This window comes from Plectrocnemia conspersa, unplaced genomic scaffold (assembly GCF_051122295.1).
Source record: "Plectrocnemia conspersa isolate PC_06_02 unplaced genomic scaffold, ASM5112229v1 ptg000011l, whole genome shotgun sequence".
NCBI classification, from domain to species: Eukaryota; Metazoa; Arthropoda; class Insecta; order Trichoptera; family Polycentropodidae; genus Plectrocnemia; species Plectrocnemia conspersa.
In genome coordinates, this window is record NW_028277175.1 from 14,718,462 (window position 1) to 15,255,562 (window position 537,101).

Sequence of the window (537,101 nt, forward strand, 5' to 3'; positions counted from 1 at the left end):
TTGGACAACCAAAAGTAATTTTTTCTTTAGAAGTAGGACCAATAGATAATAAAAACCGCTAAGCTGTATTATGTTTGTACACATGATAATCACGGGTTACCTTAAAAAATATATATTTTATAGGTACATATATTAAAAAAAAATATTCCAGTAGTTAATTCATATTTTAAATTTAACTCTAGAAAATTGTTTAAACGACATAATTTGATTTATTTCAATAACTAAAAATCTTGTCTTGACCTAGTGGTCACTCGTTTCATTTTATAAAACGCAAAGTTATTTGTATTATAAATTTGCAGCAATTTGTTTAATTACTATGTGTTCGTAGTCTTGTATACGTCTCGTAGAATCCAGTCGTCTTCGAAGATTGGATTGAGCTCTGTATTTCGAACTTCGTAGCTGGCCCAGGGTTGACGTGAAGTGTTCCTCAGTCTCGGTCGATGTTCGGCGTACTTCTATTTGGTGTGAAAGACCTGAATCGATGATCTTAATACTTTAAAAAAAAACGGTTCTCTCTAGCCCTGTCGCAATATAGTATGTATATCAAAAAAATAGTTAAAATTGAAAATCACATCGAATCATAAGCGAATCAGTACATTTCTAAATAAATTAATTATGCCAGTTAAGGGGTTAATTTGTGATGCGGATCAAAAACACACAAAATCCGACCATAGTCGCCTCGGACGCGCGAGGCGGCGGTCGCGGAACGTTTCGAACGACCATAGACAAACGAAAACGAACGAATATCAAACACATAATTCAAATAGTGTTTTAATATTAGAAAATGTGGCAATAAATCGTTTTATCCAAAATATGTACATATACTAATTTAATATAGTTTATATTTTAAGGTTGATTGTAAAAATATTTTTATAAATAATTTATCGGTTAAAATCGTATTATTTCGTGTTGTTATTTAAACGGGGTTTGTGTTACTACGTAAAGAGAAATGAGCGTATATAGGTATGTATTTTTTATTATTATGTTTAATGCGAAATGTTGCGAAAACGAGTTAATTAGTGTTACTCGACAGGTGTGTTGTTTGTACAATCGTATGATAATACGCTATCAGTGTTTGATAAGAACTGTTTAAACTCGTGTTGCACCTTTACTAGATTCTTTTTTTTTATTGCAATAAACTAATAGGGTTGCCATAAAACATATTTGTGTTTAGAAACATTTTTTAAATTAAAATTATATGTACATCCGTAAATCAAATAAAGAAACATTCATAATTTGAAGTAAAACATATTGAAAAATAAATAAAATATATGAATTATCGTTTTTTTAGCATCTATTGAATATTAAACAGAATCAGTAAAATTTACCATTACACATAATAAGCAAATACTTAAGTTAAACAATCAATCAGACCAAGTGTTCGCGTGTTTTTTTTTTATAGAAGGTGAAGTTATTGATTTTATAAATTATTATTAAATTCGCAATAATTTTCGAATCACGTACAGTTTCAATAATTGCTATAATATATGTAATGTAATCGTAGTCTTGTCTACGTCTCATAGAATCCAGTAGATTCAATTTCGGACTTTGAATCTGAACCAGGGTTTACGTGAAGTGGAAATCGGCTGCTTCCTCGGTCCTCCAAGTCTCGGTCGATGCTCGGCGTAGCTCCGCTTGGTGCGTGATTGGATGAAAAACAAAAAAGCCAAACTCTCTCATTTGTGTTCTTTTTAAAATAGGGAAGGTACTTTTGCTTTTTCGACGTTCGGGTCCATACAACGATTTGGGGGTGGAAAGAAATTGCTATTTTTTTGCATTTCTTTTATAGGAATGTTTTGCGTAACGGTTGTAATTGAACAGCTTGAGATTTGGCAGCGCCATCTCGAGGCACTTGTTATCCAGATAGAACATTCCACCAAATCTTGGCACTTGTCAATAGGATTTAGAATTTCTTTGTTTTCGTAAAGATACCGACTGTTCCTTGGTTTAGGTCCATTTGAAAGATACATCGATCGTCGCGTACGTCTGCATTATAAATACTGTTGTTCATAAAATCGCAAATACTGCATTTTCTCCCACTGTTAAATGTGTGGTCCCTACAGGGATATTCAAAAACTGTATATAATATAGATTTGTAAATTTACACGTTTATATGAACTTTAGAAAATATTAGGGCTTGCGTATCGCCCATTATTTTCTTTCATCTCTCTTATCGAAGTTTCGACTTTTAATGTTGAGGCCATCATCGACGTAGTCTTGATCTCATAACAGCAACCAAATTTTCTAGCTGCATCTTCGTCTTCGACTCAATCTTGTGAGTCAAAGACGAAGTTTATGGCCGAAGTTTAGTTTTTGGCATACAACGCGCGTATATTTCCGTTTCAATTAACAGTTTTAAATTCTTTTTGATATTTTTCGCTTGTTTACGTGAATAATAAATATAATAAAAAACAGAAAATTATCATTTAACAGTAAACTCATTCATTAAAAGATCAAATTTATAAGGTTAATTTTTTTAAAAACATTTGTATTAAAAAAAACTTTTCTTTCATTAAATAATACATGTTCTTTCACCAAAATGGTGATAAATCTCTTGCTGCAGGAATTCAAGTAAACGTCGTATTACATATTTTGAGAAGCCATCGAGATCTATAATTTGAAATCCCCGAATAACCAAATACATACTCCCTTTCAGTCGAAAAGGTTCAGAAAAGGTTCTTAAGATACCTTTATAAGAGGATATTTGGTTATTCCGTTCTTATATCCCAGCGCCATTCTTTTATGAGCATTGGAATACGATTCGCTGTTTTCTTGCAGAAAGTTGTATGTCAATGTCGCTCACCATTTTTTCAAACTACTGAAGGGTGCTGTCGACAATCAAACTATTCTCGTGGAATTCTCAAGGGCTAAGACGTCCGCACTTGCCAACTCGCCTATGACTATCGCCATTCGACTCCTCAATACGCTGGTATTGAACATTGATATGTTTAATGTCAGCTACGAGGAGTTGGTCTGGTTTGTATACTTTAATTTGAATTTTTTGTTATTGTTTCTTTCTATATATTATTTTAATTATATATAAATATATTTTTTGTGTATTGAAATAATTCAATATATTATTTTCAACCACAGTGACGCATTAGGGTAACCTTCACTATTGTCTAAATTTAATTTAATAAATAAATGTTAAAATAAACGTTGTCATCATTAGTTTTCAATCCATATTAAATACACATAAATCTTAAAACTATGTATTTAAAATTTAATAAAAAAATATATTTATAAATAATATAATCAGCTGCATTTTTTTTATGATTTATGTATCTGTCATTTTATTTGCCTAATCTGTGTAACATGTTATTTTAATAATTCGGGCAAAACCCCATATAATAAAGGGAAAATTGATAAATATTCTATCTACATATTTATCAATTTTTCATATATTTCAAAAGCTGAATCATTGAGTGTTGCATCTCATATTCATCACAACTATTTAAACATATAGATTGATATAATAATACAATATATAGGATGATCCAGCTCGAGTTTCTTATGTTGGCAGCACTGTAAATTAGACAGCTGTCAATAATCGCGTGTTCAAAGTGTCAAATGTTATTTTGCTAATTGTTAAATTGTTTTACAGAAATAATAATTCTGTGCAAAATTTGTAATGAAATTTATGGGACTTTGGTAAATTTAATTGTTCGTAAAAAAATTTAAAAAGGCTGAATTGGGCAAAGATTTCAACCGAGAATATTGCTGTTGTAAGTTAAATTGTGGCCGAAGATCCGAAATTATCGATTCGTCGGCGTACGCTACTTTTGGGCATTTCTTATGGCTCCCTTTGGCGTATTTTGCATCTGGACTTGCACATACACCCTATAAAATCAGATAACACAATAACTGAAGCCCAGAGACCATGGTTAGCAAAGAATTTACTCAGATTGGGTGTTAGAGTAACAGGAATTTGTCATATAAGAGGCAAGAAAATCTTAATGGGAATCACGAGAGACCATTACATGCCCGAAAAATGACTATTTGGTGCGTATTATAAACAGGCGGCGTCATTGGGCCTTACTTTTTAGTAAACGTTGAAGGTCGAACTGTAACAGCCAATGGTGAGCGCTATAGAAGCATGATAACTGATTATTATTGGGACGAAGTCGAAGATATTGATGTGGAAAGCATGTGGTTCCAACAGGACGTCGCAACTTGCCATATATCGGGTGCAACGTTGATGTTTTGCGTGAAAAGTTACCAGGTCGCATTATTTTACGTTTTGGTGACGTAAACTGCTTTATATCATGCGATATAAAGCCGTCGAATTTTTGTGAGGTCAGTTTAAGTGTCGTGTCTACGCCGACAAATCCGAAGCCTTTGAGCACCTAAAAACTAATATTCGCCGAGATACCGCCCGAAATGGACGAAAAAGTCATTGAGAATTACATCGAAAGGATCTAGTTGTTATTATTTTGCATAATTAATAAAACACATCAAATACTCGATAAATAAAAAATAATCCGAAGATCCTTAAATTTGTATGTATTTTTTTTAAAAGTTCGGAAACTAAAGTTGGATCATCCTTTATTTATATTTTAATGTGTGAAGAGGATATTAAACGTACATAAATGTATTATTGCTCATTTACGTTTCTCTGCTTCTTTGCTCATTTACTGAATTCCATTTCGATTTTGCTACAGATCCAGGAATAGAAACTAGTAGATGAGCCGTAAAAATAACACTTATTTATTGTTTACAAATATAATTCAAAGGGTACAAAAATATTATTGAGTGTTGAGGGTGTATTATTTATAAAAAAAGCTCATTTCAAGCCATTTTATTATTTACGAGACATTCAGAGCCAAATTCACATAGTGTTTTATCGATCTTTTACCGTATATATTACAATGTTGCTATGATCTTTAAATTTCATTGATATAATAGTTTTGAATTGAACTGGATTGTATTGTTTAAAGCTAATGCATTCATTTAAAGGTTAAGGTATATTTTTTTGAATAAAGTTTTTTAACCATGGATAGTTTTAAAAATGTCTCATTTTAACTGTGCCGGTTATCAAACGATATTATTTTAAATATATATTATATTGCTATCGAAATCGTTCACGTTATGTTAATCATCAATTGAGTCTGACATGATGTCTCTTGTAAATGACCAATCTATTCTCGTACTCAATAAACGTGTCTGTCCTCGTTCTCGGCGATCTTAGTTCTGAGTAAGTCTCGTGCGATAAAATGCGTTGAATCTCGATAAGGTGTATTATTTAATAATAATAAAAAACAGTAATTGATCCGATCTGATCCATAAAGAAAACGCGAGTCCCAATTTAGGAGCACGCCAATGGTACCGACAGGCACAGGGGCCCAATATGAAACTGCACGTTTATATCGCTGCAAAAGTATTTCCTGACCTCAAAACTGAAAATACTCGCCGGGAAGTGAAATTATTACTTTAGATAAAATACATTCTCTTGATGAGCGTTAATAACTGCGAAGCGAACACGTGTTGATTGCGGAAGACTATTTTTCTAATTTATATTATATTTATGACTTCATTGCCATTATTATTATTATTTTGTATGTTTCATTTAAGTAAATAAAGTTTTTCGAGAAAGCTCGCCGCTGTGACATACGGCCGAGCTTTTGTGTCGAATCTATTTTCAATGTCCTTTGAGGGTTTTCCAGTGATAAATCTCGCCTTGCCTCGTTCGGACAAGGGTTTGTGTTTTAATTGAAATAAGGCGAGTCTAGAATTCACGATGTTGAACGTCGCATGTTTAGAATACACGAAAGTATAAATGGAACCACTTTTATTAATCGATCAAGCTATTATTTGCTGTTTTTAGAGTTATATATTAAAACATAAAAGCAAATAATGAATTACAATCTGCGTCTATAAAATTCAGTAGTCGCAGAGTATCAATGTCGTAGATTGACCAGAGTTGACGAGAAGAGGGAAGCGACTACTTTTTTGCCCTACGTCGATTCTTGACGTAGCTCCGCTTGAAACAGGTTTAGATAAACTCTGTTGTGTCCCAAGTTGGAAGTTATTTATTAAGATTCCTGTCTGAAGTAAATTATATATATATATACTATGTATGCGCTCATATAGGGCCGAAATGGCGTAGTCCGTATTAATTTATAATTCATTATAAATATATAGATATATGTCACTGATTTAATATCTCTAAAAAATGATGCGGTTATATACGCTTGTTCGAGACGGAGGAGGTTTCTTTTATCTGTTTCCTTTCTACGTGCACACCAATAACGACGATTTGAGAATGGAATTAGATTTATTTATATTCATCGTCTAATAAGATTTATTGCGTGTCTGTTAAAGATTGAAGAGGTGGGGATTTGGCAACACTGTAAGCCTATTACACGGCGCCTGTCAATGCCATACATTATATTGTGTTTTTATACTGAAGCATTTGCTGATGCAAATGACTAATAGAAATTTTGTTTATTGCGCTTTTAACGCTGATTTTCTGAAGGTCTCATGAAGGTATTCTCAAATTACTTGACCGATATATGTATACGATTCGTCAAATATGAAAAATTATTTTCAATGAAATTTTATAAATATGGATCCAACTTTGGTCCATTGCTGTTTTTATTTTTTATTAATGACATAGAGACGGCAATAAATCACTCAGTTTGTTATTATATGAGGATGACTTGAAAAAAATTAAGAGTGTGTAGTCGATTTCTGATTATCTTGACCTGTAGGAGTATCTCAGGTCCTAGATGCCAGTGAAATATTGTATTCTAGACAGGCATTCCAATAGTAATTGTGTGACATTTGAGAAGCACTGCAAAGAATCACGGCATACCCTTTATGATGCCCTAGTCCGCAAAATTCTAGAAGCTGACTCCATGATATGGATTCCAGGTGTGAAATAAAAGTGTGTAACTACGTTTTAAGGACACGTGATTTTTCATCTGAGGGAGTGATTTTATTACAGTAAACTTGTGAAGTAATGTAATAAATGATAATAATTAACTTATCATATTATAAAATCACTGCTGTGTAGCATATAAATAATTGGATTTAATGGCAAACCAACTATGATGCTTTTATGGCTTTTAATAATTTACATTTAATACCTTGTTTTTAATAATGCAATTAAACTACATTTTAATCTAAAGGTTCGAAAGTGTCATTGATTAGATTAAATGTGTGTTTGTTTTTTATTTACTTATTTTATAAGTAATATAGGAAGCGATACATTTATCAGCGAAAGGGTGTGGAGGCCGTTGCACGTCTGCGTCTTTGGCTAATGAACCCTACGACTTCTGCACGCGATTTTCCACAAATAACAAAGGCAAATATTTCGTCAAGAGCACTTTAAGCAAGAGAGAGGAGCATAACGCGTTACAAAACGAACGCACACACACGTGCGTATTCGCTTCATGACTTTAAAATAATTTAAACTAAATTTAGTTTATCATGTTAGAGGACGAACACCCAACTCGAGAAAACTGTCACGTAGTATGAACACATGTTAACAATAATTGTATCTTGCAGATACGTGTTAACCATAATTGGCACATATGAATTGAACATTTATTTCGTCGAGTTCAGGGTCACGATGGCGATAAATCAATGGAAAACTTTTTAGTTGATTTGATACCGTTATGTATAAAGTTTGTGTGCAGTTTGAGAATCATGAAGGAGAAGCCCTCACGATGCTATTACGTCTGATGCTAATAATAACAACATCGTGGTTCATGATAAACGCTGGAAAATGACCACTATTCGTTATGATCAAAAATAATTGTGAGAGTTTATTATTCCAGGTTCAAGGGTCGTTGAATTATAATTTACATATTAAAAATAACAAATTGAGAAACTAGGTGTTCTTCAAAGAATACTAAATATACATACACAAATCCTTCGCGTTCGTTAATAATACATTTATAAAAGAATTTTATGGTTATTTTTTCATCATTCTTTATTTAACTTCAATACATAGATTGTAGAACATAATTTGCTGCGGTCTCTTCTATGAATCACATTATTATCGCAAGTTTACCTGTAGCATACAAACTCGAGGTATTGAGAATGTACTATGCGCGTATTTACGTTAACTGCATTGACTGCATAAATATAAACTAATTATTAAAATCAATCATAGTAACATTCGCATTAAATATGGAAAATTAAGATAACGAAATATAATTAAAATAAAAATTACTAATAATAAAAAATGAGTGCTGCCACCAATTTATTTTTGTCTCCAGCATTATTCAGTCAGCTGTTCAATAGCCCATAATCCAAAATAAAGTATAGGTATCAATGGCGTGCCGTCCATACATGCGGTAGATTCAAAACGTCGAACGCATGTACGGTTGATATAATATATTCTTGCTATGATATTTTCCAGAGTTAGACCCATAAAGGAGAACGGACCCCGGCAATTTGTCCCCTCTCCCTCCCTTCCTCTCAGCAGGCCTGATTATAAGCACTACTGTCAGTGGCGTAGCTAGGGTATGTGCCGCCCGGGTCAATCCTTAAAATTCCTGCCCAACCCATACATTTTTTTGCAGGGTCATAAAATCAGCATTTCTTAGAATAATAAATTAATTATTGTTAAGGTCTTGCTATTCGTAGATTTACATAAATTTTAGTTTATTCAGGGTTAAGAACCACACTAGACGATTCCATCGTGAATATGCCGCCCGGGGCGGCCCGCCCCCTCCGCCCCACCATAGCTACGCCACTGACTACTGTTAATAATTGTTTTTTATAGAATGAAAAAAATCAATGTCCAATGATGGACACATAATCGTTAAATCAAGAAGATAATTTAATAAAATTGCTGCTAAGATTATCTACATAAATAAAAGGCAATGTTCGTATGTATGTACCATATAGACTCAAAATCTACTGGACGGATTTCGCTGAAAATTTTACAGTTTGTTTTTATTGGTACTGGAAGTGTTTATAGAGCAGTTTGAATAAACTATGATAGGTAACGCTGTTGTTTTTATGGTGTTGTCTGGCTCAATCGCGCCATCGATAATTTTGCCGTCATATCATGATAACACATTGTTGCCGTCGTATTTTTTTTGTAACTTATAAAGTTTTAGATGCCGTTTTATAGTTTTGACATAATATCATGATGTCATATTTGTTTAAATCTATCTTAATTTAGTATTAAATACTTGCATCCTGGCATACACAACCCATAAATTAAGTTTTAGATGCTCGCCGCCATTCTAATTATTATTTAAATGTATCGCAAATTCTTGGTTTAATGACATCATACACTTTCTTCGTCTCCTAGGTCAAACTTATGTAATAAATTAAATAAATCACAGAAGCATTTAGCCAACGGGTGAAGCTGAGCTCTGAATTCGAAAGTATATTTCATGAAATAATAATATTTTTGATATTCAATTGTTTATTATTAACTGTGATATTTGCTTTTAGACCGTTTTATTGTTGTTGTTGCATAACAACGCCACCAAGACGGCAAATTATTGATCGTCGTACAAATAGAGCGAAGAGAATGAGAAAAGAAAGAAGAAATGAAACAGAAGTAGAAACGAAATGGATTATATAACTCTGAATCATCACAACACAAAGACAACAATTAAGACAACATTTGTCATATACTGGTCGAAATGAACAACGTGAAAATGATCGATTACGCATACAAATGAAAAGATTGCATCAATTGGTAATACTTGATCGTATTGCATTTCAGTATAATTCTGAAATTAAATATATGTTGTTTGCATCCATAACAGCCATTCATTGGTGTGCTAATTTATTAGCAGTGTCAGACATTACCTGTTATACTGATTAACTGAATAAGTGCTTAAAAGCATCAATTTGCGGAGACACGTTAATAAATTTAAATTGACGACAAACCAGCATCTGCAGAACATTTTACAAAACGATTATTGGATTTTGGAAATGGAAAAATTACAATTGATTTCTATAGTATCACACACTCGAAAAAAATAATTGATTTAATGCGTATTTCAAGATATCACACAACATTATATAAGTCGGCAATGGTTTAGTGAACGTGCAATGTTAGCTGCAAAATCGTGGATGTAAATGTTGATAACATCAGCATTCAAAATATGTACCGGGCGAAACATATACTTATAAATCAGTAGATACTGTTTTGAATCAATATTAAGGAGTAAATTATCCAACTGAATTTTTGAATTCACTTTATTTAGCTGGATTGCGACCACACATCATAAATTTGAGCATTGATCCACCCCGTCTTTGTAATGGTATCAAATTGGCAGTGTAAAGATTGTTAAAAAATGTCACCGAAGCAATAATTTCGAGGAAAGGCGTAACGATACTTAAGAAATAAGGTAGAACACGCGAATACGCAGCAAAGCACTGAGGCGTTGGGGTTTGCGTTTCTTTACAAACATCGAGTTGCTTTTAGTTCAGTGTAAGGCCGACGCCGCTTCGTTGTGGACGTGCGTCGTTCGTTTCTGTTATATCTTACTGCTATTTCAAAATAACCTAATCATAACAAACATCGAGCGAATTAAATCGAACTTCAAACTATTTGTTGTACAACGAACCCTTGTGAAAAACTTAAAAATATAGTGAATAAATAAGATGCAATGTGAAAAGTGAACGTAAATACTGCATTGAGCTACGCACACAAACACACGTGTAAATAAATACGTACAGTGAAAACTTAGAATTTGGATATTGGATTATGGTGTTTGGATCAAGTCATGTATATTTCAGTGGTTCGTATTTTTAATATTTATTGTTCGTATTTTTATTTACTTTAACTTATGTTTAATGGCTGAGTAGCTATCACGTTTGACCTTCGAATCCGATGTAATTGTTAATAATTTTTGTCGTTGATTAAAAAATATAGTTCTGGCCTTAATATGACCATCCGTCGCGTCAAATGTTTGTAAAAAAAAACTATCCCACGTACATAAAACGTTTGGTCACACCAATTTCGTGCACTTGAAGTACTAATGCACAGCTGCTTCTGTGTTTATGAATGAAACCCTTGATTTTATGTATTCTATTGTGGACTATTGTGCTATGTCTAGACGTCTATATGCGTGCAATAAAATAAAATGCTTTTTTTATATTCATGGTTTATGGTGAAAAGCGCGCGAAACTCCATATATAAAGGAATTTTAACATAACCTTTAAAAACGTTATTTGGCCGACAAAACCCGCGGGCTATAGAAAAATAAGATGAAAAAACGAGTCACAAAAAATTCTTGACACACAAACGCGTCGCGGCCTAGACAGATCGAAAACCGATCAAGCATTGCGTAATTTATTTTATTAAAAAAATACGTTTATATAAAATGTATACCCGCTTTTAGGTTTGTTTTAATTAATTTGTGTGTCCCGTCAGCGCTTAATTCGCGTGACCCCGATTCGTTTAATTGTGACTTATTCGATAATTGCGAAAGTAGTTTCTGGAATTTTGATTTATGGCGTGGAGAGGTTCAGGTAGTAAACGGTCTTGGTATAAAAAAATGTACATGTGTTCCAAATTAATGGCACTTCACCTGTAATGAAATTTGTTTCTTCACCCGTACATTATTTTGTTGCAGATAATTCCTGAAAATAAAAAGGTCGTCCTAATTAGTGTTTTCTCTTTCTCATATCTATTATGTATTACACAATAATTATATAAAATGAAAAATTACATGTTTTCATTTGTATTAGAATATATCTTATTTCGTAAACGAGAATAAAACTAATTGATGTCTCCCGTTGTTTTATTTGGAATCTCTATTGTATTGTAAAATTATATTTGTAATAAAATGCTTATGAAAAAGCGATTTGGTGTTTCACCTGTATAGCATTGTAGATATACCTCCTAAAAATAAAATGGCAGTGCCACTTACTGTTATCTCTTTATCTTATCTGTAATGTATACATGGTGTAAAATTGCATTTATTTTGCAAAATATTCATTTGTGATTTTTAGCACAGTTTATGTTTAAAAAAAATATTTTAGATCCCAAAAATGTTGCATAATCTTTATACCATATGTCAAATATCGGAAGCAGGAGATCATAGAAATACAGGGCCGCCAAGAGCAAAACAATGTATCCGGACCTAATGACAAAAATAACATTTTATTTAACAATTTCTTGAATAAATAATAATAGGTACAGGTTAACCGTTGCTATGCTACAAATAAATAAAAATTAGCCACCGTTGCGACATATTTTTTGAAATCGTATTTTATGCTGTATATTTTAATTAGGCATTAAAAATATCTACTCATAATTTTACCTGATAATTAGTCGTGTTTTCTTTGCTGCTCAGTGTTGCCATTTGGTGAACTTCCAGTCTTGGGCAAAAGCAATAAAATCGTGCCATCGCGTTATAATTTTAAGACTTTTTGTAACAATATTATGAGTGACAATCGAATAAAACACATCTAAACCAATACGAGAGCGCAAAAACAATTATCCCTTCTCAGAAGTCAAAAATCCACGTCAAAAGCAATAAAATCGTGTCGTCGCCGTCACGAATTTATTGCTTTTGACGTGAATTTTTGCCTTCTGGGAAGTGATAATTGTTTTTGCGCTCTCCTATTGACCAAATTTTGCTTTGAATATACTTTGATCAGCTTTCTATAGTAATATCGGTAAGAATAGTTATCATATTTTTAAAACATAGTGTAATATCGAAATGCAGACAAACTATGGTGCAATATGCGATGTCTGTCTGTACCTTTTATTCTACTTATTTTCTTACTTTGTAATTTGGACTTGACCTAATGAAAGTTCTAATACTAAATTTAGGTTTGGGTTTGAATAGCAAATGGACGTTTTGCAACTGTCAAATTGAGTTTCATAGACATTTTAGAGCAGCATAAAATTTAAATTTCTAGTGGAAATATATATCTGCTAGTAAAAATGTATTGGGATCTTTCATTTTTCGTTAAAAAATTTTAGGCGCTATAAAAAGGGTACCAGCGAAAATTTCAGTCAATTCATTAGTTTAGTCTTTACAGTCTTAAACATATTTTACTGCGTAGTATAAAATTTAGAATTTATCTCGCAAAAAATCTTAATTTTATTTTTGATAACAAAAAGTAAAAATGAATTCCAATTTCCATAATATGTATTATATGTATATTTCCATAATTGTATAACGAACAATAGCGAGGTTAAAGAACTTTGTATTCTGAAATTAGCGTTGTTATTAGCATTTGTATAAAAGACAGTTTCTACTCGTTTGTGAATGATTGATGGATAATAATGAATGGTTGAAAATCATGTCGAAACTGTAGAATGACAGATTTGCTTCACAAATTACTCGCCAATACAAAATTAGTTACGAACTATTCCTAAAATTTATGGCCGCGTCGATATTCTTAATTCAATCAAACGTAACTGTATTAAGCGACCGTTCGGAACTACAAAAAAATCTTGGTTACTTTTTGACTGCACCGAAAAGGCGGTTTTCTTGCTTTGCATAACAGGTTTTCGACAGACTTTCCATACGTCATAGTAAATATGGAAGAGTCGAGTGAGAAAGAAGATTGTATACAACGATGAGAGAGAAAGGGATGGGAAGGCCACAAGAAGTAGTCAGTGATCTACTTCGACAGCCGCAATCCAGGTGTTTGACCTACCTTTCGGCATGCGCTGCCTCAAAAAATACATTGACATACAAAATGAACATCAATGGCGATCAATTTCAATACCGCTTCTTATCGTCGTGGGAATCCTGGGGGGTGAATTTATAAATGCCGACATGTGGTCGAGGGGTAGTGGTTAAAAAAACACTCAAGCGCGGGTTTAGATTCTTCCCTTGGGAGTACCGAACAATCGGAGGATATAGAGCTACACATATAGTCAAAGAGAGCTTAGGGTTAATCCAATTTGAATAGAGTGTAGACAGAGTGATACGAGTCTTAATTTAATTTATTAAAAAATATATGGGTGAGATAATACTCACCCTTTTTGATGTAATAAAATTGATTTATTAAGACGCGCTTGATAACGTTCGTTTATTACATTAATTCGTAATAGCCTGAACTTGTAACTAAATTATGTTTAATACGTATGATGGTCATAGGAAAAGTGTGTGTATTGATGAAAAGACTATATATAATTTTGATAACCATAACCACTTCCCAGTCATGCCCGAGATACCTAAAAAATTTGTGTTTTGCGAATTTTTATCTCAAAAATCAGCAAATTTCTTGAGAAAATTTTCATAGCTTTTTTTTTGTTAAAAAATTAATTTGAATTTTTTAAACTGTTTTACAATGGCTGATTTTTTTTATATCGCTGCATAAGAAAGGGTGGGTCCGTGCCATATGTTTTTAAATAATTAAAGTGTAAATTGGCTATTTACATTAAGGTGATAATGAAAAAATAATGTCACAAACATTCTGATACATACATATAAAATATAAATGTAACATTCTTTAAATATCAAGCTATCTTAAAAAAGCGTCTCAATGAAATTTCACATAGAATTTTTGATGACGATTTTCTGTAGAAAGAACAGGAGATAAAAATTCATTTAAATATAGATTGATTTTTCTGTGTATAAAATATCACAAAACCACTCCTTGTGTATAATTATTTATTTCCAGAAACATACTTTTTGATTTCTGAAAATTTACTAAATTCTTCAAAATAGAAAATTTGATATTATTAAATTTTGGTGATTCGTCACTTAAGGATCAAAAAGGTTGAAACAACCGTGTTTTCATATTTATTTATTTTTAATGTTAATTTATTAACTGTAATTTAATCTAAATAATATTATATATTTAGTACAGTGATATAATCCACATAATACTTTATAATCGTTATAGTTATGTCATAATAATTTATAATCGATACATTGATAAAATTCATATAATATTTAATAATCGACATAATGATCTGTGAATTGGGAAAAAATGTTTTGGACTATTTTAATTTTTTTATGACTTATTTCTATAATGATTTTATCAATTAAATTACTCTAAAATTTACAATTAGAGATTTACTTTCCATTATAAAAAAGTCTGGTAATCGGAACATCTACGTAATTAATAAAAACATATTAAATTTGATTCATAATATTTTCCCTATTTTCCTTTATTATATTTGTGTCATATTTTATATCCACGATGCACATGAAAATTTAAAGATAATTGCCTACATTTCAACGAGCTTAATATTATCATTATTAATACACTAATAAAATATAACATCATGCCCGATTGCTCGTAACGCTTCCGCGAATACTTAATAATATAGTTTCTTATTTTTTTCGAATATATTTTAACAGACAAGGTCAGTCGATTTCTATTGTCTAAGTCAGAAACGCTCAGTTTTTTTAATGTTATTTCATAATCACAAAGCCATACAAAAAACCATTGAATTATTGAACGTATTATTCGACTAATAAATTATTTAACGAGTGTTCTTTGAAGATCTACAAAGATAAAATATAATATTGAGTAACGCTCATATGTGAAAATTAATAATTGTGTATTAAAAGCAGAATTTGATTACACTAGTGAGATTGATTTAGGCAATACCTATATTATAATATTTATAACGAATAAAGATTTCACTTTAAACCAATGATTTACGATTGACCCTCTAGTATCAATCTGTAGCTTGCTTAAATTGTGTATAATCTGACACGCACGATTATCCCAGATTATAAATTCTGTCGGTGAGATTAATGCTAACTAGCTTAATGGCCGAAATCCTTTGATAAATTTTCATTGTTATCCCAAATCAAGTTTTCATCTTTACTTAAATATAGTTACTAAAGTTTGTCTGAATTGTTAGGGAAATAATGGTTACTTATGAATTATTTCTTATCGTTTTCCATTACGCTTTTACATTTTTACCTTTTGAATACGCATAATCATTGAAATTAATTAAAATAATATTAATTGCGTGTAATAATTTAATTCAGTACATATAATATAAGTTTTTCTGTTTACCCTACAAAATAAATGTAATGCGTTTTCCTATTAATTTTTATCTAATATAAAAATTATATTTCTTAATAATTATCCGCTTCTTTGAATAGCAATGTAATACATATCTTTCTGAGCAAATTTACAGCTTAACATTTTTATAAGATACGCTGAAGAAATGGACGGCAAACTTACATAAATAAAAAGTTGGCAGATGTATATTTATAAAATCATTAGATTTCATTGCCTACTTGATCGTACAATTTGCCTTCTCGTATATATACGTTAATAGTAAAATTTTAAATAAATACAGCATTTTGCTTGATTTTGTTTTGTGTTTAAAGAACGCGGATTTTGAGGGACTTATTTTTTTCACGTCCGATTTTATGTAGTCAGTCGAAATACAGTATACTCTCAATTATTCGGGCTAATGCTGGGGAGGAAGTTCCCGAATAATTCGTACAATTCATTTTTATTTGGTTTTAAAATATTTATAATATATTTAAAATATAAGAATTATATTTTTTTTTATTAATTAATAAAATCTGTGATTTTAGTTTGCTTTTGAGAATCTCTCAATAATTTTCGAATATTAGTATGAATTTTAGATCTATTGTGTATTATATCGTTATATTCGAATCGATGTAGTGCAGGAAAGTTTCACCAGAAGTCAATGCCGTTTTATGACTAATATAATATTTAGTATCTTCTTCAGCTGAACTCTTACTTTCACTCCCTTCCTTTTCTGTTTAAGTGACAATAAACACAACATCCGCATCATTCAAGAATTTTCCCGGTCAAAATTTTCAAATCATTTTAAATTTTCCATTAATGTGCATATTCACGATATATCACTTGCCTAAGTCTCTTCAAAGTACAATATATATATTTACACGTTAAAAATAATCTTTCTTCAGGATCTAAAAAGTGATACTAGCTTAACTTTTCACCAAGGCTGTACTATTCCATAGAAAGCATCCAATATCATCATTTTTTTCTAGAAATTGATCAACCCATCACGTTCTGCGTGGTAAAGCTGTTTAATTGCTGGTGTATCACTTTAGTCCAAGAGTTAAATAAAACTTATAACATTAGGCGGTAAAAATTTTGCAACCATAAAATTTTGAAGCCATATAATTTTGAAGCAATCTTCGAAGATCTCTCAATTGAGCAATGCTCTATTTTGATTAAAATAATTGTGGAGAATCATCTTCTTCTTGAAACTCGCGCCTTTAATTACCGTAACCACGACCAGGCCTGCCAAGAGGGGGGGGGGGGGAGACGGGACAAATTCCTGAGGCCCGTTCTCATTGAGAGGCATAACTTTCTTATACTTATTATTATTTCTATACATACGATGTATACATTTTGTAGTAAAAAATGTATTTTTCAGTGAAGTTATATTTTCACTAGTGAAGTCAAAATACATTTTCATCAGTAGACATATATTTCTAGCTAGCGAAAATATATTTTAACTGATAGGCGCGGGTGAAATTATATGCTGCTCTAAAATGTATGATACTAAATTCGACAATTGCGAAACGTCCCTTTGCTGTTCAAACCCAAGCCTAGCCCAACGAAAGCTATAAAAATAATTTTAGTTTTAAAACTTTTTTAAAGTCCTAAATACAAACTAAGCCAACTCATTTCTCAGAGTGCTTCTTGCATATCGCACAATAGTTTGTCTGCACTTTGATATTACACTCTGTTTTAAAAATATGAAAGCTATCCTTATCGATATCACTATTGATCTCTGATATAAGAGAATTAATCGAAGTGTATTCAAACCGAATTTTGGTCAATAGGAGGGCGCAAAAACAATTATCACTTCTCAGAAGGCAAAAATTTACGTCAAAAGCAATAAAATCGTGTCGGCGCCGTCGCAGTGGGAACGCTCGGTAACGAGCGTTCCCACTGCGACGGCGCCGACACGCTTTTATTGCTTTTGACGTAAATGTTTGCCTTCTGAGAAGTGATAATTGTTTTTGCGCCCTCCTATTGACCAAAATTCGGTTTAGATATGCTTCATTCGATTCTCACTTGTTGTAAATCGTAAAAATAAGTTCTCACTTATTGTAAATTAATAAAACGTCAAGTATGAACTGGGACAGTACGATTTTATTGCTTTTGAAAAATATTCTAAACAAGGACCCCCTTGAATTTGCCCAAAATATGCCTGGCATTTAATGAAATACCATGAATCTTGATAAAAAAAAATATTAAATAAACATAAGTAGCTAATTTTTGTCCCCTTCCCTTCCTCCTTGCAATAAACTGAAATGACGTCCCTGTGAAAGAATAAAAAGTTGCTAATTCCATATATTTCACAGTTTTAAATTTACACTCAAAGTACATAAAATGAAGACTTGTCGTTAATGGCCTAACAAAAGTGACCTTAGTAATTTACATTGTTTATAACCTTGGGGGATTTTTAAGCAGTCTCGCGCAAATTACTATTCTCTTTTTAGCCAAATTCGATTGCTGATACACTTTCTTAGGCGGCACTCTATCCCAATAGTTCTTTGACGGGCTCACGTTTTTCATGATCAGACAAACAGGGCTGTTTTTAATGTAGCACTGTACCGGACCTATGCCGTCGTCGAATTTATCAAGATGATGATTGATGGGCTCATTCAGGTTTCAAATCCAGCAAATCTTTCTCTTGCCTCGGGGTTGCTATTTTAGAATTGGACACTTTGAAATAACTTCTTTGTTGCGTAACAATATATTATGGAAACACTATATCATCGGACGACAAAAAGCATCGTAAAGTCACAATATTCCCGTTGCACCATTCGACCTCGGATGTCCATCAAGCAAACGTCACTTTCTAGAGGCGTATACTTATTTCGTTGGTCGAAGATATGAGTGCAACAATTGACTGGATGGTCGCTGTGATTCGTCAACGAGCTTTCCAACCCTTGATACTTAAGGCTGGTTTCCAATGAGGATCAGAGACGGTGAGAGACTGTAAAATACGGTCTTACGATCGCTGCAGCAGAGAGGAATGAACCTCCACTACACTGGACATCATCCCTCCGCCAGCTTCTCCATCACCGCTCGGAAAATAACGATACTCACCTACCACAGTTTGTCGTAATATATGTAATATTATAAATTAAATTATTACTCTTTTCCAACGGCGTCTTTCTTGCTGTGAAGTCACACCCCTTATGGTTAGAAATCTTTAAATAATCAATAGGGAGATTTTTTCCCTCCAGACCTGATAATAATCTAGTGTTTTTTGCTTTTCCAATAACCAAAAGATATATTTTATGAGTTCTATACATAATAGATGCATTTTCGCAACACATGACAAAATTAAAAAATAATTTAAAAAAATCCTTTTTTATGTATGGATTTAATAGTAAGCAGACGATTTAACTATTTGCTTTATTTTTATGTATTATTTTTAATTGTCTAATTTGACTTAATTAATTTATAGATTTGACGAAATTTTAACACTAGTTTATAAAACTTCTCAAGCGATTTTATTTTTATAGTATACTATATTCAATCGCGTGCTTGTAAAAATTATACCGAGTCATCTCGTCGATCAGCACACGTTCCAGTTTTTCTCTCTTTCGATTATGTAAAATAATAACCCACCTCGAGTGCATGTCAAGGTCGTCACTTAACTCGTATCCATAGTGATACTGGATTCACAACTACTCTACGATAGTACTGCTGTAATACTTTCACGGTGACCGTCACGTTCGTTTCTAACGTTCGAAGAATTGAATTGACATTCGCTCTACGTACTGCCTGCCAGTACGTACATTATTACCATGTAAATTATGTGCTTTTTTGCGATCTAAATATTTTCGACGAACGTAGAATATTGATATCGACACACATGAAGAGGCACACTTTTTCTGCGAAGTCAAAACAATGAAGTAAAACGCAACCATGAACGTTTGAGGTTTTATTACAACCCTGTCTGATTCTTACCTTAATAGTATTTCAATGAGTGATGGATAAAGTAGGTCAAAGTAAATCAATTAATTGAAGCGTTGTGTAGTATGGTTATCAGCTCGAGCATTGAGGCATAATGTTCATCATAGAACATTGATTTGATCTTTTAAAGTAGTATACATTCAAGGGAGTTATTTAAAGCAGCTTACTTCTATGTATGTATTATAGATAGGTGTGTCAAATCGAGATGCTTGAAAGTTTCGATAGCTGTTGACCTCGGATAACGGGAAACCTAACAAATAATTTAAAGAATGCAATGAATAATATTTAAAAAACTAATTCCATGTTCTAATTTCACGTAATTTAAGAATATTTTGGTTGATCCTTAAGATGTTTTTTATTACAGTTTAAGATGCATATGCATAAGTTGGATTTGATCTAATGTTACTGCATTTATCAAAGATTTAAATGAACAAAAATTACCTATTTTTTAAGATGAAATGAATCACAAGTTCATTGTGATTGATAAAATTTGTCCTTCATTTTTAATCTTGCGTCAATCTTTGCTCCCGTTATTGAATCTCAATAAGGGCAAAGTCTCTCCAATCGTCTTCAATTGGCGTTCATTCGAATGCCTTTCAATCGGAATTTTAACACACGAAGGTGACTATATGATTCATTCAGTGGGTCAACGGCAATCAATATACGTGAGGCACATTAGTGCCGAAAATGGCATTAATCCACGTAGCGGGATATCGGTAATCCGAAAAGTTCCTTCCATAACCGGATCGCGCTTAGAATACTAATATAATAGAGCCGAAAGAATTTTGGCCGAATTCTACTCGGAAGTCCTTTCGAGGTTAAGCCTCAACTGCCTACCTGTTTCTATTCAATAATATTTGCGATTTGATTAAACTTCTGCAGATTTCTCACGGTACTTAGGTTTGCTTTATTGGTTAAAACGGACAGCTTTTTAAACCCTTGTTTTTTGCCTTTACAGTTAAGCTACACTATCTTTATAACGGTTTAGTAAATGTTGATAAACACAAATGCATTTATTATGTGGATGAATTTAATTGATGCTGTGATTTTTAATATGAATGATTAATGTAAGTTTGTGTTGTTACATTGTTACATTACTATCACTGCTGGAAATTCATTTTTGGAACGCAAAATCCCAATATCAACTGATAGCTAAGCTAATCAACGATATAAGGATTTCCGTCAGTTACGATATCTAATCAATAACTGGCGCTTATGACTCGATGACTTAACCTAAAAAACTTGTCTTCAAAACTCATTTAGACTGTATTTTTAAATTTCTATTGTGTCTGGGAGATTCGAATTAGTGTTTAACATGTAATTATAATTCCGATCGATCATCATAAAATTATGTTCCTAATCTCTTGAAAGAATATTGTGATGTATATTTATTTCGAGCTGTAATAATATTTTATAATTGATAAAATAGACTGATTTTGCTCTTGTGTCTCACAACTCACTTTATTGATTGTGTTTACCTTGTTGTAACGCATTGAACTAAGATATTAAATTATTTATTATTTTTATTTAATAAAATAGTAATGTGTAAACCGATCTCTTATATTTGAAATGTCAATTTCCTAAATAAATACGCGACCGATCCTAGGCCCTTCGAGCCGTCAAGCTTTAATTGCATTAGATAAGTTTTTTTCTGACAGACGAAGTCGCGGGTCAAAGGTCAGTTTCGTCCGTTCGATAGAATTGACGTCTCTGCAAAGGGGAACTTTCCCACCCTATTGAACGGTCGACACGCACTATATAGCCATACTTTTAACGCCGCGCCGGCACTTAATCGGCTGGTTTCCTGGTTTTTACTCAGACCATCAATTAGCCCGATTAGTAATTCTTGTTGCCGGATGTTTGCCTATCGCTGACTTAGCGGCAAAGTGCTAAACCTGTAATTTTACTGCGGTCGTTTCGATTATTGTTTTTGCGTGCATGCAAATGCACAATGGCTGGTCATTGTCCGGATTTCAAAATACTTACATGAAAGTATAGATGGCTGGGGATAGAATATAAAACCTGTCGAGTTATTCTAGTCGTAGTATAAAAATTATATAAAAACAGGTCTTGAAATATTAATTTAAACTGCACGGTAAGTCTCGTTTTTTGATTATCACTGATTTTGTGCATAATGTAGTTTAGGGGGTGTAGCCCTAGGGGTGGTTAACCTCGCGGCCAATGAAACTCTTGTGTGAATCTAGATGGATTGCTTTATTAAGTGATATTTACATGTGACAAATGGACGATTACGGCGTGACGTTTCTCGCGATGAAGGTGAACGTGGCGCAGGTGGTGATTGCCGTAGATGATTCTCTGGGCTCTTGTGGCTGCGTGCGACGAGTGTCACGTATGATATTCAAATCTGTCGGTGAGGGCGCGTAGCTAGTTCTTCCGGATGGCTGCTGGTAGATCTTGGCTCTCTGGTCGTCTGTGTCGCTGGCTCTGCTTTCTGGGCCGTCTCTTGTCTGGTGCCTTAAGTGCCGTGTACCGTTTCATATCTCGGACCGTCTGCCCTCTCCTCATCCTTTAGGGGGATGCACGCTTGCTGGCCAATTGCGATTGTGCATCGATCTCTTAGTCAATCGCTGCAGACGCTTCGTAGAACTCGAGAAATTGGATGTTATATTTTCGAAAGCGAGTTTTTTGCTTGTCCAGACTTTTGAATTCTTCGGAAAGGGTTTGCGATGTGATGATTATTAGTTTTGTCACAAAAGGGATTCTCTAAACGACTGTGTGGTCAAAAGAAATCCCTCTTGTGCCATGATATTTGTCTCATTGTTATTGAATGAAAGTTTTTGGTCACGGTCATCAACAATGAGACAATTGCCCTTTTAAATCTGGACCTATTTGTATGGTTGCCACAGTAGCAAAATACGAAAAAAATATTTAAGCCAAGTTTTAGCCTGAGAGATATTTTTATTACCGATTATTTGTGTTATTTTTACCGTAACTTAAGAATCGTAGCTAGGGCATCCAAATACCCACCTAAATTCATTACCCGGTTCTCGGATATTTTATAAGGGAACCGGGTACCCGGTTCGGTACCGGATATTTTAATCAAATATTATTTACTGACCCGTGGCTCAAATTTACGAATATTATATATCTTGGATTTTGAATTTTATCTTGATCACACTTTAGTATCCTCTTTTGTTCAAACGAGTTGTTATTTTCTTTATTACATTCAAAAGTGTCGTTTAAATGACCTTGGCGTTACTTGCGCAACTGTCAGACCACATAACTTTTATGACCGGCTATAGGAATTGCGATTATCAAACATTTCGTTTCGAATTCTTTGAATATTTGCCGGCCAACAAAACGTTATTAATTACTTAATAATTAATATATTATCAAGTATTTATGGCAAGGATTTGTTCGCTGGCCAAATGAAACAAGAATCAATGGTTTCATGTAAATGATATAATATTAATTTTATGTCATGTCATTTTGTAAGGTAATTAGATGTTTTAAAAAATTAAGGGTTGTTATAATTTTTAATTAAGGTATAATTTCTGCAATTAGTTTAGATACCAGGCGCGTATAGTCCGTCCAAGATATGAACGCTCATCGTCATAGTACTGGTGAGAGAATATAATAGGGTGACCATGTGAAATTACAAGTGCAATTATTTTTTACTTTTTTAATTTAATTTGTTGAGGAAAGTGTAAAATATCACTTTCTTACTTTTTTTGTTTATTTATATACATATTTAACTCAAAAACATGAGAGCAGTTTTGGTATCACTCTCCAGGTTGAATGTCTGTTCAATATAGTATTTTTTAAAATACCAATAGAATATTACAGGAATTGTTTTATTGATTACAAAATACCACAACATGACAATAATTTATAATAAAAATATAACATATTATAATGTAACGTTCTCCTATCGGTGTAAAGAAATTCGCGGAAAACTGTGTATGTATGCATGCATGCGTACATACACCCTTATTTCCAACACAACGATGATGAGCGCTAACATTTTGGATGGGCTATACGATGAGATACATTTCGTAAGCCTATTTCTTCTCACTCACTCTCGTCACTTAATACGCGAGCAAGCGAAAGGGAACGTATCTCTCCGTACGCGCCAGATAGATAGGTGTTTTTATCGTTGCCTGGTCTGCGTCACGTAGTTTCCGAAGTTTGAGTTAAATTTCAGACTTCGTAGCTCGACACAGCTTCGCTCTTTCTTGCTCTCAACTGTCTGGTTAACGTGACAATGCTTTTTGAGTATAGGTCATAATTTAAAATCAACGCTTCCAATGAATTTATCGGCATTTTTATGAGCAATGCATTCCTTTATATTGGTATCGGCTCAGATCGATTCAGAAGGTGCATTTAAAAATGGTCCTAATCCGCCAAAATATGCGATCGGTACTTGCGTTTGTGAGGCGTAACAAATACTTGGAAAGTCGCAAATAACTATAACAATTGGTTTTATTAAGCTTTTAAAAAGTAATTGCGACAAATTTAGTCTCATGTAATATTCAATTATCTAAACTTATTGAATTAAATAAAATTAAAGTATTCAATAAATGTATGGCATATCTGTCTCTTATAATGATACAGATTTAGTGGTTTTTTGTTGCCTTCTATAAGAATAAAATAAGAAAAATATTTAAATATAGATGGCACGATATGCAACGACTAGCTCGTGTCAATCATGTCAACTTGCCTTTTTTTTCAAACCATATGTCGAGAAAGTGGATGCAAGTTGAAAACTATGCAAGATCATTAGTACGATTCATCTTGCTCATTTTGCCTCTGGGGAGGCGAACTATTTCTACTCATCTCGTGCATTCTGCGTGCATTTGGCTATTTTCGAAGTCGTTTATACACTTTCGTCGCGAGGTACGCAATAACATAAGGGAGTTGTCAGCTGTAACTTACTTTGATCAACTGCTTTGCTCTTTAGCAATGGTATTAACTTGCTGCATGCATTCAAAGAATTTAAACGCCTCAAACAATCCATAATTTAAAAATGAATTGACTATGTCTGCAATTAGTCTTGTTACGCAAGTACCATCTATTGTAATTGCTTGAACGTGTTGAGTTGATGCTTGAAACGTATCAAGCAGTTTAATTAGCTAACGCAATATTTTCAAACTCATTGTCAAGTCTGTTTCTACTATGTATGTATGTTCGCTTTATGAAGGTGAGGCTACGCCCTTTTCTGCCGGGCTCACTGGAAGCGATTGCCCTTTTGCTCAATCCCATCTACCCTCGTTCGGTCATTGTTATTAAAAATGCATATTTAGTAACTCGATATGTATGTGCACGGGCTCGTTTATATGGAATTTAAATGCTTTCATAAATTTCCTTAAAAGCTTTGCTCACAAAATTCAGGTTCGTTTTAAAATAATATTGCTTGTTGTGAAATCGTATTTAAAAACACTTCATAAAATAGTTACATCATTGTTAATCTTATCTGCGATTATACAATTTTGCGATTGATATCAAAATTAACGGGAAAATCAAATGATTGTCTTTAACTTAAAATAATAACAATAATAATGTTTTTCTATAATAATAAAATTTTCATAATCAATGGAAAAAGGAAATCTCTAGTAATAATACAAGTACTGTAAATTACTTGTTTTTTTCGTATGTCCATATTTTTCGAGAAATACGAAAGGTATTTTCAATGTTCGATGGAAAGCTATCGAACATTGTTTAACATTGAAATTTGTCATTTTCTTTCACGTGAAACAAATTATATTTCAGGGATAAAAATTGATATTAAATGTAAATCAGTCAGGTGTCAGCAAGTCTTATGAGCGTATGTATGGTGGGTCGATCGACTCATAACACTAAACGTGTTTTGGAAAAAAAAACTTTTTTTTTTAATTTTTAAATTTTTTAAACGGTATCGTAAGTACATTCGAAAGCTCTATTTCGTATCAAAAATTCAAGTCTACATCTTTAAAAGGAACCAAATACGAGCGTTAACTATATGCCAAGTCGCATAAAAGCTCGTTCGGGGGCCCGGTCAATGTACCGTAATACTCGTTTTTTATTAAAAAAAAATGATTGAAAATTGTTTTTAAATGCAAATTTTTGCATACGGCATTTTTCAGTAGGATTTTATTTTGCAAAGTTATGACACTTTGTATTTTTACATTGGCCGCAATTTCGTAAAAAAAAATTATATTTTTTTCATACAAAACGTAGTTCTATACGATACTAAAAATTCAATTTTTAATCTTTAAAACCAAGCAGTTTAGAGCGTTAACTCTTCTGAAAGTCTCAAAATGGCTCGTATGGGGGTCCGATCGAACTGATACATCGCTTGTTTTGAAGCAAAAAACTATTTTTTTTATATTTTATTTGGATGTAATTTAGGCTTCTAAACGTTTCATGTATAGCATCTTTTCGTTAAAATTTAAACCTACTGAGTTACGAGTGCTTAAATTTTTATACTTGTCGCCATTTTGCAAAAAGTTGACACATTGGATTTTGCTAACAAACATACACAGGGTGCTTAAGAATTCTATACTGTCACAAAAATTCAACTTTAAATATGTATAAATAAGCTCACACTGACCTTAAATGCCACTTCTGTTCGCTATTCCTATTATAATATTTATAGCATAACATACATACAATTCTCATCTTCATTTCACTAAATAAATAAGAGCAAGTCTCTTAGTTCACTGTCGAAATAATTATGAGTTGTACAATAAAACTTTAAATTTAATAATATCTATGTACTATAGATTATACTTTTTACTTGGGTCTTTATCAAAATCACCGGCTCTTACGTGACGCTATTTTTTACTCTTTAAATACAATCAGTCTTTGTAATACTGGCTCGATCGGAAATATTTACATTCGGTACGAAGCTTATATGAATCATGACTTGTAATTATTCTTAGACAAAGAGGCGTTAACACACACACGTGGGCAAACGTGCCCAGGTATATATTGTACACAAAGTATTGTGGCTTTTTGATTATATACCTTTAGATGGCGTTTCTCGAATTGTCTCGGAACAATGCACGATGGGTGTGTTTGATATCGTGGAGCAATTCTGGAAATATGATCCATAAAAAATAATATACAATGCATTAGTCATATGCAGGCCTGCCAAGAGAGGACCAATTCCCGGGGCATGTTATTCTTGAGAAGCCCGACTCTGAAAAAAATCACAGCAAGAATATATTTATTAAAAAAGTAAAAATCGATCTCAAATAATGAATATGAACTAAACTACAGATGTTTGAAATGTATGTATTTCAAGTATAAGTTCCTTTAGCCCATTTTATGCATACACGAAATAAAAGGAATGGAACATTGCCTTCAAAAGCACCCATTTCACAATAAACATTATTATTCAAAGGCACAGATTGTAGTTTTTTGATATAATTTTAGTGTTTTTATAGATTGTATTATCGGAAATTTGACAGTTACAGTTTCATGTAGTTATTCATAAAAAACAGTCTCGAATCTATATCGAAAATATTTTTTTAAATATGTAATTTCAGTGAAATCATATCGGAATATATTTTCACCAGTAAATATATATTTTTACCAGTGAAAATATAAATTATCTGGCAGATGCCAGTAAAATTATATGATTTCAACTTTTCAACTATTATTATTTATTCAATAAATTATATTATGATGTTAAAAAATATATAAAATTTCATTTTTGTCATGAGGCCCGGAATCATTGTTTTCCTAGAGTCCGGGTTTGAATAGCACAGAAAACTGTGCTTATTATGCATGTTCATATTACAATAATGTTTGATAGTAACGCATGATGTAGTTTAATTTTCGTATTAAATATTTTTAACCATTCTTTGTGAACACAATGGAATTCCAAACAATTCGTGATTAATTTTAGATGAGTAGCTTGTCGGTCATTTTTATGACGAATTGTGATTTGATTTGTTTGTTGGAACTGGATGAAAACAACTTGTGATCGTGTCAGGTTTTGATATGCAATACTTGTTTAGAATTCGCTGGACCCTGACAATTAAAAACTGTCATATTCACCACTATATCGTATGACGAAAACTGTTATTTGATTATGATTATGAGTGTCTCAGAATAGGTATCAAATTCTGATTTGATAACAATTTTAATTCTAAATATATTTTTATGCCATATAATATGAGTGACTTATGCAAAGCTTGATTATTATTTAATTTCTAATTATTCATACATATTGGTGCCGTATAATATATTTTTGTTAGTGAAATTTAACTGTAAAATAAATAAATAATTTTTCATTACTTATATAAAATATTTGTTATTTAGAAAAATATTTTTAATTTAATTATATATGTAAATAAATTAGATTTTATAAAGGTAATAAATGCAGCAAGCTTTCAGTTGAATAGTACTACTTTTATTAAATTAAATAAAACAATTTTATACAAACTTTCTACACTTTCGATTTCGAACACTGCATCGAATAAACGCTGTTTTTTCATCCCTATCCGCGAAATTGCATCGAGAAAGTCGACTCTGTTGCCATCAATATATTAAAAAAATATATATGATCAAGCGGCCATTTTGACGGCACGCAATTTTGTTCGCGAATAAAAAGCATACATACGACACGAAGGTGATTAAACTTTTCATGAACGAAAAAAAAAAGTACCTGGAAGGTTTTTCACGTTCGTGTGAAGAGATGATTTATGTGGTATTTTACATTAAAATGCGAATACGGCGTATCACTGTTATACTATAATAAAAATATATTTTTTGATTTTAATCTCTATAAACACATACTTATGTGTATATTAAAAAATATTTAACAAAAAATGACATTCGATACGTTCGTGTATTTTGATCCATCTTTTTTATGTATTTTTTAAGTCACGATTATAAATAGTTTGATGATATTAAGTTATCTTTGCATTCGTGTCATGTTTGTTGATATTAAACATCTAACCATGACGCTAACCTTGCTTTATTATATTAATATTGGATCAATTATTTATAATTATCAATACTTAATACGCATTTTAAATTTGTATTATTCTTATTGTTTCCTGCGATTAATATATCGTATTACACTTTGTTTTTTTTCAGGAATTTTCGCCATATTTTAACTGTATGATTTAATAAAAGTCTGTAAATAAGTGATGTATTTTAAAAATGATAAACAATTAATCCATAGATGCTTGATTAAATTTAAATTATATATTGATTCACCCGTGAGATTTATTTAATCTAGAAAAATCTAATCTGTGATGATCGATCGGAATTATAATTATATATTAATCACTGATTTTGATCTTCCGGATACGATAGAAACTGAAAAACCTATGGTCCATATGGGATTTGAACCCAAGTCTTCCAGTTATTAATTCCTATCATCTCTGTGGATATATTCTAGACTAAGGACTTAGGTGTGACTTTCGAGGAACGTTGAAAATTTAGCCAGCACATTGCATAGACTCACAGCAGATCATTAAAAATGCTCGGGCTTATCTTATAAATGCGCGCTACTTCAGGAATATTTTACTATTGCGCACTCTTTATGATGCTCTAGTCCGCAGCATACTAGAAACTAGCTCTATAATTTGGATTCCAGACGTAATGAGTCAGTGTAATGAATTGAAGCTGGAAAATGTACAGCGTAAATTCCTTCGATATTTTTACATGAAAGAATACGGGTTTATCCGTATTGTTTTCCAGTGTTTTTATTCTGGGAGCGCTGGGATACGTTTCTTTGTCAACTCGCAGAAGTGTTTATATAATTAAATACTTCTAGAAATTGCTCAAAGGCATCGTAGACATATCTTCGGTGCTCGAGCAGCTCCAAATATGGGCTCTGGAAGGTGGTTATAGTTTCTCGGTCGCGTCCACTATTCTTACATGTAAAGTCTAGAACTAGAACACTTGCCAACTCTTCTCTGGCAAAGGCCGTTCGTCTGCTCAATACTGTGCACATATGGGGTTTTGGTTCAATTCGTGTAGGACAATGCACACCTGTTGAGGTGATTTGTGTCTATTATTTTATCTTGTTTTCGCGTTTTTACTTATATGTGTGTGTGCGTATATGAATTTGTATGTATTTTAAAATTGTAATATATGTATTTTATACGAATTAGGTTAACCTGTCAGGTCACGATGGTCATAATTTTAATAATTTTTTTTTAAATAGTTATCTGTGCTGCATCATATTATTACTAATATAAAAAGATAAAATTAAATCTGTCTTTATTATGATTATTATTATTATAAAAAACAGATTTACCCGTATTTCTACCAATTGCTACTAGTCATTTACATTTTATTTTTTATAGGGTAGTAATAATTTCAAAAACATATTTTATTTTTCATGTTTTGATAATCGCTATAATCTTGCTTGTGAAAATCCCATTTCCTGTTAATAGAAATGCGGGATCAAAAACATTTTCTAAATTGATTTAAAAAAATGACGTAATACCAGTTCTTGTATCATTTAACTTTTAGCTCTCAACAAAATATACAATACATATGTTTTACTAGATCTATTTATATATATTTATGTACTTATATACACGTCAGAGCCAGGGTGTTTCTCTAACCACAGGATTTTAATTAATATCTATTATCATTTAATGTACAAGTTTTATTGTCGGATATTGTAGCTTTCCATGCTTTTTTATCCATGACACACTCTTCAAACAAAGCTCTTCCCAAAATGTTGCTTCACACTACTAGCAAAAATATAAACAAATAAAATAAGTGTCTGGTTCATCAATTGAACCGCTCTTCTATTCACAATTGCAGGGATTAGCTCATGTTATTTAATCATAAAAAAGCCAGTTCGGTTTGCGATAAACCGTGTCAACCGTCTTTTTTTATTTAAATAGCACACCACCGTGGAATGACTTTTAACAGCTAAAATCACAAGGTACACAATATAAATAAGTAATAATTAAAATATCAGTCACTTTGAGAAAATAGAACACGTGCAATTGGTTTTACCTTTAAAACGGACGTTTTTCCTAATCTGCCTTAGCGGCCAAAATCAATTTATTTTTAAAAAATTTGTCAACCCTTTTTAATTGATCGTCCCATCGAAATAGAGGCGGAAAAAAAAATCTACTAGGGGGCGATGGATATAAATACAGGAATACGGGCAATCAATAATTTCTTTTCCTCTGACACTTTTGAGGGTTTCTTCTTATCACTTTCTCACAGACACTATATCAAAGTACTTCCTCTCAGTAATTCACCTTTTCGACACTTCTACTGGCATCCACATTTTAAGACACGTCGAATCTTTAAGAGTCCTCCAACTTGGGCTACAACCAAGAGGAGGCCGATTAAATTTCAGACATGTGAATATCGCAGAAACCGCCGCTTCTCTCTTCACATCTAATGGTTCAGCCCGATGTTCGGAATGCAACCCACACTGGGAACGCCTGGAATCTATGGGCGTACCGAAAATAACCTCCCTAATATAATCCGGATATAAGAATTTTAATTATCAAAATAATATATTATGTCAATGATCAATATATAAAAAAGTTTTGTAACCCTAAAATAGATAATGATTGAGTTTATTTCGCGCCCCAAATTTCGTTTTTTATGAATCATTTTAACCGTGTTTCTGAATCATTTTATTTGTTCATAAAAATATGTGTCTATTAAACGCTTTATCGCCCAGACCTATCAGACCGTCAAACAATTGTACAAAAATTGCGAAAAGTGAAAACAATTACTACGAACGAATGTTTTACTATGCAAATTATTTCTCAGCACTTTCGAACGCTATTGAGCAATCCAATTCTCACACACGTATGAATCGAACGAATTGCATCATAATAGTTCGACGATCTAAATACATATTATTATATTAACCAGGTGCTAATCTCACTAATTAAAGTAACGCGAATCTGGGGTTTATTATCACTTAAAAACATATTTAATTTATATGAATCATTCTTTAAACAAAATATTAATTGTATCATAATTTTATTAAACTGACGTTGAATATAATTTATAATGTAATAGATAATTTGCCATCATTTATGCTAAAATGTCTTTGTCTTGTTAAAATCTGCTGTCAGAAAAATAGGTCGAAATCGATCGACCGTTTTCGACTGCATTTCGCGTGTTCCATTTAGTCAGTTCGTGTCTAATTTGTGTGTGTGTATGTGTGTTCTTTCTGAGATACTAATATATAATTTCGTCAGTTGCGTGATTGCACACAACAGGATCGTTCTACTAAATTTTTGGCGAGTTAGGTTTCCCGTGAGGAGAAAACGCAATGAATAAATTATTGTGAATAACGTTCGTCCCTGTTGCGCACGCTAATGTCACAATGCCAAAAATATATGTTTAAAATAAAGCGTTAATGCTAAAAAACTTTATTTGTCATCATTTATAATGGGAAACTATTGTAATTGTTTTTTTTCTGAACGTACAGTATATTATTTTGATTTTAATTCGATGTTTGCGTTTAATAGAAATATATTTTTGTTGATAAAATATTAAGATATGGTACATCGTATTAAAATTACATTATAATACGCTGACTTGAACCATTTTATTATATATAATAAGAACTCGCTATTATCAGCGCAAATATTGCTCGGAACTAAGTCCGGTTGAGCACTGCATAATGGAGATAAGTGGCGATGTAAGCACAGCTATTGAATCTCTTATTTGTATTAATTGTAACTTATTTGTTAATATAGTTCAAATCAGTGGTAAATAACATTTGTTAGAATAAGTTAAACTTATGCTTCTTCTTAGAAAATTTAACCCAAGCAGGAGGAGGTGAGGTGTAGTAACTATATTATTGTTAGGGTCGTATAGTGTAACTTTTTATTTTTGAGCAGATAGCATTCAATACCATACTTATTTACATATATACTGGGATCTTTTGGATCTTCTAGTCCATAATGCTTGACAAAAAATTGTCAAGGGCCGCATATAGAATTTAACATTTATTTTCTACAGTGTAATCTATATTATGAATTTTATTTTTACACAAAAAATAATGACATAATTTTCCTAACACTATTCTTCGACAACAGTACATATATATCTGCTTTAATAATGACAGTAGTGATGCAAAGAGTTTTTTAAAAATGCTCGTCTAATTTTTTTTGTTTGCTTCATACTTTAAAATCTTAAAATTACATGTCTGATTTAAAACTTATATCTGATAGTTTGCAAGCAACGTGTTGATGTCAAATGAGAATATAGTAGGAAATACAGCTGTGGGCAATTGAAAGTTGATTATTTTATCAACTTTGATGCATTTTTTACACGTTTTTGAATTTATAATAGATAATTATAACTGTTAACTTTCGTTTTATGTTAATACTGTTGAAAATTACGGGTATTGTAAAATTAGGAATGTATAATTGCGTCAATTCTGGGAAAGGTGTATTTTTTTCGTCGTCCTAACAAGTGCATAATGGCGAGCCTCCAACTCAACACGTGCGCGCGACCTTTTTTTTTTGGTTATATTTATAGAAAACAATATCGAGGACGCTTAAAAATTAGAAGCTTGTATTGATATACAAGCTTCTAACAAATTATTTTGACGTAATTTCATCTTTATTTTTAATAAATTCTTGTATTCTGCCTGGCATTGATAAATACAGATTTTTAATTATTTTAAGATCGATTTCCTCTTCCCACACTTATATGATATGTTTTTTTAGTTCGGCTAAATTTTTGATCGTTTTTTTTTTAATTTAAATTTGCTACCACACAACTTGCCTTTAATAATGAATAAGAAGTCATTTTTCGTAATAGTTGTTGTTGAGACGTAAAATTTTTTCCAGATCTGTATTATTTTGTATACGACACATTTTTTGCAGCTTATTAAATTTTAAAATATATTAAATATAGTGCTTTTAAAAATTAAGTTTTATTGCAAAAAATAGTAGTCACTCTTTTTTTTTATGAAACGCTCTTTTGTCGCATATTTTGCTTTTTCATTTCACCAGTTAATGTTAAAAAATATTGAAATTAAAAAAATCTTATTATTAATTTATTTTTAAACAATATTGCTACGTGGGTTGGATACATATGGGTTAAAGGGTGTGAGATTGTATAAATAATAAGTATCCAGACATACATATTTTATTGTATATAAATTATGTTGTATATTTGTATATAAATGGATTTTGAAAAGATGGTTCCTGTTCTGTTCTGTCGAACATTTTCTGGTCCTTGAATATGTTAAAAGACAAAAATGTCATTGGATCAATGTACTGTTTATTAATATTTATTAAAAAAAATATTTTATTTTATATATTTTTGTAAATAATTTTAATGTATAATTTCTGATATCATATAATAACTATTTATAAACATACATGTAAGCTATGATAAATTGATGACTTGTTATGTTGTGATAGTAATTTAATACAGTTCAGGGTTATTCAGTACAAAAACACGTAAGAAACAATGATTAATTTTATTTTTATGCGTACGTGTTTTATATATCACATGAGCGTAATTAATTGTCATTGTTAACGCCTTCGCGTTAAAGAAGTGTAATGATGATTTTTCATTTCGTTCTCTTTCAGCAGATATGTAATTACTTACAATGGGAAAAACGTAGTGCTTATTTAGAAAACGCAGGTGACTCTCTCTTTTCAAACACTCGTGTGAATCAATCGGAGCGAAAATTATTTCGTTTTTGCGAGTCTTTATTTTGTTTAACCTTGTCACAGAGCCAACTATGAGTCGGCCTTTTTAATAATCGAATTTTAACCACTTTCGCCCAAAACGGTCCTTATGTAACGGCTCATTGTATGCTAATCGTTTGTTTTCGTTACAATTTTTTTTTTCATCGGAAAAGTGTGTAACAGTGTCGCAAAGATGTTTTTGCCGCTAACGATTTCCCGCTTTCGTCAGTTTCCCACAGTTAATTTCCGTCAAGACCGGTTCTTATTCAATACTGGTAGTGATGTGTTTCACGTAAATTACCGTACGCAATCGTACGTAATTCAACCAGAATTACTGAGCCCTATTTCTTATTGTTTAGGAATTTTTACACGCGTTTAAATTACGACAGTTTATTTTAAATGACTAAAACGACAATAAATTTATTAGAAGCGGCTATTGTTTTCGTTGGCGGCAATGACCAAGCGCGATCGCAATGTTTTATTCTAGGATTTGGTGACGGTATTGAGCTTATTTAAACGTAAAATAAAATATTCGCATACTATTCCTGATTCAAATTAAAGCCTAGAAAATACCTGGAGTCACTGTGTAGGTCGATCGATAATCGATTAGCTTTCAGCATCAAGTATTACGTTATCACATTTTTTGCATTAAGGTTTGCGATAAGGCGTTGGTTCACTTCAATAATTTATTGCCGATTCGCGTTCTGTACGATACGCTAGTTCGTAGCGTCCTCGAATATGACTCCATTGTCTGGAATCTGAGTGAAACGAAGTGCTTATTGTTGGAGAGAATTCCAAGAAAATTTCTGAGATATTTCTCTCTACAAGAGTACGGGTCGTATCCGTAGCGCTTGAGAATGCCTCACTCCAGCCTCCCATCCAGCTTCTGAACGAGCTTGGTAAGCACATGGATGTTTTGGGCGACAGCTCTGAGTTCTTATCTATTTTAGGTGTGCATCATAATTGTTTTTTAATGTAAATTTTTGTTTGCTTAATGGCCACCATGATATATTGGGGTCCCCTGTTAAATTATGATATATTTATATTTGTAATAATAAATAATACTAGTATATATTAAAATCAGCTTATACATAACTCACTCGCTTATTTAGGTGATGATATTTTAAGACGAAATGACGTCTCGTTTGTTATGTGGGTATTTACCATATAGCATTCCGTACATTATGGTCCGTCAGGACACTGATAATATTAACTTTTTGATTTTTATAAAATATGCATAGCACATTAATATGCGAATTATTTACTTAGAGTAAATCTTAATTTAATATTTTAGTACATATTTTTTGATTAGGAACGTCATTTCAGTATTTTCCAGGGTGGAGCAAATTTTATCCAGTTTGTAAATTTTTGTATAAAACTACACCCGCAGAATTTTTTTTAGTAAAAAAATATATTAAATTTTTGACAGATAGTTTTAGCGTATGTATTTAGCTTAAATAAAATAATGTGACATTTTCAGTTTCAATCATATTGACATAAAACTTGTTTAAAAAATAGACTTTGTAAAAATCAAGTTCATTAGCCAAATTAAGAACCACACTAGACGATCGCATCGCGAATATGCCGCCCCCAAGCAAGTGCCGCCCGGGGCGGCCCGCCCCCTCATAGCTACGCCACTGGGTTAAAAACATTCAAAAATATAAATTTTTGATTTGCGTTGCGCGGAAAATCTAACTCTGCACTATCAAAAAAGTGTCAGTTTATTAAAAAAATCATTAAGAGTCTTTGCAATCAGTTAACAGGAACATCAAAAAATTTGAATAACATGACCTACTTTTTACCTTTAACACTAGATTTACGGAACCTGTCAAATTGACGGGTTTCTGATTTATATTCTAATTTGATTTGTATCCGACAGTATTTTTCTTACGTCTTTTTATATTCGAAGAATGCAAATATATTAACTCTATTTTCATTTTCGGAGACTTCTTATTTTTTAAAATCCGTTCACTCTATACCTATTTTTGATGACACCCGACAAATTGACGTGTTTATACCCGTAAATCTAGTGTTTTTAAATTTAAGTAAGCCAATAAGACTGAAAAGTTACGACTTATGTTACTTTTTATACCCATGTAATATATTGTAGATGTTTCTAAAAATTGTGTTGTTTTAGATTCAATTTAGACGTGTACAATTATTTCGATAAGCTACATTAGCTCTTTCACCTTGATATTATTTTATAATAATTTTACAATTTATAGAAAAACCCAATATGAAGGTCAGTGGCGTAGCTATGGTGAGGCGGAGGGGGCGGGCTGCCCCGGGCGGCACTTGCTTGGGGGCGGCATATTCGCGATGCGATCGTCTAGTGTGGTTCTTAACCCTGAATGCACTAAAACATATTTAAATTCACGAATAACAAGATCTTAATAATAACCAATTTATTATTTTAAGAAATGCTGATTTTATGACCCTGCAAAAAATGTATGGGGGGGGGGTGGCAATTTTTTGTTTGTTCAGAAATAATAAAATATTGAAAAAAATATGTAGAATCACGTGAAATACGTTTCCTCAATTGATGAGAAGTGATCTTTAGATTTCAATGAATAACAGAATTCAAGAACATGTACAAAAGTATTTTATATAATTTTAGTTATTCTACCTTTTTATTTATGTGTTCATTCCAATAATTTTATTTTTTGCTTTATTGTATTTGGAATATAATTTTATCGTATTTTTTGTAAAAATACGATAAAATATGCTGCGATTTTATTTAATTTAGCTTAATTCTCAAACGTTGATCCAATTGCTAATTTTGCTGCGCCCTGTAATTTGGTAGTCGCTTCCTTGGTATTTGGATTACGTCAGCAAAGGTTGCAATTTTATTTTATTTTTAGTTCCGAGAATACTGCCTTGTACTAATATTTTTCTTAAGCTCGAATAGGTGTTTTTGCTCATCACTAAAAAATATCGGTGCAAGAAATACAATCAAGGATGTTCAAACTAACGTACCGGACTTTATCGAAAAGCTTGTGCTACATCGAAGGAAAGTACCGAGTATGCTGAATATAATCAATTTACAGATGTTTTTAAACCTTATAATTAAAAATAAAATATGCTCTTGAGCATTGCACATACATAAAGTTACAATATCATAAAATAAAAATCTCCGAATCAAATTTTTGTATAGTCTAGTTGATTTACAATTTGCATATGAGTATTGACAAACTCAGGCGTCTAATAGTCCTAATTGCACGAGAAAATCTATCGTTTAAAAGCCCCCGCGATGATGCAATCGATGATGCAGCGGGATGCTGGTCATTCCGATGATTGATGCACCCGCGAATTGATATTCTCCAATGATCCGTTTCGGTGCATAAAGAAGGCGGCTTCGTTTAATTCAAATGGGCGTCTGGCCACTCGAGAAAAATAAACTCTCCGTTTGCGGTCGCTTTCGCATGGTTTTCCAATAACAAACACGTGATGGTGTGTGTTCGATTGGCTGCCGGTCGGCTTATGTCAATCGATGGCGGTTTCCTAACGTCCGGTGGGTAATAACTAACGCGGTTTGATAAGGAATTGATATAATACAAAATGGAACATTTTTGACCCAATCCCCCCCACTCCTCTGGAAAACTCGATCGCAATTATTTTGTAACGAAAGCCCTTAAGGCTTAACGTGAAGGGAGAAGCGGTTGATTATTTGCTCTACTATAATATAATCCAAAATTAACCGGTTTCCTCTTGAATTCGAGTTTGTTTAAATTCAGCGAGTCCAAGCTAGAGAGCTCGGTTGAAGTTATTGATGCCTTGAAGTCCTTGAAGGCCCCGCGTATCAGCCTTTTATATATATGGCTCCTCCTGAGAGAGGTTTGCTACTGTCTGTGTAATCGTTTGTGAGTCACCACCTGCGTTATTTGCCTAATCTTTAAGCGGCCGTTGAGATTGAATTCAAATACCTTCAAACATATTGCATTCGTCTATTGTAATGCACGATAAGTCTTATTTGTTTTATGGCTCTATGGTTTGATAAAAATATACAACTGACCTGCCGATGTTTTTGACTTAATAGCGTAATATTTTAATTCTCACGGTAGTGCGTAAAATTGCTTTTGAACGTCTGCGATGCGTCAATTTAATTGCATGTAAAGTATGTACTGGCATATTCGTTTGCTTTTTAGAGCATCTGAAGCCGATGTGCGTTGATGGATTGTAGGGTGGTCTAATTTATGATACCAACTATCAATCACTGTTGTACTAACAATTTATCTATATTAAACACTATTTATGTCAGCAACCTTCCTGATCTATTTTCAGTTGGCTAGTTTTTTAGTTAAAATATGTGGCTACTAGGGCTTACAATACAAGTAGTACCGGTTTTTTTTTATTTAAACATTTTCACTAAATAAAACAGGATTTATCTGGGCGTGTTACATCTTATTATTATTTTATAAAAATAAATAAATTTAGTGTCAAAATTAAATTTTCAAATGAGCACGAATTTTTTGATATTTTATATTAAAGATTTAGGCATAAGCTATTATTGATAATATGTATTATAGTACCTCGTATTTTTTATTTGATAAAATATGGTAGAGTTTTTACATACTTTCCTCAATTTCAAATCACTGTTATTCTATGAAAATATTATTAAATACATACATTAGATATATGTTTTACTTTCTGTAAATCTTAATTATTCTACAATATTTTTGCTATACTAAATTTTATTCAAATGAGCTGAGATTGATTAGTGTTATCTACTGTATTATAAATTGTGTAACGTAGTATAAAGCCGTATATTATACGCATTATTTATGATGTTTTAAAAGTGGTTCGTGATTAATCTTGTTTCTAACATCTGCTGCTGTTGCGTAACGCTTTAACTACAATAATTACTTTTTATGAGACAGGCACAGCCTTAAATAAATGTCATCACAGACACTTTCACCAACGCATTCGCGCCTGAGCATCGATTTATTATATTTATGTAATTTTTCTCCTCATTGCGCATTACGCAATTGAATTATGGGGAAGAAAAAAATGAGCTCATATTGTGGCGGAGGCAATTTGCGGTCGCTTTATGTATCCGTAACATTTCCATTCAACAAGACATTTTTCGTGATTCGATGTTGATGTGTTTTTATTGATATTACCTACCGTGCGGTCCGGAGTTTACAAAGAACAGATGTCTTGGAACTATTGCTCCTCCTGGTCGGTGTAAATTTAGTCCAACATCTAGAGGCCGGACGTGATCGGAATGATTTCCCGTTGTTTGGCGATTCTTCAACTTTTTTACATACCACTGAAATGCAATGTTTTTTTATCTGGCGCCATTGTAATGCTTTATAAATTATTTTAGGTATACGGGGCTTTGGGCGCAGGTTTTGACGCCTTCGATTAGAGACATCATTTCACATGAACATAAAAACGCACAGGAGTCTACCATCATCGTCACTATTGAGACGTCGCCATGTACTTGATGCAGGTAAGGAATTCGACCTCGGTTTACGAGAATTAAGTAAAAAATATGTTCCTTTTAACAGGGGTGTCCAAACTTTGTTAGTCAAACAACTTAGCTATAAATAAATTGACATACGAGGTATTTAAAAAATAATGTCAAAATATATACATATGTATGTATGTACATACTCTATGTACATATTATATTCATATAGTATACAAAAATATAAAACCTTAACACAGATTATTTTTACTGTCAAAAATAGCAATGCTGAATTATATCGGCGCTGATTTAATATATTTTATGACATTCCCCTGAAAAAATGTAATCATTCTACACTATAATAGTTATTATAATATTAAATTTCTCGTTGCGCGGTTTATAAATATTTTTTTCAAAAGAAGCGAGCAATTGTTAAAGTGTTTATACATTATCTCTCTAATCGGTTTTCAAAGTGATCATTTTATTTAAATAAATTTACATTTCTGAAGAAAGAATGCTATCAAGTTTTCACTTCACGGTCTAAAAGATTATGGCATTTCTTTACAGAGAAAGTTTTTATTTTAAACAAAATATTTGAATAATCTCTGTATACTTTTAGTATTCGATTAAGATAAGATTCATATTATAATGTTGGTTGATTCTCATCTAAGCAGTAAGTTTTCGTAACTGCAGCACTAAAAGTTATTTGCGTTAACATAGTCAGTTAGAGAGCTATCCATTTCATCAATATTCATAATTGAGAAAGAGATGACAGTATTTATATTGGCATATTTTTACAAATTTACTTTAATTTATATAATAAATATATTCAAATTAATGAAAAGTGTTTTAAAGTATGCTTTTTATTTATTTGATAATAACTGCTGAAAACTTCATCAAAACTTATGTTTGAGATGGATTTCCTCTATACCCTATTCGCGTTAACACGGTCGGTTCGAAAGCTATCCATTTCATCATTATTCATAATTGAGAAAAATATGACAAGTTTGGGTTAACAGAATTTTGGATAGGGACGTCATTTCAGATTTTTCTAGAGGGTGGGATCAGTGATCGTTTATTTAGTATTTCAATTTCATAAGATTTATAGTATTTCATTAAATGACGTGCATTTTTATAGCCGAATTCAAGGTAGTCCCTGTTTAGAATCCACGTCAAAAGCACCAACATCAACTCAGTTATCTAGCGTTCATATTTGGACTTTTTTATAACAATATTACGACTTACAATAATTGAGAATCAAACGAAGCAATCAAATTTTGATCAATAGGAGAGCGCAAAAAACAATTATCACTTCTCAGAAGTCAAAAATCCCCGTCAAAAGCAATGAAACGTTCATTACAGAGCGTTCCATTGACTTCTGATGTAATCGTTTGTGGGTCGCCACCTGCGTTATTTGCCAAATCTTTAAGTGGCCGTTGAGATTGAATTCAAATACCTGTTAGCATAGTGCTCTTCAAACATATTGCATTCGTCTATTGTAATGCATGCTAGGTGCCTGTTTTATGGTTCTATGGTTTGATAAAAATATACAACTGACCTGCCGATGTTTTTGACTTAATAGCGTAATATTTAAATTCTCACGATAGTACGTAAAATTGCTTTTGAACGTCTGCAATGTGTTAATTTAATTGCATATAAGTGTTTTTGATATTGTTTAAGCGCCCTCCTATTGACCAAAATTCGATTTGAATACACTTTGACCAAAACTCTCACATAAGCTAAGGATAACTATCATGTTTTTAAAACATTTTTTAATATCGAAATGCACACAAACTATGAAGCAATCTAATTACTACCCCAATAACATTTGCTTGATGGATATCTCCAAGGTAGAATTGCGTAACGGGATTATTGTGACCTTACGGTGATTTTTGTCTTCCGGTGATATATTGTTTCCCATGACCATTTTGAAACAAAGAAATATTCATTCAATGCACCGAAGAATCCTTGCGTGTTATTTATGAGGGAAACCTTTAGTTTCAGTCGTAACGAGAGCGTTTGTGTGCAATCGCACTATTGTCTAGTTTATCCTTATTGATAATAATCACTTTTGGTCAGAGTAATTACGCGAGTTTCAATAATAATATTCTTCACAAATGAGTGCTTTTTGTGTTACCCACAATTGTATTATTTGCAAACAAAAATAAAACGCATACTTTTCATTAATTTGAATATATTTATTACATAAATTATAATAAATATATAAAAATATGTAACATTTTACTGACAAATAAAAATCCATTGATACCGGTAACTGAAAAGTTATGATGAAGAAAACAATGGTTACGCTCAGTTATTAATTGATTCAAAACTAATACCTTATTAGAGTATATCTCGTCAGTAAACTAATACATATTTGATTCTATGTAAATTTTCAATCCACTTTATCATTATAAGTAACGGAGTCTCCGCTCCTTTTTTATCTGGTTGACGTTATAAGCGAAGATTAACGATGTTTTAATGAATAAATAAACAGGCATTACTCAGAATTATTATAGCCAACACTGTACATACAAGACGAGTATGAAATTATACAGTTTACACACATTCTCGTATATGTAGGTTAAGTTTGTTATTTTAACTATCCGTTGAATTATTACCCGAAGCCATACGTTCAATGCAAACAATGCAAACAGTATAATAGCAATGTGCCAATTGTTGTTATGATTTGCTAGAAAGCTTTCCAACAGGCTTAAAATAAAATAGATTCTGCGATTGATTGATAAATATCAGTGGCGTACGGTGGGTGTTAATATTGGGTGTGCTATAAAAAATAAAAAAAAACGTACATTTTTTCATTTTTATTAGCCGAGGTTTTGGCATGCCTAAACTGCCTTACAGCTTTTCCCCATATATAAATAAATAAATAAACATCAAACCTAATCTAAAATATTATTATATAAAAATATCAAATTTCCAATAAACATAAAATTATAATTATTTATATATAAAATCTAATCTTCTTTCTTTGATCATAAATTTTTCTATCACGCTGTCATAAAAAGTGCTCTTCTTTTTAATATCCATAAGGATCCCTTTTTCTATTGAAATCAAGCTAAGACCACATAGCCTTTCTTGGCCTTGGGTACTTCGATAACAATTATTAATTCGTTTCAGAGCAGAAAATGAACGTTCTGCTGAAGCAGTACTGCTTGGAGGAGTTAATATTAGTTTGCCTAATTTATCTATTTCTTGAAAACCTGACTCAAGATTATTTGTGTTCATAAATTGTACAAGCTCATGAACAGATTTCTCTGCAAATTCAGGCAAATGATAAAGAACAGCAAGCTCATTTTTTAAACTTATATAATCAAATAATGTTCCATAGAATTGTTGTAGTTTGGTAAGTAATTCATTTGGAAATTTTCCTTTATATTGCTCATATTTTTCTTTCTCCAGAAGGTGAAAATATTCCAATTTGGACATTGAAGAAAAACGGTTTTCAATTTGCTTACATATATTATCAACTATTGTATTAAATAGTTGGCAAAACGCGTGCTTTTCTTCAACATGCAAATCATTACTCAGTCTTGGATGATTTTCTTCCGTTACATAAGAATCCCATAATGTTTCATAATTATTTTCCTGTTCATGTCTGAGTTGTTGCAAAATTTCGGTAGCTTTCTCACAGAAATATAATATGTCAAAAGATTTGGATTGTAAAATGTTGTATAACACATCAGTTTTTCCAAAAAGGTTTGAAAATATGTGGAGAAGTTTTCTTGTTTTAAAATATTCCAAAAAGCTAAGAAAACCTCGTGCTTTTATTAGTGTCGGGGTCCCATAGTTCACAATTTTTCACGACGTCTCGAAGAAAGTCCGTAAATTCATTTCTGTATTTTTGCACTGTGTTACTTAACCGTGATGTGTAATTCCATATTGTAGGTGTAACAGAAGGAAGTCTTCTACCTACAAACTCTTGTAAAGCATTTATTCGTTTGGAAGATTTCGAAAAGAATGCAGACAATCCATTTAAAGTTTGAAAGAATGATTTGCACACTTTTATATTGGAAAGACCTTGTTGTAATGTTAAATTTAACATATGAGCATAGCAGTGTGTAAAAATGGCCAATGAATAAACTTCGAGTACTTTGGCTTGCAAACCATAAATAAATTGGGAAGAGGTGGACGTGGTTTGCCAATTTTGATTATCTTCAATTTAATTTCATAACTTCTTTTTGAAAATGGATTATTCAAAATATCTTCAACAGTATTCTTCATCATTTTTGGGGTAAATAAAAAAATATGATCTAGAATAGAAAATTAAATATTGATCATATGTAAATAAGATAATAAACTATTTTACGCCAAAATATAAAAAATGAGTGACCTGTTATTGTGATATAATGTAATAAAAAAGCAGCGACGGACGCAAGAGTTTTTGAAGTACGCGCACCAAATTCGAGACCAATTTTACTACTGAGCGCTGCCAGCCGACAGATCGACTTCAGCCGTTAAATCTCGGAACAATTTACTTTAGTCGGCGGCCGCGCGCAAGGTCGGCGCGTTATATGTGTTGTTCCAAAACGATCGCTCGCGCGAGAACGTTCAGACCGAATGACAAATACCAATGCATACTATACACTGCATATTAAAATTTTATAATTTTGCATACTACTGTATGCAAAATGATGTCGCTTTATGCCCTAAATTTTCTAAATTTCTAAATTTATATTTTAGATGGTTTTGCGGGTGTGCGCCGCACACCTAGCACACCCTGAATATACGCCCCTGATAAATATATAAAAATATAGTAATAATTTAAATTTATTTAAATTTGTTCAAAATATAAACTAGAGTAATGATAAGTATATGGACGTATTGTGTGTTTTAGAGATAGTTTTTGTATGTTTTAGAGTAGGGGCGTAAACCCAAAATAAATAATGATGGAACTGACTGTGTTAACGCAAATAGAGTATAGACATTTCCACCTCTTCTAGTGTTGTACACTCAAACTGTCTGTATAAATGTCAAGCTTAGTCTTGTCTTCTAATGAATCTAAACTACCATTTTCCTTTTAACAAAAAAGGTTATCCATCGCTGACTGCGAAGAAACTTCATATCTCTGTTACATCACAACTGTCTGCTCGAATAAACGGTGCGTCGGCTAATCCAACCGGATTCTGTCAATTGCGGTAATGTCCGCAGGTCGAATTAATCCAGATCGAATTACCCGACACGTGAAATTGGAAGTCGAACCGTGAAATTATCTTTCAATTACGGATTAGGATGCGCGAGCGTATTACTATATATTTCCACGTGAATAAGGTCGAAATCGATCACAACAGGTGTAACAATGAACGTTAGCTTTAACAACTTCAAGGAAGACGAAAATAGATTTAGTTAAGACCGGGGTATTCCTTAGTAATTATCGTAATTCAGACTGCTGCCAAATAATTCAGCAGAAGAGTTCCTTGGAGTATAAGCGATACATACATATTTATTTCGAACCGTGATTTTATGTTAGGGAAGACATAAATTGAGCAAAGGTATTACATCTATGTGATATAGGTGTAATACTTATATTAGTCAAAATGTTATTAGATATGTGTTAGTATCTCTTTTAGACGAGGGTTTGATGGATTTTTAAATGCAAGCTGTCAGAATTTAATTTTTGTGTGTCTGCCTGTTTCAAAAAGCGACATTTTTTGGCGTTTTATACAAACATAATAAAAAAAATACAGGAAAAGATCATAAAAACAAATTAAAGAAACAGTCTGTTCCCAGAATTTTCATAATCATAAACGACCATTCCATTCCATCATAAGTTTCAAAAACTGCTAAATGATGTTGGCTTTAAAATATACTAAACAGCATAACTAATCTGAACATCAGATTTTTTGGAATACATCCAAGTTATGATTTCAAATAAATAATTTTATTTATTTCTTAATAAATGTATTAAATTAAAAAATATTACAAAAGTGGCGCATTTCACAGCTTATTACCTATGAACTTGCGCTACCTATGAGCTTGTTATTTCATATGATTATGGCGTTTGTGGGTGTAGTATGACACTTGGCAATGGGCTTAGTGCCGTTACTTCCTGAAGACCATGTGTCATGGTTTGGTGCTCGCCAAGTCACGGACACGCTTTTGCGAAGAAGATGGTCAGTGAAATTTCGGTCATGTGTTGTTGTTTGTTTTCCCACTTGTTTTAAAAAAATAGTGTATACTTTTTAATGGAAAAAGAAAACTACATTTCTCTATTGCGTGGAAAACTGATATTTCTACGTGCATAATCTTTTATGTATTTGGGTTACTGTTTATAAGCGAAGATGTGGTTTTAGGTATATATTTTTCGTGATTCGGTTCCAATTGGTTACCGTCACAGTTGACCCACTTAAAATATTTTCTATATATTATATATTATATAACTAGAGACTTTACCTTTTCTAATTGCTGACAATCTTATCAGCATTCTTAGGTTTCTAATAATACAAAAAAAAAACTTTTTTTTAAAACGTCACCAAGTCTAGACTATCGCAGGTATTATAGGGATTATGTCTAGTCCAGTTTTTTTTGCTAGCAAATATCTTAAAGTTAAGGTAATATTTAGACATTACATATTTAAAATATGTAATTTGCTTACTATAAAATCATCTTTTTAACATACATGTCAATGGTTTCTAGACAGGATTATTATGTATAAAAACCGGCGGCACAAGTTTGTTGCAATTATCAACAGAGCAATAAGCAAAGTAAAATAGTGTTACTGTCTTTATTATTAAAATAATTAATTGAACGAACTTTCTTGGTATCTTATTTCATAGTAAAAAATCCAAAAATCTTAATTGTTGACTTATGAACGATTCGTTTTGAAGTCATGCCAAAAAATCGAAATAACTAACGAGCGGATTGAAATCGCATATTTGCTTGACTAATTGACATTAAAAATGTTATGAAATTATGATTAAAATATATATAAATATAAATATATACAAGCCTGCCGAGAGAAAAGGAGGAGAGGGGACAAATTCCCGGAGCAAGACTGGAAAAAATCATATATATTTATAAAATATATCTAAATCGAGCTCAAACAATGTATCTAAAGTCAACTACAGTTGTTTGAGATGTAGATATTAATGTATAAGTTCCTATAGCCATTTTTTATACATACAATAAATAAAAGGAGCGGAACATTGCCTTCAAAATACCCACTTTCTATGTAGTACTTTCACAATAAAAGTTTTTGCCGCAGTTCCGTTTGTGTTAAAATTTGTTTGCAAATTATTATTGACTTTATTGTTTTTTAAACGTTTAAAAAAATTAGACATGAGAGGAAATATTCAATAAATGTAAATTAGTAGCAGTAAATTTTTATAGTATATGTATTATCGGTAATTTACAACTGGATTTAATGCAGCAAAATAAATAAATATTAGCTTCAGTTTCATGTGATTATTCCGAAAAGAAAATCTAGAAAAAAACAGTCCCGAATTTATCCCGAAAATATTTTTTAAAATATGTCATTTCAGTAAAATCACATTGAAATACATTTCTACCAGTGAAAATATAAATTATCTGACAGGTGCTAGTAAAATTATATGATTTCAACTTTTCTATATGTAGTATTATATTATTATTTACATACGTGTTTAAATATTACAGTGAATATATATTTTTTGCTAAAGTTATATTTTCACTAGTAGATACATATTTCTACTAGCGAAAATTAAATTTAATTGATAGGCGCTAATATTCTGAAATTTAATTTCACAGTTGCGAAATTAAATGTCCGTTTGTTGTTTGAACCCAAATGTAACCTAATGAAAGTTCTAAAACTAATTATAGTTTTAGAACTTTTATTAGGTAAAGTCCAAAATACAAATTTAGCCAACCATTTCTCAGGGGAAAATGAGCGGAAGAATAAGTACATCACACATATTGCTCCATAGTTTGTCTGCATTTAGAAATTACAATATGTTTTAAAAATATTGCTTTCCAATATAAGAGAGCTGATAAAAGTATATTCACACTGAATTTTGGTTAATAGGAGAGCGCAAAAAAATGATCACTTCTCAGAAGGCAAAAATTCACGTCAAAAGCAATTAAATCGTGTTGGCGCCGTCGCTTTCCATATATTTTTTTTTTATTTATTTTTCAAATAATGCTGCTAAATCTCAATGTAGGATACAAACACATTTTACTTGCATATATGTTTTTAAATAATAATTAACTAGCTGCCATTAGTAAACAGTATACTTGTACATTCCTAGTGCAGTCGAATACACTAAAAAAAGGACGCGTGGCTATTTGCCAATATGGAGCCAGTCTCGCCATTTATCTCATTGACTAAAAGCTATCTTCATTCACAATTTCTTGAAAAGAAAAACGGCAATGGTTCAAGCAAGATAACTAGCGATAAAACATGTTAGTTTAACTAACTGTCTGTTCACACGAGTGTTCACCAAGGCGAAAATTGAAAGGCAAGGTTAATGTATTTGTAAATTATTTTTTCAAGATGGTTACAATGCAAGGTTAAATAAATAAAAAATGTACGGTTAAATAAATATGCATTATTAAGTAAATGATATGCATCTCGAAGCTGTCTATTTATCAGTCACGATCTTAATGATATGCCAATGACATATGTATATGTGTACATGAATATTAGGTTATTGCATATAAAAAGCTTATTTTTGCTGTAGAATTAAAACACTAGTTTTTGTTTAAAATATATAGTATATGTATGTGTACTATTAAATCGAAGTAGTCATAGTAGCGTATTCGTAATGCTCAATTTTGGTACAAGAATCAAATCAAAATGATATTATATTATTAATGATTAATATATGCCAGACTTTGATTCTTTGGCTAAAGTTTTATTGTTTGTTTAATACTGGTATAAAAAGTTCTCAGATGGTCTCAATCATGTTCTTATTGATGCATTGTATTTAAAAAAATAGAGTTTCAACTGAATTTCTATAATAATATTCAATAAATATTTGTCTGTAAAGAAATATTATAACTTATACACAAATGAGGCCAGTTTGGTTATATAATACGTAGCATTAAGGAAAATATGACATTTTAAATTATAATGTAACCTTAACGCACTTTATGAGAACTGAGAGTCATAAAATCTGGCTGAATGAGTTTTATTATTTCAATTTGCAAGTAAAAGATTAGCTCAATATTATTATTAACCTACAAATTGTATTATTTTTTTTCTCATCTTACAAAATATCATACAATACGTTATAGTTTCCAAAACTTATCCTACGATAAACATTTCAGTTCCGGTTATTTTGTAGGGTAGGTAAAAGTGTAGTACCATCCAACCCCAATCTTAGATTTAGTTCTTGGATTTCACACGGCTGGTGGGCGGAGCCGAAAACCGTTTATATCAGACCACTCTTCCCGTAGCATGCGATCCAATGTTATAATGATACAATGTTAGGAGTCTAGAATATTATTATTAGGTTGTACTGCGTCTTTTTTAGCATCAAGATGCATGATACAATGTTTTTCACACAAGGCTGGTGCTATTGTCAGTTTTAGGAATTGTAAATTTGTAAGTTAGTGAGTCAAGTTGACTCTTAAAAAATGTATGTATGTTATTTTGTAAATAGCGTGTATTGTGTATTCAAAGTGCATACAAAGTTTAGCTAAAGAGGCATATAACTGTTAGTATTTTAGTTTTGAATTAGTATTTTTAAACACGAGCATGTGTATTGCTAATACACGTAAATTAGTTTCACAAACAAATCACTTTCACAAAATTTAAATCACGTTCATTGTGTTTCCATTTATGTTTTTTTTTCTTCATATTAGATTTAAAAAAAAAGCACAGTTTGTAAATCCGTTGCTACTCCAATCATAGACGTGTCAGAAATAGTATTTTAATCAAAAACCCATTGGTAATTTTATAATTATTTAATAAATATATTATGTAATATGAAAAACAGTATTTTTTAACGAAACATTAATTTTCTTTATATTGAGCACCAGTGTTCTGCGAAACATAAATTGGGAAACGATGTACTAGAGCCCGTTTGTGAACTATTCGTTATTAAAATATTTCCTTGTTCGTAAAAAACTCGTTTATATTTTTGAAATTTTTGCACACTTTTTATTTATTTTTTAATATTTTTTATTTATTATATACATATATATGCTATTTGGCTAAATATTTTACTCGTGAGCTTTTAGTAGCAAAAGATTATCAATGTTTTATGCATAAGCTTTTATTTAATGCCTGCCCTACACTCTGGAAGTTGTCCGAACCGAAGTTACAACTGAAGTCGGCCGAGATTTACGACTTCGAGTAAGCGACCACACTGTCGCAAATTTCATATGCCATCCGGACGGCGGTTTCTGTCACGTACAGCCGGCATATTTATGCGCGATCAAAAAAAGCGACAAATAATCGCAATTTTTAAATTGCCGTATTATTAAAATTACGCTACTGATAATTATAAAAGTTTGTATGGGCACTCACCAATACAATATCAATGTAAACTTTTCGGTCATAAATATTCTTTGTCGGCTTTTGCAAAATGCCAAAAGGCATAAAAATTATACTTCAGAATACGAACACCACATCTATGACTATCCTAGAATTTGTTGCCATCGATTCTTAATAAAAATTCGTTATGTGTGACATTTATATAAACAAAAAATACATAAGGATATTGGAAAAGATTTTTTTTGACAAAATCAAGTACCACTAATTATTTTTTAATTATTTAATTATATATGAAAAAAATACAATAACGATATCTGTTTGAGGAATATACAATCAAACATATAATTAATCCCTTTTGGTGCCCTAAAATATTGAAAGATGTCAGTAAGAGTCTGTTGAAGTCCCCGATTAACATGTGGTATTATAACTTGACCACGTGACCACGATGCAGCGCTTGTCATGCGTGTTAACCATAGGACGCCTACGCGCATACTGAAATTGAAGCGAGTTACTCGTTATATCTCAGTTTGCGAACCACCATATCATTATCTCTCTCACTCTCGTCACTTAACACGCGAGAGACTGAAAGGGGAAGTATCTCACAGCTCGCGCTCGAAAGAGCAGCTCCCTTTGACTCGGAAATATTCCGACAATGTTCGGAAGCGCTCGAAGCTGGCCAAATCGACTGAATTACCCCCACTTTACCTCCCATTCTCGGTTACCTTGGACAACTTCCGAGAGATTTTAGAGCAGGCAGAACCGAACTTGACCGAAGTAACCCACTATATTTTCCGTCCTTAGTCAACCTTGGCCAACTTCCATAGAGTGCAGTGCAGGCATAAGGATATTTTAATCTTTGAAAATTCAAACTAGAATTGTTTGGACCGTTATTTTCTAATTGAAAATTTATTTTCAAAAAAATTTTTCCCGTGTTTTTTTGCCGAAATTTGAAACAAATTATTTTTGATTTTTTAATCGAAAATTTACACTTTTAAAAATGGTTTATTAAAACTAAACTATATAATTTAAAATTTCTTACATTCAATGCACTATTATTTTGAAGATATTTATTTTTTAAATTAAAATAAATTATCTTATACAGCTAACTGATTAATTGTAATTTGTTTAATTTTGAGCTAACATTACAACAAAATGTTTGTTTTTATTGCTGTAAACCGCTTTGTTTCAATACTTGTTCACGAATACAACCTTAATCGCTGACCTTGAACATTTGAACAATGCTAATGAGGTACAAGGCAAAAAATGTTTTATTTTAGCATATAACACATGTATGATGTATGGTAGATAGTACGTGGTACATAAATTATATAATTTGCTAATCACACTCTTAAGGAAATCAATGCGCGTCAACAAGGAGACTCGTGTGAAAAATCTCATTATCATTAGCTTAATCTGGTGTCAAGGTCGCGACAAGACAATGGAACAATATGGACGATAATGATGACCTTAAAAAGAAATAGTCATAAACGCGGGCATATAATAAGCGAGCAGTTCGCTAAAATAGGCGTGAGCGATTTTCTCATGTAAGATAAGGAATTGTTACGAGCGACAATGTTATCCGTGTACGGATGAATGTGTCGTTTTGGAGAATAGCAAAATTGAGAACAACTGGTTTATCTGTAGTGGATATTGTAACAAGTTTAAACGTTTAGATGTACATTGTATGTATATCTGCACGTTAGAAGCATAAGACACCAAGTACCTATTTTGTAATTCTAATAGTCTTTTGTGAGATTAGCATGATTATTTTAAGCACAACCTCATGGGAATATGTGTTAGATTTTTAATGTTATTGTAATGGGGAAGGAGTCTATTTATTTATTTATTATGCCCGAAACTATACTGACGTGACGGCGGCGGAGGACAGATCATTCTTTGGCGGAACATGACGGGGGTTTGACGTACGGCGGTGCCTCGTCCGCCGATCACTCATAGCATACAATGCAACATTTAGCTAATATAAAATTTAATAAGAATACTACTGCAGTGGTCCAATCTGTGTGTAATTGCCACCTGACACCACCCATCCCCTAAATGTGTCAGCTTAATTGTAAAAAAAGACAGATGGACACATCTAGCAGGAAAATTTTCCATCTCATCCTTTGGAGACGTATGTACCTATATGTTTGTGTTCACTTCTTTAATGTGAACACAATTATAAAATAATACATATTTACTCTCAATGCGATTAATTTATTATTTATTGTTTGTTTTATATAATTTGGATTTTACTAGCACGAAAAATATTAGCATCAATCGTACCATTAACTGGTATTACTTATTTCTAGAAACCTAATTGCGATTTATTTACGTACTTTAATTACGAATCGCACTAGTCTTGGGCAGATGGATACATAAATCGTTCATGAGCGTAACAAAATTTCGATTTGTGCCAGCGGTTCTAAACATTTCCACTTTCTTGTACGCCGCAAAGACGTTGAATGACGGACGCAACGTGAACAAAAATAGCACAAGTCTTGTATAAACATTTTGTTTTATTTCTAGGATTCATAATAATATTCATTCATACATCACTCGGCACACCGTTTGCGAATAATCTTTTTGGCGGATGGCGACAAAGCGCCGAAAACGATAATATTTATAACCAAATTAATAATTTATGTATTATTTACATTTAAAATTGTTTTTTTTTTAAATGAGTATATTTTAATATGTACTAAATACGCGTTTGAAAAAGTTATTCTCCGCGTTTATTTATAATTTATAAATAAACGCGGCCGTTGTTTTGGAAAATGTATAACATCGTTAATAACTAGAATTGGACCTCGGCCAAAAATTCCCCGTGTAAAACTTCCAATGGGAGATTTTTGGTTGGCGTTAGATGGGAAGTGGATCGAAATGTGTAATGTGAAAAGTGAATCACGCAATGCTGTTGTAGTCTGTCCGAATCAGTACATTGGGAATCCTTTTCTCATTAGCGCATCTATAATTTTTTTTCGTTCTTGTATGTTGGTTTGATATTCCTACAATCTTAAAAAAGTAAATCTATATTACTAAAGTATGAATATTGACAAAATAAATAGCTTTACACTGACTTGGCTTTCTGGACAGATCATATAGTAATATAATTATCTCCTCTATGATTCATTAAAATATTCTTATGGTATACTAGAGTTTGTGCAATGAAAAACTGGTACGTTTAACGACGTGCGTGTGTGGCAATGTGCGTTCTAATTTATATGCGAAATAAAAAAATAAGTAATCAATAAATGGTTGCCTGCATAATATTTATACAGTTGGCTGAAAAGGCTCATGGATATAAAATACGTACGAGTAATATTTCTGTTAATGCATTTTCAATGACTGTGTATTAGTTTTGAACACAATTATTATTTCGGTATGAATGAATGGCTATTTCGTGTTTTGTACATATTATAATAAATAGCAGCACAACAATGAAAATACTGTAATATATTATTTATTTATTTTAATTGAGGCCATCGTGACCCCAATGCGTTACGATGTGCAAAAAATAATACAAAGTATTATTCATATTAAAAAAATAAAGCATTTACAGAGAGGAAAAAATCATGAAAAATTAAAATTAAATAATAATAACCGAATTAGCTCTTCATAGCTGATGTGCAATGCCGATGTATTAAGAAGCTAGATATCGATAGTCAGGGCCGCCGAGAGCGAAGCCCCGGGCCCTGGGAAAACAATGATTCTGGGCCTCATGACAAAAATGGCATTTTATATAATTTTTTAACCCTTACTATACTACAAAGATAAATAAAAGTTAGCCACCGTTGCGACATATTTTCTGAAATCATATTTTATGCGAAATATTTTAATTATTTACTCATAATATTTACATGATGATTAGTCGTGTTTTCTTTGCTGCTCAGTGTTGCCATATAGTGAAAATCCAGTGCCATCGCGATGAAAACGCTGTGAAAAAGCGATCAAAATTTTCAGATCGTATACCTAAATTTACTGCTACTAATTTACAAAAAAAAAGTTCAATATTTTCTCTCATGTCTAATATTTTTAAACGGTAAAAAATCAATAAAGTCAACAGTAATTTGCAAAACCAATTTTAACACAAACGGAACCGCATCAAAAAACTACTACGAATAATAATATTTGTTGTGAAAAAATGTTCTTCTGAAGGCAATGTTCCGCTTCTTTTATTTATTGTATAATAAGTATAAAAAAGGGTTAAAGGAATACCTGAAATACATCAGTGTATAGGTACATCTCAAACAACTATAGTTTAGTTCAGATTCATTATTTGAGGTCGTTTTTTACTTTTTTTGTAAATATATTCTTGCTATGATTTTTTCCAGAGTATTTGGTTATTCGGGGATTCCAAATTATAGATCTCGATTTAAAAATTCCGCGAACTAAGATGTCATAGAGGACACGAATAGCTGACGAATCGTCAAAGGGGAACGCGTTCCTCATAACAAAGCCGAGCATCTTGTAAGATTTTTCGCAGACGTCGTTCACGTGTAGAGAGAATCTATACTTACTCTCAAAAGCGATTCTGAGATCGTTAATGGAAGTTTCTCTACCCAGAATGATCCCACTGAGATCTTAACAATAATCTAATGGCGATTGAGATCCGTCAAATTACCCAATATGGCACTTTCGACACTAAATGGCAGACGATTGACGGATGGCCAACTCCATTGAGGATATAAATCAGTCTGTAGAGACAAAGAATCAATATTAAACGTATTTGAAGCACGCAAGATTTTTCATCTTACTTTTGGAACAGTTTTCTCGCTCTTAAAGTTAACACTTGAAAAGATTATCAGGTTGGAAGTTTGAACACTCGTAAAAGATTTGGACGGACCTCCTGACTCGTTTAATTTACAGCACATAAACCGAGATACGTCTGGCGATCGTAGGCGACGATAATTCGGCGCATCTTTTTGATGTTCGATTGGCTCGTTTAATTTTGGAAACGTTTGCGCGCACGTTGCGATTGAGAAAATCGGCCACAGTTTGCCAAAGTTTGGCGCGCGTGACCACTCACCGGAAGCTCTTTCGCGGAAAAGCGCAGAACGCGAATGACGCCTCGGGTTAAGGCACTCGCGTATTTATAGCGCGTCGGGGTGGTTCTGCGCTTTTGGCCGTAACGATCGGAATTGGCGCCATGACGTTTTGAGTACAGAATTTAACTTCACGTGGAATTTATGTGCGTTTGTAATACAAAGCGCTTTTATTATGCCCTTTCATGTCAGCACCGAATTTAAAATGCGTACGCACAGCCACTATAAAACGCTCTTTTTTATACGATCTAGAATTCCTTGAGCGTTTGGAATAATTTATATACTTTCGTGGGAATACAGTAGGTCGAAGATTATATTCATCAAATAATCATTCGAAGGTAGCGAGCGCTACACATAAAAAACAAACGGACGCAATACGATTATATTGCATTGTCGTGTTTTTTATTTGGTTTTGTCTCGAAAGGAAATGTGCTACAAAAAATATACGAGATCCGTCCCAAAAGTAAATATATAATTCACACTTTACTTAAAAAATACTAACATTTAAAAGTCACGTAGTGGTTCCATTATCCATTGATCGTAGAAGTACTAGATTAATTACAATGTTTTGGATGTTTTCCACAGACTTATGTATTATAATATAGTTTCTACAGAAATCAGTAAATTTCCTAAATTCGCTTAATTAAATTATTATTCTTGATACTCGCGTGGTAATTACCGTAATCAACGATGATCATCAACTTAACAATATAATGGAAAGGATAGAACCACACAAAAGCCCTCGTTACGTATAGAAAAAAAAAGGTTTGACATAAATAACACGCAATTATTCTCCGATGCATTGAAAGAATATATATTTGTTGCGAAACGTTCATGGAAAATAATGTATCACTGGAAGACAAAAAGCACGCCACATTATTCCCGTTGCACCATTAGGTCCTCGGAAGGATGTTTATTAAGCAAATGGCACTTTCTAGAGGCGTATACTTATTTCTTAGGTTGAAGAAACTAATGCAACGATTGACTGGATGCTCACTGCATGCTCGTGATTCGTCAACGAGCTTTGCAACCTTTGATACTCAAGGCTGGTCTCCATTGAGGAGAGGTCAAACATGGTCAGATACGGCCCGAGACCAGGCCAATAAGGGACTTCACTGTCACTGCCACAACTACAAGACCTCTGAGTACTATCCACTGGACATCATCCCTGCGCCAGCTTCTTTATCACCGCTCAGAGAATAACAATACTCGCTCACCATAGTTTGTCGCAATATATGTAATATTAACTAATAAATTATTACCAGTGCAAAGTCACACCCCTTATGGTAGACAACCTTAATAACAAAATATCGCACATAATAGGAAGTTGAAATCTTCAAAAGGCCCTCAAAATATCTTCAGCTGCTTTAGGGGGATGTGGAAATGTGGGGATGTTTTTTTCATTACTTCTAAGTCGTTCTGAAGCCTGCCTGTCGTTTGAACATGTGATTCTTACCCTGACATTAATTTATGCAATTTTACTTACTTATGAGTTTTCTCAGTAAATGGTCGTTTTTTGCTCAACGGACAAGTTTTTGTGCACAGGTTTGCATATTTTAACTATAAATTTAATATTTATTTAAATCAAGACATTCTGACCCTCAATCAGTATTATTTCGCCATCACAGCTCACACAGTTCCCACATTTTATCATTCGCTTTCTAGAATGAAGTTCGTCTTCAATATTTTCACAATCCACTTTGAAAGCTTTGCGCCGCCTAAAAACACATTTTTCATAGGATCTCAATAGGCTTTGGTTAAATTTGCAAATTTCTCTGTGCCATACTAATTAAGTCTTACACGAAATTTTATATCGTATCTTGATATTCAGCTAAGGGCATAGGGAAACCAGTTCATTTTTGTAACTAAACTCGTACATACGTAAAAAAATATTATTTTATTTTATTGATTTGTGTTAGGTTTGAATTAAAAAAAAGGTATTGATCATATTACTCAGTCTTAATAATGGAAAGTGTATATTAAACGACTTTGATGACACACTTAACAACACTGGCATATTTATTGTATTATAAAAAAGGTGACAAACAAAGAAATTCTCTCTTTCTCTATATATATATGTATATATTTGGCTAAATCGTACGCTTTTCTTTGTGGTTATTTTTGAGTTAACATTCTATATAACAAAATATTTCATTGTGGATAGGGTTGCCAGATACTATTGATTTATATTTATAAAAAAAACATTTGAGACGTCTAAATCAATAAAAATCACGTTCTCACTGCATCGACGCCAAAACGATTTTATTGCTTTTGACGTTGATTTTTGACTTCTGAGAAGTAATAATTGTTCTGCGCCCTCTTATTGACCGAAATTCGGTTAGAATATACATTGACCAATACTTTTATATAAATCGACTTTTGCACAATTCGCTATTTCGCACATTTTTAAAAACTCTATTTTTAAAAGATTTTGTCAAAAAGGCAAAAATTGCTCGCTTCCATGCATATGTACGACATATTGATGGATGAAATGGAAAGATCTTTGTCATTGTGGATTGATGAGCAACGTCAAAACGATGTCCCTCTGAGTTTTTCAATTATTCAAGCTGTCTCTTAGTTTGCATGAAGATTGGAAGACTAGATTAAAAGAAGATTCTAAAACGGTGTTTCAAATTTAAAATAAGGTATTCTTTACAAAATATTAAATTCACTGTAGAACCAGCTGATGCAGATAAAGATGCTGCAAAATAATTTATTTTCTCAAAATTACTGTAGGTGAGAATATTCTCCTAGCCAAATATTCAATGTAGACGAGACGGGTTTATTTTGGGAAAAAATCCTTAATCTTACATTTTTATCAAATGAAGAATCAGTTGCCCCTGGACATAAAGCTTCTAAAAACCGATTGACATTGCTTCTTAGTGGAAACTTAGCTGGTGATTTAAAATTAAAGTCAATGTTAGTTTATCAAGCAGAAAACTCCAGAGCATTGAAAGGGAAAGATAAAGAAATGCTTCCAGTCATTTGGAAATCAAATAAAAAAGTCTGGGTTACTGCATTAATATTTAAAGATTGGTTCACTTTTCATTTCGTGTTGGCAACTAAGCAATATTGAAAAGATAAAAATTTGCACTTCAAAGCATTATTAATCTTAGACAATGCTCAAGGATACTCAAAATCTCTGCAGATTTGCGTTTCTTCCTCCCAATACTACCTGCCTCATACAGCACATGGACCCAACAGTGATAGCTACATTTAAACGATAATTTATGAGGAAAATAATGAATTAGGCCATCAAGACAACTGACAAGGAAGATAGGCTACATTAAGAGATTTTTGGAAGAACTATAATATATGGAACGCAATAAACAATATTTGAGACTCGTGGGCTGAAATAAAAGAGTCAACAATGAAAGGTTTTTGGAAACAATTATGCCCACAAATGATTTTATAAATTCTGAAGAAACTCCGGAAACTATCACAAATGAAATAGTTGGGTTAATGAATGAACTAAACTTGGACATCAACATCTTGGACATTATCAACAACGAATATGTTATTGAGCTTATTGAATCTTACTCAGCACCTCTGTCAAATAAATACTTAATTGAGCAACAAGAGTGAAATGAAATACATTATGAAAGTGAGTAAGAAGAAGCTGATAAAATCGTTAAGACTTCATGCATTTTGACAAATTTTTGACTAGAAAGAATGTGATCCCAATAGAGAACGAATATTTCAAGTACGTAGGGCGATTGAGAAATACGCAGCATGTTATTGAGCTCTATCAAGAAAAGAAAAAAAGGGGTATTCAACTAACTCTTGACAAGTTTATAAAGAAAACACATAAAAGCACTTAAACACGCCTCGTTAACTTAATTATGTATATTGATAAATAAATATGTTTAATATATTACTGATAAATATTTTAAAATTTTGATGTTTTTTTACATTCCTCTACTTTCGAAAATTCAACATTTGCACACATTTTCAGTGATCAATTATGTGCGAAAGTCGAGGACCGCCTGTAGTCATTTATTAAAAAATATGTATATTTTTAAAAAAAAACATTTTTTTAGTATGTTTAGTTCTAACCACATGTATGTCATTGTTTTATTATGTCATAAATAAATTTATTGTAACATTTTTAAGCATATTTTGTGAAACATTTTGTTTACAGAAAAAAATACCGAGCTGATATTATGATATATCGTTTTGGGCTAAGGCCGTCCTGGTAAGGGTAAATACTATTTTTGCATATCCTAGAAAATCCTCTTTATTGGATTATAAGATTATGGCGACCCTACCGCAAAACATCGCAAAAAGTTGATACGTGGGCGCGACGTCCGCTCTCTCTGCTTTTGCCAATGCAGCTCTTCGCCACTTTTTACCGCTTCCGCTGCCATAACGTTATTTACGTTTTCCCTTGTTTGTTGAATCACTCACTGTTTAGAGACGCACATCTCTACTGATTCACCTACGTACGTATATCTTCGAAGTCAGTGGCATTATGTAAAGCCGCCCACCGTCTCAGATTTAGAATCTCCTCCCGTGCGTTTCGTCATCGTTGGCTACACGCATTTTTTTTTTGGTCTATTTTCCAACCTTGAAAATATTATTATTCGGGTCGTGTCGGCAAAGTCCACCTTACCCGCTAATCGGAGATTTTTTCTACACTAATAATATTGTATGATTCAAAAAGATTCGACGCGGAATTTAATAATTTGTTTGATAGTCAATTACAAAATAAACAATTTATTACTAGTAATCAATATGATTTTATTTGATTTGATGCTTTCTCCAGCTTTAACCGTATTTCTCGCTGCAATTTTTTTAAATTGCTTCTTGATTTTTTTGGGTTATACTTCTTAGCTTCCAGGTTTAAAATTTGTTGCGGAAGATTTCAAGGAGGGTTTGTGGCCTTCTAATTAAAAATCTTGGTAACTATAGCTTCCCAGATTATTAATGAACTTTATAGACACAACATAAAATAACTTGTTATCTCTACGAACTAACCGCGACTAGGGTGAAGATCGATCTCCTAGCGGACCAACGTATTGTACAGAACCGCGCCGACATAGCCGCGCAAAGTCAAAACAAACTTCATTTTATAACATCGTTTTTAATTATTAATAATTACAAATATATATAGGAAAAGGGAGGCGTCTCGCTACCGCTCGCGCCGACTTTCACTGTAGAACCAAACAACCTAACCTTTTTTTAATGATATTGTATTGATTCATTTTCATTTCGGTATATTTTGTAACTGTCCAGCATCATCCAATCTATGACTAACTGTTCAAAAAGCGAATCACTAGTGATAGAGCTGTCCACAAAACAAAATAATTAAAATTAAAAAAATCATTTTCTTTTATTTTATTAAATTTTATAATTTTGATTTGCGCGGCAATGTCGGCGCGGCTTTATCGTTGCGGTAATGTCGGAGTTGTATTGCCCGGGATTGTCTTGCGCGGCAATGTCGGGGCGGTTTAGTCGGCGCGGGATTGTCCGGCACGGCTTTGTCGGGTCCCCTAAATTCTGTTCTCGTAACAAAAATTCTCCTTAATTTAAAGTAATATTTTTATTTATTTAATTAATTTATTAAACTAATATAGCTAATTATTAATACACAAAATAAATATAATCATAAGATACATACATAAAAATAAACAGAATATAAAAAGGACTTATAATTTAATTTTAATGCATAAAGGTTTTTTATTGCATTGAAAAAATCCGCTACATTTTTATTTTTGCGGATTTCTTACAATATTCCCCTGGCCGTACTCATTTTCTTAATCCTATCTATCCTTAAATTATCTCTAGTTTTACTGTTAAATTAATGTACATTTTTATTTCTTATTAATAACTTTAATAACATATTATTTTCGAACTTATATATAAATACTAAAACTTTCATATCCTATATTTCTTGAATATTCAACCATTTCAATTTTCTAATCATATTTCTACAATTAGTAAATCTATTTGTTTTTAACGCTACTCTTATTATCCTATTTTGTAATTTTTAAAACATCGTTTTATCTAAATTATTAAACATATATAATATTGCTGCACAATAATTAAAGTGGAGCAATATAATATTATTGTATTTTTTTTGTATTTATACTTAACATATTTACATACTAGATAATATACATATTTTTTTGATTATGTAATTACAATGTTCTTTAAAAATTTTTTTTTCTAAAATTACTCATAAATATTTTATATTCTTAACTATTTTTCTAATAAAGATATCTACAACTATTTTTATATTATTGTCTAACATATCTTTATAATTAATAATCATACATTTAGTTGAAGTATTTTATTTTAATCATCTTTCTGTTATACTTTATTCATTATTTAAGTAATCTACAACTTCTTTATCATTATCACTTATGTAATTAATTTGAAGTGTCGTATGCAAACAGATGTATTTTACATTTTTCTGTATTATTAATCATATCATAATATATATTATTAACGATCATTTGGACGAAAGATTTGGTGAGATATTATTTTTTCTTTGGAATAAGAATAATATATTTTACCAAAAAATCATAACACTATTTCAATTATACCTATATTTTCTTATTTTTTTAATATTATACTGCTGTATATTGTTTTTAAAGCTCTCTTCGCATCCTTTGTCTCTACAACCAATCATTTATTACTACTTGTAATGCAGTCTCTGTCGAATGTGTTGTGGAATGTATGAATCCCGATTGTTGTTCACACAGAATATTTTGTGAAATAATAAAATCCTTCTATTTTTACAATTACTTCTTCCATTACCTTTTCATTACAAGAAAACATGTTAATTGGTCTTATTTATTTAACATTTTACTACTTTTTATAATCGTTTCTCTGAGTAGGATTAATTAATTTTAAAAAAAATTCCTCATCTTATATGGGTCATTTTTTTCATACATTTTTTTAATTATTATTAATGCTTTGGCTGGCATATTTCTTATAAACCCATAAATAGATGTTTCAAAATTGACAAAAAATAAAGGTTCACATTTTATGAAAATGATATTATAATTTTTAACAATCAATTAATAATACTATTAAAAATTCATGTCAATGAAAAATGATATAAATGTATGTTTGCATAGGAGACCAGGGTCAATTATACTAATTTGCCGTTTTCCATCCATTGTGACATAACTATAACAATTATGGGAAAATTACTCATACCCAACAATAGACCATATATTTGGCTAAAAATGCTCGTATACTATACGTCCCTCTAAGTGTAATATACACCAAATAATAGGGCTGTAAATAAAGTTGAGACAGTGATACAACTGAATTCTACCAGTAGATTAGGCACATATTGAAACAACTCATTAAAGAAGAAAAGCATTGATATTTTGATCAATCTCAGACATTTGTAAGAAACAATGTTATTAACACTATGATAAAAAAATCTCGTGTTTTAGAATAAATGTAGCTTAAATAAACATAACGGTTAATGTAAAAAGATCCATGTGTAACATATGATATCACGAGTGAAATAATACATTTTTAATTCAGGGTTTTAAACTTGGCTACATGTATTAAGAAATTATTTTAATATTTTTGAGCATCGATGTTTGTTTATAATTTAGTGATAGTTATATGTTCACTGGCGTTTCTAATGAAATTAATCGGTGTTTTAAACTATCGTCAAAAATCAAATTGACAGTTGCGAAACGTCCATTTGCTGTTCAAACCAAAACCTAACCTAAAATAATTAACCAAACCCAATTTGACCTAATGAAAATTCTAAGACTATAGTTGTACAACTTTCATTACTTCAAGGTGTATTTTCAAAACATAGTTTAAGGGCGCTATTGTTTCGAACGTACATTTAGCGGATCTAGTTCATCCAGTTTCACTGATATTGCCCAGTGAAATTATAATTCAATTGTTTGCTACATTTTAACTGGCGTAGTTATTGAAATTATATTTATAGTAGTGAAAATATAACTTACACTGAAAAATACACATTCACTTTAAAGAATATATGTACATATGCGAAAATATTATTCTGTAATATGTGTATATTACAGAATAATATGTTTTGATAATACAACTTTTTTAAATGGTATACTTTATTATTAAACCTAAAAAAGAAAGGCACCAATCTGTCAAATTCAAGTTTTGTTTATCTTTTATCATTTTTTTTAGCTTAAGTTTTAAATATTTAATCTAGGATAAAAACAAATATCTTACCTGTAACCTGTGAAATGCGTTTATTAAAATATCAAATAAATTATTTGTAAGATATAGGGTCAACAGAGCAATTATAATTATGTCATTATACTGATCTATCTATTAAAATATATATTGTAAAAATTGCCGTGACATAAGATTTATTAATTACTTAGTTTAATGAAAGGGAAATGATAACGAGATTAATGAGAGGACGTAATATGTTAGGCGCCAGCCCAATGCATTATAACTGGATTACAATCAACACAAAAATGTACTAAATGTACTTTGAATCAATTATATTTTCCATGGGGAGTAAATATATGTATTTTATTGTAAATTTACACTAAATTTATGTAATGTTAACTTAACATTGATTGTCTTTGTGACGACATTGTATTGGGACATTCGTCCCAGGGAAATGTGCCAGGTGAAAATATAACATCGCACGGTACGCGCGCCACACTTTTGTACCACTGTCGGACCTTCGCCAAATATCCGCAGCTTAACCGCGAAAATCCTACATCAGTTCAGCTGTAAGCTTCGTTGGGAAAACTCCACTGTACAGATCAAACATGAGATAGTGTTGTGTTAAAATGACAAATAAACTCTTACACAAGGTCGACGTTAATTTGAGATATTTTTTTATAGTTATAGTGATTTTTTGTGAGTAAAATGGCAGTTAGCGTGCGTCATTTCGAAACCGACATATGGAGGAACTTGCACAACAGCGTGAGTCTTGATTTATTTTTTTTGAATACACACCTTGCGCCGTTATAACCGACAAGTGTTCCATCTCTTAGGTGAGTCGATGATGAGTTTATTCGTATCGAAAAGTGGATGCCTATTAAGTCCGTTCGTTGCTCATCCGCGAGGTGAAAAGTTTATGTAATTTACATAGCTGAAATGTTTCGCGGGTCCGAAAATACACATTCGGAGGCTGAAACGGATACGCGCACAGTTTTGATCGCATCGATTTTTCATTTCTAGTGTTGCCAACTCTATGATAATAAAACATAAATCGGACGTGGCTCCGATGCTGGCAAATAGACTCATATTTTCATCTTAGCATGATCATTAATTTTGAGCTACTCTGGCAATTCCGGGACGAATTGGTACCGAGATTCTATATTTTCTTAGAAATATCCGGTCTATTTGAGCTCTGTTTATATTTTAAAATAAACAGTCAATAGTATAATATATTACACAAAACTGTTCTCAATTCAACGCATGTATTATTGGTTTCAATAAATCTAAACACTGCAATGATTAACAATAAAATTTTCACTTTTTATTAAATTAACTGGATTCATACATATTCTCAAAGATAAGTAATATCAATTCGTTAAAAGCTTGATACACAAACAATAATATATATGGTCTTAAGTATAAATATAAAGAAAGATATTAGTGACTTGATTCTACAATCAGTTTAAATTTACTTAATAATGCTACTTTAATCCGACTATCTGATTATATCTCAAGTTGTAATAAAATTAGACAACACAGTAAAACTACTAAAAATAACTCTACCATTGTGTTCTCTTCGCGGACCTGTCAGAAAAGAAAGTGTAAATGAACTAATGATTTTTTCCGTTGAAAATAACAAGAGGTAGACAAAAAGCAAATAAATATAGAATATCCCTCTATTACTTAATTTCGATGAATTATAGTAAACCACGCAATTTCTTGTTTTTTCTATGTCGTTATTTATAATATATTATGGAGTTAGCCATTATTACGTATTGTGTGTATCGCAATTGGAGTTTTGCTAGAACGCAATACGACATACGAGGGAAAGAAAAGATAGGAAACTATGTATTTTTCAATTAAAATGAAGTTTACATAACGATTGGTTAATAAGCTGGTAATAATCGATCGAATGTCTTCACGCGTGCACCACTTCGCGTTTAAGCAGAGAATAAATACGAAAACTTCACAACAATTTTACAATATATTTTGAGATGAGCGTTAAACCACTCCTCTTAGTCTGTTTGTTTCATGCGGAAATGCTATTACAAAAAGGCCATGTAATTATTAAATTCAAGCAAAAATGATCCACCTTCTGAGATATATATGTTCCCCTTTTTAATATTTATTTATTAATAAAATATTATATTTATTTGTGTGTACGTGTGTATATTGTATTGTTATACCCTAATTTTAAGTGTTCATAACCGTTAAGTATATATATATATATAAACTAAATTAATATTACTCTTAATTTTTATAAACGCGTTTCATGATAATTACTGATGAAATCAATGAAAGTAAATTTTCGAAAGTATTACAATGTCATGTTTTTCAACGTGGAAAGTTACAATAAACGATCCGTTTCGTTGTGCTTCACCAATTCCCATAATAAACATGTCATGATTGTGTAGTATATATAGAATTTTTAAATTAAATTTTCCACTTTTTCCGTTTCAGACCGTGAGCTCTGCACCGGTGGCGAGACTGCGAGATCAGGAGAGAAGCAATTTCGTGGACGTCGAGTCTATGGAGACTCGCGGGACCAACCACCACACAAGGCCCGAGAGCTATAAATCCGAAACAACGCAATGGACGAACAGCGAAGATAAGAGCAAAAAGAGCAAAAAGTGGTCTATAGGCAAACTGTTCCGCAGAAAGAAAAAAGAATCAGACACAGATTCTATGACTAGTGATGAAAATTCGCAGAAGAGCGTCAAGAAAAAGAAGCAGAGTAGAAAACAAGCTGATGAAGTAGACGGACCACACCAACAGCGTTCTCAAAGTGTTATGAAGGTTAGCAACAATAAGGAACATTTTGACGAAGGCGTGTTGTCAGATCCGTCAGCCGGGTTTGTCGGCTATGTGGGAAGAGGATTGCCAAGATCGCCCTTTGATCGCACTCACCGAAGCAGCAGAGAATCGCTAGATAAGAAAGGGATAGATTCTTTGGACGGGTCTTTGAAGAAGGGTAAAAAGGGTAGAATAAAGGCGAGGGTTGAGGCTATTCGCAACTTGAAGCATGAGTCCAGCAGCGATGACGAATCGCAAAAATCAACTTCGTCTTCAATGATGCGATTCAGAAGTGACGATTCGCTTGCCAATCATTCCAAAGGTGAACCTAATAGTAAGAGATCTAGAAGCGCTCGCACAGATAGGTACATTAAGCGGTTATCTAGAGACGAAGAAGTAAGTTACGGCAAAGAAATAGAGAATATACAGCAGATTTTGAATAGAACGAGTGCTGAAATGATGCTGAAGCAACGAATATTGAGTAATCCGCAAATCAATCAATATAATATAGAAGAGCCAGAGTATTATGAACCGCAAAAAGCGACTTACGCTGTACCGGCTAAACCGGAACGTAGCTTCAGCAGTGGATATTTACCTAGTAATTTAAGACAAACGATCACCGATTCTAATTCTTCAGTATATAGTTATCCAGTCGGAGTGATCAATCTGAACGCCAAAGTCAATGATGAAAATATAACATACAGTATACCGTACAATAGTGTAAATAAGACACATACGAATAAACCTCAATATCGTCCGGAAAACAATAATAATTATGAAAATGAAGATGTTATGGTAGTGAAATTTCCAATCGGGAACGTTAATCATCAAGTCAAGAAAGAGAACGTTGCTCCTCCGGTACCGCCTCCGAGAGATCCTCAAAGAAAAGTGTCTACGCCATTATCGTACATGTATGATAACACTCGTCCCATCTCATATAATAATAGTATGCATAAAATGAACGGTGATGTCACAAAACCGATCAATACATATGAAAACAGTGTGCCATATAGGAACGAGAATAGTCTTTCATGGAACAAAAGACCCATATCTACTTCCGTAGATCATATAGCAATTCAAAACAATTACCAAAATATACCACCGAATTGCTATCAGTACAATCAACCGAAAAGACCGTCTTCAGTCTCAGCCGAAGTAATCAATCCTGACATATACAATCGTTACATGTCAAGACCGATGATTAATCAAATCAAACCACCCATATCAAACAATCAAAATCAAGAATATTTATACTTCACTGATAAAACGCCTCGATCACGTAAACCGATTCATATAACTCCAGGAGTCAACGTCACCGTACCGATCAATCGGCCAAGGAATGCTTCAGAGTTTTGGAGAAAACTAGATTCGCAAGAATCCCAACGTAGAACTTTATCAACTAGAACGATGAGTGATCAGGCGATAAGTGGACCAGTGCCGAATCTAAATGTAATAACAAACGGTGACCATACAAAACGTGCTTCAATATCAGATCATAGCACAAAGAGCGTTAAAAAGGATGAACCGATTTGCTACTCAAACATCGACATTATTCCAATGGACGACGTACGGAAAGATAGAAAGAGTCATTCCGGTAACAGCTCTGACGACGATCAATCCAAAAGAAAAAAGTCAACAAATCTAGATGACGCTCTTTCCGAACTTGAAGCTATATATAATAGCCTCGGTTTAGGAGACGAAGATCTTTTAGATAGAGCCGAGAAGCGCGAATTGATGACGCCAAAATCTACAGAAGCCTTTCCGTTCAATTCTTCGTCTAGAGACTCGTTCCGATTGCCTAATTCGCCTGATATAGCAAAGCGATTAAACAGAAGATCTTCCATTCCAGATAAATTATTCGACGACATGGCGTTTAGAAGACTGAATCCGAGCGAACGGCCGAAATCGAAAGACGTGAATAATTTAGTCTCACAAATAAGTTACATGCTGGCTTCTCCCGCTCTCTTAGAACCTTTGGACGTCGTTCCGAAATGTATTCCTAAGACTATCGAACCAGAACCTGATATAGTTTATGATGATGTCGCCTTTAGAAATATAAGACAGAAAAACAATTATCTGAAGACGATTGATCCTCAACCTCCGTTTGGAATTCCATTAGGTCTTGTTTCACCAGCTCCTTACAGCGATTATTTGCATGCCATTCCGGATATCAAAGATAAGAAACCGATCCAACAAGATGAACCTGATTTAGTGACCGACGATTTGGCATTCAGAGCGTTGAGAAAAGATTGTAAATCGCAATACGACGAAGAAAACATCAATAAGTACATAGTACCGAATCCGAATCAACCGTCGACTATATTCGATAATCATGTGATACGCAAGAAGAGAGCTGTGCGTTCATTATCGGCTAACATATTTACTATGATACAAAAAGAGATCGACGACGCATTAGAAATGTGCAATAATAAACCCATGGAAAAGACTCAGAGTATTCCAGATTTACCGGAGTCGGTTATTGAATTTGGCAAGAATGGAAAATTACCCGAAGAGCGTAAAGATGTGCCAAATTCATATCAAACCAATGCGTCTAATACTAAAAAAGAGGAAGAGAAGTTGATGAGTCGTCCTCCATTAGCAAGTGAAACAAAGCAAGAAATCAATAACACAAAATATCCTATGAAAGTCACAATCGAAAAGAAATTTAATCATCCGTCTGATAAGAACAATTTCACTGTAGATTATAGCACTACGGTGTATACGGATAGACCTCAAAATGTGCGAATCACGCATGAAACAAACATGATGAACGATGCGAATAAAGCAGATACTTCTTCACAGCAAACGAAGGAATATAAGGAGCATAAGGACATTCCTAAAACTGATACAAAAGGAAAGTGCACAGAGGACAGTCTAATAGAGATATCTACACATTTGAATAGAATAGGCGATAAGATCAAGTTAAATCCTGAATTGAAAGATAACTTCGAAGAAGAGGGTATGAAGTTACAAGCTTTGGCTAAGAAGTGCGACATAGACTTAAACGATAATATGCATCAAGCAAAATTGAATATTGAAAGTTCGTTATATAAATTTCTTCCGAAGACTAACAATGATACGGTTGAAATGAACAAATTAAGCGATAAAAATAGTAATAGTTATAATGCAAAAGGAGATGCGATAGATAAAATGACTAGTTTTGAAGATTTGCGTAAAGGAATTAACGATTTATTGCAAGGTATAACTCAAGTGTCGGATAAGTTTAATATGAAAAGTAATATAATAGAAACACGTAAAGAATCGCCATTACCTGATGACGATATCGATAAGAGGAAAGATAGTAGAGAATCGCCGGAGTATAATTCTTCTGAAGAATTGGCTATGATATTTAATTTGGGTCCAGAAAGTACTACTACAAAGTCGATTGTAGTAGAATCTAAGAATTTGCTCCCCGATAAGCACTTAGATTTGAATTCTCCTCGGCTCGTCAAGAATGTGAATCAAAATTTGATCAGGCAGTCGTCGCAGGAGAGAGAATTAGGAGAGTCGTCGAAGGCTTCGACGAGCGCAATCGTCGAAAGCAGTTCCAATGATATTCCATGGAGGAAACCCAAACGAGAGCCGTCGAACGACAATACCAACAGAGGTATGGTTTGATCTTTATTTCGTCAGCATGTTGTGTTTTGTTTGTTTTTTATTTATTTAATTATTTGAGTATAACCATTAACTTATCCTATCCTGTTTTGCGATTTATGTTTCAACAGGTGTTAGTGATAGTAAGTGCAAAACGTGGCTGCAGGATTCCGATACCCTGATGTTAGCATGCCTCTGCGCCATGGCTTACACTCAACAGCTTGCCGACGTCGATATATTAACATTGTTTGGAATCGTGCTGGCCACAATTACAGTCATTGCAATGTTGATTTTGTAGTTATCGTTTGTAGCTTTGCTATATGTTCCTTGCATCTGCAATTTTATTGTACCACTTATTGTCATACTTACAACTTGAGCCGAAAGAGGATATTAATTATATCGAAATATGATATATTTTAGTAAAATACTTGTATATACTTTGTCTAATTTTACCAGTCAGTCTCAAGCTATGTTTCTCTTGTATACACATACATATATTTGTTTGGAAGAAAAGAAAATAAGACTGGCAGGGTACTTTAATATGGGTGCTATTTAACAGGGAATTATTTTGAGAGATATGTGCATTCAAATAAATACTTCGTTCCATAAAACGAATTGTTTGTGCGTTAATCAGGTAATAAGGTGCGTTAATAAGGTAAATCTTCGGATTTATTCTGAAGGCGTTCACTGATCTGACCAATGCTCGCTCGCACCTAATGTTTCCAGCAGTAATGAACAAATAACTCGTTTTATGGAACAAATATTATATATATTTCTCATTTTATATCCCATTTTTTTAATATACATACATAATAATCAATGGGTTTTAAACTTGACTAAGATTATTTACTATTTTATTAATTATATTTTCATAGATGTCACTATATATATAACGTAAAATATATTTATTGAAAGTTACTTTATACCTACGATAGGTATAATAATAATTAATAAACGATAACATACCTTCTAACTTTATAAAATAGAGCAATTCACAGGGGTCATATTAAAACGGGTGTATTTTTAAATACTGTTTACATAAAACAATACTAAATCACATCCTAAGTATTTAAGATTTGTATGGTACTTTTTAAATTACACTATCTATTAGTAATAAATGAAAAATAAAATTGATTTAATTTTAGTACTTTTATATATTTTCTAGTATACTGGAACATTCAAATTTGCCCAGTTGATTATAATACATGATAAAACTATTGTTGTATTTTATAAAATCATAAAGCATTTTTTATATATTTGAACATATATGAACAATAAATAATTGTTAAATACATTTTGGCAAGTTTAAAACCATTCATAAAATATTTTTTTATTATACTCACAATTATATAATGCGTTATACATGGATCTAGCGGTTTCTTATATTTATAGTTTATTAAATCTCATGAACCAAAGCTGCGTCTCAACTTATTCTGTTAAATTCCTAAAGTATAGTATAAATCATCTTTTGGCTCATTTTGTATATAATTGTCCTAATCATTAATTAATTATTTGCATGTAAATAACATAAATTATTTACAAAAAAAATATTCCATTATTTATTATAAGAAGTGCCAAAAATAGTTTATAAAAGATGTTATAAATGTTATATAATAAATTCAATGATAATAAATATAAATGTTTTATTATTAATAATTGCTAATTGAAGAATAATCTTAAACGTATATCTTGAAACAATACACTTCAAAATGTTATCATGATGTAACTCGATCTTGCTAGTTTGCATTTGCACAAAGCCTTAAATTGCTGCTATAGTAACACACATCATTTCACAACATTAAATTATGCACATTAATGTTTAATTTGCATATCACTATCCTTACTTTATCATGCGATGTATTTTATTTTATATATTTTTGAATTTATAAAGTTCACTTTGAATGATTGTAGTGAGTTTACTGTTTTTATTGTGTGATCATTATTGAACTAAATATTTTAATAATACATGTACATAAATGAATATATACTTAAAATAAATCTAAAAAAGTCATTATTGATTAACTTATTAGAATATACCAAATATGGAAATTGTTTTTTAGTTTTAATTTAATTTATTGTAAAATATATAAATCAGAAGATACTTAAAAGTACTTAACCTTATTTTTGTATAAATTAATTTTACTTTCGTAGTATTAATTCGACAAGTAATTCATTGGCGAATGAATTATTTTTTAATATTTTCCATATTTGATTATAGGTGTTGTGTAAATGCAGACTAGACGAGTTTTTATTCAACAGTGAGGTTCGACATCGCGGCGACTACTCCATTTGCCGGATCATACGTTGTATATTTTAAATATAATTGTTAGAACATTAGTATTATTATATAAATATATTATATTATAATACATTATAAATATTAATAATATGTACCTTTTATTTATTTTAACATTTTTAAAGTATTCTAATTAATAAAGATGCTTGAAATAACACGATTGTTTTTATTATTTACTCTATATATATTATATACGTATAATGTGAAAACATATTTAGCATTGCTTTATGGCTTGTTTTTTTTATTAGAATAGTATTGAATTTGACGCTACACCCATCTAATAATGTTGTTAGTAGAAATTAAAATGGAAAAGTGTATCAAATTATAACAGTATGGCCGTGTTTGATTTTGTGTTTAGAATTAAAAATATCCAATAACTTAAAACATTATATTTTTTATGAGTTTCCATGAATATTTAATAATAGAATTTTCAGAAAAATATAATAAAAAATGTGAATAAAGGGTTATTTATTTTTAAATTTGCAGAAAGCAATAAATTTAAAATAAAAAAATAATTAATGAAAAAATGTTATTTATACGTTTACCTATGTATACAAATAAATTTGTATATGATACAAAATGGTAAACCATTTAATAAAAGTCTAAATCAATCACATATATTTTATTAATTAAAAACTATTATTACAGCTCAAAATAAATAGATGCCACTATGCACGAACTAGCTCGATTTTATTTTAATTATTCATCACAATATTCTTCAGTGAGATTGGGAAAATTTAGAAAAACCTAATCTGTGATTTTTGGTCACTAATTTAATAATCACTAATTCAGATATCTCTTAGACATGATAGAAATTGATTACCACTAGGGTTCATATGCGATTTGAACCCAGGTTTTTCTGGTATTGGTGCTAGTCTATCTTTGCTATATGCTATTATTACTAATATAAAACTGTAAATGATTAGTTCAACATAAAAAAATATGTTTATTAGATAAAATCGTCAGAAATAAAACTGACCGTACTTGGTACACACGTTTATTGTTAGTTAAAATTACTAATGTTTATAAGCAGTTAAATATAGCTGTACAATTTGTGAAATAAATGGATATTATTGCCTGCTGTCGCAGCGCTGCGTTGTAGTAGTATCGAATTAAATACTTGGCGGTATAAGCTGATGTTTGGCTGGACCAGATCAGCCAATCGAAGTGGAAGCGACTGCTTTTTCTGGACTTCAAAGTTATTGTCTGTGTCTATTAGGCGTATGTTACGTTGTACCCCAAAAGCAATAAGTTAATCCTTGACTAGGTCAGTACCTTCGATACAGTTTATAGCAGAATTTTTTTGCGGTCCATAGTTTAGCTGTCACCAAGATAACAAATATTTTAACTTACTAATATTAATTATGTACTAAAAACTGAGTGCGTCTGATTTTATTCAAATAAAAATATATAATTTTGTGTAAAAAAATATAAAAAAGACAACACTGCGTTAACAGATACAAGGAAAAAGGAGCAAATATACTATAATTAGAAAAAAATCTAATTATAGGCAAACCACATTACAAATAGTGTTGCATTGATTTGATAATCGGTCGCCAGACGGCGTGCTTATTATTGTCGCGAATTTGATAACGTTTGCCGACACCATCTATCGGTGTCCGCTATTATCTCGGTTCGGTACTTGGATAAAAAGCGCTGCGGTCGCTTTAGTCGTTATCAGCAGCGCGTGGCGTTCGGGTGTTCGATTTAGTTCGTTAGCGAGCTGACAGAATAGTGTTCCGCGTCCACCGCGGAAGTCTACGCGCCGAAGCCTGCGATCCACGGTATGAATCCTGACATAAAACTACAACTAAAACTCCTCTCCCCCTCCCACGAGCTGCAACTAGACGCGACCTGTCAAAATTTCCTGGCGAATCAGCTTCTAAATTCGACCGTTTATTCAAAATATAATTCAAATCTAAACGCCATAAATGTCGGCCATGCGCGTTCGAGAAGGGTTGCTTTTATATTTTTTATCAAGACTCATTATTGTCAAACGTCAATCTTTCGTTGTGTCGAAAATTTATCTGTAATTTCTCGGCCCGAGCGAGAGGTCTCGCGAGAATGCGAGAACATACTGGCAGGACTGGTTTCCTCCGAACCGGTAGTAATCCCAAGAAGATGATGCCGATTTTTCGTAAAATCCTGAGGCAAAAATTAGGTCGCTCATTTTAAATATTTTTTCACTGGCAACACTTGATTTTTTTAAATAAATATAAATATATGTACATGTATTCAAAGCTATTCTCATGAAAAATAAGGATTTATCTAGCCGAGCAGCTAATATATTTTTTATTATAAACTGTAAGGAAACGCCAAATGGTAATTTCCCAATCAGTACATAATTTTTCGATGTCCTTTAGATAAGCGGCTCCCAACTTCCACTTCTGTTTCCGCTTAAGAATTATCGGGCTTCCGTACGAAATTCATTTATTTCAATATAAAAAATAAATTTACAGACATACTTTTATATACAATATTTTTTATGTTTACATTTGTATGTGATTATAATTTAAAGGAATAAACTAAAACTTTCAATTTGAATAGCAAGAAATAAAAGTAAGTTACATATAATTAAGTACTAATTAAAGTTCTAGAAGTGATTCTGCCACTAACGTAATATGTACGTGTATGCTTATATTTAAATTTATTTTTTATAAAACGTTTATCTCAATATGACAATTATTCTAGAAACATACTATTATATAATAATTTATTAGACATGTTATTGATTTTTAACAATTTTCTTGTTTACAATGTATAATTTGCTACAACATGACAAAAATAAAATGACAGTGGATACAATTTAAGGGAAAAAAATATAAAACCTTCTGTAAAAACGTATATTTAAATTTTAGGTTGTTTTTATGGTGGGCTCCTATACTTGTCGATTAATGGTTTAGTGTATTTATAATATTTTTCGAGTGTGAAAATGACAATGCCTTTTCATCGTTGGTATCTGTTGCTTATTAGGAAAATGGTACTTGTTAGTTAACACGGCGCCATTCTTAAAAATCACTAGTTGTTTCTTCTCACTGCGTTTTCTTGACTCACTGCGGTGCGCATGCGCCTGTTAAGTAATCAGGGTTCACGCGTATATGATTTTTTTTATATGGAATGGAAATTAATATTAAAATATGTTATAGTTATCAAATTTGACAGTTGCGATACGTCCATTTGCTGTTCTTAATAATATAATGGTTTATTTGTTTAGTTCAGGTTTGGGTTTGATTTTCATGGTACGTTAGTTAGCACGGCGCCATGCTTAAAAACCACCAGTTACTCCCCACTGCGTTTCCCGACTTCGCCGTGTTTTAGTACCGTAAAAATTGTTGTAAAACTAGTATAATATATCTTATTATAAATTATTTTTATTTTGGTTGACTTGCAGCACGGACAAAATAGTACTACTAGCGTTACTCCACACCAAGCAAGCATATGTCAATATGGGTTTTATCAATTATTTTTGTAATTAGCGATATTTATATTAAATGTCAGTCTATGGGCTGCAATGGCTGCCGAAATATGATTAAATTATATTTTAGCTTTAAATCAATATATTTAACTCTATTGGTAAGATCTGAATATTTTCACCACAAAATTTATTACTAGAGTTAAAATATTGGACTGACTACTGAGCAATTTGTATGCATTTCAAAGAATCTAACTCTAAATTTAATAATAATCTCAAAACAATAATACTATCATTAAATCAATAATTTCTTGGATGATAATAAAATCCATTATAGTATAAAAAAAATAATATGCATAATAATTTAATCTGATATTTTCGTTATAGTTTTGTATGTCTATTTTATTAATGACATGTAAGGGTTTCCAAATTATTTAAACATACTGAGAAAGGTTCCGCTTTTAAGAACCGTTGTTTCAGATAACTGTCATGTCGAGGTTTATTTTGCTCCATAGCACAAAATGTTTTCGCCGTATACTTCGTCCGCAAGCGAATGTTCAATCTGTCTCGACATTTTTTTGTAAAACTCGGCTGGTTTTAATAACTTTGTCGGAATTTGGACAAGAGATCAAAAATGTCTTGCGCATTTACAAACTCCCCCCGGACCTAATTTCGCTTTAAAACAAAACTCCTTATGATTTATTTATTGCATATCCTATATGTCTAGTTTTAAAACTTTCATTAGGTTAATTTGGGTTTGAACAGCAAATGTACGTTTCGCAACTGTCAAATTGAGTTTTATAGATATTTTAGAGCAGTATTGATTTAAAGTAAAATCATATTTTTGCTATTAGAGTAATATATATTATATATATATACCGGTGAAAATGTATTCGAATATAATTTTAAAAACGCTAGTGAAAATATAACTTCACTATAACTTATATAATATGTTTTTATTTTGTAAGTAATACTAGATTATATATGAAAGTCAGACGATACACCCTTTTTAATCTTCAAATTGATTTCGCCCTATTCAAGGTTGAACGGTTGTGTTATGAAGAATATAGGGTGTTTCGTATTTCAAACTCTAAATTGATATGCAAGTAAAGAGGAGTGTTTTTCGAATAATGTTTACATTGAAAAAAAAATTACTCATTTACTTGATGAAAAGCTAGTATTAAATAACATTTTTTTCAAATGTTACTTTTACATTTAAATTAGGATCAAGTATATTTTAATTTCTATATATTAACTGAGGATAAAAAACTTCTAAGACTAATCACTTTAAAATAATATTAGTTGTATAGAATTCTATCTGAATCAGTGGTCTTCAAAGCACAAAAATAATTAAAATCCCAGTTCACTTTTTCATCTGATACCAGCAATCATGGGCCACTTTTTAAATTTTCAATTGGTAAAAAAAACTTTTCGTACTAATTTACAAAAGTGAATGTGCGAATAGCTGACAAAACGCTGTTATGCTATCGAAAACTGCGCGCGTTGGGGGTCGAAAAGAGAACATATGCAAGATATTTATGACGTTTTAAGGTTACGAAATGTTTGCCTGGACAATTACATGTTTTTATCATTAATCAGGTCGCTTAAATGAAAGAAGGTAGCGTGCTACATCCATACAATTCGTCTGTCCTGGAATTGATACCTTTCTTATTAATTCTATTAGTGTCTAATCTCGATTTGTTTCGATCGGTCTTGTTTAAACGTTTTATTGTATCATTTGTGTTTACTCAAAGCGCTCGTATGTACAGATCTCCTCTAATTGTTATAAATACTAATACACATACGTTTGCATTATATTGGTTTTAAACCACTTTATACATCTTGAAAGTTTGCCGACCTCGAACAATATAATTTTTAACGTATTATTATTTTAGATTTCCACGCCGCACTTGAGATTTATTATTATGATAACGTGTTTATTTACGTTGAACGCATAATGGTAAATAGTTATCGTTACGTATGCAACGTTTGGTAAAAAGTCGTATTGTTGTTAGACTTACGTTATACTTTGCTGTTTTTTAACCAAGCACCTTTCCCGAGATATAACATGTGCATACATATCTCAGATGATACTGCTCTAATTAAAGAATCGAAATGTCATTTGCTAAGTCTGTTTGCGGAGTTATTTTGCGTAAATATTGCACGGTACGGTTACGAAAATTATGCAATGGTAATTATTACGGCGTCCGATGCAAGAAGAGACAATGCCGTGGAAAACGTGCGAACAGTAAAAGTATCTCATTGTGTGACATAACAACGTATACCGGCGATGCTCTTGTTTGATATCTTCGTGTAGAACTTCTTCGTTTCCAGATTGCTGGATTTGTGGTTAATTGTATATGAGAATGATAGTTTTATGGACGCTTCTGATGCTTCACGGTTGGCGCTATTATTCCATGGAATAATTGAGAAGTGAATGGTTAACTCGCGATTCAAACTTTGCTATTGGATAATGATTATATACATCATCAAGTTATTTGGTGGCAAAAAATGTTGGTAATGTTTTTGTAGAATTTTTTTATGTGTAGCACTATGTTACTAAAACGTTGATTGTGCTCTTCGCTAAAATTCAATAGAAGGCAACTAAAAACTACTCCTAGATTTTTTTAGGTAGGCTTATCATTTAAATAATTAACATTTAAAAGACTTTCTTGCGGCTTTACAATCCTATAAAATTTAAGTAGAAGTTTCTTTCGTTGCGTACATGAAATCTGCCTCTATTTGAGTATATACTAATTCAATGTATTGAATTATTATATATTGACCAGAACGGTTACATTACAGAATGATTTAGTATATTCAATTAATGGCAACCTTTAACTGAAAGTCTAGAAATAATTGTAGATAAATTTTCAGCAGTTCTTTGCCGCAGAATCTTTTTATATTATATTAAATTAGGAAGGACTGCGTATTACAAATTGATTTTATAATACCAATGAGATGCATATTTCTTTGAGGTTTGATAACCCTAAAAGGTGAGACTTCGCAGCCAGTAAGACGCAGGTGGATTCAGTGAGAAGTTTATTAGATTATATTACATCTATTGCAGCTACTATGATGCGCAAGTATTGTTTTCTCCGAGCAGTGGTGAAGAATCTGGCGCAGGGATAATGTCCGTGGAAGATCATCAACTTGTAGGTGGCAGTGACTGCGTCTGTAGGCAGTCCATCTTGCTGCTATGATCTTGTTCGGGAGTTTCAGGTCGTATGTGGGTGTGTCTGCGAGGCGGGGTGAATCTGCTAGTCCCTTCGAGTGTCTGCCAAGTGACTGCCTTCTTCTCATTGTAGTCCAGGCTTAACTATTCACGCAGCGATAATCCAGCCAATAGTTGCATTCGCTTCTTAGTACAACAAAATACGTATACGCCTTTAGAAAATTACACCTCCAAGGTCGAGCATCGCAACGGGAACGTTGTGGCCTTACGGTACTTTTTGTCTTCCGGTGATATATTGTTTCCCGTGACCATTTCGTAACAAGGAAACATGCATTCAATGCACCGGAGAATCCTCGCGTGTTATTTATGGGATACCGTTTAATTCTAGTCGTAACGAGAACCTTTGTGTGATCGCACTATTGTCTAGTTTATCCTTATTGATAAATAATAACTTTTGGTCACAGATTTTATTGCGAGTTTCAAGAATAAGATCCCCCACAAACGAGAGCCTTTGTGTGGTCCCCACAATCAAATTTTCAGATTGCCTTATCCTTAGTTTTTTTCTGTAATTTTTTTTCAATACTTAACCCTTTATTAGGATCCTCTGAATTGATATAAAAAAATATGTAAAATAAATTATTAAATCATACTAATATAAAAAAGTAGTAAAATAAATCAAAAGTGGGTCATTCCTTGTATCATACCAATTAAGGATTTCATTTTTTTTCATTTTCACAATTTTCTTTAAGTAAGTTTTTGTTGCTTTCAGTTGTAATGGAGTTGTACTTTTTTCTTGAGAAGCTTTTTAAGATCACTTACAGCAAATAAAATATAAATAATTTTGATTAAAATGTAAATTTATCCTGTCCTTTCTGAACGATTTAAAGACTAATTAATTATAAATAGTTAAATTGAATTTGCTTTATTTTTATAGCTGAGTATATACATACAATAATATTTTTTATATACAATATAATTAAAAAAATTGTAAATAAAAACAACGTATTTTAATTTTATGTATGTAGGACTATACAATATTTTTTATTGTATAATCTATTGCATATATTATACTATTTTCTTAGAAAAACTCAAATACAATATCTGTATTCCTAGAAGCAATGATATATTGTATCATATGCCACTAAATTTATCGAGCGATTATAATATAATTTAAAACGCATTATATGTTAATGCTGTTTCTCCAGAATCGTCACCATAAAAGCATAGTTTTTCTTTTCGTCGCTTTATCGAAAAAGTGAATATTTATTAGCAAAATCTGCATGCCTTTCAATATGAGGCTCTCGATCGTTCCGATTTAGAAGGCCGTAAATTGAGTCCTGGACCTTCCATTAGCTAAGAAAGATACATAAATATCTTTGTCGGCGAATTTTATAACAGTGGCCTTCGGATGTGCATTTGCAGTCTTCGAGACCGAGAGAGCTGACGAAGTGATGAGGAATTTCAAGGTTCAAGGGCCAGGTGAGTGTGTGAGTTGGCCACTTACAAAAAACAGTTAGCCGTCCGTCGGCGAAGCAAAATCTTTCAATATGTATGTTGTTAAAACTCGCCCAAATATCTAAATGAGATGCGCGATTTTTGTCCTGTTTGTATGACTACTAACGATATTTTTGCAATGTTCACTCAGCTTTTTTATAAACATATATGTGAAATGATGAAATCTATTTCACGATTCAAGAGATGATGTCGCAATTGACAAAATAACCTACCAGTTATTTACATATCAGCAAAAATTAACGTTCAACGACTTGCAATTTTATTCCATTATGTGTTTAAACTAAAGATCCTGTCCGGCATATTTATATGTGTGATGCACAGAATTCTATTGATTCCGGACGTTTTGACTTTTCGTTTGAAGTACTTTCCCCGTGGCAAGAATTAAGACCCCTCAATGTAACATGACAGCAATTGACTAAAGAGGTTAATGTTTCTCTCGTGGACAATTTTACGCCGTAAAGTCACGAGCGGAGCATCTAAAACATGCACTAGATTACCAGAAAATATAACTCTGAACAAAACGCAATTTTTATCATCGTTTAAAACCAGTAAATAAATTTCGGTGCTCATAATTATATCATTCCTGCACCTTTTCTTATTTTGTCAGTCTTTTATCTTCCGTACCACATGAAAACAAAAAACAAACAATCCATTGTAACTGTGAAAATATTGTTGACGTTTCTAACGTCGTTGTTTGGTTAGTAACGTGTTTGTTATTATTTAATTTTGTTTTTTAAAACCAAATATTGAAATAAATTAGTAATCTGTGTCGTTTAAGCTAGCAGTTAATCTATTGAAAACACACCAGTAAGTGTTCATTTTCTCTTCTGTAAAAATATAATTTCTTTACATCATACATTGATTTAAGCAAATTTGATTTCTATCGATAGAAATAATATCAAATTCGATGAATTTGCATACCCTGGTATTTGATATTGTTTTTATGTCAACAGCATGATACTCAGTTTAATTGATTATTAAAAATAGCTTCATAATTTTACATTACGTCGTTCAAATCTTGGCAATGACAATGATCATAAATAAATTACCAATTAAGCATTTACACCAAGGTCCCCGTGTGCTTTCGAAGTCGTTTATATTATTTTAATTTATTTATGGAAGGGCTCTTGACATCTCAATATAATTAATGACTTACCATCGCGGCTCTAAAGTGACGCGTTAGAATTTTACGGCATTGTCTTGTCGCGCGATTACTGTAAAATAGCATGTAGTTAATTTCCAAGTAAGTGCATTGACTGTTGTTTGTTTTGTATGTATGATAACCGATAAAGAAATACATTTTTGACATTTTTTATTACGTCTAATAATATTGATAATCGAAGATAACGCTAATCATAATGTTATTTTTATCATTAGCGTTGTTTTATATTTAGAATTTTTCTTGCAAATGAAATGTCGTTTGAGTTTATTATGTTAGCAATCAATTTATATGCAACAGAATATATCTGAGATTAAATGCTATTTTTTCATTTAATTGCTATCGGACGCCACTTTATACCCCCAGCATAGGTGTGCTAAAATTCTGATTTCATATCAATAATGTATTATACAATTTGTTATCCACTACGATAGTTATTTGGCTTTTCCACTTGACCCTTTAAAAAAAGGAAAGAAAAATGTAAAATTATGATTTTTTTTCTCGCGAGATATTTAAAAATAAATGTAAATGAATGTTTTTAAATGGATTTTTAAAAACATGTAGTGGTTGAAATCTGCTGAATTTGAAGCTGCATTCTGATTAACATTCCGAACACATTGTTTGGCAATATAAGTTTTATGACCGACTTTAGGAATTACGATTAGCAAATATTTCGTTGTCTAAGAATGCTTATATGATTATATTATTTAGTCTTTCGCAAGGATTCGTTTGCCGGCTGAATGCTTACTTCTACGAAATGCACGCAGAGTTAGATATCTTTCATATTTCATATAGGAAAATTGGGAAACATTTTAATCGTAAATTTCTAATTATTTTTGTACCTATATACTTCTATGCTCCTCTTTTTAATATGTATTTACTAATAAAATATTATATTTGTTTGTGTGTACACATACATATAATATATACATAGATAGTATGTATATATCTAATTGTAAGAGCTCATAAGCTTAAGTTGTTACATAACAATTTGAGTTTCATATGTTGGCAGTACTGTAAATCAGACAGCTGTCAATAATCACGCGTGTTCAAAGTGCTAAATGTTAGTTTGTAACAACACTTTTACGAAACACCGCTCGATTAATAATAAAAAATCGAAGATATCATTAAATTTGTGTTTTTTTTAAACTAAGGTACATACTGTATATTACATTTCGAAAAACAAGAAACACTAGCACCATACAATGTGGATAGAAGGACTATTCCATATATTCATTGTATTACTACTTTTTTTTATTTTCGTAATTTTTTATTACTATTAGCGTTTCAATCCGGTACAAATATGCTCTTGATGACTTTTAATTTATTGATAGATTTTTTAAATTTCGTTACAGAAGTGTTAAATGATTTGATTTGGTCGGTTGCGCATTCAAAAAATTTATCCAGTGGAAAATTAAAATATTTTTATATTTATATTAGTTTTCCTCGTGTTTGTATATGTGCTCCATATTAGGGACTATATTATTTGTAATTCTAAATAATATTTCCTCAGCTTCTTCACCTTTTCGATAAAAATCAGAGGTCTAATATTAGAGGTATCCAGAGCCGTTCATACAGCAAAAACTCGGTCGAGTCATCCTGTAAGGGTAGGTCTCTTTCTGCCATTTGAGAACCGCCTTGAAAATTTTCCGTTCGGCCGAGCTGCGGCTATTTTGCTTAACGAGTTTGTCCTCAGATAAGATGACTAAGTTCGGCGACCTCCTTTAATCTGCATCGCGCCTAATTCTGGACCGTTCTATAGATAATATTATGTATTTTGTGCACGCTTGACCAGAATAAAGAATGCGGACATAAATTTTGAAACGTCTATTAGGTCGACTTTGTATTTATAATTACTTATTTGGTCGTAATTTCGCTTGATTGCTCATTGAGATTTTATCCATCGGCAGATGATGATGAGTCACGATTCGTTTCGGCGATTATTTAAATCGATTTCCCGCTATCGTTTCTATTTCAACCCAGATTTGCCAATTAGCAATATTTTCTTAATATTTTTCTAAAACTCTTGGCAAAGAACTCGTGATGTCGACTATCAAGAATTGCACTTGATTATATACGTTATTTTATCAACTGTATCTATGTGTCACAAATTAACTATTGAAATAATTATCAGAGTTATATTTGTTCACTTATATAGGGTTAATATGATACACCAATAAAATTAGTGAAAATTGAGTACTCAATACGCTTGTTAGAATCTGACCCGAATTTTATTTCTAGAAATCTGTTATAAATAATCGTTATTAACTACAATGCCTCTATTTAGTAAAAGCAATGATTGTTTGAAAAAATCCTTGCCACATGCACATTAGGTATATTCTTGTTTATTAATATGTTATTAAAAGGAAAATATATTTCATTCACATTCGTTATTTTAAATATTCAACAAAAATAATATTGGTCCTCTTTAAATATTATAAAATTTAAAGTAAGCTTGTCTGTATTAGTAGTCACTACTAAATTATCAAATCGGGTAATTTTTAGATCAATTATTCGTATTTTCAACTATTCGAATATTGAAAAAAAAATGAATGAAGTATATTCGTAATTTTTTATTTTGGTTTTTACCGATATTCATTTATTTATCCACTCAGTGCAAAAAATCAATAAATTGCCTGTAAAATATTATTTAATTAAAAAATAATTATTGGTTTTTGAGATAAGCGCTAAACGATAATAAAGGGTGGGCCTTTTTAACATTTTGTTTCGTTCAACAAACGATTTCTGCGAATTTCGGTCACAGTATATAGAGCCGAAAAACATTCTATTAAAAAAAAATTTTCGAAGATTTAAAAGCATTTTTTGTTGTTGAGGAGCGTTTCATTGTCTCGCATTTCAATGACCAAATTTAGGATCGGATAAATGCCTACTCCTGCCTCCCACAAACGACGACACTGATTTGGTCGTAAAGTAGAAATTTTATGTAAGATATGTTGAACATAGTTTATATTTAGCATTTTGAATTTATGGTACACTTAGAGGTTTGTTTGTATTTATGTTACACTTAAAGGAAAAGACAATTTTTTCTAAACAAAATAAAGGCGCATAAAAGACCATGGATTTTGGCGCGGCACTAGTCACTCGAGTACCCGTGCTGCTCAAGAATATAAATTGGTTCATTCTAATTTTTTTTCAAATTTCATTTGAGATAATATAAACGAATATTTTACGAATATTCGATCGAGATCCCTAATTGTATTTTATTTTTCTCTAAGGTTTATAGCCACAGTTTATCGCTGTATGACAGCGAGACGCTTAGTAATTAGTAATTTATTTTCTGTCTTGATATTACAGTGTAATATTATCCTTCGTGTTCCATCTAATCGTACATATAAAGGCGCTTTAAATGCTAAATTTAATTAAAAACTTGTTATTTGGCAACCGAGACATATTTTTGTAAGCTTATATTTATTTTTGATTGATGACTCGTCGACTGCTAGGATTACTATGATTTAACAGTGGTTTTGCTCCATTACAGAGTTACGCGCTTGCTTTAGTTTTTGTATGATTATAATGGAACTATGTTTTTAGCTAAGCAGGTATTTTTCTCATGGATTGGAAGAAAATGGTAATTTCTGTGTAAACAATGAACGTCGTATATTATATTAAGATGTCGCCTAATATTATTTGTATACGTAACATAACACTGAGAAAACGAGTGTACAATCTTTCGGTTGTATTGCGAATTACTCAATTAGTTTTATTACTATACTTATGTAACGCGAAATTTTAAGTCTGTATTTTAAAATCTCGTTAGTTTGAAATGGGAGTGTTTTTAAAATATAATGATATTCAATTTAGGTTGAATGAAGGCGTTAAATCTTGAAAAAATTTAATTGGATATATTTTATGGGGGTAAAAATGAAACGCGACATTTAAATGTAATTGAATTTCATTTTTTTTATTAAATTGTGAAGAATATTTGTTTATTGCGAAAACTCATTATTGTTTTTCTGCTATATATATAGAAGTCGAGCTTCGATATTTTTTATTATATTTTAATGAAACTATTAAAAAATAGTGAAAGTCGCTCACTCAGATTTATATTATACTATATTTTATATACTATATCAAACGAGATTATCATTGAACCGATAAATTAATTACTTTTATCATATATTGTACAATTTCATTTGAGCTAGAATGATATATGTATGTATATTTATTTGTAAGATAGTTCGTTTTAAATTAGCAGTACATACTTGCATTTTATGTAATTCGATTTTCCAATCTACGTTAATTACGCTATATTTATGTAGTAACATATTTTGTAAGATATTTAATTTCACTTCCGTTTACATCAAATTATTATATAGTGCAATGAACAGCAACGAGTACCTTATAATTTTTATATTATAGTAGAAGTTTTTTGTACTTTTTGTCTATAAACATAACGCGAATCTTTTCTTATTTAGACTTTTGAGTCTTATTAAAATTATTATTATGCAATATTACACGTGCGCATGATTTATGTCACAGTTTAATAAACAACTTTAAACTTTATAGGTAACATTCATCAAAAGCACAATATAAATGCAAATCGCGCACCACCTCAATTCTGGGGGATGAACGCCTCGAACTGCATGCGCATAATAGAATCTCTCCGAACTATGCAAGTTTTGATCCTTTTTCGGGAGCATCGTTCTGGGTCTCTTCACCCCGAAAGTCTGCAGCCCCGGAGCAAGGTCGGGTCTTTGGAGTATCCACGCACGCAGGTCTTCGTCCTAATAAGAGGCCGGGACAAGGACCCGCTCTAACCCCGGTGGGTTTATTGCCCCTTCCTCCGCCCGGCCAGACTTGAGAATCTTCAACCCAGACACACCCTCGATTTTGACGTAATCAAATCCCGAATGCGAAAGCTAATTTTATTATGTGCACAGAATGCAACGTATTTTGTTTATACACAAAGCGGAAAGTTCGATCGTTATCGCTTCGCGGCGGATTATATTTATGGTACGATGCCGAGTGTCTTTAATAGACCGAGATGATTTGTTTCAAAATCGACCGTCAATTGTGTCGATTGGATTTTGAAACGATTATACATAGTTTTACCAAATCCGAAATAAATGCTGTGTTTCAGTTTCGATTAAAACTAAAATATATTATATGATTACAAAGGAGAAATATACTGCAGACCCTCCAATAGCACGGTAAATTGGGAACGTGCTATTTGGGTGCGTGTAGTTGGGGGACTAGAAAATACTCATACAATTTTTTGCAATACGTACGTACGCGAGATATCCTCCATTTGGCTCTCAAATAGCACGTCCTCAATTTACCGTGTTATTGGGGGGTCTACTGTACGTTTTTCATAGTCTTTATTTAAAATATAATTGTGTGCATAATACATATAAATAAATAGTATGATAGCAGTTTATCTACATTTTATCCGAGTAAGTCTTCTCGCCAGTTACATAGCTTGTACAACTGCAACGCTGGTTGATGGTAATTAACTGCAAATAAGCATATATGAAGCAGCACATAATTTGATCCAAGTTCTTTTCGATATGAAAGAAGCTTTTATTCACATAGAGGTGTTTATTACTACCTGCTACGAATGCAGCTGTGAATTTGGCGAATTTAAAACTACTAATTGTATTTTTTAATTACAGTGATAATAAACCACCTAAAAATTAATTTTTAAGCAAATAAAAACATTTTATGAGAATTCTCGAGTAATAGAAAATCATAATTTTTACAATCATAATACATATTACTGGTTTATAACCATTTTTATGTTGACTATAAACTTGCAATATTTAAAGACTTTAATTTTAGAATTAAAAAAAATGTATATATAGTTTGCTGAATATTTTATTTAAAATATGGTTTTTTAAAGACAGAATTTCTGCGCTTTTTTGCTGTTAAATTTAAAATAAACGATAAAGATTTCAGAGAGCGTAAGCAACGATTTTTGTTGTAATTGTTGATAAGTGTTTATGTCAAACGAATTCAACGTTTGTGGATTGTGGTTTTATTGTTTATTGAAAAAATATTATGTTTCTAGGAAATCTTACCAATAGTTGGAGGTCGTGTGTAGTTAGAGGCTACTCGATAAAATCTTTATATTTTTGATTAGTAGATTTTATAAATAATAAGTATAATAAAAATTGAAGTTGATGACATTGGTTCTTAACAAAAAATCATGTTATATGAATAAGATTTTGTAAATATATTTAATCATTATTTGTGTACTCAAATGTGCAGTCTAGTGCATGCACTTGAGCCAACTACTTTGAAATGTCTGTAATAAGTAATGCAATATGACACATATGCGGCAATATTACTAACTTAAACTCATATTTATAAATTATAAATAAATAGGTATAATTTAATCCACATTAGATTAGTTCCGCAAAATTTCCATGTAAATTGAAATCGTGCAATATCACATAAAAAAACAATTCACTTATAAATTACGTTTTTTATTAACATAGTTTAATAAATTATATATAATGGGTTTTTAGTTTATGCTCTTAGTATTCGTTTTAATTCTCGAGAATTTACTATTAAATTAGACTTGTCCATTTTATATGACGTTATTTCAAATGCAGACGTGTCATAAATTAAATTAATCAGATGCCAGTGTTTTTCATCTCTACGACACCACCGGCTGTTATCTCGATTATTTTATTTATTAAAAATCTAACAATCGTCACTTGACAGGCCTATATATATATACTAAATGTAAGGGATTAGTTTTATTTTTTAAATTGTGTTGCCTTTTATTTCAGCGCATAAAAAACTCAATCGACACCAAATACTCTATTTTTATTTATTCGACCCACGGCGCGTATTTAAATGAAAAGTCCTTTGTGCCATACTCTCCTTTGGAGACCACAGTTGTAATTCACGACTATTTCTCTTTTTCCTATTTTCCTGCAGAATAACAATTTTTCGCGCGTCTGCGATACGTGCGCGGGTTAAGATGAGGACAATTTTGGAACTTTCTCCGATAAAATGTAAAGAAAATATTGTATAATATGATGCTTTAAAAACGTCTAAGTGCCTATAACACATTCGTTATTATTATATAAGGGTTATACTAAGAGAGTCACCCGGATTTCCCTGGAGCCAATTTACAATTCCTAATTATCGTTATGCGTTGAAATTCTTATATACTTATATTTCATTGCGATGTGAATGTATGTATGTATATATACACATCTGATCGTAAGGAGGCAACAATAATGACCATATTTTAAAAATATTACATTTTTTTTAAATACACATTAACTCGTACTTAAATCCAATTGTTAATAATCGAATTGAAAATTTAAAATTTTCCAAAAAAAATTGACGCCCTGAAGTTAGTAGAGTGAAATAATATTTTCTTGTTAGCTTATTTTCGAGTTACTCAAGTTGCCGCCGTTAGTATATGAGCTACGGAAATTGTCGTCCCGTAGAATATTTCGCTCATTTTGGAGTACCACAGGGATCCAATCACGGTCCTCTGCTCTTTATTAACGATATACATGTGGCTATTAATAACTCGGAATATTTATTATATGCTGATTACCTGAAAGTGTTTCAGAATATTCGGATTCACCCTTTTTTACAGAAAGACATGGAGTCGCTGTAGAGGTGGTTGATCGACAATCGACCACCTTTCACCTTCACCAAAGTTACTTTGTCACATTTTCGAGCTCTCCTTGCCCGGCGGAATTCTCTTACAATTTAGGCGAGGTGTTTTAAACATAAATACTGTCGATGACTATCGATATGCACCTCGCCAAATTTTGCGATAAGACGTCGAGGATGCTCGACTTAGTTATGCGGAGCGCGTGTCACTTTAATTATTTATTGTCGATTCGCGTTCTGTATACGCTAGTTCGAAGCTTTTTTGACTAGAATCCAAGTGAAATAATTCAAAAAAAATTTCTTAGTTATCTCTATAAGAAGGAATACGGGTCGTATCTGTATTTGTATCTAGTGGCTTTTTACTGAAAGCGATGGAATATAATTCATTGCATTCTCGGCGTAGCGTTTACTTAACGATGCACTTTCAAAGCTGGTGTTGAGAATCTGTCAATGCTCGGTGACTTTCAATTGCGAACATTAGAGTCGCGATCGCGTCCCTTATACAGGAGCACTTGCGCGAGCCAACCAGCTTTTCAAACACTAGAATGTTTTCGGCGATAGCTACGAGCTGGAAAAAAATTTGGGATGGTGCTCATCTATTTTTAAGTGTTAATTGACTTTAATAGTTTTTTTTTCTTTAAATATTCAATGGTATAATTATTGTTTTGAGAAAACATATCGAATTATGATGGTCAGATTTATATTAAAAATAATACATATTTTAATATGGAGTATTAGTAATATTAATATTTAGTTATTTTTACTAGATTTTTCATGCTTAACACAATATGAAATAATCCTTTTAACAAATTACGATTGCTGTAAATATAATATTATTGATAACAGAAATATTATCTTTATATTCAATTTAAAATTCATTAATTAAACATAAATAATCTTGATAACAATTAACAAACTAAATTTAAAATAGGAAAATAAGCAATATACAGTCGACCCCCCTATAGCGTATAGATTGGGACTTCGTTATAGGAATACTACGTTATAGGTGATTAGGCACCCATACAGAATTTGAGTCACAAAATACGTCTAGCGAAGTCAAGGGATAAACATTAACAAAAACTACGCTATATGGGGGAACGCTTTAGGAGGGACTGCCGCATACGCTGTAGGAAACTACGCTATAGGGGGGCTTACTGTAAATGGTTATGATATATACTGAGATATTTTATACATACACAAAACATAGTAAAATAATTGGTTTTAAATATCTCGGGAAACGCGGAATAAAAAGTATTTAACAAGTATGCTTTTATAAAATTCAACAATATTTTTTAATAGTTACTACCTATTATTTAGGATAGGACAAAAAATCTTGTTAAATTATGCTACTTATATTATTTTTTTTGTTAAATGTGTACGATACTATAAATTCACTAGTTTAATTACATAGATCGTATAATTTTTTTTTTTATTGAGATACAGATATAGAAGATATTCAATTTTTCAATAACAGGCAAAGAAAATATACTCGTGCTTAACGAGTTTGTGATTCGATTAGTTTTTTCGTTCCGACAATTACAGAGCCAACTGAAATTTTCCACCGGTCAGCCGAAAAACAAAACAAAAGAAAATCGTCTCTTGCCCTCTTTATGATGGAAAAATACCTATTAACGGCAATTTATACACATGAGCCTTTTATACGCCCAAGTAATTTTCGTTCTAAGGTCTCGTTGGTTTTCTTTTCTAACGAATACGCTTTTTCTATTAATTTTTCGCGCAGTAGTAAACGAACCTGTAACGACCTCATAAATCGGTCGCGACCCTATTGTTTTTCGGCTGTAGATCGATGAGTAGTAAGTAGGTTTTATTATGCCCACGAGTCACGATACGTCGATGAGAAAATACGACCTGAGCGACTGTCTTCTCTGCGCATAAACACGCCTAGGGCTAGGATCATAGCATAAAAGGGATATTTGATGGACGAGAGAGTTATAAATTCGTTGGAAAATAGAGTAGAGTTAGTTATGGAACTCAACATTTTCAAAAATATTAGTTTCTAGCATGTTATCAGACACCATTATACTAAGGTATACAATTTATTTACATTCTTATAAAAAAAAATACGCTTCAGTCCACATGAAACACCCAGATAACCTACCTTGTACATCATATAAAATTCTCACGTGCGATTTTGGGACTCGTGTTAATATACTATGATTGAAATGCGTTGTCTCTGTTGTTGTTAAATGTCAATTAATTCGTGACTTGATCATAAACGTCTTCTGATCGTACGTGTCTTCTTTAATTTTTAATATTATATTCAGTATATGACGTCAATCGTTTAAAATGTAACTATTTGTTGTAGCCTCTCTTCAATTAAAGGAAATATAATAAACATGTCAAAAGAAATGCGGAAGGTCTGTGTTTATATTGCTTTGTAAATATATGAATGACAATTAAAGGAAGAGGAAATTGTATGCAGTCTTTTAACATTGCAATTACTATACAAGTAAAAGGCCGTCACTGTATTTCGTTTACTAAATAAGCGAAGGTTATTTTTTATTATTATGTTTTACTTAAAACAAATTATTTCATTTTTTATTATAATTGCATTTTAACTGTCTTGTGTTAAATACGTCGGTTAATTTCGGTTACAAGGTTGTTTTAAAATATAACTATGATTTATATCTCAAGATGATCTTGTTATTTTTGTATCTAATTTCAAACATGAGTTCTCAATCGAATATTCAATACGAGGGTTCTCAATCGAATATTCGATTATTTTAATTATTCACTTGATTTAAACTATAATATATGAATATTCAAATAATTGATTCGAAAAAAAACGTTTATACTATATTGAATCAAATTTGAATAAATCATAGAATGAAACAATTTGTACACTTGAGCAACACAGGTAGTCATTTTTTCTATCAATTTATCCGAGTCACTAGTGCCACTCTAAAATCCAAGGTCCTTAATGCACCTCTATTTTGTTTCGAAATGCGAGACAATGAGACGCTCCTTCTTAACAATAAAAAATGCTTTTTCGCCTTCGAATAACATTTGTGAATATAATGTTTATCAGTAGTATCTACTATGACCGAAATTCGCAGAATTTGTTCGTTGAACGAAACAAAATGTTGGAAAGGCTCACCCTTTATTATTGTTTAACGCTTATCTCAAAAACAGGTGTGCGTCGCAAATTTTTGTTAAGTTTGTGTTACGTTTTTTTATTTATTATTTTAAGACGCAAGTTAATTTATTTATTAGTGTTAAGCTAATTTTGCTGGAATCTAAATATAGATTTCATGAGTTGGTTGCTTATTAAAGTTTTAGTGAATAAATAATACTACCGTGTACATACTACATACTAACAACTAGTTAGATTTTAGGTAAGAAAAATTGCTATCCACCGGTTAAATTTTGTTAATAAAATATACAAAATATTCTTACCATAATTTAACATAATTTTTCACTGCGTTTTTCGAAAAAATATATTTCAAAATTTTTGTCACTAATTAAGAATTTCTTCAAAGAAAAAAATAATATTAAAATTCTCCGCACATATAGTTATAACTTCCCATTTTCTTTAAGGGAAATGACGGTTATATTTTAAATTAACGTGTATAATACTGATTATATTATACTGTAGACGTTTTCTTAAATATGTAATAGTTATATATCGCACATTTTTTTTGTATTTAATTATAGTATTTATATAAAATAACTATCAGAAAGAAGTTTTTGCCTGATTCTTTTTTGTGGATAAATAAACTTTTAGATTATTAGTATACCATGATTATTTTAAACTCGGAATAAGTTGCATTTTTCAAAAGTTACGTCTTTCAGGTTTTATATTAACATTTTGGCATACCAAATCCTAAATTCCGCATCATAAACGTTCCTGCCAATTGATATTTTTATGATCATCGCGTAAACGTTCGGAAGGAATAAAAATTCTGATAAGTTCAAGGTTGTCGGCCATTTTTATATCAGTCGCCTTTGTGTTGCATATTATTATGTACTATACGAAAGTAGCCAAGGCTCACAAAGACACTGCACTGCGGTGCTGCTGATAATGTCAAATTAGAAAGTCAAGTATTGAAACTTAGGGGGTTCGTTCTCATTCATCTCTCTTGGCGTGCACTTGCAGCCAGTCGGATGCTGTTCCAGTCGACCTCTGTTTTTTCCTCGGTCTGATTCGTCGCAGGAACGCTCCAAGGCGAAGCCGCATTCTTACGGAAATCACCGATCGATCTGAATCCGAAATCGAAGACCTTCAGATGTTATATTTGCATCAAAATCGAGCAATAGCTAATAATAAAGCTTCTTTAATCAAGGGCTCATACGGAGATATATTATGCAATATACTAAGATTTAGTTGCAAAATTACGGCAAATTTTGACACTCCCCGAAATATTAATTACATTATATACCGGATCGGAAGTCAAATTGTTTTTTTTAGACTGAGTGCTGGTAGAGTAGCTGGGATCTTCATCGTGATACTTTTCGGACAGTCCGCTAATGTCTCTCCTGTCGATCAGTTTCTGGGTTTGTGCGAGTCACCCTGAGTCTGCCTCAATGTCTCACCAGAGTCTGCCTATGTCTGTCCGTGTCTCGCTGCCATTTCCGTCTTCCTATGTGACTAAGTATCACATCTTTTATAACAATCATTCGAGACAGCTCTGGCGAGTCGCAGATGAGAATATTTAGGAACCAATTCCATCGGTTCTTGAACACACCTCCAAAATGTGTTTACGCCTTAAGATAAAATACGTTCCAGATGGCTACTTCGACGGAACGGATTGTGCCATTAGGTGGTTCGTGCAATATTTCGTAAATTATAAATTGTTGAAGATGTTATATGGTAACGAAATCTCTCCCCCGTTGTTTTGTGTGGTCTAACATTTAAAACGTAGGAGATCACTCTTTTCGTTTATTATGGTGACCTCTAAATTGTGATGCAGGTGGTGAAAACCCTCACAGCATGAATAATAATAATCAAAATAAAAAATGTAGAACATTTAACACATTAATAATACAATGTACATGTATTAATATATCATGACTACACACATATTTCAAAAGAGGTAACTTAAAAATATAGTAAATAATGACGCGAAATTTTGTATAATTTAATTTAAATTTACCGTAAAAATGTCAATTGAATTTCTCACTTATCATCAGGTAAATTTAAATTATTTTACTTACTAATTGCTATTTTCTTGAATGTAGTTGAAAGGGGAGGTGCATATACATTTCGCCATATTTTTTTATTATTATAAGTATTATACTTATATATTGATTTTATAAATAAAAATTAAATTATATACAAATGTATATCACACGAAAGTTGTGTATATGCATTGGCAACTAAAAATGTGTCACCCACACCTTGTAATTTTGCCACTGCTGTTTTTGATGATCTTTTTATTTATGGATGGCATGGGTAAATTATACTTTTGGGTTAGTTTTGTAAGATTTTCAAAACCTTGAAAGGAAAGAACGTCACATTCTTTGTTAGTTTTAAGGAACGTTAAAAGTTTATAGGGTCATGTAGTGTTCAATCGCGCTTCGCATGTCTCACATAAATCAATGAATGACCAAGGCCCGCTTTTTGGGTCGGTCGTAAAACATTTTGGTGATTCGATTGAGTGATTATTCGTTTTATTCGTCACTGCTCTGGTTTTTGGGAATTAGCCCCATTCGGTCGTGTTTAATATGTAATATGCGTGTTTAATGAGAGATTACAGGGGTATTTCTCTTATATTTGATCATAAAAAATATGCTCACATTTAACTGCTATTATAAATATCGAAATAACATTGCGATTAATTTAAAAAATAAAATAATAAGTTGTTATTTCGAAAAAGTATTAATTAAAATAAAAGCAGATTTACTTTTAATTATATATTGTTATATATTATCATATATTTTATTTGTATTGTTTACATTAATGAAAAAGATCAAATAAACAACATTTAATTAATTTTAATTTAAAACATTCTATATCAATGGTATTGTTTATTTGGGATGGAATCCACATAAGTCGATTATTATGTTTTATTTAACAGTAAAATTTCTGTTAAAAAAATTATTGATTTTATGTTCGTTGTATTTTAGATTTTAGCTTTCACAAAATATTATAAAAACCAAATCTAGTCGCATTTTATTGATTCCTTCAAATGTATTATGATGCATATTTTGAATTCATTAAATTTTTTTTACAGAATTATTAATTTTTTTTATTAAAATAATGATTTTGTCAGTTTTTTCTTGCATTTTGACACTTGATTAGTGTAACTTATATTTTTTACTCCTTAATTTTTGTGGCAAAAAATGTGTTATAAATAAAAATTAGCTTGTTATTAAGCCATACATAAATTAAAATTAATATCACGTGACACTTCAATGTGATAAATCATTGAATGCGATACTGTTGAAAGCCTTAATTTCAGGCCGATGAAAAATTGTCGCGTTAATCAGCCCAATTATGAGCACCGACAGTTATTTTCGTTTAACACTCATTATACAATTACGTTATTATTAGTCATTCTATGTAAATTATATGATTAGCATTCGTGATTTATGCTATGCCTATCATATACCTTATCATTTATGCCATGAGACCAAATTAGGCGCAAACAATTAATTATATTTGGACACAAACGTTCACCAAAATTATTGTATCACTGTCGGACTGGTTTGGGTTAAGTTTTTATAACGTAGTAATAGATTTATCCAAGTCGGTCATACTTGGGCGGTTCGGACCTCTCGAGGTCAAAAAACCACAACCGTAGATTGTGAGCCGTGAGTCAGGTGTGTGGTGTTGTATTATATTATATGCACGAAAATAAATTATGCGATGATTCACGCTAGTGTTCTCGATGACTGATAACGTTAACATAAATCATCATACTACTAGTAAATAATCTAATAATATTCGACCTCATATTTTTATATGTGTAAAAATATTATATTGCAGATAAACGTGCGTTAAAGTTGTTATATTTAGTTAATTACAAAATGTGCAATAATCATTTAGGAACACCTGCCCATTTAGTCATGCGAAGAACCCAATAAAATATATTGAGCAATTTAAACATTCGATGAGCGCATAATTTCGTGTGATTTAACACCTTTGGATTATTTTCTGTGGGGATATGTGAAGTTGCTAGTCTGCCCCGATAAACGACTTGGAAGCCAACATTCGCCGCGTTATTGCCGATATACGACCCCAGCTGCTTGAACAAGTCTGAAAATGACCTCCAGATTGCGCTTTATTCGAGCCGAAATCATATTTAAACACTAGTGGCTTAAAATTATCTTTCCAATAAAGCCAATACCATGGCCATTACCATGATTTTTATGTTTATTTTATTTTAAAGTTCTATACCTCAAAAAAAAATACCCTTTACATACATATATGAAATATCTTGAACAATTCGGAGTTTGTCCTTCAAAAGGCATGTTGCTTGTGCCAAGTATCTGAGGTCCTCTGAGAAATGTTAACCGCTTTGCAGACTTCGAGTCGTCCATGCGGGATTGATGTCCGAAAAGTTTTAATTTGATATACATAATAAATGGCGTCTAGCTCTCAATACAACGAATGTAATTCGATGTTGTTAAATATCATATTTACAAGTTAATCCAAAAATCACCCTTAAAGGCTGTTGCTTCTTCCGTATGATTATTTATTTATTAAATTATGACCATCGTAACATGACAGCTTAATTTAATTGCACCGACCTCGCGTATATAAAATACATAATTCTCGTTGTTCCGCTATGTTGAATTTTCAATTCTCGTGTGACCTTTTCAAAGGCTTTATTGAAAATAAGACATCTAAGAGTTCTTGTCGCGATTTTCATTTTTTCATTTTGACTTTAACAAGGTTAATAAGCTTATTCTTAACTCGTATATGACATTTTCCGCTCTATATAAGTATAATACATATATACTGGAACTTGTAAATCTTTTCCAAAATATGTTACAGGGAATGTATCAAGGTATGTAATACACAAATGGATCGATTATATGAGCTAAACTATTAAAACAACATACTTTTTTTCAGTTCGTCTTGTAGCTATCTATTTCGTTCCGAAATTCAAAGATCAGACTACTTTGGATAATGTATCATTTCGTCTGTGTTATTATTTTTAACGCAGTGGCGCATTTTAAAATAGCCTAATACATTAACACGATTCTTTAAAGTTTGTATACATATTGTGTCATTTCAGCTTTGTTATCCCTTTGCCAAAAAAACATTATGGAAATGAAACCTCTGGAATAAGGCCAAATTTTGAGGTATAAAAACTAAATTCATTTTCGATTGAAATTTATCTTTTCTATAAGACACAAAAACATTCCCATAGCTTGAATCGAAATATAGGTTATATAAAGGCGATTTAATTAAAATATTATACAATATGCAAATTGACAGTTATAAATGAGAAAGTTATAAAAAGATCGATATCTTTGTTAATTATTTTATCAATCACTTATTCGTTACTATGAATACAAAGATATAAGTATTTTATTTATTGTTAACCATAGTTATAATAAACCTTAATGTGTTTCTTGGTACGCGCGCTAATATTTTGGTAACCGTTTCATAAATAACAATTCTTGCCACATCTCGATAATAGAAACAAATTGATGATGATTATCAGGTGTAATTTATTTTCGGATTATTGAACAAATTTAAATCGACGTGATTAGAAATGCGAATAAGCTCTAGAATACTCTGCCACGTCACGCGGACCCTAGCTGAAAATTGTTATTACAAACCTATATTTCTTTACGTAATATTGTATCATATTGTAGATGATTTCAAATATTTTCTTAATAATCATTAATTCAATATTTCCATTGGGTCCCCCTCATGACACATTCGATTACGTAGCTTTATTAGATTTGAACGATACGCAATTTTGCTCTGCTTCTGCTAACTAGGCCAAGCATAGATACACACGGGGACTGTCTAGTGTTCGATTCTGTCTCTAGGGTCTCTCTCCTACGTAAAATTCGCTCTCGCTTTGTGTACGTAGATCTTGAGGGGTTTTGAAACGAAACTTCGCTCTTCCGCAAAACACGCTCTGTTTCGAATGAAAATAATACGTCCACTGCAATCGTTGTGAAAGACTTGCCATGTTTTGTCGCACGTACTCGAGGCTTGTCACAACAACGTCGGTTACTAAACCATGAGTTATCTTGACAATGGAAGATGAATAGAAGCAAGGGAGATTAATGTAATATTGCGACATAATGATTTTTATATATTGATATAATATATCAAGAAAATCTTTACCTACATTGATTTAATTTCAGTTGTTTTCTTAACGGGTAATATTTTATATATTATTTATGACGATTTATATATATTTATGACGTATACGTTTTACTTATTATCATGCTGCGTTTTAGGTAGATCTATATAAATATTACAGATTGTATAGTACTGATTTGAAATCAAAGCGAAAGCTTTCTAATGATTCGATGTGGTGGCCTGGTGAGAAAGGTGACACCCCTATAAGTTTTATAAAAAAGTATCTGCAAGAACATTCATCTTGTTCTATTTATCTTCTCGCTTGAGTTGTAAAATAAAAATAATTGCAAATTCTTTGTTGAACGTGTTCGATACTATTAGCTTAACACAGGGGTCGGCAAAGTGCGGCTCCGGAGCCGCATGCGGCTCTTTGGCTCCTTGAGTGCGGCTCTGGCACAAATATCCACGGGCCCGGGCGCTAATTCTGGTCGAGTGTCCTTTCCATGCAACGTTTACTGTGTACGTGAGCGTTGACGTAGTACCTGTTTCGTCCGATAGGGGCGCAGCGCAGCGTAGTAGTATGACAGCTGTCAATATGCGTACTTGGCGGTTACAGACGGGGCCAAAAGTATGACTGGCGTCAGAAAAGGGTTTGTTGCCATTTTGAAAGAAAAAAATAATTACGAGATATTGGTTTATCATTGCATTATTCACCAAGAAGCACTTTGTGCGCAGATATTTCCGGAAGAAATTAGTAAAGTTATGGGATTAGTGATCACGATCATCAACTCCATTGTAGCTAAAGCTCTTAATCATCGTCAATTCAGAGAATTTTTAGTTGAAATGAAGAGTGAGTACGCTGATCTTCTGCTTCATAACAAGGTTCGATGGTTATCAAGAGGGAACGTTTTAAAACGCTTTTGCTCAAGATTTTGAAAGGGAAACATTGTTTCACTTTCCGAGCCTGCTGAAGCATCGCCAAGAAAATAATTCTTCTATTGACAAACACCATTTCAAAACAACAATTTTAAATATGAGGAAAGCATTTCTCAGCAGGTTTCAAAGCGACCTTAGCATTCGTCAAAAATCTTCTTAATGCTACAATAAACTGAGTTGAAATTTTCTCCTTTTGGCATTGACATTGGTAACTTTGAAATATAATTGCAGGATTTAAAAAATAAGAAAATATGGAGCTCCAAATTTCAACGTCTTTGTATTGATTTGGAAATATCGGAGAAGAACGAATGTGATCTTAGTTCACAACACAAGTGGTCTGCTTTGAAAGACCTGGAGAATGAAGTCATGATCATTTTCAACGTTTGGAATAGTATTCCTGACTCTTAAGATCCGCTGAAAAAACTTGCGTTTGCTGTTCTTTCCCTTTTTGATTCTACATATTAATGCGAACAATCCTTTTCAAGCATGAACTTTATCAAGAGTAAACTGAGAAGTTGTCTTATTGATGAGAACCTGGAATCATGCCTAAAATTAAAAACAACAACATATAAACCTGACTTACTGAAACTTTCCAAGGAGATGCAAGGACATTGTTCACATTAAGTGTTTGTCAGTCATTGTCATGATTTAAATTTATGGATACCTTACTTTCATATTATTGTTTATAAACTAATAAATCTTTATTAAGTGTGAAATCAAGTTTTATTCAGTGTACCTGTAATTTAATGAAGGTTTAAAATTATAATAAAGGTTTACTAAATTAAAAAACAGATTTGGCTCTCAGAATATTTTGAATCGTTGTAATGTACATATTTGGCTCTTCGGCCAATAAGTTTGCCGACCACTGGCTTAACACAAAGCACAAAACGGCAGGTTTGGTAAAAAAAAATACTGCTGTATTTTTATGGTATTAAAATACACAGTGCAAATGTATTATAGTATACGTAATATTGAACTTTAAATTAAATAAGGCTACATTGGCTCGATGTTTTAACATTAGTGCGTATTATGGCGGTTAGCACAACGCTATAGGAAAACCGCAAATTGATTCGATATGAAACTAGTACGCCCGAGTGTCACGTTTCAATTTGGCAATAGTGCAATTTTCCATCCTATATATCCATAATGAAACACCACAAAAGCAGACAAAGCGTTATTACTAGCTCTCGCTTTCCGCCCCCTCTCATTCGCGACCTTGCTCTCTCTCTCTCCAAGACTCATCTCTTCAATTCCAATTAACAAAGTGTGCCGCGTGTAACACAGGTAACCGACAAACGACCAGGTGTCGTAATGCACCGGTGCACCGATGGAATAATATAGTAGGTACCACCATAGACCGGTTTTCCTCAGTCGATACACATATTTATAATAATATTATCATCATCATCATCGTGGAAGGCTTTTCTTACTGACTTGCTCGCTCGTGAGTTATGATCTTACGATCGTGGTCGCTTTGATATTGAATTTCCGTTATTGCGTTACGAAACTGATATAACACGGTTGCGATAAAAATGCGGTCGATTGCCAAGAATGTGGTCGATATATCAGATTCGTTGCTTTAACAGTCAGGCTTTGTCGGACACGTGAATGTCACGAAAAGTTGCATCCAATAAATACATCACGCAAGTATTTTAGGTACACTAGAAATTTATTTGATTCATTTACTGTACTTTTTAAATTATTTAACTATAACATTATCATTTTCTTATGTCCTAAAATTATTGATTTTAGTGTATTATGTGGTGTTTTTTTTTATAAATTTATTTGATCTTCTATTGAACAATTTTAACGCATTGAAAATGTTTCGTAAACGTTTTGTTGCAAACTAACATTTGATACTTTGACCACGCGTAATTATTGACAGCTGTCTGATTCACAGTTGCCAACATTGATGAAAAATATTTTTTAAGAAACATTTGACTATGTTGCAAAAACTACAAAATAGGGCAATGAGAGTAGTTTTAAATAAAAATAGATTTATGATTGTTAGATTAGAAGAAGAATTAAAAAAAAATACTTTACCAGAGTATTTTAAGAATATAATAACAAATAAAGATGCACATATATGTATTACTAGAAATAAAGATACTTTAAGGATAGATAGATATAAGAAAACGATAAGAATTTGTATAATAATATTTCACAATCCGCAAAAATAAAATGTGACGGGTTCCCACAATAAAATAAACTAACACCTTCATGCATTACAAAATAAATTATAATATTAAAAACTTGTTTTATGCTCTGTTTGTGTTTTTATTATGTTTTATATGTATGTTTTGATCTGTTTAGTATATAAACAATTAGCTATATTAACTAAGTAAATAAATAATATTTATGAAGAACCGTCTTTGCATATAAACATAACAAGAATGGCTCTCTCGAACTTAAGCACGTATACATTTGCGTTAAATCTTAATCCCAAGTACGGAACGTTATTATTAAAATAATACATTGTAATAATACTTAAACCTAAACACCTTTATTATTTAATACCTATGTATAGCATTTCTTCTTTATCAAGTGGCGATTTTTGCCATTGTACCATTGATGCGTAGTGATTGGTTTGACTCAAAATACCATACTATTGTACATAATGTTTGTTGCACAATAATTATTTCTACATAATTATGAATCAAGGATAAAATTATTGTTGAACCGCAGTTTATGGTCGCTCGGTCTCACGGTGACCTCTGCGACAACAACGTCAACGACGGATATATTAGCGCGATATCGATAATAAGAAAGCTGGATATATGTACACTTCTGCAGGTCAGGTCGAGGAGGTCGGATATCGACTGTCTTTCGAGGTCGATTGGGTCTCGGTCGATCTTCGGGTTCGGGCTTAATATTGAATTTAAATGAATATGCTCGGGTGGTGACGAACCTTTTATTTAGAAATCATGTTTAAGGTTGTTTTTTGACCAATTAGATCTCGGGTAGAACTATCACGACTTATAAAAAATGCATTTCTTAGTGGCTATTATCTGCGGTGCGGTGTGTCTAGGAGTTCTTTCTGTGACAATATGTATTCATTTTAAGACGAACTGCGTAATTGCTTTCTCTTTAAATTTGTTGTGCAATTATTATACATTGTATTAGGTTTTAAATTCGTTTTCTTTGGTCAATATGGGATTTTGGATTGCATGTATTATTGTAATATAAAAAATAAATTCATACAGCTTATTTAAAAAATATACATACCTAGATCCACGTGAAAATCTGCAAATGAAAAATTCAATTAATCGTAATTGTAATCATAAATATTTTATTATGGCTTTAAAATTATTAAATCTGATATCCACATACAAATATGTAAAAGTAATATCTCTTATAATAGAACGCTCTAAAATTCGTTTCAGTGTTTGCTACTGGTATATATTTTTTTCTTCTCGTTCATGTTTTTGTTATATAATATAGCGTACAGCATGAATAATTACGATTAAATTAAAACTTTTTAAATTGAATTGTGTATTATGTATAAATTATACTTAGCATGATTATGTATACTTTTATGTACCCTTTGTTGATTTATCATTGATATTAAAGAAGTACAATTTGTTAATATAATTAAATATTATATATTCTTAAGCCCTCGTATCATTTTCTTTAAATTTTGCTACATTGATAGAAAGTTTTGCCTCAATGTTTACTTACATAGTTTTAATATAGAGAAAACATTTTTCCTGGCATGAATAAACAACCGACAAATTATTCGATTCTCTCGAGTGAAAAATAAATATCCGCCGAAGCATACTAGGAAAAGTGGCTCAGAACCACTCGCGTCGGCGGCCACGTTCGTTGTGATCCTCGTTTCTTAGTTCATGGTCGACATTCGCATTGACAAATGGCCAATAAGTGAGGCGAAAGTGGACCAATAGTGGCGACGAGCTGTCTGTCTCGCGCTTGCGCGTTTCCCTGCGTTCAAATCTCCGCCAATATTCCCGCACAAAAATATATCCAAGTTTTCCGGATATGGGTATGTTAATTTTATGTATTATTTATTTATTATTCGCATATCAATTTAATATACATTAATATGTATTAGTTAATCAAGAATAACTTATTTCATCTCCGCTCTTTTTTGCTCGACCATGATGGGATGTGAATTTATATTTTAGCAACTTTTGTGAGCGCCGCTCATGTGTATTATTCGAGTCGGTTTTTTTTATAGAATTTTATTTAGAAATTGCTTTGATCAATTTTTGGCTGTGCGTTAAGGCTGCTTATTGAAGCGAATGTAGTAGAAAATGTATATATAATATAGATCGTGAGTATATTATATATGTAACGAAATAAGTATATATGTAAGGGCGATCTCAACATAGTATGATTTTTATTTATTTCATAATCATATTACTCAAACTTCAAAGAGTAATATAGTAAAAGCTTAGAACCCACTCAATACTTGTTGGCTTATAATATTATAAAACTCTTGAATAACACTTTAATCGATTATTGCTAAAAATTCCTTTGTAATGATGAAATGCAAAGGTTGATTGAATATAAGTTATTTTTCGCTTTCGTAATTTGGGAATAAACTGCAAGAGTTCACTTTCTAAGTTTTTCTCGTTGTATTGTCAGGACCGCCAAGAGTGGACCCGGACCCTGGAAAAACAATGATTCCGGGCTTTATGACAAAAATGCCATTATATATATTTTTTAATATCATAATATAATTTTTTTGAATAAATAATAATATTTTATGAAATTATATGTTTTATGCGAAATATTTTAATTAGGCATTAAAAATATTTACTCATAACATTTACTTGTATTAAGACTTTTTATAACAATATTATGAGTGAGAATCAAATAAAGCACATCTATACTGAATTTCGCCCAACAAGAGAGCGCAAAAAACAATTATCCCTTCTCAGAAGTCAAAAATCCACGTCAAAAGTCTTTTGCGCTCTCCTATTGACCAAAATTCGGTTTGAATATATTTTGATCAACCGTCTTATATAAAAGTACATAGTAATATCGATAAGGATAGCTATCATATTTTTACAACATAGTGTAATATCGAAACGCAGTCAAAATATGGAGCAATATGTGAGATGCGATGTCTATCTGTACTTATTCTTCCTCTTATTTTCCCCTGAGATATGAGTTGGCTTAGTTTGTATTTTGGACTTGAGCTAATGAAGGTTCTAATTAGCCATTTTAGAGCAGCATATTAACGTCTATCTGTTAAATTATATTTTCGCTAGTTGAAATATATATCTACTGGTGCAAATGTATTTGGACTTTACTAGTGAAAATATAACTTTACCAAAAAATACACATACACTGTAAAATTTATATATCGCATGTAAATAAATAATAATAAGTACAGTAGATCCCCCAATAACACGGTAAATTGGAAACATGCTATTTGGATTCCAAAAGCCAAAAGGAGGATATCCTCTACCACACACGCCTGATTCGTACGTACGTATTGCAAAAATGTATGATTTTTTTAGTTCCCTAACTACACGCACCCAAATAGCACGTTCAATTGTTATTGTACTACTTTATTAATATATTTATATATATATTACTACATATGAAAAAGTTTAAATCATATAATCTTACTAGCACCTGCCAGATAATTTATATTTTCACTGGTAAAAATGTATTCAGATTTGATTTTGACTGAAATGATATATTTAAAAAAATATTTTCGGGATAGATTCGAGACTGTTTTTTTTAGATTTTCTGTTAGGAATAACCTCAAAAAACTGAATGTATTATTTATTTATTTTCCTGCATTAAATCTAGTTGTCAAATTATTGATAATACAATCTATAAAACTAATAAGTTTATATAATTCAGCTAGTGCTGTTGTTGATTTTTAGATATTTCTTTGCTTCTTTCTTTTTCGTCGATCTGAAAATTCAGATCGAATACCTAAATTTACTGCTACTTATTTACATTGGTTGAATATTTTCTCCCATGCCTAATATTTTTTAAAGTGCAATGAAGTCAACAATAATTTGAAAATAATGAGCCGCGTCAAAAAACTACAATCTGTCCCTTTGAATAATAATGTTTATTGTGAAAGTATGTGCTTTTGAAGGCAATGGTCCGCTCCTTTTATTTATTGTACGTATAAAAAGAACTGAAGGAACTTATACCTGAAATACATCATACATACATCTCAAACAACTAGTTTAGTTCAGATTCGTTATTTGAGGTAGGTTATTACTTTTTTTATAAATATATTCTTGCTATGATTTTATTCAGAGTCGGGCCCCTCAAGGAGAACGGGCTCCGGGAATTTGTCCCCTCTCCCTCCTCCCTTCTTGACAGGCCTGTGTATTGTGTTGTTATTTTGTAAATTATGTACATACGACGAGGGAAATAGCTGTATGTGGTGCTAATCTGGTATTTAAATCCTACATAACTTTTTATAGTATTCATATCGTGTCTTAGTGTTTTAGTTTTTCTCCAGAACTCGGGAAACCATTTCCTTAATGGGCCACAGATATTATCATGTTTTGGCTTATTAATAAAAAATAAATTGGAAATTCTATGTATAAATACAGCATGTTTTAAAAATTAACTGCTAATTATTTTTAAATGCAGAAAATGGCTCTTATAATTTCAATAAATTAGAACGAGTGAAATACGCATCCTTCATTAAAGACTAAAAAATAACATATTGCGGCTCATAAACGTCGTTAAATAAATAAAACAGGAGCTGTTTTTAGTTAAGTTTGCTCAACTGTTCAAATGTATAAATCAGTTAGAAGCTGACACGTCGTAGCAGCTAGTTTTAAAATATATAAGAAGCTAATTCGCATCTACTTATTTACTGAAATATTAAAAAAAAACAATTTTGTACTATGGTTTTAATTATGATATACATAATATATATACTTAAATTCTAATAATATTACGTTTCTACTAAAAAATATACAAAGTCAACTATAAAAATAGTCAATACTTGTACATTCAAAACACAGGAAAGTACAATACATGTACAATACTTAATTAGAAATGATAAGTATTGTATTGTATATAACTAATCTTTTTGTAGATCGAATATCGCGGAACGGATTAGACTTAATATAATTCATAAAAGAAATTTATATTTAGTAAGTTATAAACAAATGTGATGCATTGTCAAATACGTCTCTGTTATTTTTTGTGTAAAAGGAAGTGAGTTGATTTTGTGTTATATAATACTAATTATAATATAATTAAATAATACATTTATTAACTGTGCTTACTTTATAATGCATGTCGGTTGGTATTTCTCTTCCTGATTTTTTTAAATAAAAAAAATGCTGTTAGTATTATAATTATTGTAAAGATTGATGCAAAATGTATGAGCATCTGTATCATTCATTCATTATCTCTTGACACGAACCGTAGTATAATAGGTGGGCTGCTTTCTTTCGATACGCCGTGACGAGTGCGCGATTTGAATAATCCATTAGGCCATTAGTATCTGCTGAGGTCTATATTTAGTGATGCGATCCAGAAATAGCGAGGTCTGACCTCTCAGACCGTTTTGAGCTGATTGCTCGTCGGTGCCGTTGAACGGTGACAGGACAAAAGACGTCATATATGGACGGAAATTTAGTATAATAAGCTGACCCTCGACTCGGCTCTAGGTCGCACACTCCTGGTCCTTATCCACTACGAAGCATAGTGTTAATCATTTGATTGCTTTGTTGTTTGTTTTGGGAACTTCTCGAGGAGTTCGGTGAACGCGTAAATTTCCACTAAAACACTATTGTTTGTATATAATTTAATTTAGCCATAAATAAAACTAAGGGGCTATTAATATTTTTAATAGAATTTATTATAATTCTTGCTTATTACTTTATTTTAAAAATTGCTTACAGTTATAATACTGGATTAGATCAGCGATTAGATCATTGCCCATATTAATGTTCGCTAGTGTCTAGATAAAAAAAACACAATTTGGCAGGTGAGGATTTTTTTTATTCTACGATCGAAACAAGATATTTAGTTTACATACATAAAGCTGATTTGATACAATAATGGTACAACTAAAAAAACAATTTTATAGAAAAATCTTTTGGTTTATTTTAACCATTTTTTTAAAGTGATACAAGTCCAATTTTTGGAAAAAATTAGTAAATGCTAGTTTTAGTCAGATATCCACTTTTTTATAATTATAATCACACAGTCAATGATGTACAATATCCTCATAAATTGGTCAAAAGAAATTAAACCGTAAACTGTTTTCGTTAAAAGTGGAATAATCCCATCCGTAATAATCATAATCTATGAGTTGCTTTACACCATAATAACTTCATTATGCTAAGTGTAAAGGATAAATATTATTGAATTGCTATTATTTATATTTTTTATAATTCGTTATTATTAAAAGTAGTATACGTTTATTTGTAACTAAAAATCATATATTTTTATTGATTAATATTGAATAATAAAAATGAAGAAGTTTATATTTTAAAAAGATTATTAATGATAAACGTTTGCCATTATTTTAAAGTTGATTCAAACGTAATGTATGTATGAATATAAGGACATATACCACTTGCAAAAACAACGGCTCATATTGGAAATATTAAAAATACACTAATCACATACGTGCCTTGCAACATTATTTTGGAATACATTTATCAAGGGAAGGGGGAGGCCCTCAGCATATACAGTGTGAATATGTATCTCGGAAGACCTCGATAAAGGAGGCCGTAAAAAAGCGGTTTCTTCGATGGGGACGGCTGGCCAAGGACGAGTTTGACTAATGGCGGCCCACTTCGATGCTGTCTTACTGTGGAAATTTTATTAGATTAACTTAATCGAATATAATAACGGTATAATGGTTAACTTGATTAGGTTATGTTTGGGTTACAGCGGAGAGTAACAACTGGTGGTTTTTAAACGTGACGCCGTGATAACTAACATGTACCGTTACTTTTTAAAAAAAATTCGCTGCACTGCTAAAAAAATATTAATATTTAAATTGAGTCAAGATATAGGTTGAAATTAAAATATCTGAAATTTTTTTGTATCACTGAAACATATTTCTGAAGTTTTAAATTAATAAATAAAATATCAAAAAATATCATGGTGTGCAATTAAATATACATGTAAAGGCAATTTACGGTAAAATATTTAAAATCTATTTTAATCTAATGACAGTCAAACGATGTTAAACTTGCCCCATTGTTTTTTGATAAGTAAAATAGCATTCTTAAATAATAACGTAGTTCTTGCAGTATAAAAAAGTCATACGTTAAAATAATTCTCTTACAAAAATGATACATATTTTTACATCTTCAACAATATCGGTTAAATATTAGATGATGTAATTGTGAATGAAATCACATTTCTAAGCGATACATTATTTTTTCTTAGTTTGTTCAGTGTTATTTAAAAAAATATATTTTAAAACGGTGTTCTTTATATTCTTGATATTGTATCTAACATTTGCGCTTTTGCATAGATAAAGGACGGTACTAATAATTGTCTTCCTGTATGTACTTCTCATAATAAGTATAGATTGAACGAGTGTACATTAATGTCGTACAAGTTATTTTTCATAATTGAACAATTGAAAATAATATCATCAGGAGATTGTATAAATATTATTTTCAATTGTTTTTTTATTTATAACCAAGCATTATTTGAGCTTATAGCATGCATTACAAATTTATATTTTTTGTTACAGGGAACTTCCACGATCGCCAGGGACCGTCCACCGAACTCTCTAGTGCACGAAAGCCTTCAATATTTAACACATCGTCCGCGTTCCGACCTGTCAAACCATCAAAACCTACCACCTCGATTTTTACAACCGCATCAAAGTTTGAAACCACTGCCAATACCCAAAAACCCTTCTTCGAGGACATCAAAAGTATAGCCAGGAGCTTCGGGGAGATTATAGAGTTTTCCGAGCGGTCGAAGCGTAATAAACGTTCCGGATGGGTATTCGGGAATGAGATCGAGGGTTTCGACGCCTATTGCCGCGAGCATGGCGACCTGACGAAGGTGCTCGGCGAAGGTGGCGGGAGGAGAGTCAAGAGGAGGCCCGAGAGGAGGGTCACCGTTCACTGCGTGGAGGACGTGTTTCGAGACGGCTCCGTTGACATGCCAGAAGCGAGAGCGGCCGAAGTCAGCTCGACCGTCGCCGCGATGGACGACGGGAAAGTGGAGAGGATCAGGAAGTACAAGGAGGAGAGGAGGAAGCAGCTGGCTGTTCAGTGCAACGTCCAGCCAACGGCCAGGACGACGAGGTAACGCGGTGTTTTTTTTTATTATTTGTGGATTATATTAAGTTGATTTAAAAGCACCAAAAGAGTTTAACTCAAAAAAGATTTGATGAACTCCTCCGAGATGGTTTACTCGTAAATAAATGTATGGAATATTACATGTACAACTTTGAATATAATAACATTCAAATTTGTGCGATCCTTGTGCTTTATGTGTGCTGCAGAGTTTTTATATGAGGTAGTAATTTCGTCAAGTTTAATCCTAATTTTCCACAGTTTGTTATATCCAGACAATTTTTTTTTCATTAACGAATCATTTACAGCGCTAAAGCCGCATTCAACTAAATATGACGATTGGATTAAATAAACTTGTCATAATTTTGTTTCTGTCTCGACACAAAGCCTCGCCATTGTTAAACAATGATTTCAAAGATTTATCATTTTGTAATTCTAAGGGTTCTTATTGATACTGCGTTATCCAAGGGGAAAAAAAATTCTTTCAAATATGAAAATCTGTAATTTAAGTCATAAGCCATTTTAACTAAATGCTTTACAACAAAAAGTATAAAATAATCAGTCACATCACACTTATGAAGTTTAAATAGTTCTTAAATTTTTTTGCCTGAAACATTTTTTTTATACAACTGCAGAAGCCAATGAAGCCAAATATCTAAGATTTTGCATCAATAAGGATCTTATTTATTTAACAAATTTAATATTTCTAAGTTTGTCAAGCACAAATGCTTGACCGTTAATTAACTGATTTTAAAAGTGTTATTTCAGGTCATTCAAAAACTCATTAAAAATATCAAATAGTTTAATGAATCTCTTTAGGCAATCCCTGCGAAAACTAAATTATTTTGGTATGAAGCAATAGTCTGTTGTGTTAAACATTTTTATCACTACAAAATTGTTTGATGAAACGTTTAAATTTGGCATTTTCTTTGATAAATTTAACACATTTTATAATTGAATACATTATTTCATTAAAGTTAAGTGAAAGCTTTTTTGAAACTAAATTTTCTCTGTGAATAACGCAATGCACAAACATGTCTGGGTTGTCATCCTCCATTAACCCTTTCACTGCGGCTGATATTTCTGCCGAATTTGTTAATATGTGAGGGCACCTATTCATGCCATATTTTCAAAAATATTATGCTTCAATAAATTCAAGTGACTTGCAGCCTTAAATTATACTAAATAACCATATTATTAGGCTCAAAGGTTTATGGCAATGAGTACTGGCGATTTTCTTGATGACTTCTATAGAAGCCATCGGCGGTGAAAGGGTTAATTTTAAACAACTGCGTTTCTTGCCCATCGAAAGAGGAGCACCATCTGCATAACATGAGTTTTATATAAATATATTTTATTTTATTGTATAAATCAATAGCAGTAGTTATGGTTTCAATGTTTCACATAACGACATCTATTCATTAAATTCACCATTGTTACTATATTTTACATAAGCCATCAATACAGCTACACTCTCTTAAGTTGATTCATCCATCTATATTGAGAATTTTCTTGCTTTCGACTTTTAAATCAGTTGTGTTTCTACATAATTGGCCATTTCATGTGACAGTTTGCTTGGTGGTATTTCTTTCACATCTTTGTCATCTATTTCCAGATTTTTTTTGAGAAAACCTAATATAGCTGACTTAAATAATTCATTTCCTATAGTGTATTTTTTTCAGATTTAGCAGAGAAATTTCATAATTAGCATTTCGTCCATAGAATATTGAATTTAACGTTTACTAATTATAGTTCACACAAGTACTATGTTTCGTATTCAAATGTGCTTCAAGACGACCATTTTTCATAGATTAAATGATCAAAATAGACAAAATGGTATACGAACATCAAACCGAAATCTAAATAATGATCTGAATACTGGCGAACTTTTTTTTTGCTTTCACGTCATTTTGCGCAATGGGGTGAGTAAGATACTATAATTAAAATAAATTTATAAATTTTATAAAATACAGAATTTGATTCGCAAATGTCATTTAATTTGCGCCTTTTTAATAAAAAAATGCGCATTGTCTCTTTGAAAAACAATCACTTCTTGTCAAGCATTTTACTAAAGAAAATTATATTAAATATCATTTAAATTAATTTTAAAGCAGCTTTTCCTATGCCACGAAGCGCATAAAATATTAAACAAAATTTATATGAGAGATTTATTTATTTCAAAATTTATTGATATGAGAGTATTGGTCAAAGTGTATTAAAATCGAATTTTAGTCAATAGGAGGGCGCAAAAATAATTATCACTTCTCAGAAGTCAAAAATTTACGTCAAAAGCAATAAAATTGTGTCGGCGTTGTCACGATTTTATTGTTTTTGACGTGGATTTTTGACTTCTGAGAAGTGGTAATTGTTTTTTGCACTCTCCTATTGGACAAAATTCGATTTAGATGTGTTTCATTTGATTCTCACTCATTGAAAATGTAATATTGAAAAAAAAATTGCAAATTAAATTGTAGCTTCTTATCTTTTCATAGCTTCTTATCAAACCAATATTGCCATATTTTCTGTCGTCGTTTCTGTTATTGTTTTGATCTTTTTTTAGTGGGACCAGCGGTTAAGAAGTAATCGGAATTTTCTTTTATTTTTAAACTTAACGACGTCACATTTACGTAAAAATAAATAAATTAAATTTACGCAGATTGTCAGTGTTTTTTAAACATTGAAAATACTGTAAAAAAAGTGCCGGAACGCCGTTCCACCACGTTGCAGAAAAAGCCCTGGTTTAAAATATTTGGAAAGCATTAGAAAGTTTTTAATAAATGTGCTTTAGATTAAAACATAATATTTCAGCATGTTAGTATAATATTATTATTCTAATACTTATATTACTCGTGTTATTCGAGCCATTACAGCACAAAAATGTGTATGACAGTTTTTCAGCATATTTTTTCACAATATTTGTACGCGTTTTGAATTACATCAAAACATAACCCGACACTCGCGTTGAATAATAAACTAACTTGTCAAGATTTTACACTCAAGTTACTATATTTATGTTTTACTGTTTCAGATTGGCTACAAAGAAAGTTGCTTCGCCTAAATCGGAAGAAACGGCCGACAACGGTCGCAAGAACGACCCAGCATCCGCCAGGGTGAGAACCACCAGGACTTCTCGCCTTCGCGCTGCCGCCTCGTCCGGAGATCCTCCGACTTCTCAAAAGGACTCCAAGAGGAACTCGTGCGAGATAGCACCGGGCGCTATCAGCAGCGCCAAACTAAACAGCACCACTGCCGACGTGAATTCTAAAAATAAGAACGATTTAGTTGATTCGACCAATGAAAACCGTCAAGTGCTTTCAAATAATAGTATAGTGTTAGTTGATAACGACGACAGAGTTAACGAGAACGGCGCGCCGGACGGCCGTCGTGCGTTCAACGAAATATGTGATATTGATACTGTGATTAAATTAAACGAGAGTTTAAGTAATAGTAACGCCACCGTTGTCACGTCGTCGACGACCGTAGAAGACAACGTTTCCAAGAAGGCGCTCGAGATGGTGAGTACATTGTTTTTTAACTTTGGTATTTTATCTGGAAATTTGGTTTAACATTGAAAATTTGATGCACTTTTTGCGGATTCTCAGCATTGATAGTATCCATAACAATTACTATGATTAATGTACCTTTCCTTGAGAACTGATTAATATAATAATTATTTGAGAAAGGGTTACTATAATTTGGTTTAGATTTTCTTAGGTTTTCTTATTTTACAATTTTTACAATATTTCTGGAAGAAATACTTTTTGTAAGTGATCGAATGATAAATGCAGCGACAATTTTGTCGCGAGAATTGAAATTAAATGAAGCAGACCAAATATAATTTTTACACAATAAACCGTATTATTTTTTGCATCAGATGCTAAAAATCACGGAAAGTAAATAAAATACTCATTTGCACACATATTAATATTCTCTGAACTGTTTGCACAAAGAGCATATGAGTATGTTTTCGCTTCCGCGACTGATCTTTGCATTTTTAATTTTATTCAATTCCACACGATGCTAGAGCAGAATTTCCATACGCGTTAATGACCCGTTGTATGCTGCATTTTTGCATGGACTTGCATAAATTAAACATTTAATTAACACGCATTAACAGCGTGTGTAACAAAATATGTGTTTTATTACGATGAACAGCTTGTTTTTGAGTCAAGTGTATGATAATATAGTATCTATATTTATGTTATTGAGGATAATTATTCAATTAGAAAATAATCCTATCATAACCGCAGTCAGTGAAAGGATAATTTGTTAAATACATTAGGCGAAATTTACCACAAACTTTCGATTATTTTGGTTCATAGATTAGAGATAATTTATGAACAGTTATTGTTATCTATTTTGATTTGATAGAAGGCCACAAGAAACCACTTGAATAAACACTTTCTCAAACAAATCATGTCACTACCCTGAAGTGAGCTTAAAAATATATAGACTATCTTTCAAAGCTATTTTTAAATTCACTAAGTAAAATTACTGATGATCGTCGGTTAAATATTATAGTTATATTTATGTTGTGTTTCTTCTTTGAATGTTGTTCAAATATTTACAAACTGAATGGTCGAGGTCTGCGTAATCGCTTAGTCAACGCAAGCATTTGCGATGATGTGTCAATAAAACAAAACTTAGCTAGATATACCAGTGTCTTCAATTGTTTATAACCTGAGATATTTGCGTTTTAAAGATTACTAGACTGATCATTGGTATATAGTCATAGATTCGAATCCTACACGAGCTCTGTTTTTTTTTTGTAAATCAAAAATACTATCGAATTTTCACAAATTCATGGCTATTTAATTTATTCTCTAGTATACTAAATAGCTATATATATACCTATCTGATAGTAGTCACTCTTATATTTATTGTACTAGCAAGCATTATTTTTATCGATTTAAGAAGAAGGTCACAAATTCATTACTCGTCACTTTTTCAATAAAAAAGAACAGATCATCTTATATTCTTGTTCGGATAATTGAGAGTATAACTTGAATGTTAACCCTTTGCGCTCGTAAGTCGACTATGTGTCGACATCGTATTTTAAGCGTTGTACTCGAACGTCGACAATATGTCGACAAAACTTTGAATGTATTTATTGGCTTTGTGTTCAAGCAAATTTTGAAAATTTAAATTTATTAATAGTAAAAAGACTTCTGTTAAACACATTTCAGTAATATTGAATTTTTAACTTATGCAAATAACTCAATAATCTTAAATTTACAAGTGTAAGTTTATTGTAAAATTTTTCATCGGAACATGGTCAAAGCGCGCGCTGTTAGGACGGCATCGCGCTAGACTTGACAGATTTAGGTTGTCAATTAATGCTTTAAAACTGATTTTTTCCTTCTAAGGGCATCTATATTTTTATGATATGGGATGAAACGGGATCATATGCTCTAATTGTGCATAATTATTACTTTATATTGTGTGTCTGTTATGAAATAAAAATAAAATTTTTAAGACGGAAAAAAGAGCGAGATGCCGTTATGCTAGCAGAGCTCGCTTACTCGCTCGCACTAGTAAAATGAGCGATTGACAACTATCGACCTGGGTACTCAACTCAAACGATAATATTAGTCTCGACACATTTAATATATTTTCGAGCTAGTAAATAGCTAAATTATGTAAAACAGAATTAGTAATCTGTGTTTTAATTATTTATAAATACATATATTGATTTTCTTTTAAAAATTATCCATATAATTACGAATGATGATATAATAATATATTATTACTGTGACAGTAATAGTATGCGTTTATGCTAAGACTATTTCTACCAATTTTAAATCTTGTACAAGTATTTAAAGTTTTAAGTTTTAGGATATTCTTTTAATGTAATCATTTTTTACGATCAATTATAATTATATTTTTAAAAACTGTTTTAATAAATTCAATACTTAAAAATTCAAAAATAAAGCCACGAGGCCAAGCTACGCTGGTTCGTTCTAGGTGTAAGAACGCCTGCCAATCCAAAACAGATCCCCACAAAAAAACAATGTAATATTTATCATTTCTGCCTCAAATGGGCAAATACATACGAAAAACTTGTAGAATATTTGTCTAAATATAAAATTTGATCATTTTCACAAAATATAATAAAACTTTACCGGCCCTATCTAATTTTTTTTATGTACAAAAAAATTAGGTGAGGCCTGGCCCCGATTGCATTTAGATTATCACCACAGCTGATATTTTTGGGCGCCATTTCGAAATTTGTTAATATGTGGGGACACCTATTCATGCCATATTTTTAAAAATATTATGGATCAAATAATTGATTTATAGCCTTAAATTATACTAAAAAGCCATTTTATTAGGCTCAAATGCTTACGGCACCTTTAAATGTCCAATGAGTACTGGCGATTTTCTTGATGACACCTATAGAAGTCATCCGCGGTGAAAGGGTTAAAAGTCTTGTAAAACATGTTTTTTTCAGTAAGTTTTAGGATTGTATTGTACTTATATAAATTTATTACTTATTATTTACACTCTAAAGGTGGATGACTCAAATATGCGTCATTGAAAAACTATTGTTAAAAGTCGTTTATGCACAACATAATCAACACTTACACGTTTAATTGAATAAGATTTAAAACACGGTTTGTAAATTAGTGATATCTATTATATATTGTTAACTATAATTACAGCTTACAATCAATAGATGTCGCTTAGCAGTTAGGGCTTAATTTTAATAATAGCGCATTCTTAATATTAAAATGTTTAGTTTGCTGCGGGGACCTGAACCGATAGTCTCTAGGATATCAGTTCAACGGCTTAAGGACTACCGGTTATACAAGACAATCTAAATATAAAGTTGTAAAATCGCCATGACGCGCTTTGAATGTCTCTCTGTAAAACATATGACTGAAGAATATAGACAAGGTTATTTTGCTCGTGTAACACCATAGACCAGGGGTCGGCAAACCTTTTTTGTGAAGGACCAGATTGTAAATATTTTAAGTTCAGCGGGCCAGGAAGCAAAATTAAAATGAGCTTTATCATTTCTCTCAAATATTCAAATGTTGTGTAAATATTAAATATAAGCACTGTTTTTGTTTTTAGCTTTAAGTTTAATCTGTTAAGAAATCTCATGATATCTGCAGCAAAGGCTAATTCTCAAATCTATTTAATTTCAGATAATAATAGCTGAGGGCGTGGTTTTTCGTTGAAAAAAATTTTAATCGCTCCTATGATTTAAAAAATCTTAGTCAACCTATACCATGACTGGGCCATTGGACTACTGTATGGTAGAGAAAGTCGAAATATACGGCTTATATTATGATAAAAAAATAGTCACAGAACTGATGACGGTTAAGTTCATGATAGTTAATAAAGTTTACGGTTATTACAATTGTTTTAATAATACACAATAAATTTAAATGTTTTCTATAGTACCTGTTGGTGAATAGTGCATTTTTACAAAAATCATATTTTTTCTAAAAAAGCTTATACTTGTTCTGCTTTTAATTTTACCACCATCAGATGTTACACATTTTATTCGAAATTCACTTTAAAATGTTCTTTGTTAACGTTTTTCAACTTTATTATTAATATTTTCATTTGTAGTAGTTCCATGCAAACTATTCATCAAAACTATTTTTTTTGTCACTTTAACATAGCATTGACTGCTTGAATAAATAATTTAGTGCAAACCAGTAACTTATTTAGTAACTTACTGTTTGCAGAAGCCTTTAAAAATGGATAAATACTGCTACTATTTATACATAACCCTTTACTTATACAAAATATTAACTATTTGGCAAAGGCTACATGTAATATTTTGACTTAGAGAGCCATGCAAAAGCAATGGTGTTAATCGAAAATAATTTAAAACCACTGAATTGAGTTAAAAAAACTGCTATTTAGTTGTCTATTGATGTTACACACAATGTGCTTATCTTTTAGCAACTGTTCTCGCCGAAAAACTGGTAAACGAACAAATCTATTGCAAAAGGCGTTACGTGGGCACTGAAGATGCTGTCAAATTTAAAGTTCATAACGTCACGGTGAAATACAAAGCAATAGGAGCACCTTATAAGGTGATACATAGCTAGCTCCTTAACTCGATTGTTAGATTGTTAGATTTTTTTATATGTCAAATCTATCAATTACTTGCAGGCCGGATTAAAATAAGCAGAGGGCTGGATTTGGCCGTAATTTTCTGACCTCTGGCATAGACAGTGAATATATTAAAAAATATCTAATTTAATTTGGCCTTCTTTTTCGTATCTTAAATATTCCTATCCTAAGTGCACGTAAACGCAGGACAAATACCCCCTGGACATATATCTCCATCAAAACTCCCCTGGACATTAACCCCTCGTACAAATAATCCCCTGTGCAAATAACCCCCTGACAAATAGCCCCCTGAAAATTAACCCCCCGTGTAAATAACCCCCCTGACGATTAATAGAGATAAGTATTTTATATAAGTTGTTATTATCTATAATAAATGGTCATTATTTTAATAAAATAATGTTTAATACGAATAATCAATATCAATACTAATTTATTTCATTCAGCAAAATACAGAATTTTTAAAATATCAATAAAACCAACATACTTACGAAGAAAGTATACGTATGGTATATTTTGTACCGGTGACCGGTGCGAGCAAAATTGTTATAAAGAGTATTAAAAAAAATAAAAAATATTATTAGGCTAGATACATATGTATGTATAATACAGCTAAACTTTGGTAATGGCATCAGTATATGTTTTATTAAGTATAATAGAGCGTCACGAGACGTGTTAAGTAATATCTGTATTATATTTATACGTGGCGGGGATTAATTGTCAGGGGGGCTATTTGCATGATGGGTTAATTGTCAGGGGGTTATTTGCACGGTGGAAAATGTCCAGGGGGGTTATTGTCCAAGGGGTATATTTCCAGGTGGTTAGTGTCCTAGAAACATATTTCTTAATCTACATTTTCCTTTATATATGGACCTTCGCTTTACTTTATTCGGAATCTCATTATCGGCAACTTAGCGTCAAAAGTGTTAAATTTTCTTTTAAAAATCATTGGTTAAATCGTCAAAATGTATCCTTTTGCTTAAAACATATGTGCTGATGTGCATATTGTTTGTGTTTTATTTATTGTAAGGTGCATAACAATTTTTCGTATTAAATATGTTTTAAAACGTTATTATGTTATTATATGTTTTATTTAACTAACAGTATATTTTTTTTTTTTTTATAATACGTTTATTGTAATTTGATTTTCTAAAAAGTGTAAAACTTGTTAATGGGAATGTATTAACTATTTACCAAGAAAAAACAACAATTAAAAAAAACTAAAAACTAAGGTTTTACTAAGAAAAAAAAACAACAAGTAAAAAACTTGTACTCTTTGTAATTTTAATCTTGATTAAATTATATTGTAACCATTATTTTTTTGTATGAACGCAAATTTTTGATCGATGTTATGAGCGCTAAACGCTATAGAACGAGCGCGATGCGCAAGATAATAAGCGCATTGCGCAAGATAATAAACGATAGGTGCAAAAAAATACAATCAGTCCAATATTTTAATTATTTAGAATTCATATGACATCTAGCTATTTACAAATTTCTTAATGGTTATAAACCCCTGCCGCTACAACACTCAGCTGTTTTTTAAATAATTAATTTATTTGTTTTGCCGCGCATTTGATTGCGATGGACGAAAAATCATCTAAAAACATCATTACATTTACCTTCCTATACTATGTATACCTAATACTATGTCATTTTTTTTTTTGTGAATAGTAAGTACAATTCTTCGTGAACACATTTTAATAAATTATTCTTTTCTAAGTTTCATGGTTATCGTTTTACAAGTTATTTAAAAAAGTACAATATAAAAAGTTATTTTCCGATTAAAGTATTAAAATTATAATGTATTTTAAATATTTAATTAATTTTTTTTTAACTAAAATACTGACAAACTATCCACCTTTCGCTGTATTAATTTTAATTTGTAAAAAGATTAGTCAAAACATGTTTTATTTCATTTTTACTTCCAAAAATTGAACTTATAAAAAATCTTGAAATTAAATACGAGCTGGCACTACCCCAACCAAAAAAAAAATACGAGTTCAAAGGGTTAATAACTCAATTCGAGTATGGATGTGCTTATTGTCGGCGAATCGATATAAAGCAGCCACTCCAAGTACGTACAGCTCGGTGCATATAAGGCGTGGTGTGGTTCGTTTAAAAAGCGGAACCTTGCACTTTGGAGCCCCTACTGCTCCTTCCAGAAGTCGACCCTGACCCAGCTCCGGTCTCGCAGGAGGTCTACGACTGTTTTTGGTCAACCGTTTCAGAGACGTTGCTACAGCGTCTCGCCGTTCTGACCATATATAAGCTGCATGTCTCAACGACGTGCAGACACTCGAGGCTCTTTAATTTCTCTTTTTTGCATGCACTCTTATGGCTATATATGGATATGCATAATAATTCCTAGGTCGAATCAAATTCCGATTAGCATTGTGTACGATCCGCGGTCATTTCTTTTTTGGCAAGCTCGACCCGTGTTTTGTGTTGTGTATTTATTTATTATAACTAGTCACGAAAGTGTGCCAAGCGATGAACTATGTTTTTATGCGAGCATACGGATGTGAACGGTTCGATTTCGAGGATGGGCAGTTATTGCACAGATGATAATAAATAAACAAACGCGTTTTGCAGATTGAGATTTGTGTCACGATTTTCATTATTTCAGAAGTTCGTGGTGAATGAGCAATATCGCCGTGGGTCAGGCGTTAAATTGCCATTGCAGCGCATGTTGTGTAAATGATTGCAGGGTCCTGTAATATTTAATTAAATAATTTAAACAGGAACACCATTTCTTATGAAAATTCACATCGTATCAAAGTCAATGATAAAATGATGTGACTTTAAGGTTTATCTCGCATTTCACAACGGTATTTCATTGGTCCGCTTACGCCGAGCAAAGCTGTCATATAGGGGCTCTTTATATTTATATACAATATATATATTTTTCATTTAGATTTTATTATGGCCAAAACTTGGCGGCACTCTGGTAACACTTGGGTGACGGACTTTTTCGACTGCCAAATTCTGCCGGGCTCGCACGCCGTTGCGTGCCCGCGCCCTGTTATTTTGGTAATGATATGTAAACTGTAATACAATTCAATAAAATACCTCTGCAGCGTCTCAATCTGTGTCTAATTGCCACCCGTCACTTCCCGTCGCCAAAGTTCTAACTACTTCATTATTATTCCGACACTCGCAGCGCACGGACGTCTTTAAATTGTTATCGCTATACATACGTAAGTGATAACGATTGATTTTGCTAGCTTATAACTTTCACTATTTCAACATAAAAAAATATAATAACATTTCTGATTTCTAAAAGAGTATATCGAACATATGTATATACGCATATTGTACTTTAGAGCAAATTGGTGGGGCGTACACCTAAAGTTGTCATCCCTTTTCACTTATGAATAAAGTGACTCTATTAAAAGAAACTGAGTATAGTAAAACATAGTATAGATTTTTTTGAGAAAGATTTTTAAAGAATTGGCAATAGAGACACATAGATTTTCTATTTCTAAAGATGTAGACATTGAATTCATATTAAATAACTTTAACCATGTACAACGATTAGACAAAAAAAATAATTAAATTTTAAGAGGAAAATAAAAATACATATTTATTCAAAATTACAATGGTGGTTTTAGGAGCTCCATCAACATAAGTTAGTGTTGAAAGGGCTTTTTTTGGCTTAATGTTTATTTTGCGAGACAATCGAAATAATTTAAATGTAAATGCACCAGAAGATATATTAATAAGTAGAGGAAACTTTTCTTTTTTAATTGTAAATAAATATACCTAAGAATCCTGTATTCTTCAACCGGGAATATGCGGATTTGCTTTGTTTATTTACATGTTTCGTTATTATTATCATATATTATATACTTATAGTTTTAATTATTATACCTTTTAATAATGATTATTATTAATATTCTATTATTGTATCAATTAATATAATTTGCTTATAAACAATAGAAGAAATAAAATGTGGTAGAAAATTAATTTTCGGTACAAATAAAACATTTAAAAAATAATCACTCAGAGCTGAACTGAAAACCGTAAAAACGATATTTATTCCGGAACGAAAACCGGAACCGAACCGATATATATATATATATATTTTTAATTTATCCGGAACGAAAAAAATAACGGTTCGATACCTTTAAATATACAATATAATGAATAATTATAAAAAATAGGTCAGTGATTATAGTTACTTTTTAATGTGATAAATGTAGAACATAATATATTAAACATTTAGCTGACATAATCATAATATATTTGTAATAGTAATATTTTTAAAGCATTACTAATAACATTTTTTCTAAGCATTAATATTTATTTTATTTGGCTTCTCTGCATATTTTTATGTTGATATCTAATTTTCTATTTGTAGTCTAGGCGAATTTATTTATGGTTTTCGGTTCAAAAACTACACAAAAATTCAACTCGTTAATTTTTTTAAATAAATTCCGCACCTTGTGAGATAAATGCTTTAATTCAAAAATTAAAATAAAATTAAACATAACATGAACCATAAAATAAAATAATGCAAAAATGAAATAAAACAAAATATTTTTAAATTTTAGAAAATAGTATAAGACAAGTTTTTTCTTTACAATCTGGTAATAAACAAGGAAGCACAAAAACATAATATATAAAAATACTATATGATATTTTATTTTGTCAGAAACAGACTAGTCTTTCATACGTATTATTTTTAAACTCTTGGCGATCTGATTCTACGTCTGTTTGAGTTATTGAATATGTGGCAAGATTTTTGTGCTATTGTATTTAGTGGTATATTATCATGTTATATGTTTTGTTGTCACGTATTGCAATTTATGTATATTTCAATTTTTAACGAAAACAATTATAACATATTTTCTTCTTAAAAAAAGACTACTGTTGCATTATTACTGGGTTGTCCCATTTTACCAGAGTAAAATGCATATTCACATCCTAAATTATAAATAAAATTCAGTGTTCTCTATAACACTTGGGTCGAAAACCACTGCTTTTCAGGTTAGTCGACCCAATACATAACAATCTATATTTACTTTTATATGTATAATATGTACAATATATTGACATTTGTTCTCATTAGAAAAAAATAGTTTGCGAAATTTTCGTGTCCGTAATATTCGTTTCCGCAATAATTATGTCACCTGGTTTTCATATAGCTAGTTTATAGTATTGTATTTTAATCCCAAAAATATGTTATTTACTTAAAAATATATGCACAACACATTTATTAAAAAGCTTATGTTTTTTATAAATCGGTGAGTGGGGTGAGATGTCAATTAGTCATCAAAATCATTAGTCCTCGGGAATAATTAAAGTAGATGTATTACTAATGGTTTTGCATCCTCTATTTAAAAAAATCATAAAGGTGTTCTAGGTGGGCTAAGAATATTTTTATTACAATATTTCGGCGGGATATAGGATATTCGATATTCCGGTATGTGCAACATACCTAGGAGTTTAGCCTCTAAGATTAGATTTATATGTTACAGTCAAAGTGTACACTTAGCCAATGCATGCACTAACCATGCAGACGTAGTTAAAGTACCTACATATGTTAATATAATTACGCGTACAATTATAGAATTGCCAGAGGTCATATGGGGGGGGGGGGTTAGGTGGCGGCATTTACCCTCTCCGCCTTGGGTTTGGGCAGAAAAATGCTGAAGTTTAATGAAATCGAAAAAAATACACATTACGAAATTAAAACATTTGAAAAAATTGCATTGTAGTGATGCACAATAATTGACAAAAAATCGATATATCGTGAAAGCTATGTCGGTATTTTAAGAATCGTTTTGTTTTTGTGCTATATTTAATAGCAATATAGCACTGCTTCGTCAACAGTGCGTATCCACCTTCAATCATGGAAGGCTTTGTATTTCTAATTCCGTTCTCAAAGTAGAGATTCTCCCCTCGTAACACGGCACTGGGAACGAGGAAAAAATTCATTTAAAAATGTTCGCGTTTCATCTGCACACACAGTTGAATTAATTTAAAAATGAACTTGCTTTAAAGAGAATGAGAGAAAAATTGAGAGAGAGAGAGAGAGAAGTAGAGACAAGTAAAAAACAAACAAAACGCAGCAGAGCAAAATAGAAAAAAAGCAACGTTTTGATTTTTAATTTAAAAACTTTTTTCGGGAGTAAAATAAACAAGGGACGTTAGCAAAGCTCATAATGCGTATGCCTACATCATTTTCTCTAGACAAAGGAAAGCACTTAAAACCGTAACGAGTGAGTTTAGCGTCGTTTTTCCGAGTACCACCCCCGCTTATCGCGTTTCAGTCCCAGGGCGTTGATTTCGCCGCCGCACAGTGTACGATTTGACCAATCTAGCTGGACAAAACTCAGAATCAGACGTATAGGATTTTAAATGGTCTCAAATTACAATTTAGAGATGTGGCAGCAAATAAAACACAATTTTGTTAATCCTACTAAATTTATTTGGATTTTAACAAAGTTTTTATGTGAGAAAAAATTTTTATGCTGCTTTTCTTAGGCAGTTTCCGTAACAAATAAATGTAAGGATCAGACGACATTAATAAATATTTAAATAAATCATATTTTGTGCGAACACGAGAAGTTTTTAATGTGTGACCTAATTTGACCTTCCTAATTTCTTTGTTTTTGCCCTTTGAAGCCTCTTCAGACATTTGTTCTATTATTTCTGCTCCGTGTATCAGGATCTTATGCAATGTAGCTGGCATGTTATACCACGGGTATAGGATGATATATAAGTCTCGTGTTTCCAAACAATATTGCTTAAATTTGTCCGGGTCCATTTTATAGCCAGACGCTATGACTGTAAGAATAGTAAATAAATTAAATTTTCTTTGATACTGGTGATACGAGCCGTTGCTTTAAAATTGTGAAAAACGCCCTTGCGGTGTTCCCATCGTTGCTCGTACCAAAATCTGGTTTAACTTTGTCTACTATGAGACTGATTTCTTTGAATTTACCCTTTATTTCATCCTTCTTCTTCTTCAGCATACATTTGCACAGTGAAATTGTTTGCAATAAATAAAGCCAACGCTTCTTCCGGGGTGTAAGACCGTTGTTATTTTTTCACGCTAATTCATCTCCGAGCTTTTTTATAACCAGTAGCTCGTTTTGGTAAAACTGTAGATACTTCCTCCATTAAATTAGCAGCGTCTCATTTTCCACTGGCTCGCACACTTAATTGTGCAGCAAAAAATAGCTGTGCATCGTTATATTTTTCCAATTGAACTTTGCGCTTTTTTGTTTTTGTACAACTATCTTCAAAACGCTTTTTCGGTCTACCAATACTGAAACTTGGTTTCGGTGACTATTCGTGGAACATATAAAACACTAATTCTTAATTTAACCATTTTTCATAGACACTTAAAAATAAGTCTAATCGTACGAAGCCATTTCACACGAATCTTCTCACATTCTTTTTTCAGAAAGGTCTATAAGGGCTTCTCCTGATCTTGTGTAATGAGCAAATCAACAAATCTTGACTTTACAAACATAATAACTTTGTTTAATCTGCCTTTGGAAGGGATAGAACGCCAAAAGTCAAATAATGACTTTCGTGAAATTTGGGCACTTATAATGAAACAAATTAAAAATCTTTAGAATCGCACATAATCGCAAAAAATAATTATGTTCTTAAAAAACTATAATGATGCGAGAATACGTTTAGAGCTTTGTCATGCCTTGACTCAACTTGACTACATACTTTAAGACCATCCAAAGTTAATTTTTTTGTTTTTTTTGTTGTTTTGAAAATGGTATATTTTAAGACAGTATTCCTAAGTATTCACGAATATTTTGGTGGATTAAAATGCAATGATAGATTGATAATTACCTCTAGTTAAAGAATCCATCACTAAAAAGTACTTAAATCACACAAAACACAGTAAACCAAGCACAAACGTCAATGTTCACAGCTGCACTAAGCGGCTAATCGCGGCTACCTAGATCCAAAACGGTAACTTTGCCCATTTTTATTGAAGGGATCGCGACTCAAAAACTGTTTTGGAGTACGTTACCGGTTGTAGGGAACATTCAAGGGTATAGTAATATTAAAAAAAAGCAATATCTGAACATTATAATTTTAGACTTTTGTCCACCTAGATTAGTCAAATCGTATACTGTGCGCCGTGTTGCGTCGCATAATGTTTTTTCGCATTTTGCGCTGCATGATTTTGGGGCTGTTGTTTTTTCTGGGTCACCGGATCAAGGACCAGAAAGGTGTGTACTCGACCCTCGAGACAATGCAGAATAGCAGGTGCTCTTTGGCGCACAACAATGAACCTGTTCGACAAGGAGCTTTGTCGCGCAGTCTCGACGTCCTTGCCCGCGAGATAATACAGTTATGAATATGTGAAGCAAAAAATATTATAATTTCTAATGTAGATCTATGTTGTGAAGTCACCACGGTAAAACTTCACGAAAGTGGTTATATCCAAAATTAAATATAGCAATATTTTTTAAGAATCTCGAATCTCATAAATGTGACCGATTGAGGTTTTATGTTACGGTATTACTTAAGTAGGTTTATTATGTATTTTTAATATTATTTTTTATCACCATTTAACACAGAAATCCATGTAGCACTGAAATTAATCGCGAATAAATATTTATGTAATTGTTATTGAAGTTGGCTAAATTTATTATTTTTCTGCTTATATGTGTTTACGTTTCAATAGGCGTCACCCTCAAAATCAATATTTCAAAGAAAATACAAATACTAAATAAATATGCTTGCTTTTTCATTAAAAGACCAAATGTTTTACATATTTTAAATATACAATTTGCTTTACCGTCTGTTTTTTTATAAAAAACATTATTTTTGAGTAGTTCACTTGGTATTATTAATATAAATTAGATTTTTAATTAGTAAAAAAAAATCTTCCATATTTTAAAGTGGTACGATATTAGTTTTTTTATAGTCAAGTATATTATTAAATAATAACCTTCGACTCTACATTATTTTTTCAAATTATTGTACATATTGTGTGTTTTTATTTTACCCTTTTACGTAATTTATTTTTATGTTTATATTTTTTTAGTTAAACGTGTGTACTCTAAAAAATTTAATTCGTAATATATTATTTATAAAGAAAATTAATTAAGGCATATGACGTTCATACGGTTTTTCTCGAGAATTATTTCTCAAGAAAAATGCAAGATGACATTTTTCATTATATTAAAAACTTAGGTAAAACGAATTAATTTGGTATGGCTATCTCTTCATACAATGCTAAATGTTGATTTTTAAAAATGCAAAATGTTGATTTTTCATTTCTCAAAAATTCTCATAAAATATTTTTTTATACGAATATTTTAAAATGGTTTATGGCCGCTGCAATTCTAAAATAAAAAAAATGGCTGAAATATGGTTGGCAGGTATTGAGATAAATTCTTATTCTTGGTCTTCAGTACTGACCATCCATGAAACTGAGCGCTCAAATTTTAAATACGGCTTTAATAAATTGAAGATGTCACTGTTCTACTGGGCCTGATTTGATTCCTGTTTTAATTTTGAAGGGTTGCGAAGTCAGTCTTGCTGCTCCTTTAAAACGTATTTATGATCCAATTCTCAAGACGTCATCATATCCTGATCTATGAAAATGCACAAAAGTCACCCCTATTCATAAAAAGAGTGACATTTTGTTTATAAAGAACTATAGACCAGTCGCAGTGTTGTCTGCTCTTGTTAAATTGTTTGAAATACTTATCAATAGATATGTCTTTAATCACATTCGGAAAGTTTTGTTGGACTAATAGTATGGGTTTCGTCCCGCCTGTTCCACTGTTACTAAATTTCTGTCTCACGAAATCGGTAACAATTCAAATAGACGCCTATGCAGATTTTAAGAAGGCCTTCGACAAGGTTTGTCATGGGTTATTATTAAAAAAATGGTCGAACCTCAGCTGCTCGACTGTATCATTTTCTCGATCCCGTTCGCCATCAGTTTATTCCTACAATCTCGGTGGGAACATTTTGGCTAGAGAAACTTCCACTAAAGATCTCGGAAACACTTTGAGAGCAAGTGGAGGTTCTTTACACATACATGACGTCTGTGGTAAATCTTCTGAGATGCTTGGCTTTGTTATGCGGAACGCCTTTCACATTGACGATCCGTCAGTTATTCGCGTCCTCTATGACTATTCTTGAATCTGAATTTATAATTTGGAATCCCTGAATAACCAAATTCTCCCTTTTAGTCGAAAATATTAAAAAAAGGTTTTTATGATACATTTATAAAATAATATTTCACAATCGCGTCCTCTTTTGATGGCCGTTGGGGCTAGGACGTCCGCACTTGGACGTTCTTAATACGGTGGCATTGCACATTGACATGTTTAATGCCAGCTACGAGGAGCTGGTCCGCTTCTTATAATTTAATTTTAATATTTTTTTATTTTTTTCTTTATGAATATTTGCTTCTTTATATGTATTATTTTTTGTGTATTGAAATAATACTATTATTGTTTTCGACCATCGTGATTTGGGGTAACCTATTAGGTTACGATGGTATTCGACTCAATTAAATGGCCGCCTCTGAAACTTTTTCAGCAATCGATCCTTTCGTTGTAATTTATGACGACTTCTTCATATATCATAGCTAAAGCCCGATGATGCCGTCTGCTCACAAATTGCTCATCAAACAGTCACTTTTTGGGCATTTAATGGTCTCGTGAATCACATGAGAATTTTGCTTATTACCATACACAGAGGGATGGAAATGTACGTTATCAGAAAAAAATTTTTTTTTTTGAAAAATCATTTGTTGTTCACCAAATCTGCGTAAATTCTTCGCTAATATGTATCGAATATTAATTATTATGGGTTAAATGTTATTAATATTTATATAGAACAAAACGAGCGTGCAATAGTCGCTGCTGCTAGGAAACGATGTGTCGTGTTTGTGTTTTCGTGTCGCGAACCAACAAACATGATAACAATCGTATTTCAATGCTGATGAATTACTACCTATAAAAAAGAAGTTCAAACAGAAACGATAATTTATTAGATAATAATATATATTTTTCGGTGATATTTATTATCAAAATAGAGCAGAACTTTCATCCCTTCGCAAAATACATTTTCATCTAGTTGATGGTTTTTACTAACTTAGATACTATAAGCTACTCTTTATTTATTAATTAATGGCAGTGGTCAGATACTTGGATTTTGTATTTAATTTTAACATAATGTTGTAGTGTTTTGCTGGTGGTTTAATAGAAAAACTGTTTTGTTTATTTCAACCATTAGAATAACGCGACTTTTAAATAATTTTAATCTCAAAAGTGAATAATGTAATAACAAGTTTATCTTTATTTTGTTGTTTTGTACAATCGAATTGTTTTCATTATCTGAACATATGCTAGAATCTTCTTTGTTCCTTTCACGTCCGATTCTAAATGTTTACCGCGACTCAAATAATTGCATCGGAGTAATTTTGTGCGATGAGCGCATGCGTGGGCACATACATTTATGTATAAATATTGTAGTTAGATCATCTTTTGATGAATCACAATTCGAACGATGGAAATAACAGGTTTATTACTATGGCGAGACAAATCTTCCATTATTAGAGAGAGTACGCTCATGTGCTACAAATGTGTCGCTATGAATCAAACTCGTCCAAGCCATTTTTTCGGGATGTAAACTAATTTGTGTGCTAAAGGAAAACGACATGAGTCAAATAATGAATATTTTTTAATACAATTTCTTGTCATGTATGTACTTTTTATATCAATATCTTCTATTTTATTATTTAACTGAGGATATGTACATACATATATACATAATATTATACATACTTTGCTATACATATATGTTTGAAGCAACTCTGCATATAATAACTCAAAAATTGATTTTTGACCCATGCCTCAGAAACATTGTTTATCGTATGAATTATTGAATAAATTAATTCACTTGAATAAATTCTAGTCAAACTCGTCCATTCCTAAATATGCATAGTTACCATGAAGCAAGTTTAATATCTAACGACACAGATGTGTATCTTTGCGATTAATTTTCTAACAGAACGCGTACTCGTTCGCGCATTCAGTGCAAAACCATTGTTACTAAAGTATTATATAAAATTTCCTCGATTCATCTTTATGATAATTACACATTTGATTTAACGTGGCTTTTCAGCGATTGTTTTTGTTGAGGAGAATTATCACGTTAGAATTTTATTCAAATTAAAATGGTTGTTTTTTGTATAATATATTTCAGCAAAGAAGTATATAATTTCTGACTTATTGATGTGATTTTTTTTCATTTTAACTACCGATAGTTTTTTAATTTAGAATGCGATGAATACATTTATTTATATACTCCTCGTAGAACTCAAAATGGAAAAGTACTATGCTGTATTTTATACCTAATTTTCCATGTGAAGATTTGTTATATACAGTATTAAGATATTTTAAGATTTAAAGCAATGGTAAATAGTTAATTTAGAATATGCATTGATTGAATTCTTGCGTTCCTATTAAAGCCTTATTAAGGGTTCTTTATGCTATGCCAATTTTCTCAGTTTATTGCAGTTATTCAGTGGTAAAAATGCACTTAGTTTCGCAATATTTTCCGCGATTCTATTTCCGTTGCGACACAAAGGCGCAAAATTATCGTCGTGTTTAAACCGTTTTGTCGTCGGACACAAATTGAATTTGCGTTCCAAAGCAACCGACGTCGACCATAAATTAAGAGTGAGCTGGAAAATCGCGTAAAAGACACGACTCGTGTCTACAAACTATTTGTTTTTGTGTATTATTAAAAGAAATATATATAAAATTCATCATATAATAGGAGAAAAAATAAATACATCAGGAAAAGATTGTGAATTCAATACCTCAGTTTAATAAATTAGTACAATATAATAAAGTATATTTGGAGAATTTAAATCTGTATCTTTAGAAAAAATTCATAACATAATTTTTACATTAAAAAAAGGAACCAGTACTGATGAATTGGATGTAAATATAATTAAAGGAACATGTGAAATAGTAAAAAGGAAACGTTGCCTTGTACGGAAAAGATGTTAGAAGAAGTAGTAATTAAACAATTAATAGATTTTATTATTTCTCAAAACATTCTGTATGAACAACAATCGGAATTCAGAGAAATACATAAATGTTTGTTTGTTGCCCAAGGATAGCAAAATCATTAGAGCAGTTTTCTTGGATTTCAAGAAAGCTTTCGAAACAATAGACAGAAGTATAATGGCAAAGAAATTATAGGTTTCACTGAAATAGTTTTAAAATGATTTAATAATTATTTAAAAAAGAGAAAGCAAAAAGTTAAAATAAATTATAATATTTCATGGTGTACCACAGGGGTTCATATTTGGACCACTGTTGTTTATAATATGTATTAATGATATAATTAATAATATAGTCATATAAAAGTATTTTAGAGATTGGGACTTCGTTTTAGGAATGCTACGTTATAGGGGACTAGGCACCCATACAAAATTTTAGGTTAGGTTCTTTCAACTGTATTTTGTGAATTTAATGAAATCTGCAAATCAAACATTTTTTCCCATTTTTAATGTATTAAATGACCTTATATTTAGTTTGTAAAAAAGAGTATGTGCTCTATGTTCGTATTGCGACACGCGCGCGAAGAATGTCCTTGATTTTCCGATTGCCAGGCAGGGCCGGCCCGAAGGGCATATAGTACAGGCGATAGCCAGGGGCGCTAGATCTTGTGGGGCGCCGTGATACCAAATAAAAGCGCAATATTCACTTAAAATAATCACACAATATTGTTAATAAATATAATCTGATATTATTTGCCGCGTTGATGCGCTGACGAGATAGTGTTCGCGATTTGATTTGTTTTATTAGGCTACTCGTATCTTGATCTCTTTGCTGACATCATTTATTGCTGTTAACACCTTTTTGTATAACCTTCTGAATCTGTCGTTATTTTGTGGCGTGTTGGATCAACAGGTCTTCCAGATTAATCAAATCTGAAAGACCATGTTTGAAGGGTGCATGCTATTTATATGATCGTAAGTAGACGAACATTCTTTGTAGTCCGCTGACATCATTTCGTATCATCGCGGTTTGCGGCCTTTTTCCTTGTTCGGGAGTAAATTTACTCTTTGCTCTCAATTGAATGTTATCCATAATTCCGATGATGACGTGTTTATTTGCTGATTATCGACAACGTTTAATCTAATTGCAGTTTTAAAATACATCTTTAGTTTAGACATGGGTTCGTCTTAATTCTGCGAATTTGTCCATCGTATTACTGACCCTATTGTTTAAAACGTCAAACCAATTTTGATGACTTCTCGCATTGAAGTAACTGATTTAAAAAATATATATTTGTTTCTTTATCGTGATTTTTCCATAATAAACAACTTGTTGATTATCATGACACGTATTGCACTATTTTATAACAAAGTCTTGCATTATAATGTCAAATACTTGAATATACAATTCACGTTTTATGCATACGTTTTTAATTTATGATAGGACTGTCATGCCGTAGTAATTAATAGAGCATGCCCAAATTTATATATAAAATAATGACTTAACCGATAATTCGATATTGTACGAGCACGCATACATTAACAAATTAAATAAACGACAAAGTCGCTAGTCGCTCCCCCCGATGAATGACCATGCTTCGTATCACGCAAGTGCTCGTCGATACTATAATTACGTAACGGTTCATTAATGGCGTATTGACCTCTAACGTCACCTGGTTGACATACACATAAAGTTTATTAACATGCAAACGATGACATGTACTCGTCGGCTGATGATAGCATGTCAGTTTGCGAATTGCGAGAAATTTGGTTCCTAATTGACCTCTCCCTGATTGTCGGCGTTTTTGGTGCTTTTCGGTGAGTGGGCGACCCACGCACATTTACGGATGACGTCTAGTGTCAAGTATGTGGAATTTTGACACTTTCAGGCGACTCTTTCCGATTATTTGGACGCCCGCATTGTCGACTTATCTTGTCTCGTTGGCGTTGGGCGATTATTGAGTTGTCGAATGAAATAACGGTTTAAACAGTTGCTTGCTTTACGTTCCGAATTTTTGGTAAAGCAAGGTTTAAATTTGTAAAGATGAATAATGATCCAAGTCAGCGACATGACTAGCTTTTTACGTGTCTTGTGAATTTTTTTATTTTTTACCCGTTTATTTTTTTGTAAAATTAATATTATGTAATAACAATATTGTTATACATATTTTTTATGCGCACAAAAATTTGAATGAAATTATATTTTAATATGCTAAAGCTTCTCTCACACGTAGCAGTAGAAAATAAATATTCGGAGATAATATTGATTCATAACTTTTATTGGGCCACATTTATCGCTGGAGACATGGATTTTAAAAGGATGGATCATGAATATTTCAGCTGATCAAAAATACAGAATTTCTTTTGAAATTCAATTTCAAAGTTAGACTGGGTAAGTTCTGATGACATTGCCCTCGTTTTATTTGCAACGACATATTTTCTGAATCAAGATTCAGTTATCCTTGCGGTTCTCCTTCTTAAATTCTATTCGGGATATGTTATTAAATATATTTGTTAAAGACAAGGAGGGGGAATTGATTGGACAAACAACTTGTAAATGAGTAGACTTTGTATTGGCTCTTATTTCACTCTCTCACGAGTGCAAGTCTCTTTATTTCCTTCCTTTATACAGGCTTGGCCATAATAATAGGGCACCCCAATAAATGTGCTATATCCTAAAAAATATAAATAAAAAACTTATCAAGATTGTTTAAAGAGTTTATTTTAAGCTTATTTTTAATATTTAGTAGGCCTACCCTCACACTGTCTACTAATGACTTGCAGGTGGACGGAGACAATTTTCTTTATTCCATCTGTAATTTTTCTCGCAGCTCAATTTTAGATTTGCAATTGTGTTGGAAACCTTTTCTTTTAATTTTGCCAATAAATGCTGTATAGTATTTAGATCCAGTGACTATGTAGGCCACTCTAAAAGCGCCAAATCCCTGAGTTTTAACTAAGTATGGTACGGATTGTTTTCTTGCTGGAATCGAATGGTAGCGCGGTTTGTGCTTGGAAATATTTTCTGGTAAGCATCCATTAAAGTGGATTCTAACATTGAAATATAAATGTCACTATTCATATTAACCTCGGAAGTGTACAGGTCTCCTACCCCTGCGGCTGCCATGCAACCCCAGACCATACCGCTTCCGCCACAATATTTTACTTTAGGTACTACGCAATCAATCATAAGTACAGTCTAAATAATAATGAATTATTTCAAAAATACATAAGATATTTACGACAATATATTGTGACACAGACTATTTTATCAAGACACGCTGCATCGGCCAAGCAACCTTAGGCAGAGGTTGTATATTAAAAAAAATATTGTCTCTTCTTGAACCTTTATCTAATGTTTTAAATGAAAAATATCAAAACAGCTGTAAAGATATTTAAAAAAACAGTCTTCGTCTTTTTATATTTTATTAACTCTTTTCTCCCAATATTTATGAAATAAATCCGCATTTTACCGAAATATATGATTGAAAAAATATAATATCTATAAAAGCAAAAAATATCAACTGTAAATTTGATATTTTTAAATACTCTCTTAAAAAATAACTCGCAGAATAATTGACATTCAAAGTCATCCCTTTTTTGCAGGTTTTCATAATAATATTCTCTTGTGTCTGCTTCAAGTTTTCGTACATACGAATTTAAGAAAATCTGTTTAGTCAACTGACAAACTTTAAATACGTAGTTATTTTATTGTATGGCAATTAAATTTTATTTAAATTAATATTATTTTTGGACGTTGATTCATGTTAATTAAATTTTGTTGTAATTAATAAATTAATTTGCTTAAAAGAATTAATTATATTGCGAGAAAGATAATGGACGTATTTAATAAAAGCTAATTAAAATCGCTGTCAAATCCGAAAATAACTATAAATCAAAATAAATTCTATTGGGCCGTATTCTTAAAAGAAAGAAAGACAGCTCGTAAATTAAACTGAAACTTTTGATAGTCTACTAACGAGCTTAACATTTCCATTGAAAGCGACTTGATAGTTTTATATTTTAAGATAAATTATGTTTTGAATAAAGCTTCTAAGTTAATTATTGATTAAACCATATACTGCTAACAAAGTTAGAGTTTCGAACCATCTATATGATCACACAATAATCCACGAGTATATCTTCAGTTATATCATTAATAATTAACGACAAACTGAAGCGCTTTAATATTAAATAATAATTAATATCAAACTTTAAGTTACGTCAGTGGGCGTAATTATAATATGTTTTAGGGATGCGCAATATAGCCGACGTATTTTTTTTAATTATTGTTTTATGTGCGCGTACATTTCTCCCCATCTCATCCTTTTCCAATTTTCTCCATATTCCCTACGGTCCTGGACCACTTTTGCGTGTCCTCATTTCGTAATTTTGAGATTATGTAATATGTTATTTAGCTTTCCAGTCGGTTTTGCAAAACATGAGCGCGCTTAATTTTTACTTCAAACGTGGTCGTTTAATTGTTACGCATTACACAATTAATTTTGTTGAACTTGTTTTTGTATTTTTACAGAGGCTAAACGGCGAAGATAATACGACGATGGCCAAGTCCGTTAAGACTGCAAAACACCAACCGAAAAACAAGGAAAGCGGTAAGGTTATTTATATATTTAAATATTTGACAATATGTAGTTAAAATGTTAATCGCGGGTGTAAAAACACGCCGACATTAAAAGTTTAAAACATGCGGATAACTATTATATAATAATTTTTTCGTTTACTGTTTGTTTAAAAATATAAATTAAATTATATTTTTTGTAATATTATGCGATTTATATATAGCATACATATTTGGTTTTCTGCGTTTTTTAGTTCTCTTGGGATTCGGTTAAATAATTAATGGCACAGTCCAGTTTGAACTAATCGCCTCAGCTTTTATTTGAGAAGTTAAACAAGTTAGGGTAAACTTAACAAGAAACCACGTATTGGATTTATTATTTATGTCCATATCAATCTCACAAACCCTTCATTGGTAATCAAATCGAAACTTTCGATTTATCAATAATATATCCATGAAATAAATAAAACGGGGGTCATTTTCTGTTGTGCTTAAGCGAAACAAAATTGTTCCGGAATATTACTTTATCCTTGGCTTGTCCGTGTCCTTGTCCCGGTTAGCAATGTGTGCATATGCTCGTAAATTTGCATTTTGCATTATCAGGTGCATATTCTTAGTGTTCCAGTTTGTAATATAATCAACTCATTTACAGCCCTGACCTTCACTCCTTTCCCTCGCTTTAACTTATTTATTACGCTCGCCTCGTTTACTATCTGAACTATTCAATCCAGCGTAGAAAGTTACCGCATTGAAGACACTAAGAACCTTAATAGTTCATCGTGATGCGATTAAATTAATAACAATAATGTTATCGATGCATTTAGTACGCTGAACATTCAGTTGAAACTTTCATTTATAAAAATAACACAATACAGAAGTATTCATAACTTGGACAACCAAAATTGTAATTGTAATTCTTTGCCGAAACCAAAACGGAACCGAATAATCTGACTGAAGTTGTTTTTGTTGTCATAGATGAAGCACTTTAAAGTAGAAAATTGCACATTACATTTATACCAGTCTCAATCTCATTTCATTAAAAAAAAATCGTGAATCTCAAATAGTTGTAATGCGATATGGTTTTTTTCATGAAAGAATTTATTTGTGCAAGTAATTTTTATTTTATTTTTTCCTCTGCTTTTGTGTAGCGTATGTTTTTAACATCGTTACCAGCTTAATGATTAGGATAATACATTCATCTTCTTTGCTCTAAAATATTTCACGGTTCTATCCATACCATTTTCGACACTGTAGAGATTTATAGTATTTTTTCACAGGTTCCGGTTCAACCGATTTCTATGCGCCCGCAAAAATCAAGTTTTGAAAATTGTTTGGATAGGTTTGTTATCCCTGTCGGTTGCCTCCTTAGCTTTCGTCCTTGTCTTGTCTTTTCACGTTTACGTCTTTGTATTGTTTTCGATCGTGGAGGAAAATTCTACCAAATGTAGAAAGTGATTTTTTGGATTCTATGTGAGCATAGGATCACATGAACTATATGATTCATGTGATCCAGATTTTTAAATATTGAGTCACGTGGATATTATTTCTAATCTCATTCAACCAAAAATGAAAGAGAATAAGATATGTCATGGCACTGACTTCTGATGACACTTTATTGAAGTGCATCGATTAATGGGAATTTGAATATAACGATATAATAGCTCAAATTATTTGATTTGAAAGAATAAAAATGTATCTTAACGCTAAAAATGAAAATTTTTATATTGAATTGGAAAATTGGGAAAATTGTATTCTTGAAAGACAAACATGTTTTATGTAATATAGCCTAAAGCAGTGATTTCCAAACATTTTAGCTTCTCGGCACCTTTGCTTAATACCAGTTTTTCACAGTTATGTCAAAATTTAACTTATATACTTTGCGAAAAAACAATGCCTTGCATTTGATCGATTTTTTATAGATAGCATAGTTATGTATCTATGCCTTACATTATATAAAGAAATGATGAAATAAGGAATGAAAAACTGTCGAATGGTTTTGAATGAAATTGAAATTGAATGTTTTGTATCTACTAAATTTGACATGCTTTAGAATATTTTTTCTCACAATCCACATAATATTGCTGGTATTTTTTGGCAATTAAGCTTTCACTCTCAATACTCAAGCGCAAGACTGACGATGTAATTAATTCATTTCGGTTCGCTTGTCTAAGTAACGAGTTAGTACTTTAACATGCTAATTGCTCTGAATACTTCTAAGGAGTGCATCTCTGGTGAATTTTAAGTGCACGTGTGTCTCAGTGGCGTTTTAATTTCTCAGGACTCAACATTGCGTATCGTGTAGGACGATAAAGCTTTCACACGTAGGACATATAATTTTAAATGTTTTGTTAAATAAAATATAGCTTTATATTAAATACATTCGATTAAACATTTACTTTTCGACTATCGATTATCTACTTCTTCTGTTCAAAATGAGTTGGTACACGGACTAGCATTTAGTCTACAGCCTTTTCATATACTATTGACAAAGATGTACATATACAACAAATAAATTAAAACATTGGATTTTCAGTAAGACGTATAATATGTACTCTGTCACTCCCATTCCCATGCAGTTGAATTTTTTTATATTTGTTTTAAACAAAATTTCGTAGTGGAAAACAAATATTCGTTTAAGTAAGTAGAATAAAACATTACTTTCACTCGGAATCCGGGACATTTTAGTGGAACAGCACGTTGAATCCAGGACGTCTGTTATCTTAGTGTCATCTTAATGTCCTGGGGAATTTTCTAAATAAAATAATAATAGCCCGTTTTATTACGTCAAACATTCGTTCATATTTGACAGCTGTCACATAAAAACAGCTTAACAGTAATGCCATGCATTTTTTAACATTTATTTACAATCTGTTTATTATATGTATGTAACAATAAGTATTTTTTTTATTATGATATTGGCATACAAAGAAAACATCCCATCGGATGCCTCTCCATAGTTATTTATACAAAATTTAATTTATTTTATACTAGCGAACCAGACAATGCTTCGCTATTGCTAATTATATGTACATATATGAATTATATCAATACAATTAAGTTTAATATCAATTGTGTAGAATTGTCCATTTTTTTCTGTTTCATTGCTGTTTTGTTTTTGATATGTTTTTTTCAGCTTAAGCGCCATCTATATATTGTACAAAAACAATAAAATGTGCAATATAAATTCAATATTAATTTTATTTTAATTAAACATATTGAAATTAAGGAATTATTTACCTTCAAGATCATTGCAATGCTCTGAGATATACGATGTTTCTGGTAATTCCATTTGACGCATATACAAACAAATACACGGGAGCATGCAACGTATAATTGTTCATGAGAAAAACATGGGCTCTCCAAATTCGATGCACATACTTGCAACGATTGTTTATCGTTATTTCCAAAGCCAGTTTAATTGGAAATTGCAATCGTTTAAATAAGAATGGCATATATGTTGGAATCATACGTCTTAATCTTTGTCTTAATCCTCTAATTCCTACTCGACTTGCTTCATTTCGTGCTTCATGTTGTTTTGATGATTCAGTAGCACGAAACTGTGAATTATGTAGTCATTTCGTTGTGCTGTTTCTGCTTCTGTTTCATTTTTTATTTCTTCTCTCATTCTCTTGATTCTATTTGTGTGACGGCCAATACTTGGTCGTTTTAGTGGCATTGTTATGCAAAAACAAGAACAAAACAGCCTAAAATCAATTATCACAATTGAATATCAAAAAATGTATTATTTCATGAAATATTCTTTCAAAATCAGAGCTCAGTTTCGCCCGATTGGCTGAATGGTTCTGTATTTTACTCAATTTATTACTCCATATTTATACATATTTTACACGGGTTTGACCTACGTGACGGCGAAGGTGTATTATGTTATTATACCAGGAATTTGAGATACATTTAAATAATAATTAGAACGGTAGCGACGTTTAAAACTTAATTCATGAGTTTGACCTAATTAAATAACAAAGAAAAATGTTGCGACCAGAGGATATATAGAACGGCGGCGAGCATCTAAAACTTAATTTATGGGTTGTACGTGACAGGATGCGAGTTTTTAATACTAAATTAAGATATATTTAAACAAAGAAAAATACGATGGCGTCGATGTGACATGATATTATGCCGTCAAAGATATCGCGAGCGCGTTTGAGAATGACGTCACTGTAAAAAAACAGCGCTACCTATTGGATTTCATTCAAATTACTCTCTAAACACTCCTGGCACTAATAAGAACAAACTGTGCGATTTTAAGCGAAGTCGATACAGTCGTTTTTGAGTCTATAGGGGGACACACATACGAATATTGCCTTTTATTTATATAGATAATAGTAATTTACTATTTTATAATTATTATTTATTTGTTTTTGTACAACGTCTCTGGTTTATGGATGTAGTGGTGTTAAATCACACGATCTTGGAGGCCAATTCAAAGATCCGTTACGCGAAATTATGCGTTCATTGAATGTTTCCATCAATAAATTGATTTTGGTGCGCGCTGTGTGGCATGTTGCGCCGTCTTGTTGAAACCAAAGCTCTTACACAGTAATGCCATTCAATTGGGAAACGAAAAAGTCTTTTTGTAGATGTAACAGCGTCTCAATAGTGGCTTGTGGATTTTTTTCACTCCAAATGCGTCAAATTTGCTTGTTGACGTAGCTATTCAACCAATAATGAGCCACGTCGCTGAACAAAAAGTATTAAGAGCAATCTCGTTTCCCCATTCACCGAACGTACGACGCACACGATGGTCAAGCGGCTTCAATTATTGCACCAGCTAGATCTTATAAGCTCGTAAAATATTTCCGCAAAATTTTCCATAAAGTGGATGGACACAGCTCCAATTGCTGTACACGATAGCGAATCGACACAATACTACGCTCCACAGCAGAAACAACTTTTTCGGTGCGCACTGTACGACGTCTCTACGGATGCGTATTATCAATTAGAGTATGCGTGGTACAAAAGCGATCCATGTTTATTCGTATTACTTGCTCGGATGGATGTTGATATCGATTGTAAAATGGACGTAGCGTACGCTATGTTTCGTGAACTGAACCACGATTATCGAAATCAATTTGCACAATTTGCAAGCGTTGTTCTGGCGTAAGTCTATTCATGGTAAAATAGCAAACCAAACTGCGCAAAAATAAGCTGTCAGCTTTCAAATTGGCTGTCGCTGGAAAAAGTATTGTTAATTCGAAAAACATACCTCTAGAAAAACACCCTTTATTACAGGGTGGTTTTCCCTTTTTTTATTTGTATTTAGATTGGGTGTGGCTTTCCAAGCTGCTGTTTGTTAAGTGTTCATTGCTTTTCAAGGAAATGTTCAATTCGATATATATAAGGTTTGAGTTTGTTGTTTGCGGATTAAATTCGTTTGTAATTTTACAGTACCAATATTAACCGGGTACATGAAGAATTTAAGGTAAAACAAATGTAAAGTTTCGTTCTGATGGAAAATATATTAGAACATTCCTAAGACCATTAGAGTGTTAAAAAGATAAACGTTGAGAATTATTGTATAGATTGGATATAACATACATATTAAAGGTAGTTTTATTAGCATATAAATAGTGCACGTTTTGACGATTGACATAAGAATTAATGGCTCGATATAAATCCCACTTAGAAAATTTATTCGAATGTGTACTTAAGGCGAGAATAGCACGCGAAAGAGCTTTTTAATCAATGGATATATAACATAACGTTTTACGCGTTTATGTTTGAGTGCATTAAGAGCTTTTATATTACAGAAGGATCATAAACATGAATATGCATAAATATGTTCTACTACATAAAGCTATTGAAATAATCAATAACACATTAGAATAACGAATGAAATTCAATATTTTCTCCATTATCTCCAATTTAACATTTTCACGTAAATGGTAACTATCGCGATGGCCATATCAATTCGAATGTATCGATTCAGTGATTCTCAAGCCTTAACTCAAGTTTGTATTTATTGGGGTGTACGTGGGATTTATTAAAAAGCGTACGTCACTGACTTCAAACATTGGCGATCCGTAGTTTCGGCAAAATATTTTTTCCCTCTCTCGGCGGATACGTTTCGGCTTTCGTTTTATCCATCGGTCGTAATTTACCTGTCAGACGCCCGGCTCGCTCGGTGGCCTCTCATATATTGAATTATTCAGAGCCTGCTCTCTGTCTCGTCTCGTTTCACGTGCTCTCTGGGATTAAAATTTCCCTCGGTTGCTGCGAATAACTTAATCATTCGTCCTGTTTGATTCGCAGACCAAAGTAGTTTTTATTTTTGGTCCACTACGTTTGCGGTTTTAGAATTGAAATTTGTCGGTTAGGCTCGGCACTGGTGCGGTCTTGTCCCGTTAAATCGGAATAAACGAGCGCAGGGCTGTGAGTCTGCCTTTATCAATTCATTTTGCCAGACAGCCCCTCGCGTAGTATTCAAACGGGGTGTGTTGCGTCATGGTTTTTTAATTAATCCTGAATTTTGTATTATTGTTTTTAGAGATTTGTATACAAAATGGCTTGAAATTAAACATACTCGAAACAACATAAAAATTAAACTTACATATATGGTGAATTCTCTTCAAGATCTTACCTTTCACACCATATTCAATAATTAATCACATGTACCTTTCATGTGAAAACGCTATTGAGAGTTTACAGTACACCAAATGAATTGGTGCATTAGTTAGTACACTACATCTACAGTTTCTGAAGTGAGGCGATGTTAATATTTATGGCATACACGACCAGTGTATTAGCCAGCATAGTGGCACACTAAAAAAACATGTTATATTAATAATAATAATTCGAGAAAATTATAATAAAAAAACGATCATGTTTTTAACATAATTCATTTCAAGTATTTTCGGAACTGCGTCTATTCGCGTGCCTTTTATAAAAATTGGTTTATTTAAAATATTTACATTGATTGCCAAATGGAAATTATTGAATTATTAGGTACAAGGGTGTCTAGTGTTTATAATGGTTACAAGCCGTAATTAATAATAAAAATGAATAAGTCTTGTATGTTCTCTGTGTGGCTCACAACCTTAATTTGGCATGATTGCATTTTTCGGAATTTATATTTATGAATTCGAAACAGACACACAGTGGGCCTTAAGAGTAAACGCCATCAAGGAATTATTATTGGCATATAGAAACAAATAAATTTAACTATCTGCATGATAAATCAGAGACGATGGACGACTTGGAAGCCAACATTCGCCGCGTTATTGCCGATATACGGCCCCAGCTGCTCGAAAAAAATTGGACTTGATACGTGCCAGTCGCGGCGTCCATGGGCCCAAAATCATATTTAAACACTAATGGCATAAAATTATCTTTCCAATTAAGCCAATACCATGGCTATTATCACGATTTTTATTTAATTTTAAAGTTATATACCTCTAAAAAATAACTTTTATATAGGGACGCAAATTGATAAAAAAACAAACCCACAGCATATTTTTTCTGCGGCACTTTTTGGCATACTGTATTATTTATAATTAGATTGAGAAAATTTTCTCTACTGCATCTAAAATTTATTTTTATTTATAACTCGTTGTGCAGCCTCATACGTTAAAATAGCATAAAGAAATGTTTTTTTTTGGATTTAGGTCTATAGTATATGTAAGTGCCTTTGTTGATTTATTATGAATATGTACAATTTTATGTTCGTTCTTAAACGATCACTTCTTCGAGTGAACCACGCCAAGTGTTTCATAAATATATATATATACATTTCTTAGCTATTAACTCGCGCCGAAAAATGCATTACGTTCAGACTCCGGACGAACGTGTCTAGAATGACATCGATTTTCCTACTACAAACTACACCGACCAAGATTTCTCTCGAGGATACCACCGACCGCAATACTGCCATTCCGTCTGACCCATATAATGTCACTGCATGCAACACTGTCCATCAAAGCGCAGACTTTTGCGACATGATCAAATTTTAATAACGCCCAGACGGCCAACAGAGAGCAGCAACACGTATCCCATTTGTCCCGGGTCCCGGAAAAACTTCGTATAATATTTCACGTAATAGTCTACGTGACGAGCCTTTCGACGCTATGGTTGTTTTATTTTTTGGTTGAAATCATATTTCGGCAAACATTCGCCTCACGACTTCTTCCTTTGTCCAACGACGATGATATTATATATTTTTTTCTTTCGACCCACGTTTGGATTTTGTTTGGAATTATCCAATCGAGTCTGCGGTCATATTCAATTCAGACCCTTTATTAAGTGAGTCGTCCTATTTTTCATTTTTCTATTCACATACATGGGCGTGAAGATCACTTGAGCATATTGGAATCGAATATAATCTTTTTTTCGCGGCGAATTTAGGAATTCGATGCTATAAATCACGGTTTCTGTTATAGTACAATATGATAAATGATTTTAAGTAAAAAATAAGTGTTTTTGTTTAAGCATTAAACTAAAAAATAAGCAGTTTAACATTTTAATTTTAATAATGTTTTAGTGTTTATTGAGATTTCATAAAACAATTATATGCTTGAAATATTTTTTTATAAATTCTCTTCAGTATTACTAGAAGATGCGAATGTAATTAGTTTAAAAGCTCGTTATGTAGTGATAATGTAATTGGTTGTCGGAAAATAATTATTGTTTATTATATTAAATATTAATTTCCTAATGTTTCGTGCTACTTTCTTCGCGATTAATCAAAATTACGACGCTAATGTCTTATAGTTTTAGAAAAGGGTCACTTTTCAGTTTAAATTACTACAATTTTCAATATAAATTATCTTGACTCATAAAATACATAATATAACTATAATTATTTAAGAAAAAGTTTTTGTGTAAAATATTTGAGTCAAAAAGAATTGAACATAATTTAATCAGTTTAAATTATTTTATCCGTTATTTTTTCAAAAAATTTTGTGAAAATCTCTATCAAATAAAATTTCGATTGTACATAATATGATTCTTAAACAAATATTTTTTTATCTGCGGAAGATAGCAAATATTAATAATAAAGAAGTTTATTAATTTGTCTTTAACGTACATGAAAAAAAGCAAATAACAAGTATTTGGTCACAACTATGATATGAAAGGTTTCTCTAATTGGTCGTCGTTGTTGAATAACATAATAAAAAAAGTTTAATAGAAAAAAATGGGTTAACCATATTTACATACTTATAGAACTTATAGTATTTTTTCTACAAAAATACATTTTATATTAATGAAATGAATGAAATCGCTGAGTAAATGTAAATTTTCATCAGAGATCCGAGAGCTATATCTAGATTTCTTATAATTCACCACAGATAAAAATCTTTCGCACTGGTACGTCAAACCAACCATAATTTTTTTGCTTAAATTTTTAATCATGTAAAACCCCATAGAAGTCTAAAATTGCCATTGTTTTAAATTTGTTTTTAAGAAGATTATCCAATTGTAATTAAATTCATTCTAATTGATTTTTTGTAGAGTTTTTTCTACCAAAAATGAAAATTGTGAATTAACCAAAAATAAATCATTTTTAATTTCTTCAAAATCAGCGGTCAAATACTGCATGAAGGTCTGAAATAATTCAACTATAATTTTCGAAGTCTGGTACTGTTTGTTATGTATTAGGAAAGTAATTAAGATTTTACGAAAACAGAAACACTGGCCATAAATGCCTTAATAAAATTAAACACTTTATATATCATTATTTTTTTCATAATTTAGAATTTAGATGTCTGTTTCAGTTCAGTGAAGTAATTTATTTTCTCTTTTTTTTTTTTAGAAATTGGTAGAAATTTTTTAGAAATAGTTATTGGTGTTTGTATTGGTATTTTGCTACATTTTATAATGTAATTAACAATTTTTAATGTTGCAATGCACTAATTGCAGCTCTAAGATTATGAGTATTATTAATATTATTAATTTCAACTTGTATTATTTGAGTTTATGTATTAATTATCAATTCATTTTGGTTATCATAATAGCATTTAGTAGCATTAATCATTTTACCTTGCGACTGCAGGATAGATGCTGTTTGAAATGGTAAACGCTTCAGGTAGTGTGAACAACTGTTTCACATTGACGACTTTCAGCCTGTAAAATGTTTGACTTTTAATAAGGGTTAAATGATCTCAGATATACCGCGACTGCGTTAATTGGGTGGAGCTCGGGAGACAGATTTTTCTCCACAGAGTGATGTGGAGAAAAATCTGGAGATTATGTTGAGACTAACCCCGGGCTGTAGCGCTAGGATAACATGGACAGTATTGTAGTGTTTAGGAGGGCAGCTAAATCAAAATAAAAAATAAATATTAGGCGGTCTTATTGACCGTTGACCTATTTTATTGGCCTTAAACGTCCTACATTCGACTTAGTCGTAACATCTAATATTTTAATAAGCGATCCTACATTTAGTTTGTAATCCTTTACACGTGCATAAATTTGTATAAATTTCTGAATCAAATTCCGCCGCAGTTTGTTCGTAATACTGTGTCTACATGTCGACGTGTCTTGACGTATCTACACATCTGCATACACGATACGCTTATCTCTCCAAAGATTCATATATAGTGTTTTTTTTAATAATATTCTAAGATTACCTATGTTTAAATTTAATTGTTTGTATATCAAAACTTATATAACGCATGCAATTGATCGAGTGAAATAATAATATCACGGTCGACGGAATGCGAATTTCACGAAACAGATCCGAGGTCTAGTTATAAGTTATTCGCGATCAATTTGCCGCAGTGCTGCTATTGAAGCGTGCAAATATGACACATATTGGTCGTTAAAAAGCATAAGTGTCAGAAAATGCGAATCACAACCCCAATGACGCACATAAGTAGCTCACTGTCTCGACAATCGGACGTACAACAATAGAGTATCGAGCGCAAACGTGGGCGAAACTGAAAGTTGAGATGAGTCATTATGACTAGGCGTCAAAACCCCATGATCGATTTTCCGCCTTTAAATTTTCTTTCCGCAGTAATTTCATATTGAATTACTTTTACATAATATTTTTACGGCGCAATATTATATTAATTAAAAAACCCCAATCTGTAGAGACGCACAAGGCTCAACTCTATTCGAGTGAATAAACATGTTATTCCAAAACTGAAGGCCGGGCCCTAATTGAAAGGGCATTAAGGACAATTATCAGTGTTTACCGCCTGGAAGAATTCCGCGCCGCTCGATTCCAACCGTTTGTTGGCTCAGCCTTTGCGAAATTTTCCGCGATGGAGGGTTAGGTATGCAAATCGATATGAAAAAATTTCCTGACGGGACAAATCAAGAAATCGGGGACGACGAATAAGCTCAGCGCGCAATTAGGCGGTGAACAATGAAATTATAGATTTGGAGAGCGAGAATAAACCATGATGGAGGCAAAATTTTCACGCAAAACATCCAACGTTGCACCCGATGTGTGGCAAATTGCGCCGTTGTGTCTTCCACAACATTATGTTAGATTTCGTGCCAAATATAATCGGTTATTTTATTCATCATTTTCAAAAAAAGGTCCAATGCCGCCGCCTGACCATAATGCGTACCAAAACAGTCACTTTTTGGGTCTCTCGTGAATCAAATATTTTTTTAATCAAGTGTGATACTTTTTCAAACAATCCCTTGAAATAAAGCTAGATATTTTTTTCACATTGCATACGATATCATCCAACTCTTACTAGTGTATTCATTATTCTGGAAGGATCTTTTTGTCTGTGCAAGTGACTGTGAATCTACCGGTAGATGAAATTAATCTATGCAAACTACCTCATTTCGTTTATGCTATCGCGGCGATCGTCGTACGGAATATACGATTATACTGTACAGTAGTGTTTTAATACCAGATCGCTGTGCTTATATTTCTGCAAGAAATAATTATTTTGCATTGCTATTCGCATCACGTCTCGTATACTATTGCTTTCGTCACTTATTGGAAGTATTCTCGATGATAGGATATAGCTCCTTAAATATTCTGATCGTCTTCCCAGTATTATCTTGCATGGAAGTAGCGCCTGATGAACGCTGATGCGTGATTCCACATCTCGGTCTGCGATGACGTCATTCGACGAGACAAAACCGGATTTCAGTGAAAGGTGGTCCTTTGCTTCTTGTTGCTGCCGGTGCATTCCTCTCGAGTGAATACGAAAATGTGCAGCAGTGCATGGATAGACGAAACGTGACCGAAAAATTCGACGCTTTTGGGTCAACGGTTCCCTAGTGATAAATCTGCATAAAGTCAACCTAATCTATTTTATTTAATAGTCTTATTAATTTATTTAAATCACTATCAAATTTATTTTATCTCACAAGATTCTCTATATAAGCTTCTTATTTTGTGTGAGGGCAACGAAATGCACGTTCTTTATACTTACACATAACAATAGGATAAGTTAGGCTTAAATAATAAATTATGCATTATAAAGATCGAATAAACAAGACTATATTTTAACGAATGTGTAGGTTTTAGTATGTTGCATACCATACACTATTCAGTGGTATGGTTTTTAGCTGTATTTTCACGATTTGATATCGTTCATTATTTGCAATGTATCAAACGTGTTGACATGCACATTCGAGTGAAAATTGCAACATGCAATTCGTTTGAAGCTATAAAACCTCTAACTGTACTTCGATTCATTTGTAAATATGAACATAAGGTGACCAGGCGTCCTCCTAAAAAAAATCCTAAATGATATTTTTTTGAGCTTCCGCATAAATTTCTCTTCCTCGAACAAAAATTTCGAGATACCATTTGAACAAAACTTTCTGAAATTACTTTTTTTGCCTGTCTGTCCTCTATCCTATTCGGACAAAAATATCTGAGATGGTTTTTGAACAAAAATTTCCGTCCTCCTTTGATATTTTCAAAATCTGGTCACTTTATATATAGTTATTTTTTATATTTAATTCTACTTGCTTGATTTGAAATTTGAAGCTTATCATACGACCCATATTGTCTGTCATAAGCCATCTCAAACAGAAAAGACTGATTCAGCACTACTTATCAGAGAAATGTGCATTTAAATAAAACGAATTGTTTGTGCGTTTTATGTACGGTAAATCTTCGGGAAAGGATTCGTTGCAAATAAAGCGCTAATCCGTTTTATAGAACAAATATTTTATATATTGATCATTTAAATTTTCCTCTATGTAGATATATTGATTTGAAAATATTCAAATCCAATAGAGCAATTATTTACTCTTAATGTCTACAATATGATTTCGATTCAATATGGAGATGGTCTTCGGTAAATCGTATACCGATTCATTCAACATTGATATGTGTCAGTTTTTTTATAAAGCTACATCTGCTAATTTCCCAATGATTACAAAAGGTAAATTTTAATAAATACTGCAATTTTATTCTTACTTTCTTCGGTTCATCCGCCTTTATACACAATTTTATACCAATAATATACATAAACAGCTTAGACTTTTATAGTTGTTATTATTATTAATTCAATATATTCAAGATAGTGATGTTTATATTATATATTCGATAGCTATTTTATACGTTGACGCGTGTCTAGAGTTGAACGACCAATGGACGCGCCCCTCGTTGTTCACACACGAAATTCGATACGAATTTCAGCGCTGGACATGTCGATTATTGATATTTTGGTCCAAACTAAACGAATTGTCGAATCTTGATTTTAATTGTTTATAGTTACGTGGATATAATGTGGAAGAGCAAATACGTTACAGGTTTATCATCCGTCAGTTTCCAGTCGACGGCTAAACCGGAGCCCATCCCGTTTGACATTTAGATAGCTCCAGTGCTATTTATTGCCGTTCGTCGAACTTTCCAGGCATTATTTTTAGTCAGATATGACCCGGTTTCGTTTCTGTGCTGTATGTCTACCCCTTTCGAGTCACTGCACAAATAATGCAATAGTAGGCAAATATATGTAGTTTCGTCGCAGTATTTCCAGATCGATTAGACACGTTTCAACAGTAAACATAAATACTACCCACCCGATTAGACGTGAGTGACGCGTGTGACAAATTAGCACAATCGTTATACTTATTTTAATAATATTTATGATTTTTTTTAGAACACGATATATTTTTTTTTTATTTGAGCACATATATTTGCTTAAATATCCTAAGCATCCTTCCCGTTATTTTTTTAAAATATTCATTTACCCATAGCAAATATAATATATTCCGATTAAAATTTTATCCTAAACATTTATAAACCGCTGAAAATACATTTCATAGTAAATACCTAAAACTGGCATATTTTAAAGTGTGCTCTATACATAATTAAGGGGGAGAAAAAATACCCGTGCTATTCACGTGACATTTCAACTGCATGGAATTACCAAAATACACTAACCTGTCAGTTTCATATAAATGAAATAACAGTGGTTTAATCGGAGACTAAAACCTGATAGACCTGGGTTCAAATCCCATATGAACTCTAGTTTTTTACGATTTCTATCCTGCCTAGATCGGAATAGGTGATTTTTATGTAATTGTAATTCCGATACATCATCATAGAATATAGATTATGTTTTCCTAAATTTTCCTAATCTCACAGTTGTGACATCTATTGATTGTAATCTGAAATAATAGATTACGGTCTGCTATTTTCGCGAAATTTTAAATGTTTTGACAAAGCGTGACTTTTATTAAAATAATTATAAATATATAATTATTATCATCCCTCGACAAAAGTTTAAATTGTCTCTATGGTCAAACGATATTTTTACAAATCTAAGCTCCATTATTTGTAAACAAAAAAAAAAGCCGAAATTTTCGAAATGACCGAAAAATTTCGCCAACACGCGATAACGCGTGAGTGGACCATAATGTGTTAATACAAATAGATGCGTGCCTCACTACTTACTTTGAAGGTGTTGATTGCGTTTACACAATTTTTCAACTTGGGTTCCGCAAAAATTTTGAAAGTGTGACTATCGAGAAGACATTCAACAATTTTAATAATGAAACAAATATCCCAAATTAAGTAAATAAAGCGGATTGGATTAAAAATTAGCATACCTTGCAGATATTTTTGCGTATTTCAATTAACTTAATATTTCTCTCAAAGCGAAAAATATCAATCTTTTTCAAGTATAAAATAAAATGTATTCTACTATTCTCAAATTGATATTTTGGGCAGATTGTATTTAAATGGAAATACTAAATGCTTTCTTAATTTACACAATATATTGGTAATCAACAACGCGCAATTCAATAAATATGTCAAATATAATTTGCTGCAGCATTTACCAAATTTCTGAAATATTTTCCTGGCCAAAAAAATAATTCATCGTGGATTCAAAATTCTTTTGAAGAATCTTATGATACCTCTCAATCGCTAGTGAAAGAAAGAGAGCTGATTATTATTATATCCACCGACTCCTTATTAAAAATAATATTTACTCAAGTTAATATTATGCATTTTTGGCTTTAAATTATGAATGAATATCCTGAGATTGCTACACGATCTGTAAAATACTTGCTGTTGTTTGTATCAACGTAAAATATCTTTCTATCTGTATGCAGCAACAAGACTAAGTACAAAAAAAGGTTAAATGCATAAGATAACATTTTTTTATATAAATGTGCTAGATATAAATGTGCTTTGCGATAAAAAAAGGTCTGCAAAGTCAATATTATTTTTTATTTTTTTAACTTTCTAAACCAATGTTTCTCAAGAATGGTTCGCGATTACATTTTTTTCCAGAGGTAGGTAGTCTACCCCCAATGGGCTTTAAATTTAGTTCATTTTTAAATAAATAAATAAAAAATCATAGCCTATTTTACCGAACGATTTTACTAATAGTACTACTATTTTCTTAAAAAAGTAATGGCGTTAGCGTACCGCAATTTTTTTGTATATACTGTTTATAATCAGTAATTTAATCATTTGACTACGCGACATGATTTTTTAAAAAACACAAATATGACAAGCGTTGTAACTGAAGCCATAACTCAGTAATTCAAAATAGTATGTTTTAAACAATTTGACACTATATTATATTTGCGTTAACACAGTCAGTTCGAGAGCTATCTATTTCATCATTATTCATAATTTAAAAAGATATGATAAGTTTGGGTTTACGCCCCTACTATTAGCTCTAAAGCACACGATACGGATATACGTTCGATGTACTTATCATTACTTCTGTTTATATTTTGAACAAATTTATATATGTATATTAAAATCATTACTATATTTTTTATACAAATATCAATAAATCGGAGTAATGATAAGTAAATCGAACGTATATCCGTATTGTGTGCTGTAGAGCTCGAACTGACTGTTTTAACGCAAATGGAGTATAGAGCTAATTTTACGTCAATAAAACATAAAATATAGACAAAATAAACAGTAACAAGAACGGATCAGTTTACAGCAGTCTATGCAACTGCCTTTTCGGAGATCGGCCGATGGCTAATCTGCCGCTGTTTATGAGTATAACAAATACATATAATACTTGAACACACTACAATTCTGTTAATTTATTACTTTGGCTATTGTAGTTGCGTTTTCTTACTTAATACACTACTTTGTCCGTTCACGCGTTTTTGAGGGTTAAAAATGAGTAATTTAAGCTTGTAAAAATATAAAGATTTGCACTTTTATCTAGAGATGGCTAGATATAGATTTATAATTATTTTATGAACGTTAAAATTGATATTTTTTGTTATAACAGAAATATATGTGTTTAAATCAATTGAACATCATTATTCATACAGAATTTTTAAGAGCTTAAATTTACGTAATATTCTATGAAAAATATAGTGAATTTTATTATTAATAATAAATGTACATTTATAGAAAGTCACCCCTTTAGTCAATACTTGAGAAACGTTTGACGTTAATTGCTACTTTGTTTTTTTAATAACATATAGATTATTTGGCTTAAAACTTGTATTAAATAATTTGCTAAGCGAATTGTATAATATCTTATTATACAAAGCAGCATATAAAATATCTATTCTTATATATTATATCATATTTTTTCATTCATAATCAAATGTTTAATAATTTACTTTATCTGAAACTCACTTTTTAATACAAACTTGGTGCAGTTTTTCTTTGAAACGAGGAATGTTTATTTTCGTACAGTTTTTTTGCTGTCGGAGCTTTTGTGTCACAGAATCGTTCAACGCTAACGTTTTGAGCTTTTCACCCTCGTTTTAACGTAGGCCATTTCATTAGCGTGGCTCGTACGAAGAATTTTGCCTTCGCGCAGAGGGAAGAGCGGCTACACTTTGATGCTCATCCGAGATTTGGAATTTGCTCCGCGCTTTTGGAATAGTTCGACGGTCGAATGCTCGACGTTGGTCTTGGTTAAAATTTGGACCTTTCGCCATAAAAAAATGTTCAAAAAAAGATTAAATTCCCGTTGAAGTGTACATAGATAACAATAAGATATTACAGGTACGCAAGGGTGAAGTTTAACAGCGCGAATTTACATTTCATGTTAAGTCTAGTTGAAACGTGTCGTATAGACAGCATTGTCTCATGAATGACAATTGGATTATGAATCAAATATGGTTATTGTTTCTCGTGGATTATCTATAAATGCCTAATGTAAAAGTTATCATGAATAAAGCTGATAAATGTCTCAATAGTATATTTTATTAAATTTATAAAGAGAAAATATTTTACTCTGGAATTTCAATACAGTGAATTTAAAATAAATATATCATAATTAATTATTAAATATGGACCGCCATTAATCGATCAATTAAGAAACATTTTAAAATTGAATTGTCATGTTTTATGCACTAATGTATCAATCATAATATATTCCTCTAACTGTAAATAATATTTAATCCGCTACTCTAACCGGTTTATGAATTTTAAAATTAGATTAACCTACGTGATATTTCGCGACAATGTTATCAATCGTAGGCGCTAAATTTTTTTTAATCTTATTTCAGAAATACCTTCTGTTATTTGGCGATGATTAATAAATATTGAATGCACTTAAATAAACTTAATTTACATATTGTTTATAACTAAAGGTGCTTCTGAGAGTAGTTCGATAACAATCGATTGATAAGCGTTATCGCCGATGTCGACATAGCCCGTTCGATTCACCGCTTCTCAAACGCGCCGCATTTATTGATGATTAATTTATATAATATATATGTTACAGTGAAGGTGTATTACCAGCGTTTCTCTATTAAAATGTTTCAAATGATTGATTTACAATTTCACTGCTCAGTATCAGTAAAACTGTATTATCTGTTTATGTTCACAAACGGATGATTCGGTACACGGGTTTCCACATGATCAGACTCACGATTGTGATGTCATATAGATCGCAAAATACACATTAAACCCAAACCTAAGTAAATGAAAGCTCTAAAATTATAGTTAATTTTAAAAGTTGAGTTTGGGTAATCCGATTAAGTTTTGAACAACAAATGGATGTTATGCAACTGTTAAATTGAGTTTCATAGACATTTTAGAGCAGCATATAATTTCACTAGCGCCTATCAGTTAAATTATGTTTTCGCTAGTATAAATATATATGTATATCTACAAGGGAAAATATAACTTCACTCGTGATACATATTCACTGTAACATATACATACATGTGGAGGACGTAAGAACTAAACGCGACTGTATATAAAATAAATTAGTTCAAAATATAGTATGAAAATAATATTTGCAAATATATAAAAATATTGAATAATTATAATTTGCATAAACATATTGATACTTATATCTGCAGATGTTTCGATCAGGAGTCGAAATTGATTTGTCAGTGTGTTTGTTAATTTTCTACAATACATATTTCTGTGTGCCTATATTTGTATCATTGAAGAATATTTCACTGTATTGGAAATCCATATTATTTAACAGTGTGACTAAATTGAGTTGCAAATTACAGCACTAATTAAACTATTGATCATGCTAAAATTTTAATTAAATTTTCTTTGAACCAAAATTACCTCAGGAAGTAAAAAAAAAACATTTCTACAATAATCATTTTATTTATCACTTGAAGCTTGGAAATCATTTTCATTAATAAAATTTCTGGGCACCATCTGACAAGTGTTTTATAATGATTGTAACACACATGCTATCAGTTGATAAGACTATTTCTATTTCCACCATGAACCTCTGCTTTAGGTAGTATTTCTATCGAAATCTTTACTATTCTTTTACCGTTACTTTATATATATATCCTTTTTAGGTTTTTAAAAAGGATACCTAGAATGTATGACTGATCAGAAAGCCTCTTCAACTTTTCTTCAGATCGGAAAAGAGGCTTTTCTACGACAAATGCGTTCGTTTCTAATTCGCCGCGATCGACTCATGCTTTGTTTCCGCTTTCCTTCCTGTCGTCTGGTCATCATCACAAACGACCGGCATCCGCGCGCCGCCGATTGAGAACCATCAAAATAAACCGGCGTCTCTTTGGCAGTCGCGCTCGCGCGCGGGACGCGAACACTGCCACCGGGCCGCGCCTTTCCGCGTGCATTGTGTGCATCGTTGTTGAACCGTCGCTGTGTTATCGGTAATTTTTAACCAGAAAACAATTCAGTGGTGACTCAGTGTTTGTCGTTGACGGGTGTCGTCTCTTCGAACCGTTAAGTCGCGAGTTCACGGTAATAGCAGAGGCTGCGAGTCGATTGTGCGCGCCATGTCAACGACTCCCCCCGGCCGGAGGTGCATTCATAACAAACGGGAGCTTCTCAAAGAGTCACTCTTTGTGTAAAATATCTTTGTACGGGACTAATTGGCTGTGAGGAGGATTTTATGTGACGGTAGTGTATCATTACTTCAACATTTATGATGGTGTATAAAAACTTATAATTATTAATTACCTGTTATTTAAATTAGTAATATTTGAGAATATAAGATCTCCAAAATAACCATTCCATTTTCACTGAAAGAAAGCGTCTATTTATAACACTACCATTTTGTTTGTGGACCTGTCAGAGAGGAAAGTACACGTGGATGAACCGATACAAAGAATAGAAGATATCCAGACAAGTTTTTGCCTTTCTTGTATATTCGACAGTTATGATGCTTGCCAATTTATATCCATGACTATCAATATGATTGAAAATACATTTTTATAACATTATTTCTTAACTTTTGAAAAGTATTAAAACAAAATGCCGATTAAGATCTCTTATATCTCCACCACTCAACTCGATCGTGACTAGACTCATGTGTTTAGTTGGTTCATAATCTCAAACGATTTATCTCGAAATATTTATTGATTTTTAACATTGTCACGATCTTTGCGTCAGGTGTGTTTTTTTAGGACAAAGTTTGCTGTTAATATTTAATTTTTTTGTGCAAACAGTTGAGACTGTCAGGTACAAATTGTATGTGTTATTTATATGTAGTCTTTCTTTCCGTAGTAGGGTTCTTAATCGAACTATTTGCTACATGAATATTCGAATAAGTGCTCCAATATTCGTTAATTCTATCTTGAATGAATTTGAAAAAATCTTGGAATGAAACAATTTGTATACTTGAGAAACACAATTATTTTGTTTCGAAATGCGAGACAATGAAACGCTTCGTCTCAACAAAAATATGCTTTTACGCCTTCGAAAAAAAATTATAAACAAAATGTATATTGGTTGTATATACTATGACCGAAATTCTCAGAATTTGTTCGTTGAATGAAACAATAAAACAATATATTCTAAAGGTTTAATGCTTATCTCAAAAACAGGCGTGCATCCCAAATTTTTCTGAGGTACGTGTTATGTTTTTGCATTTGTTGTTTCAAAACGCGAAGATTTTACTTCAATCAGTTCAATAACTCGATCGAGTTAATTTATTCCTAGTTATTTAATTTATATGCAAATCCTCACAAAGCACACACCAATACGGATCACATTTTTATGCATGTATATCAAATTCGTTCCAAACATTATTCGATATTGTATATAGTATAAATTTGATAAAATTATTATAGTTTGTGATTTAATAGCATTATATTTAAATTCTCACGCCTGTAAATTTGGCTAAAAGCTTTTCGACCGTTTTTATATTGTCTAATTGTTGAACGGGAAAGTTGTTTTTAAGGTTTTATAACCCTGAGGGTTATGAACTAGTGATAATTTATTAGCTTATATTACATATATTGCGTGAAACTATGATGGGCGAATATTGTTATTTTCCAAGTAGTGGTGGAGAAGATCCTCAGAGGTCTTAGTTAGGTGGCAGTGACAGTGTCTGGAGGTCAGTTCCTCTATGTTCGGGAGTTTAGGCCGTAGCTTCACTTCTCTGCTAGGCAGGCCGAATCTGCCAGGTCTCCATTGGAGACCAGCCTTAAGTATTAAGGTTTGCAAAACTTGCTGACGAATCACAATCATGCAGCGGTCATCCAGCCAATTGTTGCACTCGTTTCTTAGAACAACGAAATATGTATACGCCTATATAATGTGATATTTACTTGATGGACATCTTTCCGAAGTCGAATTGTACAACAGGAATATTGTGGCCTTACGGTGCTTTTTGTCTTCCGGTGATATATTGTTTCTCGTGACCGTTTCGTAACAAAGAAATATTCATTCAATGCACCGGAGAATCCTCGCCTGTTATTTATATGAAACCTTTTTTCTAGTCGTAAAGAGGGCTTTTGTGTGGTTCCATTCTTTACACTATTGTCTAGTTTGTCCTTATTGTTGAATGATAATTTTTGGTCACAGTCATTAAAGCGAGTTTCAAAAATAAGATCCCTCAAAAGTAATTGATGAAACCGATACCAGTTCTCCCATTTTTAGGAAAAACAACTTATATTAAATTTTACTTATTGTACCTAGTTTTTATGATAAATCGTGTTTTTTTCCTATTTTATATTGTTCATAGGATGATAATAAAAAATAATATTTTTATCAAATGCACGAAATGGCAATCCATCATAGTTGTCTTGAAAAGGTATACCTCTTTGTACAGTTATTCCTCCGGATAAAAATACACGTGACCGACAGATCCTTCTTTTTAGAAGGACTCTGGTAACCCGCTTATGTTCGTGCATAGCAATGACTAAATATATTTCTTTAGTCATTGTTCATTGTCACGCGGAATATTATGGAGAGCAGTAGAAAATTATAAAATAATATAGTAAATACAAAAGTCGTTAGTAACTAGTTTCGTTCTTGTTGAATAACCAACATATATTAGTGAAAAAAATAATATTATTTATTCCTAAATAACTGATTTAAAATATTTATTGTTGTGTTTTATAAAAATATACCGCTGAATCGGTTATGATACGTGAAAATAATATTTATATAAATCTGCTATCAATACATTTAATTATTTTATACATATGTATGTGTAGATTTTTATCAACAAATACAATGTAAATACATTTATACATATATGTAGCTAACTTCATGCGTTACATTTTTTTGACTTTTAGTACTATTAAAGATATTTTGCTATATTTATTCATATATACAATGAATTAAATATAATAAACTCTCTTTAAAGCATGATTTTAAATAAAATAATATATAAAGTTACTTATTATTTTAGTTAATACATGATGATAGTTAACATAATTTTAGTTTTGTGTTATATTTTTATTTATATTAAATAAATATGGATTATGCACATAACATATATACGAACTACCAAAATAGGGCAAAAACCCTTTGCAATTATTATCGTCTACATCTGATATTTTTGATTAGAATACACAAATACAAAGGAGTCAGAGCTATGACGATCGTGAGATTAAAAATATAATGTTTTGTGTGTTTTAATGTGCTTTTTGTCTGTGGTATGCATGTTTGCCGAGCAAAACAAAGCAGATGCACGTTTCGTTGCAAAAATGTCCCCCTCTCTATCTGGTTTGTTGCCAAGTGTTCCACTCGCAAACGCAACGAATTATTGTATTTTTTAGTGTCACTTACAGTTTAATACCCTCAATTTTTAACTCCGCGTAAATATCTAAATGTAATGGTATTATTAAAAAATATATTTGGAATTGCCCGAAATTGAGCATCACCGGAAACGATCGTTCTTCATATTCGTGCAGTGTTGTTACACATTTGATATTAGAACGTCAGATGGACACAATGACAGTCCACACGTTCGCCAGTGGGTTGACGTGAAATTTTTGATTTTGCTCGAAATTGTCCGATTTTTATAATGAATGGTATTTGACATTCGTCTATGACGTGTTGGCGGTCGTGTGAAGGACAAACAAAGTTCTCTTCGATTCTTGCGAAATCGCAAATTTTTTTGAAATTTGACAGAGCTCAAAGATCGGATTATTATTAATCTGACACTTGGAGCTACTGAGGTGAGTTAGTGCTTGCTAAGAAATTTATTTATTGTTAAAAAAATGTTAAGTTATTATATAACGCGTGATTTACAGCCGATCTATAACGAAATACTTTGTATGTTTAATTTATGTTTTAACGCAACATCGATCAACCGAAACTAAATGATGCTTAGGACTTGAATTTAAAATAGTATGATAGATCATAATGTATGCGATTACTCTCAAAATATTATATGTGCGCACAGAGCCGTAGATACAGAGTTACTCAAATAATTTTGTTAATGGTGCTTATTTTTGTTAAAACACATTCATACATTATAGGATAAAAAAATATATAGCTGGTTGGGTACTCTTTTTGATTTTTACCCTTTATATTTTTTTAAACATGTAATTTTAAACGAAAAACCTGAAAACAATAATAAATTCAACAATGGATAATCGGGTTAAAATCTGTTGTGCAATTAATATAGAAAACACATGTTCATATGTAACGCATAAAGTTAGCAGACATTATAAATATAATTAATATATTTCGGTCAGTTATTTTCGCTGAATATTAATTTTTTGCCAAAAGATTAATTTTTTTCAAGTTTCAAATTTTTTTTTATAAATGTATATATACTATATTTGCGTTAACACAGTCAGTTCTAGAGCATTTCGTAGTCTGACGAGTTTGATGAACAAAAGTGCTGAAACTGTTTTATACGAATCTTTTATTGGGGTAATAATTATATGGATCTCCCATAGTGCTTCATAGTTTTCTGCACTTCGATGTTTTAAAAATGTGATAGCTATTCTTACCGATATTAATACGGACTTATGATATGAGAGTATTAAGCAAGATGTATTCAAATCGAATTTTAGTCAATAGAAAGGCGCAAAAACAATTATCGCTTCTCAGAAGTAAAAATTTCACGTCAAAAGCATTAAAATCGCGACGGCGCCGTTGCAGTGGGAACGCGGTAAAAACCTCAATTTTTCACCCAACTAACTAAAGTACGCTATTAAAAGCCAAAAAACATGACTTTAATATTTTAAACGTAAATGTAAAATTTGGTGCTTTTTGTCTTTTTTTTCAATATTTTTCCGTTTATTGGCATGCAATTACGCCACATTTGAGCCCCATTAAAAAAATTGATTTTTTCGACCCTACTCGCTACCACCCGCCACCGCAGCTTGTTTGCGGCTGTCAAATCTTATTCTTTGGCGCCTCAGTTCTTTTTTTAATGTAACATGAAAGGCAGTAGAAATATAATCATACAACATTTATTAATTGTATTTACAAATAACATGATTCAATTGATTTGGAGAACAATTGTTTTCGATGGCGAACTTCCCCGCATTTCTAAGACCTCGTTCGCTTCGAAGGTGACGTAACTTCAAGTGCGTTCAACCACACGAGTTATATTTATAACAATAATTGTCTTTACTATTGAGTTTATTATTATATAAAATAATCACGAGCATACACAAACACATGGTAATTGGTAGGGATCTCGTGTGTGTATTGTTACATAACCGTTACGCATCGCCCCCGCCGATTTCTCATGAATGGAGTGGAGCTAAATAGCGTCGCCACCCTGTCTAGCCGGTGGGGTGAGGGTGGTGGATCGCCAACCACCTCAGACAATATATAACTCGTTCTCTTTAGGAGACTATATTTAATTATGATATTGGGTTTGATCGCGATTTTTTTCAGGCGGTTAAATTTTCAATATAAATACGCACGTTTTTGTATCGAGCTCAAGCACTTGAGTAAATGTATAACGTAGCATTCGCCCTTTCGTAAAATTGAATGAATATTATATTTGATATCTTCGAAATTGTCATGTCAAATTATATTATCGTTTGTAATAGAAAATAGTATATAAATTTATATAATATTATAAAATATATTTGGCTCTGTATCGACGTCTACATTTCTTTAATATGTTGTTAAAATTTGATATAAGAAAGCCTGAGTACTGAAATAAGATATTTTAATATTGCATTATTTGTTTCGCTTTATGATCAATAATAATTAATTATCAACCACAAAGTTTGTATAATTTTATTAAAATCTTTGCATGGTAGATAAAAATGAGCAGTGGAACTAGTTATGTCTTAGATTTATTAGTTGTATTAGATTTTCACGGCTAATAAACAATAAAAACGGTTTATTTGTACAAATTTTTTGTACAAAATGGTGCAAAAGTAACTACTATTTGTGTACCTAATATTTTTTGAAACAAAATGATTAACATTTACTTCATAAACCGATAAATTGCCGATCACAAGAATATGCTTAGTCTAAGACATTTGTTAATGGTTTATTTATATATGATTTTTATTTGGTATGGATGGTGAATATTTTTTGTTTCGTAATCTATAGAACGAAATACGAAACTCCTCCTAATCTACCTGCCATTTAATACTGCAAAATTATTTTACAAAAAAAAAAAAATGCTAAATGCAAATTTCTTAAAAACTAAGATTTCTCGAGAATTCTCATAAAATGTTTTTTGTTAAAAGTTAAACTTATACTACTATTTTAAAATGATTTATAGCTGCTATAATTTTGAAAATAAGTATTGGTTAAAATCTGAGTTAATGATTTCTAATTACAACTCATAATAATATAAGTTTAATGAATTACTATAAGTAAACATTTCATTCCGACTTCCTCTTAACATTTTACGATAACAAATATTATTAATGACTCAAGAATGATTATATTATCGTATAATCTTTTCAAGGATTCAGCTAAATGAGTCAATGTAAATGCTATATAAATCATTCGATAAGATGTTGTTTATTTTTGCAAAATACATAAATAAATTCAGTAAAAGTTTTTTAATATAAAACTATGTAATAATATAAATACAATACATATCGTATATTACATTTTTTTTGTAAGTCCAAACTTTTCATAGGTTAAACATATCAATTTCTCATTACTCAAAAAAAATAGAAAACATCCATTAATGTGAAACACTATATATACCTAAGGGAAAAGTCTGAAGCTACTCGTGCGCGCCTGCTGCACCTATTTTTCAGACTTAAACCTCTTTGAGCGGCTTAAAGATGTGAAAAACCTCTAGATACGATATCTGTCGGGTTCAATAAATGAAGGAGATTTTAGTGTGTAGGCATTATGATTTCTCGATGATTTTAAAAATGAGAATTCTTAAATTACCAATACAGTAAAATATTGCAGAAATATTATTACAAATTATTTAAAAAAATACATGCCATATAAAGTAGAATCAAACATCCTCGCTATTTTTTTGTTGAAAAAATTTTGGCTGTGAAAAAATTTCTCTCGTTTTGTGTTGATGTTAGTTTAATTGACAACAAGGTTTCAATCAGGCACTGAAAGTTATTTGTTCTTTTGCCCTGCGATTCAAATATTTTGAATTCTTATTCCATTAATCCGTAAGATGTTGGTTTTCTTACACTACTCTCTGTAAGGCTGAAAGAAATTTCTTTCTCTAATTGTTGTCCCCATATTTTTTTAATTTCTTCTATAGAATCTAAAAATCGTCGAGACATTAAATAATCTGCGAATAATTTCTCTCCTGATTTTACATATTTCTGCTTTTAAAGAATAACTAATGAAGTCATTCCATTTTTGACTGGTGAAAGATTTTGGATTTTGAAAATTTTTAATTAATGACGTCAATGTCTGGTTTATTCGATTATATAATTTCTCTTTAATCGCTCGTTGAAATTTTGAGCTTAGTAAGAATTGATATTTTCCAATTGTTTAACAAAAAATTTAAGGTATCTTTGGCCGTCAATAATGATCGTAAGACAATATTGTTGATATCAGCTGTTGCTACTTTTCAAAAACAATATAAAAAAACCTTTTTGGATTATCTAAAAAAAAAAAATAGCGCTAAATCGTTGACATTCTGTCGATTTTCATGCGTAATTTATTCTTTTCGGAGCGTGTTCTTAAATCACCAAAGCAAAGATAAAATTGCCGGCCGGTTAGAGTAATAGAAAATTGCAAAAAAGATTGGTCATTCAAATACTTTCGATCTTCCGAGAAAGTTTAATATCTGGTACTGACACATTCATTTTTTTTGTCATATTAAAACCTTCAAACCTTTTAAGATTTTTTTGTCATATTAAAACCTTCCAAGAAGTATGCATATCAGGCACGAACCCGCCTTTACTTATGCAGCGTTATAAAATGGGCCGTGGTTGTAAACCTTTTAAAGATAAAATTTATGAAACTCTCCAGAAATGATCTATTCCTGAAGAAGCATGCTTTTGAACTTTCATTCGTCGATGCACCCCCATTCCAAAATCCCAGTCACTACTTAGGGCACTGAGGTGCAGGTTTCCATGTGCAACGTTGCATGCCTGATACATACTACTATACTATATGCAAATTTGCATGTCAATAAAGCGGTACTTTGTATTTCCATTACTTTTAAAGTTGATAAAAAATCTATTATAAAAAAATAAGTATTTACTATTAACCGTGAAGAAGGCAAGACTGGAAACCATTACGTTGTCTAGGTTTGTTGATGCGTGGAAATAAATCGCTTACTATATATGAAAAATCAGTTTAAAATATTCTACAATTATTGTGTAAAAAATAAATAGTTGTGTAAAGTATTGTTCAGCACGTTTTGAGTGCTGTTAATTTGTGTATTGTATTTCGTTTTTCCATTATTAACCATATTGTCAGTCGCTGTGAAGTTTCCTTCAATGTACTTTAGTCGTACGTCGATAGTCCCAGTATCAACAATTGAATTTTCTCCATTATTGACACGCGAACGTAGTTGTAATATAATTTTATAGGACAAATTTGCGATGATGGAACACCGCCCGTGACAAATTCCCGATGGACCATTTTGGTTTTACTTGTACGTGAACAACACACTTCGTGTCGAATTACAAATCCAGGGTCTTTATTACTCTGTTCTTAATACGATCTGACATCGTGTTGTTTATTTTAGCCAAATATAAGTAAGGCACGGTTGGTCTATAACGATGATCGAAAATGTTGCAATAAGAATAAATTTTCTCTTATATTATTATAGACAAAAACAAAGAATTAGTCAGTGTTGTCTTTTCTATTACAAACTGACTGTTGTTTTTATTGTACGGTCGTTCATAATCCATTACTGCCATTTGTACTTTCGATATTATGTTTAGGTTTTTTTGTCGTTTTTATATTTTTTTACGGCTCTCTCTGGGATTACATTTCATATTCTTTTTTGTCACAAAAATATATGTCTATTCAAAATTTTCTTTCTAGCGATTTATCAACAAAATCATTAAATAATTAAATCTGATGTACTTTACACCGACTTTATATTTATATACAAATGAATATAACATAAAACTTGACGTTTTTTTGATTTTGAGGCCGATAGGGTGTGGCGATAATAGACGCCGGAAAAGTTTGTAACAGTTTATTTTATAAACATATATAAATCACCACATTTATATAAGAAAATGTACATGCCGCTATCAGGAGGTAGAGTTGGAAGTTGGAGAGTCACCGCTGGCGTGTCGAGTTGTATTATTATTGGGTGTGATATCGTGGAGCAGCAGGATTGATTTTTGCCTTATTATTAAGGAAAAAATCGACCTTCGATACTATCGGTATTAAAAAAGAATTCCTACATTTTGCTTGTTAAAAACGATATATCCATGGCGTAGAACTACTAATACTGAGCTTTCCCTAGCTTATGATTGACATTTTTTGTTTTGAATCTCTGGTGAGCGATCTTTAAAGATTATCTGATCAATAAGGCTTAGTTGAAATTTCAAAAAAAATCATTATTAAACAAAAATCTACAAGTCACACATTTATACAAAACATAATGATGTACTTATAATATTTAATATATCGAAACAATAACTGCCAGGGTTTTGTTTGGGGTTTGCTAATTAATAATCATGGTAATACATGCAAGCTGTACTTATTATGTTTTCGGTCTTTTTTACTAATTAATTTGAATAAATATTAATAATGTCAAAACCGGTATTGACTGTTTTTTTTTTCCTGGTAATACCGATATTAAAAATCCTGATATTATTGCAATAAAAATATATAATTTTTTTAACGTTTTACTTCATTAAAGAAAATAAACATGTCAATTTTCATCTAAAGTGTTTTTTTATCAATGAAAATTGAAATATTTGTTGAAAATTCGGTGTAAATCGTAAGCCATTTGCACCTGAACATTGCTCGCCATGGCATACATAGATCCGTGGTGAAAAGCTTAATAGAAAAAAAACATGACAAATAACTTACGGGATAAAGTGACCCAATGTATGTATGTACGTTCAATGTATGTACTCAAGTATTGCACTTTTACGCCCGCCAAAATAATGTATAGAGGCTATAAACAGATTTGAATAAAGTACGTCGCGTCTGCTCTATAAGTGACCAGCGAACAAATACGCAATTAGATAGATTACGCTCGGGATAAGGATGCCGGTTTGTTATTGTGTGCGTGTACATGTATATGAGAGGGAGAAGGGATGTAGCGTGTACTTCGTTGTCTCGCTTTTTCTTTTAAGGACAGTCGCTGATTCGTCAACGCTGGTATTCGTCATTAAAGTGCAGTGTGGCACAGAAGTTTGATCTTCTCTAGTGATTTATTTTAAATAATTTTGTGTTGATATTAGTTTAACCCAGATATGCTCACTATCCCATGGGTAGGTCACTAAACTCGTGCCACTGTTTTTTATTTATAAATGAAATTTTAAGAGAACAAAATTTCTTGGGCATATCTGGGTTAATTGATATCAAGGCTTCAAATATACACTGTAAGTTATTCGTTCTCCTACTCGTGGATTGAAATATTTTAATTATTTTTCCATTAATCCGTACGTTGTTGGTTTTTTTACACTATTCTCTGTAAGGCTTAAAAAAGTTATTATTCTTATCGTTGCGCCAATGATAATTTTTTAATTTATTCAATGGATTCTAATGATTTAATAGAGTCGTCGAGCCATTAAACAATCTGCGAATAATTTCTTTCCCCATTTTATATCTTTTTGCTGTTGAAGAATAGCTAAAGACTTCATTATTTTTTTGACTAGTGAAAGATTTTGAATTTTGCAAATATTTAATTAGTGACATCAATGTCTGGTTTCTTCGATTATATAATATATTTTTAATTGTCCGTTGAAATTTCCAACTTAGCTCAGATATATGTATGTTAAATAAACATATATTTTCTTTTAAAATAAAAAAAATAAATATTCTGAGCGAAATTGTTTTGAGCCACACAGTTCATGCTCACAATAACAAACCGGAATCCTTATCCCGAGCGTACTCTACCGACTGCCCAATAACCACGACACACAGCGCCACTCAGTGGATGATTCAAAGATCCGATGCGGAGTATTCGTATTCTCTTTATGTCAGGAATTCATCAGCACAATGAATCATTGATTGTGTTTCAGATGTTTTAAGGTTATATTTATCAAAATAAAAATGGATCAAAAATCGCGATCGATTGGTTGAGCAGCCCTCTTATATCAATCATAATAGTGCAAAAGGCTTGCAAAAAATAACTAATACACTTCATAAAAAATAATGATAGTATTTATGTATTTTCATATAAATAAAATTATCTTATCATCGTGTAATATGTAATATTTACCGTGACATAATATCGTACTAAAAAATATAGTGATAAATAAAGACGCGTCACATGAGTATTTTTTGGAATATATGTACTTAAATGGATCTACGTCAAAAGATCCAAGTTGAATAGTTTTCCAGACACCCATATTTAGATTTTCAATATACCAAAAATTCATACTTATATAGGGGTTGTGTTAATACCGTGTATTGTATGCGAAATATATTGAATAAATTAAAGTAAGTTAGACCATAGACGGGGTGTTTGACACTAGCTTTTTCAAGCGACTGCGCTTTGAAGCAACCTCATCCAAACATAAGTAATCCAGTTGGCATCTAGGTTTGTTTATTGAAGTATTACAACTACTACTATGTAAGTCTTTTCAGTGAGATTATCTCCGTTTCGTTTGATCTTTCGGGCAACATTGCAAGTTTGAATGCAAACATTACTATATTTCGCGAAGTTGAACTACGTAAAGCGGTTTGTAACAGAAAAGGAAATGCATCGTGTTTGATTCTGCGGTTTGTATCGGAGATTGCGATCTAAATGTCTTTATTGAACTGGTGTTTTGCATGGAAATTGCTATTACATAGTACAGGGACAATGTCGATAATAGGATTTTATGTGAATTACGTGTTGTTGTGCTTAGTTTATATGAGGGTCATAATGCAAAAGCAATATCTTAGGGAGATATTAATTTATATTATAACAAGGCATATTTGGGATTAATATTTAATAACCCTAAAACAACTTTTTATTTCTTGGAAATGTTTTTCTTTTTTTTAAGATACGTTTATTTTAATGATTTATTTAAATAATTAATAATTTTACAGACATACTAATTATGTGTAATATACATGTTACTGATATAAAACCATTTTCATGTTTACAATTACATAGTTATTAGCTACAATTTGATTAAAAATAAGAATATAAAACAAAACGTTTGTGGATATAATTTAAGGCTAAAAATTAAAAAACCTTTTACAATTTAAATGAAAAAGGATTATTTGTAAATAAGTGTTCTTTAATTGTTGGCATTTGAAGGCTAATAAGCAATTTTTTCAAGATTAATATTAAATGTTTATTAACCCTAAGGGGTGTGACTGTGCAGCCAGTAAGACGCAGGTGGAATCTGATAATAATTTATTAGAATATATTACATATATTGCGAGTTACTTTGATGGGCGAGAATCGTTTTTTCCGAGCAGTGGGGGAGAAGTTGGCGGAGGGATGATGTTCCGTGGAAGATCATCCCTCGTTTTCGGAAGTCCTAGGTCGTATATTCGCCTCTCTGCCGGTGGAGACGTGACTGCCAGGAGGGTCGGATCTGCCAAGTCTCCATTGGAGACCAGCCTGAAGTATTAAGAGTTACAAAACTCGCTGACAAATTACAATCATGCAGCGATCATCCAGCCAATCGTTGCACTCGCTTCTTGGAAAAACGAAATAATTATACGCCTTTAGAAAGTAACATTTACTTGATGGACATCTCCGATGTCGAATTATGCTTTTTGTCATCCTGTGATATATTGTTTGCCGTTATTGTTTCGCAACAAAGAAATATTCTTTCAGTGCATCGGAGAACACTTGCGTATTATTTATGTGAAACCCTTTTTCTAATCGTAACGAGGGCTTTTGTGTGGTCCCATTCTTTACACTCTTGTCTAGTTAATCCTTATTGATAAATGATAATTTTTGGTCGCAATCATTAACGCGAGTTTCAAAAATAAGATCCACCACTAGTATTATGTATTATTTTTATAGCTTTGTTTTGAAGGATTTATAATTAAGAAAATATAATATTACTGGTATTATTCAACACCGGACAGGCATATAATTAATTGTTATGGATTAAAATTGTATTTTTATATTTAGTGTGGTTTTTCTATTAAATATCGGTCTAAGGACCGCAATAACGGCAAATTAAATTATTATTAATTTTAATCCAGGTTAAGCTCAGGTATTAAACGCTTGTTTTCCACTTTACGTTATTGCCTTCTTCATTTAGGAGAGGTGGCTTAGACAGAGTCTGTCTACGTTTTGTGAAACTAATTGCTTCTGTTTTAATTCTACTAATTTTAATTTTCCGCCTCTCAAAATATTTATTTAAAATTTCATATTTTTTTAAAAATTTATTCGCGGTTGGTTTAAGACCGTAAGCACAAGTTAAAATAACTATACATAACAAGATACATAATTTGATTCTAACGCCATTGCAGTCTCGCGCCTGCTCTTTTTTGCAACACCCATCGCGCGCAAGTTTTATGTAGATTGTTTTTTTACAGTTGCCAGATCACAATATTAATGACATAATATTCGCAGCAATTTCTCTTTTAGCACATAAGAGACGGAATTGACATGTTATATAAATAACACATGGTTCAGATTAAGATTGTTGCGATTAAGGCTTGGTTAACTATAGCACGTCGCGTTGGCGACTAATCAATTTTTTATTGGTCTTGTATTTTTAATTTCAAAATATTCCTCTCAGAAATACTAAACTGTTTATCTTGTCTTGTTTAAAAAATCCTTGATCTTTATTTTAAAATTAAAATATTATTAATTACCCCATGTTCGAGTTCTTTAATCGAAAATATATGTTACTCCCTAATGGGCTTTCAAATTTTATTTGATCCACAAATTCACGATGAGTTACTGCTTACTATAATGGGAGAAAGTGATACCATCGACCATTAAAACTTCACGTTCAGTAAGAGTGACCGTAGGGATACGATAACCGATAACGCTATTACAAATTCGTCAGATATTAAGTGCAAATTATATTAATTTAAATCTGTATAGATAGTGTTACAAAGTCCTTTATTTCCGATAATCGATCATAGAAAGGGTTCATAGATTGAGTGCTATTATATCGCGAGTCTCGTGTTGACCTCGACCTTATCGGTTCGAACTTTGAACCCGTCGAAGCGTGCCGTATTATTTGCATCTATAGGTTGTAAAGTTTAAACGCATGTTTAACTTCCCAATAATGATAATATTGATGCTCTATCATCCCAATTAGGAAAATGTTGGCATGTCAGTCAAAATGGGGAAAATATTATATACATAGCTATAATGGATTTTAGGCGATACATACATACATGAATCTATTATACACATATTGGTATTTATTACGTGAGGACTATCAATAGTAATAGAAACATTGCTTTATTGCTAAACTAGCTTTAGTACTTGGCATTGTTATATCATATCTAGAGACTTCAAACCGAATATATTCGCCTGTGTTTTTACATGATCGTTATTCGAAAATTTGTACAAAATAAAAAATATGAACGAATACGTTCGTATTTTTATCTTTTAATTTCTTACTGCAGTACCTCTAAAAACAGAAAACTAGTCTTAGATAAAAAATAGAGTTTGTTTTTATGTTATTTATAACAGTCATGTTCGCATAAAAAATAATGAAAAAAAAAACATTCTGTAATTGCCGAAATTCCAGAAACTCATATATTATGCAGCTGTGGATTTTTTCAATAGTTGGAATTTTTTTGGGCAAGACAATAAAAATAGTTGTCACTTTATATAATGAAAAAGTACATGTTAATTTTGTACTAAGATAACAAATTTATATTCCATATCGCAAAATTTAGACTAATATTTTATTTATTTTCTACATCTCTTTGTTAAAACTAAAACATTGAATGATTTATTATTTTGAAGTTAAATATATAGTCTTGACTATTTTTTATTGTTATCATTGAAATATGTTTATATAAACCTGTTTTTATTATTCAAACAATATTTTTAGATTTTTTTTAATAATTTTACGATTATATGCGAATATTTTAAAGCTCACTATTCATATAGTTTAAAATAACAATTATATGGAAACTTGAATTGTATCCTTCAACACTGCCAGCGCATATAGTTATGTTATGGGTGCTATAAATATGGATCTCTCAAATAAATTTCTGTAAAATTAATCTACTGTCTTTGTAACTAATTTATTTATTGTAATGGCGAAAGAAACTCAGACCAGGAATTTGAGCCACTTGAAGCGAAAATACAACCAATAGTATCTGTGAGTCTGTGTTGTAGAATTTAAGAACTCAACCGTATGACTGTTAGCTTATTTTTCGTACATTATTTTGTCAATTGCAAAAAACTGATATCGTCTTTTGATTAGATACATTTAATATTTCTACTTTGACGCAATTATTGACGTTTTTATCTAAAACATAATAACAACATTTTCTTCTTATTTATGTACTATAACTTATGAATGACGGTTATTACATATTGTGAGATTCATGAACTACTTACTTGACGCATGAAGCCATATTGCTTCAGTTATTTTTAACTTACTTTTCTATTAAACACTACACTGCAGTTCAATTACTGTGGGTGGCTTATTCAATCTCGCTTTATAAATGATATTATTCCACAGACTAGGAACATATACTTTTAAAGTTTTCATTATTATTTTCTACAAGAGAATTGTATCCGTCACACGCAAGGAAATAATAAACACTGGGCACTTGCTCTATTTTCTTAAACGAGAAAATGCTCGCTATAAATAAAGAACACTAACCTTCGATTTTCATTGTTATTACATGTCAAAATCTCAGTTTGCACGGCTGGAATTTTAAACTTTTAAAAGACAAAAAAAATATTAATCGAACATTTGACATATTTCAATAGTTATACATATCAATTAAATGGACTTTTTGCAAAATTTTTGATGACTCGTACATTTCAGGCGATGTCTTGGCTATAACTTGCCAAATGTTGGTTTTTAGGTGTTCAAACGTTTCGGGTTTGTCGGAATAGACAGGACTCTTAGCGTAACTCTACAAAAAAATCCAACGGCATTAAATCGCATGTTGATACCATGAAACCGATCTGGGAATTTTTCGAGCAAAACATCCAACGTTGCACCTGATGTGTGTCAAGCTGCACCGTCTTGTTGGAACCACGTGTCTTCCATATTAATATTTTTAATTTCGTGCCCAAAATATTTTTCAAAAAGTAAGACCCAATGACGCCGCCTGACCACAATCCGCACCAAACAATCACTTTTTAGGCATGTAATGGTCTCTCGTAACTCACATGAGATTTTTTTCGTTTCATATGTGGCAATTTTGCTTATTAACATAACCAAAGAGGTAGAAATGTGCCTCATCAGAAATTTTTTTTTTTTGAAAAATTATCATCAACTTACCCTTGCTCTAATACCCAATCTTTGTACATTTTTCGTTGTCTGTAGTCTTTGAGTTTTTGTTCTTGTGCTATCTGAATTTTATACGGGTGTAGGTGCAAGTGCAAAATGCGCCAAAGGAAGCCATAAGAAAAGCCAAAATGCTGCGAACGTCGACGAATCGACAATTACGGTTCTTCGGCCATTATTTCACTTACAGTAGCAATATTCTCGGCTGAACAGGTCTTACCCTATCTCCAACGCTTCCAGTGTATTTAAAAAATTTCATCAAGTTGCGAATTGTTCGCTCAGTAGGACGATTAAATTGATCATAATCTTCCCGTCAATTTCGAAACACAGCTCACACAGAATTGTTATTTCTGTAGAATAATTAAGCAATTAAAGCGATCCATTTTGTAAATGTATTGTTGCGAACTAACATTTAACACTTTGAGCATGCTTGATTATTGACAGCCGTCTGATTTACAGTGCTACCAACATAGGAAACTCGAACTGTAATATGGGCACATAATAAAGATGTTATTTTTCACTGTTCGTATGCATTATTATCCGGAGCAAACTTTTATTATACGTATGTTATTTGCAAAGTCCATAAGGAATTCTGATCTTGTATTACGAAACCAGCAACGTCCTATCTAAAGAGCTTCTCACCTCTATATCTAACTTTACTAACCAGAAGTATGCAAATATTTTTCATTTGAAGCACGTCTCAAGAATTGCCACTCAAATCAACATCCTGAAGAGTGCATTCCATAGCAACACACCATCGATTGGTCCGAAGCAAAGGTGAACGCACTTTTTTAGAAGTTTCACGTAATCGTGTTTAGGTATGGCTACGGTTACGTGCTCCTTGCTGTTGCCCGTCTCGAGACGCCCATAAGGACTGAATCGCTTTATGCGTGCGGTGGTCGTGAATCAGGGGGACCCACACCCTGGGGCGGCGGTGTTTCCCGTCCACCCTCGACACCCCCTCGACACTGGTCTTCAGAAACGTGTCAGTCGCGCCCCCGTCGTCTACGGGGCTGACGTGCCGCGTGTACGGTCCCTGTCAGATCGGGGGTGGAAAGCGTGGACATTCAACAGTTAACTGCCGCGTCTATCGATTCAGTTTAATAGTAGTGGTTGTTTGTTTGCTTTAATAATAAATACTTTACATAAAATACAGTTCTGGAAAAACTTGTTTATCGCCATTTCAATTTAATTAAACGACGCATTACTATATTGAAATTCGCCGTAGAGGCTGCGAGTTTTCCAATGGAGCTACACGCGAATGGTAATAAATTTCAGTTAAGGCCTAGCCCACGCGATAACCTGTCGTTTTTAAGGACGTATTTGTCCTTCGTGGACGCGAACCAATGGATCATGCGTGGATCAAATTAGTTTACGGTACTGATACTATTCGCTTACATTTCACCATACATATAAAATTAGTTTTATACACAACTTTCAAATGACAGTTTAAAAGTTTTGTAGATGACACTTTTAGTGACTTTTAAAAACTGAATGCGGGTTGTTAAGATTATTTTTGTACTGCCATCTGGTAGGCGGATCTGACTTCAGATTATGTCGGGGTTTTCATCATGGAATTAAACTGCTGCTAATAACAGTGGTTAAGCCACGTAAAAATTAAGGCTTTTTCCGCCCATTATCTTCAAAAACTATACTAATTTTCCCGATAGTTTTTTTATGTATTAAAAACAAAATAATATACATATGTGATATAAGTAATACATACATTTACTGTATAATTTATTGATATATAAATGTTAATTTTTAGTACAAAGGCCGGTTTTTCACGGTAAACAGCGCTTTCCGCCCAATATTTCTAAAAAATATTATTTTTTTATCAAGTCTGAAATAATTTTGAATAGAAAATTTAATTAAATTTAAAATTATTTCAGGAAGAAATAAAAAAAAATTGTACAGTGTAGCACATCTGTCCTTCATGTCAGATGTGCTTATTTTTTTTTTAAGATATACATTATTGATTTTTGTGTAACAATTAAGATCGTCACGTGCAGTTTGTGTATGTTAATTATTCCGTGGTATTCTGTGGACGTGTTCATAGACTCCAGACGTCTCCCAGGTTCAACTCTGGATTTCAGATGTCGAACTAGGACAGAGGATATGAAGAGAGGAGCGCTTTGAAGTTAAGTCTGCCTGCTCTTCTCAGTAAAAGTGTCGGAGTTCTCAGTAAATGTCTCTGAAGCAGTGTCTGATGAAGTGATGGTTGATTACTCGCATTCCTGTATTTATAGCCTTAGCGCCTTCCATAGAATTTGTTATTTTCCGGTCCTTTCGGTGGAACGGTCAATTACAAAATGGTTGAGTAGTTTTTTTGGAACAGGTTGCCGTTCGTCGCTAGGGAAGATTACGTACGGCCGTTTTGATGGCAATCACGAATGCACGTGCTATCATGTTTGCGACAGATACTTTTAATCTTTTTGACGCATGATCGGTTGTTTAATTCAATCAACAAAACACAAATTCTTGCTGTGGTGTACCATTTTAATAAAGAAATCATTTTTTGCCGCTAGACATTTAAAACATACTTTTGTATATCATAAGGACGGAATGGGGTAGTCCTTAACGTCTCAGACTAGTAACTCTGAGGTTGCGATTTCAAGCAGCAGCACTCAAATTTTCATTTATAAAAAATACGCTATTATTATAAAACCGGCCACAGCTGCAGTGACATCTATTGGTTATAAATTATATTACACATAATAATTTATAATTAATAATATATACATGTTACTGATTCTCAGACTTTCTCTGGTGGTTGATACTTGTATGTATTCATTATATCTGATTTACTTACTGAGTTGATACAAATAAATAAATATACTAAAATTAGCTTTGTCACCGGGATGTTTATGATTTATTAGCATATTCAGATTCTCACGCATGTAAATTTAACTAAAAGCTTTTTGACCGTTTTAAGACCTGTCTATGTTAAATGCCTCTATTGTTAAATGAATGGAAATGTGGTTTAATTGAGGTACTCAAACTCTTTTCTTATTGAAAAAAATATTGAAAAACCAATTTTTAAAAGTATGGTTGTAAATGTCGTCCACTGCTTATATTAAATAAATAAATCAACCCGACTTATATCATATTCACGGTTTGTTATATGACTCTTGGTTGGATTGAATATTCATAGCCTTCCGGTTTTTGACACCACAGAGCGGCGATTACTGACAGCGCGACTTTTATCAATACATTTTTCCACGCTTTTCCTTGTTGGAGCTCGAATATACAGCCATCAAGTACACTACTGATTGTCTGAAGTTAGATTAATCCGTCATAGTAAATACATATTTTCATTCAATATCTAATATTATTAAATTTCGAGCTTTTAAGTGCCATAAAATTAATTTCAAAAGTATGACTAGATAATATGAAAATTACACGTTTTTCTCTGAAATTTAATATTTTATATCGCGAGTGACCTAATCTACTTTAAGTGCAAGCTCGAATGGAATTCAAAAACAAATTTTATTATATGCAGGCGAGCCGAAATGTTAATTAATTGAATTTCGCAAGTGCTAAATTTTAATTATAATAAATTACACTTAACATTATTATAATATTTTTTAAACACACGTATCGATCGATATCTGATATGAGTCAGACGCGATTAAACGATTAAAATGACGCTGTATTTAGATTGAATAAATTATTTATAATATTAAATTAGGTAGGGTTAAAAAAATATTAAAAAAACGCACTGTATTTTACAAATGGTATTTTATATCTTTTGTATTTTTTGATATTGCGATAGTTAATCAAAAACTCTAGAATTTAAATAGGAGTGCTATGAAGAATTTTTTTAATTGTATATAAGGTGTAATTGTCATTTCTGAAAATTTATGAAAAACGTTTATAATGTATTAGATATGTCGTATATTACTCATTAATGTAAATACATTGTAAATATATATATGAAAAATAATACATATGCTATTGTGTTAAATTGGCTATAATAAAAAAATATTATTCTTACGCATCCTAATTGATTAGGCGTATCTTAAATATTTTGTAATATGTGGCTATATTTAATTTTAAGGTTGTTTCTATCGTAGTATTCGATACGTGTTAGGCAACATTTCTTGTATGAAAATAACATTGACTTTAATAGTTGGTGTATTATATATTGTTTTTATAGCTTTATTTTGATTGACTAGCAATTTAGAAAAATATAGTTATAATAGTAAATCAAGAAACTCATTCCCAGTTTCACCAAATACATGGTGACTATGTAAAAAAATCAAAGGGGTGTTAAAAAAATTAATCTCAAAATAAAATTATTTTCTGGTGTGTACTTTCCGAACTGCTGTATAATACAAACAATAAAAACACCATCGGTTTCGAAAAAGCTTATCACATGTACTTTTCAAAGAATCCATTTTGTCGTTTTAATAGGTACCCATTTTGCCAATTTGTATTATTCATCAAGTCGTCTCCGCGTGCAAATTTGAACAGAACGAGAGAGTAACTCTTTGGGGACTCGGATGGCGGAAGGGTTCCGCGAAAGGTTAATAACGAAATTTTGAGACTTTAATTATCCCACCCTGCCATCCCGAGATGTATAATTTTTAGTCCTTTGTGGACTTTCGCCTTGCCAAATGTCATCGTCTCTGTGCGTGTTTTTAATTTTTCGAAACCCTTGGAATCAAAGGAAGGTTACCGAGTGGGCGTTTGTTTCACTCTCGCTCGAGGAAGTTACACACAGCGTAAAATCACGTTCGAAAGAAAATCGCCCGCGATGTTTATACTGTGTATTCCCGACGGGTGTTTTTTGACATTTATGTAGTTATCGTTCGTATTATTTCAAACGCAACTGCGTTGGCCAACGCTAACCCACCTGAGTAAACTTATCCAAATTTCGCAAGAAGCCCGATTGATAAATTGTTCGTGGGCGTGGGAAAAACGAAACCAGGATAGGAAAGTTTGAATATTTGCCGACGTGTAACTCAATTGAAATGCTTACACAATCCAGTTAGCGTTATGAATGTTTGTGCTAATAAAATAGGTTATCGTTCCATTTCATTCAAAGACTGTTAAACGTGTTATTTTCATATTCAATATATCGGATATCTGATGATTCAGCAATAGTGTTATCTATAATACATAGCTATTATTGACGTTTATTAGAAAAGTGTGTATGTAATAATTTATTAGATTTTTTCCCTTATGTTAAGGTTTATTATTATTTACTATATAAACCCATCAAGTGCGAGTTTCGTTCAGTTATCCGATTCTACTGTGCTAATTTAAGGTTTTGTAACCCTAAGGGGTGTGACGCAGGTGAATTTAATTTTATTATATTATATTACAATTGCGTCAGATGATAAATGGCGTGATGTTTTCTCCGAGTGATGGTAGAAAAGCTGGCGCAGGGATGATGTCCGTGGGAGGTCCTCAAAGGTCTTGTAGGTGTCTGGAGGCAGTTCTTGCTGCGATGATCGTGTTTGGGAGTCTCGGGTCGTATCGTTGCGTCTGTCGGTGGGGGTGTGTTTGTAAGGCGACTGTGACTGCCTTCTCTTTATCGGAGTCCAGGGTTAAGAATCCAGAGCTGCAAAGCTTGCTGACCAATTGCAATTATGCAACGATCATCAAGCCAATCGCTGCAATCGTTTCTTAGAATGGCGAAATAAGTATACGCCTTTAGAAAGCGATGTTCGCTTAATGGGCATTGTCCAAGGTCGTATTGCATTACAACGGGAATCATGTGGATCCGCAACAAAGAAATATTCTCTCAATGACGGAAAATATTTACAATAAGAACGAAACTCGTGTTATTTATGCGATTTCTTCTGGTCGTAACAAGGGCTTTTGTGTGTGGTCCATCCTTTACGCTATTGTCTTGTTTCCTTGTTGGTGGATGATCATTTTGGTCACAGTAAATTAGATAAATAAAATTTTGAGACATACGTGTGTGTGGTCGCCACAATAAATTGCATCGCCAACGTGCTTCCTTGCTTATCAATGATCTTATAAATAGGCAAAATGGTATTATGAACTTGCGAAAAGATAAGTTAATGATGCTTAATAATTATTATCAATAAGTATTCGAAAGTATTCTTTATGAAACGGTTATAGAAGTATTAGGTTATTGGATTAATGCCGAAAAAGAGAGCAGGTGCGAGACTTATTTCACGTTATAATTAAGAAACTCGTCCTTGGCTTATTAAATGCTATAGAGGTTGTGTTGATTCATAAATAAAGGGCTGCTCGTATGTAATATTAATCAATTTCTGAATATAATGATGTATACATATTTTCTGGACTCGCTTTACAAATATTCCTCGCAGATAGAGATACTTTTAATAATAAAATGATCGAAGCTTATGAATCATCATGAATGGAATGCTATATTACAAAGTCAATAAAAGTTTTTTCATTCGTTTGCTTTTAAACAAAACTAGGTTATCATTATATGATGGGCGGTGTTAATTATCGATTGTTGTTAGCATTTCAATAAATCGTTGCTAATGCGGCAACGCCTTAGCGATACAGTCTCTTCAAGAATTTCTTTGAAGGCGGTCTTCTTATCCTCCGCTCTTGTTAATAGAGCAACTTTACTTGGCAAACATTACTTCTTTGAAGTCAGACTATTGTGAGTTTTATTTTTTTGTTAATTTTTGGAGTTGATAAAACATATTGTGTGAAATTACTCTTATAATACATGTATTAAAAGAGTAATTTTACAAAATATCTCTATACAATGCTGTATTTTTTTAAGTGAATAAATACATCGGTAATGACATCGGTACACAAGATTAAAGGGTTTTTTTAAACAAAAAAAGTGCCGGTGCTTTTTATTAAAGAAATATCATTGACATGAAATTTAAAGCGGCTTTTTCAATGCCACAAAGAGCATAAGAAATTTAAAAAAATTATACTTGTCAAATCTAAATTGTAAAACACCATATATTTGAATCAAAGTTTATAGTGATTTCCAAAGTTTTGTCCAATTCTCGTTTTATAATTCTTCTCGATTATTTTTTTAGTGTAAGTGTCTATGGCCGATTGAAATCTGAGAAACCACAGATTAAAGTATTTTGAAGGATTGAAAAGTGGCGAAGGTGGTCCGACGAGTTTGATGAACAAAAGTGTCACAACTGGATTGGTCTTGAACGAAGCTCTTATTGGGGTAATAATTAGATTTATTTGTAAAAATCTGCGTTTACGTTCACTTGAAAAAATGGGAATAGAATTGAGAGAATATATCAAACGCAATATTTTTTTAGGATGTCTTTTCGAAAATGTATTTGCGAAATCCACGAATCATTTCTCTCTCGTTTATGGTAGCCTGATTGACATGTTCTTAAATTCCATCTCTCCAAATGTCTACTGATCATACCTTCAGGCATTACACCCTTTTTTAAATTGACTCTTAACATGGAATAAAATGCTTTCAAATCTATAGGAGGATCATTTTTTGAAAAATAATCGTGGTGTGAAATGTACAGCAGCTGTTACACATTTATAATAGGGTCCAAAATCAGGGACGTCATTAGAGGGGGGGCACATGTCCATGTCATTTAATGAAATCAAAATATTCTCACTTATTATAAGTTGTAATATTGTTATATAAAGTCTTATTATGAACGCTAGATTTTATTGCCTTTGATGTAGATTCTAAACAGGAACGTCATTTGGGGGAGGCAGATAGGGGCATTTGTCCCCCATTGAATTTGGCCAGAAAAATGCGTCATTTAATAAAATGAAATCGAAATATTTAAAAAAAAACAATTATTGTCTGACCAACTTTTGCCTCTTTCCTCCCCCCTGGAAAAACTGAAATGACGTTCCTTTCCAAAATTCTGTCTTCTTTCTTCAAAAACTTGAACTAATGCATTTATTTTTTGATTTGCAATGTACAACTTCACATCCAATAAAAAGGCTGCAGATGTTAATTTTTCTTTAATACATGATAAAAAAATGTAGGATCATTAATCGCTTCTTAAAAATGAAGCTCAAGAGATTCAAACTTATTCCACATAACCACACTGAATGAAAACTAAATCGGGTTCTTAAAACTATTCCAATTTTCAGCACCTCAACGCCTAGTGGTTATTATTTTTCGGCGACGCATGGTATATAACATAAAGTTTATCAACTTTAATCTATTGATTCCTGAAATTTTCTTTATAACATCACTTACTGATAATTCTAATCTGTGATTAGCATAATGCCAATGTATAATTAAAGGAAATTTCTCTGTCAGGGATTTTTTTACTTCACTTTTACATCCTAACACCACAGCAGCGCCTTCGCTTGCTACCGAATCTAAATAATCTTCTGTCATCCCATAAAAATCAAGACATTTGAGTAAGGACTCAAATATTCCTTTGGCTGTCATATTTTCAAGTTCGATTAAGCATAAAATAAATTAATCGGTGAATTCATTCCAACACATTCGATACAGCATCCAACATTCACAATGAGAATGTTTTTTTTGCTAGTGGTGATTTATTCATCAATTATCAATAAAATTATATTTTTCGATTAAACAATTTCTTTAAATACATTTTTTCTAATTTCGTCACTTATATGATTCATAATATTAATATATTTGTTGAATGAAGAAAACACTAGTCATTTGAATTCAATTCAGTTCTTGCAGATAAATTTTGCTTTTAAGCATCGAATGCTTAATTTTATATGCACTTACAATTTTTTTCTTGATATTACTTTTTTGCAAATAATTTTTAACGCTGCTTTTTGTGCAGCAGGTTCTCTGATGTTGAATTTTTTTCTCTCAAGGTGAGCTCAATTAAAGCTTTCTATCTTTCACAGAATATGTGATTTTTGGAAATTTTCATTCCCATCGTTTCCAACATCCAACATTTCTGCAAGGTGTGTAGCCAAGTTTCATTTTGTGTATGTTCAACCATTTATTTTTAAATACTCTATTAATTTAACTCTATTATTTAAACTCTATTATTTTAAATTTTCTATTAATTTTAAACTTGAGGCTCAATTTTTTAACTTAAAAATAAGTATAATGACGTCATATTTACATACAAATAAAATGTTCCGCAGATTGTCAATCGCTACGCACGTGTATTCAGTAACAATTATTGCTCTTAAAAACTTAAAAATACCCTAAAAAAGGTGCCGAAACACCGTTACACCGCGTTACATGACAAAAAAAGCACTGTATGTATGTACGTTCTGATTACTACCTTATTATATTGATGGCGACAAGTTCACCCACGCCTTGTGTTCGTCGCTATTAAATATTCCATTAATGGAGCGTTTATATTAATTATAAATAAGCATTTGTTCTCATTGATATAATTGCATATGTGCATTTGTGTATGGCACCGTTTCGGGAAATATCGTAAAAACGAACATGGCGCGTTCCTCTTTGGCTTTTTCCGGTCTTTATTGTTTGTACGTACTGATTATCTCAACGGTAACGGAAATCCTTTATGGTCACTGCTATACAAAAGCATTTTTGACTAACCAATTATTGTCGTCGGAACCGTGGCACGATTGTTTATTTTTTGTTTTTATTGTTGCAGACGAAGCGTCTAACGTCAGAAGAGGCAGGCTCGTTTCCTCAAGGCTGGTCGCTAAAACGGAAAACTGTCAAGAAAACTCCGCCGGAAAATCACCTCCAAATGTTAGAAACGGATCGTTGATTAATAAGCAGAGCAGTCATAGATCTTCTTCGCAGTCTCCGCTGTCGTCGACGAACGCCGTCAAGAGTAATCATCCGAAAAGGAGGAGCGTAGATCTCAGTCCTAAAGCGTCGACCGCGAATAATACTAGCTTAACAGTGATAGATTTAAACCCTTTCCCTTCGAATGACGTCAAGAAGACGACAGGCGCTGCCAAATTAGAAAAACCTGCCACAGAACTCAATCGCACAAAGAGGAGATCTTTATCGTTGGTAACCGACACGCGGAATCATAGCGGTAGCGCCGCTAAGAACAAAGCGCCTGAAAAAAGTGCCAACATGACGCCGGGCGTTGATAAAACGCTGAAGCACATGAGTGCCAACGCCGACGTGGGCCACAAGACTTACTCTAAAACGTCTTCCTTCGATAGTTCATATTCTAAATTAAACAATTCGCACATTCACAACCGTAGGTTAACTAGCCGAATGGACGCGCTCGAGGCGCTCACTAAGGAGACTTTCGCCAAAGTCAACAGATTGGCCAGGAGAGCTCAAGACTCTCACAAGAGCAACGATTCGACCGCGTCGAACGGTCACGCATTTATCAATAATTTGAAGACGGAATCGAGCGCGCCGTCTACCTCGAAGCAAGTCCAAGACAAACTTAGTGATAGTGTTATACCGCATTTAGTAGAGATCTCGAATAAGCCTAGCGAGCCGTTAGCTTCTATGTTATCATATACGCCTATTTCTATATTGAAACGAAAATCGCTACAAGAGGACCACAATTCGTCGGGAACCTCCAGCGGCAACGTAGCCACGCCGCCGGTAACGTTCTCCCCTAGCGTAGTAGACCCGCCTGATTCCAAGTCTCGTCGCCGCGGACAGGGTATTTTGAAAAAGCGGCGGAGTTTGGACGAGTCTCAAGTCAACAGGCACCGCTCTTGCAGTCCCGAAGTCGCTTTCGTCGATGACACCAGATCTAGACCGATCCTGAAATCGCAGAGGCGATCCTCTCTCGAAGAGGTGATCAGGGGTCGTTCTCCCGACGGACAAATTCAAGGGATACTCAAACGGAAGTGCAGCCGAGACAGCGATTTTATCGAAGACAGATCGCTAGGCTCTCCCGAACCGCAGGGGATACTGAAGCGAAAATCTAATTCCAGCTCCAGCAGCAGCACTACGTCTTCGCACGTCTCGATCACTCAAGCGGTGATATTAGCAGCGGCTAAAGGCGCAATATTAGTGGAAGAAAAAGACGGCGTCAGACCGATCCTCAAAAAGAAAAGCTTCTCGGAAGAGCGTCCATGTACTGAAATATACAATATAGACGGACCTAAACCGATTTTGAAGAAAAAATCATTAACTGAGTGCGATTATAGCGACTACGATAGACCTACTAAGACAATTTTGAAATTTGCGCATAAAGTCTCTGGCGAAGACGCTTCTAGTTTCGATAATAGCGAAGAAGATCGCAGTTTGAGGTGGTCGTCTTTGATTAGACATAAAACTGTAGACGGGACTGAGAGCGAATCAGGGTTTAGACCGATACTGAAACAGAGAGCGTCGAGTCAATCAAGAGAACACAGTCAATCTCCCAGACATAAGCTCTCTTGTTGTTCTGACGATGAACGCGCCATACAGTTGCCTTGTAATTTAGAGACATTAGCGAATGATTTAATAAATAGGTTAGCGCAGAAAAATACCGCTTCCGAAGGAAGTCCGCCGAGGCAGTCCGACGATGACGATCTGCCCAAAAGTTCTAAATTTATGGCGTGTAGATTACAAAGTCCTTCATTAATCAAAGATTTTATGGAGCCCCAGAGTGCTTCGTATTTTCCTAGCGTCGCTCTGAGAAGAAGAGATTTGCGCCCTAAAGATGTCAACAGGTCGAAATCTTTGGTTTCTAAGTTTACCGATGAATTAGATACGATCTTAAATTCAAGACGTTCGTGTGACGATGGAAAAGATTCGGAATCGTCGAGGGACAGTAGTCCGGACGGGGTCGAGGCTGCGGGCGACAGGAGCGCTGTTCAGAGCTTCCCATCGATAGCCCAGCGAATCCAGAGCATGGAACAGTATCTGATGAAAGATTGCAGCGGTATCAAAAAGGCTTTGGGAACCGTTCCGAAAAGGCAATTTCGCAGCAAGGAGAGGTTCAGGACGCAGCCGGTGACCGTCGACGAACTACAGAAAGCAGGGTGAGTGCACTCAATTTAGTTTTATCTCGGAGCGTTTTAAGCTGCGATTGGACGAATTTATGACGTTTTAAACTTTCGTGATTTTATTGCGAACTTGCACCAGTTTTATGAGATAAGTAAATCTGCATGATAAATTTAACTTTTTTAAAAAAAAACCCAGGTAATTTAATTAACGTAATGCAACGCGGCGTAATGGTATTTTTTTTGAAAAATTAGACAATGTTATTTTTTTCTTAATGAAATCAAAAGCGCAAAGCGAAAAATTGTATGATATTATAAATGTGTGTCGTACACGTAATTATACTAAATTCTACATGAATTAAGATGCTGTTTTTATTACAATATATAAATTACAAAGCAACTTACATAATAATTAATTAAAATATAATTGATATTAATAATTTATAAATGATTGATAAACTCTGACATTAGAAGAAAGATTATAATCGTTTAATTTTCAGTTTCTTTATATGACAAGACAGACAGAATTATTTATAAAAAACGGTACTTGCGCATATTTTACAGTTTTATTATTTGATGCGTTTCTGAATTTATTAGGTCCAAACCAAAACCTAAACTAAATAAATATAAAAATCAAAGATTATTCAACTTCAGTTTTTGTATATTTTTTTTTTGATTAGTTATGAATAATAATATCGATTAAATGGACCTTTTACAGCAGCCGATCCTAACGATGTAATTTACGATACCATTTTCGTATATCTCAGGTGGTATCTCAGCTATAATTTATCGGATGTTGGTTTTTAGGTGCTCTAACGTTTCGGGCTCGTCGGCATAGACACGACTCTTAGCGTAACCCTACAAAAAAATCAACGGCAGTAAATCGCATAATCTTGGCGGACAATTGACGTCACCAAAAAGTGAAATAATGAGACCTGGGAACTTTTCACACAAAAAATAATTGATTATTTTTGACACGATATATTAATATACCCAGAGAGATGGAAATGTGCCTCATCAGATAGTAAGATTTTCTGCGCTTCAGTTCTTGTATTATCTGTCCAAAAGCTGCGAATTCCGGGTCTTCGGCCACATTTTCACTTACATCAGCAATATTCTCGGCTGAACGGGAGCGACGATGATGTCTCAAAGATCGTACAGAATTGTCATTTTTGTAAAACAATTGAACAATTATAACGCGTTAAGCAATCCATTTTGTAAATGTGTTGTTGCGAAATAACATATTACACTTTGAACAGGCATGATTATTGACAGCTGTCTGATTTACAATGCCGCCAACACAGAACTCGATTTGGATCATCCTGTATTTTAGTTTCTTAGGGTTCGGTTTTGGTTTGAACATAATAAATTCAGAAACGCGCGATTTATATGGTATCGCAGCAAGCGCTCATGCTCATACATCACGGTGTGCCACGCAGTTGGGGTATAAAACCGGTGGTTTTTGAGCGTCGAGCGGCGTTGCGCCCTGCTAATTAACAAGTACCTTAAAAAAAACAAAAGAAAAGAAAATATATCAATACATCCCTGGAAAGTTAAATAAGCTATTAAGATTTTTTAATCAGTTTCGCAATTTATTATTTATATAATATAGTCCTCTCATTCTAGCTTATGTATCACTATGCTAATATTATTATATAGTATGTACGAGAGTGGAATAAATTATTTTAAAACAAAAAAAATAATAATATGCTGACTAATCAAACAAGTTTCTAATCACGCATGTCATGCGATAATATGATGCAATACAAAAACGGTTTCAATCAAATTCGATTATTTGCGCGAGCAGAAGTTTTTTTAAATTTACATAAAAAAAAATATTTGATTTCCATAATATACCGACAATTAAAATTTATATTTTTTTATATTATGTGCTGTATTTTTAAATTAATGTACAGTATTTCAGTAATTTAATTGTTGGCTTTATATTTATTAATGTATATGAATGTGTATTCTTTAGTGAAGTTTCACTGGTATTAAAATAATTTATTCTCTGTTGTTTTCCAAACAAATTTCATGCGCGGTTTTATGGAGAGCACTCTAAAACTCTATCGGCTAGTATAATAAAAATGTCAACTAACCTGTCGATGTTTATGACTTAATAACGTAATATTTAGATCCATGAAATCTATATTTTTATGATCATTTATATAACAAAAGTGAGTTAATAAAAACATTAAATATATTTTATGGAACTGAATTTCTTCCATATAATTTCAATTACACCTATCAGATAAATTACATTTTACTAGTAGAAATATATATTTACCGGTGAAAATGTATATCGATATGATTTAACTTAAATGTCATATTTTCTCTGGTATTACACATTCACTTTAGCGTATAAACAGCTAAAGGTTTTTAACATCTGCATGGTTTAACATCAATTGCAAGAATAATCTATGTTCCTAATTATGAGAAACTAAATTATATTCTCTGTAAGTAGAAAAAATCAAAAAAGTAAATAAAATACAATAACAACATATAAATATATACAATAAAATAAATTGTTTATATAGAAAGTAGCGAATAAATGTACCAAAATAATGCACTAGACAAACTTTTTTGTTTTTCTTATGTTTTTTTAAGATCTGTTAACTTTGAAATGCGAATTTCATAATTTAAAATACAGAAAACCCTTCAGCATATTATAAAAAAACTATTTCACTTGGTTTTATAGTATATAAGGCCTTTTCAGTGCTTAATCTAACGTAATTTTGTAGATGTTTACTGGACACCACAAAATTTTTTACGTTAGTGATTTTTAATAACAAATAAATATTTTCAGTTTCACTATGAATTATTAAAAACTCTGCGACTTTTTTATAGATCATATACATCAGTGATTTGACTCTGACTTTTTTCTTCAGAGCATAGGTTGAGTTGATTTGTAATATATACGGTGCTTTTTCAGGCTTCAGTAATTTGAATATTTAAAATTTATATCTCGATTGTCCTTGGCGAAAAATTTATTACGAATTATTCGAAATTATAATTACTAATTCCGGGTTTCATAGGTAACGAAAATATTCCGTAATCCCAGGATTAGATTCCATAATCCTGGGATTCCGTATTTACAAACTAAACTGTGATATTTGTGTGGATATTATTTATGAATTTTGATAGTATAGATGTCATGAGAGATACATTTACTTAAGAGGGCTTATTTCGCGTTGATAAACTCACTGCTTTTATGATATTCAAATACACATCTTTTTGCAAGCCTTCCTTCGGCAATCTTTATTCGAGTCGCGAACGATGAAAGTTGTTTAAGATGGATAAGACGAGTTTTGACACGACTCGCCTTCATAATATATAACAATAATTATAAAATCTGTTCGCAAAAAGCTGCGGCACAAAGGCAACGAACGATTTGCTTTTCGCTGACGTCTTGATAGCACGCGAAATTTCAATTATCAATTATTCACAGTCAGGCATATTTTTTTCAAAATCCGGTGCATAGCGTTTGTTATTATCTTATGAAAGACGCCAGTTTGGGAAGCTGTGTAATCGATTTTTTATGGTTCGCTGCCACGGTACGCCGACGCTTTTGATAGTTTCCAACAGATGCCGCATTCCGTTTTTATCTAACTAAAATATTAGGAAGCTCTGTGTATTTGCCAAATGTTCGCTTAGTGTAGAGCGCTTCTCAAAGATCAGACGATCGATTCACTTAACTGTGTGTTAATATTACTTTATATCGCTTTTCATCTTTAGCAATATTATTGATACGTTTAATTGAATTACATGACTGAAATTTTAAAATGGCTCGATTCAGACGTTATGTCATATATAGAATTGTATACGTTACACTCATATATTCTACATAATTCCGTAAATACGCAGATATTATATCTACATGCGGTGAAAACTCGCAAAAAAAAGTTACGACTCTGAGCCACATATTGAAATTCGTTGCCGTTCGATTTTTGGAGATGCGCCAACCTTTTGCCGTTTCTCTTGAAGTGAGTCGTTTCAGTTTTTGGTTGTGTGACCCGCCGGACGATCTGCAGCATCATCATCATCATCGGATTCAGTCTTTCTTCGCGCTCTGAGAAGTCGTGACTTACTTCATGTAAGCCGAGTTACGCCAGTTAATTCCTCGATGGCGTTGCGAAACGATTAGGTATTGTAAGGAGTGTTCAATATTTGTTTATACGGCGAGACCAAAGGTTGGCGACTGCCAGATCGGATAATAATTAGCAGCCCGCGAAACAATCAGACCAAGCGGTCAAGCCGATCGTCACCCTGACACCGACCGGTCAAAATTGGCAGGCGAGCGCCTTCTGTTGTCAAAACACCTGAGGGTTTCTCAAACTGTTGTGTCGGTCGCTTCTAAAATTATCCAATTGTCTGGTCGCGATCAGGAAGCTGAAGCTTTCGACGTTTCTATTTTGTCATCGTCATCATCGCCTCATCTCGCGGTGGAGAGACGCATCGGGTTTTCCGCTATGCGCGCGTTATATTTTTACACGATTCAGGGGTCGTGAACCTCTGGACTCGTTTCTTGATCCTGGTCACATCAGCTGTTATTTTTGTGGGGGTTGAAACTTTGCGCCGCTAATGAAATCAGCGTCAATTAAGCCGCATGGAAATTAAAATAACTCGAGTCTGGGTGCTTATTTCGCTGCTATATTTAGATTAGAGAAAATTGATCTGATTTGTGTACTGAATGAAAAAATATATTTTTTGGCAGTTTTCATATTTTAGGTTAACGCTTAGTCACGCCAATGCATACAAGGTCTGGATCGCACAATTTTCATAATCATCGACCTACTTATTTGGAGACGAAATTACCTCTGTGATGTGTTCTATTATTGTCATCAATTCTTTATAAAGATCCAACCAAACTCATGTTTACCATATACATTTCAAATGTAACTTTTAAAACTGTTTATGCTTAAAGCTTTTATATGAAAAGCTCAAAAAATTAAATGCACGTGACATGTAATTCGATTCATTAAATTATACTGTGTTTTATAGTTCTTAGTATTTTTTTGTTACAGAGATGAGATCTGATTTATATGATTAGTAAATTATCTTTATACATTTTTACGATCATCTTTATATTCTTTATAGGATGATATTTGCCTTATTATTGTGTAATTAATATAATAAATACTAATATCAGCATATAATTAGTTGACAGTGATATAAAAAATTAATAATGGTTTTAAAGTTAATTTGAATAATATGTTTCTATAGACAGTATCTCTAAAATTCCTTCAGTTTGAAACGGATTTGTCAGTTTTTATCGTTGAATCTGTGTAGTTGACAGTTCATGAACAAGGAGCGGGTAATTATTTAAATAATTACTGTTAAGTGTTAAATTGCATGTCATAATCTAGTTTAACATACTAAAATACACAATGCTATTGATTTTATGAGTAGTGTTTAAAGCTTTCTGGAGTATAAATTACAGTTAAGGAAACTTAAAAATGAAAATTAATTTTATATGAGACTTTTTCAATATGAAGATTTTAAATGCGCTGGTATTACACGTAGATTTGCAATACTTTCAATGTGATAAAATATGCAGTAAATAAATTGTTTAAATAGGGTCGAAATGTCATTGTCCGTAAGGTCTGGATTGATAATGCAAATGCCGCGGGTTAAGTTCTCCGCAGCTTGATTTATAAAAATGCGCTATTATTAAAAACCGGCTCTAGCTACAAAGTGACGTATATTATATTGACGTATATTGACGTATAGTAAAATATATTAAATATGTATGTTTCCTGATTCCTATATAATTTATTTGTATGTATTGTTTGTATCTGATTGATTAACCCAGTTGTAACGCATTGGGCTTACGCCTATCAGGTTATAATTAAAGAAAAAAGGCATTTGAAATTAGCGTAATTTTACATAATATATATATTTTTGTATATATATATATAAGACTTTTCAATTGAATTAATTTTAATGTTATGTTTCATGTTTCATTAAATAGTTTTTTGGTGAATCATCTGAAATGTTAATTTCAAAACAACAAAAAGGTCTTTTTCTGTTGTGAAAACAGAAATAATAAGTTCTTGCAGCTTCGTGTCAAACTAATAAAAAAAACATAATTTAACTCACTCATTTTTCGAGTTATTCTATAAAGCATTTTTTTAATATTTGTATGAATATTTTTAAAAGGTTTATAACTACTGCCTTTTTTATAACGCTGCACAAGTAAAGGCTGATTCATGCCTAATATCCTTACATTTTGGAAGGGTATAATAGGGGTTTAAAAATGACAAAAAATTGTTTATAAATTTTTGCTTAATAATAAACCTTTCCGAAGATGTTTGTGACAGATGTTTGAAAATATGCATACTTTCTCGGAAGATCGAAAGTATTTTAATGACCAATATTTTTTTGTGATTTTCTATTATTCTAACCGGCCGGCGGTTTTATCTTTGTTTTGGTGATCCAAGAACCCGCTCCCATAATAATAAATTACGCAGAATGAAAAACGATTTAGGGCTATTTTACTTTTTCGATAATCCAAAAAGTTATTTTTTATATTGTTTTTGTAAAGTAGCAACAGCTGTTATTGACAATTGTCTTACGGTTTTTATTGGCAGCCGAAGGGGCCTTAAAATTGTAGTTAAAACAATGGGAAAATATCAATTCTGAGCTAAGCTCGAAATTTCAACGGGCAACTAAAGAGAAATTATATAAACGAAGAAACCAGACATTGATTTCGTTAATTAAATATTTGCAAAATCCAGAATCTTTAACCAGTCAAAAAATAATGACTTCTTTAGTTATTCTTCAAAAGCAGAAATATATAAAATGGGGAAAGATATTATTTAATGGCTCGACGAATTCTAAGGACCCTCGCGACTCCATTAAATCATTAGATTCTATAGAAGAAATTGATAATTTATCTTTGGCGCAACAGTTGAACAAGTGAAGTCGAGAATTCTCATTTCTCAGGAAATTAAAATCATTGAGAAATCAGAATGCCTAGTGCTACGCTAAGAAATTATGCATTGGTGACCTGTCCCTATCACCGCGCACATGCTACGCTTTCTTTTAGCTCCTTTCCATTGATATTGTTTTGTGCAAAGTGAGTCCTTCAAACATTTTGGTCGGTTCATTGTTATATGTAGCTAATTATCTCTACTTAAAAAGTTATACCAGTGATAAAAGAAGCCCTATTTAAATAACCCAAGGGCGTCTGATTTTTGAATACCAATTGTTTTAACACAATGCGCATTGCATTAAATATAGGTGTAATATGTATGAGAATTTTAATCTCTCCTTATTCTAAAGTTCCGAAATATAAAATAATATAAATTTATTATCCACTTTTTTAATTATTGACTTCAATTGCTAAATGTCCTTCCTTAGCTGGAATGTTTTTTTTATTATTATAATGTAAGAGCTTTTATTAGAGAGGTTAGAATCGAAAGATTTCACGTTATTGAATTTACCATTTAGCTTTAAAGCCGCGGTTTTTCATTGTGAACGTTAGAGCTTTTCCGACCATGCACCCGGTTTCAGAAGCGTACCCGGAGTTTCCCGACTTCTGGAGTTTGTGTCAACGCAGTGGCAGCACGCGTTCGTGATTTGTGGTCAGACGTTTTGTAGGTCGTCTGTCGATACGCCATTTCTATTTCGGACCCTCGTCGTCTACGGAAAAGCTCCCTCCTCCATCAGCGGCAGCGCCATCGTCGTGGAAATCTCACACGCGCATTCTCGTCCGAGGCGAAACTCGCGAATTGTTCCGCGCCAGTCGCGGTCGTCGGAGAGCTTTCGAGAAAAGCTCGCATCAAAAGCTCTCACCCTGGGTACTTCGCGGTCTCGCGTTAAAAAGTGCGCCGTTTGTGTTACTGGTTTAGTCCTTATTTGTGCTGTGGAGATGACCAAATACTCGTCAATGATTATTCTGATTTTTATTTTATTTAATCCAACTGGTTTATTCTTTATTTGTGTTTTTTTAATTACTCATACTCCATACAATAAATTTGAAATAACATACATAAATAGTGTACATAAATTATTTTATAATAGAATACGAGAAAACAGACAAGATCTCACATTTTGCGATTCTCACAAAGTGCGCATCAGATTTGTTTATTATCTAGAAAGATCCAATGTTATAATATTTCCCTGTACCTTTGGATGAATATGGTATTTACTTTTTCCTATAAGGATTACAGTACACTTTTTAAACACATGTGTATAATTAAAAATGTGAATAATCCTTTTTAGTATTTTCTACACTTTTTATACATTTACAATTTTTGCCCAAAAAAATACGATACACATCACCTTTTTTTCTGTGTAATGGATATTATATTAAAATACTTTTAGATGTAATGGATATTATATAATATTTACGCCCCATGTTTTAATTGGATATAATGTTTGTTTACGTACTACATTTTCCACAATAAATCCGCATTTTCAACTATAATAGTCATAGTGTTGGTGTCGCAACAATATTTAATATATTTTCCTCATTTTCTCTACAGCTGTAAACAACATTTACGGTTGGTATTCTGATTTAGGATAAAAGGTTTTATAAAAAAATATTTTCACTCTACACATACTTTTATCATAAAGATTTTTGATTTATAATAATTTAAAATTATAAGGATTCTTTAAACTGATCATTTTCATGTTTATAAAATTGTTGAAAATGTAAAATGTAGTGACCACCATTATATTGACTTATTGTAAATAAATGTTTTGATTTAAGATGTAAATTTTAGGGATAGAACTAAACATTACAGTTATTTGAATATTGACGAAATATATAGCGCTCCACTAACTGTAATTTCTGAATTTAGTATAGTTATTTTCTGTTGTAATTACCTTCACTGTGCTAATACACAACATATACATATATTTTTTAATTTTAGAAAATTTATAATATAAAATAATATGATTGATGAATGAATGATATTGAGTTTTAAACTTTAAAGTTTATTAAATATACTGTACAATGTTAAATGGTTTTCTTATTGTATATGTTAAAGTGCACTAACTATGAGTTTTACATTTAGTGTATACTATTTCTAGATAATGTATGCTCTTACTAGTGAGTGCGTGAACTCTCTGACGTGTGCTAGTTACATCGTTAATGAATAATATTTGAGAGACAAGTGTGTTTGACAACAACTTAATCGTAGATACAAAAAATATAAAAAATGCGTTGGACAAGTTAGCTGTGAGTGAGCGTTGATCAGAACAGTAACGAATGTAACGAATCTACTAAAATAAAGATTATATAAATTAGTAACAACATTTACCTCATATAAATGGTTTATTATATATGTTAAATATATAAATTATTTAATTTTAAATACTTATACACTAGTTACATTGTTTATATAATAATTTATTTTGTGTAGACTGTAACTGAAGTGATTTGACAGTGCATACATTGACTAGTTAATGTATGCATTAGTGGCTGAATTTCTTTTTTTGATGTTTTTAGATTTCTTATTAATAAATTTATTAGACAATCAAAATTATTTGTATTTTGTATATTCAATTTTATTCAATAGTTTTCACGTATGTATTTGCAAATAAAAATAATTACAACGTATAGTATCTATATTACGTATTCTAGACAGTTTTATCTTGTACATTATAATGGACTAGGTTCATACGTAATAATATATATATTTATATTGAAAGATATCTGTATCTATCTGAAATATGTAAAAATGATAAGACTCATTTTTCTTTAATCGTTCTTTATTAACAACTTATTATTTTCCAATCGTATCATACATGTATATTTTTTATGATTTATGATTGATATTCTGCAGCTGTGTTTACTATTTAATTCAAGTTTTTTTATGTGCCAGCCAGTGCACGATTTTGAGCTAGACGAATCTTTTTATTATGTAATTTATGACTTGCATTAGATTGTACATAAAGTAAATAGGTGTTTCTTAAGTGACTATATATTTTGCAATACCGCTATTTCACGAATATCATAGTGCCAATTTAATGACTTATCTTTTATTTGCATATTACTATAAAAAAACTAAAAATTAACGTTTTAACATAGTGCATTTTCAATAATGTATGTAATAATAGTAACATTATATCTTACCAGTTTAATTTAATTTATAGTATGTTTCATTACAACAATTATGTTCCAAACTAGGGAAAACTGCTTCATTTCTCAATAAAATTTGTGTTCTTTTTGTGTAGGCATTTGCGTCATCCCTTAGTAACCAAACGTAGTTATAACATACTTTTAACATTTCGTCGTATCAATGATAATTTACTTCCGGTACATTGATCCAATACATTTAAACTAATAAGACGCTAAAAAATAAAGCTTATGTTCTTCTCTTTATCTATGCTTGCAGTAAAAAATCTGACTTCATATTTTATTATATTTAACTTTCAGTGTTAGCTTAGCCTCGCTTAGATTCATTAACTTTATAAAGAGGTTCCGCTGTCCACTCCTGAACTTCATCTTCCCACTGCCTCAAGAGCAGCGTCCAACTTGACTCGTTCCTTTTAATTTTAGTTTTATTTTTTAATTATAAAGGGTATTTTTTTTGAGGTACAGAACTTTAAAATGAAATAAAGCATATATAAATCGCGGTAATGGCCATGTTATTGGCTTTATTGCAAAGATAATTTTATGCCACTAGTGTTTAAATATGATTTTGGGCATATAGGCGTCGCGGTTGACTCAAATAAAGCGCAAACTGGAAGTCCGATTTTCGACCACTTTTTCGAGCAGCTGGGATCGTATATCGGCAATAACGCGGCGAATGTTGGCTTCCAAGTCGTCCATCGTCTCTGCTTTATCGGCGTAGACTAACGACTTTACATATCCCCACAGAAAACAATTCACAGATCCGTTGCGCTCATCGAATGTTTCCTTAAATAAATTGATTGTAGTGCGCGTTGTGTGAAATGTTGCGCCGTCTTGTTGAAACCAAAGCTCTTCCACATTAATGGCATTTAATTGGGGAACGAAAAAGTCTGTAATCATGGATCTATAGCGCTTTTAATTGACTGTGACGTTCTGGCCGGCATCAATTTTTAAGAAATATGGACCAATGATTGCACCAGTCAAAACAGTGAATTTTGTGGATGTAATGGCGTCTCAATAATGACTTGTAGATTTTCTTCACGCCAAATGAGGATTAAGAGCAATCTCGTTTTCGGCCGAACACCGAACGTTCGATTCACACAATGGTTAAGCGGCTTCAATTCTTGCATCAGCTGGATCTTGTAAGCTCGTAAACCAAGATCTTTCCGCAAAATCTTCCATAAAGTGGATGGACACAGCTCCAATTGCTGTGCACGATGCCGATTCGACTCATTCGGATTCTTCTTTATATTACGCTTTATAACAGAAACAACTTCTTCGGTGCGCACTGTACGACGTCTCTGCGGATGCGTATTATCAATTCAAGTAGGCGTGGTGCGAAAACGATCGACCGTAAAAGCGCGAACTGAACAATGATTTTAGATATAATTTTGCATAATTTTTTGTGACAATGACAATCCAAACTGAGCATAAATCAGCTGTCAAATTGGCTGTCGCTGGAAAAAGTGTTGTTTGAAAAACAAACCTCTAAAAAACATCCTTTATATTTCCTGAACTAACTACCAAGGTATTGTCGCTCAGAAGGCTCTCAAGGGTTTCATCCATAAAATTATAGAGATTGCGTGGCGCTATAATATTTAAATTCTCTCAATCTCTCTATTTCATAATTATCCATTATTATGTCAGTTAGTTTTATTTGTAACTGTTTCGAAACTGAATTCCGATACGGCTCGCTAGAAAGAATTAAATGTATATGTTATATAACCAGTGCCTCAGATATTTTTATTATATATACTATTACCTGGTAGTCTGCTCTTTATAAGGGAACTCATTTTTACGAACCACAGTTACGTTTTCATGGATTCTGAGCCTTGCTTACTTACTAGGTTTTAAATAATGTATTTCGTTTATAAATTAGTTGATCAAGATGTCAGATGATATACATTCTCTCTTGTTTTTAAAAGCGTTTTAAAAATAATCCAATTGTTCCTAGCCCGCCGTTTATTATAGAGTCCGGAACTTCTTGCCGATGCTGTTATATCACTTACACCACAAGCTGTTCTCGAGCGGCTTTTATTGCGTGTATTAGTAGATATTGTTTGGCAGACCGTCTGTTTTCGGTTCGAACGACGACTGGAATAGAAACGCTCGCGGTTTTTGATGATTCGATGTTCCGATTATTGAATTATTTGCAAGTTCGACGCGCCGTAAGCACGTGCGAAATTTATTGCCTTCTAAGCGAAAGATTTACTTGTGTACTAGTGTCTGTCTGTATTTGATTTTCGACCTTGATTTTTTTATGAAGTCGAAATTGCAGGTCGTTCGCCTCTGCAAAGAAAATACATAAAACAATGGTACAATAATATAAACTTGTATGTATGTAGGTATATAAAAAAAATATTGCGTACTTTCATTGTTGAGGAAAATCTACGATTAAACATCAATTTGTTTGATGAGTGAATATATGAAACAGAAATTTTGATTTTAATACATCGTAGATACATTCTAGAAAATAAGCACACGAGATATTGTTTTTCTAATACATATTAATGTTCTTGTTATGGTTATTTTTATTGTATTATCTGCACTAAATCGCTTTTAGTTTAATTGAAACTTTGAAATGTATTTTTGATTATTTCTACGTCCGTCACTGTTGAAATATCTTGGCAATGGAATAAAAAGGCGCTCAGTGTAAATATGTGAAATGTTTTCCTGTTATTTAATTAAAAAATAAGATCACCCGAAGAAGTGATTTCAATTCTAATTTTAAAAATGCGAATATCTTTCCAGTATGTTATAATAGGTATATTTTTTGATTAGAATTTTTTTGATGTAGGCTTTAAACTAAAGTTTCAAATAATGTCATAACTTGAGCTGTAAGTTGTACAAGAGTTAGTAACGTAAACAATATATTTCATAAGTTACATTATTATGAATTTATATTGAAAAAGCTCCCATGCAATTCATGGTCCACCTTGTAAATCATGTAATTAAAATATACTATAATTATATATTTTAATTACATGATTTACAAACCTAACCATACATAGAAGCGGCGTTTTTCTGTTAATTTAGTCAGAGCTGTGGATACAATTTAAACGACTTTATCTTATGGAGCTACTCTGACTCCGATCTTAACAATTTAAATTTTCTTAACGAAAAAATGCTGGTCACAAAATATTTTTCGCTATTCCGTCTGTTTTCTCAATCAAGAACACTTACCTTCTGTTTTCGTTGTTAATTTACGTTATTTTAATTTCTCAACTGTCAAAGTCTCCGTCTGCACGGCTGGCATTTTGAAACTTTCAAAAAACGCTTTTTACAAAAAAGTCAATTTGAAACACAAATCGTTGTGTTCTCGTAAATGTTGATCCAACTTTAGTTTTCGAACTTTTTTAAATTAAAAAACAAAAATTTAACGAAATATTCAGATTTTTTTATTGATCAAACATTTTATGTATTTCAATAATTATTAAAAATAATATAATTAAATGGCCACATCTGGACCTTTTGCAGCAGCCGGTTGTTTCGATGACTTTTTGGTACATTTTGGGCTGGCGGATGTTGGTTTTTATGTGTTCCAACGTTTCGGATTTGTCAGCGTAGACACGATTAGCACAACCCTATAAAAAATTGCATGATCTTGAAGGCCAGTTGACGTCACTAAAACGTGAAATAATGCAATCTGGGAACTTTTCACGCAAAACATCAACGTTGTACCCGTTGTGTGACAAGTTGCGCCTTGTTGGAACCACATGTCTTCCACATCAATATCGTCGATTTAATGCCAAAAAAAAATCGGTTATCATGCGCCTATTGTGTTCACTGTTGACTGCTACAGTCCGGCCTTCATTATCTTAAAAAAAGTAAGGCCCAATGACGCCGCTTGACCACAATGCGCACCAAAAAGTCACTTTTTGTCCATGTAATTGTCTCTCGCGAGTCACATGAAGATTTTCCACGTGACTCACGAGAGTAGTAAATCAGTTTTATTGTATGATTTTTATATCTTACATAAAACACAAATTTTCAATTCAGATCCATAGTACGTATTATATAAATAGATTTAATGTTTTTTATTCTAGTGTCTTGATATAAAAATTTTGTTTTATTATTTTTTAATTATCCGCTGTGTGCGCGTGCCGCTCGCCAGTTTCTGTGTTTATGTACTAAAATGTCTCCATTTTTGTTTTGCAGTTTGGATGTGGGCCAAGGAAATTTTGAGTGCCATGTTGCAGACCGCGCGACTTCCGCCAGAGCGTCGGACAACTCCACTGGAGTTTTAGCGTTGTCCACTCCCGCCGAGAAAATAGCGCCCCTGGACCACCGTCGCCATATCGAGAGCATAGATCCCATCAGTTTTTCGCCTATTTCGACAAAGCCTTTAGAGACATTCGTTGCACCCCAAACGGAAAACACTCGTCCGGATTCTCACCCTGCGCTCGCTAGGCTCAAAAGCGTCGATGCCAACTCCACTTTGTCTTCTAACGTTTCAGCGTTTAGCGACCTCACCTTTAGTCCGGAAGTTTTGAAAAACTACTTGGAAAGTTCAAACAAGAGGGATAGCGTCAATGTCAACAGCGAAGAAAACAGCCCGGTGACTCGAGAGTTCAATAGGCTTTTGAAAGACTACCGGAAAGAATCGAAAGCTTCCGAATCTTTGAATTTTACTAAATTGATCTTAGAGTCTGAGAATATCTCCAGTTTGGACGATTTAGACTCATCTATCTTAAAAAGCAGACCGGAACGTCCGTTGAAGCTGTTCGAGAACGAGACCGGCTATCGTAAAGGTAGCAGGGAGGCTGCCTTGCAAGAGCTGGATAAACTTGAGACTGAATTAGAAAACGTCAGGGTAGCTCTAGATGCAGATAGCACCGCTCTCAGCAGCGCCGATCCAGATCATTGGAGTCTAAATGTGTCCGTAGACAGCGGCGTCTTCAACCGCATGTCTTCTGGTGATTCGGGACCTCTATCCGGTAAATATTTAATTTGCTTAACATTGGTAATAGTAGATATTTGGAATACAGCCAAACGTCTGGTACACATGAATCACAAAAAAACCATATCCTTATTTACATTAATCATATATAATTAGATCAGATAAATGACGTGACAGGTGATGAATTCGATTTTATTTAATCATTGAATTCCCGATAAGATATTGCAATATCGCTTATTGATTGTGTCAATATTATTTTGAATTTCAGAAGAGGCGTCTCTGCATCAAGACGTCATAAGAGATACCGATTTATACAACAACGAAAACGAACTGTTTAAGAAACCGAAGCTGGAGAGTGACCACAAGTCGAGATCCTTCGAAGTGACCAACGATATCACAATGGCTACTGAAAACGTAGAACCAGCCGCTGACAATCCGGAAGAACTCTTCGGATTGATGAAGAGCAACAGCGTATCGGCTAGAGCTTGTATGTGGCAACAGTTGCAAGATCAAGCTACTAAAGGTAGTTAAATTTTGAAATATATGGCTCTTCAATTTTTTTAATGCTCTAATGTCGATTTTTTAGGTGCTAGACCTGTGATGAGACATTCCCGATTGAAGGCTAAAGACGGTTCACCGACAGTTTTGGAGAGGTTCAAAACTCAACCGATAACGTTCGGCGAAGTTAACAATGCAGTGAATGAAAATTCATCAAATCCTTTGGAACAGTCGCGTAGTAGTTTTAGTTTGTCGATGGAGCAAGACGACGATGGTGAGACTTTTATATATATTATAAAGAAATCGTTGCTATAGAGATGCACTTTGTATATACATACATAGATACATAAATCACAAAAATTAGAATTTATTTTAAACCACATATTATTTAAGAGGAATATTTTGAAATTATTCGCTTTTTATAAGTTAGTTATTTAGTAAATTAAATGAAATAATAATTAATTAAGCAAAACATAAGCTCGCTTATAAAATTAAATTATTTTTAATGAATACCTCATTATTATTTTATTTATATGGAATAGTAATAATATATGTACTATATAATTAAAATATTGAGAAATCTAGTATTAAAACTCTCATACCTACATACATATTAATTAAAATTAAGTCTCAATGTATTTTATAAAGGTAATTCAATTTAAATACTATTTCACATCAAAAACAAGAGTTTTAATATAAGACAATCAGTTTTTCCGTTATTTTATTTGAATTTGATATATGCATACATATATTGTTATTAAATATATTTTTTTATAATTGATCTTTTTAGCTTTTATAGCTTAGTTGAAATTGAAATTATATTTTTAAGTGCACATTTTGTATTATTAATATGTTTATTTATTTTTCTTTTTATTTTGCATGGTATCTACGAAATTTCAACTGTATATTCGAAACGTATCGTTGCTGTCATACAACCGCTGTTTGCTTTGTAAATACATAAACATTTCACGCGAACGCTTTCAACGATGTTTATATAAATGCACTTAACAATCGTCGATAAATCGCACAAATAAAATACAAAAAATAGCAAAACTCGACGAGAATGATCCAGCTAAGCTGACTTTGGCTGAAAAAATGAAGTTGTTCGGCACAAGCACCGCATCGCCTAAGCCGCCGATCTGTGTCAGAAAAACCAGAAGCCCGAGGTTTCAAACCATGCCTGTACTCTCTAGTCAAGTGGAAGACGCGAAGGAAATGAACAAGATGAATAATAGGGTTTCGCTGGAACCGACCGAAAAAGACAACTCATTCTCGAATAGATCTAGAAATTCTTCGGTTAATTTGGACTTAGATATGTCGGCGAGTGACGGCTCAGTCAAGATAGAGTCGATCGCTGAACGATTGAATAGATTGACTGGTAATGGGAATTCACCGGGAAGACCACCAGTGGTTAGAGACGAAGATTTTAAGCCCAAGAATGAATTAGGTGTGATATAAATTAAAGTAACTAATGAACGTAATAATAATAAATAACCATTAAAAATTTGTCGATAAAAGCATGTACATACGTAACGTATAAAATAATATTACTAACAATAACCAAGTAATAATATTAAATATAAGTTCATTACATTATTATTAATATAAAAAGCTTATGCATGTATTATAACAATGCATTATTTTTTGCACATCACCGTAATATTGGTTTGGTAGATTTTGATGTAGCTAAATGTTCTAGTTAGTAAATAAAGTTGATCATACATTAATGGATTTTATTTTTACAGGAATGAATTTTCGTTTGGCTCAAAGTAAATTGGCCGAACAAGCCTCTCGTATGCTAACAACGGAAGTGCGCGGTATTCTTAAATCTAGATCAGGTGCTATACCTTTATTGCCTTCAGCGAGCGAAGGAAATAACATTTATAAAAAAAATCCTGACCATAAAAACCTTCCTCCACTCGTTAAAAAACAAGACGAAAACCATTCCAATCAGAAAGAGATTACAAACACTGACGTATTAATAAAAGGAGAAAGTTCTGAAGTTTGTACTTTTATTTATTTATTTACGTATTAGATTATCTAATTTTATTTTGATGATTTTACTATTGTACTCCAGGGTCTCAACGATGAAGGAATTGAAAGCTCTTCTGAAGATGAGAGTGTATCTCAGAGCAGTCACTCCTCGGATCAAAGCTGCACGTCATCGGATACGTCAGACGAATCCGAAGATGAAGAAGCATCGCCGACGTTAGTAAAACCTTCTCAGCTTAAGTCTTCCAAAACCGACTCGGACATAAACATCAAAGCCACAAAAGATAATTCCATGACGGACTGCCGCATTAAATTACCATGTATGGACGAAATGAGAGCACGAAAGATCATGGAAAAATGCATGAGCAAATCGGAGAAGGAAAACACGCCTAAATCGAAAGTTGCCAAAGCCGAGTCGGCGTTTGTAAAGTTGAATAATATAAAAAATGGTGATATGGACGTTAAAGATAAAACTGAGGCTGCAAAAAAGTGTCCGTTGTTGATCGTCAATAAATCGAAGAGTGCGCATTCGTTTGATTCGCCGCAGGTGAACGATTTGAGACTACAGAATAGAATGAACGAAGAGTTAGCGGCTAGACTGAAGGTTCCGGCCGACGGTTCGGGTAGTGACGGCGAAAGCAGCGGAGGCAGAGAAGTTCGGCAGATAACTAGCAGAAGACGTCCTCAAAGGTAATATTTTTTATTATAAACTGTGAATATTATTTATGTTGATAGTTTATAACATTAAATAATATGATACCAACATTAAGTAAATTATCTCAATAGGGTGAATATTATAAATTTATGTACGTAAGTTAATTAATTATTTTTGCATATTGTTTTATTCATTAAATTATAGGTATTTTATAAAATAAGTATGCATATATACATACTTATATAAACATATATAATAATGAATTTTAAGGCATTTTGAAAGCAATATTTATTTTATTTGAGTGTTTAGAATCTATGTGGAGAAACTGTTTTTTTGAAATTATGGCTGAAGTTTGTCTATACTTTCAGCATTTTTTTTATATAATCGAAATTTTATGTTTTATTAAAATTATTATCTAAAAAAATTAACTTGAAATTACTATTGCCATCTATGAGCGATTGTGATTGTTAGATTTTTATTTTTAATTAAAAAATATGTAAATATTTTAAAATTGGTAATATTACTTGGTTTTTTCCCTACTAATTTTAATCATAAAATAATTGATTTCTTGATTTGGAAATTTGTGTACAAAATATGTTTTTATTTCATTGTATTTAACTCTAATTGACAAAATAAATTATTTATTATTTGATTCATATTCTGTCTTTTAAGTATATTTCATTTAACTCAAACCTCAAAATATTAGTTATTTTTCATTATAGCTACATATTTTTCAGTCACAGCGAATATTATTGTTACTATTTTTTTCAATAGATTCAGTGTTAAAAAAACAATAACAAAATCATTTGTTTAATGGTCCATTATAATAAAATCAATAACGATTTTATTAAGGACCTTTACCTGTCATTTGACATTAAAATTTGCACAATAAGTTAATTGTTTATATATTTTAAGTGATTTTCCTTCGATTTTGGGTATATTTTATGATAACGCTTTCAACGAAATATGGTTCATGTCATACCATCTTGCGTTCATTTGTGGAATTTATATTATGCAACTATTGTTGTACTTTAATTTAACAATTTACATTTTTATTGTTGTATTGTAACAATATTGGTAAACTTTCGTTATTCAGCCCTAAAATTCATAGAATAGTAAAAGAAAAACCAATCGATAATATAAATTTAGTTTTTAATTCCTCTCTTCCTTCTCTCATATCAAAAACGATGATCAAATTTTCGATCAACATTCATGGGCAAGCATAATAAATATTTTTTTAAAATACATTGCCATGCACTAGATAATTGTATTTTACAAAAAGAGAGGCACAAAAACATACAGGCGGCTCTCGACTTTTGCACATAATTGGTTCTTGAAAATGTGAGAGAATATTAAATGTTCAAAAATAGAGGGATGTAAAAAACCATTGAGTTGTATTTTAAAATATTTATCAATAATATATTAAAAATATTTATTTTATCAATATACATAATTAAGTTAACGAGACGCTTTTAGGTGTATTCTTTATATACTTGTCAAGAGTTAGTTATATGATATACAACCCTTTTTTTCTTTCCTTGATATTGAGCTCTATAACATGCTGCATCTTTCTCAATCGCCCTACGTATTTGAGATACTCGTTCTCCATTGGGATCATATTCTTCCATGATAGACAAAAATTTGTAAAGATGCATGAAGGTTTCATTCATATTTTTGATTGTCAGTCTTAACGATTTTATCAGTTTCTTCTTCCTCACTTTCGTTGTGTATTCCATTTAACTCTTGTTGCTCAATTAAGTATTCATTTGACAGAGGTACTGAGTGAGATTCAATAAACTCATTAACATATTCGTTGTTGATGTCAAAGTTTAGTTCATTCATTAGGCTAACTATTGAATTTGTGATAGTTTCGGAGTTTCTTCTGAATTTATAAAATCACTCTTCATTTGTGGGCATAATTGTTTCCAGGAACCTTTCATTGTTGACTCTTTTATTTCAGCCCACGAGTCTCCAACATTGTTTATTGCGCTCCATATATTATAGTTCTTCCAAAAATCTCTTAATGTAGCTTATCTTCCTTGTCAGTTGTCTTGATGGCCTGATTAATTATTTACCTCATAAATTATCATTTAAATGTAGCTATCACTGTTGGGTCCATGTGCTGTATGAGGCAGGTAGTATTGGGAGGAAGAAACACAAATCTGCAGAGATTTTGAGTATCCTTGACCATTGTCTAAGATTAATAATGCTTTGAATTGTAAATTTTTATCTTTACAATATTGCTTAACTGCCAGCACGAAGATTGAAAAGTGAACCATTCTTTAAATATTAACGCAGTAACTCAGACTTTTTTATTTGATTTCCAAATGACTGGAAGCATTTCTTTATCTTTCCCTTTCAATGCTCTGGAGTTTTCTGCTTGATAAACCAACATTGGCTTCAATTTTAAATCACCAGCTAAGTTTCCACTAAGAAACAATGTCAATCGGTTTTTAGACGGTTTATGTCCAACTGATTCTTCTTTTGATAAGAATGTACGATTAGGCATTTCTTTCCAAAATAAACGCGTCTCGTCTACATTGTATATTTGGCTAGGAGAATATTCTCCATCTGCAATAAATTTAGACAGTAAGAAAATAAATTCTTCTACATCATCTTTAACTGCATCAGCCGATTCTCCAGTGAATTTAATATTATGTAAAGAATACCTTATTTTAAATTTGTTGAACCAACTTGCTTGAAACACCGTGTTAGAATCGTCTTTTAATATAATCTTCCAATCTTCATGCAAACTAAGAGCCTTAGCTTGAATAATTGAAAAACTCAGAGGGACATCGTTTTGACGTTGCTCGTCAATCCATGATGACAAAGATCTTTCCATTTCATCCGTCATTATGTCGTGTGTTTTGGAGACAATCTTTAAAGATAATTTCCACATTATTTAACATATTCCTTAATTTTATTCTTGTTTTTCAAAATTGAACATATGCACGGAAGAGAATAATTTTTGCAAAAATCTTTAAAAAATTGAATTTTTAAAAATGTGCGACATAGCGAATTGTGCAAAAGTCAAGGGCCGCTTGTATTTTCAGTTCAAATTAGAGCTTAAAAAGTATTATTAATTCCAATCTCTCACATCAGAAACGGAGATCATATTTTTTTATTTATTATGTTACTTTGATTTTTTTCATGTTTATTCCAAATAATATTTTTTTAAAATACATTGTCGTAGACTAGATAATGCGGTTCAGATTAGAGTTCATAGGTTTGCTAATCGAGAACTACCAGGTAAAAGCAAAATAAAGTTGAGCCATCAGCTGAGCAAGATTAGTTCAATAGTACTTTTTAGATATAATACCGCAGACAGATCTTAACGGTAAAAGGAAACGTCAACGAAAATAATTTATGAAAATGGAATCTTGCTATCGACAGTGATTGCGTTAGAACTACACTAAAATGATAATATTTCAATGTACCTCTTTTGTAATGAATTTATATCCATTACAGGAAATAATTATAGTATGAGTCCTATACAAGCTTTTCTGATAATCGCTGTCAGTGTCGATCTCCAAAGAAGAAAATTATTTAAATCTGCTTATGATAATCGTGCAATGATAGATATGAATGAATTAGTTCATTTCGCAACTACATATATGTATGCATTGTTCTATCAAACGATTATACTCACAATAGTAAATAAATCAAGCGATCCATAATGCTAATTTATTTATAACAAATGATCTAATTGCGCTGGAATCACGAAGTAACAGCCCATTACCATTGGTAATCAGCATGAACGTCCTCCATTGTCTTTCTATTCAACTATACCTCTTGTAAGTCTCTCTAAACATAACATGTTTGTTTATATCTGTATACGATGTGATTAAACCCTGAACAAATCCATAAAACGCTTATCTAACTCTAGGCGCGTGGTACACACACATGGCTATTTTCAGTACGCTTTATATTTATATATCGAGAGTACTTCCGCGGCGTTTCTATTATGATCCAACCCTCATTTTTGTCTCCTGTATTAGCCGCTGAGCCCGGTACGGTTTGTTAACCCTCTCGCTGACGCAGGGGAGTGTTGCAATATTATTCTTCCCCTAATTGCGAAAATCCCTCCCAGAGAACGATCTCCCTATTCGTTACGCGTATGTATATGGGTGGTGTATCCTTTATCTGAGTTTAAAAACGACCGGATGATAATTAGCATGTTAATTAATCAGGTGATCGCGATCAGTAATTACCACTTTAGTTTTGCATAAATTGTTGGTGATGAGGCCATTTTTTATTCGAGCGAGGTCAACTAGAAACTTTTGATTTATTATACGATTCCAGATTTATGATTGATACTGTGGAGGCAAAGTTCCCTTTCATGATTCTTTAAACTCGTAAATCAATGAATGTTATTATTTTTATATTTTCCTGCTAGAATGTTACATGCGTGCTTTTATTAAGGAAAGAGAGTATTCATCGTTATTATGATCAGTCAGGATGAAAGAAATCGAAAGTATAGATAAAGACATGAAACATAATGATGAGTGCATGAAAATTTTCAAACAAATCACTTTTTTTATTCGTATTTTTCATGTACATATCATTAATTTATTTTTGATATTTTTTTGGGAACAAAAGCTTTGAAAGGTCCTTTAGATATCTCCCGGGGTCATACAGTGATAATCTATATATTCCCAGGAAATATATAATTTAATAGATGAGACAGTTAAAAATCAAATAATCCGTTCTTTTGTACCTAATATAATCCTACCATTTAACTATTGACTATACGTGATGTTTGTTTTTAAATTATTATCCCCTACCAGCAGGGCAAGCGCTAAAAAACGCGGGGCCCTAGGCGAGAATAAGCCCCCCCCCATTAAAAAAAATGTAAAAATTAAATTAAAAAACATGATTTATAAATGTGTTTTTTTTAAAAAAATTATATAATTAAATAGCACTTTTTTCAATATTGTATATTTTGCTCAAGACACACTAATTTATCTTCGAAACTAGTCGAGGCAGAATTATTTCGCAATATTATATAAGTTTTATTTTTTCAAAAATAGTACATGATAAACTGAAACTCAAAAATGTGTGATTTTCAAGTATATTGAATAAAACAAATTAATTACAATAATCTACAAAAAGTAGCATTTCAGTTTAACATTGACCCAACAAAAACTTTTTTATTATTGAACCACTGTGTTCCAATTTATTTAATCACAAAAATAAGGCTTCTTACCTATTATCTATATATAATTTATTTAGGGATATACCGAAATTTGGTCAACTAGAGAACGCAAAAAATAATTATCTCTACACAAAAGTCAAAAATCCACGTCAAAAGCAATAAAATCGTGCTGTTGCCATCGCTAAGAAAATTTTATTGCTTTTGACGTGGATTTTTGCCTTCTGAGAAGTGATATATAATACTTTGACCAGCACTCTTATATCAAAAGTCCGTAATAATGTATGTAAGGATAACTATCATATTTTAAAAACGTAGTGCAATATCGAAGTGCAGACAAACTATGGAGCAATAGGCGAGATGCGACGTCTGTCAGTACTTCTTCTTCCGCTTATTTTCCCCTGAGAGAAATATTTTAGACTTGACCTAGTGAAAATTCTAAAACTGTAATTATTTTTAAAACTTTCATTAGGTTAGGTTTGGGTTTGAACAGAAAATGGACTTTCACTGTAAATAGAGTTTTATTGACATTTTAGAGCAGCACATAATTGAACTAGTGCCTATCAGTTAAATTATATTTTCACTGGTAGATATATATGTAAAAATTCATATATATCTACTGGTGAAAATGTATTCCGATGTAATTTTATTGCTTTTGACGTGGATTTTAGACTTCTGAGAAGTGATAATTGTTTTTTACGCTCTCCTATTAACCAAAATTTGGTTTTTATGTAGTTTTTTTAAATCGTAATATGCTAAAAAAAATCGTGCGGGGGCCCAATGCGGTTGCCTCGCTCGTCTTTCCCTAACGCCGGACCTGACTGCCAGTACATATTGGTGTTTTAGATGCCTCACTCGTTAAATTGTGTTTTTTATTGAGTATCTGTGACTTATGTATTGTCATGGCGAAGGCAATGCGAATTGGTCATTGAATTTACTTGTAGCGAGAAGGCAAATACTGTTTTTGTCAATTTTTGTCAAAGTGCTTGTCAATTTTTTTACTTTATTCACATGTGCTTAGTGTCTTTACGACCAACCAATTTCGATAATCCAGTTTTGTTTGATCCTAATTTTTCAGTAGCATAATAAAGCTAACGATCATGTGCTTTAGTTTATCTTATGGTGATCTACGTTATTGATTTGTTTTTCTATTATTTTTCTAAACCTGGTGCAACAGGTATTATCGTCAAAAAATATTTAATTTCTATTTAAATTATTATTGAAATTAATGCAAATATTCACTTCTTGGATATAACATAGAAAATAGAAGAGATGCAGAAATATTATTTACTAGAAATTGAAAGCATATCGTTTTAAAAATTTTAATTATTTTTTAGTGTAATTGATAATAAAGAATATATTAGGCCATAATAGCAGCTGTTCAATGAATTCATAAACATGTATGGTGTGTGACGTTTATATTTACCGACAAAAATAATAGAATTTACATATTTAAAGAAAGAAAATTAACCGAAGAACATCTGAGGATGACGTCCTATCTTGTTAATATTCATTTTCGTAACGTTTCTTCAACAAAATTTCTAAAATTTAACCACTGTCTTCCGTATTCAAATACATTTAATTCTGACGAATATACTTTTTTAATTTCAGTATTAAAATTTAATCGTTCGATTACTGACCGTTTAACGGTTTAACGCTTTCGATTGCTATTTTCTCTTGCGCAACACCCACGTACACAAAAGTGAAGATGAATTGCGTGATCTATGCGGAAACGCGAGCGCGTAAATCTCTCGATTTACGTAACTTTCGCTTTTATTTGTATTGTTGTAATTCGGATAAGATCGCGGGAAGTAGGCGTTTCGTTCCTCTTTTTAACGATTACGTTCACGTTGCACATGGCACAGATGGTTGGCGACGAACGGGTATCTGCTAATTAATATCGATCATGATCTCTCAATTTTTACTATTTGGATTGTTGCGCAACTCCGGGTTGAGTGAGTTACGTTTAAACGTGTGTACATGCAGCAGGTATGTTTTGGTTAAACTACAACAGGTTAAAACGGGTTAGAACAACCATAACAAACCTGTTCCGGCATAGTGGGTCTTCTTCCTTTTATTTTTAACTTTTTTTGTATTCTTGTATCATTTGACTACTCTTTCGTCGACTAGTCTTTCACCGATAAGCCTTATCGCATTCATTCGGAGACGTTTTTTGTATCACACGATCAGATAATGTTACTGCTTCTATTTGATGTTTTTTAAAAATAACCCAAAGATGAGTTTTTTGTATTATATTTTATATGTGGGCTGTGGAATTTTAATTTCATTTAATGTTTGGTGCATTTTTGTACTGTATGAGGTCGATGAGAGATTTGTGTAATGCTTGAAGCTAATGGCGCATTTAAAAATAGCTTGCTTAATTATAAAATATTTGTAACGTACGACTATTTTGTATGTTTTTTACTATATAAGCAGAATTGTAGAGCAAATGAGATATCACAAAAAAAGTCATATCAGACAAATAAAAACAGATGACACTTTTTTTATTTCCTTTAATAGTTAGTTGTTTCCTTCCCATATCTATATTCAAATATAGAGATGTCTAATCAATGCAATTAAAAATAATTTTATATAAGTATTAATATCAAATAATAATAAAAAATGACACATTGCTGTATATACTGCAAATAAAATCTGTATCATGCAATATATGCTGATTTCAACTATAATATATCTTTAGTCGATTTTCTTTAAAATAAAACTGCTTAATTAATTCATACAATTATTCATAAAATAAAAAATCACTTTTTCTTCTTTGAAAATTCATAATAACGACAATAACATAAAATTTGGTTTAAAATATAATATGTATAACTTTTTTTGTGCCTATAGCGAGGACAAATGTTTTGGTAAATTCAACCCTATAAGGAGCTTTATTATTATTATATTTGAATTTCTCTCAAGAGATATTGCCATTTTTTAAATTAAAATTTGATTATCTGGTAGATCGAGTGGAAAGTAAGTGGTGATATTATTACAGAACTAATTTTTATTATTTAAATTATACGTTATTTTAATATTACTATTATTTTCACTTTTTTATGTTACTTTATATTTTTTTATGATATGTATTTTAATTATTTTATTATATTACATAGGTGCATATACATATATATTAATATTATAATAGTAAATATTCATACCCTTGTTCAGTTTATTTTGTAGTGTAATTATATACTTATATTTCTTACATTGTACTTAAGTAAGTGACATGTCATAATGATTCATAATGCCACAACTGATCTAAATATTAAGGATACCCACAAGAAAGGACGTTTTTTTAATAACAAATTTATTTTACAAAATAATCTCCATCGAATGATACAACCTTCCATTGATCAGACAATTTTTTAATCCCACATTTGTAAAAACTGACTGGCTGTGAGTTGATATATTCAGAAAGAAATGTTTTAAATTATGGTATAGAGACTTATATAAATGGTAATCTGATGGTGATATATTGAGAGAATATGGAGGATGAGCAATAGTTTTCCATCCGAGAGCATTAATTTTTTCTCGCGTGATTCTCGCAATATGATGCAGGCGCGTCGCCTTGTTCTCGTCGCTTATTGCGTGTGGAACACACACGCCTTCCCAATATTTTTTCAACTTCTTTGAGTGCTAGACCATGAATATATCCTGTCTTATCTTATAACTCCTGAATCGACATCTCTGTATTGGCTTCAATTTCTGTAGCTATGCAGCTATGCAGTCATCATCGATGATTTTAGTGTCTTCCAAACAAAAAATGCAGATTTTAATCTTTTAAACCATTTTTTTTAAATTACGAATCAGTAAAACTTAACCATAGACGGCACAAATGTTTTTAGTTACTGTGGTTGCCGTTTTTTTTTTGTGAAATTCATACAGCATAGAAGTGCGTAAAAACACCTTACTCGGAACGAAATCTTTCATTAAAACTTAAGGTGCTTTAGTTGTTATTATGTTCGTAATGCACTCTTCAGATGTTAATTCAAACACTACCAAAAGAAAGACATGCGACTGGAACAACAAATAAGTCACAACTGAGGTCAAAGTTATTTAGTATAAAAACGTCCTTTATTTTGAGTACCCCTAATATATACAATATTTATGTATTAAAATTTGCAATACGAAAAAATAATCTACTGATTATTTATCAGGCGCGTATGGTGAGATACTTTTCCTTTCGCTCGCTCACGTGTTAAGTAACGAGAGTGAGTGAGAGATAAGGGCATGCGAAACATTCCGTTCCGCACTCACTCACTCTCGTCACTTAACACGCGAGCGAGCGAAAGGGATTGTATCTCACCATACGCGCCTGCTATTTATATATTTTTTTTTGTATAATGTACAGGAAGGTATTAGAAATCATATAACGTATTTTAGAGTTAGTATTGAAAGGTGTGTTATATAGTATTTTTATCGCTTTATTTAGAATGACTTGATATTTGAGAAGCACTGGCATTTTCAAATAATAATACAGTTGTGCTCTAAATCCAACAAATTAATCTGAAATTATTTTTCAAACCAACTGTGTGCAACAAATGACGAGCAAGTCAATATAAACTTTTTCTACGATCAATAAATTGTTGGTTCATCTGACATCAGTATTTACATTAACAAAAACCGGTTTTTAATCAATAAAACTCGTGCGAGTAACATCCGAGTTATCTAATAATTACCACACAAATTAAACAACGATAATTTTAACCCTCATATGACGAACTTCTATGTTTTAAATAATACGATCTATTTTTCCGGTCAATCTGGCCGACTTTATCTATCTATCTATCGACTATTATGGATCCAACGGGGTCGATCAGATTAGAAACTTTGGTACAGCAATGCACCAAGAATCGAGTCTGTCCATTCCCGCGTCTATGTGTTCAGTTGGCCGTCGGCGCCGAACTGTGCGGACGTACATTGCGTTGGGCTGTCAGTTATTGTCTGTATTTGACAGTTAAAACATGTGAACTCGCTGTCAAACTGTGCAAACACTCGACGTGCGCGTCGCTGCTCCTGACACAGGTGTTGTTTAGTTTATGATAATTGCAGTTTATTGATAATGCATATAGTTGTTATTGTTGTTGTGTTTGGAAAATTGTTGTCATGTGAAAATATATTTATAGTAAAATTTACCTCATATTGCATTGGAATTTTGATGTTAATTGAGCTAGGAAGTTTGTTGTAACGTTGCCGATTGATGGACGTGTATCTTCGATACTATTCTTAGAATTGTCGTATAATAAATAGTGTAGATTAATTCTGCAAAGATATGTTATTAATATTGCAATTCTTAACTAAAAACTAAAAATAAACAAATATAAGTAATGATCGGTTCGGAAAAAAACAAGGAAGCGTCCCTACTGTTTTCTCAAAAATCGTCGTAAATTGTACAATATTGAAAAAATGGTCCAACTAGGCGATAATTAAAAAAAATATATTATTTATTATCAATAAGACTATTAAAATATTCATACGTCATGAATTTAGTTTTTAAATTGTTAATTATTAATGTAATTTATTGTGATATCACAATTAAAAGTTTATTACTTAAAAAAATATAACATTGAAAGAGCATCACTAAAAATATGATTACTATATTATAGTAATCATATTTTTATGTTACTTACCTACCATTTTTCCTTGACGTTTATCAAGACATGGGTAGTGCTGTTCGCACATTATAAATTATTATTTTTATGATTTTATTTATGAAGGCCTTAATAACGTATTAACGGTATTTTTTGTCAAAAATGAGATCATTAGCTATTTATAATGAAAATCGTTTGTTCATATGCCTTTACCTACAATTGTACATAATATATTTACAGTATAATTCAGTGGTAGTTTTGAAATAAATTCCAGTTTTTTTGTCAAAAAAATACCATCTATTTGTTTCTTACCCATACTTTGTATTATTGCTGTAAATTTGTAAATACAGTGCCGATTATCTGTGCTTAAAAAAAAACTTTAAAATTAATCTTTCTACAAAAAATTAACTACATTTTTTTTTAAACAATTTCAAATGTTGAAATCATCTAAAGAACATATTACAGGCATGTACTAGACTCATACAATTACAATTATGGTGATTGGAAAAGTAAAAATCTAGATCATTTAAGGGAAATAAAATTTAAAAAATCATAACCAAAAAGGAGCATAAGGAAAATTGATTCAAAACCAAATGGGTTTCAGAAGTGAGAGTTTTTTTTAATATGTAGGGTTGCCACAGAAAGTAGTATTGTTTAGATAATGCTCCTCATCTAAATGAAAGCATATTGAAAACAAACGACGGTCTTATGGTTGCAAAATTTTTACTGCTTAATATTATAAGTTTAATTTAACAGATGTGCTTAAATTAATGTGTTATATCAACAATAAACCGGCTTTACCGTGTTAATATTCTTAAAAAAAATCTGGAAAACAATTACGACATTAGTTGTCATGGTCATTGGCACAATCATGGTCAAAAGTAAAGTTAGTAGCACTTGTTCGATCATGGAGAAAGATTCTTCTTAACGTGGAAAAAATTGTATTGGATTCTGAAGAGACTAAGGCAGGTGATATACATGGAAAATTGAATATGCTTTAAAATGTCAATCAGGAAAACATTAAGAAATGGTTTGATCGCGGTTTTCAATGATTAAATAGTGCAATTGTTGTTTTTATTGCCTGATTTTTTGCACTGATTTTTGATTTTTTGCACTGATATTGGCACGGATTTTTGTTAAAATTTTACTGGACTTTCCACCATATGGGATTCGAATATAACAATATAATAGCTCTTATAAAAATTCGTAGTGATATTCAAAAAATATTGCGAGATTTTTAAAAGAAAATGAAAATCACAGATTTTCTCAATAAATACATATTTTTTTTTCGGGATTCTAACCCTGAGGGGTGTTATTTTCCAGCCAGTAAGACGCAAGTGGAAACTAGTGAGAATTTTATTAGATTATATTAAATAGCTGCAAGTATCTGTCGGTGTCTGCCTGGAGATCAGCCTTATGTATTCAGAGCTGCAATGCAGCGATCATCCAGTCAATCGTTGCACTCGCTTATTAGAACAACGAAATATGTATTCGCCTTTAGAAAGTGATATTTGCTTGATGGACTGAGATCGAATTGTGCAACTGGAATATTGTGGCCTTACGGTGCTTTTTGTCTTCCGGTGATATATTGTTTCCCGTGACCGTTTCGTATCAAATAAATATTCATTTAATGCACCAAGAATCCTTGCGTATTATTTATGGGAAACGCATTTTTTTAGTCGTAACGAGGGCTTTGTGTGGTCCTATCCTTAACACTATTGTCTAGTTTATCCTTATTCATGAATTATCATTTTTGGTCACAGTCATTAACGAGATTTTCAAGAATGAGGTCGCCCAAAATTTGTATTGTAAAAATATTATATATATGTTAAAACCAAATAAAAATTGATAGTTGTGTTTATCCGTTAATCATGTATCAGTTAATGTGTTCTTATCTTAAGGTCAACCTATAATAAATATGAAAAAAATATCAACTTGTATAATAATTTGCTATTTCAAAATACGTATTTAAAGGTCAACTTCTTACGCTATAACAGTTTTCTATGATTCATTACGCCCGCCGTGCTTACTCTTACCGCTCGTTTATATGATAATGTAATCGAAAGTTATCTTTTTTTTGTGTATTACATTTTAATAACGGCGTTCGCTAATCGATCGTTTGCATCATATCATAACGAATCGTTAGATCGCCGTACATAATCGTCGTTTTTTATGAGCCATCGCATCGTATTTCGTATCGTATCGACGCCAACACTATCGATAACTATTATACTATATAATCTCATACACGGATCGATTTTATTTTATTGCAAATAAAAATAGAAAATGCACAGTCAGACGCGCGCACCTTTAAATTATAAACATTAGGTGACTCAATGGAAATGCTTCATTCAGACGAGACGTTTCAAGGATTAGTTTGTATCGATTATTTTACTATTGTGAACCGTATTACTATTATAACGCACGGGTGTGTTGCTAATTTTTCGCTATCATTCGAGTGAGGTCAGTGTTAATTGAGCGCACGTTTTAATCGCTTGACATAGTTAATTTTTTACCGTCGGCAGTTTAACGCTCGTTGGACGTTTAACTGACCGGTGATGCTATAGATAAGTTATGTATTCATTGTGTAATACACACTCATAATGAGTCTTAATTTAATATAATTGTATCATTTTTGAATAGATAATTAATTTGTATTGGGTACGAGAAGTAGTGATTCGCCATTGCCTATATTATTTTGGTTTCGTTTCATTTTGTTTTTTGTCATTTGTAATTAGCTCCATGATCACTACCATTTTTTATGTTATCTCAAGTGCATTTTAAACTATTTAGCATTTGAAAAAAGATTCTTAGCTTAGAACTAAAATAAACATCCTAAATAAGAATGCCACTAATTGATTTAGCTATCCACTCGAGCGCCTAAGATAATATTTTCCATCTCCGTGAGTCATAAGAGGATACGTATCAAATTTTTACAAATTAGTACTCGTTTTACTGTACAGTTAGTTGGGTGTTTATTTATGTCGTTTTTTGTGATGTTTCATAGTAATTTTCTGTCGATTTCGAATAGCCAAAAAAGGCGAACAATGTTCAAGCGTAACGGGGACGTTTGTGCTTTATTGTGTACCTGCATTTGAAACTGTGTATTACTTTTTAGGATCTCACAGTCATTTTCCGAGCAGATTATAAACACCCGTCAAAATGTTACTATATAATTACCTAAAAACACGGTCGTTAAAATCGCATTATGGTCAGTGCTGCGTTTGAATCTATAACAAAAACAGTATTCGGAGAGTGGCGTTGCGATAAGGACGATTGAGAATATCAAAAGAACGAGTTAATTTTTGTCAAGGCTATTATATTTACTATATGATTGCATTGTGATGCGCTGTTACTGTTTTTAGAAACCATTGCTTAAGATTTTATGAATTTTGAGTGTATGAAGATTTTTGATCGAAGCTTCTGTGAATACTAAATTTAAATTAATATTAAAACTTTATTTCTAGTCTAATCAATACTTCATAATCGTCGATGCATTTTAGCATGCACACGTTCTTGAGTAACTGTCGCGGGTCCTTCATGCACCGTCGGCCGGCTAGTATGTTAATGGATAGGGGAGCTTCCCCCATTCTACTAAGCAAAGACTAGGGTTTGAACCCCACCTCACCCTAAAAAGCCGTGTGAACTTGAACGTGTGTCTGTGTATTTGTTCGGGTGTGTATGCAGCAAGACTTGGGTAAGTCAGATGTGTACAAACTTATCGATTCGAGTTTCTCCTTTTATCCCCGAATTCGTACAAATTGAATCGGGAAGCTCTATTTAATTTGGAACTAAATTGCATTTGCGTTTGATTATTGCATATACCAATATGTACAATAAACATAATTTTTCGATGTATGTACATATATACAAAAAACGATCGTTTGATCGTAGAATAGCCGAAAATTGAATTCTAATTACTTTTTATTCCGATGGATTAATTTGCATATGTATATCATGTGTGTATCATAATAACAGCTGTGCTACGTTTTAATCGATTGTTATTCGCGTGGCAAATTGAGCGTTTCGTTTTAGGAGATGTTCTATAATCGAAATAGCACGAGTTGGTTCGTTTTGGAGTAGCGCCGTTACACGCGCCACGCGATTTATCTCGGTGCGATTTCTATTTTATGCATAGATAAAGCATGAATCGAACGAATGCATTTTGACCGAAAAATCTGCTAAATCTTAAAAATAAATTGCCGTTAAGTTTTAGTTTCAATTTAACGTGTCTTTTATTGGTCGCAACTGTGGAAGGCTAATATTGTGCAATTAAACATTATACGGTTTATTTTTTCAATTCATAAAACAAATCTATAGCCGTTTTAAGATGTGTCTAATTTATAAATAGTTAAGTAGCGTTGTTATTTGGTTGCTGTTTTGTTTTAATTAATTGAGAAAAAGTCACTAACCTCTCGTGGATTCTAAAATCCAGATCGATGCAGTCTATAATGACTTTTAAGAAGCATTCGACAAAGTTTGTAACGCACTTCTTTGAAAGTTTATTTCTTATTACATTTAAAAAATATAATAAAAACACTTCAAATATTTATTATTAAATTTTAAAAGAACAAATAAGAAAAATAAGAAGCATGTTAAATGAAAACAAAAATTAAAATTATATAGTGAGATGATATAGGCATTATTTTTTAATTTTATTTTATTTGATAAAAGTGGCATGAATTAATTAAAAAATATTTTTTAAATTCTTTGCAATTATTCATACTTGATTTTCGTAAATCGTTAAATGTTTTAAATGCAATATATTTTGAAGAATTTGTGCCACACAGAAAATGCCAATTTCATAATTATGTAGCTTTTTTTAAATTTAAATTTAGTATTTGTAATCGATTTTCCCTTTAGCATTTTTTTGGTTACCGTTATTAGTTCACATTTTGGAAGAATAATTATAGGCAAAATTTTGGTTTTTATATACTGACTCCCCAATAACACGGTAAATTTGGGACGTTCTATGTGGGAGCGAACCAAAGGGAGAATATCTCAACACACGCGCCTGATTTGTATATACATATTGCAAAAATTGTATGAGTATTTTTTACTCTCCCAACTACACGCACCCAAATAGCACGTTCCTAATTTACCGTGTTATTGGGGGTCTACTGTATATGTCTTTTATGTGAGCATCAAAAGGCATATTTAACAATTTTTTAATAGTACTATTTTGAATCAGCTTAAGTGATTTTAATTTTAATTTGCTTGTAAATTCCCAAACAGACATATGGTAGATGACTCTGAATAACTGACTGTGCATAATAAATGTTTAATTAAGTTTTATACAATAATATATTTTGACATTGGAAATACTTTTTTTTATTATACAATCAATATGGTTATAAAAATTTAAACTCTTATCCAAAAGTTGACAAAATACTTTTATATTATCACTCTATGTAATTAGGGAATTATTAACAGTAATTGTAATATCAAAATGTTTCATAAATGTAAAATATCTGCATGTTTCTTTGCATACTTTGTATATTTTAGAGTTATATATTAGCACTCTCTCATTAGCATACAATTGAATCCTTTACAAGCAAGTTTACATAGGGTTAAATCATGTATAGACTAAATAGTAAAGGTCTTAAAATAGATCCCTGTGGATTTCCACGCATGACCACCACTCATTCGTCCTGTGTACAATCTATTACAACTACTTGTATATTATTTAAATATCTTTTTATTAAATTTCAATATGTTTTAATTTATCAACTTGGTTTTTAGAACGGCGTTAGCTTTTTTCGTGCTACTATAATATGTGAGCTATGGTAATCGTCACTCCGATAAGTATTTCGCTCATTCTGGAGTACCGCAGGGATCTAATCTGAGTCCTCTGCTCTTTTTTCTCTTTATCAACTACATACATGTAGCAAAAAAAACTCGGAATATTTATTCACAGCAATTCAGATTCGCTCTATTTAGAAAAAAATGTGTGGAGGTTATTAATCGACAACTTGTTACATTTGTGTGTTTTAAACAGAAATACTTCTGTCTATGATTTAGGAGTAACGTTCGAGTTATAATGAATATTTTATATGCACACCGATAAAGTTTGTGATAAGGCTCAACAATGTAACATTAAAAAATATTGGCGATACGCTATTTTGTAGCGTAATTAAATATGCCCCCATTAAGCTAAGCGAAATAGTCATAGTTGTTGAAGAGGATTTAATTTTTTTATATATCTTTACAATATGTATCCGTATTTGTTTCATAATGTCTTTGTGATAGGAGCGTTGGGATGCAATTTATTTCATTTTTGGCGTAGCGTTAACTCATTTAAACACTTTTTAAAGTTGCTAAGGAGGTAGTGTCGACAATCCGTCATTACTCGCGACTTTTAGCTGAGCGTCCTAGTGAGTCGCGATCGCGACCCTTATTCTTACTATGAAGGGCTGGAAAAAATATATGGGATTGTGCCTATTTATTTTAGGTGTGCACCATTAACATTTTTTTTAATTCGTGTAAATATTTAATAATTACATGACAGAGAGTACACGTACAATAATAATTATTGTAATAAACAAAATGCCTGAACAGGGAGATGTTAAAATATTAGTATCGTACACATTGAAAAATCAACGAAAAGTAAATGTAATTTATTTTTGAAACACATATTGAAATATTTGTGTAGTTTTTTTATTTATTAAAACATACTATTTTCAATGACACCCAACGCGCGCAGAGTCACTTCTTGATATTATTATGAAGGACAACAGATTAGCCTTACACTCCTTTCTTTGCTACGTTACTTTTTCCTGCTTCATAATTTTTCATAACGTAATTTCAATGTAAAAATATATGTACATAAATAATAAATTATATATTTATTTCATATAGATGCTATAAAATATCTATTTAATTATCATTATATATGAATGCGATATTTATGTCATATTTGATTACGTAGCCTTATTAGATTTGAACGATACGCAATTTTGCGTTTCTTTTGCTTACTAGGCCAAGTATAGATACATATGTGGACTGTCTAATGCAGTGTTTCTTATCCTTTTTTGGCCATGCCCCATCAAAGCATGTCTAAAATGTCTCCCCTGTAATAAAAAAACATGGTGTCCATGAAAGAGAAAAATAAAAAGAGAAAGGACGGTTACTGAGGAACAAATCATCGGAAGATTATTTAATAATAATAATATGAAGTGATAAATAGTTTCAAACTATACAAAAATAAGAGATGCATAAAATAATTTTGCTTGGATCTTTATATTTATTGAATTCTGAAAAAAATATGGTTGCTTCTAATAAAAATGCACATAGTCAAAACTATTTTTAATCTGACTTTCGTAAGATATGTATGTGTAAAAAATTCTTTATTAATATAATATTTAACAATTGCTTTACTACAACTACCTCCTCTTTATTACCCTTATATAAACATGTTAATGTAGTTCTGTGAGTACTTTTTTATTTATTTTTAGAATTAGACTTAGAAATATATGAAATATTACATGTACAACTCAGAATAATATAACATGCCAATTAGTGCGATCCTTGTGCTTTATGTGTGCTGTAAAGAGTTTTTATATGAGGTGCTAATTTGGTCAAATTTAATCTTAAATCTTTAATTCCAGACAATATTTTATTTAATAACAAATCATTTACAGCGCTAAAGCCGCATTCAATTAAATATGACGATGGGAATGGTAACAGTAATTTTCTTGCTAAACTTGTCATAATTGGGTATTTTGTTTCTGATTTGTCACAAAGCCACGCCATTATATTTTTTATGTTGAATAGTGTTTTAAAAGATTCTTAATTTTACAATTTTAAAACTCATTAAAAATATTAAATAGTTTCATGAATCTCTTTAGACAATCCTTACTAAACCCATATTATTATGTATGAAACAATAGTCTTGTATTAAACATTTGTATTCTCACAAAATTGTTTGAAGATCTGCCATTTGCTTTGCGAAAGTTAATACATTTTACAGGATTTAATTCGCAAATATCAACACACTTTGTGCATACAAATTGTTGAGAGTCACTGTTAGATTCTGTTTCTAGGGTGTGAGTATATCATTTTAACATTGTTTCATAATTCAAATTAATGAAAAGGTATATTTCAAAACGCAAAAGATAATACACATATTAAAATTGTATTAAACAATATTAGACACAATTTTTTACCTCTAGCCTGAAACTGAAAATTTGGCTAGTTTATGGCATCCAAAATTTGCATTGTGTCATTCGTTTATGACATCTTATATATAATTGTTTTTAAAGTTATTTGATTATATTTCAAGGGGTATTTCAATTATTCTAAAAATATATATGTCCACGCTATTGCGGCTCTAATGATTAGTCCGTCGTAATGAGAATCTCCCTGCTCGTTTGTTCGCAAAATTTTGTCCGCACCACAATAGCCAGAGGGTCCAATTTGTGGAATTATATTCCTGCGTGTCATTGGCTAGGCGAGATTGTCGTGATGCGAATTTGACCGAAATAGTTTACGTTCTGATTTGCAATTTGTCAGACGCTACTCATTTGTTGCAAATCTGTATCGTGATTATTATTATCATTGCTAGCAAGATTCGGGGATTGTTTTTAAGAACAATTAATGAGCAATATATAAAATAATTGTTCCATAAAATGAATTGTTTGTGCAATACTGTTCGACATATTAAGTGCGAGCGAGCGGAAGCGAGCGAGCATTGCTCAGAACCATGAACACCTTATAAATGCAACGAATCCTTTTCCGAAGAAAACATTAATGCACAAACAATTCGTTTTATGGAACAAAGTATTTATTTGAATACACATCTCTTAAAATATTCCCTGTTAAATACCACACTTAGTGTATTCTTAATGTAATATTTCACTGTTAAATCAAGACAGATCTTTAGCGGGGGCTTATTATTGTATAGGTGTATACGGAACCATTTTGTAATAATTATTAACTTTTTGAATCATTACAATAATGCGGGCGTGGGAATGACGCCTAGTGGTCAGGTGTCAGTAGATTGACGATGGAGGCGTCTCACCTGATATCTGACCACAATGTGAGCACAAAGGCGGTTGAATGGCCTCTTGTTATGAAATCGAACCGATCCAAAGTTGACATACGAAAAAGTAGATGCTCGATTCGAGGCAATGTATGTTTTTGCGAGGAAACCGAGAGGATATCTTCATTCTGAAGTTTAACAGTGTCTGGCATCCGTAAAATGAACTTGCGATTATATAATAGATACATTATTTTTAGGCAAACGAAGGTTTTCTTAGTTATGCTATTGAATTAGTGTTTGACGTAATCATAATTTACCCAGAAAATGTCTCAGTACACGATTAAATATTTATTTAGCTACAGTCGAGAGTTCATTGATTCGAAGATAAAAATACAAATACCAAACGTAAAACGTAAAACAAATTAACTCATTACGTAACAAGACATTTAGCAGTGTTTTTATGCTGTACAAAAAATATATATATTAAAAAAGCTAGCATAGTTGCGTGGGTTATACCAATATTGACCATCCCACGATTATGCTAACGAATATAATAATTTATCTCCTAACATCCATATCGTAAATTAATGTTGTGATATTAGTTAATTTGTTATTTGATTGTTATGTGTTATTTTAAAAATTGTATGCCTAGAAATATACGTTCGTATTTTTATGTTAGAGCTAATCGACTTTCAGTTTAACGTATATTTATATTCGATATATAGCACGTATTAAAACAGCGCGTATGCTAGTTTTACATATGTTTGTATGTATGTATATATATATGTTTGGTCAGATGGCAAGTTACACTTTTATGCTTGCACTACACTCTCTGGAAGTTGTCCGAACCGAAGTTTAACTGAAGTCGGCCGAGGTCGCCGACTTCCGAGTAGCGGTCACACTGCCACAAATTTCATATGCCGTCCGGACGGCGGTCGTGAATGACGTCCGCACGGCGGCTGCTGTCACGTACAGCTGGCATATTTGCGCGCGATCGAAAAATGTGCCAAATAATCACAATTTTTAAATTGTCATATTATTAAAATTACGCTACTGATAATTATAAAAGTTTGTGTGGGCACTCACCAATACAATATCAGTGAAAACTTTTCGGTCGTAAATATTCAATTTACGCAAAATCTTTGTCGGCTTTTGCAAAATGCTATAAGGCATAAAAATGATACTTCAGAATACGAACACCACATCTGTGACTATCCTAGAATTTGTCACCATCGATTCTAAATAAGAATTCGTTATGGTGTGACATTTATATAAACCGATCTAGGAAAATACATAAGGATATTCGAAACGATTTTTTTTTAACAAAATCAAGTACCACTAATTATTTAATTTTATATGAAAAAAAATATAATAACGATATCTGCTAGAAGAGTATACTATCAAAAATATAATTAATCCCTTTTGGTGCCCTAAAATATTCAAAGATGTCAGTAAAAGTCTGTTGAAGTCCCCGATAAGCATGCGGTATTATAACTTGACCACGTGACCACGTTGTAGCGCTCGACGTGCGTGTTAACCATAGGACGCCTAAGCGCATACTGAAATTGAACCGAGCTACTTGATCTATCTCAGTTTGCGAAAAACCATTTCATTATCTCTCTCACTCTCATCACTTAACACGCGAGAGAGCGAAAGGGGAAGAATCTCACCGCTCGCGCTCGAAAGAGCAGCTCCGACTTCGGTTTCTTTGACTTCGGTCCGTTTGCCGACAATGTTCGGAAGCACTCGAAGCTGGCCAAGTCGACTAAATTAACCCCACTTTACCTCCCGTTCTCGGTAACCTCGGTTACCGAACTCGACCAACAGAGTGTATTGCAGGCATTACATTAAAGTTTATAATTTCAATATGTATGTAAAAAGCGAGTGCACAATGCATACACTTATTCTGCAATATCTTATTATTTTATTTAAAAATCGAATAAATTATCCAACAAGTTTATCTGATACAAGTTTATCGTAACATGTACTATATAATTTTTTCATTAATATGGATCGAACGGTGTAGTGTAAATATTGATAGCAAACATTGATAAGCATATTATCTGGCTTATCGTAACCTCTTATGATCCACATAAGTTTGATTGATGTAAACTTATGATGTTCTTAGTTTATTGTAATATTGGTTTTACACAAACTAATTATTAAAAAAATCTTATTCAAATTGCTTAATTTAGGTTCAATTTTGTGGGAGTTACATATAATAAGCTCGATTTACAAAAGCAAATTTAGACAATGAACGGTAATGTAAGTGCAAATTCAGTGTGGGATAATTGTTATGTTACTTTGTTCGAATAATACAGATTATGTATCTCAGATTGAAAGAGCAAGAATCTCCGATCGATGGATTGTTGTGTTGGCTATGTCGATGGATGGATTGAGTTCTATCACTACGTAGGCATTGAGAATATTCTGTAGAACGCACTCGACCAAGACGATGTCTATTGTTCAACCGTTCACGGTTCGACCTTTAAATTTTGATTTAGTTATCGTAGAGACATTCCTTTTTTATTTTGCGTAATTTTCACAAAGGCGGCTTGTGCGTAGTGATCTAGGGCAATAAATTCTGTAACAAAATAAAAAAATATATACAATCATATCTAAATTGGAGCTTATTTATTATTTTTGTGGATTATGATTACAACGGTACTTGGAATATAAGTACCAAGTAATACATAGTACATATTTATGGTGATTTACTTGCTCTGAAATAATTTATTTATATATGTATGTATATTACATTGTGGTTATATTTTTATGTCGTAAATTGATAACCTTTGAAATTGTTTTTTTTACATGACTCACATTTTATAACTCGGTCGTAGTTAATTTAATGATATTGTAGTTAACGTTCATTGCTAGTTGGCAAAACGTTAATTATGTAATTTTATGGTTTTCTTTGATATACACCGGGAACTCAGGTATTTGCTTTTTATATTTTTATTAATAATATCGCTTAAATATTATTGAAATTTCAAAAACTAATAATTTTACATTTAAATATTTTTATTCACTAGCAGTGATTAGTACAAGTAGTGTCTTGACTTGACTAAAAATGAGTAAAAATATTGTTTTTATTTTTTTAAATTATATAAAATTGTGTAGAAACCACAAAAATATGAAAAATAATGTCTGGTCCAATTATTTTGTCATACCATCGTTTAGGTTAGGTGTGCGTTTGAACAGCAAATGGACGTTACGCAACTTTCAAATTTTAGAGCAGCACATGATTTCACTAGTGAATTTTTTGTTTCCGAATATGATTCGAATGAAACAGCTATACATATTCACTGTAATTTTTACACCAGCTTTTATAAATCAATAATGATCGACAATCCTTTATTTGTATTTTTTTTTCTTAGTCATAAGAAAATTTAAAAAATGCTTAACTGATAAAAATTTCAATTTTTAATATAAAAAAGCTAATCTTTTTATAGTATTTATAGATAAAATCGCGCATCGATATATTATTCTGTATAAATAATTATAATTAATACATCATCTACCGTTGTAAGTGTATAGACTCTCAACTGTGCAACAACTTTTCAAACCTGTTGCTTTTCTTTTACCTAGAACTGCAAACAGTACAAGACCACCGATGACGCATTAGCAGCACACGAGAGCTCATCTATAATAGCCACACTAGATCTATCTTCCTCGTAATTTATCCTTTCGAACTCATTGACTTTTAGATAAGAACTGTTGCAATCATCGACTTTCAGGCTGCACATGGCCGAGTTTAATGCACTCTCTCTCACTCTTTCTCAAGACAAATTACCCATAATCTATATTATACCTAGAGTGTCTAGATTGCGCGGAATACAGGCACAAGTGGGTTAGCCCCCGCAACCTGCCCACGAAGAGCTGCTGCACCTTCGGGATGCATACATTAATTCCGGTTCGCCAGATCAATCAGAACCAGCTTATAGTGTATGTAGTATATTCTACTGGCGGCTGTTGCGATTAATGGCGCAAATATCGCATATAACTGTAACGACCGGATTAGAACAGCGATCGATTCTAATGAGCACCAGGAGATAGATATGGCGAGGTCGTAGGACTCCGGAATATAAACACGTACGTTTTTATTTACATTTTTTTAGCATGTGTTCTACAGTGTGACTATGAAATATCTCAACAAAAAATATAAATAATCATTAAATTCCCTGTTCCTTCACATCTCTTGATGCCATAATTCCACCATGTTTGAGATATTTGAGGATTAAAACACACTGTAATATATCGTTGCAGAGCTTCAGCTGATTTGTGCTTCCTAACTTTTTGGATCATAGGTAAATGCTTCAAATAATCGTTTATGTTAATGTGTCCAAAGAATTTGAGTAACCTCCTTAGACATACATATTTATTTGATCTGTCTTTTCTTTAGAGTTTAGAGTTATTAGTTTACTACATATTTTTATACTGCATATTAAACATTCACGCACAAATTTTAAATCATCCTGTATTTGCGGGGACAGGTGTTTAGTGTGTCATCGGCAGGTTTTTAAGCGAACGTTTCGCGTTTCCTTGTTCGTAGTTTACGTTTTATGGTATTGTATAAATAGGTTCTCTTTTAGATGTGCTTGATAAAAATATTCCGGTTATATTGTTGTGCAATACGTGAAATGCGTACACATGTGCTTACAATGAATGTAAAATATGCACTATCCATTACACATACAATGTTGAAAGACACAATACCGTGTTGATGGTAAAACTTATTAAAAATATTTCAGAGTTATATGAGATGTCCATACATATATATTTATAGCATACGTTTAAGATCCATAAAATTGCAGCATTGTATGTAGATAATGGTGATAAATTCCTGACAAATATAAAAGTTGAGTATGATAAACCGGTTTTACTCAAAAATAAAATTACAAAGATCAACTTAAGTATATTATAGTTTTATTTTAACATTCCGATATCATCAAGATATTTGCGGCGATATAAATACATGTCCATATTATGTAATAAAATATTAACTGCTCTAGCGGATGTCTGATTTAATGACTCCAAATGACCAAATGCCATTTTTTGCCAAATCTTGCGAGGTCATCGTCGCTCGTTTTTGCCGATGACGCATTGAACACACAACTCTTAAAAATCGTATAAATTTTAATGAACACATTTTTCAGTAATTGTATTCTTTTTCTTCCTAGTGTCACTCGAACCCGACGCATTTTCTTTGCTTCTGACGAAAAGTCAGCTCGACCGTGAAGACTTAATCCTGTAGTTGTAGTTTTTGTATGGGCTCGTCTAGAACGATTATCTATCTAGTCTGTGTGATGTAACGTGTCGCTTTCCCCGATATAGAAAATTCGTGTAAATCGTTCAATTTGTGTACGTAAATGAAATTAAAAACGCAGAGTTGATTAGTAAAATGGATATCGTGCAATGGCGGATCAACGCCTCGGATAATAAGCTCAGATTCTAATCATGCGTAGATTTAATTATTAGATTATTGAAACATATGTTGTTAGGCGCTTTAAAAATCGCATCGAGAATGCTTGCATTTGTGCAAAGATTAGATAACATTTTTGTGCTTGTTAAATTAACTGGAATTTTTCGTTAGAGTTATCACCCATTTTGACAGATATTGATTGCATGTCAGTTATTGGATGAACTTGTAAAAGCACAATTGCTTTGTATTTTCTACACATACTATCGCAAATTCATTATAAAATATAAATAGCGCTCGTTCTTACGCGTTATGCTTTCTTGTAAGAAGTATCCAATGTATGTATAAAGATGCTTCATATTGCTGGTACTATATAAATATATGATAAAAAAAATTCTATAAGTATACCACAATTGAGAGATATTATTATCATGTGTGTATCTAACCAAATGATGATGCTACTTACTATACTAACATTACAAAATATTGGTTTCTTGTATTACCTCCCTTGAAGAAGGAATACTATTAGATTGTATTTTATTTTATTGGATAATAAAATTATTAGTTTGCAAATCGTATATCTTTTCATCTTTGCAAATGTATTAAATAAATGGTGTTTTTTTTAGAGGTTTGTTTTCCCAGCGACAGCCAATTTGACAGCTGACAACTGATTTGTGCTCAGTTTGGTTTGCCATTTCATCATGAAAATTGTGCAAATTTATTTATTGTGGTTCAGTTCGTGAAACCTACCGTGCGCTTCATTCATTTTACGGTCCACATAAACGTCTATTCCAGCAAGTAATTCAAATAACCATGGATCGTTTTTGCAACACTCATACAGGCGGCCCTCGACTTTCGCACATAATTGGTTCTAGAAAATGTGTGCGAATGTTGAATGTACGAAAGTCGAGGGAAGTAAAAAAAATTGAAATTGTGTGTATTTTAAAATATTTATTTGTCAAGTAAATATAAGATGTTTAAGAGGCGTTTAAGAGACACGTTTATGTGGGGTTTGCGGGTGTTTTCTTTGAAAAATTATCAAGAGTTAACTGTTTTTCACTATCCTTTTTCTTTTCTTCATATAGTATTTTATAACATGCTATGTTTTTATTGATCGCCCCACGCACTTGAGATATGCGTTCTCAATTGGGATCACAATCTTCCATAATATTTAAAAAAGATTCGTGAAGGCTTCATTCATATTTTTCATTGTTGAAGAGTTTTCCAAAATAAACCTGTCTCATCTACATAAAATATTTGGCTAGAGGAATATTCTCCATCTTCAATAGTTTTGGATAATTAGGAACTAAATTATTTGCAGCATCTTTATCCGCATCAGCCGATTCTCCAGTAAATTTAATATTATAAAAAGAATACCTCATTTTAAAATTGTAAAACCAACCGTTACTTGCTTGAAAACCCGTGTTAAAATCATTTTTAATCTATCCTTCCAATCTTTGTGCAAACGTAGAGCTTTTGCTTGAATAATTGAAATACTCAGAGGGACATCTTTTTGATGCTGGTCATCGATCCATGATGTCAAAGATTTTTCCATTTCATCCATGTTTTTTTTGCCGTGTTTTTTTGGAAACATATCTTTAAAGATTGTAGAAATACATTTTTAATTTCCACAATTTTGAACATATTCCTTAATTATATTTTTATTTTGCAAAATTGAACATATCGTAGACCTGTTTGTATCGTACGAACGTTCGATTGAAGCAAAAGATTCACCGCTATCAGAACGTTTATTAATTTCCATCTTTGTCTCGAATTGTGTGAAGTTTATGAGTCCTTGATTTCTTTTTGTTCCTATCAAGACTAAAGTTTTTCCGTTTCTCATTCATGTTTATAATTTTTTTTAAGAAAAAATTAAATTTAAAAAAATGTTTTTTTTTTTAAATGTGCGAAATAGCGAATTGTGTGAAGGTCGAACGTTCGAAAGTCGAGGGCCGCCTGTACTCTAACTGATAATACGCATCCGCAGAGACGTCATACAGTGCGCACCGAAGAAATTGTTTCTGCTGTGGAGCGTAGTATTGAGGAGGACCTGAATGAGTCGATTCGCCATCGTGCAAAGCAATCGGAGCTGTATCCATCCACTTAATGGAAGATTTTGCGGAAAGATCTAGGTTTACGAGCTTACAAGATCCACTTCGTGCGAGAATTGAAGCCGTAGTACATTCGGTAAATGGGGCGAAAATGAGATTGATCCTCATTTTCACCACAAAATTTTGTTCAGCGATGAGGATTATTTTTGGTTGAATGGCTACGCCAACATGCAAAATTGCCGCATTTGGAGTGAAAAAAATCCACAAGCCACAAAAAGTAACTGTTTGGTGTGCTTTATGGACTGGTGAAATCATTGGTCCATATTTGTTCAAAAATGATATCGGCCAGAACGTTACAGTCAATGGAGAGCACTACAAATTCATGGTTATTGACTTTTTCGTTCCCAAATTGAAAGATATTAATGTGGAAGAGCTTTGGTTTCAACAGCGCGTGCCACAATCAATCGGCGCATATTTTCGCGTAATGCACCTGTGAATTGACCCCAAGATCATGTGATTTAATATCATTTGATTATTTTTTGTGAGGATATGTGAAGTCGCTAGTCTGCCCCAATAAAGCAGAGACAATGGACGACTTGGAAGCCAACATTCGCCGCGTTATTGCCGATATTCGGCCCTAGCTGGTCATATATTGGACTTCCAGATTGCTCTTTATTCGAGCCAGCCGCGGCGTCCGTATGCCCGAAATCATTTTTAAACACTAATGGCATAAAATTATCTTTCCAACAAAGCCAATACCTGGACCATTACCACGATTTTTATGTGTTTTATTTCATTTTAAAGCTCTATACCTCTAAAAAAAACCAGTATATATATATTCATTATCAATTAAGTTTTACTCATGTCAACCATGAATGTTTTCTTTCGACAAATTTGCGCTATTTAGCAAACATCGTATAATTGGTTTTGCGTCGAAGATAGTCGGCGACTTTCCCCTGACCCGAAAGGAAAACGTTTTCTAAGGCTCTTGAACGGAAATATCGAGTACCACATAATTGAATCGCATCGAGGTCGCACAAAGGTGTCACACGGCATAATAACTATCATCCGTTTTGCATACGACCAAAGTATTTAACCGTACAATTTTATTGGCCATCGTTTACGTTTCCGCAATGACCTAACAAGGATCGCTTCGCTTGATCTTACAAACTCGGTTATGTCAGCATCCCACATCACGCGGATTCGTGAGAGTGGCAATCCTTGACCGCGTATTTACTAAGCATCGATTGTCTCTGTTCTATGACACGCATATTTCTCTGGTTTTTATTGCAGAACTAACCGCGCAAATCGATTTATTCGCTATTACATTTTTTCCATAGTCAACCGCAAGTTTAACAAAAGTTGTTTATGTTTTGTGTTGCTATTTTTTTTATAAAAATGTATAAAATCGGATTAAAAAGACGCTGGATAAGCGTTCAAGTATAACTTTCCTTTTCTATTATGTCTCAAGCATTGGTTCTGCTTTCTTCTGTACTTTGGTTTTTGTGTCTTTTTCGGCAGACGTGTTCCGGAGCGATGCTGGTTTTCTTTATGTTGTGAAGTGAAAGCGCTCATTGAAACGTTCAATGTACAATGTACATTTTTGTTGTTGTTGAATTTTAAATAAGAAGCATGATCGATTTTAAATTTATTAAATCATGCTCGTTTGGGTGATATTGATTGTAAATTTGCGCTTTCGTAACGTACACAGTGTATAGAATTTAAAAGTATTAATTTAATTCAAAGAATAATTTTATACTTGCTTCATATATTCGCAATAACACAATAACGCACCGTGGCTGTCAATTAAATAACCCAACCGTCTGATTAAGTCTACGTTTATCGCTTTCTTAGTCGTTTTATTGCAGTGTCTCTCAACTGTGCTGTCATGGTTCAAGTGCACAGTGAGAAGTCAATACTCGGCAATTAATTTATGTAATAGGTCCGTAATATTAATATAAAATAAGCTATAAACTCTTTTTGACATTCTTTGACATTTTTGATTGAAACATCAAGTAACAGTTTAAGAAAAGACAATTTTTTTATTTTACGACAACTCATTCATTCAGTGTATGGAATAAAAAAATGGTCTGCAAAGGGTTGCTCTGTTATTATTAATATATAGTATACAACCACACCGTGTCGATTATGTTCTAATTGAGTAGCTCGTATACTAACAAAAAATATTACGTTGTAGCAAAAAAATATTTTTTGTCGACTTTGCACTTCCGCGATTTCTAAATATAGTTTTTATTTTCAATTAGAAAAAAATCTACTCTTTATTTTACTGAACATAAAAATAAATAAAAACGTGAAAAACGAAAGCGTTAAGATACTCACACACACTCCATCACTCCTGAGCACAACACGTCGCCTGTTTAAAAACCACCTCAGCATACAAATGAGGCTCGTTGCAGCGAGCTGTCAGACGCACTCAATACGTGCTAGGTATATGCACGTATGTACATACATATCTATGTATAAAAATCCAAAATTAAACATACTGCTTACGAAAAGCACCAATGAGTCTGAGGCAGCAACCCCCAGTATCACTTAGTGCCGCGAACAAAGAACCCTTGACGGAGTATAGTGCTAATAATCCAGACGCGAGATGATCTCTTGAACTATTTTATATCCAGTCAGGGAATATCAAACTATTTAAATATTATAAAAAATGGACTCTGATGTTGTTGAACACAATTTGATTATTTTAACACTGGCGTTTTTTTGATTGAAATTGATTGACTCATGAAAATATTGACCTTTAAATTCATAATAAGCTGTGCTAATTTTATGACGACAGAGATCACCGTGTGAGAGTTATTATTGCTTCAGTACATACATTTTTTGCTTTGTAGATATTAGATTGTACCATATGAAATTGCCGAATTTGTAAGTGAAATTAAAAATGCGATTTTTCAACATTTGCCAATTTATTTATTCAAAATATACTCACTTCTAAGGGCTTATTCTATCGAGAAGCCAAGTTTAAAATACTGTTAAGATTTTTTTGTGTCCATCAAGTCTTTGAACTCCTTAATTACTTCCGCCTGTGCTCGAAACATTTTATTCCTTAAATATAATACCAAGTGGCAGAATAAGTGAAAATCTGTCGGCGAGAGATTAGATAAATATGGAGGATGTAGCAAAATTTCATAATTTGATGGTGATTTGTTATGTATACGGTCGAGCGTTGTCGTGCTGTATAATTGGTCCAGATATGTTGATTAAAATTGGGTGTTATTTTATTAATTTTTCGTCTATATCATGAATTTCACGACAATTTGAAATGGCTGTGATTGATTTTTCTAGTTTAAAAAAATAGTAATGAACTACTTCTTTAGCGGTTCACCAAACAGTGACCATTATCTTTTTTTGACACAATGATGGCTTATCTCTTAATCTGCATTCGATCATTGTCCAGATCATTTTTTGTTATCATATAGAATCCACTTTTCATTACAGGCAATGATTCATTTCAAAAATGTATTTCTTCGTTTCAAATCATTAACGAAGAACACCTTCAAGTGTCTCAGTTTCTGACTGTCAGTCAATTCGTGCGGTACCCACTTGTTAAGTCTTTTGACCTTTTCTGTTGCAGTGAGGTGGCGAGAAACAGTCATTACATCAAATCCTAGATCACACGCAAGAGCGTGAATTTTCGTATTTGGATTATCTTTTACCATAGTCTTTAATTGCTCTTCGTTTTTTTGTCTACTTCAAAGCTCATTTTGAAAATCCATCTTGCCAAAACGGATTTTTTTAAACCATAATCGAGTTGTATTCCAAACGTCTTGGTAGTCTTTTAGCTAGTTACCGAGCGTTCCCATTGCGACGGCGGCGACACGATTTTATTGCTTTTGACGTGAATTTTTGCCTTCTGAGAAATGATAATTGTTTTTTGCGCTCTCTTATTGGGCAAAATTCGATTTGAATATACTTTGATCAGCCTTCTTATATTAAACTTCCATAGTAATATCGGTAAGGATAGCTGTCATACTTTTAAAACATAGTGTAATATCGAAATGCAGTCAAATTATGGAGCAATATGTGAAATGCGATGTCTGTCTGTACTTATTCTTCCGCTTATTTTCCCCTGAGGGATGAGTTGACTTAGTTTGTATTTTGCACTAGACCTAATAAGAGTTCTTAAGTTTTAGAGCTTTCGTTAGGTTTGGGTTTGAACAGTTAATGAACGTTTCGCAACTGTCAAATTGAGCTTCATAGACATTAGCGCATATAAGCTAAATTATATTCTCGCTAGTAGAAATATATATCTATTGGTAAAAATGTATTTGGACTTTACCAAAAAATACACATTCACTGTAGCATTTATACATCGGATGTAAATAAATAATGATAAGTTGCTAAATATATATGTTACTACATATAGAAAAGCTGTAATTATATAATTTTACTAGCACCTGCTAGATTATTAAATATATATGTATATCTATTGGTGAAAATGTATTCCGATGTGATTTTTTCATATCGACATATTTTAAAAAATATTTTCGCCATAGTGTGATTTAACACTTTTGGATTATTTTCTGTGGGGATATGTGAATTCGCGAGTCTATGTCGACAAAACAGCTTGGAAAGCCAACATTCGCTGCGTTATTGCCGATATATGGCCCCAGCTGCTCGAAAATGTTGTCGAAAATTAGACTTCCAAATTGCAGATGCGGCCCATACATATGCTCGAAATCATTTTTAAACACTAATGGCATAAAATTATCTTTCCAATAAAACCAATACCATGGTCATTACCATGATTTAATTTTAAAGTTTTATACAGTAAAAGCAGTCATTGCGAAGTCACTCAGAATTGCATTAGTCTTGTTAGGCTACCTTCTTCAGTTTATTCAGCCCTCTTACATCGTCAATCGAGAAAGTAGTGTTAGATCTAGGGCGTCGTTAAGTAGTGAGATATTTTCGCTTTAATTGAGTTTTGTAATCTGATTTTCTAGGCTTAGTCTTGTGGTTATGGATTTGCAAGGGATGGCTTAACACGACACGGAGTATGACCGTGACTTTCCATAGTCCGTTTTCGTGAGATCGTTATCGTCGTTCGTCGACCGTCTCGATAATGCATCTAATTGCTGCATAGTTTGACTGCTTAATCGTCATGCGATTCGCTGGTCAGTGACGAGCAGCACGGTTTTTGCATTGTGTGTATTTACGCCGAACGACTGATATTATTTATATGTGGGTCGATACGAGCTTTGCATTGCGAATGGGCGTGGCGCACGACGAAAGTTACTCATGGAAAACCGATATCATTGATCAACTTTTAAAAAGTTCGTATTGTAAATACGCTTCATGCGGAATCTTTTTTATGGTGCGACCTTTCATAAATAAGCAGGACGCGGAAAAGTCATCCCAGTCCCTAAGGGCGCAGACGGTCGTTACACGGGATGCTGTCTGCCGAACCCTGCTAGGTCCAGAGTCTAGACATTGGCGATATTCGCCTCTGCATACATACATACAGCTTTCCTTGTCTCAGGAGCGTAATGAACTACGAGATACACGTCTGGCTTTCAGATATATATTGATACGTTTAATTATTTTATTTATTTAAAATTATGGAATCAAAAGGGTTAAATTTTAAATTCGAAATATAGGCGCAGTATTCATCTTATTCATCATTCTCGGCGACACAAAAGATGCTAGGCTTTTTTCATAGACTCCATCTGATCTAGCGTTCGTCGTCTAGACTTCGAATTACGCCTTACAATTCTAGAGCTTTGTGCTTTCACCGCAGAGTAGAGAGCCTCTCTGCCATACAGCTCGGACGAAACTACACTCCAACCCTTTGGCTGTTCACTGTGTTGTGCTAGTATTGAACGCGCTACTGAGGTCAGTGTATGCGGTCTAAATATTTATGGCTATAAATCTGTGCATTAAATTGTCCTGCTCAAAACAGGACGCCAGGCGACAGTTTAGCGTGAATGCTCTAACGTTACATTCGGTTTCTATTCATCGCTTATCGGGAGCTTTCTGTGAAAGTTTTCCGATGCTTTTCACGCCAGACGCCGGTGGCTATTGTTAAGCAGAGTTTTTTTTTGCATTGAAATGTATGGAGTTCTATGCACCACATTATTTCTGAACGATAGTTTTACATTTGAAAATTCTGTTTCAGCGAATATTGTTATTTTATTTAAATGTGTTATTTTTAAAAGCATTATATTATCGATCGAATTATTTTTGTATTACCCTTGAATTGATGGGTCGCAATGTCAAAACATACTGTTTGCTGATCTCGACTTAAATGTTATCTAAATAAAATTATTTTAAATCTCAGTTAATTTGTAAAATTTTGTGCTATTCACACTTCAGGACCTACGCAAAATCAATACGTAATCCAAACTATTTTTTTTTCTATTCCATTGATATATTTTCGTTAAGTATATATGTGCTCTTTCTGAAAAACCAACTTTCTATTCTTCCATATGTTATAGTGAATGTGTATTTTACAGTGAGGTTATATTTTTACCGGTATAAATATAATTTTACTAATTGTTTCAGTGAAATCATATCCGAAAAGATTTTTACCGATGTATATATTTCTACTAGCGAAAATATAATTTTACTGACAGGTGCTAGTGAAATTATATGTTGCTTTAAATTGTCGATGAAACTCTTTTTGACATGTTGCAAAACGCCCATTTGCTATAGTTAGTTTTAGAATTTTATTGGGTCAAGTTGGGTTTAAGTTTAAGTTTAAACATAAAATAGACGTTTCGTAACTGTTACAGTGAATGTGTATTTTTCAATGAAGTTATAATTTCACTGGTCAATATAAGTGAAACTATTCACTGCGCAGATGATCCGGTGCACGTACGTTCGCAACATTTTGACATTAACCCTTTAAACGTCAGTGACTGTTTAGTGAGTCACCTGTTATTTCTCTTCACGGGTCAGTATCTCTTTCTAAAAATAAATATAAAATACTTGTTTCACTTATAAATTAAGCTAGTACAATCATCTTTAATAATTAAAAAAATATATTTTGTAAATAATTCGTTAATTTGTTTTAAAAAAATAATTTGTAAAAAAATCGAAACTATATTCGCTGGTGGTATGCAGGATTTAACAAAACGCTTTTTCACACGTTTCACGCCTGTCAAAACAGTATATAATATCACTTGCACCTGTCAGATAAATTATATTCTCACTAGTATAAATATGTATTTTCACTGGTAATACACATTTACTGTAACATATATATTTAAATGTAACAATAATGACTCTAGATTCCATATATAGAAAAAACCTGTTGAAAAAATTAAATCCATTCTCGACACGATTTATATAAATGCTTTGACATTTACGAGTACTCGTGTAGAGAATAAATTCAATAGACATTTGAGCTTTTCGACTGAATTGGCAAAACGGGTTAACGCGTTTAAGAAAACGTATGTATTCATCAGATTACATACAATATTTAATTAAACGACTTCAAACACTTGTGCTGTGAATGTACATAAAGTTAATTAACGACTGGAAAAAGTTATTTTCATGCTAGAGCAGCGCGTAAAAGCTTAACGTGGTGTGCGCCATTGTGTGTGAAAAATGTTTAATTAAATCATTTGTTATCATATTATCAGTGTGTATATATTATCTACTAGGACATTGCTCATTTAATTAACAACCAAAAATATAGTTATTTAAAATACTATTATGTATATATGCACAAGCTTAAAAATACTTTTGGTCATATCGACTCTACATAATAAATTGTGCTATGCCGCGCGCTATTGATGACTCAACATTCGTGCCCGAGCGTGTGCGAGTAATACTCATGTATTCATAAATTTATTTTATAGTTAATATTATATTTATGCAATTATGTATATAATTTTATATTTTATCGCTATTGAATTATCGTTTCATATTAATTGTATCTGTTTTGTTGCTGTGTCTAATATATGAATTATATATATATACGTTTCGGTGCAACCATACCGGCACGTCGGAAGTTTACCTGACAATTTTCACTCCGGTCTAGTTGTTAATGTTCGCTTTTAATTGAATAGAGGCAGTTGCGCTACAGACGCGACGTCTGGCGCCGAAACATTATTTGTGTATGCACATATATTACACGAATGTGTGTTTGTTTGTACATGCACGCTCATAAGCTCCAAGGGATCGATCCATGTGATTTAGAGAAATTCCCGGTGAGAATGCCATTTTTACCCCATGAAAAGTCAGATAAATTGCGAGGTTTTTCATGGTGTAAATTAATAATGTTTTGTGATTATATCAAATAATTCTAAATAACTTAAGTGCTCTTATATATATATTTCAAACATAAGCTGATCGCTAACCTTAAGCGTACATTGACTAACCTCATAATTGCTTAATTAAAAAAATTACAGGAAGTGGAGAAACCATGTGGTTTCCTTTAATTCATTATCATTTGCTAATATAATAATAAGATCTTACATTTTGAGATCATTTTCGCCTATCGATGTTTTTTAAACGTATGAAAAGTTTTGTTCATACGTTTTCTTTGAAGCGATTAAAAAGTTTTTGTATCATTTATAATATTATATATCTTATTAATTAAAATATTATCCTAAATTCAATTTTAATTCCAATTACAAAACCGCATTTAATAATTAATGCGATAAAACGTATTTTGTCATTGAAAATTTTTTTTTAATCAATTCCTTAAAAATCATTTTTAAAATATTTTTTTTACGTATTAATAATAATTAATAATCAGTGATTATCTAATTATAAATAATTTTCGCAATGTCTCATTTAGAATTTTTATTGTTCTTGAGTAAAAAAAATAAAAAAAAGAAACATTTGTTAATACTAAACAAGTATAGTATAATATGTAATAATAATACTATTGTTACTGAAAAGCTAGTGTTGATTTTGTAATATGACAACGATTTCAGCATCAGAGTATGTAGATATAAACGTTTATGCATGGAGAGTTTTACATATGTAACAATCTTGTGCGTTTAGCTGCCATTAGTAAATGCTGAAAATTCGTGGAATCCCGGGATAAAAAATAAAAAAACGAGAATAAGAACCGTATTATTTAAATATTTAATCTGACTTTGCCTTTTATACTGGCTGCTTATTCAAAACAATTGTCGGATTGTGTTTGATTCGCACATTTGTAATTTATTTTATGTAAAAATGTGACAGCTCTAATAAAATATATATATTTCGTTTCATAAATGATAAACCTTTGATATATCCAAGTTGATTATTTTACATCTGAGTTAGTAAATATTTTTAGGATTTAAAAATGTTTTCAATTTTTGTAATTTATACAAAGAATGTGGACAGTTGAGATTTATAACGGAATAATATCACCAATATATAAATATTCAATGTTAAAACATTACTGATATTTACTCTCTAAAAATTGAAAATTTTCCGGAATTTTCCTCCCGAAAAATGGAAATAAAACCGTTTATATAATAAATAATTTAGTGTTATTAAAATGCATGGCATTTTATTAACAGAGAGAATGAAATATTTTTTTTACTATTTATTCTGAATTTTTTTATCAAGATAAGATATGAAAATAAATAAAATATATGACTGTGTTTTAAAACTTAATTGAGATTTGTAATACAAAACATATTTTGATTATGAACCACTATCCTATTTATATAATTTAAAGTACATACATATATACTTAAAGCATACATATATAAATAATAATTATAGCTGGTTCAGAGAATCGTCGTTGCGTCGTCTCATTAAGCATAACAACGATCGTCACACACTAGCCATTCCTTGACCTATGCATCTCGTATTTGTTATTTTTGTCTTCTATGATTTGCTTTTTGATAAGCGTGTTTTGATCACGTCGGGGTCACCACTATACCGATCTTAGGGAAGAAAATCTTTTTAAAAAAAGGCTTCGCTGTCTCCGTTTTAGTGTCGGAAAGTGCTATACTGTGTCATTTTCTCAGTCCCGTTCACTATTAGTTTATTCCTATATATTTCGGTAGGAACAGTTTGTCTAGAGAAACTACTACTAAAGATATCGGAATCACTTTTGCGAGCTGGTAGAGTGGAGGTTTTCTCTATATTTACACGACGTCTGCGATAAATCTTCCAAGATGCTCAGCTTTATTATGAGACCTCTATGACACCTTAGTTCGTAGCATTCTTGAATCGGGATCTATAATTTGAAATCCCCGAATAACCAAATACTCTGTTCTAGTCGAAAAGGTTCTTACGATACCTTTATAAAATAATATTTGGTTAATATCCGTTCTTATATCCCAGCGCCTTTTTGTAGGTGCGTTGGGATATTTCTCACAGAGAGTTCAACAATCAGTTTTGGGAGTTCAACAATCAGTCTTCGAGAAATACGATCGCGTCCTCTTTCGATGTTCGTTGTGGGTAAGACGTCCGCACTTTCCGACTCGCCTATGGTCTTCGCCATCCGGCTCCTTAATACGCTGGCATTGCACATTGATCTGTTTAATGTCAGTTACGAGGAGCTGGTCCAGTTCGTATCATATAATCTTAATATTTTATGTTTTTTTTATTTGCTATTATGTATTATTTTTAAAATAATACAATGTATTATTTTCGACCATCGTGACGCATTGGGGAAATCTGTTAGGTTACGATGGTCTTAATAAAATTTAAATAAATAAACAATAATAATCGCGTCAAATTAAATGTTCAGAATTTAAATCAACTTTAGGTCAAAATAAAAATCAAATTTCGGTCAAAATTTTATTATCACATATTTTTAAAATAATTTGGACAAGTGCACGGACCACTTGCCAAATTATTTAAAAAAAATAATTTGGGTTGCATTTAAATGTTGGGTTGTTAATCTTCCTATTGAAGAACCCAACATTTAAATGCCATGTTTTTAAATTGCTTGAAGGGGTTCCACTTCATGTCTCTAAAATTGAATATGTCTTCCCTTCTAATTGTTTTTCCTCCCGCCGGACAAAAATGTGTACTTGAGGAGTCATCACTATTAAAAATATTTACATTGAACATTGTCCATTGATAGCCTTCAGGCCACTTACTCAATTGGATTGTTTTTGTAACGTGAAAAATTCTCAATCCACGTACATATACGATAACACTATTGCCAGCCGAAAAAATGAATCTCACCATGTGTCTACATAAATTTTACCATTTAATATAAATTCTGACCAATCCAATTTAAATTCTGACCTTTTGATATAAATTCTGAATGATAATTACTTTAATATTTTGATAAATGCGAGTGAATAATAATTACTTTAATAATAAAAATCTTTACATCAGTGATTGGAGTTGTGCCTTGAAGGAAGCTGTGTGCAAAATATCTAGTCATTTTATTTTCAAGAATCAGTGCACAATAATATCATTTTTATAAGGTTCTGGCCGTGAGGGTTGTATTGGTATGAGTAAGTACACAGGGCAGAATTGGTTTCTTGTTCTCTAGGTATATCGCCCCTTATACTTGTCTTTTGCGAACACCGATAATAAATTTTGTCTTAGATTCACTGTGGGGTTTTGAATCGACAGGAAATCATGATAAGACTGGCTTTCAAACAGTTTACCAAATCAAATAAATTATGCATGTATTTGTTTTTGCACACTGACAAGTAGTGTTTCGTGTTAAATAAAGAGAAACCTATATCCATTAATGAATTAATACTACGCTCCAGACTGCCGAAGCCAGGTTTCTTGTTTACGCTATCGTACAGAATAAAAGCGAAAAATTTTTCAACAGTAGTCTGATGAAAATGAAAATCCAGCAGCCAGCAGATTTTATGTTAATGTAAACAACATATTTTTAACTTCCACTGCTAGATAAATATATGTAAGCACACTGCCATATATTTTGTACGAACTTTTTGTATACATAAAGTGCTTAGTTTTACCCTATTTGATTGCCACCAACTTCGTATCAGATTTATGTGTGTAAGCCAAATCTATTCATCATCGGAAGAACCAACAACACAGACCGACAAAACTTTGCACTTAATAAAATAAATGAGCTGTTTTAAGGGATGCTGTCTTTTATGTCTAGCTGCCAGTTACATCCGTTTTATTTGACCTACCCTGTATTATATCCGATACGCTAACGCCACTTTACCACATCGATTCCGCTCTCGGAAGCCCCTCGTTTACACTCACAGCCAATTAAGAGCGGAGACTCAGTTCCGAATCGCGCCACGCCGTTGCATCCTTTCCCGAAGTGCATCCACCCCCGGTCTGTGACCGTGAAAGTGCACACACTAGGTGCTCGTTTTTTGGCGAACGGCGCCGACTCCGCGCGGGGCGGGCGGGCGCCCACCCTTCGGGGGCTCGGCTTTTCCAAACTACCTATTCACTCGCCGCCCGCCGGTGCATTCGGCAGGACGTCGCGGCGAGGTGCGATTGTGCGGTATGCCGACGCCGACCATGAATTGATTTTGCCGGTACGCGCTTTGTTTTTCTTTGTCAAAGTCGCCTCTCGATTTTTCATTATCGCCATTTCTCACGGTGTTACGTTTTTATACGTAACGCTCGGATAACGTGCGTAACCCGGTTCGCACGGCTGCTTGCATTGTGCGCGAAAATTATGTTTAATTTCACTTTTTAATACTTGTTTTTGATATGGTGGCATCTCTTGATATACTTCGTAAGCTTTTTACTTAAAATTTAATTCGACATTGTTATATATGATACGAAGGACGAAAGTATATTAAACAATGTAAATGTGACTTACATCTGAATAAGTTTTAACGTGTATGCTTTTCTTCATATATTTTAGAATATTATTCATTTATTTATTTTAAAATAATATTATTAAAAAAACATACTACAAAAATATATTGTTACTATAATAAAATATCAACATAGACAGTTGAATTTATATGAAATTTATTGCCGAAAGTAACTTGAATATTTAATTTTAAAATAAGCTTTAAAAAGCAAGAAAAGCTTATGTATATAATATGATAGTGTGCCGGACACAAATCAAATTTTATTGTTTCAAATTTCTCTATTAATTTTAATATCGATTTGAGCTATGAAACTAATTTTAAAGAAAATAAAATTTAATTTTGTAGTAATATAAATAAAAGGCTTTGAAAACAAAGAAATTTAATTAAAATCATAAATAATGGCCTACTGGCAAAGCTATTCGCGTGTTTCGTCAATATCATTTTTTAATATAAATAAACATTATTTATTAAAAAATAACTTACATTTAATATAAACAGTTATATTCGATTGCAAGACTTTGATTGTTCGTCTGAAGTATTATTGTGCGTTGAAATGCTCTGAGATAACGTTTCTTATTTTATAGCGATTGATTAAACCGCCTAAGAACGGATTCCGTGTTTTTTCGACTAAATGTTTTGAAAAATTATTTTTATATTTTTGTTAAATATTTATTACGTACATAAAAAAAAGAAAATAATATCGGTTTTTTGTACAACTTTCGAAAAATATTTCAGGCACGAAGTCATTAAATAAATGCTATTTTGCATAATAAATCGCAACTATTTTGTATCACTTATTATGTGTTACTCTTGTAAACATTTATTTTCATAATTCTTAGTTTAATTTAACACTACACGAAATCTTTCCTTTTATTTATTTTTTAAAGCTAGTGCCATCTACCGGTGATCTCGATAACTAAAAAACATAATTTAACTTTGCTTACTTTGACTTCGTTGCGGTAGCACGATAAGATAAAGAAATTGCATTAATATTTATTCTTACACTATCATAGTTACATTGTGTATTTCTTCTGTTTTGCCGTTTTTTCGTATATTTTCTGATTGACAGAACGTTTTTAGATTTTTATGCATGGCGTTAAATACACGACGCTTTGTCACGCGATCGTGTACTACGATTATGTCGTAAAGTTAAATACACGATAACGTTACTATGCCTATTATTTATGCATAACGGAATTAATCATTTGAACTTCATCTATAAATACTATGTATGTTTTTTTAAATGTTCAACCTTATCATAATGTTAACTTACGAATAGTAATAGGTATGATTTTAACAAGGAAGAAGAAAATGGTGTATTTAATTGTTTATTCGTGGTTAAGGGTTTTTATGCCTGATTTTAAGCCTACGCGCCAAATTTAGGACTAGGGATTGCAATACCGGTAATACCGGTATTAGGGGAAAAATCCACTTTTGATAATACCGGTAGTATCAATGTAAGAAAGATTGCTTAAAACATGAAATATGCATAAATAATTGATCATAAGTGTCGGCAACTCAAGTAAAAATTTGACCTGCTTGTTAATTATATTTCCTAAAAAGAAAAAAAACACGAATATAACAATAGTTACTAAATTTTTATTCAATATCTTCAAAGAAAATGTTTCTACTCTTATATCTGTAGATTTTTTCGCAAAACTCGCAAGCATATATCAATATTCAACAATATATCACAGTATAAACTTTGCAATAAAGCATTTAGTTTGACTTTAAATGAATGGTCATCTATCAGATTTGCCAACTAAACAACATTTAAATATACTAAACACATTATGACACTTAGGTACAGTTGTAATGTAATTAAAAAAACAATTCATAATTAAACAAAAAAAAACTACAAATTTCTACAAAACATAATTACTTATTCTGGATCGTAGTAAACATTAAAAAAATTAATAATATAATTATTAGAATATTTTATATATCGAAGAAATACTTGCTGAGGTTTTGTAAATCACTAAACACGATGAAACATGCAAGTGGTATTGGATTATTATTTTGTTTTTTTATTACTAAATAAGAATAATGTCAATACCGCTATCGCCTGCAGGCGCGTTACATTCCTTTTCGCTCGCTCGCGTGTTTTGTGACGAGAGTGAGTGAGACATAAGGGCGTGCGTTACATGCATTCCGCACGCCACTTCTTCTCACTCACTTTCGTCACTTAGCACGTGAGCGAGCGAGCGAAATGGAATGTATCTCATCGTACGCGCCTGATTGCATGTTTTGTCTCTCGGTAATACCTGTATTAAAAATTACAGATATTACGATCTCATAGCTTTTGCCAAAAATTAGGAATTCTTTCATTAGCGTTAGTTATTTTTAATGGTTAGTTTTTATGTGTTTTATACAATGTTGACCTTTAATTTATTTTGTATTTTTTTTTGCTTACAGGGCATTACCCCCTCAAGGGGCCAAGAGGCCCGAGGACGGAGTCTCCACGCAGGGTCTTCGCAGGAGCGCCACTCAACCAATGGCGGCCGCCATGCCACAACAGGGCAATTCAATTGCCGAAAGGTATATGATTTTATAAAGTCATTTAAACTAATCATCCCTAAATACGAACCATAACGATATTATTATCCACTTAAGGCTCAAAGCTCTGCAGCAGAGCGGTAACAACGATTGGCGCAAGAGACTGCAGACTAGGATCAGTCCCGACGAAGATGTCACCAACATAATATCCGCAAAGAACAAAATTAACGTGAGTGTCTTATAAATATTTCTTACTTAAGAGCTGGTCTGCGTGAAAGTTTAGGATGTTTGCTAATCAACTGTTATTTATAAATTTCATAACCCGCAAAATATGTTTCAATAAAAATGTGTTTTCATCGCACAAATTTTCAGCAGTTAGAAAACATGTAGACAATGATTCAAAGATGTTTTGATTTGTCTTGCGATACACTAATCAATTTAGGAGCTCGATAGCACTGTATGTCTTGTACATCACCTAGTGTGCAGTACCTTCGAGCAAGATTCTCTGGTCTAGTTGCCAAATAATACATCCATCTCGCTTTTAATAAAATATGTTAAAAAAGGTTTCTTATATACATATACATTTTTATTTGCCACAAATTTCCTACAAATTATGCTGGGATATGATTATCTTGAGTCGCATCGACGGGTGTACTTGGATAAGCATTTGTTCAAGTTGCTGATAGGGAATATACACTTGAAGATTATTTTGATGTGCCACCTAATTACCAGCACTTGTGTTCCCAAGTATTGTTTGAAGTACCGCACGCGATAACATGAGTATTATATCACTCCCCAATAAACACAGCTTTCTATTTTTTAACCATGTGTTGGACAGTATTGATTTGTTCTCATTCAGGTACTTGAAGTTAGTAAACGCATTGTGTTCTAGCCGTTATTATATATTGTATATAATATAATATATTTATTACTGTATTTTTTTTTTGTGTATTTAGTTAATAAACAGGTGCATTTGCGCAAAGCTGTTATGGCCTGTACATGTATTTACATAAATAAATAAATATGTAGTATCGTTTTATAGAAACCAAATTTCAGTGCTGGCTACATGATTGTTGCATTTAATAGGCAAAACTTTAGCGTCTCAGTCTCAGTCGAATATTCGAATTATTCGTCTTATTTTCAATTATATATATATTTGCATAATTGATTGAATATTCTTGTAGACTATCTTGAATGAATTTTTTTTTTTTAGAATGAAACAATTTGTATACGTAGTCGATTTTTCTCTTAATATATCCGAGTGATTAGTGTCACTCCAAAATTCATGATCTTGTATTTTGTTTCAAAATGTGAGACAATAAGACGCTTCTTCTCAATAAGAACAATGATTTCATGCCTTCATAAAACATTCGTGAATTGAATGTTAATCGGCCGTATCTACTATGACCGAAATACGCAGAATTCGTTCATTGAACGAAAAAAATGTTGGAAAGGCCCACCCTTAACAATAGTTTAATGCTTATCTCAAAAGCAGGTTTATTTCAGCTAATTAAATAATTCGGTTGCGGTTAATTTATTTCTAGTTATTAAATTTACATGCAAATCAAAAAGTAGGAAGATCTTCGGGGACAAAAGTCTTCACGAATAATTCTATCGCTGACTTTTGCGGTTTATGCAAATAAACGTCTTTCTGTCGTTCAATTACAGTTTTTTTTACTAAATCTAAAATTAATCACCAGTTGTCGTTTGTTTTTGTTGTCTTCACTATATGTGCTAAAAACTTTTGTACTGAGCAACAGAACAGTTTGATTTAAAAAAAAAACGATAAAGTTTTCTGCAAAATAATATATTGTATATTTGTTATATTTTTTTTATAACAAAATCTCGATATCATACTTACATTATAAGGATGTTCCATATTTTCATTACACTAAGATGAATCTGACATATTTGATATGAACTATAAATAATAAAAAAAATGTTATTACTGGTTTTATAATATATAATAATTTCAAATGTAAATGTGAAAATTACTTACTTCGTAATTGCAATGATCTTGTCTGATTCCGATTCAAACATTTCAATCACGCCTTCGTTATCCGAAAGAAATTCTACATCTTCAAATTTGAGATCCGATTCATCGGAATTATATATTTTGGCCATCGCTATAAATATTATTTTAACTAAAGTTAGTTTATATTAAAATTATTTGACTAAGTAAAAATATTAAATATACCCTTGTTAAGTCGAAAAATAATTGAGAACAAACAAATACTGACGCACGATTGAAACGCCGTCTGATGCGTGCGTCAAATCGAGTCAGAGCTTGAGGCACGCTCTGTCACACGCACATGTGCATCTCGCTCGCACACGTATAACTGAAACCATGTGAAAAAATAGGAGATATACTCACCCATATCTCTCTTGCGAAATTCTCTGACAAATCTGTATAGCATGGGCGCGTGAAAGTTAACCAATAATTATTTTTTAATAAAATACTATTTTGCTTTTATTAAATATTCGAATAGTCGATAACTACAAATAATGTAGAACCCTTCTGTGGACCCTTTAATCTCATGCTAGAGTGAGCGTCTTTTATTTTGTTTTTTCAACTTTCTAGGCCTCGACCGCGACGGCATGGATAGTTCCTATTGCCTCACATGGTCACGGAGGTCGGTCACGATTGCGAGATATGCCATCGCGAATTCTCTCTCCTCTTCCTCGCTGCTTTTAAAATAAAATCATCGCGGAAATGTTAATCAAGCCGACCCGGTTCGGTGCCCCGTTGACGTAAAAGTTGACCTTTCTTTGGTCCCGATCTGGGGGGGCCCGACCCGAAAATCGCGTGCCCTTTGTTAGAACCGACGCCCTTTGCGTTTCGCCGGTAGGCGAGGCCTAGATTTTTTGACAAGTTTGGACCTTGGGCGATGACGGGCATGAAAGACAAATATTTGCGGATTGCTTGTGATGTTAAATGTTAGGGCGTTGGTTAATATATAACTTTTAAACCACACAAATAGTGTCATTATTTTAATTGTTGTTTGGACATCATTGCACTTTTTTATTTACTCTTTGACGGATTATGACGGATTTTTGTAATAACTTTATATGCTTAATTATAGTTATACTCTTTATATTCCACCAAACAATTGAAACACTAGAAACGCTGAATTGTTACTTCATATTGTTTAAGATATTAAGGATCATACATAAACTCATTATACATCATTATCTATAAATTCAAATGCTATAGGTACTAAATTTAGAATAACCCATTCACCGACACTAAATTCGAACAATGGCGCTTTATAGTGTATTAATATACCGTTTGACGTCAAAATCAAGAGTCAGAAGTGTGAGTTGCTCAACGGTCAAAACTACAGCAGGTATAACAACCATTATATTCTCATTCAGCTATATCAATATAAATGCCATATTGACAATGGGCGACATTTCGCTCAGCCAACGTCAAAGGTCAAATCATAAGGTGCTTCCAGAGTGACGCAATCGACCGGTTCTTAACAATCTTCGCAAAGCACACTTTGGCGCATCTATTATATATTATTTGTAGTATTGTATACAGCGCGCTATTTTCCTATTGAAGATTCGAATCTTGAAAGCTCACTCACGACTAAGCGTTTCGCTTGGAGCGATGTCGTAAAATGACTTGAACAGCATCTGGAGTCGCGATTTGGAGCAGCACTACTGTGGCAATCTTGATGATTGGTACAATTTAATAATAGATAATTGTCGAACATCGAATTACACAACGGCGCCTAGATTTTCAATTAGATCGCTTGAATTGATACAACTGGACATTGACTTTTGAGACGCATGCCATATGTTTCAATCTAAAACATATTGACGCTGATGGTCTCGATGGAGATTATTTTGAATCAGTATGATATTAGTATAAAAGTCAACGCATATCAATAAAGGGCTTTGTACATTTTTAATGCGTAAAGATATCTGTCATGTAAACTTGTTTTCTGTTTATAGTCCCTTTTTGGCTATCGTCGTTGTGTCATCGCAGAATTTTCTTTATCCGGGAAAACGCATCTGTCGCCCGTTCGGCTCACGTATACCAAAACTTTCCCGTCGCCTCCTCCCTTATATCCGCAAACTGCGATTATCGATCCATTTTAGCAGTGTCCGGCTGCTGAACTTTCAGCGAGATCCGTCCATCCCGTCCGTGCAGATTCTATTAATAATTCACTCGCTCGGCGGCGCGGGAGCCAAAACTTTTTATAGTTTCCTCCTCGATCCAGATCTGTTTCTGGTAAATATTATCAGATACGTACGTACATATGTACATGTCGGGCAGAAATCGCCGCTTATACGTAATGTCAGTCGCGCTTCAGTCGCTGAACGCGCCACATTTCATCTTTAAAGTATTTTATAATCTTCTTTTACGAGAAAAATGCTACCGACGTAGTTGTGTCCAATGTGTCGAGTTTTTCGTGCTTTGTGTCGGTTTTGTGTGTGGCATATAGGCAAAATATCTGCCGAATTTATGAATCGCGCGAGATTTTCCTAACTTTAATTATCTTGAGTGATTGATTATGGACGTGTGATATAGCAATTTTATAGTAAGGACAAAAACTATGTGGCCACTTAAATATTTAAATATTTTTTTAGTGTTCTTTCCATATGAAACATATCTATGACTCCATCTACGGACATTTTATGTGTTAATAAGTCTATATACAAACGTGTCCAAGTACAATTTTTGCTGTGTTGCTTTCAGCGAAAATGTAGTTTTTTTTTTAAATTATTCTATATTTTGAAGATGTGAGATTTTAGATTAGAATAATGGGAGCATTACTAAATTGCAAGAATTTAAATTGTCATTTTTATTACTGCTGAAAAACTTAAGAAGAACTCAGCTCATGTTTTTGCTAATTGTATTTTATTTATTATGAATTATCTAAATCAATGAATGACTCCTGCAGCTTAGGGCGCTATTTTTATAAATAGTAAGATTCGATTCGGCTGCGGAGATCTATATTAATTCTAGCATCTAGATATTTGAAATACGTATTTTAAAGTTATTAAATTATTACTATATGATATACATCTTACAGTGAATATGTACTTTTCAGTAAACTTATATTTTTAGTAGTATAAATATAATCTCACTGTTTCAGTATGATCATATCCGAATACATTTTCACCGGTAGATATATTTCCATTAGCGAAAATATAATTTAACTGATATGTGCTGCTCTAAAATGTCAATGAAACTCAATTGCGAAACGTCCATTTGCTGTTCAAAGTCAAACCTAAGCTAAAGAAAGTTTTAAAAATAATTTTAGTTTTAGAAGTCCAAAATACAAACTAAACAAACTCATCTTTCAGAAGAAAATAAGCGGAAGAAGTACAGACAGACATCGCATCTCGCATATTAATTATTCTAACCTAAAGAAAGTACTAAAACAAACTATAGTTTTTGAACTTTCATTAAGGTTTGATTTGGGATTAAACAGTAAATGAATGGACAATTTAGAGGAGCATTTAATTTCACTAACACGTAACAGTATTAAAAATATACATCTACTGGTGAAAAAGTATTCGGATATGATTTCACTAAAACGCCAGTAAAAATATAACTAAATTAGCAACGCACATTCACTGTAACATATACTACTGTGCAAAAGTCTTAGACCACCTTATGTAAAATATATTTTTTGACAAAAATTATATGTACGCAAAAAATACCGCAATATCTTTAACACAGTTAAAAATATTAGTTTTTTAATTTATTAATATGTTTACACTTATAATTATATTATTAAATAATATAATAAAATAATATTTTAATCATTTTTGGCAAAAAATACATGTTACATAAGGTGGTCTAAGTCTTTTGCACAGTAGGGTATATATATATATATATATATATATATATATACAGTAATGTGCAAAAGTCTTAGTCACCCCTACTTGTCTATACTCTTTCGTAATTTGCGGGTTCAACATTTTAACCCCATAACGCGAAAACAATAAGCAGTTCTATGACGTATTTCGCTTTTGAAGTAACTTTGAACTAAGAAACAATTAAAATGTATTTGTACGACTTTTCGTTGATTTCCCATTTCCAAAACAAAATATGTTATTCTGACGTAAGACAGCGATTTAAGCGTCTGGGGGATAAATAATTGAGTTGTTTTTAAAAGCGTATTTGGTTTGAATCATTTCTGTTTATGTTTATGATGCAGTATTGTTTCATTTTTAATTTATCAGTGGCTCTACATATTTTCTAAAAAATGTACAATACAACAATCGAACAAATTTAAAAATCCATATTTTTCCATTTTTCGCGATTTGTTTGTGTGTGCATTTTTCGCGTGCCGCATAATGTGATTCATACGAAATGGCCATTAGGAGATATTGAACAATATTTTTTAATTAAAGCTAATTACGTAACGGCTTCGTAGCGAAAATTGCATAACGAAGTGTGTGCAAATGCTCGCATAACTAATATAGACAACGCGTGGATCGCATCTAGACGAGCACAGACAGACCAAACGTACCTGCCGGTAAATTTTGACATTGTTAACACTCGCGCACCGTGACTGTTTCGCAACCCTTCGCGTTCCAATTACTGCGAAGGTAAACATTGACGCATTTGGAAGTAAAAACTCAGATTCAGATTTTTTATTGCGCCTAATTTATTTTTCAGTCGAAGTACCATATGCTTTGCTGAAACTACCGCAGCGTGCAGTTTTAACGAACCTGCAGTTTTTTGCCGAACGATGATCGTTCGCAGTCTGTCTGGTCGGCTCGCTTTCAAAAGGACTCGCGGGAAATCGATACTGAATTTATGTGCTTGAAAAAAAATATGGCTGAGTGCCGTATTTTATATGAATATTTTAGTGTTTTATTTAAATGATTAAATAACATTATTTTAATCACATTAGGTTGATTGAAACTTTTCATCAGATGTTTGGTATTGATTCTAGACGTCATATTGAATTATTGAGGGAAAAGCAAGTATATTCTTTCTCTTAAAATTAAATTATTAAATTTGCATCTATAAAGACAACAATCCAAATGTTATGGTGTCATATGCGGTGGTGATAACTGATAACGACAACCAAGAATGGACTTCTTCGTCGTATTTGAACAATAATGGCACACACAATTGATCTTTACGGGCGTCGCGTCGAATTAAACAGTTCGCTCGCGCAAGCGAAAAGCGTGAAATCCGCTCACTCAATTAGCGCGGTGAATTCAGTAATTAAGACCTTAAAGAGTTCTTGTCTTTCTGATTTTTTGTTGTTGTTGTGTTCGCGTTTTAAATTACGCATTGGCGTATTGATTAAGGCGACGAGATTTAATTGTCGAATGTGAGAGCTGTGGCTACTGTTAAAAAATATTAATCCTTGGCCAAAATAGTGGCGCGCTTTACAACGGTGTATCTTAACCCTTTACACTCCAAATATATTTTTAAAAGTTTTTCAACAACTCCCAAGCATTTTCATAGAATTTGTCAATAGTTATGTTTGAAGTAATACAAAAGAAAAAATACAGGTTTTGATATATAGGAATGTAATATAAGAGGGGGTATGAATTTTGATGACTCTTTAATGTGTATATTGCACGTTTATTTGACAAATTATTTTTTTTAAATTTAGTGTGACACTTTTTTAAAACAATCCCTTGAAACGAAGCTAGATATTATTTTCACAAGTTTCGCAATATGATGTCGTTTCTTATCTTCTGGTTCTGGTCTTCAAATTCTGATTGTGATATGTTTAAATATATAGGAGTGTGACAAAATAATTGGACCACTACAACATTTCACGTATTTTGATATCAGGAAATAAATGTGCGTTAAAAGATTTGAAGCTCGTTAATAGGCCATGATTTTTAACAAAAAAATAATGATGCATTTTTCTGGCCCTGTTATGATATGTAGAATTAGAAATTCGTATTCTTTTAAACCGTTGCCTGATATTTTCAATAAAAAATATATAAATAGGTTTAAATTATTTAAAAATAGCTTGAAAATATTGGTTCAAAAGTTCATAGGAGTTTAAGGTGTTAATCTTTAATCCTTCAAAAAATAGTATTTTTATTATCTTAGATTTAACTTATTTTACCGCTGCAATCATAAACTAATGATATATTAATAAAACAGACATTCTTATCTAATACATATACAATTGTCCCACAGATAAATCTGGGCGAGCTTTTTCTTTCAAATATATGTACAATACATTTTCAATTTGATTGATAGCTCTCGAACATTAATTTTATTCTTACTAGACTATAATGCCTGAACTACACTCTCTGAAAGTTGTCCAAAACGAAGTTCAACTAAAGTCGGCCGAGGTCGCCGACTTCCGAGTAGCGGCCACACTATCAGTAATTTCATATGCCGTCCGGACGGCGGGCGTGAATGACGTCTGCACAGCGGCTGCTGTCATGTACAATTATAAAAATTTGTGTGGGCACTCACCAATACAATATCAGTGAAAACTTTTCGGTCGTAAATATTAAATTTACGCAAAATCTTTGTCGGCTTTTGCAAAATGCCATAAGGCATAAAAATGATACTTCAGAATACGAACACCACATCTGTGACTATCCTAGAATTTGTCGCCATCGATTCTAAATAAGAATTCGTTATGGTGTGACATTTATATAAACCGATCTAGGAAAATACATAAGGATATTCGAAACGATATTTTTAACAAAATCAAGTACCACTAATTATTTTTTAATTATTTAATTTTATATGAAAAAAAAATATCTGTTAGAAGAATATACTATCAAAAATATAATTAATCCCCTTTGGTGCCCTAAAATATTCAAAGATGTCAGTAAGACTATTGATGTTCCCGATAAGCATGTGATATTATAACTTGACCACGTGACCACGATGCAGCGCTCGACATGCGTGTTAACCATAGGACGCCTACGCACATACTGAAATTGAAGCGAGTTACTCGTTCTATCTCAGTTTGCGAAACGCCATATCATTATCTCTCTCACTCTCGTCACTTAACACGCGAGAGACTGAAAGGGGAAGTATCTCACCGCTTGCGCTCGAAAGAGCAGCTCCGACTTCGGTACCTTTGACTCGGAAATATGCCGACAGTTCTCGGTAACCTCGGACAACTTCTGAGAGATTTTAGTGCGGGTAGAACCAAACTCGACCCAAGTAACCCACTATATTTTCCATCCTTGGCCAACCTTGGCCAACTTCTAGATAGTGTAGTGCAGGCATAATACTTTTACTCCTATGACTACAAATAGCTTCTCATTTCTCGAGAAATGAAAGATCGAGAAATCTCGAAAAATTATGACATTTGAAAAAAATATGTAAAATACGGTATGTTTTTATATTATTATAAAATTTATGCATGTAAATTATATTATATTTAATAATTAAAATATAAACGAAAGTGTAGAATTTGAAACATTTATTAAAAAATATAACTACATTTAATTCATTATTAAATTATTTCAAATTATTAATAAAGTTATAATTCATGTTTAATTAGCGGTCACTTTCCATCACATGATAATTTCCCTCGTTTTTTGCAAAAATGATTTATACGATATACATAAAATCATGAACTCGTTTCATTTATCCGGCGAAAGAATCCTTGACAAAGACTAATATAATCATTACGTAGTAATTGATCCTCGCATTCTTAACAGGCAAATTTTTAAGGAAGTCGAAACGAAATGTTTGTTAATCGTAATTCGGACGCTTTCTCCGGAATAAATGAATGAATCAGATTGCGATCTTATTCTAATCAATCAGTAATAAAGATAAGAGACAAAATTGTTTGTATAATACTATATTAAAATACCAGTTAAAACTACATTTTATAATTGGGTTGATCAAGATTATGCACTTGTGAAAAATTATGCAGTTTAAAAAATATTCCACTATGGCTTTGGCAGATAATTTATGAGACAATTAGTTATTTGTGGTAACTCATAAATCATCTATTACAATCGATAGGCGTTTCGTTGAAATGGCTCAACATTCAGGAAATTGCGGTGTGTGACTGTGCATTTTCCTGGTCATATTCGACGCACCGCAATGATGGATCCACTCGCGGATCAGTCGACCACTGCGCCAACGGGCGATCGGTCGCCTTTTAAATTTAAACCGCTTGCCGAATAAATTAAACGTGCGGTTTACTAGAAACATATTACTTTTGCACGCAAACCGTGCTCAAAAAATATATAAAGATAACGATAACGAATCGAGGAAGTGCGTATTTGTGTGTGTGGTATGTGTTTGTTCCGTATCGATCTATCAATCATTCCGATCACGATAGCTTTAAACCTTAAATAGTCATCATGCTCGTTCTGCTCGAACAGGTGGTTTTCATTGATCGAATGATCGCGACGTAGCTACAATCATGTTGGAAACTCTTGAAGTGTTCTTGGGCTTGGTCGTTCTCGTTTTCGTGTTGACCAAGTTCGTCATTATACCGTGGTATAGTAATGTGGCCGAATTCAGGCGGTTCCCCGAACCCCTGGATTATGACGACTTCAAACCGAAGCGCAGCAAGCATTCTAAAAAAGTGTCGTTCTGTGAGTCCGCGGAAAATTACGAAGACGAAGAGTGCGAAGAGATTGAGGAGTTGGAAGAAGAGGTTGGAAACTAAGTGTTATTAGTTCGTTTGTGTGTGTTTCTTTTCCGATTGGAATCGAGCCAGATTTAATATATGCTCTAGTGTAAATAATAATTTTGTGATTCTTTTTAAAATAGCTTTTTTTAATATTTCTTTTCAGGAGACTCTAACTCAGCAACATGAAGAGACGCGAAAGATCGCCCAGGTGGATCCCGCTGAGCTCAGCAAAGACATGCTTATATCGGACAGAAGGAACCAGTTGGAAACCTCGTCTCAGGTATGTGATCATCTATATATATATATATGTATACGTGTATATCGCTAGAATGTAGATAATAAAATCGTAAACAATATTAGTATTATTGTATTGTATATTTGTTAAGAATTCATTAATCTAACCATGAGGTGATTATGAACTTACATTGATGAATGACGCCACTTCTAACGTAATATAAATATGAGATAATGTGTTACAACATATATAGTTTGAATTAGGCTCGTATTTTTCGGGTCAGAATATAATCGGCCAGAATATTTTTTTTTTCAGAATTTATATTAAATGGTTAGCATTTAAATTGGACTAGTCAGAATCATTTTTTTTAGTGGCCAATAGTTATCGTATAGTGTTGTTATTGCTGTAAAGCCGAAGATTGGTACAACTGGTCGATCTGTCATTCGCATGTCGGCAGTTCATTATCATTGTTTTAAGCCGCCGCTCTGTCGTTATTCCCGCTTCGTTCGTCGCTTTCAATACCTTCGCATCCTACATACATTTAAATAGATTCGTTGAGAGTTATTCATGGGGTATTCAATGTTCCGACCAACGCTCGCTCGCACCTAACCTGCCGAAGAGTTTTGGTATGAGCGAAAAATTTTATAAAATATTTCTTAAATAAATAATTTATTTTTATAATAATATTTTTAATTCGCAAGATCGTCCTATATTTTTATTCTGACCATATGCTATTTTTATTTTAACGATTTTGTGTTTATTCTGACCCTGAATAATATAATTATGACTATTTAATATTTTAATTCTGATGTTCCTATATTTTTATTTTGACCATAATATATTTTTATTCTAATCATTTGATATTCATTCTGACCCTGAATAATATAATTAATAATTTTTATTCTCACCCAAAGTTGATTTAATTTGTTGTCTTTAAATTACATTGCGCATTAGCATTTCAAAATATTAACGCCGGAGCTTAAGATACTGTTATATGTATAACATATATCTAATTTAATATAAAAATCCCGAATACTAACATCAGTTGCAACATGTTAAGCGTTAGCCAAACGCGTTACAACAAGGTAAACACAATCAACAACTACTAAGTAAGCAGTGAGACACCAGACTGAAATCAAAGTCTGTAAACTATATGTTTTATTAATTATACACTTACAATTACTATGCACGACCTAGCTCAATTTTATTTTAATTATTCAACCGTGAGATTAAGAAAATCTAGGAAAACCTAATCTGTGCTTATTGATCGAAATATAATTATATAAAAATCACTAATTCTGATCTCTCCGATACGATAGAATTTGCAAATTACCAAGGTCCATAAGGGATTCAAACGCAGGTTTTTTAAGTGTCACTGATTTATACAGTTAGTCTAGTCTGATAAACGCCAGAGAAATATGTTTTGCTACAATGTCAATTTAATAATATCCACATATGCATAACCTTTTAGGCTATAACGTGTAATTGAATTCATGTAGTTAATTTACAGCTTTCTTACTGGTAAAATATGTTTCTTTAGATACAATTTTCTATGCCTAAATGCAGAGTTTGTGTGTATTACAGTGAATGTGTATTAATATATTTTCACTAGTATAAATACAATTTCACTAATTAAAATAGATCAAACAATTGATTTAAAATTTCACTGTAAAACTGTATTTGTTTATAAACGGATGCTCTGGTATTTCTACATTTATAATAAATTAAACCAAATCTAAACGAATTGTTAGTTTTAGAACTTTTGTTAAGTCAAGTTAGGTTTGGTTAATTCGCTTAGGTTAGGTTTGGGTTTGAACAGCAAATGGAGAGCAGCATATAATTACTCTTGTGTCTATCATTTAAATTAAATGCTCATTCATGCTCTTCAATCCTGCTGAAATAATATGTTAAGATTATTCATAGAAAATGATTTTACTATTTAATTAAATACATAAAAGTTGTATGAATTAATCGAAAGTTTTAATTTAATTGTTATTATAAGTATTATATATAATTTTACTGTCAATATAACTTTAAGTTTTTATTATTGTTATATTGAAAGTAAAATGGTAAATAAATTTTGTCAAGTTTAAAACCATTAGTAAAGTATTTATTATTAAACTCGCCACTAGCTTCATGCATTATAAACGTATCTGCTAATTTTTAGATTAGTTGTGGGTTAGGTTAAGATAAATAAAACAGTTATACACACATATGTATATATATTTTTTTTAGCCTTCAGATTTAATTATTGTGTATTATAAAATAAACATAATATTAATTTGAATTTTAGAACTGGAAAAAGCGTATCGGTCCATCCGATGCGACACTTTTCTCGGTGGCGGGGCGTATGGACCGCGATAAAGCACCACCATCTCCAATTGTGCCTTTACTGCCTCCGACTGACGGTCAAACTCCGATCAAGAAGACTCCAGTTGCCGCTCGTTTCAAGTAATACTCAAATCCTTTACTGTTTGCATAATAACTTTTGATATGAATCTAAGTATAACGTTAATTTTATATGTAGATCTCGTCGAATGGAAGCAGGTCCGGTGAAATCAGCTTCTAGTGCTGCTGTATCGCAACCGGCTTCCCCGCACAAGACTGGAATTGGAGAATTCAGGAGGAGCATATCTGTGTCCGGAGTGGACGATTTAACCATTGAAACCAATGGCGAATCTTACGGGATGACTAAGTCACAAGATGGTATGTGTTTGGTTTTATTTTATGTTATTAGATATTTTGTTATGATTAATTAAACATTTTAATATTAGGCTCCATGAATGGAGAAGGTCCTTCGGTGTCTGTTCCACGTGCCGATGACGAAACATTCACTTCATTCTTTACAAGTGCCTCGCAAACCGTGTTGACATCGACGTCTGTATCACACATACCGTACAACAACAATGATATTACACCCATAAGCGAAGATATTGATTTGGATGTCATCGATAGTGGAACTCGGCATTTGTAAGCATTGCTACAATGATAATATTATAAGTTGATATCTTTATTAATAATTGTATATATTTATTTTAAGGCTTGGAGGAGCAGCAGTGAACCGAGTGAGAGCTGCACGTAGAGCTGGAGGCTCTAAGAATCCATTGAAAGCATTGGCCGCTCGTACCGATTTGCGCCAAGAATATACTGAGATTCCATCGACTGGCTTGGCCGATAAGGAAGCAGCACGCTTGAAAAAAGAAAAATGTATGTAAATCTAATCCTATCAATGTATATTCGATGATTTAATTCAACTTTTTTTCAGTGGTGGGAAATTCACCAATGGCCGTTGAAGCCTTAGCTGGTTTGGCGAGTCGTGAAGATTTTTCAAATGTGCATTTGAAAAAGGCGATCGCGTCTTCTCCGTCTTTCTCCAGCAATCAAGTGTTGTCAAAGCAACCTTTGCTGATACACGTAAAGGGACGGCGTCGAGTTCAAGCTAGAATCGTAGAGCCACATTATGAAAGTATCAACAGCGGCGATTCTTTCATTCTTGTTACTCCGGATCAAGTGTTTTTGTATATGGGTTATTATGCAAATGTTATTGAAAGGTTTGTATTTAATTTATAAATTATTTGAATTGTGAGTTTTTTTAATTTCAATTATCATTATAGAACTCGAGGTGCCGAGATCGCTTTGCATATTCATTCAACTAAAGATCTGGGTTGCATGAACTCAATAGCCGTAATCACATTGGACGAACAAGTGAAACATCGGTCGAATAAGTGCTGGAAGCAATTCTGGAATTTATTGGGATTGATCGACGACGCCGAAGAGTTCACACCGACCGCAGCCGGTAATGCCGACGAAGACGAAATATTCGAGTCCGGTATAATCCCGACGAACATATGCTACGAAGTCATCGACGATGAACTCGTACCGATACAAGAATTTTGGGGGCAAATACCGAAAATTTCGATGCTTGATCCATCAAAAATTTTAGTTTTTGACTTTGGTTCCGAAATGTACGTTTGGAACGGAAAGAACACGATTCTTGAGAAGCGTCGAATGGCATTCCAGCTGGCGCAGGAGCTTTGGGACGAAGGATACGATTATAAAGATTGCATCGTTTGTCCCGTGAGCATCCATCAAATGCTCGGCGCTAGAGAGAAAATCAACGACGTTGTTAAAAAATCTAATAAAAGACCGGATTGGGCCGTTTTAAGCAAAGTCACCCAGCACATGGAAAACATCTTGTTCAGAGACAAGTTCTTAGATTGGCCTGATTTTTCGAGAGTCATCAAAGTAAAAGAGGACGAAGAGACGCTGAAGAGCTCTTCGAGTGAAATTAAACCGTACGATGCCGAAGAAATGAAGAAGAACGAATATATCGATCCCAGTCTTGAATTGGAAGGATCTCAAGTCGGCCGCGGTACTCATTATTACGATAAAGAAACCATGAGACACTTTGAAGTGAAGACCAAGTCTGTCAAGAAATGGGTTATTCAAGAATACGGTTATTTAGAAATTGGCAGTCAAGATTTGGGAGAATTTTATTCGGCCGACAGTTACATAATCCGATGGGAATATCAGCTAAACGTATCTGGAAGGGAGCTCACTGGAAAACCATCGAAACATAATTTGACTGGTAGAGATAGATGCGCATATTTTTGCTGGCAAGGCAAAGACGCCACTCCCAACGAAAAAGGTGCCGCTGCTCTATTGACTGTGGAACTCGATCATGAAAAAGGTCCTCAGATCAGAGTAACTCAAGGCTCTGAACCTCCTGCGTTCCTCAATCTTTTCAAAGGAACCATGAAAATTCACCAAGGCAAAAAAGGAAACGATAAAAATAGGTACAGAATGTACATGACCCGCGGAAACGTTGTCAACGAGTCACACATTGTACAAGTCACTTGTTCTATGCGTCAACTGAGGAGCAGGGCTTCTATGCTGATTGTAGATAGTGAATTGGGTCATATTCACGTGTGGCATGGAGCGAAGAGTCTCAAGCATACCAAGACAATGGCAGTAGAAATGGCAAATCATATGAAGCAACAGAACATATTCAATTCTGACGTTGTTGAAGTTAAGATTACGGAAATATATGAAGGCGACGAGCCTAAATCTGTGATTGAAGCGTTGGGAGGTGCTAATAGGCAGCTTTACCACTCTTTGATCGATAAAGACAATAAGACATCTGATGTTGTGGCTACGACACCTCGATTGTTCCATTTTACAGATATATCCGGTCAATTCGTCGCCAATGAAATACTCTCACCCCTCAGATATGATAATCTAGTAACACCATATCCGTTCTCCCAAAAAGATCTCTATTCTGTGTCACAGCCTGGTGAGTGAATATTGATAATAATATCAATCAACGCTTTTTGTTGCTGAAATACATTATATTTTTTAATTTTAGGATTATTCTTATACGATAATGGTGATGTATTATGGGTGTGGCAGGGTTGGTTGCCTCAGAATGAAGACGGCGACAGTGCTGAAGTCGGAGCAGGTAGTTTGAAATACAATTATTATATATCTCTGAGTTTAGCGCATGTGTTTAAAGAAAATTGTCTTTCAGGATTGAGAAGTATCCGATGGCAAGAGTGTCGCAAGGCTGCGTTGGAAACTGTTTTGCGATATTGGGAGCTATGTCATTCTGACGGTAAAGAAACGCAGGCGTTTATAACTATAGCGGGGCTGGAACCTCTACAGTTCACCAATCTGTTTGACATCTGGCAAGATAGAGACGACATTGCCGAGATAAATATGATGGTATATATGCATTCTATTCGTTTTTATTGTAACAATAGTTACATTTGCCTATAAGTATACGTATGCATCTAGCATGCATGCTGAATTATTGTATTTTTAATTAGATATTGTCATGGCAAAGAAAAAGCAAATTGGTAATTAAATCAGCTTGAAACAAAAAGCTAATTTGTTAGAAATCAATGGTATTCTGAGAACAAACACATACTTTAACTGTGCCTGTTGGGATTATTGTTTTAATTACAGATGTGATTAATGCCTTCGCAAACAACCATTGCACAGTTTTAGTGGTTCGAAATAGGGCTAGCAACTTTGAGGGTTAGTTTAAGCTATAGTAATCATTTAGGTTTCAGGTAATTCATGAATTCAACTGAAAGCATATATTTTATATATTATCCTATTAATTGAGTAAAATAGACATGCTGCTACGGCATTATCTCTAACTGAGAAACTTATTTCATGACTTTTATATTGATTAGCGCAAATATCGCTCGATTTTTTTCACTAGAAAATAATTGTTTAAATGACAAACACAAAAGCAAAAATTTTATTTAATCATGGCATACTAATATTGTAATTGCAGCAAGGATACAAAGGTGGAGAAGGTGGTCGCAGTGTCGTAGAAGAATTAGCTCGATTGTCACGCACAAGTTTTCCACTAGCTGTTTTGAGACAAAGACCATTGCCTGATGGCGTAGATCCGGCTAATATCGAGCGTTATCTTACAAATCAACAATTTGAGGTTTGTATTTAAAACATATATACATACATTCAGATTTAGTATAACATAATAGACATAATATTGTATTATTATTTATATTTCAGGAAACTTTCGGAATGAAGAAGGAAGCTTTTCGCGATTTACCATCCTGGAAGCAAGTCAATATGAAGAAGGAACTTGGCTTATTCTGACCCATTGAACAACGGAAGCGTCCCAACACAATTATCGATAATCCACTACATTACGTAGGATTGAATAACGAAATCGACTTAATCAGGTGCACGACGACAATGATCAGCAGACACTTTCTGATGAACAACGTCATTCGATTCGTTATCTACATCAAACAACACGTGAACTTTCACAATGAAAGTCTATCAGAGGCTTCGTTGATAGACGAGACTCAACGGAACCATAACTCGTCTGTCTGCTCGTGTTGCGTGCAATAATTGAGATATTACTATATTCATGGTTTCGTTTTATTTAACAAATAAATATTGTCTGCGACAAATTTAACATCTTAATTTCTCAGTTTTTTTTATAATATGACTTAATTAAAATAATAATATGCATTACATAACTGTTTACTTAATGTTTGTTTGAGTCATAGGCCATATATTTTTCAGTTACTTAATATGATCTTAATGTAAGGATGTACTGCGGCTATTAGATTTATGTTGAAAGGTCTCGTCGGATCGAAGACATAATCGTAACCAAATTCAAAGCGAAGAATAGCTTGAAAACGTTTATATGCAGGGTTCAATGCTTTTATTGTATACATTGTCCATTGAATATGTTACCATTGATACTATTCAAAATTTTGTTAATGTTTTATTGTGAAGACTTGGACTTTTTAACCAATATAGAATATATTAATTGCACAAGGCATGTTAACTTTGTATTATAATATGTGACGTGAGTATTATTTTCTTTTTGTGCACGTATGATTTCAATCAGTCGAAAGGTTGTCGAAAAAAATAACTAATGTGTGATAATATATAACATATCGTGATATTCGTATTTGCGTATACTTATAAACAATTTGTGTTTTAGTTCAACGATGCTTTGTTTATTAATAAATAATTTTAACAATGAAGTCAAGCCTTGGCTACAAGGGAATTGGAAGGATTTTAAATCCTTTTATATATACATGAAAATTAATCAGTGTTCAAAATTATCAGCTGATGAAAGCTTGGTATACATATAATAAATAAATAGGCTTGTATATAAATTAGGAATTTCATATTGGAAAAATAAATAATGAATAATATTGAGAATTGTTTATAACTTTTTTAACAATTTATATATATTGCGAAATATTTCATATCCATTAGATTTAATTTTGTATATATGAATAAAAATTAGTACATACCTGTATTTAAAAATTAATTTTTTGGTACTTTTTTTCCGAGACTGGAAAATAATTTATCCGTATATATTATAAATATTGGTACATATATGTTATACAGAATTATTTATGTTGTGCTTGTAATTATTAATTATTGTGACTGAATATTTTGGAGTTAATAATTTTATTTGCGTTTTTTTAATAATTGTTGCTCCGTTCCTATGATATAATAATGCTGTAACTCAAAGTACGTGAATAAATAGGTTTTATAAAGTTTTGAAGAGTGTCTTTTTATTTTAGTAATGAAAATATTTATATTTATTATAATCTAGAACAGTTTACGACATTTCTGTGTTTTAAAATATAATTTTTCATCATCCAATATTTTCTGTAATTTTTTAATACATAAAATAATTAAATCTGCTGTAGTTTCAACAAAACTTTTTTGAATAATTCAGTCTAAGTTCGCTAGCTAGATTGGTACGCCATTTAAAAAAATGTAGGGTAGTCAATTCTCATATTATTGATGGTTTTTATTGTCTTTGTCAATTTATTTGATAGGAAAAGTGTAAGCGCAGAATAAAGTTAAGAAATAAAAATCGTTGTTATAACCTGCTGAGAGAGAGACTAAAATTAAAACTAATTGTATTTAAAGTTTAGTAAAACTAAGTATTTGCAACTTGCAGAACAAGTTTAATTGTTACGCCAACGTTATACAACGCGAAGATTAGAGATTTAATACGCTGGCATTACATATTGATTTATTTAATGTTAGCTACGAGGATCTGATCCAGTTTGTATCATTTAATTTTAATATTTTATAATTTTTAGTTATTTTTAAGTATTGTTATATTTATGTATATATATGTTTTTTATGTTTTATAAATTTAAAATTTGTTTTCGACCATCGTGGCGCATTGGGGTAACCTGTTAGGCAACGATGGTCTTAATTTAATCTAAAAATAAATAAATAAATATTTGAATGGATTAGGACCACTTGAAAGTGCAATTTTCAATGACAGACGGTCACTATACAAACACAAAATAATACATTTAGTCAGAAGGGACCAAATCAGTGGAATGTAGGCAACATATAGCTGAAGATAACCTAAATTACAAATTTAAATTCCTTTCAGATTACATTTCCATTAAGAACTGGATTTTCCTACTACTTCGCTTCTGACTTGGACTCATGAAAATTCATTTGAATTCGCAGCAAACAAAGTACCGATTTAGAACGCGGGTAACCAACGATCACTTTCTCAGAGACATTTACTAAAAATTAGTGACATTTACACTTAAACAATCATTTTAAAGTTCAAGATATTAGAACTTTAAGAGCTCTTCAGCATGGAATCACTTCGTACGAACTTTATTTAAAAGTAACCTACCTAAGACCATCGAAGATTACAGAAGCCGCTGCTTCTCTCTTCGCGTCTCCTGCTCTGGAGAGTTGCGCCCGCTTTGAGTTTTTGAAATCTGCTTTTGTATTGGACATTAAAAGTTAACGTTGTATGGAGCAAGATCTTAAGAATATGATGGATGCTTGATAACATTCCAAATCAATTTATTCAGCAACTTTACCTTTTATTGATGAATTTCGACCTTGAAAGTAGTCTGATCAATTTTTTTTCGTTTAATATTTCTATAAAATATCAATTTCTTATCTCTTGTTATCAATCGATGCAAAGCGGTGTCATACATGTCTTACACTTAAAGAAACACGTGCTCAAACACGATTCATTGAATGATCCAGTGGACAATTACCTAAGAAGCCGAACGTCTTATTTTGAAAATAATTGCTATCTGCTTGGCTTTAAATGAAGGCATGTATGTCCAAATTTATTTGAATCTAATGTATACTTTCTATACTTCGTATGTATTATATAAATTTACACGAAATTAAAAGGAAGGGAAGTGTTAAGATAATAAAATAACATTTGGCTGAACCATCTAGCAATCGATAACATTTTAATATTACATTATTTTCAATTTACATCATAAAATTATTAAACCAACACATACATATACATTTATTCATAGTTGAATTTAATCATAAATATTTTTTTTCTTCACAAAATAGACGTATAATAATAGGGTTACATTATTACACATTAACAATAATAATTGAATATTATTTAGAAGTTAGTTTTATTATGATAAAAAATAGTTTTAGTGGTAAAATCACTATATATTTATAATATTATACGACTAAGACATCCTGTGAACATTTCGCAGAGGAACAGCTTTTGACATGTTTCTAGGGTGGATATTACTGAAATCAAATAACATTTCAACGGATTATAGGGAGCGGAAACAAAATGTATGTATAGATCTTTATTCTACCCTAGAAACACCAGCCCAGTCAATCAACTGCCACCTGGAAAATGTTTACTATCGTCGAATAAAGATGATGAAATGATATATTTAATAAAAATAATAAAAACGGCAAAATACACTGTTAACAATGCTATGCGGAGAATAGAAATTATTATTTATTTTTACATTTTTAAGATTATATTATTGAGAGAACGTGGCCATTTTCTTCAGTAGGTGTTTCGCAGGAGTTCGTCGGGAGAGACCATTCCATCCTAGAAAAAATGAAAATTAATATAAACTGTAGTAATACACGCTCGCAAATGTACTATCAAGAGCTACCCTAATGCACATTTTTATTCATATCATTTAAATTGCAACGTACGAGAAAATGCTTTTATTATTAATGAAACAACACAGCTATAAAATTATTGTATTAAAAATATATATAATGAATTAAATAAAAATAAAACGATAAATGTACTATTTTCGAGACGCGTTAAATAAATACGTAGCAGACAGATAATACGTCTAAAGTACATAAGTTTTATTTGTATTTAGTAAATATTTCTATCACAAATTCTAACTCAAATATTACTTTTTATATTTTATTTTTTATATACATTATAACTACACAATTGACATGTGCATATATATATTATATTTTATAAACGTACTTAATTTTTTAAATTGGGAGTAAGAAACTGACATAGTAACTACTTAATCAAACATATCATTTCTATAATGCTATACGTAAAAATTAATTATATATTTATGTATTGTATTAAAACATTATTTATAATACATAAGTTTGTTACAGAAAAGTTAACATTGTATATTTAGAAGCATTAAATATCTAATGAGTAAAAACATTTAATGTTATTTTTTATATTTTACTCAAAACTAAATAAATATCTGATTTTTAAACTATTTATTTAATTAAAAAGTTCGAAGTCTGTATTATCTCACAAGACATACTATTAAAAAAATGTTTATTTTTGTTTATAAAAATAATAATAAATATAAATAAATTATTTATTTACCTGATTTGCGTCAACAAACTTGCGCACTATAGTCCTGGTCAATTCCGGGTTGTTCAGCAATTCGTCAACAAACCAATCAATTGGAACACTAAAAAAATAAACAAATATTTCATGAAAAAAATGCGTTTATCAATGAATTGTATTTGCGTTTTCGCAATATTGAACATGTTTTGTTCGAAGTTTTTCTCATTTCGCTGTACAATTTATGGTATCTGGCAACTCCACTCGTTTTCTGCGAATTCCGATTAAAATGCATTCACACCGTTATAAAAGTGGGTGTAGTCGCAATGAATCAATTTATTGTTTTTGTGCACGAATGGATTTTTTTATACAATTCAACAATACATAGGTTATTGAAATCATTTAATGATTAATGTTTTATTAAAATTTATGTTGGGTAATGTGAGCTTATTTTCCGTAATTTACAAATAATGATACTATGTACTTGTATGCCAATACATTAATTTGATCCATATTTGCCATCGTGATTTTGTCATTCTTAGCATATCTCAACTGGGCAGTTGTCCCGAGCAATATTCACTCTTTATCTACAATGCGGTTGAAAGTTAACCGATTGTTGTACTTAACATGCTACTTTCAACTCGATAGGACGTTTTCAACAACGAGTGTTTTATTGCGGACCCAAAATAGTGTTTATTATATACTCAGAAAAAACACACTGAACGTGTGAAGCAGAGCATTCAATAAGAACAACTAACTCGCAGAAGTTTTCGCAAACTTTTGTTTGTCTTGCCAAGAAGGATCATATTGCATAATTTAGCAACTACCCATACGGCCAAATTCACAATAGAGCTAAGGCATATTTTCAGGTCTCCAGAACATTATTCGCCAACAATTTTAACTCGCTTAAATTGTACAATCTAAAATAAAAACATATGGAAAAGATCGGGACATCAGTCTGTTCCGATAAATTTCGACCTTTAAGAACGTTTAATGTTTGATGATATCTTGTCATTGTAGTTATTACAAAAACTGACAAAATTATATTAAAAGAGATCCTTGAGCGTTCTGAAAGTTCAGTTAGCTGCACAATCGATGGCAAAAATTATCAACTTCGATGGAAAAACTAGACTGTTGACATAATATTGGTTTTGCGCAATATTTTCATTCTGTTTTTGAGGAACCTTTCTGTCCATCCACTCAGTCGCTTTCTTCTTCTTCGCTTGATTTTCATGTTTTTAGTTTATTAATCATAAAATAAATTCAGCACTTATGGCTTTAAGAAGTTGAACCGTCGCAGTGGTTCGAGCGTTCCCACTGCTACGGCGACGGCACGATTCTATTTCATTTGACGTGAATTTTTGACTTCTGAGAAGTGATAATTGTTTTTTACGCTCTCCTATTGGTCAAAATTCGGTTTAGATATGATTCAGTTGATTCTCACTTATTGTAAGTAGTAATAGTGTAATAAACAGTCTTAATATGAACGCTTGACACTGGTCTAACATAAGCAATAAAAAAATATGCAAGGGAGAAGTTGTAACATATAAATGAACAAAAAATAATATTATGGTATTTGCACCAAAGGACAAAAAATCAGGCTGTATTATTTACAATAATTTTATTCGAATGGTAATAACAAAAAAATATGTATAATTATAAATTGAATAACTAATATTACACCGCCGATGAAACTAATGTAATTTTTATAAAGTTGTATCTAAAAATTTAATTTTAGTCATAATATATAAATTTTAGAGTCCTCAAATTTTATCATGAAACCAAAGTATAAAAATATAAAATATGACAAAGAAATATTTCAGAACCACTCTTCTTTCGCCTTTTGTCAATGAGCATGGAAACATTTTAATATATGAATTTATTTATCATAAAAACACGTGAAACGGCTCACCCGTCCCAATATATTGTTTCTACTATGAGCCTAAAGATTAACAGAAATTTTATGAAGTGCCGACAATTATCAACTCTCCCGGATTAAAAACTTTCATGATGCTTTCACATCTTAAAGTTTTAATGAAAATTTATAATCCTCTATTAATGGATCGCCTAATTGTACATGCAGAATTTGCTCTTTTCAAATTTGCAAAAGTGAAGAGTAAATATTTTTGGTTACTTCTTTAATAATAATAAATATTGATTATATAATAAAATAATTTACATTAAGTAGTTAATACAAAATCAAAATTGTATTGGATAGTTTTAAAAGAAATCTGCTCACATCTTGTACTGGCAGTGCAAGCGATTGTAAATAATTATAGTAGACTTAAATGCCGTTTTTTTTTTATGTACAACCGTCCTCCGATTATGCGGTGTGTATTTTTTGCAAATATTCACATTTTTTTTGTTAAGCGGAAAATGTTTGAGGATGCCGAAACGAAATGTGGCATAAAACTTACATTGTGAGCCAATACTTTCAAACTATTAAATAGGGATTTTTTGTCCCTTTTTAATATACTACTCTCACTACCAACTTAATCTGCAGATGGGTTTTGCGAGAATTTTAAATTTTGAAAATTGTGTGAAATACATACTTTATATGAAGAAATCAAATATATTAAATTTAAAATGAGCGGATATCTGCTAAAAATAATAGGATATTCGGTTATTTTAAAAACATCCGGGTACCCGGGTCGGAAGCAGAATTAAGATTTTTTCGATTTGCTATAGTGCGGGAAAGTCACCTTCTATAATTAGAAGAAAAAATACTTAAAAAAATATTAATCGGTTGACTCTTTCCGATTGGGCATTGTATTATAAGTTTAAATAAATTGACGAAATTTAACATTTTTAATTTTTTTTAGTGTAGCTTAAAATTCTACAATCGACACGGTTCAATAAAGTTAAATTGGAAAAAAATCTTATTTTTTTCGAGCAACCCTACTACGTATGTCAACACTGAAATTACTTTTCAAAATTGTGTTTATATTAATTAAATTTATGAATGTGCTAAATTATTTCATGCTCGTACACTGTTTTAACTTTGTTTTAGTAATTAAAGTTTTTTTCTAAAGCTACGGGCGTAATTGAGCAGTTTTGTAATTACCTCTCTGGAAGCTTTTCATCGATCTGATCCATGAAGGTGTGGTCTTGCTGAGTGTCCAACATGTCCAGAAAATTATCGGTCGGCCCTAAGCTAATTGCTGAAACAGAATAATTGTATTTTCGTTAAAAATACATAAAAATAAAATCTACTCGTTTATTTTGCGGTATATTTTGGCGAAGATTTTTCCGTATACGCCGGAGGCGCGAGCTTATTTAATATTATGATTGTGTTGAAAGATTTTTTATGTAATACCAACCATTGAGAGGTTCTTGAGTGTGTAGAGCGAGCCCCCTTTTACCGAAACCGCGAGCTGTCATCATTTCAGTGTTTTTGAAACCCCTAGTTGCCCTGGGTTGTTTTGCTCTCGTCAGAGACCTTGCGCCGGCCGCTAAAGCTAACCACAGGGTCACAACTGCCACTATCATGTGTATCGAAAGCCTCATTTTCTGAAAAAAATAAATAATTCAATAATTAATTATATTTATTACATACAATGTGTACGATGAAGACTTGTTCCAAGAGCGCATTTTTAAATTCTATAATGAGATCAAGTTCTACGGATTTTGCGGATTTAATAGTATATATTCTTATAATTAACATTGTACGTAATTTTCACAACATAATAATAAATAAGTAATGACCTATATATTTTTTTAGTTAACTCAAAAGTAAGTAAATGTGACATGTCTGTTATTGATTTTAGACATCATATAACTGGTCGTGTCACTCAGTCTCGCCCAGTGCTAATTTGTACCGCCCATTATTCATTAAAATAAATTAAATGAGTATTGAGATGCATATATGAAACACACAGTAGTTTGACACTTAAACATACCTCAAAATTAATTAATATCTGTTTCTATTGTTGGCATCCTCAAAAAAAAACATGAACTATTTTGAGCATATTATTATTCATTCGCAATCTAAAAAATATGTTTTTTATGATCTAATATAATGTTTTAATTTAAAAATGTAGCAAATTTTACTGAAATAAATAATGATCTAAATATATTGTAATACAACCCATACAATTTTATAATAAATAATTATATATAAATCTGATTATAGGTGAATAAAAAAAATGCACAAGTTGCTTTCTGGATCAATTTTATCGCATTTTTATTTTTTGGCTTCTTAGTGTGGAGTTGAAAACGCTAAGAGCGAAAGAAGTAACTTTGTTAACCCTTATAATGAAGTTTGACGGTTCTCGTCGAGTTCTTTATTTCTTCTAGCCACCGACATTTTAAATGCGCAAAAAGTTACTCTTGATATTTGGTATTATATGGGGAAAATGAGACAAAAAAGGCTTCGAATAAAGCTGTTTCACATGAGGCTGAATACGTTTTACACATCCGCAGAAGAGCGAACTGATACGACGAAATTATATTACGACAACAATTTTAGATGTAATATTTGAGAATATAGATTTTTAGGGACAAAAAGAATACATACATACATGAGTATAATAACACAATACAATACGTAGAATAAATACATTTTTTATTCAGCTTGATTTATTATTAAATTATCTATAGCTCTAATGTACATTATTAGATATTAAAAAAGGCAAAAGAAGATTTAATAAAAACATATGAATTAAATATTTGTAATATATATATATATTTATTTTAATATATATTTTATTTTTTAGAACTTCATTGTCTTCTTCGTTAATCTGCACTTAAATTAGATTAGACGTATACACGAGATTATTGCAGCTAGTAAAAGGCAAAACATGTTCGAATTAACTGTACTGTGTTACAGAGGGAGCTAGAAAATTATATAAAACGTTTTATTTTATGCAAGAGAAAAATAATTTGTATATGCTATTTTATCACTTAGATGATGCATTTGCATAATTATTTTTTGTGATTTTAATTTCACGATGTTTTCCATTTCTCGAGAAATGAGAAATTTTGATATGTGAAAAAATATATCTATTTACTATAATTTATTTTATCAGTATATATCTTTGCGTACATTTTCACTTATTTCATTCACCGCAATTTTAATTATTAATTATGCAGGTAAATTATATTAAAGCCACTATTACATATATTTTTTTAAATTCTTGTATATCTTCCAGAATTCGGAACGAAGTGTTTGCTAATCGTTATTCCTAAGGTCGGTCATAAAACTTATATTATGTGAGTGTTGATTAGTAATACGTGTTCCTTTTTTTACAACCTGTTATGAATTCAGCTGTGAATTTAGAAGTTTTTAATCGCAAATTTGCAGCGGTTATAAACCATATTCGTATAAATTTAATTAATTAAAAAAAGGATTTAGTGAGAATTGTCGAGAAGTTTGCATTTTTAATGAGACACACTAAAAACAATAAATGGAAAAAATATAACACATAATTTTTTATAAATACTCGGAATTTGATTATTTTTATGAATAATAATATGATATATTAACATTTATTTCTTGCAGCTTATAAGTACTTCGAATTTATTACCGTATTTTAAATTGAACCACGTATACGAAACAAACCTTGTGGGTAATAAATATGGAAAATTACTAATACCTATTTATTTTTATTAAATATTCCATTGTAATCTGACAGGCGTAAGCCCAATGCGTTACAACGGGGTAAATCTGTACCAAGTGAGTAAGTCAGTAAGATTTATTGAATACCTGCAAGCAGGGCTTTTTTCAATCAAAAATGCCGGAACTCACTCCTTGTCAAGAATGTTACTAAAGAAAATTATATTCAAATACCATTTAAATTAAATTTAAAACAGCTTTTCCTATTCCACAAAGCGCATAAAAAATTAAACAAAAATTATATAAAAGATCTATTTATTTCAAAATAAATTAAAAAATAGTTTGTCTGCATTTCAATATTACATTATGTTTTATAAATATGATAACTATCCTTACCGATATTATGAGAGTATTTTCTAAAGTGTATTCAAACCGAAATTTGATAGGATGGCGCAAAAATAATTATCACTGCGACGGCGACGGCACGATTTTATAGCTTTTGCCATGAATTTTTGACTTATGAGAAGTGATAATTTTTTTTGTGCTCTTCTATTGGTCAAAATTCAGTTTAGATGTTCTTCATTTGATTCTCACTCTTTGAAAATCGTAATATTGTTAAAAATATCTTCATTCAAATTGTAGTTTCTTATCTTTCCATACTTTTTTTGATCTTTTTTTAGAGACGGAAGTAACCGAAATTTTTTTTTTTAAATTTGATGCTAAGCTTTTACACTTATAAATAAATAAAATAAAAATAATGCCGTCATATTTACGTAAAAATAAAGAAATTAAATGTTACGCATATTATCAATGCTTTTTAAACATTCAAATACAGTAAAAAAGGTGCCGGAACGCCGTTCCACCGCATTACATAACAAAAAAAGCCCTGCCTACAAGCAAGTATTAACCACCAGACTGAAATTCTGGGAATCGATGATATCTATATTAATAATTATAAATTATTATGTGTAATATAATTTATAAGCAATAGATATCACTGCAGCTGGGGCCAGTTTTTTATTAATAGCGCATTTTTTATAAATAAAAAATTGAGTGACGCTCCCGGGCTCGAACTCGCAACCTCAGAGTTGCTATTCTATTCTACACTATATACCACACTATTCCGTACTGATCTCTCACTCACGAGAGTGTGTGTGAGATAAGAGCGTGCGTTACATACGTTCCGCACACCCACTTCTTCTCACTCACTCTCGTCACTTAACACGTGAGCGAGCGAAAGGGAATGCATCTCACCGTACGCGCCTGCCATTATGTACCCTCTGTTGATTTTTTAACGGATATAAAATTGTATTTAATAACAATTGACAGTATTTTATCAAAGTAGCCAGTTTGTGGTAATATATCATAAATATAAAATATTATTAACACTTATTAACAACCTTATTAACAACCTTAACATAAATAATGGATGCGTTTTCAAAAAGAAAAAAACTCGTAAATCAAGCTATTAAATTATTAAGAGATTAAGAAGATTATAAAAAAAAAATCTGGAAACTAAGTTCGCATACTATAAAATAGAATATTCAAGTTAAAAATGTATTAATTAATCTTCACTCATCTTCACTGCTATCTATAAATGAAATTACGTTTATCTATTTAATTTTCTGAATATCACTAGATTAAATATCTATGTTTATGTATTTCAGGTATCTTAAATTTATTTGTACCTCGTGAGAGAAAATAATTATAAGCTGTTTTTTTTATATTTGTCAATTCTTTTAATAAATGCTTTTAATAAGGCACTGAAAGTTAACAGCAAGTTTTACATCAATATTTTCTAATTGACTGACTAAAGATCTTCGATACTATTTCAAGCAAAATTAATTATTAATTCGATTTTAGTCACTGCACTGTATAATTACTCTTAATCTATTTCATTGTTCTTCAAATAAAGTTGTTAAAATTGTATTATAATTATTATAATCTCTTGATTTATTCGATGAATAAAATTATGACTTTTAACAACTATTTCAAAGTTGAATGTGAAATTTTATATTATGCTAATTGAAAATGCTTTACACAATTAATAAAATTTGAGATTGTTTATAATATATATACAAAACTCAAACTCAACTCAAAAAATAAATTAAATACATCTACATCTGTATATCCGTATATCTTACAATACAATTTTGAAAACTGTATAAGAGAACGACGAAATAGATTAAGAGGAATTAATCAGTGGAACATCCTATTTCTCCCTAGAGTTTTTTGGACGATTACCTTCATTAGGTTTTTATATAAACAGTATCAGATATCACACAATATCTGAGCTGCTCTCCAAAAAACAATATCATCAAAGCGGAAGCCTTCAAACATAATTATTTTATTTCGTTATTGACCTCCGTATTTAAATTTAATAAATCCATTAAAAAATGACACTAAATTTAATTTTTATTATTTCACTTAATTAAAAATATTAATATCATGTCATAACTTCAATTAGTTATTTAATGTAGATTTTGCACTTTTTTATATTGATATTATAATGGCATGAAATTATAAGCGCCTTAACGTTTGCTCTTGTTCGCGGTGTCGCTATTATAAAAATATACTATACTATAAACTGTAATATCCTCCTTCAGCAATTTCCCCGCACTAACGGCAGGGAGCTTTTATTAAATGGGTGCCTACCCGATGCACATCCACAGGAAACAGGAACTGGTCGACCGTAAATCGAAATACTACACTCGACTCGTTTGTAGACGTCCTTTGGGAAATCTTCAAACGTGTTTGGCTATTAAACGCGAATATCACAGATTGTTTAGTTGAACTGTGTCATTAATAATAGATGGGAGAGACAGACGAGTATTAAACAAATAGAAGTGATATATTAATCAATTAAGCTTGGGATAAGAAGAACTCCGTAGAGTAAGAGAAAATTTTGATGTTTAAAAAAGGAGTTCAAACTAGCATAGTTGTAATACATTTAACATTATTTTCAGATAATTGAAAATTTAATTGTGTATATGACTGTTTTTAAAAAAATCTTCGATTAAAACTAAAAGTAGATAATTTAATTTAGAATTATTGTACTTACTTTTGAACATATTTTTTTATTATTTTTTTACATTTGTTGTTAATTAATTTGTCTAATATTACAACTCACTTTATTATAAACGGTATCGAAAATGTAACAGTAACTTTTTATTGATTTTTAATAATACGAATTATCACTGTATTTAAATAATAATATTTTTTATTTCTACTTATAAATAAAGATTCGCATTACTCATATACAAGAGCACTTTAATGCATCTAGACTTAAATTATAATTATAATTATAATTGCCATTTTGATTATCTACGTACAGTATTGTGCAAAAAAAATGCATCACTTTTTGAAATCGTAAAAAATACGAATTCTCGGATTTTTTTGTGTATATATTTTTCATTAATTTTTAATTTATTAGATTTATATTTTTAATGTATAATACAATAATACAATAAAAAAACTTAAATTTATATAGAATATAGCACGTTTTAGTTTCATGTGAAATATAATGACTTTGAAGGTGATTCGTTTTTTTTGCACGCTTTGTTGAATATCATATACGTTGATTTTTCTGTTTTGTTTAAAAAAAATAGAGCTACACGTAATGCTTATTTATAATATTAAGCCTCGTTTGCGGTTTTACTTACTCATGTATATAAATAAATAAATTATTAAATAAAATAAATATTATACATTATCATATAGTCAGAATGTCTCATAAATATAAATGATATACTTATTTGTTTGTGTCCACAAAGCGAATGAAAGGTATACCTAATGTATTAGTTAAAGCATACGAAAATTTTTAATAGAATTATCTGAAAATTTATTTGCTTAGGATAAGGCAAAATACGACCAAATTATATATTTTAATATTTTATTTACAACTTATAAAATTTATTATGAGAAACTATAATTATGTCTTATATATAATACATTATAACTATGTATATAATAATATTAAATACACGCGTATTTAAAAAAAAAAAATTTATGTATTATAAAAATAAGAAAACATATAAATATATAATTTAGTTTAATAATATAAATAATAAGATAATTCTTAAAAAAATGCAACAAACATAAGCAGAGTTAAAAGGCAAAAATATAGTTTTTATATTTAATTTTAAAAGTTTAACCTCAAGTTTAAAAATGAAAGTTTGCAACAGCCTTACTAAAAAAAGACCAAAACAATAACAGAAACGGGGACAAAAATATGGCAATATTGATATGATAAGAAGCTATGGAAAGTATAGATTTTTTTAGAATAATTCGTTTTTGAATGAGTGAGAATCAAATGAAGCACATCTAAACCCAATTTCGACCAATAGGAGAGCGCAAAAAAAACAATTATCACTTCTCAGAAGTCAAAAATCCACGTCAAAAGCAATAAAATCGTGCCGACGCCGTCGCAGTGGGAACGCTCGTTGCCGAGCGTTCCCACTGCAACGGCGCCGACACGATTTTATTGCTTTTGACGTGAATTTTTGACTTCTGAGAAGTGATAATTGTTTTTTGCGCCCTCCTATTGACCAAAATTCGATTTAAATACACTTTGACAAATACTCTCATATCAATAAATTGTTGTTTATATAATAACATGTTATATTTTATTGATTTTGAAGTTTTTTAGACATAAGCATGCGTTATGCATTATGTTTAGTCTAGGTATTTCCCATTTGCCTAACTATTTAATGCAGTTTCTTACTTTACTTTTAAGATGCAAGGTAGGCAAAAAAAAAGAGGCAAGGACAAGGAGGGAAAAACTTTTCATAAATCCTGAAAAACTAGGGTATATTAATTTTCAAGTTTGCCTCAATAGTATACCATTATTTAACATACTTGCTGTAGTCTATACATTTTAAAAGCACGTTTCATTGATAAATTTATATTTCGATCTAGCGCATATTGCACGTCAAAGCAAACTATCAGTCTTACTATTTGTATGCATTGTAATGTGTATGGATATCGAGGATTCATTGTAATTATAACTGAAATATGGTGACACAAAATGTATGTATATATCTTTATAATATATACCGAACGTGTGAATAATTGGGTTAATTTCGAACGGGCACGCAGTTAGTGTTTGCGCGACACGGTTAAACGATGTATTATTATATTATCCAGCTAATATAAATTCATAGCTCAATTGACCGCAGGTAAAATGTTATATTTTAAAAACACTAAGCTTTTAAACATTTTTTATTAACCAATGAAAAATATTAAAGCAAATGTCTATTAACCACAGTAAGTTATTTTTAAAAACAATACGCTTAGATGTAACAGTGAGTATGTTTTTACCAGTATAAATATATTTTTACTAACTTGCTCAATCAAAATGTATTTACAAAGTCATTGCTCATTATAAGTAAAACTGTATTTGTTCACAAACGCGCATTTCTACATGATCAGAGATTCACAAACTTCTGACAAAATACTACAATATTGACAATAAATTAAACTATTCCCAAACCTAACTTAATGATTATTTTTGCAACAATTATTAGGCGAAGTTAGGCTTAGTTAAACAGCTTTAAAACAGCATTTAATTTCATTATTTCTGCTAGTTGAAATACATATCTAACGGTTAAAATGTATTGGAATATGATTTCATTGAATCATTTCACTGAAACACATTCATTGTAATATATATATTATATAAAAAAGCTAACCAAATGTATGTCAATAGCAGTAAGGAAAAATAAGCAAATATTTTTAATAATAGTTTTTAATTAATCACGTGTTGTTTATGAAATATTTTTCATGTTTATTACAATGCCTTAAAATTTAATTGTATATTTTAAATAATACATTTGGCCATTTTTGAAAAATATGCGTCACAATCGCAATAATAATTTCCCTTATATAAGTTAGATGAATTATTCGAAAGTTTATTATTTCTATTTTTAATTGAAAAAATATCAAAGAGAATTTTAATTGCTTTCTACAAAAAAATAACAAGTGGTGAAATTAAATTTTATAATATATAATAAAAAAATTTACATAACTTAAAAATAAGCAGAATGTTTTTAGACCTTGATTCTTAGTAAATATAGAATGTAATAGAAATAAAAATAGAATAATTTTTTTTATATTTAATTTTAGATACGAGTGAATTGAATGAAATTTACACAAACGAGAAAAAAATATTTTTTACAATTGGGTATTTATTGTTTTACGTTAGAAATTTTATTTAAATTGAACTATATACAGAATGTAAAAATTGATTGTTCTTAGGTTTTAATGAATTTACTCTTTTGTTTTTTAAAATAATATGCGCGACCCCCTGGGGTTTATATCTGTATATTAAAAATCTAATAATATTTATAAATTAAATTAAATAAAAAGTCTAGATGGTATTTGTTTCTAGTGTTTTATTTTGAAAATTTCTTGAGAAAAATGCAAAATTATGATTTTAAAAAAATGGAAGGTTTCTCAAAAATTAAATATATTTTGCTCAACTGAATTTACAGCTGTGTTCAGTGCAAGTAAAACATATGTTTTATGACCAACTATAGGAATTATGATTAGCAAATAATCGTATAAACCTCCTTAAACACTTACCGGCCAACAAAAATGAAGAATTCAAGGATCAATCATTTATACTATTAGGTATTTGGCAAGGATTCGTTTGCCAGTGAAAAAACAATAATACTTTTATTTAAATTCTATATAAATTACACCAGATTTTTGTTACAAAATTTGCGTTATATATTTTAGTCAGAATAATAATAATAATGCATATATAATTTAATAATTTAAAATAAATTAATAATATAATAGTTTATTTATAAGTACTATTATATTATTTTATTATTTTTGGCGTACGTTGAAATATAAGCTACATTAATAAATAGATTGCATATAAAATCAGTGAAAATATTTTCCATATTCAACATATATACTGTATATATAATTTTTTTTCATATGTACAAATTTCACGAAAATTTTCGAGAAATTTGGATCAATTTCTCATTCCTCGAGAATTGAAAAACATCGAAAAATGAGAAACACTATATATTTCTATATCAAGTTCTAGCGTATTTTCTAGGAAGTTTATTTGATACTTATTATGAACAAAAATAGATATATGTTTCTAATTCAGTGATTAATAAAAGCTGGTTTTATTTTACATTTTGTGGATTTTAATGACAAATAAAATTGATTTAATATTTCTTCTCAGTAAGAAGATTTAAATTTTCTAACATAGAAAATTTTGGGTTCAATCTAGTATGCACGATTTAAACTTTTCTATACGAATGAGTTTCTTAGGACAAATTAAATATTACACTCAACTAAAACTACAATGTTAAATAATAACACAATTTCCTAAAATCCTAACCAATAAAATAAGTGGTTATTATTAGATTAGATAATCATTTAAAGTAAAATTAAAAAGTAATCAATACAATATTTTACATTCGCAAAAGCAGTAATAATTGTACTGGCAGCAAAAAAATAATAATTATTTGCATTTTATTTTCAGTTATTTGACCATCCTATATTATATTTTATAAATAATACATTATTGACAAATCTGTTTAGCTTCTTAAAGTGCTACAATTTATTTAATTAACCTTATGTTAGCTCAATATATTTTCATTAATTTTATGAATAACTTAATTGCTATGCAAAGATAATGGCGAGTAGGTGTTTATTAATAATATTCATTTGCCTTTTAAATTTCACATAAAAATTCATAAGATCGAGTTGGGAAAAATTATCACTTAATTTATATTCTCATAACCTTTGTTTTAAAATGTATTTCTCAAAATTCTTAAAGGTTCCTATGTATATTTTAAATAATTTTCATGTAATAAGCTGTCTTAAAACCAAAACATACAATAGCGTGTTATGAAGAATACGTTTGTTATGAAAGACAGAGAAGATTTATTCTTTATAATTAATAAAAAAAAATATGTAGTATTATGAAAGACAGAGGCGATTTATTCTTTACAATTAATATAAAAAAAATATTTAATATTTAAATATTTTTTAAATTTTATATGTATTTATTACTATGAGAATTTTTATTATTCCATTATAATAGGGTAATAGTTCGCATGCGTTCGCTACTATAGATTATGTAGAGCAGTGGTCTCCAAACTTTGAAATGTATGGTGAGCCTTACAGAAAGAGCCAAAAAAAGGAAAGCATATTATTGAATTTATATATATATTTATTTATTTTCTATTGAATTATTTAATACATAAAACATATACATTCACAAAACATATTTGTACATACAGATTAAAAATATGGATGAAACTTAATAATAATAGAGAAACGCTAATTTTCTGGTTATTTTACAGTGTTATTATATATTTGTAGTACGTAAGTGTAAATTTGATTAATTTAAAAAAAACTATATATACTCCTACTTTAATTTACTTTTACTGGGTAATTTAAAAAAAATACAATCTTGTATTCATATTAAAAAATAATAGTATTCAATTATATACAATTATCATTACATCATTAACTTTAATTTAATTTAACATTTAGAATCTGTATATTTTTAACAAGCAAAATTTGTTTTGAATGAAAGAGGTTTGCTTCTTACTAATTGTTAACGGGAAAATGTTGACGTTTGTTTTTCTTTTAATGTTATATTGCTCGAGGGTGTCGTTATTTCATTGTTCATATATGAAGATAAACTTCCGCCTCTTCGTCGTTATTTGAAAGGGAGTAACACATGTTTAATTATAGTATTGACAATATCAAACGTTTGTAGATTTTAAATAAGAACGTAAGAGTTATCTTGATATATTTGATAATAATGAAGCTCTTTGTTTAATATTAATAAGTAATTATAATTTTAATAGTGATACGCTAATTTGCATATCTAGCTAGGTTAATTTATAATACATTAATCTATTCTTGTAATTTATTATATGTTGTATTTATTACATACTTTTTCAATTTGAGTTTATTAAGGTAAATTATAAATAATATTGTATTGTATATATTATACAATTTCAATATCAAGTAAGTTATAAATAATACAGCGAGTATAAGATATCCTTTAGTGTTTGCAATAATTGAATCGATTATTGATATATATAGTTTGATGGAAATGGTTGAACATAGAACACCACAGAATTAATCAGAGGCTCGCTATCCAGCATCTAGCGAGTATTTCAATCGGCAGCCTTTGTAAATAAGCGAACGCGGACAAATTGAATTTATCGGGTTAAAGCACAGGTGAAAAGTTGGACGCGCACGAAAGTGGGTCTCTCCTATTAGTTGTGTCAAAGGACCCTCTTCGTATAATTAGCAGGAAAGCAGGATACTTGACTTTTATAACGCAATATCCCGTCCAACCCATTCCTCTTAATTATGCACGAAATCAATTCAAAGGAATAATATATTACGCTATTTGCTAACTATTCCTAGCATCAGAAAAAATATATAATTGAACTTTGGAGGAGTATATTTTCAGACACAATAAGCAAATATCTTTATATATAAAATGGGAGGGAATCGTGTTAACTATTGATACAGAAATCTCGCACCCACACCCTCAGTAAAACATTGTCTGAAATAACCGTTTTTAAAATAAGGGATAGGACTATAAAAAATATATTTTAGGTATTTAAAGCTTACAATAAATATAAGAGGGTTTAAACAAATAATACATATATTACTAGCAATTAAAATAAAATATGAATTATTTACAACATTAAAAAATATGTAGTGAATAAGTTTTTATTAACCAAATATAATTTAATTGTAACTGTAAAACAATATTATTAATAAAGCATACCAAAAACAGTTACATGCTTGATTTTATTTAATTAATATAAAATAAATATATTTTACAATTTTATGTACTTAGTTTTTTATTGATTGATTTGTAATTACTATATAAAGTTAATGAAATAAAATAAAATGTCATATGTGTACAAATGTGATTTATATTATTTACATTTTGTAATATAAACAATAAATGATTTTGGTAAAAATCAAATTTATGCAAATATTTTTATAGTTTTAAATTCTAAATTCGCTAAATTAACAGATGCGTTCAGAACAGGCAGTTAAAAATGAGAGTGGGATTTACGATTATAATATAAGTTTTATGACCGACCATAGGAATTACGTTAGCAAACATTTTGTATTGACTCAAACACTTGTCTAAATAAGCATGCAAATATTATTGATTTATTAATAATTATATTAAAAAATCAAAGATTCGTTTGCCGCTTAAAAGTCAATCTTTAAATGTAAATATAATATGAATCAAGGGTAAAATGTGAAAGAAAGTCATATTAAATATTTAAAAAATAGTAATATTTTCAATAAATTAATAATATAATCGATATTATGTTTTAATGAATGTTTTATCATGCTTTTGGTTAATTTTTATTTTATTTACATGAATAAATACTGATCAAATTTTTTTAAATTTCATTATGTCAGAATGACTTAACCAGTTGATACCCCACTGTAACGCATTAGGTTTACACCTGTAAGGTTAGAACATAGATTTAAAAATAATTTAAATAAAAATTTTCGAGAAACGAAAACATTAAGAAATGAAAAACACAACACATTGATATTAGCGCAGAGAAAAATGTCCTTCGTATTTAATAAATAACCATTTGCTTCGTATTTTTAATATGCGTAAAAAAATTTTCAATAGTGTCTAAACAATACATCGCACAAAGTCGTTAATGAAGAAAACTGTTTTAAAATACATATTTTTATGTTTAGCATTGAATATGTAATATTTAGGCACATGAAGCATAACATAAATTTTAACTTGCAAAATAAATATGTACCAAAATAATTAATTCTACTACATATAAAAAGAAAAACACTGTTATTTATTTATAGTATATTACAAAAACAAAATGGACGGCCTGTGATAAGTATTCTGTACCTTTTTGCCTCTGGAAAATGTAATTGCAAAGTGTCCATTGCTGCACATTTTTCATTATGTGCAGCGTCAAAGGACACGTATTCACCGTTCGTTTATGGTAAGTAAAGACTTGCAACGAGGTAACTTTGCAACTTGATATCCTTTTCGTCAGCGTTTTTTTTATTTCTACGACGGTAGCAGTGAAAAATATTATGTTGTTTCATTCTCAAAGTCGGAAAACTTTAACAACGGCGCCAAGTAAAGCGCCGATAATAAAGTTAGAAAATTGTTTTATTTTATATTTTCATCAACAGGAAATAAAGTTGTTGCGATTAAGGGGAGTTGCAGTTAGTAGATTTGTACAACAAAACACAGTTGTAAGATTAGTTTATGAAACCCTACATAACCGCAAGAGCGCGGAAAAGTTTTTTAATCGAAAACGTGGCTCTTGCTGCGATTATAATGATTTTTTCGAAAAAGAGTTTTACTGTATACAAATGTTACATAACGTATTTAAACCTCCTCTACAGAACTTAATTTTATCACAAAATATAATAATTATAGATATACCAAGGCACAGCCTAATCAGATCTTCTATTAAAAAATTGTCTAGACATTCAAGTATTTATTGCATTTATTACTTTTCTTACTGTTCCACATCTTCTATACATTTAATTTATTGATGCACAATTTTATTTTCATGCTTTTCGTTAAGCAAATTTAAATACCACTTTCTTTCACTCTTCATAACCGCAGCTTCATTAGCAGTTACAGCACACAAGTTGTGCGTCGATACTTTTAACTTGATTAAAACTTTTTTAATATTATTATAAATCACTTCTTTCAACATCAACATATCGTGCAAATACTAAAATTTGCTCTTATTAATAGATTTACTAATAAACTGCCATATTTCGTTGAATTGTATCATTACTAAGCGTCATATTACGAACTAGTTTATTTTGAGGATCAACTCCCAACACAACAAATTTTATAAATTCACTTTCTGTGACAGGTTTTCGATGCTTTCCAATTAAATAACTAACTTTGAGAGATGTAAGATATAAGATTATAACACTCATTATTTTTTTTGTGGAGAGAGTTCAATCTTTAATTTTTTAACTACAATAGTTTATGGCAGTTCGTAGTGGGCCATTTTTTTCAACTTCATCTTCATGAATTTTATAATGCTGTTCATATGATATTTTTTTTGGAATAATCACAATTTTTAGAATCACGCAGACGGCAACAACAGAATTTGCATAATCAAATACATTGCTTCCCATTCTTTGAGAAACTTTCTCTTTTCTTCCCGAAAAGTACGACTTCGTTTAGTTATTTCGAAAGTTCACGCATCACTTTTTGCACATTGTAAATTATGGCAAATCAGCTGTATTCAACCAATTTCCCAATTTTACAAATATTTAAAAATATAGTGGCTGCACATGAGATCCACTAATCTAGTAGCAGTGTTGTCAGCTCCTACTAAATTATTTGAAATAGCTATACATCAATCACTTTTGGCGAATTTTTATGGACCAACATCATTTGGTTTCGTCACACCAGTTTTACTGACACTAATTTCCCAAAAGATTGATTTTAAAAAGGCATTCAACAAATTGTCGAACCTTAGATGCTTAGCTGATCTAACTCATTATTTGAGTGACTGTCGAAATAATATTTCGTCCCGTCGGATGGTCCCCTGCCATATTAGTGATTCACTAATGACAAAAATAAGTTAGTTACAAATTTTAATCTGTATGCCGATGATTAAAAATAATATATATGCACTCAATGCAAACTATTTCTCTCTACAGAGTTATTTAGGCTCTCAATTGAGATGAGTTTCCGACATCTCAGTTCGTTACATTATTGAATTGAGATCTATAATTTAGAGTCCTCAAATAAATAAATACTCCCTCTTAATTTAAAAAGCTTAGATACTGTTCTTTATATGAGCATATTTGGTTATTATCCATCCTTATGTTTTAGTACCTTTTTTTAAATTACAATAGACAGGCGTAAGCCCAATGAGCTACAACGGGGTATATCTATACCAACTGAGTAACTTAATCATAATTTTGCATTTTTAATGAGAAGTTCTCATAAAGTAACACTAAGAACAATAAATGATAAAAATAAAAAATATTTTTGAACAAAAATATTTCAGTCATTTTTTACATATTTAGAATTTAATTATCGCTGTTTAAATACGAAACAGACCTTGCAGGTAATAAATATGGAAAAATAATTTTTATTAAATCTTCCGTTATAACATAACAGGCGTGAGCCCAATGCGTTTCAACGGGGTAAATCTGTATCAACTGAGTAAGTTAATCAGATACAATGATACAGGTAATCTTTCATCCAATTACTTGTGAAAAAAATTAACTCTTTTCTTCGGTTCACGCAGAAAAGTTGCATGTTTTAATTTTAAATAATAATTGTTTTGCAATTAAATATTTTCTTTTATTAAAATAAAATTAAGTTGTATAACTATTTAGTTTAAAAAAATCGGCATTTAGGAAAGAGGAGGGGCCCCGATAAACTTTTGCTACTTTTTACAGTGTGAACAATTTAATAATGAATATTTTATCCGGAGCCCTCGCATGTCAAGTGGAGACTTTACATATTTACACTATACCGGTTACGTATACCTACATTAATAATATGAGAATAAAAGTGCCAATTGTTTTTTGCCATGATACGAGACGAATTGTTTCACCCCGCGGGAAAACAAATTTACATATCCGCAAAAATAGATCTTTGGTAAACGTACATACGCCTTTAGTGCGTTCACAACGCGAGCGAGCGAGGATCAAATGTTGATTCTGCCATTTGGGACCCCCGCGGACAAAATATTCGCCAGAGGTAAATATTTTTTTGGTCCGGTTAAAACAGCGCATGTTTGTCAAACACGGTTAGTGTAAGCGGATCGGGGGTTATTTTTCACCAGACGAAACTATTCTCAATTTATGTTCGATAACTTAAATTTTTTTTTATGTTTAAATAATTAATTTTGAAGAAACGCGGTGCTTTATAGCGTCGAAAGAGTGAGTTTACGTTTGAGTTGCGTTTTAATTTTTAAAATTATCATACAACTTTTTTGAGAGATTTTTTGTTAAAACAAACATTAAACAAAGCTGGTGAAAAAAGGATTAATTGAAACGAAAATTGTGTTCAATTTTTATAACTGTGCATGAAAAATTAATGTTTGAAGAGCGGAAATTTTAACGCAGATTATAAAAGAGTTTTGATTGTTTAGTAAGAAACTTTATATTAAAAAATCTTATTAAATATATTTATTTTATAGCAAATAAATCTGTTAAGACGCTAAGTTAACATTTTAATTCTGTTAAATTAAAATCGACTTAATGCTCATATATTTATAACAGCAAAATTAATTTACAATAAATCCTATATAATTTTTATTTACGACATAACGAAGCAGTGCAACAGGTGATTACATGTTTCAAGATGAAGGCGGTCCTAAAATGTAATATAATATTTTTTTAGGTACTATAAATAGAATAAAATTGTAATAAAATAAAAAAGAAATACAAATATTATAGAAGAACGAACAAACATGATACCATTTATAAAAAAAAAACATCTTGAATATATGAGATCAGAAAAAAATGACAAAATAGTACTGACACGAGAAAAGCACTCTGGAAGCAAACGGAAACAGTCATACAACTTAAACGATAAAAATAATATATTTGATATATTGTTTCTAGATTTTAAAAAAGCATTCAAAAATAGATGATATTTTAATTAAAAGGTAAAGTTTTAAAATGGTTTTGAATAATAGTTAGCAAACACTAACATGCTTCTAATATGTTATACAAAAATAATTAGGTATTAGTAAAAAAATATATATATGAACGAGCTTAATTCAAAGTTCAAATCACCGACATTTATACAAATCATTAAAAACTACCTCTGCTTAATATTTCACAAGCTATTTATGTATTTGTATTAATTGAGTCATACCCAAATATAAATGTTGTTTTCCAAATTTTTAATATTCAATGTATCAAACATTTTAATTAAAAAAATCATGATTATGTAATTAACGAATAGAAACGAAAGTCTTAAAAGTGTAATTAAATTAATTATATCAAATTAAATTAATTATAATAAACAATATTGTATACATTTTGTGAAAGCAGAAATATTAATTAACACTGATTAAATTGTATTTTATTACTATTGTACTTGGCAAAAATAAAACTTTACATTGGGCACGTGTAAAGCCAGGTACGTCACTAATTATTATTTTCAACATTTAAATAAGCACGAAGCACGTTGAATTTACTGCTTCTACAAAACATTTCACTTTCAAAAAGTGAATTGTCCGACAGCGTAAAGGTCGTAGCTTTCCAAGCGCGCCTTTCAGGAATCATGACTCCGCAGGGAAAATTAACAGCCGAGATGAAACTCCAATATGCTATATACTACCGAGCTTTCGGTAGTGTTTTCTGTGATATCCGTAAAAGTTTTGCTTCTAGGTTTACACAACTAACAGGTGAAATCAACATGTCTATCCACATGTTGCTCATACGCTCGCGTTCCGAATGACCACGTTAATGGACTTGCTAAAATAAATATTCGCAAATTGAAATTTAGTATTTGCGACCTAGGGAGCATAAGTGAGGTGGAGCATAAACGCTTAATTAATTTACAACTGAAGCAGCACTTGACTAACTATTATGTACATGTACATTAACTATGTCTTGAAAGTGCATACATACACCAATTTGAAATTAATACATAAGCTTTCATTATTAAGCATGTATAATATATCAAATAACATAGCTAATTATTTACAAATTTAAATCATAAATTATTAAAAACTGTATTTTGATTTAAAAAATCATGTTTTTTTTTAATCTGATTTGGATTTCTTTAACTCACTTACTATTGTATAATTAATAATTATTATATTACAAAATGAGTACAATATCTAGTATGATTTTTCCCAGTCATTAAAAATTGTCTGATATTAATTCTTTATTAAAATATTAATAGGAGAACATCAAAAAATTGTCAACTAGATTTTTAAAATTTTAGGCGATTAAGTTTTTTAATTTTTATCGATAATAAATATGCATAATAATTACTGTTTCCATGTATATATTATATTATAAAGTTAAACACCTTAGCGAGTAGATCCTCCAATAGCAATTTTCATTGAATTAAAACTTATAATAATAATATAAGCTCTCGTCTATTTGTTTTACATACCAAGGTAAATTTAGCAGCACTTTAATTTTATTTGACAAGGTAGCAAACATGTCATGGAAAAAATAATGTCATATCAAGTGACTAATCCCTTATTTTATTTGTCAAAATTTTCTTGAGATATGTTTGCATTTCAAATACATATTTTTAAAATAGAGAAAATAAAACTCGTCTTACTTTTAAATGTATTAATGTTCTATTGCTCTACATAAGAAAGATAAATGAGCCATTGATTTTGAAAGTAAGGCAAGTCCATTTTAATAAAAAAAAATGGTTAGAGCTAATTTTAAATATAAATAACAGTGTAATTTTTTACTAGTATTGTATTTTGGTCAATGATAAAAATTGTTTGTTGATTTGAAAATGAGGCAAGTCCACTCAAAATAAAATAATTTTAATATAAATTGAAAACCGTGTTATGGTAGTTAGTTTCCATAGTTATGAGGAAACATATTAATGGTTTTACACAGAAATGTGCTAAGAGAAGAATGAGACCGATAAATTACAGAGGAACGCAAAAGACTTGTAGTCTTAAATATTTTTTAGATACAAAAGAAGCAAACATTTTAGTATGCAAAAAATGCTCTTAATGCATCAAAATTTTGAAGAAGATTTTTGTGGTAGAATCGAAGGTTCTTCCAGTAAAACGCGCAAAGAAACACATTGAGAGTTTTTCTCAACCAGAAAGCCATTATGCAAGGTCTTAAAATCTAAATAAAAAGTTTTGAGACTTTGAATTGAATTTAATAAAATGTACAATTTATACGTCGATAAACGTAAGGCAAATAACACAAGTTATGTTAAGGAAAAAATTTTGGAAATATTTTTAAAAAATAATTTAATTTGCACTTTCATCATCCATGTAAGGACACGTGCCAAAAGTGCGATTCGCTCAATATGCAAATTAAAACTTTACGCAATATTGAAGAAAAAACAAATCTAATAAAACAACATGAACTTAATTTAAAATATGCTGAATTAGCTAGAAAAGCCTTACAATAAGGTAAAGTGCCTCAAAAAAACCAGGAAACTATTTTGTTTTTATATCTGATTTGCAAAAATCACTACCATACCTTAAACTGACAGTTTCTGTTTCATACTATAAACGAAACATGTATGTTTTAAATCATTGTTTCCACAATTTACATGATGATGTAATTCATATGTATCCAGAGGATCACAAGAAATAGCTAATTGTTGTTTAAAACATCTACAAAATATGACAACTCAAAAACATACACTGGGCAAAATAGAAATATAAAATTGGCCTGAATGTGGATAAAATTGTTCAGTCTAGCGACAACAATATAGATATTATTGACCATAAATTCTTATTATCTGGACATTTTTGCTAAATAAACGCGATTTTGGTGTTGTAGAAATGGCTATTCGAAAAACCAACTTTCTGTACATTTCCGACGATTATTACAAATTAATACAAACATGTCGCAAAAAAAAATATTTTTACTATACGAAATGAAAAATGAAAAAACTTTTATTCGACCAAACCTTTAGTGGAGGCAATTTTGAAAAGTACCAAAAATATTAATGGCAAAACTGTCTTCTGGATACGAGTTTTAAGAAATTCGCCGATTCACAATTTAATACTTATCGCCAAAACGGAGTAGGCCAAAGATTTTTGACAAAATAACATTGCCATCTTTAAATGGAAATACTAGGCCTATTACTGAAGAGAAATATAAAGAGATGATGTATTTTTTGCCTTATATATTTCAAAAATTTGCACCACCTTAATTAAAAAAATAATAGTAATATTTCCTTGGGTATTTTGTTATGTTGTGTGCTATGTATATAATTATAATATTTTTCCTATTTGTTCATTTCTCTTTTTTATAAAATACTATTAAGCTTTTTATTGTATGTACCTATTCGAAAAAAAGTAGGAAGTGTTGAAATAAAATAGAAAAGTAAAGAAATAAATTATTCTTTTATTTCATATTGCAATTAAACTTTTGAAAATAGGAAAGTAACATTATCATAAAATCATTGCTTTTGAAAGTGATGTAAGTCCATTGGCCCTATTAAAAATATGATTTTTGTTTAAATAACGCGAATTATTGTATATGAAATTTATATGAATAAAGACCGCAAACAATATAAAATAAGTATATTATTGCATACTAAAATGTTTAAATCAGTTCAAACGCAAACCATTAATTATCCCACAATAACATAATATGGACTTGTTCCACTTTCAAAATCAACGGCTCAAATATTGCTTGTAAATGTCACACAGACACACATTTTTGTAATGTCCCTAGAAACCCATTTTATTTTATTAATAATAATATACATTGCGTATTTTAATACTCCCGTGTGAATTAATTTGTTCATCGCATAATATATGTTTAATTTAATAAGCTTCGTGTAATACTTAGTATTACATTAAGTGTCAATCAATTGTGATAACAGTCCAGTAAACTGATTATAGTTTAAGGTGTTATTGTATCAAGTTTACGTAACTTAAATAGCAATTATAAACATGAATCAATAAATATATATTAACATATATATAGAGATTATTAAACAAGAAATTCTAAATAGTATGTAATTATACTTTAAAAATATACACATTAATCTTAGTAGGATATATAATATGTATATTTGATGATTAAATTTTTTATATATTATTTATTTATTCACATAAATTAAATTTTATTATATGTATAAAATAATAAGCAGAATTTTTATACTGTATTATTGTAAAAACATGAATAGTTTGAATATATTGTATGTATATGTATATGAATATTACATATACAAATAAGTTTACTGATCGAGCTTATTATACACTAATTGAATTATCAAGCAATTTGTTTAATGGCCATTTACCATGAATATACATTTTAACGCATAATAATAATATAATAAAATATCTAGGGTAGCTCATCGTTGAAGATGTAATTTGCTCCGCAACCGTGAAAAGGATATTTGATTTCTCAACATTTCCTCAAGCCATTACGGAACTCGATTACACAAGATAACTGCAATCTTCTCTGAATAGATTTATCGCAAATTGAATTTTAACTCTAGTAACTATATTTTTTTATTTCTTCTCATCGCACCGGATAACTCGGTTATATCATTATACGTATCTGCTGTATTTTAAGAGATTAAAAAAATAAAGTACGTACCCTGAAAACACCTGATGCTGTATTTTTCGTGACAGTGAAATTTTACACTGTCACGTTCAATATTTTAGAATATCGATTTTGAGTGTCAAAATGGCATGATAAATAACATTAGTGCGGGTAGTGTATTAAAAAATAATCTTCAATAATAACAAATGTAATATTTTATCGTTCATATATTTAGATCGACAGATGTCTCTCTAAATATATTTTATAGATTGCCTTAAAAGTTTTTTTTAATATGTGAGTCTAATTAATAATTTAAATAAATATTTTATTTAGATTAGTATTTATGTAATATATAGTGGAATATAATACGTTTTTGCAAGTGGTAAATTTTACGTTTTGTAAATGGTAAATTTTAATTTGCCTGTATTATCACAACGTATACAAAATACAACAATTTACATACTTCAAGGAAATCAAAGAAATATTAAAAGCGTAACAAGCAACTTCTAAAACATATATTTATATATTAACCGACTTTTCCAGCAACTATTTTTTTTTTGGTCACCTGAAATAACAGGCGTATGGTAATTACTGCTGGAACATTTATGCAAGAATAAATTAAAAGCCCAGAAAGACAATTTAAAAAATATAATAAAGAAAGCATTTTTATATGAAAAATGCTGGCATTTATGTGAATTGATTATTCGTATAAATGCTACTCATTATGTAGTAAAAGATATGATAAGAATATTTTTATGTAATAAGTGTATAGATTTAAAAAGCAAATTATTTCAGTTTCGAACGAGTAATGTAATATTTATATACTATCCAAATAATATGTATTAAAAATAACTTATGCTACATTAATTTACAAAATTCGTTGAAATTCTTATCATATACTTTTGATAATAATAAATACATATTGATAAGGATTCGCGATTCTTTTGTGAAAAGCTTTGTGGCATTTCCACCAATCGTATGTGAACAAGAAGCCGAAATAAATTATCAAATTATCAATATAAAACACAAAAACGATTTTTTGTATTCAGTTTAGCATTGTGTCATCGAAACGCCTACTCAGATGTCAATTGAGCAATAAATAAGAAAGGAAAAAAGAAAACCAAGCGCCTTTTGTCTGCTTTATATCGCGCGGCGAGGGAAAATCCTCAAAATCCTTCGTGAATCACGTTTCCGTTAAAAAGTTTCGCCTAAAATATTTATTTACATTTTTAATGAAACTTTCAAAGGTCATCAAATTAATTTACGACGTCGCTAATTTTGTTTACGTAGTGTTATTACGTCGAAAAGTTGTTAGTCGTGGGATTTGTAAAATAAAGCCAGAAGATCGATGGTAGATTGTTATGAGATTTCTCACTTAATTTTCTTTATAAAAAATATATTCATATAAAGTTTCTCCGAAAATAATATGACTGTATGTAGTTCTGATTAGTGACTTCCCTTATTTACCTAATCATTTCATATCTTATAGTTAAATATAATTCGATTCACGTGTGAATAATAATGATTACATATTAATGCGCAACACGTATAAATAATTACATACAATTTGATTAATGTGTAACATGTGTCTATAATAATTTATTAATTGCTATGCGAATTTATTTTTAATAAATAATGTGAGGTTATTGAACCCGATCATTAGCGGCAATTAATTAGTTAGTCCCAACAGTATTAACATTATTAATTTCAAGCTGAATTTATTAACTACTTTATAAAATTCTTCATACTTTGCTTTATATAAATACGATCAGTGAGGTACATATCGAATATTCCTCCAATTTTCAACTATATGAATAATCTAATATTAGTGAAATTGCACTATATTTTTTTTATCAATATATCTGAGTGACTAGTGCCGCTCCAAAAACTAAAATACTTTATGCGCCTATATTTTGTTTCGAAATATAAAACATTGAGACGCTTTTTTTCAACAAAAAATGCTTTCACACCTTAAAAAAACATTTGTGATTTTATTGTTTATCGCCGTGTATACTATGACCGAAATTCGTAGAATTCGTTCGTTAAACGAAATAAAATTTTGGAAAGGCCCACCATTTATTGTTGTTTAGAGCTTATCACAACAGGTGTGCGTTGCAAATTTTAATATTTGTTGTTTCAAGACGTAAAGATTTTATTTTAATCGGTTCAATAATACGATCGCAGTAAATTTATTTCTAGTTATTTAATTTATATTAAAATCTGCCAAAACTTTTTGTACATAAAATTGGTTCGAAACATTATTTTTGTCTATATAATTATTTATAAGCAAAATAAATTGGCTATAATTTAAAAACATGCAACGAATAACAAGATAGATTACGGGAAATTTATCGTTTAATTTATTTAATCATTGTATACATTATGCATTCTTAAAAAAATACGGAAAGAAAATATATAATGTATATGTTGATAATTAAAAAAATAATAACGCAATATTTTGATATTAAATAATTTAATACCATACAAGAGATATCCAAAGAGGTATGATCAAAATAAAACCAGGTCATACTTGCGTAAAGATGGTTGCAGAGAATTAATTAGATATCACACCGTCGTTGTTATATTGGGGTTTATATATATAATATAATATATACGTGTGCGTTTATATTCATACATACACACATAAGCAGATTTATTAAATATGCGTAACAGTGAATTTCATACGATATTAACATAAAAAAGTTGTATGAAAAAAATACCTTTATCAAAGTTTTGTAAAAGCTTTGGCTAATTATTAAAGGATATAAATTAAGCTTAAGATTTAAAAAATATGTTTTATGACATGAATTGATCCAATTTTTATACATATATAGATATAGATTTAATTCTAACATATATTTTGCGATGAAAATTGCTTAATGGTCAATTTTATCAATAGACCGCATTTTTCAACACATATAAATAAATATTGCAATTGAAATTTTAACAGCTTTTGGTAATTTTAAAGATTTTTTAAATTAAGTTCTAATTACAATAGTCGTGAAAAATATGATGTAGTAAAAAATCGAAAATAATCATTCCGGAAAAGTATTATATAGACAGCTCATATATTATTTAATTTTGTGTTACAGCAAAGGTCGGAAAACGCGCATTTTAAATTTAACTCATGTCTCTCAATGAGGTTTTTTCTTTTGTTTAGAGCGTGCAAAAAAGCTCTGAATAAACACAGTCTCCTTTGTTCGACGCGTTCTTTGAGATTCTGAAAATAAAGACACGTATTCTCGCCCTACATGTTCCTTTAGAGGTATAAACATTCTGCCATTTTGTGTATGCCGGATAAACATGCTGCAATTTATCTCTTTTTTTATCGGTATTCCTGTTTAATTAATGAAACATTTAAGGTAAATTCCCTTCAAACGTAAAAGTTTATGGCACATAAGAATATAATTTGTGCAGAAATGTAACAGGCTAAAATAAAAGGTGAGTAAATTAATATTCACCATAGTGAATATTATATAATTTAAAACAAGAAAAGTTATTTTCCGTAAAAATATTTAACTATGTGTTAAGAGTGACTTCATTACGCAAATTTTAAAGAAAAATATATGTTTAATAAATCAATATATCATACGAATTTGACGCTTTTTTTATAAATAAAAAATGATTCTGATTCCAAAAATAAAATAAATCATTGATGCGATTGGTAAAGTTTAAGAAAATAATTATGAAACACGTTTACGTCAATTTTTTACTAGATGTTATGAAACTATAGACAGTGTTGGCTTTAATAAAAATGACTAGGCTACTATATATGATATATTACATATTTTAATGTTTTATAAAGTTCTGCCGAGAAGCAATTAGCTCTTTCGGTCACTGATTTATATAAATATTTTTCAATAAATTAGCAATGCAAAGGTATTCTTAATGTGTTATTTTTAATTAAAGCTTGAAATATATTGTAAATAAAGCACAGAATAAATTTTTCTTAAAATTAAAATCTAAAGTTAAATTTATTTGAACAGTTTAACAATTAATAATAATATTAAGTATTAAGTTCTCACCAAAATAAATAATTGTATATATTTCTTGTTTATCGAAAAAAATATTAAGCACAACAGATAATATGTATCAAAAATATAATAATAAGCTACGTTATTTATGTCATGACATGTTACAGTGACCAATTACAAACATTAATAGCAAGGATATGTACTACAAATTTCATTAAAAATAAATATATAATTTAAAGTAATTTAGATACAAAGGTTCACGTATAGCATTAATTTAATTTATCAACTCAGCATAAAAATAGAATACATGAAAGTAGTTGTATTTTTAGAATTTATGTAAATTAATGAAACAGATACTTGATTTAGGTACAATTTGTGCTATTATTAAATTATATGTATATATGAAACTTTCTCTACAAATATATTTACCCTGATTTTTTTTGTAAATCTCTGTACTAGTAACAACATAATATGTTAAAGTAAAATAAAATGTAGCATACCAACCGTTAACATAAAAAGTAACATTTTTTACATAGTCTGCACGAACTGCTTTTAGTTAAAATTCGTAGAATACTATATTTTAATTATAGCACTATTTATCATGATGGGTATAATTTAACAAACGCGTTGTATGTATTTTAATATATAATATTTATCACATTTTCAACGGAATTTTACATACAATGTTATGAACGAATGTCTCTCGAGTGCAATAAGACCGCAGTCGTTATAAAAATTAAGAGACATTAACCTTTATCATTTAATACAAAGTTACTTCATCAGAATGTGCGAAAAATAAAAACTACAATAGATTTGTATAGATATTTTTGTACACGACTCTATGGATATTATTGAAAGAAAGTAAACACACAATGATATCATTGGTTAATGCAGCTAATTTAATTTTCTAATATGAATTATTACTTTTAAGTCTAGATGCTATATTGAAAAGACTCGTAGGATCAGCTTTAACCTTTCTCATAAATGTACTTAATTTTTCATTGCAATTATTTATTTATTAAATAAATAAATTAACATTTAAATGACCTTTTGTCTTAAAATTAAGTGAGCGTAATAATTTAATTCAACGTTATATTAATATATTATAAATACAATCATTATGAATTAATATGATATATGTATTAAGAGTTCTGGTATATAATGGATACTGTACATTTATAGTACAATATTTTTATTTTGAGAAGGCCTTTGACAAAGTTGGTCATGAGTTATTATTTAAAAAAAATATCGGACCTCGGTTGCTCGGATGATTTAACTCGGTTATTTCGAGTTATATGAGCGACCGATTATATAGCGGTCGATTGTTAAGGGTTCAACCTGGGTATAGGTGAATATATATAGTGAATTTCTAGTCCAGGTCAAAAGCAATAAAATCGTGCCAGTGCAGTGTAAACACGTTTATATTATTTTTTTTATAACAATATTACGAGTGAAAAACAAATAAAATACATCTAAACCGAATTTTGGCCAATAGGAGAGCGCAAAAATCAATTATCTCTTCTCAGAAGTCAAAAATCCACGTCAAAGGCAATAAAATCGTGCCGTCGCCGTCGCAGTGGAAACGCTCGTTACCGAGCGTTCCCACTGCGATGGCGCCGACACAATTTTATTGCTTTTGACGTGAATTTTTGCCTTCTGAGAAGTGATAATTGTTTTTTGCGCTCTCCTATTGACCAAAATTCGGTTTGAAAATACTTTGATCAGCCCTTTTATATTAAAAGTCCATAGTAATATCGGTAAAGATAGCTAATATATTGTTAAAACATAGTGTAATATCGAAACACAGACGAACTATGGAGCAATATGTGAGATGCGATTTCTGTCTGTACTCAATCTTCCGCTTATTTTCTCCTAACAGATGAGTTAGCTTAGTTTGTAGTTTTATTAGGTCAACTAATAAAATTTCTAAAATATAATAATTAGTCTTTGAAATTTCATTGAGTTAGGTTTGGGTTTGAACAGCAAATAGACGTTTCGTAGCTGTCAACTTGAGCTTCATAGATATTCTAGAGCAGAATATTAGCGCCTATCAGATAAATTATATTTTCACTAGTAGAAATATTTATCTACTGGTGAAAATGTGTTGGACTTTACTAATAAAAATATAACTTTACCAAAAATACTCATTTACTGTAAAATTTATACATCGGATGTAAATAAATAATGATAAGTTGCTAAATATATATGTTACTACGTATAGAAAAGCTGTAATTATATAATTTTACTAGCATAAACATATGTATATCTATTGGTGAAAATGTATTACGATATGATTTTTTTTATATCGACATATTAAAAAAAAATATTTGAGACTGTTTTTTCTAGATTTTCATTTAAGAATAATCACATCAAACTGAATGAAATATTTATTTATTTTTTAATTAAATTACCGATAATACGTATACGCAGAGACATCGTACAGGATCCGTGAAGCAGCCTTCAAGACACTTTTGGATTATTTTCTGTGAGGATATGTGAATTCGCGAGTCTATGTCGACAAAACAGCTTGGAAAGCCAACATTCGCAGCGTTATTGCCGATATATGACCCCAGCTGCTCGAAAATGTTGTCGAAAATTAGACTTCCAGATTGCAGATGCAATGTATTTGGACTTTACTAGTTAAAATATAACTTTACCAAAAATAGACATTCACTGTCGGATGTAAATAAATAATGGTAAGTATGTAAATATATATTACTACATATAGAAAAATTTAAATCATATAATTGTACAATCACCTGCCAGATAATTTATATTTTCATCAGTGAAAATGTATTCCGATACGATTTCACTAAAATAACATGTTTTAAAAAATATTTTTGGGACAGATTTAAGACTATTTTTTCTAGATTTTCTTTTATGAATAACTACATGAAACTTAATTTATTATTTATTTATTTTGCTGCATTAAATTCAGTTGTCAAATTACTGATCCATTTGAATAATAATGTTTATTGTGAAACTACTACTTAGAAAGTGGTTACTTTTGAAAGCAATGTTCCGCTCCATTTATTTATTGTATGTATAAAAAGGGCTAAAGGAACATCTCAAACAACTGTAATTTAGTTCAGATTCATTATTTGAGATCGATTTTTATTTTTTTAAACATATATTTTTGCCGGGCCTTTCAAATAAAATATGCCCTGGGAATTTCCCCCCTCCCCCCTCAGTAAGCCTGATAATAATAAATATTTTTTTGTTATTACATACACTTTTTAACCTTAAATTACAATTGCATAATAGTTCACCATTATACACAGCACTATAGTGCATTACTTGAAATTTGAATGCAAAAATTACCATTTAAGATTAAGTACCAAAGTCAAATGGTACTTCCGAAAGTACTTTTGCATCCGTGAAGAGAGCACTTCTCATCTAATAGTATGCAAGTGTGTAATGTCCATGAATAAGTTGCTACGCCACACTTGACCGGTCGTAAAGCTTTCGCGGTTAATGTGTTGACTTAATTACCCTTGCCATTAACCTCTTCCCTTATTACAGTTCAAAATTAATAAAAAAATAAACCTTATAGCACATTATATCTATATATTTGATGACCCAATTTTTACGCCAGGTTAAAACACATCACAAACATTCAATTAAATTTCAGGTTGCGTAATGAAATTTTCTGTTGAATTACCTCTAGAATTTCGCGAATCCACATGGGAGCGATTTGCTATAATTAGAGTTGGTGCTAACAATATGTACAAAAATGTGTAGTATTATCGTTTTAAGTGCGTTGTTCTTGCAACATGGCAATTATAAAATGGTAGATTTAAACGAATTGTGTTTTCTTGAATAAAAATTGAATGAAAACGAATTATAAGGAAGAAAAAAATCAAAGGTCTTTTACTTAAGTGACGCGAAAACTTTGGGTTTTACTGCATATTTATCCCTGAAAGATTTTAATGACGATTGAATTTTTCTCATTAGGAAAAATAAAACAACATTTTATTTCTGCATACTTTAAGCTTTCCGACCAAAACTTTCCTCGTTGTAAAAAAATTAAAGAAGCACATTTTCATCATTTTTGATATCGTAGTTTTGGATATAGCATTTTTTTTTATGTAAATTCATTCGAGCTAATAACATTATTCTATGAAACATAACACTGAAAAACCCTTACAGACATATGCCAGCATTAGTAGCCTCAAGAATAAATAGGTGATTTTTGGATATTTTTACTTAAATAAAAACTCTAGGTTCCGAAAGCTTAAATAAGCATTTGTATCATATGAATATTTTTCAATAATTTGCAAATACTTCGTTACGCATTTGAGCAATATTTCATAAGTCCTTAGATGTGATACTTATTCAAGCATAAAAACGAACATTGTCAAACATGTCGAACATATTACCAATGAAATATCGCTCAATATGTAACAATGTTTCTTCAAATATAATTACTGGAAAATATGTATATGACACAAATGCTTATTTAAGTTTTTATTGAAGTAAAAATATCAATTTATTCTTGATATAGTAAACAATGATGCTGACTTATAAATTAACATTATCAGGTCGACCGAATTAACATAAGAAAAATATGGTTTCTACGATGTCAAAAATCGATTGTTTTTTTTATTATTAAATGTCACATGTAATCAATAAGCAATTTAAATTTCTAAGCTATTCATGTCTAATGCATTATTGATTTATAGCTTAGCTTTAGTGCGTGTTGTGATGACCGATGTGCTTATCATATAAATAGAATTGAATAAACTGACTAGCATATATGATATGATGTGGATATGTAATGTAATATTCCACTTAATAATATAGTTGTATTATATAGAATGGACGAACAAAGATCAAACTTAATAATTTACATAAGGATTAAATTAATAAGCTCCCACGTTTGTTCCGGAAAATCCGACAATACCCATTTATGATGGGTGTTAATTTAATCATAGCAATATCGTTTAAGTCACATTATCAAAAGCTTATATTCAATAGCATTTCGAACTTGAAATGGATTTTGATAGCCCCGAAAAGATAATTTTATGTATTATAGAAGTTACATTCATATAATTTTATTTTTCAACGTATATAAGCATGTAATGTATAGAATATTCTTGACGACTCCCGATTGCACAATAAAAGCAAAAATTCTATCTATTTTTATGCGTTGTATTACTTTTATTGTCGTTTTCAATTTTTCGTTATGGATTATTAACACAATATTTAATACTTCAATGTATTCCTAATCGGCTGTAGTCGCCGAATGTCAGCTTTTTTATGCTATATGTATATTTTTGCATTCTCGTAATATTGGTCCGCTCACGATATTTGGTACACAAAATATTTTTTTAAATCTACTTGATAAGTAAATTCCATTTCAATTAAACACGGCTCAAAAATATCAACCAGGGCGACGCCCTGGCCCCACCACACCACTAGAGTCTCCAATTCGAGTAATCGAGTACTCGATACTCGAGTATACTTGTCTATTTTTCAAGTACTTGATAATCGAGTATTTTGAAAATTACTCGATTGATACTCGAAATTAAAAAAATTTGAAATATTTTAGAAACAAAATTAACTGTAACTCGGTCCGGTAAAGGTTAACGTCTTGCTTTTATTTGGCGTTTATGCCCGAAGTCCCGAGTTAGAGCGGTTACTATCAGGTATAATTTTTTCATAGTTCCATAGTTGCATAGTTCCGGTCGTCGGCTATGTTAGTGGGTACGATGGAGAAATTTCTTTTGTGTTTTCTGTTCGACAGTCCCGACTTATCTAATTTATGGCAATGAACAATATGAAATATCAACAAAATTTTTTTTTAGGTTTTATGACTATGCAGTTGTAGCGTAAAGGGTTGTAAATTGTTTATACTGATCCCTCAGCTTAAAATATAAATCAAAACAATTGTGTGTTTTAAAGGCATTTAAAGTAAAGTCAGTTCTTTGCGAACCGTTTAGCTCTAGATGGAAAGGGATTCACCCAAATACATCTTCGAAGGATATAGATTTAAATTTTTCGCATTAATCAGAAGGAGTAGAATATTGTATATTGTTAAGAAAAAAAATCTATTCAAGAAGAATTACAAAATGCTATTTTGTCAATAGTCAAAGGAAATAAGAGAAAATCAGAGAAGGGAATGAAAGAAGAGAACACAAAAAGAGAGTTCAAAAAATTTTATATCTATAAAAAGCGAACAGATATAAATTAGAAGCCTTATCCGACGCGTTAATGACAATAAGACCAACATCAACAGCAACAGAAAGGGTTTTTTCCATAACGGGAATAATAAAACCAAGGGTTAGCAGTAATATTAAATTCGAGACACTTTTTGCATTATTGTTTTTAAAAAGTATGTTCGTGAAGTTAAAATAATTGTAAAAATTAACATACTAAGTATTTTATTTATTTATTTATATGTGCACGAATTTGAATAATAGCTATTTTGGTACATTTGGTAAATACTCGAAAGTACTCGAGTACTCGAGTATTTTAAAATTTTAATATTCGATACTCGAGTAGTTGATGGTTCGAGTAATTGGAGACTACACACCACTGATGCTTATAAAGTTTTCATTTAATTCAACAATTTGGGCAGCAGTATTGTATATCTTGCTGACGAATATTGTCAATAGCTTGAACTAAAATCTAATTTACCACTATCTCTTTTTCCTGCTTCTCAAATCGAAGAATTCGATTATCTATGTTCAGAAAACGATTCGAGTGAATTATTGAGCTTTTGACACTAAACACCAAACATAGGTGTGCTGTAATTCAATATCATGATAGCAAATGAAAATATCTAGCAATATACTCTTTGAGCTCAAATATAGATATTATATGATAGATATATATATATATATACATAAGTATATGTTTATTAATTTAACGCATTAGATTATGAGCGATATTATATTTTTATATTGCAAATAATAGCCAAGGAAGTACAGAGTGATCCTTATATAAAAATAATATATTTTAAATTATTTTTATTGCATATATAATTATATTCAATATGTGTCATTTAATATGTTGAAACATTTAGGTTTTAAATGTATGGAAAACGTTTTTGTGATTTCATAAATAAGGACTAAAGCTAATGTACAATAGTAATAGTAAGATGAAGTTTAATTCAAAAAGCTACTATTTAAAATAAGCTGTTAGCAACTACACCGTGACTTTTAAAACAGGGCACTATACTCTATTCGCGTTAAAACAGTCAGTTCGAGAGCTATCCATTTCATCTTCATTCATAATTGAGAAAGAGATGGTAAGTTTGATTTATAAATATAAAAAATATAGTAACAGTGCTAATTTATATAAATTTGTTCAAAATATAAACAGGAGTAATGATAAGTATATCGAACCGTATCGTGTGCTTTAGAGCTAATAATAGGTGCGTAAACCCAAACATGCCATCTCTTTCTCAATTATGAATAATTATGAAATGGATAGCTCTCGAACTGTTTTAACGCAAATAGAGTATATGTATGGAGAAAAATATATATATTTTTAAATTTCTATTTTATTTTATTTTAAAAATAATAGAGCATTAAATGTTTTAAATATTTAATGAGTACAAATTATTCTTGCTGCCAAAAAGTAACTGAGTAACTCAACAGACTTAAACCTATACATTAATCGTATTAATTTAAAAGACACATAATTGCATACAATTAACTTGTAAATATACAAAAATTTCGGCAATTAAAAAGTGTTTTTTTTTTTTTAATTTTAAATGTGAATGTTTGTTTATTTGCAATTCAATTTGAAAGCTGTGAAAACATTTTTTAAGTTACTCCTCTCTTTAAGCATTAATAATAATATTTCGATTTGTGTTTTTCAAGTAACAATATGAAATATTTTTGTTTGTTAAAATAACGGATATTTACACAGAACTTCTTGAATACAAATATAGAAAGGAACTTGGCTCATAAAATGATTCCTTCAGAACAAATCATAGCGGAGAGTGCGGAAACAAATAATGAGCCCTTGGAATGTTGTATTCTCGATCGATTGTTCGACAATTCATTCAAAAGTTTAATTTTTCAAGACAAACAAGATGTTATTAAGAATAAAAGGCCTGCTCCAGATAATTATGTTAGAATTATACAGATTATTACAATTCGTCAAAAGGCTAAATGCATATAGTATAATATAATGTATCGAAAAGCAAGCTTTTTCGTTGGCCTTGTATTCAATTCGAAACAGATAATAGCATTGGTTTTTGTGGATCAAAAATTTTCATAAATCCAAAATAATCTTAAATACGCAAATTGAAAATCTTTGGAAAATTTAGAATTGACGTTCAACAGGGACGTCATTCAAATTTTATCAGAAGAGAAAAAAGTTGTTTTTTTCAATGTTTCGATTCCATTAAAATTCATAGTATTTCATTAAATGACATGCATTTTTCTGACCAAATTCAAGGTTTAAAATCCACGTTAATAGCAAAAAAATCGTGGCATCGCCATCAGAATTGAAGCGCTGGATTTTCTAGCGTTCATATTAAATCTTTTTTAACAAAATTACGGCTTACTAAACCGAATTTTGACCAATAGGAGAGCGCAAAAAACAATTATCCCTTCTCAGAAGTTAAAAATCCACGTCAAAAGCAATAAAATCGTGCCGTCGCCGTCGCAGTGGGAACGCTCGTTACCGAGCGTTCCCACTGTGACGGCGCCGACACGATTTTATTACTTTTGACGTGGATTTTTGACTTCTGAGAAGTGATAATTATTTTTTTCGCCCTCCTATTGACCAAAATTCGATTTGAATATACTTTGACTAATGCTCTTAGATCAGAAGTGGTTTAAATATACTTTGATAAGCACTCTATGAAGCAATATGCGAGATGTAACGCCTGTCTGTACTTCTTTTTTCACATATTTTTCTATTTGTTTTTACATCAGAAGTGCTTGATGATAATATTACAAAAGCGTTGGAATCACAATTTATTTATTTATTAAAATTATAACCATCGTGACCTGACAGGCAAACCCAATGCGTCACGATAGTCAAAAGTACTAATACATCATAATACATACAAATATAAACAAGACAAAACAACAGACACAAATCACCTCAACAGGTGTGCATTGTCCCATATGAACTGAACCAAAACTCCATATGTGCAAGAGAAAATGTCAATATTACTATGGACAGAATTGAGCAGATAAATAGCCTTGGCCAGAGAAGAGTTGGCAAGTGCTCCAGTTCTAGACTTAACAGGCAAGAATATTGGACGCGACCGAGAACTATAACCACCTTCAGGAGCCCACATTTGAAGCTGCTCGAGCACTGAAGGATTGTCTACGATGCCGTTGAGCAATTTCCAGAAGTGTTTAATTACATAAACACTTCTGCGAGTCGACAAAGAAACGTATCCCAGGGCTCCCAAAATAAAAGCACTGGGAAACAAGAACGGATAATACCCGTATTCCTTCAAGTATAAATATCGAAGAAATTTACGTTGTACTTTTTCCAGCTTCAATTCATTACATTGATTCATTACGCCTGGGATCCAAATGATGGAGCTAGTTTCTAGTATGCTGCGGACTACAGTATCATAAAGAGTGCGCAATACTAAAGTATTCCTGAAGTAACGCGCATTTCTCAAGATAAAACCGAGTATTTTTAAGGATTTGCTATGAGTCTCTGCAATGTGCTGGCTAAATTTCCAACGTTCTTCGAAAGTCACTCCTAAATCCTTAGTTGAAGAAAACCTTTCCAGAAAATATCCGCCTAGATGGTATGAATATTTTGCCGGCGTTAATGACATTGAAAATGAAATTGTGTGACATTTCTTTACACTGAAAGGCAATTGGTTATAGCAAGCCCATTTCCATATAGAGTTGAGATCCTCCTGTAGGTCGAGGGAATCAGAAATCGAATGCATTTTCTTGTAAATTTTCAAGTCATCTGCATATAATAAAAAATCAGAATGCTCTATTGCTGTTTCTATGTCATTAATGAACAATAAAAACAACAATGGACCCAAATTGGATCTTTGAGGTACTCCAGTAGGGGTCTTATATCGTTCTGAAAAGGAGTTATTATACTTGACGAATTGATATCTATTGGTCAAGTAATTTGAGAATAGATTTATGAGATCTTCAGAAAACCCGAAATTAGATAACTTTTTTACAAGTAAAGCATGGTTAACTTTATCAAATGCTTTTTCAAAATCTGTGTATACGACGTCCACTTGTACACCAGAGTCCAATGATTTTGAAACATAGTTAGACAAAACCATTAGATTAGTGACAGTGGATCGAGATTTACGGAAACCATGTTGTTGGTCGAGAAGCATACACCTGCAATGATTAAAAATGTATTTATGCAAAACAATTTCAAATAATTTTGCAGGTGATGAGATCAAAGCTATTGGCCTGTAATTGTCAATCTGATATTTGGGACCCTTTTTATGAATCGAAGTGACTTTTGAACATTTCCACAATTCTGGAAAACAAGAGGAACAATCAATGACAATCAAAATATTCTCGAGGCATTTCAGTTTTGGGTTCCGAAACGTTCTTGTGAATCACGATCGCGTCCTCATTTGATTACCGTTAGAGCCAGGATATCCGCACTTGCCGACTTGCCTATGACTGTCGACATCCGGCTGCTACTAAGAGCTGGTCCGGTTCGTATCATTTAATTTTAATATTCAATGATTATTTTCTTTCTCACTATGTATTTTTTAATCTTACTTTTGTGTAAAATAAAAATACTATCATCGCGATGTCCTTCTTTTAATTTATTAAAATAAGTTAATAATGGGATAATTTTAAAATTTACATACAAATGTATCTATATAGTATAAAATACAAGTACTTCAAACAAATACAGACTTACTATTTGCCACTAAAAGTAACCAAATATTTATGATATTAAAAATTAATATGTACAATCTTATCAATAGAGAAAATTGTATATGAATTACGTTTGATAAACTTATATTATATAAATTAACGTTTTATACGGCTACCACACACTATCCAAACATGTTGCTTAATGTTAAGAAAGTTATGCTCGCTTGTAAGAGTTCATCAATAAAGTTTTACTTCAAGTATTTTGATTTAAATTGTCGGCACAAGCTTTAAACTTTTACTTGAAGTTAACAACATTATTATTTGTTACACTCTTAACGCTTTACACTCGTTAACATTACGACTACTTTTGGGAGAACTTCATAATATAAGAGCTGTATTTTATTGTTAGGCTTTTCTAGCTTATGATGTACAACACAGGAGTATTTTGGTCTAAGTATATAGGTCTCAAAGGTCGTATACGTATAGTGCAATTTAGAGATGATGAGTACAGTATGGGAAGATGATAATGGATCAACCTGGGAACGCCAAGACGATCTCTTGCGCGGTAATAGGAGAACGGAGAGTGCTCTCCTAAGTACCGAAGGCCGACTGCCATATATTTTTATTACGACTAATTTAATTCTGCTTGTGAAAAAAGAAACAGATACTTAGTAATCGTAAAAAATACGTACGCACACGCGTGTGTGGTACGGTAACCGGATAATTTTCAACAGAAACCACCCACGCGAAATTCTGAAACGCTGTATTAATTTAGTTTGCTCGTTTGCCGCAATTGTATTCGTTAAGGGTACGGCTTTTTAATCTAATTCGTTAATCTGCCTGAATTAGGCATTTTTTCAAATAGTAAATATTTTACGTGTTGATTAACAAGGTATGCATATATTAAACACCTAATATATAACGCGCGTGCTTTTTTATAAATCTATATATAATCAAATACTACTAACACCAAATCATCAGTGTTACATTACATATAAATGTGACATTTGTTGACATTTGATGTCATGTTTCATTTTCATTATTTCTTTGTAAGAAAAACAAATTAAACTATTACGATATAAAAATCGCAAAAATTAAAAATGCATCTATCAGTAAAAATTTTAATTGTCAATTTAAGGACCAATGAAATTTCCTATTGTGTTTTTAAGGACAAGTAAAAATAATTTCTGGTGTTGTAAATGCTGAGTAGAGCAATACAATTTTGCTGCATATATATTATGTTATTTAAATGCCAAGAATCATCGCGAATAGATTTTAACCCATCCGTGCCGATGGGGTCTATTGGTTACCCCAACTTCTAATGATTCATGACCATGGCAGGTGCATCCCTGCTGAAATATGGAATCGTAAGCTATAAATTTGTCATTCTGAATTAGGCGAGGTAGACTTGTCTGAGTGTAAGCTCGAATAAAAATAATTTATTATTTACACTAAAAATATATATTTTTTATTATAAATGTATATTTAAACGGTTGATTTTTATTGTCACTGGATTGACGCGTTCTAATTGTAATGCCTACAAAAATAATAAAACGTAAGTAATTTTAAGAAAGTTGAATAATAATATATAATCGAGTATGAGGTGCTTTTATATAATTTAGAAAGAAAGCTATTGTAAGAAAGAGGGCTTACTTTTTACATTAAAGATACCTAAATACATAAAGTATAATATTTTTTGATATCTCGTAGTGTCACTTAAGCGTTTAATGTAATATTTAAACAACAAGTTCACAGTGTATTTACATACAAATGTAATATATTTATAATTAACTTCAATAAAATTATATCTTGATATATTTATTTATTTTAATAAATCTTCCGTTGTAACCTGATAGGCGTAAGCCCAATGCGTTACAACGGGGTAAATCTGTACCAACTGAGTAAGTCAATCAGATATAATGAATATCTACAAGTAAGTATTACACCACCACCAGTCTGAAAGTCAGGGAATTGGTGACATCTATACTAATAATTATAAATTATTAAATGCGACCGGTTTTTTTAATGATAGCGCATTTTTTATAAATAAAAATTTGAGTGCCGCTTCCGGAACTCGAGCCCGCAACTTTTGATTTATTAGTCTGAGACGTTACAGACTACGCTATTCCGTACATATGGTCGAATGTTTGATTACTGTAGATAAAAGTACACTACTGACTATATCAATCTATCTATGAATTTACGACTCTCGAATTAAAAGATTCATTGTTATGGTTTTGTTTGAGCTCCAAAAAATTATTTGTTACGAGTAGGAAATGTTTTTTTGATAATTTTGAAATATAAAGAAATATATGTAATATGTGATTATAATAATAAAGTATATTATTGTAAATATCTTTATATTATTTATGAATAGAGAAATGGACGATTGTTAAAGGGAACAAACTTCAATAGGATGATGATTTGTTATAATTAACGCAAATAATCAAACGATCAGAACGGATCGATCTACTTCGATTCATTACAAAGCGTCTAGTTACAAAATAATTTTGGACACCCGTTTTTATATCCCAATGGTAGAGAATTTTAAAATATTGCTACTTTACATTTTTTTGGACAGGATAAAGTTAAAAAACCTCTTTGATTTATCGAAAAAACGAGATTTAAATTCACCGATAGGCAAATTTTAAGACGTAGCTCTGTATAAAGCTTCCATATATTTTTTCAATCTGCCGATTCCCACCCAGAGAATTTTATTTTTATTTCATTATGAGTGTTCTTCTTAGGTTACCACGAAATTAAAATAGTAGAAAATCGTAAACAATTTTTTGCATTTAAATACTTCCGATTTATATTTTAAGCTTCCAAGAAAGCATGCATGTTTTAAAAACATCTGGCACGAACCCACCCTTTTTTACGCAGCGGTTGTAAAACATTTTAAAATATTCATAAAAATTTAATTTTTAACAAAAAATGCTTCATGAAAATTCTTAAGTAATCAGCGAATTTCTCGATCGAAAAATAATATTTCTCGATTTGGAAATTTTTTCCGAGAATTTCTTGAGAAGAAACATTATTAAATTATTTTGTAAAATAAAGCATTTAACTACTTTGCTTCTAAAATTTAATTTAAAAATCTGGTATACTTAACTTTGTATTGGTTTTTGGAAAAAAAAAACATATTTTTTAACAAATTCAATCTTGAAACACTGTACAACAACAAAAAATGACAAAAATATCAAAATTTTACGAGAATTTTCTAGAAAATGATAACATGATAAAACAAGCATAAGATTATATAAATTTTAAGCAATTAGTCTATAATAATATTACTTGTATAATAATTATGTTGTAGTTTAATACATGCACTTCCTGAATATCGTACTCACTAGGAAGTCTGTGTCGAGAAAATCCGGGAATTTCCGGCTTTTGTGCCGTCGCGTTTCCCGGAACTTAAAAATAACGCAAAACTAGAAACTTTCTGATTTTCTACTAAAAAAGTTGTCTGAAATTAACACAACTATAATGTTTGCAGTACAGAATATAAAAATGTATAAAATTAGCAGCTTATTGGTTTATTACATTTTTTACAAATCCCAGAAAAATATTTTCGAAGATATACCTAAAAAATATATTTCAATAATGAGGAAGATTTATTAGAATGACTTTTTTTCTAATTTAAATAGTTCAGAATCCAACACTGAATAAATTATGATATTGAGACAATTTGCTTAATATGATATTAGTAATCAAAGCTGAATTAAACAAACAAATAATAAACTACTAAAATATTTCTTCGGTAAAAAAATTAAATGTAGTCCAAGAAATGAATTTAAGATTTTGCAACCAACCGGAAAAATGACTCAAAATCTAAATATTTTATGTACATCTTTGCTCACAATTAAGCCAACATCAACGAAAAGCTAGTGAGTATTCTCAACGGTAGGATTATTCATTATGAAAACTAGAATATTATTCTCACTAAATTTATAAATAAATATAACAATAAAATATGCCCTTATTTTTTTAAATCAATACGTATGCATATGTAAAAACAAATATTTTTCAAAAACATTATTTCGCAATGATTTTACTTCTAAATCAAATTCCCGGGAATTTTCAGATTTTAAAAAGTCGAGACTACAGAATCACTAATATGATACTGATTCAATTTTTTATAATGAGTATTACAGTTGTGTGAAATTATTATTGCTTAAATAAAATGTAGCGCAAATAAGTTTCATTCTCAAAACAATATCGTAAATTAAAATTAGTCTTAAAATAATATTAATTATTAAATCATTCACGTTCTCTAAGTTTAAGACAACGTTGATTAGGAATTATGACGTGCCACAAAATCAGATAATATTCTGTTTGAAGTTCTTTTGTGATGCGTTCAAAAGGTTAAGACGAACTTGAATGATTGCGGCTATCAAAGATGCCAGAGTTGAATATATAATATTAATGATAGGTCATAACATAATAAATTTATAGCGTGCATAATATTTTTATAACATAATATAATGCATTCACAAAGGAAAATGGCAAAGGTAATTTGCATGATTGTGTTAACCTTTAATAATAATTTAGAAGAAAATAATTTTCTAAATAAGATGCGAAAAACTATACATTTTAAATAAATATAGAGTATACGATTAGTAAACAAAGCCTAATGAAATTAACCGTTTGAATAATCTCCGGTTCCACTTTTAGTTATAAATATTTCTAACGAACAATCGCACGTTCGTTGAATTAACCGTAATTAATTTCCATCTTCTTGAGTGATTAGACTATAGCGTGATGACAATGATCTTTTGGTTGAATATTAATTAATCAGTCGTACAGTGTAGTACATAAATGTCTGATAGATATATAAGGTATGTTTTTTTATTTTAAATATATACACACATTAAGCACCGGTGACACGTTCAAGTTTAATTATACGGAAAATAAATAAAATTTGACGTTTGATCCTCGCGTGCCTCCTTTTATTTATTTTTTCTGCCTGCCACCACATCCAATATTGCAAATCTCATTTTTCATGTTTGACAAATGCTTCCGGTGTGTATATATGTAGGTAGTATATATGTGATTAAATGTATCATGTTTGCAAGTAATAACAGGTGACATTTTAAAGATCATCCGGTGTTTATGTACATACTTCAAAATGTAACCAAAAATAGCCTTACTTTATGAAAATGTATGATAATATAATATGTAATCGCTGTATTTATAAAATACATACATATGTATATGGTATTTTAAAAACGATATAAATTTACGATAAAAAAATGTATTCCTTTTAATATAATTCCAGGAAATACGAGCTTTACGTTACTTAGCTTGTAGTAAGTTTATTTATTTTCTATGAAATATGTAAATTAAATAAAAAACATTATATGTATTAAGTGCTGTAATATATAATGCTCATATTTTTAAATTAATAGAAATTATAGCTGTATTGAATACTCGAGGGATATTTAAAAAGTAGAAATACATAGTAAAAGTAAATGCTATTTTATTTATTAATTTCAACACAGTCGTTTTTTTGTCTATTTTGTAGTTTTTTTGATAAAATAGTGTTCCAATCTTTAATTCGTTAAAGATATGCTTAATTAACAAAAACGATCATCTAAAACGTTTAATTGTTGAGTGCCAGAAAAGTAGACGCAAGACTTATATGATAATGAAACAAGAAAGTTGCTCAAAAATCAAGCTCACCCAATGCTTTGAAGTATATAAGTAAAATTACATTAAATGAATGTGTATAAGTCTAGATTTCAAACTGAAATAAGCTAAACTGATTATAAATATATTGCGGAACTCAGTTCTAAAGGGCTTGCTGTCATTGTGATCCCATCACCAATATTTTTCAGAAGAAGCGCATAAACAATAAAAAATAAAAGTTATTTAATATATATAAACAGCTAAGTAAACCAATAATAGCATATGGTTGCTCGGTGTGGAGTAATACTAGTAATTCATTTTTTTCTAAGCTCAGTTATTCAAAATAAAGCGATAAAGATATTTCTATACTGACATTAAAAACCTGTATGATACATTTCCAATAAAAATAATTAAATAATATTTGCATAATCATACTACAAGATACTGTAAAAATATTACGTGATACCAGAGCAAAAATATATATAAGAACATAAAATGCCTTAAAGGTATAAATTATATTTTTAGTAGCCCCAGTTATTCAGTTATGTTCAAAATTAACATAATCCAAATTTTTTTTGTCAATAACAATCAAGATGGTCTCTGTAAAAATACAAAATGTTCGAAGCTTTTATATAACTACTGAATATATTACTGAAAAAGCACTGTATTTCATTGAATGGTGACATAGTTTGTGTTGTTACAGACTGTACATGAGGAATGGTACGCGTTGGAAAACATTTCACACCAGAACACCAATTATGCATCGTTCATAAAATTTGCTATTTGATTTTAAATCTTTTACAAACATATTGTAACCGAACTATCATACTTTAAAAAATAATTTAAGTCAATTTACTGACGTATATTATAGAAGAAAATAATTTTAATAATTCATAGTTAAACTGAAAATATTTTTTAGTCAATAAATCACTGTATCACATACTAAAAAATATGCTGATCTACAAAAATATGGTAGAATATTATGCTAGAGCGATTTCTATTGATTGAATTAAAAATACAAAAAAACATTAATATATTTAAAGATATTTTCGTGATATTCTACTGAAATGACTTGGTTTTGAATCCCTTAAAATTAGCTCTCAATGTACTCTGAAGACGTAATTACAACTTCTGTTCAACCGATGCAATTTTGAAATTTGTACTTCAGGAGTTAAGTGAGCTTTAATTTGCATTAAGCAAAGACATTGAGAAGCTTTGACAAACATATTTAACCGATGCACTAAAATATTTAATAAATCCAAATTCGTTCGACTACGATGATCCTCATATTAGGTTTCTAATAACAACTCGTAAAACTTTTAGGGAAGCAATAAAAAGTTTTATCGAAAGATTAGCTAATGAGCAAGAGAAAAATACGCTACAAATTTCTATGGCACTCGAATCGCCATTAATTGAACTATTTTTAGTTTTCATGTCCAGAACCTTTGAAATCCTTAGCAAAGAACAAATTATGATAAAGCAACATTTACACAAAGTAGTAACAATTTTATAAATATTATTTGGTATATTTTATAGTTTATATATATATTAAAATCCTAAAATACGATTTCGACACCGTCAAGTTACAATCCCGAAATCCCTGAATTATAATTTCGCCTTGGGTTTAAATTCCTCATTGATAAATAAAAAATGCTTTACGTTATTTTTAAAATTCTAGATATTTTTAATATTAAATTTATTTCTGATCTATGTTCACAATAGATATAATATTTTTGAGTCTAAGAAAATTACTCGCGCGCAATTCACCGTCAGCAATTAATTGCTAGCAGTTTACCGCTGCGTCAATATAGCCTATAAATGGTCACTAGTATATTTTACAATCTAAAAGCACTGAGATGTGTTTATACAAACTTTTGATTGCCGGTGTGATAAGTCTAAAAAATTAAATTTTAAAGTCAATATGTATTTATATGCTGTTCTAAATAAATTATAAGTCCACGAAACAGTTGTAAAATGTCTATTTGATGTTTAAACCCAAACCTAACTAAAACAAATTAAGTTAATGGATGTTCATCTAGTGAGGTTTGGGTTTTAACAGCAAATGCACATTTCGCAATTGTTCGCAGTAAAGTTCTATTTTCAATAGTATGAATATAATTTCATTAGCTAGGCCAGTTAAAACGTGTCAAACAATTGCTTTAAAATTCCATTAGTCAAAATCAGTGAAATTGTATTTATTCATTGCGCGGCTGATAAAAATAACATATGGTATATATATATATATAAAAAATTATTTACAATTTAAAATGTCTGGCAATAAAATATGCTAGCTTTGTAAGCTATAAATTATTTAACGATTAATTGCTGGCGGTAAATTGCTAGCGGTGAATTGCGAGCGATAAATTTTCTGGGCCTCAATATTTTAATTCATTCTACGTCAATCGACACTGTACAATATACAAGTATTTGCGATAAAATGCATACCTATTCTAATCAATTATCATTATATATTTCAATTGAATAATTTACAAACTTGCTGACATAAATACAAGTTTAATTAAATAAATATATATAATATATTAATGTGTATTATTAACATTATAATACAAATTAGCTTAAAGTTTCCAACGCATAATTTGCGATTAAGCAGATGAGATTTTTGTATTATTCGTTTATACAACATTCGCGGCAGATGGTTCATATACAATATTTCACTCACAATTACCGTAATTAAGATAGCGCCCCAAATAATATGATATTGTTTAATTACATTAACCGCTAATCCCGAAAGTGATATGATTTCTAAATTGACGATAAGTTGTCCGAATGCATTGCAACAATATCATTATTAATTATCTTATCTGTAATTTTTGCCGTAGAAGCTTTTACTAAATCCCGCGATTTATAGTAAAAGTAGAGTAGATACCGATAAGCTGAATTAGTAATTACACCATGTAAACATGTCCATTTTCAAGTACTATATTAAATTTAATAAGGTCTGTAATATAAGGAAGAACGATTGAAATATATGCATGTATAAAAATACTATGTAAATATTAATAATGAATATTCTAGAAACCCTTGTTTTGTGCTTTTGTTGTATGTTCCATATTGGAGATTCTTTTATTATACACATAAAATGTTTTTTAATTTAATATGCTGTACTAATGAAATTAAAACTAATATATCTATCCGTAAAGCTAATATAATAATCATTAGAAAATATATATAATGTTTAACATTTACATTAAAATTATAATTGGATAATAATCCGACTCTAAAGGAAACTCCAGCCGATTCAAACGAGCGGACAAGTGGAAAACCCGTGAATTTTTTATAAGTCAATTTAGATTTTCATCGATCACTTTCGGTATAGAGCGAATTTTTCACTACAACCCGCGTATGACTATATGATTTTAAATTTCACTAGCTAAAGGCCACCGCGCCCCATATAGTACATACTAATACAAGCCGTATTCGATTTCGCGTGGTTCTATTATTTCCACGCTTAACGCGAAATATTTTATTGCCCTATTGCGTTACACTCATGTAGAATTTAATAAGATTTTATCATCAATCATTCATGTATATGTAGGTACAAATATGTGTATACACAGTATATAATTTATCTTATATTAATAAATACTCACGTTTGGACAATTAGCAGTGCTACGTAGATTGATTGATGAAAACCTGTAAAAAACATACATAAATATTTTATTGCGCATTTAATACCAAATATTTTCTTATACACTAATATATGAGCGTTATACGTTTTTCATTAAATTAAAGCAATTATTTATATTACTATGTAAATAAATAAATTATTAATCTTTATGTAGCCATTATTCTAAACTATGAAATTTGAATAATCTTATATATTATATAAAATTCACTTGTTTATATAAGATCGTTATACAACAAATGCTTTTAAATTTACTTCAAGCAATGTTTATCAAATTATTAATTGTAAATAAAAATCTAAAAAAATAGTTAAGGTGCTTAAATTATGTTTTAACATGATTTAAGCACCTTATTAAAACAGTCAAATTTAAATCTCCTAATGTCTCATGTGTTATTATTAAACAATTAATTTTTATCATATAATATATATAATATACATTAAAAATAAAAATATACAAATACGTTTAATAAATAATGAAAAACTATTACTTCTGCATATTTTAGTAAAAAAATCGTGTTTTTTATAAATTAATCTATTTAATATTTTAAGCAATATTAGGTACATTACCAATAATTAAAAGGCATAAAAGTCTAACATAAATATATATTTAGTATTTTAATGCAAATAAAAATACATTAGAATCTTAATACTAAATTGTAAAATTATGGTTTTCAAAAATATTTATTAGAGAAGCAATAAGTCATGATACTAAAAATATCTCATAAAACTAATTTAATTAAAATATTCCGTTATACTTGTTCTCTCTTTGTTTATATTTAGCAAACTCCTAACTTAGCTTCATTACTTTATTCATAAATTTATCATCCAAATTTTGACCCTCAAAATTAAGGCTTTAATATACCATAAAATTTCATACAACGAATAAAAATCTAATAATAAATTAAATATACACATTTACAAACGAGATTATAAGTATATTCTATGAGATACATGTATGAATATGTATATAATATGGTGTGCTTACATATAATTATTTTATTTTAGGAATAAAATTAATTAAAAATTAAAAGACATTAATTATTAAAATATAATATAATAATAATTTTCCTAAGTGGAATAATATTTTTAATTTCTTCCTATTAAAAAAAATGCTTTTACTTACGGATGTGTGTTCGGTACAAAATACGCAGCGTTACGATGCACTTTTCAATTTACTTTAAGCAGCAATGAATTTATCAATTCAAGCAAAAGGACAAATGAAACGAAAACGTTGGAAAACCAGTGGCCAGAGCTCGCGTGATACGTTCGTTCTGCAGGTGCTTCCGCGGCGAACTGGGCGAGAGTGAATGACGCTGAGGAACTTTCAAGCTTTTATACACGGGGATGAAAAGCTCCGGGCGGAGTGGACAGGGGGGAAGCGTTGGACGGACCTTTAAACAAAAATGCAGCCCACGCTCAGCGGAAAATTCTGTACTAGCAAAAATTCTTTAAAAAATGTATTATCGGATGAACGACACGAACGAATTTTTTCAGCATTGATTCAAAGAATTACATAATTTATCTTTATATTTAAATAAATAAATAGTGCAATTTTTATTAACATAATTAACAGTCTAAAGAATATGTCACAAAAAATTTTAAGGTGTTTTTTTAATATCGAGTAGCTATATATAATACATGATTCAGATTTTAGTTTAACAAAAACTAAGCTTTTTTAAAAATTCGTTTAATGATACTTTTATTTACAACAGTATAAAACGAGCTTCTGTAGTAAACTGCCATGACATTGTAATCATACGTAAATTATTGCCAGAAGACCTGGGAAAATGGCAACATGTGGGCTGGAACCGCCCCCCGTACTGTGTTATATGTATATAACCAAAATAATAATGAAGCAGTAAAAATAATTCAGGATAATATTTATCAACAACACATATTGTATTATACATCAAAAAGTATATTAATACATTGTATTATACAACATGTATTGTGTAAATGCGTTAAACATTGAGCACGTCACAATCCTTACATACAATTTTCAAGTTCAACAAAATTATACAAGACCTTGGGTCGGAAAATTCATATATTTTAGCTAGGTTTTATGACTATTATAAAAATCTAAGAAATATACTTTAACTAGTGTCGAATCTAAAAGATATACAATCATATTTTTTGAAATGAAATAATTAAAGCTATTTCTATAAAATGGAAACTGGTTTTATGATTATCAAAATAAATAAATATTCCATAAAAGAAAATCTAGAAAAAATAGTCTAGAATCTATCCCGAAAATATTTTTTAAAATATGTTATTTTAGTAAAATCATATATAAATTTAATCTTAGATAATAATTTAATTGATTTTTTTCTAGACTCCTAGTTATTCAAAATAAAGTGATATAAATGATATATAACACACCTTTTTATTCCAACCTTAAAAAGCTAAAACTTAAACTTAAAGAATTCTTTAAATAATAGATTTAGGAGTTTAAAGATTAAAGATGTATGGGTGATAATTATTTAAACGAAACTATGAAATTTACTATATTAAAAATCAAACAAAAGAGTGTTGATAACAAAAAAAATGTATATTATATGAAAAATATGTATACAATTTTGAATTGTATTTAAGAAACAAAAAGCAAAGGTGCAATTAATATTTATTTAATTTAATAAGTTGAAATAGGGAAAAGACTATCAGATTGAAATTTTGTTTTAAATTAGTACTTAAAAATTAATTACAACGGCGGATAAATTTATTGTTTGTTATAAAACTATTATAATTGATAAATTTATCAGTTTTAAGATATTTATAAAATAACGAATAAGCAATCTGATAATTTATATTACACCGTAAGTGAAACGTATGTAATTTTCATAATATATTAATTCACAGTAAATTTAATTTTGTCATGAAATCAAAGTAAGATAAAAAAAAAAAAAATATTTCAGAACTACTCTTGTTTCGCCTTTTATCCGCGAGGGTGAAACAATTTTACTATATTCATTTTCTTATCATGAAAACACGTGAAACGTCTCACCAGTCCCAATATATTATTGACAGTAAAAATGTGTTTCTATTATGAGTTAAAAGATTAACAGAAACATTATGAATCGCAAATTATAAGCTTGAAAGCATCATATAAATTTATAATCTTCTATTTATGGATCATTTAATTGTACATTAAAAATTTTCTCTTTTTATATTTGAAAAAGTAAATATTTTTTACTTCTTAAACGATAATAAATATTAATTATACAATCAAATAATGTATTTTGTGTAGCTGGTATCAAAATTGCATTAGAATAGTCTTATAAAACTCTGTTCACATCTCGTGCTAGCGGTGCTAACAATCAACCGATGGATAACGAGCGAACAAGACTCAAATGTCGTTTTTTTTGTACTACCATCCCCCGAATATGTCCTGTGAATATTTTGCAAATACTCTTTTGTTAAACGGCAAATGTTAGAGAATGTCGAAATGAAATGCGTCAAAAAACTTATATTCTAAAACAATACTTTCGGACTGTTAAATAAGTATTTAACTACTATTAATCACTAATCTCCAGAATCAAAGACTACGACAATATTCAACTTAAATTAAATAATAAACGTGAAATATTTAAAAAAACGTTAGTTAAATTGTTTTAAGCATTCATAAGTTTATTAATTTATATATTTTACTTTATAAAAGATTTATGTAATTTTTATTTAATTTATTTTATGTTTATTTCTGGTTTTTGTCTTAAAAACAGTTTACAGTTTATTATATAAATATACATAAATTACCACAAGCATATAGAGATATGTAGATGCCGCTATCATGAGATGGAGTTAAATGGCAGTTCTTAGAAATCAGAGTCTTTGATGTCCTGTCAAGTCGTATTATTGTCGGCTGTGATGCGTCCTCACATCTTGCTTTATCTCTGCTATTGTATCTGTGAAAAAGTGACACTTTTTTAATGTTGTTTCGAGACAACTTTGCGAATCAGAGATGAGGATGATTGCGAGCCAATTGCATCGCCTCTTAGACACACCGATGTATTTACGCATTAAAATAGAAATGGTCCAGATGGCCACTTCGGATATTTTTACTAAAGGGTAAAAGAACAAGTATCATGAATAAAAATAAAAGCTTATATTTTGGCAAACAATTCAATAAATTAAATTTGCTCAAATAATGAAGAGATATAACGAGAATTATAAATTTAATAAAATACTGATAAAAATAATTAATGGGGCTTGTAAATAAATGGCAGCGATAAAATGTCTAGATCATCATTTTAAATTTTAATGTAATTGGATAAATAGTTTCGGAAGCATAAACTAAAAATTAAATACTTTAACTGACGTTTCATTCTTTTTAATGATTAAATCATCGGCGATCAATTGCACTATGGAATCGGTGAACTTTCTGGTTTTTTTTTAATTTTAAGCAAATTTACCGGTCGGTGAATTGTTGTTTGCGAAATTTTCGTCGGTGAATCACATTCGGTGAACTTTCTTAGAACCATATTATTAAAGTTTCATTTAGGAAAATCAGCTAAAAGTTCTTGTAATTGATATGTTTTTAACTCAATGATTTTTTTACGAATCAATCAGAAAGCAGTAATTGTTTTAATACTTATATTATTATTATTAAATAATGAAATGGCGAGCGCATTAAAATCGCTATAATATAACTAGTGAATTGAAAGCGCAATAAAATTGCTATTAAATGCTCCAACAGAGAAAATTTGAGGCTAATTTCAGTAGAAATGAATAATTTAAAATATATAAGCAGTAAAATAATAATTACGGAGCTTCTCATTTCGTGGATTAAGCTTGTGTCTAGAATAAACAGGTGTGTTTTATTATTTTATTAATTTAACCCGTATTATTATGTATTTAAATACTAGGTATTTTATCGATAAATTATATCATGATTCTGATATAAAAATATTGTAATCATTAAAATAAAAATAATCATTTATAAAAACGTCATTCAATATCTGGAATTATCTATTATATACTATATTATGTATCATATGATATATACTTATATATCAGCTTTCTTAAAAAATAAAATATTCCATAATAATAAAATGAACGATTTTTAAATTTCTCAAATAATATTAAAAAGATAAAGAAAATAAATATAGAGAGCGAAGAATAAATCTATATGTCTTATTGGTGTTTCGGATGTCAAATGATGCCTTTCATGTTGTTTCGAATGTCAAACAGGGTTAAATGAAAACATGCTGTATATATTATTACGTTTACGTTTGTGGTTATTTTATCATAAAACAGCAATATTTTCCTATGGAATAATAATATAAACAAACAAACGGTGAATGTTTAAAAGGCCCGTCTAGATTTTTAAAATTTCGCTGTAAAGTAACCCTCCTGTAATAAATATTAATTGAAATTTAATCTGTGTAAATAAAAGCAAATTTGATTTATTAAAATTTATTCTATTAAGTAAAATTTCTGAAATTAGCGTTCTGTTAATTATGTAAGAATGAACATTGTGTAAAATTTAATTCTAAGAAATCGATTCTCGATAATCATATATGTACATAATTGGAACATGCTAAATTGGGACACGTCTTGCTCTAGTATGAAAATCAATTAGCACAATACTATTCAACCTAAATTATATTAATGTACTGCTTTGAGTGTAATATTATTTATAATTTAATTTCAATATTTATTAGATTATAGTCGATCACGTTCATTCGTCCGTCGATGCGGATATTCTCAACTAAGGAAATTAATTTTGAAGAATATATCTATTCTATATAATATGCATTAAAAAACAGAAACGAATGTATCAAATATATGGATTTTATTAATAAAACGATCTTTACTATACACCTGAGTATACAATACATAGTTGGTGTAATTAATTCTAACAAATCATCGTGTATTGTTTACTACAACTGTCATATCCTCATGCGGAAGCAGTATAAAACGTGAACCCAAAAACAGTCCTTTAATTTTTTAATTGGTTAGAAATATAAGAGAGACTCCAACACTTTGTGTGTATTTATTTACCACAATAGCTTTGTGTCTCGTTTGTGAAACGCTGCTGTTAAAATTAAATATACAGTAAAGTTCGTCAGTATAGCTGGGCGGTCCGGATGTAATTCTATCTCGGACAACATCCGGACCGCGGGCCGCCCGTTGGAAACTTTTCCGTCGTATAATACAATTTTATTAAATCGAAGAATTTTCATATCGCCAACGATATTTAACACTATGCAGCGCTAGGCTTCGATTTAAACCATTTTTTTTCTTTGGGCTTTGTAATGTATTCGTTTTAATTAAAACAGTCCCGGAAGGAACCTGTCCATTAAGAAGTCTCGAACATCCACTTTATATATTATAGATTATTAAAGGTGCACATTTACCGATCATATGCTTTCAATATTAAAAATTAAAAAAGCCTGTTGAATTAATAATGTAATTATATGTAAAATATCGATAGTCCATCCAAGATGTTAACGCTCATCATCGTTGCGTTGAAAACAAGGGTGCGTTATTGCAAGGGTTTTCCGCGAATTTGTTTACACCAATAGGAGAACCTTATCAATACTAAATCAGGGCTGGTTTAATGGTAGGGTGACCATACGTTGGAAATTGAATTAAAAATTATAATGTGTTATATTTTTACTATAAATTATTGACGTGTTGTGTTATTTTGTAATAAATAAAACAATTCCTGTAAACAATATTAAACAGATATTCAACATGGAGAGTGATTCCAAAACTGCTATCATGTTTTGAGTTAAATATTTATATAAATAAATAAAATAAGTAAGAAAGTGATATTTTACTTTATCTTCAACAAATTAATTAATTTCATTTCACATGGTCACTCTATTCTATTCTCTCACTATTACTGTAGCGATGAGCGTTCATATCTTTGACGGACTGTATATACTATAAAGCAGCATATCTGTGGGGTATATACAGATTCTGGGGTAGATTTGGATCTTAACTGTATTTATTTTAAACAACATAAGGAATAACATTAAAGATAAAATAACATTATTTATATTTGAATTGATGAGTTATTTAATAAAAAAATGAGGCCTACTAAAGATTATTTTTTTTAAATTCTAAAGATTTTTTTAGGGCTTTAGAATAAATCTTACTAATTCAGATATTTTATATAGTCACATATAAGAACAAAAATCACCACACAATCTAGTATTGTGTCGTTAAATAACTTGATTATATTCAAGGTCTAAAAAAAATGATAAAATACTTATGTTAAAATTTATGGCAAATTCTAGAAGTAGAGATACTTGAGCGTAGTTAAATCATTTGGATAAATTTGGATGTAAGTATTAATAATGATAAATAAATTAATACATTTGAGACTGACCAAAAACAATATAAACAAACATAAATTCCATCGAAGATTTACCTTTTTTATGTTACTGAACTACAAGCTTTATAATAGTTTTAGATATTGTTTTAATGTTTGTGTTTAATTTAATTTCAATAAGAATGCATTTTTAAATCCATGGTCAAAAGCGAGAGTAGCGAAATTTTCATACACCAATTTCTAAGGGTGCCATAGAAACAAAATTTGTACCATGTCCTCTACTACAAGGTAAAAAAATCACTGGAGTACACTTTTAATCACGTAATGTTATCCCTATTAAAAAACAAATTCAAAGTCACTCTAATGCTTATGACGTAGAAGTCGTGGGTTGTAAGACCTTTTCAGGGAGTTGTAAGAACTTTCCAGAGAGGTATATATTACTAGTTGTTCATAATTTAATTTTTTTCATCACAAAAGGCAACGTTCTTTTAAGAGGCACAAGTTATATATTATATATAAAATATTCTTAATAATCTCTAGCATTACGGTTCAATATTTTTATTATTAGCATAATTAAATAATGGATATCGATTAAACTGACTCAGACATGGTACTTGCTCTCGGAAATAATGAATTGCTGTACATCGCCCACATTATTAAAACAGAAAATTACACACGGCTTAGCTTTTGTGGTTGTTGACGATTGTTTTCAAGATACATTAAAAAAGGTTTTATTGACCTTTTAGCGACGCTGGCTCACCGTAAAGTTTTGTATCATATTCAACACTATAAAGCTTTAACGTCAAAACAAAGGGTAATTTTCACATTGCGATACTAACTCAAAATTAATTAAAGCAAACCCAGTAAGTCACTTTGGTAATATTTTTTTTATATACTTTATACTTTAATGAAAGCTTCCATTCTTTATCGTATAAAGTGAAATGCAATTGGGTTACTTTTTACGTAATGCACTTATATTGATTAAATTTACCTGGAAATACTATATTATTTTAATGTGCATACAATTTCTCCCCTAAATAATAACGTTAATTAATTAATTAACACGTTAGCCCATTATCAATTAAAATTAGAGCACTGTGTAATTAAGATAATATAAAAGGTTACGAGTTTGTAAATGCGCAGCATAACATATTTGAGTTAGGCTTAGCGTGTAAACATATTTTAAATAGATAGATTACAGAATAAATTTTTTCATAGTACATCTAGTGATTCGTATTTTCGTGTGTTAATATAATACATAAGGGTTAACTTAACACACACAATATATGTATATGTATATATATATTACTTTTCTTAATTTACGTGTGTTTTTAAATTGTTTACATTTAACACGTTACTTGGCTTTTTGAGCTTGCGTATCGCGCCTTTTCTTACTCGCATCTCGTTTGTCGACGTTTCGATCCCAAATGTTGAGATCATCATCGATTCGATTTTGTATGATTTAATTTTAATTTAATTTAAAACATAAGATTAAATTAAAAACGACATGAGTCTGTGGCGGCTGAGATAAGGTCCAAATTACGCCATAGATGATGACCCCAACATCCGTGATCGAAACGTCGACGAATCGTGGCGTTTAAATTTATTGTTTCAATTTGTAAAAAGGTGCGGTTCGGATATGCGCGCTCGACTTTTTTATTTGATAATTTTTATGGCAAAAAATATCGTAAATATAACTACTACCAGTTATTGATATTTCTTGCAATGTTTTTTATTTTAAAAATAAAATAAAATTCATTTGCCTGAAGATCAATTATAATTGTATATCGTCTTTGCGTCATTTATCAAATGGATATTTTAAAAATTAAAAGCTTTGCTCTAAAAATCCGAAAATCTAAATGCAAAAACTTGCGGAGTTTGTTTTTAAAAAAAATTAAATTGCGTCAAAAAATTATATATGCATGTTAAAGTTATTATAATAATAGTACATATATAAATAAATATTTCTTCAACATTACCATATTTACGTGAAACCAGTTTGAAGGAATATTTCACAAAATATTTTAACTACTTTTGGCTTTTGCGTTATTCTATAAAATTAAGCTAAAAAAGTAAATGCGATTGAATCGTTTCAACTTAGAAACCAAATGGAATCAAACGTAGGATTAAAATGGATTTATACCACAAAAAATATATCTTTTATATGAATTTCAATTCTAGGTACATTAATATTTAGCACATTCCTGAAAAAAGTGGTTCTTGCAAATCAGCACTTGCATTTTGCGATACGCATGACGGACATGTTTTTTAACGTTTATGGGAAATTTCAAAAATAAATAGATTGGGCCCAAAAACACCAAGATTGGACGCAAGTCATTTGGTCCGACGAATCTAATTTTGAGATCATTTTAAACTAATACTGGTTAATATAAAACAAATTAAAATACTCATTTTAATTTAAAATTTTTAAAGCTATAAATTTTTAAACAATCATACTTTTGCAATGTGTGTAGTTGAAGAGTCGAAGAAGAATATTTAGCTGATTGCGTAGTACCCAAAGTCAAATATTATGGCGGAAGCGTTTTGATCTGTGGTTGCATGGCAGCAACAGAGGTAGGAAATATGTACATTTGCGAGAGTAGTATTTATAATTCGATGTTCACTTTAATGGATTCCTACAAGAAAATTTTACCAAGCACAGACCATGCCATCCGATTCCAGCAAGATAACGATCCGTGCCATAATTTTCGAAAAAGCAGGGTTTAGGAACTATTGCCCTAGGATGATCGCACCCACGAACATTGTTCTCACGGAATATCACCCACACGGAACATCACTCTCATGGAATTATTACTTTCACGGAACATTGCTCCCATTTTTATTTAATTTTCTGCGTGTACTACGGGAGTATAAATTTCAAAGCAAATGAGCGTGTCAGAAAAGATATTTTATATTTATGTTTCGCGTATTATATTGTAAATCCTAGACAAATATTTTTAACTTCAAGGAATTACTAAACTAGTTTCAAGGTCTCTAGGAAAGTTCACCTGTAACAATTCACCAAACAGAAAGTTCACCGACTGGTAAATTCGTCGAATGGAAAATTGAAGGAACTCGCAATTTCTCGACAAGTTTACAATTGATCACCGATGATTAATTTATTAAAAATAATTATTCACTTTAATTTAATTTAATATGTTATATTGTAAATTATTGCAATGTATTTCATCATCATAAAAATATTTTTCTTAGCTATAAATTAACAAAATATGTTTAAATTTATATAATAAATATTATTAATACTGATTCCAATAGTATGTAATAAATAATAACGATAAATAAGATGGTTATACAGTAATATACGTATATTCTCAGATATTTTAGATTTTATGTATATATATATGTTTTTTATATGTTAATATAATATGTATTGTTTATATTTATTAATATATATATTTATATATTGTACTATGATTTAATTTAATAATAATAATAATGTATCTTTGCAAATTATTTTTCTTTAAGATAGTCTTTAAGCGTTTGCTCCGTTGTTTATTTATTTATAAATTTGGGAAAATTTATTATTTATTCACGTATAGATAAATATGAATTATTTCCACTCTTATTTTTTTAATAATTTAAATTTAATGTAATGTGCTGCTTTGCAAATTAATGCAATGTATCTCAAAATTATACAGAAAATATTTTTTTTACATTTACGCATTCCTAGGTTCCAAGAAGTCGACGACGCACAGAATATATATTATTTTTTTTACGAGAGCACCTAATCAGTTTTGAAGAATTCGACGGTTAAAAATATCGACTTGATAAATATTAGCTATCGAATATTAATTACGTTAGTTACAAATTAATTACTTAGATTCTTATTTTTTAATAACTAAAAAATAATAATTATAAGCATATTAATTCAGTATAAAATATGTATTGAATTAATATATAAAAAAAATTAATTATATACATATAAATCCAATCTTATTTATCGTTATTATAATTATTATAATAAACTTAATTCTACATTTTGCGATTTAAAAAGATTTAAAATAATATAAGCATTTCTTACCTAAATGTGTATCCTTTAATACAATGTGTAAAATCCATGCAGTAAGAGTAAGGCCGGTTTCACACGTGCCGGATGGACGTGCCGGCCGACGTCGTGTATGGGCAGCGTCGAGCCGGCGCCGGATGGATTCGTCCGGCACGTCTGAAATGGTCAGTACTAGCCCATACAACACCACCCCCACTACACGGCGCCGGCCCGGTGCCAGGCGAATCCATCCGGCACGTAATGAGTTAAATATGTATGAATAATAAATGTGTATGAAAAAATCGTATATTATGAATATTTATTAATATCTTATTTATTTAAAAATAATGCATATGTTTTATGTAACGATTTATTTTTATTTTGTTTTTTTTTCAAATATTCTTTGATAATTCAATGAGCGTGTTTATCAAACCTTTAGACATTGTCGGGCTGCTAGAATAACATTTTTTTTAAATTACCGGATTGGTGAGATTATATTGTATTTTTTTTTATGTCTCGTAATGTAAAACTTTCGACATTTTTTGTGACTGATTTTATCTTTCATTAGGAAAGGATGGATTACTGGAATTTCCAAATTTATGATTTGTCAAATTAAAGTGCTGCTTTTTTTACAATGTGAGAATTTCTGGCACGATGCACATAAAAAATGAGTGGAAAAAAATCGCATTAGTATAAAAATATTTACAATGGTGAGTACAACATTCTATTTCAAGTTCTTAGTGTTAAAAATGTAATTTTTAGATTTTAAGGATCATACTTACATCACGAAAACGAGAGCTAATTTTTTTATTGTAATTTATTGTATATAACTATATATCGTATTTTTAAAAATATTTTTAATAAATTAGCGCATTTAACTGTTTTTTGAAAAATAATTTATTGTGGGTATAAAATTCTTCATTTTTTATTTGTTTGCCGTTTGCTGTTTGTTGTAGTATATTATTACCATGCGCAAAATTGTTCGTTTCAATATTTTTTAAGTAAAGATAATTAAATTTAAAATCCAAAAATTAAGAAATATTTTTTTTTGCTATTTTTAACAGACCACATGAGTAATAATTAAAATCGATGCATTAATTTATTATTTGTTTTCTTGCAATATTTTTAGTGCATACAAATTTGTTTCTTTAAAAAAATTGAACAGCGCTTCCTTAAAAAAATGTTAGACCTGTGATATTTGTACAGTTTATTACTTTTTGTTACATTTACCCATAGTGGTAAAATGGGAGTAACTAATGAGGTACCAAAATAATCATTACCTTCATTGTATCTCCATCATTCGATTTTTTTATGGAGATCGCTTTTTCTGGGTTGCAATTAGGGATTCTGAAGTCTCGGGTTTTTTCGATTCCCGGGACTCGAGACCCAAATTTTTAAAGTCCCGGGAATTCCCGGGACTCGAGACTTTGATTATTTTTTGTATAATCATGAAAAAAATTATGTTAAAAAATTAACTTATTATTATTAACTTTAATTAATTTATTATTATTAACTTATATTATTTGTGTTATAGGTGCGATAGGTGAAAATTTATTGAAACAATTTAAAAACACTTTATTCGATATTTATTTAAATTTAATTTATTACAATTTTTTTAATCGAAATATTTATAACAATATTAAGTTAAAACCTTTACTTTTGTAAGGAAAAATATGTTTTTAAAAACACCAAGGCGTTTAATGATGAATCACATAGCCTGTTCCTGGTTTTTGTGCCAAATATTCCAGATGTAGAAAAAACTCTCTTGCTTTCTGTAGATGTTGGCTCAATTGTAAGCAATGATTTGAATAAAAGCTCTAGATTCGGAGTTCGCTTGATAATTGAATCTAATATATGAAACTCCTTTTTAAAGTTGAATTTTTTATTTCTAGTCGTTGAAATATTTTGGTGGTTCGTGCGACAGAGTTGTGTTGATTTCAAATATTTTTTTTAAAAAGAAATTAACAATAATTTCGGAAGTTAATAAAGTGGCATCTCGACGACTTAGAGCTTCAACTGCCATTTTAATAGGAGTGAGTACTTCACAAAAATATTCCAATACGTGAATGTTCGATTCATTCCAAATTTGACCATGCCAAGATCAATTAATGATTTTCTAATGCAATTTCGTAACTTTCAAAATCTCGAGATCATAGGTAATAAGGAATTTCACCTTGTCTTCATATCGAGACATAAATTAAGCTCGACATCAAATTCGCTCTTTACATATTTTTGTAAAATTGCACTTCGGAAAGTCTCGAGTCCCGGGCTACTAATTTTTAAATTCCCGGGACTCGAGACAGCAAAAAATATTTGAATTCTCGGGAATAAATTCCCGGGTTGTCTCGACACAGAATTCCTAGTTGCAATCTATCATATATGGTATGGATAATGGTAGAGACAGTTCCATCAAAAACATCTTAAATTATTTTGAAGCTTCCTCTAAAATAATATAATAATCATCATCGTCACTAATATATATAAATTCAGTTCTGGACTATAAATTAAAAAAATACTATTATTTTAATATATTATATAATACTTAACTAAACACGGATGAAACCATTGAAATAATATATGTTCACGGTAATATCGCGACACAGACTATTGTATCAAGCACCCGCTGCATCGGCCAAGCATCTCTGGGCAGATCTTTTTTTTTAATTTTATACACTTAATGAATGCGTAATATAATCGTAAAATGAATAAATTATCTCTTTTTAAATCGTAACCTAATGTTTTAAATGAAAAAAATAGCAAAACAACTTGATAAAAAAAGTCCAGCTTCAAAGGGTTGAAGTGTGTTGTATATAATACATGCTCTGTGCGTAATACCGTTACTACTTTCACCACGCCCTTCTATCCCGAATTTGGGATTTAAAAATCTGGTTACCTTAATTAAATGAAAAATATTTAAAATAACGATTAAACTCAAGTCACGTTTTCACCCATTGAATTAATTCATTGCTTAAAATAACGCGAAACCACAAAAATGTACTCCATAATAACTATTCTTTGCCATTTTAATGAATATGTATTACCATAATAATATACATTTTTTATTGGTTAGGTTCTGTAAATTTATATTTATTAAATATAAACTAAATACTGTCCAATAATGGTGGTTGTATTGGAACATACAACCATATTTTTTAGAGCTAGTCATGGTCCTATTGAGAAATTGATACTATGTATATATATATATTAGATATAATAAATGCAGATTTAGATAAGATTTATAAGGAATTGATACTACATCATTTTAAAAATAAGTAGAAAAATATGGTAATATACTGATACAGAATCAATTGAGTTAACAGCCTCGGACACCCTAGGGTGATTATTGGATTTAATCGTCCCAGTTCTGAAATCTGTTCTCTCCGTTCAAATTGCATCACGTCCGATTGTTTGTCGTACGTTTCACGGCATGCTGGTCAACTCGAAGGAGAACAAATATGAAATTGCCTAGAGCAATCGTCTTCACAATGAGGCAAAACCTTTTTTATAATACTTTTTGATTAGCCGCCTACGAGCGCGTGTATTTACGTGCACCAAAATATAAGGGCACGACTGTTTGTTGAATCGTAACATATACGCATACGCCACGTAAAAAATATATATGTGGGAGTGTTTTTATGTATGTATTATATAATATTCTGGATTTTCGTACATTTCCACGTGTCTGATAGAAGCAACAAATATGCAAAAACATCTTATGTAACGCTCGAATTAACCGCAAGCGTGTTCAGTCCACTCTGTGCTGTTGACGCGAGCGGTCGCATTCGCGCTTCGCTCCGTTATCGTACGAAGGACACCCCCGCTACCGTTCTGCAACGATAGACACGCCCACTGCAATTAGCTACAAAGACAGCGCCATGAAGAAGGCGCAGACGCGCAAGCGTTCTCTTGGAACGTTGAAGGCGTACCTAAACGCCTCACAATCAACTTCAGGCCTGCCAGACCACGAGTGGCAGGTACCCAAAAAGACATCGAAAGTTTCCCAGGATGCTAAGATGCCTCCGACCACGAGCCAAAACAGGTATGAAAAGCTTCCCGAAGTGATCGAAAGGAAGCAGCAGAGGATACCGCCTGTGATCGTAGAGATCACGGGAACACACCTCCAGACGATCGACTTAATTAAGTCGATCACAAAAACATCGAACTTCTCGTTGCGATACACGGGAAGTGGCAATGTGTCAGTACTTTGCGCGTCGTTTGAAGCACGCGCGTTGTTAATGGATGGACTGAAGGGCCAACGCGCCTTTCACACATTCACCGCCGACGACGATAAAACAGTGAAATCCGTGCTGAGAGGGCTCCCAGAGGTCCCCACCGAAGACATTGCCGCAGATCTCGAACGTCAAGGACTTAGCGTCGTCAAGGTGACGGCAATGAAGACCAAGACCGAGAAACAAGGAGACTCCAGGCTCTACCTTGTCCAGTTTCCGGCTAATACAACAACGAGCACTATAAGAAGCATCCGGTACGTTTGCTTCACCAAGGCCACGCTTGAAAAGTACAAGCGTAATAAGTTGCATTTAACGCAATGTTTCAGGTGTCAACAATTCGGCCACGCTGCAAGAAATTGTCAACGAGCTCCCAGGTGCGTCAAATGCCCCGGAAACCACGCCACGAACGAGTGCTCTAAGAAGGACCGAGAAGCACCCGCCCTCTGCACTGGTTGTGGAGGAGACCATCCGGCCAATTTTAAGGACTGCCCTCGTAGGTTAGAATACCTACAGAAAACTCAGAAGAGACAACAGAGACCGACTCCCACTGTTCACTCGTCGCAGCCGAACAACATATTCAACCTCGAGCAAGCGCAATTTCCTGCACTGAAACCAACGAAACCAGCGTTGGTAAAAACCTCAACCACCCCAGCAGTGATCTCATCAGCCACTTCATGGAACGCCCAGGTTGGCGCCGCACCAGCACCAATAAACAAGGCGCCACAACGTCCCCAAACCAGGCAGCCTGAGGAGCCCCTCTCAGACATAATGCCAACTTCAGAGCTACGCAGGATGTTGCTCGTCCTTCAAGAAATCAGGACCAAGGCTGGAAAGTGTGCCAGCAAAATGGAGATCGCCTTGATGATGGTCGAATATCTCGATGTGCTCTTCTAAGGTGGGGCTCAACGTTTTGACGTGGAATTCACGCGGATTCCGAAATAAAACTGGAGAACTGGAACTGCTGATCAGTGAGTACAAAATTGATATTGTCGTAATCACCGAATCTTACCTCAAACCACACGTCAACGTTTTTATACCGAACTTTGTCTGCCTCCGGAGGGACCGTCTCTCAAGGCCAGGCGGAGGGGTCGCGATATTTGTAAAAAAATCAATTAAACACGCGCGCATTACAACAAACACGACTAATCTTGAAACTGTCGCGATACAAATTAAACACGATAATAAATTAATAATAATTGTCGCGGGGTATAATTCTCCCGGTGACAGGTTGCTTCGAGGTGACCTTGATGATGTGTTTCGTCTTGGAGAATCCGTGATATTAACTGGAGACTTTAACGCGAGACACATGCATTGGGATTGCCCCGGTGCGAATCGATCCGGTAAATTAATCTTTGATTATTTACACGATACGGACACTACTGTAAATTTTCCGAAATCCCCAACGCATTATCCTACCAACCACACGACTCCGTCAATTCTGGACATAACGTTGGTCAAGGGTAATTCCCGGATTTCAAACATGCACTGCATCCAGGCTCTGTCCTCGGACCACCTTCCAGTATTCTTTACGTTGGACGGTGAGGTCGAGATGGTGTCTGAGGTCGTTTTCAATTATGCAAAGGCTGATTGGAAGCGATTCAGAAGCATAGTAGAGTCTCGGGTGTTGATTAAACGACAGAATTATACCTCAAATGACACTAAAACTATTGACGATGATATTCATTACTTAACATCCGTGATCGAGCAGGCCAAAATATCATCAATTCCGTCGCGTAAAAATAATTGGAATAACATAGAACTCACCCCAGAAATAATTAAACGTATTAAAATTAAAAATAATATGAGAAAGCAATGGCACAAAAATAAATCGCCCCAACTTAAAACTCTAATTAACAAACTAACTGATGAAATTCGCGTTCAAATTCAAAACATCAAAAACGCTTCGTGGTCGCGTAAACTAAAAGCTTTGAAACCGGGAGATAATTCCTTATGGAGAATGACGAAATCGCTTAAAAATAAAAACTCAAATATACCACCTTTAAAAACCGGAAACAACGTAGCTAACACGACTCAGGAGAAGGTCGAGATTTTAGCCGAGACATTTTCTACATCTTATCAACTTACGCAAAATTACATTGACCAAAAAACCCAAATTAAAGTAGACCGGGCAATTAAAGATATTAGTAAAACTCCAATAGATAAAAAATCCATTAACCAAGTCGGCATATCAGAAATTCTTAGTATTGTTAAACGATTATCAAATAGAAAGGCTCCAGGTATAGATAAATTAGAGAATATATTGATTAAAAACCTTCCTTTTGTTTGCTTTAAGTACTTAAATAACATTTTTAATTCATGCTTATCTTTTGGATATTTCCCAATAATCTGGAAAACGGCAAAAATTCATCCGATAAAAAAACCTGGCAAAGCAGATAACATACCAATTAACTACCGCCCGATAAGTTTACTTCCCTCATTTAGCAAATTATTTGAAAAAATTATATTATCTCGATTAAAGGAATCTCTTAATAGCAAACTCATTAATGAGCAATTTGGTTTCCGCGAAAATCACTCGACTACGCATCAACTTAATAGATTAACAGAGCACATATCTGCCGATTTTAATATGAAAAAAAGTTCTGGTCTTTTATTATTAGATATGGAAAAGGCTTTTGATACAGTATGGCATGATGGCTTAATGTATAAACTTTTAAAATATGAAACTCCCTATTACATTATTCACATGTTACGGTCTTACCTGAAGAATCGAAGCTATGTTGTTTCGCTAAATAATACATTTTCGACACCGCGTAAAATACCAGCTGGTGTTCCTCAAGGAAGTATACTTGGCCCGTTTCTCTTCATTCTATATACTAATGATATTCCAATGTTAAAAAATACTAAACTCTCAATGTACGCTGACGACACTGCAATCCTTACTAGTTCCTATGGTCTTAAACCTATTGCAGTTAAACTTCAAAAATCCCTTGAAAACTTAAAAAAATATTTTATGAAATGGAGAATTAAAATTAATCAAGACAAAACAGAAGCAATAATATTCACTAAACGTAGACAACCCTTGCCTGCACCCATTAAAAGTGAACAAGGGCATAACATTGAATGGAGAGCGAGCGTTAAATATCTGGGTATACACCTGGACTCCAGACTAAAATTCAATAAACATGTAACTGAACTCCGGTCGAAAGGGCTCGGCGCCATTGCGGCTCTAAAATCAATATTTAATAGAAAAAGTGCGCTTACAATAAAAAATAAAATTCTAGTCTATAGACAATTAATCAGACCTGTTTTAACTTACGCTTGTTCAGTGTGGAGTAACGCGAGTAATAGTAATTTTAATAAACTTCAAGTAATTCAAAATAAAGCCATAAAAATAATTTATAATACACCGTTTTATACTAACCTTAAAAAACTCCACACCAAATATTTAATTCCTACCATTAAAGAATACTGTTATTATCAAACCGAAAAATACTATAAAAAAATCTCGCGAGACCACGCAAACCCACTAATTTCAAGAATCGGTGATTACGACAAAGCAAAACTTAAATTTAAATACAAACATAAAATGCCTAAGCACATATTGCTTTGATGCAGTTAAGCTCATCACAGTGTCATCAGTTTCAGGTCTACAGGGCTAGGTTTATTTACCTTTGTATGTGTTTTATTTTGTATATTATGTATTTTGTATAATTTGTTTTTCTCATCTGCTTCATTCTTTTCCAAAATTTTTTTTTTTTTTTTGGATTTTTTTTTTTTTAATTTGTAAAAGGTTTTATGTATTTTTCCTTTAATTTTGTATATTCTCGTATAATTTATTATTCTTTTTATGTTATTGTATAACTTAACAATTTGTAAACAATGTAAATGGTTATGAACCAGTATTGTGCATTTAACATATCTGTATGCTATTTTACCTATGTCTATTTAAGAAATAAACTTTTATAAAAAAAAAAAAACCGCAAGCGTGTGAAGTCTTGTATGACTACGTGTGTTTGAGTTCAGTTGGTTAAAAAGTCGGATTATTGTGTCGGAGCTATCTAGTATCTCTTTATATAATTATTTTTAGATTTAACATATAATTAAGTAAACTATCCGTAACATTTTGTGAATGTTAATCTAGTGTCAATACAATCAAATAGCACTAAAACATAAGACGACATATTCTACTGTTTCATATTTAATAATAGATTTTATTATATGTATATATATAATTAAGAATCTTCACGTAAAATTATACTGAAAAGATATATTAATTCGATGCAATTTATTGCCCCGTTTTATCTGAAAAATTATCAAATTATATAAAACGTTCTTCAATTAAAAATACCAATTCGCTGAACTTGACGTAACGAATAATTACTGTTGGTTATTTTTTATGAGAGTCAAAACAGCAATAATAGCAATATATTAAGGTTTCTTAACTTTCACAATGATCGGATTTTGGACAAGCTAGCAGCAAATATTAATAACTCGTTTGGTTTTGTTGAAATAAAAGTTTTGTATTATCCCTTTGCACTCGTATTTTTTTTTTGGTTGGGGTAGCGCCAGCTCGTATTTAATTTCGAGACTTTTTTTATGTTCAATTTTTGGAAGTAAAAATGAAATAAAACATGTTTTGATTAATCTTTTTACAAATTAAAATTAATACAGCGAAAGATTGATAGTTTGTCAGTATTTTAGTTAAAAAAAATTAATTAAATATTTAAAATATATTATAATTTAAATACTTTAATCGGAAAATAACTTTTTTTATTGTACTTTTTTAAATAATTTGTAAAACATTAACCATGAAACTTAGAAAAGAATAATTTATTAAAATGTGTTCACGAAGAATTGTACTTACTATTCACAAAAAATAAATGACATAGTATTAGGTATACATAGTATAGGAAGGTAAATGTAATGATGTTTTTAGATGATTTTTCGTCCATCGCAATCAAATGCGCGGTAAAACAAATAAATTAATTATTTAAAAAAACAGCTGAGTGATGTAGCGGCAGGGGTTTATAACCATTAAGAAATTTGTAAATAGCTAGATGTCATATGAATTCTAAATAATTAAAATATTGGACTGTTTGTATTTTTTTTGCACCCATCGTTTATTATCTTGCGCAATGCGCTTATTATCTTGCGCATCGCGCTCGTTCTATAGCGTTTAGCGCTCATAACATCGATCAACAATTTGCGTTCATACAAAAAAATAATGGTTACAATAAAATTTAATCAAGATTAAAATTACAAAGAGCACAAGTTTTTTACTTGTAGTTTTTTTTTCTTAGTAAAACCTTAGTTTTTAGTTTTTTAATTGTTGTTTTTTCTTGGTAAATAGTTAATATATTCCCATTAACAAGTTTTAGACTTTTTAGAAAATCAGATTACAATAAACGTATTATACAAAATAAAAAAATATACTGTTAGTTAAATAAAACATATATCAACATATAATAACGTTTAAAAACACATTTAATACGAAAAATTGTTATGCACCTTACAATATATAAAACACAAACAATATGCACATCAGCACATATGTTTTAAGCAAAAGGATACATTTTGACGATATAACCAATGATTTTTAAAAGCAAAATTTAACACTTTTGACGCTAAGTTGCCGATAATGAGATTCCAAATAAAGTAAAGCGAAGGTCCATATATAAAGGAGAATCTAGATTAGGAAATATGGTTCTAGGACACTAACCGCCTGGAAATATACCCCTTGGACAACAACCCCCCGTTAAAACCCCCCTGGACATTGACCCCCCGTGCAAATAACCCCTGACAATTAACCCACCATGCAAATAATCCCCCTGACAATTAACCCCCGCCACGTATAAAGATAATACAGATATTACTTAACACGTCTCGTGACGTTCTATTATACTTAATAAAACATATACTGACGCCATTACCAAAGTTTAGCTGTATTATACATACATATGTATCTAGCCTAATAATATTTTTATTTTTTTTTAATACTCTTTATAACAATTTTGCTCGCACCGGTCACCGGTACAAAATATACAATACGTATATTTTCTTCGTAAATGTGTTAGTTTTATTGATATTTTAAAAATTCTGTAATTTGCTGAATGACATAAATTAGTATTGATACTGATTATTTGTATTAAACATTATTTAATTAAAATAATGACCATTTATTATAAATAATAACAACTTATATAAAATACTTATCTCTATACGTGGCGGGGGTTAATCGTTAGGGGGGTTATTTACACGGGGGGTTAATTTTCAGGGGGCTATTTGTCAGGGGGTTATTTGCACAGGGGATTATTTGTACAGGGGGTTAATGTCCAGGGGAGTTTTGATGGGAGATATATCTATCCAGGGGGTATTTGTCCTGCGTTTACATGCACTTAGGATAGGAATATTTAAAATACGAAAAAGAAGGCCAAATTAAATTAGATATTTTTTAATATATTCACTGTCTATGGCAGAGGTCAGAAAATTACGGCCAAATCCAGCCCTCTGCTTATTTTAATCCGGGCTGCAAGTAATTGTTAGATTTGACGTATAAAAAAATCAAAGTATGTGCTATAATAGAGCGGCCAACCGTCGAGTTAAGGAGCTAGCTATGTATCACCTTATAAGGTGCTCCTATTGCTTTGTATTTCACCGTGACGTTATGCACTTTAAATTTGACAGCATCTTCAGTGCCCACGTAACGCCTTTTGCAATACATTTGAATATTTGAGAGAAATGATAAAGCTCATTTTAATTTTGCTTCCTGGCCCGCTGAGCTTAAAATATTTACAATCTGGTCCTTCACAAAAAAGGTTTGCCGACCCCTGGTCTATGGTGTTACACGAGCAAAATAACCTTGTCTATATTCTTCAGTTATATGTTTTACAGAGAGACATTCAAAACGCGTCATGGCGATTTTACAACTTTATATTTAGATTGTCTTGTATAACCGGAATGTCGTAGTCCTTAAGGCGTTGAACTGATATCCTAGAGACTATCGGTTCAGGTCCCGCAGCAAACTAAACATTTTAATATTAAGAATGCGCTATTATTAAAATTAAGCCCTAACTGCTAAGCGACATCTATTGATTGTAAGCTGTAATTATAGTTAACAATATATAATAGATATCACTAATTTACAAACTGTGTTTTAAATCTTATCCAATTAAACGTGTAAGTGTTGATTATGTTGTGCATAAACGACTTTTACCAATAGTTTTTCAATGAAGCATATTTGAGTCATCCACCTTTAGAGTGTTAAATATGGATAAATTTATATAAGTGTAATACAATCCTAAAACTCACTGAAAAAAATATGTTTTACAAGACTTTTAACCCTTTCACCGCGGATGACTTCTATAGGTGTCATCAAGAAAATCGCCAGTACTCATTAGACATTTAAAGGTGCCGTAAGCATTTGAGCCTAATAAAATGGCTTTTTAGTATAATTTAAGGCTGTAAATCAATTATTTGAACCATAATATTTTTAAAAATATGGCATGAATAGGTGCCCCCACATATTAACAAATTTCGAAATGGCGCTCAAAAATATCAGCTGTGGTGATAATATAAATGCAATTGGGGCCAGGCCCCACCCAATTTTTTCGTACATAAAAAAAAATAGGTGGGGCTGGTAAAGTTTTATTATATTTTGTGAAAATGATCAAATTTTATATTTAGACAAATATTATACAAGTTTTTCGTATGTATTTGCCCATTTGAGGCAGAAATGATAAATATTACATTGTTTTTTTGTGGGGATCTGTTTTGGATTGGCAGGCGTTTTTACACCTAGAGCGAACCAGCGTAGTTTGGCCTCGTGGCTTTATTTTTGAATTTTTAAGTTTTGAATTTATTAAAACAGTTCTTAAAAATATAAATAAATTGATCATAAAAAATTATTACATTAAAAGATTATCCTAAAACTTGAAACTTTAAATACTTGTACCAGATTTAAAATTGGTAAAAATAGTCTTAGCATAAACGCATACTATTACTGTCACAGTAATAATATCACGGTTAATATCGAATTCATCGTCACGTCCTTAAAAATTCAATATTATATCGTCATTCGTAATTAAATGGATAATTTTTAAAAGAAAATCAATATATGTATTTATAAATAATTAAAACACAGATTACTAATTCTGTTTTACATAATTTAGCTATTTACTAGCTCGAAAATATATTAAATGTGTCGAGACTAATATTATCGTTTGAGTTGAGTACCCAGGTCGATAGTTGTCAATCGCTCATTTTACTAGTGCGAGCGAGTAAGCGAGCTCTGCTAGCATAACGGCATCTCGCTCTTTTTTCCGTCTTAAAAAAATATTTTTATTTCATAACAGACACACAATATAAAGTAATAATTATGCACAATTAGAGCATATGATCCCGTTTCATCCCATATCATAAAAATATAGATGCCCTTAGAAGGAAAAAATCAGTTTTAAAGCATTAATTGACAACCTAAATCTGTCAAGTCTAGCGCGATGCCGTCCTAACAGCGCGCGCTTTGACCATGTTCCGATGAAAAATTTTACAATAAACTTACACTTGTAAATTTAAGATTATTGAGTTATTTGCATAAGTTAAAAATTTAATATTACTGAAATGTGTTTAACAGAAGTCTTTTTACTATTAATAAATTTAAATTTTCAAAATTTGCTTGAACACAAAGCCAATAAATGCATTCAAAGTTTTGTCGACATATTGTCGACGTTCGAGTACAACGCTTGAAATACGATGTCGACACATAGTCGACTTACGAGCGCAAAGGGTTATTATCAATTATTTCATTCAGAAGCAAATTTTATATTTCTCAATCATAAAAAGCTTTTTTATATGATTTTTTACATACAGCATAATTATATTTATGTGTAAAAGAATTTTCGTAATATGGTATGAATAATTTTGACTGAATTTCATATGGAATCTTATTTCTTTCAAAATATTGAATTACCAAGATGAAGCCCTTAATATTATGAAGCCCAGGGCAGCTGTTCCTCTTGCCTTCCCCTTTCTGATAAACCGTGTACTTATGTATGTATTATAGATATATGACCTGATTGTATTATTTATAAAATTATATAGTTACATTTACTGTTGTATTTTATGGCGGCCGACCATAGACAAATTCTTGAGTTTTTTGCGAATCTATCACACAATCACAATAGTATCAGAATTTCGGCGAAATCCTAAAAGCACTTTAAAATCCCATCTAAAGAGATTAGGACTAAATCTGCCACTTATCGCCAAAGGAATGTGCCCAAAGTTTTTTGAACGCACCGTAAATATACTTGAGATGCGTCTCAGGCCTGTCGAAAAAAGTGGGGGGGAGGGCAAATTTACGGAGTCCATTTTCCTTGAGGGGCATAGCAAAAATATATTTATAAAAAAAAAACCAAGCTCAAATAATGAATCTAAATGAATGAAACATACAGCATAATTATATTTATGTGTAAAAGAATTTTCGTAATATGGTATGAATAATTTTGACTGAATTTCATATGGAATCTTATTTCTTTCAAAATATTGAATTACCAAGATGAAGCCCTTAATATTATGAAGCCCAGGGCAGCTGTTCCTCTTGCCTTCCCCTTTCTGATAAACCGTGTACTTATGTATGTATTATAGATATATGACCTGATTGTATTATTTATAAAATTATATAGTTACATTTACTGTTGTATTTTATGGCGGCCGACCATAGACAAATTCTTGAGTTTTTTGCGAATCTATCACACAATCACAATAGTATCAGAATTTCGGCGAAATCCTAAAAGCACTTTAAAATCCCATCTAAAGAGATTAGGACTAAATCTGCCACTTATCGCCAAAGGAATGTGCCCAAAGTTTTTTGAACGCACCGTAAATATACTTGAGATGCGTCTCAGGCCTGTCGAAAAAAGTGGGGGGGAGGGCAAATTTACGGAGTCCATTTTCCTTGAGGGGCATAGCAAAAATATATTTATAAAAAAAAAACCAAGCTCAAATAATGAATCTGTACTAAACTATAGTTCCATTAGCTCTTTTTTATACACATTATACAATAAATAAAAGTAGTGGAACATTGCCTTCAAAAGCACTCATTTTCTAGGTAGTACTTTCACAATAAACATTATTATTCAAAGGGTCAGATTGTAGTTTTTTGACGCGGCTTCGTTTGTGTTAAAATTTGTTTGCAAATTATTGTTTTTGAACGAATAAAAAAGAATAGATATGGTAGGAAATATTCATCCAATGTAAATTAGTAGCAGTAAATTTAGGCATTTGATCTAAAAATCAGATCGAATACCTAAGGAAGAAGCAAAGAAATAAATAAAATCAACAACAGCACCAGCTGAATTATAAAAAATTTAATGTTTTTATATATTGTATTATTGGTAATTTGACAACTAGATTTAATATAGCAAAATAAATAAATAATACATGCAGCTTCATGTGGTTATTCCTTAAAGAAAATCTAGGAAAACAGTCTCGAATCTATCCCGAAAATATTTTTTAAAATATGTCATTTCAGTAAAATCATATCTAAATATATTTTTACCAGTGAAAATATTAATTATCTGGCAGGTGATAGTGAAACTATATGATTTCAACTTTTTTATATGTAGTAAAATACATATATTTACATACTTTTATTATTTATTTACATCTGATTTATAAATATTAAAAGAATGTGTATTTTTTGGTAAAGTTATATTTTCACTAGTGAAGCCCAAATATATTTTCACCAATAGATATATATCTACCAGCAAAAATAGATAGGTGCTAATATGCTGCTCTAAAATCCCTATTCAAAACCAAACCTAACCTAACTAATTATAGTTTTAGAAATTTCATTAGGCTAAGTCCTAAATACAAACTAAGCCAACTCATCTCTCAGGAGAAATAAGCGGAAGATTAAGTACAAACATATATCGCATCTCACATATTGCTCCATAGTTTGTCTGCATTTCGTTATTACACTATGTTTTAAAAATATTATAGCTATACTTACCGATATTATTATGGACTTCTAATATAAGAGGGCTGATCAAAGTATTTTTAAACCGAATTTTGCTCAATAGGAGAACGCAAAAACAATTATCACTTCTCAGAAGGCAAAAATTCACGTCAAAAGCAATAAAATCGTGTCGGCGCCGTCGTAGTGGGAACGCTCGGTAACGAGCGTTCCCACTGCGACGGCGACGGCACGATTTTATTGCTTTTGACGTGAATTTTTGACTTCTGAGAAGTGATAATTGTTTTTTGCGCTCTCCTATTGGTCAAAATTCAGTTTAGATGTACATGATTTAATTCACGATTTTATTGCTTTTAACCTGGACTGGAAATTCACTATATGGCAACACTGAGCAGCAAAAAATACACGACTAATTATCAAGTTAATATTATGAGTAGATATTTTTACTAATTAAAATTTCTAAAAATATGTCGCAACGGTGGTTAATTTTTATATTAATTTGTGGCATAGAAAGGATTAACTCGTACCTATTATTATTTAAAAAATATATAAAATGACATTTTTGTCATGAGGTCAGGAATCGGCTTTCCTAGGTTTTCACAGGGCTTAGGTACGCTCTCGGTGACCCTGGTCTCAATGACATCAACACGACAGACGTTAATTTATAAATTTAAAATTAAAAAGTAATAATTCAATGTACTTACATGTGAGATATTATATAAAAATAATATGATTTAATAATGACGAGCGCTGTCATATTATCTACATCGAGTATATATATATTTTTAAATATCTGGTAATTAAAAAACTAATCAACTTAATTAAAAAATAATTACATCTTTAAAAATGTAATATATTTTATGCTATACAAAATAATAAATATCAAGTAAATTTTAATAGAAAGTTTTTTTTTACCTTTTGATGCTATTGCCCGTGTATTTATTAATGTCAATATAAATAATTTATACTGGATTTATAGATCGTCTATTTTAATTTTCCAAAACATAGTAACTAATTTTCATCTTAGATACTAATATTTATGCCATCGCGAAATTGCCGCAATATCATATATAATCACACCGACTAAATTGTAATCTTCACTAGAAAACCTATTTTATATGCATGATAAATTCCTGCGACATTTAAACATCACCATCATAATCTTATTAACACCTTCAGAACCAGCGCATTAATATTTATATAAGCATCGCTCAGACTCCGGATTCTACTCAAATTATGACATAATTAACGCTTAAGGAATTTCTATATATTTATATATAAAAATGATATATAATTATAAACAAACGGAAGCTATGTTATAATAAAATACCAATACGATATCCATTAAATTTAATATTTTATAATATACTGGATATAAAATTAAAAAAGCATTTATTTTGCTGTACATAGTAAAATATATATAATATTGCTTCTTAGAATTTTCTTTATAGCCGTAGTTTAAGCCTAATATATATTATATTATCCCACTCATTCTCGAACCCTTGAAGTAAACGATGTACTATATTACCTATAAATCTTATGTTATTTATTAAACACTTCTTATAGTATATTTTTAGATACAATTTTCTCAATAATTATTGCACGTTAATATTTAACAATATTATCATAATAGTGTCGGTAAACATTTTGTGGCAAGTTTCCGTTGGCAAATCTTTTATTTGTATGTGTACTTATGTCTGTGACAATCTTTTCGTGAATTGTCGTAAAAGATAAATAAAGTTAGGGATTTCTCACACACTTTTATATACACATAAAGGAAACAGACCTTTTTATGTGCTAAAAAACATAAAACCACAGCAAAATGTATTTCAATTTTATTTTAAATTTAATTGTAAGCCTTTTAATTAATTTCGTTTCGTGATCAATCCAATAATTTATAAAGATTACGAGCGTCTCGCCATTCTAAAATGTAATTATAAAAATTAGCTAAAATAATAAATTATATAAATATCAGTTGGTAATATATGATTACATAACTCAATAAATAAAGATGAAATTTATTTATGTTATATTAATAATTTATGTATAATACATATAAATTTTGATGTAAATTGAATGCCAGAAAAAAATCCAAGAGAATTGGTAATAAAATTTGGAATAATTCTAACACACATAAATCATTTGTGAAAATCTTGTCATTTTTAAGGAAGTTAATTTAAATGCCGGTGTTAATTGTTTACTTGAATTTAATACTCTGCTTAGCTTCTAATGACGAATTCTAAATCCTATAGCCTAACAATGAAAGAGAAATCTCGGAACTTAGCAATTGTGTTAATAATTATCAATATCACCCATTGTGTAGATAGGATGCGTGAAAGACGATGCATTCTCTACTACTTAAAATACTATTGTCCTTCTACACCTTTGATAACGATTTCGCTTATAATGTGTAAGCATATTTCGTTGGTGTGTCTAATAAGAGATGCAATTGGCCCACCAACATCCTCATCTGCGTCAGCAAAGTTATCTATAAATATAAAATACGTAAAACTTAGTTACAGTTACTCCAAGACTATCCGAGTTTCGAGACCTGCCATTTCGAATCCACAACCTGATAGCGGTATCTAAATTTCCATATATATGTAGCAATTTACATATGCATAAAAAATGTTACAAGCTTATTCGGCGTCTATTTTGACTGCAAAGTCATGCCCCTTCGGCGGCAAAACCCGAACATTTATTTTCCTTTTTTACTCACCAATAAATGAAAGAAGTGCTTTTTTTTGTCATGCACTCAAACACAGTTCATTTAATTTTCAGCCGGAAATTAACATGGTACCCAAAAGTAATCGTTGTCTTTTTAAAATTAAATAAATTATGGATAAAAATTTAATAGAATTAAACTGTTTTAAAATATATATATTATATATACAAATCCGTAATAATTTGTATCATACTGTGTATTTAATTACATTATACATTATAGTTTATCCCTTTATATAGTGTTGACTGCATATAAAATTATTCATCAAGCTCTTTTGCTCTTTAATATTAAAAACTCTAATACAAAAATCACGTGAAAAGATGTAGTTATTCAATAAAACTGTCCATTTAATTGAAAAGAAAGCTCAGAAAACACCTTTTGTATTATTTAATTTCAACCGCACTTTTAGTATCAAATTTTGTTAGGCGTTGTTGTGAAAAATCGTAATTTACTCAAAGAAAATACAACAAATTATATCTTATTAAATATCGTTTAGAAACTGGAGCTTTCACTTACACATATGATATATACGATGCACTTACTAAAAATGGTTATTGACAATTAAATATTTTTTACGAGGGTCTATCGGCCATTGAACGTTGGTATTGTCACTGTGGCCAGTGCAACCCTGTGAATATTTCATGATTGAAAATGTTTCATCTCTTATTTCGATGGCGCTCGTGTGTAACCATATTTCCATGAATATATTTATGCGACCTATGTATTCCTTTGACATTTCCCCGAATATTGTGACGTGGTAAAGTGGCTGGAAAATGGCGCAAGCGAACAATTTTACGCTGGAAGCGAACACGAATTAAATAACACAAAAAAGTGTATAGGACATAGTGTTATTTGCATTTGGATTCCCTTTTGACTGAAATTAATCGAAACGATTAATTTTGATGCCGAGTGCTTTAAATATATTTCATTATTGAATTCTAAAAATAACGTTCATTGTCCTTCATTGGTCTTTGTAGTATGCATTAGCGATACAAATAATTTAGATGGTCAAAAATATAATTTATTTTAAAGAGATATAAAGTATTTGTATCAAAGATTGAATAAAAAAATATGTACAAAATAATTATTATGCACATATGTACAAAAATTTTTGAAGTAAAATATTCAGAAAATATTTAATAGAACCCTATAAATTCCATATTTTATTTTTAAAACAAACCTAACGTATCTACAATTTAATAAAAATTAAAATTTAACACATTAAAATTGCAAAATACGGTTAAAGATATGGTTAAGTTCTCTAAAGCCCCAGAGCATTTCACTCTTCTTTTTTCTTCATTATAAAATGACAACTTCCATATGTTTGATTCGTTTATTTTGTGCTCTTAGGACAAGATTAAAACTAACAAATAAATTTTAACACAGATATTTAACCGTAAATTTTTGGGTATGTTACTTGCATTGCCGCTATTTTTATCAATTTTACTCTATTATGTTTGTAGCATGTGTTAAATTTTGTGAAGCAGTTTAATTTGCTTCGGTCGAATTAAGGATTATACGGTATAGACAATTTTTAATCAGCTTTTTGTTAATTTGATTAAACCGCATTTCAATTAATTGATTATTAAATTAATTTGTTTTTATATATATTGCTCACATTCTGAGATCTGAAAGTACTTAAAACTTTTATCTTAGGGAGAAAATACACTTAAGTAGCTGTGGGTAGTTGAACCAGCTACACCGTTAACGCTAAGGGCATTCAAACAAATATTTTAAATATTATGATAAAAAATAGCTAACTCGCCAGACAATAGACCTAACTAGAAAATAATACTCAATACCACAATTGCATAATAATTGGAGATTTCGTCACCACCTAGCTGCTAGTATATTAATCACTCGTAAGCATAAAAAAATTACACTTTTCTGCAACGATAGACAATGCGTCTATCCTGCGTAAAAACCACTATTGTCGTTACGATCTTACCATTGCATTACCGATCTTTAAAAGTCTTACTTATTCAAGGCGAAAAAAAATATTTGTTAAATAATCAAGCAATGCAAATTGGCCCACAGAGCTATCTCGAATCAAGAGTATGAAATACGTGACACTATATCAGCAGATTCGAGACGATTCAAGACGATTCAAAATAAAATATTCCGGCGACTATTTTGATTACAAAATTATACCCTTTGGCTTCAAAACCCGAAATGACTAACGCAATTATTCTTAGCTTTTAACCGTTATGTGTTATATATGTTACGGTGAATGTATATCACCAATGAAAATATATTTTTTAAGTGAAATCATTTCAGAATACATTTTTACCGGTAGATATATATTTCTACTATTAAAAATATAATTAACTGTCATGTGCTAGTGAAATTATATGCATTTGCGTACTTTTTCTTTTAAAAAAGTGTGTTATATAGAATAGTGGTTGTTTTAGATAAAAATGTTTTTTATTTTCAATATTTTCCAAAGCAAAACGTGTGTATTATATGCTTTAATATAAAAATTATAATAACAAATATAGACTACCATACCCTGATTTTAATTAATTTTGTTTTAAAAAATAGTTGTAGGGCGACACGTTATCTGTTTGGGCCAAAAGGTTCAAAGCCATGCAAATGGACGTTTCACAACTGGAACATTGCGTTTTGACGACACGTACACTTTCACTGGCCAAGTTGGTGAAATTATATTTTGATTAGTGAAAATAAAATTTCACTAAAAAATACACATTTAAAAATTAATAACAAAATCAAATACTGATAACATAAACTTTATAAAGCTAGTTGAATTTCTACTGTATTTTTATAATTTACAAAATAATTAGTATTATTTGTAAAAATGATTACATTAGCTCAGAAAAAAGTATTTCGTCATTCAGTTTTTTCTCAGAATAATATAGATAGTACATAACAATAAAAGGCTATATGTATCGATCGATCACACATTATTGTAGTCAGTTCCTAAAATCCTTTTATTTGTAATATTTCAATAACTATATTACAAATACAATTGTTAAGTTAGGCATAGAAATAATTTCTGGATTACAACAAAGCCATTAATCATCGCTTATGCAATTTTACACAAGATTAATTATAATGCATTCCTTTTCACATCCTTCGTTCCGGAAAATTGAAAATTTCAAAAAGTTTCCTATCGCGATATGCGCATCTATCAATGTAAATGGGGGCGAGAGAAAATCTCACCGATCCTGTACGTTTCGTTGAGTGGAAATTTTACGTTTGAGAATAATATTTCGAAAAGTTATAAGGCTACACCGTATAAAATTCATAGCACTCCGAATAGTGCAAGTTTAAATTTTATATTATATACAAGTATTTGTTGAAATATAAATGAAGTATTTTTATAATAAATTAACAACCAACCCTTTGTATATTATTAAATAATTTCAATGTTTCGTTTTCATAAACAAATTTAAATAATAAAAACATGCTGTTTTTAGCAAAATATATACATATATTTATTAAATGGAAGTAATAAAACTTAAAAAAAAAATAGTCATACGTAATGAGAATCGAAACTAAATTTCCATGTGCTACATTCATAATTTTATTTTTGATCCACTTTTGTAGAAAAAAATAATAGTTAAACAAATATATTACAACAATTGCTTAAAAATATTATTCGTAAACACGAAAGGAGCAAAATAATTAGTATAGCTGCACTCTTCTAGTTTTCCATTAAGCAAATTTATTATATACATCATTATAATTATTTTTTTATTTATGGTAAGATTGAATAATCAATCTTACTTAATAGTCGAATTTAAATTAATTTCAAGTTGTTAATTCTTATCTCACGATGCGAAGCAGTTTAAATATGAGTGATGAATGTTTTGAGCGCAATATTTACATATATGGATATGACTCGATCCAAAATCATAAAAAGCTTGTAGAATACTCGTAACGCAAAGTTTTGTGGAGTATGAGGCATGATCGGATTTTTATAGTTATTTATTAAGAAACGAAGAACTTTTGTCAAAAATGGGTAGTTGCAAAAAGTATGTTTAAATGCATTATTAGTATTAACAGTATATTATAAAAATGATTTTAATATTGAATTTATTTTATTTTGAAATGTCCTTTTTCATTTTTGTATATGGCAACCCTATCTTTGGTCCATGGGTTGAATTAAATTTATAACAGTAGGCGTTGCAACTAGAATAAGACCGTTGCTAATTATTAATCTGTTTCATTCGGATGAAAATAAGCATTACTATTTTCTGTGACAATCCTTTCCTTTTTTTTAAAAAATCTCTTACTTTAAAAACGCATTAGTTTTTAAAACAATTTTTGAAAATCTATCTGTCTATACATGCTTATTTTTGGTTATAATAATTAAAAGTAAATGTTTTTATTTCAATCCCCCACAAGTTTTTTCATGTCACAAAAATATTTCATGAGAGTATTTCATTATCTTAATAAAATCTCTACATTGTTTTTACTTTAAGAAAATTATAATTTTGTTGTGAAGGCATATACAAATTTATTAATTTTATTTTATGGTCTATTACATATATTTACTTTATCATTTTGCGTTTAATACTGCTTCCGAATTTTCTTAACAAAATGCAATTAAGTTCAATCCATATCAAATTTGCCGACTTGTAAATAAATGCCTTATTTTTAAAGAAAAAAATAATACCTGTGCATTTTATTTATAGCTGTTTTATCAATTTAATTTTAGAGGTCCCTTATTTTGGACCTGATCAGTTATAGCACTGCACACAATGATGCCTTGATAATCACAGTGAGCAAAGTGACATAAAACAAAGCGTGCAAGTTTTTTTTTAATTTCTGTCGCCCATATGACCGTCGCCCAATTAACCATCGCCCATTTGTCCGTCGCCCAATTGTCGCGTACCGAAATATCATATATATAATGTCTATAATTCACGTTTACAATGTATACATAAGAGCGGATTTCATTCAATACAAAGACGAACCATTTTCATTATTAATAACTTTGATAATATTGACTTTTAATTCTTCTAATGTAAAGTTTACCCGTACTTGTGTATTATATATTCTGATGTACAATCGAATTTGTTATTTATATTCATTTCTCAAACTGTTTTAACTATAAGACCTGATATCATATATGTTATTAAATATAAACATAAAAAAATCATGTATTGCCCTTAATTTTAAACTTATAAATCGAAAGTGTAGTTATAAATACACAGGAAACATAATAATCTTAATTACTTCTCATTCTCTAATTGTGTAAATATCAGAGCTGTGGAGTCAGAGTAATTTTTAACCCTTTCCACCCCTACCAATATTTTTTAATTGTTTTAAGCCGGTAATATGAAGTAAACAAAAGTGATTATGCACTTAATCAAATACTCAACAACCGATTCACGTAGACACATATAATGGCGCGGCACTAATCCAAGCGAATGACATCCAAAGTCATATTTCTACATTGGTCGTATTTAAATATGACAATATTAAATTTTTAAATTCGGAGTCGGGAAAAATTTTCAACGACTCCACAGCCCTGATTTTTTTTTATTAGTTTTTGATTATATGTGTAGCATCTAATTTTAAATCGACAATATCTTTCTAACTGTTCTAAAAATACACAAAGCGCATTTCTTTCATTATTGTTATCACATATTTACTCAAAAAAAAAGAGATTGTCATTTTATTTGTGTATGTGCTCTTTTATTTGTGTGTGTGTGTACTGTTTATAATGAATCGCAAATATGCGACATTGCAATCTCTGCATGTGTAGAGTTTATATATTCAATGAATTTCAGTTTATATATTCAACATGATGAAACACACTTTTACTTTCCGCTTATGGTATAAAGTGAAAATAGATTAATAGGAAAAGTGATACCATAAAATTTCTGTGAAATCCTTGAAGGTAACACGTTTTATTTAACATATGCGATACTTGTCTTATTTGGAAAAAAGTAAAATATAAAACAATCTAGATAACAACCAATGGCTTTGTAGTGTACGATCTCGTGACCAAATACTGGTATCTGATTTGTTTTTGTATGTCTGGGGATACCATCTACATTTACTTTTCTGCATACAGACATTTCTGAAATTGGTTTATGACGTTAAATAAATATGTACAATATACTATTTAATATGTATGATCTATTTATGCAAAAATAATTAGAACTTCTTCGATATTTAATACTATTAATATAGTAATAATAATAATAATTACAAAACGAAATTACGAGTAACGTTGTAATAGAGCGATAGCATCTAGCACGCGATGTAATTACATAATTAACATGAATTCTGTCGAGTTACTACATAATTCGTAACTCGAAGCAGCCATATGCCGATTGGATGGATTAAACGTTCGTTTTACGATGCGAGAAAAATCTAAAATATACCCACAAGACACACAGTTTTTAGATGTTCAATTCACTCTCGAGGATTCGCATAAAAATGGCGCCTAATCGTCTGGATTGGTTTCTCTCGTATCCGCAATAATTAACCCTCTGCGATTTTAATTAATTATATTATAGTGACTATCCGATCTAAGCAAAAAATATGCAAATGTTATTTATATAATGGAATAAATAATATAATAAAATGCCAACGCCTGTCTGTAATGGAGCCTACCTAACTATCGTTCCATTTTCGATTATAAATTCGAGCTTACTTCTAATCGCCGCTTCTATTAATTCAGAAATGTCCATCGCTTCATTTTGGCAAGCAAAATATATAACTTTGATAATAAACACTTGGCCGTTTACGATAATTCTAATCTCTATTGCTTATCAGCTTACCTGTTCCAGGTACACAATTCGCATACATCCATAGATTTCACGTATTTACATTAAAAGTATTGTTTCTCAAAGATCAGCGACAGTTGAACTGGTCCCAAAACAACCATATCTTACATATAATGGAAGCATTAAATCGACATTAATGTTAAGGCATAAAAAAACTTAGTGTCATGACAATACAAGAATGTAATATAACAGCAAGCATGTGTTTCTCTCATATCATCTCAAGATGATATGCATCGCAATTATTCAATTTTACCTTCTGATTCCGGGCCTCTTGACAAAAATAGTATTTTATATATTTTTTAACATTGTAATAAAATTTCTTGAATAAATAATATATAATAGGTACGAGTTAACCCTTCCTAAGCTAAAAATAAATATAAAAGTTGGCCACCGTTACGACATATTTTATGCGAAATATTTTAATGAGGCATACTTGATAATTAGTCGTGTTTTCTTTACTGCTCAGTGTTGCCATATAGTGAATTTCCAGTCCAGGTCAAAAGCAATAACAGCGTTTATATTAAGACTTTTTATAACAATATTACGAGTGAGAATCGAATAAAGCACATATAAACCGAATTTTGCCTAATAGGAGAACGCAAAAAACAATTATCCCTTCTCAGAAGTCAAAAATTCACGCCAAAAGCAATAAAATCGTGCCGTCGCCGTCGCAGTGGGAACGCTCGTTACCGAGCGTTCCCACTACGACGGCGCCGACACGATTTTATTGCTTTTGACGTGAATTTTTGCCTTCTGAGAAGTGATAATTGTTTTTGCGTTCTCCTATTAAGCAAAATTTGGTTTGAAAATACTTTGATCAGCCCTCTTATATAAGAAGTCTATAATAATATCGGTAAGGATAGCTATCATATTTTTAAAACATAGTGTAATCTCAAAATGCAGACAAACTATCAATCAATATGTGAGATGCGATGTCTGTCTGTACTAATTCTACTAATTATTTTCCACTGAGAGATGAGTTGGCTTAGTTTGTATTTTGGACTTGACCGAATAAAAGATCTAAATCTAAAAATCTTTCATTCGGTTAGGTTTGGGTTTGAACAGTAAATTAACATTTCGCAACTGTTAAATTGAGTTTCATAGACATTTTAGCGCCTATTTATTTTCGCTAGTAGAAATATATATCTACTGGTGAAAATATATTTGGACTTTACTAGTGAAAATATAAAGTATGTAAATATATATATTACTACATATAGAAAAGTTGAAATCATATCATTTTACCTGCCAGATAATTTATATTTTCACTGGTAAAAATATACATCTACTAGTGAAAATATATTTAGATATGATTTTACTGAAATGACATAATTAAAAAAATATTTTCGGGATAGATTCAATACTAGATTTTCTTTTAGGAATAAACACGTGAAACTGAATAGATTATTTATTTATTTTGCTGCATTAAATCAAGTTGTCGAATTACAGATAAAGCATTAAATTTATATAAATCAGCTGGTCCTGTTGTTGATTTTTGTTATTTCTTTGCAGAATCCTTAGGTATTCTGAATTTTCTGATCAAATACCTGAATTTACTGCTACTAATTTACAATCGTTGAATATTTCCTCTCATGTCTGATGTTTTTTAAACGTACATTACATAAACAACATAAAAAACAATTTAAGTCACAAATTTATACACAACATAATTACCCGTGTTGGATGTAAACATTGTAAACATTAAAAGGGGTAATGATGTAATAAAAATATTTAATATAATTAACGGGGTATTCGAATTCTTTGGGTTTGCTAATCAATAAACATGGTGAAACATGCGAGCGGTACTCAGATTAATTATTTGGTTTCTTTATTGCTAATTAATTAATATAATAAAAATTCCAGTAATTCCGGTATTGAAAATCCTGGTTTTATTGCCATCCTTAATATCATGACGCAACCGCAACGCCACAATAAAAAATAGTATTTAAAAGTAATTTCTACAAAAATTCTTCTTTGCGTCGGAAATTTAAGCTCGGTAACAAATTAATGATTGATAAACCCAGATCGAAACGTAAGTAATAAATTGTATTGAATATACATATTTACAGCATAGAATTGAAAATTACAAATATTGAATAATCATATCGATGACATTAAAAGTAAATTGGCTAAATTTTGTGTGAATGACATTTTATACACAATCTAAATATAAATTATTCTTGTCCAATTATGTTTTGGAAGTCTATTATTCACTACAGTTTTATATAATTTATTAATATACAAAGTACACAAAATGTATACAATTTATTAATAAACAAAAAGTACATTATTTATATCTTTATATTTTTATATAATAAAAGTAAAGGTACACAACGTAATTTTAGCACGGGGCCAACCAAACGCTAGTTATGTATAAAAATAAATCATTGTTGATTTATATTTATAATATAATTATTATACAACATTCCTAAATTAACTTTTGACAAAAATTATATTTATTCTGAGCTCATTTTAATACTAGCAATATTTTTTTTATTCTACAATACTTTTAACTTTAACAAATAATAAGTTAATTATGTTTATTCATTGCGCCAGACGGAAAAATCTAATTAAGACAGCGTCTCAGCCGTCGTTAAACTAAAGCAAGTCACATCTACGTAACGTAAAAACAGATCGTAGGTTTAGTGTTATAAATCCCTTTTAATTCTGTATTAAATAGCGCGTGGGATTATCTGAAATTGTAAGTCATCGTAGTTTATCGAATAAAAGTTGTGTGTCTAAAAAGTAATGCAGAATCGATATCAAAAACAAACATTCTGTGTTGTGGTTTCATAGTGATTTTATTGAATACATAAATATTATTTTAAAACGATACAGCACTAGTAAATAATTCTCGAATATAAAAAATGGCATGACGTCAAAGATAAGCCGCCCACGATTAACTTTTCAGAAGAATTTAAAGCCTGAATCATTCTGTATCAAAAATTTGGCTTGATTGATAGATTACTATTTTTGATCGATTTTTACTTTTATACATAAATGGTTAACCTAATAATTTTAAACGGATTTTCTTTTAATTTTTTTACAATTACTTTTTTCTCTAAGCTGTTTTTGAACAGAATTATATTTATTTTAAAATAAAACGCCGAACATTAATGAGATATTTACAAAATCTATCAGGCGCTGTTCTCCTACGCTTTTTTACACTGAAAGGTGAGGTCGAAGCTATCCATGCAACTGTCTAAATGCTGATTGGAAGGGTTTCAAGAGTATTGTCGAGTCCCGTATAGTGTTTAAGCTTCAGTACTATGCTTCAACAAACACTAAAACAATTGATGATGATACTCATTATTTAACAACCGTAATTAAACAAACCAAATTATCAACTAAAAATTTTCATAATTATATTGAACTTACTCCATTAATTATTACATTATTTAAAATTAAATATAAAATAAGAAAGCAATGCCATCAACCGAAATCTCCGCAATAAAACTTCAATACACAAATTGACTGATGATACGCTTTTTCTATCTTGCCCTAGCTCACTAAAATTTTAAACACTTTAAAACTAAAAAGGAAGTAAATAGATTATTAAGAAAAATAGAAGCATCCGCAATAGACAATTATTCAATTCGCAAAATAATCTCATGGAAAATTTCTAATGTCAATATTAACTTGAAAAATAAAAAGTCCTAGAATTGACAGATTAGATAACACGTCGATTAAAAACTTTCCTGAATTTGCATTCATTACTTAACAGACATCTTTAACGCCTATCTTTTGGGTATTTCCCAACCATTTGAAAAACCGCTATAATTCATCAGATAAAAAATCCGATCCTACAATTGAAATTAGTTATCACCCCATTTATTAAAATATTTAACAAAAATAATTATTATGCGCTTATGAGAATCTTTGGCTACCGCAAACATCATTTGACCATACATCAACTTAATAGTTTGATGGAGCAAACATGCGATAATTTTAATATGAAAAAGAGTACGGTTATTTTAATATTGGATATCGAAAAAACTTTCGACACAGTATGACATGATGGTTTGATTCATAAATTATACAAATACAAAACCCCTGACTATCTTCTACGCTTAATACGCTCATACCTGAAAAGTTGAAGTATGTTGTTTCACTAAATAATGAATACTCGATACCGCGTAAAATTTCAGCTGGAGTACCCCAGGGAAATTTGCTCGAGCCGTTTCTCTTTATCTTGTATACGAACGATATTCCATAAATAAAAAATACGCGTTTACTTAGGAACTTCGCTCTAAAGGACTTGCCACTATTGCGGCACTTAGACCGATATTTAATAAGAAGGGCGCACTTCAACAAATAATTAACAATTAATTAGACCAATTTTAATATATCACTGCTCAGTGTAGGTAACACCAGTATTGCTATTTTTTCTAAAATTATTGCAAGTCATTTAAAATTAATTTATAAACATAATATATAATACAGCTTATATACTAATTAAAATTTGAATGTAATTATAATGGCCTAAAATAAAATGATTAGTTTTTAAGTACTATAGTAAAACAAATATATTAAATTAAATCATTTTTAAACTTTAAATTATATTTAACCGAAAGTATAATAATTTCGTTTTGTGGATATAATTTTTTTTAATAATTTTACGTTTAGAGACATCTAGCGAAGCAGGTGTTTATTACGTTCCGTATAATATACTACACACCAAATCTTATCTCACGCGCATGCGCGAGCATAAAAATTGTATATTAATCGCGCTCAGAAACTGCTGTATACTTATTTTTACAAATATGCAACCCTATCAATAATGATTAACTAACAATAATAATATTTTTAATCACAATTTTTGCCTGTAGATAAACAAATGTCAGAATCTCTTATTAGAATTTATATATTATTGATTGTTAAATACCTGTGTTCCAAGCCTTCTATAATTTTTTATTGTTCATATATATTTGTAAAGTATCTGAGGAACAGCTTATCTTAATGACGAATGCTTGTATGTAGCCATCGTGCTTATGTGATTTTGTGTCACAATTACACGCGAAGTTAATATGCTTGTATAAATTACAGAATAATTTATTTTTATATAATAACATAAAATGAAGTTATTATTAATTTTTAATGTGTAAAATTATTTTCATTTATAAATTGTCAAATATATTTTTTATTTACTTCTTAATCGCAACGTATATTTATATGTAGATTATTGTTCGAATTTATATTTGCTCTAGCAACGAGTGAATATATTATTCATAAGGCTAACGCACGCGAACGCTTTTCGACAGATTTCGACGATAAGTATCGTTCATTTCAGTGTTGGTAACACTGCACTCTTGTTGTGATATGGAATGAACGAATTCAGAATAGTTCGGTCTCGTCGTATTTCGGTGGCGGACGTGTCTCAATATTTCTGAACTTCTACGAACTCTTCGCGAACATTACAAAGGTACTAATTTTAATTTATGAATGAAATTAACAAGTGCATTGCTACTAGGTTGCGTTACATTAATTAATTATACCGTACGCAATAGCTCATATTTCTTAACTTCTTATATACGGAATTATAAACTTTTATATATGTATTATTTAGTGTTTTATTATTTTCAAAGCGCGTTTCTGATAATAACATATCTCCACATTTAGTTTAAAATTGTTTTATAACATATTTTTCCCCTACAACTTTTGATGCATATGTATTAAAATATCGCCTTTCTATATATATTTTTCTTAATATTTAAAAATATTAAAAAATGTGTTTTAAAAATAAATCAACAACGAAAATATAATTTTAAAATATTCTATTCTACTATTTTACTCGCTGATATATATGTATGAATTAATAAAAAAATTAACAGTTAAATCTAGAAGTAATGAAACAGTCTTTGTCCATTCTAAATAGTGATTTAAATTAATCAAAATTTGAATTAATAAATTCTAAGCATGGTATTAGATAGCTTAAAGTTAAGGGAATCGATATTTTGATAAAAATCGAGATACTTGTCTTGAAGTTTTTACTAAGAATTCAGATTTAATATTGAAATTTCCATTTTGTTTATTTAGTAACGGAGAAAATGCATACAGGAAATTATTAAAATTTTAGAGATAACAGCGAAGACAAGTGGCAATAGAGAAAGTAGGGATTTCGTTATCGCTTAATAACTTCTGATTATTTCTGCGTATAGTTTTGCAACGAAACTGATAAGTAGAGGTACAAAAGAATCACTGGTGTGATAAGAATCTAGTGATAATGGCAATGCACTAGAAATGCGGAGGGTGTCCAAATTATCGATAATATTGATATTATCGATAATTTGGAACAAAGAGATTTTCTATGAAATGCTTTAGTTCATTGTTCACTAAAAAATAACCAATAAAACCTCACAGTGTCTCAGCATATTTTTAATAGCAAAAATACGAAATCCAGTTAAAGACAAGCATGATAAAAATATGCAAGCAGAGACTTGCTGCTATGGGTTTGAATAATAATGTTATTTCGGTGTATTAAAATATAATTAAATATAGACCAACTGATTTATATGTAACGATATGCTAGCTCTTAGAAATATTCTATGGAAAACAAACAAAGGTAAAATAATTGCCTGATATATTATTATTATAATATGATATAATATTCCAAAAGGATATAAAAATGTATAGCGCGGATTATTTGTGTCCCTCCTTCCCTTTATCAGCCAGTACAATCAAAAGCATATTGTATTTATTACGACAATATTGGAAACATAATATTCTAAATTAATTTGATATAAATATTAAATAAAATGCATTTTAAAACATTTTTATAAAAATGCACTTGGAAAATAACGATGAACGTCCAAATATTTCGTGAGATGAATAATAAATATTCTTTGACATTTTCTTTTCTTGTATTGTATTGTAATTATCTAATTCAATATGTAAGTATATCGCGAAGGAATAATTTAAGTTGGAACATTTTATTTGACATATTAATACAAATATTTACAATTTAAAAATGATGTGTATACTCGTAACCACTAAATTATAGAAAAATAAATAAAATACAATTTGTTTTAATTTAGTTTTAAAATTAAAAACAATAGCTTATTTAGTTTAAGTTTTAGTTTAATGCTCATTTTTATAATTCAAAATTTGGTATATTTACTATGATAGCTAGAAAATTTTGGTTTATCAGATCATTGTGAATTTTATATCTTCATCACGATTAAAACATTGTTTAGATAAGTTTGCCGGTATGCGATTAAAAATACTAATTTAATTATCGCTTTTTCAGTATACTATCAAAATATTGAAATAATACTAGTTTAACTTTAGAGCGTTACATTTTTAGAAAACTCTTTCTATCCAAATTGCCACAAATTATTACAATCATTATATATTTTGTTAGTTTAGCTTTAGAGCGTTACATTTTTTTAGAACACTTCCTTTATACACATTGCCACTAATTATTAAAATAAATCAGCCCCTCTCTGATAGACATAAATTTATCTCTAATTAATGCAGATTCGCGTTCTGAATTAGTATGTTTAATATGCATACACTCAAAAAATGAAAAGGTTTATTTTTACGTTTATTTTCAACGTATATTTTTAACATATATTAAATAAACTGAAAAAGGGTAGTCATTTAACAGCTCTATTAATATGTTTAAGCAGTGTTAATATAATATTTTTTGGTAAAATTGAATCTTTTTGCCCCTTTGCATTTTGTAATAATAAATGTGAAAAATATTTGCTTATTAATCATATTAATCGTATTGCTTAAGATAAATGATTAATATCTAGTGAAGATTTTGAATTTTTTAAATGGAAGTGGAAAGAAAATTGTACGTCGCTTCGGTTATGTAAGCGATTATTAGGCGAAGCATCGGCGGCGGCAGTGTGCCTGCGTTGGCAACACTGGCCGGTGCGGCAACCCCGGAGCGGCTCGCGCCGACTGCTGCGGCCGGCGGCTGCTGGCGGCGGCTGAACGCTGGTCAGTGGATAGCTGCTGGCGGCTGACGGCCGAGGGCCGGGACACGCGACACTGCGCAGCGGGCCTGAGCCGACAGTGATGGTGCCAAGGCCAGGCCATGGAAGCCTCTAGCTCGGTCAGTGTGTCATCACGTGTTCGCGATAACCTCGACGCCCGTTCCGGATTCTTCTTTTTTTTTACCGAATCGCAATGGCGGCCATGTGTGTGTTTATTTCCGACCCGCGTGCCGTTTATTTATATAACGCTGCTATAAACATACAACCTTTTGATCCCGTATTACGCACTTCGCAATTTGCATCTCGTTTCAGTCCGGTCAAAGTTTCCACGGCTAAATATATTTATAACAAAAATGGCGGTGGCGGCACTGACATTTTCAACGCCGAATGTGACGTAAGGTTTTCTTCATAAACAAATGAAGGTTTTGTATTATCGAATGCCATATGTGACGTAAGGTCGGTTATTTTTCTATTGAAAACTTTTACGGTAACAAATAATGTACGCATGTGGCAAGTGTTGGACGTTACATAGCAACATTTCAATTTTAAAATGTACACGCCACATTACATCGTTTTGGGGTTATATGTAACAAGGTGCTCCAATAATGGCTCACCAGTTTTGTATTATCGAATAACAATTTGTAGTGGTGGGGCTGTAGCAATAAAAATTGAAACAACATGCTTTAAATATTTTCAAATAAATCATATGGCACGCAACGCTGTCAATATTTAATCTTACGTTTGAGTTTTAACACACATTTACAGTAGATTCACTGCTTTAATTTTCAAATAAAAACTAGTGATCTGGAGTTACAACTCGTCAATTAATTAATTTCCAATAATAATATGAGTTGTTTATTTCTTTCATGTTATATAACTGTTCCTACTATACTGAACTATAAAAATAATACTTTGAAGGAGCAAATATGGTAAATAGAGAATGGAGTATTTTATTTTTAAATTTCATTAACTGTAGTAATTATTTCACAATAAATAAAAAAGTACATACTTTCGAAACGTTAACATTGGCTCAGGGATTGCTTTTTAGAGACCCATCTGTACCATCATTTTTTTTTATGTTTTCCATGGACCTGATTAGATTGGCAATTTCACCATGTCATCATAAAATTTCAAGTCATACAGCTTTGTCCTAAGAAATATGTGACATTTTAAGGTCATCTGTATATACACTCATCCTCCGATTCACTTTCCGATCCTCCGGTTTTTTTGGTCGAGAAAATGTGTTATTTTTTGTTTTGATGCGTTTTGTAACGCTCAGCGCTGCAAATCGCGACGATGACGTCACCTCTTATGTACATAACCTATATTCATCAGTCTGACATATATTATATTATATTTTTGTATGAATTCCTTGCCTTTGTTATGCGGGTTTTCTGGAGAACTGGTCAAAAGTTTAAGATCAAACTATTTTTTGTTGATATCCTTAATATAAATTAGATAAAAAAAGCCTTACATGAAAGACCAAATACATACTTATCATTAAATTTAAATAGTATTTTTCAAATAAAAAAATAATTTAATTGCTTTTTCATCAAAAAATCTACCCTTATTCTATATGTAACTATTCTGTGTATTTTAATAATTATTATTTTCAATGTAGTGGTTGATATGTTCACCCATTCACTTTGTAGTCGTTCCCATAAGGATTTTTGAGAATTTAGAGAGTGCTAAAAGCTCAATTAGATTTAAATCTATCGACTGATATGGCCAAATCATGTTTTTAATATTTCATCTTATTTTTTTATTTATAGTGTTTAAAAAAGTTGTCCTGTTGGAAAATATAATCTAATTTGTTAAAATGTATGCATAGGTAGCTTTTGATATTCTAAAATTACTTTAATTTTAACGAAGTTTTTAATTAGCTTGTCTGATAAACACTCCACACCATAACTCAACCTCCACTTTGCTCTATAGTTGGCAGACTGTTCCTCTAACAAATACTCTTTGATTTGATCCAAACACTTCAAATTTTGACTAGTCAGACCATAAAATATTGCACCAATCTTAGCCCAGCCGTAAATCTTATTTTCATTTTATCGTCGTAACAAAGGCTCTTAGGCAACAATGTGTCCTCCTAGTTTCGTAACTCTTAATCGACATTGAATTGTTGACACTTATTTTTTCTACACCACTTAGAAGGAAATTTATATTGCTGTAAGCCTTTCATTTCTTTTACTTGAAACTACTATATGCTGATCCCGTTGTTTTGATGTAATTTTAGGAGAATCTTGAAATAGCTTCCTGCACTGTTGTCTTGGAAATATTTATCTTTTAGGCAATTTATCGCCAGAGTTCTGTTGTCCTGGTGAAGAGTGAATTGCAGTTCTATTTTCTGCTGTAAAATTATTTTTCCGCCCCATTGTAGCAAGAGATTTTTATTTTTAACGTCTGCAAAACCTCTATCTCTAAGGCATATATATTATACAGCCGGACTGGATTAGTCATGCTTCTCCCTTTTACGACCCTCTGAGTAGAATAAGAAAAGACAAGTCTATTTCGGTAAATACAGAAAATAGTCTATTCTTCAATTGGGTAACAATATTGTTAATAGGTAAAATAAATAAGGGTAGATTTGTAACTATGAACATCGTTGCAAGTTTTGCTCTTAAATTTTTAACCTGTAGCGTACACATATGTTAAAGGCGAAGTGTGAATTTCGGAAATGCATACATTAACTAGTCAACGTATGCACTTTCAAATCACTTAAATTACAGTACACACAAAATAATTTATGAACAATGTAACGCGTAATTTAATGTGTTTAAACCATTTATGTAACCAATTTATATAATCCTATAAATTAGATTCGTTGCATTAAGTAGTTATTCATGGGTTCACTGTTCTGACCAATATTATTTTTTTGTTATTATTGGCTTTACGATTAGTCACTTGCGATTAGGTTGGTTGTCAAACACGCTCATCTGTCAAATGTAACTAGCTTACGTTGGAGAGTTCAAACACTCACTAATTATCTACTCATCAATTATCTAGTGAAAGTATACACGAAATTTAACATTGTAAGCTTTAAAACTAATAGTGCGTACTTTCACTGATCATATTATACTTTATCGAAATTAAACACTTTAAATATGACATATACATATATAAATATATATTATTTTACGAATGTATTTTGTTGCGTTTAAAATTGTTCTTTTACTCGACATTTCGTTGAAACTGTCAACAACCTCAGAAGTAGAAATTTGTTGTGGTTTACATTTTTTTATCATTACATGGAAAATATTTTTATGAAAACAATTCAAAATTATCGGTTTTTAATGTCAAAAATCACGTTAAATGTATTTTAGTATAAATATCATATACAGTGGTACCTCGGGTTTCGTTGACTTCGGTTATCGTCGACTTTTTCCGGGAAAAAATTGTCTCGGATTTCGTCGGCATATGCGACCCCCCCCCTCGTTGCGCAGCATCCGTCCAAGCAGTCCCGGTTGGGTGCAATCGATTTCAACAGTAACTTTTTGATCTCGATCTAAAAGTTCTAAATGCACCGTGCCTCTAATATCCCACCATATGCACAACATAACTTCCACCTTTAAGTCTACTAACCTTTTAATTGCTAATATTATTCTGTCACATTTAATCATCCTATTACATACAGACCTTATTAAGCATTTCGGGTATTGGCTGTGAGGATCCAGATGCTGAGTAACTACCCGTCAAAGCCATTATTTGTTTATCAGTTTCTCACGGCATTGATGGTGCCCATCATGATTTATAAATATAAATAACTACTTTTTATCCATTGTGTTCTACTTCTTGGAAATATCCCTTGTTAGGTGTAATATAATTAGCTAAATCGTGTTATCCGTTACCGTATGGACGATTATCTCTTAGTGATTCGCTTTCTATGTCAATGAATGTTTTTCTTTGTCATTAACAGCACATTTCAAATGTGTATATAAACTTGCAAAACTAACAATGAGGAAATATGCTTAGTTTTTATGTGCCGCATAATATCTGTAAATATGTTTTTATGTAACATCAGGAATGCAACGGCTTATTATAGTTATCAATACATATGATGATAATAATCATTTTAAAAATATCTGAATCATAGCATGTCAACATAGTATTTAAATAGTTTATAAGGTTGATGATCCATTCAGTTGTGTGTGTATCGCATTCGAAGCAAGTTCATTTGTTCTCCTAAATACGCTTTAAATTATGGGTCATTCATTTCGGCTTCTCGATCAAACAAAAATAGTAAATATTACTCTTATAAACTTGTGTTGTGTCTATATCTAAATGTTATATTTTAATTTTAATAGGAATATGAGTTTCTCGATTTAACGGACATAAATGAAGAGGAGCGCAGTAGCTTGAATAGTGCTCTGTTTGCACCGGCGCCCGTTCAACCACCAGTGCCCGTAGCCAACTGGTCTGCTGAAAAGACAGAGGTTCAAGTTACTTGGACGGATCCCAATTACGGTAATGAATTAATTATAGCTATGTATGATGTACAAGTAGTGGAAGTTCTTTAGAATTAAAGTGATGATTAAATGAGACTTCTTTGTATTAAATATATTCGGTTACAGATTATCCTTTATTCAATGCAATATTTGTTTTCATTATCAATTTATATACAATGTGTAATTTATACAAGTTCAAAATATTTATCTTTTCTATTATATTATATTTGTTCATTTTAGGGTATGAAATTTCAATGATTATAAATTATTTAATTTAATTGTAAATTATTTTTCTTCCTTCAGTAACCATTAAATTAGATTTTTGTTATACTGAATTGGTTTAGTGAGGTTTTTATTTTATAAATTTCAGCGGTTAATGATGCAGTCAATATGACTCCTCTCTATGTTGTCCAACCGCATGCAGTTGGTAAATATGAATTTTGTAGCTCTTTGTGTGAATCTAGCAAAACTAACACAGACTTTAATTTTGGCAAAACGGTCATACATCATATCCAAAATTAATTTGAAAACTGTTCATTTATTTCGAGCAAAATTTGAACCCCATACTCATCTTTCATATACCAAAATTTAATATTGCATGTTCGTTGCACGTTATCTTTTAGTACTCAATATCACATTTGTAAAATATGTATTGTGAAGAAAAAATTCCTGCATTGACAATAATAAAAAGATAAATTTGTTTACAATACTATAGCAATTTTTTAAATGTGACTAATAATTTTATAGAAGGTGGCCTTTGTCACTATAAAAATAAAATTAGGTTAGTTAACTTTATAAATACATTTTTAGATTTGTCATCGTGCTCTTCAGGAACTCCCGGACCACCGACGACATCGAGTAGCCTGGACAGTTTACCCACTGAGAGAGAGATGGCGCCGCACAGTCCTCAGAGGAACGCTCCTCCTCACACGACAGCGACGCCGCCCGTTCAACCTCCTCCTCAGCTAGTATATTCGCAACCACCACCTCCGATGTACAACTCGGCGCCACCGAGTCACTGGCCTCAACATCTCATGCCTCCGAACGTTTACGTGAGCCAAGTCACAGCTAACGTGAACGTACACGGTTATATGGGACAATATTATCAACCTCAATATGTGCAGCATCCGACTCAGACGACCGAGCCGCGCGTTCGAGACGGACGCGATAGAGCCAAAGGTCGAAGGGGAGGCATGAAAAGAACGCAGTCTCCGACGGCCACTCCCTACTTATACTATCCACAGTACTATCCTACCCCACAGACTGCTCAAGGTGCCCCAATTTATCACTTGCCGATGTATCATCCTATGAGTTATGTCGCATCAGGATACCCGTACGTGCCTTATGTCGATTACGGTATTATGGAAGATCCAAATAATCCCGGAGAGAAGGGACCCGAAGAGTATCCTCCCGAGATGATGATGGACCAAGAGCACTTGCAACACGAAGTGTATTACCCTCAACATCCCGCATGCTTGCCGGCTGCGCCGATGTACGATCCGACTCGTTCTATCGAAGGACCGTGTTCGATCGAACCGTATCCACAATTTTATCAAATGCCTCCGCCTGTGATGCCTACGGTGCATCAGTTTAACGTTCACGCTAAGAACTTTGTAAGGCAAAACGAACATAAAAATTACAATAACGTGCCACAAGAATCTAAAATACAAGAAAATATGAACCAAGGTAAAAACATAAACAATGCTGTAGACGCTTTGCCTATGAAGGAATTAAAAATAGTATCGAACAAACTAAACACGCCTAAACAAGTACTTGAAAAAACGCTCAATACAAACGTTCAAATGAATAAGAATACGAGTCCCGCAAGCAACGATAAAATGGTTCCGAAACTAAGCGAAGTTTCAAAACCAGTGTGGAATGTTAATAATAATGTAAAAATAGGGGAAAATAACACAAAGCAGTTGACAAACGCCAACAACAGTCACATGCAACCCGCTACGACTGTATCGGCCGCTCCGGTGATGAACAAACAGCCGGTATCGACTACCAGCTCGGTTCAAAATAAGGTTACTAAACCACCACCGGTGCCGTTTGTCAATAAACCTTTTCTTAAAAGTGGACCTTCGCAACAATTAGGGGCTGTGATATTCCCTCAACAGGGCTTGCCATCAAAAGCTCCCTTTGCGAATAAACATAAGAAAGAAACACCGAACAAAAGTCAAGAAGCGGATCAATCTAACGAGGCGCCTTCTGTCATATCGCCGACACCCATTCCCGAAGCGAAACAACTCCCATCTACAAAACCGGCACCGCCAGTGGCTATACCTGTACATAATCAAAACACTACTTCAATCACCAGTAAAGCTCCTTTCGGACACGGAAGAAAGTCATCGATTAGCACATCGGATAATACGCAGGCTCCGACCCCACCGCAAGCACCCACGGCGTCTGATTTTCCATTACCTCCAGCTTCACGACGATCTAACGAGTCTGGCGGAACCGCCCCTACCGTCGTACAGCCACTTTCGACTGGCAGGACTTGGGCCAGTCTATTTGGCAATTCCAGCAGCTCTCCCATCGTACAGAACGAAGAAGTTCCAGCTCAACAAGCAAATATTGCCAATCAAAGACCAATCGCAAAAGTAGGGCCTTACGACGCTTCGCCTCTTCAAAACGAAGGCGCTGTAGATAAAGGTAATGTCTCCGTAACTGCCGAAAAAACCTCAAATCATGCTCAAAAAAAAGAATGTGCCTCACATGAACTCAACTCACCTGTGCCCGTGCATATAAACGATCCTGTGGCTTACAGAATGGGAGGTAAATATCAAATGTTTCGATTATTTTGTTATTCGAAATTATTAAAAAAGTAAGATTATGCTGATTTAAATGTATTTTTTTTTTTTAGAGTTTCTTTCGAAGTACCAATTGAACCATTGCTCGGTTTCTCTTCAGCCGCGTGGTCTTTGCAACCGTTCAAATTACTGCTATATCAACGCTATTCTTCAAGCTCTGATAGCATGTCCGCCATTTTATAACATGTTAAAAAGTTTGCCGTATCAATTGAAGAAAGGCAAATCGAACACTCCCATTATTGACGCTTTGTATGTATTATTTTGGACTCGTTTTTTATATCTCATTTATTACTAATAATATTATGAAATACTTTTTTTTGTTAGGGTCGAGTTGTGCGGTGAATTTACGCCACTGCCTCCTGGTCAGCGTATAAATCGCGCAGATCGCGCTGCTCGCAACAGTCCTGCAGCGTCAGGAAGTGAGCCCGCCGACGTCATAAACTCGCCACCGCCCGTTCCAGTGGGCGTTCCATTTGAGCCGTCTACGGTTCTGCACATGCTCCGCGACATGAACAACGGTGACAGTTTTAGAGTCGAAGGTAGGCAAGAAGACGCCGAAGAGTTCCTCGGCTGTCTGCTCAACGGCCTCAACGATGAGATGCTAGAGGTAATTATATTTTGTTCGAAAGATCGTATTTTTGTAAGAACAAAAAATTAAACTACATAAAAAAAAATCTCTTTTTGCTCGTCTCGACGCCAGCTCGTTAAATTAGTTGATCCGGAAGATGCAAAAGACGCACCTGTCATCGTAAATGGCAATGACGCCAATCAGGAATCTGATGACGATGACGAGTGGAAGGTAATTACAAATGCAATCGGTTAATTTTCGGATATGGTTTTTATTCAATGATGATGACATATTTCAAACATTGAAATTCATATGATTTTTGATAGTAGAACTGAAATTGAAACAATAATATTGTTTTAAATTGCTAGATTACGAACATGTTATGTAAATATTTTTTTTTTTTTTTTATATAAAGGTGATGGGTCCGAAGAACAAAGGATCCGTGGAGAGGCGCTGTTTGGCTGGTCGTACTCCGTTGAGTGATATCTTCAGGGGCTTGTTGCGTAGTCGTCTTCAGAGAGCAACTGATTCTGCCATGTCGGACACTACACATTGCGTGCAACCATTCTTTACATTGCCGTTGGATATTGAAGTAAGTATTTTATTAATTTATGCTCATTTTATATATACATAACATTGGACGTTTCTGATCCTGATCTAGTTTATGTAGTAATATTTAAAATTTACCAAATAAAATAATAACCTATTAAATGGTGGATTGTGAATAAATTCTATCTGAGATGATTCACTTATAGTGCTCACCATACTAATTATTTTTATTTTTTTTAGCGATCCAATTCTGTTCGTGAGGCATTAGAACGTGTCGCCGGAAAAGACAGATTAGAAGGTGTGACTTGTCCGTCACGAGGTCGCCTAGTCGAAGCTTGGCAACAAGTATTGCTAGAAGAACTCCCCACTGTTCTACTGCTTCATTTGAAGTGTTTCCATTCACGCCCCAGCGATGGAGCGACTGTTAAAATTGTCAAAAATATTGACTATACCGTTGACCTTAAAATTGATTCCAGTAAGTTGATATTTGTTTACTGTTTGTTCATATTAGATTACCATCTTGTGTTTGATGATTAATTTTGATTGATTGTTTTAGAAATTTTGTCGCCCAAGATAAAATATAATCCTAAACAAAAGTGCTATAAATTATTCGCCGTCGTGTACCATGAAGGTTCCGAGGCCGAAAAAGGTCATTATCTGACAGACGTGTATCACGTCGGATGCGGCGGTTGGTTGAGATACGACGATTCTGTTGTTACATCCGTCACAGAGAGTCAGGTATGCATTTTTATATATAATAGATTTTGTCAACAATACTGATATGTCTTTTTATTAACAGGTTTTACGTCCCCGTGCACCTCGCACTCCATATTTGCTTTTGTACCGTCGCCAAGATACAGTTCAACCGGCACGACAACAGCAGACTGCCACTTCTACCGCATCCTGAAAGGCAGTTCTGTGCATAGAAAAAATTAAAAACATTTCACTAAGTGGCTTATAAAGGATGACAAAAATTCTTGTTCCAATTTTTTGCTTCTAATTTGAACGACTGTAATGTGAGCTTTAAGTGATCTTTCTCGGTTGAAACAATATTGTGTATATTTAAAATAAAGTTATTCCAAAATTGCTAACCGATCCTTTAAAATTTGTATATAAATATTAGACATATGAATAAAACATAATATAATATTTTGTATGTTTATAACAGCAAAATACCGGTCTATGTTCGTTTATATTATTGGTGCATGCATAAAGTGTATCAAAATACACAATTTATATGTAATCGAGATTATGATCTCGAAAAACTTCATTTTTTCGTTCTAACTAAATTCTCATTCGCATGTGTAAATAATGTATATTGTGTAAAATGTATTATATATACATATAACCGTATGTATCTTTAGCCGAAAGTAGTTTGGACATTGGGAGCAGAAATTTATGAAATTTCTCCTTGAAAAACGGAAGACTGAATTGGTTATTGGTGTGATAAAGATGGGCTGTAGATTACGCTTAGTCGGATTATTAGATTTATGTTAAAAAGTACTTTGTTGATACAGTAACGTCATATAAAAATACACCTATTTGAATAACGCGTCCAAGATTGCAACATGATGTATCATTTTATAGCGAATAAGTACCGTTGTTTTTTCTGTACAGCATTTAATATCTTATATAATTTGCTTTTAGATAAGCAATCGTTAGAGATCACATTTTGATTTTTTTAAGCCTAAACGACTAATCACGTTAACCCGTTTTGTATATTTAAATCATACATAATTAATGTTAATATTGATAATTAGTGTGTGTAAATACGTCTTAAACGTTTGTGTTTAATGGAAATATACCAGATCATTGGTGAATGTTTTGAAATGATATTGATGAACTATATTTTTATGTAAGAAATTCGACTATAATAAATATATATATATATAAATCATGTTGTGTATGATACACTTTTAATGCAAAATTGTAAAAACTGTGTTAGTCAAATGGGTATAAAAAAATACCCTGATTATTTGGACTAAGATTTTTTAAATAATGAAAGACGGACTCAAATTCACTAGTGAAAGACCATATGATCTGGTGCACCTTTCACGTATTAATCATTTTAATAAGTGTATATGTTTACCCACCAAATTAATGTAGTTATATCGCATACAAGTTTTTAATTGTTCATTGAGAGAGACAAATATTACTAATAAAATAGTATTGAGTTTAATATATATATACATATATATTATATGTATGTACAGGGTTGCTTTTAAATTGAATTTACCTTAATTGTTAATATTTTTTTTTACGTAAAATTAATAACAATAGCACAAATCATGTGCTTTTATTAAATTGATTATTTTTATTTTTGTTTGTTGTGTAATTTTTTTTTAGTTAACAGCATTGGTGAAGGTGCGTTAAATACATAGGTTATTTTAATCGTTGGGCAACTGATGTTTTTATCGTATAAACTTGATTGAGCGCAATGGAATTAATAATATTCTTATCAAATATATATTGAATGTTACTTTAACGATAAGGCTTATGTGCGTTTATTTTAATGTTCAACTGATTGTCTATCCGATCGATGTAATATGTTCACTATTCATGTATGTACTATGGTAGAAGAATAATGTATCACTAGCGTGTATTGTTGAATAGCATTTTGATTATTTTATCTCTTTTTTATTATTTTTTTTACCTAAGGTTTGATACATGTTGGCTTTGTTAGCAACAATTATTGTTCAACAATATATTATATACAGCAACTTGGCACCCAAAAATATTTAGCTAAACACTTAAAATTAAAATATAGTTTTTGTTTAGATATGGGCTGATTTATACAGTAATAATCAAAATCTACTTTTATGTTTTAAAGTGATTCGATTTTGGGCTATTAAATGATTTAGTTGATATCATAGTGCATATCGGATGTGTGTATACGCCAACATGTGATAAGGTTTTTTATATTATTCATTTAATTTAGTTTTTATGTATAAATTAAGTGATTTTTTTATTATCTAATATTACCAGCATAATGCTGCCTCTAATGTGTTAATTTATTTACTGCACTGGCTTTCGGCACTGGGAGCAGATTGTTTTTTTTTACATCATAATTATGTATATTATATGTTGTATATGGATTTTTCTTATTGTATTGATTAATACAACGAAATATGTTCCTTCAAAGTTTTGCTGATAATTATTATCGCATTTGTGTTAACGTTGTCGCTTCTGCCATTAATTTAATTTAATTCAAAATATAAAGGTGTAATATATATATATATATATATTATGAAAATCTGATTCTTTGATAAAAATCTAGTCTTAAAAGAGCGACGATGCTTTGTCATTTAGGCTCTCCGGTCTCTATTTAAGTGTTGTATCATCGATGTTGACAATTCGTTTTATTTTTTTAATAAAAAATGCCTGGAAGTGTGTCGTATAATATTTTAAAAATAAAACGTCGGAGAATTGTGATGAGACAGGAAAGTGAGTCTATATTGGGCAGTTTGTCGTGATTGAATCGAGTTTCTAAAGCATTTTATAAAAAAAAATTGTTGAGGCGACACTGCTGCGTTTAGCTTGCGATAAAGCTATTAAAAAAAGATAATCTAAAAAATAGAACAACGTTCGATCTTTGTAAATGTTACTATATTATAATTATTACGATATGATTAATTTTTAACTTTTTTTTTGTGAAAAAGTGCACTTAAGGCTTTTAAAAAAATAAACTATAGTTGTTAGAGGGAGTGATGATGCAGTCTGTTGAGAGTTGACGTTGTGCAGGAAGGAACTAATCTGTTTATTGTTTATATTTTTCTATATACATGTCGTTTCTTTGTATGCTGTAAAATAGTTGTACTCCGTTGATAATTTTGTCAATCTCTTAATAATGCACAGACGATTATTTGTGCCAAACAATTTTATACTCCCCCCCCCTGGTATTTTTTTCAATGTTGATTTATGTCTTGTATACAAATGTGTGTTTCTTCCTGTGAATAAACAATTGATGAATTTTGATTCCTGTTTTTAAATATTAAATATAGATCATCTGCACTTCAGAATATGGTGAGTCAATCATAATTCAATTTATACGATTCGTTTATATTTTTTTAAATAAAATATTTATTTTTCAGATTATTGAAAGATTTACCGCTTCACTTAAATCAGGTTTGTATTTCGTTTACAATATTATATTTTAATTTTAGTTCAATGATGTAATGTATTTATTTTTCGTCTCTGAAATATAGGTAGATGTAGAAAATAGGTTCTGAGATTTAGCATAAATGTTTTTATATATAATACAAAAGTAATACATACAGTTTTATTAATATATTTTTTGTTTTTTCAGATCGTTGAATTATTTAATAATTTTACCGCTCTACTTCAATTGACTAGGTTAGTATTTATATTTATTATAATTAATTTTAAACTGATAATATTTCAATGATGTCATATTATTTTTCGTCTCTGAAACATAATGTAGATAAAATATTCTGAGATTTATTTGATTGAAATACATAAAAGAATTAATAAAATAATATAAATTCATCACTAATGATATTTTTCTGGATTTCAGATATACGTACCATCATCGCATAAAAGGTTAGTATAAAAACAAAACTTTACATTACCATGAATAAGCAATGATGTTTTTATTTATTTTTCGTCTCTGAAAATTATTTGTTGAATATGAAATCTGAGAATTGAATAATTTTGCTTTATATAGTTTATTTTTTGTACATCATATTTATAAAACAATTTGTTTACAGATCGAATGAATCATCGTTGAAAAGAAAATATATTACCAGAATTCACCTAAACACTAAAAAAAGGTATATTTCTTTTTTTTTATATATTGTATTCGATTATTTCAATGATGTTTCATTTTATTTTTCGTCACCTGAAAATCCTGTTGATTAAATAAATCTGATTTAATTATCCTTTTTTATAAATGATTGTATTTTGTGCATTATTTTAATTGATTCTATTTTTTGTTGCAGATGCTTCGATTGGAGTTTTGAATGTAAGTTCTATAATATGAAATTATTATATAACATGAAATACATGATGTTGAACTTATTTTTCGTCAACTGAAATGCAATTTTACTTTGTTGAAAAATATTATCTGATCTAAATTATTTTTATATACTTAATATTATTATTTCTAAAGCGATCTGTATTTAATGTTTTTTATTACTTTGTTTATAGATCATCGACGAAGAAGAAAGAAATGGCACTGATTTTCATATAAATATAAACAAAATATTAAATGTATATTTTATGGAGAAATAAAGAAAACTTAAAATAATATTTCATGTTTATTTAACTTTTATACAACCATAATGCATATAAAGATTCTTTTAACAATAAAATATCCTACCTAAAATTAACAGTCAATGAATGGAAAAATAATTTATTTAAATCGGTAACAATGTAAATAGGTAAAACGTTGGGTGCATTTGATATAAAAATATATATAGGGTGCAAAAATAAAACAGGCTTTCAATCGTGAAAATAGTTATAATTCACAATTAAAATGAGCGCCGGGCACTTTCGTAAAATAAAGATTGTTATTAGTAAAACTAAAATTTAACGAATTCACGTAATACAATTAATTGAACAAATCGCCAGCGGGCAACGGCGGAAAACCCTTCGTTACGTCAGGTAGCTGCTTCATGTCCGGTAGGTTGTCTAGATGCGATTTTATCTCTGCTTTAACAGTATATACCTTCTGCAGTATTTCATTATACTCCTAAAAATATTTTATTTTATTATTAATTAATACATTGTGAATAAAAAAAAAATTTTACTTCTAATCTTTCTTCCGCCTTTTTAGTCATCTCTTTTTGCAGTAGAGCGAAGTCTCTCAAAGCAGCGGCGGTTTTACGTCTCTTGTCTAGTTCACCCGATAGTCTAGTGTTATATTCTACGAGTAGTTGCGCGGCTGCGTTGACTAATTCGGATAAACGCAGAGCAGCCTCTTTACCTGTAATTATATAATAAATTCTAAATCAGAAACTATGTATACATATTTATTTATGCCAAAAATAAATAACTCACTCTCAAGTTTAGATAGAAGTGTTACCTCAGACACTTCTGGTGGCAATGAAGCAATTCTTTCTCGAACAGCAGCATCGCTCGATGCGCTATTTTCTAATTCTAATAAAGCCTAAAAAAATAAAGTATATATATGTTACTAGAATCAATATCATATTAATCCATATGAAAACTTGCTTGCAAAAATAAATTAGTAATGATCTAACATGGATGGATAAACAAATAAGCATAATTCTTAGTAAAGATAATGATCAATACGTTTCTTACTATTTCGAGAAGAAAACGCAATATCTTTTAAACAGAAAATTGTGAGTCTAATGATAGGAAGGGAATAATATATCATCTCGTTTAGAAAATTAATCCGTACAACGTACAAATTAGTCGAGAAATTTCATACATGGTAAATTTGTGTGAGATAAGTCTTACTATTTTTTTGAACAGGAAAATACATTTTAAAAAATATCTTGAAATATTATTTCAAATTCTTTCATACTTCAATTAATTCTTCCGGTTCAGGAGGTTCTCCTGGCGTTTTAGGACTCAATCCAATATGAGCATCGACAATGGCATCGACTTCAGTGTAAGTTTCGCTCTTTTTCCGTTCTTTTTTTTCAGGAACATTACCATTCTTAGAACGTTTTTCTCCAGAATGCTCTTTCGGTTTAGTGGGCGTTTCATCTTCGGGAACTTTTCGCTTTTTTGGATTTGAACTTTGGATATTATTGACTAAAAAAATACATTCAATTGCAATAAAATTAAGAATATTATTGAAAAATATAAATTTACAACTCACGTGCGTCTTTGAATTCTTGAATTTGTTTCGCATCGTAAACATTACGCTCTTCCCATATGTTTAACGTTCGCATTAAGCGGCCTTTAGTCTTTTCGTCCATTCCTGTCGTAGCCATGTGTTCGAAGGCCCTTTTGAGCACGTGGCCAAATTCTCGTCCATATTCAGGTCCTTTTTTTTTACTGTTTTGTATAACGTCATTGGCGAGGTACATAAATATTAATTGTTTACTGTCTTTAACTGCAATATTTAAAATTTGCTGTAGGTAAAATATAGAATCTAGACTAATGAAAAGAAATTCCATATAAATAAAATCAATGATATCCAGTAATGGATGCAAAGAGAAAGTCACTGTTAATTATGATTATCTCTATAGTTGACCAATATTTTACAAATTAGTAATAAACATATACAATATAAAATGTGAAATTAAATTGAAGGCAATTTCGTTACACTAATAATAAATCACCTGGTCAATATATCAAGAATAAATCGGCAATGCAAAATGATAACATCAAGTGTTAATATATAAGGAAAAGAGGTCAAATTACACAAAGCTTTGTGTAAGTCTAAAATTTCCAACACACTGATGCAATTACTCAGCCGGATACTTAAATAGTGTTTAAGGGCCCGAACGTGATCAAACACACACACTTTTAAATGTATTTTAATACGTTGCCAATAAAATCTGAGCCTTAAAGTGTATGTAAAATTGTATTATATTGTGCTGTTAAAATTTTCAGTTAAAAAAAAAAATTATTGCGCTTTTAATGTCTTTTTTTCTGTAAATTCACAAAAAAAAAAAAAAAAAAACTGGTGTTTCGTAATTTGTTCACCATGTTAATAATAATACACATTTGAAAAGGAATGCGTTTATAAATAAGAATAAAGTTGTAAAATATCTCTTTATAACGAAAGCATTTAAAAGTTTATTCGAACTAGTAATAAATAATTGCATGGATTGTCGACCAGAAAAATAATTAAAATATTATTATTCTAGAGATTTACAGAGTCGAATATAAGAGGCCTATCACTAGAACCGAAAGGAATCTGAGATCAAAAATCAATCTACAAGTTCAAAGTACAACCAATCCAACTTTATCGCAACAAAGTATCACTCTCGGTATCGACCCGAAAACCCGACCCATGAGATAACCGTTAAGCTTACGCCAACACAATTAATCAACATGACCTCAGAGGACCTAATCCCTGATTTTTTGCAGATAATAGCTATCGGCACTGAGAGGCCGTCGAACGTATCGGTGTACTTCTACAACCTATTCAATTGAACAGTCACATTTATATCCCGTTGAGTGAAGTCATCAATTCTATATATTTTTAAAATGTCTGTTTATAAAATATTGTGCAATAAATAAGGCATCAAATTGAGTTTTATTTGGATCACTCCTAGTCGATATATAGGATGAGACAGCAACCAAGTGTCTGAGAATGTGCAAACTAGCATTGTTGTATAATTTGATGCAATTTTGTTATTTAGAAAATATAAAGATCCTCCTATCAAATGTCTCATTCCATGGTTAGCCATCAAAGCTCACAATGTGTTGGACGTTAAAAATTGATGATTAAAGAGAATGAGAACAATCATTGAGGTATTTAAAAATTACTTCTATTATTTAATTATTTTTATGGAATTTGTTTTTTATGCACTTTTTTCAAGTGAATATCGAAGAATTATCTTCTACATTCACTTTTTTCAAGTGAATGTAGAAGATAAAAATAAAAGACGAAGAATAAGTTACCGAAAGAAAATGATTTTTTTTCAATTCTATTAGTCCTGAATAATTGAAATTTTAATTAATCGATTTATATGTATTGATTTAATGTAACCTTTATCTAAATTATAAAATATTTTCTACAAATAGTTCAGAGAGTAATGTTCCTATTATGGAGTCTTATACATATATATTTCATCATTGTTTATCATTTGTGATGAAGCGCAATATCAAGTTGAACTTTTATTAAAATATCAATAGTTTTACACTACAATGATAACACGAACAAATAATTATTTTATTATTTCATAACCACAACATAACCTAAAATTAATACATTTAAAATCAACCCATTTAAACGATAGTATATGACGAATAATGCCTACAAGCTATCTGATCTGGGATTGTTGATGATTTATATTGAAGATAAAAGATTAATCGACGTTAAAGTCTTACCTTTGAGCAGTTCCTTGAACCATAATTTGACAACTATGCCATGGTGTTTTCTATGGTGTATAAGCCAAAACGATACAGTCTGAATGCTCTGTTGACTCGAGTTAAGTTCATGAAGTTTTTTTAGCAAAGCCTCTTCCGTAAAGCCGGGCATGGCTGACAGTTTGTCAACCGACGTCGCGAGTGTTGAGTGTTGCCACAGTAAAATAAGCATTACATAGTATCGGTAAAACATTTCTTAAGTCCCTTTCTCAAAATAGCAAATAAATAGAAAATGCTGTATTTCAAAATTTAAATTTATTAATAGGATTTATTCGGTATAAATTTTAACAAAAAAACTTATAACAATTTTCATAGAAGTCGCTACGTAATAGAATTGAATTAATAAAAGTATAATTGTTTTGGAGAAAGTTACCCCTTAAATATGAAGAGATAAAATTATGTTGTATATGCTAAGCCTTTCAGATTAAATCGAGGCCCAAAAAAAACAAATATTTTTAGGGCTCTTTCAAATTAAAAACTAGAGGTAAATACATATAAAATGGAAATACTCGTACAGTACTTAATAGTATTTATAATTTTTTTTTTCGCAATTAAGCACTTAGAAATTCACTAATTATAATAGAATTTATTATTAGGTCGACAGACTTTTAATGAGCTGTTGATCTATTGCCGATTATAGAATGCTTTTAGCTTTTAACATAACACTGAATGAGATTTATTTTTCAGCTACACTCACAGGCTTTGATTAAAATAAATGCATAAAACTTAATCGCATATTACAACCAGGTCCAGCCCAAGAATGTTCAGCGGTCCGGACTCTAATATTTTTTTTGTTAATAAAGCATCTCATGGTTTTTGTTTAAGAAGAATAAATTACTGCAGGAGCTAAAAAAATTCTATTTAGAAAATGTTGTTCAAATATTATCTTCGAATTATTTTAGAGAAATCGAGGAGGTACCGATACCATGTTAAATATAATCAAATGGCGCCCACATTATTGGCGTTCCGGGCGACTGCCCGTAAAGCCTGCCTCTGGATCCGATTTTAGATACCAAACTATTTTTTTAATTTTTTAAATGTAGAAATCTTTGCGTACACTAACTCGAAGGCTTCTTACATAAAAGTATTCGAAGGCTTCTTACATAAGATCAGCAGACAACGCGCCGCCATCACGTCACGTCAGTGTTATCAGATTGCTGCCTAGTTTTGAGCATAGTGAATAAATAGGCCCCCACACTATATTGACGATTGTACTGTGGGATTTCAACAATGACATTTACAAATTACGCAATCAGCAATGCTTTGGATTTTAATAATGAACATTAGAAATCGACAAAGCACCTAAAACTTTACAATAATCACTGAAACTTCCAATAACCACAAAATTAGTAATTGACACAGTATAAAATACAACTTTCGAGATATACACATAGAAACAATACTATTGGCCTTGAATCAAATAGCATTGTCGTACGTATCCAGTGTAATTATAAAACGGTCATCCAATATTAGATCTAGACACTAGCTTTCAATTTTTTTAGAGATGCGGTCAGACCCTAATGCGATTGGCTCCTATTTCAAACTTACTCGAAAGATTAGTATAAAATATGTAACACTTGGTCACATCACAAACCACTGGCAAGCGCATTACTAATATTAATCATACGAAGAATTATGGCAACCAACGACGACCACAGGGAAGACTCTCGGACGGCAATCATTTATCAGCGAGTGGATTATCAACGACGGATACAACTAAGACGCGACGAACTTTCAAGACTTGCCAATAGAAATCCACAGCATATTTTGTTATCTTGGTTGAAAAGCTTTAAACCGTATCTGTACATAAATATACTATAATATATATAATAATACTAAATTTATCCAAAAAATTCAAAAACAAAGTGTTGGTTAAATGAAAGTGCTGCGATAATATAGAAAATAATAACCTTGTCTTGTGATATACGAGTGGTATAAGTCTTTGAATATTGCCCTGAAAAACCTTGGTTCAAATCCCATACGGTCCTAATTTTTTAAAATTTTTATCATGTGTGAGAGTTTGGAATTAGTGATTATTATATAAATATAATTCTGATCGATTATCACAGACTAGGTTTGCCTAGATTTTCCTAATCTCACGGATGAATATCGTAATGATTAATTAAAATCGAGCTAGGTCGTACATATCTGGTATTGAAAATTCTCTTATAATGAACTAATACAACTCATAGAGAATATCTTATATGTATTAAAACAAATTAAAAATTAAAAAAGAATTGTGGTAGAAGAAATCTCGAAGCATATACACTTCTTAAGCTTCAGCATAAAAATGTCACTTGAAAAGGCGTCAAGAGTACATCGTCATATATCTTAAATGTCTTTACAATTACATTTCATTGCACAGTTTTAATACACCCGAATTTCTCAGCAGCATAATAAGTTTAGTTTATAGTGTAGTAATTATCTTGTCACGTTCATAAAATCATATAAAATTTGAGAAATTACTTCCATTGACGATTACAATTATCCGCGTTAAAAGCAGTGCACCAAATCCTTTTTAACATAAATGTCCGTGGAAATATAGAGTTGGCGAGCACTAAGCCTCTCTCAGGCTGGTCATGTGTATAAAAAAATACACACAGCGCTAAAATGAGTAACTTCAGTTCAAAACTTACGCCCGATTACTTCACTAATACCTTTATTCGACCTCTCCAGCTGCTTGGATTCGCTTAGTTCATCCGAACTTAAACCAAGAAGAGCAGCCGACTATCGATAGATAGAGAGAAGATCTATAAAGCTGCCGCATTTGCGTTTCTTTTTGACGTTTGGAATCTAGTGTTATACTAACATTATAATAACATAATTGTTGCGACCTCTCCCCTTTGGAGATGGCCGTCTTTTCTTCTCGAAGGACCACCGTCTCTCGACGGAATTAAACGCCTCTAACTATAGAAATGCTTTATTATCAGAGTTTACATCCTCAGAATCCTTGCTGACGCACGACCATACGCAGTGACAGCTGAGGCGCCTTCAGGTTATTTATACACAAAAAACCACGCACGGCCATAACACACTTTTATTCGGCCATGCATAAATATATGTAAAAATTGTCAGAACAATAATTATACAATTTTAAGTGAGCGTGATTCAAATTGTTTCACAATTTAAATTAAAAACTAAATAACTTTGTCTTATAAAAAAATAAACACACAAAACACATGAACAAAAGAAAAATTAAAACTAATTGTCATAGCAACTAGTGGTGGTGAAAAACCAAATTAATTCTATAAATTATAGTTGATCACGCGACTTCACGCGAGTTTTATTTATCTTAGTTTAACGTACATTTTCTTAGCAACTGAAAAAACGTACTATTCTAAAATGATAATCCGGTGATCAATAGTTCGGTTGCTCGGAAGTCACGTAGACAATTGAGGTAAACCATTAAAATAGCAAATTATAAGGCGTTAGAATTTGGTTGCGTTCATTTTTTTACTTATGAAAATATATTTTTATACTTATTTTTATTTAAAATTGTAAATGAAAATCATAATAAACAACTAACAATATTCCAATGTCAATGAACTTGAATCTGAACAACTAATTTTATAAATTAATATTTGATCCTTGCATAGAATCGGCTCCTTGATAATAAACTAAAATTATTGAACTGCTTGAATCAGGTTTTAAGAATATTATTATTTAAAAAAATATATATTCAGTATCTTATTTCCATGAACACAATTTTATTTTTTAATATTTAAAAATATATAAAATTATTATTCATTTGTAAAATAAAAAGATTATATTTCAGCGTAGGAAGCAAAAAAATTTTAGTATTACTATTGTACAAATAGCTTTTACTATTTAGTAAAAATTACTTATATTTATTTGATATATGATTTTCAGTATATTAAATAGCAATTACCATAGAATCTGTTATGATATAATGATACTCATTTTATTTATTTAATTTTCTATTTAAAATGTTACACCCTGCAATTAACAGATATGACTTGTTTTGAATAAGTGTTAATTAAACTTAATTAATAACCAATTAAGCTTCAGTTATTTATTTTTGCGTCATTGCAATTATCTACAATATATTTTGTATATATAATTTGTGAGCAATAAAACGTTATCTACGTTAAATGTTATCAAAAACAATATAATAGACATGATAGTTTAAATAAATTATCACAAAAAGTTGTACTTTAAATCTATAAAAAAAATCAAATAAATTAAAATTGAGTTATGGAAAAGTGAGATTTTCTTAAACGATTGATTAAAATTAAAAAGCTTACTTGTAATATTTTCTTTAATCATTATTAGTAAAACTCATTAAAACAGTTCAATGATCTATTTTTTATTATTTAAATACCGGTTCTTCTCTACTGTTATTTATGGCAGAAGCGGTCGATGCTTTGACAAATTTGTTGCTTCAAAGCTCATTGGTATTTGTTATGGAATTGTTTTGTGCCGGTGTTAAAAAAGTATTTACCTTAGTTTCCATTTATAAACAATATTTTTGCCACAAAGTTAAGATAACTCGATTTTACCGTAAAATTACGCGTTAATTTTTTTTTATTGTGATTCTCGTGAATATACACTATTTTATTTTGTTACAATATTTTTTTTCGGATTTTGAGTACGACGTAAAAAAACTAACAACAATTTATTTTTATTATGTAAAATTTATTACAGTAGAGAAATAGTTTCGAGATGTATTCTGTAAACTGAGTGCTGGTGGAGAAGTTGGGATTATCGTCGTGATGTTCTCTGGATGATTCGCTGATATTTCCTAGTGTCAAATGCGGGTCTATCTCGGTTTGCCTCTGATGGCGCCTGTCTCTGATCCTCTCGTCTTAATCGTTTAATAATCGAATATTTTACCATTATATAGTATATGTATGTACGTACAATATTTTATTCACTACATCTTAAACAAAATACAACGCTAGTATTAATACTGGTATGAAAGGCTCTATTTGAAAAAGTCATGATAAATCAGTCTGGCTTTTGGTTCACTTTTTAAAACGATCTAACTATAACTATATTGATACATTTTTTTTTATTTATATATAGTAAGTGATATATTTTAAAACAAAGTTTGTCAGATAAAACCTCGCTTTGCGATTTCGCTTCGTTCACCAGTCGCGGCCACATACCAGACTGTTCTCTCTAGCATTACTATAGTCCATCTCCAAAAGTTCCCCCAGCATGCATACCATACCAGCGCCGATCGAGCAACTTGCAAGCCCAGCATAACAGTGAAAACATTAACATCGAGCGGTTAACACATCTCGCACGAACCGAAAGTTTTTGACAGCCGCCTGTGTACTATAATAAATAGTAATACAATAATAACATGATAAAAGATAGCTTATAGCATAAGCCAGTGATCAACTAATTTAAGTAAAACATAAAATTATCAGTCACTAGTTATTACTTTAAAAATAAAATGGTGCGTAAAGGATTTTCCCTTCCCGGTCTAATGATGGCCTCCTTGATCCTGTTGACCTCAGCTCAAAGGACGACTCATCCCAAAGAAACAGGTGAGTCACTTGATGATATTATTTACATATAATTTGATTTATTGAGTCAGCATCCTGACCTTAAAGTCATGAGAGAATAAAAATAGCACAAGTTCGACAATTTGCTATTTTGCATTGTCGGCTTTTCCAAATACGATTTTTATGTTTATTTTATGATAAACGCTGACAAGCATGTGAAACCATATATTATTATACTATGTATACATAAGTAATTGCTATATTTCATGAATAAAAAAGGGTACTTAAAATACAAAATATAGGATAATCATTATAAATTACATATATATCTGTAAAAATTACACTATAATAATTATTATCATTCAATACATAAATATATCGCGTATTAAAAAAATATTTTTATGCTATATTATAATATAATATTGAAGGAAAGCAATAAAATATTATTAATTGACCAGTCAGTATGGAATGTGAAACTCTTAACTTCTTATAAGCAAGAATATATTTTAATACAAGTTTTTTGAAAAAAGTTTATTTTTCTTAATCGTACAAATATATATATTTAAAATAAAAATAAAATTCTAAATTGGCATGCAAATTTGTTAAAACATGAATATATTAATAATCGAGTTTTATTCGTCCTTAAATTATCTATTTATTTAACGTTATTCAAGTTCAAAAATACCATTAAGCAAAGTTAATCTGTGCAAATTTGACATTAATTCTCATTCCATCGTATTTTTACAATACTATATTTTAACCAACAATTTTATAAGCAACTAACAAAATTTTGATTAATGTAGTATAATATTAATTGTTTTTATCTGTTCATAAATGTATTTACTAGCTATTACATTATGTTTTACTGTGTATATTAATATTATAGAATGAAAGAAATCGCTGCTATAAATTTAATGACTATTTAATTTCAGTCTTTTCAAATTAGCAATTAATTTAGTATATATAAGTAGTTTATATATATATTATAAATTGTTTATTTTAAAAAAAAAAATATTTACGTGCTTTTTTCGCGTTCATCTTTTTTTTGAATGAGTCTCTATATTTCGCCAAGATTGTCCCAGCATCATCAGGAGTTTCCACATTTTTTTGTGAATGTAATAAGTTAGCAGTGAGGGTAATAGTATTCAAACTAACGTGTTTTTAACATTAAAACCAATAAAATGTGCGAATAAAAATTCTTTCCCTGCGCGATGTAAAAAAAAGTGTGCGTTTGTATGTATATATTTATATTTGAAATCTCTGGATTCGTCGCGATTTTTGCTTACTTTCTTTCCATATTTCGGCTGCGATGCTCCAGCCATGGTCACGAATTAACTATATAAAATATATATATTTACGTGATTTTCTCGCGTTGTTTTTTGAATTAGTCCCTCTATATTTCGCCGGAGATTTTCCCAGCATCTTCAGGAGATTTTCACATTTTTTTTACTTCGCTCAGGGAAGGATTTTTTATTCGCACTATTTTTTTGGTTTTAATGTTAAAAACACGTTTTTTAGTTTGAATATTATTACACCCTCACTGCTCCGCGGATATGAGCATACTGAAGAAATTTTTTATCGATCGTTTTTTCGTATTGTTACAAATGTTCGATCCTTAAAAAACGATTTACAGCACGTAACTGTTATTATTATTAAATTGTTTTTATTTTTACGCGGTAATATATTTAAAAAAGAATTTATTTACGTGATTTTTTATTTTTTTTCAATTTGATAAAAAAAATGTGAAAAGCTCCTGAAGATGCTGGGAAAATCTCCGGCGAAATATAGAGGGACTAATTCAAAAAACAACGCGAGAAAATCACATAAATTAATTATTTTTTAAATATATTGCCGCGTAAAAATAAAAATAAATATATATGTATATACATATATTGTAATTGGTATATGTGTTTTTGTATTGGTTATATATGTGTATAATATATTATTACTATTAATATTACTATGACACACATATACATTTAACGACTATTATATGATACATACATATATGTACTAAAGTAACAAATTTATTATTATTTATAAAGATATTTTTCGTAAATATGGTAATACTTTCTATAAATATAGTAAGATTTTTAGAATTGATATACAGAATAATATTTTGCTGTTAAGAGCAATAAATATAGAAACATTATTTACAAACAATTCTTTCTGGTTAATATTCTGCGTAGCATACATATGTATATTTAAGAAATTTATGTTTTGATGGATAAGTTTAACTTTCAATTTACAACTTGGTTAAACACTAGTTTAGTATAATATATGAAAAAAATCTCTATAAATAATAAAGTTTTCCTAAATATAACAAAAAACTTCACTTTTATTAAACATTGAATAATATTTTAATATAAAAAGTAAGAAAGCTAATGAATTAATTTACATTCTTGTATCAATTGCATTATATACGTTAAATACCTATCATGTGAATGAGGACGTTTCTATTAATGTTTTGAGCATGTTTCGTATACGTATAATCTAATCCAGCATAATCTAGATATTTAGTATTTTTTTATAAAATTATACTACAAGTAATACCGGAATCAAATTTAGTAAAAATGTTACCAATAAGTTCCAATTTAATAGTAGATACATAATGGCTTTTATTTTACTTCCTGATAACTTCTGCTAGTAATAAAACATTATTAGCGTTACCATTAAAATAAAATAATATTGCTGTATTAATATATTAGATAATATATATTGTTATTTTGGACAACAGAACTTTTTAAACATCATATAAAAAAAAAGTAAAAAGTTTAATGAAATGTTTTTGCAAATTAATCCGTAAGAAATCCATATTAAGAGTTCATAAAAATACAAATATCAAGAAGAAGAATTGTTAATATGTTACGGATCTTTTCAGTATAATTTAACATTTGAAATGCCTTATATTTCATCTATGAAATATTAGTGTCTTTAAAAAGATTTTAGCCATTTTTAGGAATTCCACAAAATCAAAAATCATCACCAGCTTTTCTCGACGGAAGTCAATTCGCCGTCAAACGAACATTATTTTAATTTATGCCACAACATAACTGGTAGTATTATATTAAAGCGTTTCGATTACGCTCGCTTCGATATGCAACAGAGTCGTGACGAAACGGAGAAAAATCTCCATTTCTCCCAATTGCATAACCACCCAAGTCTTTCGCTTATGTTAATTGTTGACCCGTAGCGAGTTCCGATTTGTGGGTCACAGAGCTTTGTCACAACTTCCTGACTTTTTTCCGGACCGACGAAAGGTCAGCACGCTACTTGTTACATTATTTATATGTTCATTATACAATTTGTACTTCATATATACACATATAGACAAAATATAACTAATCATTATGTTTAAAACATATTAGGTCAATACAAATATTTGCTACAAAAATTCAGTAGCCTGATTTATATGTTAAATTATGCGTTGATTTCAAATGTGTCATTAGTTTTTTTATGGCACATGTACATGTTATCGTAGATTTGATTATATAAAGATATATTAGCAAAGCAAGAATAAGTTAACGGACATTGATGTATTGTAGTTTAAAATATCTGGACATTAGTAGGTTTTATAATGTATAGCAAAAATACTAACATGAGGTGATTTATATGTTAAAAAATGGCATTTTTTAATATATATTTTTGATTTCTGTTAGGAAAACTGTTTTTAATAATGCATTTTTATAAATGCCCTTCATGGCAAAATCTCAAATATTTTTGTAAAATAAGATTAAATTTTATTTATTCAATATTTTTTAATGATAATTATATAATATTTTTGTATCCTTGGACTAGAGAATTGAATCACGGTAGTGAACTTTTCTATAAACTGTGCCATTAACAACATACATATGATGTAATTTGTGGACCACGTAAATAAAAATAAAATTATATTTATTATGAATACGGAAGAGAAATTCGTATTTTTTATTATAAGTGAAAATAGATTCAATTATCACTAAGAATCAAAGTACTGAATCGCATTCTTGCGGTTATAGTAATTTTATTTGCGTTAATCATTTCCGATGACATTCAATTTATAGGGAATTCTTTAAAAGCTCGTCGAAATGGAAAGTTCTATTAACGAAGACTATTTTTAAAAGAATCTTCAGAATTAAACGATCGAAAGGATAATAGTTTCGTTTTCGTTGACAGGTGTTGGTTCTTGCGTTGGACATGCTAAAGGTCGTCGATGAGAACTTTCTTTTCGGTGAGATGCGGTGGACCCGTTCCACCAGTTACGTTATGGCCTCTACCGCGAGTAAAACCGAATTTTTGTAATTGATCAACACGAATCAGCTCTCTGGTCTTTGACCCAAATATCTCAAATGTGGATGCCGAAATTCAGAAAACCTTGGATGCTTACGCTCTTCATTATCTTCTCGTGCTCGAAAAAATATTACACTACCGTACTATTTTTATTGAAGAATCACACTTGTAAATTGATTTCACTTTTTTCTGTAATTTGGTATGTGTACATTAACACTACGCGGTCGTGATGTTAGAGGATTGCTCAAAAAAATAGCATTAAGAAGGTCATCTCTATTTAAAATGGACGAGAAGTCCAAGATCGTCTTCCTGCATTTTATCACACGAAGGCCTTTAATTGATTAAATTTTATATGCATATATTTATTTAAAAGTAATATATCTTTAAATTATTATTTGTGTATACTATTAAAGTGCTAAACATTTATTAGTATTTACCTGAAATATTAATCGATTCTATACACTTATGCTAATTACTAACACCATCTATTTTTTCTAGCGTGAATAAGCAAGCATAATTAACATTCATATTTACTCAAATTTTTCATTTACTATTTACAGTGTTTTATTATGTAGTATATAGCCCATAAAAATACAACAAATATTTTCACATTGACATTACACAGTATTTAAAAATATCATTTAATTCCATAGCAGATACTAGTTCTATGATATTTTCTATTAAACATATTAATATCATTTTTCTCATCACTAAGATCATCAAGAAAAGGCTATAAAGCAATATCCTTAAAGATTTATTCTTATTTAATTGATAACTATACAATCTACTTCATTTTACGCTTCTTTAAAAAATATTTTGTTATGAATGAAATCAATTTTTTAATATCAAAATATTTTAATTCTGTTTTTAAATAAAATCTTATTAAAAGTTAAAGATCTATTTGAAACTCTGTGTATAAAACTAAAGCTTTGTGATAAAAACAGTTTTTTGCGATACATGTTTACTATATATCTGCATTTAACCATATTTTAAATATTTTTTTAATCTTTCCGGAAGCTGCTTCGAACAATTATATATTTATAGTTATTTTTAAACTGCATAATAATTTCATGCATTATTAAATCCATCATTTTTTTTTCTTTACCGTGCAACTAAAATAATAATACAACTTTATTGTTATGTTATTAAAATTATAATGTTTGGCATTTGTATATTACATATAAATATTCAGAAACATGTGTTTCTAAAATAAAAAATATTATTTTTTATTTCTTGATGTTTTACGTTTTTTTTTTAAATGAGAAACTCGGATAAAAATATATATAATATATCGTAAATATTAATATTAATACAGTATATTTTTACTAATCTCATTTACCCCAATTTGGGTCAATATTATGCATGAAAATTATATAAGACTATATTTTATATTATAAAACGCAAGAAATGGTAAAACCTTTAATAGAACATAGTTCATAATAATTATTTCACTAATTTATTTAAAATTACTATATGTGATATTTTTATAATTCTGACTAAAATAGTCACTTTCTATCATATAAAATTTTCTCTTGTATTTTGTAAAAAATTGCAATATCTTATCATATGATTCTTATCATATCTTAATTGCAATATCTTATCAGATCTTACACGAATCCTTGCAAAAAAGTTGATAATACAGTCATTCTTAAATCATTGATCCAGCAAATGTTTGCTAATATTTAAAGAATTAATCAAAAATCCCTGTTCCTTTTCTCACTACCTGCTATGAATTCAGCTGCAAATTTAGCAGTATTAATTTTTATCCTTATATTATTTATATTAAAAATCCTATTAACCTAATTACTAAAGTTATTATACATTACCTATTTTAAAAAACTAAATAAAAAATGTGTTTCACAAATGTTAAGTAAATATTGCATATAAATATAATATACATTTTAGACTTTTATATTAAGAAATGGACATTTGTAAAATTAATTTATCGATTTATGCATTATTGTATTAACACCAAACTAAAATTTTCTTATTTTAAATTGCCATATTAATACAATATAATATAAAGTTCTTAAAAATGGTACTTTATTTTGCTCTCAAACAAATTAAAAAAGCCTATTTTTTGTAACTGATCAGTATTAAATATTTTGGAGCACAATTAGCCAGCCTACTGTCCAATTTGACATAATTTAATTTGTCCAAAAATTTTTTTTTAATTTCTTATCTTTATAAAACAGAAATAACTAAAATGAATGACTACAATTCTTTGCTATATATAATTAATAAAAGATAACAAATAATATATCTAATATAAATATAGTAGTTCAATTAATGAAATAAATTTTATTCTACAAATCAAATCATAAAATATGATATAATAATATTTTAGTCTACGTATTATATATATTATATTATAATAAACACTGTAATGAAAAAAAAATTTTAATCAAGACTTTTATTTTAATAAATTCTAAATCCCAGATTTACTGAATTATTATCTTTTTAAAGGTATTTCTATATATTATATTTATTATTATATAATAATTTATATTTAACTGTTTTATTATTATTATAACCATTATTGAATATTTATATATTTCTGCATCGAAAAACCCTTTCTAATAACTGAATGCATCAAGCAACGTATCTTAGAGCCTGCATCTAATTTTTGTAATACATTTCTCTGCCTTATAATATAAAATACACGTTCACTTTCCATATACACTAAAACGTTAGTAATACTATGCAAGCGATCCATATTCGGAGAGTGAGATTTGTTTGCAATATCTAGAATTCCTAACCCAAATATTTTTTATTTTATAATTTTAAATAATAAATCACTTTTCGTAGATTTTTTATATTTAATATAAAATATAGTAATATTAGTATATCTGTTATTAAAGTATTATTAAAATTAAAATAACAAGAACTGCAATAATATTTTATTTAATAAATTACATTATTGTAACAAATCCGACTCAATGTTTTATTAAAAAAAATATATCTTTAAACATTATTTTCTAGTATAGCAATATGTGTTTTATATATTTTTACTCGTTAATAAATCTAAATCCAATACAAAATATTTTTTATATATTTTGAAAAAGTTCAGACTAGATTTTCATTGACATTCCGGAACATATTATTTTTTATCAATTTTTTTAATGAAAATATTGCTTATTACCATACATAAAAAAATTCTCAACCTTTTGGGTTTTAATTTGAAGAAATTAATACTGTTTTTATTATATTATATATGAACACATGAATGAAATCATAATGCATACATTACATTCTAATTTTGTTACTTAAAATTCTAGCACAGGTTTCGTTCACAACCGCTCGTCGATATCTCTTGCGAGTGTTCTCATAAAAACCCATACTGCGCACTCGCAAGTACTTCGGCCGTTCTTATGCATTTTTTACTATTTGCCTAACAAATCCGATTCACACGGACATTCGCCAACCTAGTTCTAAGGCAAACAACAAGACCTATCCCTTGCAACAGATACGTGATCTATCGACCGGCCGGTACACATAAATACCTCTTCTGCCGCTAAACATTCGCACGATTTTCGCGTCGTGCAGAATGCGATGGTCATTCCGACCTAAGGCAAAACTAATTCTCTGGACAGATGCTGGGTGTTGAAGCAAGGCCGAAGTCGTGCTACACAAACGGATGTCACTAGGTTTAATGTAACGAGTCTCAAGTACGAATCGACACGATGCGTGTGGATATTTCCCAACGTCGTTGCAAAACCGCCAAATGAGCCATACGCTAATTTGCGTACAATATAAAAGAGCACAAAGGAACGCGAATGGAAACCGCTTTCACTATCTATCTATCTAATATGTAATAAGCATGTTCATTGTTACCGAGTATGTGCCTTTTTTGCTGCGCCGTTGTTGTTTATACCTCGATTGATATTGTAATTGCGAGTTTTTGGACATTCTTCTACATTAGATAAATTGCTGCATTCAGACGTTGTCCAATCGGATGTAGATCTGTGGTGAAATTTTGCTTTCTATAACACAACATAACGTTGTTACTTGGTTAGCTATCGAACATAACAAATGCTGTAAATCAGGTATTGATCGAGATAGTGTCAAAGACAATGACTGTATTATAAATTCAATAGAACATAGCGTCATTGACATATCTACATATATCTAATTATATTCTATAAAATGTACATAATTTCATAGTAATTACAATGTTTTGATCTCAATACAACAATAATTAATAAAATGTTGAACTTAAAATTTTAGCTAATATTGCTTTATACACTTTTTTGACAAATTTTATTTTTAGCACACTCAATCATGACAAAAGTAAAACCGACTTTAAACTTTGTTTTTTCAAATAAAAATGTTATAAATACTCAGTAAATTTCTTTTTTAAACCATATATAAATTTAGTATATTAGATTCTTAATTTTGCAAAAAAATAGTTTGGCGCGAAAAACTTATGCTTAAGAATGATTTTTTATTGAAGTTATAAATATAGTAAATAGGGAATGTTTAGTTTTTAAAAATATATATCACGTTTAATTTTAATATAAAAATAAGGCAGACAATTCAGTTGATAAAAAAAATAGTTCCTGCCATTTTCGCGTTTTGGGGTCAAAGAGGTATGACTTTGCAGTCAAAATTGCCGCCGGAAATGTTAGTAACAGATTATTTTATAAGCATTTATGAAACACCACGTATATATTGAAATTTACATGTCGCTATCAGGTGGTGAAGTCAAAATGCTAGATCTTAAAAGTCGGAGAGTCTTTCCTTGGATGTCAAGTTGAATTATTGTCGACTGTGATCTATTGTGATGATGCTGGACGATCCGCTTATGTTTTTTTAATTGCATCGCTTTTCGGACATACTGCCCAAAAGCCACTTTTGGCGATCGTTAACAATAATTATTAACGCAATTGTTTTGTCCCAAGGTTTCTCTTCTGATAAAAGACCATAATTTTGAGAGGAGTTGGTAAATATTTTTATTTGTACGAGGTTTAAACACGGTCGTTAGAATTTTCACCTAAAAATGAATAATTTATGCAAATGCTCAAAAACCCTACAGTAGTTATTATTTTTCAGCTTTTGTAAAAAAAAATTTAGTTTTTTTAACCTTGATTATTATTTTATAGTTATTTTCTCCTATTTTGTATATTTTTTTTAACTCTTTTTATAACCCGTTAATAGTTGTATTTAATTTTATTTGTATATATATATATATATATATATATATATATATATATATATATATATATATATATATATATATATATATATATATATATATATATATATATATATATATATATATATATATATATATATATATATATATATATATATATATATATTATACATACATAGGTATTCCCATTTTTTATTTTATTTACATGACTGAAACTTTGCGATTTTTAATACGTAAAAATATTCTATAGAATATATTATAATTTAACACAAAAAATTGTTATAAATACTATGTATCAAAATCAATATTTATTTAAAACGATTTTTTAGTAAAATTATTTTTGATCCCAAAATATAAGCAAAAATAAAAAAACAATTCATTTTACTAAAAGTATACTTATATATTCGCTAAAAAATGACTAAATTTGTCCTTGAACGATGTAAATTTTTTAATATTTAAATAAAATAAATTATCTTTTTAACTCCAAATATCTTATATATAAACATTTACGCATACAACTTCTAGAATAAATTCTATTTTAAAACTATAATATTAAATTATAAATAAAATATGTATTTAAAATTCATTACTATTAAACTCAATAAAAATATAATACTTTTATGCTGAGCAATTTCTCCACATTTTTATATATAAAATAATTCATAAATCATATTTTCAACTAACTTTGGTAAAAAAAATATTTTTAATTATCTAAGAGCAAGTAAATATACAAAGTGCAAGAAATATCGTATATAATAAACAATATATTCCGGAATAATATTTTTAGAACATCCTTTTATTTATTTTTAATGTAGTCACAATGGATTTTAATTCAAAAAGTCTATAAATACATATATAGTCTATCTTATAAAAAAAAAACAATTCTAGACACTGCACATCTTTCATATATGTTTATAAAACGCCTATAAAAACAATTCTTTCTTCATTTTATAAATATTTTTTAGTGATAACGGATTATCTTTAATTACAATTGTTATCATGCACATCACTGTTTATTTACGATAGCATTCTACTACATTTTGCTTATCTATAATATCATTGCAATCAACATATTGGAATTAAATTTTAGCAGCAGATTACCCTTTAGCACAGAAAGAATAACAAAACGAACCTGGCACTTGATTGCAATTAAATAATACTGCTCTTTTAACACCTAATTAGTAAACGGTGCTTGTATTTTTAATTTAAACCAACCTTGTATTTTTACTTCTTAAATTTTAATTCATTAGCTTTACAATAACATAAAAAGAATGCCACTTAAAAAATGTAAAAAAGGACTAATGATGCTTCTATCATGTTTTAAATAAACATATATTAATCAAACGCCATAAAAATATTTTAATTTGTATATCCATTGCATAAATAATTATTGCACTGTCGTGAGATAAGCTAAAATTTTGTTTCACACAAATAATTATTATATCCTTTGATGCAACCTTTTGTGTTCGGTAGAAGAATCCGCAGGAAAACGGCATCAAAATTTATTACATCTGTTACACTTGCTCTCTTTCGTAGTTTACACACGCTCGTTCACCTTGTGCAACATCCTGCAAAAGTTTATGAAGCTCTGAAACTAACATTTTGAGCGCATATCGCAAATTTATATCGCTTATGCGATCTCATATATTGCAATAGTGCATAGACGTATTTAGTACGGACATACAAAGCACGAACTTTCAGATATAGATACAGCAATTAACAACCGAACATTGTTCGTTGTAATTACTATGATTTAGTATAAAGCTTATATAATTTATTTTATTGATCTAAAGCTTATGTATAATAGATGGCGATCTATATATCGATGATTATTTACGGTTAAATACCATGAATGGTGTATCTAGCGCAAGTGTTTGATACAATTTTTACTATAAAATATATCTCGATACATTTATTGTTATTATTAAACTTTCACGGAAAATTCATAAAGACACTTTCGTTTTATTCGATAATCGGCGTATTGTGTCTATTTTTGGTATTATTAGATACATTATTGCTATTATAAAAACAATGGTTTATTGTTGTGGTTGCTTTCAATGAATTGCCATTAATAAATTTCAAGTTAACCATTGACATTATTATTATGTTATATGGTGTAATTTAATTTTGATTGAAAACACGAACAATTTTTAATATTTATATAAAAAGTTTTACAAAATAAAATCAAGTGGATATTTTTAGTAAATATATCTTAATTTCTACCTTTTAATAAGAACACTACAATATTATTATATTTTACGTAAATTTATTTCTAAATAAATAATATCAATTGTGCATGTGTCAATTTTATCTTGAATTATTTAATATGTTCCAATTGATTTATCTTATTGATTATTAAGTCCGTTAATTAATTTAAATATTAAAAATAGCGTAAAAAATAATGTGTTTAATATAATAATAGATATTAAAATATGCCGTATATAAACACAAAAAAATATTTAAATGAAAATTAACGCTCGATAGGGATCATGTGATAAAACTTGAACTATTGGCTTTGACCTAGAAATATGATATATAGTAAATTATATCTTAATAACTGAAGGATAATTGACTGCAGTCTGCAGCGCAATTATTTGGTCCATAATTTCTTGAATTTAAAATATAATGTTATAAGCAACAGTATTTAAAAATGTATATGTGCTAGAGAAATTTACATTTTTATGTATAAATATTTTTGCACTCAGTGGCGTGCGGTTCATACATGCGGTAGATGCGGTGCATGCCTTGGGATTGTAAAACGATTTAATTTATGTAATTATGAAATGTAATCGCTCAGAAAATCGGCTATAGACAACCATACCAAGGGAGCGGCTAAAGCCGACTGCAGCGCGGGCGGGCTGGTTGGCCAGCTGTTTTGCGCAGTTGTTAGTCGATACTATGAGTTGCTTATCGGGAATTGAATTGGTCGCGCATGCGCACTAGAACTTCAACAGTTACTCGTGCTCGTATTTACATTAATAATTTTCATTAATAATGTGAATTTTTAAAATAACTTAAAGATATTCTAACGAAAGTATACAATTTAATAAAATTCATTTTTACCATAAGTGCTTCTGTAAAAAGAGCATTTTCTACAATGAAAAGAAAAAACATATTGACTAGAAATAGTCAATGTTAGAATAGATTGTCAGCTCTTGCAATCACTCAATCGAAAAAAAACTTTTAGACTAATTAATGTAAGACAATATTATATGATGCGGTTATTGATGACTTTTGTAATAAATTTAAAAATATAGTTTTTGTTACCCCCCCCCCCCTCCTGACCGTATGCCCTCTTTCAAAAGTCACCACATGCCACTTACATTTACCATGGTCACGAATTTTCAATAAAATATAATATAAAGCGTTGATAATTACAATTAAGAAGAAATAACTAAAACCTTGTGCAATTAAAAATAAATAATGGATCATGTCTTAAATAGCTAATTGTCTGTTTTATTACTGTTTAATTTGCTTTGGAAAAGTAGTTCAATTCATTTGACATGTTTATAGGTTGAAATTAAATCAAGAAATGTCAAAAAATCATTCTGTAATACTTTGTATGATTATTTAATAAATCAATATTTAAAATCTACTCCATTTCTATACTTTCATTGATTCTCAACTATTGTATAAATGCTTCAATATTTATGGCCGTAATGACATGCTTAATAATTTTATTAACAGCTTATAAATAACGTCTTTGTAAAAATAACAATATAAAGGTCAGACTTTCAAAGCGGATTTATACACTTAAACGTTTTAACATCTATCTACTACTAATAAATAAATCACGATAATAATTGATTATTAAAGTCGTAAATTTCACACTAAGAACACAATTATTTTTTATTGTTGAACAGTCAAGTTTAATTAAGGTCATCCTTCGCATGCTCTGCGATCAAAAGGTATAAAGTATTTTTGCAATAAAGCAATTTTACGATCGTCCAAATTGCGTAAAGGATTCCTTATATAATAATATACCTTCATATTGTTATGCAAGGATGGTCTTGATTTATCAAGGGTCTGGTGAAATCTTATATGAAGACACTGACCCAGTATTTTGGTGAGCTTTCACCATTTCAGAAGCTGCGCTCGATTTAAAAATAATTATTTTTTAATAATCTGTAAAATGCTTTTAATATCCGTGATCAATAGACGATGCCGGCCGTAATAATTGACTGATCATTTTTTACGGTCGTTCTTCCAAGTTGCGTAATCGATTGATTATTTATTATGTATGAGCTTTAGAACGCCCATCGCCAAGGTCGAAGCCAGGAAACTAAATCATAATGATTTAAAATTTGGACAAGGTAATTTTTAACTGTGTGAATATACACATGTATATGCATCGAAACATCTCGAGTATTAGTTGACCTTTGCATGTTTTATTTTTTTTGATTTCCACTATTATAAAGTAAAGCTAGTCAAATTGCTATTTAATGATACAATATAATATGTACAAGTATTTTAAGTATTTGCATCAACATGATGTTACAAATATGTTTTTATGAAATTTTTTGGCCGAATAAATAATAGTATAATGAAAATCTCTATAAAATTTATTCTATAAAAATTAAAAAGCTTATTGTTCTTCGCTTAAATTTTTTTAAATTTAATAAATAATATATTATCCTTTTGAATTTAACTTTATTTTATAAATAAGGTATACAGATTAATATTTAAAAAAATATTATATGTATATAAATATATAATATATGTATTTAAATGGTTACGAATTTCAATAAATATTATTATTTTTATCAGTATCATGTAATATTATTTAATCTTGTATAGTCATGATTATATATACATTATTATAGATAGCACAGTGAGTGACTAAGTGATGACGGTTGAAAATAATAATTACTCGAAGTGAAAATTTGGTGTTAATTTATACTATTAAAATCTTATCATTTTAATATATTAGTAATCACGTAGTATCTTGTTGAAAGCATAATTGCCATATGTGCTGTAATTTGATAAGCTTAACATAATATATATTATACTTTATGCTGATAATAAAAATAATGCTTGTCATTCTAGATAATTGTATAAATTAACGCATTTTGACTTTTTAAATTTATTACACATTTTTGACCGTATTTTGTCGAAATAGTTTATTAAATCTATAAATATTATATAATTAATTTATACAACTTTAGAATTGGTGAACGAGACTGGTCATAAATTGTGTCATTTACAATCAGCAATATAAGTCATAGACTACTGTATAAAAATGTTTAAAATGTTGTAGTTTAGGAATTTGATAAATTAATAATTAATTTAATATTATTATTACTTTGATTATACATATCTATTTGCAGCATCTTCAAATTGTTAATTTAATTGGAAAGCGTGTTGATTAAGAGTTTCTAATCTTCAATTTACAAATTATTGTAATCCTATTGAATAATGCTTTCAAATGCTTAGCTTAGGTTTTTAATCAGAGTTTTATAAATATTCAATTTTAGGCATTGATTAGTCGGCATCTTTCATCTGTAATAATTTATTTGATAGAAAGTAGAATATACAACATATTATCATTATGTAACTAAGATAGCATCAGGGGTAAATTTAGTATGTGGTTTTAAATGGGGAGTAAACATAATTATACAATTTAAATTATTATTAAAAATGAATTTATTTTTTTATTAATTTATTTAGCTTTATAGCTAATTTTTATAATTATTTTTTATATATTTTTTTAGAAAGTATATTATTTATTATCTAATATAGATCAAAATGTTTTATTTACAATTTTATTTATTTATAATTTATTCAATTTGAATAACTGGTTTATATAATTATATTTCTGTTTATTTATAATTTCTATTTTATTTTATTTTATTAAAAATATTTTTTAATATTAATAATAAAATTAAATATGAAAAAATATTTCATATTAATTGTAATTGCTACATTTTTTCCAATACAAACATATATTTTTCCAATGTTCTGTTATAAATGAATATTTATAAAAAAAATCAATTATTGTTTTATTGGAAAGATTTATTTTTAGAATCAATTTTTGCGCTTAATCGAAACTCATTACATCAAATAAGCAATAACATTTGTACCTGCTTACGTGTTCCGCAACGCACATTTTGCTGTAGGTTATTATTATGGTATTATATAACAACACACACGCAACATCAACATGATGATGTTTCTTTGAAAACGACCAAGAAAAAGTCAGGCTACTTTTAAATGCACTCATTCTTAATTCAAATTCAACGCGTGCATAGTTACAGTATAATTGTGCAAGGGCCGAACCTCAACCGGTCATCGAAAAAAGGTTCTATTACACAATAATCAGTTCGAGGAACATCACACGATTTCGTGAGGTGATTCAGCAGATCAATATCGTAGATAATGGTGTAAAATACTATGTTTATTAGCTCACAAGCGTAAAGTTGCATTGTGAAATTGCTATTTTTTTCTAATTTCACGCATTAGTCTGTCAGCTTGCCACTTAGATAGCATCGTCTTTTTTTGTTGTAAATTATATTATAAATGTTTAATTGTTGTATGGTGATAATTCGTTACGTCCGCATTTCTCTTCATCGAAAGTTCCTTGATGCAAATGGGTGTTTGAAAGGTGTGCTTAAAATGCCGCAATTGGGTCTTCATCGCGGAATCTGCGGTCGCCGGAGCGAAAAACGGATATTAATTGTTGTTATCTAATTGTTTATTATGCAGAAATAAAGAGAAGAGAAGTGCGCAACGACCGGTCATTATTCTTGTCTTGACACAATGTCGTTTATGGCCGGAGGTGGGATGTAATAGTTCCGAGGGCAAAGTGTTTTCGAAACTAATTTTTCAGAGCAACCATTGTTAAAAATGTGCACTACAAGTGTGAACTACTACTTGAAATGCCACAAAATAATTTGTGTAGAAGAGTATAAGCATATTAAATATCCAGAATTAAAAAAAAAATATGTTATAAAAAATCACTCTAGTTCTCACCACCTAAAAATTCCTAAAATATATATCCATTATATAATATATACGAAATATATGATAAGAAGTTACTCTTAAAAAATATTTAATACACAATATTTATTCAGAAAATCTAAATTTCATTTATACCATTTAATATTTATAGTCCTTTCTGTGCCCTCCGCTATTAATGACATAAATATGGCAGCTACAAATTTTCTTCTGTATGCAGAATATATAAAAATTGGTTTTGATATGTTTCAATCAATTCTTACTAATTGTAAGTGGTAATATTGTTATAAAAATAGTAGACAACGGAACGACGGCACGATTTTCTTGCTTTTGACGTGAATTCTAAACAGGAAAAAAACATGTAAATTATTCAAATACTATGAATCTTGATGAAATAGAAATATTAAAAAATGATCGCTGATTAGCCAACTTTGCCCCCCCCCTTCCCTTTCAAAAAATCTGAAATGGCGTCCACCTGTGTGTGTACATAATTTCGATTAAATAAAATATTAATCATTATACATATATATGTTTTAATATTTTATTTAAACATTTTTTATTTTTATAATTAAATACTATTTAAGCAAAATAAAATATTTTTGTTACTAATAAAAATTACTAATTTATATGCCCTAGTCACGATGGTCCTTATTTAATTTAATTAAATAAATAACTGACTAAACTCAATTTGACAGTTGCGAAACGTATATTTGCTTTTGAAAACCAAAACTCACCCAAGAGAATCAACTAAGCCCAATTTGTCTTAATGATAGCTTAAAAACGATAGTTAGACTTAGAAATTTTATTAGGTCAAGTTAATACGACAAAGTTATTGGTTTGCTATAATTTATTTTAAATATTGTAGTATTTTGTTGAACAATGTGCCGTCACAATTTTGTGAATCTGTGATCATGTGGAAATACGTGATGTTTGAAATACGCATACCAGATCATTCGCTTGTGAACAAATTCAGTTTTACCGATAGTGAAATTATATTTTTTTGATAAATGTTAACTGACTGAGTTGGTGAAAGATTACTAGTTCTCGCGTGAGAGAAGTGGGCGTGCGAAACGCATGCAACGCACGCCCTTATCTCTCACTCACTCTCGTCACTTAACACGCGAGCGAACGAAAGGGAATGTTTCTCACCGTACGCGCTTAGTAAATATATAACTCCACTATTAATACACATTTACTGTAATATATGTATATAAAATCAATATTTTTATAATTGCATTAATAAATAAGTTAAAATATTAATTAAAAATGATAAACTAACAAGAAAAACTATTTAAGTGCAATGAATTATTTTTAATACGTAAACAGCATTCTTGATAATTTCACACAATAACGTAATTGTAGTAGGCAACAATAAAATTATAAATTGCACCATTTTAATGATTATTCAGAGAATATTTCCTCAAATAAAAAAATGTACTAAAAATATTTTTTATCTGTCATTATAATTTATTTATAATGTAGTACAATACTTCAATATAAAATCATGAATTATATATGTACATACATATGCAGTAATATGTCTTATACACACACGCGATTGATGAAGAATGGGCGTTTGTGTGTCACTGGAAAGTAACTGAACGTAATCGCCGAGGGACAAAAGGATGCAAATGAGCCCCTGACTCATACAAGTTTGCCTTGGAAATGTGGGAAGGGCATCACTTCGCCCCAGATAAAGTTGAAAATCTAATTTCAATATTTACTTAATCACAAAATACAATCAAACAATTAAGTGTTTTTTTTTGCAAAACTTTACTATTCCTTTTATTACTCATTGTTTCAACCATAAATCCTTGAGCAGCATCCGACTAATTTTCTTCATATAATAGATATTCGTTGTTTTGAATCAATCATAATTTTGTAGAATTTCATTTGAAGCGGTTTAGATGCGGTTGGTGTGTGGAAAATCGCTTGAAATTTCCGAGAATTAAAAAGAAATTACCATTATGTAACAATGTACTAATTACTTGTTAGAGGAAATGTAGAAAAGCGTAGCTTATTAATGATAGATTGATGCTTATCAACCATAAAGACTTAATAACGTATTAAACATTAATCGAACTATTGGATAAATAAAATTATGTAATACTGAAATAATATATATATTTTAAATATATTTTTGTAAATATATAAAATGATCAGCATTTTAAAGTGGTATATATATATATATATTCACAATATAAAATACTTCATTTTCTGAGCTTAGGAACAAGTTTCTTTATATCGACAAAATAGTAGTCACGAGATGCTCTCTTTTTCAGCACTCAATATTCGCACATTGATCAAGTCTAGTAAACGGTGGATTTATATTATTTTTTTAAAAATACTATCTTTCAGTTTTAAATTCACGAAATAATTTTTACTGTTCATTTGTATAAACTATAACAAGTTGACGATGAACATCAGTATCTGTTTCTCCTTTCGCACAGTAAAAATAAAACATTGTTAAAGATTTATTTAACATTAAGTGTCTCCAAACTAAGCAGTAAAAGTGTTTTGATATTTAATTTCCTTGAGTCTATACTTTAGGAATATTCTTTGTAGCTTAATGTACATTTCAATTATTTTTTAACGGCTACGATACTTATTATTAATAATTATTATAAATAAACACAATACATATTAAATTAATTTAATTTCTATTTCGTATTTTTTACTCAACGTTTACAGAAATATGTAAGATTTTTATAATATTTTTTGCTATTCTTAACATATTACATGTTACTATTTTTTAGCTTTTTTTTTGGTAAATCGTAATTTATTATGCAGTAAATCTTAACTGAGTCATAATTAACAAATACCACTACATAGCGAGGCACGAGATATATTGATACTTTCATATACATATGTATTTAAAATAATTTTAAGATATGTTTATTTCATAACAAAAAAATACAAAGAAAGATTCATTATTTGCGAAGACAATTTGGTATGATAAAATCTGGGTTAAAATCAATGTTTCAAAATTCTTTGATATCTCACTATTGGTAATATGCTACCACACTTAAGTATTGAGTAATTAATTTATACGTCCATTGAGTGACAGTATATTTAGTAATCAGTCATATAAAAAATGGTGTAATTTACCGAAAATCTTTTATTTTAACATGTATGTATAATACATATGTACTTATATAGATTCACAGAAGAACGGGAAAATATTTCAGGATTCCATAATCCGCTAGCCAACAATTAACGACTAAGCGCAAGCGTCGAATTCCTTTTATAACGCAATGCGACTACTTTCACTGAAACCAGTCTGCAGCGATACTTGCAAAAAAGCTTGCACATGCGAAGACAAACAAGTGAGAAGTAAAAAACACGCTCAAAATTTCGAAAGATGATCGTACGTACACAGACTCTCTGTGCTATGCGAAATTTCGAAACGATACAAAATACAGATTACGAAAAGCAAATCAATTAATCGACTCGCCCTTTAGGAGATCGACAATTGTGTCATGTGAAAATGTCATGACACTGAAAAACTTTCAATCAATACCATAAAGGTAAAATTTTAATCAAGCGAGCGTTAAAAATTGCAAGCAGCTGTTTTAATTAGTCAATGATGGCCAAAAGCGTAGACCTGTCAATTTTAATAGAAATGATATGGCAATACTATTCATATTGTTCAATTAGTAGTGCAAATTGAACAATTAAGTATGCATTTATGAGCTCTTAATCGCTAAACTCTTTTTTTAACCCAACCTGAATTTGTAATATAAAAGTTTAGAAACATAATATTCTTTGAAAAAAATTCGACAAAGAAACAATGATTTCTACCACATACATTTTTTCCATATATGTAATTATATAACTTTTCTTATATGCGTTAATAAAATATTGTTTCTATCTATAGTAGCTATGTTTTGTAGTTCCTAGAACATGGTCATAGTTCAATCAATTTATTCTTTAAGAACTCTATCGGTATTTCGGGATGATTAATGGCCCTCAGTGTACCGGTAAAAATAAATTGTTTTGTAAAATACGTTCAACTAAAATTATTTAACAAAGTAAAAATATTAAATATACTTGTTAAGTCAAAAAATAATTGAAAAGCGCAAGAATATTCTTCGCTTTAAAGTAGCTCTCCCAACGACAGGCAAACAAATACTGACGCACGATTGAAACGCCGTCTGATGCGTACGTCAGAACGCAACGTGAGGCACCTTGCTCTTTCGCTCTGTTACACGCACTTATGCAACTCGCTCGCACACCTACAAGCGAATCTATACGAGAGAAAAAGAGATATATTCACTCATCTCTCTCTTGCGATATTATCTGACAAGGCGTGAAAGTTAACAAAGCATTTTGTTGTGACTGACGTTTTATTGGACACTTACGAGTATTAATTATGTATCCTCAAATCGGGAAAGCGCGTGAAATTGCTATAAAAAAATTGAAATTTTATAAGAAAAATTACGGCGTCGTTTTTAGTGGAATTTTCAGTGACTAGAAATTTGTCGAACTATTTTTAAATATGTTTTATTCTGTTCTAAAGTTTATACAATGCTCAATGGTGATTTGTATAAGAACATAATATGGCCATCTTCTCAGCGAGTATAGCATTGATATGATTCCTGTGAGGTTTAGTTAAGAAGTCACCATAAATATTGTAAATAGCAATAGACCTAAAATTGCACCTTGAATGACTGCAGAAGATAATGGTCTGGAGCTTAACAAATAATTTTAAATCTTTCACCGTTTAAAAACAAGTCTATTAATTTAACTAAAGATACTGGAAAATTAAATGATGAGAGTGAGTGGGCGTGCGGAACGCATAAAACGCACTTCCTTATCTCTCACTTATTCTCGTCACTTAACACGCGAGCGAGCGGAAGGGAATGTATCTCACCGTACGCGCATGTGTGTTATATTGTAGCAAGTATTAAAAAAAGTGGAATTTTACTATAAAAATAAAGTACAAAATTGACGATAGCTAAAAAATAGACGTTATAGAGATTTTTCTTAGATAACGCTAATTAATTTAGGTTTAGCTCCGTTATTGTGTATATTTTTACATGTATGAAACATTACGTTATCTTATCTTTTTGGAAAACTATAAATAATGGCGAAAAACAAACAATGTAATTTATCTTATTTTTTCCTGACGTCATTATAGAAATATAATACATTATGAGATATTTATACACTTGTATTTAATATAAACATCTTTATTAGTCCATTAGTATTATATTCGCAATAAATATTTATTATACTATTCACATTGATTATATTTGTATTATTTTTTATAATCTAAAAACCAGTTTTGGTTTACTATTTATAAAAACTATTTAACACTAAACTTGCTCGATATTACAACATATTCGTGATAATTGATTGTATTATAAATATGAATAATACAAAAGTGAATTCACAAATTTATTTCAATTTTTTTACTTACAAAGATGCACTTTGATTACCTCATATCCACTCAATCTTTCACCGTTTAATTTAATCATATAACATTATAATTCATGAAACTACACACGACTATATTAATGGATCGAAGCATTTAAGACCCTCATTTTTTATTGATATTTTATCAGTAATTTGCACGACATGAACGAACCATTTCCTGCCACGATGTGTCTACATAAAACGCTACACTGCGAGAGAAATTATGCAAATGGTAGATTAAATTTGGTCCAACAGGTGCCAGATGGAAAAACCTGATGTAGACCTCTGATTTGGCACGTACGGTTGAATTATGGACGTATATTGGCATTTTGCAGTAACGAAAATGTTGCATTTATTGAACAACTTCCATGTATGTACATACATATATGATAAAAGTTGTTTATTTTAACACATTGATCAATATTTTTATTATTACAAATTACTGATCGATTTTTTATTCAATATGGATCAAAGAGAAAAGCTCGATTTAATGATTAATCAAGTTATATTAATGACAAGTAATTAATAACTTAGATAAATTACTTAATCGAATATGTGAAATGCTTGAGACCAATTACTAAAAACAATTTTTTATCTATTGCAAAAAAACATGATATATTTTATGTGACAGTTTAATAAAAAACAATGGTTATTTTTGCGTCTTATTTTCATTTATAAACAGAACATATAAAAGTCCATATTGATGCAAATAAAAAATGCAAATTCAAGTTATGAAAACAGCTTGACGTGGATGATTAAATGTGTGTCATACAATGAAATGAAATGAAACAGATGCTGTAAACCTTTGATTTTAGAGTCAATAAATATATTTATATGCTCAACTTGAATCAATTAATGATTGTCAATCGCTGAAGAATTGCGTTTATTATAATTAGAATATATTCCATCATATGATCTAGTTGAGAAAATATTCAATTTTGTATCTCGACACTATGCATATTTAATTATTTAATTAATACAATATATAAAAGTTTTCATTTATGCTCATGAATTATTAATTAAAATTAAGTTTTTATTCAATGATAATTATATATATACTTAATTGGGTCAATAGGGTTATAAATGAAGGAAAACTAGATGCGCTTATGTACTTATTGGAAAACGATGATACCTGGTTACCTTCACATTTAAACATTAGAAAGGAATGTTAAGTTACGTACGCGTTTGAACTTCAAATAGTTTTTCCCTATGTATCCCACACGCATCAAGTCAATTGATAAATGATCTTAAATTGATTTCGAATGATAAAAAATACACACCAAATAAATAACTTGTTGTACGGTGCGGGATAAATAATTTATTTAACTTAATGTCAACTGAAGGTCACCTCGTCTTAAAATAATTTTGATCATGGGTACATGAATAAAAAATTTTGTAACGCTATCGTGCGTTGAATTTTCAGAGCAAGGACGGCAATCTGCATTCTTATTAACAAAAATTGTCTCGTAAATATTTTTTCGATGCAATCTGCGCATTGGTACGTGTTGCGCTTTATTTATTTTGTAAATTTGCTATCAACAAAATTCTGGCCACAAGATTCGCATGATCGTCCACGCTTCTATAATATAATATAACTGTCACGCTCTATAAATCAATTGATCAATAATAGACGTGTAATATTACGTCGATCGTAATCAATGTCGTACATGTGGCGCAATTAATAATAGCCCTTTTCTATCGAATGATATAACATTTAACGTGGAAGTAATAAAAAGGAAATTAAACATGTTCTTCAATTCAAAGAAGTTTATTAAAAAATTTATTAATTATGTGTTACACAAATATCACAATACATATTAGTTTACCGTATGTGAAAGTGACGACTAAAATTAATATCACACATATTAAAAAAATCTTGTTCATGAAATTAACTTAAGGTAAATAACATATAATAAATTTAAATTATATTCTTAGGAATCGAAACATTTATACATAATTAAAATTCCCAAGATTCGAGAATCTTAGAGATTTTTTGTGTAAGCTTTTAGTTATTAAAAACACAAGTTAATTATATGAATTAAAATGTGTTTGTATAACAAAATATTCAATGTGACTTTGGATATGTTTTATTGTTATTTATTTTAAGATAAAGTATTTAAAAACTATCTTTACTTTTGTGTCTTATTTCTATCTACAACAGACGAGAGTCCATATTGATGCATATAAAAAATGCAAATAGAAGTTATGAAACGAGTTTAAGTGGATGATAAAATGTGTGTCATATAATGAAATGAGACGAAACAGATGCTGTAAACCATTGATTTTTGAGCCAATAAATATATTCAAGATATTAATGTTCAGCTAATGATTATAATAATCTATAGTATTGGAGATAAATTATTAAAATATGAATGCAAACTATTTATTGTTTTTTTCATATGAAAAAGTGAATCTTTAAGGTTCGAATCACATATGGGCCATAGTGTTTTTTTTTTAATTTATGTCGTATCTGGGAGATAGTGAATATATAATTATAATTCCGATCAATCATCACAGATTAGATTAACCTAGATTTTCCTAATCTCGCGGATTAATATCGTGATGATTAATTTACCTAAATTGTTATTATTAGGTATTAAAAATTCTCTAATAATTATCCACTTCAGCTCATAAAGAGTATCTTGTATATAAAAAAAATGTTAAGCTCTATAAACAGTAATAACTAATAGAAACCGTATTCAGAAGAAGATAACGTTACTGCATATCGGTAAAATATTACAACAATAGCAACTCTCATTGAAATACGAATTTTTAAAATCTGAAAATTCATAGAAACAGTTAAAAATAAAATATGCAAAAATATGATTTTTTAAAACACATTTAAACTAAATTTATTTATATATATTTAAAACATGAATTACACACCTCAAACATATGTTTTTAACCCTTTGAGTAGTGTGTTAATATTACATATTTTTCATAATTATTTCTGTTGTTATTTATTAATTATTATTTAACTATACAAAAAAAATCACTGATTCTCGACTTTTTTAATAATTTATTTTAACACTCTTCTAGTACTAAATTTTGTTAATTTATTTTACATATATATTATATATTATTTAGCTATTGTGAATTTTTTCTTACATACTTACAGAGGCTTTCAGTATTTTTTATAAAATTATTTTTTTATAATTTATTTTGTATTTTTTAATTTATTGGTATTATTCTCTATATAAATCATATATACTAAATCAAATTTAATAAAAAATATTAATTATATATGAGGTAATTATTTTGGGTACCTCAAAACAGTAAAATATCGACCGCCGTACATGTACGGCGATACTCCTTAAAGGGCTAATTTAGTATTACTATGCTAATGAATCGAGAAACAAACTTTAACCATAGCATTCTCTAACCATAATTTTTATTTTATTTTATTTAAAAAAAAAATTAAATAAATATAATAATATTTCTACAAATATGTAAACATTATAATTAATTTTATTTCGATAGTAGATATAATATTATATATTTTTAATTAATTATTTTATCAATATATATATATTAAAGTTATCGCGATTACTTTAATTCAGATAACGCAATTATTGTTTAATAATCCTAACTCATTTTAATCTGTGATTTTAATTAAGAATCAAAAAATCTTCATTATAGCTAGTATGAATTTAATCACACTTTAATTATGTCATTCAGTTCTGATCAAAATTATAATTGATAATCGATACATTTAGGCTAAATTCGATGTATCATAAAACAAAACCATCTTAACATTATTTTGGCTAGACAAAGGATTTTCCCATGGCTGTGGCACTCCGCATAATTTACTGCCACCGATCCCCTAGAAGTATTTGGCGTAAATTGTCGGCTTTCCCCTGCTCTTTCGGGACTATGCGATTTATGGGTTGCAGCTCACGCCCTGGAAAAACTTCCCAGAGAAAAACTGGCCTTTCTGTATAATATAGTATATCACTACAACGAATGACCAGATCGAAGAGCGCTCGGACAATGGAAATCCTCGTTATAATTTATTATCAATCTTGGGATCATGTCGATACCATAAAACAGCATCCACAAACTATGCGGCACCATACCAGTCCTTAGTGAATATTTAATTTTAACAAGTTAAACTCAACAACAGTATATACTTTATTTAGAAAAAATAAATCAGCAAAGTGCATTTTTAACATACAGCGTTTAAAAAGCGAATATCACCTGCTAAAATGATGGCAACACTACCGGAAACGGTAGTGTTGCCATCAAGGTCATTCAGAATATTTTTCAAAAATAAGCAACTGGATTTTAAAGCACTACATTACACTACAGCGAATTTTAAAACACATATTTATATATTAATAAAATAAAATAAAATAAATAACATAAATAAAATTCATTATGAAGACGGTGCGTATCTTATAAATTTGAGGATTTAGATGACTTGTATATAATTTAAATATTTATTAGGATTATAAATAAGTTTGAGAAGTACAGGCGTAAATTGTGAAACATGACACATACAATTTTGCATCCGTTGCATATATGACACTAATTTTATACTATGCTAATTTTTAACTTTGACACGACTGCATAGAAAGTGTCTTATGTATCGATAAAATCATAAATAATATTTTATTTAATACGCGGAAGAAACGTGCTTAGTTACTTTTTTTGCGATATGAATAATAAAATATTCGAAAGAAAATTTAATTAAAATGCTAATCATACTCCTCATTATGTGAAATCTCTTATCAAGTTCTATGTTAATCAGTTGATAAACTGTACATAATTCACAATTTTAATGCATAATAGAGTTATTAAACAACTCGTAAATTGCATCGTTAATGAACTTATCTATTATATAAAAAATATATAAATGAATAATTCATCACGCACATGTGAATATAAAAACATAACAATATAAAAGAAATTGCTTACGAAAGTTTCCGATGAGACTACTTCGTTACGAAACATATATATGGAATTCGAGGTTTGGCAATATTGTTTTTTTCTTATATGTACATAAATCGATAAAACAATTGTATTTATAAATATACTCATAATGCATAGAATCACGTACTAATTATAAGGATACTGTTTATATAGAATGCAAATGAAATAATGGCATAGGCCTTAGGCTATCGGTCAAGAGGGTTATAATTGAGTTTTTTTTTAGTATTTCAATGGCAGGCATGATATTTGTGAATCCAATAAAGGTAATAATTCTGAAACATAATTGAGTTTGACCGTGTACCAGAGTTCAAATACACGGACTGCAAGAGCGAAGGTTGATTTTAAATTTTTGAGGATGATTGGCGAATTTATCTTGAGGTCAGTTTAAATTTTGATACGTATGTAATTTGAGGTATAATAACAGTTACTCGTATTATAAAACGCGTGCTTAGAATATTAAAATATGTACAGCGTCTTCATAACATCTACTTAAAAATATAATTATAAAATAAGCAAATATAGCATGTATACAAAGTGAAAGCTAATCTTAAAGTTTAAATATTATTATAAAATATGTTTTTTCTACATGTTCTTCTAGCAAATTGTACTTAAATTTTACTTTAAATTATTCAATTAATTAAAGGTTATACCATTTTTTATATCTATGTATCAATATTTTTTAAATATATGTATATATAGATACATACTAGTAAAAAATCAAGTATAGCCAACAGACTGGTATTTGGTAATTATAGTTCATATTATGAATTAGTAGGTCACATGAGATTTTAAAATAACTAAGACTCAAATATATTTTAGAAAAGACTTCATGGGTTAACTAGTCAAAGGATCATACTTTATATTACAATGTGATTATGCCAACAGAAAAAGGCTTATATTTAATAATAAAAAGTAGTTTATTATTGTCTTATTTTTTTAGTATACCGAATTGTAGCTTTTTGTACTGATTTAAAGTTTGAGTAATTTTAAAACTAAAATAAACAGTCTAAGTTTTTTTATAACATAGAATTAACCACTCAATGCTATGGTTTTTGAACAAGTAGGATTTCAAAAAACATAAGTTTTCAATGAGTTTCAATTTTCAATTAAGAGTTTCTAAGCATATAGTAATTTAAAAATTTAGAAATATTTAAAATACTTGATATGGTAGGTTTTAAAATAAGCTGTTAATGGCAGGATATTCAGATTTTCCTTAGGGCATCCAAATACCAGGCCAAATTAATTACCCGTTTCTCTGATTTTTTTCTTTAAATTATCCGGGTACCCGGTTCGGTTCCGGGTAATTATTCCGAGTTATAATTCATATTATAAATTAAAATATTTGATTTTCGTATTTTGCTTCAATAATATTTAATTATGAATATTTGTTTTATTTTTCATTTAAGCTTTTTTCTAGGGGGAGGAGGAAGGCAAACGTTGACCAGTCAGTGGTCGATTTTTTATTATTTCCATTTAATTAAGATTCAAAGTATTGCATTTTACTAGCCAAATTCACGGAGGTCCCTGTTTAGAAACCATGTCAAAAGCAATAAAATCGTGCCGTCGCTGGGTTATATAATGTTTATATTTTTTTTTTTAACAATATTACGACATACGTGATAATCAAATGAAGCACATCAAACCCAAATTTTGCCCAATAAGAGTGCGCAAAAAACAATTATCACTTCTCAGAAGTCAAAAATCCACGTCAAAAGCAATAAAATCGGGTCGGCGCCGTTGCAGTGGGAACGCTCGTGACCGAGCGTTCCCACTGCAACGGCACCGCCCCGATTTTATTGCTTTTGACGTGAATTTTTAACTTCTGAGAAGTGATAATTGTTTTTGCGCCCTCTTATTGACCAAAATTCGGTTTGAATTTACTTTGATCTACGCTGTATCAAAAGTCCGTAGTAATATCGGTAAGGATAGCTATCATATTTTAAAACATAGTATAATATCCAAGTGCAGATATAAAACATCTCAAGAGACGAGTTTGTGTTTTGGATTTTATCAAATGAAAGTTCTAAAACTGTAATTAGAACCTTATTTATGGACCACCTAATTGTACATGCAGAATTTTCTTTCTCTACATTTACAAAAGTGAAGAGTTAATATTTTTTCTTACCTTTTAAACGATAATAAATAATAATTATGTAATCAAATAATTTATTCCGTGTATTTTTGGTATTAAAACTGCATTAGAATAGCATAAAAAAACTTTTCATATCTCGTGCTAGCGGTGCTAACCATCAACCGATAGATAGCGAGCGATCAACCTTAACGAATATTAAAGTTACCGGAAAGTACAATGTTACCAGAGTATTTTAATAAGTATTTAATAAGAAATAAAGATATACATAGATTTAATACTAGAAGAGATAATTTAGGAATATGTGTAAGAAATCATTATAAAAACAAATATAATATCAGTATAAACAATTATCTATATAAGCTATCTAAATTAATAAAATAAATATTAAATTCTGCAATGAATTATTTATTATATTCAAAGTCATATTTGTCAACTACTCTAGCTTTTACTTATTATATTTAGAATCTGTAATATACCATATCCAAATTGGCATAATAAATCTATAAAAAAGATCGCAAATATTTACCCAAGTACAAATTTCACTTTTTTGGGCTAAAAACAGTCATGGTATACAAATCTCTGTGCGAATCAATACAAACTTTCTCTGATACCTATTTACAGATACGCGTCAACGAAATGAATTTTACTATTCTGTATAATAATATAACGCCTTCAACTTTTTGCCCGCATGCCTCAAAACCACACGGTCTTAAAAATTAGCGTCTTTAAGTGGGCGTGGGCTGACTTTCATTTTTCTCTTCATGGTGGGAGAACAATTTGTCACACGGGACACTTATCCCATCCCATTGAAATCGTGTCACGATTGCGCTTTCAGCGAGATCCCGTCTCAAGATGGGATGGGATCTAATCTGACGAGATTGAAACGGTTATCGGATTATGCTCGCCGATCTGAAAAGCCCCTCCGGAAGACCATGACTAATTGATAGTATGTATTATATTCGCGGCAATAACTCGAAATCCTATATAAACGTTTAATATAGCTGGGTAATTTCTGTGAAATCGCATCTTCGACAATAAATTGGTTTTAATACGATTTCATAATGAGTGTAGTATTGAAAAGCAATAAAGAGAAACATTCCGATACTGGAACACATTATTTTTGCCACGTTCTTTAAGATGTTATAAATGGTAATATTTTTATAACAATTGTGTCTTATTTTAACTCTAAATATAATTGGATGAATTTACTGAATTGATAATCAAAGTGCGCCTTTTAATAATTTTAAGTTAGTAAAAACTAATACTGCCTTTAGTTCAAATTGAAATAATACATTTAACAGTATTTTAGAATTCATGATTCAAGGCAATTAGATTTTTAAAAAAAATATCTTAATAATAAAGTTTATTAGAAATATGTTTTTAAAAATCAGAAATTGCTGGACATATCTAAGATGAAATTGAGAGAATATCAAGATATTATTTTTGTACTAAGACGATAGCTTAAAAATAAATATTTGCCAGTTTATATTTCAACGATATGAATAAAATTCATTGAAAGTGAGTATTATTTTTTTAACTTTTTAGATGTACAAATTTTTTATGCCATGTATTATATATTATTAAAATGATATTAGACTTATTTATTTTATATTATTTTCACTATATTTAAATCAAAAACGAACAGATTTTTTCTTTATATTTTCTGTTCAAAATCACTAATTAGACGAATTGTGACATACAAACGACATATGTATGTATTATTCACAGAATAGAATAGTGTTAAATTAAATAAAATCAATGCTTCTTTATACTAATTCAAAAGATTTCCATTAATAATTATTATGAACTCCTCAAAGATCATTATGTTAATTACCCACATTATGACTAATCATTTCAATTTATTTTTTTACTAAAGAACTGAGGGTCAAGTATGCATACAAATTGATTAACATTTTGTTAATGAATATACTAGACAAATTTGATCGCAGATGTATGATTGATGACCTTCTCGAGAAATTGGTCAGTGTCAGATATCAAGCAAGCGAGAAGTGAAGGTATGTGTATTTAAGCTCATAAACTGATGTTTGTTATAAAAAACTGTTCACATACAAATGGGGCAACAGTAAATATTTAACCTTTTCAACTCAGATGAATAACACAGTCACATTTGTGTCTATACATATTACGCAAGTACAATTATTATCTATATAAATGACTTTCCATTTGATATGTATGTATATAAAATATATGGACATGCAGAATGTGACATTCTAGAATACCTGATACATGTATAATAATTGTTAAACAACGGTGGTGTCCAACCTTATATCAATGCGGTCTGATCAATCAGTAATGTTTTAAAATATGTATAAGTTTAAAATAAAATACATTCACGAAAGCAGCCTCATCCATGGTTGGATACCATCGACCAACAGTGTTCCAAAACTGACGGTGGTATCTTTCACCAGACAAGCACGAGTTGGCGCGACAGAACAGGATCACTCAAGAGATCTTGGAGCATTATCTTCAGAGGAGACTGTTCCCTCAGCTGGCACGGACCAGGCCGCCTTCCGTGAACGAGATCCTGCCTCAAACGCCTACTCATCAAGGAAGACTGAGTGAAGACGGTGATGGCGACACGGAGAGTCTCCAGAGTGTGGAGAGCGAGCAAGTCAGTTCCGTCTACCAAGAAGGCACGTTTATTTCCTTCATTCAATTACTAACAATATTGTAGTGGTATAAGGTGAAACAACTTGTATATAATATGCTTCTATAATACAAGAGTCGGAATAAAAGGTTAGGCAATCTGATGCGTTTTCTTGCAACAACATTGGTTGATCTGATTGCGAGGTTTGGACACCATGGTTGAATCAAAAAGTAGTTAGACGCTCGGGCAATTAGATGAAAATTACTGGACAATGTTTCCAGTTTCTAAAGAGATTACATTACATAATGTTATACGATCTTGGAGTCTGGCTATTGCAAAAAATGCACTCAATAGATTATATGTATTGGTACAGAATGTAAAAAAAAATTTACCTGTCTGTCTCATTACAGAATATTTTGCACGCCTTACACTATCAACATTTTTAAAATAATATTAAAAAGAGAATCAATCTAATATCAAAACATGCTCTCCTAGGGGATCTCCATTTTTAGAAGTTTTCGGTGGTTTTATAATTAGTTAAATACTATATATATATATATAAATTTATACGATGCAGTAATATAGCCTAAATAAAATTTATATATTAAAAATTAGATTTTGACAATAAAAAGTACTGCATAAAATTAATTTATTATTTAATGGCAAATGCCTTAATATATAATTGCAGTTTTACTATTTTCTTTACATTTCACTGATCTTAAATGGCAATATTATTATTAGCTATTATTTTTAGAAAGTTCATGGTTACATGGAAACGTGATTTTATTCATTTTAATAACAATTAAGTTAATAATATTTAATATCTTCCTAAATCGCATTATGTAGGATTTAATTAATTCATAATTATAATAACGATAAATATGATGGTTATATACAGGCCTGCCAACAGGGTGGAAAGAGGACAAATTCCAGGAGCACGTTCTCCCTGAGGACTCTGAAAAAAATTATAACAAGAATATATTAATAAAAAAGAACTAAACTACAGCTGTTTACGATGTAAATTTAGGTATATTATCTAAAAATTCAGATCGAATACCTAGGAAGAAGCAAAGAAAAAACGAAAAATCAACAACAGGATCAGCTTAATTATATTAATTTAATGTTTTTATAAATTATACTATCGGTAATTTGATAACTGGATTTAATACAACAAAATAAATATATTAAAACATTCAGTTTCATGTGATTATGCCTGAAAGAAAATCTAGAAAAAACAGTCTCAAATCCATTCCGAAAATATTTTTGTAAATATGTCATTTCAGTAAAATTATATCGGAATATATTTTCACCAGTAGAAATATATTTTTACTAGTAAAAATATAAATTATCTGGCAAATGATAATAAAATTAAATGATTTTTACTTTTCTATATGCAATATATATATATTTACAAACTTATAGTTTTTTATTAACGTCCGATATATAAATATTACAGTGATGTGTATTTTTGCTAAAATATTTTCACTAGTAAATTCCAGATACATTTTCACCAGTAGATACATATTTCTACTAGCGAAAATATAATTTAACAGATATGCTTTAAAATGCTGTTCTAAAATTTCAATGAAACTTAATTTCACGGTTGCGAAACGTCCATTTGCTGTTCAAACCCAAACCTAACCAAATGAAAGTTCTAGAACTATTTATAGTTTTAGGTTTTTTATCAGTTCAAGTCCAAAATACAAACTAAGCCAACACATCTCTCAGGGGAAAATAATTAGTAGAATTAATACAGACAGACATCGCATCTCACATATTGATTGATAGCTTGTCTGCATTTTGAGATTACACTATGTTTTAAAAATATCATAGCTATCCTTACCGATATTATTAAAGACTTCTAATATGAGAGGGCTAATCAAAGTATTTTCAAACCGAATTTTGGTCAATAAGAGGGCGCAAAACACAATTATCCCTTCTCAGAAGTAAAAAATTCACGTCAAAAGCAATAAAATCGTGTCGGCGCCGTCACAGTGGGAACGCTCGGTAACGAGCGTTCCCACTGTGACGACGACAACATGATTTTATTGCTTTTGACGTGAATTTTTGACTTCTGAGAAAGGATAATTGTGTTTTGCGTTCTCTTATTGGCCAAAATTTGGTTTAGATGTGCTTTATTCGACTCCCACTCGTCGCAATGATAACGCTCGTTACCGAGTGTTACCGCCGACTCCATTTATTGCTTTTGACGTGAATTTTTGCCTTCTGAGAAGTGTTAATATTTTTTGTGCTCTCCTATAGGGAAAAATTTAATTTAGATGTGCTTTATTCGATTCTCACTCGAAATATTGGTATAAAGTCTTAATATAAACGCTTGATAATCGAGCGTTTTTACCTCTATGGCACGATTTTATTGTTTTTGACCTGGACTGAAAATTATATAGCACTATATGGCAACACTGAGCAGCAAAGAAATTATCAAGTAAATATTAAGAGTAGATATTTTTAATAATTTTCAATGCATAATTAAAATATAATATTTCGCATAAAATATGATTTCAGAAAATATGCCGCAACGGTGGCTAATTTTTATATTTATTTGTAGCATAGAAAGTCGGTAAATTACAGTCCGTGAACTTTTCGGATATCAAAATTTTGTACGCAAACTGAAGCATGACGTCATTAGGATTTTTGTTCGTAAACCGAATTGTTCTTAAACAGAGTAAACAAACCTTAAACAAAAATAAGCCGAAATTTCATTGAATTTTAAAATGGCAAAATATTACAAAGCCTCAATTTTTCATACTTTTTGCCACAAATATAAAAAAATCGATTTTGCAATATTAGTTTTAATTATTTGAATTATTGATTTTATGTTAGAACTATTTTTTTAAAGATATACATTAAATTCTAATTTACAATAATCACGCCCAATAATTGGTTGAATCGTCATTAATTCACGATATCACTGTTCAATTCTTGTTCTCTTAATATCTACATCTTTAAGATTTTAAGTGGCAATCAAGATTAGTAAAAACCTGCTTTTCAGGTTAAATATATGTACATATATACATATACGTATAATATGTTTGGATATTTTATAATATTATATTTATAGTAAAGTGTGATTAAGCTTTCATCACATAAATTATTTTACTAGATTTATAAATCATCCTAGCTGCGTGGGTAAAAATTTAACAACTTCAAATTATGCTTCAATTTTCACAAGATTTAATGACGATTAAAAAATCTTCCTCTTCAATGATGTCATGTAATCATTAAAAATTACACCTGTCAAAATATTCTTTCTCCATTTTGTCTTTGATGATTAATTTCACAACACTTTTTTTATTAGCGACTTTCGCCATTTCGCATAAACGCGAAGTACACTCGAATGATGCACAAAAAATCAACAGTGTTCAATGTTTTTTTATAAACATTTATTGGATCGTATATAAACACATAAGTTAAATGTTGACACTTCTTGACATTTGATTTATCAGCGTTACACGGTTACACGGTCAAGCGCCGAACAAATATTTTTTCTGTTGCAGCAATTATTTGTTCTAAGAAGTTAGGTACATATTTAACACTTGAAAATTATGCGTGAAATTTGACGTGTACTTTTAATGAATTTGAAGGATTGTTTGAGGGAATAATTTTCATACAGTGACCTTTATATCAATGTTGGAGGTATATTTATAATAAAATCATAATTTTGGGAATTTCTTGAGAAATACTGTTCTTCGCAAATTTTATATTTACATATTTTACTTCAACACCATTCATGGTCATTTTTATTTGGCAAATGACAAAAAAACACTTTACCTCGTTTAATAAATCATTTAAAAAAATGTAGACGTTGATAAATGCAGTTAATTATGCATTCTTAAAATATTTCATTACAACGCCTTAAATCAATTTTTTTTATTGATTGCGAAAATGTATTCGAGTTCATTGTTCGAGATATTTAATTTATTATAATGTTATGTATTTTATAAGCATATAAATATGAATAACTGATTAGTGTAATTATAACATTTGCTCATCAATATTGCTAAGAAATATATGAACTTTTATTGCGTAACTATATTTTATTTTTAGTAAAAGATATGCAAAATTATAACAAAACGAAATTGAAACTTTCAATCGAGACAAATAAAATAATATTTATGCTATTTATTGTTTATTTATCTAATAAAATAATTTGTCCTATGTAGTTCAATAAAAAATAAATTCAACGCTGTTCGCATTATAAAGCCACAGACCTATCAGAATATGCCACAGTAAAATTATTTAACAGGAGTTATTCTACTACACTGATTTAGCCATATCTTTAAAACCGTTTATAATCATTTTTTACACTGATTACATACGTTTTTATGAAACTTAGATTTAAAATTTTTCTTATTTGTATTGTTGAACAGTATAATATTTTATAATAGGAGTAAAGTATTTTAGAATGAGGCGGTGATTGATTTCATGCAAATATTAAAGCTGATTTCTAAAGTAAACTAAAAACTAAATTAGGTTAGAGACATCTATATAATACTTTTCGTGGTTCGCTTCTCGGCTGTATTTTTCACGCAAGGGTTGTTTTCTAATATTGCTTCGATATTATACAAACATAGGTTTGTAAGAGCTATTAGTAAACACGTACACAATATGCACGTACAATACACGTTGTATATTATTTGAGAGTGATGCATGACAAGCATTGTGTTTCAGCAGTACAAAGGGTGCTCTCCCCATTGTCGCAAACATTGCATTTTTTCCTAGAGCTATGTATCCATAGCCAAACACACAATGGACTGAGGTTTGCGGTTGTGTAATTTCAGCACTTCCCTTCAGCAGAAAATGATAGTTATGGAGAGAAAAATCATGCAGCGAGCGTTGAAGAGCCATCTGAAAAACTCGAAAATACAATATGGAAATATGGAGCGCTATACCATAATAAATTTAATGCTTATAAGAATATTTTATCATTGGATAATGAAGTGGTCATCGACTTTGACGCCAAGGTCAGGACGCTTTGTGACTATTAAAGCAACTGGTTTGACATCCAACGCCCAAAAGAATGACCATACATTATTATAGATAAATCAAGATAAAAAAATAAAAACTTGCCTAAAAACTAGTTCTGATCTATAAATATAGAGCTGAAATATTTATTAGTCGTGCCTATGAACGAAACAGTGTGAAATCAAGAATTTTGTAAAGGTTAATAATCGGCAAATATTTACGTAAATACCAATGCTGTAGCATAATCAAAATCAATGTCTTGCAAACCAATAAAACTGAATATATTGTGTAGGCGTTTATTTTCGTGATACAATTCTATACTAAAATAACCTCAATAGCATCTCACTATTTCAAGAAGCAGTTTTTACATGTCATAAAAAAATCTAGTGCTTCTTATGAACTAACATCGCGTATATGATATAGTGTAAAAAAACTATCTTTGAATAAAAATAACTCAGTAGTGCCAAATTATGTTACCATTCTAGTACACAACTTTTAGGTGATCTTCACCAAAGCTCACCTTTTTATATAAAAAATTAAAAATATAGGGAAATACATACATTTAAATTAGCTGGATTATATTCATTTTCTAGTTTACAAAAGAATACTTATAAGATAAAAAAGAAAAATATAAATAAAAGCACTTAAAAAAAATATTTTTATTTCAAAAATAAGTATTTTTTTATATAAAATTAATATTTTTAGGAATATTTTTAAATGATTTACAACCACAGCCCTTTTTATAACGCTGCATAAAAAAAGACGGGTTTGTGCCTAATGTGCCTACTTCATGGAATATTTTATTATGGGTATGATAAAAAATTGCTTACAAATTTTTAACACTGAAACTTGCTTTATGTTTGCTTAAGTAATAAAAGAAACCTTTTTGATGTTTTAAAATATGCATACTTTCTCGGAAGATCGAAAGCATTTAAATGATCAACAATTTTTTGCGATTTTCTATTACTCTAACCGGCCGGCGGCTTTACCTTTGTTTTGGTGATCTAAGAACGCGCTCCGATAAGAATAAATTCTGCATGGGAATCGATAATCTATATTGTTTTTTTTTAAGTTGCAGCAGCAGTTATTGATAATTGTTTCACGATTATTATTGACAGTTGAAGGGGCCTTAATTTTTTTGTTAGTACAATTAGAAAATATAAATTCTGAGCTAAGCTCGAAATTTCAACGGGCAATTAAAGACATTGATGTCATGAATTAAATATTTGCATAATCCATAATCTTACACCAGTCAAAAAAAGAAGGACTTCTTTAGTTATTCTTTAAAAGCATAAAGTTATGTAAAATGGGGAAAAAAATATTCGTAGATTATTTAATGGTATAATAATTTAAATCATAAGAATCTATTATAGAAATTGAAAATTTATTATTGGTACAACAGGTAGAGAAAGAAATTTTCTACAGCCTTACAGAAAACCAACATCAACGGATTAGAGAACAAATAATTTATTGATTAAACCAACATCAACACAAAACGAGAGGAATTTTTCCACATCCGAAATTTTTTAACAAGGAAGTTTGATTCTACTTTAAATGGTACTTGTTTTTAAAGGGTTATTTTAAGGATAATATGTAATAATGTATCTGCAATACATACATTTTTTTCAAACATCAAAATTTCTCGAGAATTCTCGAAAAATTTGAGAAGTGAATTCGAGATTTCTCTTTCTCGAGAAATAAAAATGCTTATGTAGAATCATTCGGAAGATATTTAACGTGGTAATCAGTTTTAGAAAAATTCAGAGAGATTCTGCATTACTTTTTGAGAATATTGTGTACCGCGACTGTTGAAAGTAAGTCAGAAAACAGTAGATTAAACATTTTATTCAAGGACGAAAATAATAGATTAAAAATTTACGGCAAATATTGATTCACTAGCACAAAACTCGATCAAAAAGCGATAAGAAAAGTAGCACTTTTATGCAAGTTTTGGCAGATCTGCAATCGGAATTACTATCACGTCCTTATGCACGCACATAACGATTATCAGCAATTCGAATCAATTAAAATTAAGCTACATTACAATATTATTGGTTTCAGTCTCTAAACAACGGATTGATAAAGTAGGAGATAACTAGTACTTAATAAAAAAAATCAGAACATAGCCATAAAAATAAATTAAGTTGAAACAGGTGGTATTTTGAAAAAATATTAATCAATGTTTTCATATAAATTCCGCAAATTCATAGAACTTTGTAAGCACCCTTCATATTTTAGCAATTTGTTTCTACTGTTTGTGCTTGAGAGCAAATGAGATAAATATTTTGCCGAATATCTGAATTATATTTTCTCTTTGTGTTTATACTTTATAGGTTGCATGAAAGAGTGAGCTTTTGATAGCTTTTTTACACAACTTTGTAAAAATTCCTAATGAGTGAAATCGTATTTTATTTAAAAAATATTTGCAAGGAAAAAAAAATTTTGAATTTTGAAAAACAATTGAACTTTAGTTTTATATAAACCTCACTAAATCGTTGTCTTTTTATTGTTTAAATAAATACAAATATTACTCACACGTCCCCTAGAATCTGTCCATATTTTTTTTCTATCTTGTATATGTTGTATATAAATATATATATATCTAGAAAGTTATTTAATTTACACTTTTTCACATTTTCACAACGATATATATAATATAAACACTTTAATTAACAGCTCAATGTTACATACTATGTAAAACAAAAGAAAAAAATAACAATATAAATAAAACAGTAACTATGCAATCTGCACAACTCACCCGACCTCGCCCTTTATTCATATGTTTTACTACCATGAATAAAGCAGCGATTTAAAAGGCAAATAAACATCGCTTGCAAATCTTATCAGCATTCCGGGAACAGTGACAGTGTTTCCTGAAGTAAGGGAGGTGCTGAAATTGTTTCATTAACTGAGGATTCAAGTCTTAGAACTGTAAGTACCTTTAAATATTAAAAAAAAAGTAATTATACTAAAACCTTTATAAACCCCTTGCATAAGTTATTATATATTATATAATATTAAAAAAATCATTATGTCACATCATATGTACATTAGATAATCTGCATTTTAGATTTAGCATATAATGCTTTTTTAAACTTACTAGGCTTTACCTGCGTTTTGTTTTTAATTAAATCATATCTTACAAAATGTTAGCTAAATCGATGAATTATTTTAATATATATGTTTAGACGCTTCGTGACATTGCGATATAAAATTTACCATGAGAGCAGCATTCATTTCTCAAATTTACTTCTGCCACATGGAGCAAATGTCCTTGTTAAAATTGAATAATCAGATTCTTGCTCTTAAATGATCTCACAAATTATAAGTCCAATGTATTTAAATCAAAAATTATATAGTCCTTTGCTCAATATATACCAAAATAATGTCATTTTATTTGTTATTTGAGTTTTTCCCTACATTGAATTTTTTAATGCTACAAAACACTATTGGATCGTTTATTGAGTTAAGTGAAGGGCGACTCACATCATCCCGGACCTTCGAAAAGCTATAAATATAAAATAGCTCGATTGAACTTGGGGTCAGAGCCATTTTAAACGGGAACGCTTGCACTCATGCCCAGCGATTTATTGCACGTTTTATTTAACAATGGAAACTGGTTTTCGAACGTGTCTTATCTTCTTTCAGTAATACTCTTATTTCGCACTCGAATGAGATCACACGGCCGACCGAAGGTCATCCTGGTCCACGAAGCATCTCTTAGCCTTTGATAAGAAGCTTCTTTCTTATAAGAGGTGCCCACTCGCAAGGCAATATATTATTGAAGCACATACCAGATGCTCTTTTACAGTCGCTTTTTCCCTGAAGCCCTTGACCTTTCAGCGAGCCATGAGCAGTTTGACAAAGAAATGGTATTTCAGTGACATTTTAGAGTATTCAATCCACGCGAATATTTTGATGCAGCAGTAAAAAGGCACAATAAAGGTCAACGTGTAATCGATTAATAATTTATATTTACGAACTCATTTTGCGTTGAAAAACACTTTTATTCAAAGATAAAATCGCTTGATATATATTAAAAATTACACGCGAATACTACATTCCATAAAAAAAACTTATGACAATTTAAATGACCACACAAATCAGATAATTTAAATTTTGCGGTCAAAAATTTAAGGAAAATATTTGGTTCAATCATATTATAACCAACATGAATCGTGTTTCTTCTCGAAAAATTCCAAATCGAGAATTATCTTTTTTTTTTTTTTAATTCGCTAAATTCTCAAGTATTTTTATAGGGCCTTTTCTTGTTAAAAATTAAATTTGTAAGAATGTTTTTATTTTTTTTTACAACATTTCATTTTAAAAATTTGTCCGTGCCAGATGTTTGAAAATATTTATGCTTTCTTGAAAGTTTTCAATAGAGGTCGGAAGTTTTTGAATAGCAAATAATTGTTTACAATTTTTTGCTATTAAATTGCAACTATATTAATTGACCTTATCTTTGCTTTGGTAATCTTATACTCACATTAATAATGAAATAAAAGAAACCGATTTACACGGAAATAGGCAGATTGAAAAAATGTATGGGAGCTTTCCGCATCGTCTGTCATTGAATTTTAATATTGTTTTTCATATTTAATAAAATAGTCACTAGATTACATACTCATTTCGGTACTGAGTCTCACTACTTTAGTAGTTATTGATTGTGTTTATTCCATTGTGACGCATTGGGATAACGCAAGACAATACTATAATATTACAAAAAACATAATTTTATATTTTCTTACAATAAATATCGATTTCTATTATTAATAATTTTAATATCCATATATCAGAGAATAATTTATAAAAAATATCTTTACGTATTATATCAACTCAAAAATCTAAAAAGTTAAAAAAAATATTTAAAGAGCAAAGAACTAATATTACGTTTTACGTTATATAATATAATTTATTACTAGTATCTTATTTGTGTAGAACCTATTTATTTTGTTTATAAATTAAGTATGTAACCTAACCTTTAAAATAATTTTCTGTATACCCTAACCAAAATTAAATTGTTCTTAAATTTATAAATGTAAACATTCAATTATCTTTAATTACCTAACAATTACGGTTTCGCATCATGTGTACACACATATGTATCGCTTCACGCTTAATGCGCTTAGTAATTATCACTTAATTAGATATTCATCGATGATATGCATCACGTACACCTGTTGTAAGTACGTGAGATTACTATCTACCCATCTGCTATCGATCCGTAATTTTCCACAGTTCACCTTCCAGAATGACGTCGCTTCTGAAAGTGTCGGAAAAAAGTTTTCACCCGATATATAAATCACGCTTTTCTTCCCGACGAACTGCTTTCAACGTTTCATATAACTTATTGCGTAGCTTTCAATGAAAACGCCCTCCGAAGATCTCTTTCATACATTTTTATTATGAATTTCCGTCTTCAAAATCTATGAGCAAACTTTTTTATACGCTAGATATTTTTCCTAGTTTTATCAGGCATCCAGGGACGGATAGAACACCTAATTTTATCATATTCTGTAATAAATAATTTATATATCAAATGTATTGTACGTGTAGAGAACAATTGCTATAAAAGAGGTAGAGAAAGTAAAAAGGTTATGCTATCTAAAATAAGGTAATAAACGTAATAATTATTACTCTGTGTCTCAAATGGCTTAGTCGTTTTTATGTTGATATATATGTGAGTGTATTTAAAACGTAAGCAAAAAAAACTTGTACTCTGAGAATCGCAGATTTTATTCAAGGGTAAGCATACCGGAAAACTGATACTAGGAGTATTCTTTGTGTTGTTGTGATTGTTTTAGTGTATCATAAATATACGTGTTTTTAACAGCATTGTTTTGGACTACATATATTAAATTATTTTTTTATTAGTTGTATATCTTGGAAGTATTTGAAAAGCTCGCATCAGATGGTTTGCATGTTTTTTTCTAGTATTTGGTTTGCTCAAGTACTTCATTAGATATCAAAGATCACTAAAAATATTCTATATTCAAAGTACTTTTTAGCATTTAATAAACCACCCCCACTCGCTTGACTTCAACGAAGCTGAAACTTTTCAGCTTACTATCTGCCTTACAATTTTTCTCTCAGCTTAACTTGGATCGTGATAAAAAAATCATTCGTACAGTAGTTATCAACCAATGTATAAATAGGAACAATAAAATGATCTTAGTCGGCATTTCACGATTAAGCATTATTATTTTATATGGGACATATTGGGTATCATATTTATTAAATAGTTTTAACACATTTTGACAGAATGACGTGTACAATTACATTGTTTACTAATGTTGACTTTTAATTATATAGCTTTTTTTCAGCATTTATGACATGTTATTTATTTAATAATTAGGAATGAAAGCACAAAACATGCAAATGAACAGGATGGTCGCTTTCTCTTTACCAAGTAATAAGATTGCTATCCTTTTTAATCGATCAGTAAGCAAAAAAGTTATAAACTCGTTTGTATTATATCATTTGAAGGCTGTAGTATATCTAATATATTTGTGAATTTAATGCATTCTCATAGATAAAAATAAATGACATATAGTTATTTATATATTAATTTAGAAAAAAGAACTAGAGAGGTGCTTTTGAAATTTTCCGGCACTCTAATCCGCCTCTGCACTCATCCATAAGTGCTATATGCAATCTTTTGAATTAAATAATAGAGCATTTCTCGAGTACACATGTATTGAATATGAAATATTTGCAGCAGTAGCTTATAGTGAAAGAGGATGCATTCTTGCAAAGCCTTTCAGCAAACACACCCCCCCAATCTCAGCCAAGATTCTAAAAGCTCTTCTGTGCATAAAACTTTTTCGACCCTTGCAAAAGCGCACGTACTACGTTTGCTTCGCTGAAATTAAATTTGCGATTAGCAACATCTGCTCCCTTATCTACAAATATATAATATGCATAGTTTTATACATCGCATCGATCTGTCCAATAGTCGTAATTTCCCACAGGTATGGTTATATATCGAGGTCGAGGTCACTGTCATAAAAATGTTAGAAACACCCCATAACTTTAATCTAATGCCGAACGACTTGTGCAACGTTTATAATGCTTAAGTTATCGCATAAAAAAGTTCTCAATTTCATTGGATGAGAAACAGTGGATCATGAAAACGTGATCTATATATGTACGTTTTTGATCCACTGATAACTAACAAGACGTGTAACATGTATTTTTTGTAAGAGATAGCCTTGAACATTGATGATATTATAGCACTATCGTGACTGGAAGCTTGTGCAAGTTCATTACTCTACAACGATTGTACGATATGCCTATATAGTTTGAATAAAAACTTTTTGCGAAATTATTCTACAATATTCAGAAATTTAAGAGTAATTATAATCCAAAAATATTGATTTAATGAGCCTGAGAACGAGTTTCTTTATATCAATGCCATAGTAAGTCACGCATAGGCTAATCTTTCAGTAAATATTTATTAAAAAATAAGTTTTAAGCGCTTCTTGACATTGCTCATATAGCTAATCGATCGTCAAATGCTCTTTTCTAATAATTTTGAATGAGTTCATCAATGACAGCGAATGGCCTTCCACGCCTATCTTTCACATCACTTAACGGACGTCACTCATTTCTGCTTTGAATTAACCATACGTTAATTTATAAGTCATAAGCATAACATACACCATCAGCATAAGTCGTTTTAAATTGACTTGTAATCGAAGTGAATATTTACAACATTTCTAAAATAATTTGGAAGATAATTGCATTACGTATCTATAAACTCAGATAAACAAATTTTTAGAAATCCAATAAATTCTCACAATCTTTATTTCGAATAATAATGGCAATACATAATGACGACAAGGTATGACCATTTGCTAAATTATGCCCTTGAGCCATTTGGAATTTTACTGTGTGATACAACGCGTTAGATAACTCTCATTCGAGTGCGATTGAAAACGAAAGTAAACACTTTTTATGGAGTCACCTTTCATCTAAATCTCAACAACATCATTCATCACATATTATATGAATATGACTTTATTACAATACTTAGATATATTTGCACTATAAAAAATTCAATAAATCTTGATGCACATTCACGATATTGTCGCTCGTTACCTGGATAAATATATTACAAAATTATGTTATTATACAAGGTTACGCTCACCTGCAGACACACATACGTATTATATTAAGAATGACTGCGATTACAGCATCCGAGATTGGTAGAAAGACGAAGATAACTTTCTCTCTCGTCCGACTTATTTGCCGGTCCCACCCAAGCGCAGAGAGTGCCCTCGGGTAATGTCTTTGGTGTTACTATGTCTACTCGAGTGGAGGAACGTTGTCTGCTACTTCCATCACAGAGGATGATTAACGACGCGCATTAGCGTTGATGGTATAAAAATAAGATTCACGCACGCACTTTATCTCGTTGTGCAATTTTTGGGATGATTGAGAGTATTATACTACGAGTATGCAATCGCGCCAACGATTACAATAATGACGTTAATGTGTTTGGTATGTTATCCATTATCTAATTTCAATTAGATTTATTTACAGCCTTAGTTTAATAACCTTTATTTAAGGCGATCGATCTTAGTAATTCAAGACAATATTATTACAACAAATGTTTCATTACAAAGCATTGAAGTAGTCCCCTTCCTGGCATTAATACTTACAGTTTAACGGTAACCATTTTCTCTACCACATTTATTTATTTATTTATTAAAATTATAACCATCGTGACCTGACAGACAAACCCAATGCGTCACGATAGTCAAAAGTACTAATACATCATAATACATACAAATATAAACAAGACAAAACAACAGACACAAATCACCTCAACAGGTGTGCATTGTCCCATACGAACTGAACCAAAACTCCATATGTGCAAGAGAAAATGTCAATATTACTATGGACAGAATTGAGTAGATAAATAGCCTTGGCCAGAGAAGAGTTGGCAAGTGCTCCAGTTCTAGACTTAACAGGCAAGAATAGTGGACGCGACCGAGAACTATAACCACTTTCAGGAGCCCACATTTGAAGCTGCTCGAGCACTGAAGGATTGTCTACGATGCCCTTGAGCAATTTCCAGAAGTGTTTAATTACATAAACACTTCTGCGAGTCGACAAAGAAACGTATCCCAGGGCTCCCATAATAAAAGCACTGGGAAACAAGAACGGATAATACCCGTATTCCTTCAAGTATAAATATCGAAGAAATTTACGTTGTACTTTTTCCAGCTTCAATTCATTACATTGATTCATTACGCCTGGGATCCAAATGATGGAGCTAGTTTCTAGTATGCTGCGGACTACAGTATCATAAAGAGTGCGCAATACTAAAGTATTCCTGAAGTAACGCGCATTTCTCAAGATAAAACCGAGCATTTTTAAGGATTTTCTATGAGTCTCTGCAATGTGCTGGCTAAATTTCCAACGTTCTTCGAGTCACTCCTAAATCCTTAGTTGAAGAAAACCTTTCCAGAAAATATCCGCCTAGATGGTATGAATATTTTGCCGGCGTTAACGACCTTGAAAATGAAATTGTGTGACATTTCTTTACACTGAAAGGCAATTGGTTATAGCAAGCCCATTTCCATATAGAGTTGAGATCCTCCTGTAGGTCGAGGGAATCAGAAATCGAATGCATTTTCTTGTAAATTTTCAAGTCATCTGCATATAATAAAAAATCTGAATGCTCTATTGCTGTTTCTATGTCATTAATGAACAATAAAAACAACAATGGACCCAAATTGGATCCTTGAGGTACTCCAGTAGGGGTCTTATATCGTTCTGAAAAGGAATTATTATACTTGACGAATTGATATCTATTGGTCAAGTAATTTGAGAATAGATTTATGAGATCTTCAGAAAACCCGAAATTATATAACTTTTTTACAAGTAAAGCATGGTTAACTTTATCAAATGCTTTTTCAAAATCTGTGTATACGAGTCCAATGATTTTGAAACATAGTTAGACAAAACCATTAGATTAGTGACAATGGATCGAGATTTACGGAAACCATGTTGTTGGTCGAGAAGCATACACCTACAATGATTAAAAATGTATTTATGCAAAACAATTTCAAATAATTTTGCAGGTGATGAGATCAAAGCTATTGGCCTGTAATTGTCAATCTGAGATTTGGGACCCTTTTTATGAATCGGAGTGACTTTTGAACATTTCCACAATTCTGGAAAACAAGAGGATCTCAAAATTAAATTAAATATAAATTTTAGAGGCTGTAAAATACCAGACTTGCATCCTTTCAGAATGTAGTCTGGAATAAAATCTGGTCCCGAGGTAAAAATGGACTTTAGTCTGCTAAATCCATATTCCATATCAACCAAACTAAAGGTTTTGATTGATAACAAAGATGACCATGAACGATGAGTCTCATCGTAATTAGAATTAAACTCTAAATGTGACCCATCATTATGGTATACGGTTTGAAAATACCTAGCAAATCCATCTGCAATCTCTTCAGAACCTTCAAAATTGATGTTGTTTCAACTCATCGATGACAGTAAGGATTGGCCATCGCGTTTTGAATTAACGAATTTCCAAAAATTTTTCGGATCTAAAATTATCGACTTTTCACAGTCTCCAATATAGTTCCGATGGCAATTGGAAATCATCAATTTTGCACGCGATCGCAGAGTACGAAATTCTTCATAGATGAGAGAATTTCGTGTTCGTTTCCAGATTTTATGTATAATTTATATATTCCAAAACTTGTGTTTTCTTATTCTTTTGGCATTTAATTGTGCGGCAAACTATGTTCCAACAGGAGTTTGGTAGTGAATCAGGAACACAATCAGGGTCTTCTCCTTTTTTTTCTTCATCAACGACTTACATGTATCAATTAAGAACTAGTAATATGTTTTATATGTTGATGGCCAGAAAGCTTTTCAGAGTATTTACAAATTCGAATACGCTATCCTTACAAAAATACCTGGAGTCGCTGTGGAGGTGCGCAGTCGACAACTAAATACCTTCCAGCATCGATAAGTATCTTGTCGCATTCTTGTATTTTCAAGATATAGATGCCCGGCGGAATTCACGTGAATGTGCTTATTCTCTTCCGACAATGACTTGAGAGTAACGTTTGAGCAAAGATGAAGGGTTTATATATACACTGCCAAAATTTGCGATAAAGCGTCGGGGATGCTCGGATTGGTTATGCGGAACGCGTGTCACTTTAAAAATGTATTGCCGTTTCGCATTCTGGTTCTAGCGTCCCCGAATATACTCATTGTTGTTAATAATTTAATATTTAAATTACATACTTATAATAACTCATTGGATTTTTTACATCGCATCTATCTTATAAAGCACTTTTTAAAATTGCTAAAGGGTGGTGTCGACAATCCGTCAATGCTTGGCAACTTTCAGCTGCGGGCTTTTTTTAATATTTAATATTATAATTTAACATTTCGTGTGAATCTTTAATAATATGTTTATTAAAGAATGTATTTATGAATACGTATGTTTGAGATGATTGTAAGTATGTTTATGATAAAAGAATAATAAAAAGACGCTTCTAAGAAAAGTTTAGAGAAAATAAAAATATCGTTTTTATAGGTATTTAACGATCGATAAACCTATTCAACAATGTCAATAAGTATTTGCAATTGTTACCTGTCGGAAACGCCTGTTGGTTTCTAAAAAAACAAAGATCAAAAGCAAGACTTCATGCTTTATAATAATTTATAAGCTTTATCTTCACTTTTCGAATATTATTCGCAAGTTATAAAAAGGCACTTGTTATTACCCAATAATCTTGCAAAAATACATGAGTAATTTTTCCCCATCTGGTAACAAGTTACAGCATCCTACTATTTTTGTAAATTAAACAGATGATTTTAGAATTATTTTAAATTAATGTACCTGGTTTTTTACGTATTATGGTAATTTTTTTATTTTTATTTTAAACGCATTGTTGAACTAGTTAAGAATAGTTAATTAAAATACCAGTATATCGCCACATCGAAATGCCATCGGTATTTTCAAGGCCACAATATCCGTCTCAAGCGATAAGCTATCCGGATGAAGGTCGACAATGACGCTGACGATTTGTGATTCAGCAATAAGGCATCTACGAGCAAAAAATCAGTCCTGAAACATGAAACTGTTGAAAGCTGACAGGCGCTTTCAACTACCTGCTGGTAAATGACCGCTCGGCCTTTGTCCGTCACGCAGATCTAGCCGGAAGATGCATCATGCCTTTCTAGTCATATAAAGAAGGCCATCTGGTCGAAGAATATCTTCGACTTGCAGAGGGATGTGTGCTATACGTATACATAAATTGCTACGGCAAGAATAATCAAGGCCGTCGTTGACCGTTTCATTTCGTGTAGAGACAATCAGAAGCTCACAAAGTGCTACCTGCGAAACTGCATTCTTGCAGCGTGCAATACGTTTGTGAATAAAACTGTATTGATTTAATCAACACATAAAACGATCTTGGTTGGAGATTGACATCATTTAAATATGAATGTTTTAGATTTATACATTTTCACGTAGTAAAGAGATCTCTGTCGAGTATTAAATGTGCTCGATGTGTTTTTAAATATAACCTAATCTAAATCAACATAAAAACCATAATTAATAACTTGAAGCTATATTTTCTTTTCAATAAAAGTCATTATTAACTCATCCGTTTTTTCATATAATGCACTGAAGTCCTACTCGTCTTTTTAATTAATTACTTTCTTACATTATTTTCACAGAAAATTAAAAATGAGCATCTTTTTAGACTAAGATACATATATTCATTACCTCATTATCTCGTAGTAAAAAACTAATAATATAATATATCTAGTATAAGTCATGACCTAGCTCGATTCAATTTAACGCTTCTATATTCACCAGGTAGAATACGAAAAACTAAAAACGCGTCGGTCGTGATCAATCAAAGTTATAATTAAATATAATTATAAGCTCCCTCTCTCACACACTTGCAATTTGAACCCATTGCTTTTAATTTATCAATGTTTATCACTACTGCTACTACTATTTTTTAATATACTGACAATCATTTATGACGGCACTGTATTATTTAAATTGTGGATAAGATGCGAGCGATAATCTATTATTTTTCTAGCACTAGTATAAGCATATGCAAATAATATATGTATATAATACATTTAAAACAGTGTTGTACCTAGTGGTTTCTATTCTCCATTATTTGCATATATACATATATATGTACTATCAAGAAGTTTCTAAAGAACGAACAGTATTTTTATAGTCTTCTGGTTATAGTCGAAGAAAGTTCATTGCAATTTTCCAAAAATTACCTTGAAACTTTACGATGGCTAGTATTTCTATATAAATTTAGCTATATGAGTATTTATTAATATCTTTTTTTTTCATAAGTGTTTATTATAAAATTAATAATGCAGAAAAATACATATTTTTAAAGGAAGTACGAGCTTATAACAATTTTCTAGTTTAATGATATAAAATAAATAAAGTAAATACACAAAAATCTTTTACAAAGCTATAAGTGAAGGAAAAAAATTTTTTTTTAATATAAAATTTAAGATTATATATACATATGTACATATATATTTAGTTCAAACTACTGAACATTAGATGTATGCTTCTTTGCGTTTCTTGCATGGCGATTTCTTTAAAAAGCATTGATGGCTAATAGACCCTACAATTCATATACAAGCTATTGTTAAAACCATTTCAACCCTGTTTTTTTTTAAATAGGATTAAAATGTTTTTTTAGTAATTGGCTATTAATTTATATTTAAAGTAAAAATATTTTTTTATGTATTTTTTACTATTATTTTATGTTAAAATGCAGATGTAAAAATGATAAATAATTAGCAATAAACGTATAAACGTGATTCTGCTTTATTTTAAATCTTATTAAAAAGTTTTAACTGAATTTATTTTAATTTTTAAGATTATGTAAATGTATTATAAAGTTTGGGATCGTAAGAAATAATATCATAAAAATGAAACAATTGTCAAGTTTTCTCAAGTGTTCGTCTTGACATAGTTTTCCCAAAGAAAGGTGTATATAGAATTGATTTGGTTGACTAAGAAAAATTTCCATCGATTTTTTTATTTATGCTTTGTAAAATTTGCAAAGTAAAAATACATCTTGATTAGAAACGAGTTTTCATGTAGTTTTCAAAGAACATGAAGTAGAAGGTCAGGTTGATAATGAGGCATTTTTTAAATCAGCACATCTATTTGTTTCTGTGCATATATGCACAGAAACTCCAAATACAATTCAACTCCAAAAACTGCAAAATGATTTTTAGGATCTCTTTGAAATTTATTCCTGGTTCTCCAGAAATAAAATCTCGGGGGGGGGGCAGTTTATAACGGTAGCGTTTTTCTCATTTCGTAAAAAAAATGGTATTATTTATTTAAATTCATTATTTTTAGTAATAGTAGTAAAAAAAAATTTTATATTCACTATTTTTTATTGTTTGAATCGAAATCGGAAGTAGGAATCGTATCGGAAGAAGTATAGGGAAATATATCGGAATCGGTAAAAATTTGGAATCGTCTTATCACTAATAATATTATGCGATGTGTTGCTCGAAGATGAACCGTTTGTAGTTAATAATGCTGAATCATAAAATTCACTATCAGTTTCATACTCTGATTAATCGTATTCTGTAACCATTTTATTGTGGTAAAAAGCAATAAAATTAATAAAATAACAATTTTCTCCCAAACGATTTTATGAGCTAGTAATTGTCTGACTCACTTTGATGATGGAGAGGGAACTGACAATTCATTTTATGAAAATATTTAATATATTTTAATATTCCAAAAAAAAATTAAGCTTTCTAGAATCTAAGAACAATAAAAATTATGCATGTGTTCTTTCCTTGTTCTAATATACAATGGATAAGTAATGAATGCAATAATGTAATTTGGTTAATTGTGTCGGATTGCAAGCAAACGTTATTGAAAATATATATTTATTTTGTAAAGAACGAGGGTGAAGGGATAAAAAAACATTTTTCACCAAACAATTATTTATTCAGAAAATGGCAAATTTCATTATGATGGGCGCATCTGCTTTGCTTGGACCAGTTTTTCTATGTTTGGTTTCGTTTTGGCTAATGAAACGTTTATGTCATTTGTCGCGTCAAAACTGTTTCATGATTTTGTTTTAATAACAAGTAGTATGAAAAAATCCGTCTCACACTCGTGGTGGTTACAAATGGAATCAGCACTCTTAAAGCCATCTTTGCACCATCGGGATAGAACTGTGCCATGTCATCCAGAAAACACTACGACGGATGTTCAAAACATGTTTTCACGGAAAACATGTTTTGCACATCCATCATTTATCAAATCAATAAGCTGTTCCTGAATTAAATTGTTCTCCGAATGTGTATAAACGGGTTGTTGATAAATCTATAGTATTTTTCAAATTCTCCTAGGTCAAGAAAATAATAATAAATTTATTCGCTAAGAATTGATACACGTTGTTTTATCACCTGAAGGATATCGTAATCGAAGCTTATTTTCATCAATATATATGTTTTTATTTCATAAATTCTTCAATTTTTATTATTTAATTTGGAAATGTATTGTGCTTATTCTGATAACATCAATAAAACTTTGTGCATTTTGCTACCTGCCTTTATTCACGCGAGTCTAAAAAATCTCATAAATCTTACTTTTTCTTCACTAAATAGTGGTAGTATTGTATATATATATATATGTATGTCATATTTGTATTGCTTGTACTTCACGAAAGTCTTACGAAAAATTAGCAATTATATCATTAGGATTTTTTCGCATATGCATGAAGAGCCGATTAAGTGGGCCCCTGGCACAAAATCATTTTATATTATTATTAATAATATTTTTATTCTATTCACAATTGAGAATTAATGATGTATTATTGATTTACGCACTTCCGTTTTCCGTTTAGTATTTAGATGATGAAAATTCGGGCATAACTAAGTCGCCGATGGCCATCTCAATATTTCGCAGAGTTCGATTGGGAAAACCTACTGGCATCTGACGTCCGAATTAATTAAACAACCTTCATTAAACAATCTAGCCGCGGGCCCCGCGTTGTAAACCTGCGCCACCATTACGCGCCGTTCAAATTCAAAATTCGAACAAATCAAACTTCAGTTTGCCGCTTGCTTTTTGCGCATGCGGACGGCGCGCGTATTACCGGCTTTTACATAACCTATAAAACTAAATTCTTGACATTTTAAACTTACGCAATGCTATTAAATGTTTTAAAACGTAGAAAAGCAGCAAAAATACGTTTCGAATAATTTATATGTTAATAAAATTAAATATTTATATCGATCAAACTAAATGAAATACATCATGAAATCCTTCAATCGAATTATTGCTGTGTTCAGTATAGTAATTGTGTTGGTGTCGCTCAGTTTTCCGGCTTCTCTCGCAAAATCAGGTTTGTCGTTAAACGTGCATTTTTTACATATAGCAACCCTCGACTCTTATTGTTTTGATAGTTTGTATATAATTGGCCATAACGCTTTGTTTTTCGTCACGCGTTTTTTTTAAATACATAATCTAATTAATTGCGCTCATATAATCGAACTACTTTGTTAGATAATCGACCGAATAGACAGAGTGGAACTCGGTTATAAAAACAATTTAATATGCATAAATATTAATGAGATTTATTTCGCAATTGCGTTTAATTAAACAGTCGTTAAAAAAACGTTTACGGGAAAGTCTTGCAAGAATAAAATAAAACTTGTAATATTGCGCTATGGTGATTATTCGCGGTGGATTTATGTCAAATCAATGAACGATTTCAACATTTTAGTTTAGAAAAATATTTCTATTTTCGAATTTTATTCAAGGTTTTCGCTTAAAATAAAAGTATTTCGTCGCGTGTTAAATAAACTATCCAAATTGATATTACCAGTCGACTTATAATCGAGTTATTACGTTTTGTGTGTGTGTGCGTATGCGGCTCAGTCCGTCCAAGACGGGCTTTTATCACTTTCTCCAGTTCATGTAATAGTCTCAACAAATATGTCTTCGAAAAAAAGTCGTCGTTTTTAGTTCGAAATCGTGTTGTAACGTTAATTTTGGCGACGATCTCAGATTAAAACGACAGCTATGCTCAACATAATAGAATTCAAATAAAAAATATATAAGTGTTTCATTCGGAATTTGATTGTATTAAAATAAAATTACTTTATATATTTTTGATTCAAATCAATGACACATACCTCGTCTGTGAAACTAGCTGACCTTTCGAAACCTGCATATTTCTGAAGCCTACGTACGACTCGTATCGTTTCATTTTTAAGCATATAAAACGTTATACGCAGATATTAATTTTGCATAACAATAAAAAATGCACCTTGTTAAGAATTAAATTTAAATACATAAATATATAAATTAAATCGTTGCGTTAAGTTATTTTTGTGCAATTTTATAAGATCATGGTCATCAAATTCGCAGTTTAATAAAAATGAGAGTTAAAATATTAAGATAAATATATTTAATAATTAAATTTGATGACCTTTTGCCAATAATGTTACCGGAAATTGAAATATAAATGCTCATCGCATTTTTAATCTCGCTCCGTTACTAATTTTATTTTCGCCCCTCGACTCTGCCCTTAAATAAAATTGCTCTAAACGCCCCCGACGAAATGAGATATAATTGAATCTCAAAAATCCAATTCCAAATGTGACTCTTACACTATATATTATATGAACAGGGCGAGGATGTTAATATAATTGTAATTAAAAACGAGCAAGTATTGCTATTTGTATATACAGTTTCGTATCCATTAGTCATATTACAAAATGTAAGATTTTCGTCTTCCATCCGCGATATAAATCCACCCGATGATGTATGTATGATTGATGGAAAACGTTTCTTCATCTCAGAAGACGGTTCTCCAAATGCCAAATTCACTTTTGATCCGTATCCCGCAGACACTTTTACGCAACGCAAAAGTGACGAGATATGTCTGATTAAATATCTATTAAAATATCATACTACTAGGAATATTTTGTTATTATGTTATGAGTCTATAAAAAATACGTTTTACGGTTTAAAAGCTCTAGTTTTCGCCTTTTAAGTACATTACTATTAAATCAACGTCTACTCATTACGTAAATCTATTTTGTGCAAAATGAACGAACCACTTACTCGTCCGTGATATATTATTATTATATTCGTTGCGCAAAGAGCGTGGGAATTATCTCTAGCGCTCGGCGAGGATGATTTACACATTGTATGGCCAAAAATTTAACAACCATGGTTTCCCCTTGCAGCGGCCTCGCCAGAACAGCTAGCGGCGCTGAAAAAGCTCTGGTCGATCTATTCGCAAAATTATCGCGAAGCTCAGATGAAAAAGAACAATCCGTTGGAGGGGGACGGGGAATCCAACATAACCAACCTAGACATTGGTTAGTACCTAGGTGCACAAACCCGGTGTTTGTGTGGTTAAGGGCTGACAACACAACAACCCAAATTCCCTGCTGTTTTGAGACGATACACAGAGACAAAAATCCAATAGCGTAGTCAAAAGTTCATGAAATACCATATATGAAAAAAAATACATATATTGATTTTAACTCCATTTCGTAAAAAGTAGTTTTTAGGACACTTTACACTGCACATTCCTAATTTACGAATTGCGTGATAAGATTGTTCCGATAACAATTTACAATCCCAGACTTATTGTATTAATATGAAGTATATATTTACAGTGCGCATTAAATCTAAGGTACAGATTAGATCAAATATAGCTTAACCATTTAAAAAATAAAAATATTATGCATAATTTACGTAGCATAGATTTTTTTAACTTACACATAAAAATAAGTCTTTATAGCTGCATGCAAAATAGCTTGGTTATTTCAACGAATATTTCCCTTCAGATCATGAGATAATCTAGATTTTTCACAAACACTTCCTCTTTTAAATAATCATACAAAAATAATTCTAAAGCTGTGAGAACAGGAAAATCTGAACATTATTATTTTTTAGAAAATTTTCCTCAGCAGCTGCATGGACTTACTAACTAAAAGGACGGTTGACGCCTTTACATCTACATATACATATGAAAGCTCAACATATAAATGTCCATGGTTCTTTATCAGCACTATTTAATATTTTTCTGTATTGCTTTCACTTAATGGGAGATTTATGGCGAGCTCTTCTGTCTGGAAACACTGAATTTTAGTCTCGATTCACTCGCCCTATAGTTCTCACATGAGTAGCGTTTTTATTATTCGCTTTTGAGTTCTTGAATTGTTCAGCATTGTTTTTTTTTTAAATAGTTTATATTTAAGATATAACCAGCACGATATACGAGTGGTATAAGTCGCTGACTATAGACATGAAAGACCTGGGCACGAATTCCACATGGAACTAAGTATTTTTAAATTTCAATCTAACCTGGAAGATCAGAATTAGTGATTATTATATAATTAAAATCTTGATCGATCATCCTAAATTTTCATAATCTCATAGATGAATATCATGATGATTAATTTAAATCGAACTAGGTCATACTGATGTAATAATCAGCTGCTTTAATTCATTATATATATTTAACAAAAAAACATATGTATAAAACATAATGTTGCTAAAAATATGTTTTTTTTTATAAATTTAATAAAAAATCGCTTGTAATAAGCTTAATTATATTAAAAACTTATATTTGATACTTTTATAAATATTTTTAAAAAAAATGTACTATTAATTTATTTACAATATATAGCAAATGTCTCTAGAAAATATGCAATTTTATTTTTTTAACGCATATAAGATATTTTCTATGAATATTAAAACTTGAATTTTTGTTATAGAATAGAGCTCTTAATAAGCCTTATAGTATTGGCTAACAAAAAATATCTCATAAAATTAGTTTTTTGCTTCAAAACAAGTTTATAAGTCGATCGAGCCTCCATACAAACGTTTATAAGATTTACTAGTATTTCCATTGTTTTAACAACAAAAAATTGAATTTTTGTCATAATATAGAATTCTTAAGCATCCCTATAATATTTGCTAGAAAAATAAAATGTCACATTTTTGCAAAATGGTGGCAAATTTAAAAACACTCATAACTCTGTTGGATAAAATCTTACATAAAATAATTTGTAATAAAAAACGTTTAGATACTAAACTTGCATCCAAATAAAATATAAAAAAAATTTTTGCTTTAAAACAAGTTTTATATTAGATTGATCGGACCCCATACAAGCTTTTATGAGACTTGCAATTTAGTTAACGCTGTTAATTCCTTTTTATAATGACTAATAATTGAACTTTTGTTATGATATAGAATTTTTAGACACCTCCATAATATGTAGTAAGATTTTTTTTTTGCAAAATGTAGGCAAATTTAAAAATCATGTCATTATTAGAGAATTTTTAATACCAGATGTGTACAGCCTAGCTCAATTTTATTTAATTATCACGATTTTCCTCCGAAAGAATAAACCTAATCTGTAATAATCTAGTCCGTATGAGATTCGAACCCAGGTCTTTCAAGCCAATATTCAGAGACTTATACCACTCGTCTATAATACTGGTCATTAATTCTTAATAGCTATTTTGTACCTGATTGGTCACTAGTTACTCATGGTTGTCTTCGAGATTGACAGTTCCCAACCTTTTTTATTTGACAACGTTTTTGGATTTTTTCGCCTCTGTACGATATAAGATAAATGCGCAGATTCCTCGGTATTAAAACAGCGAACCGGATCATTATAAAAATTAAATAAATTAATCATAACAACATATATTATTTTTATTTAACTTGCATTTGCAAATCCATAACTAACACGCTTGAACGCTAGTTATATGGTAATAAAAGTTACTCAATAGGTATTGTGTGATGATATTTACATTTTGGAGCTGGTGGTTTTAAATGCATTTTCTGTAGATACATAGATGCTTGTTTTGAGTCGAGTTTATTTGTATATGCATTGATTTATTATTAATTAACATACGCACCCAGTCGACATTGAGACGCTTATGACCAAAAGATAAAGTTAAGAAATATTTTTTGCGCTAAATGTCACATACCAATGACCCGAATAGAACGTTATGCGTGATTGATCGTTGTATACGCATTAAAATGATAATTTTGTAGCTAGTGATAAATATTTTTTATAGTATTTCAATAGCATATGGTATTAAAAACATATTGTCTAATTAATAATAATAATAATAATATAAAAATGCATGAAAATATATATAAAAAAAACTGACTTAAACATGGATTTGAGATTTTCTTATATTTAAAAATAGAATCTATTTTTTTATTATTAATGATAAAAATTCAATTTTTATGGTGTGAATGTTTATTTATTTAAATGTTAAAATGTAAAATTTTCAAAATAACAAATAATTCTTATGTTCAACGATAGATAATATTCTCAAAGTGAAAAGATCATGACATAACCTTAAATGTTCTTATGATATTTTTCGATAAAATAAATTTGTGGTTCTACGTCCTGTAGCCGTTTTTGATCAAAAATTAACGTTAACGGGTTATTTATTTGAGGTATTTATATAATTTTTTGAATACTGGTATCTTATGAAACGTTAATGCCATAATATGTTTACAAACAGCCACAAAAATCATTTGTATTAATTTTTTATACCATTAATAGTTCATGAGATATTCACCGTGCATATTCAGATGCGTGACTTGTAAATATACTATGTAAATAATAAATATTTAAAGAACTTTTATAAATAAAATAGGTGTAAAATATGTCAAGCTGTTGGCACAACATCAGGGAAATGTCTCAATAGTTAACATTTTCAACCCACTTTTTATATCAAGGCCGAACTTATATAGATCAAGATGAATCACTACTGATAATGCTACTACATACTCAAGAAAGATAATGTGCCGTACTATATAAATTAAACTGGTTGTTTAATGGACAACATCGTGAAATCCAATGCCAAACAAGATATAACAAAGATTTTATTTCGGATAACGCTCATGCAATTTGACGTAATTTTGCATGCGGGTAATTAATATTGCGAAATTTCCTAACGAGTCAGCGATGCTCAACGATCAAAACGACGATTTAATCTATTATTAATTATTGCGTTCGAATAATATATTATTAATATTATATAATAAATACATATAAGCAGTACCATTTAAATTAACAAACTGGTTCAGGAATTTAATCCATATGCTCAAACAGAGGTGTGACACACAAAAACTTAAACCAGTTCATAACTAATGGTATGCAAAAAAGCGAGGTGCATATTTTTGTTTAGGTATTGTAGATAGGTGGTGTTAAAGCTGACGTTTAGGTGTAATGATGCATGGTTTTAATTTTGGAAAAAATGTAGCTTATGGTAGTTGCATGCTAATCTTTTAAATTTAATGCCAGAATCTCGTTACTTTCAGATTGTCCGCATTGTGAAGATGAAGCCACTTTGGGGATCAATAGGTGGACGATGCCTCTTCTGAAACTTGGAGAAAAGCGCTATTATCTCGGAATATTCTTCAAGGTGAGCCACTTGTTATTATTTTAGAAAAATATTACATTAATCAGATTTCCACCATGTAATCAATGTATCTAAACTTGACGATCGAGGTCGAGCGCATCTGCAACTTCAATGCATTTTTTATGATATAACATATGTTTTCATTCAAAGAAACGTTTAAAATTGTTATGATTTATAAAAAATTAAAGGTCTTACATGATGTATATGCGTCCTTCAAGTGTTAAGAGCACAATCGATCGACGCATTCTTTGGTTGCAAAATCCAAAATTCACCGAAGTAGTCAAGTGAAAATGTTATGACCTCTAGGGTGACTCAATAAACGAATGATGGTCTTGTTAATTAACTATATATATGAATGCGGATTTAAATTTACACGGATAATTACTAGTAATATACAAGAAAATGTTATACAAATAAGAAAAGCTTCTCATTTATATTGTTTTATAAATCTGCAAAGAAAACAATCTTAAATGCCATCACGCATGTAATGGCATTTAAGAGGTCACTGTCAAAAATATATTTAATTACCTTAGCGTGAGAAGTCGTGATCAATTTGATAATTTAAGATAGCTCTTTAAGAAATAAAGATGTTGCAAGTATTAAACACGCGTAATTTTGACTCGTTAAAAATTGGATTTTTGATCAAAATATTATAAAATAATCTACAAAGATTGACGCAGTAATTTGGCATTGCCAAATGTGTAGAAAAAATTAAAAACAGAAATACTAAAATATTTGCAACCTTCAAAATCATATGAAGAAATTCGTGAATTTGATCAAATAATATCAGTAGTATAGATTTTTTGTGATAATATCTCATTGATGATTTCTAGTTTTCCTTGAATTTCTAAGATTCTCACTTTGTATTTAACGAAGACAAATATAACCTCACTCGAGTATTGTAGCTATTTAATTAAAAAGCAAACTACACTAAAACACGGTACGATTTGTTGCACAACCAACTGTGTCATACAATGTACAGCCGCTCGATAAACACAACGAGAAGTAGCGAAGGTATATAAACAAAAATGCTTATTTGCATATATATAAAATACATTTAATATCCTTCGCTGTGTATGCAAAATTTGATCAAGGCATGTTATATATGTCCTAGAATGCAACTAAGCAAATTATGGAACATATGACATATGGAACGTTACCAAGCGTTCCCACTGCGACGGCACCAATACGATTTTATTGCTTTGACGTGAATTTTTGTCTTCTGAGAAGTGATAATTGTTTTCTTGCTCTTCTATTGACCAAAATTCGGTTTAAATATACTTTGATTAGCCTTTTTATATTAGAAGTTCATAGTTATATCAGTAAGGATAGCTATCATATTTTTAAAACATAGTGTAATGTCGAAATGCAGACAAACTATGGAGCAATATGTGAGATGCGATTTCCCCTGACAGATGAGCTGGCTTAATTTGTGTTTTGGACTTGAGCTAATAAAAGGTCTAAAACTATAATTAGTTTAAAGACGGAATGTCGTAGTCCGTAACGTTTCAGACTAGTAACTCTAAGGTTACGGGTTCGAGCCTCCGCTGCGGCACTCAAATGGGCTATTATCAAAAAACGGCCCCAGCTGCAGTGATATCTATTGGTTATAAATTATATTGCACATACTAATTTATATTTATTAATAAAGATGTCACTGATTCTCTGTCTGATATTCATTATATATTATTAACTCACTCAGCTGGTACAGATTTACCCCGTTGTAACGCATTGGGCTCACACCTGTCAGGTTACAACGGAAGATTTAATAAAAAATAAAAATAATAATTTATGTTGGGTTTGGGTTTGAACAGAAAATGAACGTTTCGCAACTGTTAAATTAAGATTCATAGACATTTTAGAGCAGCATAATAGCGTCTATCAGTTAAATTATATTTTCGCTTATATAAATATATAAATATCTACTGATGAAAATGTATTTGAACTTTACTAGTGAAAATATAACTTTACCAAAAAATATACCTTCACTCTAACATTTATACATCGGATGTAAATAAATAATGATAAGTCATATGATTTTACTAGCACCTGCCAGATAAATTATATTTTTACTGGTAAGAAGATATATCTAGTGGTGAAAATATATTCCGATATGATTTTACTGAAATGAGATATTTTAAAAAATATTTTCAGTATAAATTTGAGACCGTTTTTCTAGATTTTCTTTTAGGAATAACCACATGAAACTGAAAGTATTATTTATTTATTTTGTCGGATTAAATCCAGTTGATTAATCACTGATAACATTAAAATTATATAATTCAGCTGGTGCTGTTGTTGATTATTCGTTATTTCTTTGCTTCTTACTTAAGTATTCGATCTGAATTTTCAGATCGACTACCTAAATCTACTGCTACTAATTTACATTTGTTGAATATATTCTCCAATGGCTAATATTTTTTAGACGTTCAAAAAGCAGTCAAGTCAACAATGATTTGTAAACAAATATTAACACGTCTAACAACTACAATCTGTTAATTTGAATAATAATGTTTGTTGTGAAAGTACTACCTAGAAAGTGGGTGCTTTTGAAGGCAATGTTCCGCTCCTTTTGTTTCTTGTATGTATAAAAACGCTGATGGAACTTATACCTGAAATACATCAGTACATGCATATTCATTATTTGAGGTCGATTTTTACTTTTTTCATGGAGGAGGCCATTCAAGGAGAACGCGCCCCGAGAAATTGTACCCTTTCACCCCCTTGCTCTTGGCAGACCTGTTCTTGACATAAACTTTTTAAAGCTTAACATAGCTCGTTACTACGCTTTCGACTCCTTTCTTCATTTTTATTGGTATTTCTTCCTACTGTTCACGACACCAATTTAGATGTTTTATTGTCATTTTAATAAATAAAATATTAGTTATGAGCACTATATTTATCATTATTACATTGCATACTAATCCATTTTTTATTTTTTTAAATTAAAACATCAGTAACTATTTTCATCATGAATAACAGTTTTCATAGTCATTCCAAAATTGAGGTAACGATGTATTTCAGCAGAAGTTTAACCTTTAGCACAGAATAAATAGCTCAACAAACCTCGCATATAGCGGAATTAGGAATTGACACGGACATTCTATCTTTAAGGGATTGATACCACATTTAAACACAACCCTTGTTTCTTTACATTACAAATATCTTTTGCATATAGCAAGAAGATTTATACAATAATTACTCATTCATCTGCTTGATATTAGTATTTATCGTACTAATTTAAAGCACAAAAAATTATGGTGGTATGATTTGTCAAAATAAAATGATTTAAATTGTAATAATAAAATGAGAACATGTATCTTTTTACTATTGTTAAGTTCCATTACATCGCATCCTCTATCGAACTTTTTGTTTTTTTCGGATTCTTCACTCGTTATTAAGCAACGTAACTTTGAATAGAACCAGGAACTTGACCCGAATCATAATCATATATTGCGTGCGTGTTTATAAGGTATCGAAGCGTTAACAGGCTATCTGTGAGATTTGGCAATAACGCTCGCGTTACCGCTCTCACTTGTGTCGTAAAATCGTTCCGTGTCACAGACTTCGTCGGAGTCTGCCGATCGTGAAAGCGGCAGGGTGCTTGTTTGTGATTCATTGGTTTATGTCGTGTTTTGCAACGCGCCGAATCATCGCATTATATATTAGAATTTCGCACATTCTATGACGTATGAAGATATATATACATTCCCACCCCTCATATGAACGTAGCTTTGATTTGCTGTGAGACGGAAAATTTTGAAACATCACTACATCTTATAAGAATAAAAGTAAAAAATAAGTCTCCACACGATTAATTTAATCTCACCTTTAAATAAAATAAAAACTCGCATAGGTCACAGAATTCCCAGTTAAATCAACTCGATTCTTAAAACTATATTTATCGCTCTCGAAAAAAATCTAATTCATTGTGTTAATAATATTCGACTCTTCTTATTTTTTTATTTCCAATCTAAACGATGCTACATATTTTTTAAATGTATGTAACATTTCTTAGTTGTACTCAGGTCTGCCGTGATGGCGAAGAGAAAACAAATTCCCGGAGCCCGTTCTCATTGAAGGGCCCGAATCTGGAAAAAATCATATCAACCTCAAATAATGAATATGCATGTACTGATGTATTTCAGGTATAAGTTCCTTCAGCCCTTTTTATACATACAATAAATAAAAGGAGCGGAACATTGACTTCAAAAGCATGCACTTTCTAGGTAGTTATTATTCAAATGGACAGATTGTAGTTTTTTGACGCGGCTCCGTTTGTGTTAACATTTGTTTGCAAATTATTTTTTGAACGTTTGAAAAATATTAAACATGAACGAAAATATTCAACTAATGTAAATTAGAAGCAGTAAATTTAGATATTCGATCAGATTGAATACCTAATGGATTTTGTAAAAACGAGATTTAAGTTCGCCGACAGGCAAATTTAATGGCGTGACTATGTGGAAAGCCCCCATACATTTTTGACATCTGCAGATTTTCATATGGAGCATTTTTTTATTTTATTATAATGTAGTTCTTAGATTACCAAAGCATAGATAATACCGGTTAGCGTAATTGAGAAAATTGTAAACAATTATTTCCTATTCAAATACTTCCGACCTCTATTGAAAGCTCAAGAAAGAATAAATATTTTCAGAAATCTGACACGGACCCACCCTTTTCTATGCAGCGATTCTAAAATAATCGTACAAATTTAATTTTTAACAAGAAAAAACTTTCTAAAAAATTGCGTAAATTTGTCGATAAATGATAATTTTTGAATTGCCATTTTTCTGGAGAATTTCTCGAGAAGAAACATTACTTGGAATAAAACAGTATTATTTAAATCCCGGCTTGATAGTTTTTTCAATATTCAGACCTTCGCTCATCTTATTATTATCACATTGATTGTTTTGAGTGGATTAGTTTTAAAATCGATTTTAATTGAAACACTGAAAAATAGTTTTAAATATGTTTCAAAATTTTGTGATATAGTGAATTTACCTGATGTTGATCAAAAAGAAAGAGAAAAAAATATACAGATACTGTTGAAATAAACAAATAGTAGCAACTGACAAACGATATACAGACATATTTATAAAAATACAATTTACTTTTTAAAAATAATAAAAAACTATGCTTGCTAAGCACAAATGGTTCAATGAAACGCATTTCTTCAAAAGTAAATAAAATTTGGACGACAGAAAAAACGTAATTGGGCTTAGAAACATTTAAAGCAATATTACAAATGAACTAAAATTTTTCCAATTCTTGTGGGGAATTTTGGAATAATCTATCAAAAAATTATTACATAAAAGTATTTATAAGTAAATATGTGATTATTTGTATATTTTTATATATTTTCTATGTTGATTAATGTTAGTTCAAATTTGCTAAAATTAATTTATTTTGTATGTTGAATTATATTTTATTATTATTTGTGAAATAAATATAATTTTTTATAAAAAAAAATAGTTTTTAAATACAATTTTTACATTGAAAATATTGACAGCATATGCGTGTATATTTTTATTATCATTACTCCTACATATAAATTTACATAAAATAAGTTGCACAATAGTATGATATAAGTGTATATCTTAAATATATATTTATAAAAAAAAGTTGACATCTCATTGCTTATAGAAATAGGTTTACGTGTAGGCAATGCATTAATTAAGTAATATATTTAATTTTCAACAAAACTGAAAACGTGTATTATATTACAAAATACACATATTTATTAAAAAAAAATAGGAAAGATTTTATTGTTATTGTTATTAATAAGCTTAAAATTGAGATCATCAAACTAATAAAAAACAATCACTGTAAATTTCATTGTAAATAAGAACACCTTGATCTAAATTATGTGTTTTCTATACATGCAATGATGAATTATGCGAAGAATGTTCCGGACACCTGTATCTTAATCTGTATTTTTTATCTCGTTTTTCTAGTCTTTCTCTTTTTGTGCACTTTTTTAATAATGTTTTTTTAATATATACATATATGTAAACTAGTTGCGTCAATATGCATGTAGTTTATTCATATGTAAAGTTATTTACCAACAAATTTATATAAAACTCACATATTGTATTATTATATACACGTTAAATTAAAATCATGGAAAAGAGCAATTTTTTATTTTTTTTTGTTATTGCTAGATTTGTTTACTAACCTGTAAATTCATTATTAAGATTCTTATTACATTTTGATTACTGATTATTAACCACTTTAGTGCCATAAGAGCCGCCGTGTTCGCTCTGCTTATTGTACGCGAATGCCATAAAAGCACCGATGAACACATTTTTCATATATTAAATACACCAATACACGTTGTTTTTACAATTATTGATTAGTTCTTGGGTAAACAAATAGAAAAGAGGGATTTGCAAAGGTAGTATAGACAAATAATTAAATAAATAAATCTTATTGCGCAGTGGCTCCTAAACCTTTTAGACTCTTGCGTTGAATCCGAATTTTCCTAAAGCACAAGTAAACTTTGCAGAATAGCAATTTTTAGTTGTTATATACAGTGATATTTGTGTCTTAAATGGGTTTTTTATGGTTATTATTTATTATTATCAATAGTGTTTTTTAATACAAAAGCATATTTATTTCAAAAGGGGAAATTTAATTTAAGGACAACTTAATCCGTACACACAAATTATGCATACAGCTGTTTATTCTTACCAGGCAAACTTCGGTAACATGTTCATCGAGTTCTGAAATAAATTAATTAAAGCGACTATCGCTCGCCCGGTTGCCGTCGTCTAATCATTATTCAACCGACGTTCGTCTCCTCGCACAAAACAATCCCCCAGCATCCCCTAGCCTCAGCCGAGGCTCGTCTCGCAGCCTAATGAAGAAAATCCCTCGCGTTACGCTTTTCGTCCCCTTTATTTCTTCTCTTTTTGCACACCTTGCCGATATTTACATATTTTTTCCCTCTATTTTCCAGGCCAATTGGTTCAAAGCCGCGCAGTACTGCCGCTTCCATGGGATGCATCTGGCCTCGATATCGTCTCAAGAAGAAAACGATAAGCTAGAAAAATATGTGAGGGATTCAGGTAAGATACCCTTACTGATACGTCAGATGTATTCACTGACAACAATAATTTAATTTAAATAACGATATTTTTTAAGTCATAAAATTTGGTTGAAATGTATGAAAATAATAAATATGGCTATTTATATATTTTTAATGAAGAAAATAAAATCATTTTAATTTATAATTAAACAATTAGAGACAATACATATTTTATAAACAGTGTCAATATGTTTTATAAATACACTGTGTTTTTTTAAGAGGTGGATATTTTTATATGTTTCTTGATTATATTTACAGGATACGGCAACGAGCACTTTTGGACGTCAGGCACCGACTTAGCAGAAGAGGGAAACTTCTTCTGGATGTCTTCAGGAAGGCCCATAACTTTCACCAACTGGAACGCCGGCGAACCGAACAATTTCCGCTACGAGAACGGCGAAGAGGAGAATTGTCTGGAATTGTGGAATCGCGACGGCAAGGGACTCAAGTGGAACGATTCTCCATGCTCGTTCGAAACTTTCTTCGTATGTGAAGTGAGGAGCGATTGAGTTTGAACAAAAAAGGAGTACTATTATGTGCACATCGAATCGGACGTACTACGCCTAGTGAAATAGTGCAACGAACCTTATTTATACGGCTATTTATCGACTTCATACCAACGAAGTATTAATAATGAAAAAATAAACACTCATAGCTCAATTTATGTTAATGAATATATTCGTCCACACGTTTATGTTATTATTACATATTAATAAAATAATTATTATATAAAACGATACATTTGCTGTATAAATATAGCAAAACTGTATCCATAAAAATGTTCATTATAATTAATTAATGTAACGTAAAGGCTCTCAAGAGGTGTGTTAAAATAACCTCTATTATGTATCTATATAATTAAATATGTGTTCAATGATTATATTGATGCATAACATAAACACCAAAATTATACTATAAAATATCATGTAAGATAGAACTTATTTTATTTATAAGTAGTCTTTAAAGTACATTCCATCATTTTAATATAATACATTCGTACACAACGGGCATTTGATATAATGGCTATTTCTATAATATTATTATTTTTAAATGTATATATATAAATATATATTTTTAAAAAAAAATTATATACGTGATTTTCTCGCGTTGTTTTTTGAATTAGTCCCTCTATATTTCGCCGGCGATTTTCCCGGCATCTTCAGGAGTTTTTCACATTTTTTTTATATGGTACATTTTTAGAAGGAAAAGAAAAAAAAAGTGTACCATATAAAAAATAATGTGAAAAACTCTTGAAGATGCCGGGAAAATGGCCGGCGAAATATAGAGGGACTAATTCAAAAAACAACGCGAGAAAATCACGTATATAAATTATTTTTTTAAATATATTGCCGCGTAAAAATAAAAGCAATTTAATAATAATATATATATATATATATATATATATATATATATATATATATATATATATATATATATATATATATTATGTAAAAAATACTTGTACTGATTATATTTTGTAAAATAAAAACAGTTCATATTTTTTTTCGCATTGTTTGATTTAAGTTGTGCTCCAAAGTGAGATATTGCAATTTAATTATAAGTTTACAACACAGTGGTTGTTAAGGTGCTAGAACGCATGAGGGAAATTGCATTTGAATAATTAAAATGGTAGCCATGTATGGCATCTAAACTCGTGTAGGTATACGAACAACCATCGTGCGAGTCGATTCATGCATTTTTCACGAGTAGATTTAAAGTTGTACCTAAAAAATACATAAAATGGTATGTACGGATGTGTACGAGAAAGAGAGTTTAGATTCAAAGTCGTCAAAAAACATTTTAGAAATGAAAATTTTCATTTTCTTCGACAAGAATATGATTTCTTTGAAACACTTAGTAAAATTATACCTTCACTGAAAAATACACATTCTTTGTAATATATAAAAATACACATTGCAAAATATTTTTTTATTATATTTAAAATTTTTAATATATATAATGTTTTACGTTAATGCAAAAAAACATAATGTATAATAAATATAAAAAAAAAAATTTACATCACTTGTGGGTACTCTCTGTTATTTTATTGCAGATACGATAATATATAATTTTCTGATATAGCAATATGACGAAAATTATAAAGTATGTTTTAATAGACGAAATAAGCATATCAGTAAAAAAATGTAAACCTTATTGGAATTTGTTAATTTTTATCATAAAATTGTTGCATGTTTTTAACAATTTCATATCTAATCTTAAATTTGGTACCACTGAGTGATTTTGGACTTTCTTTGGCTTATTTACTAAAAATCAATACATTGATATACATAAAATATTATAGTAATTAATACTAAAAGAGAAAATATCGTTAAATGATAAGCAAAAGCAAAAATTCATTAAAAAATAATAAATATTGATACACAAAACGTATTATATAATTAGCTGTGACATTACTGTTCAACGTCCAAAATTTATTAATATACTTGTCTAATACTTTGACTGTTTACGAATGTATTAAACCATGAAATTATAAAAATATTGATAGCCTTATCTGAGGTTATCGATCGAATTCTTAATTATTATTTCTAATTTTGATCTGATAGATACGATGAAATTGATCATGTGTGCTACGATAACAATTAACATGTACAATACTTATTTTAATAACAACACATGAACAAATTAATTAACAATTTGCATAAAAGTAAATTTCAGAAGACGAAAGGAATATCAGTTAAACTCCGTAGTACTCGGTTATCTTGCTTGTCAGTCACTTCCGTGATGAAAAGCGCTTGGCACAAGCTCGCAGTTCCGTTCGGTGTCGTCGGAATAAAAAAAAATCGTGTTTGCAAATACTGTGTCTTAACTATGCCAGACGACGCTCTAGATAAGAATGTGCACTTTATAACTGTCCCACTTGTATGTTTTAAAATTAAACTCTAATTTAATTTTAACTGGTAAAATTACATCATAAACACTGCACATATAGTTTGAGATTAAAATTGCGTTTTAATTAACGCGATAAACTGGTTGTGTGATTATTATGTTACGTTAATCGTAACGTAACGTGTTATTGTAACAATTTTATGTCAGGCGATAAATTTTCTTAAAGAATAATATTTAAAAAAATAAAATGCAAAAAAAATAATGCCGGTAAATAATTGATAACTCCTGCAGTGAAGTACTACTGGGGGAAACTCTCAGGAATTACAAACTTACGGCTTACGGAAGTTATTGTTTTCCGCTTTAATTAATTTGTCACGTTGAAAGCTAAATTAAACCATACACAATTATAACGTTATTATATATAGCTCTAGGCAATAATTAAAAAAGTATCCCGGTCTATCTACTTTGCTTTTGTGTATTTCAAAGTAGAACACTTCACTGTGATAAAAAGATGTTATATAATATAAAGTTTCTCTGTAATTGTTCAAATTAACTAGCTTTACACAGTTGCGACAATTTAACAACTTCCAACATTATATTGGTTTATTAACATAGAAAGCTTCAGTTTTTAAATTATATTCTTAAGAAAATATATTTGTGTTTTAATGCTAATGAACATATAAAAACACAACGATTGTTAATATTAAATCCTTTATATCAATATCATCATTACAATGCGAAAGCATTCTTTCAGATATTTTAATTGATGTTGCTTTTAGCCAATTTAAATAATACAATAAACAATTTAGTAGTAGTTAGGCATATACACACTATATGTTTTTTGACGTCTCAATTAGCGAAAATTTTGACCTTAAGTCCATGAATTTTATATTTTTTTTCAGTTAATCGCTGATGAATAAATTGTTGACATAAGTAATAAAAACCCTATGCCCTCACCATTTCACTTTCAAAACAGACTTAGACTTTCACAAAAATTGCTTTTACACCTTTGAAAATCATTTGTAAATGTTTGTGGGCTGTATCTACTATGACCGAAATTCGCAGAATTCGTTCGTTGAACGAAACAAGACGTTAGAAAGGCCCACCCTTAATTATCTTTTAACGCTTATCCTAAAAACAGGTGTAAATCGCAGAATTGTTTGAAATTTTTGTATTTCTTGTTTCAAAACGCAAAGTTTTTACTTCATTCAGTTCAATCGTTAATTTATTTATATTTATTTAATTTATATGCAAATTCGCACAAAAATAACGCCAATACGGATCCGATCTTTACATATTTCAAATTCGTTCCAAACATTGTTAGCTATATATAATAAATTATAAAAAATGGTGTATTTAAAATGTTCCATTAATTTAAAAAAAAAATTCAATAGCAGTTGGTCTTAATTTTTAATACTCTGATATCCTTTTGTAAGGATATCTAAACAATATCCTTTAAATTATTTTTTAATATAAGTTCTTTGCTTCGCTAGGATTATGTACAATAAACCATAATTGAAGACGCTGCGAACTAACGTATCGTACAGAACGCAAATAAATCGTTAAACTAACACGTGCTCTTCACTAAAAGTGTTTTTGGCAAAAACTATAAGAGAATTCCACTATGCAGGAAAATCTACCCGGTAAGTATCCGGTTGTCGATCGATAGCCCTCATAGCGGCTCTTGGTCTTTTTGTAAAGACAGCGAATCCGCATTTGTGCGAATGCTCTGAAACACTTTTAGGTCGACATCAATATAGTATATTCTCAGTTTTCAACTTATATATAATTATAAAGAGAAGGAAGAGCAGAGGGCACAAATTGGATATCTTTGCTACTTCAGAATGAGTGAAATGCTTGTCAGAGCCAGAGTTTAAAAACAAAAGCTAGCAAGACCACTAGCATAAAACTACGACTTGATAAATGAATTTTAGTATTGCATAATTTCACCATCGTCTTCGAAAAACATTAGATGCTAGTTACCGTGAAATGACGTTGACAACAACCGTGTCACTGATACACTAAAGCCTGCCGACAATAATTATAAATATATTCGTCAATAAATGTATCAAACAACTCGGCAGGTGCTACAATAGCGGCGACCGGTTCAAAATTTTCGATTTTGTGAATAAGGGTGTCCTTTGTACGTCTCCACGTATATAATTTACAGTGAATGTGCATTACCATTGAAATTATATTTTCACTGCATTTTAGTGAAATCATATCTGAATATATTTTCACTGATAGATATATATATTTATACTACCGAAAACATAATTTAAACGATATGCGCTAATGAAATTATATGCGGCTCTAAAATGTCTATGAAACTCAATTTGACAGTTGCGAAACGTCTATGGCTGTTTAAACATGACAGAACCAAAATTGATTTAATGAAAGTTCTAAAACTAACTATAGTTTTTAAATTTTGATAATTAATTAATTTACGTTAGGCTTGGATTTGCTTTAATTTATTTTAAATATTTTTAAAACGATCTGAACGATGTCACAATTCTGTGAATCTCTTATCATGTGGAAATACGCGTACCAGATCACTTGTTTTTGAACTAATATAGTTTATACTGCTACATACCAGCAAAATTGTATGTCAATTCTTTTATTTTATTTTAAATGGCTTAGTTAGTAAAATTATATTTATACATTCGCTGTAACATTCCGTTTAGAATACAATTGTAAGTATTTTTCATGTTTTCTGTATAAATATCATAAAATATTTAGTATTTGTACTTTTAGGCTTAACGTATTTATTTACAAACAAATAATAAAAAAAGTAAAAATTATGATATTGATATACATATCTTGACTTGCAACACGGACTGACTGAGCCCAAAATCTTCCTCACCGATGAATATTTCCAGATTAAAAATAAAAGTTATTCAGATTTGATCACGCTATACCCTTTTATTTACCCGATTTTCCCCTTATACCTTTTCAGTATTTTCATTTTTTTTTAACGGGGGTTGACAATTTGTGCTGAAATAAAATCACCCCGCGTCACAATTTACAGCCCCTGGAGCACGGATGGCGCAGGCGCGGGCTCCCAGCAACATGGTGTCCGCCGGGCGGGCGACTGCGATCAATGGCGGCGCTTCTGTCGGCCGCGAGCCCCGGACACCTACACGAATACACTACTGGGGCGTAACCGAGCGCGCTTCAAAACAGTGAAATCAGTGCTACGAACAGTGCATTTAAAAAACAGTGATAAACGGTCCAATACGCGCCGAATCGAGGTAAACAATTAAAAGGAAGGGAAATCGATAATTAAACGTCAAATAAATCGATGATTGTTCATGGCCGACTTTTATGATATTTGGATAATTTATAAATAAAACGATAAACGTCAAAATCGTAACAAAATGGCGATAAAATCGCTAATTTCAGAAATCATCAATGAAAACAGCAATAAGTATCACAATTAATATTAAAAATAAATAAATAAATATTTTTAGCGTCCATATCGATACTGGGGCGTGATTTTCATTCAACGAAGGTTAAGGTTCGCGTTGTGGAAACTTTGCTCTTTTTCAGCTGCACTTTCCGCATTTAGAACGAGCACGTACACTAAAATAGACGTTTTAATTCATTCGAAACTAACAATGCAAACGTGACCCGGTGTTTCGGTTGCGCGTTTTATTTTTAGACGTTAAACGATCCTCTCGTCCAGATTTAATCCGGCGTTAATGCTAAAATTAATCACATTATTTACACGACGCTAAAGTAGTTTCGAATAAGAGCTAAAAAAGTGCTCTATTGTATCCTGTTTATTTCGAGAGACGTGAGCGTCAGTGCGCTAGCGTCTGTAATTTCTTTCGATATTTTTTATATGAAACACGTGGTGAGGGGGAGTTTTTTAGTTGTAAGAAATGTTCTATAGAAGTTCGCGTGACTTGAGATCGTTTTAAAAAGCGAGAGACCGCGAAAAACAAATAGTGGAAAATAGCCGCGATGTGTTTTAATAATTCACATATGTAAAATACACTCATAAATTAATGAAAAGGGGAGGAATATTAAGTTTCTTATGTAAGAAGAAATATTTTTCCGCTCGACATTTTAATTTTACAATCAATTAAGTTAAAAACTTATTATGTTAAATAGCCCATAAGCACGTTATATTATATATGAATATACACGGGTGATCCTAAAAGTAAAGATTTTAGGTCCACAAAATATTTCTAAAGCATTTAATTTGGAATCTAATTATAATATCTTTAGAACACATCTTTATTTATTTTTACTTAATCATAGTATTTCAGAAAGTACGCGAATCAATTTATAAGCATAATTTTTTGAGATTAAAAATATGTTATAAATATTCTTGAAGTAGGCTTAATTTTTTTATACTAGGAAAAATCGAAAAATAATTTTATTTTATGGTTGACTTTTTTATATATTTTTAATTATATTTTTCAATGATCTCAATATATTTATTGCGGCTGTGAACCAGTTTCTTGATTATAACATCATAGCAGTCTCAAGTCTGTTAATATTTTCGTTTCCAATTAAGAACAGAAATGAAAACTTTACGAACCTTTATTTTCTTGATCATAAATGTAATTTATTCGTGCTTTACGTTCACGAAACTTTTACATTATAATTTACACGTCATAATTCATTTTCTGAAATATGTACTTAAATTTATAGCAATTAAATTTGTTTTTAATTTATATTTTTCGCAAACTCTAAATTAAAAATTCCGCGTTATGCTAGTTTTTACGACAGGATGCTAATTATTTTTTTTACTATAAAGTATTGTATATTGCAAGTTACTATATCATACCTAGCTCATATGAAATATCTAACCGTAAATCAAAATAAATGAAAAATAAAACCTCGGTAACTCCACAAAATATTACACACGTCCATCAATATATTCTCATAAATGCGTATGTACCAGTAGATAATTCCGTACAAGCCACGTGCCCGTATATATGTGTCTGTGTGTGTGTGCATGTATATATGTGCAATTTTGTCCGGAAAAGCGATCGATTAGCGCGTATTAAGCGAGATTCGCAGTGGAAATGAACGTATGTATGTATACTCACCGCGGCGGAGCTTAATGTCAAAGGTTACAGGAACCATAATAGTGGTCCATAATAAATTTTCTTGAGGAAAAGACGCTATCTGCTTTCGTTTTCCGCCCTTGCCCCGTTCTTAGTCCGGACTAAAGTCGTTTAACCCGTGCTATGAAAACACACATATACGTCACTGTACCACATATGTACATATATAATATAAAATATTTTTATTTTATAATTATAATAAATGTGTAGTCAGTTCACATAATCAAGAACACTTTATTGAATTTATCGATTTTCAGCTTTTAGCAAACTACACTTATGCGTGTATTTTTTAAATATCGTAAAAATCGCATTTTTTGTGATGTTATCTGATAGATAACGTGTTTAAATTGAATGCGTCAAACGTTATTTCAAACAAATAACCAACATTATTAAGTAATAAGTAACATTATTACTTATACTATAGATCTAGCGCTGAAACATGACAGATGTTATCCCAGTGTCCCATCGTGGGAACAATACTCAGACAAACAATGAAGTCTGGCAATTGGATACATCTATTATCTATTAAATGTAAGCCACTTATAATAAAATTTCAATCACTTGTAGTGCCGAAAATCTAACATAATCCTTTATCACTATCGAATATTCGAATATATTCGTAACATTTTTACGGATATTTTTTATTTAACCAATTAGTGCAAAAATCAATAAATTTCCTGTAAAATATTATTTAACTTTTTTATCATCATATGTGTACATCATATTTAAAAAAAATGGTTTAACTCTTGTTTATATAGTGGCCATCATGACGCATTGGGAAAACCTTTTAAGTCATTATAGTCAGATTGGTAATAAAAAAACAGGTGCCTTTGACAAATTCTAACGTTGTTATAATTGTAAAAATTGTTTTCATATCGTTTAAGTAACGAATCGTAACAGTAGTAGCAGAAATATGTAGTGCTCGACTAAATCTGCGTGAATAAGATCATTATATTTATTTATTAATTTAAAGCATTTAAAACAAATCTGTTTTTAGTCGAGTAGCGAGAAATTTTACTTTTATTGAAGAGTCCTAAAAATCTCATTATTTAGTGATAATATTTTAAAAAGCTTAAGATTTAATATATTCGCCGTCTTTGAGAAACGCTGATATAACATTTAAAGGGATTAACAACGCCCATTTTTACATGCCTTGTTTTCGCAATCAACAAATTGTATTTTCATTCCTCTCAGACACGAATTCGTGTCGAATATCACAAAATTAATTAAAATACGTAACATGATACAGTGTATCCCCATAACTATTATTGATTCGACAATTACTGGACATTCGGGTATTTTTTTCTGGTTGGTCATATTCGCAATCGCAAATACATTTTATAAATAATAAAATGAAATTAAAATAGAAACCAAAAATAAAAAATACGCAAATAATTTAAGATAAACTATTGTAAATTAAATTTTATTAGAAGTCTTGTTTAATCACAATTTAACGTGTCACATCAAAAAAAAGTTTTTGGAATGACGCCACGAATCTCAAAAATCATGAAAGTTGTATTTATGACTTTATTTTTATAGCTCCGATCACAAATATTATGTAATGTTTTTAGTGCAAGTAAATAGTTTATTTAAGTTTCATAATGCTCTGGAAATAATAAAATTATGATATAACGTAAATCAACAAAATCTGTAATACTAGCTGTGTCAACTGGCTTGCACAAGGACTACTTAATATTTGCTGAAATAAATTATCCGCGCAAAAATAGGTAAAAAAATTCTCGGAATGATCGCAAACATGCAGGCAACTATTTATGTCAACTTATTTTTATTTTGTGTTTTCAATGTGATGTAATAATACAACTTTTTATTCGACCTACATACTCGCATATTCATATTCACTAGTCAGTGAATAAAAAAATAATATATACATTTTCACTAGTCAGTTAATAGATATATAATATTTAATAAATAAATAATTTACTATTTAGTGAATAAAAAAATAATAATTAAATCACAGAATATGTCACAAGAGATAAAAACAAATTTATGAATGTACTTTTTAAATATAATATATTTATATAATATTTTAAATAATCTACATCCTAAGAAGAGCATATCAAGGCGGTGTTAATTTTATTTTTTATAATTAAATCTTTATTTTATTTAAATTAATATATTATTAGTATTTAAGTTACATGTTAAACGATGGATATTCAGAATATAAACATAAAAAACAAAAGAAAATAATTTTTATTTTGATGACAATACTGTTATTTTTGCTAGGTTACGCGTAACGCGTAATAACATGTTAAATTCATTCATTAATCCGCTTTTTCTGCTGCTGAAATTCATCAATTTTTATTATTTTCGAAGCTGATACTACCGGAAGCTCTGCGCGCATTGGGTGCCGAAAAAGAGAACATGTGAGATATTTATATGTTGATTAAATCCAGGCCCGGCGCTAGAGCAAGGCGAGTGGGGCCCGTGCCTTAAGGATCCCGGCGTGATTTTTTTTAGCATATTACGATTTCTAAAAAGTACATCAAAACCGAATTTTGTCCAATAGAAGAGCGCAAAAAACAATTATCCCTTTTCAGAAGGCAAAAATTAACGTCAAAGGCAATAAAATCGTGCCGTCGCCATCGCAGTGGGAACGCTCGTTGCCGAGCGTTCCCATCCAATTTTATTTCTTTTGACGTAGATTTTTGATTTCTGTGAAGGGATAATTGTTTTTTGCGCTCTCCTATTGTTCAAAATTTAGTTTGGATATGCTTCATTTGATTCTCACTTATTGTAAGTCGTCCTTGTAAGTGGGCCACGCGCCTTAAGGATCCCAGAGCAATTTTTTTAGCATATTACGATTTCTAAAAAGGACATTAAAACCGAATTTTGGGAACGCTCGTTGCCGAGCGTTCCCACTGCAACCACGCCGAGCGATTTTATTGCTTTTGACGTGAATTTTTACCTTCTGAGAAGTAATAATAATAATCAGTAAAGATATCTGTTCTATTTTTTAGTCACAATGAAACACCAAAAAGTGGACAAACCACGAAGGATTGAAATGATTACTAATAAAATATTTCGTTTAACATAAAAAATAATGACAGTTTATAGTTAGTCGTGAAGAATGATATAAATGACTTGATATAAACACTTATCGCTCGATTTACGCAGTGCTCGTTTTACATGATTTTACTTTTACGCAGTACAGTAAAAAAAATTGAATACTACAAATCATACATATTTGATTGCACACGTGTAGCGCGGTGATGTACAAACGCATTAATTAACTTACTCCCACTTCTTGCACTTGACCTACATCTGGAACCTCTTCCACTGCTTTTGCAGTGTGTCCTGAGTTGCTTTCTGAAGTACACGCGTGTCGTGGAAGATTTTGCCCGCAAAGTTAAAAAAAACGTTAAAATACATATCTACTGCGAACTGGAACATATCTACGGCGTAAATCGAGAAATTAATGATTAGATTAGATTTTAACAATACTCTTCCCCTAGCAATTTACAATTGTGAAATAAACTAGGAAGTGAGATGAAACTCTTGTAGTCAGACAAGAACAGTTGAACACTAAAATTACATCCAAATAAACAGCAGTGTAGTGGTATTATGAAATTATTCTGCCTCGACTAGTTCCAATAATAAATTACTGTCAAAATTCATCTATTTTACTCTTATCTCTCTGGGTTGCGCAAAATATACAATATTAAAAAAAACCGCTATTTTATTAAAAAAAAATAAGATACACACATTTTGTATTCATTTTTAAAAACTTTTTTTGTAAGGGGGATGGGCCGTATCTACCCTGATGAAATCAATTAACTCTTGTTCTAACGCTCATTTAATCAATTAAGGTCCATGTTGATCATATGTATTCAATGATTTATTAATATATTTTATCTATAACTTCCGCATTTATCTCGTATAATATATTTATTCCACTTTTCACCATTTTTTTTGTTTCAGAATGTTCAAGTCAAAGAAGAAATCATCGAGAGCGGTCTCGAATAAATGAAGCTGCAACATGAGTGATTTGCAGGCGACTTTCGAGTTTTCTATAGAGCTATACAAATTTTACAATGTCGACCTTTTTCAGCGAGGGTCAGTTGATATTAAATAAATAATTGTTGCCAACTATTTATAAAAAATGCTCAAACATCTTAATTAAAAAATGACAACCAAGAAAGCATGACAAAAAATTCTGCATTTCTATTTTAGGTAGCCTTTCCTCACAAATTTTGAGACACTTAAGTGAACAATTTATCTGTGATTTGATATAGTTGGCAAAAATAAAAGTAAATTTTATACTTACAATTTTTATAATCCTGAATTACAAATTATAGATTGTATCAGATACGAGTGGGACTTCGAGTCTCTCCAAAAGTACCCGTTCAGATCGAAGCCATCGTCGGCAATGGAACGATCAGAAATTCCGGAAGCAACCCCGCCACACTCATCGGAGGCTTGGGTGCTTCTAGAGCCTTTCAAATATTATACAGAAACGAAGAAGTTACTCTACGAGATATCATTCAATTCAGAGCACATCTTTTAGGTAACATTTTTAATTATTTTATAAAAGCGTTCATAAATCAATTTACTTGTAAAAGTTAATAACTTTTTTAATATATTTACACTTATAAACTTTTGTTTAAAATTTTGAAATTCTGTTACCTGGGAATTTATATTTTATTGTAAAATTATATCAGATTTATTGTTTCAACACAAGGAACTGTCATTAACTATTTCCATATAAGATATCCGTCCATTTAACAAAGATTAATTAATTGCTACGAATCTAGAGCTTAAACTTAATATGTAAAAATATTCTTAAATATTTAAAAAGTCTTGAAATTAAAACGCTAAAGACGATATTACAAAATATTCAACAAATTTCAATGTCGAACCGAGATTTATATGACATCATTTTCATATACATTCTTGATTTTTTTAATATTCCACTGATCATTCTCTGTCAATTTATTTAAATATTTATATATTAATGAGTGCTAAAAGTGTTATTAGTTGATACAGCACTAGGTCATCTAGATTATGTGTTTGCTTCAAAATATAAAATCCATTAATTAAAATAACATGTGTATAAAAATAATTATCTACGAAACACATTTAGACAGACAGTAAGGGCCACTGATGAACAGAACGTTAAATTAATTCTGGAAACAGTTTGACATGTATAAAGCGGTTATATGAAATTTTAATATCTACTACTAGTAACGAATAAACTCATCTTCAAGTTTTTCGGAGAACTTAAAATATTCATGATGTTATTAGCTACCTGGTGGAAATGGAAAAAACAGCCATTTAAACTGAGAGAAGGAGATTTACTCGACATTCGATAGAAATGGTTAATTTAATTCTGATGGAACTTTAAGACTAGAAAAAAGAGGAATCTATTTAAGGTAATAGCAAGAAGATGAACTATCGAAGCTATTTAAAGCCAAAATTATGGTTAAATATATAAATTTAATTAAAAACAGATTATTTGGTTTTGTAGGTCAAAATCTTAATCTTGGGGTGTATGAAACAGTACTGCATATTTATAAATTAATCTATTATGAAAATAAAAAAGACAATACAAACAACTCTAAGAAAATATCTTAATAGATACTGGCACATATTTTATAATATAATTAAGTTCTTATAATATTGTACATACATATAATATTACATTTTTATGTAAACGTACAAATAAATTATTTAATGTCCCATAAGGACAGATTATAAATTTTTCATATATGGTACAGGTAAATGTGTTTGTAAAATATTAAAATATTACAAGAATAGGTAAATGATTTTTATACGTTTTTTAGTGTGTAGGATCAACGCTCCTTAAAAATGAATTTATTTTGTTTGATTATATTTTTATGTTAGTAATCACTGAGTGACTTTTGTATGACTCTTCTCCGATCCTCTCGACACTTGAAGTTGGAGAAGAGTCATAAAAAAATCTATTTACTAACCAAATAAAGAATGTCACAGGTCTACAAGTAAGCCTTTGACATTCTTTATTTGGTCAGTTTATATAAGAGAAAACGTCTTCTTTTCATTGTTCATATCAAGTCCTACAAAATGAAAAATTCCCCTGATACATTTTGCAAATAGTCATTTTTTTATAAACAGCTTCTACATCGATGGCCATAATATATCCTTTAAAAACATTTTAATATAAGTATCTAAAAAGAGCTCACTCCCAACTGATCTAATTTAGTTCGTATAATTTTTGTATTATCCGTACTTTCGCATTTTTGTGCTATTTACTCATCGTCGTGAAACAATACAGCTTATAGATATTTTCAATACGATAAAGATACCGAAGTAAAATAAGAGCTTTGAAGCAAAAATAGGACAGATATACATTTTTCCTTTTATATAAGTAGAGAATAATTATTCGTTTTTCTACATGCTAAAGTAACTTATGGATCGCTGTGTATTATATGGAACATCTAAGAGCAATATCAAACATGTCACGTATAGTTTTGAGTAAAATAAAACAAACAATATCAGGATGTTTTTCGGTACATAGTAAAACTAAGTGCATGGTTTACTGTTATTAATTAAATATTAATAATTTTGCAAAAAATATTGTAACTGCACTGACAAATTAAATAATCTGTGCCATCCTGTTAAAATAAATTATCACATAATATTACGTAAAAAAACCGCCAGGAAATGGTATTCTAAAATTATTGATTTTAATTGCCTTTAAACCATATTTTCATTACATTTTAATGAATGAATTAAACTAATCTGATCAGATTTTATTTTATTTTTAATAAAACATAAATAGAACGCAATATATATGTATATAAATGTCTAATTTAAAAAGACTAATCTCAAAGTTGCACATTTCTGCGTTTATAATAAATAGGTAATGTATAATTTTACTTTAGATCTTACATATAATATAATATATCTTAATGTATTATTATTCAACAGTTGACAGCAAGAACTTGAAAGAAAGTCTCGAACGTGCCGAATGGAGTTTAGGTGTTGAGCTATGGTGTGGTGAAGGAACACCTTCCAACAATACACTAGCTCCTGTATCATGCAGAGTTTTGAGATTACACTTTCAACCTGCAAACGGATTACATTACCATCTTCCGGTGCTCTTCGATTACTTCCATTTAGCTTCCGTTTCAATAACAATCCACGCCGCTCTTGTGGCACTTCATCAACCTTACATGAAGTAAGTTAACTTTGAATTTATATTAAAATATCTCATTCAAACCCATTCATAATTATTTATCACATGATTTGCACCCACAAGAAAAAGTATACTTCATTACGTACAAAGCTGGTATGTGTTATTTAATAAGACTATTTATTATGTGATCATTTTGTTAAAATTGTATTTATGAGATATTTTATTTTAGTACACCAAGATCAAGCAAACAATGGGGTAAATTGGTTCGGAGTGGAGGTAACAATGGCGGTGCCCTAGAAAATGTTTTATTTGGAGGCTCAACTGCAAAATGCGGTGGTGGAAATGCTTCTAATAGAATAGCACATGCTAGGTGAGTGATTTTTGCTTACTAATTAAAATTAAAAATGCAATAATAATTAAATAATTTTAGGCAAGTACATGCTGAAGTATGTGGTGTTTTGCTGGGGTCTTTAGAAGGCTTACAAAATGCGTTAACACTGTGTGGTTCTACCGGTACGACGTTAACTAATAATAGCAGCTCTTCGAATTCATTAATTGGAGAAGTAGCACAGAGAATGAGTGAATTGAGAGATAAATCTAAGGTATGACATAGATTTAATTAGTTTTTGCAGTCTAATTAGTTAGTCTGAGTATTTATTTATCAAATAGGGTCTTCTTAATGGTTCATTTTCAAGGTCAATGCTAACCGTACAAATTTTTTTAAGCCAACGGTAAACAGTTTTCTTTAGCTAGCAGTCTTTCTCAAGATCCAAGCTTATTTTTATTTCCCGCTGTTTTCTGCTTCGTTGTATTTCATTAAACTCATATTATACATTAAAGTACTTTTTACTAACCATAATACTTTGTAGAACATAAAATAAATGTCTTATTCCAATCATGTAAAACAACTTCATATATTAATTAATAAATAAAACATATTTAGAGTGGAGACACCGAAGAAGAATTTGCTTGCAGTGCAGCACAAGATATTGCTAGATTGTGTGCAGAGGTAAGAGCTTAATATAATATTAACCAGGCGCGTACGGAGAGATACTTTCCCGTTCATTCGCTCACGTGTTAAGTGACGAGAGTGAGTGAGAGATAAGGGCGTGCGGAACGCAACCGAAAGGGAAAGTATTTTACTGTACGCGTCTGATATTAACATATTTTAAATATTATGTTTTATTATATATTTTATAGGTAACACTGCAATGGGCCAGCTTTCTTAGAACCGTCTCTGGTAAACCACATGCACATAATTCTCTGGCAATTATTCATCACAATCTCAGGTATGTATATGTTACACCACCTTTTGCGTGAAATGGCCATTCATAAATTTGGCAAATTATCTACCAAATGCATGCATTAAGCCAATAAGATAATAGCGCTCCGGTAGTGTTTTTGGAACTAAGCCAATGTCATTTTTGACAGTTGCGAAGCGTCACGTTTATTAATAGGACCAATTTTTTTCGTGCTGTCGAGTGTATTACCGTTAAAAATAGTGATCCATGTACCTGGTCGTGTAACTGACACCGGAATATTGGCAGATTTATTGTGATTTAATGAAATACATCAAATGTTTTTCACATGTTAGGTGCTCGCGAGCGGCAGCAAACGAGCGTCAAAAAGTGAACACCCCATGAATTACTCTCTGCATCGAATCATGGGAGCATTAATTTTATTTCATGTTCGTGATCCTTTTGAACGGATTTAGACAAAAATTACGCTTTTAATAATGGAAAAAAGTAATTAAGACGACCTCGAGAAACGAGTCTTTTTTTGGCGTTTTTTCACGAAGTAAAAATTTTGATTTATTGGATTTTATACAAATTAATTACTACATTGAACTCGGTAGTTAAAAATTCAACAATATAAATGTTTATCTTATTATTTTAATATAATATTAAAAATATTTTTTTGTCCGGAATAATCAGTGTTTGCAAAAATCTTGTCCGGAATAATTAGTATCCGCAAAAATCATTGTCCGAAAAGATCCTGTCCGGAATAATCCATGTCCGGAAAAATCGGAGAACCATCTAAAAACCTGTTAATATTTTTTTATGTCGTCATATTTCAAGTTCTAGACTTTCTTGACATTCAAAATGAAGATGAACGTCACTGTAGTTAATGATTTATTTATTTTTATATAATAAAATGACATTTGGCCTAGTTACGGAGAACACTACACTTTGCTCAATATGACCAATGATTCATAATTTCAATTTATCGACAGGATCAAGAGATTTTCTGAATGCTTCTTCGTATTGGACAATCCTCGTCACTCGTTGGCCGGTTGTTATGATGCCAACTATCAATCGTATCAGTCGATAAGTGAACTTACCCGAAGATCTAGATATTTAGCCTTATTACCGCCGTTACCAGTACATTGCATAGCACTAGACGGCGATCCACACATTATGCCAATTATTTTCGAAGACAGGTATAAATTAATTGATTGGGTTGATACAAAAGATTTGACGTATATTTTTGCAAAATATTATCCTATTAATTTAATCGGATTAAGACGCAATTTATTACAATTTAAAGTTTTTAGGAATAGATTTAGTTTCTGCGACATGTAAACATTATTAAAAAGAAGTGTTCGGGCGCTCTGCCGTCGGCTTATGTTGGTGCTGGGGCTGCGTCTCGCTGCAACGGTAAACGCCGAAGTCCTTCTGGGCCGCATCCGCAAATGGAGCGCCAACCAGTTGTCGCTTCCATTTGGTTACTGATGCGATTGTCGCCTTCATCGCTGAGACTACTGTTTAAATCTGGTTGGTCCTGACCAGAGACGTCATTTGGGAGAGGGAGGTTGGAGCATTCCCCCTTCTCCAGTCTCAAATCTATCTCGAAAATATTTTTTTAAATATTTCATTTCGGTGATATAGTATCGAATTACATTTTCAGCAGTAGATATATATTTTTACCATTAAAATCTAATTTATCTGGCAGATGCTAGTAAAATTATATGATTTCAACTTCTTCATGCGTAATTTTACAATTACTTATTTATATACGATGTATAAATATTACTGTAAATGTGTATTTTACAGTGAATTTATATTTTCACTAGTGAAGTTCAAATGCATTTTCACCGGTAGATATATGTTTCTGCTAGCGAAAACATAATTTAACTGATAGGAGCTAGTGAAATTATATGTTGCTCTAAAATGTCTATGAAATTAAATTTGACAGTTGCGAAACGTTCATTTACTGTTCAAACCCAAACCTAACCTACACAAATTGTAAGCTACCAAACCCAACTATCATTTGATCAATCCGGCAGAAGGTTAAAAAGTCCAGTAACTGTCTTTTTTTGAGAGTATTTTAAAAATCCAGTTTTTGGATGTATTACCACTAAAAGTACTCAGGATCACAATCACAGATACTAGTTTTTTTATATAAAAAATTTGTAGTCTGTCCTTATGGGACATTAAACAGTTTGTTTGTCCGTTTAGTGGCAAGTGGTTGAGTCGCCCATCAGAAATTCACGTCGCAACTGAAAGATTTCCTACCTCTTTAGGCGTTTCCTGTATTGGACTTTTGTTAAATCCTTCGCAAGTTGATTATGATGGTTCGTCAGTCTTTCTTTATATTTTATGTTTGTCTTGTAGATCTCTTCTTTCGCCATTGCCATATTTAGATCCCGGTGGATGTATGAATTTGGATCAAATATCATACTTAACATTTTATTTTGGTATCTTTGCATTATATCTACATATATTAGAGTTGCTTGCTGAGCCCCATAGTTGTATCCCGTACATCCATATCGGTTTTATGATGGCCTTGTATACGATCAGTTTACTGTCAAGTAATTAGTGGCATACAAAAACAAAGTTCTTCCAAAATCTCCTGATTGTGTGTATTTCTTATCAGCAACTTATCAAAGTGTTTTCCTAAGTACGCTCATTGACGCGACTCGAGGAAACCATATCCCAAAATACACTGTGGAAATAAAAAAGTACAATATTTATATATTACCTATCAGAGAGACTTTCACTAAAATTACAAATAATGTTTTTTAAAATACGTTAAAACTTATGCATCAAACTATTACTTTGCCCATTTAAGTAAATCAAGTATTTGTGTTAACATAATTTAACTTTAAAGATATCAAGACACTGCTGAATTTGCTAGACGACGATCTGGAGTCTTAAGCTCGACTACAATGAAATCTGGAAGCGGTATTTTATTACATTTATTACTTTTATACTCTTCTCAAACTACTCAAGTTGCTCTAATAATTAATACAATGCTTGCTTTCAGAACCATTGTTGTGCACAGACTCGGTTTCAGACGATTGTGCATGTGTTGTGGCCTTATTAGAATCCCGAAGACCTTCATCCGAGGCATCCAAAGTATCTCTCTCTCTTCCTAAATCGATCATAGACATCATGGATTCACAACTCAAGAGTCAACAAGCCAACGTTGTGCAAGCAACTTTAACGTTAGCACCGACGAAATCGGCAAACGGCTCTCCAAAACGCAACACGTTAATTAAGCAAACTGTGAAAGAATCTTCGTTCAAAAAGAAAAAAGAAGAATTGATAAAAGTCACTGGACACAGTCGCTTCATAGTGCACAATAATCAGATTAGCGAAATACAAATGATGAATCCGCCGTTTGCGTCTAATATACAAGAATACAAGAATCACTCGCGATATTCCACTTCAACTTTAGCGGACATCGGCAATGATTTGATTAGAATGAATCAACATTTTGCAAACCAGCAAGTAAACGGCTTTTCGAATCAGTTCAAAAATGAACACTCAGGCGTGAGCACTTTACCTGCGAGACATAGCAAATCTTTGGATCAATTGAAAGTTTCTCCACTAGCTGCGGCAATAGCACAAATGCATCCAGCTCAAGTTCAGAATAAAAGATTTGTTGGATACAATCAATGCTCAAGTTCATATGTGCCTCAAAAACCGACTACGTTACCGAGAAACTTGACGAGCACTTCGCTTCAAAATTCAAGGAACGGTGATTCAATGCACGCTATGCAAGTTAGATCAGGCAGTCAAAATATTCCATTAAACTACAACACGAAAGGCGAGGAGTACCGTCGAAATATCAACGAATTTAGAGAGAAATATAAAAATCCATGCGGTCCGAACGTAAATGGTCATAATGGTAATAGGGAATTGGTAAAAGACAGTGAGCTCATTAATGCAACAATACCTAATAATCATCCATTTTATTATATATATAACGATGGCGACATACCAAATAGAAATTTAACAAATTACGTACATAATCCCTTAGAATTTCAAAGAGGTTATAATATGACTTTACCCCGTCCAATGCTTCCACCAAGAAACTCTTATCCGCCGGTGAATACCAAAAATCAACAATCGGTCGACCATTTAATGTTTGCCAATAAAAACATGCATAGATCTAATTCCACTAATGTCTTTCAAAAATCTATGACCGACGTCAATATAAATTTACAATCAAATTACAATGCATCACTAGAGAAAAGCAATAAAGGCCAATATCTTCACAATTATAACGACTGTGCAATTATGTATCAAAATGGTGCAAATTATCCTGCAATAAATAATTCAGACGTTGGTCTTTATATGCCAAAGCATGAAAAATCAGCAGTATCAACTAATAACTATACTAAATCTCCAACATCAGGACAATCGACGGTAAAGCATAAGAAATCTAAATCCAAAGATCAAACAAAATTGCATCACAGTGCTAAAGACCTATCGCGCCTCAACTCGAGTAAAGATTCAGTAAGTAGTCACCATTCGAGCAGATCGAAGGACGCTAAAACAGAGAGATCAGCATCTAAAACTGAAAAACGATCATCTAGTACAACAAGACATAGAGTATCTGAAAAAATGAGTCAACAGATATCTGAAGCCAGTACGAGCTCGAGTAACGAAAGTCTGCATCATTCGTCCAAGCGATTAGAATCTTCAGCCAGTGTTCCTTATAGACTCGACCATAGTCAAGAAGGATTGAGGCATTGTAGAAGCGCTGCGTCCGTTCTTGACGAATCAAATATGAACAGCAATTTGTTCTCGGAATCGTTGCCCAATTTAGCTCCACCTCCAGCGTTTGATTCTCCGCCTTTAGATATTACAGACAAAGATTTTAAAATACTTCCGCCTGATACGTTTAAAAACGACGATGATTTGGACAGGAACAAAGGAAGCGGTTCAACTTCCAGTCTTAGCGAGCAGAGCGGATGGGTTTCTAGCAGGAGAAGCTCTGAACCTTCGAGTCCTGAAGTACAACCTACAAAAGTAACTACAAATTCTGTACGGAAGAAAAGTAAATCGAATACAGATGGACTTCACACGAATACTTTACAATCCAAGTCATCGGAAGAGAATAAAAACGTGATAAGCGATGTGAAAAGAACGGTGCTTAACGGCGAACAGTTGCGGGAGAGGCTTCTAAAATTGGCGATGGAAGTCGCTAAGAACAGTCTTAAAGACAGTTTCGACTGCTGCGAGTGCAAACAGGCTTTCACATTCGACAGCTGCATATTTTGTAATAATATACCGATAAGGAGCGATAGAGGTTTTCATAATGGATCGAATGGAAGTAGCTTTACGTCGCGGAAATCGCCTAAATCTAGAGAAGCTAACGATGCACCCAGAACTCCCACTCAATTCCATACCGCTCCTCACAAACCACAGCTCGCCGCAAGACACAACTCATTCAACACAATGGAATCTCTAAATCTAAAGCAGAACCCTTGTTTCATAAATGGAGTAGTGAAGGACAGCAGTGTAAGGAACGCCATTGCAGCGACTGTTGAAAATCTTCATCCCTATATCAGAAAAGAACTTCCGAAGGTACCGCCGCCGGCTCAACCCGCAACGAATCCTGCAGCTTTAAAAGAGAGAATAGAATATACCGATAAGCTCCTTGCGGCAGAAATTCGAAGTCTAACGATGGATAGAATATGCAAAGAATCGAAACAGGCCCGGAGGAACGAAATGATGAACATGGACGGTGCATCTCAAAAGGGCACAAAGACTGAAAAATGTAAATCAGAAGTAGACCTATCACACTTCATTGCAGATGGGGCGTACGAAGACTTGCGACTTCCGCCTCCGCAGCAGTTTCGCGATATTCCACCACCGCCTGATGCATTTAAGGTTAAATTAATATTATATCATCAGATGGACGCAAATTCTAATACCCTTTATAATTACAGGATCCTCCAATGGTTGCTCCTTTACAGTTAGATAATCCCTTATATCATGTGTATGAAGGAGCGCGTGAGAGAAAACAGAGGAGGACGGGTTCTGTCAGCTCTAATGGTATGACAAAGTCTCAAAGCACGGGAGAACTTGCTAAGCACAATAAAGAAAATTGTATACACTCTATCTTATTTTGTGAACTGTTATGTAATTAAATAACTATATTATAATATACTTTTTTTTAGATCGAGATAGCAGTTTAGTTTCTGTAGTTGGTCTTGCAGAATCTGAAAAACTATTCATCAAGTGTAGAGATGAATTTAGACAGAGCGTTAAATATCCAGGAAATCTATACTCAGATTTTCCACCTTGTGAAGCAGCTCTACCGTACTTTCATATTAGCGATGAATATAGAATGTTCAATCCTGAAGGTATATACATATATAATTATGAGATACATATTTCATATGAAGAAATCAAATATTATATTGTAATTAAAATGACCAGATACCCGTTAAAAATAACAGGGTATTCGGTTCTTTTAAAAACATGCAAGTATCCGGTTTCAATTCTACCCCGGTCAGAAACCCTAATTGAAATGTTTGCTCAATCTTCAAGAATCCAGTATCTGTGTTTTTCTTTTCTTTTGAAAGAAACTACTTTTGTAGAATTTTGCAAACTATTAGAGCTTAACAAAGAAAAGGAGATAGGATGAGCTTTTATTGTTGTTCTCTTTTCTGTATCATAGGCGATTTATAAGATCTGTCATACCTATATTGATGTTGTTACATATAACATTTAAAGAAATGGCAAGAATTATAATTTATTTTAGTGTTTTCATTATCTATATATCGCAATAATTAGTTTTTCGCCACCATATATGTAAATATAATGTGATTCTTATTGACAAAGCTATAATATGTTTCAGGCTTACATTTAATAGTTTGTGTTCACGGCCTCGATGGGAATTCTGCTGATCTACGTTTAGTTAAAACGTACCTAGAATTAGGTTTGCCAGGCGCACATTTAGACTTTTTAATGTCGGAGCGTAATCAAGGAGATACCTTTTCTGATTTTGATACCATGACTGATAGGTATGATCTTCATTGACAATATCTAATTAACCATATACTAAATTGTTGTTTTATTTTTAGACTGGTTCAGGAAATTTTGCATCATATTGAGACATTACGAACGGAACCAGCTAGAATAAGCTTCGTAGGACATTCATTAGGAACTATCATAATACGTTCAGCCTTGTCTCGGCCACAACTAAGGCCGCTATTGCCTAGATTACACACATTTGTATCTCTCAGTGGGCCACATCTTGGAACTTTATATAATTCAAGCGGCCTAGTCAATGCAGGTAATTACAATTTTGATTTGCATATAAAATTACATTAGTTTATTCCATGTCTCATATTTTTTTACTAAAAAATTAATATAATTGTGCTTTTATTATTGATTCATTTAAAGCTGTTTTGATCATAAACTAACCTTCAAATTAGGTTGCTCTATTAAGCTGCTGAAGAATTTGGATCCCCAAAACTATGCAATGAAATGCAGTTAGTTGTGAAAGCTTTAAACGCATATGTGATTGAGGCAATAAACCTAACTGACACATTTATCATTACTCCTATCAATTTATCCTTTTATAAATAAATCACAGACAGTCGATTAATATGTCAGGAATGCTTCTTTCATGGTCAATTTTATGCCATTATAAACATAATGCGCTAGTAAATATTAACATTATACTAATACCATTAATTTAAATTCATAATTATAATTTAGAAAGCAAAAATTTGTATATCAAAATAAATCATGAAAATTTTATAAAAAAATATTATTTTAGTAATTTATAAAAGTTTTGAAAACAATGAATTTAGTCAAAAAATCAAAATGTATTTCGACCATATAAAAAATGATTATAATATATCAGTTTTAATATAAACAATAATAATCAATTAAAATATTTAATATAGGAATGTGGTTCATGCAAAAGTGGAAGAGATCAGGATCCTTATTGCAATTGTCTCTCCGCGACGCGCCAGATCCTCGTCAGAGCTTTTTATATCGTCTAGCACAAAAATCAACTTTACATCACTTCCGTCATGTCCTATTGTGTGGCAGCGGACAAGATAGATATGTGCCACTTCATTCAGCAAGACTCGAACTGTGCAAAGCTGCCGTGCGAGATCACAGCAATCTCGGAGCAGCTTACCGAGAGATGGTAATTATATAATCTACTATACTCACAGATACAGATAAATAATAAGTGTTGCTTTTTATTAGGTCCATAACATGGTATCTCCACTAGTCGTCAGATCTACGGTGACCGTGGCTCGTTACGATGCTCAGCACGCTTTGCCGCACACGGCAAACGCTCTCATCGGCCGAGCAGCACACATCGCTGCCTTAGATTCGGATCTGTTCATAGAGAAGTTTCTTTTAGTGTCGGCGTTAAAGTATTTCCGATAAACCCCGTTTAGTAATGAGAAAAAGTCAATAGAAGCTATAAAGTGATATGGTGCTATGAAATAACGTCTTTTAAGATATAGTTTTTCATAAAAATATTACAATTAACAATGTATATAGTGGACTAAGGACTGTTTTTATTAAGAACATGATATAATGAAGTGCAAAATTGAAAACAAAACGTCTTTTAGTCCACTCTTATATATATATATATATATATAGAATTTACTGTATTTTTTATGTTTGATAGTATTCAATAATTTATTTAATAATTTAGACTTATTAAAAAGCACATATTATAAATTATTTTATATATATATTACAATAAAAACGGTAATTTTAACGATCAAAATTATTAATGCGATATAAAAGACCTCCGAGAACTCGATTCACTGTGTGAAGTATGTAGTTAATAAAATATATATTGAAATAAGTCAATTGACTAAAGATTATGTAAATATTATAAGATGAATGGTAAATTATTCATTTTTGGTTTAAAGCACGTCATAGCACTCACGCATTCCCACATATATGTATAAAAAATGTATTTATTATGATATATTATATTATACATACGGAACCAAATCCTTAAATTTGACACCAAACAGTTCAACACAGGGTAATTGATTTCTTCACCGGAACGGCTCTTCTGGTGGTGTTGAATTAGATAATTTAAATAATTAAAACTTAATAACTGCCATTCTTAAAAAAATACGTATATAAGAATTGCGTATGTAAAATTGTTAATTTTTATAAAATTAATCGTTTATCTGTCCAAGGTATAAGGATCGACCCAAAATTTACTTTAGCAAAAATATATACATATGTATATAAAAAATATCTTCAATCTAATGATTTATTGCTTTGATGTGTTATTTATTTATTAATGTATTTACAATTTACTAATGTTAATACATAATTGTTACTACTTCATAAGCTTTTGGGTCACGTCCTCATACCTATACATGATCGTTCAGTTATTAACGTAACAGAATGATCATGTTTTAACGTTCTTATGCAATTTAACGTTGTTTAATTACTATTTCTTGTTATCCTCGTTAAATTTTAATATCATTTATATATAATATATTATATATAAAAAAAACATTGTATATAATAACAACACATTAAACCCCAGATATGGCCTAATGTTGCGTTATTCCTAAAAAAATATTTTTAATAATTTCCTTATTGAATTTTTATTAAATAAAATGTAATATAATTTATTATTACACTTGAGCAAGTGAACAAATTACTGCCCATTAAGTGTATAACCAACATTAGAGAAATGCGAACATAGATGATTAATTAAAATTTATAATTTATGTGCATTTTTATATAATTTAGATGTGGTAGACTTTTCAAAATATGAGGTAAAAATGGATTTGTATCTGAGACTTGAATCGCGGGCACAAGACCGAACGTAAAGTTAGATAAAACACTATAAGTTGTTTTAGCCATGATTTAACCCGTTAAACCCCCGTAACTAGTCAAAGGTGCCAAAAACACACCTACTAATCAATTAAATTTTATTTCCAGTAAATCAATTGCTATATATGTAGGTATACTTGATCCGAAAAATATATTATATACCTATATTATAGTAGTAACATTTGTATAATAAAGTGTTTAGTGTGATATATATATATTATATAGAATGTGATAAATTTATGTAATTATTTTTCAAATGTGGTAATATTAAGCACCTTAGTATTTGTATTTATTAACAAAATTGATAGTCGAACGATGAAAACATTATAATGTATGTATTAATATTATTATTCTTTTTAGTAAATTGAAAAACGTTTTATGGCATAAATTGAAGAAGTGCACACAAGCAATCTTGATAGACTTATTTTAGTAACTTTGTTTGTGCTTAAAATGATCGAATATTGTATGTAACAAAATTACCAACAATTTGATTATTATCTAAGCACATTGCAATCACACTGTATAATCGTATATTTGTGAAAATTAAACCATTTTGCTACAAAAATACTATCACCTGATTTATATGTGAAATTAGGCGTTTATCAAATGCACTATTTTATTGATTGATGAATTTTAGCAAAATTATACTAAAATATCCATACTTATTAAATATTTATTATCGATTGTGATAGATCATGAAGTACAATATATTACATATTAGATTGATTTTTGACAATTTTTATAGATAGTCAATTTTTTTTAAATTAAAAGATGCTATAATATTTTTTTCAATTTTTTCTATTTACAAAAATAATTATATTATAAATCCGATTTCTCAAAATAGTTATTCATAATTCTTATCAAAACTCTATAATCAATATTGGACATGTCTATTTGATGGGTTTTTTATAGGGGATTTATAAGACTTATAGTATATCATATTTTAAAAATCAAATAAATGTTATATTAGATTTCAAATACAGATTTGTCCCAGTATAAATTACATCAAGTCGAACAATCGAGTTTATGTTTTTCCACAATGACACTAGTTTTTAACCTGATTATTTTATATTTTTTGTCAAAATAAAACTACAATAGTTGTAATCAGAAACAAGAGTTTTTAGATTACAACTCTTTTTTTGGTTTAGAGTACATAAAAAAATTTTAAACATATTTTTACAAAATTACTATTTATTGTATTAAGTTTTTCTGTTTTGGTCGATTTTATCATTTTATCAGGTTTCGGTAATAGCTCTTTTCATTCCTACGTATATTTAAAAAATATATTGTTATACTTTTTAAAAAATATGATTTTAACCCATAACCCAACACTCAATTTTCTATCAATGGAATAAATACTGAGTCATAATCAGTAATCAAATAAGATTTTTGCATATTTCAAGAATTATCAAATAAAACCCGGCTATAACAAAAAATGCATGTGCTATTGAAATCGCTTAATATTACTTATAAATCTGGTTATTATATATTTGTAGCAAAAATATATTTAACAGTGTTTAAATTTTTAGCAAAACTGGCGTTTAAAAAATAAATTTAAAAAAAAACATAAACAAATATTATATATACATATACATATATAAATATAAAATATGTAGATTATTACACGGAACGCTTATCTTATATAGTGGAACTGAACGTAGAAACTATTCAATACTGTACGGGGGCGGTATATCGAACGTTAGACTGAACTACGTCTTAAACCTTATAAAATAACTATAGAATTTCATCGTTCACTAGGTAATAAAATCGAATTTTATTTTACGCGACTGATATACGAACGTTTAAAAAACTGAGCTATTTATAATTATTCTGTCCATTGTGTCTATGTAAGGACGTATGTAAAAATATTTATGCGTATTGAAGATATAAATACCTCACGATTTGCTCATTTACGAATAAAACGAAGGAGGAAAATGGCGATTAGTATGTTCGTATGCCTAAACTATATTGTACTCGTGCAAAGTTACAGATGCGCACTTTAACTCAACTCAAAAATACGGAATGGATTTTTTTTATACTTTCGAATGACAAAACTATTAATAAAAGCCTAAATGAATTAAAAAGTTTTTCTTTTCATAATTATAAACATTATTATCTAACTTGTGTCTCTGCAGAATATTGAAGAAATTGGATAAAGATTAAATATATTTTTGATACAATCTCAACTGTCACAAGTCTTCATAGTTCCATGAAACGTCAAAGCTTTAAGCCGAAACAGGGTTTTATTTGAGCATGAGGTAAATATAAAAAAAAAATATCAAGCACTGTTTATTCAGAATGTGCATTTCTAATAATAAATCAAAAATTAAAATAATATATTAACTAATAACAATAATATAGAATTTACCTATTACACAATAATTATTATATTTTAAATTAAAATACATGCAATTTTGCAAAAAATCTATATTCTCTTTTTTTAAAATAGCATTTTTTTAAATAATAATTGAGACAAAATAATCTAGTATTACTTTTATTTTTGAGTAATATATTGCATATTTTATGTGTTTTTTCTGTTACAAAATTTAAAGTTCACATTACAACCCATTTATTTGTCTTTTAGGTGTCATAAAATATGTAAAAAAAACTGTTAAACAGTAGCAAATTATAGTTTTATATTGGTAGCTGGTAAGAATTTTTTGCATTGCATACAGTTTATTTTGTTATTAACTGTCGAGAGACCAAAATATTTTTAATCGAGCGTGGAACGAGACCATGCTATGTCTTTTGTTCAAGCACGCATACAAACGCATTTCCTACTTAGACTCGATAACGTCAAGTATGCGCGGCTTCTCAAACTTTCGCAATAAAATACAATATATAAAGCTCTATACCTGCTCCGACTTTGATATATAAAAAAAAATCTTGCAAAATAATATATAATATGTTGGTCATATTTGTTATTATAACAAAATGTTGATAGTTTAGGGGCTGTGATGATGGCGGGTGGCAATGAGACACAGATTGAGCCGCTGCAGTAGTATATTTATTTGAGATTGACGGAGGTTACATTACAAAATGGGGCGGACGCACAACGGCACGCGTCCGAACCCTTACAAGCTTGCCGGAAGAGAGAGCCGTCACAACACCGCTATTTCTGCGCCGACCAGTTTTGGCCATAACAAATCTATATTGGCTCCCATACGGCTCCGGCCCTAGCAATTTACAATTGCGAACTATAACCAGGGGGAGGTATGGGGGCCTTGGCGCTGCTGTTGAATTAAATGCTGGCGGCGCAAAAGTAGCAAAGTCGTGACGCATGGTGTGGCGGCGCGGCCTCCAGTGACGCGCGGCGTGCTTCGCTCCAAGCCGAGTGGAACACGCGTAGACCCGGGCGGCGCGTAGGGCTCCAGGGGGCGCGAGAAGGGGGCATGTCCGGGAGCACCTTTCGGGGCCCTGTGGTGCGTCGGTGCAGCTACACAGGGCGCGCGCGTGACGGGCCCCGAACATGCGGTTCGAGCTCGGAGTCGCGGGGGCGTAGCCCTACGGGTGCGTGACGGGTCACGCGTGGTCCACTCGAGCCTGGTCTACGGCAGCACTTCGGTGGCTTCTCGCTGGAGGCGCGTGGCGGCGCCGGATGCTTCCTGGGTCACGTGGTCGGCGGCGGCGGCGGCGGCTGACGATGGCGGCTCATGGTCGGAGGCGCAGGCCCATCGTCTTGGTGGTCCGCCTGCTCGAGTCCGGATCCAGGGAAGCTCCGGCGGGGTGGCAGCAAGTGGGTTTGCAGCGGCTCGGCTTTTTGTACTGCAGCGGCGTCTGTGTCTGCCATTTTTCGTCTGACTCCATATCTGTGCTCAGGATCACGTCGGCGTCAACAGTTTAGGAGCTGGTGATGATGGCGGTTGGCAATGAGACACAGAATGAGCCGCTGCAGTAATATTTATTTAAGGTTAACGGTGTTTACATGGTTAGGAATGGGGCGGACGCGCGACGGCACGCGTCCGAACCCTTACAAGCTTGCCGGAAGAGAGAGAGCCGTCACAACACCGCTATTTCTGCGCCGACCAGTTTTGGCCATAACAAATCTATATTGGCCCCCATAATAGCATTCTTACATTATGTCGATCTTCCATGTTTTCATTACACTACGATGAATCTGACATATTTGATATGGTATAAATAATAAAAATTTATTATTATGACTTTTATAATAATTAATAATTTAAAATGTAAATGTGAAAAGTACTTACATGCTTCGTAATTGCAATGACGTGATTGAACATTTTAATTACGTCCTTGTTATCCGAAATAAATTCTACACCCTCAAATTCGAGATCCGATTCATCGAAATCATTGTATATCGCTATAAATATTATTTAAACTAGAGTTAGTTTATATTAAAATCATTTAACGAAATAAATATAATAAATATACGAAAAATAATTGAGAAGTGCATGAATATTCTGCGCTTCGACTTAAATCTCCCAACGACAATTAAATAAATAGTGACGCACGATTGACCCCGTCTAATGCTTGCGTTAGAATGAATAAAAGGGAATATACTCACCTATCTCTCTCTTGCGAAATTCTCAAACAAAACGGTATAGCATGGGCGAGTGAAAGTTAACGTATTTTGAAATTTTTGTCTACATTAAGACAAGTGGCAACATTGATTTATTCTGACACTGACAGATAGTTACATTTTGTCTTTTATGTCATGCGAGTTTAGTAAAACAGTAAATTTTACATATTCAATCAAATGCCTACTAGTCACATATTTAATCGTTAAGAAAAATCAGTTTCGCATGTGCCTACACTCGTAATAATTAAGTTCTTAATACACTAACATGTGGATCGATATGTCAAAACTTATTACCCAAGTAGAGATGAGAGGATGTTTGTGGGATGTCACTGATTGTCATTACAGAAATGAAGATATCAAAAAAGAATGTTGGTTAGATATTGCAAATGAAATGATTGAAGGCTTTAAAAATTTTAACCCAAAAAAAAAGAATAAAAAGCGTAAGTAATACTGCATTAATTCATATTATGAATACATACTGTAATATAATAGCATTTTGTAACATTACAGTAAATAAAATTCGAAACCGTTGGGAAGATGCTAGAGACACTTACAGAAAAGTAAAATCATCAAAAAACAATCGTTGTTCGAAAAAAATGCAAAAATATATATTCCTCAACGGACTCACATTTTTAGATAAATTAGACAATGGTCAAAAAGCGACATCTTTAGACGAAGAAACTTATGATTACTTTGAAAATGTCGAACAATTTCAAAATAATAGTGTGGGTGTAGAAAACAGTATAATTAAAATGTTACACAATGAGTTTCAGAACTCTCAAGATGATGATATATCGTTTTTTAATTCAATAATGTCTACGGTGGGTCAGCTAGAGAAACGGGACAAGATATTGTTTAGATCGGCAGTAATCGACAAGTTGTTAAGCTTTCAGAACACACAAGATATTTCAGATCCTTCTAGTAATACTCTTACTGTGTGATTTGGCATGATTTTGGATTCAAAGTTAACATTGAAACTATCGCAAATTTTAGCCTATTTAACAAATAAATAATCCAGCTTGTCGAAACTAGTCTGAAGGCAACCTGCATAATAGGTATGCTAATTTTTTGTCGCATTGACATATTCTTGCTCATTTTTCTCAGTTGATAAAATATAATAAGAAATAATAATTAAAAATAAAATAAATACATATGTATGCTAAATATCTAAAATAAACAATTTTTGCATTTATTTACTGTTTAATTTTTCACATACATCTCCTTAAATTAAAAAAAAAAGAACCAATCTTTCTAATAATGTTATTTAATGTAAATAATATTGTTAAAAACAGAAATAATATAGATATTTATAAATATAGTCATTACTACACATATAAGATGTAAATTTTTCAGACTCAATGGAAAATGAAATAAAATTTAATAAATCTTTAATATTTTACTTTAAGGAAAAAACTTAGAAACATTTATTCACGCGGCATGAAAATATTGTGAATTTGTTTACTTCATAATTGTCCACTTTACAGGAAGGACAAAAACTGTTTGATTACTAAATTTATGTCAGTATATCCAAAGACACTTTTTGTGCAGTGTCGCTATTAATTACAAAGGAGTTGTTAATTACTTGATATTTTAGAGATTTGTGTAGCAAATTTATTTATTATCATAGTGGATGCAAAGAGTTATTATTAAGATAGTTATATTAAAAAGTGGCTATTGATATATTATTCATAAACTGTTATTTTCTTGAAAGAAAGAAAATAGAATAATTGGCCTCAGCATAAAAATTTGGGTTGTTTTGTTAATAAGCTGTCATTCTTGTTATTATTTACAATCATAATTTAATGTCTGCGGTAGACGCCTTTGCTACAACCAGGGTTTGGGAAAATCAGAGATTTTTGGACCCGACTGGTTCGGATATGAGACCGGATCCAATTCTTTCTATGAATTTTTCTCTATAATATCTCATTAATGGAACAAGTGCATATTCAATAAATTATTAATTTTTGTATATAGATATATGTATATACAAAAAAATTATTGTTAACAACATTTGTAGAAATACACAAAAGTCATAACAAAAAAAAGTTTTATGTACATACATAAACTTACAAAATTAGATTCAATAAAGTAGTACACAATTGTATTAAATGTTTAATAATTACTATTCTTTTTTGCAGCTGAATATAATGCGAATTATTTAAATATGTTTACAAAAATTTTGCAAACATAAGTACTTTATTTGAAGGCATAATAAATACCATTTACAGGGCAGTCTAATATCACTCCATTTATTCTAGTCGTTATTATCAATAACAACTCTTTACTCATATTACCATTTATTTTATTTTATTTTTCAAACATAAATTTGATTGCTAATTGAGAAGAAATAATGTTTGCATTATCCCTGCTAGTAACCTCAATTGTTAATTTAATAGGTTATGGATTTATGGATTTACTTAAAACAAATTTAAACAAAAATTTACAAAACAAGTCGTTTTGTAATAAAAACACGAAACGTGATGGACATCGCTTGTTTTTTCGAAGTGTTTGGACATGTCTCGTTTTTAGACAAACGGCAAATATTTAAGGCTCGTTTTGATGTACAACGACATTTTTCTGAGATCAGAGAAAAAGACAGCACATGTAAAACAATAAGAACTATCTATTGGAGCAACAAACCCATTTTCGAAAAAAGTAGACAAATTTAATTTCTAAAAGGAAGTCTTCAATTGCGCTCAATATTATATTTGACTGTCGATTACGTTGATGCTCTGCGGGACTCAATAATGAGATTCATTTGATGTAATAATTTTAGTGATTTCAACAAAACTTGATATTAAAATGCATAAAATAAATTTGATGTATTTTTATATTACATTAAGGCAGCACATATATTTTTAATTTTCACTCCTGATTCTGTGCTATATAAATACACCTTATTTTATATACCAAGTAAAAAAAAATATTTAAATATATTTGTAACAATAGAAATGCATTAGTCAGGAAATGTTAGGAAATGAAAAACGAAAGCGCGAGAAAGAGTAGGTTACTGCTCAGATGCCAGCCTGTCATAGGCAACAAATAATTGCTGCACACATGCGCAAAATCACAAATCGTTTTAAATCGCTTTCATTAGAAATCGAATTGTCAGTGTTGCCAGTGCAAAAATATGAAAATGAATAAAGAAAAAAGCAAGATCGATATAATTGAGTGCGATACGATTGCGATTCAGTAATTTTGTGTAATTTTATATGAGCAGGATTTTAATAAGCGATAAGCGGTACACGGGAGGGGGGGTGTAGGCGCAATCGATTGTGTTGGCAGTGCGTCAGTGCATTTCGGGCCGGGGCGGCGGCCGGTCGTCGTCGCAGCATGGGTAAGCTGCTGAGCCTGCTCTCGCGCGACGAAGCGACGTGCTGCTCGTCGCAGCGCTACGAGGTATTCCTCGACTTCGAGAACGCCGCGCCCACGGACACGGAGCGCGAGGTGTTCGAGGAGGTGCAGCGCGTACTACTGGAGTCAGAGCGCGTGCTGGACGAGATACAGTGCTACAAGGGCGCCGGCAAGGAGATCAGGGAGGCGATAGCGGACCCTTCGCCGGACGCGCAGGAGCGAGCCTTCCGCGCGGTGGCGCCCCTCGTTCACAAGCTGCGCGCCTGCTACGAACACTCGCTCCAGATACAAAGGGTACTAACACTAACCAACTAACCGCGACTCGCGACTCGCGACTCGCCGTATCAATTACGGAGGCGGCGACCGTGATACGGTAAAAGTGTGTCATGTGCATATTGAGGTGTATCATACGTCGTTTTTATTTATTTATACACAAATATATTTTCATTGAAAATTTAGATCTTTTAACTGGTTCGTACCGAAACAGTAACCTATTTTGTTGTGTTCACTGTTCTGACCAACGCTCGTATTTATGTAGTGAAACAACGTTTTAAAATTTAAATAGGCTAGGTAACGAGTGGCAGCGAGTGAGCATTGGTCAGAATAGTGAACACCCCATGAATAACTCTGCAAAATGTCATTTATAATTGCATATAAATAAATAAAATAACCCCCGATAACAGGAAAATACCAAATTTACTTTTACTGAAAAACAGTTCAAGAACGTATTTTCAGATTAAACTCAAAGAGGATATTCACATACATAAAACAACAATTCAAGATAATTATCTACTCAAGTTCCACCTAAAGATTCTTTTACATATCACCAACAACCTTGAGGGTAGACTGGAAAAAATATAATCGCAGACCATTCTTTGAGAAATACTGGCTTAGAAAGTGAAAAGAAAAATACGAAATATAACTTTATTTTCTACGAAACATGTAAATATAAAACAAATCAAGGACACAATAATACAGAGTAACACAAATAATAAATAATATAAAAAATCATTAATGACTTGGCTAGGCCTGTATATTTTTCCGGGTTAGGTGCGGAAAATGACATTCGTTTGCAAATCTCAATGATTACTCCGGATATAAATATACTTTTATATTTATATCCGGAGTAATCATTGAGATTTGCAAACGAATGTCATTTTCCGCATCTAACCCGTTTCTGTATTTAGTCTTTGTTGCTGCGTATAAAGAGAAAGATCTTTCACAGATATACGTTAAGTATTTTACAGCACATGTAGCAATCTCTGGATATTCATTCATAAATTGAGGCTAAAAATACATAATAAGTGAGTAAATGTTATTTTTAACCCTTCAAGCTGTATCGCTGTACATATGTATATGGTGGTCGATCGATTTTTGCGCACCATTTCGAAATTTGTTAATAATAATATTTGAGGGTCATCTATTCATGCCATATTTATCAAAATTCTATGGTTCAATAAATTCAAGTAATTTACATTTTATATGTAAAAACTGTCCACTTTTTTGCTTATATTTTAGTGACCCCAACATAACCAATATAGAATAAAATGAAAGTGGATGCTGAGTGTCTCGTATTTAATAAACAGTGATCAATTAATTACTTTTTTGTGCAGAATACTGATAAATGCATGTGTCTTATTTGTAATGAAGTAATATCTGTATTTAAAGAATATAACTTGAAACCACTAAAATATGATAATTTTCGAGAATTAAGAATGAAAAAAACTCACATGTTAAAAGTAAACAAAACTATGAATGTTTTTAAAACTAAAAATTGAATTGTAGTTCGAGCAAGTTTCAGAGTTCCCCAAGTTATAGCTGAAGATTCGTTTAGCAATGGTCGAAGAAATTAGTTCTGAAATAGTGAAGGATTTCGCAACAGTACATTTGTCTGCGTCAACTATTCAAGAAGAATTACAACTATTTCCGAAATGTGAAATGGTGAGGTGGCTGACGCTCAAGACCAATGCGCAGCGGTAAAATTTTGTTTTCTGTTGTGGAAATTTTTGTAATGCTTCAAACAGCTTACAAGGATGATACTTTGAATAAAACTCGAGCTTATGACAGGTTTTCGCGGTTTAAAACCTCATCCCAGTCGCCCCTCAACTTCAAGGACTGATGACAACGTTGAAAAAATCAATACCCTCATCCGTGAAAATTGTTGCCTCCTATGTGGAGGTATTGAAAAAGTTGAGAGAGAGCATCAGGAAGAAAAGGGCGAATCTTTGGCACACAGGGGATTGGTTTTTCCATCACGATAACACGCTGGCTCGCACTGCGTTGTCTGTAAGGCAGTTTTGAGCAAAAACGGAATGACACTGATTATTCACTCGCCCTACTTAAATGACCTGTAACTTATTTTTGTTCCCTAGAATCAAAAGGGACATGAAAAGAAAACGTTCTGGGACTGTGGAAGAGAAAACAAAAATTGCTGGAGGGGTTAAATTTAAAGACATTCCATTATGTGAGTTCCAGAACTGTTTTTAACAATGGAAAAAACGTTTGGACAAGTGTATATTGATCAATAGAGAGTACATTGAAGTTGATCAAAATTTGATGTAAAAATATTGAAAAATAAAAAGTTATAAAGAAAGTCTCGTTATTTTTGGGTCTCCCTCGTATGTAAATTTGTACGTATTATTGTAGACGCCAACTTGATTTGGTCAAATATCTTGACCCAGTTTTCAAAAAGTTTGGGGATCTCTGCATAATATAATCAGTTACAGACCTAACTCTTAGAGGGCCGATAACAAATAAAATATATTAAATTTATTTCAGCAAAACATTGTTGAATAATGCTTTTATTTATATATGTCGTTAGTTTGATAGCCATCTGTGAACCATATTTTGCTTAACACTAGATTTATGAAACCCGTCATGATTTATATTTTGATTTGATTTGTATCAGACAATGTTTTTTCTGTAGTTTTTTTACCACTTTTATATTTGAACAGTGCAAATATATTAACACTATTTTTATTTTCGGAAATTATTTGTTATTTTTATTATTATTTATTATTTCTTATTTTTGAAAACTGGTTACTATATGCCTATTTTTAATGACAAATTGATAATTGTTAAGGACAAATGTTTAATTTTTACTACATTATCATTTTGATATTTTTTCCTATTCTGCGAGTTTCGAGCAAATATATATTTTATTGTGTAAATGAAATAGTTTTTAACACATGCCTTGTAAGGATAAAGATAAATTTTATATTGAAATGTATTTGTTTAATGGAGAACATTAAATATAGCATTGTGACTAATTTAAGTGTGGACTAATAATTACTATCGTATTTTTTTAAATATTTAATTTACAGTTAAACAGACAAGAAAGATATCACCACTTATATAGGCAATGAAAGAGTTGAGCTAAAAATATCGGAAGAATGTAAAAAGCCAATAAAGGTTTTACATAAACTGATTTTTTATAGAGCATATGCAATGCATAAAAAGTCTACACTAAAATTAATTTAAATTTATGACAAAATGGACAAATATTTAAAAATTATAAATCATAACCGATAAACAAATATTATTTTATGGAGCATTTTATTTATTTACTTTACAGCCAGTATCAAAAATAATATAGACCACACTAGCACAGATGTAACGGGATAATTAAATTTGACTACATGAGGTTAGGTTGGGCAATTTTTTTAATGATATAACTATATTCGTATACTGAATTTTCGTATGATATATTACATCAAATAAGTGGTTACCTTATCTACTGTAGTGCCAAAATACATATAGTCACATTTTATTGACATATCACTTGTAAATGTGTTCTAGCGCAATATTGATAAGCATGAGGGAGTTATGTGAATGCATATTTTACTCAATGCTATGTCATGGTGACTGATTGTTCACACGAAGCAAAAGCATATCACATTTTTATTAAAGTATAACTGTTGTCTAAGCTATTGCTTTAAATAGTTCGAATGTACATATATATGAAGGTCACAGTCCTTCGTCGTTCCATATTAATAAACTAGTATTTATTAACAATTTGTATCACAATTGAAACAACCGAAGCTATAAGTAATGCTATGGAATTGGATTAAACGACGGACATGACATTATCTCGGTTTCAAATCAGTTGAAAATAGATACTACGTTGAAATTATCTGACTCATATATGACCATTAAGGTGTGACGCGTTCAAACAACACCAGGGGGAATCAAATAAATTGCGAATTGATTGCCATTTTATTATATAAATGCACACTTATGGTCTCATTTTCTTGTCTGACTATTCTAAATTTACACCGACAGGTCGTCCCTAGACTTTTGGGTTCTTTGGTCGGCGGTCCTATGAGCCCCACGCAACACTTGGAACAGCAACAAGCGTTGGTCAAACAATTCGCCGAGATCCTAGAGTTTGTCTTAAAATTCGATGAATGCAAGGTATATAATTCTCTAATTTCAGCCAATTTATTATAATCGAGTGTACTTAATTTTTATATTACAATTTTAGATGAAGACTCCCGCTATTCAAAACGACTTCAGTTACTACAGACGCAGCGTTTCGAGAGGCGGTCCCGTCGTTTTATCGAGCGGGACCGAAGACTCCGATGCACCGCCGCCTCCGCACCTCGGCGGAGAGTTGGCGAATCGGATGTCTCTCTTCTATGCTCACGCCACTCCGATGTTGAAAGTCTTGTCGGAAGCGACGTCGCAGTTTGTGTCGGACAATCAACAAGATTTGGAGAACACCACAGAAACGCTCGGAACGATGGCGAAAGTCTGCCTCAGAATGCTGGAAAATCCGTATGTATATTTTATATTTTTAATGTAGTTTTCAAAATAGTTTCAGGAGTGATCATATTTACTCACTATATTTATCTAGAAATATATTTTTGATACTAAATGTAAATCCTGAAAAACAATTATATATTATTTCAGAAAACTGGTGGCACAATTCAGCCGCGAAGAGACGTCTCTGCTAGTGTTGCGCGTCATGGTAGGCCTGGTGATACTCTACGATTGGGTGCACCCGTCTGGAGCCTTCTGTCGCTCGTCCTCCGTCGACGTGAAGGGTTGCGTCAAGTTCTTGCAGCAGCAGCCTCCAGCTAAAGCCGAACCCCTCCTCAACGCCTTGCGATACACGACCCGTCACTTGAATCATCATTCTACACCAAAAAATATAAAAACGCTGCTGTCCGCGTGAGGACAGCACTCCAGCCTTGCCTGCTGCTGTATGGATTGAGGCCGTAGAGCAGTGGGCAAGGTTTGTATTGTAAGGTATTATTATGAAATACTATATGATATGATTCGTAAATTTGCTCAGGTGCCCGCAGCGGGCGACGTAACATGTGTGCGTGAAACAATTTCACTCAAATGCATTCCATGATTTGACTTTGTATAGTATTATTTTACCCATTACCAAAAAAAAACGTATTTTTTATTGTAAATTTAATTATAATTGTGTATTTGGTTGTTTCTGAGCGATTGTTTTATTACGCGGATGACGTATGTCGAACATCATCAAGTGTAATCCACTATTTCTCTATCGAGATATTTATTAGTAGTTCCACTTTTAGGCAAATTACCCGATAGATCTTTATGCAAAAAGCAATCAGTCCACATTAAAAAGAAATTAAAATATGATTCAGTGACCAGCCGTCCTGACAAAGATCGCCACTAAGAAAAGTGTGAACTACGTTGGTCTTAATAACTCTAATTATATTTATAATATATTTTTGAAACCTTATTATGGCCTCTAAAGTGCTTAATCCTTATTTTAAACATCATAAAAAGTTATTATTGATTCGAGTTATTTTTACACATCATGTGGTTCTTAAAAATATAAATTACATACATAGAAACATTTTTATGGTAAATTTTCAACACAGTAGAAATAAATGCACTATCTACTAACCACAACATTGGATTATTTTTAACATTATTTTTTTAATTCGTGGACTGGTTATTTTGTCATTTTCTCATGTGATAAAATAGTGGATTACAAATATAAATAGCAACCTTTACATTTACATGGAAGAAACCAAAACAATAACATTTTTTACTCATAAAGGAGCAAAGAACAAATGTGCGATTTAAATTTTTTTAATAACAAGTCATTGTTTTTATTGATTATTAATTGTAATTCACAAAATTAATGATGATTATGTGACTTCTTAATTTCTAACAATATTTTTATACAAACGGTAATTATAACAACTGACACATTTAATCATTCGAATGGCTAGTGATTCAGGTTGAACTCCACTGAACCGAATCTCACGTGTTTCTATTTTACACGTGACTAATTCGATCACATACTCTATTCAGCGATATTTTAGAAGTGAAGATGACGTTCATTTAATACTCGATCTCTGAAAAATCATCATCATTTTAGATAACGACTGTGTGATAATAAGAGACAAATACAAATAAATAAAAAAAAACAAGTACCAAGCAACAATTCCAAAGATGAATATGTGCGAAGAGTGTTCAATTTGTATCTGAATGTTATATTCAACGGATATTTTTCATAGGTGTTTTTATAAGTGAAGAAAGATGAAAGTTTTGTACCGTTGTATAATGACGACACGCCCGTATTATATTTAAGCGTCGACGTTTTTATTCCTTACCAATTTTTCCAATACTACTTTTTAAGGAAATTAAAAAGAATCTTGGTTACCCACATTTGTGTAAATACGAATATTGTTACATTCTAAATCTGTGAAAAATATTCGTATTTTCTAACATAAAAAGTATTAAACGGCTTTATTTTAATGACAAGTATAAAAAATATTTATTTTTCATTTTTGTACTACTGCATACGAATAAAATAAATTGATTTATGACATATTATTATTAGGAAAATATTTCTAATGTTTTATTAGATTAAATTTTAGTTAGTTAGAGCAATAAGTAGTTTGAAACGATTCTTTATATACAACTATCGTGATTTAAACTTTTATATTATATACGTAGATACAACACTGCGGCTTTGCGTTGTTTTAATCGAATTTATTGTTATTTTAACATATTCTATATGTATACAAATTTTATTATAACGCAAAATATAACTGACTGATTTGTTTGTTTTTTCAATTTTATATATTATTCAATAGTCAATCTAAATATTATATACATATGTACGATACAAAGACTGCAAGCAAATTTGTTAATTTTTTAAAAGTGTGTTCATATAATCACAGTATATCGGCGTATATTGATTGTGTTACATTATTAAGGGAAAGTATATTGCAAAATGTTATTTGTGTTATTTTGTAAAATTATATTTTTCGTTAACCTATCGGGACTAATTAAAACAATCAAATCGATTTTTTGTTGTTGTATTAAATGACTGATTATAATCTAAATTTGCACAAAATAGACTATAAAAACAACTGTCCTGTGTCCCGAATAGATTAATGTTGTTGAAACGGAATGAAAAATGTATAATTTTTGCGTATGCATAAAAACCAAAGTTATTAATTTAGTACCTTCAATTTTATAGTCATATTAATAAGTGCAGTATTGTTATTTCTTTGCTTTTATATAATGCGATTAAAAAAATATATTCATATTTAAACTATTGCTACGTCGCACATGTACGACAAGTGTCTCTCTATCTCTTTATTAAGTATATTGTCCGAATTAATTTAACTAATCCGCATGTTAAAGTTTCAACTTTTGCAAGAATCCCAACTTAACATTATTTTATATAAATAGAATGAATCATAATAAATCTGCAATATAGATACTGAATAATTTCATACAAATTATATATGTATATACATCCGTTTGATAATGTAGTGAAAACATACTAAAATGCTTATTTTTTAAGCGTCGACGTGCTAGTCATGAGAGATTGTAATTGATGTATGTAATTCAAAAATATGAAATTATTCAGCGTCTCTACGAATTATATTATATAAAAATGTGTACATACATAATACACAACCACCAAGTAAAGCCCTGGTATGCGTCGCTTAAATTATTAATAACACCTATCGAATGGTAGATGCACGGGATATTGATTGCTTTTTACGTTGTTAAGTATGTTGACGCTTATAACGGGGATTTACTGTATTTATTATAGCAAATATAACTCATATTATATAGTCGTAACGCTTGCACGTATTAACCTTGCTTTGATACAATTTACTTAAAGTAACATGTTATATTTATTATTTTAACTCAGTTTTTTATTTAATGTTTTTAACGTACAAAGTAAGGCGATACTGTGTAGGTGTACGTAGATAACACTTAATTATAACAAAGTCCACTCATGTATTACACTCTATATGCCCATACATAGCACCATGTCTCAATTATAAAGAAAATGTTCATTAATTAAAACCGTAAATGTACCTTTCATTTATAATAAACGCATATGATATCTATGAGTTGCATATTTTTTACTATAAAAAAATGTTTTTTCCAGCAATTAATTATTAGGATTAGGATAAAATTATGTTATCAAATGAGGTCGAAACTTGATATTTGCCACAATGACCGCATTAAAAGATTAATTTACAAGTTACTTTCATTATTATATCGCACATAACAAGGAAGTCATATGATTCAGTGGTTAGTGGATTTCTATAGGTTGTTCGAGAAGTATTGACAGGTATTTATTTATTTATGTCTACCAATGCAAATTTCACATGTAAACCGACGCCTTTGTAAAACAACTAGTGGACAAAATTATTGATAATACTGGCTGTGACTCATTGTCGACTTGAATGAATTTAACACAAAATTAATAGCTTTCGAGAGAATCATTTAAAAATTTGCATAAAATAAAACAACATCAGAATTATACAAACAATATGAAGAAATAATATATTTATTTATTAAAATAGATAATGTATTTAAACTTTATACCCACAATATTAAAGATATAGAAAAAAATCGAGTCGAGTCACAGGAACAAAGTCGATACGTCGCACGAAAATACGATTGTGTGTTGTTTTTGTTTCCACCTGCGCTGCAATAACGGTTATTATCGGCATACTTCGGAGAGTTTAGCAGAAGTAGATAACAATTTTACACATATGATAAACATTTCAAAAATTAATAAAATATTTTTGTTTTATAGTGATACAAATTACATACATATAATAGATATAAATTTTCATACATAGAAAATATATTTACTGAAAATTTACATAAAAATATACATATTTTAAAATACAATTAATTACATTTAAAAAACAAAAATTCAAAATAAAATCACGGTTAAGTTGGAAGTAAAAATACTATTTTTGAAGTCATTTACTTATGAAAATCTACAAAAAAATATTAAACAAACAATTGAAGCGTTTTACTCTTGGGTAGTAGCTTCGATGTTTTCGATTGCGTTAGTTGATGGTTTGTGGAGGATATTTGTACAGCATACTGTACACAGTGACCCTAATGAATATCTCCTTCTGGAAGGCATCAGTGCTTGTCCTTGAGCGCTTGTCCTGGGCGTGATTGCTCGTACAGGAAGCAAGGCATAAGTCCGAGGTAGAAGAGTTCGTTTAGCAAAGATGTCAATTGACGCATTTGGGAAGGAATGCTCCAACGGGTATGATATTGGCAGTGGCGTAGCTAGGGTATGTGACACCCAGGGCGATCCTTAAAATTGCCGCCCCCCCCCCCCCATACATTTTTTGTAGGGTCATAAAATCTGCATTTCTTAAAATAATAAATTGGTTATTATTAAGCTCTTGTTATTCGTGGATTTATATATGTTTTAGTGCATTCAGGGTTAAGAACCACACTAGACGATCCCATCGCGAATATGCCGCCTCCAAGCAAGTGCCGCCCGGGGCGGCCCGCCCCCTCCGCCCCCCCATAGCTACGCCACTGGATATTGGTAAATCCATATTTTATAAAAGTGGAATTATATCTTAAAATGAATAAAAAGCAAGTTTTAGCTAATTAAAAAAACAATCCAAACAAATTATAATCACATAATTTCAAACAAACCTCTTTTGGGCAGTTTTCTTTGGTTTTGATCCAACAAGAATATCACTTTCTAATGATGTAGAAGAAGAAGATTGGTAGTTCATTTTCAATTTTTAAAAAGTCACTAAAAAATTGTGAGTGTACCGAATACAAAGACAATTTGCTGTTAACTGATACATTATAAACTCGTACTGCAATAGTGCATCGGCATTCTTTTTGTGAATGCGAAGGAGAAGTGATACATTCTCACTTCTCTTGTTGAAGTGGCAATGCTCATTTCAAGGTTTTTCGTCTCTGTCACATCCGGCTATAAAAATAAATATTTCGGCCCATTTCGCACAAAATAAATAAAAAAATAATATATATGTAATATTACAGTAACTGGTTGTCAATTCATACCGTATAGTTGTGTTTGTTCTATGTGTTTGGATCAAAAGTGGAAGATGTGATGCTCACTGCTCTACAACTTCATTTATGAAATATGAAAGATACATAGGATCTGGTTAGTTCTACTAAATATCTCAGAATCATTTTTGAGAGCAAGTGGTTGTAAATGACATCTGCGAAAAATCTTCCAACTTTGTTATGAAGAACGCATTTCACTTTGACGATCCGTCAGCTATACGTGTCCTCTATGCCACTTTAGTTCGCAGCATTCTTAAATCAGAATCCATAATTTGGAGTCCCCGAGTAACCAAATACTTTCTCTTAATCGAAAAAGTTCAGAAAAGGTTCTTAAGATACTTTAATATGAGGATATGTACTTGAATCCCCCAGCGCAGAGGTCGGCAAAGTGCGGCTCCGGAGCCGCATGCGGCTCTTTGGCCCCTTAAGTGCGGCTCTGGCACAAATATCAACGCGCATTCGATTTAAAAAATAAGGAAACATGGAGCTCTAAATTTAAACGTCTTTGTGTTGATTTGGAAAATTATAATAAAGGTTTGCTAAATTAATAAATAGATTTGGCTCTCAATTTTTTTTAAAATCGTTGTAATGTACATATTTGGCTCTTTGGCTAATAAGTTTGCCGACCATTGCCCCAGCGCCTTTCTTTTAGGAGCGTTGGGATACAATTTGCTAAACTTTCGCAGAAACTTCACTAAGCAATTCTTCAAACTATTGAAGGGTGCTGTTAACAATACGCCTTTTCTCGATGAATTCCAGTTTTGGGTTCCAGACCGTCCTCTTCCGATACTATACTAGCCGTCCAGTTCCTTAGCACGCTGGCATTGCACATTAATCTATGCAATGTCAGCTACGAGAAGCTGGTCCTGTTTGTATCATTTACTTTTATGCTTTTTTCTTTTCTTTCCTTATATTATGTATTATTTTTTAACCATCTTGACAAATTGGGGTAAAATCACAATGATCCTAATTTAAATAAATATGCAACTTAAATAAATGTGAGTGATTTAAGTCAGATCTTTTGCCAATAAAAATAATTGTGTTGAATTTTTTTTATTTAAGTTTAAACATTGATTCATAAATAGCAGCACAAAACGCTCTAGTTTTTTTCGGGGTAGATACTAGTTAAACAGCAAAAGTCATAAAAGGTAGCAACTACCCGCCCTGTGGATTACCAACAGCGAACAATGGGGGTAGATATTACTCGACCTGACGGTCGAGTGTTAATAGAATAAAAAATACGTAATTAGTACTTCTTAATATTATTCTATTTTGATATCTTACGCCGATAACACTACACATATTCAATGTTGTTAAAGTAACATAATCTATAAAATAACAAAATTAACCATTGCTGTTAATGCAATAATTTACGAATATTAAAGTAAAAAAATGATTGGGTGGAAATTGAGGTGCTTGCAGAATTTTTACATAACTGTATTTAGTAATTAGTTTTCAATTAATTAATTGAACAATAAAATAAATGATCAAAACATAGTTTCATTGAGAAAAGAACATATATTTTAAATCAACGTATAAAAATATAATAAATCAACAATTTTTACACACAATATCAAATAATATTCGCCCAGACAAAAAGTTTAAAACTGAAAATGACGTATTCAATGATACATATCATGCATCATGGAAAACACATTGATTATGTATAATGTAATAAAAATTAAAGAATAATATTGTAGTATAAAAAACTTATATCCATCCAACATTTCGTTACATACACCCTGTTCTTGTAACAATGTTACATAAGCAAACTATCAAAATAAATATTTACAAAAGGATCATAAAATATAATTAGTAAGTATGATGATTAACTATACGAGGTTTCAACGGTGGCGGTCGTGGCTTTAGTATCAATTTGCCTGTTTCATCGCATGACATGTTAAAATCGGCTAATACTGTGCGAGTCCGAGCTGTAATGATGCTCGGAGCTATCACTTTTTTGTGTATACCAGCGAGGAATAAGAATACTGAAAATAATATAAATAATTAATTATAAGTCATACACAATTAACGAATAAACAAACGAAACTCACTCAATAAAACCGAAGTGAAGGTAAAAAACGGATGATTCCAAAGCGACTGCGAGAATGGTACTATAGCAGTAGTCGGATCCGATAACCAATGATAAGCGCCTATAGCTGTACATGCCGATACCACTGCTAGAAGCACTGAAATAAATTAACATTTTAATTGTGTCAAAGTGGCCTTTGAGTCAAAACTGATAACATATTAAAATATCGTTAAATACCTCTCCATCTCATTGTGACTGGCTGTAAGCCGACAATAACTTCAGTTAATCGCCTTTCGAAAGCCTTCAAGTCTAAGCGAAACAAAAACATAAACATCAAAGATAACATATCAGAGTCGGTAAATCGGCATCTGATAAGTGAGGAATATAGTTCAAAATTGTACCATCACAAGCTGTCTGTTCGAGCGACATTTTCAAGACTAGCTGTCAAAGTCACCGCACCTTGTGCCAACCAAATGTCACTGAGTTTGAAATTTATTATCATAACATACCAAATAACGCCCATTCAAAGTTAATATACTTTTTTAAAATAAAGTTTTAATTCATATTTATTTATTTTATATAGAGTGAATTCAATGTTACTAAGAAATATGTTCGATATGTAACAAGTAAAAAATTTAAAAGTGTAAAGATGTACACTTGAAACTAAACAAAAATTAACAATCAAGGCAAAATTTTATGCAGTTTTTGTTAAATATAGAATAATTTTAAGTTAAATAAACTGTGTAGATAAAAATAATGCTACATTCTTTTTAAAAATGTTACATTATTATTTTTTCTTACTGATGTTTTCCTATTTTATGTATTATTTATTTTGTTGTTATATTACTGAGGGAAAAATTATATACAAATACTTCTTCCATCTGTCTAAAAGACTTTTCAGTGGTTATGAAAAATGTTCGACGACCATATTTGTTATAATTCAATTCTTTGTATTTTTTCTACATATAATTTACCTTTTGAATAGTGAGTTAATTAGTACACATTTGTTAATTTGCTAATATGCTTCTAGGAGTTACGTTGTATTACTTTAATTTATTGTATTAATGTGTTTGAATAATGTATTTTAACACTTTTCTATAATTAAATTTCGTTAATTTATTTTACATATTTTTATACGAATATTATAAGGGGCGCGCCAAATAATATTTACTTTAGCTAAGGCACTGATTACAGGAATTTGTGTTTGAATTTGAAGGATTAGATCTCATCAACGTATATTTGAAAGACAATAAAATGGTGATATTATTGTCATAATTTATATTATAGGTACAGAATCACTTAAAACGGTTAACATATATGGTTATCAAATATTATACCTAGCTATAGTAAAACAATATAATAAACATGTGGGAAGGGTTGATTTATTTGACAGCGTCATAGGACGATACAAAATAACGATTAGTACCAGAAAATGGTATATGAAGCTGTACTGCCATTTATTAAACATCACTATTATAAATACCTGGCTGTTATATCGAAGATGTACCACAGATATGTCGACAATAAAATTGGTTGATTTTTGGATCGAGCGTGTTCGCTATGCAATATATCAACATCAGCAAAACGAGGAAGACCATCAAGTATCCAGCCTACGATTGATATCAAAGAATAAAACCTAATATGGCACCATTACCTACTTATGATGAACAACTAGATAATAAAAATCATTTTCTAAATTAAGGTGCAAATTTCCTAATTGCAAAGTTAAACAATTCAATACATCACTGTGTTTCAATAAGGACAAAAACTGCTTATTAAAAAAATTCCATATAATGTAATAATTTTTAGTTTATTTAAAAAAATATTAGGCGCAATGATTCATATGTGAATTATACTTTATTTTGAAAAAATGTGAAGCGAATCAATAATAAAACATATTTAGAATCTTTTTAGTAGGATTATTTTATTGGAATTTGAAGGAAAAGTAAAAGAGGTACTTTAACATTAAAGTAATAAATTAGCAACGCTATATCGTATAATGAAATAGTTTAAAATTAAAAACAGTTCAAGCGATTACAATTGATCGTCGTGGAACATCACTATTCCATGTGACGTTTCGATTGAAAGACATTTATCAGTACGGCACGAAGTCTAGGTCTAAAGCGTCTTAATTTCGTTAATTCACTCTATTAATATTGTTAGTGTAATTTTATATTTTAAAAATCAAGCTAGTCATTGTAATTAATTAATCTTGGAAAAGTTTTATAACATAAAATTATCAACCACTTAATACATAATATTTTATGGAATGATATATTTTTAATAAGTGTTAAATTACTTTTACAGCAAGATGTTTTTGACCAGGACCATAACTAAAGCGATCCTTCGGGACTTCAATATCGTCAATAAAGGACTAAGCAGAACCATGAGTAACGCTCCTTCGTTGTTAGATATTAAAGTAAACGACGCGACAGGTATTGCAACTGTCACGATGCAAAGAGCTCCAGTTAACAGTCTAAACCTTGATTTACTACAAGCTCTATCGACTACTTTAGATGAAATAGCATCTAATAGATCTAGAGGAATGATATTAACATCAGTATGTTTTCGATTACATAATCAATATATAATATAATATATTTTATACTAAGTTTACCTTATATTTTATAGGCTATGCCCACAACTTTTAGCGCAGGTTTGGATATAATGGAATTTGTTAGTGGAGATCAAAACAGACAAAAGGAATTCTGGGCTTCACTCCAAGATTGTTGGTTAAAGTTATTCGGATCCACTTTTCCCACGGCTGCTGCTATTAGTGTAATTTAAAATTGATGATATTATATAATAAGGCGGGGCTTAATATATAATTTATATTATTATAGGGACATGCTCCGGCTGGAGGTTGCTTATTGGCAATGTGTTGCGAATATAGAGTAATGATCGAAGGAAAATTCGCAATCGGCCTTAACGAAACAGCATTGGGTATATCAGCTCCCAAATTTTTCCAAAACACTTTACGCAACACTATACCGAATCGCGAAGCTGAGTTGGCTTTAACGTTGGGTAAATTATATAGTGTTGATGATGCTTTAAAGGTAATTTAAAAATAATTATCTATAAGATAAGATTTATTTTTACGTTTGTATATAATGTTTACAGATTGGACTCATAGATGAAATCGCTAAAGATAAGAATGACGCTCTTGCTAAATGCGAAATGTTCTTGGGCAAGTTTGCCAAAATAAGTCCAATGGCTAGGAGTATGTCTAAGATGATCTTCAGACAAGGATACGTTAAAGAGCTTGAAGATACCAGAGACGAAGATTTACAACAGTTCATGATGGCTATTAACTTGCCTAAAGTTCAGAAAAGCTTGCATGCGTATATTCAGGCGTTGAAAAATAAAGGCAGTTAATCTCGTTATGAAGAATTTATATTTATATGTAACGTGTATATAATACGCTTTAAAAATCTATGAGATTTTATATTTTTATATCATATGTATGTAATACACATTAAATAATATTAATGAATAAGTATTTCTTTTCGTTGATCCTCAATGAAAGTAATGATTTCCAATATCCTTGAACGGTTACGTTTTTCTTCATACCTTTAATAAATTATACTAATAGAAATATATACAACACATAACAAATGTTTTTCAGTAGCAATACATACTTATCAATATTTGTGATAAGATTAGAAGCCCATTCTTTGATCTTGTCTAATAATGCTTCTTCATTATTATTAATAAATTGAATATGGTTTTCGCCAGATAATGAGATGATATCCAATAAAACCTCTGGATCAGATAATAACTATAATCATATAATAGAATATGCATTAAAATAAGAATATGATTAAATAATCTGTTTTAATTAATTTTTACATCTAGCATTTCCACTTCACTATTCTTTTCTTCCTGTGACATATTGGTAAAGATTGCCTTTTCAATATTAATAAAGTTAGCGTCTTCTTCTCGCCATTTATTAAACACACTTCTAGCTTTAAAAATCAATTCTTGTAATAATCTGTAAATATTATCTGTAAAATCACTCCTTATTTTCTGAAAAACACATTTGACATTAATATTAAAAAAAAAAATTAATTATTAGATCAATCATACCGTGCATTGTTCATATAATTCCATTTCCCATGACATAAGATCTTCCCATAGTTGATCAACCAAATTAATCGAATAAGTTCCAATTTCAAATTTGTCATAATTTTCCATATTTTCTTCATTTTCTAAACCAAATTTTGCAATAGCTCTACTGTCGATTTGATTGGAATAATTTAAAATTGCCCTAATATTTAATAAAATGTTAATTATAAATCAATATTTCTTGAAAAGCAATAAAAATACCATACATTCTGCTTTTATTTGCAGAAGAGCTTCTCATTTTATTTATTTCATTTTGAAATAAATTAATTTCATTATCGCGAAGATAATATTGACCATGTGCGAATCGTTCATAATCATCCATTATTTCCAAATATTTAATTTTATATCTAAAAAAAATATGTGATTATTATATAAATGTATATTTCTGTATTCCAAATATAGAAGTATTAGATAATAAATACTTTTCTTGTTCTTCACTTAGTATTTCAGAAGAATTCAAAAGTACGAGACCTTCATTGTCTGTTTCAAACAGTTTTATAAACGTATTTTGATCATTAAACTTTCCTACAAAGCAGTCATCGTTAAACTTTGCTTTTGCATCATCTTCTGCTTTATTTTTTTTAACAATGTTTTTAAGATTATCTTGTTCGTCCAAATTATCAATTAATGTACTACAAGAAATGATTATTAAACGTTTTATAATTAGTATATTATATTATAATTACCTATATTTTAAAGCACAATTATTCTTTTCTTCTGAATTCACAGATATGTAATCAATATATTTGATATTCGGTAAAACGGCTTTTAGAAATACATAACATTCAGGTACATCACAACACGGATTACCTTTATAACTCAATGATTTTAAGCCCTTCAGTTGTCGTAAATAAGTGACCTTTAAATAAAACAGTAATAAATCAACAAATGTATTATTCAGTTGGAAAAAGTTGATACTAACTTGTTTATAATCGGTTATGCAATTGCCAGAAATGCTTAACACAATCATTTTTTGTAAATTGTCTAAATTTTCCAGTACAGAAATTTTGTTATTGTTCAACATCAAAACGTGCACATTTATTAGTTTGTCGAGATTTTCTATTTTGGTAATTTCATTAAATGATAAGTCTAATTCTTTCAAGTTGACCAGTTCGCTCAAATTTTCAATTGATTCTATTTTGTTATGTGTTAAAGTCAAAACAGAGAGAGCTTCAAACATCCACAGATAGTCAATTTTGATGATATTTAAGAAATCGAGTCTCAGCTTTGTCACCAATTTGAAGTTTTTTGATTCTTCAGCAAACAGCTTACCCTTCTCACCGGGCGGTGCATGCTTTGATAGGCACTTCTCTAACATTTCCTTATTTATAACGCCGAGCTCTACTCCGTGTCGAAGTTCTGTTAAATTGCTCATCATATACTATTGTAGAATATATATTGACAGGTTTTAGGTCATGTATATACACAGAATTGAATTGAATTAATAAATTGTTATCATGACAACCAGTATCTGGTAGCAACACATACAATAAAGAAGATTATTGGAACGTTAAATACTGTTGTTTCAAATAAAGTGGCCAATTTTTTAGTAAAATATAAAACGTTATAATTTTTTTAAACTACAATTTTATTAATTAATATATGTTTCATGAACATAAATAGTCTTTTGCCAACGTTATAACAATGAATGAATCCCTTGTTTTAAATCTTAATTTTTAGAGTATGTGAAGTCGTCAAAGATCGTTTATATAATATAACTCTTACTATTGAATTTTGTATTTCAAAGAAATAATTGAAAATGCTAAAAAATGTTGTCTGTACAAAAAGCATCAGGGAAATATAGGAGATAAGACAAAATTTACAATCCTAAATCGTTTAACTTTGCAACACTAATAAGTGATGTATGAGGTCTCGTATTATCATGAAGCAATATCGCTTCAAGTCTGCAACAGATTGAGCCACTGCAGTAGTATTTATTTGAAGTATATAATAGTTTACAAATTAATATATGCGAGTGAACGGTGGATGAGACATCACCGCCCGTTGTTTACCCGTCGAAGTATATCAAAAGAATGTGCCGCCGTCACGTGAATGAATAAACATATAAATAGACCCTCAGCGATTCTAATAATAAATAAGTTATTTCGAAATGTTGCTATTTTTTACTTTCGGTAGTTCATGTGGTACCCATTTGTCCATTTTTTACCTTTCATATGGCCAGTCGAGGATTTACTTTGCTAGAGGCCCGAGGCATTACAAATTGCATAAAATATGTTAAAACTCCTCTTTGCCAGAAACGTTAATAAAAAAAAGAATAAGCAACTTTGTATTAACAAATCTGTTTGACGAAGATCACGAGAAGGAGGAAGCTAGCACTTTATTAGGAAATGATAAGAAAAGTATCAGTCAGTCAGTGATTTATTATTACAATTAAGTTACGTATTATTGATATGATGGAAGAAACATAGCGACGAGATTAAAAAAAGATATAACGTGACCCGTGAAATCGTAAAGGGATTATAGAAAGGGAAAGAGTCCTAAAAATGTAAAATGATATTATATTAATCATGTATTTACATCAATTAACGGTTCTATCAGTAAATAAAATCAAATTACAAAGAGGTTTGTGTTCAGTGGCATACATAAATAAATTATAATTCTTATCAATGCTGAAAATTATGTTTCTTTAGATCAAATGTATGTCTTTTGTAAAGCTCATTTTCAATAATGATATCTCTAGTGCGATATTTCTCCTTAGCTTTAGTTTAAACTAATATAATAAAAGAATAAGTAAATCTTTTGTCGACACCTAATGCATAGGAGCCCAAATTAAGAAGAGAAAATCAAGTCTGACTGAAAATAGTAATAAAAACTACAGTAATATTAAATACCTACGTTAAATAAATATGACAAGGTGAACAGTATTCGCTTTTATATATGTATGTATATATTATAAATAATTTTAATATACAGTGGTACCCATGCGCTTGCGTTGCCACTACAATTACATGCCTCGTAATGTTAATACATACATACAAATAATTGCCTCGGTTTTCGTCAGTTTCGGTTTCAACGGTTGTTTTCGGACGGATTATCGACGAAAACCGAGGTACCGCTGTACATATATCAGTGATGTGCGGTGACTTTTGAAACAGGGCATGCGTTCAGGGGGGGGGGGAAACAAAAACTATACTTTTCAATTTATTTTCTTTATTTGATAAATATATTATGTATTTATTTTTTGAAAATCAATTTTATTTGACTATCCTTCTTACAAAAGTCATCAATAACCGCATCATATAATATATTGTCTTTCATTAATTTGTCTAATAGTTTTTTTTCGATTGATATTAATGCAAGATCTGACAATCTATATTCACTTTGACTATTTCTAGTGAATGTTTTTATTCTTTGTATAGAAGCACTTGTCACCGGTATGGTAAAAAATAATTTTATTAAATTAAATACTTCCTTTAAAATATCTTGTAGTTCATTTTTAATAATTATATTATTAATGCAATTTACAGATTTTAAATGGAATTCTGGTGACGAATATATATAAATAAGTTCACTTTTCAACCTCATAAAATTAAAAAAAGTTCCATACGAGCAGCGTTGAAGTGATTTAAAAGGTGATTCTGGAAAATTCTTTTCGTATTCCGTAAATTTAGCCACATTTAAAAGTGCCATAAATTTTAAATTATCAATATCTTTAAAGCGATCGGTAGTATTCGTAGAAATTGTTTTAAGTATTTCGAAATATCGAGCTTTATACCTCAGTTTCAGACCTTCTCTATTATCATTGTGATTTCTTTCTCTATGTAACTCTTCAATCATGACTTTGTCCCATAATGACTCAAAATCTTTTTTTTGGTTAATCAAAAATTTCAGAAATTTTTTTATTTCTCTTGAACAATGAGATATGTCGAATGTGTGTTTTTGCAAAATATCAAATAAAATATCAGCAGAATTAAATATGGGTGAAAATAGGTTGAGATAGAAATTAAATTCTAAATCTTGTAGATAGCGTCTAAGTGCTTCTGCATTAATCACATCATTAGAATCCCATTGATCTTCATCTCGGATTATTTGGTCAAATATTATTATTAATTCTTTTCTGAATTCACAAACCATCTTTAAAATGTTACTACTGTAATTCCATCGTGTAGGAGCAGCCGCAGGAAAACGTTTCTTTATTTCACAATCGAGAAGAGATACTATTCTTGAAGACTTAGAAAAAAATGATGAAAATGATAATATATATCCGAAAAAACTCTTGCACCCTATTACATCATTAACAGATTGTAATAAAATAAGATTCAATCTGTGAGCATAACAATGTACAAATATGGAGTTTGGACAAATACCTCGAATTTTTTTTTGTACTACATTGTGCTCCCTAGACATTACAGACGCTCCGTCATAAGTTTGAGCAATTAATTTTTTTTTACATCCAAATTTCACCAAGGTATTATGAATATGATCGAAAAGAGCATCAGCTGTTCTATTGGGACTTGCATCAATAAATCCGACAAATCTCTCTTGAATGATATCATTCCCATCTACGTATCTAAAAACGGTCGATAGCTGTGTTTTCCGGCTGATATCTGTAGATTCATCTACAATTATAGAAATGAATGTCGATAAACGAATTTCAGCTTGTATCTCATCTAACAATACTTTTGAAATCGAAGATATTAAGTCATTTTGAATGTGATTCGACACTCCTTTAAAAACATTAGAGTTGTCTAAGTGATTTTTTAATAATGTGTCCGATTCGCTTAGAAAATACAATAATTGAACATAGTTGCCTCTATTTACGGCATCATTATTTTCAAAATGTCCTCGAAAAGAAAGTTGTTGTTCAGATAAAAAGCAAATGACGTTAATTAATTTGGAAATAATATATCTGTTGGCAGTAACTTCCTTATTATATAATTCAACATTTGCCTTAAATTGAGCACTGTAAAAATCTTCGATACGATTTTGTTTACCAAACCTTTTTAATTGTATAGTAGCGCATATGTGAGGTTGAGAGCATTCGTGCCTTTTACGAGCTTGACTTAAATTGTTTAAATCATCATACCCAAATTTATTCCAGACATTCAGCTCTTGAGAAAATAATAAGCATGGCCAACAAAATAATTTTGCTAAATGAGCACATCCACAAATCCACTTAATTTTTGCATATACTTCACTATTGAAATGTCTCTTGAATGTTTTAGTTTTAGATTGGATGTTCAAATGGGATGTGGGTTTTGGACTTTTAATAATAATTTCCCTTTCATTAAACGGAAGAGCACTAAAAGTTCTTTTCAGTAAAGATTCAATTAGGCAATTGCAATTATTTTCCAGATTAGCATCACGGTTGAGATCACATTCATTGCTTCGCTGTTTGTCCATATTAGGGGTACACTAAAAATAAATAAAAATAATAATTCAGACAGTCAATATTTAATTAACCCTGTGGACGCGTTAATCAAAAATAATATTTAATTGTTTTTTTTTTTTAAAAATGCAAATGTTACCTTGATACTGTGTTTAAATGTTCTGATTTTTTAATTTTTATTATTTATTATTCATCTAAAATTATATTTTATGTTTATTCACAAAAAAAAGTTTTTTCTTGAAAAGCATTTTTTTCACTGATTTTTGCGTAGAGATAAAAAAAATCAATTGGGTGACTTTAGTCGATTTCCACGTTCAAAGGGTTAAGAAATAAAAAAGGCAAATTACCACGGAAATAGTTATCCCATTTGTATGGTAAAATAAGTCACGAACAGTATGACGATCGTCGGAATGTAAAGTGTATGAGAGATTTCGGCAACGTGAGACAATAAATAGACAGATTCAGAACGTCACGAGCACGAGCACGAGCAACGGCCCAAGTTGTGTTAGTGCACATGCGTGACCAATTCTATTCCCGATAAGCATGGCGCACGCGTATCGACTGCGCAAGACAGCCGAAAGCCGAATGCAGTTATATGCGTGCGTACTGCTGTGTCGATCGAGTGTATTGTCGTTTGCTTGTAACCGTCGTTACTATTGGTTACGATAGATAACTTTTCGAGCTAAAATAGAGACTTAACGTCCCTTGTTGGCTTAAGTTGGCATTACTGCATTCTCACATATATACAATTGCAATTCGTAGTTTGACGTTTAACCCGTTTCGACCCAATTCAAATTTTAATTTATTTTTTAAACTGATTTAAATATGAAAGCTATATATATGACTAACTTTCATTTTTGTGTACTTCGTGAACTTCATCAATTATTTTCGAATTCATATATTAATAAAAATTCTATAATATATATAATTCATAATTGAAAGAGAAAGTTGAAGAGCCGATTTGGAACAAGCCGCGGACTTTTCACGTCGTACTTGCATGATTTTGTATACAGAAATAATTATCGAAACGATATATTCAAAAATTTCATTATAACTTTTAAACAAAATTACCGACAATAAAAAACTCTTTATTTTATTTATTCTTCATTCATACAACATTGTTTAAAGCTATAATAATAACGGTCGAAACATTTAACTACGAATGAATGTGTGTGAGTGTCCAGTGATGCCAACTAAACCAGTATAATAATAAACAACAAGTTTCAATTGTAAGAGTATGAAAAAAAACGCCACACGATATATTTCACAATAAGTACTCTAATTAAACTAATAATATAGATAACAGTTGTTATATAGATAATTATTGTAACATTAGGAAACTATGTCATGATTCCCAAGGCTGGAAACTTGACCATTCGAAAAGGACGCATGGTAAAGCAAAAAATTGTATTGTAAAGCTGAAATGGACATTTTTGTCAAAAAGGTGACTTGTGACATAATGAGGCGTGATGAATATCTGAAGGTAATTTCAATATGTTTTTTTCTTTTGCTATATAATTAATATTTATACATATATTAATTATGATTAAATTTTAAGGACGGATATCAAACAATAATACAATTTATCAGAGACCATAGTCACCTCCATCTGAAGAGGGCAAAAATAAGTTCTGCGATTATTTTGATACTATCTTGAAGCCCGACTGCTATTACAACATGATAATTATGGCATAAAAATGGCAGATGCATCAATTAACCCAAAAATGCATACTATTCTTCATTTAAGGGAGAAATGGAGAGATTATACTTTAGGTCCACATAACTGTCTCCAGGTAATTTATATTGAAAATTAATATGTTCGCAATGTTGTTTCTATGAATTAATATGTATTTATTAATTGAAGATTTTGAAAGAAAAAATACCTTTTTATGAAAAAACAGGACATTTAATTAAATATTATGAATCACCGTTTGCTATTGTTATTGTAACGACAATAATGAAAAGAACGCCCATTTCGCCTCGTGTATGCGTTCGCGAACGCCGTCATACAGCGTTCGGGAATGTCCCCGAACTTGACAGCAGTCGCCTCCGATTGTCGTTACGAAGCGATCGGATCACGTCGAGCTCAATAAAGTTTTACACACAAACCCACGTGTTTTGGATTCAGACGTAAGAACTAACCAGCACGCGTATCCCTACACGCAACAGAACTCATTCTCTGCCTTTAAGTCTTTGACTAGTGATAATGTATTCATAGACAGCACTTAAATTTTAAATGCGTGCACCATTGCAGCTGTTCTTCTAGGCGTTCAATTAACAAAAGGGCAAACACAATCTGAATATCAGTTGTTTAATTCTGTTGTAGGTATCACGCCACAAATCGTTATGACTATTTATGTTGTTATATAAATAACCAGCTTGAGACGTAATATCTCGAAATAGTCTATTATGGCGTGATATTTGTTTTCAGATAAATTTTTACGGTACATTCATTGCAAAAAATTATATTTTTTGAAATTTTGAAATAATATTTTATTGCGGATTACAGAATAGAAGCATAGAATTAAATTCCACGAAATTTCGCATAAATCGAGAAATAGAATACATACATAAATGGAAGATAGATTACAACAAATACAAATCCGCGCAGATAATATAATTTTCGTTCTATCTACTGATTAGGAAAGTGCGTATGTAACCTGTATTTTGGCAATTCGCTTAGATGGGAAGAAAATTTCACCTAGTATCATCGCAAAGGGGAAGAAAAACAAAATTTAACGTGTTTCAGGAATTTGCGTCCTATAAAATGAAACAACCTAGTCCACACAAAGTTATAAGAAAATGGGTTGATTTAATTCTGACACCTCCTTTGTGGGGTTGTGGGACATGTTTGCTTATTTGGGATTCAGCCAGTACTCACCGCGGTAGAGAAATGAAAAACTTTGTTGCTGAGAGGAGGATTGATGAAATAATGATTCCTGTAGGAATGACCGCTTATCTCCAACCACTTGATATTTCGATAAGCATTCAAAGCCATTCAAAGATAATCTGCGCTTGAAAATCAATGAATACATTGTAAAGAGAATGGAGAGAAATATACGTGGAAATTTGTGAAGCCTGGCCTGCAAGAAATTGTAACATGGGTAAAAAATTCATGGGACAAAATAGTTGACCGTTACGTTTCCAAACCATTACAAGCGAGTTACCAATTCAACAGAAAATGGATTTGCAGTAAGTTTGGTTGGAATTTCAGAAGAAATGACCTGACTGTTTTCGAATAGATTTACATATACATATACAAATGTTATATGAATGTATAATTAATAAATCAACAATTTATAAATTTTTGTACTAAGTATATAAATTTTTATAGTTGAAAAATAAGCCGTAGCACATATTTTGGAGCAAAAACAAAAGTAAGACAGTGATTGTGTTTACAAATCTTTGTAATTTTTTATACTTTCCACGAATATTTTTTAAATCTCGCTGAAGCTTACCATCATGGTCGATATTTAAAACCATATTTACTGGCAATTGTAAAAGTTATTTCACTGATATTATCTTCAAGATGCGAATGATCGTAGATTTTTTTCCCTTTGTTGGAATGAATTAACGGAGGCATGTCCTTATCACAGTTAAACGTATTTATATTTATTAGTTTTGAACGATATAAGAAAATATGTATGTGTATTGCATGTTAAATATTTTGTTATGGCCAAATGTTTATTTTGTTCTATTAATCATAGTCTTTGGCCATAAGCAGTCGTCGGCGGCCGCGTCAAGCTCGCCCAGCTTGTTGTGAAGGCGGAGGACGATGTCGTTCTTTAACGTCGGCGCCCTCGGGGGCAACCCTTTCAGCTCTCCGTTGGGCCAAAAGATAGGTAAATATTTTTTAAAGAGTATTTGGGAAAGTTACCGCTAACCGATCGATCTCTTCGCTGCGACACTTTCCACTTTCCATTATCTCCGTGGCGAAAACCACGCAATTGTTTGCGTCGTTGAGGCGTAATGTCGTCGATATTATTTTATTGTGTTGCGTTCCGTTCCGTGTCGTTCCATTGTCTGTGATTGATGACAAAGCGCAAATTTGCAATAAAACATCGTCATCTTTTACACACACGCCTTTTGTACATATAGTGTTTTATATCAATAGAAAAACAATTGTTTCAGTGCATTATCAGTGTATTGCTAATTATTTATGATATGCTATTTTAAAATGGAATTTATATGGACTTTGCAAACGTGATAACAAGTTTATAAACCTTTTAAAACAATCAAATAAACATTAATTAAATTTGAGTTAATGTAAATACTACATAACCTTTATAGTCCCAGACAATTTGCCCTAACATATGCGAAATTTTTTTGAAAAATCATTGATTTCCCTTTTTTAAATAAATTAAGTTTTGTGTATTCTCAATGATGTAAAGTAATAAAAATCAATAATATTTGTTTATTACAACAATAAAAAAAAGATTATATTATTCATATTTATTTACTTCAAAAATAGAAGATATAAACACATTTTAATTATATCGTCTAGTACAACCTATCTTTAATTGGTAACAGAAAAGAAATACCATAGGATTATTTTTCAATATTTTTTTTTATTAAACACGTTTCGGACAATTTTTTTAAATACGTTTTTAGTTTAAATATAATTATTGAGACCTACTTATTGCTAATACTTAACATCTATATTTAGTGAAGCATATTACGTGAACTATTTCGGTAAAATATGTCTGAATAGAGATAAAAATGTACAAATATAAAGAATTTCGTGTATGCAATATCTGCTTCTATTTTCACTTCGCCAGCCATCCCTATCATAAAAAAGGAGCCGGCAGTCCGCGGCGACGCAGTCATTTCTTTGTTACAAAACAGAATTACTAGGAGCTGCTAGGTACCTTTGGACTTGCCTGAGTTAAAGCAAATGTATTTATTTTATATTGACAAGTTAAATTAAATTTTAAAAAATTGCGTTGAAACATCGGCTTGTAGAATTTTTTGCATAGGTAGGGTGGACTGATATTTTGGCCCTTTAGGACTAAAAGATAATCTTATTCTGTATTTAAATCCTACCCCGATAAAACTACTTAGATTAATCCCATACAATGAGCATAATTTCATTCTCTAATTCTGTTCCAAACACTATGGGCATCGTCGTTTACTAGTTCTTAGCCATGTAGATATCGTTTTCAACAAATAAGATGTACGGATTAAAAAAAATTCATTACTACCAGTTTTTAGTTTTGCAATACCGGTATTACTGATATTGCAATCCCTAATTATAACAGCTAAAGGGTTAAGAAGCTAGATTGCGTTTTTTTTTTTAAATTATAAAAAAATTGTAGTCGCTGACAAAAATTACAATTGATATTTTTGTTTTTATAGAACAAGCTACCGACGGAGGTTTGCCGTCTGAAAATTGGGCACTCAACATGGAAATATGCGATTATATAAACGAGAGTGCAGATGGACCCAGAGATGCCGTCAAAGCAATCAGAAAACGGCTGAGTCAGAGTGCTGGCAAAAATTACACCATTGTAATGTATACACTCACCGTACTGGAGACATGTGTAAAGAACTGCGGAAAGCCTTTCCATACTCTAGTATGCAGTAAGGAATTTATACAAGAACTGGTCAGTATTTTTGTACATTATATTTTCAACTTGTGTAAGATCTGTTTAATGCCATGAAATACTTATTTTTGTACTGCGAAATATGTGCACTGATAACAGTCGACTTTATCTTTATTTCAGACAAATATAACTTTAGTAAAAATATTTTTTTATGTAAACACGGATTATTAACGTTTCAGGTAAAACTAATCGGACCTAAAAATGACCCGCCGGCTGTTGTGCAAGAGAAAGTTTTGAATTTGATACAGTCTTGGGCTGACGCTTTTCAAAATCAACCAGAATTATCTGTTTGTGATATTAAGATAATTATTATCAGTTAATAAAGATTGTAGTATACTTTTTTTATACATATATATATTGTTTGCTTTCAGGGCGTTGTCACAGTATATCAAGACTTGCGCTCGAAGGGTATCGAATTTCCAATGACTGACTTAGACACAATGGCACCTATATATACACCTCAACGGGTATTATATAAAAAACGTTTTATATTTAAAAAAAACATATATATTACATAATAGATTATAATTTTTAAATTATGTTACACCAACTTTCGTATCTGGCTTCGCCTGCATTTTATTTACAATAATATTGTATCTTTGCAACATACAATCACCCACGAGGGAAACATTCATCTCTCAAGTCAATTTTTGTCATGTTACATGATTGTTATTTATTGTAATGATAAAGATAGTGTTCTGAAAATAAATAAATTTTTACCTAATCCAATCATCATGTTCATGTTTGTTCAGTATTTTCACAGCTAGCTGCATTCTAATGCACGTGCTGCATTCTATATACAATAGGGCTACTAACCTTGAGGACTAGTTTGTGATATGAATCCATATTGATTCAGGAAATTAAATAATTCAACTGGATAATTGATATCTTCTTTGTTTAAAATAAATGTTGCATTGACCTAGAAATTCACAGTAGAGCATCGTATGAAAAAAATCATATTACTATAGATTCATTTACGAGTTTTTAACAAGCAGTCAACTCTGACAATTATTATTAATTTATGCAATTTTAGAGCGTACTTGGAGATACCGTTGACGTAGCGGTTCCAGCAGTCTCCATTATCACTCCAAATAGTGTAGTGCCCGATCCTGTACCAGCATCGCCGCAAAGAGTTCCAGCTTCGCCCCAAAACCAGAGGACTAGTCAAACGCCGCCAAATTCAATGGTATACAGACACATTAATCTAAATCAAGACTAAAACATTAACAATTTCAACCTATGCAATTTCAAGGTCAATCTTTCGCCGAGTCAAATCAACAAATTGCACGGGGATTTAAGTATAGTTCAAGGCAATATGACCGTCATGAACGAAATGCTAAACGAGATGACATCTACCAAACACCATCAACACCACGCCAGTGATTTAGAACTATTACACGTATGATCAATACCGACCGAATGATATATTTTCTATGTGTATATTATGATTTTTCGTTATAATGTGTTCGATTCGCCGTTTTTTAGGAATTGCATACCATACTCCAAGCTATGCAGGCTCGCCTTGTCGAGCTGATAGGTAAGATATCAGACGACTCGTTAACGGGAGAACTTCTGCGTGTAAATGACGAACTTAACAGCTTAATGCTTCGTTATCAAAGGTTCGAAAAGAACAGAGGGGCAGCGACCGGCACAGCAGCGCCTTCCGCCGTATTGGCCGCCGCAATGGGGGCGCCCCCCGTCGAATGTTAGCTTCTTTTTCTTTATTTTTTTGTATTATTTCACTGTAACACTATCGTTTACACTATTATCTATGTCAATTCAAGGGGTGGGCACGAAAAATTATATTTTTAAACTTTAGTTTTGTATTACATACATAAGTGAGTCGTGCTGAGAGTCTTTCGGTATTCAGAAACTATAAATTAATTACCCCCTTATTAGAAAACTCATGTTCGTACAATTTTAAGACTTGGTTAGAAAAATCTGTTGGATGGATTCATTTCAACGTAAAAATACTAAAAGGAATGATATTGCTCTTTTCCATCTTGCAGTTTTTTTTTAACTTAAGCACTACAATTACTTTAAAAATATGGCTGAAATATCTAACCACCAATTTTTTTGAAGATTAATTATATTGATGATCATCAATCTAACTCATTGATGGAGTAATATGCTGACTGACATTTAGATTATTATTTTTTAAATGGCATTTTATGCTCAATGATAAAAGTAAACGTATTTCTGACATCATTGCTAGTACTTTTCTTCATTCAGTAATGGTAAATTGTCAGTTCTTAGACATTATAAATACGCCACTGTTTATAATTATTGATGAGAGAAAATTGAAACATTTAAAATAACATCAGCTGCTTCACTATAACAATGCACCAGCTGACTCAGTGTGCGATAATTTTTTTGTATCTAAAGTTTGGCAGAACCTTCTTATATTCTAAATCTACTCCAGTGACTGATTTTTGTACTTTTAAGTACTAAGAAAAATATATAAATTAAATTTAAAACATAACTCAAAATAAATATATGAAACTATGGTGTAATAATTAATTTAATCAATAAAACAAATATTATATTAAAACCGATAATATCTAAAAAAAATTAGAATGGCTTATGTGATATTTTCTTAAGTGAAACTCCTTAAATGTTAAACGACATTTTAATAACATTATTTTGTAAATATTAAAACCAATACAGTCTTGCCTTGGCTCGCAAGTTTAATTTGTTCCATAACGGAGCTCGCAACTAAAATTACTCGTATGTCAAATAAATTTTCCACATTAAAAAAAAAATGAAATATTAATGGCAATTGAAATGGTAAATACATACTACCTAAATAATGATAAAGTTTTTTTTAAGTTACGCAGTACATTGAACGTATGTTAAGTCAAATTAAAAAAAAATTGCTAGTATGTCGAAATACTCAAGTTAATGTTTCACTGTATATTATTTTAGTGCTGGCCCCTTACAATTTTGAAAGTTATATTGTTTTAGCTGACTGTTTATTATTTTTTCAATAAATATAAATGAGCCCCATTTAACAATTCACAGTATTATAACATATTAACATATATTTGTACCTAAGAAATGTATCATTGTAATAATGTTTTTTATAATTATTTTAGCTAAAACTACTCCTGAAGATTCGTTGATAGATCTCAGCGATGAGCCGCCAAATTTATCAAAATTGAGTGAGTTAAATTTTCAATTCGAATTATGTGCATACAATGTTTCTAGAAATCTTATTTATATTTATACATTTTAGCTATTAGCGGTGCTGATAAAAAAACTATCACTAGTTCTGATAAAGACGAGTTTGACATGTTTGCCCAGTCACGAAATTTAACTTATGAAAATACTAAAACTGGGTACGATTATTTTACTGTTAATTTTACTTGTTGCGTGTTACTTATCGTTCTTTTTTTATTTTAAAACAGTGGCAGTAGCTATGCTGATAATTTAAATCCGGAACATTCAAACGTCGGACTGGTTGCCTTATCTCAATCGAGACCAACGACTGGATTACCTCAAGTAATTTCTAATCATTAATATGTATATCTATGAATTTATTTAAATCATCACAAATATTATTTATAGCAATTGTGATGTATATTTGTTAAATGTTGCATTTCTATTATTTAATATTAAAAAAATACAGTTAATTTGAATTATATTGAACTTAATAAGATTATCAAAATATATAATTATTTTGGTAGTGCTTGAGTTATTTTTTACATATAATGTTCATCTTTGTTATTATTTATGTTGTGTGCTTTTATATTTTATTTATTTATTGTGCCCTTGTGTGTTTTTCTTTTTATATACTCAGCCTGTTGAAGTTAATGAGAGAGACTTTGACGAAATTGCCGCTTGGTTAAGCGCGGAAGAGGTTTGTTTCCAATATTATTTAAATTTTTAGTTTCATTTCATTTCAATTAATGAAACACATCTTCTCTTTCACTCTCAATTAGTAATTGTTAACAATAATTAAGCTCATGTAAATACAGTTCACTTAACTTATTAAATTTCATTAAATTTGGCTGTTGCTGTACTTTTATGTTTGCATGTTGGTGTTAGTGTATTATTATTTCAACTAAATTACAGTATTTACGTAGCATAAGTAACCATAAATATACTCAATTTTTTGCTAACCACACTAATTTTATATATGTATATATACATAAACTATGTTGTTTAAACAACAACATAGTTTATGATGTATATAATACATTTATTCCAATAGACTTATTAAAGATAAAACTTTCACAAATAAAAAAAAATATTTCTCATTTGCTTTTTATATATCTACATATCAGGCGCGGGCGGTGAGATATTTTCCCTCTCGATCGCTCACGCGTTAAGTGACGAGAGCTTATCTCCCATTCACTCTCGTCACTTAACACGCAAGCGATCGAGAGGGAAAATATGTCACCGCCCGCGCCTGGTACATATGTATATAAAACAGAGCTAGATAATTTTGCAATTGGCACTAAATTCAAACCTACAATTTACGGTATTCAGATAGATCATAAATGGAACGTTAAAAATAAAATAGTAAAATAAGTTGTATGTAAATCCTGCCCTTTTATTTATAGATCATAGGAACATTACAATGGGAAATAAAGTCCTTTTACCGGCCTACCCCTAATAATATCAAAAAAAAAATCAGCGCATTATTTAAATCTCGAATTGAGAACATTTGCACGTAGATTCACTGGAATATTCTAGTATTATAATTAAAATTACTTTTAATTTGTGAAAGTTATTTGTTTTTATTGCTGTGATGTCTTGAAACAATGTAACATTCACTTACTATTTTGTGAAACATAAAAACATAGTTATTAATTATTAAAAGTTTGATAGGAATATATCAGAAAATAAAACCAATTTTACTGTCATCACACTAACAACCAAACTCCTAAAGTAAGGTTATTACGTAACCAATTGCTGGCGGCTCATTGCGTATTTTTATTTTCCTTGAGCTTGATCTAATTTTTTTTTAAACAATTTGCATTTAAAATAACTTAAAAAAGGGAATTGTAAAATTTGTCTGCTTATAAAATTCTAATCTAAATATGAATTTACTCATTTTACACTAACTTATATATTGGAAAGAAAACATAAGTGTCTGATGTTGATTCTAGACATTACATGTTCACGAAATATAAATGTGCTTATTGGTCCAAGTGTGAAATTTGAAATATTTCACTATGCGCACATGTAAATAATGTATTTTATTAGAAGCTTTCTATTTATATGACTTTTTCGTGGACCCTAATGCTGATAATCGATCATTTCGTGATTCAATGATAAAATTCATGATATTCCATTTAACGTTCATTTGTATTATATAACTTGTTTTTCGTTTACCTTTTAATCTAAGCATATGTGAAGTGTTCGTGTTTTTTTGCGTATAAAAACTACGAACATCTGCTTAAACATTAACAGTTATAATTAATACCGACGTGTGTTTGTATAATTACGTGTCTTATCGAAATATTTTTTTAAAAATATTATTATATTTGTAGCAAGCTACCGGAGCTTCGTTGGATCCACTTTCCACTCAAGAGAGCGTGACGAGCACAGATTTTGACAAGTTTCTGGCCGAACGGGCAGCCGCTGCCGAATCAGCTCCACCGGCCAACCAACAAACCGCTGCCAGACAGCGAAATGTGAAAAAAGACGACGAATCCATGTTTGCTCTTTGATCGAACAACGCCATCATTTATGCCGCATCGTTAATCACTTGTTAAAATGCTTTTTGTATATTTAGTTTATAAGACGTATAGAGAGAAAATAATACATTCTATTCAGCGATTAAGCTTGTTTAAACATATAACTGAAACAGAAGTTAATTGAACGATCACGTCTAACACACAAACAAGTTTTAAAATATGCACCCACAAATTAACTAAATAGAACGCATTAGCTTACAATAGGATTGTTTACAAATGCCTTTTAACAAAATGCCGATTATGTATTCTATATTAAAAAATATATATAAATCTCAGTATTCGTAAAAAATGTTACTTGCGTTAAATGTGGAGAGTATTTTATAAAAAATTTAAAAAGCATTTTTATATCTTTGTATTTTCTTAAAATTTATTTTAAGCTGCTTTTATTCGTTATTATTCTGTATATTCAGGGTGGTATACTTAATAAATTATATTATTATTGAACTGTTTTTATACCATTTTTATATTAAATAACATCAAACGATCGCCATATATAAAAATTGAACATGCCACCCTGTTTGTAATAGTTGTTAAATCTAATTTATTTGTTACGATTATTATTGCATTTTCTTAAATGTATTATTACTACTGTCATATATATTTATAGAGAATCTCTAAACATAAAAACCAAATTTTTCTATCGAGAAAAAAAATACCACATACCAATTTTATAATTGTTTAATTATTTAAAGTTATATATGGAATGAATATATTATTTATTGAGCATATTAATATATTATTTGTCGAATTTAATTTATGTTAGATTTTATTTAAGCGAAATAAAATTTCACACAGTTGCATGTTATGGTGTGTAAATATTTTATTTTTATATCAAATATGTTATTCAAAAATACTAGTCCTTTGATTTCTCTTTTTAAAATTAGTTTCTTCCATTCCAGCACCGATTTATTGGTAAAAGGTTAAAATTATTTAAACATCTATTATTATGTATCATAAAAATATAAATGTATGTAATTAAATATTAATGTTATGTATGTAATTAAATCGAACTTTGTGATTTATAATATATTTCTTATTCGATGCACCTGGGTTTTTTTATTATTTATTGTATCACTAGTCTAGACTATTGTTAGCTCTCCTAAAGTAAAGATTTATTTAATAATTGAGACATCTAGAATCAGTAATGTCTATATTTCATATTTTTTCAACTATGTGTTATTTTTAAAATTATTATTTAATTATGTTATATAAAATGCAGATTTGTCACATTATTATTGAGAAACTCGAGGGCAATGTGCCTTGTATAACCTACTATAATAACCTTGAGCATGCTTCAAGGAATGCTGAGATATGATTCCCTTGAGTGGCATATACTTGGGGAAGCACTTTTTCAGGTTGCTGGTAGGAGTTAAGCAACATTATTTGCCGGAATTTGCCCCCCCCCTCCTTGTATTTGGCCAAAAAATGCATAACATTTAATGAAATCGAAATATTAAAAAAACGATCACGAACTGGCTAACTTACCCCTCCCCCCCATGAAAAAATTGAAATGGCGCCTCTTATTCTAAGCCAAAAAGGAACATTATTTAGGGGGGCATGTGGAGGGATTCGCCTTCCCCCCCTCTCTGAGTTTGGCCAAAAAATTGCATGTCATTAAATAAATACCTTGAATCTTAATGAAAAATAAATATTAAAAAAACTGAAATGACGTCCTTGATTCTAAACTAGAAATTCTCAGGTTATTTCTCGAAGAAAATCTAAAAAAATGTTTCGAATCTATCGCGAAAATATTTTTTAAAATATGTCATTTCAGTGAAATCATATCGGAATATACTTTCATTGATAGATACATATTTTTACTAGTGAACATATAATTTATCTGGCAAGTGCTAGTATAATTATACGATTTCAACTTTTCCATATGTAGTAATATATGTATACATTTACACCCGTATCATTATTTAATACATGTGATGTATAAATGTTAAGGTTAATGTGTATTTTTCAGTAAAATTATATTTTCACTAATAAAGTCCAAATACATTTTTACCAGTAGATAAATATTTCTACTAGTGAAAATATAATTTAACCTATATAATATAAAATATAATTTAAACTCTATTTGACAGTTGCGAAACATCCATTTGCTTTTTTAATCAGTCCCTTGTCTTTCTGAACATTTTAAACTATCTCATGCATGCATTGGGGAAGTTTACTCTACAAATTTGTCGCAGGAAAAAGCCATACTAAACGAAGACAAACAAAAACAACCAGAATTTGATCATATAATCAGCCATTACTTGCTGGTGTCTGGTTGTTATCTCATAATTTTCTATTTTAGTTTCGTTAAAATAAGACATATACAAAACTTTATTATGTAAAAATTATATGGTTTTTCTTGTCGAATGTAAAAAATGATAATATTTAATTACATAATAATGATGCATTTACTCAAAAGTAAATGTTACGTGTGATTCTAAAGGTCACGTTTATAATTATTGTATATTTTTTACCTTGACATTGTAATCTTGTAAAGTAACGTGGCCCAACACGTACATAAATTAGTTTCATAGACACGCACACTTGTGTAATCTTATCTTATTTATTTTTGGATGTTGATATCAAATTATAGTTACTGTGCTGTAGCAAAAAAACATTTGTTCAAATGACGATTAACATAATGTACATTCTTCAGGCAGTTATTTATTGTTTTAAATATTTGTTCAAGTGGTGGTACTTTCATATTTGAAGTTAAAATAATAAAAGCTAGTTTCAAAGGAAGATGTTTTTATTAACAGTATTTTATACAAATGTGAAGATTAATCTCTTTTCGACCTGCCACAATGATCTAGTATATAAACGAACTACAAATACGAACAACAGTATAAAGAATAAAAACTAACATTAAAAATATATATCTATTCTTAAAAGCGATATCTGTGAAGTTAATTGTTATATATAGTTAATACTTTCTTTGTTGGACACATTTGTTACTTTATAGGAGTGGAATTATAACCGGTTCAATAAAAAATTAGAATTAGTATTTAAAAAAAAATAATTATTGGCATTCATCATTACATATATAGGCAATACATATACATAATTCAGTTCAAAGATATTCACACATATCGCAGCTATTAAATGCACCATAAAATAACACAATCCATCTCCTGAGTAAAAAAGAAACATATAGTAGACAAAATATATATTTTTCATTTTAAAAGGCAATCATAAATATAATCTCGACGTCTTCAGTCGATCCACATACTACGCTTCTCAAGTCACATTCGTTGAAGAGGCATTTCGATTGATAAATGGAAAAGAAATTGGAATGTGATAGAATAGAAGGTGATGGCATTGATTTTATGTATATATATAAATAAAATCAGAATACTCTTAAGATGAGAGTCTTCAACAATCAATGTTAACTTAGAAAGCATTTGTTAGATGCGAATTTTCAACATCCAGTGTTGATGAGTACTTTTAAGTCACGTTTTGTCTGCACTGTTATCATTTATTTATGTGTAGACTCAAATGCGGATCTGCGCATGACGCTCGAATCTTTGTATCAATGATGGAATTGGCATCGATGTATATAGTCTTTTTCAGTAATATGAATATATTTAACACAGTTTTTTATTTAAATTACACAACCACATCGTCTCTGTGCACTTTATAATTCGTCCCTTGGTGCAGTGTCGGCGTCTTCGTCTTCTTCTTCGGTCGCCTATAAAAATATAATTCATTTTAATAACGTAATTTTAAATAAATATAGAGATAAATGTAGAATCATCACATTAAACGTGCTCACCTCTTCCGATGCCGTTTGTCCGTATTCACCGCCAGATTCGATGAACTTGATCATGCCCTCGAGTGTCCTCTCGCCGTTGTATTCGAACACTTTGTTCTCTTTGGTATATAGTTTGATCGTCGGGAACGATGAGATCTTGGTGTGTTCGAGTTCGTTGGCGGTCGAGTCCATCTTGGCGATGACAATATCGGCGTTCTTGCCGTAGTTTTCACCCAAGGTGTCGTAGATAGGAACCAACTGCTTGCAGTGTCCGCACCACGGCGCGTAGAATTCGACTAAGACAGTCTTGGTTTCGTCGAAGACGACTTCGTCAAAGTTGCTGGCGACGAGGGTCCAAACTGGATTTTTGTTCCAATCTTCGGGAGCTTCTTGAGAGATGAGATGTTGCTTGAGTTTACCGTCGAGGTAGTCTTGCACGAATCCCTAAATTTGGTAAAAATAATTTTTAGGAACGTATAATAATTACTAATAGATATAAGGTGTTAGTGTATACATACTTGAACATTCTCGGCAGTTAAAGCTGGATTAGCTGGCTTATATTTAGACATATCTTCTTCCAAGCCGATCAATCGCATGGCTGGAACTTCCTCTTTCTTCATTCCGAAGAATTCCATAATTCTATAAAATATACAAATAAATATTTGATTTTTCAACAGAAATAACGACATTAAAATATTTAAAGATACAAAAATTACACACCTTTCATGGTCTGGTTCGTCAGTATTGATTGTGACAAACAATACTCTTCCTTTGAATTCTTTAGCGGCCGGTTTCAATGCTTCGACGTGTTTCTCCAAATCTCCAGCTTCCTAAAACCAGAAATACTTCAATAATAATTGCGCCTCTTGGGATTTATCAACAATATTTATTCGTTAAAACACTAACCTTAGATACGAACATCAACAAATGGTTCTTAATTTCACCGCCGAAGATTTTAGCAGCAGTTTCGTGACTGAACTCTACGACGAGCGGCAAAGATTCAGACGATACCCATTTCTTGATATCTTCAGGTTTGTTTTCGCCTTCGTATACAATACGACCTTCGTCGAACTAAGAATTGAAAGAGAATGTGTTAAAAAAACATTTTTATTGCCTTAAAGATTGAATAACAAATAAATAGTAACAATAATGATTTTTTACATGCTTATAAGACATTAACTTTATTTTTCATAAAAGGGAGCATATATTTTCTATTAATCATCCTGATTATCCGCCACCTTATGAAGGTTGCAATATATAAACACGTAAGCAGGAACATGCAACATAGTAAATAAAAAATCACCTTCTTGAACAGAATGATGTTTCCGCATTTGGCTTCGAATTCTGTGAAAACATCTTCCGAGCTGGTGACGCCGAAGACTTGATCGTTGAGCTCGGAAGCGGTGGCGAGGAAGTTCTTGGCGTTTTCGGATTCGCGATCCTTGAAGAAGCCGATTACGGCGACGTTAGCGGATTCGGAGAATTCCTTGGCTTCTTGCGCGGTGGTCAGTTCTTTAGCCGGTGGACCGGTCTTCTTCAACAACCAGGAAACGATGTCGTCGGCTTGTCTACCGCCTGCGTGTAATTACATAATTTAGTAATCAATAAGTAACAACCGTGGCAATGATAACGATTGCCATTAAAATTATCTAAAATGTGATAGTTATTATCTTGTAACACTGTAACTCGATAATTAAATAAAATATCATCGGGCTAGATAATACCTGAAATTATGTAAGCACGCATTTTATTTAATTACCTTTTATATATTAACTAAATATATACTTATATAAGTTGATAGTGTGATTTTTCAAAATAGATGCATATTTTTTTAAATATCATCAGTCTTTGCGTTTTTTATTCTTATATTTTTTAAAATGTATAACTTTTTATAAATTAACGATAATTTTACTATTCTTTCAATCAATGGCAGTGAAGATAAAATAAACTCAGTTAAGCTATATGAGTTTCAACTCGGTCATCATATGACAATAGCAGTTAAAAATATCTGTAATGCAATAGACAGAGATGCCATTAAATTTATAGTGTCTAATGTGGTTCTAAAATATTAATTTCGAGAATTTTGACATTGAATAACTACGTAAGAGAAGGTAATCTTTAGGGGTTGTTAGTGAGGATATTAGGGCTGCCATCAAAGCAGATCTGAGATTAACGATACATAAACTAGCACAAAAGCTCAACGTCATCTACATCAGTTCAAATGTTTAAAAAATTAAGAAAGGTGTTAATTTGCAGAATATGGGTATCTCATAAATGGTCTGAGGAAAATTACTTTGCCAATAATTATTGATTCTAGAACAAAAAACTTATTTTTGAGTCGAATTGTTACTGAATCGCAATCAACCTCCAATTTCAACCCCGAGAACAGGATTACACCCCAATAAGATAATATGAAGGGCATAATTCACTATGAGTTATTGGATTATAGACAGACAATAACGACAGATACGTAGTGTGTTCAGCTGATTCGTTCAAAAGCGACTCAGACCATAAAAAAGACATTTAAAAAATTAAAAAGGGTGATTTTATCCAAGAAGATGATACATAAAATCAATGGATTTTCTCGAGAACTCCTTTCTCACCCACCGTATTCTTAAGACGGCGTTTCAAACGACTATCATCTATTTAAATCCCTGCAACAGTTTTTAGGTGTAATTTTTTTTCTTACAAAAACGGATACAAAAAAGCACATTAAAAAAATGATAACACGTGGAGAATAACTGTATAAAAAGATAGAGAATATATAATTTAGTAAAAGTATTACGCGTTTTAATTTTACCTCATTTAACCAGCACCCGATACTTAATTTAAAAATTATGAAAAAAATAAGTTTGATGGTATCAGTTTCTCGATTTTGATCTAATCAAATTGAATAGAAAGATAATGTTATAAAAAATGTATTTTTAGATTTGAAAGCTTAATATTCACGAATAAGTTTCTCAGAAGCAGCTATAGATAAAATTCGCGCTAAGTTATTTAGTTTCCATAAATATCGAAGGTTAACTGCGTATTTGTTAGCTTCACAGGAAGGAGAAAAAAATTGTTGGTTTGAAAATTTGAATGGACTATGGACTTTCTTCAATGAAAGGTCTAAGAACATTCACATTTTTAGCATTTTCATAGAATATATATTAAAATGGTTAATTTAAAAATGTATATTAACTGGATTGGATATAATTGAATAATTAGTGTTTCCTCTTCGAACAATAATTAAAAAAGTGATGATCTCATTTTTTTATTGTAACTAATATCTTTAAAAGTATCGAAACATTAAAGAAAAAAAATATTTTACCGTTGTATTCCATCGAATTTCCGTTCTTGAAGAATTTGAGCGTGGGATACCCTCTGACGCCATGCTGCTCCGCGAGTTCCTGCTCTTGGGTAGCGTCGACCTTTCCTAGCTTGATCTCAGGCTCGTCGGTCGCCAATTGGGTGGCGGCTTTGGCGTACTCGGGAGCCAGGCTCTTGCAGTGTCCGCACCAGGGAGCGTCTGCGCGAAACAAAAGCGTCATGTGATGCCACATCGACAAGTCGAAACTTTTTAAGACAGAAAGTGCAATGTACTCACAGAATTCGACTAGGAGGTTGGGGTACTCGGCTAAAGCGGAGGCGAAGTTGTCTTTGGTGAGGACGAGCACGTTCTCCTCCAGGGTGTAGGCGTCTTCGGCGCCGACGAGGGCTACGGCGCAAAGCGCGACTACCAGGAAACGGAGCGACATGGCTAGAGGTGTCGGCGCGCTGACCGCTGACGAGTGAGTGAAAGAGCGCGGCCTACGCTGTGACGGCAGGCTGGACGTGGCACCGGCAAAGCGTGGGGACACGCGATTGGCCGGAGATGCGCTGCGTCCTGACGCGCTAATTGCCGACCATTACCTTTACACGTCACTACTCACTACATAATTCTCATCCCTACGATTACGAAAATAAATCTATTCAACTAATTTACATTTTCATTTGGAAATATTTATCATGTACCAAAAGTTTAAATACAAAAACACACACACAAATTTATGGATATCTTATGAATTGAATATTTTATGTATTTCAATAATTATAAAAAATAATATGGATAATATGGCCGCCTCTGAGCCTATTAGAGCAGCTAATTCTTTCGATGAATAAGCAGTTAAAAAGGATCAATCGTCAGCTAAGGAAAACACTGTGATCAATATAAAAATATGTCTACTGTGCTTCAAAATGTACCACACAATATCATTTTTTATAATAAAAAGTGTATCTTACGCCGATAACAATAGTTTGGTTAACATTACTTTATTATCCACTTCTGCTTCCAAGCAGAAGTGGATAATAAAGCAATGTTAATGGCCATCGTCATTTTCATAGTTTCAAAGGGTAACGTTTTCAATCAATTATATGTACGGATTTTAAAAAAAAGTATTAAAACCCGTATTTTATTCTGTAATACCGGTAGTATCGAAAGTCAATTTTTGTTCCAATATCGGTATTACTGCTATTGTAATCCTTACCTAGTTCCATATGGACGACTCGATCACATATTAGGAACGGAATAGCGTAGTCCGTAATGTCTCAGAAGTATTGCAGCAAGGTGCTTGTATTGCTTGATCTGTTAAATCAGTTTTAACGAGTCTCTCTCATCTTTACTCGTTATTGTATTTATTTAAATATAGATGGACAATCTTTATTGCAAATATTTGCAAATTTTCGGCGTTCTAAGCTATTATGGCTATATCATCAGTGAAATGAATATTGTTTATGAGGATAATTTGAATAAGCAATGTATAAAATAATTGGTAGCTAGCGAGTATTGATCAGAACAATGAACACCTTATGAATAACTTTATGAAATGAATTATTTTCTGTAGAAGAAATCCGAAGATTCATGCATAAGCAATACAACAACATATTTATTTAAATGCATATCTCTTTTAACAATTCCTTGTTAAATAGCACCCATTGTTTATTATTTAGTTACTTATACGTACTCCTCTTTAGGTATCGATTGCCTTGTTGAATACTAGTCCCAAATATAGATTGTAGAGCACAGGCGACAAAACGCAATTTTTTAGCTTTCGCAGCTTCCCTAAATAAACAAAAAAACTCCAGATGAGCTTTTTTGCCAGTTGTTTGTGTTTATACAAACTTCCAACACCGTGTTAAATAGAATCAAATGACGCCTCGCTTCGGAGTAATTTGCATCCACTTTGGTGCTAGCGCCCCGAGAGATCACACGTACAGCCCGCCCCTCGGGTCGGCCCTAACTGTTGTGGATTAATTTCAGTATTTTTTATTTGGATATTATCTCTTTCATTTTTTAGAGAATTTTTAATTGGATAATATCTCTTCCATCTACTTTTTAATGTCAGAATAAGCATATGACATCATTTATTGAAGCAGGCTTAATTTAAAAAATATGTTTAAACTAGGTGATGGTACCCGTTTCCCAATTGTGATTCTGCGTAATGCACTTGCACTACGTATTACATGTGATAAAAATCAATTGCAATTGATATAAAACGTTATTTCAAATCCTACCAAACTAGAGAAAAAATATTTATTAATATCATGTAAAAATACCTATGAATATTGTTATGACATTAACATTTTGACTAAAGGGTTATTTTGGGGTCTCCTGGTGATCATCGAAGAAACTGCATTGACAAACTCTGAAAGTTGAAACAATAAACTTTCTGCAATATATAGTTTTACAGAACAATTTACATAATAAATAAGTGATATTTATATTGAGATTTTGAAAAATATATAATGTTATTTATATGGTCAAATTTATATCGCTTAAAACCAAACATGCCGGCCATCTTGGCTTGTTTACCAATCACCGAACGATAATGTTTTAGCTAAAATCGTTAAATTTTTAGTTTAAATTGAGAGTTCCTTAAATTAACAGCTAATGTGGATGAATATGTATTTAGACATACCGTATTAAACAAAGAAAACGGGAAATTTGTTTTGACGTAGTTTTACGCGGCAAATTCAAAAAATACTTTGTCAATACATAAAAATGGAGGTAATACTTGTATGTTTGTGCCGTTATTTGAATAATGAATTAAATTGCATCTTAAAAAGTGTTAGTTTGTGTAAATATTTTATTGTCGATACTCGCTTATAGGTTAAATTTATTTTGTATAACATTCTGTGTCAATTTTTTCAACTTGTAAGACTGAAAATGATTTATTACGTGCGCTGTGTGCGTACGTGACGTAGTAGATAAAAATAGGCTATAGACTTATAAAAATATCAAAATGAATTTTTGGCACGTTTCCAAAAGTCAGTCTTTTCCTATTATGTAACATAAATAATCATAGAAATCGCTCTATAAGATTAACGTTATAATGTGAAAGTGAATATTTAATTTATTTAAAAATATATAATTTATAGTAAATAAGATTTATATAAGCAGATCCCCATCATTGTTATATAATATAAATATTTTTTTAAAAATTAAAATCAACATGTGTTAATTTCTCTCTCACTAAAATGATTGAGAAACATTGGCACGAGTATGTCTCGATTGACGTTGCGAAATATTTTTCGAAAAATTGGCTTCAGCTTTGATTTAACTGGCCGTGAATATAAATTTAGTTTTCAACAGTTCATATTTGATCCTGATCTCGGTGTGATAACTCGTCTCTAAGAATCCTATGTTTAACTTTTAAAACATTTTATTTTTTACGGTAATTCTTCGAGTTAATGTTTAAAATTGTTTTTATAATATGTGTAATATTTATATTAAATAATGTAATAATAGAATTAATTTTATTTTTAGATGCCGGAATATAAGGTTACCTCTGAAATATATTCAGAATTTGACTATAAAACCGCAAAAACGCCTATAAAGCATGGAAGTGAGTTGAAATTTTCATTACCTTATTAATTTTTTAAATTTATGACAAAATGCAATTTTTACAGACGTGGTATCAGATTTTTCATTTACGAATCCGTCAGTCAAATCAGATTGTGACGAAGACGGCGATTTGATTATTAACAGGAACAACACCGACGCAATACAGATAGAGCACAGCATAAGCACAGCTTTGCAGTTGGTCGGTCTTCAAGTTTGGCGAGGAGCTTTGCTTCTTGCAGATCTGGGGATTTATTGGGGGCGATCGGGGCGGTTGAAAGAGACGAATGTCTTAGAATTGGGTGCTGGTACGGGTCTGTCGTCCTTCGTGGCGGCAATGTTTGCCAAAAAAGTCATATGTACAGGTAGTTATAATATATTTTATAATTAAATTATATTGTGCTTAAAAAATAATATTTTTTAGACGTTAATATCGGTGGCATATTGGATTTGATAAGTCACAATGCCGAAAGGAATAAGAATTTGATGAAATCCAAGTTTATCGTTACCGAATTGGACTTCACTAAAGAGTTTACGAACGAGATTATTAAAGAATTATCGAGTGTTGATTTGATTTTTGCTGCCGATGGTAAGAATAATTTTATATAATTAATCCGATTGTACTAATAAACAGATTACGGCTCAGTGAATAGAATCAAAGCTCCCGAAATAATATAGTAAAAAATTGTTTATATATGATTTCAGTCATATATGACGATACTCTGACCGAATCCTTCATTAACACAATGGAAAAACTACTCAGCACTCCTCCGACGAAAACCATACTGATAGCATTAGAGAAGAGATTCGTGTTTACAATGGAAGATCTCGATTCGGTGGCTCCATGCTACGAGACGTTTCTTAGTTTATTGGACAAAATGAAGTGCAGGAATCTGAGCCGCGAGTGGAAGTTCAAGCAGATTCCGATCGATTTCCCTCAATACTTCAAATACGAACGAGTGAAAGAGCTAGTTTTGTGGCAGATAACATCATGATTTGTGAATGTAATAATTAAAAGACAGATATTATAATATATAAAATTCAAGTTGTATTATTATTAATACATATATATTAATCACATCAATCATAACATAAAATGGTATGAGCATCGAAAGTGCCATTTAATAGCGACATTACAACGATGCGATTGGTCGACAGTAATAAAATAATGACGACTACATACTTACAATAATATATCATACATTAACAAAAAAAATGTAAGTTTTGACAAATTAAAAATCATATTGAAATGAATTTATATGATAATATTAAATGTCAATTGGATAACTAATAAAACAAATATGTATGTGATATTTTATTACTGATTGTCTTTATTGCATAAAGACATGTTATTAACTGAGGTCAATTATAATCACTGTTGTGATTTTATTAATTGGATACCAACAGTTGCTAAACGTTGATTCTTTAGTGCAATAAAAACGTATAATACGGACATTCAAAGGCACCATCCTCTTTTACATGTCTGCACTCGAATATTACCATATATAAAAATAATCATCAAAAATAGTATATTTGCAGTCTTCATAATATAAAATAGACGCAGTTAAATTTGATATATTTTTTCAGAATAAAAATGATAAAATGACTAAACGGCATTTTTTGTTGAATAAAAAATAGGCATTTTAGAAAAAAATCATACAAATTCTTGTATATCGATAAATGCATTCATTCTAAAATCGCACATCATTCACTGTCTTTCAACATAATCACACATTCATTTGGCAGTTTTGTTGTCTTATTCAGGCTCCGACATACATATTCCATTTAAAAATGCATGTAAAATATTTTTCTAAAAAAAATTTCGTATTCTAAGAGTGACTCAAACCTAAATGTTTAAACTATAACATTTCAATTAAATTCGCATACAATTAAATAATAAAAATAGGATTCTTACGAAAGTAAATCAAAAAAATTACAACAAGTTGCTCGTAGTCAGTCTGGCTTTAAAAGACAAGTTTTAAACAGTAGTGTTTTGATTTACTCCAATTGGATCATGACAATAGTTTACAAAATATAGAAAAACAACATACATTTTTATACATATGTATTTAACCTATATCCAAATTCTCCATGAATCCTATGTAATATAAATTCACGCAGAGTTTTTCCTATCGTGTAACGATAACCTTTTCCTGTTCTGATTCGACGCTAGTGGGTTGCCGTTGGTTCCTGCGGATTTTCTTCTCAAAGGCAACTCGGAAGGCGGACCTTTCCCGTTGACAGCGTTCCCATTCAACTGGACGCTTTTTCGCCTTTGAGGCGTTACAGACGGAGGGGCAGGAGCCACGGGAGCTACCGTCGTCTCTGCCTTTTTTTTCGAACTATCGTTACCGCTCACAGAAGGCGACTGCTGCACGCTGAAGGCTGACGATATCATTCTATTAGTATTCTGCATCGCAGACGTTTTACGTCTCACAGCCGGGGAAGAATCGCCGCTGAAGCCTGACGATTTATTCGTCACGGGCGCGGCTTTTGTCTCTATCAGCGTCGGCTGTTGATGCATTCCGACAGTAGTCCAATGCTCTCTCTGTGTAATTATGTTCTCGCGCATTTTCTGTTTGGCCAAATTGTTCTCAGCTAACATCTGTATCAGTATTTGGACGGTCTGGTAGAATACGACAGACGTGATCAGACCAAAGTCATGCAGGGAGCACATATGAAGCACGAAATTCCTGTAGAGATTCTTTTCCAGCAACTCCCTTCCTTTCAACTGTAGGAACATTTGCAAAGCGATCGGTATTTGGCAGTCGCCGACGAAATTATACTTCATCACATGTAGATTCCACATTTTCATCAGTTCTTTTTCGCCTTCGTTTACGTCTGTGAATTCGTCGATCATCATCATCGTCTTCTGTTGGAGCCATAGAGGGTCAGTTTCTTCTTCGGAATCATTCTCCAACTCTTTTGGATAAATTGGTAAACAAGTAATCGTGTGATGATAAAGTCTGTAAAATATAAAATTATGTCATTATTTCATGACTTTTGAAATATAAATTATACTGACAATATTTGATTAAATTTTTGACTGAAACCATAATTAATTATTTCAGTTTCAGGCAAAAGCAAATTCTTTTTAAGTCCATTTAGTTTAAATGATTTATAAGATAATATAATTTGACCGTCGTGACGCATAACCTGTAAGGTCACGATGGTATAAATATAATTTAAATAAATAAGATATTGTATTAAAACCATCCGAACGATTAGAGAAATATATTTCCAATGAAGCTTTATGTGTTTTACTAAATCCTATTTTAGAATATTTGGCAGTTGTATTTTTTTCATCGCTGTTGAGATTTATAGAGTTCTTTAGCTGAGATAAGCGATTAAGCACAAAGTAAGTACTATTTCATCACATATATCTTGAATTAAGGAATGACTTAGTAAAGCAAAGCTATCTTGGCACTAAATAAATATATATTTGTTTGCTCACTATGTTAAAAATGATAATTTTTATAATCTGACTTAATATTTTATTGAACGAAAATATCATCAAATATTACCAACTCTACTTTTTTGTTAAAGCAAAGCATGCTCTTGAACCTTTAGGTGCTTACACACAAATTGATGGAATTTTGTTTCAATATACACAAAATTTAGTTGTAAATATGCACAATAAGTATTATCAAAGTTCATAAAATAACAGCTGATCAATTGACTGATTTGTTTAATTTTGATATAAATTTTCTTTAAACACTTCGGTTAAAGTACAACACGATTTTGGATGGATGTCAAGGAAACCATAAAAATGGACTTGTTAAATACCATTATAGAAGTCAAAACTAATTACCTATTATGTCCTGTGATGTAAGGACGTTGCCCATCAGTCAATTCATTATCATCGCTTTCTAAAAACTCAGCTAAATTATTAGAAGGAGGAACTCTTTGCGGTCTTCTATTAAACGGACGACACACCAAAATGTGCGTGATTGGTGTACGGCGCATGGGACCGCTGCCGCTGGTTCCCCCTGCTCCGCAAGCTTCGTGCGGAGACCCTGCATACGACCCGTCATATAATTCATTTATGGATACGTCGATGCGAGCACCTTTGGGTATAGGCTGGAAAACAATCATCATAAAATGAAGGGTTGATGTCCAAATAGTTGACACAATTCACATGTTAAGATACGTACGAAATAAGTGAACGAAAATCTAGAATGGCAAAGCTTCAGATGCTTGAGTAAACCATAAAGACGGCCACAATCTAATGAACACCATGGGCAGTGCAGATCTTCGCAAGCCTCCGTTTGCTGACGTGAGTTATTATTATATAAGAATTGATAAATTATTTGTAAATTAGAATTGTCTACTTTGGTATTGTTATTTGTCGTTTGATCATTTGCTGAAAAATGTAAATGGTTCAGTTATAATCAACAGTCAATCGGCAATATAATAGATTAATTGAAGCAAGCAGTTTATACATTTATTTGAAGGATGTACTCCGTTACATTTGGCTAGTATGTTGCTGAATTTCAATCCCTCGCCTGACGGTTTATTGTTTTCCTTATTGCAGATATTCGGATCAGTCTTCGATTCTTCGGTAGTTTCTACTCTCTGTTGAAGCGGTCGAGGTCTCGCAACTAAACCGTTGCAAGGCTCTTGATTCCAGCTTAGTCTAATTTTTAATGTCGGGCATATGTCAAAAATATCAAACGGATTATTTGAGCCGGTTATACTGGATTCCTGAAAATATAATAATACTATAGTCACAAATCCTTGTTAGGAAAAATACATTTTCTTGATAATACTAAATAAGATATTTGTCACAAAAATAACATTACTCGATTTATTTTAAGAATTACACACTGATTTCAGCTGTATCATAATAAAGCCTTGAAATTGTAATTATATTATGTAAAAAAAAAATCAAATTTCAATTTAAAAAACAAATCTAACGATTGATCAGACGGTGATTATAAAAATCACTGACATTGTTTCTACACATCAGATTTGTTTATATACATTTTTTAGTAAAAAAAAACATCAACTCTCAATATGGACTTTTACCCCTTCTTTCATTGAAAGTAAATGAATAATCAAGAACTTGATCCAAAATACTCACATCAGATATAGTTTCCCAATGAGAAGTAAGCGCCTTATGCGGAGATCGCACGATGGGAGCCTCGGGAGATATATCTCGTAAAACTAGCGAGTATTCACCCCCTTGCAAAATGCAACGATTGTGTTTATCATACACTTTCAAATGGCTTCCCAGCAGTTTAAAATCTTCAGTCGTTTTAAGGCGCTTGTGTGCAGGTTCTGTAATGACATAAAATTGTTTAGTGAATGTCAACTTCGAGATTCATCCAGATAGATCGTTTTTAACATACCATCACTGTCGCCGTTCCTCGTGTCGTTATTCCTACTGTTGATGTTCTGTTGCTTGTGTATGTATACGCGCAAAAGCAGCATGTAAGTCTTTACGTTAGGACCTTGAGAGGGACTAAAAGCATCGCTCGAGATGCTAACGGCGGACGCCATCGACGGAAGCTCAGACGGTGACGGGTTCAACGGTACTGAAGCAGTTCCCACCTTTAATACGAACATGATTAATTTTCGTTCATATGCAAGTAATCAAATGTACGAAATTAAATGCTTACCGGGTCTTCGTAGACGGCAGAGGAACTGTCTTTACGTTTCTTATGACATATTTTGACGAGAAGCGTTTCGACTTTGATTTGATAATCTTCGGATTTGTCCAAGCTTTTATCATGGTATCCCAAGAACGTCAATGTCATATAACTGCCTAAACAGTATGGCTGAGTGTCGGTGCGGTTCTTTTGCAACGCTTTCTCCAATAAAGAATCTACTTTGAATCCTTCTCTCGATTTATGACTACGAGACATGCGTTGCTTCATGTAGGATAGTGTGCGGTGTAGGAATATTGGCTGAAAGTGAAACGTTTTATAAGCTATAATTATATTTTTGATTTTAGACTGATGAAATACTTTAATACTATTGTATTAACTTCAATATAGTAAATTCGTATATAACAAAAAATCTAGAGGTTGAATTTTGGAGATATTTTATCCATAGTACGGATGGAACACATTTTCCCCTCGATCGCTTAAAAATTTATAAAATCGTTTTTTTTTATGTAAAAAATTGTTGCACTACGATGCAGGGCGAAAAGTATGCACGCACAATGTCAATGTTTGTTTTAAAAAGTTTGTCTACAAATATTATTGATAAAAAATACTATTGCTAAACAAGACTCTATTGGGATATAAATCATTAAGAAGGTGCATTTAAATCTATGTTTTCAATATCATACATCTGCAATGCTTAAAAATGTATTTTTGTAATATATTTTCGAATAATTTTTCAAGTGCTGAAAGCAAAGCTATTGGCCGGTAATTATCAATGTGAGACTTCACCCTTTTTATGAATCTAGGTTACCTTAGAGCATTTCCACAACTCTGAAAAACGGGAGGGTATCAAAATTAAATTAAATATAAACAAAAGAGGGTTCAAAATACAAGACTTGCATTCTTTTAAAATGTAGTTTATGATAAAATCTGTTTCTGTAGGAAAAATGGACTTCACCTTGCTAAATCCTTATTCCATATCAACCAAACTAAAAGTTTTGATTGATAATAAAGATAATCATGAATGCTGTGTCTCATCGTAATCAGAAGTAAAATTCAAATGAAAACAAAAAACCCAGACTGGTTTGAAAATACTTAGCAAACTTGTCGGAAATTTATAGTATTAATTGAATTGTTTTTAGTAAAAGTTAAGTTACAAATATATGTATTGCTGAATAAGATATTGAGTGGAATTGAGAATGGGCTTGAACATTTTCACTGGTTCTTTATTTGAAATTAAAAAGTTAATCGACTGCCAGTCAGGAGTTCATACGCTCGGAGGTGTGTTTTTGTTGATATGAAACGATAAAATCGCATTTTTTAATCGAATCATTACCTGTGACGAAAAGTAGATTCTGCATGACAACAGAAAGAGATCTAGACAACTATCGAATACAGATGAAGTTTAACGACACGTATATCAGCTGATATTACATAAAAAGATTCTGATAACATTGATCAGGCATTGTATGCTCATTTCTTAGGATCAGGAGATGAATTCTGGCATGGCAGTGCTGAAAGTAGACAGATGCTAATGTGGTTTAAAAAGTTAAAATTGGGCAAATATGTCGCAAAATGAGGATGATTTTTCTCAAAATCAAAAGTTGAATCAGATTATGAATATATTGCATCTCCTTGATGCAGGAGCATTTAAATGCGTCGATGGGTTCTAGGAAAGTTCACCGACCGGTAAATTCGTCAGATAATTCATTGACTCGCAATTTGTCGAACGGAAAGTTCACTTATTAATAGCCGGTGATTTACTTATTGAAAACAATTACATGGCAGTTCACGTATTATTTTGTCTATCAAATACATATGAAATTTATATTTTTAATATATCCGTAACTATTGATCCAATATCAATGAAATTTAAAATGGAGCGATAAAATAAGGGTCTAGGTGGTTTCATCACCGCCGTTTCTTCGCCGACTAGTTTATCATTATCGGATTAATTTTTTTTAACATTGGTTACTTAATTCTGTAAACTATTCCTGTAATTATGTGAATGTAGTAGTAAAATAATAATATCGATGCGTTATAAAGCAACACATGTATGTATAATTGGTATATGAAAAAATTACATAATACGCGAAAATATTATAAAGATAAAAGCAGATCATATAAATTACTACTATAATCTATTTGCGTGAACACAGTTCATAATTGAGAGAGAGATGGTAAGTTTGGGTTTACGCTCCTACTGTTAGCTCTAAAGCACACGATACGGATATACGTATCATTACTCCTGTTTATATTTTGAACAAATTTATAGATATTAAAATCATTACTATATTTTTTATATTTATCAATCAATCGGAGTAATGATAAGTATATCCATATTGTGTGCTCTAGAACTAATAGTAGAATAAATAATCAATTAGGAATAATGATGAAATGAATAGCTCTCAAGCTGACCGTGTTAACGCAAATAGAGTATAGTTTAAATCGATTATTTCACATAAACGTTTTAGGGATTTACAATTTTATAAACATAAATATAAGTTTGAAATGTAATATCATAATCCTTACCATAAATCGATGATTTAGCTAAAATATTTCAAAAAGGAATTACCTTTATTTAACTATAAAATTTGCTTTAAATGATAAAAACTAAAACAGAAGAAGTTTGCAGAATTATGGATTAAAAAGTTAATAGAAGAAAGGTACAATTTGGCTTTATGTTTAAAAAATTAAAAATCCTTAAAACTTTGAAGTAAAATAATTGATTTAAGCTAGTAATAATTTTATATGATTGGCTTTTATCTAGTTTTTTCGTACACTAAATAAACAGATATGTGTTGTGTTATTGGTCATTGTTATTATTTTATTACTCACTACATTCACATAATCACAAATTGATAAAATCCGGTTTTTTATTCAAATACCTTTATATACCAGTGTCTTCTATTATTAGAAAGAAAGAATTACAATATGGTTCCTCATTATTGTTTATTAAATTATTATTTTACATTGCAATATCTCATGAGGGAAATTTAAAGATTTTGCCAAGCAATTCGATGAACGAAAATTTCTAAAATGATAAAAACATAAAACGAGAATAGTTTAAAGGGTCAGGTATTAAAAAAAATTAATCAGCCAACGATGAAATTTCCTAGACCCTTATTTTATTGCTCCATTTTAAATTTCATTGATGTAGGATAAATGGTTATGGAATTAAAAGAATAAATTTCATATGTATTTGATGGGTAAAATTACAAAGAAATTGAATATGTTAACTGACAATCAATTGTAGTATCGGTAAACTTTACGGATACCACATTGACGTGTATTTTGACACTGCATATACTTTATAATCATGATAAAGAATCGATTTTTTTTGCAAATTTTTATAGAATGTGAGTGAAACAATTCATTTTGTATTGCTATAGCTTGGCGAAACAATTTTTAAAATTGTTAAAAAGATATCTATGAGCTCCATATACACCAGATATTGTTTCTTCCGATTATATTTTTAAACGGTGATTCTCAACCATTTTAGAGATTGGCTCCCCGTCGAATTTAATTGTTTTATAGAAACAAACATATACCTTGAACTTTGCCAATACCTCGAGATACTTATACACAGAGAAAAATTTTCACTGGCTGTTAGTATGTTTTTCCAAAATATTAGTCCATGAAAAGGAGCATTTTTTATACATAAAAGAAATGTAAAATTACTGAGAAGCGAGACTAAAAATAATCCAGCCGCCTATACGATAAATTGAAAAAAGACAATATTGAAATGTTTCTAAAATTGTTGATCAAAAAAGTTACAAGTCGAACATAAAGAAATACTTACAGATAACATATTCCGTGTACGTAAAAATCTATATATTTGAGTCGGTTCTGAAATGAAAAAGTAAACACGTTTAGTATACATAAAATGGCGGTTGATAAGAAAGGAAAAGGGCAACGCTCACTCTCGAAGGCTTGCAGGAAGAGATCGTGGTCAGCGTGGGCGTGCTCGTGGCGCGGGGTCCTGTTAGCGGGACGCTGCGTCCCCGCCCCAGTGCTCCCCCCGCGCCACGAGGCGTTGACCCCCGCGCCCGCCAGCGCGCCCCTAACGAGCGAAGCACGCTCGACAGCCGCCGAAGACAACTGCCACCCCAGGGTTGACACGCTTCGCCCGTTTGCCGCCAATGCCGGCCACCGAACGATACGACAAAAAAAAAAACACCAAAGATCAGCACTGCCGCTCTTAAGACACTCGACTGTCACGCATGGCCGCCATTTTAACGCTCTTATTCGAAAAATCAACAAGAGCTAAATTATTTTGCAAATATTCAAATTGAGGAGGGGTAATATTGAACGACAATTAAATATTACTAAACAAATATCTACACTAACATTATGTCTTAACTTTTATATTAAACAATTATATTTTAAATATTTTTTCGATAATGATGTTATTGGGTTATATGTAAAATGGTCCCAAATTTTTAGTCTTTATTATACGTTTTCACGGAACAAAATTAGAGGTAAATTACAACAAACAAGGTAAAAAGGTACTACTTATAAAGCATTTCTTAAACTTCGCTTTAACAACAAATAAAACATATATTTCAGAATATTGAGAGTGACTTGTTAAACTATTATTTCATTATATTATAATATTATTGCACTCTCAACGAGTAACATAGTAAAATGATTCTAGAATTAATAAACAGCTGATTGACGTTTCGATTTTTGTTTTTATTGTTTGTATTGAAACATTTTTTTAAGCTTTTGTCGAGCTCTATAAATGTTTTTGAGTTCTATAAAATGCATTTTGGAAAATAACATTTTTACGTGGTTCATAGCTGATAAAGAAATACTATCAATCATTCGTTCTCATTTATTTTAAGAAATATGAGTAAAATGTTCTAAGTTTTCACGATGAAAAAATATACGTTTCTTAATACTTTATCTATGTATTGAAAATGGCAATAAATACACTGCACGTATAATTAAGGTTAATTTTCCTGAAGCAGCTCAAACCTCTAATGCAGGTTAGTTTTTAAGGACCAAAGCGGGCGGGTCCCACCATTAATTAAAATTAATTATTCGAAATAATACATTTTATTTCGAATTTCGGCGTGGCATACGTGTCGAGTATTTTCGTTACTAGGGACAGTAATCTCTGGCCCTCAGATTCTGTACATTTTTTTAGCGCACGCGTGTCTTACTAGGTTACGATATCTACGTAATGCTTATCTTGGGCAATTATATTCTAGCACAGTAGTATTGTGTTTGTAGGTATGTACAATACAAGCGCGCGGCCCTTTATTATCCTATTATTTTTACACCGTTGTTGATCTATTTTGTTGCATTTAGTATATTAAATTATTGTTGATGTGTTTTGTTACTGTTTATTTGTTAAGTTGTTTTTTATTATATTTAATTATTAATACTTCCATAAACAGACATATGAACTATTCATAGTTAATATGTATAATATTAATATCGAAGAAGCATTCAATAAATTTGAATCATCCCTTAATCTCGTGAATCGCATCGCTGATTTTATTCCTGAGGCAGTTCCAGATGATAGTGAGGAAATACTTTCAAAAAGCGAAGAAAAAAGAACATGGCAGAAAATTATTGATAGAAGATTCTAAAAAAGTCTGAGACAAAATAATTATTGAAATTTATGAAATATTAAACCGCTTTTAAATATTTAAATAATGTTATAACTCTAAAAACTTCAATTTTTATAGATGGTTTCTTGGAAAACACATAAAAACAATAAGAGATATTATCCAATGCTACATGAAAAATGTTATGTATGAAAATTCAAATTTTAATGAAATACCTAATATCAACGCCTTATTCTGATTTATATAAGACAATAAATTGCTCGATACCTATTACGAAGTGTCAAAATTAATATAAGTTACTTTAGTGACACATGTATCCATAGCTGATTTTGAACGTTATAGCACTCTAAAACGTATTAAAAAATTGTTAATAAATTCGACTGGTCAAGATTGGTTGAATGCATTAGCCGTACCATCTATTTATTAGGATTATTTACAAGAAAATAAAATTTGAATCTATATTATTAAATAGAAAATAATTGTGTTTGTCTGTCTGTCTGTAACAAGAACTCCCTAACGGTGAACAGTAGCGACGTGACATTTGCACATGGTATTTTGGCTGTCATTTCTACGTCATCTGCAATAGTGTAGTGCTAAATAAAAAGGCACTACGCCACTGTTCAACTGTGCTATTGTCACTTTTAAGTTTAAAGTTAAGCTAAACAGCGACGTGCTGACTACAGATTACGTGCTACTAGGTGAAGACAAGACTGTAAAAATATTGTATATAAGAGAGTAATGAAATAAAATTGTATTAGCAAAATTAAAAAAATTAATTACAACTAGTTTAAATTTATCTAAGGCAATGATATATATTTAATTTATATCATTGCATAAGAAAAGTAGTGAGTTTAAAAATAATAAAATTTCAAAGGTAGAATTTATCAGAATAATTCATAGCTACTAAAATTTTATAACTTATTTTTATTATTTTTGTCTTAACTTATTATATTTTGATCATGCCAGTACATATATGTATAATACATATTATGTTTAGTTCGAAAAAAATAAAAAAATTTTTTGACCCCTGGCTTTACCTGTTTCTATTGTCACCAGCCGTCACTGTATTTATGTATATATGCGATATATTGTTGATTTAATTTTTTTTATACTTTCTCTAAGAAAAACGGCAATTAAAAGTAAAACATCTAAAAATGTTGTGTTGCACTAAAAACG

General features: G+C 30.9%; 14 protein-coding genes and 4 long non-coding RNA genes across 49 annotated transcripts; 10 read left to right on the forward strand and 8 right to left on the reverse strand.

Moving 5' to 3' along the window:
• The first annotated feature begins 670 nt into the window (after window positions 1-670).
• Window positions 671-262,324, forward strand: Svil (Supervillin). Of its 7 annotated transcripts, XM_088198614.1 has the most exons (27): window positions 671-786; window positions 852-963; window positions 39,790-39,915; window positions 65,944-69,883; window positions 108,874-109,438; window positions 112,458-112,944; window positions 135,076-135,154; window positions 180,669-182,967; window positions 197,171-197,949; window positions 198,181-198,435; window positions 198,499-198,684; window positions 199,459-199,857; window positions 200,156-200,412; window positions 200,488-201,092; window positions 243,379-243,501; window positions 243,577-243,688; window positions 254,185-254,301; window positions 256,550-256,707; window positions 256,784-256,962; window positions 257,031-257,226; window positions 257,297-257,463; window positions 257,522-257,807; window positions 257,871-259,549; window positions 259,622-259,714; window positions 259,784-259,977; window positions 260,558-260,716; window positions 260,800-262,324. In XM_088198614.1, exons 3-27 carry the CDS (start codon window positions 39,901-39,903, stop codon window positions 260,884-260,886), a joined length of 13,416 nt encoding a protein of 4,471 aa, XP_088054740.1. In that variant the 5' UTR covers window positions 671-786; window positions 852-963; window positions 39,790-39,900; the 3' UTR covers window positions 260,887-262,324. The 7 variants fall into 7 exon arrangements, with proteins under 7 accessions (XP_088054740.1, XP_088054739.1, XP_088054738.1 ...); XM_088198613.1 differs by having other exon boundaries at window positions 671-963; XM_088198612.1 differs by lacking the exons at window positions 671-786; window positions 852-963 and adding an exon at window positions 10,406-10,718.
• LOC148229624 (uncharacterized) lies at window positions 52,126-54,307 on the reverse strand. The gene is made up of 2 exons (XR_015811325.1): window positions 53,377-54,307; window positions 52,126-53,340 (listed from the first exon to the last, which is right to left on the reverse strand). It is a non-coding gene; the product is annotated as an uncharacterized LOC148229624 (long non-coding RNA).
• A 1,658-nt stretch (window positions 262,325-263,982) lies between the features above and the next one.
• LOC148229625 (allatotropins-like) lies at window positions 263,983-315,496 on the reverse strand. Its single transcript, XM_088196978.1, has 6 exons — window positions 315,315-315,496; window positions 314,157-314,199; window positions 268,684-268,873; window positions 268,428-268,524; window positions 265,403-265,490; window positions 263,983-264,634 (listed from the first exon to the last, which is right to left on the reverse strand). The coding sequence occupies exons 3-6, from the start codon at window positions 268,868-268,870 to the stop codon at window positions 264,590-264,592; spliced, it is 417 nt and encodes a 138-aa protein (XP_088053104.1). The 5' UTR covers window positions 268,871-268,873; window positions 314,157-314,199; window positions 315,315-315,496; the 3' UTR covers window positions 263,983-264,589.
• A 42,475-nt stretch (window positions 315,497-357,971) lies between these two features.
• On the forward strand, window positions 357,972-367,384 carry Usp10 (ubiquitin specific protease 10). 8 transcript variants are annotated; one of them, XM_088197554.1, is made up of 11 exons: window positions 357,972-358,183; window positions 362,375-362,534; window positions 362,886-362,942; window positions 363,326-365,293; window positions 365,382-365,577; window positions 365,653-365,935; window positions 366,029-366,127; window positions 366,312-366,488; window positions 366,686-366,920; window positions 367,002-367,183; window positions 367,245-367,384. In XM_088197554.1, exons 1-11 carry the CDS (start codon window positions 358,166-358,168, stop codon window positions 367,350-367,352), a joined length of 3,483 nt encoding a protein of 1,160 aa, XP_088053680.1. In that variant the 5' UTR covers window positions 357,972-358,165; the 3' UTR covers window positions 367,353-367,384. The 8 variants fall into 8 exon arrangements, with proteins under 8 accessions (XP_088053680.1, XP_088053681.1, XP_088053684.1 ...); XM_088197555.1 differs by having other exon boundaries at window positions 363,347-365,293; XM_088197558.1 differs by lacking the exon at window positions 366,029-366,127.
• Window positions 367,385-369,594: 2,210 nt separating this feature from the next.
• On the forward strand, window positions 369,595-371,711 carry LOC148229627 (uncharacterized). The gene is made up of 7 exons (XR_015811384.1): window positions 369,595-370,468; window positions 370,537-370,570; window positions 370,752-370,798; window positions 370,980-371,005; window positions 371,173-371,235; window positions 371,404-371,426; window positions 371,612-371,711. It is a non-coding gene; the product is annotated as an uncharacterized LOC148229627 (long non-coding RNA).
• Window positions 371,709-375,645, reverse strand: LOC148229628 (regulation of nuclear pre-mRNA domain-containing protein 1B). Its single transcript, XM_088197562.1, has 6 exons — window positions 375,440-375,645; window positions 373,254-373,490; window positions 372,954-373,186; window positions 372,464-372,572; window positions 372,214-372,389; window positions 371,709-372,155 (listed from the first exon to the last, which is right to left on the reverse strand). The coding sequence occupies exons 1-6, from the start codon at window positions 375,588-375,590 to the stop codon at window positions 372,015-372,017; spliced, it is 1,047 nt and encodes a 348-aa protein (XP_088053688.1). The 5' UTR covers window positions 375,591-375,645; the 3' UTR covers window positions 371,709-372,014.
• A 5,056-nt stretch (window positions 375,646-380,701) lies between these two features.
• On the forward strand, window positions 380,702-447,594 carry tfc (Brevican core protein triforce). Of its 6 annotated transcripts, none has more exons than XM_088197480.1 (5): window positions 380,702-380,994; window positions 412,205-412,429; window positions 439,755-439,858; window positions 446,820-446,928; window positions 447,207-447,594. In XM_088197480.1, the coding sequence occupies exons 1-5, from the start codon at window positions 380,901-380,903 to the stop codon at window positions 447,455-447,457; spliced, it is 783 nt and encodes a 260-aa protein (XP_088053606.1). In that variant the 5' UTR covers window positions 380,702-380,900; the 3' UTR covers window positions 447,458-447,594. The 6 variants fall into 6 exon arrangements, with proteins under 6 accessions (XP_088053606.1, XP_088053609.1, XP_088053612.1 ...); XM_088197483.1 differs by lacking the exon at window positions 412,205-412,429 and adding an exon at window positions 435,637-435,771 and having other exon boundaries at window positions 380,704-380,994; XM_088197481.1 differs by lacking the exons at window positions 380,702-380,994; window positions 412,205-412,429 and adding exons at window positions 433,491-433,784; window positions 435,637-435,771.
• Window positions 447,595-452,888: 5,294 nt separating this feature from the next.
• LOC148229630 (protein FAM135A) lies at window positions 452,889-471,808 on the forward strand. Of its 2 annotated transcripts, XM_088197254.1 has the most exons (18): window positions 452,889-453,046; window positions 458,816-458,950; window positions 459,193-459,401; window positions 461,804-462,053; window positions 462,135-462,164; window positions 462,241-462,381; window positions 462,442-462,613; window positions 462,955-463,020; window positions 463,212-463,300; window positions 464,245-464,451; window positions 466,122-466,195; window positions 466,278-469,135; window positions 469,195-469,354; window positions 469,426-469,611; window positions 470,109-470,274; window positions 470,335-470,546; window positions 471,166-471,413; window positions 471,476-471,808. In XM_088197254.1, the coding sequence occupies exons 2-18, from the start codon at window positions 458,874-458,876 to the stop codon at window positions 471,659-471,661; spliced, it is 5,331 nt and encodes a 1,776-aa protein (XP_088053380.1). In that variant the 5' UTR covers window positions 452,889-453,046; window positions 458,816-458,873; the 3' UTR covers window positions 471,662-471,808. The 2 variants fall into 2 exon arrangements, with proteins under 2 accessions (XP_088053380.1, XP_088053381.1); XM_088197255.1 differs by lacking the exon at window positions 462,135-462,164.
• On the reverse strand, window positions 464,492-475,308 carry LOC148229631 (uncharacterized). Of its 3 annotated transcripts, none has more exons than XR_015811326.1 (5): window positions 475,211-475,308; window positions 472,235-472,360; window positions 471,440-471,610; window positions 465,527-465,956; window positions 464,492-464,854 (listed from the first exon to the last, which is right to left on the reverse strand). It is a non-coding gene; the product is annotated as an uncharacterized LOC148229631 (long non-coding RNA). The 3 variants fall into 3 exon arrangements; XR_015811327.1 differs by having other exon boundaries at window positions 472,235-472,307; window positions 475,211-475,305; XR_015811328.1 differs by lacking the exon at window positions 465,527-465,956 and having other exon boundaries at window positions 472,235-472,307; window positions 475,211-475,305.
• Window positions 475,309-477,694: 2,386 nt separating this feature from the next.
• LOC148229632 (uncharacterized) lies at window positions 477,695-478,824 on the forward strand. The gene is made up of 2 exons (XR_015811283.1): window positions 477,695-478,072; window positions 478,143-478,824. It is a non-coding gene; the product is annotated as an uncharacterized LOC148229632 (long non-coding RNA).
• A 2,099-nt stretch (window positions 478,825-480,923) lies between these two features.
• LOC148229633 (CYFIP-related Rac1 interactor B) lies at window positions 480,924-489,352 on the forward strand. The gene is made up of 4 exons (XM_088196726.1): window positions 480,924-481,280; window positions 485,268-485,399; window positions 485,470-485,762; window positions 485,898-489,352. Exons 1-4 carry the CDS (start codon window positions 480,966-480,968, stop codon window positions 486,160-486,162), a joined length of 1,005 nt encoding a protein of 334 aa, XP_088052852.1. The 5' UTR covers window positions 480,924-480,965; the 3' UTR covers window positions 486,163-489,352.
• Window positions 489,353-492,807: 3,455 nt separating this feature from the next.
• Cnep1r2 (CTD nuclear envelope phosphatase 1 regulatory subunit 2) lies at window positions 492,808-494,927 on the reverse strand. The gene is made up of 4 exons (XM_088196605.1): window positions 493,743-494,927; window positions 493,579-493,650; window positions 493,364-493,498; window positions 492,808-493,297 (listed from the first exon to the last, which is right to left on the reverse strand). Exons 1-4 carry the CDS (start codon window positions 493,768-493,770, stop codon window positions 493,122-493,124), a joined length of 411 nt encoding a protein of 136 aa, XP_088052731.1. The 5' UTR covers window positions 493,771-494,927; the 3' UTR covers window positions 492,808-493,121.
• Window positions 494,928-495,347: 420 nt separating this feature from the next.
• Window positions 495,348-496,834, forward strand: LOC148229635 (enoyl-CoA delta isomerase 1, mitochondrial-like). Of its 3 annotated transcripts, none has more exons than XM_088198080.1 (5): window positions 495,348-495,499; window positions 495,649-495,901; window positions 495,973-496,119; window positions 496,185-496,397; window positions 496,462-496,834. In XM_088198080.1, exons 2-5 carry the CDS (start codon window positions 495,653-495,655, stop codon window positions 496,714-496,716), a joined length of 864 nt encoding a protein of 287 aa, XP_088054206.1. In that variant the 5' UTR covers window positions 495,348-495,499; window positions 495,649-495,652; the 3' UTR covers window positions 496,717-496,834. The 3 variants fall into 3 exon arrangements, with proteins under 3 accessions (XP_088054206.1, XP_088054204.1, XP_088054205.1); XM_088198078.1 differs by having other exon boundaries at window positions 495,371-495,457; XM_088198079.1 differs by having other exon boundaries at window positions 495,428-495,539.
• Window positions 496,719-503,545, reverse strand: LOC148229636 (dynein regulatory complex subunit 3-like). Of its 3 annotated transcripts, XM_088198077.1 has the most exons (9): window positions 503,164-503,531; window positions 498,389-502,842; window positions 498,153-498,325; window positions 497,889-498,098; window positions 497,673-497,813; window positions 497,428-497,608; window positions 497,191-497,367; window positions 496,980-497,119; window positions 496,719-496,911 (listed from the first exon to the last, which is right to left on the reverse strand). In XM_088198077.1, exons 2-9 carry the CDS (start codon window positions 498,842-498,844, stop codon window positions 496,827-496,829), a joined length of 1,563 nt encoding a protein of 520 aa, XP_088054203.1. In that variant the 5' UTR covers window positions 498,845-502,842; window positions 503,164-503,531; the 3' UTR covers window positions 496,719-496,826. The 3 variants fall into 3 exon arrangements, with proteins under 3 accessions (XP_088054203.1, XP_088054202.1, XP_088054201.1); XM_088198076.1 differs by having other exon boundaries at window positions 498,153-502,842; XM_088198075.1 differs by lacking the exons at window positions 496,719-496,911; window positions 496,980-497,119; window positions 497,191-497,367; ... (2 more) ...; window positions 497,889-498,098; window positions 498,153-498,325 and having other exon boundaries at window positions 500,628-502,842; window positions 503,164-503,545.
• Window positions 503,546-506,519: 2,974 nt separating this feature from the next.
• On the forward strand, window positions 506,520-515,169 carry LOC148229637 (target of Myb1 membrane trafficking protein). 3 transcript variants are annotated; one of them, XR_015811430.1, is made up of 13 exons: window positions 506,520-506,658; window positions 508,172-508,419; window positions 508,599-508,706; window positions 508,791-508,886; window positions 509,453-509,605; window positions 509,672-509,818; window positions 509,905-509,956; window positions 510,039-510,124; window positions 511,515-511,580; window positions 511,655-511,757; window positions 511,827-511,920; window positions 512,219-512,278; window positions 513,918-515,169. XR_015811430.1 is itself a non-coding variant. In XM_088198081.1 (12 exons), exons 1-12 carry the CDS (start codon window positions 506,592-506,594, stop codon window positions 514,095-514,097), a joined length of 1,542 nt encoding a protein of 513 aa, XP_088054207.1. In that variant the 5' UTR covers window positions 506,520-506,591; the 3' UTR covers window positions 514,098-515,169. The 3 variants fall into 3 exon arrangements, 2 of the variants coding, with proteins under 2 accessions (XP_088054207.1, XP_088054209.1); XM_088198081.1 differs by having other exon boundaries at window positions 509,905-510,124; XM_088198083.1 differs by lacking the exon at window positions 512,219-512,278 and having other exon boundaries at window positions 509,905-510,124.
• Window positions 515,170-517,122: 1,953 nt separating this feature from the next.
• Pdi (protein disulfide isomerase) lies at window positions 517,123-521,654 on the reverse strand. 2 transcript variants are annotated; one of them, XM_088196456.1, is made up of 8 exons: window positions 521,465-521,654; window positions 521,189-521,386; window positions 519,179-519,450; window positions 518,782-518,946; window positions 518,596-518,705; window positions 518,394-518,514; window positions 517,897-518,319; window positions 517,123-517,812 (listed from the first exon to the last, which is right to left on the reverse strand). In XM_088196456.1, exons 1-8 carry the CDS (start codon window positions 521,613-521,615, stop codon window positions 517,759-517,761), a joined length of 1,494 nt encoding a protein of 497 aa, XP_088052582.1. In that variant the 5' UTR covers window positions 521,616-521,654; the 3' UTR covers window positions 517,123-517,758. The 2 variants fall into 2 exon arrangements, with proteins under 2 accessions (XP_088052582.1, XP_088052581.1); XM_088196455.1 differs by having other exon boundaries at window positions 517,882-518,319.
• Window positions 521,655-523,673: 2,019 nt separating this feature from the next.
• Window positions 523,674-525,782, forward strand: LOC148229639 (methyltransferase-like protein 22). Of its 4 annotated transcripts, none has more exons than XM_088196457.1 (5): window positions 523,674-523,903; window positions 524,663-524,741; window positions 524,806-525,102; window positions 525,162-525,326; window positions 525,443-525,782. In XM_088196457.1, the coding sequence occupies exons 1-5, from the start codon at window positions 523,898-523,900 to the stop codon at window positions 525,730-525,732; spliced, it is 837 nt and encodes a 278-aa protein (XP_088052583.1). In that variant the 5' UTR covers window positions 523,674-523,897; the 3' UTR covers window positions 525,733-525,782. The 4 variants fall into 4 exon arrangements, with proteins under 4 accessions (XP_088052583.1, XP_088052585.1, XP_088052584.1 ...); XM_088196459.1 differs by having other exon boundaries at window positions 523,693-523,903; window positions 524,818-525,102; XM_088196458.1 differs by lacking the exon at window positions 523,674-523,903 and adding an exon at window positions 524,432-524,570.
• Window positions 525,783-526,713: 931 nt separating this feature from the next.
• Su(z)12 (Polycomb protein Su(z)12) lies at window positions 526,714-534,463 on the reverse strand. The gene is made up of 9 exons (XM_088196454.1): window positions 534,270-534,463; window positions 534,149-534,195; window positions 530,359-530,646; window positions 530,089-530,290; window positions 529,821-530,017; window positions 529,180-529,441; window positions 528,892-529,100; window positions 528,549-528,817; window positions 526,714-527,703 (listed from the first exon to the last, which is right to left on the reverse strand). Exons 2-9 carry the CDS (start codon window positions 534,155-534,157, stop codon window positions 526,851-526,853), a joined length of 2,289 nt encoding a protein of 762 aa, XP_088052580.1. The 5' UTR covers window positions 534,158-534,195; window positions 534,270-534,463; the 3' UTR covers window positions 526,714-526,850.
• Window positions 534,464-537,101: the final 2,638 nt, after the last annotated feature.

What these genes read in the sequence shown, in the direction of transcription:
- Svil (XM_088198611.1), top strand. Translation starts at nt 64,189, where the DNA reads ATGGCAGTTAGCGTGCGTCATTTCGAAACCGACATATGGAGGAACTTG. An exon ending in CCGCAAAGAACAAAATTAAC is followed by an intron (nt 243,689 to 254,184) that starts GTGAGTGTCTTA and finishes ATTTCTTTTCAG; the next exon opens with GAGACTCTAACTCAGCAACA. An exon ending in AGTTGGAAACCTCGTCTCAG is followed by an intron (nt 254,302 to 256,549) that starts GTATGTGATCAT and finishes TTTGAATTTTAG; the next exon opens with AACTGGAAAAAGCGTATCGG.
- LOC148229625 (XM_088196978.1), bottom strand. Translation starts at nt 268,870, where the DNA reads ATGAGGCTTTCGATACACATGATAGTGGCAGTTGTGACCCTGTGGTTA. An exon ending in CACTCAAGAACCTCTCAATG is followed by an intron (nt 268,525 to 268,683) that starts GTTGGTATTACA and finishes ATTCTGTTTCAG; the next exon opens with CAATTAGCTTAGGGCCGACC. An exon ending in GATGAAAAGCTTCCAGAGAG is followed by an intron (nt 265,491 to 268,427) that starts GTAATTACAAAA and finishes TTATTTTTTTAG; the next exon opens with TGTTCCAATTGATTGGTTTG.
- Usp10 (XM_088197554.1), top strand. An exon ending in TTGGACGGATCCCAATTACG is followed by an intron (nt 362,535 to 362,885) that starts GTAATGAATTAA and finishes TATAAATTTCAG; the next exon opens with CGGTTAATGATGCAGTCAAT. An exon ending in TCAACGATGAGATGCTAGAG is followed by an intron (nt 365,936 to 366,028) that starts GTAATTATATTT and finishes TCTCGACGCCAG; the next exon opens with CTCGTTAAATTAGTTGATCC.
- LOC148229628 (XM_088197562.1), bottom strand. Translation starts at nt 375,590, where the DNA reads ATGCCCGGCTTTACGGAAGAGGCTTTGCTAAAAAAACTTCATGAACTT. An exon ending in TCAAGAATTCAAAGACGCAC is followed by an intron (nt 373,187 to 373,253) that starts GTGAGTTGTAAA and finishes GTATTTTTTTAG; the next exon opens with TCAATAATATCCAAAGTTCA. An exon ending in AGGCGGAAGAAAGATTAGAA is followed by an intron (nt 372,156 to 372,213) that starts GTAAAATTTTTT and finishes AAATATTTTTAG; the next exon opens with GAGTATAATGAAATACTGCA.
- tfc (XM_088197480.1), top strand. Translation starts at nt 380,901, where the DNA reads ATGGTGCGTAAAGGATTTTCCCTTCCCGGTCTAATGATGGCCTCCTTG. An exon ending in ATCTCGGAATATTCTTCAAG is followed by an intron (nt 439,859 to 446,819) that starts GTGAGCCACTTG and finishes TCTATTTTCCAG; the next exon opens with GCCAATTGGTTCAAAGCCGC. An exon ending in AAAATATGTGAGGGATTCAG is followed by an intron (nt 446,929 to 447,206) that starts GTAAGATACCCT and finishes TTATATTTACAG; the next exon opens with GATACGGCAACGAGCACTTT.
- LOC148229630 (XM_088197254.1), top strand. Translation starts at nt 458,874, where the DNA reads ATGAGTGATTTGCAGGCGACTTTCGAGTTTTCTATAGAGCTATACAAA. An exon ending in GTCGACCTTTTTCAGCGAGG is followed by an intron (nt 458,951 to 459,192) that starts GTCAGTTGATAT and finishes TACAAATTATAG; the next exon opens with ATTGTATCAGATACGAGTGG. An exon ending in TACAATGAAATCTGGAAGCG is followed by an intron (nt 466,196 to 466,277) that starts GTATTTTATTAC and finishes GCTTGCTTTCAG; the next exon opens with AACCATTGTTGTGCACAGAC.
- LOC148229633 (XM_088196726.1), top strand. Translation starts at nt 480,966, where the DNA reads ATGGGTAAGCTGCTGAGCCTGCTCTCGCGCGACGAAGCGACGTGCTGC. An exon ending in TAAAATTCGATGAATGCAAG is followed by an intron (nt 485,400 to 485,469) that starts GTATATAATTCT and finishes TTACAATTTTAG; the next exon opens with ATGAAGACTCCCGCTATTCA. An exon ending in CTCAGAATGCTGGAAAATCC is followed by an intron (nt 485,763 to 485,897) that starts GTATGTATATTT and finishes ATATTATTTCAG; the next exon opens with AAAACTGGTGGCACAATTCA.
- Cnep1r2 (XM_088196605.1), bottom strand. Translation starts at nt 493,770, where the DNA reads ATGTCGCTCGAACAGACAGCTTGTGATG. An exon ending in CGAACAGACAGCTTGTGATG is followed by an intron (nt 493,651 to 493,742) that starts GTACAATTTTGA and finishes TGTTTCGCTTAG; the next exon opens with ACTTGAAGGCTTTCGAAAGG. An exon ending in CTTCACTTCGGTTTTATTGA is followed by an intron (nt 493,298 to 493,363) that starts GTGAGTTTCGTT and finishes TATTATTTTCAG; the next exon opens with TATTCTTATTCCTCGCTGGT.
- LOC148229635 (XM_088198080.1), top strand. Translation starts at nt 495,653, where the DNA reads ATGTTTTTGACCAGGACCATAACTAAAGCGATCCTTCGGGACTTCAAT. An exon ending in CCACGGCTGCTGCTATTAGT is followed by an intron (nt 496,120 to 496,184) that starts GTAATTTAAAAT and finishes ATATTATTATAG; the next exon opens with GGACATGCTCCGGCTGGAGG. An exon ending in GTGTTGATGATGCTTTAAAG is followed by an intron (nt 496,398 to 496,461) that starts GTAATTTAAAAA and finishes TAATGTTTACAG; the next exon opens with ATTGGACTCATAGATGAAAT.
- LOC148229636 (XM_088198075.1), bottom strand. Translation starts at nt 502,830, where the DNA reads ATGGACAAACAGCGAAGCAATGAATGTGATCTCAACCGTGATGCTAAT.
- LOC148229637 (XM_088198081.1), top strand. Translation starts at nt 506,592, where the DNA reads ATGTCGTTCTTTAACGTCGGCGCCCTCGGGGGCAACCCTTTCAGCTCT. An exon ending in AAACGCCGCCAAATTCAATG is followed by an intron (nt 509,606 to 509,671) that starts GTATACAGACAC and finishes TGCAATTTCAAG; the next exon opens with GTCAATCTTTCGCCGAGTCA. An exon ending in GGGGGCGCCCCCCGTCGAAT is followed by an intron (nt 510,125 to 511,514) that starts GTTAGCTTCTTT and finishes TAATTATTTTAG; the next exon opens with CTAAAACTACTCCTGAAGAT.
- Pdi (XM_088196455.1), bottom strand. Translation starts at nt 521,615, where the DNA reads ATGTCGCTCCGTTTCCTGGTAGTCGCGCTTTGCGCCGTAGCCCTCGTC. An exon ending in TGTTGATGTTCGTATCTAAG is followed by an intron (nt 518,706 to 518,781) that starts GTTAGTGTTTTA and finishes TTCTGGTTTTAG; the next exon opens with GAAGCTGGAGATTTGGAGAA. An exon ending in GACGAACCAGACCATGAAAG is followed by an intron (nt 518,515 to 518,595) that starts GTGTGTAATTTT and finishes TATATTTTATAG; the next exon opens with AATTATGGAATTCTTCGGAA.
- LOC148229639 (XM_088196457.1), top strand. An exon ending in AACGCCTATAAAGCATGGAA is followed by an intron (nt 524,742 to 524,805) that starts GTGAGTTGAAAT and finishes CAATTTTTACAG; the next exon opens with ACGTGGTATCAGATTTTTCA. An exon ending in CAAAAAAGTCATATGTACAG is followed by an intron (nt 525,103 to 525,161) that starts GTAGTTATAATA and finishes AATATTTTTTAG; the next exon opens with ACGTTAATATCGGTGGCATA.